A 494,682-nucleotide genomic window follows, 5' to 3' on the forward strand; every position below is an offset into this window, starting at 1 on the left:
ATTTTTCAAGATGTTAGATATATAAAACTACCACAGATCACCACCAGTACCAGGATACTGGTATACTGGAAAAAAAGATGTTCAACCAGAACACTGGTAAAACGTTGCACCTTTATTACAAAGACATATAAGATAATGCATTTATTCATGATTGTATATACCCTAACCCTGACATTAATTCCCATTTTTAACTGGAAAAATTATGAAAAATTTGTTACAGGTAACTTTGAATAATTAAATACATTCGAAAAGTTAATTAATTTAATCCAGACCACTAAGTCAGAATTTGGATTCAAAACCCTAAATGCAAAATCTGTTTCCCAGACACAGATTTAATCTAATAGGTGACCTTTTCCCATTTTTAATTAGTGACGATAAGAAAGCATGGAGACCCCTGCTGGTTAAATAGAAGACTAAGTGGATGAACCATGCGTAGAGTTAAACCTTCAACCCTAAAGGGTTCTTCCATTAATTCCCCGAGTCAACTCTTAAAAGCTTTAAGTACAGTAGCACTCTAAAGACAACCCCTACCTACAAAGGAACCCACAAACAGCCATTTTATTTTTCCTAGTGTAGTGTAGTTGGCATGACTTTTTGCTTGTTATTACATGTGATAAAATGCATTCATTTAGTTTCTATCCTGCAAAAGTTAATTTGTAGCTGTGGCACTGTGGGCAGGTTCAAGTCCTACTGGAAACGTAAATTGGCATCTTTATAAACCATGTCCGCAGACAGAAGCATGACCAGAACGACAGCTGCAGTGGCTTTGGACTTGAAAAAAAACCCACAGTGGACCAACACAAGCAGATGACATGGCACTCCAAATTGTCATAGACTGTGGAAACTTTACACTAGACATTTACATTTAGGCATTTGGACATTAAGCTACTTGTATTCTGAGAACTTTAGACCACTGATCAACAGTCCAGTTACTTTTCTCCTTTTAGCCCAGGTAATATGCTTCTGATGTTGTCTCTGGTTCAGAAGTGGCTTGATTTCCTTCCACACCTTTCCCTTCCAATCAATTTTCCATGAATATGCTTTGATACAGCACTCTGGAAACAGCTAGTCCTTTCAGCGCTGACTGAGTAATGAAGAGGAAGTTGATGTTAAAGTGATACGAGATAATTGACACATAATTTGTAGTGTTAAAGTGGTGGTTTTAAACTTCCTGAACAAGATAGCACTTTAAACTCTTCAAGTGCAAATATAAAGCGCAAATCTAAATAAGCAACATTAAAAGACCAATCATAAATTATCTAATCCACTACATGTAAATGAGTATAAATTGTTGCTGGCCTTATTTGCAGTACTGTTTGCAATGGTTAAGTGCATTTTAAATTTTCTTATAGGATTAAGATGTTATACCAGGAGTCATATTAAACCACAGCTGTTTTACATAATCTTTTTAACCTATAAAATCAGCTTTAGCAGTATTTCCATCTTGTCTGTGGAACAGCACTGCATTTTTTTTACATCAGTTATTAAGCTTCTTTATAAGAACAAAAACTGACACATGTGCAAGGGACATGGGGCCATGTCAAATATCAACAATACAATTTTATCTTTTCCTTGAGGTTAGATCTGGAATCAAACAAAAACAAACTAAAAACATACATGGATTTTCTCCTTCTTACACACAACATACATAGTTCAAGCATATTACACAGGATGGAATAGATGGAAAATGAACTGCAACCTGTAGAAATACCAGCCTCTTAAATGTTGACATAATACTGTACATTAGCAGAAATGAATGAGAATGAAATAGTGAGTTCAGTTGAACAGCTGTGGTTCATAGAGAATTTGTCTACCATCACTTTTTTCCCACCTTTCTTAACTATGTTGCATAATTCCACAAAACCATCATGTTCACTGCATTCATCACAAAAGGTAGGCAATCCACTTATAGCAGTTTCTCTGATAACCACTTTGCTACGTGGAAGAAGCTTAATGAAGAATGGTTTAATTATTAATATGTATTCAGCACCAAAACTGAACATGTGACCTGTCTTAGCTGAGAAACAAAGGAATGTCCACTGCAGTCCAGGCCCCTGCTTTATTCCCCCACTGACAATAGGAGACATGACAGGAGTTTCGTTTCAAGTCTACAACTCATCCTTAAGTTGAGAGTCTGTTCCTTCCTCCTCCTCATCTTCTTCATCCTCCCCCTCCTCCTCCTCCTCTTCCTCCTCCTCATCTTCTTCTTCATCTTTTTCTTCTTCATCTGCTTCATCCTTGGCTTCTTCACTTATTTTTTTGTCGTCTTCCTCACGTTTCTTTCTCTCTTCTTCCTCTTGTCTATCCTTCATCTTTTTTTCAGCATCCTGTCACAAAAAAGATAAGCATTAACTCAAACAATAATAATAATAATAAAAAAAAAAAACACTAAGACACCTTAATATTCAGTTAACTATGTTAAGCAATGATGCCGAAATATATAACACATTTAAAAATAATGAGAATATTAGAGGAATAAATATTAGTTATTCAGAGGATGTCCATGTTTGGCCTTCAGTGCAATGTCTGTTGCTTTAGCTTGCACTTAAAACAGTACATTGGCCACAGCAAATTTCTCATGGCCACAGCAAATTTAAAATTTATCACTCCTATAAAAATTGTAACATTAATGAATTAATTAAACATTAACAACATTAAATACACTACATAGATGTAATTTACTATAATCATGTACGTAAAGAATGTGATCATCAATTCTTTAAATACAACTAAAAGATCATTGGCTGACTTTTACTGTGTTAACATATTGCCAGCTAAATCTGAAATCTAAATAACAGCTACAGTAGGTGAACACAACAAAAAAAAACTATAATCAACTAATAGAACACACATAAAATTGCTTCAATAAATATAGTAAAAGTAAAATAAGTGTTGCTAGCAAAAAGACTTTTTGCAAACACTTATCAAGTATCAGAAGTACAGACATTAGGCAGATTACCTACTGGGATATCTGATGCTTTGTCACACAGATAAAAGACAACCATAGCAATTGATAGCTTCTGTTCTGCTGATTATTTTCATGGTTAAATCTCAAATAGCATAAAAATGGAAAGTTAGTGCACTATGAAGGGTGTTGAATCCCTTATGACACCACCAGTAAGTTCAATTAAATTAAATTTGTATAGCGCTTTTAAGAATTGTTATTGTCGCAAAGCAGCTTTACACAATCAAAATAATTATTTAAGTTTGTATGGAATGTGAATGTGTATGAATCAAAATGGTCAGATAGTCCCTGGTGTGCAAGCCGAGGGCGACAGTGGCAAGGAAAAACTCCCTGAGATGGTAATAGGAAGAAACCTTGAGGGAAACCAGACTCAACAGGGAATCCATCCTCATTTGGGTGAAACAGTTAGTCCCCTTGTTCAGGGGTTAGACAGGGATTTGGGATGCAGCCTTATGTCAGAAGCTAGTGTTTTTCTTCTTTAAGATGAAATAATGTTATCAAATGTGTTTTTCTTATTGAAACCATGATTGGTTTTAAATGTGGGTTTTGGCACTAGTATTCAGCAAATAAGGTCCCTTTTGCCGTGCATAAGTGGACAGGACCATGATGAACAGCCGCTCTGATGGTATATGCATAAATTCTATAGTAGCTTTTTAAATTTTGTTTCAAGTTTAAATTGTTGGACCCTTTAATGAATTTACCTTTGTTGCACCCCAAGTTTCATTGCCAACCTCCTCAGCCAGTTTTGGGTCATTTGTAATGAAAAAGTTGTCGAAAATTGTTCCAGACTTTACCTGTTCCAAAAGTGTAAAGAATTGTAGGTTAGTAAATGTAAAAAAAAAAAAAAAGCTCCTCTTATACAAAAGTAGACTAACAAACCCTTATCCATCTTAATTAAGCTTTAAATAAACTGTCATAAAAAAATAACACAACTCATACCTGCCACAAGTCCAATCCAATCACTCCAATGCTGCTGTATTTGTAGATCTCAGAATCAGCAGTGTATTCAGGGTTGTCAATTTCAGGGTGCACCCATTTACCTTTGTAGGCAGGATTGTCGATTTGCTTTGGCTTCCACTCACCCTAAGAAAAGTGGAAACCTGTTTTATGAAACATGTGCAAATAATCGCTATTCTATGCTAAGTTTTTAAGTACATATGCTAACTATGTAACGTTACAATTAGTGAGACAAAGCTAAAGGCAGCAATTACAAATAATGGAAAATTTATGCACCAAGAACTTTTATACTAGGGCATCCACCAGAGTTGGACAGAGGATGCTACATGTCCCCTCTTATGTTTTATATTTAAATATCTGTGCAATGTATTTTAAATAATAATGGGAAGATTTATGTACCTTGTACTCAGGGTTGGTAACCATGGGAGGCTCCCATTCTCCATCCATCTCTTCATCCCAGTCATCAGGCTTTTTAGCATCAGGATCAGGGATGGTCTCAGGTTTGTCCCAGTTCTGCCAAACAAAAATACCCGCAAGGATCAGTAACCGGTATATGTGTAATGCCTTATGTCATATAAAATCCCAGATGATGTTTCCAAACCTTTGACTGGTAATGTATATATTAAACCAAGATGAACCAATCAGCACTGCTTCACAACTTGTAAAAAAGTGGTAGTATTTCAACCTCACTAATGTTAATCTACTAAACATCACAAATACAGGAAATCCTAATCTTGATGGAATTCGGGGAAAATTCTGATTCAGACTATTTTGTACATATTAATACTGCTTAACATTTAAACCCTTTGCAAATATTCATTAAACCATCAGCTAATACTGATAAAATGTCCAGTCGCTTAGTCATTACTGATTCACTAATGGTTATGTCGGAAATGTGACAAAGGTGTGTAGTTAAAGTTGCTGTTAAAATGGAAAATGTGGCTTTTGAAGCATGTTAACAAATTTGCTTCTATAGTACATTAAAGGGATCAGCCTTCGATCCGCTTCCATCAGCCTTCGATAGGGTAAATAATACACAATAATAATAGGTATCATATTTTGACTGTTTCTTTAAGGGGAATTTAAATAAATGAATAGAAACATTAAGGGTTTTTATGTGTCTAAATTCTAACTTTACACTTTATTTTTAACCAGCTCATACCTCTGGCTTTTTATCGTCAGGGTCATCGATCTTCTCTCGCTCATCCCAGTCCTCAGGCTTCTTTGCATCTGGATCCTTGATCTTCTTTGGTGGCAAAAAGTCCCAGTCATCCTCAAGAGATCCAGACTCCACCTTCTTATTGTCGATCTTCACCTCATACGTGTTGTCTGGATTAACGATGAGCGTGTACAGGTGGGAGAATTCATCATCCTAGGTATCAAGATCATATCATTAGAACGGACATTTTTATTAGAGATAATAAATGATAAAAAAAATTAATAAATCTAAGAATAAGCATTTTGGGAATTACATGTAGAACTGACTGTACCTTGCACCTGATGTCTTTGTTGATTAAGTGATTCTTGCCCTTATAATTGAAGATGACATGAACCTTTTTAGTGCCAGGGCCACAGATATCAGGACCTTAAACAGAACATATCTTCAATAAATATCCTCAATAATTTGATATTATAAGGAATCAAATACAAAGTTATGAAAAAAGTTAGCTCTCTCACCAAACATTATATTGTATGTGGAATCTCCATGCATTTCCTCTTGCTTTAGGCTTGATGGGAAAAGTTTAATGTAGCCTCCTCCACAATCTATTCCTTGCTCATGTTTCACTGTGAACTGCAAGACCAGTGGCTGGTCCTTATTGCTGAAGTCCTCAAACCGAGATGAGATGGCATAGAAGTGAGCATCCTGGCTGGTTTGAAGGCCTGTGTGCAACAAGACAATAAAATCTAGCTCAGCACTAGAATAGACTTGCACTACCATCCAAGTCTCAAATTCTATTCTTACATACAGAATACAACCCGATTCCTTGCTTTAGACTTTCCACACTTGGAAAAACACAATGTACATAATATGGGGGAATACAACTTAAGGCTAAATAGTTTATATAGTTGTGAACCATTAACATTTTAGTCCTACAACCTATGTCCTATAATGTCATTCTGCTTTAAAGTTTCGGTTTGTTGTTTTAAATTGTTTAACTAGGCAACATATGTACTTGTAATAAACCAAAAAAAAAAAAGCCTTACAACCTTTGAGCAGAAGGAGAAGAGTGGGGGTTGTGTATACACTGTCCTTTAACTCTTGAAATGCTTAAACAAAAACCTCAAATCAATACTGAATATAAGAGAGCTTACATCTCACAATGGAAAAAAATGCTAGCACATTTCTGGCAACAATCTGATTTTTCACAAGATTTCTCTGATGACAATATCTGCATTTTTCTTTTCTAAGTAATAAATGTTTGTATGAAGTAATTGGGTTAATTTTCTTAAATTATTAATTTATTATCAAATAATAATTTGCCTAACCAATTTGTAATTTTTAACTGCCATGTCAATATTGACTGCATCTTTCAATATTCAAATACAATTAAAATGAAGGAGCAAAGGAAGAAAACGACTTTCTTCTTACCATGATTTTTATAAAATTAGGACTTATGCAACTTCCTGTTTAACATGAAATGTGTTCCCAAACACATTTACCTGTACAGAATTAAAAAAATGTAGAATGTTCAGAAGTATTTTAGAGATTCTTTTTAAGAAAAATACAACTATAATGGTCTGTTTTATGCCAAACAAATACTGTTTTGGTAAATAAGTGCTTTACATTTTGTTAGCAGTTTTAGTTATTTATCTGGAATATGCAAACAGACTGTCATTAAACAATTTACTCCTTGTGTACTTTTGGGTACTTTGCAACAGATCAGACTCATGAGACGAGATGTGAAATAAGATCTGAACATGCAAGTATGTTTTATATCATTTCTGTGGATATTCCTACCAGGTGTTGCGTGTAAAAAAAAAAAAAATTTCAACCATTTTATTTAAGCTTCTAAGCAGGAGATGTAGGTCAATAGATCACCATTCTCATAATCTGATTTATTGGTAGGTCAAAAAAAAAAAGGTAAAATAAGTATTCTGAGGTATTGAGATAAAACAGTTAATTTCTGTCTTAAACTGAACACAACTGTATTTTACTTTGACATGAATATTTACACCCTAATCATGGAATCAATCAGTTTTTAAGAATTTGTGCATTTTTAATTGATTCAAGATGAAGAATTTAGATATTTGATAAAAATCTGCATTTAGGCATGGATGCATGCATGAGGATTTCAGCACTTAAGAGGAAACAACTCACCCTTGTCTTTCTCTGCATCTCCATAAAATTTGCCGGCTGACAGCACAAACTTGCCATAGTCGGATTTGTGGGTGGATTCCAGCCATCGGCTTTTCCAAGCATCTACACAGGCAGAAAGTAAAAGCAAAAGGTTTACTCAGTGAAAAGCATCATCAGCGTGGTTACCTAATGCAAGCAAGTGTGACGCCCTGAGGGATGCGCTTTCCAACACAATATGCAACTTTAATGCAGATCTTACGTTTATTGTTTCAGACTGCATGTTTACACAGGAGTGAGACAACACACCGAACACCCCGGTGGAAGACATTACTGTTATTAACGGCTAAGAGAATTGTCGGTAGCATAGCAACGGGAGTGCAGTGACTTATATTATTACTACAGACACGACGTTTAACTTAAGATACATTCTTTAAAAGACATAAACACGTACATCAGCTTATGTAAGGTATATGGACAGTTTATAGTGGTGTAAATATAAAAAACGAGCACATTACCCCCGTCTTCAAACTGCTCTCTGAAATAAACGGACGGTTCTGCAGTTACTAAGGCGATTGATACGCTTAAGAGAAGCAACCAGAACGTTGTCATTTTGCGTTGTTAAAACCTCTCAACAGACTACTACGCGAAAAGAGAACGAGCCCAGACCCCGTTATAACGCCACCCAAGTAGGTATTAATACCGGCGATATCACAACAGCGTGCTTTTCTAAATCAATCAGCACTTCTTTGCGTTGCCAGGCTCTCCTCTTGGCTCAGAACAGATGGCCTGTCCTCATTGGACCAAAGCACTAAGAGGCGGGCTTTAAGATTTCGACCAATACAATTATTAGGGAAAATGATAAACGGCTAGCGTCGGCCAATTCCGTGTAACTACGCAGTTAACAAGCAGTCCAAAGACCTGAGATGAAGATTTTGAGACGGAGAAAGGAAATCACAAAAGCTTGCGGTTTTCTGTAACTTTGGTAAAGATTCTTTCCTATCGGCATTGTTTGTTTAGTCCTGTAGTTCTTGTATGAGTTGTTTCATGCTGATCTTTTCCTTTGTAACATATTCTTTTAAATATTTACTATCATTATTGTGGTTAATAGACAATCAAAAAACTTACTACTAAATATTTTCAAATAAAAAAATCAAACGCTTGCAGTCCTAACTACTGTAAAGATGACCAGAATAAGAACTTTGTCTTCTTCATAGTATTTCATACACTAATGGTATAAAGCGTTACCCAAAACCCTGTTTTTCATCCTAATGAAAAAAAAATTCAACATTATATAGTCTGTATAGTCTGGTCAGCACTGTGGGGTCAATTCCCAGCTCGGGTCTGTGTCCGTGGACTTTGCCTATTTCATCAGTGCTTGGTGGGTTTCCTCCCGCAGTCCAAAGATATGTGTGTGTGTGTTTGTGGGCACCCTGCAATCGATTGGCATCGCACTTCGTCCAGTGGGGGAGGCTCCAGGTCCCCGTGACCCAGAATAAGCGATACAGAAGCTGGATGAATGAATATATAGTCTGTGTTCTATCACTATTAATATGTTAGAACCAGTCAAAAGTTTGGACACACCTTCTAATTTAATGTTTTTCTTTTTGTGAAGTAATTTATTTTCTACATTCTGAAGGAACACTGGAGATTTCAAAACTATGAAATAACACATATGGCATTACATAATTAAATAACAACAACAAGAAGAGTCAGTTGTTATTTTAAGACACAAAGTTCAACTGTTCTGGAAAAGTTCTAGCAAGAACAGTATTGTCGAGTGCATTTGCAAAACCCATCAAGCACCATGATCAAACTGGCTCTCAAGAAGACCTTCCCAAAAAAGTCCAAGACCAAAGTTTACCTCCGCTGCAAATGAGAAGTTAATTTAATGTTACCAGCCTTAAATGCAGCTCAGATTAGAGCCTTTATGAAGGCTTTACAGAGCATAAGTAGAAGACATACAGTATGTGTGGACAGACATAGCAGACATATCAACAAGATTATTGCATTAGGAAAAAACATGGAATTAGAAGGTGTGTGCAAACCTTTCACTGGTACTGTATGTGAAAATGCAACTGTTTTTCTTAAGTCAGTTAAAATAAAAAGGAATTGGTTCCAGTCAAAGAACATTTTATTGTAACAGCTAAAATTTAAATTTAATTAAATCACAAAAAGCCTAAATCTTTTAGCTGGTTACTTGGTAATGAAAATGTTACAGATGCAAAAGTCTAGGGTTAATCACACATACATACAATGCTATAAAGTGTTCAAAATAGACATGATGAGAGTTTAGAATTCCTTCAATATAAAGCATTAATTGCCTATTGTTATAGCTAAATAACATGAAAATGTAGTTTTTATACAATGTAGCTTCCTGCCAATCAAAATGACTATACATGATGATGTACTTTTTTTATGTATCTAGAACTTTTAAATTAAATAATTTCACTTCAGCATATTTCTGTTAACCCCAGTAAAGATACTGTAAACACTAACGTGCAATTCCATACGGTATAGAAAAGCAATTTTGAGGTTAGAGGACTACGAGGTACACACCAACCCCACACTATGCATTGTTCTTATTGCTGTCACAGTTTCGGATTTTCTCTAGAAAAATAGACTTTTGTTGTAATAGAAACAACAGTTATTAGTTAACAGTTATTTTAGAGAAATTAAGGTCTTTCATACCATTTCAGCTGCTTCCCTTTGCATTCATGACTCCTGATCCTTAAAATCCTATATCCATATAAAGCAACAAAAACCTTAAATGATATGATAAACAGCACATGTACATTTAATAATTATAAAACAAATACAAAAAAAAAAGAAATGGCACACTTGATGTATACATTTATGCTCCTTTTCCATTGGAAAGCTTGACATGAAAAGGATTATGCAATCAGAATTTTTTTTCCCCATTTCCCAGCAAGTGTACAATACATAAGTGCCTTATTGAATTTGTTTGTTATGATACAAAGTGTGCCACATAGGTGACTTGTCACTCATTTAAAAACACATGCTAGGAAAAAAAAAAATCACTTGAATCCCAGAAATCAATATTTGTAAAATTCACATCAGTTGGAATGTTTGTTTAGAGTCATTCAAAAGTAAATTTCATGGAATCAAGCAAACATGAACCCATTTCTCTGCACTGCCGATTACATAACCTCATGATCCCCCACTGTCCCCACATAAGGACATGACCTTTTATCCCAACTACATTGTGTTTAAATCATTGCAAGATCCTCATATGAGAATCAGTGGGTATTACTCTTTTGGCAGACTTCTTATTGTTTAAAGTAATTAAACAAGTTTAGTAGGTATCAGGTGCCAAACAGAAATAAAAAATAGAAATTATATTTAAAAAAATCATTTGGGTTTAGTTCTGAGGACCTATTTTCCTATCACCATTTCTGGTAACAGGGGCTTACAGTCATAAATCTGGCTCAAAAGGCAACAACGAAGAACATTTTCAGTGATTTTTTAACAGAAGTGCAGTTAACATAAGACAAATGTTTTAAAAGCCTTTGCAGTAGTGTTTCATGGAAGCTGGGGTTAAAGAATGGACTTTACCGGAAGTGAAAAAAGGTGTACATGAAATTAAATTTTAAGGAAAAAAAACAGATGAATAAATAACCACCCTACAATCTACAAGTTTATGCCTGATCCATTGTCTAGTGTCCATAATCAGACACAATGGCATTAGTGGTATAAGTCCCAGTAATGCCCAACATTAATGCCTGAATAATGCTGACATTTAAACTTGCATAACTAACATTTTCAGACCCCACTGTCCTCATATGAGGACATCACGTTTTCTCCCAACTACATTGTGTGTATAACCCTGTAAGATCCTCATATGAGAACTGTTGGATATTACTCTTTTGATAAAATTCTTTGTTTGAAGACATTGATTGAGTACATAGTTATCAGGAGTTAATGAACAGACAGTGAGGAGAAATTAAAAGGTACATTAACAGGGTCTCAGAAGGTTAAATCAACTTCTTATTATTCTTTGTTGTTTAACAGCGGTTGGAATCTAGTAAGTTACAGTACATTACCACCAGGTTAAATCAACTGGTATTTAATTTATTATACTTTTTGCATAATTTTTATATTGTTGTTATGGCAATTTGAATATTACACCTACTAATACTACAAGAAAAAAAACCCTGATAGAGTTAGCAGTTTTACCAAATCACTTACCCTAATTATTGCCAATTGACCATGTTCTGATTACATTCATATGAATATGTTGTAAATGTCCCTGGAATCTAGTGTACCAAAATGTTTACTATAGTTTTAGGGTTTACTGTATGCACTTCCAGTATTCTCCAATTGATATTATTAATTCTACAATCTTCAAATAACTTGTCCTACTCCCATGGTTACTACTACTCAAGGGGAATAAGCACCGTGTACAAAAAGTTAAGATTATTAACTATACTGCACTGTCCAGTGGATTGCTCTATTAGACTAATGTATATGAAAAAAAAAAAAAACTGGTGTGGCTGGTGTGTCAAGTAACAGATATCCTTTGTCTAACTCTCTCTGAAATAATCTCTGGTTTTGAAATAACCTCATGTCGCATGTTCATTAAAAAATTCATCTTTAGTAAATGCTTTATCCTCACAGTGCATCTGAAACCTATCCTAGAAACACTGGGCGGGGGGGGCAGATATGGTATGCATGAGACACCAGTAGTACTTATCTATAAGCAATTTAGCATAGCCAATCCACCTGCCTGCATGTCTTCTGAATGTAGGAAGGAAAGGATGTCTTCGGTATAGGACACCTATACAGACTATGAAGTGGCATGTAAAAAACTGGTAACAGTCTCATTTTAGCTTTGCTGTTATGTATGCCATAACATGTTGTGAGCTTAGGGAAATTGTATTATTCTATTAATGTAAAAAGAAGTTGATTCGTTGTGGGATGGATTTGCAACCCTGTGCAGAAAAGAGTTTCTCTTCTTTGGGTACATACAGCATGGCTTTAGCCACCTCATCTAAAGTTGCCTCGTTAGGCTCCACGCCACGGATAACAAAGGCATCCCGAGCACACAGTTTAACATGACGATATTCAAGAGGCAAGAATGGCACAAAGAAGTCAATCAGGTGCCCTGACATGAGCTCACTCTGGGCAAAACCTCCTAGAGAGAGAGAGAGAGAAAAATCAGCAATCAGGTAATTAATAATTTATCTGTTCAGTTGAGGCTGACAGACAACTATTTTTGATATTTTTATATGGACCATTATTAAATATATCGATGCATCAAGTAATCAATAATATAAATCAGATGTATAGTTCTCCATTTGTTGTGAAAACTTGCCTTCAGCTTCCATAGATTCTGCTCGCAGTCGATGTTCCAGATCTTCCATTCCAATATCCTCCCGGTTCTGCCCCGAATGCCAAAAATCCAGCGCTACGTCATTAATAACTGCACCACCAATATTACTACAGAAAGACATTAAAGAGGTTTACATAGTGTTGGAGGGAGTAATGGTATCCTTAAACATTATATAATATTATAATATTATATAATTATCATATTACTATCATATGATATCAAACCCTTCTAAGAGATTAAAACTATTTCGGTGAAATAAATGAAAGTAGTAATTAGACTCCTTAATGATGTCAGTGTCTTTATCATATGCTGTAAACCAATATATACGTTTTTAAATTATTGTTGCATTGTTAATTATTGAGAATTAACAGGACCATACTTGCTTATGAAATCACTCAAAATTAACCTTAGCAGTTAAAAGTATGCTTTCCATTTTATTTACCCAAAAATCCTGTGGGATGCAAACTTTAATTAGTTGTTCATAGTAGTTTGCAACTAGGGGTTTGATTAGCTGCGGTAGCAGCACTTCTGAAGTCTTGCTATAATGTTCCCTACTGGAGACTCTAATATAAACATATTGCATGAGGACAAACCAACCTGAGGAACAGGAATATGGCCCTTCTGTAGCTAACTCCATCCACATTGTCATAGTGGTCCATATAGGGCTTAATGGCATCAATAAGACCAGGGTGCAATTTCTCAGCCTCATCAAAAATGAAGAGGGTCTGGGGGCAACGGAGGACCATGTCTCTAATAGCCTCCCTCAGCTGGCCCTAAAAAAAACATGCACAAAATTGAATATTAGTTTTTATAATGTAATAACTCAGTTGTTAAAATAGATCAAGTTACTGGTTCAAAAAAATAAAAATAAAAATCATGTGAAGCATAATAAAATGGCACAATGTATATAGTCCTCATAAAAAAATAGTGTCCCCTTAAACTGCAGTAACCATTTGTCTTGGTCAGTGTTTCAAGTGATCCAGAGCACATCGTTTTTTCTGTGATTTTCTTCTGTCTTCTGTCAAAATCAGCTGCATGACAATACTAACTCTGACCTGCAGCTACTGATCAAGGGTATATAATGCCACCCTGGTTATTCTTTCTTAAAAGGAGGCACAATCAAAAGAGAAGGCCTACAGTAAAGAACAAGACAGTCTACATACCTTCTGCAAACAAATTACAGCCCTCTATCTCATGTTGAACAGAACTTGCTAATATACAAGCAGTTTACACAATCTGTGTGAAGCTAGATTAATTTACAGTAAATGGTAAAGTTTTCATAAAGGCATTGTGAGAATGGCTCACCTTGTACACATCCACCAGTCTTGCATGAGGGAAGTGGAATGGGGCAATGAACAAACGCACACACTCACTCTTCACTCCATCACGATACAGGTTGTCTGCCACCAACCGGGCCACAAAGTTTTTGCCTGTGCCTGACCAACCATGGAAGGACAGAGTCAGGGGCTTGTTGGACTCGGGGTTATTAATGAAGCCTTGAATGGCCCTCAGGACCACCGACTGAGCCAGGTGCTGCCCATGAAGTTTTAGCTGTAGATCTTGTGCTAGACCTAATTAAAGAAGTAAGGAAAATTGCCGATTGTTTTATTATATCTCCATTCATCAATTCAATCCATCCATCCGTATACATTCTTATATCTGTCCACCTATCTATCTATGTATACGTGTGGATATTTATCTATCCATCTCTAATCAAGTCCAAAATTATTCATATCCCAGGCAAATTCTGCCTTAAAGTTATTCAACCAGCAAGTTTTTTTTTTTTATTAGAAATGACACAGACATCTTCCAGAAGATATTATGACGATGTACAAAAAGCATCATTGTGGAAAAAAATATTACTCATCTTTTATTTACATTTGAACAAAAAGTGGAATGTCCAAAATTATTCATACCCTTTTCAAACTGTCACATTATATGGGAAAATCCAAAGTTCTATACAATTCTAAATAGTCCAAGCTGTTCTAAAGCATTCTAATTACCCTGATTCATTGGAAACAGCAGTTTTAATCAACTCAACAGGTGGAAAACAGAAGCTCTCTGCTGTTGGTTTGTGGACAGTCGTGGCTAAGACAAAGGAGCTTTAAGACCATATCTAAATGTTTTGAAGTTAAATAAAAGTAACTTTAAGTCAGAATTTGCCAGGGCTATGAATAATTTCGGGGTTGCATTAATAGTATTTTCTCCCACAGGTTGGCTTTTGGTTGATGAATGGTGAGTTCTACAACTGATTTTTGTCTTTTAGCATGGGTGACCAGTGGGATGATTTTTAATGTCCATTGACTATATATGTATATATACAGTATATATATTGAGAGGGGGGGGGGGTGAGACATAGACAGACAGACAGATAGATAGATAGATAGATAGATAGATAGATATACACAGTCAGCTAAAGAATTTATACACACTTCAACAGTTGTTATCAATGCCCTTTTTTAAACTTTAAATTGAATTATAGCAGCAATAAATAGTAGTATGTTTCCTCTTAAGATATCAGTAGTCAGAAGAGAGGTGTGTATTATTTTTTATGTTGAAGAATTGTGTATAAATTTTTCGCTGATATATATTTTTTTCCCCACAAAATTGAAGTCTTGGTATGATCTTGACTGAATATATAAGTGACGGTGATGGTTTATAAGCTCTGGTGTTAATTAATGATGTGCTGATGGAGAACATTATACCTGTGATGTTGTTAGTAATTCTGCAGTCTCCTGAATCACAGCATTGTCCAATTCTGCAGTACCAGTTGGTCACCATTCCCTTATAATCCTGAGAAAGCCACGACCACACGCTCCCTGTAGGCACTGGATTAGCACGAAATGACAACATATGAATGATTTGGTTTGATAGGAAATTCTGAAAATGACAGGATAGCGCTAAAGCTACCGACAGCACAGGAAGGAAAGGTGTTTTTTTTTACGCAGTCAGACAGAAAAGCCCCCAGTCTAACACACGGCCTTACAGACCCTCGCTCCCTACCTTGTTGGGTCGCATCGTCCTGGTTCGGCTGACACTCCCCTTCCCAAACATGGCAGTAGAGGTAGTTGAAGTAATAGGTTGACACATTAGAGATGCTGTCAAAATGAAACAGTTCCGCGTTAACAGATACGGCCAGAAACGCGGATAAAATAGCTAAAACAATCATCAGGTCCGATAGGAATGCGGTCTACACAACGAATTACTAATAATCCTCTTTCCTGTGCCCATTCAGACCTCCTGTCACAGCCTACCATGGACGTAAAACCGTACCATCAATATTTACCTAGAACGGGCTGTCACCGAACTGACGTAATTTCCGGTATTTCCAGAGAATTACAACAAGCGCCACGATTCCCATTAGCGGCTTCCTTATAAACGTACAGCACGTCACGACGTTTTATAAACCAAAAAGCGGTAAAACCCCACCTTAAATATAAAACACCTTTTAAATGATCTTTAATACTTGTACATTTTCCCCTCCTTTAGTTGGTTTTATTTTCCCACTTTATCTGAACCAATGTCAATGGAAAAGTGAAACCTTGTGTTTACCAGATGGGTCACCTACAGGGATAGTGGGTCTGTAAATTAGAAAGAATTCAGCTCTATGAGCTCAAACAATAAAAGCTATTATGTTAAGGTGTGCGGAAGAACAGGTGTCAGTGACTACTTGCTTTCCCCAATTCTCTCACCACCTTATTTAAGTCAGACTCCGTATTCTGGTCACTACAGTAGAACAGAAAAGGTATGCATCGTTTTAAACTGTTTCACCACCAAAACTGTTCAATTTAAACAAATTGCTCCAACCTTAGCAGCTCAAAGTTCAATTTTGTGTCCACAAGTTAAAAAGTTGGGAGTAATTTGAAAAAAAAAAAAAAAAAAAAGATTGCCACAAAGCATTTAGGTCACTTCTCATACCTGAAGAGTATTGCAAAAACAAACAAAATGTTTCAAATAGCCATTTACCCAGGACTCCACACCACTGCTTAGTCAGTCCAGAATGATTGAGCAAGACATTTCAGTTCTAAGTTTTACATGCATTTTCATAGGTGCAGTTTAAAATCCTTGTTTAGTTTTCTTTAAGCACTGTATTCTTAATTCATATTCTGGTTGGCAGTTTCTTGGAACCTTTTAAAATGTTTCGTGTAGAATAACAGGGGAGCAGTGTTGTGGCACCACACAATTGGAGTGCAATAAACAACTTCAAATTAAAGATTCTCAAATTAAAAACCATTTCAGGCATGTATTCGCATAATAAAATGTATCCCAATTTTAATCAGACTACATACATAGTTTTAAGTGACATTTGTGAAGGACTAAATTGCACCTTTGTCAAAAACCATTCACCAATCAACTTGTCAGTTCAAAAATCATAAGAATTATTTATATTTAAATAAATGTAATATAAAGCCAAGACAAAAAACAAGTCAATTTAAAATGTTTATTTCCAGACATTATATAAATGACAATTAAGGGCCACTTCAATAGGTACTGGTCATCTTCAGGTCCTGATCATACTCTGATGCCACCATTTAGGGTGGGGGGGGGGGGGAGAAAGAAGAAAACCATTAGGACAGTTAAAAAAAACAAAAAACAAAAGGTAGTTAGTCATGGCAACCTCAGAAATAAATGGAACGGAAAGGGGTATAATCAGTAGAATCATTTGGCAGAATCTCTTCATCACTGGTTGCACGCTAACAATTTACAAGCACCATGCCTACTTACCAGGATAATCAGGATTCCATCACCTTAATCGAAGAAACTGCAACTCATCCTGCAAGTAAAATATTTATGATTAAGTCAAGGCAAGTCAGAACAGATTTCTGCACATTTAAAAATAAATAAAGGGTTCATCAGCAAGAGACTGTCCACATTTTTGTTCAGGTCAGACATTTGTAGAACATCACTGAACCCTAATTGTGGGCTAATTTATTCCTTTAATTTGGTGGACAAATTACATTTTGCTAAGAAATTAGGGGGGGAAAAAAGCCATTAAACAAACCTGGCAAGGTCATGGCCTTCCTTAACAGGGCACAGCATTTTGACTCCTTCACCTGTCAATGAGCAGACTCCTGTTAGAACAGAAAACATTACCAATGAGGTATAAAGGCCATCTAAATGACCATGTCAGACAGAGCTAATATCCAATCTCCATGGGAAAGTCAATGGACATTAAAAATCATCCCACTGGTCACCCATGCTAAAAGACAAAAATCAGTTGTAGAACTCACCATTCATCAACCAAAAGCCAACCTGTGGAAGAAAATACTATTAATGCAAGACTACTGCAGCTATGGGATACCAAGTTATTTGAATCCAGATCAGTCATCAAGCTCTAGTGTCCTCAACAAGATCAGAGACCTGATTCAATTTCATCCTCTCTAGATGACAGGAAAGAAATTACACTACCAAATGACTACATACCCTGAATAAGGCCATCCAAAGACATTATAGCCAACTGCACAGATTTGTTCTGATGCTGCAAAAAAGGAAAAAAAAAAAAAAGGCCTTAAACAACCTGTAATAGCAAAGCTCATATACAGCCGTCTTAAACTGATACATCAGCTAGGAGCGAAAGACATTGCTCATGGTTCTACATGGTAGTTCTGCTGAACTATGCAATCATCACTTGTATCAAAAACAATTCTTATATTAAAAAAAAAAAAAAAAAAAAAAAAAACTCAACTCACCTAAGCAAAAGATCGGCTCCATCACTGGAGGGAAAGCAGAGAGAGAAAAATAAATACAGTACAATTCCATTAAATTAACTTGCATGCAAAGAACACGTGCATCAGCTAGGAGCGAAAGACATTGCGCATGGTTCTACATGGGAGTTCTGCTGAACTATGCAATCATCACTTGCATCAACATTGCATTTTAAAGATTAACCATTTTTAAAAACCATTACCATTCAGCCAACTTCAACCGGCCAGATGCTTCATAGGAGCCCTAGGGCAAGAGATTTGTGTTACCCATAACATCTATTTAAAATGTACATGCAAATTGAAAGTTACTGTTTCAGTAAAAATACATCTTTCACTCTTAATCAGAGAGATTCCCATTGTTTTAATAACAATCATCATAAACAGTAATTGACAGTTAAATGAAGTTAAATGAAAGGGGAGGCACTTACCTCACTCATTGCGAATCCAACATCCAATGGGTAAACCTTGTTCTAAAAGCCAAAAATATATATACACTCTTACTTTACAAAATACAAACACCAGCAGGATAAACACATACACAGTGCCTCAGATTCAACAAGGTGGTTGCAATTTCATCAGTCTTGGATCAAGAGTAGCAAATAAGGTCATCATAGAGCACATAATTGGTAGAGAGTTTTTAAGGACAGAAAACCTACCTGTATACAGGCACAGCACATGGATCACCTCCAAGTACTATAAGAGAAAAGGACCAGTTTAAGCTCTCATTTTTATGTAAATACCAGAAAAGATCAGAAAATGATCAAAATGCCTCAGATTTAAGTTAAGTTTTCAGAAATCACTTCTGTCCACTACTCTTATTCATTTTACTCATCACAGGCAATGAGAGAAGAGAAATCCCAGCACATACCTTAATTTAATAGCAGTCCATTTTACCTCCCTAGAGGCTGTAATAAGCAAATACAGCGAGAGTTATCCTTTGCAAAATGCTAGGTAACAATGTTCAAAGGACAAATTTAAGCCTCAGAAAAGGTATTTCTCAGAAACCACTTCTGTCCACTACTCTTACACATTGTTCATCAGAGGCTTGTTAGTACCCATGTACGAAAAGTGTCAAGGGTTGCCCTAAAAAATTCGATATGCTGATTCATAGCTGCAGTGGACATAAACTTACCAATAGACAGACCTGCCAAGACAGACCCGTGTATCCTGCAACTCCTACAGAAGAAAGGGAATCGAGTTAACATGTGCAGCATGGCTGCCACGTGGGACACAGGAAGCGAGTTACATGCAAAGACCAATAAAGACCACCACGCGCAGTATCAGAAATGTTGGCATTCATCAGATTTTATCAGATGTCCCTACCAACATAATTTTCATCATATGCACATGAATTGAAATCCAACACTAGCTATAAAAACTTAAAAGGGTGGAACCCCCACCCCGCCAAGCTAGGCTAGCGAGTTAGCTTGTTAAAATAGGCGCGGAGAGTAATCATTGTGCCAGGGCAAACTTTTATATTTTAAATGTCTGCACTTACAAGACGAAAGTCCTACATGAAATTAATGCAAAGAAATATTCAGAAACTAAATCAAACGAGTAACTAAAGGGATAACTAACAGCTAGCAAAATCAGGAAAAACTTATTAAAACACGCTAACACAAGACATAAAAAAGACTAAAATAATATATCCACTAAAACAACCAAGCAGAAAGCAATAAATACTGCTGCAGCAAAAAAGAAACGCACACTCACCAAACGTTAAGCACCATGGTGGAATGAGGCCGAGGAGAAGGGCACGCGAGAATTTATAGTGTGCCGCAATGACTTGTGGGAAGTTTCAACATGGCGCCTCAACTAGTGCAAACAACAAACGCTAGATGGCACTGTGTAGGTAGTTTGTTTTTAATGAGTCAGATCAATTGACTCGGTTTACCAATAAGAGTCGACTCCTGTGGCGGCCACGGTGTGCTCACAAGGTTTTATGAAAATCAGCCAGCGAGACTGGTCTTTGTCCGTCTGTCGGCAAATTCATTATAACATATAGACTAGCAGTGTAAACAGTATGAATTAATATGTAAAGTCAAGAAGATGCGTCATATGTTCCTTTCCATACACATTATTTATATTTATATATATATATATATATATATATAATGTGTATGGAAAGACTACTATTATGACGACTGCGCTATATATACATACTCAGCAAAAAAAGAAACGTCCCCTTTTCAGGACTGTGTATTTCAACAATAATGTTGTAGAAATCCAAATAACTTTACAGATCGTCATTGTAAACAATGTTTTCCATGCATGTTCAATTAACCATAATCAATAAATTAACATGCACCTGTGGAATGGTCTTTAAGACCTTAACAGCTTACAGAAAGTATGCATTTAAGGTCACAGTTCTAAAAACGCAGGACACTAAAGAGACTTGTCTACTGACTGTGAAAAACACCCAAAGAAAGATGCCCAGGCGGTCCATGAGGAGGAGATGCACTGCAGTACTTCAAGCAGCTGGTGGCCACACCAGATACTGACTGGTACTTTTGATTTTGAGCCTCCCTTCATTCAGGGACACATTGTGAAACATTTTTTGTTTATGTCTTATGGTGTAGACTCTTTGTGTTCATACAAATATTTACACATTAAGTTTACTGAAAGTAAAAAACAGTTGAAAGTCAGAGGACGTTTCTTTCGAACATCACATCAAAGTTTGCCAAGAAGTGCGTCAGGGTGCCATGGATGACCCGTCCTTCATGTCGAGGATCATTACCGCTGACACTTCACTGTGGAAGAGTCCATCATCCCCACGACAGTCGAGGTCCACAGCTCGACTGTGTATGCTCATTGTCCTTGTGGAGATTCGTCGCATTGTGCAGAAGGAGGACTTAGGGCTAAAGCAACTGAATACGTGGCGTACGAATGTCGAAATTTTTTAATACGCCTTTGTATATCAAGCTGCTGCTCTTCAAAATTTATTACCAACATATACAATTAGTATTTTGAGAAGGGGGGGAAATAATCCAAACCCAAAGTGGTCTCATTGAGATTTAATATTTTGCATCAAGAAACATGAAAATCTGGTACAATCAGTGGTTATGTCAAATAAAAGGAAAACAGTTTAGATTGCTTTTGCAAAGCAACACTGCATGACAGTGAAATGTATGTATATGGCAAGGCCTCGATTGCAAATTTACAAACATAAGAAAATGTATGTTTTTTAAATAACCCATTGCCTGTCCACCTTGATTCACTATGCTTGTTGAAAATGATGAATATTTCTCAACACCGTTCTCCCCATGAAATCACCAACAGTGCAAATTTCAGCACAACCTCAGTCAGCATGCGCATCCTAATGGTTTGACTACAGCATAGCTTTACTTTTAGACCAACGTTAGACCTGTGGAATTCTGATGCCAATAAACTAAACTTCAAAATTTTCATAGTAGACATCTTTTAGGCTTTTTGGGTATTAGATTATTTTATGTATTTGGTAACATCTTTTTAATTTAAATGTAGAGGGAAAATGCAGGATGGAGATAAAGAGAGAGAAATGGAAGATGTTTATTGGTGGCGATTAAGGATTACCGTTGGCTTAATGCATGGCATACCCTGCATATGTGGCATAATTATGCATTTATACTCCCACTGAACAGTGCTAATTTGTTCATTTAAAACAGAGTATATGACTAGGAAATTTTTTTAAGCATGATTGTGTATCAAACCAAGTTCCTTCAGATCTAACATGTTCCTCATTTTAAATCTTTGTTTTCTTTACTGGTCCTCATTTGCAGCTAATAATTATGTGATATAAAACATTTTTAAAGGAGAACAACATGGGCTATTCTCTTTATCGAATGATCAAGAGGAAGTAAATGAAATGCCTGTTGTTATGCTGACATTTTCATGTTCATACTTTCAAACCATTACTATTGCAGATGAACAAAAAGGCAAAAAAGGACATTATATAATATATAATTGTAAGTTCTATATACGTATATATAAATATTTGTAGCTAGCTGTAGGCGAGCCAAGTTCTTCCATGTTGTAATTCCACCTAAGGCTTTTAAAACATCAGGAGATACAGCCTTAATTCCTCAGTCACCTGATTCCCTGAGATACAGAACGCTTCTTTTAGTTTGTTCGATTAAAACCCCTTTTACCCCACAACGGGAAACAACATGCCTGTGGGAATGACCCACCTGTCAAAATGAAAGCGTTCATTTGGCTTGTTAAGGAGCCATTAACTACCTCAGTGTATTTGTGTGGTGTGGGATTTTTCCATCCTAAAGGAGCAGTGGAGCGTGGAAGTGGTGCAGTTGGCGAGAAAGGAGTATTTCTTTTATTTGATATTTACTTGTATAGAGTCTAGTTCTTATCATTCATTTCCAAAATGCAAAGCTGTTTAAATGTTCATTCATCAGTCATTCCAAGGCTTCACATGAAAGGTGAACTGTAATAGAGTTCTTTTCGTAGACTCGTGGTTTCAGAGTGGCTGTACTAGTGTCGTAGTGAGGCCGTTCTCTTCAGAAGAGGTTCATCGTAAACCCAGCACTCGCCATCCTCATGGAACAGCTACATGAAAACAAAAGTAAAAAAAAAAAAAAAAGTTAATCAAACAATAGACTAATGCATAGTCACATACAGTACAAACAATTCGATCAAAAAAAATAAACTAAAAACAACAACATGCGAGGGTAGAAGCTAACTCACTCTTGTCTCCCACTGAACCTCCTTCTCCTTCCTTTCCCTGGCCTCAGCCCGCTGTTTCTCCTCAAGATGGTGCTTGGCCTCTGTGGCTGCATCAATGTCTTTCATCTTTAGGTTCAATGTTACGTCCTTCCAGAGCCTGATAAGCCAAAAAAAAAGTAAATGTATATAAATGTAGGTGCAGCATACAAGTTAGTGGGTGGGAATCCGCAAATGACCAGATTGGGATGCAAACATCAGTATAAAATAGAACAGTGGAGAAATTGTTACAACAGAAATAATAATGCTGTGCACTGTGAATGAGCCAGAATACTCACCGCCTTGATTCATATTCTAACTGATCCTCCAACTTCCGTACCTTCTTTTTAATAATGCAGATTTTCCTTGTGTCAATAAACAAAGAGTTTTCCTGCACCGAAAAAAAGAAACATATAGAGACTGACAACTTTAAGAGGACCGTCTTTACATCTTGCTCATTTATGCAGGCATTCAGTAATTTCACCATGTACCAGCAGAATTATGCAAAAAAGTCCTAGTTAAAATTGTGCCAAGAGCTTGAGCTGATGTTCACACTGATCATGAGAATGGGGAAAAATGTGATCCCTGTGGTATGTTGCCATACTGTTATAACAAAGTAAAAGTGTTTGGGAATGACAGCAACTCAGCCACGAAATGGTAGGCCATGTAAAATCACAGAGAGGGATCAGTGGATGCTGAGACACATAGTGCCCAGAGGCTGCCAACTTTCTGCAGAATCAATAGCTTCAGACCTCCAAACTTCATGTGGCCTTAGATTAGCTCAATAACAGTGCGTAGAGAGCTTCAGGGAGTGGGTTTCCATGGTTGAGCAGCTGCATTCAAGCCTTACATCACCAATCGCAATGCAAAGCATCGGATGAAGTGGTGTCAAGCATGCCTCCATTGAACTCTAGAGCAGTGGAGACATTCTCTGAAGTGGCGAATCATGCTTCTCTGCCTTATAATCCGACGGACGAGTCTGGGTTTGGCGATTGCCAGGAGAACTGTACTTGTCTGACTTTATTGTGACATGAAGTTTGGTAGAGGACCAAACACTGTACTCCAGCCACATCACTGTCTAACTGGATAACTGCATAAATATACAAGTGTAAAGGTGTTACTAACAAATTGGATTGAGAGTGTACCTTAATGTACACTTATAGTAGGCATTTTGTGTAAATAAACTCTTCCATTATTACGATAAGAAATTTTATCTAACCATGTTTTTAAGACTTACCCCAGAGGCCCATTTTGCATACATCACTCCATTCCATTCCCCCTCAACAGAGCAGAATGATTTCTTATCATTTGGGCCACTGCAAAGCAATTAATATGTCAAGTATAATAAAAAGTGTCAAAATAATATAACATGGTGGTTATTTCTTTCTTCACCAGAATCTCCAAGTTTAATATTAATATTTACATTAAACCTATTCTTGAAGTGAATTGCACTCACAAAATCTCTGCGGTAACCCTGTGCTTCTTTCCTCCATAAAAGGGTTTGGTGTGGAACACTATGTTGGCACTGTAGCCAGATTTGGAGCAGGAAATATTGCACTCTCCACCTAATTCCACCCATGGAACGGTCAGAATTGACCTGCAGATGCACACATACACACAAAGGACAATGAAAGCCACTATCCCGCTGAGACACAACACAGAGGATATCGCTTCATGAGAGGAGAATACAGAGAGATCAAAGGCTAAATCTCACCTGCCATAGCCATTGGGGAAAGTCAGAATGTAGTGTTCATCGTGCTCTAGACAAGATACACAGCCTGAAGCAGAAAAAAAAAAGAAAAGTACAAGATTCATCATCATTATTATTACTGACCACTTACAACCACTGGTGTGCTTGTGTCTTTGTGTGTGTGTGTGTGTGTGTGTGCGTGCGTGTGCGTGTGTGTCTCTATGTGTCAAGGTGTGCCTACCTTGACCAATATTATGTACACCGATGGACATTCCAAGAAACTTGGACTTGGTCCAAATGTGTGCATTGAACTGGATTTTCTTGCTTATGCACTCAGCATAGAAGGCAGATACTGCAAAAGTGAAGTCAGAAAGTAGCACCACTTCAGAGATATACAGAGCTAGCAATAATGCAATGTATAATCTTGTTTGTTTGTATCAAATTGGTTTGTGGGTGTATATATGGAGCACTTACTCGGTGGATGGTGAGAAACCTGCTCTGCCACAAATGACACACTTCCCGGACTACAGAATGGCACTGGCCCTTCTGACACAGGCTCCTGCACGAAAACCACATTTGTCGGTATTAGAAAAGCCACTATTATTCTAATATAAGTGTTATGCTGTGTTCACATGTCTGAAGGTAGAGCAAGAGGAATATGACCGATGAGCTGAACTAGTAAATGTTGCTATGGTGATTTGCATTGCAAATGTTGAATGAATTAAAATAGTTGATATTGTCAAGTAATGATCACCATGGCAACATATTCACCTGCTGGTGTGGTATTTACCCTAAAACAGTAACCCAATATGGAAATTGGTTTCTGCTTTTAGTCTCACAATCATATACCAAGGTTGTGTGTTCTGCTGTATAGAACAAATCAGGCTCTATGCTTTGGATTACAAGCACGCTTCTGGAACAAATTATGCTTGCAAGGTTTAACTGTATATATTCAAGTTTTAACTGTATATATAGAGGGACAAATTTATTATGCATTTTTAAATACATATTTCACATCATCTGAAACATACCCCAGAAGCAGGCTCTTCTGTTTCTGAAGGAATGTCCCAGTGGCAATAGAATACCTCTCCCAGGATGGGGTTGTATGGCTTCTTAGCCACAGATCCTTTCCGGCCAGCGTGAAAGGCTGAGAGATACCACCTCACTACTTGCACCATACGCTCACGGGGATCAGACTGCTCTGCAATGCTGAGTGTTGATAGAAGAAAACATGAGATTATACCAACATGAGATTTAACCAGTCATACACAAGGGCACACATGAAACTGAAATGAAAGCAAATAAACCCAATCGGTTGAAATAACATAACATTTTTGGGAAAGTAAGAAGCAGCAAAACACTTTACCTGACAAACAAATCAGGATGTGCAAAGAAGTCTGCATACATTTCCAGCAAAGACCTTCTCTCCAAAATGAACGTAGGTAAAACCACCTAAGGGAAAATATAATATGTTTATAGAGACAGGACATAGAAAGAGAGTGCAGTAGAAACAAACAAGCGTCAAGTCTTACCTTGGTTAGATCCATTCCCAATCGGACTTGTGAAAGCAGATGCATAATGATGCTCTTATGTTCCTCGACCGACTCTCCCTCACCGTCGTCGTCCCTCTCATCATGACTGTCATACTGTTCTGAATAAGACAAAGCACAAAAGCTGAGCAAAACCATTTAGTGTATATAACAATGTGGTCTAGATATTCCAGGTTCAGACAACTTGTGTGTGCGTCTGTGTGAAATATGCACAAATATTTAAGCAGTAAGTATCCTTGTATGTGGAGAAGTAATTGATGGCGAGTTATAATTATAGGTGTGCGTTTGTGTGCGTGCGCACATGTACATTTTTCAGGGTATCACATGACGTACACCACATGGTATGTTAGATGGAACTATACTAACCCTCTTATGTGGTTCCGAATACACAAAAATAAGTGAATGGTCAATGGTTACTTTATACACAGATCAGCCATATCAGCTCATCCGATTCTATTCCACAAAAAAAGCCAATACGGGGCCCAGTAAGAAAAAACTTTTGGTTCAGCATTCAAGCTCCCCAAATTTCACTCTAAATGTGTATCCATGGAATGCTCAGGTAAGTAAAACCAATCCGTGGAGGGACCAGCACATAAACCACAGCGCCCAAAGGATCCACTGCCAACGTCCTTGTGCCAGACACCACAACACACATCCTGAGGTCGTCTTGAGTTATGCCCCAAGAGACCAGGGCTTACCAGGTTGCCCAAGAGGAACCTAGACAATATATTGCATGATGTGCTGTTTTTTTTTTTAATGTTATGGTTTATCGGTGTATTTTTATCAATACTTCCAGCTGGCTGTCAATTTAAAAATTTTTTTTAGGATATCTTTTAAATGAATGTATTTTACAGACATATTTGTATGATATTTATGAGAGATTTAATGATAGTTATCAAAAAAATAGTTATTGATTTAAACCAATATCTTTAATATTCTAGATATTACTCTGCATTTACACGTTAAATGCCTTTAACAGATCTGTAACTTGTTAAAACCATGCATTTCCTGTTATCATATAAACCACATGGTGGGTACACTTGCAGTCCGTAAATGTTTTGTGGTGAAACATGCTGAATTACACATCATCAGATGAGTGGATTTGATGTGCAAATTTAGAATGCTTGAGAGTACATTACTATTATTGCTTTTGGCATTATTTTATTACATTGTAAAATGTAATGAGGATGAAGTGAGCTTGTTATGAAAAACACCTGATGATTTTTAATCTAGTGCTAATCTAGACTTTTGGGTTTGCAGCAAAGATCAATCTTACAGGTTTTAAAGTCCAGCATTAGTAGTGGTACAGAAAAATGGAATACATTTTTAGCCATGTGTGTATCTGTTTAAATACCTGCATCAGTTGTGCCATTGGACATGGAGGAATTGAGGGATTCATTGGTGTCAGGTCGTTTGAGAGCTGCATTTCCTTCACTGTTAATACCAGGGGTTCTGGAGGGACTGTAGCCAAAAACAATAAGTGTAAAAATAATACACCCTACTGCTTATGCATTATGTGTCTGCAAACCATATGCTGTGAAACAAGGACATCATGATGTAATAACATATTATGACGTAATAATTACAAAGATCTGTGTTTAACTATAGCTAGTAATTGAGTAACTCTACTGTACATGATCACATTGTGTGTAAAATCTTGTGTGGGCTTAATGTGTAATCATATTCATGTACTATTTTGGTAACAGCTTAGTGTGTGTGTTTAGAATCCTAACTGACTTAATGCAGTGCATCATCAGCAGTGTATGTTTGTGCATACATGTGTGTGTTTTGATCCTAACTCACTCAATGCAGTGCTTCGGTGAGGCACTGCTCTGGTAAAATTCATCAGCGTCGTAAAACTCATCTTCACTGCTAGAGTAGGAGAAATCTGGGACAGTGTGGGCCGGCACATTGATGTGACTGGGGGAAGTGACACTGCTACTGGGTGCAGAAGGACCACTCCCTATGCACCAAAAAAAATAAATAAGGAGCGGAACATTGTAAATACAATGAATCATTTTACATCACAATGTTTACATGAAGTTTTTTCCAAGTGAGCACAGCCCTGAGCAGCTAAGGGCATTACTGAAGGGTGTGTATAGCTTGATTTATCAATTGGTACCAGCAACATTCTTTTAATAAAAATAAGTGTCCTGGCAAAAGAAAAAAAAAGAAAAAAAAACAGCCATCATAATACAGTACGTGATTTTAATTATACATGGATCGCATCTACTTCTACCCATCTCCGTAATGCACACCCAAGGACCATTCACCTCCTCCCCTACTGTTTAGTTTGCACTTTCACAGGCTGCATTGAGAGTTGCTGAGCTGCACTTTCTACTGAGCTCATCGTTTCTTGCACCATCTCAGCAGAAGCGTATAGAATGTGCCTCAGCTAGCACTAATTACTGTTAGAAAAGCACTGAGACTCAGTGCAGAGAGATGCCACACACTCATTACACATGATTCAAAAATGAATGATCTCATGGAATGGGAAAGTGCAAAGGAACTGATCAAGCACAGTAATATCAATGCAGTACTTTAATCAAAATTAGGACTAGTCCTAGAATTAACATTAAAATTCTGAAACTTTTGTTTATCCAGTTGAACTTATGCTTATCCATCTAGTCATATAATAATAGCCCTGTGGACTCTGTGAAAGACACCTGGTTATTATACTTTATGGTCCAAATTACTTACATTTACTTAAATCAATTCTAAAATATTTTTGTCACATTAAATATTATGCACTTGGCAAGTGAACAAAAGGTTTTGTTACCTTCTTCACATTTACAAACCGTAAAGCTTGTTGTAGGATAATCTCAGACAACAGCACAAAAAATTAACAGGTATAATAGAAAAACCCTTAACATTGTGTAATTCTCTATATACAGCATAATTCCAAATATATTACGCACCATTTGCATTGCCATCATATATACAGTTGTGCTCAAATGTTTGCATACACTGAAAAATATTGTTAAACATTGCCACTTACTTGGAAAATATCGGATGATGCAAAATAATTTTTTCTTATTTAAGGATAGTGCTCACATGAAGTCATTAATTATCACATATTTGTTTGACTTCTGTTTTAAAACCTACTGATAACCGAAATCACCCACACAACCCTGATAAAAAGCTTTCAAGCTACATAACCTTGAATGTTTGGCCACATTACAAACACACACAGGTTGAAATGGATATTAAAGGGAAGTTTCCACACCTGTCACTCATGGTAATTATGTCTATGTATAAATAGTCAGTGAGTTTCCCAGCTCAGGAGATGCACTGTACTGATGTACTGACTTGGCTGGATACTACACCATGGGGAAGACAAAAGAACTGCCAGTGGCCCTGCATAATAAGGTAGTTTATAAAGCAGGAAAAGGATATAAAAAGATCTCTCAACACTTGAAAATGGCTGGTACTGTTCAAACTCTGATAAAGAGGTGGAATATAAGAGGTTCTGTCGGTGCTAAGCCACGGTCAGGTAGACCAAGAAAGATTTTTCTCACTATTGCCAGAAGGACTGATTAGGACGCAAAGAAAAATCCACAACCAACTTTAAGAGAAATACAGGTGACTCTGGAAAAAAAGAGGAGGTGCTATGTCAAGGAGAACAATAAGAAGGTACTGCCATGAGTAATTCGTTACTGAGCCCAAGGTCCAATTGCAGTACACCAGACAGCACCTAAACAAGCCTCACAGCTTATCATTTAGAGTGATGAGACTAAAATTAAACGCTATGTTTGGAGAGTAGTCAGCAAGCCCTACAGTGAAAAGTACAACATCCCCACTGTAAAGAATAGTGGTGGATCTATTAGTTTTTGGGGCTGTGTGCGCTCCAGTGGCACAGGGGAGTTAGTCAATTGATCGCAAGATGAATGCAGCAAGTTATCAGGAAATACTGGGACGCTCCTGGATGTTTCAATATGACAATGATCCAAAGCCCAAGGCCATGTTGACCATCCAATCACTACAGCAGAAAAAGGTTCTGGAGAGGCAATCACAGTCTCCTGACCTCAACATTATTAAGCCACTTTGGAGAGACCTCAAAAGTGCAGCTCATGCAAAACAAACAAAAACTTTAAAGGAACTGGAAGCATTTTGCTCAACAAGACAGGGCAGAGATATCACGTGAGAGAATTAAGGACCTCATGGACAATAATTACAAAAGACTGCATCCAATCATTGATGCTAAAGGGGGCAATACACGATTATGAACAGGTATTTCCTCATTTTCTTTTTTGTCATGTTGCGTTTGATGATTGTGCCATTCTGTTTTGCCTTACATATGAACCCCTAAAAAAAAAAATACATTTGTTTTTGCCTTCTCATTCTTGTTTACTTCTAAAAAAAAAAGTAAACATCCTTTATATTTGAGCATAGCTGTATATAGTAGACCGTCCTGAACTAAAACATGTTTCAGTATCTCAGGCACAAATAGGCATTTTAAAGGTTTATCAAGCCCATAATTTAAAGGGTAAAAATTTGCATTTAGATATTTTGTTCTGATTGCAGCACAGGAACAGACATGTTGACAAGTTATTATCAGATTACAGACTGAACGGATTAAAGTTATGATTATTGACACAGTAGCTAACTAACTTGATAAAAGCCTGACATCCACCTTGTCAAGAAATCACAAATTGTTACCAATGTTTTGTCAAGTTTTTCTGTGTAATATTATTATGCGGAAAAGTTACAAGGCTTATTACATTTTGATTAGATTCGATTATTTTGATCTAAAGGTAACAACAAATACAACTCTCCTCCTATATAAATCCAAATTATGTGTCATCTATTGCGAAATTATGGGTCATCCATTGCAAAACAGGGACTTAATGTTTATTTTTCTAACAGTTTTTTATTCTTCAAGGAACTAATCAAGAAAAGGGTTTGCACAATCCTTTCACAGTAGCTTGCCAATATAGCCACTTAAATCATCTCTCATGTCTGCACTTATCCCTTACATAACATCTTGGAATTGCCATCTGTACCTGTGCTGTTGGGAGTGGGCGTCTGAAGGCTGCCCATCACCGTGACGACGGGACCCATGGGAAGAGAAGAAGGCCTCTGTTCTGCTTTACACACCTGAGCCCCATCTACACACACACACAAACACACACACAAAAAGGGCTTTTCCATGCCACTGTCGCCTTCAGCTTTCTAGCCTTATATATTATATTATAAACGCATACATTTTAATTTTATTTCAGTTAAACCAAGATTTTCTTTTCCTGTACAGCTGCTTTTTGACAATCTCTATTTTTAAAAGTGCTATACAAATAAAACTAATGTCAACTGAATTAATAAAACATTCATCCCTGTAACCTGTCACTCTTGTTACTCTCTTAACACAGCTGCATATACATGGCTAAAAAAACAACAGATTTGTTTACTATAACTTTATGAGAAACAATTATGTATCAATATATATCTTAGTGTATAAACTACTTGTGTACAGGAAATGTAAAGACAGATAGGAAGTTAAAATGTAGATAAAAAAAAGTAAGAAAGAACAAGCCAATATTGCATACCTGCGGGGAGGGTGGTCTGCGTTGGCATGACAACAGCACTGACTACAGAGGCATCCAGGGGGCTGGGCTGGTGTACTCCATCCACTGGGTTTATAGTGCTCTGCAGGGTAGCACAAGTAACACACACACAAACATGCTCAGAGGACATCTCTGCTACTCTGTTACTCCTCATTTGGGAGGACTTTACTTCCTCTGAGGCTGACAGATTTTTAAGCTGACAAGGTGCCTTGCATATTAAAAGCAGTAGATTATATTTAGAAGGGTAAATGTTATTCTATTCTACATAGCCGCATTGAACGGTTTTAGTAAATTTGAGATAAAGCTAAATTTAATGTCACAGATGTACTTTTCATATGCAGTTTGAACATACGCAATATATGAACAAAAGTATTTGGCCAAACCTTTTCATTATTGGATGCAAAATGGTGCTACTTTGATCATTTTGTGTTTTAACGTGTTTCTTTTTTGTGAATTTATGTTGTATGTAGCACCTTGGTCCTGGAGAGACATTGTTTGATTTTACTGTGTCCTGAACTGTATATGGTTGAAATGACAATAAAAAGCCTATTTGACTCGACCCAATCAAGAATGGTAGTTGTTTTAGCTGCAAAATGGGGACCAACTCCATATTGAAGGATATATGTATTTGAATACAGTGCAATGTCATTGCAGGCTCGGCCAAATACTTTTGCCCATACACACATACATGACTTATGTAAACAGATCACAAACAGCTTAATTCTGTCACTCTAATAAATAAAAGATGCATCTGCAATAAATCTCTCTGCATTCTGCTGAGGGTCTCATCCGTCGACAATTATAAAGCTGCAGTTTGGTCTTGGTCGGGTCATGGCACCAGACACACTGAACCTAATTACACAACAGTCACTGCAGCACCACTTTACATTTATAACGCTCCAATACACACACACACAAACATTAAAAACACATTAGCAGAGGAGACTCATCTAAAGGCTGTGAAAGCTCAGCTTCCATGGTGACAAACACGGACGATAATAGTGTGACTGCACGCATCATGCAGGTAAGTAATTTCCTGCCGTACACATTGTGCAAACATGCACAATGCCATACAGACAAGAAATGAAGGGAAAACATGCAACAGCAGGAAAATGGAACAGGATATAGGGTTCAGTGAAACCTGACTGTTTACTAATGCAGGGTTATGATGGCAGCCATCAACATGAAGATTTGGAGAGGTTTTTCTCTTCTGGGACATTCAAAGGATTCAATCACAATCATTTGTCTGCAATTGTTTATCGTTTTATTTGTGTTTCCTGGTTTCCTCCAACCTCCCAAAACCATGCTGGCAGGTGGACTGGCTATGTTAAATTAAATATAAAATCTAAGAAATCAATAAATACAATTCTGAGAGGCAGATTCTTGGGTAAATTAAAGCGACAATTGATTGCAATACCCAAGACCAGGGTTAAATCAAATGTGAATGTTAGATCTCTCCAGAACTAATATGAACAGTTATTGACATTATATATAGAGTGGAGTGGACAACCATTAAATAGTCTATAATCTATCAGTCCTGATGGTTGAGTACGCAAGTATGGTAAAGAAATGATCAATAGCCTTTTTATGTTCTGTTAAAGTGCATGTCAAGGTCATGTAATCAGTGGAGACAGCCTGATGATTGGCTCAGTCATCTATCATTACGGAGGCTTGCAACATCTCTGTTCACAGAATATTTAAAAAAAAAGCTATCACCTTTGACAAAGAGCGATGAAAGTGAGAGCGATAGAAAGATGTGGCAGAGCCAATTTCCAAAAGTGAAAAGCATGCACTTGTTGCCAAGTAAAATTTTTTCCAGTGAGGAAAAAAAAAAAAAAGTTTCCAGAGCAAAGAGATAGAAGATTGGTTGAATTAGATTGATCCATGGTTGAGAAAAGTCACAACTTACTATTACTCCGTTTGCATGTTGCTGTTCATTACTTTGATCCTTAAAATTTTAAAAAGAAAACATGAATTGAGGAATGTGCAGTGAGTGAGGTGAACCAACTCAAACAATATGCAAACAACTTACTCTATAATTCTACCTCCTCATTTGTTCATAATAAAAATAAAACAAAACAAATGAATAAAAAAGATTTTGTTCCTAATACACCAGCAAGCTACAATACAAAAATATGAATAGATTTTATAAGTGTTTTAGTCTCTTGGCTTTTTATGTGAGAAGCACCTCTCCAAACCATTACCATGGAACCTGTAGGAATACAGTAAATTAATCTAAGCACAGGCAAGTGAAAAACTATTGCCATTAGAGATAGCAACAATAAAACATCCAGTGTCAGAATTGGGTTGATATTAGGACAACATATTGGATTAGATTTATTTACAATATAATATGCCTTTATAACATACAGTTTATTTTCATGTTAAATTGACACAATGACTAGATTTTTCCATGCTTGATCACAAGCATGAAGACACCTGACTAACACACCCATACAGTCTGTTTAAAAGTTAGCATCCCCTCTATTAAATTTAATTTTTTTTAATGTAAAAAAAAATATATATATATTTTAAATAATATGATCGTAGCAGGTCTCAAATACATCGTAGCAAATACAACCTCAGACAAACAATAACAACAAACAAAAAAGTTTTTTTCTTAGTTTTTACCAAACATGTTAACACACAACTGAATGCTCCAGACCAGCAAAACTGCTTTTTTAAACATGTTTTTTATCAATAAATAAACAAACAAACCATACTGCACAATAAATAGAAAACTTTAGATGGCAGATCCCACTAACCCACAAACACCCGACATACTAATTTCTCATCGATAATCGGCCCCAAAAATCCTGGTCAAAGCATCATCTAAACAGCACAGTGAAAAAAGTTGTGTGTTGTTCATCTGAGGTTGTATTTGCCTAATACTGAGACCCACTACAATCAGACGATTATTATATATATATATATATAATGTTTATATATATATATATATATATATATATATATATAAAATTTAGTCGTGTCTAATTCCTCCCCATCACTAGGGGGCTCCCCTGTTGAGCTTCTACTACCACTCAGTCAGGGGGCCGCAGACAATTCCATGTTTCCTTCGACCCACATGACGTCACCGACCGCATTTTTTCAAAGTGCTTGCTCATGCACCATTGGGGACAGCGTAACACACTCTAAGGACAGCGCTATGCGCTCTTTCTGCTTGCATGAGCTCACAGACGCCCCGATTGGCTTGTAGAGCCGTCATGATGAAGGAGCTCAAAGTACCTCTCATCCCTCCCCGTGAGAGAGCTCGGCCAATCAGCTCTCTTTAGGCCTCCGACTGTGAGAGGTTACAGCATCACCCGGGGATCGAACTCGCGATCTCCGGATGACAGGGTGAGCACTTTACACTGCGCCACTCTGAGGCCTGATTTTTTTTTTATTATTATTAAAAGGGAGTATTAACTTTTGAACATGACTGTATGTGGATGTTCATTAGAACTAAGGAGCCCAAACTTGTTCCAGCACGACATGCCACTGTGCACAAAGTGTGGAGCGGAAGAACTTCAGTGGCCTGCACAGAGCAATGACCCTAAACTCACTGAACACCATGTGAACTGCAAACTAAACGTGACTAAATCTGGAATGCGATGTCCATCAAGCATATATGGTTGTGATGGTCAGGTGTTCACAAACTCCTGGGAATACAAGTATCACTTCTATTTTCTACTGAAATTATTTGGTAACTAAAGTTATGTAAAGTAACTACTTCAACTACCGTTTTTATTATAATTGACATACGGTTTTACTGGGCTGATTTTGCACACATTTACTCATTTTTGTTCGTCTTTACTTAAAATAAAAAAAAAAATCTTACTTTGTGTGATTTTGTTAATAGCAAGTTGTTTCTTCTAATAGGGTAGTCTAATCATTAATCTTAAGTGCATCAGCAGATACACCTCTCATAATTGGAATCAGAAAAAAAAAGTTGTATTGCGCCATCTCTAACTGCCATGGTTACTAATGATTAAACACATTTTTGCTACCATGCAACACTAAAGATTTATAACAAAACAGAAAAAAAAAAAAGAAAGTCTTTACCTTGGCAATTTGAAGCAGTACTATACAGTGCTTGATAGATTCTACCATACTCTACAAATAAACATAAAAGCAATATGTGAGAATTCACAAAATAGAACAAATGTTCTATTCAGAAACTGAAGGGGAAAACACTGGAACATACTTACACAAGTTGTTTCTTTTAGGTTTTCAATTTTCTTTAACAGAAAAAGGGGCATAATTAGGGTGAATAGTCTGAAGCTGTTTCAATACCAAAACATTTACTTATTAAGGAACCATAAACAATGAACTATATGAAAAAAGGGAACTGAAAAGGTGAAGGTACAGAGTGGAAAGTCGTGTGATTCCCAAATTACTGAAAGACTAAAGCTTTACTTTAAATGTAAGAGCTGTTTTGTAATATAAAATGCAGCATGCTGTAACAACGCTACCCTTTAACTGTCAGTATGAGTACTTAAATAAACACTGGCTACATACACACACACACACACTTTGCAGAAAAAAAGCACATAAATACTAAAGTCACACGGCGAGATGACAATGACTTACTCTGCGCGACTCGTCATCTTTGCAGTCTTTTATCTTTTCATCAAAGAGCTAAAGGATGAAAGGGGGAACAAAATAGACAAGCTGGATGATAAAAACAAAACCCAGTAACACTATGGCAATAATGTAATTCTCTCACAAATGCAGGTAATAATCTTTATAAACCACATCCCAATGCCTGTATACAAAGGCAAGGCTTACCTTTAACTGGTCAATCAGAATCTGTAAATATGCGTCTGCTTCAGCAAGCTTTTTGTCAAAGTCTTGAACGGTCGGAACAAATGCAGTCTCCGCTTCCTGGAATTGAGAACAGGAGAAGCGGTTTTGAGTCACCTCACTAACCTGAAACACCTCCATGATGTGCTTCCCCTTGTCGTGTTCTGCTTTCCACTTTCAGGAAAAAGCCAGTGAAGCAAGCAGTACTGACCCCAGACTGCTGCCGTCTACACCCTAATGAGATTATGTACTATTGGCTTCATTACAGTTAGAATAACATCCAGACAGGACTCAAACTGAGGACAGGGCATCACTGCTACACAGAACACAACAAAATCTAATAGGTGAAGGCAGTAATTCATCACAAGGTGCGTTCTATCATGACATTTCAAGTCAAAGGTAGACTGCAGCTATAAGAACAGCAGTAGACCACTGAGGTCATTTGGGAACTGAGGATGTCAAAAGTGAAAACAAAGCTTTTACATAGATGATGATTTCATCATCGCTACACATCATGCTGCCACAGTATCCAGAGAGGATTACTTTAATTATATAATATTTTCCAGATCATTACACATATTGTGTAGAAATTCCTGAAATTAACAGCGGACTTTACAACTTGTCACCTTCCTTCCTTCACCCGTAAAAGGGTGTACAAGCGAATGCACATACAAATCTGGAGTGACGTAATAGGTGTTTTGTATACTGTTAAAACACTAGTTACTGGCACTACACGAAAAGCCTCGCCCACTTCTCCTATGCACACCTCTGGATTGTGCATGCACAGAGCCCTCAGTTTCATCCAGAAGCCCATAAGCATGTCACTGCAGATCATACTGTCTCCCAACCCAGGCACCCAAAAAAAAAAAAAAAAACCTCTTTCCAGTTGTGTTTGACTAATGGCACTTAGTTATTAGCCTCGTTAACCTAGTGTAAGTATGTATCCAATGATGTAAACTTTAAAGCACTTTTTGTAAGTCGCTCTGGATAAGAGCGTCTGCCAAATGCCTAAATGTAAATGTATAATCCTGTGACAAATAAAATTTTAATTTAAAGTTTTCAGAGTGTTCTTAAACCATAGCATATTAATCTTAAGAAAAAAATCTATCAGTGTATGCTTTACTTGGCTAACAATATACATCGACATAATTAACATAGATTAATTATATTTATTAGAGATGTAGTAATTATAAAGTGTCCAAATCAAACACTTCACAATTTTAATAAATAAAATTAGACTTTAATAGAAAAAAAATAGAAAAAGAAATTAATTACTTAGCTTTGTTATAGTATGCAAAGTAATGCATTATGCTTGTTTATCATTTAATGTGGCATCACCTCATAATCTACAGGATGTGTTTTTGTGACCTTATTTATGACAAGATCTTAAAAGGCCAATAATAAAATAAATGCTAGAACCCGATCGAACGGGTCAAACGGTGTGTATCTTTTTATTTATTTATTTAATATATTATATATATATATATATATATATATATATATGCTTCTTGTTTTCCATGATCTTTCTATACAATATCAGGTCAAACACAATATTTACTGTATAAGCTGAACTCTCCATATGATCCAACACTAACAATAGATGGATTAGAAAAAAAAGTTGTTGTTTAATAAAGTAATTCCTATAATCATCAATGCCATCAAGTTCATTGTTAAGAGACATTTGTTTAACAATTATGGAAGGAGACTTGGTTAAAGAGCTATCAGTCTCGGTGCTTCTTCCCTTTTTCACTGTCTTTTTTGTAAAATGACAGGCTGTGCGCGTGTGTGTGTGTGTGTGTGTGTGTGTGTGTGTGTGAGAGAGAGAGAGATGGGTAAGAGAAAAGTTTCGGGTAGCCTTAACGTGGGAAAACTTACATGTTCCAAAATACTAAATGTAACTTTAACCCATATATATCATTGGTACTTTGCTGTGCCCTTTCGACGGGTTACAGCACTCAGCTTCACAACACCACCCAAGGTCTGCGTTATTACTGGAAAGTTATAGAAATTTTCTAACAAAAAAAATGTTTTAAATGCCTATTAATAAGTAACTGTCTGCTCTAATCGTGCACACAAAGTTTCAGCAACGTGGCTAAATTAAGCAGCAGTGGTAAAAGAAATTACTGCAACAGCTTGGTTAAATATTAATAGTAAAATAAAAGGTACTCCCCAATTTGCACTCTGTTCTGCGTTGGGGGACTTGAGCAACTTTACGTTGACCTCCAGGGCAGGACCGTGCTGTATGGAACCTCGTCACAGGCACATGAAGGAAAGCCATTGATACCTTTCTGCCATTTTACGGCACTTCCAATAAAAGCTGTTTATAAAAAATAAAAAAAAGTTTAAAAAAGGGGTCAAAGTCTTCTCTGCAGCACGAGTCTTCACTGGCAGACTCAAGTGAGCTGAGCTAAGGATTGGAAGGATTGGGTAGGGTTGGAATCAGGAAAGATTTCTTGAGTTTTTCTCAAGGACAGCTTAGTCTCACAAGTCAGACCTCTAGTATTTTTATAATTAAATATCAATAAGAAGCCATTTGTTTGAGATGGTTGATGACCAACTGAATATTTTTTTGTCAACACAAGCTTATCTCGTTTGCTCACTACCAAGCTGATGTGCATGTGCGGAGCAGTTTAGTTTCGACATAACAATAATAACGAGAGGACTAAGTCCAGCTTTTTAACCACCCTGCTTGTGCTCTTAACAACTTTTAAATTAATGGCATCTTTAAAAAATGGACAGTGAATAGAGTATGACTATAAATATGAGAGTGTATGACTATAGTAAAGTTGCTCAGCTTTTCATATTTGCCTGTACAATATTCACTATCAAAAATAATCCAAAATGCACAAATAATTTATCTGTATAGTACCTATATTTAGCTTCTACTGCTACCAACAATGATACAAAAAAAACCACCTTTTTATTTTTACTTTACGCAAAATTTTAACCTAATTTTTTCCATCTAAAACGTTCTGCACCTTTACTGAATTTCTGGCAAATATTGTACACTGAACATCACTGAGACCCCACTGTCTAAAAACCTACAGGTAGGGAGACATCTATGCTAAATTGCCCTTAGATGGATGACCATCTGCCTAATGAGTAGTAGGACACCTTTTTGTCACAAAAAAAAAAAAAAAAAAAAAAAAGCAATGCACTGTCTTCTGACAATTTTCTGTTGGAACCAGCATTAACCTTTCCATTAATTTGAGCTCCTCTTTTATTGGATCGGACTACACAGGCCAGCCTTCACTCCCCACATAAATCAATGAGCCCTGGCCATCCATGACCCTTTCGCTGGATCACCTGTTTTCTTTTGGTAAGTCCTGATCAATGCAGACCAGGTATATCTCACAAAAGCTGCAGTTCAGGAGTTGCTCTAATCCAGTCACATACCAATCAGAAATTGGCCCTTCTCAAAGTAACTCAAATATTTACGCTTGCCCATTTTTTTCTGCTCTCAACACATTAACTTCAGTGACAAAATATTCACTTGCTGTCTAATATAACCCATCCAATTCCAGGAACCAATGTAAATGGATAAGGTAACAGCTACTGTGACCAGGGTCAAATTGTGATGGGTGACGTGATAAAAAACAACAACCCCAAAACTGAAGCTCTTTTGGGATGTTCCGAATCTGCACTGGTCAGGACCATCCAAAAGTGGCCCAAGTGCCGAAAAAAACTGCCAAAAGTGGCAGTGATAGAGTCAGGAGCAACTAAGGCGCACGGATGCGCATGGGGAGTAATGGCTGGCCTGTTTTGTTAAAAAGGTTAATGCTGGTTCCCATAGAAAGTTGTCAGAACACACAGCGCAACATTGTTTTGGTGGTAACTGGGGGGGACATACTCAAAATTGGCCGGGTGGTCTTGATGTCATGGCTGATCAGTGTATCTGCATAGTTCTCTGTGATGGACTGTGAACTGAAATTGGGTGAATTCTCCCACCTTGGGCCTAGGACAGGTTGTAAGTCTACCGCACACCTAGCATACACTGGCTACTGAAAATGAAGTAATGAATGAACAAATTAAATGTTGTGGCCTTTTTTTTTTTTTTTTTACATGACTGACTTATTGGACAGTGTTTTTCTCTGTTCCCATTAGGGTTTCTATATAAATGTTTTTATTCTGATTTAAATAATCAGTTTTGTTTGAAATTTTTATTGGATTATAAGACTGCACATAAATTTAGCCATTGTGTCAGATTGTTTAAAAGTGTATTTTCCCGACTCAACACTAATGCAGGGAGCTTTACATTGCAACCTTAAAGAAACAAAACAAAAGACACTAATTATCTTGTGGACAAAACATCTAAGGCTAATGTTTTTTTTAATGTCACCAATTAGCCACTAAGCTACTGTATCACCCAAAAAAAACACCTATGATGTTCTTAATTTCCTTTTATGTGTATAGGTTTGATAGGCAGCTACCTGTATTGTATCAACAACCAACCAAACAGTGTACACCATGTTTCAATCAGTGAGAGCATGGGATTGTTTATAGAGTGTGTATACATGTGTGTACAATATGTATGATTGTAAAGTATGTATACGGTAAATACAGTATTGCTTAAAAGTCTTGAGCCCCTTTTCACATTTCTTCATATCAAATTTTGATTTTGTAGACTTGTAAATTTATATAGATTCAATTAAAGGAACAGGAACAAATGTTTTACTGCGACAGGCCCAAAACGATAAAGATCCAATTTACAATTGACTGTTTTTGTAATAACCTCAGCAACAACCCCATTTCCACTCTCATCTGTTCCAACCACTCTGCATTCAGCATCACCAGTGTACTTATCAAAGACCTGATCATCTGTTTCTCACTGGTTTATGTCTTAAGTTAGATGGGTTATGTTTGAATAATTCATAGGTCACTGTGTGTCTAAACAAAAAACAAAGACAATAAATGCCTCAAAAATTGTTATATACACAGTATGTAAACAGTTGTAAGAACACACTACTCAACTAATAACAGTTGAGGTTATGGACCACACCTCTTTTCACAGTCTCTCAAAAACACACAAAAAACTTTTCCGATTCTAAAATGCTAAATATATGAGAGTTACAATAGACCAAAAAAGAAAAAAAGGAAACAAAAGAAAACCAATGAAGTATGATATAATTCACAATGCTTTATCATATATAAATCCAATGTCACACAAAGCATGTTTAGGCTTCATGTGCTGACAACATTAGTGACTAACCATTTTAAACCACCTTAAATTATAGGATTTAAGACAAAACAGGAAATGACCTTTAATTGTAAAAAACCTGAGTCACAAATCTGCCTGAGTCAACAAAGCATATGAAACTAACATGGACGTGTGCTAACACCACCGGTTGTTTAATTTAGCTTCTACTTAAACAAGAACTTATTTAAAGAGCTTTATGATGTTTCCTGAGCGAACACCATCCTTAACTTGAATCTAATAAATATGTAGTGTTTAGGCAGGGGGCACTTGACTCTCACACAAACTAGAACATGCAAACACATACACATGGCTAAAGAGATGCACGGATTCAAATGTTTTAAAAGGCGTGTTACAGTATACACAATACCTTAACCTTCACAATTCAAGATATAGAGACCCACTGTATAACGCATTTACACTACTTTCCAACAATACAGGTACTCACATGCCTCTTCCCTCTTCTCAACTGGGACATTAGAGAAATTCAAAGTCTTCCTGTCTCCTTCGTCCTGGTAAAAATTACCACCTAGCTGTCAAGAGTTTTCTCCATTGGCGACCTCTGAATTAAGTCAACAGATGTTAAAACATGCAGTAACAAAAAGTTTACTCACTTACTATGTGAAAAAAAACTATGTGTTTCAAGGAACTCATGACAGGAAGCAGAGACTTCCTCAAAACAAAAAAAGAAAGAGAGACACTCCCTAAAGGGGTCAAACAAGTATGAACAGCTGCTCTGATTGGATATCCATCTGCTGCAAATGAGAGACGGGCCTGGTGTGCCGATCTGGGATTGGCTCATTAGAGGCTTTAGGATCATGTGACTGGGAGGCTTCATTTTGCCAGGCAAGTAAATTCATGCATCAGTCAGTCAGTCAGCAGAATTATTCACATTGATGGCGACACTCAAAAATTAGAGGAAAGTAAAGGAGAGGCAGACAAATCAAACAATTTCAAAGAAGAGGGGAAAACTGATGTAAAAGAGAAGTTTTGTTGGGGTAATTAATTCTTATGTGGTATGATTTCCTGGATTCCATGCCACACATGCTACACACTCAATTATTTAATCTCACTCTTTAGGGTGGTTTTACACTTCTCTAAGCATGGTTCTGCGTGTTACATTGTGTGAAATCTTCACACTTGCATGCAATGTCAGCATGGCCACTAGAGGGTGTTATCACAAACTACACCAAATTTACAGAATTAGAAGAAAAAGAATTCTAAAAATACTAGCAACTGCTAATCACAGGATGACAACGTTTTAGTTTTTATACACACTGTGTGTGTACTGATAGCCCACTGAAAAATAAAGAAAGTAAAGTGTGATTGGTATAATTGGAATAAATGGTCTGTTACAAAGAACCAAGGCCAAGAATAAAGCCTTACACTTTATATTCATATGCATTTAGCACAATATCATGACTGCAATTTTCTTGCAGTCAAATAAATATGGTGGAAAATACTGCGATTGCTGCATCTGAAAACAACATCTTAAACAAATTCACACTGATTCATTCATTTACACTAGGTGTTCAGTGCGAGTTTTATCATTGAGTGATAAAATGACAAAAAAAATGTACCATCCCGAGAACTAATATATTAGTTTGACATATTAGGTTCTCAGTAATGTTTATTTAAATTGTGACTTTAATCATTTATGTTGCAGGCGTTTTAGTGGTAGTTTTTTTTTATTATGCTTGTCTGGCGATTTAGTTGTCAACCAAACAGTATTATTCTGAAACTAATTCCGGATGTGTAAACAAACCCAATCTCCATCAACCAATCAGCTCATGAGCGGTAGACGTAGAGTAGGGCAGATATGTGCAAGGTGTAGCTAGCTGTTGAGCAGGAAGCGAGCTAGCATATTTCTGCTATACAAAGGCAAAGCTGCAGTCTAATAATACATATCTCGGGTGTTTATGAAGCAAAAGCTTAAAGAATATAAGTAAATCAAAATACAGTAAGATTAATTTAAAGATCCTTCTAACTATCTTAACAGGAACATTCCTGGTTGACTAATCACAAATATTACTTTTCTAAATGTGCCCGCAACTTTATTTTGCATGGAATTTAACCCCACACTCATAAGTGCATAATAGAAAAAATGTACAGCGGCATCTGTTGGATTTTGAGATGAACTAAGGTATTTTTTCAATGTGATTTTTATGTGATATGAGTGCGTTTTCCATTTAAATTTCAAAGTAGCAGATCGTCTCTTCCTGGGGCCAGTGAAACAAAGCATGCATGTTACCTCAAGCTTAGCCAAATACAACTGTGAAAACCTCGTTAGAATTTGTTTAGTAATTTTTATGCAACGTGTGCACAAACAAACAGAGACAAAATAATCGAAAAACTAAGTTGATGTGTCCTATTACTCATCTAACGTCCCCCTAAATTTTTATTTTCACAAATATCTTCACAAAAAAAGTCTTTACAAAAGGTTTAACATGAACAGAATACAGGCTGAACTCTTACCCGCAGCTGGAGAGCATGACGCAGAATTGTCCCCTCTAACGCGTGGATCCACTTCTCCCGCTCATCTGCGTCTCGGGCTGCCGATGCAGAACATCCAAAACACAATGCGTTAGAGACAGAGCGCACACACACACACAAAGTGAAGGAGAAGAAGGGGTAGCAAGTGGCACAAGGGACAGCAGTGAATGAGGCCAACAGTGGCACAGCTTAACATAGATGTAGAGGTGATAGATGAGCAAGGTTTGGCTATGCTGTTTGCTTACATGAAGCCAGAGAGGGAGAACTGAAAACTAAACTGGATTCTAATGTCACACCCACATCCACCCTCTTCTTTGCCAAAAAAAAAAAAAAAAAAAGGACATACTTAAAAACACAGGAACACGTATGTTACTGAAAGACAAAGCAGAAACTGAAACATCGATAAAGCTTTTTACAAGAACTAGCACCTTGTGAGCCCTTTTATGGTTTCATCATTACATAAAGGGAGAAAAGTAAATGCTTGGATTATGATCTGAGTCATCTTGTGCTATATACAGTTTGTGTCTATTTAAGGAGTTAATTTTCAATCTTCTGTCTCTCTTAATCTTTTTGCTCTTTATTACATTGACTGTGCTTAATTTAGTTATTTAACTTCAGTTATTGTTCAATTAATTATTTATATATTTGTGTGAGCTTATCCTCTTTTACATATTGTGGGTAAAGGTAACAATGCATTAAAATTTACTTAAAAAAAAAAAAAAAAAAAAAAGTCCATATTTCTAAAACAAATTGTACATGCACTTTATTATATAGGAAAACGAATGCAAATATTTCAATTTCAATGTGGGCACCGGTGGCGTCTAACAGTTTCCTCATATGGCTGGGGATGAAATGCACATTTCTCTGAAGGAATTCATTTGTGATATTGCTGTAAACCTTCTGATTCTAAGTCGTCGAGTGTGCGAGCCTTTGTCCTTTACACCTCCTCCTTTATGTAGTCCCACAGGGAAAGAAGAATAAAAAATAAATTAATAAATATCAATCACATGGAGTGAGGTCTGGATTTCTTGGAGGCCAATCATGCAGTCTTCATAGTCTCACCCAACATCCAGGAAAATGATAGACATGGGTTAAGAACTGTCCAACACATTTATAAATTCTGAAAGGATAGTGCTTAACCATCAAAAATAAATAAATGCATTTTAAAAAAATCATGAATGAAGATCACTTAAACAATCAGTGAAGTAACATTGTTAAAGAAATAGACAATAAAAATCACAGCTTGTTTAATAGTAAAAGATTCCACACACAAGTTGGTGAGAACTCACAGGATTGGGTTTAAACAGCTGTGTGTCCATAAGAATACTACATCATAGGTAAATTTGAAAGGGAGCATAAAGGTTAGACTTTGGAGAAAAAAAGTCATGTGATCTGATAAGTCCTTATTCCTCTATTCCAGAGTGATTGGTTTATCAGGGTAAGAAGAGAAGCGCATGAAGTGATCTAGCCATTATGCATAGTGCTCACTGAACCAACCTCTGGAGGCAATGTTATAATCTGCAGTTGCTTCAGTTGATAAGGTATAGGCTCAGCTTTGTTATAAGCCCACAAAATGAAGTCAGGTGATGACCTGAATGTACTGAATGACCACATCTATGGAGTTTTTCTTCTCTGATGAAACAGGCATATTTTCCGAACTCATGAGGAATCATTTTCATATATACACTGCTTTCTTAATTGTACACTGTAGTCAAAGGTAAGAGTGACAGAAAAAAATCTGTGTGTGTGTTTTTTTTAAGGAATTAGAACAATGAGTCACTTGGAGTAAACGCAGATGGACGTGGTTTGAGCAGTATAATAAAGCAGGGTAAAGTTTAAACCCATCAGCTACACAAACATAATGACAAATCCAGACATTAAGTATCCACAAAAACTTAAACTAAAAGTACTTTTTTTCACCTTTTTATTCAATTACCAAAAAGTATTTTTTCAAAAAAAGAAAATGGTAAACACAAGAAATATACCCGACAGTTAGCTCAGCAAAAACAGCTCTAAGCTTTTAGAGGTATCGACCAGATCCATGTTGCATGCCAAATACAATCCCCAAGCACACACACTCTCAGATATACACATTCAGCTCCACCGGGGAAAATGCGCAGATCAGTTTCTACATTACAAGGAAAAGACCTCTCAGCTTTATCCTGTACATGTTCTAAGACTCTACATCCGGACATGATCGGTATATAAAACAATGATTCAATTGAATTAAAGAAATGCATTAAATAGGGAAGAAATTTACTGTAACAGAAAGAAAAATCAGTTATAAATTTTGCAAGTTACTGAGTGCTTAAACCACACTGCGTTTAGCACATATTTTTATTTTTTTTAAGCTTTTCTATAGAAATCATCAAAACCCAAATGGATCTGCTGGGTCCATGTGGTATTTACAGTTCTAAACAAAACACAACCCTTCCTTGTATTAACTAGAACCAAAACCTTATGGCTCGTATCATAGAAAATCGTTTTTTCTACTATAGTGTTTATGAACTGAATTTGCATTACTGTATAATTATCACTGGCAGCAGAAAAATATCATATTCCCAAAAGCATATTCTCTATATTGGTGTTTAATCAATTACAGCATGGCGTCACTGAATGAATACAAATGAAACCTGAGCAGGAGCATTGACCTGAGATCATGGTAGCTCAATACAGATTTCTGGAGGAAAATTCTAGGCAAAGACTCCTCAGACTTCAGCAGTATAAAGATGACACAATACTCTGAGAAAACAGCAGGACAGGCAGGTTTCATAAACCATCCTCCAAGTAAAATTGCACATTTCCTTTTTCGTACATGCACAACAGAGAGAGAGAGAGAAAGAGAGAGAGAGAGAGAGAGAGAGAGAGAGAGAGAAGGAGAGAGAAAAAGTGCAATGGCAGAGGTGGGTGATGCATGAGGGCATGGAGCACAATGTACCCGACTAATGATAAGTGAAAAGAAAAAGTGATACAACCAGATTGATTCAGGATTACATCTGGCTCGCTTTTTCTCTATGTCGCTCTCATAAACACACATACTTATAAATAAGATATATATCCAAGTATATGGAATATAGATAATAATGTATTTAAATGATAACTTAATTCTAAGAACACACTTTATTATTAGTTACTAGCAGCAACGCAGGCGGTTATCTGGAATCTGATGCATTATTAGAAAGCTGGTTTAATTTAAAGAAAAGACTCCCTCCTACTTAGAATTTCATATTATGCCATTTCAACATGGCTGCTCACATACTCCGTGGTAAACATAATACCACTTCAAGACTTTAAATGAGATGTATCTACTTTTAAACAGTCTGCATACACAAAACTAAATCTACAACACTGGCTGCTTTAAAGGTAATACCTCATTCACTCATGATCACGGTTTTCTTTTTTAGCTCAAATGCACTGAGCTCGGAAATTATGTAACACTCAGTTCAGACTTTCCTTGCTGGACAGTTGAATGCAGGATGTGTCGTTCAACCGAATATTTTTAACCGAAGATTCTAGGAAATTGAGTACTTTTTTTTCCTAAGGTGTTTTAATTTATGCCAAGAGAGGCGAATGTGAGTGAGTAAACATAATATACCTATAAATTCTGTAACAGTATTATCGATGATAAAGGACTGAAATGGTTTCCGGGATTGCATATGCTACAACGCCATCTCTTTCCTCTAACAGCTATGGTCTTGTGCATCAAAGAGCACTGATAAATAAAAGAACACCTATGCTCCATCCTCTGTGCCATAACCATGCGTCTTTGTCCATCCATCCATTCATCCCTCTCATTCTGTTCCACAACCTCTTGATGAGAGTGAGAGGCTCTCTCGTTAACTATGCCCTCAATAACAAGGATCTTTCCATGTAACAAGCGTACTGTGCTCACTCGCAGATTTCCATGAAGTAGCTTCTTGATTGCGTAGGGTAGGAATTACTGCTCAGCACGGGTTGCTGAAATAAAGGAACTTTCGGGCAGGCAAATATCAGGCCCGGTAAGAGCCTAATGAATTATAGATGGTCCTGTAAATAGCGAATACGAGTCTTTGGAGATGCCTCTGCTGCAACTGCTGTAAAAAAAAATAAATAAATAAATAAAATAAAAAAGAATCTAAAGATGAAATCAGATAGCAAGTTGGTACTTTCAACTATGATAATACAAGGGGCTCCTAACATATTTTGGTCTCTACCAAAACAAGCGCTGTATACTGCATCTACATTCTTCCTCGGCTCATCATATTAGTGCAGCATGGCTGCTTTACCTAATTACAGGTAGCTTTGCAACTTGCCATCGTCCCTTTACACACCTGCTCAATGCTGTTCAGCACTTATAAATCTCTATTCAAGACCTGCTGAGTTCGAATTTCCACATTTAGTCTCACACACACACACAAACACACACACTTGCCATTTCTGAACTCTTAGACATTGATGAGACAGCAGTTCTGAGGATGAGAAAGATGCAGCAAATAGTGCCTTTTTAAGAGGTGATGGAGGAGATAAGAGTGCCTGAGGGGGCATGCTTACAACCAGAGGGATTAAGTAACGGAGAGAACAAGTTCCTTCGACTGCTCTCTGAAAACCAAACCTCAGCTGCAGACTCAGGGGAATTCAAAGATGCAGAGACAGGGGCTCGGGTGATGCTTTAGTCTTTGGGAGGATTACTATTGTATGTGCATCGTCACTGGTCCAATCCATGGGGAGGACATTAAGATTGGTGTAAGATAAAGGATGCATACACAAATAGGAAACTTCAATTAAATGACTTGCATAAACGGTGGATACGACAAAATTCACAGCGACGTATGAGGTTGTAAAATGCCTTTCTAAACATTGGTCATGTCAAACAGGCAGGTAACTTGCATTCTGGTGCTGGGATGATCCATAAGGCAAGTTAGCATGATAAAAACAACCACCAAAAGTCTACTTGCTGCTTTTATAACAACAGATACAAGCAGTTGCATTCTAAGAAATAAAACATTACATCAGCCAGATTTCTAAACTCAGGCATAGGCAACAGAAACATACAGAGGTTTGGTTTCACTAATAATGATAAATGAATGACTCAGCTATTGCTCAATAGTGCAAACAGTGAGCGCAAAACTACGACTGCATAAGCATTACCCCTACAAGCTCCAGCCAAGCATGCGGACGTGCATCACCTTACCCTTCTTACTGTACAGCCACAGCAGACAGTGCCGAAACATGGCAATGGGTGAGGGCATGGGGAGGGCGAGAGGGCCCCCGGGGAAAGGGTGTGGAGTGAAAATGGGCGAAAAAAAAACCAAACAAAAAAAAACATAGGGGGTGGAGGCTAAAAGCTAAAGACCTGGATTTCAGCGCCCTTTCCTTGCCAGCTTGTCCGGCCCTGTGCCACTGGATGAAGGGAGGGGTGAAGGAAAAGAGGAGGAGGTCTGAGGAAGATGAGAGAGGTAGAGCATGTGAGCGCCTAGTGGCGATCTGCTAGATCAAAGCCTAAGGACTACTCAGCTGTGCCTCAGGATTTGCAGTAGGTGGTGTGATGGCGCTTCTATTATAAACGTGTAAGCCACGCTGCAGTACAGAATTGGAAAGTAATGCCTGTGCCATTTATCCTCCAGTTCTGCGGGAGAGCCGTGCTTCCAAAATACCGGAACACGCTGACTAATCGCACCAGCCGCAATGTGTCGGATGTGTGTGAGGGCAATGCAAATGTGCGCTTGTGTGTGTCTGCATGCATGTGTGTGTGTGTGTGTGAGAGGGACAGAGAAAAGAGAGAAAGCGAGGAAGAAACCGTGATTGAGTTAAAGTAAAAGCCACAGATGTTTTGTTGGTATAATCTGCTCTACACACAAAATGAATAAAAAAAAGAAAGCGAAAGCAATGGAGACAATGTTCGAGAGCATGTGTGTTTGCTTCTATAAATAAATAAATAAATAAATAGCCTGGAAAATGCTTTGATGGAAGGAATAGAACAGAATAAGGATATAAGGGGAAAAAAAGCTGTAGGAGGAAGGCTTACCTTGAAAATGAAAAGTCTTCTGGTCTACAGTGATGGTGAAAGTGCTATCATCTTCGTCATCGATTCCAATCACCGCTCCCTGAGCAAGCAAAAAGGAGCGAGAGACTGTCAGACAGTGGGCCACGTCATTCTCTCTCTCTTTTCCTGCTCTGCTCCCTCACAGACCCACACACACACAGACACCGAGAGGAGGGGGGAATGGGTGGAGCATGGGATGTAGGGACAAGGAACAGGGAGGGGGAAGAAAATGAGGGACATAAAGGAAAAATTGAAAAGTGGCTGGGAACTGAAGAGCCGTGCACACTTAGAACGCTTTCATCAACTCAGCAAAGATAATATCAAACTGAATTCACTTTATTATAAAAGCATCTACTTGACACATTGATTTGTTAATACAAACACTTTTTAATGAGGCACTGAATACAAAAGAACAAGTCAGCAAAAACTTACACTGGCAAAGATATGCTTAAAAACAACAGGAAAAATTGTGACATTCTTATCTCTTCTAAGAGGAAGTTTGGTTAAAGGAGGCCATTTAGACAACAGACAGCCAAACACACACAGACCGTCAGAGGCAGACAGGCAGTCAGAGACCGTCAGAGGCAGACAGGCAGTCAGAGACCGTCAGAGGCAGACAGGCAGTCAGAGACCGTCAGAGGCAGACAGGCAGTCAGAGACCGTCAGAGGCAGACAGGCAGTCAGAGACCGTCAGAGGCAGACAGGCAGTCAGAGACCGTCAGAGGCAGACAGGCAGTCAGAGACCGTCAGAGGCAGACAGGCAGTCAGAGACCGTCAGAGGCAGACAGGCAGTCAGAGACCGTCAGAGGCAGACAGGCAGTCAGAGACCGTCAGAGGCAGACAGGCAGTCAGAGACCGTCAGAGGCAGACAGGCAGTCAGAGACCGTCAGAGGCAGACAGGCAGTCAGAGACCGTCAGAGGCAGACAGGCAGTCAGAGACCGTCAGAGGCAGACAGGCAGTCAGAGACCGTCAGAGGCAGACAGGCAGTCAGAGACACCCAGAGGCAGACAGACTCAGACAGGCAGTCAGAGACACCCAGAGACCGACAGACTCAGACAGGCAGTCAGAGACTCCCAAAGACCGACAGACTCCCAGAGGCCGACAGACTCAGACAGACTCCCAGAGACCGACAGACTCAGACAGGCAGTCAGAGACTCCCAGAGACCGACAGACACCCAGAGACCGACAGACTCAGACAGACACCCAAAGACCGACACAGATACCCAGAGACCGACACAGACACCGATAGAGTGTCTGTGGTTGAGGGTATCAGAGTGTCAGACACAGACACCCACACGCGCACCGGCACAGACACCCACACACGCACCGGCAACGACACGCGCACAGACGCGCACACCGAGACACACAGACACCGACGCGCACACCGAGACACACCGACGCGCACACCGAGACACACCGACGCGCACACTGAGACACACCGACGCGCACACCGAGACACACCGACACCGACGCGCACACCGAGACACACCGACGCGCACACCGAGACAAACAGACACCGACGCGCACACCGAGACAGTCAGACTCAGACAGACAGTCAGAGACAGTCAGACTCAGACAGACACCCAGAAACCGATAGAGTGTCTGTGGTTTAGAGTATCAGAGTGTCAAACACAGACACCGACAGACAGACAGGCACAGACACCCACACAGACGCGCATCGACGCGCACACCGAGACACTCGGACACCGACGCGCACACCGAGACACTCGGACACCGACGCGCACACCGAGACACTCGGACACCGACGCGCACACCGAGACACTCGGACACCGACGCGCACACCGAGACACTCGGACACCGACGCGCACACCGAGACACTCGGACACCGACGCGCACACCGAGACACTCGGACACCGACGCGCACACCGAGACACTCGGACACCGACGCGCACACCGAGACACTCGGACACCGACGCGCACACCGAGACACACGGACACCGACGCGCACACCGAGACACACGGACACCGACGCGCACACCGAGACACACGGACACCGACGCGCACACCGAGACACACGGACACCGACGCGCACACCGAGACACACGGACACCGACGCGCACACCGAGACACACGGACACCGACGCGCACACCGAGACACACGGACACCGACGCGCACACCGAGACACACGGACACCGACGCGCACACCGAGACACACGGACACCGACGCGCACACCGAGACACACGGACACCGACGCGCACACCAAGACACCGACACGCACATCGAGACAAACGGACACCGACACGCACACCGAGACACACGGACACCGACGCGCACACCAAGACACCGACACGCACATCGAGACAAACAGACACCGACACGCACACCGAGACACACAGACACTGACGCGCACACCGAGGCACACAGACACTGACGCGCACACCGAGGCACACAGACACTGACGCGCACACCGAGGCACACAGACACTGACGCGCACACCGAGACACCGACACGCACACCGAGACAAACAGACAGCGACACGCACACCGAGACACACACAGAGACAGAGACAAACAGACACCGACATGCACACAGAGACAGAGACAAACAGACACGCACACCGAGACACCGACACGCACACCGAGACAAACAGACACCGACATGCACACCGAGACACAAACAGAGACCGAGACACACCGACACGCACACCGACACGCACACCGACACGCACACCGACACGCACACCGACACGCACACCGACACGCACACCGACACGCACACCGACACGCACACCGACACGCACACCGACACGCACACCGACACGCACACCGACACGCACACCGACACGCACACCGACACAGCTTGCATTTGGAGTCATAAAGCAATATTTCATCACTTTTAAAAAGGAAGAGTAATAACAATGATATATTGTAAAAGAAAGAACCACAGACTTAAGCCGAATACTTTTCAAAAATATACCTAGTAAATACATAACATATTCCAAAGCTACTTGATATTATCTCTCATCTCATTGATCTAAGCCTCTCCTCCCTGCGGTCGTAATTTGAAAATCCACTTAATTTGAAAATGCACTCGTCTGTGTAGTTTTGCATCAGGAGAGGCCACAGGGCCAGACCTGAGCGCTCAAACCTGAACCTTCTGCACTTAATCCTTATGGACAACCAGTTAAGGAGGATATTTTGAATTCATTCAATACTCAAAACATTTTTACACATCAGTCTTTTTACACATCAGGAAAATAAACCTGAACATGTAATCCATTTTCCATCTACAAAACAGTCAGCTAACATGATGCCGGAGTGCTGTGAAGGCAGATATCATCTGAAAATAAGAGAATATCTCTTATGGTGGCTGACATTGTGTATTACTGTATACGTTGTTTAGCCAAAAATAAATAAATAAATAAATAATTAAACGTCATAACCTGGATTTAACTAAGAGAATAGTTAAGAGCCTTCCATTGGATAATTACTGCAGTGATAAATATATTTCAGCTGGCACAAAAATATTTAATGCAAACTGATGCAGTGAGTGGCGTCTCCATTTTTAAGCAACCATAACAAGCAAAAAACAAGAAGATTGCTGAAACTACTCAAATTGGCTTAAAAACTGTAAAACACATTATTAAAACTTGGAAGGAAAGGGGTGAACCCTCGACTTTGAGAAAGAAATGGAAGGAAAAAAACAGCAAAGAGTTTACTGTTGTATTAGTGACATCAGGAACCATGTACAAGAACGCTGAAAACAAAAATCACTCTTTTCCACCATACTGTAATTAGTTCAAAAGTATGAGTAAAAGTTGATTGCTTACCCTGAGCCTGACACACCCTCTCCTAGAGCCACGCATCATCTTGTCCTTTGACTGTGTAATAAAAAAAGGGACAAAATAACATTAAGAAACGTATTTGTTCATTTCAGTTAAATGAAAATCTTACAATATGGCTTATGAACACTGAAAATTTGCTTTTTTTTAACTGCAATTAACCTGTATTTGATGAATCCATCTATTACATTCTTATCAAACAGGACAGGACACAAACAAACATGGATTTCACCTTCAGCATGATACATTTTAATAATTTATGAAGTTCTTTTATTCCAAACAATCAAATGCCTACCTGTAAGCTGAAAAGGAATAAATACTGAGAATTTAACACTGACCTATAAGCTTATATTGTATTTACTGAAGAAGACCTTCAGAATAGGATTAGCCTCAAATTTTAGCTCACCGTTACTCATTAGGACCTCTGGAAGTGACACAGTTTTATTTTTGCAGTTTAATGGAGCAAGTGGAAGTTGCTTGAAGAGACATTTGAATTTGCAACATGTTCCTACTTCCCTACAATAACTGTTTTAACAACAGTTGTAAAATGTATGACAAATTTTTAGTATACTCAGCTGCAAGATTATCATCATGTGGATGACAAAACAAGCGGCTCTGTTATGCAGAGGAGAATTTTCCTGGCACAATATGGTCCAGTTATAGCGTTGGTTCACTGCAAATCAATATATTTAGCCTGACCCCTTTTAGCCCATAATGAAACATATCTATTCTGAAGGTTTGATGATGGGAAAAAATGATGTAAGGCACATTCACAGCCAGCAGACCTAACCCCATTTGAACATTTGTGGGAGATTTCTGAGCTAAGTGTTAGACTGTGTTTTCCGCCATCAGTATCAAAACACCAACCGAAGCTGAATGGTGTTAAACCCCAGGACTGTGTAGGAGACTGATAAAGGGCAATGTGGTGACCCAACACCTTATTCACACTTAATGCTGGTTTTCTGTTTATTTTGACATTCTTGACTTTTAATGACCTCTTAATACATGTGATTTTTGAGATGTATTCTTCTGTTTCTTTAACCTACCCTGCCCTGTTTTTTACCAGACAGGTTCAATTTTTCTGACCTGAAAAAGCAACCCTTAACTTGTCACATTACAGTACAATGATTTTTGCTTCTTTACACATCCTAAGTTGAGCCTGATCATTTTAGCATACACAGCACCCACTACTAAAAGAAATACTGAATGCACTATTTACTTGGTGGACCATTCTCAGCTCAGCAAGGTCACAGATACAATAGAGGCATATGACTTGGTGTCATCCTGGTACAGATGTATGAGGAGCTGAAAAAACAATAAGGGTCAAACACCAATATAATCCCAGGACAGCCAAGATCCTAGGACAGAATCTTTCTAGTAAACTGATGGCTGAATAATCAGCATAGCAACATATAGATTTTAAATGTATACAAAAAAAGAGTGCCCAATCAACCGAAATATGGGTGTATTAACCCTTAGATTGTGATTACTTGTACTTCATGAACTATTATACCTTTCATTTAGCTAACCCGGAATGACTTCACAATTAAAAGTGAATTAGATATCCAGCACTGCTTGATTAGACATTAACCATGGTGTTCAGTCTCCTAGTAAATTATTCACAACTTGAAAAAAAATGAAAAAACAAAACATTTCAAGTACGTGCTCTAAAAACAAGTAGCAGTGGACTCTACACGCCTTTGCAAGAGTTTCAGCTATGTCTATTCCTATCTCAAACAGCACTGACAATTAATGATATATTAGCCACGTAGCTGCACTTAACCTGTAGACAGCTAGCGAGAACAGTTCATTATTTCTATAGCTAGCTTTATTAGCCAGCAACTTAACGTTAAGATGTTATCTTAACAGTACATACTGCAATGTACTAAACACGTAGATATAATTGGAATTGTGACGCATCTAAAGCTTAGATATGTAGTTTATTTTGTCATTTTTACGGCGTTCAGACCAGACAAAAAGTGTCACATGATGTTTGGACCACCACCCTAACATTCCCCTAACTAACAGTATCCAGCAATATCATGTTAAATGCGTCGTAGCCTGGCTGAAATGCTCGAGCCCAACGTCGCTCGTTCTGAATGCTGATTGGCTAATGTGCCTCGTAGTAAAGTCCAGGATTGGTTCATTGTCTTTGTCACTCAAAAACCCCGCCCCAACCAGCTGAGATTCTCAACTCAAGTGCTCTTTCCGTTCTCGAATTCTACCCCTCCCTTAAGAAAAATTACCGCCCTTATTAATGTAAGACGCATGTTGGGAGCATACTTACAGTATAGTATGACAGCAGTCCTGCGTTATAGTCCAAAACAAACCAACGATACTGCCAGCCCTTCATAAGATTAGTCCATTTGCTCAGCGGCCCCTCCATGATGGACGCCATCTTTGCACTTAAGCCAACCAGAGGTTGAGGAGGAGGAGCAAAATCGAGAGGTATTACGTCACGGACTAAAAGGTGTGCCTTGCGTTAATACCACAACTGCACACAAATGAACAGTACAATGCAGTGTAACTCAGCAAATAAGACTGTTTCAAGTTATGAAACGTTATAACGTTTTATGTGCTGAGTAACAGTGGACTGTAGCTCAGCATAGAAAACATCTTCAAGTTGTGACTCTTAAGAGGAACAATCTCTGGACCATAACCCACAATAAATAAATAAAAAAAAAATTCCCTGAAATGGGAACAGTTTTGAGAACTTCTAGGAAATTAAAAACAAACATTCTGTGAACTCACTCATTCTCTCACTCACTCGTCTAATGTTAATATTAACATTCTGTTTGTGTTCAAACTTAATTTTATAAGATTTAGTAGTTTCTTATACATTCCATAGCTAGTAATGGTAACAGACCATAATAGTTTCTTATTCACCAGTCAGCCACAATGAAAAAAATCCACCCGCCTCAAACTGTATATGTTCTTATTATGCTGTTAAAACAACTCTGACTTGTCAAGACATGCACCAAACAAAACTTGTGAGGTGTGCTATTGTCTCTGGCACCAAAACATTACCAGTGGATTCTTTATGTTCTGTAAGGTGTCGCCTCTATCGGTTAGCCTTGTTTTTCTAGCAAAGGTTTTGTGGCAAAAGTTTAGGGAACAACCTTATATTAGTCAACAAACTAATAGACTTTGGCCATATAGTATGTATCATTTGTCTTATTTTATACTGAAATTATGTTTTTGTTGCTAGGTGTTGGGCCAATGTTTAAGAATCATCAAACAACAGGAGTACCAACTATCTCGAAGAAAGCCAAAAATCCATCCCTCTTTGAATGTACTGTAACATCACTGAAAAAAGCATCAGTAAAAAAAGCAGGACAAGACAGGAGCCATCTTTTGATTTTTATTGCAGCTAGAAAAAATATATGTGTAGGTATATACAAATGCATTTTACTAATCTAAAATTGAGTGCGATCAGCAAGAAAAACAAAGGTTACAGGCATTATTATGGTTCATATCTGTTAATACAAATTTTAATTGACTTTTATTTAAACTTGTAATTTTTAGTGACATTTTACGTAATTATGAAGTCGTCTGTGCAATGGAATGTACAATCTTTGTTTCTTTGTATATACTGTAGATGCAGCTTTTTTTTTTTTTTTTTTTTTTTAAATATGTTCATTGTTGATATTTATACCAATCTGGTCAGTAACAAATCACCTGCAGCCAAACTTAGTCTCCTCTTCTGATTAAGTGTGTGTGTGTGTGTGTGTGTGTGTGTGGTGGCCATGCTGCCCTGTTATTGTTATTGTTTCTGAAAAGATCCCTACTAAGGCCAGGGTCCTTAACTCCTGTCCTAAGGTTTCAATATTTTGCAAATGTTCCCTGTATTCAAAGTTAGTAAGGAAAACTTTAATTTGTGCAGGGCACAGAGGATTGAATATTTTAGATAAACTTTTCTTGAGCTACAATTTCAGGTAAAATTATTTTTTAGTTAGTTTTTAGATGCTAGTACTTTTGCCTTCATTCTTGCCTTAATTCTTTACTGCATAGATTTAACATTCCTTAGAGAATTCCTTAGAGAATTTGCTCAATACTGACATAATAGCATCATGCAGTTGCTGCAAATTTGTTTACTGAGTTACTGTTTCTGCCTTTCTATTCTCTTATGACCTCTGGCATCAATAAGGCATTTTCACCCAGAGAACTGCTTCTCATTAAATATTTTCTCTTTTTAGACCATTCTCTGTAAACTAATATGAATATTACATAAAAATAAAGATAAGCAGAAAGAACTGCAACCAAGCTTTCGTGATATCTGACAATGAGTCTTTCACATTTCCGTGGAGGAATTTTGGCCCACTCTTCTGTTCAGAATTGTTTATTTCAGGGGATTTCGAACATAAACGACCTGTCCTAAAGTCATCCAGGTCCTAAAACTGCAAAGCAGCCCCAGACCACCACCGTGTTTGGTCTTGGTGTGATGTTCTTTTTATAAAATGCTGTGTCAGTGTTATGCCAGAAGTAATGGGACACACCTTACAAAAAATAAAACTTTTGTCTTATCAGTCCACAGAATATTTGTCCAAAAATCCTGGGGATAATCATGATATTTTAGGGCAAATGTGAGACAAGCCTTTGTGTTCTTTTTGGTCAGCAGTGGTTTTCACCCTGGAACTCTCCCATGGATGCCATTTTTGCCCAGGCTCTTTCTCATTGTTAAATCATGAACACTGATCTTAACTGAGCCAAGTGATGTCTGCATTTCTTTGGATATTGTTCTGGGTTCCTTTATGAGCTCCTAGATAAGTTGTTGTTGTGCTCTTAGAGTAATTTTGGTGGGCCAGCATTCCTGGGAAGGTTAACCACTGTTTAATGTTTTCACCATTTGTGGATAATAGCTCTCACTGTGGTTCATGTCACTAGCCAACTCTGCATTTTTCTCCCTGCACGCTCACCTATCATTCACACACGCCTAAACCTGCTTATGCAATTATTTCTCGGCTTTATAAGCACGCTAAAAGAACCACTCAGTGGTGCAGCATCTCTGGTCGGCCTTCTGTAAGTTAATCAGTGCTACACCCAGCCTGTCTTCGGGGTATCATCCACAGACTAATGACCAGATGGAGCAGACCAACCAGGACCTGGATACAGCTATTTAGTGCATGACCTCAATGCAGGGAGCCCCATTCCTGAATGCCGGATGCTTCCTAGGATCGAATGCACCCACAACTGCATGCCCAAGTTGACCACTAGCTTCTCACCTTTTCAATGCTGTCTCGGATACCAGCCTTCACTTGTTTCCTTCTCAGTTCCGAGGTCTCAGTTCCTTCTACCCAAGTCTTTATTCGTCGATGCCGGGGACTGTGGCTGAACACAAGATCGATGATCTGCCAGTCTGTTTCAGCCTTTAAACGCCCTCCTCAGACTTTTAAAGATCTGCTGGCGATGCAGAGGCATTCGGTACCTAGTGGATTTTGGGGTTACGTCCTGGAGGAGTGAAGCTGGATTCCATCCAGATTTATCCGGATTCATCTGTCCCTCATTGATGACTCCAGGCCCTAACTAACAGATTTTTTCCGTTTAATTTCACGCGTTCACAGACATCGGGGGAAAGCCTTCACGCTGCGTGCTAACCTCGCTTTTCTCTGAGGAGATTAAATTGTTGCATTTCATTATCATCCTCTGTTTTCGAAGTAGGTGAACAACGGACAATCATTTGCACTTATTTTTTCCATGCACAAAACACGGTCACGTAATTTAATTTTTTCTTGGGGATTCCATCAGGGGTTGTGGAGATAAAAAAAACAGATTTTTTTTTTTTGCTGAATGTCGGGTAACACTAAAGCAAATTCCCAAAGGTCAAATGCTATTAACATTTTTATTTCATTTTATAGCCAGGTATAAATTCCATAGAAACCGTGAAGCACAAAAGCCTGCCATGGTTAATATATCAGTGGTAACAGAATTATGCAAATGCAATGCAAATCGAATTGGTACCTACATAGATAGGTGCTAATACACAGAAACAGTGAGGAGAAATTACAAGGTACATAATACTGTAGTTGATTCTGGACCTCAGAAGGTTGAAATACTCACAGTGTATTAGACAGTGCTTCTTCTTTTCCTTGACTGACATGCCTTTGTCCTTGATAATGCTTTCCAGCAGCTCTTCAACAGCTGCTTAAGACAAAGACATCTTCTGCTCCTCAAACTCCTCAGTGCTGATCTGCTTGCAGAACGATTTGGTTGGAAGTGAATGTGTCTCCTACGAGAAACAAAAAAAAACATATCATGGTGTCTTTTAAGTATGACAGAATTATATTAGTCCTCAATCATCAACTACTAAGGATGCACATACAGTATGCAGTATAACATTCTTTAAGACTATTTCTTGTGTGTGTGGGGGGGGGAGGACCTACTAAGTAATTAATGAGTGGTGTCACAAATAATTTTAGGTAGTAAACCCAGGTGCCAATTTGATTTGCATTGCAATATTAGATTTTTTGCAGATTTTGTTCTAAACAAGCTTGGCCATATACTGTAATTTTCTCATAACACACAAGATGCTGTGCTGCTGGCTAATGTGTTCATTGTTATTATATTATCATATCATTATTATCTTAATACATGCTGCATATAATAATACAAGGCAAAACTCTCTGAGATGGTAATAGAAAGAAACCTTGAGAGGAACCAGACTCAACAGGGCCCCCATCCTTATTTGGGTGAAAAAAATAGCAAGTCTATTGATCTGCATCATACTGTGCGAGACTGGAAGTTCAATATAACAGGAGATGTGTTTAAGTTAAAATGTCCAGTTCGTTATTAGAGGCTCGGGTAGACTGTAGGAAACTCCAGTCCTGAACTATCGAGTGACGTCTTTGTGGAAAAGTGGACCCGTCCCCAATCATCATACACATCCCAGGCAGACCACACGGGGCATTCACGTGACGAGATCGCCAACCAGAAGCAGGACACCAGGTCGAGTCAGACAGCTCCAGAGGGCAGAGGGGATCTGGATCACTGCCAGCTCAGGAGCGACATGTAGAACTCGACAGAGAGGCAAGGAGAGGAAAAGAGAGAGAGGAGAACACAGAGAAGAGGAGAGAGCAGAAGAGAAGGAGAGATGGCAGTTAGGTATGGTCACAGTCAAACAATGTATAATGTGAATATACAGTATATTTAGTGCAGAGTGGAAGAAAGGACTCTGGCAGGACTAACTATGACAGCATAACTAAAAGGAAGAGCCAGAAGGAAACACGGACATAATGGGCTCTGGATTTTCACCGATTAACTCTGCCTCTTCTGAGACTATGACCTATACTACAAGAAAGAGAGCAGCACCTTCTCAAGTGGGATGGACACCGTCCCGCCCTAATAGGCCAGCTTTGCCCTCAAACCTCTTCGAATTGTCTATGAAGCCCACCTTATTTTTGGAGCTCCACCTGAACCTCCAGCGGTTCAGCGACTATAACCTGCTGTACGCTATATCGCCATGTGGCATTGGATGGGACCAGAGCATATAAATTCATCGGACATCACCTATGCTAATTTAAACACCTATGTAAAGTTACACCTACTAACTTCTGACTGACAAAGGCACATATTGTTTGTTCCTGCATGTACCACTATCTTAGAGAACCTATGCTGTTCCTAGAGCCTTAAGATTACCTGCTATGTCTGGTGCTCTGGCTCCCGGCATACACCAAACCACTGCCGCTGGCGCCCCTAAAGGCCTAGCTAATTTCACGTGCCTCGGTATAGAGTCTCCTATAACCAGAGCTCTTTCAGGTTTCTCAGAGGGTGCATTGGAGAGCAAACCTGTTGGACATGTGAAGAGCAGAGGAGGTGTGCTCCAATGAGCTAGCCTTAGCGTGAGCTTTGGTTGAAGGAGTATGCCACCAAGTTGTTATGCACTTGCCCTGATGTGAGGGCTCTAATGCCGGAGTCGGAGGCTGGCTATAACCGCCTGCGGCACCCACACTTTCTCTAATCCTCTCTAAACGCTAATAATGTATTTGAATGATAATCATTAAATGGTAATAATAATTTTTAGTTTAGCTAGCATAATGCAGGTTGGTAGCGGGTAGATGTTATTAAAAAGCTGGTTTAATTCAAAGAAAACACTTTACTTTGATGTCACACCAACATGGCTTATCACAAACAAAAATTTTAGATTTGTAGTATTATTAAACTGTTTCTAGTTATAGTATTATAGTAGTATTTACTTTTGATCACGCAGCATAGACACAGTTTAAATCTACAGCACTGGCTGTTTTAAAGATAGTTAATACCTTATTCACTGATCGATGATTTACCACTAAGTTCAGACTTTCCAGTTGCTGGTCATTACAACAGAATATTTCTTCTTCAGATAAGGCTTCAGGCAAAATCAGTACCTTTAAAAAACTCTTTTTGTCCCCTGTGTTTTAATTTATGCCAAGAAGGTAAAATGTGAGTGAGTAAACACGATGAACAGTAGGGTGACACTAAAATGTGCCCTTAATGCAGCGGTCCTTTTTGAATGTAGTAAATTCGGTAACAGTTTTATCAATGATAATGGACTGAAATGGTTTTCAAGATTGCATATGCTACAACGCCATCATTTTCCTCTTACAGGCAGTGTCTTGTGCATTAAAGATCACTGATAAATAACAGACCCACCTATGCTCTGTCCTCTGTGCCATAACCATGTGTCTTTGTCCATCCATCTGTCCATCCCTCTCATTCTTGGTTCCACAACCTCTCGATGAGAGTGAGAGTCTCTCTTGTTAATTACGCTCTCAATAACAAGGATCTTTGCAGCAAGCGTATTGCGTATTGTGCTCACTCGCAGATTTCCATGAATCAAGTAGCTTCTCGATAGCATAGGGTAGGAATTACCACTCGGCACAGGCTGCTGAAATAAAGGAGCTTTCGGGCAGGCAAATATCAGGCTTTGGAGCCTAAAGAATTATAAATGGTCCTGTAAGTAGCAAATACAACTCTTTGGAGATACCTTTGCTGCAACTGCTGGAAAAAAGAAAATCACAGTTACAAGATATAATAAAGTATAATATATAGTATATAGTAATCAGATACCCCTTTCTTACTGCTCATCTTAGGCCTATGATAAAACAATGGGCTCCCACTTGCACGTACATATATGTGCTTCCTACTGTACATATGCGCTCCTCATGCTCATTCTATTAGTGCTGGATGGCTGCTTTAATCTAATTACAGGTAGTTTTGCACCCTGCTTTTTACACACCTGCTTAATGCAGTTCAGTACTTATAAATCTCTATTTAAGAACTGCTAAGTTTGAATATCCCACATTTAGTTTTTTACACACACACACGCGCACGCGCACACACACACACACACACACACACACACACACACACACACACACACACACACTTTTGCCATTTCAAAGTTTTAAGAACATTAGAAAGAATTGGTCTAATTCACAGGGAGGATGTTAAGATTTGTGTAAGAAGCATGCACAGAAAGAAAACTTAAATAAGTTAAATAACTTATATAAACAGTAGATACAACAAAATTCACAGCCATTTATGAGGTTGGAAACTGCCTTTCTAAACATTTGTCATGTCAAACAAGGAAGGTCACTTGTATTCTGTTGCTGGGATGATCTACATGGCAAGTTAGGCATCCTAAGAAATAAAACATTACATCAGCCACAATTCTAAACTCAGGCATAAGCAACAGACACATACAGAGGTGTGGTCCCATTAATAATGATAAATGAAAGACTCAGCTATTGCTCAATAGTGCAAACAGTGAGCGCAAAACTACCAAGCGCAGCATGCAGACATGCATCACCTTACCCTTCTTACTCTACAGCCACAGCAGACAGCAGAAACATGGCAATGGGTGAGGTCATGGGGAGGGCGAGAGGATGCCCGGGGAAAGGGTGTGGAATGAAAATGGATGGAAAAAAACAAAAAACACAGGGGTGGAGACTAAAAGCTAAAGACTTGGATCTAAACGCCTTTTCCTTGCCAGCTTGTCCAGCCCTGTGCCACTGGATGAAGTGAGGGGTGAAGGAAAAGAGGAGGAAGTCTGAGAGAAAGAGAAACAACTTGACCGCATGAGAGTAAAAGTTGCAGATGCGTTTCTGGTATAATCTGCTCTGTTTAATATGCATTACTAAAACCTGGAAGGATAACGCTGACCCCTTACCTTTGAAGAAGAAATGTGATCGGAAAAAACATGAATGAGCATGATGGGAGATCACTTAAAGCCTTAGTGAAATTAATTTGTAATTCATTAATAAATAATATAATCATAAATAATATTAATTTATTTGTAAAAAATAAAAAAAACAACAATAACAACAACAACAGTAAAACTCATAGCTATATTTAATAGTAAAAGTAAGAGCATTTCCACATGCACAATGAAAAGAAAACTCAAGGAATTAGGACTAAACAGCTGCGTAGCCTTACCAAAACCACTTATCAGTGAGGACTGATGAGCATTGGAAAAGCAGTGGTCTGATGAATCCAGGTTTAATAAAAGTTGTGACATTGTATAAGCTTATTGAAACGATGCCATGGCCATAATCCAAGCGAAAGGCTGCCAAGAAAATAATATTGTCGCTTTATTTTTGGCTTGGAAGTGTATTTCTGAGCCCCCAATATGCTCCCTAGTTGTGTCAAAATCCATTACACTAATACAGGTCATTTGTCGGTACACTTGCATTTTTTTTTTCCTTTTCAGACTTAAGTTTCAGACAAAGTTCATATCTGTATAAGCGGATATGGAAGAAAAAAAAAATTTTTTTTTTAGCCTTACAGTCAATTTAGGGAGCATGAGCACGAACACGGATGCTGAAAAAAAATTCTGTTAAGCCATAATTAGCACCAAAGTATAAGTGAAGGTTGATTTGAAGGTTGACCCAACCACTTTCTAGAGCCAAGCACTCATAATCTTTTTAACTTCACTGTTGAAGCCATATAGATCTCTGAAATCAAATGTTGAGAATCCAAAATTGTTTACGTTCTTAACAAATGGTGGGAGGACGCATTTCTAGTTTCATCTGTATGTTTTTATTTGCAAGCATCAGGGTTTTGAATTTGATGCGGTTCCTGTCTTGTTCCTGTCTGTCCAGGTCTGCCACTGTTCACCATTCGTCCTCTGCAGCTGATCCGGAACATAGCTTGCTCAAACATTAAAAATTTAGAGAAGCCAACTTTTTAGGAAAGCTTGGAGTGAGATTTTGAGAATAAGGGCATAAATGCCTTGCATGTCAGTTTATTTTATTAGATTGTTGATCTATTGAACACTATAATGATTGGTTTATCTCTGAATAATTGATGCCTTCACACAGCTATAAATGTGTGTTAATTTCTACCAGATTATGCGTATAAATTTGGATTAATGAAAGCTCAAGAGCAGCATGTGTAGCTCCAAATCATCACTAAGCCGTATCCAGCTGGAGCTGATCCTTCTCTGGATGTATCAGGATCAGGATTATACAATGGGTTGGCCTTCGTCTAATGGAGCAGGCACAATTTTCAGATGCCTCTGGGTGGTAGAAAGAAGAACAGGTGGAAAGGAATTAGCGTAGCTGCCGTTCATGATGTTAGCAGCACTGAGAGTGAGAGTGTGCATTCAGATGTCCTGGAGTACGAGGTTATGGGATGAATTATGTGTATGCCAGGGTAAAAAGATATGTCTGATGTAGACTTCAAAACTATAAAAGCTGTTTATAGCCGACTTGTCACAAAGAGGCTGGGGCTTAATGATCTTCCACAAACAATTATTCTGAATATGAAAATGTGAGAAATTGAAAGTGTGGCATTAGAGCGTGTGAAGATAAGTGATTCAGTGAGTTTCATTCACAATGCGGGAAAAATTAATTGGCCACCTGAAAATTTACTTAAAACGGGAACAGAAACATTTGAGAACATTTCTAAGATCAAAACAAACATTCTGGGAACCGAAAGGCCACTCTTACAGTAGGCGAATTGTCATTTACTTCATAAGGATATACTGCCCTCTATTGGTTATGCTCTAAAAGTTCCGTTTATTGTAAAGTGGTTCGGAACGTTATTCGGTGTGGTTTGTTTCCCTCCAGACACATTTAAATGTATCACGGCGAATAAATAAAATAACTAGATTCTAGTCATGTATCGTTGCATGTACCGTTCAAGGTAAGAAAGTTATTCAAAACGAAACAATTATCTGTTGTGTGTTCACACTGTTTAATTAAATATAAAGTTTGTTTGTGTTTTGCAAAATCCAAATGACCTTTGACACACTTGCATAAACATACCATTTCAGTTTAAATGTTGAATCCAGATGACAATTCAGAAAAAAAGTGAGTAAATCTAGCAAACGTTTCTTTGCTGTAAATAACTTTGGCTACGTTTACACTGTCAGGTAAATGTGACCCAATTCTGATTTTTTGCTCATATGTGACACATATAGGATATGTTCTATGTCTGTGTAAACTGGAAAAAAACGCATGCATTCCGATATTTCGAGATCGGTTTCAGGCCTCCTTCATATGTGGAAATAAATCAGATATAAATCAGATATGTGCTAATGTGATTGTCGTGTAAACGGACAGATCGGATTTTCTGAGGCATTGCGTTCTGTACGTAATTAAAACTGACGAGGCTGAAGTTAGCTCCTTATTTGCAGCTTCCGATTCGTTTGGCTTCTTATTGCGCAGCGTCTCACTCTGCGGCTGAAGTTAGCTCCTTATTCGCCTCTTTACTAACGGGAGTGTTCACGTTGGCGAAAGCTGCGCAGTTTATCAATAAAACGTTATTTTGGTGGCTTAAACCATTCTGGCCAGGCGAATATGTACTATACCATACCTAGCAGGTACCCAACTATATAGTAAAGGTGAAATTGTCCTGGCCCAGATTGATTTTACACCTTAAAAATTAAATGGAAATATGTCATTCTATTATGCACAATGGTGTGAATAAGAAGCCAGATTTTCAAAACCATTTTAGTAGCTTAAATCTCTCTGGGGCAGGCAAATATGAACTATACAACATCCAGCAGGTACCCAACTATATAGTAAAGGTGAAATTGTCCTGGCCCAGATTGATTTTACACTTTAAAAAGGATGGAAATATTTGACTATTTAATTGTATTATTAAATCAGCTTTTGAATTGAAAATTCGTTTTATTTAATTTTTTTCATTGTTTTTTTTTTTAAATAGTAGTGATTTTGATGTCAATTAAACTTTAGAACTGAATTTTCCAGTGTATCGAGTGCTCTGACTGATTAATGGATATGTATTAATTATTCAGCAATCACTATATTTTTACTATTTGCCTATCCCTTACTTGCTATATACACTCGCTAAATTATAAGTATGTTAGGAGAGTATGCTACTATTCAAACTGATAAATTTAAATTATTTTATAGAGCACATTAATGATAGTAAAAAATGTTGCACATAGCAATGATAACTAATAATAACATTTATTAAAAAATTACCCAAACAGGTATTAACAATACAGAGATGCACATCCAAAATGCAATGACAACCTACATAGGATTATCCAAAAAATTTTAACAGTAAACTAAATTAATTTTCATTGTATCTCTTACATTTTCCAAAAACACTAGCATGTCCTTCATTTTGGAGAAGACAAATGAAAAATTCACTAGAATATCTTCTTTTTCATCTTCTCCAACATTTTCTAGTGTGTCAAATTTACACAGGGCTTCTCTGCTTTATCCTTGTTCATGTACAAGAGGTGAAGCAACATTTCCACTGGAAAAGCTGTTTATTTTCATTGCGCCACCTCTCAGCTTCCAAAATGCACTGATATACTTGGTGACTCTAAAATCAGAAAATATATTAATCTCAACACATATACAGTGATTAACACAGTGATTAGTTTACTGCTGATGTTGATGGCAAAAAAGAGAATAAAATAGGCAAAATTTCAATTTGTAACAAAAACCTTAAACACTGTTCAGTCTCTGGCAGTAAAACATTTGATCCCATTTCTTTTGTTTAATCACCGAATATGCTAAAGACAGGATAGACAACCACACAGGACAAACAAACACACAAACTAATTTAAATTGGCATATATACTACATTTTACATATATTACACATATTAATATACATTATACGCATTACCATAAATGGAGGCTGATCTGAATGGTAACCCACTTCTGAATTGTCCTGCTAAGATACCAGAAATTAATTATTAATTGTACACACACACATTTTTGTAACAAACTGAAATTTAGCCTATTTTATTCTCTTTTTTGCCATCAACATCAGCAGTAAACTAATCACTGTGTTAATTACTGTATATGTGTTGAGATTAATATATTTTCTGATTTACACATACTAACATACTTATATAAAAATATAGTGATTGCTGAATAATTAATACATATCCATTAATCAGTCAGAGCACTAGATACACTGGAAAATTCAGTTCTAAAGTTTAATTGACATCAAAATAACTACCATTTAAAAAAAAACAATGAAAAAATTAAATAAAACGAATTTTTAATTTAAAAGTCGATTTAATAATACAATTAAAAAGTCAAATATTTCCATTTAATTTTTAAAGTGTAAAATCAATTTGGGTCAGTGCAATTTCACCTTTACTATATAGTTGGGTACCTGCTAGGTATGGTATAGTACATATTCGCTTGGCCAGAATGGTTTAAGCCACCAAAATAAGGTTTTATTAATAAACTGCGCAGCTTTCGCCAACGTGAACACTCCCGTTAGTAAAGAGGCGAATAAGGAGCTAACTTTAGCCGCAGAGTGAGACGCTGCGCAATAAGAAGCCAAACGAATCGGAAGCTGCGAATAAGGAGCTAACTTAAGCCTCGTTTAAAACTGCGACTTCTTCGCGGTTTAATGACGTAATGTTAATCTCCAGTGGAAGCGCCCGTGGATTTATAACATCGCAGGTGACATGGAAAAGGAAAAGCCCCGCCCCCTGCATTTTTTAATGCTTATTAGGGCTAAATATATTTAAGAAATCAGTATTTGGTGAATGAAGCATATGCGCAGGCTGCAATTTTGCCGTTTTTTCTCTTCCTTCGTTTTAAAACCATGGTGACGTTTCGCGAACTTTGCATATATCGCAGAGCGTCAAGCATACTTCACCTTCGTCTATCTTGGCTAGTGTGTAGCGCAAGAACCTCCCTTTAAGTATGCGCGATGTTTCAGATGGCATGGCAAGTGTAAACACGTGAATCGGATATGAGTCATAGTTGAAAGAACGTGTAAACAGACGGTCAAAAAAAAAATCAGATATAGGCAACAAATCAGAATCAGGCATCGAGACCTGCAGTGTAAACGTAGCCTTAGTGAATGTACATTTTTGACAGCTTGTTTCTAAAAAATGGACGAATGTGCTACACAAACCCATTATGCACCAAATCACTGTCAAGGACCAGAGAAGAAAAGAACTGCTCTCTACGTCAGTGCACTTATTACAGCTCAGCCAGACTACTAAAATGCCTGAGACACAATCTGCAGCCCATCTGCACACATCAGGCACTGTTACACCGCTGCATAAGCTCAACTGTGCAGGGAAGAAGGGGGCCAAGTGCGTTCCCAGTAGTGGATGGATCATATCAGCTTATTCACAGACATGTATTCGAAGTAAATTTACAGAACAGCCAGGCATGTCAACAAAGGTATGATGAAGTTATTTACATTAAACAGCTGCTTTATTTACATTTGTTTACATTTCTATCACCTGTTCCTGCTACAATCTACAGTGTGTTTAGTTTTTCTAGTATTTTTCCAAGTTATATGCATAGGGTATAGAAAAGAACCATCCCGCTTTAAAAATAATCACATTTTGTTGCTTTTTAGCCTGAAATGAAGACTGTTTTTGTTTTATCCATCTGTAACATCATGCAACTTTTAACATCCAAGCGAAAGATATAACAACAACATGTCAGAAAAAAATAAAAACAGAATCAGTTAATTGCAAAAGGATCACCTAAAAATTACTTGTAAACTTATTCGGGTGAAGCTACTCACACAAACTCATCTGACTTTCGACTGTGATCAGCTTGTGATTCGCTCAGTGTGAAAAACTAGAATGGGATGTACCAGCACAAATCAGGTAATGGATACAAAAAAATTTCAAAAAAAAATAATGATGACTAAACTTTGCAAAACACAGGTGGTCAGATGAGATTAAAATTGAAATATTTGGCAGGACACTAAGCGATATGTCTGGCAGAAATCCAATATTTGTCACCATCTAAATAACTATTCCTACAGTAAAGCATGAAGGTGATAATATTCTGTCATGGGGGTGTTTCTTTGCAGCAGGGACTGGAACACTTGTCAGTATAAAGGGAAAACAGATGGGGCAAATTAGCATCAAATTCTTTAGGAAAATCTGCTGCCCTCTGCCAGAAAGTTGTCAGTGTAAAGAAGGTTTACCTTTCAACATGACAATAACCCAAAGCACACAGCAAAACTGACTACACTGTGGTGTGGGGTTGAATAATGGTGAATGTCCTTGCATGGCCTAGTCAGAGACCAGACTTAAACCTATTGAAAATCTGTGTAATGACTTGAAGACTGCAGACCACAAACAGTAACCATCAAATTTAGCTTTTTGGGCAAAGAAGAGTGGGCAAATATTGCAAAGTCTAGAAGTTAGACTAAAGGCTGTAATTAAAGCTAAATGTGGTTTAACGACTTATTGACACAAGTGTAATCCTTTTCCAACTCAGTGATTGTTTTTTTTTTTTATTATTATTTTTTATATATGTTGGTATTATACCTTTGTCTTGGATGTTAAAAGTTGCATTGAATAAGTACAGCTGAATGTAATTTTTTTTTAAATGTTTTCCTTTCAGGCTGTAAAGCAACAAAATGATTATTTTAAAGGTGGGTGTTCTTTTCTAACCTCACTGTATAGAATTAAGGCCTTAAAATGCATGATAAAGCTAAAGAGTTTCAGGCATTATTAAAAGAATAATTTCATATTGAACTCTTGATGTAAGTGAGATTTTTGGTTTAGGTATCTAGAACTTAAGGAAACAGCATTAAAGGGTGGTGGTGAAAATGCCATTGCCCGACATACACAGAGAAACAAGAAGATGCTAGTCAGAGAGAGGCTCCACATGCTGTTGGATGATGACGATTATCTAGAACTGTCGCTGTTTGCTGGACTGGGATTACCGTATGGGGACATTATATCAGCCAGCTGTCTTACAGGTAATGAACCAACCAGGTCTGAGTTTTTTTTTTTTTTTTTTTTTTTTTTTTTTTGCCTCAACCCTTACTTTCCAGACTTTGTTTAAACATGTTCTCTAATGCTAGCTGCCGATAATTCATGTTTTAAAAATAAATCCAGTTGGAAAAGCACTGCAATTTTCACATTTCATGAAACTGATGAACACTAGCAGCTACAGTGCCCTCCTCATGTAGTGTCACCCTTTACTCTTCTTCACTTTCTTCTTAGTATCCAGTGATGTTTTTGATTATTTTAGGTATTGGTAAAATAAATGGGCTGTGGTGTGTATTCACCGCTATTGATGCCACTGTGAAAGGAGGCACAGCATACCCTATTACAGTGAAGAAACAGCTTCGTGCTCAGGAAGTGGCCATACAGAATCGACTCCCCTGTGTTTACTTGGTTGACAGTGGGGGTGCATTTTTACCTCTTCAGGTAAGATAGCTCTATAAATCTAATGGTCTTATATAAATATAAAGCCACTGTGGTTTTGGTACAGTTCCAAAAATTCTGTTCACCACAGGCAGATATATTTCCTGATAAGAACCATGGTGGCCGTATTTTTTACAATGAAGCTATAATGTCAGCAATGAAGATTCCACAGGTAGGATTTTGCAGGTATATAAGAATCACAATACATTTTATTTGTTGGCGCTTTTAAATAAAGGCAAACTGAAGTTAGAGACTGCTCTCAACATATAATGTTGTGCCTGTAGGTGGCAGTGGTCTGTGGGTCATGTACTGCTGGTGGAGCCTACGTCCCCGTTATGGCAGAGGAGGCAATTATTGTGCACAGGATAGGGACCCTATTTTTAGGTGGCCCTGCACTGGTTAAAGCTGCTACTGGTGAAGAAGTGACTGCTGAGGATCTTGGAGGGGCCAGGTTGCACTCAGAGTGAGTGAATTACCCAATTAAGCTGTTCATGAAGAAATTACAAAAGTATAGTGCATCTCAAAAATAAAATATTATGGAATATATTCCATACAGTATATGTAATAATGTTTGTTTTGTAATTTAATTTAAAAAGTGAAACTCTCACATGTTCTAGATTCATTATATGTAAAATCAATTATTTCAATCCTTTTTAAATCTAGTAATCTACTTAAAAATCTAGTATCACAGAATATTGGAATATTTCCTAAGATCATACAAAAACGATTTACAATACAGAAATGCCCAACTTCTGCAAAGTATGTTCATTTATGCACTTAATATTTTAAGATACTGGAGTTTCACTTTTTGAATTAAAAATTACGATAACAAAATAATGTAACAATGAAAGTTTTACCATGACTTGTACTAACAACTCTAGTCATCTTTGATTAAAATCATAGCTATTTTCAAGTTACTAATACTTTTACTACACTTATTTATTTGTATTGATTTTATTTATTATTTGTTCTTATCTTCATCTGCTTTAAATAAATTAAAGATCAAGTATATAACAACCATGTTAATGTTATCTATAACCCATCTCTATCTGACACTTTGGAAACAATTATTTCCCTAGACGCGGAAAAGGCATTTGATCGAGTGAATTGGGATTTTCTTTTTTACACTCTTGGTAAATTTGGTTTCGGCCCTAAATTTATATCATGAATAAAAGTACTATACTCATCCCTACTGGCTGCCGTTCGGACAAATAACAACTTATCCCCTTTCTTTGAGCTTCAGCGTGGTACTAGACAGGGGTGTCCTTTGTCACCTCTTCTCTTTGCTGTGGCTATTGAACCATTGGCTATCGCATTAAGGGAAAATGCCAATATTAAAGGTATCTCTCGTGGGGGGGTGGAACACAAAGTTTCCCTGTATGCTGACGACATGCTGCTTTTCATATCCGATCCTCCTCATAGCCTACCAAAACTTGTGGATTTACTGAAAGACTTTGGTGAAATATCTGGCTACAAGGTTAATCTACAAAAAAGTGAAATGATGCCAATTAAAAACAAAAAAAACAATATAGCACAGTTTCCTGATTCAACCCCCTTTAAGATTAGTCCCAGAAAAATCAAATATCTAGGAGTTTGGGTAACACACAACCATGCAGATCTATACAAGGCGAATTATCAGGTGTCATTATACAATCTTTACATTGACAATATCTTTGGCTCATTTGAACAACTTGTACAAAAGTTTAACATTTCCAGGACACATTTTTATAGATATCTACAGCTGAGGAATTTCATTTCCTGTAACCCTGACTCCTTCCCTTTGTCTCCTTCTCCATCCCTTTTAGATTCTGTTTATAGCTGTAAACCAGATGCCAAACAGATGATTAGTGCTGTATACAAGTTATTAAACATAAGTAACTCAGCCACATTAGATACACTTAAAGGCAAATGGGAAAATGACATAAAAGAACAAATTTCAGATAAACTGTGGCAAAAGATAATACATAGAATTTACTCATCATCAGTTTGCCTCAAACATACAGTCATTCAGTTTAAAATTGTTCACCGGCTTCACTGGTCCAAGGTAAAACTGGCAAGGATTAGAGAGGGCTTTGATCCCACATGTGACCGATGTAAGCAGGAACCAGCTACGCTACTACATATGTTCTGGACATGCCCAAAGCTATAAAATTTTTGGAGTTTTATTTTTGATACCTTGTCAAAAATATGCCAAATACCATTAAAACCATCCCCATTTATTGCACTTTTTGGTGTTGACTCAATTGGTGTCCGCTTGAATGACGCCAAGGCCAATATGATTGCCTTTAGCTCCTTTCTCGCTAGGAGACTGATCCTGTTTAGATGGAAGGAGTCGTTGCCACCAGTGGGTACTCATTGGATTAAAGAGGTCTTGTATTTTCTTCATCTAGAAAAGATTCGCTATTCTATAAAGGGATCAACTCAGAAATTTTATGATACCTGGCAACCATTTATAAGCCATTTTGAAAATATAGATGCAAATCAATTAGATCTGTAATAAAATATTGCTTTTTCAGTCTTTGTCTCTAATACTTTCCTTCTCTTCCATTTCTGTTTGATGTGCAATTTATTTATTTATTTTTTTCCCTTTTTTCTGCTGACTGTTTTTTTTTTTTTTTTTCTTTATTTTTTTTTTGGGGTGGGGGGTGGGGTACAGTTAGAAAAAAAATAGTGTACTATGTATGTATATGTAACTTGTTAATATTTTCAATAAAAAAGACTTTGATCAACAACCTAAATAGTTGGTAATATCGTTTGAATGACAAATATGTGGTATATGGACCACACAGGGTGATTTTTGTTTTATTTTGCTATCCAGTTTTAAAAATTCAGCTAGTTTTTAACTATCTATTGACAATTATTGCCCTAAAACATTGAAACATGAGCTATTTATAAGCATCATTGTTTGCCTAAGTTAATTATAGAAATGATTTCATTGGCAATGCACAACAAAAATAAATGCATATGACGGCCATACGTTATATGTATTTGCTAACATCAAGATTTTAAATTTTGATAATAATCTTAATATATTGAGATGCTGTAGTTTCTCATCTGTTAGTTTACTCTTGTGCCAGGGTGAGTGGCTGTGTTGATCATTTTGCTGCTGTGGAGAGTGAGGCATACGAGTGTACAAGGAACATCATCTCCACTCTAAACTTTAAACTCCCAGAGGAGGACAGCACTGAGATTGAGGAGCCTCTGTATAATCCTGAGGATCTTATGGGCCTCGCACCAAGGAGCTACAACTTCAGCATGGATGTCAAACTGGTGAGAATTATTTATTATAAATACAGAGACATAGTTGCTTTAAAATCACATGGAAAAAAGTGGCACAAAAACACTTGTCTTTCTATTTTCACATGTTTAGATTGTGAGTCGACTGACTGATGGCAGTCGTTTCCAGGAGTTCAAGTCTTTTTACGGAAGGACACTTCTAACTGGATTTGCCAAAATTAAAGGGTAAGAATTATTAGATTTTTAAATTAGCTTACACACGAGAATTATGATATAAATAATAATAAAATATTTTAATGATAATAACCAAAGTAATTTGTTACTGAATTATTTTTTTTCCCTTGTTTTTCAGACATTTGGTTGGTGTTGTCGCTAACAATGGCAGGCTAACATATGAAGCCTGTCTGAAAGGAACCCATTTTGTTCAGCTGTGTGACCAGAGAGACATCCCTCTAATCTTCCTGCAGAACACGGCCCCAGAACCTTTGCACACTCTCTCCCGAGACAAGGTACTGTACTGTCGTCAGGCTAATACTGTATATGAAATCAACTTTCAGGATCAAGCTCTTGTGGTAAAACAGTTGTGACATGGTAAACTGCCTCAGTATAGCAGTTTTTTCATGAAGCTACTAATGTCCACCCTGAAGAGACCGTGAAAAGCTATAAAAATGAAACTAGAGGTGTGTTTATAAAGCACAGCTGTTTTTTTATGAAATACAAATAATAAGACAGTTATATTTTAAGATTTACACATACAAATTTAACAAATTCAGCTTTAGCCATCTGTTTGTAGCATTGTGTAAAACAGGGTGATAGGACATGTACGTACACTACATTGCCACCAGTTTTGGATGCCTCACCATCAGATCTGTACATGCTTGTGAAAAATTCTGTTTCACTTTTAGTCCATCTTTTATGCACTCACATGTTTTCCAGTCAGTCTTCCAGTTCATCACAAAGATGATCTGTGAGTTCAGGGCTTTTTGCGGGCCACTTCTTTCATTTCAAACTTCTCTCTTCCTTCCAGTAATTTAATGCATACAATGGACATTCCAGATAATTCTGTGCTTTAAACTTTGTGGCAACCATTTAGCAAAGGACCACATTTGGATATGATAGTCTGCTGTCCACATTTGGATATGATAGTGTGTTGTTTAGCCATATAGTACATAATTTCTTTTTATTTACCAAGTCTGTTATGTTTCTGTCTCCCAGGCAGAGTCCAACACTATGGTACTTAAAGCTCTGGGTTCCATGATGTCTGCTGTGGCCTGTGCATCTACCCCTAAGATCACTGTCGTCATTGGAGGCTGCCATGGTGGTGACAGCTATGCCATGGTCAGTAACTCCAATTAATGATTTAGTGTACTGTGTGTTTAACAGCACAGACATAACAATGCAAACGACCCTTTAACTAACTCATCCTGGTGCTTCGCTTCTGGTTGGAGATCTCGTCACATGGATGCCCTGTGTGTCTCTTTGGGATGCGTCTCTTTGGGAATTGACAATGACAATTGTTAAAAGCGCTATACAAATAAAATTGAATGTAATTATATTGACCTTTTAAATAAACCAAAAAAAAACTTTATTCCTTTTTCTTTCCTTTTTAGTGTGGAAGGGCTTTTGACCCCAACTTTCTGTTTCTGTGGCCTAATGCCAAAGTGTCGATTTTAGCCCCAGGCCATGCTGATGTTTTGGTGCAGGATAAAGAGGAGGCTACACGCATTAATAAGCAGTAAGAGACATCTGTACATTTAACTTCCATCCACCAGTGTTATTTTAAAAAACTTTCTGGAATAAACCAGATAAATTTAAATGTTAGTAATTTTAATAATTTAGTTTAATTTAATTTAATAAAAAGAATTAATGGTTGCAAAAATAGTTGTAGAATTTTCACAGAATTGGTATATTAAAAAAAGAAATGTCACACACTAATATTTAATTGGACTGGCTTTTGCTTTGATTAATGCAGTGCTGCATATTGCTTTCCAAGATCTTTTATTGATATTAGGACAGTCAGACCACTGTGAAAAGTCTTTATTATTTTTTTATGAAATATGGCCCTTCTGAAGCAGAGAAACAGCTTTGCCACGACCACAGAATATGTTTTCTGACATGGTTGTTTAAGCAATGAAATGCTACTCACTGCATTAGTTAGGGTTAAATAACTTGTCAGCTGAAACATAATAATTACTGTAGCAATTATCCGTTGGAAGGCTTTTAATCATTTGCTTGGTTAATTTTTTTTAATTCAGATAGTTTATGTTGCATAGTCATATTATAAATATGTAGTGAACAAAAAAATGTCAGTGATTACTGTTTTTCATATTTATGTTAAGGCTTAAAGAAGAGAGCTCAGCAATCTTTTCATCAGGCAGACTATGGGACGATGGTGTCATTCTTCCCCAAGACACAAGAAAGGTAAAACACACTAAGTTTAACAGTATGTCGCTCATGATTGGACAATGAACATTCTGTTCATGTTTCATAGTTTTAGTTAGTTTTAGAAGGTTGTATAGCTTCATAGGTATGTCCTAGGTAGTAATTAATACCTGATGGTAACCGACCAGGATAGTTTCCTATCCGGCTTGTACATCAATCAGCCATAATAATAAAATCACAGGCCTCATATCGTGTATGTTCTCATTGTTCTGTTAACCCAATTCTAAAATGACAAAGCATGCACTTAACAAGACATTTGGAGGTATGCTGTAGTATCTGGCACCAATACATTAGTAGTGGATTCTCTACGTACTATAAGTTGCGAGATATGGCCTCCATTGGACATGTTTATCCAGTGCATCCCACAGATGCTTAATCGAATTGACGTGTCAACAACTTGAACACTTTATCGCCATGAAAATGTGGGAATTTGATTGGTAGAAATGTTTAGATTTTTAGAGTAGGTTTTATGTATCAGAGGAACATGCACAGAAATGCCAGAACCCAAAGTTTCCCTGCAGAACATGGGCAGATCATCACACCATCTCCCCACTCAGCTTGCCTTCTTTCCACAGTGCATCCTGGTGCCATTTTTGTGTCATAGCCAGCACGTTATGCCATCTGTAATATTAAACTTACCGATAGGTGAAGTGAATAACATTGACTATGCTGGCTATGACAGAACAGTGTCAGAAGACTGCTGTGTATGGCTGCATAATTGCAGCCAGTGATAGTGCTCATGCTGACCTCTGCTGGACAGCTGATATCATATATCACTCACATGTTGTTGAAGACCAATTACAGTGGAACCTTGGATTATGAGCATAATTTGTTTCAGAAAATTTCAAAACACTCCTACACCAAAGCGGATTTTCCCATGAGAAATAATGGAAACTTAAATTATTCATTCCACAGCCCAAAGAAATACATAAAAATATTTAATACAAAATATAAAGTAAAAATAAAACAAATTAACCTGCACTTTACCTTTAAAACTAAGTAAAATTAAATCCCGACAGATAAGTGTTTCTGTTTATGCGTGTGTGTAAGGAATTAGACCCGCCCATCTTCTCGTCTTACACAGTGACCCTTCTTCCTTTCTTATTTGAGTTTTTTACCTTTGAAAAGAATCGCGGCAGAGCAGTGTTTCCATTAGAGAGTGTGTGTGTGTGTGTGTGTGTGTGTGTGTGTGTGAGAGAAAGTGAGGAGAGGAGGGGTGTGTGCGTGCGTGTGTGTGTGTGAAGGGGCACGGTGTTCAATGACAAAGTCTAACGAGACTTTCTCTTGCTTTACACGTGTGCACACACTTGTGTTATAATAAACGGTACACGCGCGCTGAACACACGCATACAAACACAAAATAAAATATGTTTTACGCACAGACACGTGGTCACAGTGTTATAGTAAACAGTACTTGCCGCACGGATGTTGGTTATACCAGTGAGAGACGCGCACTAAGACCCAGCAGGGGAGACAAGTCCGCAGCGCAAGAGAAAGAAAAACCGTTGGCACAGTTGTGATCACATGATTCTCTGCGTCAAAACACGAGTACTCGGTACTCGTAAACCAAGACTTCGTTCTTTTTTCAAGTCAAAATTGATTAAAAATCTTAGCTCGTCTTGCGAAACACTGACAAACTGTGTTACTCGCAATCCGATGTTCCACTGTAGACCATTTATGGCCGATGTATGTTCCCAAATGGCCATGGCATCTTTTAGCAAGATGATGCACCCTAAAACACTGCGAAATTGATCAGGAATGGTCTGAGGAACATGACATAGTGTTGACAATGGGTTGATTTGGCCTCCACATTTTCCGGAACTTTGTGTGATCAAGAATCTATGGCATGTGCTGGACAAACAAGGCCCCACCTCACAACTTACAGGACTGCTAATACAGTATAAGTATGGACCTTGCTTTGTGCACAGGGAATTGTCATGCTAAGGTTTGGGACTCTTCCCTCTGGTAAAAGGCAGTAGTAATGCCACATCACACACAGACATTGTATACAATATTGTGTTTCAATATAATTTTGTGGCCACAGTTTGAAGAAGGACCACATATGGGTCAACAAATATAGTAGGTATAATTTGTTTCTTATTTTAGGGCTGAGGTTTTTTTTTTTTTTTTTTTAGGTTTTGGGCCAGTGTTTAAAAATCATCAAGCAACAGGAGTATCAGCTATCTCAAAGAAGGCCCAAATTCATCCCTCTTCGAATGTAACATCACTGAAAAAAGGCATCTCACTAAAATACATGGAAGGTGTTTTCTATAAATGGACAAGACAGGAGCCATCTTTTGATGTTGTTGATATATATATATTTTTTTAGCCAGAAAAAAATATATATATTTGTATAAACAAATGCATTTTAAAATGTAAAAGAGTGATTTCAGCAAATGTAAGACTTGGTTTCAGGCATTATCATGGTTCATACATTATCTTTTGAAGATGCCTTTACAAGCTTAATTAATTTTAATTGACTTTCATTTGAGCTTAACATTTTTTGTGACATTCAAAAAAGTAATCCAATTTTAAGGAAATGTACAATATTTATTTTTGTACATATATTCTAGATGCAGTTCAATTAACAAAAAAAATATTTATTATTGTCATTCAAGCTGGTCAGTAACAAATGACTTGCGGACAAACTTTCTGATTAAGTGTGTGTAGAGGCCATGCTGGCCTGTTATTGCCTCTGAAATGACCAGGGCCAGGGTCCTTAACTCCTGCCCTAAAGACTCAATAATCAGCAGAAGTTCCCTTTATAGTAACTTGGTAATGAAAATGAAATTGTGCATCCCAATGGTGCTCTATTGGATTGACATCTGGTGACTGTGGTGGCCATTTGAGTACAGTGAACTCATTGTCATGTTCAAGAACTCAGCTTCCGATGATTTTAGCTTTGTTACATGCAAGACAGTCTTGGGCAAATAGGGCTACGTTAACTGTAGTAGGCTACATTTTATTTCTTGATTTTTCTGTGATGCCATCAGGATGAACTCAGCACCACAAACAAATTGGGGCACAGAAGAAAAAAGCTTTAAGGAACATTATTTAAGCAAATTGTAGTCTCAGTTTCTCAGGATTCTTGATGTCCTAAAGGTTTACACCCCCCCCCCTCCCCCCCTGAGTGATAAATACTCAGTAGTATCGTTCATTACAAGGTGCTAAACTTTTTTTTCCCCTCTACATGCAATACAAAACTTTCTCCTTTGCATAAAATGCATTAGGGGGCTGTTGAATTTACCCCTAGTTTCAATAAAACTCATAATTTTGTTTTTCTTGAATACGCATGCTATTGTTTTGAATCAGGTTTGTCTCTAGGAAATAAAACTATTAAATTGTTGGTTTGTATTTAAGTTGTTCACTTCTCGTTGTTCCGAGGATTAGATTGGCTTCCTGTTGGTTTTTATTAATTGCCCGTGTATTCAGTTGGGCAATATGTGTTTACGAATGTATGAAATTATAGAAACATTTGTGTTCCTTATTAAGTATTATTAATATTGAGTATTTTTCTGATCAGAGACTTTATTTCTTTTTTTTAATTCAAAGTATAGAGTGGTAACATCAGAGACAGGGTAGATGTAAAGGCACATAGGATTTTCTATTTCCTATGTGAAATCTTCATCAACTAAAGACAGTAGTATAAAAAAATTTAACATTTTTGTAGCAAAATGAAGTAACAATGAAGTATTGCAAATAATGAGCCTTAAGATGAAGCATTGTACCTGGATCAAAGTGATGGTGAAGAAATGTTTTTTTGTTAATTGAATGAGTATAAAGTTATAATCTGATCTAGTCCATGTTGAATTTAAATAAAATTGACATACTCTCAAGATGTTTTCATTTCGTGATGGAGGGATTGGTGTGCCCTTGCAAATAATAAAAAATTTGGACGTCTGGAGGAGTTCAGATTGTATTAGAAAGAATAAACAGTATACGGTGAGGAGGGGAGACTAGACAGTATACTCATACATTTAAACATTAAATATCTTCCACTCTTCTCATTTTCTCCTATGGAATATCTTTTTAACAGAGAATCTGCAGCCTGCCAAAATTTAGAAGCCAGCTTTTAAAGAAACCAAACCTACTCTGTGAAGTTAGTAAGGACTAATCCACTCTGATTGATGTCTGTCCTTTTCAACTTGTCACATTGTCATCAGGGATAGGTTGACATGAGGAAATATATTTAACCAGGGGAATAAACATTCACTCGTCTATACTGCTTTATCCTGTATACAGAATCGCAGGGGGTCTGGAGCCTATCATAGAAGACGTAGGGCATAAAATGGGGTGCCAATCAATCACCACTTAGCCTAATCTGCATGTCTTGGGACCGTGGGGAAAACCCACCAAGCTAAATGCACACAGACTAGAGGTGTGAATCGAACCCAGAACTTGAAGGTGCAAGGCAACAATGCTGACCACTAAGCCACAGTACCATCGGAATAAACATTTAATTAGCAGCAAAAATATTTAAATACTTATTTAATCTACTTTTAAATAAGTCCTATATATTTAGACTAAAACACTAGACTAGGCTTCTCCCCGCATGCTATCTAGCAGGTCCTACTGTTCTTTTGCATTTATAAGGCATTGCTGGGACACAGGTACTTCAGATCACAATTTTTTTTCTTGAATTGCTGTTGCTGCTGAAATTGCTGTATAATCTGCATTCCATAAAAATAAAAATCCATCACAAAATTTAAAAACAGACTATAATTTTATAAATTGAGACAGCAGTTATATAGCAAGTATACACTTACTCATTAAAACGTTTGTGAATGAAATCCCCAGATCATCAGCAGTTTTTAAAATAATTAAACTAGTCCATCTGATCACAACAACCATGCCATGGTTAGAGTCATAAAGATTACACTTTGTCCCTATCCTGAAGCTTTTGATGCAGTTGAGTAAAATATTAACTTTGGTTAGCACAGTAACATATATGCTAATAAAACATATTGCCATGTTTTGTATGTCATGTGATCGCTTGCTTGAAAAAAATTAAGAAAAAAATGTTACGATTTTCCCTAACATGAATAGAAATGTTTTCCAAGCAACCCACTTACGTTGCATAACACTGAAAACAAATGCAATAAAGGTCAAATGCTATTAAATTAATAATTAAAAGTTACTTTTATTTTATTGGCCCAGAGCTGACCTCAGAAGCAGCTTAAAGGTATTTGGGTTTATGTACATTTTAAAATCAGAACAATGTACTCAAGTAAATACTACAAAAAACAATTGCTAAAGCATTAGGCTCAACTATCTAAATGGTTACATAGACCGTTATGACATTTAAAGGACAACAGATCATATTAAAAAAATCATATCTATTGCATAGTGGGTTTAAACTAAAGACGAAAAAATAAAGGGAAAAATTTATTAACTTGAGTATCACGATTATTGGGTGGTTGTGTGGTAATTCATGTTCTGATTAAAAAAAAATAGCTGTAAACTATTTACACATTGACAGCAGCACAGTGTCTTGTGTGGTAGGAGCAAATTATTTAAGTTTGTTTACAACAAAATCTAAAAAAAAAAAAAAAGGAATAAATTCAATTTTATATATTTTGAATATTTTATGTAAATCTTGAATTGCTGACAGAATAGCAATGCAAGTTAAACTGGCACCTAGGTATCATGCTTACATCATACTGCCTAGTCCTTGGTGATTCCCATCCCTTCCATAACTTTAAAAAACCTCCAGAGCATGAGTGTGAATTTAGTTTTGTTTAATTTAAAAGTTACTTTGCTAGAAGTACAGGTATTCAGCATGTATTCATAAGGAATGATAAAACAAATATGAGCTCAAAAACTAATAAAACAAACTAGTAAGAACCCAAAAATTAAAATATCAGGAAACAAAAACAGTTACATGAGGAGAGGAGTACACATAAAATAAATAAAATAGACCAATAATGTTATAAAACAAGACACACCTTCATTTGGTTTATAAAAAACCTTGCTTAAATGAAAAGCTGATAATTCTTTTGTAAACATTTCATATAAAATTCTACTCACCAGTTAGAGAGGCTTAGTTTTCCCAAAGGCACCAGAGTTAAAATTCCCCAAATATCAAGAGAATGCTTATACGGACACTAAAACTAACCCTGATACATCTTTTGTTTTATGCATTTGGAAGTGAATCTGTTTCCAAGTTCCCATGATTGTAAGGCAACTGTGTGCATACAATAAATAAAGGTGAGAAAAATCATTGAAAAAATAATTAAGTGTCGTACCTTAAATGGCATAACAAAAACACTTCCATCATATTAAACAGAATAACAATCCCAGTTATGGGGACCACTAGCCTTCCTGCTCTTCCTAGGCGAGTTAACACAAACACAAAAGTAGCTGCAATTTGTCTGATGCCCAACAGTGAGAACTCAATGGAATTCCAATAACAATTAGCAGTGACTCTAAAGGATAACACACAAGTCACATAATCTTAATGCATCCATGACATAACCATGACATTGACGTAACACTCAATTAGACACCAATACAACACGTTTTCAGAGTTATTCAGTTCCGAATACTAAAAGCTTTAGACTTCCTAATGCCGATTAACATTGGTGGTTTGATCTTTGGTTTGTCTGCAAAAAGCTGCGCCTCACTCTCTGTGGTAGGAAAGCGGCGAGAGTAAATGTCAGGATATTCCTTCTGAAACTGAGAAGACGAAAGGTTTATAAATAAAACAAACATTACTCTCTTGAGACCTAAACATCTTCATACTTTACATGAGAACATGACATTTTCACTACACCGTCTCTCACACACACCAGCCATAACATCATGACTACCAGCCTAATATTAAGTAGCTCTCCCTTTTTGCCACCAAAACAGTAATGCGCTGTATGTTCTGACACCTTTCTATTTAAACTGACCTTTCTCTTAATTTAAGCTACAATAGCTCTATTAGATCGACCGGCACGGGCCAGCTTTCGCTTGCCATGTGCATCAATGAACCATGGCTACCCATGTCTCTATCAGGAGTTCACCGGTTCTCCTTTCTTGGATCACTTTTAGTAAGTCCTGACTACAGCAGCCTGGAAACATCCCACAAGAGTTGCAGTTCTGGAGTTGCTCTGACTTTGGTTGTCTATACATTACAATTTGACCCTTCTCATAACAGCTACATTTTCAATCTCTCACTACAATGGCAGCTGGAAGTGAGTGGGATATATTAGGCAGCAAGTGAAACTTGAAAGTCAATGTATTGGAAGCAGAAAAAAATGGGCTGTGGCTAGAGGACAGGGCCAGAAGATCTTGTGGGATGTTCCTGGTCTGCTATGGTTATGACCTACTAAAAGAAATGATTGTTTGTTTGTATTTGGATTTATTGCCATATCAGCTTCTCAGGCTATTTCATGGCAAGATTCACATCACATATTAAGCTAATTTATTATGTTATGAAGATGTAAGTGATTAAGAGAGTAGTGAGAAAGTTAAAAGGATATAATAATAATAATAATAATAATAATAGATTACATAATAGCATGGTCTTGGTCAGAAGAACAAGGTTTTACATTTGGTTACTAAAAGAAAAGAAAACCAGTGAACTGGCAACAGGGTCATGGATGGCCAAGGCTCACTAATGCACATGGTCTGAGGAACTATGGAAAAGCCTAATGGTGGTTGAGATAGAACAGTGTAAGAACATACTAGGCATTACTGTTATGGTGACAAAAGGGGGACCCCACTTAATATTAGGAAGGGGGCTACTGTACATTTATTTATTTATTTATTGCAAAACCCATCAAGCACCATGTTGAAGACCTTTCCAAAAGCAAGAGCAAAACAGCATCTGGTGTTCATTTAAAGTTTCCAGCCTCAAAAGTCACCAATTAACAGCCCCTCGTATTAGAGCCGTCTTGAAGGCTTTACAGAACATGAGTAACATATACATATCAACATTAACTGTTAAAGGACACCTTTAGCATTGCTTTACAGTGTAGAAAGATAAAAATCAAGAACAACCCTGGAGTTAGGGATCTCAAGATGCCATTACTACAGGTAACGAGTGGAGGACAGAGGAGCCTCCTAAAGAAGAAGTTACATGTCTCTGAGAGCCAGAAATCTTGCAGGTCGGTAGGTGACCAAATGCTTATTTTCCACCATAATTTGCAATGAAATTCTTTAAAAATCCTACAATGTGATTTTCTGAATTTATTTTTGTTTTCATTTTGTCACTCATAGTTGGGGTATACCTATGATGAAAATTACAGGCCTCTCATCTTTTTAAGTGGGAGAACTTGCACAATTGGTGGCTGACTAAATACTTTTTTCCCTTATCCCTTTGATGTGTACGGTCCTATGATGATTGAAGGGTATTCTGCTTTTCCAAACATTCTTCTTTGTAAAGACATTGATTTAGTTATCAGGTGCTAATACACAGAAGCAGTGAGAAAAAAAATTACAAGGTACATAACAGTACATAGTCAGGTCTCAAGAGTTTCAAATATTTACAATGTATTGGATAGGACACCAACATAAATCTATAGAAAATGGAACCGAAGGATTGTTACCAGTCTAAGTTTCTTCTTTTTCTCCTTGACTGACATGCCTTTGTCCTTAATAATACTCTCCAGCAGCTCTGCAACAGCTGCTTGAGACAAAGACAGCTTCTGCTCCTCAAACTCCTCACTGCTGATCTGCTTGCAGAATGAGTAGGTTGAAAGAGGGTGTCTTTTCTACGAGGAACCAAAAAATAAAAAAAATCAGATCACGTTATGTCTTAAGTATGACAGAATTATGTTCAAAATAAAAACATCATATATACCATTCTTTCAGACATGTTTTTTTTGTATTAGCCAATACGGAATACTGTAACAGAAACGAATGACCTGAGTTTTAATCAGTGGTGTCACAAAACATTTTATTTAATATTGTTTGTGTTTAGCGGTCATGTTAAGCTACTAGTCCGATTCTTTATGACATTATTCAGTTTGAATAAAGTGAGTTACATTAGCTAGCCACACTAGCTGCCTCGGACTAAGTTACACTAAAACTAAGTTTCAGTACATTAAAAGCTCTGAGTAAAGTAAGATTTTGCTTTCATTGCAATTCTTCTCAATGAGATCCTTTACCTGGGATCTGAGGAAGGCAATGTGTTGTTCAACAGCATTACGCAGGTACATGGGCACCTGGAGTATCTCTTGATGATGGTCCATTAAAAAGGACAGCAGCCTGGTGGCTAAAAGCTCATCCAGATCTACTTCCTCCTCACAGCTCAATACACATCGAGAGAATGTTTGTACCATCTGCAATCACAAACACAAACGAGGGCCACACTGCATTAGAACATCCAATGATAATACAATGTAAAAACAAACAAAAAACCCTATTGATAATGTATGGTAATTACAGGCAGACAAAGTAACTGCTACATCAAAAATTATAGAACAACTGTTAGTTAGGTTACTGAATGATCTCTGTGACAGGAGATGGTTGTTCCTTACTAGCGTGCGTGTGCCGATGGTATCATGCAACCGAGGCATGTCCACGCTCTGGCTCATGCGTGAGATCATGCGAAGGAGCAGCTGCAGTTTTCGTCGAGAAACCGGAGGAAGGAGAAGTGTGCAGAGTTGCAGTGTCTCGATGGCAAGACGCTCCAATGATGGCTGAAGCAAGCCTATGAACCCCCAAAGTCAAAAGATTTGCAGTAAAGTATAATATATTAACGTGCAACAAAAGCAACATGGCCATTTAAATATACACGGTGACCAATTCCCTTCATGCATACACCTCAATCAATCAATAAATAAATGAAATGTTATATTTCTGCTTTAGATTCACACAGGTTCAGTTTTTAATTTTCTTGTTCCGGTCCTTAATGATATTCCCCTATTTACATATATATATATATATATATATATATATATATATATATATATATATATGTATATATACATATACATATATATATATATATATATATATATATATATATATATATATATACACACACACACACACACACACATACACACACACACACACACACACACAACACAAACAGTATTTATACACATACACACATACTAAAAAAAAAAAAAAAAAAACGTGTAATCTGAATACATTAGAAATCTAGCATTTCATTAATTTGTTACTACATGCATGATTATAAACCTTAATAAATCCCATAGGCTGATGAAAACAAGCACAAAAATACAAAATCTCTCATAAGCACACATTCACACGCACAAGTTACATATAACGAAATATATGAGGTAACAATTAGAATCAGATAACTTACAAAAACATCTCCCTAATAAGCAAATGTGTGATTAAAAAAAAGCATGCAAAAGAGAGGAAAATATAGTTTGCATCCATGTTAAAGTCAATGTTATACATATGACAATTACAAGCCACACCAACACAAGCAGAACACTCACGATGCTATGGAAAGACACATGCAGGCCTTACTTTGCTCAGGACTCAGGCGACGTGCAACAGAAGACACTGAGGGGCGACAAGGCACAACAGGCTTGCACAAATCCAGAGTGCTGCTGTAATGTCTACTCGTGCTTGGCCCTGTGCTGACATCCAAGCAACTTCCATGCAAACGAACCAAGCTGGGACCTCTAAGACTAACAGTAGAGGAGGACAAATCTGGTCTCATAGTAATTTCTGCTACCGGGGCATTGATGCTAAAGCAACTTGCGGATATTTCTCTGTGCTCTAATATATCCAGACAGTTCCCGATGCTTCTGGGCCGAGGCCTGGCAGTTTTCTGACTGGCGAGTTGACATTCTGAGGAAAGGTAGGAGCTTGAGCTGCTGTTGCTTTGAGAAATCGTTATACCTGGAAAAGTTTCATCTGGGGAGGTGTCAGAGGACATAGAGGAAGAGCCATCAGGTTTAGGTTCCATGTCTACTGGAGCACTTTCTTGCGGAGAGGAACTATCAGTGCTGTTAGTCCTGATGGACGATAGACTTTCAGCAGACCTGAAGAGCTCCCATTTTGGACATGAATCTGTAGATTCATCAAGGATTCTTTCCAAAGAGCAGCTCCTTTTTGGAAACCTGTTAAGTTGGCGTCCATAGGACCGTGACCGGGTGTAAATTTTTCTGGTAAACACCTCTTTCATGGGGGACTCAGCCTCCTCGAAGGACTCCTTTCTTATTAAACTTAACAAGAGACACTCAGTGGATCTAAAGGCATTGGCAGAGTTCAGATGAGGGACTTTGGCCGGCTGTGGACAGCTTAGGTCATCCAGGTTTTTACGCTTTCCATGCTGAGCACTGGGAGCAGGGGCATAACCGCACAAAACTAGCAAAGGACCAGACAAGACAACATGAACAACAAACAAGCAGGGAAGGATTGCGGGAGGAAAAAGAGTAAGTTATTATATATATATATATATTTTTTTTTTATGAGTCAAGGTACACACAGTAGGAGGGTTAGTTAAAAAAAAATATATAGACACATTAACAAAAAGCACCATCGTAGGAGTAAACTGTTAATGTAGTGTAAATTGAACTTTCTCCCTTTGAATAAAAAGAAAAGTTAAATATGAGCCATTATTTCATCCCTCTCATTTTAAATACCAGGTTTTGACTTTTGCTGTTATAGCATGTCTGAAAGGACGTTTGGACAACCTACTGCTACTACTACTACTACGCATATTATTATTATTATTATTATAACATATTTTTATCGTCATGATTGAGATCCAGTAGTTCACAAGCCGCACATGGTTTTCTCAGGACTCTTCATGCCTCGCAATGTTGGTATTATATTGTTTACTTATACAGAATTGTTGCTGTTCGTATAAGATGGTAATGTTCACATCCTTTGACAATACAGCTAACACAATTATACTGCAATTGGAAGAAACATTTTTGAATCTCCTAAAAACAAGTAAGGTTTCCTGCAATGTTTGATATTAAATTAATTAAAAATTAAGTCAAGAGAAACAGCAAACATTTGACTCAACTGTTCAAAATGCAATGGAGTGATACTGAGCAACTCGGTTCAGCTAGTAGCAATCTCAGTGATATCAAGATCAGTGGCTTAGATCAAGAATAGTGTTATTCGCATTAAAGCTGAAACTTTGGACATCTAATGTAAAAGTTAAATATTTCTGATTTAGAGGGATGAAATTCTGAAACAATATTTTTCTCAGTATAAAAGCACCCTTTAGGTAGTTTCCCCTAATTTTGCAAAGAACATATTAACAAAACCCAACAGAACCCATAACAATTAAATTATACTTTGCAACCTATTCACAACTGACATTTTGGACAGTACAAAAAAAAATTACCAGATATAGGGCGATACTAAATTTCATACATACCCAGAACATTAACAAACAATTCATAGTACTGAAAGGTCAGCATCGGCTGAGGAAGACTGTGAAAATAGTCAGACACTGATTTGAAGACATCCCTTTCAAAGCCTGGGTAAGACGGCTGGTCAAACTTGGGCCCTTTTAAAATGCAAGAAAGATACAAACATCACATGTTTAATCTGAAAACATCCAGCATGATATAAATTAGTCCTACTATTACCAATACTGGATCATTACTTCAAAGGAAGGTGTATGTTTCATAACTTTAAAAATAATTTTTTTTAATTAAATCAGTGTTTTTTTTTTTTTTTGATCACTAACTAAAATACAGAACAATTTATCCAATTATGAAGTGGTATTTTCGACGCCATAAAGACAAATCGTGTTTTCAACAATTATTTTACCAAATAGTGTGAGGCAACATACTAAAGGGCACCACCAATTGAATAGAAGTAAATGTATTTTACGGATTATTCTTAAATATATAGTAATACAACATACAATCTACTCATTAGAGATTTCTATTACATTCATACTTACAGTTTGCGAGACATTTCATAGCTGACAAAACCCAGTGTGGCAAATCCTCTGTGAATTAAACCATTGTGCCATTAAATTAACAATAAAAACATGATAAAACAAACAAACAAACAAACAAACAAACAAAAAAAAAACCCGCTTAAGCAATAGTATTTAATGTTTGCACAGATTTTCTTACCCGTTTTATCTTCCAAGGTAACGACGCCATGCTTGTTCACTTTGGTCATGTTATACACAATAAAATGAGAATTGACTTCTGTTGGATTTAAAACATCTTCCAAAGAATGCAAACCCAGCAACTTCTGTAAACTGATAAAATAAAATAAAAAATCCATTCAAATGATTTTTTTCCCACATTCTTACACATTATTTCATAGAGCACTGCAAATCTTCAATACATGCTAAAAATGCTGATGCTTACTGTGTTAATGTTACGCTCTTCCAAATATCCTGAATTTCTTCCTCTGTGATTTCTCTGCAGTCCACAGCCTCTTCTGAGGATAACTTGTTGGAAGACTCTTCCACAGCTGGAGCTATATTTTCCTTTAGGAAGCAATAAGAGTTGTGATTTGTAAAACTAGTCATATAAGAAGTCAACAAACCCCCAGTGTCCTTAAACACTCACTTGGATTTCCTTGTCAAACTTCTTGGAACCTCTCAATTTGAAAAAGCTCTCTCTGTCTTTTAAAGACAAACTTTTCTTCCTTGTGCCTTGAGAACCAGCAGGGATTGGTTTTAACGGTGAAGTGGGTGGAAACCTGCGAAATGTTCCAATAACATGCCAATTGTTCATTCATGTTCAGTAATACAGTATAACAGTAATGTTATTCATTCCAGATTTGCAGTGGATCCAAAGCTTTTTCCATCCAAAAGAGGGCACTACACACACACATACACACATACATACACACATACATACATACATACATACATACATACACTCCTGCAAGTTAAGGGGAAACCGGACAATCTACAATCTACAGCAGTGGGAACAAACTGGATCCAGAAAGTGTTGTGTGGGTGCAGGGTTTCATTCCAACCAAGTCAAAGCTACACCTGATAATCTATTGAAAGCCAAGAATGACTAAATCATACAGACTTCTTCTTGGTTGGAATGAAAGCCTGTTCCCACACATCCATTGCTGGTTCAGAAAAATCACACCAAAATCAGAGAAATAAGCACAGAAACTCCAACTTCATAGTGTGGAGCCTGAAATGGGGCACCGATTCTAACCAGTACAACACCACGGCAAGTCAGAGGACATCATGGTAGCACATGGACCCTGGTTCAACCATATGCTTAAGTTTTTTTCCATGTGGTTTTTGAAATGTTCTCTGTTTTAATGTTTTTCATCCAGGGTTCCTGCCGAAAAGCTTGCCAGTGGGCAAACTAAGTGGGCATATGAGTATGTGATGATCTCTGTTGTTAATCAGGAATACCTGTATAGCTGATTGTTGTCCTCCAAGTCCTCGATACCCCATCGTCCCTTTACATCCTCAATGACATGATTTTTTAAAAACTTCTTTAAAAGCTGGACAGTCTGCTGCCTGGTGACCTCGGGTCCGAAGTTACAGTTGTTCCTGAGGAGTTGGTGTAACCAGTCCACAGCTGTGCTGGCGGTGAAGCAGTTGGCATAAGCCTTCAGGTGCTGCCGGTGCTTCTTTACAGGCATTCCAGCCCGAAACAGCTTAGTCACTTCATTCCACTGTATAAAAAAAAAATTTATACAATTTTACACACACACATACATATATATATATGTTTGTATGTATATACACGTATACATACATATATATGCTTCATACATACATACACACACAATGTTACATTTAAAGATGTTAGCTAAGTTTGATAGTGTGTGAATGACTGTGTGTATGTGTGTGTGCCCTGCGATGGATTGGCACCCTGTCCAGGGTGTACCCTGCCTCGTGCCCTAAGAGAGACAGACTCCAGGTCCTCGCGACCCTGAATACAGGATAAAGCGGTATGATTGAGTGAGTGAGTGAGTGAGAGCTAAGTTTGATGAGGAGGACCTGGCGTGATGTTTTCCAGCACAGCACAACAAAACTCTTATTAACTGCAGACCCGAAGCTTTAAAGAATTTAATAAATTATTCAAAGGTTTATCGAAAACATGCAATATTAATCTATACGCTTCAAAAAGAAAAAAAAATCACGTATATAAAACTTTTTTTTTTTACCAGTTTAGTGGCTCGGTAAGGACCTGGCGTGATAATATGCGTGTCCATTGAGTCGGTGCCCCTGACATCCGAGACAAAAAGATCTTTAGCAAGACATTCAGTAAGCTGCTAAGTTTAATTTATACACAATAAATGCATAAAATCCACAAACTAAAACGCAAAACCAACGCTTGCTATTTAAGCTACAGAGACCTGCCGTACTCTCACAACATGGCTGTTACTATTCACACCTAAGCAAGCAACTGTTTGAAATGATTCCGCTGCGCTCGGGTGAACTGTGATTGGAGCGTTTGTTTGGACACGTGACCGACTAACGTTCTGAATAAACTCAACTCTGCCATCTGTTGGACAGACAGTGAATTACACCAGAGCTGATCATTTCATTAAACAATCTTTTCATACCTAATTAATATTTTTTTTAAATAATTTTAGACATTTTCGAAGTCACATTTGCCTGTTTAAAACAACGGTTTACAATTTAAAATCTTAGTCATGTTTTTAACTAGGAACTTTAAATTAATTAACTTCCTTAACCTTCTGTGACTGGATGCAGTGAGAGAGGACATGAAGTCAGTTGGTGTGAGAGAAGAGGATGCAGAGGATAGGGTTAGATGGAGGCAGATGATTCGCTGTGGCGACCCCTGAAAGGAAACAGCCGAAAGACAAAGAAGAAGTACCTTCTGTGACAAAGACTGTGAAACGGTCCAGGAACTTTGGGAATGGGGCCTGCATTTGGGTGCGGTGTGTTGCAGTCAGTTATATAATAGAAAATGATTAATAGATCATACATAATCCCTGCTTCTTGTTTTCCTTCATTCGTAACACGAGCAGGCTTATCAGAATCATGGCCTATATTGCCTACCCTCCATGAAACTGGTTAAAAAAAGGGTTAATTTGTTACGTAAAGTCTAAACTTTACCACATACCCCTATGGGACAAGCCACGTTTTTAAACTCTCAGTCAGGTTATGATAAATGTAGAGTAACAGAGGTAACTGAGGACTGAAGTGTGAAGAATAAACAATTGTTGATAACAAGGTAAGCCCTATGTTCACAGAGTCCTATGGTACTGAAGTCCCGGGTTGCCAGGTTCCCATGTTTCCCTGTATTATCAAAAATGGAATAGAAAATTTGAAAATATATCCCCCAGCTTCCTATGCAATTAATGGAATTCTTTCATTCATAGTGGTTAGCACTATGTCCTTGCACATCCAGGGAAGAATGTTAGATTCCCATGGGTGCATGGAGTTTGCATATTCTCCCTGTGTTTTGGGAGTTTCCTCTGGGTACTCTGGTTTCCCTCAACAGTCCTAAAACATGCAGATTAGGTTAACTGGTGTTCTCAAATTGCTTGTTGCGTGTAAAGGATATAGAAGTTGAAAAAAGTAATTATTTCTAGAGACCTCTAAAACCACATAAAATGATAAACATTCGCTTCATTGTGTTTAAATAGTTTTGAAGCCTTGATACAGTAAAATAAACTTCATATTCAGTAAATATTTAATTATGAAATGGATCACACTTGTTTTAAACAGAATAGGAGGGTTAATGTGTTGACATGAAAACATCTATGGGAACATAAATACACTCCGTTTAAACTGCCCAACAATGTACTGTACAATAAAAATTTAAATCATTATACAACAGATCAGGGGCAAATATGATAACATTTAGATATTTCTCTAAGGCTATAATCATGATTCTAAGAATTGAGGGTTTCACAAGCAGGATAATCACTTTGTTAAGTAATAGAAACATTTTCATCAATTTAAAATCATATACATCAGAAAATGTACACAAGCATGAAAAAAAAACACTTTTGCAGATCAGTTTTTCTAACATATCACTGTTTTTATTAATACAATTATGTTCATATAATTTTTGAATGATTATTTAACATTATAACACTAATATTGTGATTTTGCTGAATGAAAGTAATTGCACTGTCCCCCTTACTACCTACTGTATTTATTGACACCATACAGATTTTCTGACCCTAGGAGTAAATTGGTATAATTCATATCGGCCGTCTTGTTTCTGTGGCTGAATAAAATAACTCATACTGTACCTAGCTAATATTAGACCATAAGAATGCAGACCCATTTCTCTTTTAAATGACATTATGGGGATATAACACAGACCAAATAGACAACATGAAACGGTAATGAAATGGTATTTCCATGAAAAATTTTGGGTTAAAATATATATAACTATATAACAATATTTTTTACATTTGTTTTATATGAATTTGTTAAAGAATTGCAATCAGAAGAGGTTAAATATAAAATATAAAATGTTGTTAAATAATTGTTAAACAGGATGAAACAAACAATAACTAAAAAGTAGCTAGTCAGTGTGGGTTGTTAATGTCTTTTTATTATTGCAGGAAATTATTCTCAAACTTTTGTGTAGTCAAGGGTACCTTTGTAAGCAAAATAAATTCCACATCTCTCTTCATGGACATTTAAAAAGACCATTATTTTGAACAAACTATTCTTGTTTTTCACAGTGTAACAATGTACTGTTTTACAGATATTCTTTAACATTTAGTCATTCTCTATTACCCCAAGTGTAGTGGTTTTATTATTTAATGTTTCATTAACCTCAGCTGTGCCAATACCACTAAGGAGAAGTTCAACTTCTGTAGAAGTGAAAACCCTAATGCTGATGACAATGCATGTTCATTAATGTTGCTATACGAAGTGCTCAGAGAAACCTTCATCTACATTTTGTCAGATTAGGTAGTTGCTGATTACTCATCGTGTTCTGACAATGCAGCAGTTCTTGTGCATGTAGACTGTAGGGTGGGATAAAGTACACAGAGTCACCCTGGTTAAAAAATAATTAAAGGCCAGGTCGATCAGGCTATTTTGCAGATTCACTTCCTGAAAGAAGACAGACGACTTCTACTATCCTGAAAGAGACTTTAAGGTAAGCTAGACTTTTAACTGTTTAAAGTTTTAAAATTTGTATTTGTGTAAATTCCAATCACTTGTTAAATAATGTTAAAAACTAATTTGTGTTAATTCATGAGGAGAATGTAGAATTGATCTACAAGTATTATAATCAGTTGATGGTTTAATAATATTATTATATAATCTATAGCTATTATATTTCCAAGAATAACATAGCCAAGGGCTAGTTATACTAAGTGTATAGATTTAGTGTATAAAGTTTAAATTAGTTTAAATTAGTTATTGAAAGAATGGCAGTTTAAATGGCTTTAGTGTCATTCTCATTTTAAATAAATGCAACATTCATCTAAACAATATGTTATTTTGTCTTATTTGCTTTATAGATGAAACACCAAGTTATAATCTTAGTTTACTTGGGGGAATCAATATTACACATGGTGAAATGTTTCAGTGGTGGCAATTTTGATGCCTTTCCAGAGATATGTGAGACAATGGAAGTCATACACTCCAACTTTCAGCCTCAGTCCAGCAAGCCACCTTTTAAAGTTTACCCAGAATATAAGGATGTTTTGTCTTCAGAAGTGGGAGTATCTTTTGAGGGTGGGTGTTTTTCCTGTTTTTACTGTCAAGAATTGGTTCTTAGCTTTAAAAAAAAAAAGATTATATGTACGGACAATGAAACTAAAACGACTGACCACAATAATTCATTAATATGATGTAGGACCCCCTTCTGCAGCCAATGCAGCATCAATCCATCTTGGGAATGACAGATACAAGTCCTGCACAGTGGCCAGAGGGATTTTGAGCCATTCTTCTTGCAGAATATTGGCCAGGTTACTATGTGATGCTGGTGGAGGAAAATGTTTCCTGACTCGCTCCTCCAAAACACCCCAAAGTGACTCAATAATATTTAGATCTGGTGACTTTGCAGAACATGGGATATGTTAAAATTCACTTTCATGTTTATTAAATCACTCTGTCACCAGTCTTGCTGTGTGTATTGGTGCATTATCATCCTGATACCTGGCACTGCCTTCAGGATACAATGTTTGAACCACTGAGTGCACATGGTCCTCCAGGATGGTTCAGTAGTCCTTGGATTTAATCTGGGTTAGCACCCGGACATTCCTTTCAGACAGCTTCCTCTTGCATCTACAGTTACTCCTGTTTGATGTGGTTGGTCCTTTTTGGTGGTATGCTGACATTACCCTGAATACCGAGGCTCTTGATACATTTCAGAGACTTGCTGTCTTGGTCACAGATGCGCCAGCGAGACGCGCACCAACAATTTGTCCTCTTTTGAACTCTGATATGTCACTCATAATGTTGTGTGCATTGCAATATTTTTAGCAAAACTGTGCTATTACCCTGCTAATTAAATCTTCACACTCTGCTCTTACTGGTGGAGTGTGCAATCAATGAAGATTGGCCACCAGACTGGTCAAAATTAGCCATTAAACCTCCAACATTTAATTGGCCAGTGTTTCAGTTTCATTGTCCAACTCCTGTGTGTGTGTGGTAATAAATTTTAAAGGGTTACCTTATATGGTAAAGAAAATGTTTGCGTGTTTGTGATTTGTCCAAGCTTAAGGTGCTACTTTGCAGTTATAGTGATGATAGAAGGGCTTGCAAGATACCTTCTAGAGCAACATGTTCCCCTTGGAGGGGAAGTTAACAAGGTTTGGGACCCATAATTTCAACACCCCAGCTTTAGAAAGAAGGACAAGAAAGCAACATATTAATGTTGTAATGAATCTTCAGTGTGTATAAGCAGAGTGAGATAACAGGAAGTACCCCTCTCTTACAGATGCATTATTTGTGTGTGTATATGTGTGTGTGACCAAGATGTCCTGTGCAGTCTCTAATAAACTCTTCTGCTTTTATTGTGTTGTGTGTGTGTGTGTGTGTATATATATATATATATATATATATATATATATATATATAATTATTTTATTTATTTGGCATATTTCTAACACTTAAATTACTCAGGTCATCAAACAAATTTTTATATCAAAAAGATTTATTAAGGGAAAAAAATTGTCCAAACCTTCCCAAGCCTAAGTGAAAATTGCCCCCTAAACCCAATAACCAGTTGTGCCACCCTAAGCAGAAACAACTGCAATCAAGCTGTTCAGACTATCAATCAGGGTTTCACATCACTGTGGAGGGATTTTCACCTCTTCTTTGTAGAATTGTTTTAATTTAGCCACATAGGAGGGTTTTCAAGCATGAATGACCTATTTAAGGTTCTTAATCAGATTTAAGTCTAGACTTTGACTAGGCCATTCCAAAACCTTAATTTTGTTTTTGAGCCATTCAGAGATGGACTTGCTCTTGTGATTCACATCATTGTCCTGCTGCATAATCCAAGTGCACTTGAGGCTAAGGTCAGATCCCTGGAACTCTCCCATGGATGCCATTTTTGCCCATTCTCTTTCTTTATGTTGAATCTTGAACACTGACCTTAATTGAGGTAAGTAAGGCTTGCAGTTATTTAGATGTTGTTCTGGGTTATTTTACGAGCTCTTGACTAAGTCAGAGTTGTGCTCTTGGAGTAATTTTGGGAGGCCGGCCACTCTTAGGAAGGGTCATCACTGTTTCAAATTTCTCCATTTGTGGACAATGCCTCTCAATGTGGTTCCTTGGAGTCCCAAAACATTGGAAATGGCTTTGAAACCCTTTCCAGGCACATACATATGGTATCAATTACTTTGTTACTTATTTGTTCTTGAAGATTGTGTTGCCTTTTTTTTATTTTATTTAGTTTTTGAGTTTTTTTAGCCTGCTTCATCAGACGGGTTCTATTTAAGTGATTTCTTGATTCAACAGGTCTGGCAATAATCAGTCCTGGATGTATCAAGTGAAATGTATGGATGTATCATCCAATTTTTTTTCCAAATATGCAAAAAAATAATGAAAATTAGGAAGTTGCCAAATATTTTTTTGTTTGCACTGTTTATACACACAAATACACACATTTTATTTTATGTGTTTACACTTGAAGTATTCTTGAAGGCTGACGGCTCTGAAACATTCAGTGGTTTTATGTTGGAAGCACGAAAATCAGGCAACAAAGTACCTCAGGGGATTTTCTCTTTGAAGAACACAGCCCTCAGCAGACTTCAGAAATGTGATGGTATAAATGTAAGTGTGTTCTTTCTACACATTTCCATTACTAAAACAACAGCCAGACGTAATAATGTGATCAACAGCTCTTTACATTCTTATCCCAGCACTTCATTTGTCTAAACCCTTCATTGGGTTTGAAAATAAAAGTAAGCTTTTTAAATAATAAAACTAGGAACAATAAATCATGGTTGTTTTTTTTGGTAACAATAATAATTTATGCCAGTTCAAGGCTGTCCACCACTATTGGCGTGACCTAGTGTAAACATAAAAGTTAAAACACCTAAAAATATGCAACTGTAATTATTATACACTGAGAAATATATAATAGTTAGTAGAAGAGGTTTAGTTGGAGATTAATACAGCTAGTTAAAATACTTTTTATGGCTTTCTTTATCAGGGTAAAGCTGTAACACAAAAAGACAACTCCCCAAAGTCCATAATAACAGTCAGTTGGACGGCTTCTGAAGCAGGACAATATTATTTCAGGTTTACTATTATTCTAATTTGGTTGTAAACATATTGCATTGGATAGACAAGCAAATTATGAAATAGTTATTTATTTATTTATAGTCATTGCTATAATTTATTTTCTCTTTCAGGGCTTCATTCATTCAGAGTTTTGATATATTCTGGGTCGATTCCTCGACTCCAGCACCAACCTCTACACATGCCCCTTCCTCGACTCCAGCACCAACCTCTACACATGCCCCTTCCTCGACTCCAGCACCAACCTCTACACATGACCCTTCCTCGACTCCAGCACCGACCTCTACACATGACCCTTCCTCGACTCCAGCACCGACCTCTACACATGACCCTTCCTCCACTCCAGCACCAACCTCTACACATGACCCTTCCTCGACTCCAGCACCAACCTCTACACATAACCTTTCCTCCACTCCAGCACCAACCTCTACAGGTGTGTACAAGACACACCTACTACTAGTCTCTCTACCACTGCATTTATTTAGTCCAATACAAAGAAAAACCTGCTCAATCAGGTCACAACTTACAGTAGCTCAGAACTTTTTATATAAATATTTCATTATATTATTTTAAATTCTATACATTACCTTTAATGAGAAATCACCGATTGCTTGAAACACAATACTGAATTTAAAATTTTTAAGCCTTATGCAAAACTGTGGCTTTTAGAAATATTTAGAAATATTTAGAATTCATTTTTTTTATGTTTGGAGTGAAAAGAAGTAAAGACAACTTTTGCAGTAAACTATTAAAATAGAAAAATAACCTGTGGCAGATATCACAGCATGCATTTTGTTTGTAACCAGATTTTTTCTATCCTTGAGGGCATATTCTCTCTCTTTTACTTGCACAAATTCTCTAGATATTAGATCATTTTGGCCTTATTGGAAAATATGATTTAAAATAAGGGAACTGTCCTTTCCCAATAGCTTTTAAGGCTAGTCGTGGGAAATTTTGAGGCATGTTTTCGATCATGGTCCTGTTGTAGACGTCATACTGTTTTCAGCTTCAGTTTCAATCTACCTTTGCAGTTTTTTCGTATCCTACTCAAATCAATTCCCATGCCTAGCAGCAGGCTACTTGTCATTTTTATGAAAAGTCTACAAACATATCTTTGGTGAATTTGTACACTCTTTTACATTTATTATGAAGTGCAAGGCGAAGGTTCCTTCTGATTCCATACCAATCCTGTTTCTGCAACTAACACAACATGGTAGAATGGTGCAACATTTATTTAGGTGCCAGGTCCTTAGTGTCTTATAAGAGTATTGTTTAACTTTTTGCAGATATTGTTTGCGTTCCAGATCTTAACTTGACTTCTACAGTTCACCTTTACTTTCCATTTTTTTAATAACAGTAAAAAATGTGAGCTGTAAGTGTTTTAGCTTTCCTTATTTTGCAAGCAATATTAAGCTTCATTTTCACATCATTAGCCATCTCCTTAAAGTCCATGGTTAATCAATATTAGCTCAAGGTTTAATGCATAACAAAGAATGTTTGAATTATCATTAATGATCAAGAATTGTTTTTCTTGATGACAATTCCTAATTGGACGAATGAGTCTTAATGAATTAATTACACCCTAATAAGGTAATTAAGTTCTGGACTGTAGGGTGTCCAAACTTTTGCATATGCAACAATTACTATTTAGTTTTTTCTATTTTATATACTCATTAAATATAAATTAATTGTATAGTAATAAGTGCAGAAAACCTATTTTTATTACTTTGCTGCATGGGTTGTGTTTACTTATTTTTCACCTGCAAAAACAATAAAAAATGTCATTTGGGTGCCAGGAATGAGACTGAAGTTCCTATAGTTCTGTTATGCATCACTTTCTAAAACACTGGATTAACTATCATGTCTAATTTCTTGTTTATTTAGAAATAAAAACTTATCCACAGGCAAGACATTTGGTATGTAGCTCATATTTCATTTATTTGAATTAAGTAGACAGATTCCTATCCTTTATGTGCTTGTTGAATTATACATGTGATTATTACTTTGCATCTTAGGAATTATATAATAATTATATATAAATATAAATTTAAACCACCCCTGATTCTTTAATGCAAATCTTGATAATAATAATAATAATAATAACACTAATAATCATAATCATAATAATAATAGTACTGTAATAAAAAAAAAAAACTTCTACAGTACAAACATAGACTACCAATTAAAGCACTAACTGAAATGCATCAACCATTCATCTTTATTTTCTTTTTTAACCAAACTTTGCCAATACTATATGAGCCAGAAGGGGCATTGCCTTATTAAGGAACAGAAGCAACTGTGCCCTTCCATTTCTTTTTTTTTTTTACTCTTTGTTCAAACATCAGAATAGAAAAAAAGTGATCTCAGTGACAGTGACCGTGGTATGATGGTGTGGTTGATTGAGTATTTCCAAACCTGCTGATTACCTCAGATTTTTACAAAGAGCTGAGTCTAGAGTTTCCACAGAATTGCATGCAAAACCAAGAGACTAGAAATACTTAGTGATGGAAGAGGTTTGATGTAACTGCCCATTAGGTTAAGGTGACAAGGAGGTTATGGTGATTAAAATAACAAATTTTTTACTTCTACTTTTTGCAAATATTATGAGCAGAAAAACTCATGTTATGTACTGGTATAATATTTCTATTATGTAAGATATTAAAAATCATCTCTCTCTCTCTCTCTCTCTCACTCTCTGTGTATCTTAGTTTAAATCATCGCTAGCTATGCATTTGTTTAGTTACCTCTTTCTTGCCGAGTGCGGTCCCATGCTATTGAAAGGCGATATACGTGCATGCCTGAAGGTAAATTCTAAAAATAATTCTACATTTAAATATTTTACGTTAAACATAAAAACATAAGCATTTTATATTTAAATCCTACACATTGTTTAGCCCAAGCACATACTTTAAAAATAAATTACAATAACTTTACTTACAAAATGTTTCTCTTCCATACAAAATTAGAAACTTGTTTTATTTTTACAGGGGACATCATTTCTGTCTTTGGTGTTTTCATTGGCTGCTTTTTTTCTCTTACTGACAGACACTAAAGAAGTAAGAATATTGCTTTCCTAAATTTACTACAGTCACATCAACTTTAAATAAAATGTAATATTATTTCTCACTTACTCACTTGTCGTCTATACCGCTTTATCCTGTATGCAAGGTCGAGGGGGGACCTGGAGCACATACATATACTCACACACTCATTCACACATAATGGGACAACTTGGGAACAGCAATTAACCTAATTTGCATGTCTTTGAACTGTGGGAGGAAACTAGAGAACTTGGAGGAAACCCACCAAGCAAAGAACATAAAAACTTCATGCACACAGTACCGATGCGGGAATCCTGAGTCGGGCCCCTCGAGGTACAAGGCGACAGTGCTAACCACTAAGCCACCATACTGATTAATAATATTTCAAATTTTGGGAAATACAAAAAACATAACCTACTATTAAAACTAGATACACTGAATACAAACACAAAAAAATACCTATAATAAGATCATTAGATCTCACGATTATGTTTTATGTATAACCATAATACTAAATAGTTTTTTTCATCTGTGTGTACTTGTTTTTTGTGTGTACGTGAATCTCCACATTTATAGATTGAGCACGTAATTTTGTCAGCAGTGGCAGCAAGCCTGAACTTATGCCAAACCATGCTAATATTCTTTCTCTGTGGACCAAGTCATGAACTGTAAGTGCCTGTTGGTGACATTGCTAGATTATGCACACTGTCAAAAACTTTTTTTTGTGCTGTCTTTTTTTCTGCATATTTGTGTTTATCTTTTATCTAAAAAATAAAATCAGCTTTATTTTGTTACTAATTTCAGAAGGAAGATTTTCATCTGGGTGCTCAGAGTGGTTGCATTCCTAAACTTTTGTTTTACAAGTAAGAAAGCCTTTTTTTTAAATGTTTTTTTGTTTCGTGTCATTCATAGACAGCATAATTATATATATATATATATATATATATATATATACACACACACACACATTTTGTATAAATATGTACTTAGGTCTTCAACATTTTATTTCAAACACAATCCAGAAAAGAATTTTGAGATTATTTTTTACTGCTTTTTTACATGTTTTTCATGATCTGTCTCATTTTTCTTTTTGCATTTATCTCTGCTTTTCTTACTTTTTACAGTTGCCGCAATATATGTTGGTCTTGTAAAGCAGTGGTTCACAAACGCCTTTCTCTGGCCCTCCATATTGATGGGAATTTATTTAGCATGCCAGTTGCTCTCATATCCATTTTTTATTTATGGGGAACTAAAACAAAGGAACCGACAACAAACTGCTTCAAACAATCAAATTTGCAAGGTGAGATTAACTTTTTACTTTCCATTCCATACATCTAATCATACTTACATGATTCTTGAAAGGCTGTGAGGAAATAAAACATGCTTATGGTGTTCTTTTGGCTTTTGTATTTTATACAGGTTTCTTGCTGGTGTACATGCTTGTACATTTTTAGTGGGATGAATTTTGCATTTACTATAGCACTTATATTACTAATATTTTTGCAGGATTTTGTTACTGATAGCTGAAGAGATTGTGTTTTTTTTTTATAACATTTTATGATTGCTTTTATTGTCCACATTATTAATGTCAAGCAATTTCCATTCAGTATGTACTGTATATGAAGTTTGGTTTAATATGTCTGTTTTTACTGTATGTATCTTATTAGTTTATTATTTTTGTTATTAAAGCTTTTGATAAATGTAGACTTTGTATTTGTAGATAAATATATATTATGATTTTGAAAAGAGTCTCTACAGTGCTGTTAGTATTGGAATGCCATTGCAATATGACCATTTTTGTCGTTAAGACATCTACTTTTGAGTTAAAATGTGAACACACGATGATAGACCAGAAATTCTACTTTTATTTTCTTATATTCACATCTATATGTGTTCAACAGTTTAATTTTACCATTTTAACTTCTTTTCAAATTCACCCATATTTTAGGGAATAAAAATACTGGAATGTGTGACTTACACAAGACTGGGGGGGGGGGGGGGGTCATTCGGAGCTATTGCACGAGTATTGGGGATAGCGAGTACAACTTTTTGGAATTTCCCTTAATAGAAAGTAACTACTGGTATACTAAAAAAACTGACATCAAACCAGTCAGTTAGGTTGCAAACCACTTAGAAGATGTAAGATCCCTAATGTCAGATTGGAGTAAGCAACAAAACACAGAAATGAGCCACAAATGTTTTGGAGCCAAGAGTAACTTTTTCCAAATGGATTAAAAGGACAAAGTGGGGAGAAAGATCTGCAAATTATCCAAAACAGACAAGTTCATTGGTCAAAAATAATTAAGGTTATAAATAAAAGTGTCAGATAAATGTCGTGCCTTGGGCTTGAATAGCTGTTTAAGGAACAGGCTAATCTTTTAGAAAACAAGCTTGGTGGCAGCAGCAATCTACAAAAAAAAAAAAAAAAGATCTGGATGTGTATAACTGCATTGTTAAGAAAATAAAGGATTTATTTTTCACTACTCACGTCTCCTCTATAATTCTTAATTCTACACTGCGTTCCAAATTATTACGCAAATAATATATTTCTCCGATTTTTAAGCTTAATTAGTCATTGCAAATGACAGTCAGTATAATTTTTTGTCATCAAGTCATATTAGAGTATAATTTGAATTTTATTGAACAAACCTCCTAATGATAATATTTATTTTAAAAATAAAAAACTGAAAACGCATTGTTCCAAATTATTATGCACTACAGAGTTAAAACATTTCATAGGTTGTAAAATAGGTTGAATTTGCAGCATTAGGAGGTCATATTTACTGAAATCAAAAGCTATTTCAATCAAAAACATCCTAACAGGGCTTTTTACATCTTAACATAGGACCCCTTCTTTGATATCACCTTCACAATTCTTGCATCCATTGAACTTGTGAGTTTTTGGACAGTTTCTGCTTGAATTTATTTGCAGGATGTCAGAATAGCCTTCCAGAGCTGCTGTTTTGAATCAAACTGCCTCCCACCCTCATAGATCTTTTGACGATTCTCCAAAGGGTTTTCAATGGGGATGAAGTTAGGGGAGGATGGTGGCCACACCAATGGGTTTCTCGTCTTTTATGCCCATAGCAGCCAATGACACAGAGGTATTCTTTGCAGCATGAGATGGTGCATTGTCGTGCATGTCACGACCCGCTCGTTTAAGGTTGCAACATAAAAAAAAGGGATCACACCAAAATATATAACTACATATATCACTATATATAAAGACTATTTATTTACTGATGTGAATCCAACAGTAAAAATAAACATAATAAAGTCTAGGGATAAATAAGCAAACAATCATAACCAAAACGTAATCTACATGTTACAAAAATGCACAAGAGAAAACACAAAATTAAAGAGTCAGCAAAATGGGTGACTACACAACAGACCCACTCCTAAAACTCCCTCCCCACAGAGCCTAACCCCAATTAACCCCCACAGAGTCTTATATAGGATACCAATTAGCAACTAATTATGGGATAGGCCAATCAAGATCAGCTACTCTCTTCCCAGTAGGATCTGAAGAAATCTCAGGGTCGTCACACCTCCCAATCCAAAAGGAGGTTATCTAAAGAACCGATAAAAATAATAAAAATATACACCAACCAAAACACTAATTTAATAGATAACATTTTATAATTTAGAAAACTAATACTCATCTCCATAAATTCCACTCCATTTCACTCTCAGACCCCTGGACCCTAGGATATCAGAGAGGAAACTAGAGAGAAAAAGAGGAAGATTGAAAAACAAAAACTAAAACAAAAAAACTAAAGAAGAGAAAGATATACCCAACACTACTGGGATACCTTTACCGCCGGGAGAGAGCATCAGCAACCATGTTGTCTTTACCACGAATTTGTTTAAGGTGCAAGTTAAATGGCTGTAAAATAAGACTCCATCTCATGAGTCGTTGATTCTTACCACGCATTCGATTTAGAAAAGTCAAGGGATTATGGTCGGTATAAACAATGATAGGACCACAGATTGAAGTTAAGTAAACCTCAAAATGTTGAATGGCTAAAACCAGGGCTAAAGCCTCTTTTTCAATCGTAGAATACACTTACATTTAGGCATTTGGCAGACGCTCTTATCCAGAGCCACTTACATTTTTATCTTATTACACATCTGAGCAGTTGAGGGTTAAGGGCCTTGCTCAAGGGCTCAACAGTGGCAACTTGGTGGTTTGAACCTGGGATCTTCCAAACCATAGTCCAATGCCTTAACCACTGAGCTACCCCTGGCAACACTTGTTGGTAACAATAAAAATTTTTGGAAAAATAGCTCACCGGATGTTCAATTCCCTTAGCATCTTCTTGCAAAAGAACTGCACCAGCACCATAGGCACTAGCATCAATGGCAAGCAAAAATGGTTTTTCAAAATTTGGTGCCATCAACACAGGAGCATTCGCTAAAAGAGCTTTAGCATTATCACAGGCACACCGACACTGCTGTGACCATTCAAATGGCTTCTTCGGACTTAATAAATCTGTTAAAGGGGCAACTACACCTGCAAAGTTTTTACAAAACACCCTATAGTATCCTACCATCCCAAGAAAACGTTGTAACTCACGTCGAGTAGTGGGAGCAGGAAAATTACAAACGGCTTCCACTTTTGCGTTGTTCGGTTTTACACATCCTCCACCAACCACCTTCCCTAAATACTTTAAGATCGTAGAGAGAGAGATCGTTTTTTCCCCCCATATTGCTTGAAACCTGTGGCCTGCTTAATAATGTGGAACAACGTTTTTCAGTACTTTTTCTTTAATTGGGCTCATCTGGCAAACTAATTATCACAGGTGTCTGAGATTCATTTCAGTAAGGCCTTGTTCACACGGGCGTTAAGTTTTTGAATAAACGAACGCGCTTTGAACGTCCTAGACGTTTATGTTGCGTTTTGTTGTGGCGCTTGATTGACTTCTACACCGGCGTTCGTTTGTCTCTGTCTAACGTCAGCCTGCAGCCCAAATTGTAGTTTGTGTGTTAACCTGTGGGGGGCAGTGTGTCGGGAACTGGATATGAAAGCCCGCTGCTACCGTGTTCACTCTCAGACTGCAAAACGTCGGATTAAAGGAAGTTTTTTTGTGGTATATGAAGAAAAGCAAAAATTTTCGCGTAAGGTTTTCAACAATTAATTATTTTTATTTCGCCTTTTTCCGCATTTCTCTATGTATAACATGTAGGATCATGGGATATATCCGGTTCTCCGAAGCGTAAAATGAACACGCAGAAAACGAACTAGAAGCGGTTTCCTTGCGTTCGTTGGGTTTTGAACGGCAAGAAAAAGAAACGTTTTTTTAATGCCGTATAAATGCGCAGCCGGACAAACGCACGTCACCAAAGTCCGAGTGAACGATCGATTTTAACGCCCGTGTGAACAAAGCCTAATCCAAAGACCCCGGAGACCCAATACGATCCATGAGTTTAATGTAAAAACTAAACATTTAATGTTTGACACTTACATCCAATTTGCATAATAATTTGGAACACAGTGTATACATACTGTAGAATCTGAAGGGAAGTACTGTATATAACACAGGGCACGAGGCAGGGTGTGCACCCTGGATGGGGGACCAATCCACTGCAGAGGACACAAGCGCACACACACTACGGGCAATTTGGAAATGCCAATCAGCTTACCCTGCATATATTTAGACTGTGGAAGGAAACTAACATACATGTACCTAGAGGAAACAAACAGAAATTTAAGAACTGTTCTTGCAAAACTCTAGTTTCCTGAGAATATATTAAAGGCACAGATTTGGATGGTTCCTGAAGATTTATAGAAACAAAATCTGATTCATATTCTTAGAGAAGAGTATAAAAATTGGTACATTCTATTCAACAAGGCAGCGATTTAGAGTTTTTAACCGCAGTAAAAACACAAAACAGCCATATAGAAAAAGATAATCTAGTTTTAATCATTGATCATTTTGTGAACTGCACAGAATTCAGGCAGAATAAAGCTTAAAATCAGTCTCAGTCCTCAACAAAGCTTGTCAGTAATATGAACTATTAAAAATAACTTCACAAAAATTCAGTCAATTAATTCTCTGGTCCAAGGAGCTGACTATTACACTTGCACTTAAGTTGACATTGAGCCTTGTAGATCCCTGATGAATCTAGCTAGAGTAAAGAGCCTGTATTAGAGATATAACATAAATGAGAGGCAAAACTAAATGAAAAAGGAATGTTGGACTTACACTTTAAAGTTATTTTTTTTTTAAACATGGCTTTTGTCAACACCGGTGCCATGATATTAAGTGCATCACCTTCTAGTGACCCCACTGCATATGTTCAAAAAGTTTGAAGACAAAAATAATGTAAAACTATTTTACATATGATTCCTGAACAACTTTTTAAATATAGAAAAACAGGTTTTTTACCAACCACTTAGCTGCACAAGTAAAATTATCATCATCCAGTAGCACAATGCTGATATAAAAACCCTCCGTTATTAGGACCTTCATTCCCTACAGCCTTGCTCTTCAATCCTCAGCTCCGCAATTACCGGGACGATGAGATGAGAGATTCTACTCCACAGTCCACTTAGCTTGTCTACATCCATCTTGTTAAACTCAGTCTTGCCAGGTGAGATAAATTTCTCTTTTAAGTACTCTTGCACCTGCTCTTCAACTGCATTTAGAGTAAGTTTGAGGTCTAGCTCAGGAACAGGGAGCATCACAGTGAATGCCAGAAATACGTCCTTAAATGCAGCATTCTCATGATCACAGTATCGGTAAAATATGAGTGTAGATCCAGGAGGAAGTTCTTCAAATCGATGAATAACTGCTGCCTGTTTGCCACCTTCAAATGCCTCTTTCAGTGCTTTATCAATGTCCAGCTTAACCTGGTCACTGTCTTGTGCAGTTTTGCTGGTTCCATCAATATCCAAAACTGAGGAGTTGAGAGTGCTGGAAAAGGCTGTAGCTAACTTTTGAGCCAAACAGCCCAGAGTCTTCTTAGCCCCACTACCAGAGGTTAGAATGAGACTCACTGGTTCAGTCGGATCAGTCAGATTGAGATGGCGCTTGAGATGGACCTCAGTCCTTTTCCAGAGTTCTGGTCGCTGGCTAGGAAAAATTGTCTTTAGTTCAGCTAAACGGTCATCAAAATTTCTTCTGTACAACAATCTTTTTTGAAGCTCAGTTGCTATAGATAAAGATCGATACTGTTGATAACCCATTAAGCCCAATGCAAGTGAGGCCAGAAGGAGAAGGAACACAGAACAATGAAGCAATGTGCATACACCACGTCTATCAGCTGAAGAAAGAAATAAAACAAGTCACTACACCATCATGATCATCATCATTAACATCATACACAAAACATCGAAATAATACCTTTTGAGGGGGGAAATGAACCTGCTTGTGTGTTCACTTGTCTCCTTAATTCTATAAGTAAGAGATAAAAGTGTTAAATAGTCATTTCTACATGCACTCGAACAAAGCTTAAACTAAGTTGGCTACCAGTTTTTGAGTGGTGTAGAGATTGTTTTTTTTTTTTTTTTTTTTACCAGAAAAGTTGTTTGGCTTGTGGGTGCGTGTCATCTGCCTCTTTATGGGGCCATACCTAGTCCTGTCCTGTAGATCAATACCAGAGTCGCCTACAGTAAAACAGGATGAAAAAAGTATGATGATAAAAGAAGAAAATATTTACAGATATACATGTGAAATGAAAATGTATTTACACGTGCAAGCAAGAAAGCAAAATATGACTAATTATTTCACTGACAAGTAAATTGAACTTTTCCTCTGAAGTGATTATGGTGATTTAGCGCAACAAATCCACATGTCTTTGCTAATACTTTATATTGTGCAAGAAGTCCAGCACTCATTTGAAAAGTAACTACCTGGACTCCATATTAACATCAATTAACATCAGCTATTATAGCTGAACTGCCTCCCACCCTACACACTGTATAAATGCAGATCATTTACTGCTTTCTGTTTCACCCAAATGAGGATGGGTTCCCTGTTGAGTCTGGTTCCTCTAAAGGTTTCTTCCTATTACCATCTCAGGGAGTTTTTCCTTGCCACTGTCGCCCTCGGCTTGCTCACCAGGGACAAACTGACCATTTTGATTCATACAAATTCACATTTCATACAAACTTAAATAATTCTTTTGACTATGTAAAGCTGCTTTGCAGCAATGAAAATTGCTAAAAGCGCTATACAAATAAAATTGAATTGAATTGAATTGAAAAGTATAAACAGTTAGCAGTAATAGTATGTCTGTTATCTAATCTCCCATCTTCAGCATATACCTAACTCCCATGCATCTGTGTTTGATATGGAAAAGGGAAAATAAATTACACCATTCAAGCTTATTGTTTATCTTTGTTAACACTTTAGACTTATGTAAAAAAAAAAAAACAATACAATGAGGGGAATACAAAAATTAGAGTGCATTATATTTATACATGTACATTTATGAGAGCATTTCTGGGCTATATAAGCATTTAACATTACATGTCTATAGGCTAGAACATTTGTGGACTCTACAGTCTAAGATAATGCTGCTTGGTACACCGAATGTATTGTTTCTGACCTCTGGCTTTTTCTTCCATTTTGTTCTGATACTGTCTTATGCTTCTCCTCACTGTCACAGTCTCCGGTGGGTTGAAACCGGAAGAAGTAAAACCTATTCTGGAGGATTCTGTAGAGAGAAACAATCAGCCATGAGAAAATTAAATGGAATATTCAAAGGAAATATGTTTAGGGAGCAATCATATTGTGGCCATATAAAAGCAACATATATAAAGTTATATATTAAAAAACTAATTTTGACAAACCTTTTGATGAAATCTGAGAATCACATTTTGTAACTTCACACTTGTTCAGTTTGGAAAGCTCTGACACCGGTGACCTTTGTTGTGCATTTATTTCCTGCCGTGGAAATGTCTTCTTCTCAGTTTTTAGATTTCCCACATGAGGTGTTCTGGAGATTTTGTCCTCCTGGATTAGAGGTTTTGCTGACACAGACAGACAGACAGACAGACAGTCAGTATGAAATCTCTTGACATCAATTAATCGTGTTCCTGTCTGACTCAATTTAAAAAAAAGGTGGTATTAAAAATCTTACTCTTCATGTCTGCCTCACAATTTTCACTTTCATCCTCAGAACCCATGTCTTGGTTCTGATCTTCATCGTCCTCCATATCCATTTCCACAGTATTACTTTGGTCCCCATTCTCAAGTCCATCTCCTGCATCATTTTCCGACTGTATTTTTGCACTTTTATCAGGGGGACCTGTTTAAAATATTAATTTATAATCGATTTACTATATTTCAAGTAATGCACACAGTCACTAAAAAAAAATCAAGCTTGGTATATAAAATAAACTTCATAAGTTAGGGGTTAATTAGCTTACTACAATGGTGAAAAAATAGATTCCATTGAAGTCAATTAATTTTATGATAAAAAAACCCTTGTAAAATGGTCTTTTTAGTGGCAGCTCTAGGCTTTCTCCAGTCTTAGAGGTCATCCATGACTTCCTGTTTTACCAGGGTATAATGCACAAGGGTCAAATTCCCTTAGTAATCCATCAACATGAGAAAGTTTGGAAAGTACACAAATGAAAGGGGAAGTGTATAACCCTTCATAAATCAGTCAAAATCTATAAAATGCTTGATAATTTCAATGCCCACTTATAGGGTAATAATTAAGAAGTTTAAAACAAACATGGCTGCAAGGAATCTGTCTGGAAGATGACTCAAGTGTATTTTGCCCCATGCAGTAGGGATGATGGTTAGAGAGGTAAAGATTTCTCTGTGGATGGTTATCAGAAGATATGCAAAAATGGTAATAGTTTGGAGGTATGACCCCACATCCAAGTCTACAACCAGATACCACCCTCCATGTCAACATACTATTCCTCTCAAATTTGAACCAGAAGAAAAAAAACTTCCTCCCTTATTTTACCACAAATATAAGCACCTGGCTAGGAAGATACTCTTGGTGAATATATCTGGTTTATCATTGTAGACAGTTTACTCTATTGCCATTCTGTGTTGTTGATAGTATTCTGGCTGCTCCTATCCAGGGGTCGCCACAGCGGACCACCCGATTCGCACACCATTTGGCACAGGTCTTACGCCGAATGCCCTTTTAGACGCGACCCTACCATTTTTATTTGGGTTTGGGACCGGCACTGCATCCATTGGCTGGGGTTTAGGCATTGGTTGGTAATTGGACCTGCGCCTTTCGCATGGCGGGTGAAAAACCTACCACTGAGCAGTATTCCCATTCTATACTTGATGTTCTTTAGCTACAATCGGGTTAAGTCTTATGTGACTGTTTAATGACCTGGAAGACTGTGTTAAGATATGTGGTATCATGGGATTTGGGACAGAGACTAAAACGTATAAAAATAACACATGGGATGTGGTTGGAGCCTTCAGAAACAAATATCCAAATGCACAGAAAAATGATGCAATGACCACAGGATCAAGCTTGTGACACATGCATCCCATTTATAAAGAGAAAAATCCGTAAAAGATGACTAATACTTGTGACAAATATCGTCCTAGAATTTAAATATATGTTAGCAGTGACATGGTAATGGTTGTGTTACATTACAGGATGGATGACATTACAGTCATAAAACTTGTTTGTACACCAACAAATAAAGTAATAAAATGTTCATCGGCTAAAAGCTAAGCCAGTGTGCTTTATATCTCATGAATGCACAATGCATAAACACACAGAATAAGGAAACCGAAACCTCCCACCTTCATCAGTGTTATTCATTTCAGGGCCAGTAACAACTGTGATGTCTCTCTTCCTCTTTAGAGCTTCTCTCGGCTGCAGATCAATCTCAAAGGCTCATAACACAAAACAGAAATGAAGTTACTCTTTGTGTTCTAGATATTTAGGCTAATCAGTAAATCCTGCTTTTCTTCGTCATAAACCCTGCACACTTGCTTGCAAAGTTATTGCAAGCAAGCGCAAAACGAAACTAACCTTAACTGCCCAGCCCATTTATACAGCTTTCTGATGGCAAAAGTATCGGAAAATCTACGAAGACCAACAATTCAATCCATATATTTACCAAACCTATCCCTTTAATAAGTAGCGCTGTCATCTGCCATCGTACATAATCATAAGTCCATGGAAAAAGTTCATATCCGTGCACAAACTACAAGCGAGCTAAAAAGCTAACACTGCAACATGATCATTTGGTTTATTCTCTACACAGACAAACCTTTATTCCGTCTGGTGATTCTTCTTCCGACAACAGGTTCCGCATCGATACGATCCATTTGACCCACATTAAGGCAGACCACTTCTAATTAAAGTTAAAGTTCATTCGACACAACTAACTACTGGCAAAAGGAAAGTGGGAAATGTTTTCTATGGGGACACATTTGCGTGAACACCAGTCACTTCCGGAAACATCATGCGTCACGCATCAGACCGCCAAGATGTGTATACATAGCGATATACTGTATGTATACTGCCTGGTCAAAAACAGTCGCACATGATATTTCGTTTAGTCGCCTCTAGATTTGATTACACCACACAATGTGGTGGCCATTTTATGTGTAAAAAGGATCCCTTATGCTCCCAGAACATGTTTTTTTCCCCCGCAAATTGAATCCTAGAATATGCCTTTTCCATCAGGGGTGAAAAACTCCACAGATGTAATAATATGATATTTCCATACATTCAGGCCATCCGCTGCATAACGTTGCTGGGCCTAATTCTGACCAACTGAAGCAAACCCAGATCATAACATTTCATTCAGAGGCTTGTACAGTGGACACTGTGCATGATGGGTGCATCGCTTCACACTCTTTCCTTTTTACCCTGATACAGCCATTATTCTGGAACAGGGTAAATCTCATCAGAACACATGGTTGTTTTTCTGTTGCTCCATAAATCGATAAATGATCCATAAATGATCTCCATTAATAATTTTTCCCCAACCACATTCCTTTCACAATTTCTTCCCCACTAGGTGTTGATAATGTGGTGAAGAGTTCTTCATTCGCTTCCAGTAATTTAAAATCCCCTTAGCTGTTTTCTTTGCTTGATGCAGCCCAATAATTTGACCCTTCTGAACTGCTGACTTTTCTGTTGGCCAGGCAGCAGATGCTATACACTACATAATAGACTTAAGTCCACTGTATATGCCATGTTGAACTGGGATATACTGTCCTATACTAGAAGTACCGGTCATTGAGATTGTAGAAATATTTAAAAGGTTAAAGCTAAAAATAAGCTAATCAGCTTTAATGTACAGTAATCAGTGACGTTATTATTTCAGGTTGAAGCTGACGTATATGTCTTTCTGTACGGCAGAACTTTGCCTAATTTATTAATATAAAAATTATTTTTCGAGTATCTTACGCCTTGATTGTTGTACTTCTTACATTTAGGCATTTGGCAGACACGGTTACTGTAAGGTAATCAGAGAGTGAATCACAGATGAGAAATCAAATAAGTAAATCAGGTAAAGACTAAGTTATCTCAGTAAAAATATTAATTAGATATTATTATATCTATTATAATAATATCTAATTATTATTTTAGATATTATTAAATCCACTTATAACTGTTCATAACATCACTTTTATTCAACATTTTGATTTCACTTATGGTGCAGGTTAAACTTTAAGCTGATATGCAAGTACTGAAAAAGTTGAATAAAATTTTTTCCAGCAATCGATTATTAAAGATTTAAGCCTACAGTTTGATGCATGCATAGTACACTGTCAAATCTTGCGGTTTACAGTCTAGCAGTCAATTTAAGAAGCATGTGATAAAATGATGCTAAAATAGATATATTTATAGCGATTATGTAGGGAGCAATCCGTGTGGGGGTATTTTGCGAAATTATTCTAGTGCAAATAATTTCAGTGCAAAGCACATCTTTGAAAGATCATCTACTTTCCTTTTTTTTTGGGAGTAAACCATGCTGTGTCTTGTCATGTGTCTCTTGATTGGCTCTGTTGAGTAACGTGTATCCCACTTCGAAGGAAAAATCGCAAAATTAGGGAAAAAAACCCTTTAGATACTGTGACATAACCTGGCACATAACTGCTCATAACTTCACTTCCACTTAACATTTTGATTTAATTTATGGAGCATATACCAGGGGACTTGGCGCATGATACACGCTGGACAAAATGCCAATTAATTGCAGGAGACACATATATACTTTCAGAACACCAATCAGCCTAAGTCGCATGCCTTTGGACTGTGGGAGGAACCCGGAGCACATGGAAGAATAGTGAAAACCACTAAGCATGGAAAGAACTCCAAAACCATGCAAACTCCACGCACACAGACCCAAGGCGGGAGTCAAACCCAGACTCTGGAGTTGCAAGGCAACAGTGCTAACCACTATGTTACCATGCCATCCATATGTCTTCATTGTATAGTAAAAACTAAAGAATTTGCCTTGCTGCTCTAATATCTGGGGAGGGGAATGTATGTCTTATTTAAAGTAGTATTATTTATAGATCCAACACATAAATTTGTTTATTTTTTAATTATTGAGGTTTTTAGACTTTTTTTTAGTGGCCAATCAAACAGAGTGACTAAGATCTCATAGGTGTGATTTCGATCACCAAAAAACACAATGACATACACATCCAGTTCAATTACATTTATCTTGCTTATATTTCCTTAGAGTTATATAATTACATGCCAAATTCTCTTCTGGACACAGATACCTCAGATTGTTCAATTGCTATACAAAAGTGTATCATAAGAACAGTAACTAAATATTCATAGGAAGCAAAGCAGGCCCCCCCGTGACCCTGTATACAGGATAAAGTGGTATAGATAATGAGTGCATGAGTGAGCATTGACCAGTTACCACATAATAAGCTTTCACCGTGGTAAAAACTAGTAATATTAAACAGAATATTTCTAAATTAATTCAGAAATGTTGTTATACATTTATCTAAGTAAGGATAAAATAAGATTTGTTAAAATCTGTTTATACTGTTGGAATGAAATCAGAGATGAATACTACATTTGCCTTAAAAAGGTTTTAGAAATTATGTGAACTTGTTGCAGTATGTCCATTTTGATACAAAATTTATACTTGAAACATGATCAACAAAATATGCAATCATTTATTAAAAATATAATACATATACTGTTTTTTTTTAAAGTTGGATTTATTAATATACCCTGCAGAAACAAATGTTATTATTTAATTTAAAATCTATGTTATCATGTAATTTTACTTTGCATTTCATACCCCACAGGAGAGGTCTACAAGTTGTTGAGTTCACTGCAGCCTGCAAAGTGAAGCGCAGTTACAAAGAAAACAGAATAACCGTCCATGTACTCCTAATACCAACCAATGTTTTTTAAACGTCAAATGACATCTGAGCAGTCAGAAGCTTGAAATGATTAAATATCAAAATGTTTTGCAAGATTTCAAATTACATTTCATAATGCATGATTAAAAAATCTTTAACCTTATATAATTTTAAGCTGTACAAACTTTAATTTGGTCACCTTAAGGCATTTTTTCAAACTTAATTCAAGTATCATGAGTCTTTCTCTCACACACAGGCACACATACACACACAGACACACAGTGTAAAATCTGTTAAAACTACGATTCAGTGGATCCATGTAGATTTTCCTCCATGTTAACTAAAAAATCCACTAGTTCAGTTCACAGAATTTCACTTTTACGTTTGACAACCATGCTGTTCAATCTTCTGCTCTGCAGTTACTGGTAGGATGACATGAGAGATTCTGCTCCACAGACCCCCTAGCTTGTCTAAATCCATCTGGTTAAACTTAGCTATCCTGTCAGATAAGACAAACTTCTCTTTTAAATAGTCTTGCACATCCTCTTCCACCATTCCAAGACTAACATTAGGTTGGAAATCCATCTTTTCCTGGAGCATCACAGTAAAAGCCAAGAAAACTTTCTTAAATGCAGCATTCTCATGATCACAATATCGATAGAATATGAGTGTAGATCCAGGAGGAAGCTCTTCAAACCGATGAATAACTGCTGCCTGTTTTCCACCTTCAAATGCCTCTTTTAGTGCTTTATCAATGTCCAGCTTAACCTGGTCGCTGTCTTGTGCAGTTTTGCTGGTTCCATCAATATCCAGAAATGTGGAGTTGAGAGCCTTAGAAAATGCTGCAGCTAACTGTTGAGCCAGACAGCCCAGAGTCTTTTTAGCCCCACTACCAGAGGTTAGAATGAGACTCACTGGTTCTGTCGGATCAGTCAGATTGAGATGTTTCTGGAGGTGGATTCTGCTTCTCCTCCAAAGTTCATGGCGCTGGCTCGGAAAACTGGCTTGAACCTTGTCCATTTCTTGATAGAACACATCCAGCAAGTTTAAATCTTTTTGCGAAGGTGAAGGTGAGCGCCACCAAGCCACAACCGCAAAAGCAATCAGAAAAAGTAATATCGTACATAACACAAACCACCCTGTGTGACAGAAAATAATCATGTCTTTAACAACAACAAAGTAAAAAATAATAATAATTACAATGATATTTATGCATAATTTGCATAACAACTCTTGTTTGTACTAATGACTATATAAAACCATGTCAAAAACAATACTTACTGAAAGTATTAGCAGTAGGTGGGATACCTATTTTTTCAATGTGGTCATCTTCTCCCTTTTGTTCTGTGTGAAAATGGCAATAAATAAATAAATAAATAAATAAATAAGTCTCCATTAACCATTTGCCATAATAAATAAAAAATGAATAAACAAACAATAATTCACAGTGTTAATATATACTTTTATTCTTAATTCAAGTGGTTGAAAAATTGTTCATCAAATTGCATAACAGTCAATTGTCTAATCACTATGTGAAAAAGTTGTTTAAATAGGTTATGCAAAAACAGAGAAATTGAAAGTCAGACAAAAAGAGAGAGAGAAAAAAAGACAAAGAGTGAGATAAAGTTAGGCGACGGGCATATTCAGTACATTATACCTAATTTTTGGTTCTTATTAGAACTCCTCTTTCTTAGGCCCTCTTCAGACTGTAGCACTTCATTATTTTCATTCCTGGGTTTGATGCACTTCCCATCTGTCCTGTCAAGGTTCTCTTGATCATTAGACTGGCCGCTGACTCCAATTGTGTCTATCAATTAAAATGTATTCAAAACCTATTTTGCTTTTTGAAATATCACTTATTTTGATAGTGTGATATGTGTAGAATGCTAAATGCAGTATTAACTTATGCACAAGTTACACACCTACATTAAAAACACAACATGAGGCTAATATTTCAAGAATGGTTTTAGAGTCAGATCAGTACAAATCTACAGCTCCAGTATTGTAAAAAAATTTTTAACCATCTGCTGTGCAGCTGTCTGAAAGTAAATCACCATGTTGAACCTTCAGTAGTTAAACTGGTCATCAGGCATAAATGCTACCACTGAATAGGGATGACAGCTTAATTTATGTTATATTAATTATAATCTGTTTCAGCAAGCAAGTTATCATAAGCAATATAACTTATCAAGAAAGATACAAACATTGACACTTATTCAATAACACATTAGATTTAACAGTGCATATGTTTAACATGTTTCTTTTCTGAGCTCTTACCTTTTTCTGAAGAAGGAACATCACTGTCCTCTTCCTGATGTCTTTCACCTTTAGATTAAGTAAACAACAGACTGGTTAAATAAGGATGAACAATGCAAAATGACAATAATATAAAAATAGGTCAAATATAGTATTTTTTGTGGCTGTGAGGTTACTAAAGATGCAGTGGATTAAATAAATGACTATATTAAACCATGTCAAAAACAATACTTACTGGAAGTATCGGCAGTAGGTGGGATACCTATTTTTTCAGTGTGGTCATCTTCTCCCTTTTGTTCTGTGTGACAATAGCAATAAATAAATAAATAAGTCTTTATTAATCATTTTTTAAAAATAATAAATAAATGAATAATTTACAGTGTTCATATACACTTTCATTCTCAATTCAAGTGTTTTAAAAAGTGTCCATCAAATTGCCCATTAGTCAATTGTCTAATTACTATGTGAATTTTTTTTTTTAAATAGGATATGCAAAAACAGAGAAATTGAAAGTCAGACAGAAAGAGAGAGAGACAAAGAGAGAGTTAAAGATAGGGGAAGGGCATATTCAGCACATTATACCTATTGTTTGGTTCTTATTAGAACTCCTCTTTCTTAGGCCCTCTTCAGACTGTAGAACTTCATTATTTTCATTCCTGGGTTTGATGCACTCCCCATCTGTCATGTCAAGGTTCTCTTGATCATTAGACTGACTGCTGACCCAAATTGTGTCTATCAATTAAAATGTATTTAAAATCTATTTTGTTGTTTGAAATATCACTTATTTTGATAGTGTAATTTGTGTAGAATCACTAAATTCAGTATTTACTTATGCACAAGTTACACACCTTTTTCACTCTCCTTCTGCTGGTTATGCACTTCTGTATCAGTGTCCTCAGGTTGTTCAGTATCCTGTCCTACATTAAAATCACAACATAAGGTTATTATTTCAAGAATGGTTTCAAATACAGATCAGTACAAATCTCCAGCTCCTCTATTGTAAAAAAGAAAAGATTTAACCATCTGCTGTGCAGCTGTCGGACAGTGAATCACCATGTTGAATCTTCAGTAGTTAAACTGGTCATCAGGCATACATGCTACCATTGAATAGGGATGACAGCTTAATTTATGTTATATTAATTATAATCTGTTTCAGCGAGCAAGTTATCATAAGCAATATAACTTATCAAGAAACATTTAAACATTGACACTTATTCAAAAACACATTAGATTTACATATGTTTAACATGTTTCTTTTCTGAGCTCTTACCTTCCAGTTTTTTTTCTGAAGCAGGAACTTCACTGTCCTCTTCCTGATGTCTTTCACCTTTTGATTAAGTAAACAATAGACTAAGTTAAATAAGGTTGAACAATGCAAAATGACAATAACATACAAATAGGTCAAATATATTATTTTTTTCTGGCTGTGAGGTTACTGAAGATCCAGTGGATTAAATAAATGCAAATGGAATAGAAAAACCTGTCTATTTTAATTACCATCATTTGAAGAACACTTTTCTTCTTCTTTTTTATCTTCTTCTTCTTCTTCAGAATTACCACTATCTGCAGCTTCACATAGTAAATTGACAAATGTAATTAAATGGTTAATATCACCACTGGATATTAAAGAAGTTCTGTGCCAGGCATAAGTTAAGTGAAAGAATGTAAAAACAAATGCAATGATTCACAATTTAATTCTATAAAAGCTGTTATGAACAAAAGAACTGAATCCTATTAAAGAACATATTAAAGAATGCAAATCATTATTTCGCTAAACACATTTCTGCCTAAAATATTTCACAAGATATAAATGTAAGATACCTTTTTTACTTTTCTTTGTTTGATCAGGCTGTTTTATCTGCTTTATGTTCTGGGCATCATCCTCAGGCTGCTTCATATCCCCTATTATACATGTACAAAAGGTTTAATTTTTGTTTTAAAGCCAAAAATGTCAATCAATAAATCAATCAATACAATCTTTTAATTTTATACAACTGGAAACATTTTAAAAAATGCAGCCTGTATAGTATACATATGTTTATGACTTCATTCAACATAAATCCAAAGGCAGCTCTTAATCTCATTGGGAGGAAGTGGGAAAAGATCTTTCTTGTTCTCAATGGTACGAAAAGAGTTTGCATGTTAAGACAAACAAGACTGGTTTTATTTGTGCAAACATTTGCTCTTAAAATACCTCTCTTGATTAAAAGTATAAATCAGTACAAGACATAATAAATATAATCCATGATTTGGATTTATCCTTATTAACACACTGTAAATACACAGATATGTGGAACAAATAGTTGATTCATTCTTCATGCCTAATCATGTATTTAATTCATATATTTTCTTTAGAACCTAGTTCATTGCTTTGGTGCAATTTAGTAGACTAAGAGCAACCTCTTGGCAAAAAGGGTGAATAAATTTCAATCTAGATCTAGACTTATCATGTGGCTTAAACATTAAACATTATGTCTACAGTCTGCAAAACATAGGACATGCTAAATGAATAAATTATGCACAAAATAATAGATGGTGCAGTGAGTATGATTATAAAGAGAAAGTGTTACACACCTTTTTCACTCTCCTTCTTTTGGTTATGCACTTCTGTATTAGTGTCCTCAGGTTGTTCAGTATCCTGTCCTACATTAAAAACACAACATAAGGTTATTATTTCAAGAATGGTTTCAAATACAGATCAGTACAAATCTCCAGCTCCTGTATTGTAAAAAAAAGATTTAACCATCTGCTGTGCAGCTGTCGGACAGTGAATCACCATGTTGAATCTTCAGTAGTTAAACTGGTCATCAGACATACATGCTACCATTGAATAGGGATGACACCTTAACTTATGTTATATTAATTATAATCTGTTTCAGCTAGCAAGTTATCATAAGCAATATAACTTATCAAGAAACATTTAAACATTGACACTTATTCAAAAACACATTAGATTTAACAGTACATATGTTTAACATGTTTCTTTTCTGAGCTCTTACCTTCCTGTTTTTTTTCTGAAGTAGGAACTTCACTGTCCTCTTCCTGATGTCTTTCACCTTTAGATTAAGTAAACAATAGACTGGTTAAATAAGGTTGAACAATGCAAAATGACAATAACATACAAATAGGTCAAATATATTATTTTTTTCTGGCTGTGAGGTTACTGAAGATCCAGTGGATTAAATAAATGCAAATGAAATAGAAAAACCTGTCTATTTTAATTACCATCATTTGAAGAACACTTTTCTTCTCCTTTTTTAGCTTCTTCTTCTTCAGAATTACCACTATCTGCAGCTTCACATAGTAAATTGACAAATGTAATTAAATGGTTAATATCACCACTGGATATTAAAGAAGTTCTGTGCCAGGCATAAGTTAAGTGAAAGAATGTAAAAACAAATGCAATGATTCACGATTAAATTTTATAAGAACTGAGATGAACAAAAGAACTGAATCCTATTAAAGAACATATTAAAGAATGCAAATCATTATTTCGCTAAACACATTTCTGCCTAAAATATTTCACAAGATATAAATGTAAGATACCTTTTTTACTTTTCTTTGTTTGATCAGGCTGTTTTATCTGCTTTATGTTCTGGGCATCATCCTCAGGCTGCTTCATATCCCCTATTATACATGTACAAAAGGTTTAATTTTTGTTTTAAAGCCAAAAATGTCAATCAATAAATCAATCAATACAATCTTTTAATTTTATACAACTGGAAACATTTTAAAAAATGCAGCCTGTATAGTATACATATGTTTATGACTTCATTCAACATAAATCCAAAGGCAGCTCTTAATCTCATTGGGAGGAAGTGGGAAAAGATCTTTCTTGTTCTCAATGGTACGAAAAGAGTTTGCATGTTAAGACAAACAAGACTGGTTTTATTTGTGCAAACATTTGCTCTTAAAATACCTCTCTTGATTAAAAGTATAAATCAGTACAAGACATAATAAATATAATCCATGATTTGGATTTATCCTTATTAACACACTGTAAATACACAGATATGTGGAACAAATAGTTGATTCATTCTTCATGCCTAATCATGTATTTAATTCATATATTTTCTTTAGAACCTAGTTCATTGCTTTGGTGCAATTTAGTAGACTAAGAGCAACCTCTTGGCAAAAAGGGTGAATAAATTTCAATCTAGATCTAGACTTATCATGTGGCTTAAACATTAAACATTATGTCTACAGTCTGCAAAACATAGGACATGCTAAATGAATAAATTATGCACAAAATAATAGATGGTGCAGTGAGTATGATTATAAAGAGAAAGTGTTACACACCTTTTTCACTCTCCTTCTTTTGGTTATGCACTTCTGTATTAGTGTCCTCAGGTTGTTCAGTATCCTGTCCTACATTAAAAACACAACATAAGGTTATTATTTCAAGAATGGTTTCAAATACAGATCAGTACAAATCTCCAGCTCCTGTATTGTAAAAAAAAGATTTAACCATCTGCTGTGCAGCTGTCGGACAGTGAATCACCATGTTGAATCTTCAGTAGTTAAACTGGTCATCAGACATACATGCTACCATTGAATAGGGATGACAGCTTAACTTATGTTATATTAATTATAATCTGTTTCAGCTAGCAAGTTATCATAAGCAATATAACTTATCAAGAAACATTTAAACATTGACACTTATTCAAAAACACATTAGATTTAACAGTACATATGTTTAACATGTTTCTTTTCTGAGCTCTTACCTTCCTGTTTTTTTTCTGAAGTAGGAACTTCACTGTCCTCTTCCTGATGTCTTTCACCTTTAGATTAAGTAAACAATAGACTGGTTAAATAAGGTTGAACAATGCAAAATGACAATAACATACAAATAGGTCAAATATATTATTTTTTTCTGGCTGTGAGGTTACTGAAGATCCAGTGGATTAAATAAATGCAAATGAAATAGAAAAACCTGTCTATTTTAATTACCATCATTTGAAGAACACTTTTCTTCTCCTTTTTTAGCTTCTTCTTCTTCAGAATTACCACTATCTGCAGCTTCACATAGTAAATTGACAAATGTAATTAAATGGTTAATATCACCACTGGATATTAAAGAAGTTCTGTGCCAGGCATAAGTTAAGTGAAAGAATGTAAAAACAAATGCAATGATTCACGATTAAATTTTATAAGAACTGAGATGAACAAAAGAACTAAATCCTATTAAAGAACATATTAAAGAATGCAAATCATTATTTCGCGAAACACATTTCTGCCTAGAAAATTTACAAGATATAAATGTAAGATACCTTTTTTACTTTTCTTTGTTTGATCAGGCTGTTTTATCTGCTTTATGTTCTGGGCATCATCCTCAGGCTGCTTCATATCCCCTATTATACATGTACAAAAAGTTAAATTTTTGTTTTAAAGCCAAAGATGTCATAATCAATAAATTAATCAATACATTTTTTTGTTTATTTTATACAACTGGAAACATTTTAAAAATGCAGCCTGTATAGTATACATATGTTTATGACTTCATTTAACATAAATCCAGAGAGGCAGCTCTTAATCTCATTTGGAGGAAGTGGGAAAAGATCTTTCTTGTTCTCAATGGTACGAAAAGAGTTTGCATGTTAAGGCAAACAAGTTTTGTCAACTGGTTTTATTTGTGCAAAAATTTGCTCTTAAAATACTCTCTCTCTTTAATTAAAAGTATAAATCAGTAATAAGACATAATAAATATAATCCATGATTTGGATTTATCCTTATTAACACACTGTATATGTGGAATAAATAGTTGATTCATTCTTCATGCCTAATCATGTATTTAATTCATATATTTTCTTTAGAACCTAGTTCATTGCTTTGGTGCAATTTAGTAGACTAAGAGCAACCTCTTAGCAAAAAGGGTGAATAAATTTCAATCTGGATCTATACTTATGTGGCTTAAACATTAAACTATCCGTCTACTGTCTGCAAAACATAGGACATGCTGAATGAAAAATGCACAAAATAATAGATAGTGCGGTGAGTATGATGATGAAGAGAAGGAGAAAATGTACAGGTGATTACCATCCATTTTTTTTTTCAGGACAATCCAGCTGTCTAAGAAAGGAGTCAGTCAATTCAGTGTAGATCTGCAGATTTGCTGTTACAAGAAACAAAGTTGAATAACAAAGTGTTAAAATGAACAGGGTAGTGGCGGAAATATCAACTAGCCATGTGATTGTAACGAAGACAGTGCATGAATAAAGCTCACTAAACAAAGTAGATTTTTAAACAGAACTACAAAAATGCCATGACAAGCATGTGTCAATTTAGGTCAATTCTTGTCATTAAGAATACATTACAGTATGACATACTGTATAAATATGGTTCACTAATTCAATGGCATTATCCTCGATAATGTAATGTTTAGCAAACTTTGCTAACACTTTGTACTTTCCAGGTCTAGCTAGCTAGGATACTTGTTTCTACTCAGGCCCGTTTATTTACTGTCAAATATTAGATATTAACTAAAGAACAAAACTAAATAATCTGGAAATATTATTATAGATACTCACCAAGTCCATTTGCTTCCACGTCAATAGTTGATAGTTGAAGTAGCAGAGCTTGCTTTCGGTTTTGCCCTAACAAAATCCACAGCGCTGGACCGAGCTGATGACGTCACCGCGAGGGCGAATTCCGTTTCGGAGTGACAGCACACCGGAAGTTCCAAAGGTTTCCCGTCTTTTTGACCAAGCCAGCGTTTCGCTTTTAATTGCCTTACATATGAATTAGGTTATTAGAAGCAATTACTAGTCATACGCACACACACACACACAGACACACAGATACGTCGAATATAATAAACTCTTCGATGTAGTGAACCTCATAAGCAGGGCGGAACGTGTAATCAGGACTTGTGTTTCCTCGGGGCTTTCACTGTTCTCTCCTCAAATATTTTTGGATGCGTGCTCTTCTTAAAAATTAAGAAAACATTAAAACATTTAAACAAAATACTATAAATCATTTTTTTTATTCTAACACAACAAATAGTTTCTTCAAATATATATTTATAAAAAGTGGTTTTGTATTTTCTGTGTTTTGAATATTCTCTAAAGGATGCACAACAGCTTGACACTATTTTTATTTATTTCAGTTGTTGACCTACACACATTAGATAATAAATATTAGAATAAATAAGTACTGTAAATATAATTACCACTAACGACTATAAGAAAAGCATAAAACAATTGGAATTTGCCAGAAAAAAAATGAGAAAACCATATTGTTTGTTTAGTCATTCAGTCGTGTCCTACTTTTCGTGACCTCATGGACATAGCACACCAGGCCTTCCAGGGATACTGGAGTGGGTGCCATTTCCTTATTCAGAGAACTATTATGGACAATTTGGAAACACCAATTAGCCTGATCTGCATGTCTTTGGACATGAGGAAACCCACCAAGCACTGGGAGAACATGGTACAGTTTACTCGCAACAGACCCAACGTGGGGATTTGAACCCAGGACCCATTGGTGCAAGACGACAGTTCTAACCACTAAGCAACTGTTTTGCCACATGATAAATTTTATCTAATGGGTTAATAGAATGGTACTGCTCCACAAATACTTATTTCTAAAGGGTAAAAAAAAGCGTAGTAATAATACAGTTGTGTGGGTAAATCCTGTATTTTAACTCATTTTGTGTAGTAAAACAAAAAATAAATAATGATTTAACAACATTTAACAATACCATAAAATTGGCCTCTTTTATTTAAGCACTTTATCACTTATTGATTTTTGTTCGTTTTTATGGAACTTACATTAAAGCCAAGGTAGTTTAATCAGAACATTTCCGACACATGTTTTTAAAAATCATGTTTATACTAACTATTTTTGTTAAGTGTTTATTGTGGTTATGAAGGCTTGGTAAATATCACTGTGATGTGTTGCAAATACATTCCAACATACAGCTATTGTATAAAAACCTGTTAACCCTATGAAGCATCTCATGACCAATATCTGGACGACTGGACACTGAAAATTTTTTTTTTCTTCCTAAATGTATATAAAATATTTAGATGTCTCTGTTTGTTTTATTCTGCCTAATGGACAGATAGAAATTGCCATCTTCTAAATGTTTTACATGTTTTCTAAGTGTTGTCTTCTTCAGATTCAAGAACCTTATGACTGAAGTTCGGCAGTCATAAGGTTGATGTGAGAGTGATGCAAACACACAAAAAAGTGTAACGTTGGCAAGATTTATTTCCAAATGAGACAACTGTGTTTTTTTAAGATACAAAAAGAAAAGAAAAAAAGATGGCATTTCACGAGAAATAGCCTTCACTGGTGGACCTACCATTACAACAGCCTGCTCTCTCATCCATTACTGTCTAGATGTTTCCTATAACGGCTATGCAAAATGTAAAAATAGTGCTTAAACTAACTAGTGTAGTGTAGAAATGCATTAAAAAAAATTATGAAAGTAATTAAGGATTAATAAAATGAAAAGTTAAATGAAAGAACAAGGAAGGGTAGTTAATTATTTAGCAGGCACTTTGGTTGTAATATGATTTTTGTTGAAAACCATTGTGAGGTATTTGAATCTGGTTGATCAGATAGAAGAATACTAATCTGTCAGCTATGAGTTCACATTTTGTACACAACAGAACAGTTACTGTTGAAAGGCAAAATTTTCACATTGCAATAAGACAGGTTGGTCTTTAATTAAAAGTGGTCATCAACATCTCCCATTTCCACCACAACTGTTTTCAGCTGGGAGTAATACTCAATGGTCACTGTTCCATTCTCTCTGCCAAAACCTGAGAAGCCAAAAAACAAGAGTTATTTGCTGAGTCTAATGGCTGTAATTCACATACATGAAAGCACACAGATTAAGTAGCATCTGTGTAAACATTGTACTGAATAATTAATTCCCAGCAGCTATACCTGACATCTTGTAGCCTCCAAATGGGACCTCAACTGGACTGATGTTATAGTTATTAATGAAGCACGTTCCTGCCTGAAGGTTTTCAGCCACTCTGTGGGCCCGAGAAATATCCCTACATACACGTGAAACAAAATGATGAAATGTATAAGTTTTCTTACAAAGATCATGCTGATAACCGAATGAGACGTTGATGCAGGACCATACCTGGTGAAGACTCCAGATGCCAGACCAAAGGTTGTGTTGTTGGCTCTTTGCAAAACCTCTTCCTCTGTGTCAAACACCAGAACGGACATCACAGGTCCAAAGATTTCCTCTTTCACACAGGTCATGTCGTCCCTGCAGTTATCTATGAATGCAGAAAAATGTAAAAGAAATGAATAACTTGTGTATCACATATGAGAGTTTTTTTAATTACTTTAGATTTATTTTTTTTTTAAACAGAAAAATTCAATGAAATGATAAACAGCAAGAGTGGGAATTTGTAATTGGGGATTTAAATATCGTAGGAGTTGTTTATTCATCTTAATTTAATTAAAAATGTGAAACTCATTCTAGATTCATTACATGTACAATAAAATATATTCAAGCCCTTTTGGTTTTAATTCCAATGATTACATCTTACTTCTTGACTGGAAGGGACAAGTATGGCAGGAAAAGGTGCACAAAGATCATGGATGACTGCAGCCTTAAAGGGAGAGCTTTACAAGAAGTGGACTGAGACGGGAGTCAGTGCATCAAAATGCACCACGCACAGGTGACATCAGGAAAAGGGCTAAAGCGAATTGCATTTCTATTTTCAAGACACTCCTGAACCAGAGATATCAGAACCATTTTACTGAACAGGACTGTTGCTCAGTGATCAAAAGACCTAATTTCTGATGAAAGTAAATTTAGCCTTTTATTTGTAAAATAAGGTCCCAGAGTCTCAAGGCACAGTGGAGAAGCACAGAATCCAATTTCACTGTGAAGCTTCCACAGTCTGTGATTATTTGGCGTGCCATGTCATCTGGCCTTCCCACATCCCTGCCCTAGCATGTAAAATACCAGTACATTTAAAATATTTTAAGAACAGAATAAGAATATGAAGAGTGAGAATAAAAATGTTTTGTGTAGAATCATTGGCTTCCTGAATTATGCACATTTACCCATAGGGGCATAAATAAAGGCTAATTGGCTAATGCCGCTGATGTGAGTTGACATAAGAGTCTGTTGTGCCATTCAGAAGCTTGTGCACCATCTGTAAATCTGTAATATCTGAGGCTGATGGATCGGTGCATCTCCAAACAAATATAAATAAAAACAGTACTTACCCAGTACACAAGGGGACAAGAAGTACCCTCCTTTGAGTTTGGGGTCAGTAGAAACAAATGGCTCTCCACCACAAAGGACTGTGGCTCCCTAAAATAAAACATGAGGCATTAAATATACATTTCTATTATAAATTACATTACAGTAAAAAGCATGTACTGTCACATGTTCTTATTAGATTAATTTTATTACTGATCAGACCTATTAGTGCAGCATTTATTCAATTTGATCGACATAAGTCAGTTGTGTATGAACTGTGATCTGCCATGAAAAGTTTTAAATTAATTTCAAACCAACTTGCTGTGTGAATCACAAACAAAATTATGAAAATGATAGTGTTGTTATATGGGGGTATATTTTTATCTAACCTGGTAGGTACCTTTAGGTCAGCTCTCTAAATATTTGCATTTTGTAGTTTTTGTAAAAAATGATACATGTTCCAAGTTGTAACAGCTTATGAAGAAATACATCTTCCTACAAGCAGTTATTCAAAATCCCACCCTGAGTGATTCTAGAATGTTCTAGTCCTTTTTCACAGAAATTCATAATCTTTACTAAATACGATTAAGATGATGTTCAGTAGTACCTGTTCTTTAGCTAGTTTAATAAAGCCCAGGACTTTCTCCATATGGGGTTTGCTGATCAGCGCACCCATCCGTGTCCCATCTAGTAAAGGATCTCCAACAGCGATGGCCTTGGTTCTCTTTACAACCTCCTCTAGAAAAGGCTTGATAATCTCCCTCTGCACAAAAACTCGTGTCCCATTGCAACACACCTGTGGCAAGCAGAACACTGCTATGATACAAGGAGTACATCTGTACTTATTTAAGGTCCTACATAAAAACATCATGCTAATGAACAGGAACAACTTAAAATAAAAAAACATTTGGAATAAATGATGACAATAATGCTCCCTTATATGAATTCGCCATTACCTCTCCCTGGGTAAGGAAGTTTGCCATTAGAGCCCCTTTGACAGCATTCTCTAGCTCACAGTCTTTAAAGATGATGAGTGGTGACTTTCCACCCAACTCCAGTGTCACCTGCTTCACACCTTTTGCTGACATCTCCATGACCTTACAAACAAAGGAATACAGCATGCAATGTAATATTCCATAGTGCTTTATGCCGTTTCCTTATAAACATCATTTATATATTTTAGCCCTTGTTTAATCAGGGAATATTTCAATTAGTTGTTCCAATGAATTTTTATTATACCTTCAACTCTTTAAATCTTTTATTTGATAATGTTTTTCTAAAGATGTTTCCAAAATTATTCAACTTATAAGCAAGGAAGTTAATACTACATGTATTTGTATATGCCTTATCATTAATCTCAAATTATTATTAAATTTTTTTTTATAATTAAGGGTTGTGCTTTTAAGAAATTACTGCACATTTTACTAACACAAAAAAGGCAAAGAGATGCATTTCCACAATAAGATGCGAGTTATGATTGCACCAATCATGCATTTAATTACAAAAATTAAACAAAATTTCTCCAATTCCTTTAGAGAAATGTGATATATAGAGACTACATCAATTGCATCAATATAGCAAGCAGGAGTTTTTGAGTGTTTCCATTTAAACATTTTAGCATAACTGCTATGCTGCAATAAAAAGACACCTCTTCTTTCATGGTATTGCAATAGTTCACACTTTAGTTCAAATAAACTAAGCAGGAAAATACCTTACAACATTAAGGACTGTCTTTATCCAAGGAAGAATGAAGCAAGTCATTCTGTTTTGTTAACGGTGCACTTCAGCAGTGTTTAAACTGATTATTGGTTGTGGTATGTAGTGCAACAGAACAGAACATTCTAAAATATATGCAAGTAAATCTCTTAAATCAGAGAGTTAATCTCTTATTTACTCTCTTAAATAATGAACTCATTTAATCTAAAAAAATTTAGTTTACTAAATTATACAGCCTGATGACTAATGATCAACAAGTACTTTAACATATGATTAACCCACAAACTACTGCAAAGGTAGACCAAAACTGAACATCAAAATCCGTTCCATAAACAAACCCTTCTAGTTACCTTTTTGCCAGTAGGCACACTACCAGTAAAGGACACTTTGGCTACCATGGGGTGGTGGCACAGCAGAGATCCAGTTTCAGCTGCTCCCTGTACCACATTAAACAGTCCATCTGGAACACCAGCTTCTTTATAGATCTCTGCCAAAATCACTGCTGTGACTGGAGTCATGGGAGACGGCTTAAACACCATGGCATTACCTATGCAAGTAAAAACGTGAAAGAGAGAAAGTTGGTGCCAGTTAAACAGTGCTCAGCAAAAGCAAGCACAGAGGAGTCTTACACAGCCTTTCACAATTATGTAATGAATATACACTGCAGGAATCATAAGTAACTAACACTTAACATTGTTTACATACCACATGCTAGTGCTGGGGCTGACTTCCATGCCGCGATCTGGAAAGGATAGTTCCAGGCTCCAATTCCCACACAAACACCCAGTGGCTCTCTACGTGTGTAGGCAAAAGAGCCTCCTGGAAGCTGAATGTGCTGGCCTGGCATGCGCCCACACACACACACACAAATATACACACACACACACTTTAAAAAACTTATAATGCAATTACGACCTCCATTTTATTCATGCATGCATCACTGGTTTAAAATTTTACAACTGTAAAAATACCTGCTAGTGTCGGAGCAATTCCAGCATAGTACTCAATACACTGCCAGGCAATGTCAATGTCCACCTTAGCTTCAGTAATGCTTTTCCCATTATTCATCACTTCCAGTATGGCAATTTGATCTCTACGCTCCTGTTAAAACCAACATGGAATAAGCGCACAATACAGAATGCTAAATCTATCATTAAAGCAGATTATATATGTAATTTGTATAGTATATCGACATTGCACTGTAACATTGTAAAACTGCAACTGTCAGCCATATGCTGTTGTTGAATGAGTTGGTACAAGCTTAAGTTCAACTAAAAGTAATGCGAATATTAAATTGACCATTATTAAACATGCAGCAGTAATCATAAACCGTCCCTAGTTTTGGCTGGAGAATACCAATAATTTATTGTTTTATCTATAGCAGTGTTTGAACATTGTTTCTTTGACTCTAAAGAACAAGTTTAATTTGCATGTGTGCAAGTAAGTTATTGAAGACAGTGTTTAAATCATCTTTGCAGATTTTGTTTTGATTGCATGTAGTCTGTTTTTTTAAACTATTGAAATGGCAAGGCCAATTAGCTTCTTTTTGTTTTACACTGAAGACATTTGGGTTAGAGAAAAAAAAAGGGCAACAGACCAGAATTCATTTTCTGAAATTTTCACCTAGAGGTGTTTAAAACACACCGGTTTTATTGGATAACCACCCAAAATTTTGGTCAGTAAAACTATTATTTGTGGTTCATCTCTGTATTTGCAAGTATTTCCAAATTTAAATCTCACCTTCTAAGTCTGACTGCTTATATGTGGTTTATATCTTATGGTTTTATTTTATTTATGGGACTTATTGTCCTTGAAGTCCCTTTTGAATGGTGGATTGAGATACCTTTCTCACCTTGACATGTGCAGGTTGTCAGTAATGTCATTCCCCAGGTAACCCCAGACTCAGATCAAATAGAGACGTTTAAACCTCAATCAAGACAAGGTTTATCAATGCACACCTGACCTACCCGAAAAACCTGTCAGTTGAGCATTTCAATATTTTTGATCACTTGACAAATGAACCCAAATGTCTTCAGTGTAAAAATTTTTTAAAAGAATTGGCCTTGCATTTCCAATATATTTTTTAATTTCTTATGAATATACATACATATGTAACTAGATTAAACATTATCCAGTAATTTAAATATACATCCACGTGGGATTTTGATGACCGTTGGGATTTAATATTTTTTTTGTTATGAATCACTTTACAATAAGTTTATTTACCCTTATAATACGTGCAGCCTCAAGCATGATGCGAGCTCTCTCCATACCGGCAAGTTTACTCCATTTTAGGTAGGCAGAGTGTGCACTTTTTATGGCCTGATCTACCTCTTCCTCCCCGCAAGGAATCATGTCGCACAGCACACGGCCTGGAGACGGAAAAAGGCATGTTAAACTCACAAATTCGCCAAAGTGTTCTATTATTTATGGATATTGCTTTGCTGCCATGACATTTACAGTACATATGGCCCATAACCTGCTGAGCAACTTTAGGTAATGAGTGTTAAGTAAGTTGCACAAAACAGAGTTGCATTATGCAAAACTGCCATAAATTAATGATCCCTTGATAGATATGGAATGAAGCCAAACACTTACCAGTTGCTGGTTCGTACACAGGCTCAGAGTTCTTTTTGTCCTTGCCGTGAACTCGAGCTCCACCCCAGAAGTTTAGAGCCTCTTTCACAACCAGAGTCCCAGTAGAGACATTGTGAAACTCGGGCAGTGAAAGAAGTGGTGTTTGAGCCATTGCAAAACTGCTGAAAAAAATATTGATTATTAAAATGTCGATTATTTGTGCGGTCTAAGAAAATTTAACAATAAATGCAGCAAATTGTTGTGCTGCCTCGTACGCTCTCGTCCATGACGATGTCTATGTATAAATGGGTTCCCTATATTCCCTTTGGCTTAATTTCCATATTGTTTTACTCTTTACACAGTGTGCGGTCCTGCATGTAGGCCTACAGTATAACTACAGTGTAATGTTTTACCCCACTTCACAGAAACTGCAGTATATAAGTAATTATCTGTACCTTATCCTTTTTTGACAGACAACATGGGTGTTAATAAACAGGGTAAATAACTTGAAGATTAAAAGTCCTGCTATGGTGCAAACTGCCTGTCTATTGAATGGAAAAGCTAAGCAGAAACGATTTCCTACACTTGGTATGAACAACACTTCCAGTCGTTTCCCTTATTAAAATGTCATGCAAACATGAAAAAAAGCAAAGATTTTCCTTTTTTATTATTATTATTATCATTATACCAGGCTAACCAGTATGCTAACTAGTTGCAGAGTACACAAACGACCCCTAACACGCACTCTTCATCTACGCTGCAGTTTTTTTTTTTTTGCAAAGTCACAAAGAATGAGTGTGCTGTCAGTCCCCAAAGCACATTCACAAACAATTCAAATAGTAAAAAATCCATCTGTGACGTTAAATAATGTACAGTCTCACAGTAAAGTGTTAAGCTAGTTCGCTTGCATCGAGCGTCCTTTTCCTTACGCATTAAATGTTGTGTAATTTTCATATTTTTCATCATATTAGTAAATGTAAAGTTACCTTAAAGTGTATGACCTCGTTTCTTAGCGAATCTGCGGAACAGCAGGAATGGCTCTGACACACGAAATGGCCGTCAGACTTCTTAATAAAGGAGATAGACTATCTGCAAAGTCTAGTGTATGGGGCCAGGCTTACATAACGGGCTGGGCTGTGAGCAAAACAGGCACTTTCACTAGCTTATTTTCTTGTACGTCAGCACTTGTGGATTTGGCACATGACCATACGAGCGAGTTTCTGTAAGTGCAGTTTTATAATCTGTTTTATGATCTTCCCCTGCCTTCAAACAATCCACACGTCGTAAGTGGGTTAAATGCATACGCCTGACTGTTTTATTTTTTTCCGTACAAGTTTGTCCAAACTGCGTAACAATTTCTAGCACAGATTCCTGCACATTACCTGTTTCCAACACACCTGCCCTTCCTGAACTGTAGTGGGCGTGTTAGAGCAAAAAAAAAAGTGAAGAATAGGGTTCTCCGCCACCAGGGATGAAACGCCTAATCAGATGTCTGCAGACATCATTTTTGCATCATACACCTTACTCATATTGACTTGGGTATGAGACATTATGTGACTATGTTCAAACATCAATAGGTATAGCAATAAAAAAAAAAATTGTTATTAGATCTTGAACCAAAAGCATTGACCTAAATACAGTTGATTAATAAAATTGTAATGACAAAAATGTAATCCATGTGAGATTTTCCTATATCACTTTATTCACCAAGTGTACACAGCATAAAACAACTCGAAAAGCAAACTTACAGCAATAGAATATATAATTTAATCTCTGGTCTTTTAGTCAACTCCGTTCACATGATGCATAAATAAATTCCTACATGGTGATTAGTCTTTTATTTAAAAAAAAAAAAAGATAGAAAATGAACCTAAAGCAGTTTGTGAGGGGACTAATGTAGAAACTAATATAAAAGAGCATACTTGCGTTCTGATCATTATGTAGTGCAGTAATATGTACACAACCAAAGAATTAAAATTTAAATGAAACCTAATGAACACCACCGAATTAGTGTCCAAACCTTTTGACTGGTATTTTGTGTAGCATGCTGGTAGATGTAATAACACAACCCTACAGCATCAACTAGCACAGTGTTTCCAAAACGAAAAGGATTCTAGTCTATAATAAGCCAGGAAGAACTGTTAGGAGGCAAGTAAAGTTAAAGTTAATAAGTTGTGGGGTCCAACACTGAGCTAGTGGCTTCCTTTCAAAGAGAAAAGACTGCTTTTTACATTTGAGAAGTTATATTTGTAGTATTTTAGAAAACTGTACATTACATTAAAATAGCAACTTTTAGAAAAAAGAAAATGATTTCAAATACTGTTCAATTTGGAAACAGCACCATTATCGTTCCTATTTGAAATATACGTATATCTGGTGAATATGTCTCAAATTTCATTTAAAGGAGACCTTTATAAGATAAATAATAAATACATCTTAAAAGCATGGTCAAATGGTCTAGTTCCCTGCTTTTGAGAAATGTTGTTCCTTTACAGGACCATTTACCAGTCTATGTTTAGCTGCACTGATTTATGCATGAGGAAACTAGGATTAATAATCCAACATAATTTAGGGTAAAGAAAAAGTTATTTGCCAGGGTTGAGCCTTTTTCATTGTTTACGGTATAAATCTAATAATTCGGCCAAATCTAAACATGGAAAAAGCTTATACACTGAGGTCTCGCAGTAGTAACTGCAGCCTTAAAATATTCTTTCTTTTTTTTTTTTTTTAAGAGGGAGTTTGGTTACATCAGTTCCGCCCAAAGCATTTTTGCAACAAAGAAGGGATCTCGTATATTGTCTACTGATTTTATGAAAACTTGGCAGCTTGTGGAGGGGGTCCCAAAAACCCTCCAGCTTGTTTGGTGGCAGCACGTGATGGAGCCAAACCCAGCATCTTCTGGATGTTCTAAATGAGAGACAGAAAAAGTATTTTAGTACAGCTGAGACAAAAAAAAAACTACTATAAAAATACAGTAATATTAACTGTTAAAATAAATATGTGGTTACAAAACAAAATACTGTTGAAAGTATTTTATAAATTGTAATCAACATATTTTTCATTGTTTGACTTCACTGTGAACCAGTGTTCAAGGTTTGATCATTACCTGTCTAATAGACATGGTGCATAGGATATAGAGGAAAATGAAAGAGCAGTCGGTGTAATCTTCACCCAGGAGATTGCGGTGAGAAAGGCCTTGGATGTAGGACAAGGGAACAAAGGGCAGCTTTGCTACAACTCTCCCATCAAAGCTAAGATGAAAAACGAAGCAGGCAAATTTGATAAACAATTCAACATATTTTTATGTAACTCAATATTATATAAAAAGTATACAATTTTTAGGTAACAGTTTAACTCACTTACATGGAATTAAACATGCCCATTAATGCTGTAAAGCAGAAACCAATGGCAAACATCGATTTCATTCGAACCTGTGATTGAAATTGATTGCAGTTTAAGGCAGAGGGTTACAATAAAAAAGTACTTTTCTGACCACATGACAAAATAAAAGCTCTATCTAATAAGAATAATTTACCATTGAGAGGTCACGATTGTTGTTTTTCAGTTTTTCCTCCTGCCTCTCTGTTTGACAAAATATAAAAAAGCAACTTATTTTCATATTCTGCACAGTTGACAGTTTATGCAATTTGACATATGGTATGTCATAAAAATGCGATATAAACTACATAGTGAAAGCTCAGCATTTAGTGTTGTTCTGGATTACTGATCAAAATGTTGTCAGTTCAGATCCCAATACCAACATCATTGGATTTTTGAGCAAGACATTTAGCCCTCATCTGCTCAGCACATCTTATGTGTTTTCTGATAAATGCTGTATGTCATACAAATAAATAAATGATTAAAAAATATCAAACTTTTCACTCACCTATCTTTTTCTTCTGCTGACGCCCAGCAGACTCTGTAATTGTCTCTTTTTTCTTTTCCACTTAATCAGATAAAAAAAAGAATAAACCCAAACGATCGGTTAAGGAAAGAATCACTGCACGTTAACTGTAGTTAGACAACCATCTCAGTTCATACTTACGCTTTTTGCTCTGCTTTTCTACTTCAGCCTTGAGCCTCTTGTATTTGTCGGTGCGGTATACTAATACCCATGTTATACCTAGTCAAAAAAAAGAAGGAAAAGCAAGGAAGTCGTTAATACACCAACGATAACTAGCTGGACATGGCGAAACCGGTCGATTAATCAAGTCTGCTGCTAGGAGCTGCTAGCCACGTTTTATTTTATAACTCCTGACAACCTTAAATCATAGTAACGCATACTTGCCTTCAGCCAACAACGCAGTGCAAACAGATATAAAGACGATAAGTATCGTGTCTGCAAACATGGTACTCATTTTGATTAAACGTTGGAATATATGACTATATGACCTCACTGTAGCTAACGATAGATACTTAAGTGGAAGAACAGCGTCAGCATTAAGTGACATCATCAAAACGCGACCGCTGTTTTACAGCAGCGCTATTGCCCCCTTGTGTACATGACCTGTACCAGTAGTAGCAGTAGTTGTTATCAGGTCCCAAGTGACTGAGGGCCAACTATGCCCTGGGCCCTCTTGTTCTTCTAAGGATTATTTTTTAATTATAAATTTTAAGTATAATTTTTTTTTCAAACATCCAGTCCCTTTCAGGGGTCTTAACATACACATGAAAATCAGCACACAGGTTGCAGTCTGTGGCAATTAGGAGGTGAGTGTGGCTCGGCCCTGGAAGTGGCACACGTCCGTCACAGCTCCCTCTGGAATTTTTTTATGCGTATCTCATACACACTTGCACGTATTTTCATAAAGATATCCATTTAGATCTCATTGAGCTGAACAACCTTCGCACTGCATGTCATTGGGTCTAATCCACAGGATGTTAGTTATTTTGAGGTGTTTGCAAAACGCACCCAGTGTGAATTGAAATACTCCTCCAAGGGAATTAATAATCGCCACCAACCATTGACGATGCAAAATTGCGAAGGGATTTTTGATATCTCAAACAGTTCAGTCGTGGCAATAACAAACTTCTGGTGAATAAAAAGAAGCATGAAGTGGCTAATAACTACTGTGTAAATTGAGTAATGTAGCTAAAACCTTGGGATTTTTTCAGAGAAAAAAGCTGATCACATAGAAATCTCTAATATTTTGTCCTTTACTTTCACCTGATTTGGTTCAAAATCAGTCAGCATAATGTCAGCAAAATGGCTGATTTGAAACTGTAAAGGAATTTGTAATAACTTGAATGGTTTTGCTATGCTTTGGATTTAAATAAGAACACAATAAAAGAAAATAAATGTTCTCATATCTTACAAGTGAAATGGACTAGTTTTACAAACTATTTCACATAGAGAGAGCAAGCAGGCCAGAGTGGCTGGGCCCTGGGTGTGGCACAGAGCCTTCACAGCATCTCCTGGAACGTTGTTAGAAATTTATCTGCATAGCTCTTATCCACTTGCACATACAGTATATGCATGAGACCCGGTAAACATTTAGACCTCATTGATCTGAACAAAGTTTCTACCCGTTGTTGTGGGATTTGCTAAACAGGAAGTGAGTTATTTTGCATTGTTTGAAAAACCCACCCGTTGAAATTTGATATACTCCTCTTAGATGATTTATATTATGTTTAACCAAACATGGGCATATAAAATTTCTTAGACATTGAGGATTTTAAAGTATGAATGGATTTTTAATATCTTAAAAGGTTCAGCCTTGGTAAGCCCTTAACCTATGGTGAATAAAAGGGAATAGGAAGTGGCTAATAACGTCTGTGTAAATTGACTGATGTGAAACTGTGTTGAATGGTTTCACAATGGCGAGGATTTAAGTTAAGGACATAATAGAAGAAAAAAATTTGTTCTTGTATCTTTAGAATGCAAAGTCCTGGAATGCTTCAAAAAAATGTAACTTAAAAGAACAATTGGTTGCTCACAAGAAATTTTTACATTTATCCATGGTTTTAACCTGACTCCTGCAGTACAAAACTCCGTCCACTAGATAAGGGTATTTCCCCATTTTCTTTTAATATGGCTTCATGTTCACAATTGTAAATATACTCTCTCTCTCTCTCTCTATATATATATATATATATACACACACACATATATGCCCACTGTCACCAATCTGTCTGGTGTGCCCGGGTGGCGATGGTGCAGGGGCTTGGGCCCGACCATTGTTGCTTGCAACTATTTTGCTTCTTCTTATTATTATTTTTATTATTGTTGTTGTTATTTGCAATAGAGCATATAGTGATCAGAATATGCCCTGGGGAGACCAATTACTTTTGCTAAGTTTTATGATTGTAAAATGAATTAAACATATTTAAAACAAGGTAAAATTAATCTATTAAATAATATAACAAAAAGGTGGAACAGAAGCAAGAAGAACATCTTTATTACAAATGCAATAAAGTACAGTCAAACTATTTTTTCTGCATATCTCAGCTTTAGCAGGAGTGATTATGGTGGTGATATGTCAGTGCTGTTCTTAACCTTACACTCTTCTGATTGGAAGTGAGATTGTAGGAAGTGATTTATCAGAAACTGTAAAGTTAAGGTCATAGTAATGCACATTGTGCAAGCATAAACAGAAGAATGAACACAGTATATAGTATACAGTATACAGTACAAAAGAAGTTGGGTCAGTAGGGTATAGGGGAGAAACAGAAAATATGGCTTACAGTTCAATCACTCGCTACATTTTAAATGGAACATGTTTCAGGGCTCTACCCCCACTTTAAACACAGGGTAGTCAGTGGGACCAAACTACTACACCGTGAAGCATATAATACATACTAAAGAACAATTAAATTAGGTTTTACAGTTGGGGGCCTGCTGGCGTACTGGCGTAGTGCAGTTTAGAAAAAAAAAAAATCACTCTTTCATATATATGATTTATTGTAAACCATATTTAGAGAATGAATGCATAATTTCTTTACATAATCTTCTTGTTTTTTTTTTGATACATATTGTCTCTCAACAAGCTTTTTATTTATTTCCTGATAATATTCCAATACCTTGAGAAACCCAAAAAAGTGTGAGCATTAATTTTCCAGCTGATGATTGACTTTTAAACTATTTCTTTGTCAGCAATTGACGATGTTTCCATTCCATACTCTGGCGTTTACTCTTAGGCTTGTAGTGATGAGTCCATGTCTCGTCACCAGTAATGATTCTCTTTAAGAAACTTTCACCCCCCTTAGAGTATCAGTCCAAATTTTGTTATTTGGATATTTGTTAGATATCCAAACGCTTCTGTTTTTGCTCTTTCATGAGTCGCTTCGGCACCATCCTATCTGCGGTTTCTTCTGGTTCTGCATTTTAGTTATGCTGTCATACCTAGGTTGTTGGAAATCCTGCTTGCGTTCTGCAAAAAAAATATACATTAATCTTATTCTTGAGTGGAAACATAGCTAATTACGGTACGTATTTCTCCTGCTCTCTCTCTTTTGCTTTCTCTTTCTCTAAACATGGCACTCCTGAGTAACTAGTGACCCTAACCACCCAAAATCCTGTGACTTTGTCTTGTTAGTTCTAAATATATTTTTAAACTTTACATCATAAATAAGCCATTTCATAACAAATTTGAATTTAATAGAAAAAATTAAAACTTCATATAAACCTGCGGTACATAACACCCACTATGGCCCACTGCTGTAAATGTACAGTAATATGGTACAGTACAGTGGTACAGAAGCAGTGGAAGCTTGGTGGTGCTATTGTTTGAACTTAAAGAAAGTAAAGGAATTAATGCAAAAAATAAGCTATTGAATTTTATTTGAAATGTCATGTATATGCCGTGTTTTAAGCACAACTATTCTCACCACCATTTTTTTTACTGCACTGGAGTAGCAGTGACAATAACAAACACAATAATGTCTTAATAACCTGCTTACTCTGTTCACATACGCGTGTCCTTGTGTATAATTGACTGCTTATACACAGAAAGAGGGTTTTGCTAACAAAATTGTCAGCCAGCATTTGTGCAATAAATTTTAGGAATTACTCTACAGAGTATCTAGCTGTACCTATAAATATCTCACTGATTCTAAATGTGTGTGCCAACCCTAACAACTGCACCAAGTTCCATTAATGTACACAGCAGTAACTGGGGCTTAACACAATAACAAGCATAGCTGCCAAAGTAATACAAGCTAGATAAGATCCTGGATTCATTGCCTCATATTTGGTTCCACAGGGAATGCGATAGACATTTTACAAACAGGCCAAACACTTCCCAACATATAAGGGAGAAAAGAAAAGGCATTCAGAGGAAACAGGTTTCTATTTTGCATAAAAAAAATAGTGCATACACTCTATTGTAGTAGTAGAAATTATTTTGACATGAAATGAACAATGAGTGTGAAAGCTGAAAAAGAAGTGAAAGTTATTTTGACTTAGTTATATACAGTATGCAATAAAAAAGTAATGATGTATAATATTAATATTAGTTAGAAAGCGCTTAATTTTCTATTCCCTAAAGCATATGTTTACTACATACATCCATGTGCGGACAGGCCAGCTTGTCCTCTGTTTATATGCTAGCATTACTTTCAATTATTAATTCCACTTCCCTAAATTTACAGGTTTTTGTAAATAAATGTCACTAATATGAAATGTCTAATTTTCCCAAAAATGTCTTTGATGGTATTCCTAATCCCCGATCTAACAAACTAGCTTGAGTATGTAATTTGATAAAGGCTCCAAAGTACTTTGTTAAATCATTCTGGCTGAGAGTGTCTGCTAAATGCTGCAAAGTTCACAAAATAAAAGAGATAGGATTTAAACTCAATCCAGCAATCTAAAAAAAAATGAAATGATTACAAAATTAGTTATTAACTAGAATTAGGTTTTAACAGATAAGGCATTGGCATAACCTGTTTGTGTTAAGGCTGTTTAATATTTTTTCATTTGTTATTTTTATGTCATTTCCCATATATCACTGTCATTTGATTTGCTGATTTCCTGATACTTTTGGGCTACACATGGTAGGCTTATTCCAGTTTTTGTCAACATGTACATTTTCAGTAAGTGTATAGCTTTATTTGATGCATGTACAGAGAGGCTAAAATTAACAGACAATAGACATTAGTTATAACAACTTTGATATATATTTACGAGATAAAAAACTGCAATTGCAAAAAACATTTGTATTTAAATTTACATTATATTTAGAATGATGATTAGTGTTACATTTCCAATAGATATGGGTGACCTGCTATTGTTGGCGGCAATAAACCTGAAGTAATCATTTCCTTTATGTCTCTCACATTGTTGTGGAGGAATTATTATCCCATTTTTCTTTGCAATATTGCTTCAGTTTATTAAGGTTTTTGGGCATTCACTAATGCCAAGCTTTCTTAAGGTCCCACCACAGCATTTCAGTTGGGTTGAGGTCTAGATCTTAACTAGGTTATCCAAAAACCTTGATTCAGCCATTCTGATGTATATTTACTGGTGTGCTTGGTGTGGATCAGTGTCCTGTTCCGTGATCCAATTTCGGTCATGCTTTAGCTGTCGGACAGATGGCCTCACATTTGCCTCTAGAATACTCTAGTTTACAAAAGAGTTCATGGTCAACTAAATGACTACATCCAATCATGATAATGTATTATCAAATCACTGCATAAAATGAAACCATGCATGCTCAACTGAGCCCAGGCTCGACCCAGGTCCCTGATCTTCTTAAACAGTAGCAGAAAGTAAAATCCTTAGAGTTTATTTGAGTTCAACTGGAACTATATAAACACTGAACAGTGCTAATTCAACATACTGGGTGCTAATTCAACACTGGGGATCATGTTGTGCCTGCATAAATAGTTGATCATACTTCATTGATCATTGTCCAAAATTCATCCTAGTAATTGGAAATTTGTTTAAATGAAATTTTGTATATGAATTTTAATCATGTTTTGTATTATATTTTGAATGTAAATTATGTAGGCTAATATATAATCTTAAATATAACCTGAGCAATTATCGTCAGTGTGGACCATGACTCTCTCTCTCTCTCTCTCTCTCTCTCCACTGTCTTACTACTACAGTGAAGACCTCCTACTGACAGCTGACAGAATTATCAAGGCATTTAATTACTGCAAGACCCAAACCCAAATTCCTATTTTTGGGGGGATTCTTGGTAAACACAAACACACACACACATACACAAATATTAAGCCAGTCTCTTTTGTTTATCTCTCTAGTGATGTCACATAAGTATTACAGGACCAGAGTTATCGTGTTGCTACTGTTGCTTTATGGCGCTGTGTGTGTCACTTGTAATGTTAAACAACTGCTGTACTCCAGGCCCTGTCTCAGAGTCATTCATGCATCTGCCTGCAGACACACACACACACACACACAAAGGGAAGAGGAAGGAGGCGGAGTTGGGCTGATCGTGTTCCTTTGCTCGGAGCAGCGCTGATCGTGTTCACACTGACCGGCAGCATGGCAGGAGACAGCGAGGCCGATCTGGAGCACCGTGAACCCGAGCACACACACACCATCCGACAGCCTTTCCTCATCGGGGTGGCGGGGGGGACTGCCAGCGGAAAGGTCGGCAATCTCATTTTCTCCCCGACAAAAATAAATAAATAAATAATAAAATCCTATTTGACAGGATGCATATAGTATTGTGCTCTTGGCGTCTGTAGATGAGAGCTCACGACCGCGTGGTTCACGCCAGACCTTAACGTGTCCTTAGCGTCTGTTCCGTTTTTTTTTTTTCTTCCACGGCATCATATTTTCCCCTTTAATGACGGATTCTAGATATCTAACATGAAAGCAAATCTGGTAACGTGATGCATTTAAAAGCTACATCGCACGCGATACATTTTTATACTTCTACACTTCGAACTGGACGATGTTATAGTGTAACTATTTTAAAGAATATTGTTAAAATAGTTACAAACTATCGATGAGGATGATGCTTTGATGTAGACGACGTATTAAATTTCATCCTTTGTAACAGGGTGTATTGTTTGAGACAGTCGTGTTTGACTGACCCACCCCGTTCACAAACACTGACCACGATGGTAGACAGAATTATCATCCACTCGGATATCAAACCGGAGTTTCAAGGTTATCGGTTTATTATCGTGTGTTAAACACCAGAGTTAACCGGTTAGCCATTGTTCACGTGTCCTCGCGCGCTCCCGGTTAGCTCGCCTACGGATTCCTTCAGATTGACTCAGGTTATCCGCTTGTGTGTCATCTGAACATTTCGGTCTAACGTGGTAACGACTTTCTCTTAAAAGGCAAGTCTTAGGTTGGCAGATGCTCATAACACACAGCTCTGTTTGATCTATTTTGTCTACCAGTTCCGCACCTTCACAAAGAGCAGCGATCCTTTGTTTGATCGGTAACACTGCTGTTACACTCGCCTGTCCGTTAGGGAGTGTGTACAGTGTTTAAATGGCTTATTTAACGCGAATAACCGATGAACGAAGCTGGTAGGGCTACACATTTGAGTGGCTACGATCAGCAATGGGTAAACAGTAATGGGGTCAGTGGCACACGTGTGTGTGTGTGTGTGGGTGTGCGTGCGTGCGTCTCCAGTAAGACGCACTCTGCGCACCACCTAGTTTTTTTTTCCACACACAAATTAATTTTATTCAAATATCTAATTAGTCATATAAATAGGGTTTTATGTACACACTGGTGAATTACAGGTGAACAGTGAATGCTTGTAGAAAGCATGTCTTGGCATATTTTGGGTCAAATTGTCCCCTGAGGGAATGATCACTGCAATGCAAAGTTATTCTGACTCATCAGCTTTATCCTATGATGAAAGTCTTTCCTAATGGGAGTGCCCACTTGAGAGTGAAGTGAGGGTGACAGTGTTTAATCATCTACAGGACACAAGGGCTAACTGATAAATATAAAATGATGCAAATCAACCCAGGTGAACATTCATGTGAGATTTCACACAACACACTAAAATCGACATCATTATATTTTTTGGATTTTGTTATTAGCCAATGCTCTTTTAAGGTATGTAAATAGAAAGGGAGATTTCAAAATGAATATGAGAATATATATACACATACTTCAGGAAAAGAAAAAATATTTTAATATTAAATGTAGTGCTATATATTTTATATACTGTATATATACTGTATATGATAACATTATGAGGAAGGTTCGATTCCAATGCCCAAACCCCAGCCACTGGATGCAGGGCCGGTCCCAAGCCCGAATAAAAATGGGAGGGTTGCTTCAGGAAGGGCATTCAGCGTAAAAAAAAACATTCGACTGTGTCAAGTTGTGTGGATCAGATGGTCCGCTGTGGACCGAAAGGCTAACAACATTTATATTATATTAATATAATAAACATCATATCATTATACATCCTGTGTGTGTATACATTTATGATATGTATTTAGTGATATGTATTCAATTCAATTTAATTTATGTAGCGCTTTTAACAACGGTCATTGTCGCAAAGCAGCATTACATAATCAAAAGAACCATAGAGAAATGAAACATGTGAGAAAAAATTTATGAATCAAAATGAGTAGCTTGACCGTGATGAGTAAGCAAAGAGGGACGGTGGGAAGACGGTGGGAAGGAAAAACTCCTTGAGATAACAATAGGAAGAAACATTGAGAGAAACCAGACTCAACATGGAACCCATCCTCATATGTGTGCTATCAGATAGCAGGGATTGAGCTCAAGTCGTACTGTGTGTTAGATGGCTTGATGTTTACACTTAGACAACTTAGAACATGACACCTTTTGTTTGAACCCACATTTTTCACCCACAAATGATCAATATTAAAACATATGACTGAGAATATAAAACTTTTTGCTGCCGTTAGATTGATTGTTCAAAAGATTGATACTGTCTTATTTTTAATTTTTCTACTCTTTAGTTTAAACCATGGATTTTGCCTTGTTGTTAAAAAATTATAAACCAGAGCACGAAGACCAGAGAATTGTCTGTGGGAGAAATGCAAGTCATTTTAAGGCTAAGAAAGAAGAAAATAATCAGTTAAAGTCATTGGACAAACTCTGGGCACAGCAAGTGCAACAATTAAACTGTTAGAAAAAAGAAATACACCACTTGTTTATCATCAGTCAGATCATTTTTAGGTCAGCCAAAGGAAACACCAACAGTCGATGACGGAAACATTGCGATAACTGTGAAGAAAACACAAAGACAGGCAGTGACATCATTAGTGACATCCACAGGGCAGGGGTAAAATTATCACAATTGCCTAATCAAATACTTTGAGAGCAGAAACATGGGGGCCATACTACAAGATGCAAACCACTTATTAGCATTAATCATTTGCTGGCTAGACTGGATAAGCTGCAAGGGTTCTGGGTCCAAGATTCTTTGTACTTACCAATTTACAGAGTAATGCATCCACTCTAATTGGAAGGAACATCATAATACAACAAGACAATAACCGATATTCTAACTTAAAAAAGGACTTAATGGGGTAAAAGTAAAAGTAAAAAAAAAAGTGAAACTGACCAAGACATTCACCACATATTAAGATATTAAGATTAAGATATTTCACCATCTGGAGCGGAGCCAAAAACAAAACACTGGAAGTATCTATACAGTATATCCATATATTTATCTGTATACATATATGAATACCCAGAGCTTCCAGTAAACCCAGGCAATGTAGCATTAAAAGCAATTGATATTGCCAACTGCTGTTAACGTTTTTTTTTCACCAGTAACAGAATTCTTCTGTTATCCACCCAAATTCATGGGATTTAGCCACACCTACTGTTTTGCTATAAGGGTGTGTTTTGATATTTCAGCTTAATAACGGCTTGTTCATTATGTCTGCGACTTTGTGTGTCTTGTGCTTCTGTGTCATCATATCCCTAGCTGGCAGATGGCCTTGCTCCATCTCTCCGACTTAGTTGAAGAAGTGTTTTTATTGTGGCCATGTTTTTGTGCTTTGACTACTCTTCCTTAGATATAGGTTGTTATTGACCTTGTCTGGTTCGATTAGATCTTTTTTTTTTTTTTTTATTGTTTTTATAGATGCTAAAAGTTATGCTGTGTCTGCAGTAAGAACACTCCTATAAGAACATTGTGTTGATGCTATTAAAGTTACTTTTACTTAGAATTAAGTATGGCAAAATATTGATTACCTTTTTATGTTTGATGCAGGAAATTCTGGTCCATTTGACGTTATTTTATTCATAAACTGAGACCATGTTGAATGTTTTGAGTATATCCTCAGTAATATTGCCATTCGCAGCATAGTGTGCTGGTTGCACTGGCCTCAGGCTGAGATAGAAGAATGTTTAGTCAGCATTGACCAAGTCTGGTCAGCTGGCTTTTTTTCTGTGCCCTGATGCAGCATATAATAGTTTCAGAGATGTGGGGTCAGAGGGTGCAGTAAAGCCTGACAGTCTGGTGATGTTAAGAGACAGATGCGTAGATGTCGAACACTGGGGCGATGGATTGGTGAATGATTTTAGGATCACATGGCCTTATTTTAAAATTTAATATAATGTTGATTTGGAAACAACTTTAGTAGCTAGCAGTAAGCGGTTATATTGAGTGCTTGCTAGTGTATAGGATGACACTAGGTATAGTGTTTTGATATTGAGTTTATGAGATCTTGGTTTTCTTTTGATTGTGTAAAGCTGTTTCGTGACAATGACCACTGTTAAAAGTGCTATAAAAATAAAATTGAATTGAATCTTCAAAAAGTTGTTTGCTGTGACACATATCCTATGCCATTCTCATGACATGCTTGTACACTGACTTTTATTAAGCTATTAATGAGTATTAATGAATATTATTAATATAAGTCTTATGTTTTATACTGCATTGTAGCCACTGCTGAACATGCGTTCTGTGTAATAAATGTACAATAAACTCTTAGTATTAGTACTCTTGGGATTAACTCCTACACACTGCTGTCATATAACTAAACTTGGTGGTTGAAACTGGAGCTACACATTTGACTTATTATGATGATGGTCAGTTACTTCTTTATATAGTTAAGGGCATCTGCTGCGGGTAAGTTCTGAAATAGAAAATTCAGCAAGGCAAGCTATGAAACTTACTTTTAAACTGTTTTAACATATTGTAATATACTGTCATATACCAGTGCTCATGAATCCTAAACAGTTGTCCTACATGAAATAACAAGATAAACATGCATAATTGCTGTACTCTGATATTTTACATGACAAGACATGCAGACTGTTGCCCAACTGCATGAAGTAAGACAATTTTCAAAACAATATGGCTTAACATTTCACACCAAGAATGCTGGAATTAGATTAGATGCAGTCAGTACAGCACAACAGTAAAACCGCCCCGTTACCTTGAAGCTGGCTTTGATAAATAAATGTAACCGTTATATTAAATACACAGTAGTTTTTCCAGTCTTCTTTTTATGTAATTAAATTGGAATGTTAAGGACGTAGAGAGAAAAAAACTGATTAGTAACATGTTCGTACAATACGTTTTGACCTTATTATTAAACCTATTCTAACAAAGGATATGAAACCTAAAACAGAATGTGATGAATATCTGTGTCATTGCAGATGTTGGCATATATTTGTAATATTTACATACATGGACCTGCTGCCATAAAGTTAAATGCACAAAATTCTCCTTCAGTAAAACTAAGTGGCCCAAACTTGTTCCAGCATGACAACGTCCCTGATCAGAAAGCAAGATTCATGAAGGCAAAGGTCCCTACACACCCACCCAGTCTTGGTGACACTAACCAGTGATGGGTGTCAAACAAATGGAAGGGCTGGATAGTGACTTCCTCCAAATCTGTTACGACGCTAACATTGTTCAAAAAGATGTGGGTGGCGACTCCATGTGCTTCAGAGGAAGCATGTTCTAGCCTTTGCGCTCCCTGGTTGGTAGCTCTCGCTGATGTGGGTGCCCTAACAATAGGGGTGGGAATTAGACATGACCAAATTAGGGAGAACATCCACCAAAAAAAAGTTTGCCAAGATTGCCATGGAAGAACCTGAGTGGCTGGCACAAACCCGGATTGCAAACTCATTGAACGTTTTTGGAATAAAAATAAAAATGGTATCATCAGTGACATCATCAAACATCAGTGGTTAATCTACTAATGCTCTTGTAGCTAAATGGTTAAATCTTCCAAAGGCAAATATACATACTGTAGGTGTGATGGTCAGTTGGCAGCAAACATTTGGTTTTTTAGTGTATCCTTCAGTCTTTTAATTTGTTTCACTTGACAAATTAATAAAATTAGGGCAATGTTTAATTTGATGTGCCCTTTAAACATGCCCATGTTTTGAAGGATAACCCGACCAAGTACCTTTGTGTTATTGTTCACTTTCAGGTCACTTCAAGTATATATAAATTTCTGATTTTTAGCCAGGGTGGCCTAGAGAATTTCAATAGTTTAGTTGAGGATCCTTAAACCAACAGTATACTGTTAGCACAGATTGATAAATCAGACAGATATTTTCATTTTTATATATATTTTTTCTTACAGTCATCCGTGTGTGCTAAGATTATGGAGCTTCTTGGCCAGAATAAAATTGAAAATCACCAAAGGCAGGTGGCCATCCTGAGTCAGGACAGTTTCTACAAGGTACTTACCCCAGAACAGAAGGCCAAGGCACTTAAAGGACAATACAACTTTGATCACCCAGGTAACTGGTGTATTTGTAAGTTGGTAGCTGGAATTTTTTTATATTTAGTTGCTGTGTTATTTTGAAGTTCACATTAGTTGTGGCCTTGGCAAGCTCTGTTCACTTTTTTTTCTCATCCACTTTATTGCTTCTTCTCCTTAGATGCATTTGATAATGAGTTAGTGGTAAAGACATTATGTGACATCATGGAGGGAAAAACAGTTCAGATCCCAGTCTATGACTTTGTAACCCATTCCAGGTAAGCCCCTGTAGCTTCTCAAAAAAAAGTAATATGGACTGTGTTTATTTTATTTATTCTTTGCTTTGTGTTTCTCTACAGGAAAAAGGAAACAGTGACAGTGTACCCGGCTGACGTGGTGCTGTTCGAAGGTATTCTCATGTTCTACTCACAGGAAATTAGGGATCTCTTTCAGATGAAACTATTTGTCGACACAGATGCTGATACACGACTTTCACGCAGAGGTGAGTAGGTTAGCACTGGAGCATGTAGTTTCAGTACTTGTATGCCATTATTTCAGAGCAGATTGCTTTTCTGTGCTATTTCCTAATTCTTAACATCAGTTTAATTTGGACTACACCATGTGTCCAAAAAAGGGGCAGTTTGAGAAGAGTCTAAATATTGCCCTACATAAAAAAAGCTGAACTGTCTGTCCTAGGAACCACCTAGGAACATCTGTAGTCCAACTAAAAGGTCTACAGAAAAAAAGGTCACATGGTCTGATGAGTCCAGACAAACCCTGTTCCAGAGTGATGGGTGCATCAGAGTAATAAGAAAACCACATAAACTCATCGATCCATCATGCATAATGCCTACTGTACAAGCCTCTGGAGGCAGTGTTATGATCTGGAGTTGGTTCAGTTGGTCAGACCTAGGCTCAGCAACAATATCTGGCAATAGAATGATGTCACCTGACTACCAGAATGTATTGAATGGTCAGACTATCTCATCAATGGATTTTATCTTCCCTAATGGCATGGGAATTTTTTAAGTTTTAAATTGTGTCAAAGTGGTTCTGGAAGAGAACACATTGCTACTTGTAATTAAAGCTAATGGTTTTAGATATATCTTTTTTTGTCTTTTTCATCAGTGTTGCGAGACATCAGTGAACGTGGACGAGACCTGGAGCAGGTCTTAAGTCAATATATCACATTTGTGAAGCCTGCGTTTGAAGAGTTCTGCTTGCCAGTAAGTTTTAAAATATTTCTCACATTTTGTCTGTGTACAGAACCTTCTATTAGCTCGTCACCTTCCTGTGAAGCAAAAGTGAGGACCTGTTTTTTTTAATTATGACTTTTTAAAAGTCATTGTTTGGATGTATAGGCTAAAGTATATATTTTTTTTCAATTGAAACAAAAATACATATTAAGAACGTTTAATAGTTTTAAAGAAGGGTATATGTTGATATTTCGAAAATTTTAAAAGGGAAATCTATAGACCCTCAGGAAGCCGGATACTTTTATGTAGGTTTTCATAGTCAAGTGAAGAACTATAATGAAATAATTTTGTGGTTAATGGTATAAGATCATGCAGTGAGATGCAGATAAGGATTACTAAACATTTGTTAACAGTTTATTGTCTGACTGATTGTGTACAATTAAAAAAAAAAAAAAGCATTTCATATAAAGATGGATCTGACCTAGTCTGCATGGAAATTACAGGATTTATAATTAAAATGAAGGGGTTCTTCCACTAGCTTATGTTAGCATAGTGGCAGGATCATATAATTAGACTAAATGAGACCCATAACTTGCTCCAAGCAAGTCAATAAACTAAAAAATACAATATTTTAAGTTTGACTTGGACGACTGATTTAAGAATACTACTTGATTACCAAATATGTAAAGTTTTTTTTTTTTCATTTTTATGAAATTATGTGCTCTACATAGTGAATTGCGTAATTCACAACAAGGCAATACTTTCATTGCCCCTTAAATCTTGTGCGGCACAGATCCATGCCAGAAACGCAACATAAACAAATGATAAATTAGTGATTTTATAAAATATGGAATATATAGAAGTCCTGGCAGTGTGTGTCAACACAAAGGGCTTCATACAACAAACCCAAAAGCATTACCTTTAATATGGGTAAATTAACCATTACTGGAATATGAAAATGATGGTATAAAAATGTCGAACTAACAAAATGGTCATATTATTGTTTTGTCATAGCAAACCAACAACCAGAAACAGACATAAAAACATGTGATTATATGTTTTTATGATATTTCTTTGCTTATGTGACCAATTCCACTTCAACTAAGTTAAATATATAATGTTGGTGAGAATGAAGTAAGATTTATTTAATCGCTTTGCCCAGATTGCGCTGAAAAAAGGATATGACACTTTATGTTGCACATTCCGGAAGTCTATATAAATATAGTTCGCCCCTAAAAGATTACAACAGCATGTCCTTGAATTCTTACATTTTAGCTAAATGATGAAGATCTTTGTGCTTGAAGTAAAAATAACTGTAAGACAATAGATTAGTTTTTAGGTTTTAACTTCTTGATATTTTCTTCTAGTTGTGTTAAATTAAACTTAGAGCATGGCACATTTTGCTGGTTCCTTTTTACAAGTGATCAAAAATATTGGAACTGTAACTGACCAGTAAACTCTTGTTGCTCAAGCATGCCTTTAGATTAATTGCTTAAATAAGTCATTAAATTGCTTAAATATGTTACTTTGTGTAAGTGAATTTGTTGTTAAGAAATGTTTTGAAGCTAAGAAAATAGGGAAAATCTATCAGTCATTGCATAAGCATTAGGCAAAGCCAATACAACAGTGTGGTACAGTATGTAAATAAACCTCTGCTGTACTAACAGTCAGACATCAAATGGGTCAGTGAAGGAAAACTATAGCACAAGATGACGGAAACATTGCAAGCTATTAAAAAAAACAACAGTCATTGAGATCACCAACAATCTCAGTGAGACCACCATTTAAAGAGACATTGCGAGTATGAACTTAGAGGCCAAACCACAGGATGCAAACCACTCATTAGGAGTAAGAATCAAATGGCTTGATTGGAATTCACGAACAAAATGCAGATATAATCCTTCAAAGTTCTGGAACCAAGATCAACCCCTGATAAAGTGAAAAGGAAAAGCCTGTGCTTATGATCCTCATGTAATGACTTGGCTGGCTGCTTTTGGTTTGCTGCTTTCTTATTAATGATGCTGCTTATGGCAGTAGCATCAGGATGAATTCAGAAAAAATATTCTAAATGCCTGTTTACAGAGAAATACATCCACTCTAAGACAATAACCCTAACACACCGCCAACACAGCAAAGGAGTTCATCAAGTCACCAGACCATAACCTCAGTTTCATATGCATTTCACTTCCTGAAGAGGAGACTAAAGGTTAACAAGCAATAACTAAAATAAGCTATAGTGCAAGCCAGGAAAAGAAAAATGCAGCAGTTTGGTGATATCAGTGGGTTGCTGTTTTAATGCGATAAATTGCAACCAAGGGATATGCATCCAAATGTTATTGTTTACTATAATTTACTTTTACCCTCCTAAAGGTTGGGTCTGCTACCAAAAGTGCCATGTTGTTGTTTACCATCTAGATGTAAATGTCAGGAAATGAAAGCTAAAATACACATACAGTATATCTGTATTATATAAGTGGCTAGTAAGTGGTATCTTTAATACAAAGGGCTGTTTGGCATGAGAAAGTTTCAGTTTAAGATCAGTTTGGTTTAACTGTCTTCCTGTACACTGGTGAGTTCAGGTTTTAACTGTCATTTCTTCTTACTGAAGCAGGTGTTTCATGCTTCTTTTTTCTTGTGTTATCCTGACATCTGTAGCTTTTTTTTTTTCATTTTTTCACAAATTTAAACATCTCTGTATACATACATAGCAAAACCGCCAGTGCAGGCAGTTCGATAGTTCAGATCTGGATGACTGAAAGCAATGACCATTTTCTGGTGATCCCATATACTGTATACTTTAACCTTATCCCTGCATTACGTCTTTTTAACTCAGCAGTGTACAACATTTTATATACATAGCAAAAGTAACTGAGAGCTGCAAAACTGGTTACTCCTGATCTTTGCAGGGTTTTATGAAGGAAGCACGTTCGGGAAAAAAAAATCTGGAATAAAAAAAGAAAATCACTTAGAGTAGGCAACATTAGCGTAACATCTGCATGACAGGAAGTAAACCAGGTCCACATTACTCTTGTACCGTATCTCTTTCAATAAGTACCTATTGCTACTTCTTATCCTCATTCTGTCTGTGCAAGTTTATCTTTTGTTTAAATCTTTTGGCTTGCTGCCATCTGTACCCAGCTGAAAAAAAGCGAAATGTGCTCTTTGAAACTGATATCATCACTGTTAAGGCCCACCTTGTAGATTCACAGTGTCTCTCTATCGCACGACAGCAGGCAGCATGAGGAATAAAATATGCTAGCAAATTAAGTTGTATGTTTACATGATATATTAGTTAACCTTTTGGTAGCTAGCTTTTTAATGAATAACTACTTTAAATAAACCTACAATATAAAAGATAACCTAAATAAAACCAAATCTAACTTTGCTAATTGTATTATTTGTTAATTGGCCTATTCATTAGCCTAGCTAATGGCTAACTTGCTATTAAAATTGGCTATTGTTTTACACAGTGTAATAGTGTAATATTAGTATATTATTTTATCATAAGACCATATTGTGTTTAGGTAGCTGGCAAGCTTAATTCATGTTAATGACAAAGCAATCATATTTGCATAAATATCACTTTGGTGTTAGATGGCACTCATAGAGATCAATTTGCTTTGGGTTCAGCACTGACATCAATGATAGCAAGCAGGTCCTATAATGCATATGATTTTGGTATATATATTTCAGATTTCAAATCTGTGGTAACTAGTGATATAAATCCAAAAATTAGTTGACTTGTCTTGATTAATGCAGTGATGGATTTCGAACAGGGGTCAACTATTACATTGAGTACTTGCTGCTGTAGAGAGACTATTAGTTTGGGGTGGTGTCAGTAACAGTGAATCAGATGGTAAAGAAATGTAACGAGTGATAAAGATAGTGGGCTAAATGTACTCTGTATTTTGTTACAAAATGTTGCCAATTCTGCACTTAAGTCAATAAGACTACTGTACATTGGGGAAAGTCTTTTTAAAATTTTCTTTGACTAATGAACTTTTATCTCTTGGATATCCTTCTCCATAAAGTAAAGTGTTTTTAATAAAGTGAGACTGTTTCAGTCCCACTTCCACTTTATTATTGTAGTTATGCAATTGTCAGGCATAAGAACAACATTGCAGATCGCTATCCAGTTCCACTCAGCTAGTTTAGACAACCATCGCATGCCAACTCAAGGATGCCCATCCAGACATGTTTTCTACTGATGCTTCTGAGATATAGATGGCTAACAAAACCGCTAGACACTGCTATAGATATGTATCAATCATTAAGCTATAAGAAGCTATAGATATAGATATGCATCAATCATTAAGCTATAAGAAGCATCTGTGCTGGCTGCTCTCAGTTTCAGAATCAATGTCTTTTGGCAAATTATCAACAACAAAAAAATTAAACAGTTGATCATTCAGTATTTTATTATGATGCAAAGATTAATTATTTTGCAAAATGATTTGACTTTTTTTTTTTACTTTATTTTTTAACAGTCCATACTGGAAATAGAAGCTGGAAATACTTTATAATGTAATGGTTGTTAATTCAAGTGCTAACTTATGATCCTTTAATGCACACATGGAATTTTTTCTTTAATTAGAATGTTTGCGTTAATTGCTTTAAAAAATTTCTTGTGTAAACACTAGTGTAGATAGCTAGCTATTTGTATTCATTTTGTCAATAATTATAAAATAAATAGCTGTTAAAAATTAGGAGGTTTCACAAGAATTTAATTTCCTTGAGAAACTTCTAGTTTAAACATCTCTGGCTTCGTGCCAGCCAGAAAGCAGTTATGAAATACAGTTTAAAAGCCACCTGGGCACTCTGATGTTTTGTTTTGTTTTTCCTGGGAACCTTACTAAAATACTTCTTGTTTTTATGTTTCCAGACAAAAAAGTATGCTGATGTGATCATCCCAAGGGGAGCTGATAATCTAGGTGAGATTAGTGTGTGACCGTGGAGCTAGAAAAAAAAATGTTTTGGGACTAGTTATCATCTTTTTCTGTTTAGGAATTTCTTAGCAAGGCCGTTCTCAAATTCTGCACATTCCTTTTTAGCTGCCTTGACCTTTCCACTTACCCTCAGAAGTTTCGTGGTCTGAAAGATATACTATTAGTAACACAGACCCAGCCAGACTCACAGCTAAAACTTTCAAGTGTATTTAATGGTGGTGATTCTAATTTAAACATCTTACTTGGTATGATCTCCCTCCAGAACTAAATAAAAATGTATTATAGCTAATTATTTAATAATTTATTACAGATAATGAATTATTCATTCACAATGTTACCAGTTTAAATAAAGGTAATATTATGCTTAGACGTCAACCATTTTACTGTAATATTTCATAAACTCATATTTTTTCTAAGGGATGTCTGACCTTTTTTTTCTCCTCTTTCTCTAGTTGCCATTAATCTGATAGTGCAGCACATCCAGGACATTCTGAACGGTGGCTTGACCAAACGATTGAACGGATGTCTTAATGGCCACGCTACTCCTCGCAAAAGGCAGCCATCTGAGTCAAGCAGCAGGCCACACTGATATGTCCTACAAGGGAACCAGAGAAGAGTGACAATGGACTTAAAGAAGGGTTATGTGTATATACTGACAATTTGCAAACTGTATTTAAAACTAACAAAAAAAATCAAGAAATGCCTTCTTTGACTTGCTACAGTGTTATCGATTTGTGTTTTGATTTTTAAATGACTGCTGCACTTATTTGTGAAGGGGAAAGTGTTCCTTGCTGAAAACAACTAGTTAAAGCTATTTTTCTTGTCATAATAATTTGTGCATATTTTATACGTCTGGCCCCAGATTAGGAGTGTTTCTAAAAATAATAATAATCAAGTACGGGTCATTTCAGAATTTGCCAAAGGGACAGAGCTGGGATAAGCCTTCACTAAGATTTATGACTTGAATAGAACAACAATGAAAACAACAACAACAACAAAAAGTATGATCAAGGTTAAAGTACATCCTTTTTCCTGTTTGTTGTAATATTATTGCCCTGTAAGGATTTTCGGCTTCTTTACTGTCTCCTAATGTTTATTGCAAGAGAAAATTTACTTTATTTTAAATGATGAATGAATTCTTTTGTTAACATCCACATATACATAGTTCAGGGCTTGTATTGTATCTTGGACTGTAAAATAACACTCAGTGGCTTATTACGAACAGTATGTTAACATGACAGAGATACTTGCAAACAGACAAAGAAGAGATTGGATGTTTCTCCAGCTCCTATGCAGCATGTCGAAAGACAGTTTCTTTTAACACAGATCAAAGTATATGCAGATTGAGTAAAGAAACCAAGAACTCATATGATTGTCCTTGCTCTACTGTATTCAATGTCATGTTTTCACTCCTTTTAAACAACACTCAGAGGCTGAAAAATACTGCAAAAATACTGATTTAATTTAACAGAATTGATTTCTTTCAGATAATTATTGATTTATGCAAACATAATGCACTTCACTCAGTATGTATTTTTTTTTCAACTGAACACGTTTAGACACATTTATTATTATTATTATTATTATTATTATTATTTTGCAGAAGGTAATAGCATCTTCTGTTTTTTTTTCCTAACTCAGGATCCCATGTTTATGCATGAGATTTACGCAGGGACTTAGGCATTGGACCAGTGACTTTTCTTCTTCATTTTCCTTTTATAAGGGCTCATCAATACTAAACCTCTTCTGACAGAATAGTCCTGTCCTGACTATAAAAATTGTATCTCTAATATTTGTTTATTATTTATTATGTTCCAAATCTCATTACTCGCAGAAATGACTCAGTACTGTAGATGTTCCTGCATTGTCCTTTCTGTGTTGGCATACACTTTTGCTGTGGTACAGGGTAACTGGTAAAATGGCTGAACAGTGTAATGCGAATGTTCTACCAATTTGAGGTGGTTGTGTAAACCAGTAAATTTATATTCAATTGTTATTTGAAGGCTGTAGTTCAATTTAAAAACAAAAGTGCCTGCTCTCAAGGCCAAATGGAAAATCATTTATTTGTGGTGTTAAAAGGACTGTTTAATTTGTTCCCATTAAATACAATTTGTGTAACTAACGCTGTTTTTTTACACGGTTTATGTTTTATGTATTAAATGTCACAACAAAAATAAGGATGTTCTGATAGTAACTATAAATGAACCCACTGCCGCCTTCTGGATTGTGCTGCTTCTAATCGCAAATACTAATGCAAACGGGAGTAAAGGACAACCTTAATAATGTATACTTGTGGTTGTGTCAACGAAGTCTTTCTGACACCAGCTGAAGTAAATTGCAATTGCAATATGCCTTATAACAGATGCATTTTCAGCAAGTTGCATTTTTATTTTATTTCAGTTTAAGTTCACTATAAGAGTCATTAATTTCTCTTGTATAAGTTAAATTTTGTTTTATATATATATATATATATATATATATATATATATATACACACACACACAGGGGCCCAAAACATTTATACACACTTCAACATGAAAAATATATGCCTCTTCTGACATGACAGCTTCCACAATGGTGCGACTACTGACATCTAAATGGAATACTACACATACAGTATATAATACTATATATACTCACTCTTCGTCTATATATATTGCTATAATTCAATTCAAGTTTTAAAAAAGGGCATACAGAACTGTTAAAGTGTGTATCCATTTTTCGGGCCCCTATATGTATGTGTATATATATATATATATATATATATATATATACACACACATACAAACACGCAATTAGTCAAATGTTTGGACACAGCTCTAACACCATGGTCCTTTTTGTTTTTTTTCTTCATTGCACAACAATGCTAAAGGCATCCAAAATATGCAATAATCCCCTTCTAACATTTTCCTCATGGTGCTTGATGGATTTTGCACTTGGCAATACTGTTCTTTCATGAACTATTTCAGAACAGCCCTTTGTTTCTTAAAATAACAACTGACTACATGTTTTTTTCCACAGTTCTGTGCTAGGATGTAAAAATTAAGTCCAAACTTTTGATTGTACTATGGTACTATACTACGTACAACAGTGTGTGTCTGTGTGAATACATGTTGATATCTTCCAAATAGAAGGAAAATAGAGCAGGTATTATGACAGTAAATGTGTTTTGATGCAGAATTGTGAATGTCCTGTGGTCATTACACAGGAGATTGATATTGATTGATATATAAATGAACACTATTATGTGGATAATGGGTGATGTGTTTGCATTCCTTTGTAAAATGTCTCAGTGTTTCACAATAAACTGCAATTAAAAAACTAAATAAACAGAGGTAAGGTCGACGATTAAAAAATATTTTGTACCATACCACGTGTGTGTGTGTTTTACCCGTTGCTATCACCGTGTGGCGGATATTGACGCTGCAGATGCGGTTCTTGGATCGGATCATCAAAATGCGCCGAACCACGACGTCATTCTTATGCGACGACATTCTGCCTGCTAGCGCGTTTGCTTGTTGCTAATCGGCGGCGAAACGGTTTGAGCCGTTTGCTCACGGCCGAGTGGTGAAATTATATAGCTGTACATATACTCTTCATTTTGTTGCTTTTTATTTGCGTAAATATGTCCACGAACGACTTTTATTTAAGATATTACGTTGGACACAAAGGGAAATTCGGACACGAGTTTCTGGAGTTTGAGTTCAGGCCGGACGGTAAGTGAGGCGTCATGTAAAATAGCTAGCTTCACAACTAGCTAGCTAACACTATGCATTTATTTCTCGCTTAAATGCTGTTTGTTTGAACTATTTAATCCATTGTGTTATCTTCTGTAATTTTGGTTATGTTTGAGAGCTTTTGACTTTTTGTATTTTTGAGGATATTTCAGAAAATGTTCCATAGTCGCTAAAATGACTAGCCAGTTAGTGCTAACCCCAGCTGTATCATGTGCCGTTTTTAAACTGGTCTAGCGGCGCAGTGTTATCGTAGCTTACATATTTTTAGATGTTTGCATTTGTCTCAGATCTACTAAAGTGTATCAATAATACACTTTAAGAGTAATAATGCGTATAATTAATTACACGGCTCTTTCTGTTCTCTTTTCAATGTAGGGAAGCTGAGATACGCGAACAACAGTAACTACAAAAATGACGTCATGATCAGGAAAGAGGTACCGCATTTCTACATGTTTTTTGTCTGTTTAGAAGCAATGATTCTGTCTGTTTAAAGGCAATGTTTTTTTTTTTCCCTAGGCGTACGTTCACAAGAGCGTCATGGAGGAACTAAAGAGGATCATCGACGACAGTGAAATCACAAAGGAAGACGATGCACTGTGGCCTCCTCCTGACAGAGTGGGCAGACAGGTTTGTAAAGTCTACTGACTTGCTTTATTTCCCCCTCATTTTCATCATTTACTGTGTAAGCAGAATTAGGGATGGGAATCGCCAGTCACCAAACAAATTATATGATCATGATACCTAGGTGTTCATTTGATTATCATTGCGATTCTGTAAGTATTACACTTTTAATAAATATCCCAATGTGCCCAATTAATTTTTGTTACAATTTTCAACTAAAATTTTTTACAAAAGTAACCCAAGTATTGCGTTTAAACAATACAAGCTACCTTCAAATACAAGAGTTTAACATTAAACTTTAAAATAAACAAAAAACCTAATTTTACTAAGCACCACGTATCAGTCATCCATCCACTTTTGATATTTTTTCTGAACAAATTTCTTAAATAATTTACTTTTAAACTGTTCATGGTGTACCACCCGTAGGATTTTTAAGAAACTTAGACATGTTTTCCTCCTTAGATACCATAAAATTCTCAAAAATCAACTTGACCGTTGAGAACGTGGGACTGTTTTGCGCTCACTGTTTTGAGACTTGTATAAGTGTGTTTAATGAGTGGGTTTGAGACTAATTCTGAGTTTCGGGGGGGAAAAAAAAGGCTGATCAATATGGAATAAGATCACAGCCAAAAATATTTGTGCGTAAAAAAAAAGATTTGTGTGTAATTCTGTCTTTTGTCTGAGTTGGATTCCAAAATCTATGGCCACGACAGCTTACAGATGTTTGTTACAATACAACTCTGAAATATACGACTCTGACACAAAACTCATTTTTACAACTCCTCTGTTACACAGATGAATTGCGAAATTACGCATACGAATGCTGTTTTACATCACTGTCAAAAATACGTCATCAAGGCCACCTGCACATGCATTACTAACCGAGAAAAGAGGAATCAATTCAGCGTATGCGCCCCGCCATCGTTTTAAACTCTTTCGTTTTAAAATCTTACCTACTATTGTTAAAACATCTTTCTTTTTATTTTTTTAATTTTACTTCTCTTAAACATGTCCGGATCTGTGGGAAAAAAAAAAAAAAAAACCAAACATTTACCTGAGATGATGATAGAGCGCTCGGCTGCTGATCTGGCATTGTGACGCCAGTGGTTTAAGACAGTGGCGGGGAGCATGCGCCGAATCGATTGCTCTTCCCTTTGGATAGTAATGCCTTTGCATGTGGCCTTGATGACGTATTGTTGACAGTGGTTTAACACACAGCATTCGTAGGCGTAATTTCGCAATTCGTCCGTGTAACAGAGGAGTTGTAAAAACGAGTTTTGTCTGTAAACGGTCAGTCGTATATTTCAGAGTTGTATTCTAACAAACACACAATCTCGTATCTGTAAGCTGTCGTGATTGTAAATTTTGGAATCCAACTCGGACAAAAGACAGATATACACACCTTTTTTTTTAAGCACGATTATTTTTGACAGTGATCTTATTTCATAGATCGGAGGCCTTTAACGTGCACTGTTGTTGATAATGTAACACCATTAAAATGCGTTCTGTTGTGCTGCTTGGAAGCTTCTGCGCTTGGTACAGAATCGTTTACATCTTGGGCAGATAGGCTGATCACTGGTCATGGCCAATTAATTTGAAAAAACAAGCCAATTCTGGTTAATCTCTAAATATAAATGTTTAAAATAGTAAAAAAAATATATAGAATATTTTGGAGTCGCTATGGCGATATGTGAATAGATACAAGAGTTTATAATTAAATTTATTTAAATTTAATGTTTTACAACATTCATTTGTTTTAGGACAGAGACTGTTTTGTAAAACCATTAATTTAAGCTTTTTTCCCATTAACCTATTTATTTCCCCATCTAGGAACTGGAGATCGTCATTGGTGATGAACATATCTCATTTACAACCTCCAAAATTGGGTCTCTAATTGATGTCAACCAGTCTAAGTGAGTATATATTGTACATCTTTTTTTTAGTTAATTATGTATGGCCTGGAGTTTTTGACTGTCGGAATTTCTCAGAGACCTGCAGTAAGATAAGGACTTGCTTTACCACTGATACCACAACAAGAGTAATAAAGAAGAGTAAATTAACTTTAATTAGTACCTTTTAAATGGCTGCTTTTTAACTTTCTCATGAAAAAAAAAAAATGTTGATTTGGGTTGTTATTTGCTATTTTCGCTAACAAAGCTTCACAAGTATAGTACTAGTTATATATTATATAGTATTTTAATAAGCTGTACAAATATTTGCATAAAATAAGTTGATTACACCAGTAAAAATCTTTCATGCAAAGCAGGTTGCAAAGTGGGAGTTGCTAAACTAAATTTGCATTTTTCTTTAGATATGCATTTTTTTTATCATCTGCTTCAGTATGATGCTTCAATACTGAGATTTCCAGTGCACACCTCTGTGGTGGGGCACAATTTAGTGTTGCTCTCTGCACAAATGGACATTGGGTATAAAAAAAAAAACATACAAACTGTATTTTTTGGTATTCAATTACTGGTGTCTTAGTTAATTAGGTATTGAACAACCTATGCACAATCATATTGATTAGTAATTCAATTAAGAGTAAAATCTGGTGGGTCTTACACATGGAAATGGATGGCAGAATATTTCAAGTCCCTATTTCCTGGATTTTATTAAATGAGTACAGTGTTACATTAAAAGCACCTACTTGGAATCTCCTAGCCACATGCAAGCTCCCTAGGTTCTATTTCTATTAAATACATTTGCTTTCTTCTTTGCCTCTTAGGGATCCAGAAGGCCTCCGGGTGTTCTACTATCTGGTACAGGATCTCAAGTGTCTTGTTTTCAGTCTCATCGGGCTCCATTTCAAGATCAAGCCAATCTAAACTCATCAGCTTTTACAGACATTTAATTTAGTTTGTTTAACCCTTTCTGCATTTTGTACAGTAATTTCTGGCTTGTCTGCTGTTTTCCTTTTTTAAATAAAACATTGTCAATTTCAGAAATATGAATCAGTTTGCTGTAAGTTACATTGTTACACCAAGACATGATGAAGGGATTTTAAACAAAGTACAGACCAGTGGGCACAGGTGCAGTCAGTATCAGGTTTTGAGCAAGGACCTGATCATTTTTCAGATCAGCAAAAAAAAAAAAAAGTCATATTTTGCTTTTTATTTATTACTTATAGCACACTTAAACCAAGGAACTTTTGCCCAAACTCTTAAATGAAAACATTCCAGAAGTGCAATGTTTTTCTCAATTATTTAATAATCAATTGCTAGAAACAGTAAGTGCTATATGAGGCATGATTATTATTTTTAATACTTCATTTGAACAAATCATGAATTATCACCTTTCTTTGAACCAAAGTGAATGGGGAGGCGGGATTATTTATTTTCATCTTGGGCAAAAAAAAAAGTGGTCAGTTAAGGTCAGGTAAAGATCAATTGTAGATGCACATACTTTGAGTTCTACTACTGATATTTTGGCTGTGTGTCAAATAATGCAAGTTTAAGCCGCTGCCTAGGTGGAATTTTGCCTGCATGATCGGGCAGGTGAGCGTTCAAGCGAGTGAAAATAAGAGTCTGCACGCATAAGGATTTGAGCACCAGATAATTTCTTCATATTCAGGAATGAGGCCCAGATCTGTTTTAAACACTGAATCTAATGGTTTTGTCCACAGTTCACACAAGTGTGTGGTTTGGAAAGGGAACTGTACGTATCAACCATGGCCCATTCCACCACTAACAATGCAAATAACTTTTAACTGGTTAAAAAGTGAGCTATTCTTATGACTTAAAGCTAAAGATTTTAACAGGATGTACACATCACAAAATGAACAGTAAATATTCATTTGTCTAGCGAAAATAAAAGTCCAGAGGAGCTGATCTACTCAAACAACTGCAAACAAAATTACGTTGATGAGTACATTTATCTTTGTGCACTCAAAAATGAGTCCTTTTAATGATTTCTCAAACCCATATCTCTCTAATGAGGTACATTAGAAACCCTAGCTGGATTTTATTGGCTTTCCTTCAAGAACAGTAAAAATGTCCTCCAAGGACTTGTGAACACATCTGAGAAATTCATGGACATCCCTGGAAGGGTAGCTGGAAACGTTGCAACCGATCCAATCATCATGGACACCATAGCCTACTCCAAAGCCATCTGGGACGACGGGAGCAAAGCCACCCAAGCTGACAGCAGGACTAGTGAGTGTACTGGTGGAAAGGATGTTGTGGTTTATAGCTGCATAAGCCGGGTCCTGGTACAGACTTGGTATAGGCATTCCTTTGGAATTTGCAAGGTAGCGTAAGGCAAAAAGATGCCGATCAAATCCTTGTCCTAGTTGAAAATAAAAAGGTTACAGGAAAGTTAAGATTGGTGAGGGATGTACACCAATCTTAACTTGTAAACACTGATGACAATTTTTTAAACAAATGCAAATTTGATGTAACAGAAGAAATTGTTTACATGACCTCACTGGGTATTTGATGAAATATAGGAATGAAGTACCATGGAACAGATTTTTAAATCATCTAACAAACCTCCACTGAGTTAATACAGTATTAAAGTGGCCATTAAAATATCTTCTAAGAGCAAGCCAACAAAAAAAAACACGACTTATGGTACTCACCCATGGCTGCCTCTTTCGTGAGCTGACCGTGGTATTTGGAGCAGTCATTTAGCAAACCTGTGAGCTGCTCCACGCTGTGCTGACCAGGCTGCTGAACAAAGGCTTGGGCACAGCACTTTGTGTATATACTGGCAGGCCGGATGGTCTCTGTGCGGCCATGTCTGAAAGCTGCAGTACTGCAGGACTCGTACGTAGCTACGGTCTGCCCGTACTGACGCAGGAATCCCATCTGGAAAGCCAGCTGTGCAATAGCATCAGGGCTAAGCTTTTTCTTTTTCAGCTGCTCTTTCCCCCCTTTCTTAAACTCCATGGCATCAATAGTAAGCTTCGACACAGCAGCTTGGAAGTTCTCTTTGGCTTTTCTTATTCCTTGCTCCAATTCCGGGGTTAGCTTAAATTCCAGTTTCCGGACAGCAGAAGCTGAATCTACAGCAGCAGGTTGAGTACCAAGACTGATCTGTGGTGTCTCTGTGGTGTCTTTGAAGACTTCATTTTGGAAACGGAGGACAGCCACACCATCACCCCAAGAGTGCTCAAAATTAATGGCTGCTTGTCCATCTTTGGCCATGATGATACTGAACGATTTGTCATACCAGCGGTTGCAGCCGTCCCCATGAAGCATATTGTGGGAGATATGTATATGATCACGCATTTGTTCCTCATCAAGACACAGGCAAAACAGGGCATTGTCCACTAAACCAAGAGCCTCACCATTACCTGCTTGAAGAAGCTTTTCTCTTAGTCCCGTCCAAACATCCCTGTTCTCGCTCGTCAGAAGACCCAGAGGAAAAGCAGGAGCTGGTGTTGCGTCTGCAAGAATGTACTTGAGGTGTGACAAGATTTCTGTAGGTTTCACCAGATTACCATCCCTATCCAGTGCATCAAATATATACAAATTCCCCCTTCTCATGATAAGCACATGGCGACCTTTCTCGTCAGTGAAAAGCTCATCCCGATTGGGTTTGGGGATCCGTGTAGAGTTGAAGAGACGGAAGTACTGAGACATGTCCAGTGGATAGGCATTCACCATGTAAGCTCCAAACCATGAGATGGAGGAGGGCACCCATCGGATGAACTTCTTAAATGAATCAGTGTTGCTTTTAGCGGGGTTCAGGTGAAAGACCTCTGGTTCAAGGATTCCAGCACGTAGGGTCTTCATAAAACGAACCGCAGAACACACCATGTTAGCAGACCGAATAAGCTGGTTATTGTACTCAGGTTTGGGGTCAGGGTTGAATGACATGAAAGGATTAAAATTTAAAACCACTGATTCACGGGCACACAGGTACATGTCAAACCATGGACCTGGAAAAACAAAAAGTACACAAGTAGGCCTTAAGGTTAACAATATGTATTTCACCCAAAGTTAACTTTATACTGTACAATTGTCATGTGATGTGAAGTGCTCATGGCTGATTAGTGCTGCATTTGGCTTAACTCAGAAGTAAAAAAACAACAACTATGCGACCTTTGAAGCATGCGTTTTGTTAGCAACAAGAGTATAGCTTTATATATCAAAACAAATAATGTGTTTATTTTGATTTATTTAAAAGAGTGTATTTAGTGTTTACTGTTGAAATTTTAAAAAATATATATTTTTTGTTATTTAAGATTGGAAGTTTGACAAGTTAGGAGCTTTAGTCGAACACAGCATTGGTACCGTGGTATGGAAAATTCAGAGTGACCAGAAGGCTGTTTTGATATTGAACACCAAACATTTAAGCATGTTTTTTAAAAAACTCAGAGGACAGCTACAAATATAGTTGTGGTAGTGGTGAAACAAACTAAACAGTCTAATGGATGTAAAAAAAATATCTGTATTGACTCGAGATCATTTTGAGGAATGTATCTTTTGCATGCCCTTTTTAAAGAGGGAACCCAGATCACACTGACTAATGTAAGCAGAACAATATTGATTTTCCTTTAAGTCTGTTAGAGGGTTTTTTATCAAACAAGGGGTGTTCACATCAAGGACTTGAAAGGAATGACACTTGGTTGTACAGAATATACTAACCCCATCATGAGAGAAAAAAATACCTTTATTTCTCTATATAATGCCCTGCTACACTAAGGCACTTATACATTAGTGTTTCACTAATGCTTGTATACCATCAAGGTGAAAACCTTCTAAGTATGACGGAGCCCTAATCACATTTGCCTGCTTCACATCTGAAATGCTGGCCTCCCAGGAACTTCTTTAATGACTCAAAAATGTAGATTTTTTGAGCTTTTTAAGCTTTGTAATGGAGTATTCCAATAACACCTCTGTAATGTGCAAGTGGTGTTCACGAATAATTGTATTTACAGCTCCCACAGAAAGATGCATCTTTTCCACATGTTAGCTACATGTTATCTCTTGACGTTCAAGGATCAGGCGTCCGCTCGCTGAATGCCCACAGGAACGTCTGCTGTGGTCTCCATGCCACCTTGGTAGGGATCGTCGGTTATGGACCTAAGGCCTACTTTAAAACGTTTGCACCATTAGATTTTTCTCTGCGCCTAAGCATCTTAAGCCCATACTGTGCTTGAATATTCTGTAAATATCAATAGGTTTTACGCCTTAATTCTTGAGAAATTTTATTAAAAGTCCTATAATATACAACATAATGGTTGTATTATCACATTCTGTTATAGAAATCAAGATTTTTTTAAATTGTTATCACATTCGATGGAGAGGTAATAATCATAAAAGACTGTATGTGTCGAAGTGAAATTTGTTTTATACATCTTACTTAGATCATGCTTTCCCTACACAAAACCAGGCCCAGTTTCTCAAAACTATGGTAGACGGCCTTAAATAGAAAATAAATGTTTAACATGGTACTCACCTAAACATAAAAAAAAACGATCCTTGTAAACTGAGTGGGATTTATAAATAAATTTAGCCTGCACCGTCTCACCTGAAATATAGCTGGTGTGCTTGTTCGCTTTGTCCTGAGCCACAAGCTCCTCGTGTAACTGCTTGCCAACACCATTCTGGAATTCGTGAGCAAGTTTCTCTGTTTTGCTGCATACACAAATAATTCACATACTGTATACAGAGCCATGAAAAAGTAATTGCCCCTTCCTGATTTAACTATTTTGCATATCTGTCACTCTTCAATGATTAAGGTCATCAAACAGATTTTAATATTACAATTTAAAAAAGGCAGTTTTTGGTTTCATATATTAAGGGTAAAAAGCCGTCCGAACATTCCTGGCCCCATGTGAAAAGGTAATTGGCTCCCATAAATAAATCATAAATAAACTGTGATTTTTAAAATTATATTTTGCTTGCCCCACCCAGGACTGATTACTGCCAGACCTTTTGAATAAAGAAATCACTTAAAGATTGACACAGACCATACATGGCTTTTAAAATTTATATTACATGTGTATGAATGTATCTTAAAAAGAAGAGAAGAAATAAAATAAGTCATTATAGCAAATATAATATATATATATATATATATATATATATATATATATATAATATGTGTTGTATAAACATAAAAAAATTGAACACAGACAAGGCTGACGCTATGTACATGCCCATCTTTGACAGACTCTAATGAATATTAATGAGCACGCAAATGCTACGGTCTGTGTCCGCCATGATGGTTATTATGAAAAAAAAAATTATAATTAGATCTCCACTGCGGTCACATGGGAAAGAAAAGTTGGGCCTAATTAGCATACTAAAAGTACAGACTGCACAAAAAAAAAAAAAAAAAAAATATATATATATATATATATATATATAGATAGATGTGCAGGGCCAAGACAATAATGGTACCACTCGTCATTTATGAATATTCTTCTTATTTATTGTGTACTTGTAAAGTCTAAATCAATGTTTAATTAAACAGAACCTTTCTGACAAAGTGAAGCATACCAAAAGATTTTTTAAAAAAGCAATACGATCTAAAGAAATTCAAGAACAGATGAGAAACAAAGTATTCAATATCCATCAATCTGGAAAGAGTTAACAAGCCATTTCTAAAACTTTGGGATGCCAGTGATAAATAAAAAATCAGAAGGGGCAAACACCTTTTCATGGCACCGGAGACACACACAAGCCCTTTCATACCTAAGAATATCAGTACAATTAGTTGGCTTTATTACGTACCTGTACTGTTCCTCATTTAACAGGGGTTTCTGAGCTGCCAAATATCTCTGTATTGTGACCTCCAGCTTTGGAATTGGCAATCTATCAAAAATATTATTGGAAAAATAACATCAGACATGTGTTTCAAAAGAGGTGTGTATATTTTATTTTAAGAAAAACTCCGTCCCTGGATGAGTGCTGCTGTGACTACAGCATGAGAACAGTACATTGTGCACTTTCACCTAGATTTGGAATCAGGAATCCTCATACTGTACTGAACGCAATATTGAACATTGTAGTCAATAAAATGGCTTTGTCTGATGCTTTGTCTGATTCGCCATTGCTTACCTTGGTAAACTTTTCTGGTAATGCATAGTAGGAACAATACTTCTATGCAAGTATTCGGACCCTTCATATTTACTGCTGTATGGTCGATGATTTGCAGACAGCGCGGACCAGGCAGAGGTAGTCCTCAGTGTCAGAGGCTTCAGTCTTGTATTCAGTTGAGAAGACAGAAAATATGCCATGTTTCTTTTTTTAAAGCTGACTCCCGAGCAGAGACGGACAATGTTACCAGAGAAAGCAACCTGCTGGTGATTAGCCGTTGCTAATTTAAAGCATGTAAGATTACAGTTGCTCAAGAAATGGAATTTGACGCTTTGTGCTCTTAGATACAGAATATCCAAAGCTTTGCATAGGCGACGTGCTATCTGTAGAAGTAAGGTCAATCATATATGAATTAACTTGACCACTTCGTCACGTTGTAGGAAAAGCGTCCTAAATACACCATAAGATCTTAAATTCACTTCTGATTCAGTTCCAATCTTTCTGGATATGATACAAATCCCCAACCCGTTTGGTTATTATTATATGTATTATCCCTTATCCAGCTACCACTTCCGGGAGCCAAAGTCACTCCGCGCTGCTGCATCCGATTGGTTCCTTGTTCGCTCAAATAAAAGTCCCAAAGAAATTCCTAACCAAAACGCCCCAAAATTATGAAAAAGTTTCCTATTAGGTTTATTCCCGTTTATTCCTACTATTTTCTTCATTTATGTTCTTGTTTATATTTATTCTTTAAATTCTGTTTGTAGTTATTATACATTTAATATATGTTATTTATTGTATTCAGTAATGTAATACTAGTTGTTTCATTTTAATCTATTTAATGTAATTGCTGCTTGTTTCATTTCATAACTAGAGGTTACCCGCGGCTCCGCCCCCATACAGTACATATATGTACCACCTAATGATGCTCTGGTAATCTATTGAAGGTATATTATTACTTCAGAGCGTGACATAAAAGTTGTTGATGATAAGGAACTCCTGTAACACGTGAAAGACACACACACACACACACACACACACATCACAAAACGACTCAAATAAAAGTATTAGTAAACAAATAAACAAAAAAAAATACATCATTATGCTGAAAATTAACATGTGTTAGTTGTAACAGATACAGCTGACATCCATTTGCATTACACTCAATATTTTATACCTTTTTTTCTATAGCATGTTCTTTATGCATTGTATTTATATAACCTATTGTTATATGAGGTAGTATTGAAATGTTTTAAGACTGTTAAGAATGTTTTGTAACACGCCATAAAGATGGCAGCACAAGGCTGCACGTACAGTCCGAGGGAGCACCTATATTCATAAGTCAGTGTGCCAAAAGACCTTGTCCTGTGTACATGAAAAGCTGTAACTGGTGCTAATCAGACCTCGCGCATTACCACGTCTGCTATTTCATCATGGCCAGCAAGTTAGAACAAAGAGCGGACATGACGTTAAAATCTGACGTTAGACATCATTCGACAAATTCACAGTGATGCTGCAATAAGTCATTCAAGGTGTTTGAAGTGGCATGCACACTGCAAAAGCAGAAGAACATTACTGGAACATGATGAGAGATCAGGAAGACCTTCAATAAACTCAACCCCCGAAAATGTCAAAACCATTTGGCAACTTGTACATGATGATCGTCTGAGAACAATCCACAACATTGCTGCCATTGTCGGTGTGTTATACGGAATAGTCCAGGCAATCCTTATGTGTGATTTGTGACCCAGGAGCAGCTCCAATAGCGTGCTGTAGATGACCTGTCCTTCATGTCGAGGATCATTACTGGTGATGAAACTTGGGTGTATGGCTACGACACTGAGACGAAGCAGCAGTCTTCATAGTGTGAGACCCCATCATCTCCATGACCGAAAAAGGCAAGGGAGGTCTGCAGCTCAACTGTGTATGCTCATCATTTTTTTTGACATTCACAAAATTGTGCATCGAGAATTTGTCCCCAGGGACCAGACAGTCAATGGTGAACGCAAGTTTTAAGGCTTCTGAGGGAGGATGTATGGTGAAAGCGAACAGATATGTGGACGCGAATCTTGAAACTTTTTGATACCCCTTTGTATACTATAGGAGTGGGAGACGATTTATTGTAAATACATTTAAATGGCTAAATAAATCAAATACACATTTTAACCATATTGGCTTTACTGTTTCATACATTATAATATTTTAGATATTTTATTAGCATGTAAGAAGTTCCTTCATTAGAACTGGGTTGCAAATATGTGGCAGTAATCATATAGACAAATACAACTTATTAGTAATAATAATAATAATAATAATAGACAATTAATGTTTAATTAAAAGCAACTATATTAAAACCCAGTGGTTTTTATTAGATCCGTGTCTCAGAAATGCGTTTAGCTTTTTTCACACGCGCCCACACACACACACACACGCGGTGATGGGCAGAAGCAGTTGAAGGTTTACTTCTGTTCTGATTGGTTGAGAGATGAGCCATGCTGAAGCTGATTGGATGTTGGGGGTCTGAGCTCATGTGAGGGTCTCCAGCTCAACCTCAATGGGAATCGGGCACATCAGGAGGATAAGGACATCATCAGTACCAGACGTGTAGGCTGTGTAGAATTCACTGAAGTAACCGAAACACGACTGGAATTTCCCCCTCACTTCGACCAAACCGAACTGAGCGACATATCTGGGTAAGCAGAAACATGATTTCTACGTGTTGTAGCCTGAGAGCGGTCTGTTCACCATCACAGAGCTGCTGGGTATGAGGATGCTAATCCTCCGGGTTTCACCTTCCTTTAAACCAGACGGAACGTCACGCTTACTAACCGGGGAGTTATACTTAACTGAATATGTGGAGGAATGTGTGGTTATTGTATGGAGGCTACGCTATTTGCATTGCGGAATAGTAGCATTCATTAAATGGAACTGTAAGTGTATAAGCGTGTTACACTGGTTATGAAGCGATGGGTTATACAGCCTACTGTATATAGTAGGGACTGGGAATCACCAGGGATCACCCAATACAATATTATCAAGATACCCATGTGCCGATTCGATTTGTACTGCGATTATACAAATATCACGATTTAAAAAATCTCCCAATGCACTATTATTTTTTTGTTTGTTTTTTAGATTTTGTCACAATTTTATACAAATATAAGAAATAACTAGATGTGCCCGCCAAGCACGGGGAAAACCTGCAAACTTCATGCAGACAGAATTGAGGCGAGACACTTAGCTCACAAAGAGGACACTTGGTGCACATGTCTAAAGGCAATGTCATTTTATTGATTTTTAGTGCTACCAAAGTGACTGGATGTTTCTTTCAGCAGCTGAAGGACAGCCATGGGGGCTCTCAGCCGGCAGCAATTCTTTCAGGAGCTTCCTTTGGGCTGCTTGCTTCCGACTGCCCAACAGGGACTGCTGCAGGTGTGGCAGCTGCTGATCATGTGTTTAGCATGCAGATTGCTGTGGAGAATTGGTAAGCTCAGAATTGATATGACAATTTTCACAGGTAACAGCCTACGTATATCAAGAGGTTGATTCACGATTTGGGATATGTCCTAGTCCTACATCTTTACTAACACAATGTCTAGTTTGCTTACTTTGGCTTTTTTTGTGTCTGAATGCTACATGTCCCCCCCATGTCCTCTCTCTATCCATTGACAGGTCGCCTGCCTGCATACATAAAGCACCTCAGCACGATTGCATGTGGATTTTACACCCTCTACCTGTTCTTTGGGTTGCACATGGTTTGGGTGGTGCTGCTCAGTCTTCTCTGCTACCTCATCCTTTTTCTGTGCCGCCACTCCAGCACTCGAGGCCCTTTCCTCTCTATCACAGTACTCATCTACCTCCTGCTGGGGTACGTGACATAATTATACACAATAGTTAAATTTATCTCCGGTGTAGGTAATGTGCATTTATGCTAAATGATATTTAAATGCTCTGTTTTGTATTTTTAACAGTCTCTACTTTTTAGAGACAACACCATATTTGCGTAGGGTATTTATATATACAGTAATATACAGTCAAGCCCATAAATTCTGAAACAAAGATACATTTTTTGGCATTTGACCTTTGTACACCACCACATTGAATAAACAATGGAACACTGAAGATGTGAGCAAAGGGCAGCACTTTAATCCAAAGTGATTGATAAAAGTTTAGCATTAACCATTCAGAAATAACAGCAAATTGTATACACACACACACACACACACACACACATTTTTGTGGGCCCCTTATAAATAATTGAGCAAATTAATGAAACTACAAACATAAGGATTGCCTTACATGAATGATAATATTTTGCAATCAGTGACTGCCTGAAATCTAAAAGCCATGGACATGACCAAATGCTGAGTTTTGTCCTGCTTTCACTGTTTGTTTTGGGTCATTATTTATCTGCAATATGAAGCAGCACCAATCAGTTTTGCAGCACTTGGCTGAATTTGAGCAGAGAGTAAATCCCCCTACATTTAGAATCCTACTACTTTTATCAGCAGTCAGGTCATCAGTAAACACCAGTGACCCAGTTTCATTGGCACCTGTACACGGTTAGGCCATGACCGTGCCTCCACCTTGTTTGACAGATGATTTGGCATGCTTTGGGTCACGAGCTGTTCCTTTTTTTCTCTATGCTTTTTTCCTCATTTTTTCTCCTACTTCTACCAAAGAATCTAAAAGACTTTTTTGACAAAGTTTAATCTGGCTTTTCTGTTCTTGAGTGTACCAGTGGAATGCACCTTGTTGGGAAACATCTGTTTTTACTTCATATACTGTATATCATAATGACCCAAAAGTATTCCAAGGCAAAGAAATATTCTCCACTGGTGAAGTCAGTTTCCCGCTCACAACTGTATAGTGCATGCTGTTCACTTACTAAAGTCAAGCCCGAAGGCAAAAAGACCCACAAACATGCAGCAGCTGAAGGTAGCTGCAGTAGTGTCTAGTAGTAGTAGAGTCATATTCATGGATTCTAGACCTCAGGCAGTCAATGACTGCAAAGGATTTTCATCCAAGTATTAAAGACAATCCATATGCTTGCGATTATGTTTTTTCTTTGATTATTTATGAGCCCCGAAATTGGGTGTGTGTCCAAAAATTTCTGTAATTCCTGAATGGTTAATGTCACACTTTTGTCAAACCCCTTGAACTAAAGCTGCAAGTCTTGCCTTTGCTCCTATATTGAGTGTTTGATTTTAAATTCCATGTGGTAGTGTACAGAAGCCAAATGCCAAAATATTATCTTTGTTCCAAAGTCTATAAGCCTGGCTGTATGTTGGTCTAAATTTTTTGCATTGACTAGTAAACAGCAGATACATCGCACCCTATATCCACACATTCCGTAGTAAAAATCTACAATGTTTTTCAGAGAGCTTCATATGATGGACACAAACAGCTGGCACAAAATGAGAGGTCAGTTTATAATAGTAATTATTTCATTCAAAATATTTAATAGTATTTTGTGTGATATACACAATTACAAAATTATATCACATAAACAGCTTGAAAGACAGCCTTGAAGCAAACAATAAAAAACTAAAATGTGATGTTGTAATTAAGACTGCCAGCTTTCCAGAACTAAAAATCATGTTATGTCTACTTAGGTTCTCAGATGGTTGTTGCCATGAAAGCAATCTCCCTTGCATTTGACTTGGACAAAGGCACAGTGGAAAAAGTTCCTTCTCCAGTAGAGTTCATGGGCTATATTTACTTTGTGGGCACTGTCATATTTGGGCCCTGGATCAGCTTCAGCAGCTACAGGGAGGCAGTGAATGGCAAAGAGCTTGTAAGTCACTGAATCTCTATAAAAGTCTTTTCTAACAGCTTTAAATCTCTGTATGAATGCTGTTCGTGAAGCTCAAGCCTATCTTCAACAGAGTGTCTCTTGGTTGGTGAAGGTGACCAGTAGCTGGATAAAGAGCCAGTTATGCCTGCTGATCTCTAATTGTGTTGCTCCTTATCTCTTTCCCTACTTCATCCCTGTCTTTGGAGACAAAGTGCTAAAAAAGTGAGTAAACAATCCATCTGCTCCTGGCATTTGAAAACAGAAATAATAAAATAGAATAATAAAAAAAAAAGTGGTTTAATGTCATATATGTCATCATATCCATAATATTTTATATGATTAATTTTTTTTCCATAAAATGTTATGGGGCAGTAAAACATGCGGAGAGTGTGCTTAGCCATTAAATCAAATTTTGTTGCATACTGGTCTAGTGTTTATTTATTTTTTCATCTTATCTAATTATTATTTATGCCCTTCCCTCAGTAAGAAGAGGCGAAAGAACAGGTAATATTTTCTTCCACTACTATATATATATATATATATATATATATATATATATATATATATATATATGCATATTTAATTGTGGACACTACATGATCTGGAACTACGGGTGTTAATTGCACTAATAGATGGAGTATGTGAAGGTGAATTGTAAGAGACAATTTATTACATTGCATAAGGGGGTATTAAATTTATAGCAAACCTGTATCAAATTTAGATGTTTTATTAAGATGTTAAATTCTACAGTGTCTGGCCAAAAACTTGCATACCCTAAAGGTAGTACCTTTAGCCTTGGTTATGGTGCAATTGATTTGGTGGCTAATTCATCTGTGAAAATGATTCTTCATGCTCCCAGAACAACTTTTTTACAGTTTGAATCCTCCTAAAATAAGCCTGAGCCATAAGTAAAAAAAAACCCATTGGTGTGAAAAGCTCATTATTCAGTACATTCAGGTAGTCAGCTGACATCATTTTATTTTATTATTACTCAACAATAAAATTTTATTGCCACATAATGTTGAAGAGCCCAGACCTGACCGACCAAAGCATCCCCAGAACATAACACTGCCTCCAGGGGCTTGTTCGGTGAGCACTGTGCATAATGGAATGCTTCGCCTCAAACACTTTCCTTTTCACTTTGACATGTCCATCACTTCGTAATAGGATCAGTCTGAACTCATTACACCACCTCTTCCAAAATCTAATTTTTGTGCTCTCTAACAAACTGAAGCATTTTGTTTTCTTAAAACACTAAAGCAGGTGGTTTTCTTATGGACACAGTTTTGTAGTCCCAATCCTCAGTTTTGGAAATAATCCTGCATTATTAAATAAAGCTATTTCTGTTTCTCCTGTTGCTTTTTCACAATGCGACTTCAATAAGTGTTTAAGTGATCTCCATTCATGATTTTTGCTGACCACGTTTCTTCCACAAAGTTGACAGTTCAGGGCTATCCTTCCAGATAATGTGTTGAAGGGTTCTCAACCCAGTTCTAGTAATTTCAGCAGTTTCCTTAATTTTTTTGCTTGATGTAGAGCATTAATTTGACTTTTTTGAAGCGGTGAATTTTTTTGCTAGGATCATTTTCAACTGTAAATGTAAAAATGTTTAGCAATGTTCCAAAAGAGACTATTTAATTAATCTTTTCAGACACATTCAGTATTTAGATACAGAAATGGTTGTGAAATTAATTAATCAATTCAATGAACTAAAATTGAATGAATTAATATGCTATTAATTATTCAATTATTTTAATGTTTTAATAATTGTTTCTAATAATTGTTTCTAATAAATTATCTGATTTCCTTTCACTCTGCTACTTTCCAGAGGTTTTATTCCCAGGTAACATTTTTTAAAGTATGATTCAAATTTGTTATCTGTCTCTATTATGACTTAAACATCTCAGTTCTTCATATGGTCCCTTTTTCTTTGCCAGGTTGTTGATGGGCTATGAACACAGCATGGGCTTCCGTTTTAGTAATTATTTCGTAAGCTATTTAAGTGAAACGACAACCACACTGTCAGGTGCAGGCTTCACAGAAGAGAAAGACCATCTCAAGTGGTTTGTACCAATACAGCTTATGCCCATACAAAATACCCCTGCTCCCTGGTTTACCTTAATGCTTTCTAGTTATTATAATTAACCAATATTTCTCTGTGTTACTGATTCAGGGATCTTGCAATGGCTAACCCGATGAATGTTGAGTTTCCCAGGTCAATGTCAGAGGCTGTTATTTCCTGGAACCTGCCCATGTCTCAGTGGCTCAATATTTGTAAGTTTGAGTTAATAGTTTGTGGTGGATTATTTAGGTCATGCCATGTTAAAATGTTGGATATTGTGTGGTAACTTTAGTATGATTTCGTCTGGATATTCAGATGTGTTTAAAAAAGCTCTCAAATTTGGGAAATTTCAAGCCATCCTCATCACTTATACAACCAGCACTTTGCTACATGTAAGTCTCTTTACCATCTTTTGATTATGAAACTACAATAAATCCTTAATACGCTCCCATTATTAAATATCACAAAGTTTGCTAGTAACCTGTTGTTATTTTTAATGTAATACCTGCAGGGCTTAAGCTTTCACATCGCAGCTGTATTATTCACACTTGCCTTTATGACGTATATTGAGTATGGTGAGTATCTACAGTATATTTAACTGTAGTTAAGATGTTTATTTAGAAACTGTAAATTGTTTTGGAATTAGATCGGAAAAACACACTTTATTTTAACTAAGCCTGTATTGTGTGTGTTTGTGTATGATAATAGCATGGAAGTTGTTCACTATTTGACTACCATCATATTTTTTGCAGTGCTGAGGAAAAGACTTTCCATCATCCTTAATGCATGTGTCCTTTCCAAGAGATGTCCATCTGACTGTAAACACCAAAACAAGAAGGTGGGTGAAAGATTTGACATCAAATTACTATTTTACATCAAATTATCAAATTTTGCTCAAAGGAGCAAAATTTAACTTGTAATGTAACTCTAACATTTAAAATGCTTCTGCTGCAGCTTTTTTTTTTGCTATGGCAAACCTGCAGCTACTTCTAAGTGATGGGTTTCGCTGCAAAATCAGATAAATCATTCTGATAGTTTTGAGATTATTTTTTTTTCAACACTTTTGATTACAGGGTAAGGATTAGGGTTAGGGTCTTAAAAGGCAGAAACGGCAAATATAATGTCAGAATTATTTTGTTAACATCAGTGTGATATATTGTATTATTTAGCAAATTACTATAAATCCACCTCTCACACATTTGGATAAATCAGCCCAACGTAAATATACAATAATATGTGGGTTGAGTCCATCCATCCATCCATCTATCCATCTGTCTGCATGGGAGAACATGCAAACTTTACAAACAGATGCAAGATTTGAAGCTAGTAACTAGATTTTAATTGCCCTTTTCTCTTTTTATCTTGAATCTTCTTAAAAAGCCCATTAAACACATTTATTTGTATTTTACACATTTAGTTCACTCACAGTGACTGTCTTTTTACTCACTTCACTAATCATGTGATGGAAGGGAGACAATTGGTTTTTAAAAAAAATTTTTTTTAATGTGTCATGTTTGAAGTCATTCGCTGTCACTTTTTGCTTAAACATGTAAATGTAGGTTCAAATCTTCCAAAGAAGAATATAACATTATAAAAATTATTTTTTGTGTTTAAAGAATATGATTTGCCATTTTGTGGACAGTGTATCCCATCATGTATTTTACACATGAAGTATTTTAGTAATAATATTTTAACCAGTATTTTAGAAAATATTTATGAAACCTGAGTTAGAGGTTGCCTAGACTAGTTGAATAATACACTCCCTAGTCACCATTGAGGGGAGCTGTTGCCCATGATATGTATCCTCATGGTTAGGTAAGTAAAAGTAAATATAATCTTTTGGTCTGAAAATATTACTGGCTAAATGGAGCCAGTTTTACAATTATCTGCATAGTGTGTAAGACTAAACTGGGAAAAGTCATCGTGGAACATTCATATAATTTTTATAGTTAAATAAAGTTGTATGTAGGACTATTTTTAGTCCACAAAAATTTATTCTAAAATATAAATTAATAAATGATTTAAGCCATAGCAATGATGACGGTACAGGATAAAGTAGTTATTAAAAACTATTCAATGGATGAATTAAATGAGTAAATCCAAATTTACACTGCCATTTTAATCACTGTGGCCTTTCTTTAAATCTGATCAGGTCATGAAAGTGTTTTTTTTTCTTGTTTCCACATCCCAATGCTTATCTGTAGTTCGGAATTAATATACTAAAGGTTTTAAATTGTGTAAATCATACCTAAAATTTACAGTACAAACTAAAGTAGTGTTGACTTAGTTGAGTATTTTGTACCTTTTTTATGCCTCTCCATTGAAGCATCATTTACTGTTGTTTCTTAGTATTTAACTGGACTAATTAAATATCCCTAAATACCAACACCCTGATTAGCTTCTGTTATAAAATTATGGAAAGGATTATTAGTCATTCCGATTAATTGCAGCAAAGAAATATTGTCCCAATAATCATAATTATCTCATTGTCCTCAAAACATTCTGGCACAGTGTAGCTTCAATTGCTTGCACTAATAAGCATCTCTTATAATTTCTCTCTTGTTCTCACTAGGCATTTTGGGTTTATTTTATTAATGGAGTATTTAGTGTACTAACAGTGCTGCACCTCACCTACCTGGCCTCAATCTTTGGGTCCAGCACTGATGATATGGACTCAGATGAGGTAACTTTCTTTATTAGCAGAATTTGTAAATGTGCTTTAAATGTTTTAATCATGGGCATAAATTATGGAAATACATACAATACAAACTTTGATCACCTTCATAATTTGATCCACAGGATGGTATGACCAGTCACACTATTCGCAAATGGAGTGAACTCAGCTGGACGAGTCACTGGATGACCTTTGGCCTTTGGGTTGTATACCGCATTATTATGTAAACTCAGACTAAATGATTAGATGGACAGGTAGCAAATAACAAATCTACAGATGATTTATTATTTGCTTCTGCAGTGGTGGAAGACAAGCTCCTTATGACTTCACTGTGAATGCCTCATGCACTGGAGTAATAGAGAACAAAAACTCTATCAAATCTCAACTAAATCTGATTCTTGGGTCTGAATGCTGTGGCACATGAGCAACATGGCACATCATTTCTTTTTTTTTTTTTCCTTTCACATGTAGACAACACAAGGGTGAGCTCCAAGATCTAGAACCTGGCATTATTCATTTTATGTATATGTAATATGATATATTTATCTTTTTATAGTTGTATATAATGCCACACAATTGGATCATGACAACATGATTTTAATCAAAAAACTATTTACTGTGCATTCACTATTTATAAGTGTTCTAATTTAAACTTGCATTGACTTTACACAGTTAAAGCAATTTAAGCATTATGAGCAGTGCTTATTTTTTGGATAAACACTAAAAACACATCCCCAGATGAACATGGAATTGACCTAGCTAGCTTAATATTGCGTAGGGTCAAAGGCAAGGTCTGCTAAAAATCAGTTAACTATTTGTATGTTTAGCTTAGTTTAAAATATCGGTGCAATAATCTGATTCAAGTACCTCACACATTAAAAGTGCAATAATTTACAAATCCAGTCCCAAGCTCAGCAAAAATAATATTCTCTAGATGTATGTGCAAAATGTGTGTATGTACAGGTATTAGGTTTAGTATTTTATGGAAAAAGGCACATATCATACTGTGCTTCACACACAAGTTCAGCAGCCTGTATTTGCCCATTTAAAGAGTATTAGAGGTATTTTTAGTGTGACCATGAGCCAGTGGAGATTCTAGTTGGTATCTCTTTATAATGTGAATTTACTCTGATATTGGACTGTTTACATGATTTAATTAGATATTTAAATATTTAGTCACTGATAAGTAAGTGATGGATTGGCACCCTGTCCACGGTGTACCCTGCCTCGTGCCCTAAGCCTCCTGGGATAGGCTCCAGGTCCCCGCGACCCTGAATACAGGATAAAGAGGTATAGAAGATGAGTGAGTGGTAAGTTATTGTAGATCTTATTATTTGATTTCTTTTCTTCTTCTTGTACTAATATTTTAGTCTTGTGAATTTTAGCACAATCATGCTTTAGTATATTTTACAATAACTTACATTGTTTGTTTGTCTATTCACTTATTTGTATAGCTGCAGTTTGACCTATTATTCTCGTGGTAGGCTAGACGGATCATCTAATTTGTACTGAGATGTGCTAAATGGAGCAATCAGCTCAAATATTTAATCATTTTCCCATTTATATGTGTTTTTATAATCTTTGCTACATTTGGATGTTTTATAATGATGATTTTATCCATCCAGTGTTTATTGGCATTCTTATTTCAAACTTCCTTTTGGTAATAACCAATAAATAAAGAATTTATATTACATAAAAATACTTTGTGTGTGTTTGATTGGAGGAAGAAAAAAAAACGCCTTACCGAATGTCTCCATCATGATATCAGATCACAGCACTACCATGACTGGATCCTTTTTACATCTTTTGTTTTTTTCCCAGGTACTCTGGTTTCCTATTACTGTCTAAAGACATGCAGGTTAGGCTAATTGGCTTTTCCAAGTTGCTTGTAATCTGTGAACGAGGTTACGAATGTTGACCAGAGGTCCTACCACGGTCATACAAATGGGAATAAATACAATGGTAATCACCATTGACCTCCAGAGTCCCTAATTGGACTACAGAGGTTCCAAGATGGCTGGATGGCTGTCATTAACTGAAAAAGGAAGCAGTAAATACTGTAAAATGTCTAATAGAAAAACACAAATCTTCTCTGTTATTTTCTTGACAATTAGATTAAATCATTGAACTGCTGTGATTTTTTTCCCCATTTAGGTAGTTCATTTTCTCTATTTTTTTCCTTTATTATATATTTATTTATTTGTTCGATAGTTTATTCTGTCTATTGTTTTTATTTAATCACATATTCTTTGTTTTATTTTATTTATTTACATGTTATAAGTTTGCTTATACTATATATCTTCTATTTATTTTTTGCTCTGTTAACTGTGGATAGTTAATTGTTTACATTTAGGCATTTTGGCAGATGCTCTTATCCAGAGCGACTTACAGTTTTTTTTTTTTTATCTCATTATACCTCTGAGCAGTTGAGGGTTAAGGGCCTTGCTCAAGGGCCCACAACTTGGTGGTTGTGGGGTTTGAACCTGGGATCTTCCGAACCGTAGTCCAATGCCTTAACCACTGAGCTATTCCTGACCTGTTTAATTCAAGTTTTTACTCCTAAATCTTGTATGTTATACTTTTATTTTTTCAATATTGTGATTGTAATTGTTATTATTATAATAATCATTTTTACACTTAAAATAAATGAGGATAATATACAATTATCAGGAAATTAGGAAAAGTGACTGAAGGTTTTTTATCGCTTTTTTTCCACCTTTTTTGATACACTTTTTTACATGTAGTACTTTGAATGTACGATAGGTGGCAGCAGCGCGTATGAAAGTTCTAGTAACCCTGTTGGGGAACTGTGAAGGAGAAGCTCATTGGGCCATGTGGAACAAGATGGCGTTGTCGTCGCGGTTGTTTTTGTGCAGTCGCTTTGGGCGAACCGCAGGCGCTTTGCTTCTTATTAATAAACAACCGACAGTCCCACTCAACTGCAGGTGTTATGTCGACGTTAGCAAACGGAATCGTGAGTACAGTAAATACGGTTTATCCTGATTTTCCAAAGAATAAATACACAGAGGTCACTAGTGAGCATTCCAGGCATAACAACACTCTGTAACTGATCCCTTTTAAATAAATTCTCTTCTTATTCTTTGCATAACCGACGCCTTTACCTAATGATGTCATTGTCTTGGTTTGGCTTCTGGTAAGCAGTGTTGAAGTTGACGTCTTTGTTAAATAAACAGAACAGAGATTAAATGTGTACCTGTGATAAACAGCACGTCAGACTGACCTAAAAAGGAGACCTGTCATCTCAACACACATGACCGTGCAATCAGGTCATACTGAAGGTCAAGCAAAGCGAGGCAGAACTCATGTATTAGGTGATTCTTATGTATTAGGTGGTCCACACCACCCCTGGAAATCTCTACTACAGTGCTGTGACCTTATTACAAAACTCAAAATGCTTAACATTTTATATCTAGATGATAGATCTCGTTTATACGTTTGGTGTAAACCTCAAATTGTCTGCCCGTCTCTGTTTATCTGTGTCAGATTTGCAGTTCAAACTGGACGAGCGTACAGCCCACAGCAGTCTCGACCTCTTCAAGAAAGACACGGGTGTGATTTACAGAATGCTAGGCTTAGACCCGAGCCATGTCCAGGATTCGCCTCTCCGATTTTGCGACTGGGCTGTCGTGTTTGCTGATAACCACGTTGACTCTGGACGTCACTACTGGGAAGTCACGGTCAAAAAGTCACAAGAGTTTCGCATTGGCGTTGCAGAAGTGGCTATGTCTCGTGATGAGTGCATTGGCACAAACTCGTCCTCATGGGTCTTCTCCTACGTTCACAATAAGTGGTACGCCATGACCACCAACAAGCAGGTGCCTGTGTCGCTGGTGGGGAAGCCGGATCGTGTGGGGCTGCTCTTAGACTATGAAGCTGGCAAGCTCGGTTTAGTAGATCCGCAGGTTGCAAAAGTGGTGCACACGATAAAGACTCATTTCCCATCACCGATCTGTCCAGCCTTTGGACTGTGGGATGGAGAAATTTTAACACACTCTGGGTTGGAGGTGCCATCAGGGCTTAATTAGTGTTTACACATGCCTCCTTCCACCTTTTTTTTTTTTTTTTGGATCAGCCTAGCAATAAGGAAATGTCAGTGTTCCAAGTGAGAAGCCATACCTCATGTTCCTCGAATATTAAGAGTTAACTAACAGTTTAGGTAGTGTAATCTTCAAAAAGAAAAAAAAAACTTGTTAAAAGGAAAATGCTGATGAGCCACAGGACTGAATGGGCATACAAATGATCCATATTTGGCACATCAATAAAAGTAATATGTATCAACATTTATATGCTGTTATATGATGGGTTAAGCAAAGATTTTGCATCTTCCACTGGTTCCAGAAGATATTACAATGTACATAGCATCTCTTTATTCATGCTATGTGTTCAATAAAAGAGACATACATTAATCGCTCCAGTTTCAGTTACTGTACTGAGTAGAAACTTGTGTCCAGGCCTGGTTTGTTTAATCAGAATTAGCTTTTATTTATTTGAGCATTCAGATAGTATAACATCAGTTGGTTTCATGACACTGACTGTATATATCTGGGTACAAACAATGCATAACAACATTACAATACCTTCAAGAATTCACTAAAGGAAGTCAAATGACCGCTTGACTGAGATTCTTAATACCCTACAGTGCATTATATAATAAAAAAAGTGTCTAAGTGTATTCTTGCATATAAGTACAACATTGCTGTATTATTAAATATATACATGAAATATAAACATGTATTTACAAAAAAAGTACAACAACAGTGCTTTAAAAAAACAGTAGTCCTATCTGTAAAGAGTCCATCTCCTTTAAATATGATAGTAATACAGTCCTATTACAGTTTTACGGTAGGAGTTTGAACTATAAAAGGTTTTAGGAGTAACCCTTGGTCAGGCGAGTGGTATAATGCTAGCATTTAAATAAAACTGTAGAGAATATTTACAGGAGCATGCAATTTTACTGACATTTACTGTAAAATGTGCCCACGTTTCAGTAAATAATTATAGTTCCAAAGACGCCAGGGCCACTGTAGTATTTACACTCATTGCATGTAAGTCATGTTAGAACATTTCCTGGTGTCTTATTACATTACTTAGGTTTGTTGACTGACAGAATAGGGAAAAGTGTAAGGATTTCACATAAGCCTTACGAATGTAGCCTAATGCGTTGATTAAGAGTTGTGTTCATCTGAATTGTGTCATCTAATTCGGGAACTTGGCCTGACACTAAACATCACATCAGTATCAACAGCACACCTGTTTAGTGCCCTTTCATCTGGCAGACTCCTACTGGATCATCTTACTGTATTCCTCGAAGGAATGCATTTTCATTAAACAGCGGTGTCATCTATCACACAAACCTGTCCACAGCCTCCATGTTCTCCAGGTCGTCTGCATCCAGTGCTACCTCACCGTGGCCTTGTGTGCTGATCTCCTCCGGCATCAGGGTGTGGGAATAAATGTGCTGATATTCCTTCAACACCTCAGCCACGCTGTCTTTTCCGAACTCTATAGCATCATCCAGGGGTGTGTTTCCCCACCTGAGCAAAAGACACATATAGAAGAAGTGTTTAAGACGTGCATAATAAGATCAGAAAAAAAGTAAGGTATGAATTTTTTACCTGTCCTTGACATGGGGGTTCACTTTGCATGTCCCTGTTAAGAACTTAACAGCTTCCAGATGACCTAAAACACAAAACACAACCAGTCACTGAATGCAGCATTATCCTTGAAAAAAATTTAGATGAGTATATGAAATTTGTTTACCTTCTGCAGCAGCCAAGTGCAGAGCTGACCGAGAATCATAATCCCTCAACTCCATATCCACCGCTGATAAAGCAAACCTGCAAACATTAAATGATAATCATCAAGAGTCGGCAAACAGATTTATTTAACAATGAGATTAAATATATAAAAATGTTTTCAACCTAACCTTTAGCCACCATATTTGTAGTGAAGGGTGAAAGTTTTCAGACCCTTTTAATGCTTTCCACATTTTATGTTTTATGTTGAAATGGATTCAAATTCTTTTTCACTCATTCTACACATAATACTCCACAATGACAAAATAAAAACAGATGTTTGAAGTGTTTTGTTAATATTTAATAAAAAATAAATAAAGACTGAAATATCCCATTTACATACAGTAAGTATTCAGACCCATCACTTACAGTAGTACTTGGCTAAAAGACCTTTGGCAGCAATGACAGCCTTCAAAAGTCACCAATGAAAGTCTTAACTCCTTTCTTTTGGAAGTTTTTTTCTTCATTCTTCTTGATTGAGTTGTTCACAATCAACCAGGTTGGATGGGCACAGCCATTTTCATAGAAATGCTCTATTGGGTTCAGGTCCAGACTGGCTGGGCCGCTCCAGGATTTCCACAGAGTTGCCACTATCGTGTTTTCTTGGTGGTACGCTTCTTGTCGTTGTCTTATTGATTTATGATTCATCGCCCCGGCTTGAGGTCTAAATCATCAAATGCTGCAGTGATGGCTGTCCTTCTGCAAGGCTCTTGTCATCTCCACAAGGAAACTCAGCATCCCCTTCATAATGACTCTTGTGTTCTTGCTCACTTCTCTGACCAAGGCCCTTTATCCTCGATTACTCAGGTTGGCCAGGTGGCCAGATCTGAAAATACTGTTGGTTATTGCAAATCTTTACCATTTGAGAATGATGGAGGCTCTTCTGAACTTTCAATGCTGCAGAAACTTTCTTTTGTCCTTCCCCAGGTCTCTGTCTTGACACAATCCTGTCTCACAGGTCTACAAATAATTCTCTCAACCTCCTAGCCTTGTTTTCACTCTGACATTCACCATGCGACACAGTATATGGGCAGATGTTTGCCTTCCCTCATTATGTCTAATACATTTAATTAAGCACAAGTAAGCACAAGCACTCCAGTCAAGTTGTAGAAGCATCTCAAGGACCACTGATAGGAGTAGGATGCACCAGAGCGTAATTGCGAGTGTCATACAGTGACAATGGGTCTAAATACTTATGTAAATGGGATACTTCAGCCTTTTTTTAAATTAATTAACAAAACACTCCAAACACATGTTTTTACATGGTAATTGGAGAGTTATATGTAGAATGATGAGGGGGCAAAGGATTCGAATCAATTTTAAGGTGAGTGTAAAAGAGTCTGAAAACCTTCTGTTGGCACTGTACCTAAAGGCAGTAGTTCTCAGAGCAGTCAATTAACATTTACTTTTGTAAACCATGTATTGTATGGGATGCGTTTATGGACTCTTTGGTCAATTCTTTGTAAATTAAACATGCAATCTGTATATTTCATACGTTTGGCAATAGGATTGTTCATCCAGATGCCTACAACTTAAGAATAACTTGTGTAAGTATTGCATCATTATTAAAAAAAATAATAAAAAAAAAACTTTTAAAACTATTGTTATAAACTGCCTGGCCAAAAAAGGTTGCCATTTGAGAAGGGTCAAATTATTGGGTTGCACTAAGCAAAAAAAAAAACATACTAAGGAGATATACAATTACTGAAACTAGGTTAAGAACCCTTTAACACATTATTAAAACCTGGAAAGATGGTGCTAAAACGTCAGCTCTGTGGAAGAAATGTGGTTGGAAAAAAAAAAAATCATGAGTAGTGGCCACAGTACAAGGATCTGGATCCATTGTTATGATGAAACTGCTTCAGTAATAAAATAAAGTCAGCTGACTACCTGAATGTACCCAATGACCAGGTTAGCACATCTATGAAGTTTTTCTTCCCTGAAGGAACAGCCATATTCCAATAAAATCGTACAGTGTGTGACGTGGGGCAAGCAGTGTACATACATTTTAAGTAAATTTGTTTTTTTCTCAGGATTGAAAAGACAGTGTTAATTTCATTCTTTCTCTCTTATGCCTACTGTAAGTGTTTTTGGTGGCAGATTGCTAGCAGAGGCTGCAATTCAGAAAATCAATGTAAAGAAACCAGTTTACTTTTCCACCACAGATATTTTTCTTTACCTCCTGAGTGCTGAGACATCTCCACTGTATGCTGCAAACATCAGCTCAATTACAGCCTTGTTCTGTAAAAACACATACAGTACATAAACAAACTATTTAATTCTAACGTTGATCTAGACTGACCACTTCTAGGGCCCATCCCAGGAAGAGTGGGCATGTAGCCTGGATGGGATGTGCCATATTTAAACTATTCTATCAAAATCAAGTATAGCTTATTAGAGTCTTCGAAAGATCATATTTGAGATTGTGAAGGTTGCTTACAGTAGTTTTAATGTGAATGCTGTCAGTGTGTAAAACATAGTAAAAGTAATGAGTATTTAAGACATACAGCTCGGCGAGTCTCACCCGCTCGTGGCCAGACTGTCTGCGAGGATCCAGTTTCTTGGCACAGTGTCTCAGGTTGTCATAATTATGGAAGTTAAAAAGAGAAACCAGCTCCTGATATTAGTAAGACAAACACAGAATACAGTTAAACTGTGTAAAACCTTGTTAGTCAGTAGTGTCACTGGTGTGTGTGTGTGTGTACCTGACAGAAGTGCACGCCTCGTACACTGTTACCCACACGATCAATAGGGGGGGACCAGCACATCACGCCCATGATATTAGGAACTACCAAGAGCACAGCACCAGACACTCCTGACTTAGCTGGCAAGCCCACCTCGTGGAGAGAAATATCAAACCATTAACAAAAAGGTCTTTCAGATGAAAGCCGCAAGGTAAACATTTCACATTTAGAGCATGTTTGTACTCATGTGGGAGACTCACATGGAAAGCAAACTGGCCAGAGAAGTCGTTCATGCCACAGGAGTGCATAAGACAGAGAGTGTTTCTCACAGCCTCTGCACTCAGCACGTGCTCGCCTGTGATTGGACAGATTCCTCCGTTAGCCAGAGTGGCCGCTATGACACTGCCTGACTCGCAGGTAACCTCCATAGAACACAGCTATTAGAAGAGAGGACAAAAAGGCAGACATAATTATATTGCAAAATATTTGTAAAACATAACATTATTACCACTGACATGTAAACTGAGCAACATTTATCACAAATTATACACCAGCAACTTTGTTACAAGATCATGGGCACCCATGGTTTACTCATGCTCGTTGGATCTGAAAGCCAGCCCTTCTAAAAAGTTAATGCTGGCAGCCATAGAAAGATACTACAGCACTCAGGTCATGGGGCCTGTCTGCAAAGAGCCCAATGCTGCCAATCTAAATTTCCAAAATACCAATCTGACCTAGCACTTGACCCATGAAGACCACCGAAAATCGTCTTCCAATATTCTGCTGTTAGACCCCAGGTCCTGTGGAGCCTTACCCAAGGGGCCATAGGCCTCCCCGGGGCACAAGGGGAACCCAAAACCTAGTTGGTTTTAATGTTAATGTTTTTGGTTTATAGGTATATGTCAGTATATTTGTTCATTGTTTTTATATAAGAGTTTGCATCTTCTCCCCGTTCTTGGTGGGTTTCCTTCGGTTACTCCAGTTTCCTCCCACGGTCCAAAGCTATGCAGGTTAGGCTAATTGGCGTTCCTAAATTGCCAGTAGTGTGAGAATGGGTGTGTGAGTGTGTGTGCCCATAGTGTGAGAATGTGTGTCCAGGGTGTACCCTGCCTTGTACCCTGAATACAGGATAAAGTAGTATAGAAGATGAGTGAGTGAGTGAGTGTGTTCTTATATATCCTTCATATAAAAATGTTTCTTTACCTGAAAGTAGAAATCCAGAGCTGATACCATGTCTGAACTATTAGGGAAACACTATAGAGCACAAACAAACAAAAAAGGAAAAGAAAGTCAGTAGGAAGAAAATCTAAGCTTTTATGTACACACTTACATATTTGATCGAATCTTTAACTACCACATCAGTACGGTATGTCAATTACCATAAACAAGAATTATAACACATTTTTTCTTATCCTAAAAACAAACAGAAAACCTGTGTTGTGACAACACTGCAGAGCTCTATTATGCTCTCCCTAGGTCTAAATGGGTTTACTCCGGGTTCTCCACTTACCTTCCATCTCTTAAAAACAAGTATAATAAATTGACCATGCTAAAATTGCCTGTAGGTGTGAGAACGTGTGAATGTTGTGTGTTCAGTGTGCTCTGAAATGCACTGCTCTCCCTCTGAAGTGTATTTCTGCCTCATACCAGATTTCCTGATGCAGTGCTACCTTGACTAGGATAAAGTGGTTCCTTGTGACGACTAAATGAAAGTATTGCCTAAATGTCGGAATGCTGGATAAAAATACATACACACAGCTTTGCCAAGACATACTCACATGTCTGTCTTATAGTACAACCTTTATTATTAGAGGTTCAACTAGCTGACTAATGGTCAATTTAAGTTAGCAAATTGAAATTCAGGTTTCTGAAATGTGTCCTTCATCATTCATGGTAATTGTACATAAGGTACAGATTGTGGTGAATAAAGATTAGGTTACAAAAATAAACTTATATGTATATATTAAAAAAACTAACTTTTTTCTCCTTCAAATAATAACCGATTGCAAAGTTTCTATCACCCGTCTCTTTTTCTGACTGAAACCTATGGGTAAAAATCATTATAATTAATTGACTGTTTATGAAATCACACTTGTGTGCAGTGCTAAAAATTCAATGCATGTTTATGACTAAGCATAAACAGATAATTCTTTAAAAGTTAATAAGGTGACTTACGTAGAATTACTGAAACCCACATATTCACCACCAGCCATTCTCTTCATATAATCCATCATCTGTGGGATAAATGATGATAAATAATCAATGATAAATTGCTATTCTATATGAAGTGCTAAAAAAGTTTAAAATATTTGACTTACATAATCGAATTTCTCAGCCTTCTTGTACCCAGGCTAAAGAGAAAGACAGAAAAAAAACTATATTGTAATGTTTAATAAAATAAAATAAAAACTTCATTGTAATATGAACAGAAAATATGTATGTAATAGGAATAATATGCTTTCAGCCAAGCAAAAAATCACACACTAATATTTCATTGGACCTTTAGCTTTGATTACGAAGCGCAGTGTGGTGGCTAAATCATGTGCGAAAATGTGCAGAACCACTCTCTCATAAACATGGATGAAAAAAATCCATTAATGCTCTAATCTAGTCATTTATTAAATTCAGATTCCAATCACTTTAATGTTTTCTTTGTTTTCTTTTTAATGCAAGTCAATAACCTGAGCCTTCTGAAATGGCATTTTTTGGGGAGAGCTTTGTAAAATAATAATAGAAAAAATGCAAATGATATTGCAAATAAAGCAGCAGTGACTCGATAGTTAATGGTATGATTGCGCATAAAGTAAAAAAGCAGAACTTTCAGGTAACACTTACCACATTTTGCATAAAAATTGGTCCATGTATTTGAGATGGATTCATTTTTATGCAAAAAGTGTTTAACTTGTGGAATCTACAGTAGCACTGGGATCTTATCCCAAGTTTTTTTTTATTCTGCCACATGCTTAATGTGCAAGATAACAGTTGGACACAGGGTGGCAGTGTGCACATGTATTCCTAGATTACTAGGCTGAAGGAGGTCTTTAAAGAAACATTATCACCTTTGCCACCACAACTCATCATAAATCAGCCAAGCCGTCAGAGGCCATCAGTGCTTTCTGGTAATTGGCTGGAGACACTACAGGACACTCTTTCTGTGTGTCAGCTGTTGCAACACAGCACTTTGCTGATCTGTTTTTGCTCTTTATAGTTAGGCTATAAAACCGAGGTTAAGATTCAGTCTTCCATGAAGTGGAGTGGGGGATGACATGTACTGTACTCTAGTGAAAGGTTAGAGCGGTGCAGGTTAATGTCTCTGCCTTAAAAATACACTCACATTTCTGCTGCAGTTCTCTCTTCTAAACCTTTTTAGGCAGTTCAATTTGGATATCGTCAGATAGTTCACTTTGGATACCAACATTCATCAAAGTAGGTCAACATCACGTGTGAAACAGCCACTCTCTTCTCTCGCTCTAAACCTTAGCAGCTGTTCTACAACACATCCCCTCTGACACACCTCTTACAACCCCCAGTAACTAACGCTTATTATAGCATGGGGTGAGTCAACCTTATGGTAAACCCACACCTCATCAGCTGTTCTGAGTATGTAAACAAAAAGTTCCACAACACTTAACTGTGTCACTGGATTGTCCTAGTGAAAATCCGCATTAGTGCTGCAGCTGGAGTTAAATGTATACATGAGGTATTGTAAAGTGGAATGTTCATACCTTTAGAAGAGACATGGTCACTATGGCCCCTGCATTAACCATTGGGTTATGAGGCTTTTCTAAAAAAAAAAAAAATTGCTTTTCATCACTGGATTTTTTTTTTTTTTTGCATAGGTAAAACCGGTATAAAAATATATTTTTTTTCATGTCATATCATTCATTCTCACCGTCTTCATTTAGATTTAATGTGTTAAATTTAACACCACTGGGCTCTTTTCCCACATATTTATGCACATGCTCTGTCCCGAATTCATGGACAGCCAGAGCATACTCGAGGGGCTTTATACATGACTGCAAACAGAATGCTTCTCTTGTATCTCCTACAGAATGCCTACAGAGAGAGAGAGAGAGAGAGAGAGAGAAAGAGCGAATGAAGGTCTAAACCAGACACGGAAGCAATTCTGTTGAGTGCATTTTAGACATTTTCTCACCTCTGACCATCGACAGTGCACAAAGACACACCCCAAAGATCATGTCTAAATTTAGCAAGCTGAGGAATGTAGTTGGCTACCTGCACATACAAAGACATGACAAGGTTACTAAAGTACAGTAGGTAGGTACTGTAGTAGTTACTTTGTGTGAGTGTGTGTAGAGCTCACTTGGCCTCCTTGCTCGGTTTGTACATTATAGTACAGCTGGTTAATATTCGACGCAAATGTCAGGAAATCTGGGATGATAAATTTTCTCTGGAAGGCTTGAGTGAGCAAAACAATATTACTGCCAGCACATCTACAACAAGATACATAAATGTTACATATTTAAATTGCTGACAGACAGAAGATGTTATTGTGGTTAAAACTTTTTTCACATTATCAAAAATATTCACTGACAGCTTAAAATGTTAATTAATTATTCATTTATTCATTTTAAAGCATATTAAAAGTAACTACTCTTTAGTAATTAGTTATTTAGTTTCTAATTTAAAGGCATAAAGAAAAATATGTACAGATTTAAAATGAATGACCGGGTCTTGTAAACTTAAGAGGAAAGGGGGAAAACTTATTGAAAAGTCCATGTGCTAGACAGTGCTGGGGACAATGATAAAGGCACAGAACAAGCATCTTGTTAGGTTAACATAGTGACACACAACAGGTGACACAAAGTTTGCTGCGACATATGTTTACTTATAACAAACATGATGTACTCATTACTCTTTACACAGGTCACATGATGCATTAAATTGATCTGTTACATGCATCTGCCTGTATGTTTTCTGTATGCTTATATGATATATACATAATACTCTAATACTAAACATTACGCTATTAAATTACAGATCTTTCAAGCTGTGTATTGTGCACATCCAAAACACACAATTAATTAAACACTTATTATTCCATTTTTGTCTAGATGTAATATTATGAAATAAAAACTCAATTTTTAATCTATTAACCCTTTTCTTTGGAGGTCTAAGTGAAATATATTGTGTTTATAAAAACAAAAATAACAGAATTAGCCTACTTTTAGAGGTGGATATTTATGCAGTATCCCTAATGATTTAGCCAGTATTAACACTATTAAATAGGATAACACTAAATTAACACATTAATATAAATCTAAAATTAATTCTATAGTAATTCTATTTTACAATGTTCTGTAAAAACAAATTGTTCAAATTTTTTACATTATTTTGTGGTAGAATGCTTCACATGATATAAAAAATACAAAATACCCCTGATCTGTGGGAATAGAAAAAAAGTTTTTTTTAAATTAATAGTATATGTTCTAAACACAGTACAAATAATATAAGTTCCTGTTGATGTGTTTTATATACTTGTAAAAAGTAAAAAAAATTGTCAGGATTATTTTTGTGCTATGCTGGTTAATTGATTTCTTTGGAAAATAAAAATCCTTCCAAATTCCATATGAGCTAGGTACAGTCGTATACTGTATGTACACACGCTTACTTCTTGAAGAGCGCTTGGTCCATCATTGCTTTCCCAGTAGACTCATGCACTGCATGATGGAGCTGCTGCATGCAGCCCCTCAGCCGAGGGTCAGAAGTCAATAATCCTGTGCTCTCCAATTCCTGAGGGACAGAACCACACAAAGCCCACTCGTGATAAACAACAAATGTAATATATTAAACTATTTTGTAACATGCAAAATAGAGAATCCAGTTATCATTAAGATGGCTGTTACTGAGGGTTAAATAGTAGCTTGGATTTCTAAATGATTAAAATGTGCCACAAACCTTTTGTGAATTAAAGCACTACTGTTCAAGTGTAACAGCATTTGCATTCTTAGTAGTCAGTTCATTATTGTTAGTGATTAGTAATTGTGTACATTTAATAAATGCAGGGTTATGATGTCAGTAAATGTATCGGATTTATTAATTTTAGAGTAAAAAGCTTTTGAAAATGAACAGGGAAAAGATGAAAAGAAGGATAGCCTATTTAAAGGACTACATCACTTCAATTATGAAGGCATCTACAGTATTTGTTACAGTATATTCACACACACTGGGTCCTATATAGACCTAATTATTGCCTTATATAAAAAAATATTACAACATCCAAAAACTTGGTTGGTAATGATTGTGAAATTGGTAGAAGGGTTTGTGATACAGCCTCCTAAATTTATACTGTAAATGGCGTTGGGTAAAAGTGTCTGCCAAGTGAACATGTTTTTCTGTCATTGACTAATAATCTACCAAAAAAATATTAAATATATATAGTATTACCTTGAAAGTATTTTAATACATACAATAAGTAGTCTTTATAATAATTTCTAAGAATGTTCTAATAAAAACTTTAGATTTTAGACATGAAATGACACAAACACAGGGTTACACATACAAACACAGGGTTTGTCTATAATAATTTATTTGTTTGTATAATTATCTTAAAAATAGTTTTCAGTTTCTCTATGAATCATAATGTATACCATGTTAACATTTTGTCTCAATAGTAATAGCCAGTATTTACAAATGTGTATAGATAGACAGATAGATAGATAGATAGATAGATAGATAGATAGATAGATAGATAGAAAAACAATATCCTCATTTCTCATCATCAGTCCCACTACAAATACTAGAGTGACTTACACTGATGAAACGTTCCACTGAGATTCTCTCCTCTCCCTGACTAATTGTGTAAAAAAGAAGATCCTCCAGGCCAGACCCTGCACACGCACTAAACAAATCAAATGACAACAGTTGTGAAAACCAATCACCATTATATGACATGATAGTTGTTTATAACAGATTTCTTTACATTTTTAAGGAGGACAGGAGGAATTGAAAAACAGGAGAAAAGCTTTTTCCCCATAAAAATTAACTAACAGTGTTGTTGGCCAGAGAAATGCCAAGCAATATTGCACAAACGCAACAGACAAATAAGTTGTGGAATGCCACACATGGATAAAGAGTACAACTTCAAAAGTATGTACTCTGAGGATGTACAGTACAAGCTGTACAAGATGTATTAGACAATATTTATGTCTTAATCAAAAATGTTTTATTTAGAAGTGTATCTTAACATGGCGACACGATGACTTCAGTGGTTAGCACTAACGCCCTGCACCTTTAGGGACAAGGGTTCAATTCCCCCCTTGGATTTGCATTCATGTAGTTTGGATGTTGTGCCTGTTCTTGCCAGAACATCCAGTCCAAAGACTTGTAGATTAGGTTAATTGGTGTTCCCAAAAAAACTGATGTAGTGTGTGAATGATTGTGTGTGTACCCTGCGATGGATTGACACCCCATTCAGGGTGTACCCTGCCTAAGTCTCCTGGAATAGGGTCCAGGCACCCCACGACTCTGTATACAGGATAAAACGGTATAGACGATGAGTCAGTAAGTAATATCTTAACACACATTATTTTCTGTTTTTATTATTATTATTATTATTATTATTATTATTATTATTAATAATAATAATAATAATAATAATAATAATAAGTGTGATCATGAATGACTTGGAAATCTGACGAAGGTCTTGCTGCTATAAATAAGATTTTTGCACTTAAAAGTAGATTATGATTAACTGTCTATTAATACAACTAATTGCATGAGCCATGATCAGCCCATACAACAACTTCTGAAACAGTATACTGTTCCCTGTATACTACAGCACTATATAACATGTATGTCTACACCACGCTGGATCTGTGATGGCCTCTTGTTTGATAATACCATAAAGCTTACTCCATATGACATACCTGTCCATCTCAGTCTCCGTGTCCAGGATCACGTGCTGATGACGTGGATGGTGTGAAACTGCTGCACTCGTGTGCATCAGCTGATTTAGATTTCTTCGAAACAAATGTCCATTTCCGCTGGCCAAATTTCCGGCTTGTCTAATGAGCGAAACGCCAGCGCTAATTGCTCCTAATTGCTTTAGACAGAGCATTATCAGTCTCAGGAAGTTGACAAACACCAAGAAGAACCTAGTATAATAAATATATTATTTTACAGTAATATATAATTTTTTCCCCCTTCTCTGTAAGTATCCACAGGTTGCTTTTGTTTTCTAGCACTTTCCAGGCCCCGAGCAGTCATGCAATGTTGTCAACTGTAAGCTGCAGCTCAGAAGTAGATCTAGGCACATGTGACTTTATACTATTAGTGGAGCTGGAAGTCCTCAGGGAGGAGGTGGCAGTGCCACTGTTGTTGGGCCAATGACCAAGAGCGTGGAGACCTGATCTAATCCCAAACTAGGCAATGGTGATGATTCACTCTCTCTTGGAAAGTTATCAGTGAAGTGTTGCATTGAGGTTGCGTGACGAATGGTGTAAGAGAAACCAGGGAAAGAGAGACTGAGCAAGCCTAATTACATAGCATTTAAAGAATAATGATAATAATAATAATTTACAATGATCTCTCAAATATTAATTCATAAAAATATAAAAATAATAATGCACTGTAATTATCTAGAAAGTTGTATTAGTCTTAAATACTACTTTACTGACTTTAATGGAAAGTTCTAGAACTTTGGAAATGTTATGCAAATTTAGAATTTACCCATTTTGTTGACCGTTCCAGATAAATTTTTCGGAAAATGTACAAAATTCTTTCCATTACCGATAGTAGTATAAATACACAGGCCTTGAGACCATCAGTTAGTTTAGTTCTAGCTACATAAATGGAAACATTTCTGCATTTTCATAAAATGGCATCAAGTAGCTGCGAGTGTCCGGCAGATGCAGCTTAGAAAAAGGTTGCACTAATCTTTTACACCTGAGTCATGAGAGAAAGCATTTTAAAAAAATAAAACTGTACTTTATTTTCTTTTGCAGAGGGAAAAAGAGAGCCATCAAAGTCACTATCCCAAAAATTTGGCGGGAACCCACTGACTACTCAAGCAAGTGCTATTTCTGCATGGTAGACCCTTCCAAGAATGCAACTGCTATCATGTATCCAGACCTCAAGCAGTGGAATGTGCATACATACATATAATAAAGTATACTGTATACACATTCCCAGGTGAAAGTCGCAGCATATGGCTAATACTATACGAACTACAGACTATTATACCCAAATGTGGGCTTTCCCCAAACTGATGCCACAACATGAGAAGCATGGACCTGTGCAGGATGTCATTTTATGGCAGGATTACGGGCACAAACCTAAACCTGTTCCAGCATGACAGTGAACCGATGGGATAAAGAGGAACACAAACTACATGTCAAGCCACCTTACCCGACATCACTGCTTGACCTGATTGATCTGAACAGAGCCCTGACCTTAAAACCACTGAACACTTTTGGGATAAATTGCTATGTTGACCGCACACCAGACATCATTTCCTGACATCAATGAATGATCTGTCTAATGCTCTTGTATCTAAAGGGGGAATGCCCCCACCCCACCGTCACATGCCAAAATCTATGGGAAAGCTTTAACAGCAAAATGGATTTTTTTTTTTAAATATTGCAAACATGAGACAAAATATGGAGTCCACAAACTTTTGCCTGTATTGAATACCACTGCACTCTGAAAATGCAATTCACTCATTATGATTTATTTGAAGTGGAGTTTTCTGGGGAATGATGGCACGACATCTTAAATGAAAGAAAACCTCAAATATTAGAAATTATTTTCGTAATACTTTTCCTGATTAACACAGGGTGGAAATTATACATACAAAGTCAAGAAAATACATACAGAACATTTAATATTTGATTGAATGTGCCCATGGGAAATTTGGTTAATTGACATTAGCGGATGTTTTTGGTAGCAATCAACATTAAATATGTATGTTGTACCTAGCAACAACCAAAGCATAGTGTGATACGTTTTATTTCTGAAAGCGTACAAGTAGAGAGAACCTGGTTTACACTTGATTACATCACAAACATCGATCACACTGTTGTGTTGTTGACCCACTAGTGGCGTAGCTGAGACTATTTGCAATGATGCAATATTCATTGATAGGCATCTGTGTGAATGTTGAGTGTTAGGACAAAGAGAACTTTAGGGGCACAGGGAACATTTGACCATTTTCAGTTCTGTGTGTTCCTTGGGTTGGAGCTTCAGGTTAAGCCTAGAGTGCTAGTCCGGTTTGACATTACCCGTTAAACCGTGCTACATTATAAATATTCCCTGTAGAGAGTCGGAGCTCAATGTTTTCAGAAATGCACACCAGGTTACCCTTGGAGCTCAAATCCCTAGGAGCTCAGCCATGGAGGGGGCACTGGAGACGTCCTTATTGAGAGAGTTGTCTGTTCAAACACTGTGTGTGACATAAAACAGCAGCCTTATCCATTCATTAATCATCCATTTATTTTAATATTAAATTATCAGTCTTTTTTATTGTAAGTCTACAAATTGTGCTTCTACCTATGCAACAACAAGCCCGATTCTGTTTAAGTGCATATATATTAAGTGTGGTATATATCAGCGTGTACATATTTTGTGTATATTTTTATGCTGTGAGGGCCCTCTGGTGGACATGAATGTAACTACATAAGTGTATCTTCTTGATGTATTAATTATTAATCTGTCAAGCTTTTCTTAAGTCTTTATTGAACATTTGAATAAGACATGGCTTGTTTATTATTTTTAATAAGCAGAGCAAATTAGAAGATTAATTAAAATGCTATAGATTTGGAACGATTCCCTACATTATAAATAATTGATTTTATATAGCAAGTTATCTGAATCCCTTTCTGTCTGCGGTCCAAGCCTAGGCCAGATAAGATCTTAGACTCTATGAAAACCTTTAGGGGGCGCACTGCACCCACTGACATCCATGGTCAGAGCAGTAGATTCACAGTACCACACTGTAGGTACAGCAAGTAATGCGGATAAACCTCACCTCGGTAAAGTCAGACACCAGTGCAGACCCTGCGTGCCATTCAGTATAATCAGGGGCCTCATATAAAGCCACAGTTGGTCTGGTTACTTAAGCAGGAGAAAAGGATCTTGCCTGCTGAAGTTAGAAATATAATGAGTTTAAGTTTTCTTTAAGGCCTGTCTTAAGTCACCTAGACTGGTCTAAAAACCCTATGCAGAATTAGTTAAAAACATGTTGGCCCCTCACACCCTTAAGTTACTCGTCTCCTCACTCCAGGTAGTAGTTATTGGGTGGTATTGGGTGGAGAGTGTCTTTACACCAAATCCCTGGGTCACATTACACCTTATTATCAGATCAAACACACGCTTCCTCCATGTCATATCCAAACTGGTGGCACACACAGACTCTCTCTCTCACACACACAAACACACATACATCCTAACCCATACCCTACCAATACATCTTGAGAAGCAAAATGTTTTTCATTCCTTCTCTGTGCCCATGAATGATGGCTTTGTCTTGCTGCGCCATCTTAAACCCCCTTCTCTCCCTCCATCTTCCTTACCACTGCCTCACCCTTCGTGCTGTGATCTCTCCCAGAACTCAGGTTGCTGGGGGGGTTTAGAGTTGTGTAAAGACTACTCTTAAGAAGGGCTAAATTGTTGAAAAGTGTAATTTTAACATTTTATAGTTAAACCTGTAATGTAGAGAGCTGATATACAGGTGACACTAATTATGTTGCATGTGTTTTAGAACTAAATGACTGATGAATGAATGAATGTACATGACTAAATGAATGTACGTGCATAAAGCACATATAAATTGACTGCATTTGGACAAAGCTTCAGCTTTGTGAATTCTTACATTATATTCAGCACTCACTGTGGCCAGTTTCTCATGACAGGTCACAGGGGTTGCCCTCACTCTCAAATGTGTGCCAAAGAGCTGTTAAGAATGCAGGGTCCTAGCAAACTGTTTGCTTTGTTTTGTCTAAGTAATCATTATGTGTTTGTGTGTGAGTGAGAGCGTGTATATGTGAATTTGTGTGTGCCTTACATTCCAAAGTATATATGTTTCTAAAGCTATACATTAGTTTTTTTAATATATTTTTTTTAATGTATTTTAGACATTAGCTAAGAAATCTAATATTTTACACAATCCACATTTTGTCAAAGAACTATTTGAAATGTTGCGCACAAAAAGTCTCTCCGCCTTACATGAGTGCAGTGGATTTTTTAAGTCAGATGAGCAAGATCAGAACTGAGCACTTTTGTTTTAACAATGACAAATAAATAGCAAAATCTAGGTTTTGTTACAGTCTAAACAACTTTAAAAGAAGATTCTTGATTATGTCTTCCTTTTTCTTATTCATACTGTGTCTATCACAGGTGTGTCAACACATATTTAATCTCAGATTTTTACATGACATAAAATGTGGCGTTGCACTGCATACATTTTTATACGTAGAATTAAATTATTAATTAAGGTATGCAGTAGAATAGCCCAGATAGACTTTTTGCTGTAATTAAAAATTTGGTTAATTGACATTGAGTGGGAATGGGAATGGGAAACATCACTAGGAAAATCTGTTCGTTTGTGTCAATATCTTAAATATAGCTCTAAATTATAATGTTTCTGAAAAGCAGAATGTCAGTACACTTTTTAAACCTAAATATTATATATACAATTGTGTATAAAACGTTTATGACTAGCCATATTACACAAACCATATTTCACATCTTAGTATAGACAAAACATTCTTGATCTTGATATTGTTAATTGACTTTTATGATCTAGTGCCTATTTCTCATTTCACAAACCATCACTGAAGTACCTTTGAAAAAAAAGGTAATTAACCTCTGAGTGAGGGTACTAGGTATGGGAAGGTCTTTTCTTAGCACCTCTCCGGTCAGTGGGGTGGTGTTGAGCCGAGCACTTGTGCCAACTTTGTCCAGTCCTGAAACCCAGTCACCCTACACACCCCTGGAGCCTCGCCTTGGTCTCGCAACTCTGATCTCCTCCCTCCATCCTTCTACCTTTCCTCACCCACCCTCCACCAACACCCGTGGCTCCGTGCTCCCCCACTGCCCAGCTCACTCTCACATTCCTCAGGCCTTCACACAGAGCCGCATTGTGTGTGTGTAGGACAGAGTACACAGTCTGTACTCACTTCACACACATACACACACATACACACACACACACTTTGATACATCAGTGCAGACACACACACACTTGCAGACACACACACGAACACACACACACGCACACACACACGCACACACTCACATTATTGTAGGGCTGTATATAATGACACATTAATGAGTTTAACAAAATACAGACACACCAGCAAACAAAAACACGCACTTCACATGCTCATCTACATAGACAGGATGTCGCATACGGAGGCCGGAATTCCAATAGCCTTGTTCCTGCTTTTTCATCCTCAGCCCTCTTTTGGTGTCTTTATTTTGATCCCCTGATCCCTTGAGCACCAAAGTTCTCTAAGTCTTTCCCACAGAATGACAGATGATATGGCTGTGTTGTATTGTTATTGGACCAAGAAAAGGAACTCTCAAAAGAACAGAGCAAATTTGCATGCATTTATGAAATATTCATTGATTAGAAATACCCTACAAATATCAGCTGGAAAAACCTCGACATAAGTAGTTCATTCATGAAGTGGTGGGTCCAGACCTACATTCCCACTGACATTTACTGCAGCTCCTGAATAATACGCCTTTAGATGAATACCTGTGTTCAATACACCAAGAGTTCAAATGTTTCCGATTTTAAGGAGCTATATGGAATTATATGCTATGCTGAATCAAATCTGTGTTCAGTGCTGAAACGTTTGTTAAACAAAACATCAAAGAACTAAACTTTCAAAAAGTTCTGTGGAATCTGTTAAGTTCTATAATTACACTAGTGGTCAGGCTGTAAACAGGCTGACCTAGCTGAGGGTCAGTTGGCTTTTGACCTTCCTATATTTAAATGCACTGTATCCTTTAAATGTCTTAAAAAAATAAGCTTCTTGTAATATAAAGTTAATATGTTAATCTCATGTGCCTACATGGCCTTAAGGATAATGTTCCCTGCAAACTGGGACTATAGGTCTGAATCTTTGTTTAACCTTCTTCAGCAGAAGCAGAGGCTATAAAAGTATTTAAATGAGCTGGCAGCATAGCTAATGTTTTGTCTGCATAAACAAGATTAGGAATTTACACTCTATTTAGCTGTCACGGGACAAAATCCAACTGTCTGCAAGGATTCTCGAAAAATACTGCTGTTAACAATGTTACTGAAGAGTTCTCCAATAGCCAAAGGGCAAATCTTTGTGATTTATTATTTTAGAATCTCACTTTGAATGCAGGACGGCGCGTCTAATCAAAGTTCAAAAAGATTACAGTAAAAGGCTGCAAGACTCATTACATGCTACAACTTTTGAAATTCTTTAAATGTAATTCACCTTTTCATTTCCATGATACTTCAGGCTGTGAGGAACTTAAAGAAACCACTGAGAATGAAATGAAGCCTTTCACTGATACCTCTGTAATACTTTATGGTAAGAACTGGGACTGAGATTAAAATTCATCCTATTCATGAAACATGAGCAAACCGGTCAATGCAGAAACATCTGCACAAACATCTGTTCAGTAATTTCTAAATCCAACTAATGAATTCATTCAGATTTTTCATGGATGTAAATCTTTTTGCACTAAAATGTAATAGCCTTTCCCTAAAGAGATGCATGCTACACAAACAAATTAAAAAAAAAAAAATTTGAGCTGTCAGTTTAGAATGTCCCATGTTTTGCTAATCATAATTACTGTAGTGATTTGGGACATCTATCTGTAACTTATTTAGAAGTCCAACAGTAGAAGTGGCCATATAGTCATGCAGTGATAAACTCCATTGAAATTCTGCTCTGTAAGTGTTTATTAAAGAGAAAAGGTACAGACAGAGGTATAGTAAAAGTTTTTATATCAGTTTGTTCAAATTAGATAATGGTTTCGGTACGTGGCGCAAAGTGCTCTGAAGGCCGAAGAGTAAAGTCAGTGTGCTCCTAGGACCGGGAACGGATGGAGGGATGGATGGAAAGAGGGAGGGAGGATGGTGCATGGTGAAAATGTGCTGGGACAGAGGTGGCCGGATATTTTTTTGGGATGGGGTGTGTTTTGGGGCGGTCGATCGGGCTCGTGTTTCAGCGGCCATGGGGGGTCGGGGCTGGCCCGAATTTCTGGAGTATACTAAGATTCATAACTGCACCGGTGGACATAAAACCGCGGAGTTCGCGCTGACGCGGTGGGTGCTGTCTGCGCACAGGGGCCTGGCGTCGGATCCCCCAAAAACACACAACACTCATCTAAGACAACACACTCCCTGCGACACACTGCAGCTGCATCTTCGCCGATCTCGGCGAAATCTTTCACCCTGAGGAACTGCATGTCTAACTTTTAGACATGTACAGATTTGTGGACTCACGGACTGTCCTGCTACTTGTAGCGACACAATGTATTTTGCTATCCGTTGTCAGATGTCAACGAGAGGATGACCGTAAGTTGGAAAATTTTATCTGTTTTTATTTTCTTTTTCTTCTTCTTTTCATTGAAATCCTGTTCTTCCCATGGTAGTAAATGCCTTCGGTGTTACCGTGGCGATAGAGGGGCAAGTTTGTGCAGGTTCAAAGATATTTGACTCGCTCTTCTTCCTCACACGAATTGTGAACTTTTATGTCTAATTACAGCACACTTTACAGCTCTGAAATGTTATAGCAGTTGTTCATCTGAGAAAACGAAATGTTAAAATACGAATTCCATGAGATGCGGCGGTTAGCGTGACCGCCGTGCGCTTTGTAATTGAAAACCTTGAGTAGGATTCGGGCTCGCGCGTATCGCGAGATCTACAGGAAGTCTTCAGCAGTCTTCACCTAAATTCCTAAATACCAAACGGCCCTCTAATGGATGTATAGTGCACTATATAGGGGATCCAAGCTGGTATTGCATACCCTATGTGGTGCACTAATACACAAAGTATGGGGTTCGAGTTTGAGACACACACACACACACACACACACAGACAGACACAGCTGTATTGCTACCTTAAAGAAATTCTCACCTTGCCTGAAGCTGTACAGCCTAGTATGCACAAGTCAATGAAAGTTTTTTTTCTACCTCCAGACGAATACCACAGACTGCAGCCATAGCCAACGAGTTATATAATAGTGTGACTTTAAAAATTAAAAGGTTTGTTTATATCATGCATGATAAGGTGAACTGCTTTTACTATACTACATGGAGAGAGTATTGTGCCATTTGTCAACATTATGTTAGTGTTATTGTTCAATGCAGTTGTGCAGTTTGTAGAATAGTGCTAGAGAAGTAAAAAAAAAAAAAATAGGATCTAGTACCCTGCATTTTGGTTTAGGGGATCCATTGGCCTAAAGGTTACGCTAAATGTTTCACAAAGGTTCTTATATATGAAGGAGCTATTATCTGTTTAAAAAGAAAACCCCCTTTAGGAGCGTGTAGGCTAAACCGTCATTTGTTGAATTTGGTTATAACTGTGTAAGCAAATAACTGGGTAAAACAGAGAGTGTATTCATGTCATGCCATAATAATTAAGCAATCCTATACTCTGATAATCATTACCACACGTCATAATTGAGATACAGTACTGTGTAGCTCCACTTGTCATTCCTGTCTAAAATGTTTTCTCAGTTGGTGCTAACTCAGCATGCAAGGATGCACACCTGTGTGTAAAAGACAGAATAAGACCAGCAGTGCATCCCAGGAAGGCTCAAATGGTGCTCCATCAGCAAATGTTCAAAGGGGTTTTGTTTATTTGTTCAGTGTTAGGGCATAGTTCACAGGGTCTGAGATTGATGGCTTCGGCAGAAGGTGGCCAGAGGAATGTTGTCCAAAGGGACCAAAGCCACCAAGGACTGAATAAGATTGCCACCAAGGTAGGATTTAGACTAGGACCAGGAACAGATTTAGATTGGGACCGGGAAAGGATTCAGACTGGCAGGTTCAAAGGGTCAGGAAGTGAGTTTGAAAGGTGGACAAAGTTGAAGGTATATAATGTAAACTATTTTGTGTACATCATCTGCCCTTTTTCTATCAGGGATAAGGTTTGATGGACTGAACTGGTGAGGGTTTTTCTCTACCATACCTTGTGTTCAGTGACTTAGTGTCCACTTTGACTAATCAGACAAGAATATTAATTACACAGCCAGGCTGAGGTGGACCCATTTAAGCTAACCAGAAAAATGTAAGAGCACCTAAGGAATGGTATAGAGTGAATGGTGACTGTAGTTTAGGCAACTACACTTGGGCCATTCACTTATACATTTCCCTGGGAGTTTCACGTATTTACACCACAATTACACAAATAGGTCAAGCACAAATGCCTATGTGTACGTATGTGTGTGTGCATTTGTTTGAGGCCTGCCCTGTCTGACCCACTAAGGCGTGTTTGCACTACGGTGGTGAGACCATTAGATCCAGATGGAGGTTGGGAGTATGATGTGTTTGCTTAAGGCACCAGTCTGTCAATGCTGCCCTGTGTGTGTGTGTGTGTGTGTGTGTGTGTGTGTGTATGTGTGTGTGAGAAAGACCCATTCATGCCAGGTCTGGTGGATACAGGATTTGGTTTCACTCTAAATCAGTTCACAAAGGCCATATTTACAGTAGTACTGTATATTTACAGACATACATGCAGTGGGATACATCTTCAAAATGTTCAGTGTTCTCAGTCATGGACTGTAAGTTTTAATGAGTTGAAGTACATCGACTGTTAAATAGATGTGGAATGACTGACACATAAAAAAAAGATTCATAAGCCATAAGCAATTGTTATTTATTTCCACTGGACACAGAACAAAAAGTATTGGTACTACAGTTTGTACTTTGTATGAGGGCATGTGTATGTGTTCACCTGTGTCTTACCATCACACATCTCCTCTGTGTTGGCCCCCTGGTGGTTGGCTACAGAGGAGGACTTAGGCGGCTGCATCCAAGATGGCCAGCATTTCGAGGATCGTGCAGTGTGGAAGCCTGAAGCGTGTCGGGTCTGTGTGTGTGACTCGGGGTCAGTGCTGTGTGATGAGGTCATCTGCGAGGAGCTGAAGGATTGCAACAATCCCATCATTCCATCCGGAGAGTGCTGCCCCATCTGCCCTGCTGACCAAGACCAGACTAGCGGTCTGCTTTCTCACACACCTTTTTCTGCTCTCTTCATCTGTTTCACACACCCTCTGATGTTTGTTTTGTATTCTGATATTGTCACATGTAACCAGGCTCCACCCAAACTCTAACTGGGAGGGGTTTAGGTTAGATGGCAATGGACGTTTGAATTCAAAACTAACAGTCCGAGGGAAAAAGAAATAAAACAAAAACACTTCTGAGTTTTATGTGTTACTTAAAATAACATAAAACATATGCTTTTAAATACTATAAACATAAAGTGCTGAGAGAAAATGAAAGTTTTGTTTCCTCTGTTAAGGACACTTTTTAGTGGTACTTCTTAGTGAATTATACTGCTGTCCTGATAATGTCAAAGTGAAGGCTGGTTTGGGTTTATTTTGCCAAATTCTCTCAAAACTGCCCATTAGGTTTTTTGGCCTGCTAATGCAGTGCATATATAAATGTCCGATTATAGTTTCAGCCACTGGCAGCAGCCAGACCACATGTTTTAGTTACAGACAATATTTTTATATTTCTCAGTATGCTACTTTCTTTAAAGTATTTTTTTTTATTTGATTTTGCCTTCAGAACCCAATTAGACACAAATGTCATTTTGTACTCTCTAGATATTAACAAATCATTCAAAAATCAGATCCACCGGATTGTGCTAAGAAAACAGCAGGAAAACTTTCATTTGATCAGTAAATATTTGGTTAGGCCCTTTCCTGATATTTACCTTGGTCACTTGCTGTTCAGGCTGTTTAAAGAAAAGGGTCTGGAAAAACCCCTCATCAAACAGCTGAACTCACAAGCCAGTGTTCTTGTATCTGATCTTTTAGATCAGCTAAACAAGAAATCACTTTAGTTGACTCCACTAATTCAGTACTAAATGATTCATGCAAGCAGATTACATTTGTTATTTGTTAACAACTGCACATCCAATTCTAATGAGGATTGATTAAATGATCTCTATTTAACATTTAAATAAGTGCAAAAAAAAAAAAAAACAACTGTAATTTCTAAAGCCTGAAAACACTGACATGAAACTGAGAAGTGTTATCATAGGAGAAATCCTTTCATGAACAACTTTACTTGTTGAGGCAAAGCTGACTATTAAATCTGCTTTTGAATTCAACATTGCCTAAAGTGGTGCATGAAAAGGTTTTAGAGTTTCCATATGATTTTATGATGAAACATCTGTTTACACTAAGATCAACACATTTTGTGTGAAACAAAATGCATTTTTATTAACTATTTCTGCAAAGACTTGTTCTTTATTGATCTGCTAATTTTGCCATGAGTGGTTCAAGACATGTTTAATTGCTACACATGTATGTTAAATGAACCACTCCTGCTTCCTCCTTTCCTTTAAACGCTAACTCAGCAGAATGGGTTTCGGAGCATGATGTGGTGGTAATGCACTAATTAGTGCAGTGGTGTTGTCCAGTTTTAAGCCCCTGTTTAATACCATCCAGGAACCACTGTTTTTTCAGTAGAAGGACGTTAATAAAAGCTGGGGTGTGGTTGCAAATAAAAGGTGTTATTTTTTTGAACTGCTGTGTTGATGTAAAAGTGATTGTCAATGACCATAAAAGTTGTGATAATTTTTTAATGCGTTTCCTATTTTTTTCCCTCCAATTCTTTCATTATGTCACCCTGCTACAGAAACCTTTGGTGCAAGGGTGAGTGAGATTGTTGTTATTCTTTTTCTAATCTAGATCTAGATATAGTATAGTATAAATTGTTAGAAATAAAACCAACAAAATAGCAGTAATTTAATATACACAATAATGAATATATTCCTACACACTTTAATATAAACTTCCCACTGGACTAACGTTAATTACATATTTTTAACATCTCTCTGTTATTCTTTGTAGGGACAAAAAGGAGAACCCGGCGAGATTGCAAATGTAAGTTCATTTATTAATTCTTTTCCATTCTTTATTAATAGTTTGATATTCTTTTAAAATGTTGGTAATACCTTTTTTTAAAGATTACATTTCATTATGAATAATGATGAATATCTGTGATTTTCCATGCAGAAACATAGTATATTGTCTTAAAATACAACTTCATATATTAAATATTTGGTGAAATATGTTATTATTGAATTTCTGAAAATCTTCTGAATATTACATTTTACATTGAGCCTCAAGCCAGCCTTATGCCAGAAAGAATAATACCGTAATTAGCATTTAATTGCATAAAGATAGGCTTTAATTAATTTTACTTGTTGTGTTTATGTAGGTTCAAGGACCAAGAGGACCAGCTGGCCCCATGGTGAGGCATTATAAAAGATTTTTTTTATTAATCAAATTGTTAATTTTATGAATGGCATTTAAGTGTTAATGTGATGACAGAATGTGTCCACTAGAGGGCTCTGTAAACTACAGTGGGTTTGGCTGGAACAACTTTGTTGTGTGTGTGTGTGTGTGTGTGTGTGTGTGTTTAATGTAGCTCTTAGTATAGATATATTTATTTTCTTTCACATATTTGACTTTTAAAATTTAGTTGTAAGTGAAGTTGTTCAATGTCTAACCTTATCCTCTCTTCTTTTTTAGGGACCACCTGGAGAGCAGGGACCACGTGGAGAGAGAGGCCCTAAGGGTGAGAAGGTAAGTCAATTTACATTTTTTACATTTTTTTTCTCCCAGACCTGAGAGGCAAAGCAATGTAAGACATAACACTCAGCAGGGTCTTGTCATGTGGAAGGGATTGTGCTAATCTCTTCTTTTTACTTTCTTTCTCTACTCATCAGGGAAGTGCAGGACCCAGAGGAAGAGATGGCGAGCCCGGCACGCCAGGCAACCCTGGACCTCCCGGACCCCCCGGACCACCCGGACCAAACCCACCTGGACTTGGAGGAGTGAGTTTTTTCTGTCCTCCCCATCTGCTCATAACTCCTGCCGTTTGTTAATCTAATAAAATAGACAAGCGTTCTTAATTGTAGTCTTAAATTTGTGTTCTTTATTCAATTTTTGTTTGTGTGTACATGCAGAACTTTGCAGCTCAGATGGCTGGAGGTTTTGATGAGAAAGCTGGAGGAGCTAACTTGGGAGTGATGCAAGGTCCAATGGTGAGAGACCAGACTTAATGTACACGTAAACACATCTATTATGAGCAGTTACCATACATAACTGTATTATGAGATCTAAGCAATAAAAATGTAGCAGATTAAAGATGGTATACATACATACATACATATCAAACTGTACAATACAAAAATCTATTCTTAATAAATATTTGAAACAGAATTGGTGTGATAAAATCATATGCAATACACAAAGACCAGGTCAGTCTAGTTCAGCTGCACCCTCTACTGATGGGCAAAGAGCTTTCACAATAGACCTGTCACAAGTGAAGGGTTGGAAATAATAACATAAGCTCTTAGTCATGAACCTAAACTCATAAAAAAATATTATAACTGTAATGGCTGCAAATTCCAAATGATCAGACAACAACAACAATACTTGTTTAGCTAATATATCCTTTCTACATCACTTCCCATTATATTTATTGTGTTTATGAATTTATGCACTGACCATAACCATTAACTTTTTAAATATTTTTCTAGGGCCCCATGGGTCCCCGTGGTCCCCCTGGCCCCACTGGAGCACCTGTAAGCATCTCTACACACAACACCAACACACTATAATTTACACATTAATTTATGGATGGAAATAATGTTAATTTTTATTATCATATGTCTAATCAAAGCATCTCTAGATTGTAGTGTTCTAATAATGGCACAGATCTTAACCAGTTTAAGCTAACAAAAAAATATCGAGATATTAAACATTAAACAGTAAAGGGTTGAATTAAATTTCACTTGGAAAGAAAATAAATAGGTTGGTAGGCCTGACTGGTCTGGGGAAACTGTTCTTTAGGTAACAGATACATCTGAGTCATTAATGAAAGACCTACTTGAGATACTTATGACTCAATGTGCATCTCCTACATACACCAACACAAAATGACACACACTCATCTGTTAAAATGTAGGGCCCACAAGGATTCCAAGGCAGCCCAGGAGAAGCTGGCGAACCCGGACCTTCTGTGAGTATCACAAATGGCTTTCCATCTGACAAAGACAGATTGTGCAAATTAAATGGAGAGATATAACATACATAGCATTTTATTTCCTTTTTGTCCTCCTTTAATGCAATTTCCTATGATTGTTTATTCCATCAGGGCCCTATGGGACCTCGTGGCCCACCTGGACCACCTGGAAAATCTGGAAGTGATGTAAGTAAACTGTCTGTAATCTCACAGATGTCATTTAAACTGCTGATGTTTATTTCTGGTGCAACGGTGTGTGTCTGACTGTACTGCTTGCACCTGTTGTTCACTAGGGTAAGAATGGCAAACCTGGTAAGCCTGGTGACCGTGGACCCACTGGACCTCAGGTGAAAATGATTTTACTGCAACTGTCTAATGTTTTATAATATTTACATGTATTTTTAAAGTCTATATTATGTGAAGTAGGATTTTAGAGGGACTAGTTTTTATTAATTTGTGTATGTGTTTGTTTGTTAAACAGGGAGCTCGTGGATTCCCTGGAACCCCTGGACTTCCTGGCATCAAAGGGCACAGAGTATGTTGCGAAAAGATATTGTCTGAGTTGTAGCTCAGATTTTGTGAAATGAAAGAGTGTGTTAAACTAATATCTGTTTGTATTTCTAGGGTCACCCAGGTCTTGATGGTTCTAAGGGAGAGACTGGAGCTGCTGGAGCTAAGGTACAAAATTACATTGGCGTTACATTTTTCCAAGCACCCTGTACATTAGATGTGTGTATTACAGAATGATCTGTAGGTCAGAGTTTGTCATATCATTTGTAGCAAGGGTCCCATTGATTCTGAAATAAATTCCACAGAAACCCCATCAGTATAGATTTATTTTAAAATCAGTATTTAAATGTGTACAGTATTGTTTGTTTGTTTATTTGTCAAAACCATGGAGTTAGGCACATGTTGGCATCATGTATGTTTGAGTTACTGAGGATAGGGCTTAATCTGAAGGGATCAAACAGGCTAATAGCTATAAGAATTCAATTATAATAATAAACATAATTACATTGATTAAGGCATTGAGGGGTTAAGATGTTGGCTAGTCAGAGGGTCATGGGTTTAAATCCTGGTCCTGCCAAGCTGCTGCTGGGCTGTAAGCAAGGCCCTTAACCCATTAACTTATTATGAATATAATTCATTTTAATTAGGTGTGTGTACCAAAACAACAAGTGTTGCTAAAACCTTTTCATCACCTTAAATTAAACCTATCCAGGACTATATGTTTATATGACTCTGAGTACTTACATACATTTACACTCTATCTCTTTGATTAATGCAGCATTTTCTACATAATACTACACGAGTTTAAAGAAATACATTTTCAGTCTATTTTGCTAGATATGTAAGACAACCTAGTCTTGCAACCAGCTTTAAAAATATCTCTCTACTCTGTTCTGACAGGGTGAGTCAGGTGCACCTGGTGAGAACGGCGCCCCTGGACCGATGGTGAGTTGCTTATGTTGCATTATGCAAACCTGTCCTAGTGACCTACTATCTAATATCTGACACAATGTAGTCTATACAGCTAATGTTTTCATCTTTCCCTTGCTTTTCTCTCTTAGGGCCCTCGTGGTCTTCCTGGTGAGAGAGGACGCCCTGGACCCTCTGGAGCTGCTGTGAGTGATTGGATGCAGTAGTTTGCATGTTGTTTCATACTAGATAAATAAAATAAATGATTGCTAAAACTTTAAAAACTAAAACATTTTTAACAGTGTGAAATGTCACAACTGTTGGATTGGTTAAATGACCAAATGACTTTGGACTTAAGATGTTCATTAAATGGGATTTTGGTCTCAACATTGTTTGTCATGCTTGATTTACTCTCATCTTGTGTCCCTACAGGGTGCCCGTGGTAATGATGGTCTTCCTGGCCCTGCTGGTCCTCCTGTAAGCACTGCATCTCCCACTGATAAGCTTTCCAATCATTTCCTATTATTATAAACAATAAGCTTTGCTTATTCACATTATATTAAATCAGACTACTTTGATGTTTTTGCTATGCAGGGTCCTGTCGGTCCTTCTGGTGCCCCAGGTTTCCCAGGATCCCCTGGTTCCAAGGTAGGTTACACCTGAATGAAATTAGCTCAGTTTTTAAAACATTTTTCTTCCTAATAGGTTGGCATTTCTTGCAGAATGAGATAGAGAGATAGATAGCCTAACAGTAGTTTCTGTCTGCTAATCTTCACTTACAGGGTGAGGCTGGACCTACTGGTGCTCGTGGAGCTGAGGGAGCCCAAGGACCCCGTGGAGAGTCTGGCACTCCAGGTTCTCCTGGACCTGCTGGAGCCTCTGTACGTCAAATATATAATTCAAAAACAAAATAAAAAAAAACATTTAAAACATGTTTTTTTCTACATCTCCCAAATTCAGGGGGGCACCTGTTCTACAGTTAAAAATTTGTGTATATATATTGCACCCTGACACATAGTCCGTTTGATTTAGAAAATGTTTTGGATCTCAGATGCCCTTCAAGCGTTGGCAAAATTTGGCAAAGTCATAGCTACAAAGCTACATTTAAATTTGATCTTACCAGTATACTTTAACACCACTAACATCACAGTGATTAGATCCACTGTATAAGTGTTACATTTTATTTTTTCAAAAATACTAAGCATCATTTTTATGCTTTTTAGGGAAACCCTGGAACTGATGGCATTCCCGGAGCCAAAGGATCTGCTGTAAGTTTTTTCTATTTTATCACTATTTTGTATTAAATAGCATCAGTAAAATGAATCCAATAGCGGTAAATCCTTTTACTGTGCACTTAAATGTATTAGACACCATGATGATACTCTATAATAAATTGGACTCTATAAGCACTTTAAGAAACCATAATCTAAGTTTCATAAACATTTAACATAAGCTAGACTGATTATAACTGATTATATTGTCATGATTTTAGATTAGACATTATATATGCTGTTGTCTGTTATAGACTCTTAATTGTTGTGTTACTTTGCAGGGTGCCCCTGGTATTGCTGGTGCCCCAGGTTTCCCAGGACCTCGTGGCCCACCTGGACCTCAGGGAGCTACTGGACCCCTTGGGCCCAAGGGCCAGAGTGTAAGTATTTATCATGTTAATCTGGATGTCTTTTGGTCCTTTTATCTGAATCAGTTTTGTATTAACAAATGAATACATATTGTGTATTTGAACAGGGAGACCCTGGTATCCCAGGATTTAAGGGAGAGGCTGGACCAAAAGGAGAGAGGGTAGGTTATATGCCATGAGTATCAGAATGATCATACTTGCCATCCGTACTGCATTTGTCATCATTATCACCATAGTCCTAATACAGTAATTAAATATTACTATAGTTAGCATAATATATTTGTTTCTCCGTAGGGTGTTGCAGGACCTCAGGGGGCCCCAGGCCCAATCGGTGAGGAGGGTAAGAGAGGACCTAGAGGAGAGCCCGGATCTGCTGGCCCTCTTGGACCTCCAGGAGAGAGAGTAAGTCTGAAAATCTTTCTTAATATTACATTGTTGCTAGTGCACATGGCAGTTTAATTCTATACAAATTCATATAATAATTAATTAATAATGTAAAATGTCTAAAATGCCTCTACTTCTCCTTACTAGGGAGCTCCAGGTAACCGCGGATTCCCTGGTCAGGATGGACTTCCTGGTGCTAAGGTGGGTGAAAATAACACAAACATTTTTCTCCACTAGCAATCACAAGTATCACTCCTGGTGACTTTATAAAAGAGTCTTTATTAGACTCTTGGATGCTAATTAGTTTTCTGTTGTTTTAATAGGGTGCACCTGGTGATCGTGGTGTTGCTGGATCATCTGGACCAAAAGGAGCTGGTGGAGATCCTGGTCGTCCTGGCGAGCCTGGTCTTCCTGGAGCAAGAGTATGAAGCTCAATTCAAGTTTATTTTAGTGATTGTTTCTTAAAAGCCTGTTCTGTTGATCATATATTGACTTTAGGTTTGCTTAATCATTTGTCTTTGGAATGTACACTAAATGATTGCATTCTTGGTCTCCCCCGCCTTTCATGTCATAGGGTCTCACTGGCCGTCCTGGTGATGCTGGACCCCAAGGAAAAGTTGGCCCAAGTGTGAGTATCCCACTGTCTCAGTGCACCAGCACTTGTTCAGCCATTATACTGTACTGATTGGTACAAACATTACCCTTATAGAAATCATATTATTTTAGGCAGGGACAAATTTCAAGGCTAACCAATAGCATGATCCTCCTAGAATCTTTATTTCTTTAAAACTTCTATTTGCCAACATTGTTAAAACCACACAAATAAACTGACTTGAATTTAATCATATGGATTTAGGCTTAGGCGGCACAGTGGTGTAGTGGTTATCACTGTAGTAGCCTTACACTTCTTAGTCAAGGGTTTGAATCTCACCTCTCAGGTCTGTGTGCATGGAATATCTATGTTCTCCATGTGTTAGATCAGTTTCCTTTGGGTACTCCAGTTTCCTCCTTCCTAGTTGCTTTCAAATTGCCTGTAGTGTGTGTGCCCCGCAATGGACTGGCACCCTGAAAACGATAAGTGATATAGAAAAGGTGGAAGGTAAAGAGAAGATTGAGGCTTGCACAAATATTACTTATGGTAAGCTCATATTGTTTGGATGCTGAAGGTAACCAGTGGTATCTTTTTTTTTTTAACCTCATATAGGGTGCTCCTGGTGAGGACGGTCGTCCTGGTCCCCCTGGGCCTCAGGGAACTCGTGGCCAGCCTGGTGTGATGGGTTTCCCAGGACCCAAGGGAGCCAATGTAAGATAACCAGAAAATCTCAAACAGCTATTTCTGTGATTTAATGCTCTTCTTGGAGATCAATCTAATCTGTGTTATGTCTCATGAGATGTACTGTATACTGCATGTGTCCTCCTCATTTAGGGAGAGCCTGGCAAACCTGGAGAGAAAGGACTTATTGGTGCCCCTGGTCTCAGAGTAAGTCATCCTTTTTGTTAACATGTTGACTTAGAGTGTTCAGGGTATAGCATATTTATTAATAAATGTACCCTGTCTCTGTCTGTCTTCAGGGTTTATCTGGTAAAGATGGTGAGACTGGAGCTGCTGGTCCTCCTGGCCCTGCTGTGAGTTCTGTTTTACATAAAGAATTAGTTGATTTCTTTTTATTATATCTGTGTATATAAAGAAAAATATTTATGTTTATATCATGTTCTCTATTTGCTTTATTTAAATGCATTTTTATATATGTTAGCTAAATCCTGATGCTGCAGATAAAGTGAGCAGATAGCGACTAAAGCAGTTTCCTTGAGAAATTATGACACTTAAAATGAGTAAAGTGTTCAATATGACATGCATAATCTGGGGACAGGGACAAATAATATTGCAATAGTGTGTTTTATAAATACGAAATTACAGGACATTAGCACAAACGATAAATGTGTACCATATTATACAGTAACCATGGAATCTTGTAATTTCAGGGTCCTGCTGGAGAGAGAGGTGAACAAGGACAGCCTGGTCCTCCTGGCTTCCAGGTAAAATAGGCAACATTTATTTACATCTTATTTGGCAAAAACCTCATTATAACGTATTGATCATAACACATCTATAAAAAACGAAAGGTATAAAACATCTGTTGTGATGCCATGTGTTTAACTATAAGTAAAAAGCTAACTGCCTCTGGATACCTTTTTGCAATTGTCCAAACTTAACCTTCTTTTTGTTTTATATAGGGTCTGCCTGGATCTGCTGGACCACCAGGAGAGGGTGGCAAACCAGGTGACCAGGTAAGGATGACTCCAGACCCTATTATCTATTGCTCCACCTTGATAATAGCAATACTGTGAATGCAAATTCTTTATTATTATTGTATTTTTCTAGGGTGTTCCTGGAGAGGGTGGTGCCCCTGGTGCAGTTGGACCACGAGTGAGTTCCTCTCTTTTACCACCAATATTATACGTTCTATATTATATAGACTTCCAATACATAAACTCAAATCAGATACAGGAAGTATAGTTAATTTTATATTTCCCCCAGCTCTAAATATGGGATGATAATGCTATTCTGTCTGTATATTTTCACAGGGTGAGCGTGGTTTCCCTGGTGAGAGAGGAAGTGCTGGACCCCAGGGTCTTCAGGGACCCAGAGGACTTCCTGGAACTCCTGGAACTGATGGACCTAAGGTGAGATCTTTAAGGGTCACAGTGTACTGTATTTTAGCTGAAAATCATTTAACATGTTGTCCCTGATAAATATACTGTCCCCTACAATAAAATGCCTAAGAACTGCTGCACTTAGTCATAGTATTTATCCTTATAATATGGGAATTTGCTTCTGGGTTTGCTTCTGTTTAACGATGGATAGTTCAATCTTCTGTAAAATTAGTTAATTCCACACAGTTAATAGCACACACACGTACATATGTATGCCTACTTTGATTTTCTAAAATTATTGATAGGAAGCCATATGAAATGTTATTTATATTTGGTTATTCCAGTAGTCTATTACTTCCTAGCCAGTAGATTTTCTCATGTTTTATTACTGTGTTATAGGGTGCGATAGGCCCAGCTGGTAGCCCTGGTGCCCAGGGTCCTCCTGGTCTGCAGGGTATGCCTGGTGAAAGAGGTTCTGCTGGTATTTCTGGACCTAAGGGTGACAGAGTAAGTGTATTTAAACCTAATTTTAAATGTAATGTAAAATTTAAATAGAACTCCTTGGATGTCATCTACTTCACTGTAAGACATAGTACAAAGTAAGCATTTCTAGAGTCAAACTTAAACAATTTTGTCTTCTTCAGGGTGACTCTGGAGAGAAAGGCCCTGAGGGAGCTCCTGGCAAAGATGGTTCAAGAGTAAGTGCTACATGTCACATGTTGATGTTTTTTTTTTCTTTTTAAACCTCAAGTTCATTTTTAAATTATATTTTTAAATATGTTATTCTTGTATCTTGTCTGTAGGGTTTGACTGGCCCTATTGGTCCACCTGGTCCTTCTGGTCCCAATGGAGCTAAGGTGAGAATCTGAGAGCCATTCTTAACTCATGCGGCTTGTTTTATCTTTTCTTTAAATAGTTTCTAAAAGTTTGATATATGTTTATCTAATATCTACAATCTGTCTTTCTTTCAAAGGGTGAAACTGGTGCTATTGGCCCAACTGGACCTGCCGGGGCTCGTGGTGCTCCTGTAAGTTGATTCTGTGTCATTTTGTCAGAGATCTGTATGAGTCTAAGCATGGGCTTCACTAGTCTCTGTACACTCAAATCTATTTGTTCTCTTTGTAAACTTTTTTCTTTTCTTTCAAGGGTGACCGTGGTGAGGTTGGAGCTCCTGGACCTGCTGGTTTCGCTGGACCCCCTGTGAGTAGAGCTACAAGTATCATTAAGTTTCTATGACATAATGCTGCATACAGTAATCAAACAAATTGTCAACTGTATGAATACAATAAATACAGGCGATGAATCATTTTAGCTTCCTTAGAATATGGATTTTCAACAAGCAGTGATAATTTATTCACTACTTATTATAACTCAGTAGATACAGTACATAATGGAACACAGCTCACCTAAAGGGAAATGGTGAGTAGTTAATTGACTGCAAATAATTGCAAAGCACATTTTCTACTTCTAAGCAATAAAAACTAATTGATAATCATTCACAGTTCAAATATCGTTAGCAAACCAGGAATACACAGAAGTAAAATATACAGTTGTGAGAGTAGAACCTTATAGAATGGACCCAACCCCTACAGCCTCATGTTGAATCTTAAGTAAAATTTTAATTAGAGGTAAAAATCTTAATGTCTAAAATTTACTTTGATTTTACACAGTTAACACAACCAGCAAATTTACATATTCTGTACTGTATCTTAATAGGGTGCTGATGGCCAACCTGGAATTAAAGGAGAGCAGGGAGAGTCAGGCCAAAAAGGAGATGCTGGATCCCCTGGACCGCAAGGACCCTCTGGAGCCCCTGGTCCAGTTGTAAGTAATGTTTTACAAGACATCCGCCTAGATAGATCCATGCTTTTTAAGTAATACTATATTAGCTCTATTCATGTTTTCAGGGTAGTAATACTGCAGTATGCTAATGCACCACTACTTGATTTCAGGGCCCCACTGGTGTCACTGGACCTAAAGGAGCTCGTGGAGCACAGGGAGCCCCAGTGAGTTACTTATTTAATTATTTATTACAATTAATTAATTAAACCCAATTCGTGACTGTGTTTACATAGATGTTTTCCATTTGTGAGTCTGTAAAGTGGTAGTTTTAGACATGGAAATAACTTAATGATGTTTCTGATTTCAGGGTGCCACTGGTTTCCCAGGTGCTGCTGGAAGAGTTGGACCACCTGGTCCTAATGTAAGCCATTGTTTAATACATACAAATCTTATCAATAATTACATAATTGGTTCAAATACTGTAAATAAATTGCATCTTGCTGCAAAGATCCATTATTTGAAAGCGAAAAAGAAATTGTAGGTGTAAAACATTTTTGTTGGGGGAGAAGGAATTATAAACTAGCATTCTTTAAAGGTTTTTGTATTTTTATTCATTTTCTCTTTCATTTTCAAGTTAGTTGTATTATAAACATAATTTCCTTAGCTTTTCACTAGTTAGTGCGTTTCATTCAGCACTGGGTTGTATGTGAGATGTAGCACATATTGATGGGTTTCCATACAAGTAATGAGTCAAAAGTCCTTGTCAGGCTATGTTTTAAGGATCATTAAACCATTTTGATGCTAAAAATGTATATAAAACACTACATATTAATTTGAAATGAATAAATTTTAATTAACTGTGAAACTTGGGAATCGAGATCAACTAAAATATAGAAAACCTATGATGGTTAATTAAAATCATAGAAAGGCATGGTCTTTAATACACCATAAATCTTGTGTAGTAGGCTAATAGTAATAGTTGATGGCATACTGATGTCTTCTTACTATAAAACTGCTTCTTTTAAAAGATTCTTGTCTTGGATTATTTCTCTTATAGGGTAACCCTGGCCCTGTTGGCCCTGCTGGTGCTTCTGGTAAAGATGGTCCCAAAGGAGTGCGTGGTGATGCTGGTCCCCCAGGAAGACCAGGAGATGCTGGACTGCGTGGACCTCCTGGGCTCCCTGGAGAGAAGGGAGAGGCCGGAGAGGATGGCCCCCCTGTAAGCTTTCAACTTCCATCATTCCACAGTTCCAAAAATAGTTCATTCATCACAAAATATTACACATCAAGATACTTTATTAATAACTCCCTCGTGATGTTTTTATCTCTCGATCCATTTTTAGGGTCCCGATGGTCCTAGTGGTCCTGCAGGTTTAGCTGGTCAGCGTGGTATTGTTGGTCTGCCTGGTCAGCGTGGTGAGAGAGGTTTCCCTGGCCTTCCTGGACCTTCTGTGAGTCTAAAAATCACTTTATCATCTTATCAGAATACAGAGAGAATGTGAAATACAATAGACTAAAGCTTTAGGGATATGTTAAAAAAAAACTGCCATTTTATTCAGTTTATTGATGACCAGATTTTATATAGGTCATTAATGTAAATAATTATTGTCATTATAAATAATAATGATAGTGATCAACATTGTACAACATTTTACATAATTTACATACCATTGTTAAATAACTACGTAAATAAATGCATTGGTGTATTATTGTTAAAAGGCTACATTCTTCATTTGTTACCACATTTAGGGTGAGCCTGGCAAACAGGGTGCTACTGGATCTAGTGGTGAACGTGGCCCCCCTGGCCCTGTTGGACCCCCAGGGCTGACTGGACCTGCTGGAGAAACTGGTCGTGAGGTAAAGAAATGACTAAAGAAAGAAAATAAACCTTCTTCAGAATAATTTTTATCAAATCTCTAGAACCAAATGATCATCACTAGTGTAAAATTATGGTCTAAAACACAATCCTATAGCAATCATTTGGTCTAAAAATTATGTTTAAAAAGATTTTACCTAAAACCTTAAATGTAGAATATATAGGATACCATTTATAAACTACTCTTTAACAAGTCTTCATTAAAATTAGGAACCTAGATTTAGCAAGCATAGTGAAAATAGTGACCAAGGTTATACATAAATATATATTTCAGAATGATAAGTGCAAAAACAACTTTCCCCCCACCCCACAGGATTGTTGAATAAGCATTTCACTACATTTCGTATTGTGTATGACTGTGTATGTGACAAATAAAATTTGAATTTGAAATTTGAATTTGAATTTGATTATATAATAACCATTTGTTCAAAACACATTATGTCAGCCAATTTAGATCACCTGTGTGATCTCAGTGGCAGAATATTGGAACTATGATATTACATGACTAATTGAATTGATTAAGCTAAGCTAAGCTGGTTTGTCCCAAATCATCGGTTGACAAATTAAATGTAAGTATACATTTACCGTTGGCGAAGGAACCTTAAAGGATTAAAATAAGTTAGTCTAGTTAAAAGTTACCAAACATTCCTGATTTGAGGCAAAGGTTATGACATACAGTTTAAAATTTTAGCATAGTAGCCAATCGATGTTTGGTGGCTCATGACAAATTTGTTTAAACTAAACTCAGCTCATCCAGACCTGAAATTGCGAACAGCGTTTTTTAACTAAACTTAATGGCAGGGAAAATGGAACTTTATTTTTCCCATCCGTGAATGAGACAATACTGAATATATTTTTGTATCACTTTGTCTTTAGGGTAATCCTGGATCTGATGGTCCTCCTGGCAGAGATGGTGCTCCTGGTGTGAAGGTAAGGACACATATATCGACCTAACTGTTTTACATATCGCAAGCTTTGTTAGGTCAATAGTCATTTTTTAGCAAGCTAAAAGACAGTTTGTTTCCCCTGCAGGGTGAACGTGGTAACACTGGTCCTGTGGGTGCCCCTGGTGCTCCTGGTGCCCCTGGCTCTCCTGGTCCTGTTGGTCCTGTAGGCAAACAGGGAGACAGAGGAGAGAATGTGAGTATTGCAGCCAAAGGAATAATAGATCCATTGTTTATCAGATAGCCATCATAACAGGACTTAACATGAACTTTGAACTCACCAGCCAGTTAATATTTTTAATAGCTAAAAACATTTACACAGTGCAAAGTGCATAGCTAAAAAAATTTATTAATAAAAATGTGCAATACAAATTAATGGTCAAAATGAAACTATGAATCATATAATAATAAATAACTCAACTATGCTAACTTTATAATGTAGGTGACAGTGGCATTGCACAAATGTTACTGTTTATCTCATGTTTTTTTTATAATATTTTAAGGGGTTTGGCCATCATTGATAAGTTGCTATGGCTCCTCCAAAAATTCCTTTGTTAAAGAGTTTTACTAAATGCTTGTCAAACAATTTATGCCATGATTTCCACTCATTGATAGTGCTAATCCATTTCCTTTTCATTTCTATAGGGACCACAAGGACCTGCTGGACCTCCTGGACCTGCTGGAGCAAGAGGCATGGCTGTACGTATTTAATTTAAGAATTTAAATAGATTATTCTATAGATTATTTCTAAACATTATCAGAATGTTATCTGTTAGATCTAAGGTGTCAGTTCTGCCATGGCTATTGTCTGTCAACTTATATTGAGCATCTTGATATTTTTTTCTGCTTCAGGGACCACAAGGTCCTCGTGGAGACAAGGGAGAAGCTGGTGAGGCTGGAGAAAGAGGACAGAAGGGACACAGAGGATTCACTGGTCTGCAGGGTCTTCCTGGACCTCCTGTGAGTTCATCCATTAATTTCTTTTGCAAATAGTGATTCCCTATCAACACTGATAAAACAAACTTTTGACATTTTGTCTTAACTAATGTTTGCATTTGCATTTGTCATGTAGGGTTCTCCAGGTGACCAGGGTGCTGCTGGACCTTCCGGACCTAGTGGACCTAAGGTGAGAATCTCAGATTTATATGATCTAATGTCAAGGCTCTTCGGGATATATAACTGGGGAATTATTATTATTAAGAAACCTGGAACGATTAATGTTGATCCTTTGAATTTCTTCTATGTAGGGACCCCCTGGACCTGTTGGCCCAGCTGGAAAGGATGGTGCAAATGGTATCCCTGGACCCATTGGAGCCCCTGGACCTCGTGGACGCTCTGGAGAAGGTGGCCCAGCTGTGAGTATAAACTCAGTAGAACTAAGCATTTTGTCTTAGAATGTGGTGTCCAGAGAAAAAATATCTTCTTGATTTGCTTTATCTCAAGACCAGGGCTCTAAGTTATCAAAGAATGTGTAGAACAAGTTTGAAATCTGTGTGTAAGACCTTTTAGTATGCTCTAGAAAACTGCTATTTATTACATGTGCAGATGTTGATAAATCCTACACATTTATAACATATTTGGTCATGCACAGCTACACAATCATCATATACAGTATGATATGGTAAGCAAAATCTTTTGCTCAAATAAAATTTTAGGGAAATATCTTAGATGAGATTGGGCACTGAGTAAAACAAATATGCCGTTCATTATTTGAAAGAGAGTCTTCCTGAACAAAGCCAAATCAAGCAAGGTGGTCTCTGACATTATCTGCATCATCACAGTCATTCTTTTACATGCTTTTCATTTCCATTTTATTTGTGTCACGTATCTTCTCCCAATAAGGTGAAAATAAATTATATGCATCTTTGAAAGCAAATTGTGCTGACCACCGTTTTCACTGATCTTTGTGTGATCTGACTTTAGGGTCCTCCTGGTAACCCTGGTCCCCCTGGTCCTCCTGGTCCTCCAGGCCCTGGCATTGATATGTCTGCCTTTGCTGGACTGGGTCAAACTGAAAAGGGCCCAGATCCCATGCGTTACATGCGTGCTGATGAGGCCTCTAACAATCTGAGACAGCATGATGTGGAGGTTGATGCCACCCTGAAATCCATCAACAGCCAGATTGAGGATATCCGCAGCCCTGATGGATCTCGCAAGAACCCTGCTCGCTCCTGCCACGACCTTAAACTCTGCCACCCTGACTGGAAGAGCGGTAAGAATAAAATATGACTTAAAAAAAAGGATAGTGAGATGATAGGTGAGATGGTACTGGACACTGACTGATCATATACAGATTACAGCTCAAATATAGAGTGGGGTTTATATACAGTAGAGATGATAATAATAACTATTCACTTTAAAATATATTAAATTGCCGAAGCAGGGACCACAGTTCAACAGACCTTTTTAGGCTTACAGTATACTGTACTTATATTGAATATAACCAATTGCTGCACTAGCAAATTTTTGATGATTATTTTGACTTTTGTCCACAGGTGATTACTGGGTGGATCCTAACCTTGGCTGCACTGCTGATGCCATCAAGGTCTACTGCAACATGGAGACTGGAGAAACATGTGTGAAGCCCACTACAAGCAGTATTCCACGCAAGAACTGGTGGAGCAACAAGGGCAAGGGACAGAAGCATATATGGTTCGGCGAAAACATGAGCGGTGGCTTCCATGTGAGTAACAAATTTGGGTCTATTCAAATACTATTACAGCTTTTTATAAAAACAAAATTGCTTGCTATCAATTACGGTGGCACAGCCTTTTCATATGTAAAATATTGTGGAAGTTGACCATATTTATAGGGTTTATCTTCTTCATATGTGGGCATGAATGACAAATATGTATTCTGTACTATAAATAGTTCTGAGCTTTTGTGTAAATGCCAAACTGGAACACAGTGTTTCCGCCTGTGACTTTTCTTTGTCTCATATTTCTGAAACATTTTCCATATTTAGTAAGCATTGACAGGCAGGGAATCTGAGGAAGAAAAAAAAATGCAGTGACATTAGTGAAATACTTCTGTTACATTTTAATCATCTAATTGTTATTCTTTCTAGAAGTCTAGATAATAACACCACACTTACATTCTCTCTGTCTCTGATACAGTTCAGCTATGGTGAGAAGGTCCCGACTCCAAATGTGGCCAGCATCCAGATGAACTTCCTGAGATTGCTTTCTAGCGAGGCCTCTCAGAGCATCACCTACCACTGCAAGAACAGCGTGGCGTACATGGATGAAGCCACTGGCAACCTGAAGAAGGCTCTTCTGCTGCAGGGCTCCAACGATGTGGAAATCAGAGCAGAGGGTAACAGCCGATTTACATACAGCGTGGTGGAGGATGGCTGCAAGGTGAGATTCACACAAGCAACGTCTCACAAACTGATTTAAGTGCCATATAATACTAATTATGATTCACAATCATTTGGGAGTAGTGAATGAAATGATTCGACCTGTCTACTCTGTTTTACAGAAACACTCAGGCCAGTGGGCTAAGACTGTGATTGAGTACAAAACTCAGAAGACATCTAGACTGCCCATTGTGGACATTGCTCCTTTGGACGTCGGTGGAGCTAATCAGGAGTTTGGAGTGGACATTGGACCAGTCTGTTTCTTGTAAAAAAACAAAAAAACAAAACAACAAACTTGGGACACAATATAAGACATGGAAAGATAGAAATGATAAGCAGTAGCTCCATGAAGAAGCAATACACTCTCCAAATAAAGAAATACGGAAGTAAAGGAAAAGGAAACCAAATTGAAAATTGATGAATGCTTTTGTCTCTAACACACACAAAAGTTGTGCATTTAGTGCCTTGGACACCAGCACTAAGCAGCACTGCCCCATGAGTCTCTCCCTCTGAAATCCAGCCATGTTTCCCCTCAAAGCGTCCTTCTTTCTGATGGGAGCTGAACTGACAACGTAGCAAGTGAGCGAGACTAAAAGAGCAAGAGATGGAAAGTACTGAAACATGGCTAGATGTCATCACAATCAGCAGGTGGGAGTGGTGCTTTAGAGCTGGGTGCATTTTGGCTGTATACAACAGAGGCCCCTCCCACTAAGACCATCTTGAAGCACACCCAGTCCCACTCTGTCCCTCCTTCTGCTTCCTGACTGTGACTCAGTAAACATCACATTCTGCTAGGTATTGTGAAATGTTAAAACTGGGGAGGGTGGGAGTTCATATTTACTGTGTATAATAAAGTAAAGTCCTGGTTCAGTTGTTGTAAAAGTCTGTTCTGCAACAGCTTGATCTATATATTTTCACAATTATATGTGTTTGAGTGAGAGAGAGTGTGTACCTGTGCACACCAAAACATTTTGGGAGGAAGTGCAGTTTTCCTTTCTTTTTTTTTTTATAGTGTACTTCAGTATTTTCCCCATGACTGCCCATTTAGGAAGTGTTGTCCCTTGCCCAAAAAAAAGCAAAAGTAAAATAAATATTTGGACGATATTTGGACGATATTTCTGGTTTTGCTCATTTGTATTATCTTTTTTTTTTTAAAAGCTACCTCACAATAAAAAAACCTAAGTAATAATCTTGATGTGAAGTCATCAGAAGTAACTCTGGGGGATCCAAGACAAGGGTTCATGCTTGATCTAATCCATCTTCAGAAGGTGCTATTAGTTTAAATCTGTCAGTAATTATTGCCTAAATTGCCACATCCTCTCTCTTCTAGCCTCACCCAACACATACAGCCTGCTCTGACACTGCAGAATAACCAAAATATTGAACAGGAAGGAGGGGCTCATCTAAGAGTAACAGAGTGTCCCGAGCAGGATGTGTGTATTTGTATGAGGGTGTGTATATTTTTGTTATAATTAATATTATTATGATCACTTTTGTTTGTTTTCTTTTTTTCATCCTGGTTTTGTTACGATTTTAATTAATGTAAATTGGAAATAAAGGAAAAAACAAGGAATGGTGAAATCAGATTTAACTGAGTTTTTATTCAATTGAGACAATGTTGATAAATAGTCAAAAGGGTATGGTTTCTTAAATTTAAAAAATGTGTGTGTGTGTGTGTGTGTGTGTTTGTCCTAGTGGGGACACAGATGGGAATATCTGAAAGTTTTGACCTTTGATTGGTCCTCATAAGGGATCTTCTCTTTTTTAAAAGATAACTTTTATATCCCAAGGTTTGGTTATTGAGGTTAAAGTTATCTAGTAGTTTGGTTCATTCATCTCTGTCCATCATGCTTCATCAATCATGTATTGCTTGTTTCATTCTACGATCTCACAAATCATAAATACTAATGATTAGCTCATAGATGTCCTACATTCATAGCAGACTGAACACCCAGATGGTATGACTGACTTGCGTCAGTCTGAATGTGTAGGCAAAATTCCAACATCCTCCCCAGATATGCTGTCTGTTTCTACTAACCTAGTTCACTTGTCCTGTAATGTTTCTGCATTTGGTTTGTTACTGTCTTTTCAAAAGACACCTACACTGCTTTAAACTGAAATCCGTTCAGCATTTCCTGCTTCCTGGCATCTAAAATGTCATAAAGCCTCCTCCACATCAACTATTGTGCCTGTCTGTGGTACAAGATTATAATATGTTCTGGATGGATTATGAAGGTTTTTGTTTAAACAAAGGCAGATATACAGTACATTGAACATGAAGAAGACATCTAGACAGCCCATAGTAGACAATTGGACATTGCTGGAGATAATCAGGAGTTTGGACATGGTTGTTCATTGTACAAAAAAACAAACAAACAAACAACTATGTAAAAAAATGCATGACACGATCTAAGACATGGAAAGATATAAGCTCCATAAGCTCTCAGAAGAATCAATGCATTCTCTAAATAAAGGAATATGCGCTAAACAACACAAAACGGCACTGCTGTCTCTGAAATCCTTGTTTCCCCTCAAAGTACAGCTTCTCATCATAGTTTAATATTTTAAGCACTGAGCTGCCACTAAATTAAAAAGATATGGAATGTAAAGAAACCTGGCTGTATGTCATGACATTTGACAGGTGGGAGTGATGCATTAGGTCTGTATGTTATTTTCTAAATAAGTCATTCATTTATACAGAGAGAAATAAACAGATATTTATAAAGCCATTTATGCACAAATTTTAATACAAGCGAATAAACACAGCTAAACATAAATTGAGGAACACTGTTTATGTCAATAAATGTGTAGTCATATGTTGGCAGGCACAAACACGGGCAAGTAATGCATTTCAAATACATCAGTTTTACTAATAAAACTAATAAAATTACACATCATATTGACAATTGTAAAACAGAAGAAGACATCTTTCATTCAAGAAAATCAATTGATATCAATGAAGATGTCAGTGTCTTCAAAGATATAAATGCAACCCAAATGCAGAAGCACAGAGCTGTCCACACAGCAGAAATGCAACTGACATACAGTATCAAAAATTTGGACACATTTCCTAATTCAATGTTTTTGTTTTGTGATTTATTGTATACATTCTAGCACAATAGCGGAAATTTCGTGTATGGAATTTGGTAGTTTATTAACAACAACAACAACAACAACAACAACAACAGTCAGTTGTTTTTATTTAAGGCATAAATTTCAGCTGGAAACAGGAAACCCCATGATGAAACTGGCTCTCATGAAGACAATCCCAGGTTGCTGCAGAGGAGAAGTTAATTTAGAGGTACTGTCTTTAAAAATCATTAACACATTTCTTTACTCAAATGTGGAAATTGCCTTTGCAAAAGCTTGGTGCCAGGCACAGTACAGTAGTTTGTGGCTAGAGTTTGCCAACTGGTGATGGAGATGTTGCAGGCTTTAAAGCAGTCTTTCTAATATTTTAAGGGTATCCCTGTGTGCCACATGCCAAAGGATAGCTCAGAGACCATCTTTAGTAGTCGTCCATTCTCACAGCATGTTTTGTGACAAGAGTTGTTCATTCTCACAACATGTTCATTTTCACAAAGGGACCCCAACTCATCCATGTTTGCCTTGCTTAGCACTGCACAGTTGTCCGTAAAGATAAAGTCTCTTTCAAGGGCGTCCTAGACTTTTTTCTTTGTCAGACTGTATTAAACATATTGGTCAGTTCTCTAGGCAGCAATGATGTTATCAGTTTTTCGGTCGTGATCTCCTTCTGGTCCAAGTGCTGTCTCTCCCTGTAGCTGGTTTATGGCCTTGCTAGTCTCTTTAAGAGATTGGGGAATTAATTGAGAGGGGACAGCATTTGATGTTAACTTGTGCTTAGGATCAGGCTGGGGAATCTGAATCTACTATATGTAGCACTGATACTTGCTGCACCAATCGTTTGGCCAAAACAAACCACTAGATGGGCAGCAATTTTAATCATTTGACTTCCCCAGCCTTCAAAATCAGATTAAAATTATCCAAACCACATATAAATGTTTCAATATAAAAAAATAAGTTAACACACACTAATTTAAATTCAATTAAGTTCAATTTTATTTGTATAAGGCTTTTAACAATGGTCATTGCCCTAAAGCATACAGGGAAAAAAAGGATAGATTATAACTATCAGATTGTCCTTGATGAGCAAGCTAAAGAAAAATGTCCTAATATGACAATAGGAAGAAACCTTGAGAAGAACCACACACAACAAGGATCCCTCATTTGGGGGATATCAGATACAGATATTAAACACACACACACACACACACACACTAGGTGGATAGATGTACTGTAGGTATGAATGAACGAATAAATGAATGAATAAACGAATGAATTAATTATGGTTATTATTTTTAGATTTTACTGACAATGTAACACTGATAGCATATTCCCAGAAGCCTTAACAAAATACTTGATTTTATAGTAACGCTTTATTCCAGAATACACCTAGGGTGCATTCTTTACCCTATATGGAATAACTAGCTAGGCAACGCAGACCGAAAAGCCTAACAAAAGAGCTGAAAAAAACTGAAGTATATACAGTATATTGAACACCGGTCGTGAAACGTATCCAACATGTCGCAGATATTTTTTTTTGCTTAAGCTGCCATTCATTTCTATCGACCTAAACACTCCACGCTTCCTAAACGTGAGACTGACCCTGTCACGTGACGTTGTTTCGTCCAATCACACAAGACGCTGCCTTCACTGAGAGATGAACACGGAGAATCTACGCTGCACACGACGCAGCAAAACGGACGTTGGCACTGGCTATTGAGCGGCGACGAGGACACAACCTGCGACATTTAGAGACCAGCTTTATAAAATATAGTGGGAAGAGATGGTCTTTTCTGCAGGACTGACATAACATCTAAAGGTAATATGTGCGCTGCCGTCGTTTTTTAAACATTACATAGAGAAGAACAGGCATAAGTAAAAAGCACCTTGTCGGAGTTACATAATTTGCGCCGCGGTGACCCAGTTTCATTCCTGTTTCTGTATTAAAGTTTTCCAATAATGGCTAAGTAATATTTCTGAGCGTTTTATTTCTGAACAGTTGGTTGACATTGTTGCACAATTTTATCAGATTTAGACGACTTTCTCGGTTTGTGGATCAGTTTATGATACAGTCTGGTCGGATTCACCCAGTGTGCATTGACCTAGTTTCCTCTCCACAAGATGTTCAGCGCGTTTATGAACCTGTGTATGAGTCATCATGCCTTAAATCGTTTTCATTTCTTTATCTTATCACAAGGACTGTGATTAACACTAGCTAAACGTTTCACAATACAGTACTTTCTTTTGCCATTCTTCTTACTTACACCAATATGTTGTATAATATGTTGGATAAGCTGCATCGACATAGCAGAAGAACTGAAAATGTGGGATTGAAACTCAAAGTTACAACGTGATGTCTTATTCTGAGGACAAATTATTTAATCAATATTCGGTTTTATTTCTTCTTATTCTACTTGTGTAAATGAGTCTTGTGGTTATGTTCTTAATTTTTGGAGAACAGTCTAAAGGAGAGAGTAGTTATTTTCTGGATGCAATCAGGAATCAGGGAGAAAAATTCATTACAGATGCTGACCAGTAGAGCCTATGGATTAACAAGCATAATGTTCTTGTAATTTGTTTTCAGCAACTGCATCCATATAGAATAATTCCGTTCAATTCATTTTTTATTTATGTAGACCTTTGAACTATGATAATGGTCTCGAAGCAGCTAGAGTTAAATAAATGGAAATGAGTTTGAAAAGTGTCAGAAAATATGTATAAATTCTAATTAATTACACATTTATTAAGAATTAAACAGCACCTGCAATTACTTCTTTTAACTTGCTTTTAACTAAAACACATGCTCCAGTGTAACATAGTGTTCAAGAACACGCTCCCAACCTTGGTCCTGAAGTACTCCCTGTCCTTTGTAGATTTTCCTATTCTTACACTCTCAGTTCAATTCAAGAAAGCCTATTTTAGCGCCTTCAAATTCAAATTTTATTTGTCACATACACAACATGATATTCAGTAAAATGCTTATACAACTGTCATGTAACCTAAAAACAAGTGTTTCCCTGCAAGAAATAAATTGCTTTGGAGAGTACAATTTAATAAAAAATAAAATATTCCAATAAAGCAATGAGAATATAAATGTAAAAAGACAAAATTATATACATATACTGTACAGTATATAAGAATACAAATTGTGATATTTTGTATAATATAATTGATTTATATATATATATATATATATATATATATATATATAAATCAATTATTTTGTATAATATAATTGATTTATATATATATATATATATATAAATCAATTATATTATACAAAATATGACAATTTGTATTTTATATATATATATATATATATATATATATATATATATATATATACAATTATAAACAAAATATTAAAAAATATATTTTTTTAAAATATGAGGCGTATGGATGAGGTGTATTAAAGCAGGAAAATGAGTTCCAGACAGGAAGTAGACCTCTGACTCTGAGACCAGAGCTATGAACCTGGGTGTTCAAGTTTAAAAATAGACTATCAGCTGTATTGCCTTAAATGGAGATGATCACTAAATAGTGCCAAAGTAGCTTTTGAAATCCCTGCTTTACGTGCCTGCAAAAACAAAAACATCAATATTGTGTCAGCACTTTGAATTAGATTTAGACACAGCCAGGAAAACCGAATGTTACAGATTTGGATTCCAGCTGAGAGCACAGATGGACAGGATGCATGCCAGAATGTGCAGTCCCCATTCATGAAGAGACAGAGTATTTAAGCAGAGAACTTCTATAGGCCACATATACAGGTGGTTACGGAAGCAAAACCATGGTAAAGGTTCATTTTACTACTTTGCACATTGTTTTTTTTTTTGGTCATTATTATTTAAACTTCCGATCTAATAAGTTGTATGTATTGAAACTGATGCTTGCTGATATACATTTTGTACTCAATAATGTAAATCATAAGATATTTTCATATTAGGATGTGTTTTAGATTGTTTTTATTGTACATTACATTTTATTCGGTTCCAGTATGTACTGTATATGAATTATGTACAGTGGTGGCCAAAAGTATGCCATGTATTGTAGTACTCCTTGTGCACTAATAAGCTTTCTCCATCTGGCTGAAAAGTTAAGAGGGAATTCTTAAGTGGATTGCGAACTTCTGTGGCACATTTCTATATATTATCTTCACGATGCAGACAATAGGTTAGCTAATAGGCTGTTTTTTCTATTCTTCATCATGTAAAGGCTGACACTTTGAATATGGCTCCAAATTCCATCCACTGGTTTCGGAAGGGCCTGCGTCTGCATGACAACCCTGCACTTCAGGAGGCTGTGCGGGGTGCAGGTACCATTCGTTGTGTTTACTTCTTGGACCCCTGGTTTGCTGGGTCATCCAACCTTGGAGTCAACAGGTGGAGGTGAGTGGGTTTCTGTCTTTTGTTAAAAATGAATTCAAAGTGTTATGAATGCATGCTGCTGTGCAAACCTATGTTTATAAATCTTGCAAAATAAACAAAATAGTTGTAATTTTCTTGGTCTGTGAGGTATTTTTCTCTGAGTCTAGTTACAATGCCTGGCAAAAAAGTTGCAGTTTGGGTTTAAAGAAGCAAATAGATAAAAGCCTAACTAAGGCACTGTGATAATGACATGTCATGCATACTGTAGGTCTCTCTGGAGTCACCGTTATGATCGGGACAGATCCAGGCACTGCAGCATTATGTGGCGATAAAATTAGGTTAGCTGGCTCATCAATGCCAATATTCATCTGGCTAAATTGTAAAAATATAGTTCTGGGGGCATGAGCAATCATTTTTACTCATGAATTGGTGACAACAGAGCCCCCTAATCCAATTGAAAATATTTTAAATGTACAGGAATAGACTCTTCTGTCATTAACACAAGATAAATGTATGGATGGAAATAAATGTTGTGATGTTGCATAGGGATATTAAAATGATAACATGGTGAATGAACACTAAAGATAAAAGAGGAGCAATAAAATATTGATACAGATGACTTTATATATACAGTGTATAATCTACAACCTCTCTGTTATTACACACTTATTGCGTGTAAAACTGATTAAAGGATTCTGTTTACACTATATAAACTGGTTTTAAGGGAAGAAACAGAGGTGAGAAATTAAACATATTTTAAACATTGAATGACAAAATATTCTGATTCTCTTATTAATACTTCAATCTGAGATTTTGGTTAGACATTAAGGACATCAATTACACTACCTAGACCTTTTAAGTGCCTTTTCTGTCAAACTATGGCATTCCAATTACACAGATTGGATGTACTGCCATCTGAGGCATGCTACCTGACAGACCAGTTTTCAATTCCCTATTAGATTGTACAAGGTGTGCACCATGCAAAATGTACAGATGACAGTAGTATATCACTTTCTATTATTTTATATTGCTTTCTGATTTATCATATAGAAAATCCAAACAAACAGCTAAAACAAGATTTCTTTTCCAGACCTTATGCTGTCACACTAATTATTTACATATGGTGCTATTTTAAACATGTCCGCCCACATAGCAATTTGCCCATACTGGGGATCAGTGCTGATTCTTGTGAGAATGTAGGCCAAGAGATAAGCAGATGCTGTAAGTGGAATAGCTGTGAATCAGTGAGTCAGCCAAAACTGTGACAGGTCTGTCACAGATCATGTCATTAATATTTCCTTATTTTTATGAATGGAATATTTAACTTTTTAAATATTTAACAGTCTAAATGCACAGAAGCATTCTGTATACATTTATAATTAAGGTCTATAGCATAATTTCTAATAAGTGAGAATAAGTGAGAAAATTAAGAACGTATTATTATTATTATTATTATTATTATTGTTATTATTATTATTTTCCCAAAGATGTAAAGGAGCAGCAGAATGTGTAATTGTGAATGTGGAACAGTACTACATTTTACTCTTGTACTACAAGTTTAATATGCTGTTTCCCTAATTTATGGTGTACCTTTTACGGTTTTCACTTTTAAGGACACTGTAGTCTATTGTGCATAATATCATGTTTATGAATAAAGCAACTAGAATATGTCGTGTCTCATTGTCTATGTAATGCCTTTTCTTGTGTTTCTACCATATCAGTAGGCCTTAGTGGAGTATTAAATACATTATGACTTATTTCTACACTATATAAAATGTCTAATCAGCTGGCATTCTATAACACCACGCCTGAAAACAGTGAAAGAATAATAATGCCTCTGTGATTTGCAGAAACACAAGAAAGCATAGACAAGAATGGCTTTTATTGTCATACCATTACAAGTTATTACAAGCAAGTATGTATCTAACAGAACCTAATGTTATTCTATGTTATTTTTACATATATAAAAATAATATATATTATATATTATATATATTAATGTATATATATATTTTACATTAGTGCATATATATATATTTTACATCAGCGCCAATGAATTTGCCTCAGTTTAACTTAAAACTTTTGCCGCACCCTATGTGGAGCAAATTGTCACATGACTCAGAGAAATAAACGCCAAAATTACGTTCTTTCTTTTGAAATGTAAAAGAAGTGCTGTTGTAGTTGAAAGCAGGTCACTAGGCTAATTTTATGCCCTTTGGTGGCTCCATACTTGTGCGATCATATGTAGGCCAGGACAGTTATATAAGTTATGTACGTATGACTGAGCAAAGCATTGAAAAAGTTTTTCAATAAGCCATTTAGAGCATATACCCTGTAGGTCACAAGAATAAACAAGTTTATATAATAATTTGTTTATTATTATTTTAATTTTTATTATTATGATTATTATTATTATTAAAACAATTGCGGGATCCATACTGCTTTCTAATATTCACTCATTTTCCAAATAGTAATGCACGTTTTTATGAATGAAGCTCAGAAAGTAGATGTGTTTAGTAGTCCATACTGTAAGTTGGTTGTATAATGGAAATATGTCAGGGTGGGGACAGTTTTCTATGTGGAGCAAAGGGAGCTTTGCTGTCTGGCCTCTAATCACGGCTTTGCCAGCAGACTGTCTGTCCTTGGGCTCAGTCTGTACACCACAGCCAGAACACAGACACAGGTGGGAGGTTAACCAGGCCAGGGGCATGCTTTGACACCAGACATATAAATTAGAGCTTTCTGTCTATGTTGTAAACATGCAGTCCTTATATTGTAGTGTAGTCTAGGACAACCGGAATGTATGCTTTTTTTTCTAACTAATGTAAGAATGTACAAAAAATACCCTTATCATTTTGTTACCTAAACTAACTACTTGTGGACTGAGTGTCTGAGATCTGAGATATTATATATGGTTGTGTAATTTTACAATATCCAACATTTTGCCCAATTTTAATTTTAATTAAATGTATGCAAATTTGTGATTTTGACAATTTTACCTGCTTTTTACAGAAGGTTATATTCCATTATGCTTTCTGTTTTCAGTTGAATGGGATGTTCAGTTCAAGTACACACTGTGATTAAAACAAAAAAAGAGACAAGTCAACTACAAAGAAACTGTAAAATGTCAATATTTACAGAAATATTCAAAAGATTGTGTGTGTCCATATCTGTCCCCCCCTCATATACTGTATGTGTACTGTATATTCTCTTGTATATTGCCTTCAAAAACTAAACAAAGGGTGCACCCAAATCATTGGATCACACACTTGACAGGTGGAAGCTCAGACTACCTAATGATGTTCTGATCCTCTGCATGAGCTTCAGAGTCAAAGTGTACATTAACAGTTGTTCAAACCAAAAATATCTTTAAACCACTTCATGTCCAGATGGGCAGTGTGTAAGGAAAACTGTGAATGGAAACTTATGGCAGCTCTAAGATAACACTACAGCTTACCTGGAATGTGCGCTGTTTATGGAAAAGCTTTAGTGTTTAAATCCTGCAACAGACCAGTGTTGCACGTGCAGGCAGGTTTAGAATTGCCCTGAATAGTCTTCATGTTAATCTTTCACAGTTTGTCTGACTTTCACAGGCAGTTCTTCTTTTTTACACTAGAGGGTAGTACAGTTACATGATTAATGATGATAAATGTAGTTACTTTCTTAACGAGGATTGCTAAAGTTTGACTTCATCGTTGGAAGGCATAGGCGAGCAGGATGGGCATAAGGGTGCATTCAGAATGCCAAAATGCCTAATTGGTTGTCTTCTACAATTATGATTGGAGCTAATATATTTTTAAAATCATATTTAAGAACTGTAGCTTCCTGTTATTTGTTTATGTTTTTGCACAAGTATGGTGGGATAATATTCAGGTAGCTTTTTATTACCTAGTAGATATGTGAATGTTTATATATATTTTATTTTATTTTAATATATTAATTACATTTATTTATATAGTTAAATAGGTCAGTAGAAAAAAAAGTAAAATAAAGCTTGTTCAAAATAAATATGCTACTATAATATTTTTAGTGGAGCTCTTAAAAGTGCTAAGTATCTTAAATAGCAAAAAATAAATTGTTCGAAAATATATTCCTCCTTACTGTGTACTGAATAACTGAAATGCATAAAAATATACTCTGCTTTTTTATTTATAAAACTGACTGTATATGCTTGTTTTTATTTTATTCCTTAGATTCCTCCTTCAGTGCCTAGATGATCTTGACTCCAGTCTCCGAAAGCTCAATTCACGCCTTTTTGTTATCAGAGGTCAACCAGCCAACGTTTTTCCACGATTATTTAAGGTGAAATTTGTTAAATTTATCAGCCGTTTATGTTTTTTAACCAAACTGTTCCTGAATTGGTCAGTTTTCCTAAAGTTAAAAAGGAGATGGTAGCTTTTTTTTTTTTTTTTAGCTTTCCCCTCTTTCCTTTTTACCCTTTTAGGAGTGGGAAATATCCAGGTTGACGTTTGAATATGACTCAGAACCTTTTGGGAAAGAGCGGGATGCTGCCATTAAGAAGCTTGCAATGGAGGCTGGGGTGGAAGTCATTGTCAAGATCTCACACACGCTTTACAATCTGGATAAGTACGAACTGCTTTAATTCCTTAGTGTCCTATAATGTAAAAATAACAGGCTCTAAATTAAATATATACAATAGCAATATTGTTTATAATAATAATAATAATTATTATTATTATTATTATTATTATTAGCTTTTGCAAAGTCTGCATTCATGCTGAGTCTCAGCTCAGTGTGACACAAGAGGCTGCATTGGTTTTAAATTTTTTTGCCTCAAATGTGGATAAGCACAGCTTCAGGTCATTCTCGGTCTAAACACATTTGAGGTTTGGATATGTCTGCCAAACAAAAATATGGTTAAGCAAAATAATTGAGTTTTACAATTGTATATAGAAAAGCTGGGAGTATTCCCACATCATACAAAAGGTCTCAAGAGAACATGTGGCTAAAGAGGTGGTTCAGCCTGCTTTCACTTATAAGCTTAATAAATTGTTTATGCATTTTTAAAGACAGATTGTTTATAGTAACTTCAAATGGGTTCTGAACCCATGTAAATGAGGTGTAGTGTTCTAGTGAAGCATGAAGTGAAGTGCTCCTTAAATGAATTAAGTGATCAGCAGCTGGGATAAGGAGCGGAGAGAGATCACTTAGACTTAGTCATACTGTACAGTATCAAAATTTGCAAGTTTGGGAATCTTTCCAAAGCATTACAATAACAATATTGCCTAGCAATTATGCGAACCTGACACAGGTCAAGAGAGTAGAGACAAAGAAGTCAGATTTACAGAAGCCCCACCTTACAAACGACAGTACCCAAGGGATATTCTGCTAACATCCTGATGCCAGAACACAAATGTCTTATGTCTTATATCCTTAGGCACCAGAGCTGCCCAGGCATCAGTACACTATGTTGGTATTAAATATTTGAGTGGTAATGTTATGGCTGATCAGTCTATGTGTTAAGCACATCAAAAATGGTGTCAAATCCCAGATATGTTGGTTTGAAAAGAATGACGAAACAGCATGTGCTCTTTAATTTAATTAGTAGGCAACTGGACTTGCCCAGCAACATTAATAGGCTAACTTAATTGTAGTGCATTCATGCTGATTTATTTAGACAATTACAGTATTTGATCAATCATAGAAAATTTGGAACATTCCCATTGGATAAAATGACATTGGGTGCTTTCTTAATGTGTTTTTTTATTTACTTGTCCTTTCCTAATAGAATCACTGAGCTAAATGGCGGTCAGCCACCCCTCACTTACAAACGTTTCCAGACTCTGATCAGCCGTATGGATCCACCAGAGATGCCAGTGGAGACCATGTCTAGCACCCTTATGGGCTGCTGTGTCACACCTGTATCTGAAGACCATGGGGACAAATATGGCGTGCCTTCTCTTGAAGAACTGGGTAAGATATACAGTATGTGGTTTATTAGTTTATTTTATGCTTTCAATTTTTTGGTCTTCATTTTTTTATATTTGTTATTGAAAACATCAGCAGCTCTGAAATTCCAACTTCCAAGAGTAATACAAACTTTTCCTTTGTATTCTGGAACATAATGGGTGTTATAAATGGGTCTGAAATAAGATTGGCTAATCCTAGAAGCTTATCATTGACTGGCTGCAAAAAAGCATACTGTAAAAACCTCAGAAAATATAAATGTATTGAATACATGGACGTATAAAATTATTCAAAATTAGTATTTTACATTTTTTTTTTTTTTTTACAACAAAAACCAGGACCTAACCTAGAACTGCAGTAAGATGACTCCCAGTGATTATAGTGTGGGAAATATTAGCCTTGGAATATCTGGAAAAGGTGTAAGGTGACTCCCAGGTAGCAGCAGCACAGACTTTCTAAAGTGGCACATCACAAACATGGACCATGATATATGACAATCTTTACAGGGTGACATATTACAGTAGTGCTTGAGGTCCAGTTCTGGCTATCATTTAGCCACTGTTATATCTTAGATATAAGAAAAATCTAAGAACTTTTCATCAGAGTACCATTTAAACTTGCAATTATTTGATATAATGTGATAATACTAGAAATACTAAAAGTGAGATATCATGCTTATAAACTATCACATATAAACTACCACATATTTTTCTTCAACAATATTTTTATTGATTTTAAACAGGGATATAACAAAATTAACATGTAGTGATTATTTCACACTTTATAAACCCCTCTATGGTTAAGAACTGTTAAAAACATTATTTAAATCTAGAAGAATAAAATGCTCAAACACCAACTTCATAGAAGAAAAAAAATATTTGAACTCTTGGTGAAATTGCATTATAAAAAATAGCAAACAGCTGTATGGCCCTAGGAAAACAAATTGTTGGAGAGTGTAATTGTAAAAAAGTTACACTTACTTTAGTATTTTTGTTTAGAAACAAAAATAGTTTGGTGCTTGAAATCCAGGTAGGAGAGGTGTCAGTTGGTAAATATCATCTCTGTACATTTGAGTAGGTGTCTCATTTGATTGACATAAGTACTTCTTATACATGCAAGCAGATGTTCTCATACAGATAACAATGGACTACAATTGTTTAAAAGTTTCAACAAGTTTATTTTGTTGAAATCTGTCAATTCCCATAGATTTCCATGCATTCAATTTAAAAAAATAAATTTTAAACAACTGTTTTTTAAGATATGGGTTTTTCCACTTTTTGGGCTTTTCACCAATAGTCATCATTTAACCATTTACATCAACTTTTTGATGTTATTTATTACAATTAATATAAAAGTTTGTAAGAAACAGAAAGCGGCTTTTCATGGTTTCTTTTGTCTTCTGTTGATGGAGCATCTCTCGTTGCTGTGTATCAGCAATATGCAGAGATTGATTGCCTCCATTTATCTTTATATCTTATCTCGCAAAAAGCAATGCTCTGGTCAAATTTTGTGCCAGCATCATCACTCATTGCTCCACAGTTTTGTGAAAAAAAATCAAGTTGAGAGAGCAAAAAGAATTGTCTTAAATGACATACTAAAGCCAGGAATTCTGTATTCTTTGAGGAGTTTTTCTGGCAACTTCCTGTAAATGACTGCCTTGTTTTTTTCCACGAAATCTTCTTACAACTAACTGGAAGGCTTTCCATGCCATCCTTGCTTTTGAAGTAGGGCTAAATGAGTACTGTAACTATTTTGACACATTCAGTAATTGCAATTTAAACTGCAATATTTATCCATTTTGTCTTCAAACTTATTAAATCTAGGCTAACAGCAAATAATGGCATAAATAAGCCCATTAGGAGAATGTTTGCCATTTATTTAATCACCTTGAGGAAGTTCACTATTCTGTGGACCAAAAAGATAGACTACCTTATTTTACCTTCACTTAGTCTTAGAAATTTTTCGACAAGATATTAAAATGCTGGGTTTGTTTTGCATTAGGTCTAAATTTTTCATTAGACCAAGTTTATTGTGTAAAAGTGGCAACAAAATATTCTATGATTTAATAAGTAGTGGATGTTATATGCTTTTCTTTCCAGACTCCATTGATTGTCAAAGTGGACAATCACTTTTGGTATAGTTTGTATTACTAGCCTATTTAAAAACATACAGTAGCAGCAGTACTTTGTGTACCCACTTGGGAGGACCAACAAGCAAAGCAGTAACTTTTAAGTCACCACAAAGCCAGGGGCGATTCTAGGATTTTGTAAGACGGGGGCACAGGGGGGACCAAGAACCAGTCGGAGGTGCCCATGGCAAATGAGATTCAATTATGGTTCTAGTTAATGCATATCAGGGGTTTCAATTTGTCATAGGTTTCCTTCATACAGACAGCATAACACAATGGAATTGATGGAAAAACATTGACCAAGCCTGATCCATGGAGGCTCCACCCTGTAACCCACAGCACTCAATAAATCTGCTGCTAATGTTCCATTGCCAGACACCACAAAGTACTCTATGTATATTTGAAAATAGGTGCTAAGTATTTTATGTTTGGGCATAGGATTTGACACAGAAGGCCTACCCTCTGCTGTGTGGCCAGGTGGGGAGACAGAAGCACTAACAAGGATTGAGAGGCACCTTGAGAGAAAGGTAAAGGAATTAATTTAGCCTTGACTTAAATAAAGTACCTTTATCTCACTGTTTATGATTTTTTTTTTGTCCCTATTCCAGGCTTGGGTGGCCAACTTTGAAAGGCCAAGGATGAATGCCAATTCCCTGCTAGCCAGCCCCACAGGCCTGAGCCCTTACCTTCGTTTCGGCTGTCTCTCCTGTCGCCTCTTCTATTTCAAACTCACAGATCTCTACAGAAAGGTTGCCCCACATTTCATCAGAGTTTAGAAACAAACAGAATAAAAGTATTTTATTTTAAACACTAAGTATAATTTATTTTGTTTGGGATAGAATCATAAGTTTAGTTTGCAGCTTTTTTATTTATTTTTTTAACTTAAGTTCAACTTAAGCCTGTGTATTAATAGAAACATGGAATGTAGTTGTCTAGAATTTAAGAATATCAATCACCCCTTTTTCCTTTAGGTAAAGAAGACCAGTACCCCCCCTCTCTCTCTTTATGGCCAACTGCTGTGGCGGGAATTTTTTTACACCGCTGCCACCACTAACCCGCGATTTGACAAGATGGAGGGAAACCCCATCTGTGTGCGCATTCCCTGGGATAAGAACCCAGAGGCACTGGCCAAATGGGCAGAGGCTAAGACTGGTTTTCCATGGATTGATGCCATCATGACCCAACTGAGGCAGGAGGGCTGGATCCATCACCTAGCTCGTCATGCTGTGGCTTGCTTCCTCACTCGAGGAGACTTGTGGATCAGTTGGGAGGAGGGCATGAAGGTGCTTTGCACGTTTAGAGAGCAGTAAATATACACTGATTAGCCATAACATTAAAACCACCTGCCTAATATTTTTTTACATCCCTTTTGTGCCATCATAACAGCTCTAATGTGTTGAGGTATGGAATCCACAGCAATCTTATCTCAATCTCTGTGCTTTAGCACCAAAACATTAGCAGAAGACCCCTTAACTACTCTAAATTGTAAAGTGGGGCATCCATGGATTGAATCTGAAGACCAAGTCAACTCTTTGAACTATTTGTCATGTTTTTCAAACTATTTCTCAACCTTTTTTGCAGTGAGGCACTCTACATTGTCCTGTTGAAAGATGCCACTGCCTGTAGGGAATACCATTGCCATAAAAGGGTTTACGTAGGTGATCCAGGACCCAAGGTTGTCCAGCCTAACATTGCCCAGAGCATCCTACTGCCTCTCTTGGCTTGTGTTTCCCCATAGTGCAAACTGGTGCCGTCTTTTCCCCAGGTAACACATAATATAAAAAGGTAATTAATTCTTCCATTGCTTCATGGTCCAGTTCTGATGCTTACATGTCCATTGTAGCACTTTTGGCTGTGAACATGGGTCATCACAGGTACTTTGACTTTGTGTAGCAAGCTGCTATACATTCCACATGTATCACTGAGCCTTGTGCGTCTATGACCAGTGCATGCCAGACACACCACACAAGACCTGAGTTTTAGAGATGCTCTGACCCAGTCTTCTATCAATTTGGCCCTTATCAGAGCTACTCATATCCTTACTTTCTCCCATATTTCCAACTTTAACTCAGAGGAATAACTGTTAACTTGCTGCAAAATACTGTATATTTACACCCCTTTGATAAGTGTTACTATAATGAGATAGTCACTGTTATTTACTTCACCTGCCAGTAGTTTTAACTGTTATTGCTGATCAGTGTAAACACTATCTAATTTAATAGGGATTCCTGTGCAATTGCATATTTTCACTTACATTATGCAGTAACCCAATCATGTGTCAGCAGTACAATATTTAAAATCATGCAGATACAAAACAAGAGCTTCAGTTAATGTTCACATCAAATCTGAATGTGAAAAATCTGATCTCGCCTAAAGTAATGAGTTGAAGAGTGCAGGAAAAAGGTGATTATTTTTTAAAACATAATTTTTAACTGTCTGGTTCCAGTGAATCTGTGTGATTGGTGAGCAAAGATTCTTGCCTTTGTCTGACAGGAATGGACCCCTATATGTTCATCTGATGCGATAATCCACTTCGCAGTTTAATGTTTTGTTCATCTTTTCTGCTTACCATGGCTAAAAAGCATGATTAATTGGTTTACTATATTCTTCCTGAGACTTCTGCCAATCTGCCAATTTTTCTCTGATGCCTTTTATCAAAGGGATTTCCAGCCTCAGAACTGTCACTTACTTTTTTTGTTTATTATTTAATATAGAGAATTGGGTGTTTCCAATAACCTTAGAAGTCTGCTTCATTTACAATTAAATAGAAAAGTACTGTACCCTGGTAACTGTCTTAATGAAGAGAAATCTTTTAATTAGGTAGAGTGGGGATTTTTATTATGTATTATTGCAGTCTATTGGATTTGGAAATGGCTTCCTAATTTGAATTACATGGAGTTATCAGTGGTTCTTCCAAAGAGTTGCTTTCACCTTTCTTTAAGCTTTCAAGGTGCAAAAATGGAGATATACTGTCCCCACTGTATATCTTGAATCATTAACAGTGGCTATTAGGGCCAAACCAAGGATTCATGAAATTAAAGGTGAAGGCCAGAACATACATTTTTCCTTTATGACATTTTCTGGCTAGTTAACGACCCATCGTCTTTCGCCCTTATGTAATTAGAGCTGTTTAAAACATATTTAAAGATATCAGGCTACAAAATTAATTGCCGCAAGTCTGAGGTAATGCCATCAGGAAGTAATAAGATCATTGCTGTTTAAATGGATTAATAGAGAAATACCATGGATAAAACTTAAGAGGGTCTCAAGAAGATTAAAACAATTGAAGCTGATAAATTTGAGATTGTGGGTAAAGTGAAGCATTATTAAAATGGAAGTATCTCAATTGAATTATATCTGCATGATTAGACTTTTTGTGTAATGTAAAGATACCTGGCTTGGTTTCAGATACAAGTTGAGCTGACTGCCTTCTTGGATAAAAGACTACATTAGGTATAAAGGTCAATCCTGTTTTGTGCATTCTAGCAAAATGTGGGCTAATGCCATTAAGCCTTGTACATTTATTATTATTGGAAGCAAGTAATAGAGTATTGAAGAGTCTCCCTAACTATAGATAGGCCGAGACGCATTTTTCTTTTTAAAAGGCATGACCAAACAAAAATTTACTTGCACTGGCAGGCTTTATGGTAGCGGATTGTTCTTTGACTTTGGATAAGTCAGACAAAGGCGGGTTTGGCTGAGAGTATAAAATTAATGACAGATCACCTCTTTTGAATGTCTAGTTCAAAGGGCTAATAATAACCAAGGGAAGTTTAATGACGTTTGGTCTCAGCTTTTGATATATACATAATAAACATAATGGGAAAAATTATTCCAAATAGTATACAGGTACAAGGTACTCGTGCAGGTATGTTTATATTCATATTGTCTCCCCTTGCCCCTTTTGTTCTCTTTCTCTCCTGTCTCACTTTCTTTCTCTGGATCTGTTTCTCTCTGTCTCTCTTTAATTATTTTTCGGTGACTTGTTTGCCCATATTGTCTGTCATACTATGTGTGTCTAATATTTTGATGTTTATTGTTTGTAAATTGGACTAGGTTTAAATAAAAAAAAAAACTTGTATTGCAAAAAAGTCTTGTTTACTGAAAATCCTAAAAGTATTTCTGAAATACTCAAATCAGCTCATCTGGAACCAGCATACAATCTGGCTCCCAGAGATCACACTTTTTCTTCATTATGATGTGAACATTACTTGATGCACTTCCCCATATTTGCATGATTTATTTGCATTTTGCTGCTGCAACATGATTGGCCAGTTAGAAAACTGCAAGAAGGTATACCGGTGTTTCTAATAAAGTAGATTTTGAGTTCTGTGTATCATTATGTGGGATAAGGTGGAAGTTGTTGAATATATGTGAATTAATTTCTGTTCTCTGAATATCTGGTGTTCAAAAAAATCAACAAACCAAAAAATATAATTGTCCAAAAGTGTGGGTTTTCTACCAAGATAGTAACAATACAATTATCAATTTTATCTGATATAAGAAAAATAAGTTAGTAATTCAAATTTTGGATTTTTTTTTTTTTTACAACCAAATTTATAACCATTTATGAAAGTCACCATATGAGCTATAGCATTATAGCAGTGGATAGCCTGTAACAAAATTCCTTCTTGAGTCAACCCTGTTTCATGTTTGTCCTCTTTCCCATTCTTATTTGTTAAGAAGTCAAGGAAGTGGATTCATATACTGTATGAACACTTTTCATTTGTCAGTGGCCACATGTTGTATGGATTGGAGGTGTTAAAAAACCTAATTGCTACATTGCCATTTGGTCTTTACAAGTTCCAAAGAAAATCATCAGGGCTTCAGAAGTGTGAGGATGTTACTTATGTAACAATAGCACAAAAACATGAGGGTCTGTTAGGCCACCTTGGCCACTTGGGTTGATGGGAATGGTCAGAGTATGAACATGATGTAGAGGGGTCCATTTTATCAATTGCCTAAATGAGATGAATTTTGTACTTTTTGAAGAAGCTAGCACAGAAGAAGTCACCAGTTCCACCTGTCCACTGGCGAATACAATACTATAATTTTTTTTCCAAATGATTAATATATTTTTTATATTTTAGTCTTGAATTTAAAACACTACCTGTTGACAGACACAGACTTGAACCCAAATGTGACTGTAACATACTGCAGTACTGTTATGGTCTTTATTCTCTGAAGTGTTTAATTGTTTAATGGAATATGATCATACATTTCTTGCTTCATTTGGCTAGTCTATAATAATAGTTGTTATTGACAGGTGTTTGAAGAGCTCCTGTTGGATGCAGACTGGAGTGTGAACGCAGGCAGCTGGATGTGGCTCTCCTGTAGCTCATTCTTTCAGCAGTTCTTCCACTGCTACTGTCCAGTAGGGTTTGGTCGGCGCACTGACCCTAATGGGGACTTTATTAGGTTGGTAATGTTACCCATAAATGGTTAGGTAGTAAGTATGGTACAGTAATAAGACAGCTTGTGCAATGAAGAGTTTTTACACCAGTCCTTTTTACTATATAATGTAGCATTATATGTGATTTACTGCTGTTGGAAAATCCTATTTTTTAAAGAGATAATGTTTAGAAATGAGGACAACTGTTTTCAAAAGCAATGGTAAGTGAGTTTTTTTAAGCAAATGGATAAGGAAGTTTTTAACTATTTTTAGGTAAAATAGTTTAAAGTATGGATACACTTATCCTCTATTATCTTTTTATTTTTGCTTTTTTTAGCACATGCATAATGCGTCATAAGCTTAAAGTTTATTTGTGATATGTGTATTTGTTGTCTTCTCGGGGATTGGGTGAAAAGTTCAGTTGTTCCTTTCCCCTTTGTAAATTGTGGTTGATTGCTTTTAAGACAAAAGCCATTCTTAGCCAAGGCATCTGGAAGCCTGTTAACTGTGATTCTGTTTGTAGCTTCATGCTTTTTCTCTGTGCAATACCGTAGCCTGTTCTGTAGCTCGGTAGCATCTTGTTTCATCAAAAGGGATTTTAACCGCTTGGTAAAGAATTACTAAGCCTGGCCTGCATTTAATACATAAAGAGCTCCAATGCATTTCCCAGAGGGCATGATAGGAGGTGGGGTCCAAAGTCACAGATAAAAACACTCCTATCTAGCTTTGGGCAACTCCTCTTTAACAGACTCTTTACGAAATGTTTAGTGGTGCTCTTGGTTTTAAATGCAGCCCTGTCTGTGCAAGAGAATGTACAGTAATGAAATTTCTTGGCCTTATTACCAAGTGGATTTGCTGAGAGCATAGCTTATGCTCACATTTTGAGAGTCTTTTATCTGTTTGAACAGCAAGCTTTTACTTATAAAATCTATATAACTTATTAATGTACAGTTAAACCTTGGATTGTGACCATAATTTGTTCCGGCAGCATGCTTGTATATCAAATGTTACATTGCATTGTCATTGCTCCGGCACCGCTACATCCTTTTAAACTTTTTTTCTTCACGAGGGCCTTTATTGCAAGTCATTGTTACTAAAGAACAGTCACTACACTTGGACACAAAATGAATAAAATTAATGGTTTGGATGCGCACACATGTGGTCACAATATTATAGTAAATAGTACACACGCACACAATATTATAGTAAATAGTACACACGCACACAGTGCGCTTGCATCACTTGTATAGACGTTGACTATACGAGTGATGCAAGTGCACTGAGACTGAGCATTGGCAAGGACAATCCCACAGCACGAGGGAGAGAAGAACCACTGGCTTAGTTGTGATCACGTGACGCTCAGCAGACAAAGTGCATGCATACTACTTATATACTACTACTTATATACTACGTATATCAAGACCTCGCCCATTTATTAAGTTAAAATTTATTTTAAACTTTTGCTCAAACATTCTTGCAAAGCACTCGTAGACCAACTTACTTGGAATCCAAGGTTCTACTGTATTCAGTTGCATGTAGTGGCCTTTCCCACCCAATGCCCAATGTAAATATTTTTGGTTCTATAAATTTCTGAAATTCTGTTGCTTGTCCAGGCAGGATATAAATGTTCCTGGCGAAAGGGTTGTGGTCCCTTTTGGCAAAACGAGGGGGCCACCCAGCAGCTGAGGACAGTATACTGTGTTGCTCGTTTGACAGCTAGCAAGTTTCTCTGCCTTGGCTTGGGATCACTGTCGTCTCAAAAGCGATCAGTAGCAGTGTGAGGGGCAGGGAGTGAACCTGAACCTCTTACTTAACCCTGAGTTTCAGTTGAGCAGAGTGGGTGGGTTAGGAGCGGGGAGTTGCTTGATTGGATGGATCTGGCGAGGACTAAAAGGGTGGGAAGGGTTGGTCACTGCCTCTGCTTTCTAACGCGTGTTATAGTAGGAATCTCCGTAGTGTCTCAGCACAAACAGAAACTGTTGGTTTATACTTCATCTGCCAGTCTGCAAGCATTGTGGTGACATCGTCCACCTTCTGTCCAGGCTCTGGTAAGGTGGAACTTGTAGGTAGGTGGCCTTTCTCTGTCCTGGGACCAGAAGGAATTGTACTAGGGCTTTATTGAAGTGATTTGTACCCTTGGCTGGGTCCTTACAGTGGTGTGGTGAAATGTTCATAAATATTAAATATATATCTGTAACTCAGCTACACTGTGTATACAAAATGTATATAAAGCAACAGTGTTTCCTTATGGGTCTAAAACCAGCACGTTGATTATTTTTTTTATTTTACATACATTCATTTATTTGTAGTTTTAAAAGACAGTTTTGAATTGAATTTAGTCTTATGCAGGTTCTGTATAGCAATGAATGCTCATTCATATATATATATATATATATATATATATATATATACACACACACAGTGTATATAGCACATGATTACAAAAACACTTGCAATATTGCATATTTGTGTAATTGAAACTTGACAACCACCACACACACAGCCTCTCCTGTATCTATGATGAGACTCTGCGGTTTAATCTCTCCTTGTACTTCCAGACGTTATTTACCTATTCTTCGAGGTTTTCCGGCCAAATATATCTACGATCCATGGAACGCCCCAGATTCAGTGCAGACTGCTGCAAAGTGCATCATTGGAGTTCATTACCCGAAGCCCATGGTGAACCATGCAGAGACTAGTCGCCTTAACATCGAGAGGATGAAGCAGATCTACCAGCAACTTTCCCGCTATAGAGGACTAGGTAATATTTTAAGGGCTGTCTTGGGTGTAGGTTTCAGTAATGTTATGTTCAATGACAGATGAAGCATTTTGCAAATAAAATTAAATATGGGCCTCCTGCATTCTTAGTGCATAAACATACTCGCTATGATATTAACAAACCGAATTCAGTTAATCACCAGCCACCCAAGTACACAGGTTTGGGTTGTATGCACAAAAGACCCTAGACACTGAATGTGCATCAGTGCAAATAACTGCTACCACAGCTGCAGTTTGTATTGCTGTTTAAGATTTGCACAAAAGTGTACAAGTTCTGCAGTTCGATTTCATTGCACAACGTTGCTTACTGATTTGTTCCACAAAGTCCACATTGTGATTTAACAAACTTGATTTTCATGTGTATGCAATAGCCTACCTTTGGTTTGTGTTGTTCAGCAAAAACTGTAAATTAACATTTATAATTAATTATTGTTACCATTTTTAGTAATTTTTCAGGCTTCTTGATGTCTGTTATTCATTTACACAGGACTTCTGGCCTCAGTGCCATCTACGCACAATGGGAATGGGAATGGGATGGCCTACTCTCCAGGAGAACAGCATTCTGGAACCAACACACCAGGTAATGATCTAATATCTTTTTTTACTTTACTAGATTACTTACATATGTGCTGACTGATTGCTTGGTGATTTCTATCACTTCTCAAATACTTCTACTACCAACGAGATACGCTGTATATGCCTGGCCCAATTACTGATTTTGTTTTGATCAGTTTTAAAATGACATGACAAAACATCTCTGTGACAGACTATACAAATCTTTTCTTTTTAATAGAGCTTAATAAACAGACAAAATTCGAAGTAATCATTAATAAGTTGGACACACTTCCAAGGCAAAACTTATAACTCCCCCTTTGACAAAGATCACAGCTTGCACATGCATTATGTAGCTGGCTTGGAGCATTTCTACTTTTGTACTTTTGCAAATGTTTACTCACACTAACATGAAAGTTTCTAGTTGATGATTAGGTCCTTTCCACAAAGCTTCTTTGGATTTTGATGGATGTTTTTGATATTTTCTCTTTTTTAGAATCTATGTTTTTAAGATTATGAAATCTAAAGTAACTATACATTAACATTTGTATCAGTGTAGTTATATCTTTTCACTTTGGTGTGACCACAATGATTTGGAAATGGTCTTATTGTATATCATGATAAAATAAATGCATTGTGGGATACTGTATGCATAATGAATCTTGTATTAAAAAAACAGAAAAACATTGGCAACAAAAACAATGGCAACTATCTACTATTTTTTTTAGGTTTAATAACTATTACATAACCTTATCAATTCCTAATGAAGCTATAAAATATTTGAATATTGGTAGTACCACTCTCAATTAAATATTTTAGATTTTATTTCAAAATGATTTATAAGAATTTGATATAGTTTTTGGCTTCTGTGTCTGGTAATCACTACCTGATACCCTCTAGAAAGGTTTCTCTCACTTTTTCAGGTTTAGTTATTTAATGGTGAAAGCTACATATACATTTGGTCATGATGTAGAAGCTGTAATACTTGTTTTGTGTCAATGCTGGCCATGCTCTTTGGTAGAAAAGTATGGTTAGATAGTCTCATTCCTGCCTTTAAGTCTTATGGGGAACACACTTTTGATGTTTACCACCTTTTGCAGGGCCAATATAACTTTCAAAATTATCTTTTACATGTGGGTTCTATACAATAGAAGGGCCCCCAAGTACTCCTCTTTTCTGGTTTAAAAAATGAAGAAGGATGAACATTAACCTATCCAGAACTAAAATAGTTCTCATAATTTACAGTTTTACAGTTACCTTGTACACTGTTTGAAAAAAGGAAACATAATTAAAATTTGAATGATTTGCTATTTTCCTCTTTTTCCTAGTTTCCAAAAAATATTTGCAGATTTTCTTTACATTTCCCCATTGATCAGTTAAATGTGTGATCAATTCTTGCACAACATACTGTATATGAATATGTTAAAAAGAAGTAAGAGTATACAAAAGTAGCAGTACTTACAGTAGTTCCATCTTTTTAATTCTAATGTATTTACCTTTATGTAACTTGCACTGTGATAGCACCGGCCATGCCAGGCAGCTCGGTTGCCAGCGGTAACCGGAGTGGAAGTATTCTGCTGAACTTTGATAGTGAGGAGCACCAGGGACCAAGCAGAATGCAGCAACAACAAAAGCTAGGTAAGACTGAAACCATCAATTGTGTTTTAGTTTGAGATTGCTTGTTATGGTAATCATATGATCCAAATTAAATTGTTAGCTGATCTCTTTACGTTCTCAAAAGCTCTACTGCTCCTCCACAACCTAACAGTGTTCTTTTGTATTCGGTTCTGAGTGACTAAGAAAGCCACTGAAGAACAGTCCTCATTGCAAAAAAACCTCCTCATTACAATCTGTTTAGAATGACATTTTTCGTGACATGATGCATTATCATGTGAGAAAATTGTGGCCATGAAGGGATGCATATGATCAGCAATAATACTTAAATAGGCTGTGGCATTCAAGCAGTGATTGATTATTGCCCAAAGCGTGGCGAGAAAAAATTCCCCACACACTGACACCACCACTGAACAAGGGGGGATCGGACCATCGATTCATGTTGTTCGCTCATTTACCAACTGCTTTTGGTGACAAAATTTGTATTATATCATCAAATACTTAACTCTGGCTATGCCATTGGCAATAGCAGTCATGTCTAACAGTCAACAATCTTATATGAACTCTATCTAGGTCATAGCATCGAGTTTAGAAAAGTTTGATTATCATCTAAAGTAAGCAAAAAAATCTTAATGCTATTCTACCCATATACTTATTTACAGTAGAATAAAATGTTTTTCTACAGAATCATAGGGCATGACTAAAAGTATGCTAAGAAGGATTACATAATGCAAATACAGTACAATAAAGTATGTACCCAGGAAAATACAATACAATCAATAGACTGCACAGTGCACTACAGTACACAATACACACTACACAGTACACTACAATGAGAGTGTACTGAGTGGCATTGATTACAAGAACTCAATTAACTGTCAGAAACAATACATAGCAAGAAAATGTGGAAAAACAGTAAGGTTAAAGTGTTACAGTCAGAAGTTTAGTCCCTACAGCGGATAGTGAGGACAGCAGAGAAGACCATCGGGGTCTCTCTTTCCTCTGTTGAAGACATGTACACCACACGCTGCATCCGCAAAGCCACCAGCGTTGTGGCTGATTGGACACACCCCTCTTACACACATTTCACACGGCTGCCATCTGGAAAAAGGTACCGAAGCATTCGGGCACAAACATCCAGACTGTGCAACAGCTTTTTTTTACAAGCCATCCATCTCCTCAACAAAAAGGGACTGAACTGATGAACACACACACACACACACACACACACTCATACACAAGCATTATCACTCAGCTTAAGTCAACTACCTTAAAACATTGAGACTGGACTGACTAGTCAACACAAGCACAGACACACTGACCTACACCACCAAACTATCGTACACAGAAATCTGTAAAGGCTTCACTGTTTATCCCTTTTGCACAATATTCATTACTTTTTGCACTAATTCCTCAATTCTTGCTGCTGTGTTAAGGAATGTTTACTGTTTCTCCACTACCTCAACACCATATTTTATGTTCTGTTATGTCGTGGTTGTCGCACTGTCACTTTGTTGTTGCTCGTTTGCACATTTGCACGTGCACTTTATGTTGTCTGAAAACCTGTAGATAGTCTTCCTTAGTTAGTTAGTTTTTGTTAATTTATGTTGTAATTTATGTTAGGACTGTCTGTCTTGTTTCTGCTAGCCAGCTAACTAGGCCTCTTAGTTAGCTAGTTTAGTTTCTCTGTTAATTTATGTTGTAAATTTATGTTGCATGTAGCACCTTGGTCCTGGAGGAACGTTGTTTCGTTTCACTATGTACTGCCAATAAAGGATACTCGAACTTGAACTTAAACTTGAGGGTAGAGATATTGTTTAAAATTTTAATTTTAAAAGAGACAGTGCAAAATAATGAAATACATTTATTAGTAATTATATTAATATTTGTAACAAACATGTTCAGTGAGGATTTCACAGTTTTAAACACAGTTTAGCCAACCAGATTTTGAAATCAAAACATTTATAAAACTCAAGTAACTCATTATTTTCTATAAGACCTATGTGTTTACTGTATATTTATCAGTGGCCTTTCTGTTTCAGGATGTGTGCTTCATACAACAGGACGTGTTGCATGCAAGAGGGAACGAGAATCGGAGCGAGACACCGAAGGAGACGACACACTCGCCACCTCTCACAAGCTACAGAGAAGAATAGCAGAGATCACTACAGTGCGTAGCACCAATAGCCACCATCCTGGTATTGTAATTAAGCATAACATTAGCTAATAAGAATTTAAAATCAGATAATCTCGTAATCATAATGAGCATCGTCTGTACATATTTCACACAGTCTGTACCAACTGTACCCCTTGCATTTGTTTTTCAGAAGAGCTAGATGGATGTATCAGACTGAAGTGAACATCGAAGCAGCAACTGGCCTTCAATATGATTTTTTTTTCCTTTCTTTGTTTTCGAGGGAATATTGGTTAAAATGAATAGCCCGAAGAAAAAAAAAACAGATCAATCAATCAAGACTGGTCCTTTTCAAAATAATTATATTTTTTATGTATTTATTTTTGTTATTTAATGCAGGTTAATCCTTTTTTTTTTTTTTTTTTTACCAGAAAACAAACTGCCATTTTAGTTTTTTTTTTTTTATATTTGGAAACCTTTTATATCAAGAAGAATATAAGAACATCATATCTTTGCAGCAGCCAGTGTATTTAAGTAATTGTATGCATTAATACACAAGAATCCTACTGACACAAACGCTACCTATTCACTTGATTGCAAAAGTTTGCATACTCTTACTTTTAAATAAGTAAATAAATGGGTCAAAACGTTTATATTGCTGCTAATAGTGAAGAATTTTGAAATGATTCTTTATAATGTAATGTAAATGTGGACTGTTATTCTACTTCCCTGACTTTTTCAGGACTCAAATTTGTGTGTGATGCAAAAATATGGATTTTTTTTAAGATTATTTGTTCACTCTTCAAACAAATTGTCCATTTTACCATTATAGTAATATTGTCATTAAACCCCCCTTTTTTTTCTTTTTACAATATTCACCATTCTTTGATGCTCGGTGCTTTCAGTTTAAGGTCTTTTTTTCTGCTAAATCTTGGCTTCTTATAACAATGGAGCCTGTTTAAATATTTATGGCAAAAATCAAACATAACAAAGTGAACATGTTGATTGCCTGTTGTGGCACTTTAATATAAGTCAAAGCGTGTCAGTAGAGGCACAAACTTTTTAACCTGCTAATAAAGATAACTGCAAATTAATTGTTATGATGCCCTGTTATAAAAGGCACTCAACTGGAATAGCATGGAAAAGTCATGTCCTATAAAAAGAAGTAGATTTTTATTTATTATTTTTTTTTTACACATACAGTAAAACAAGAGAAATGCAAACTTTTGGACTCAAATATCTGTGTCAAAATTCTCTCATCTTTAAAGCCACATCATGTATGTCTATACTTGTAAAGTACTTACAGTATAGTAATGCTGTTTTGTTGATTTATGTCATGTCTTGTTTAAGGCAGTGTTTAGAACTCATTATATAAAAAAAAAAAAAAAGTCCTGGACACTATTATGGTAAATAATGTAAAGTTATTTTTAGAGTCTTATGGTGATATTGTAATTAAATTAGAAAACCAATATGTTAGGAATGTTCTGGTTTGTGGAAGTGGCCATTTATTTTTATTTAGGATTAAGCAAACATCCAAACATTATAATGCTTTATAGTACAGTATTTTATAGAGAAACTTTGGAAATCAGAATCATGAAAATCATCTGTGCGCATGGAGTTTGCATGTTCTCTCTGTGCTTGTTTCTTCTGGGTGCTCTGGTTTTTTCCGACATTTTAAAGACATGCAGATTAGCTTAATTGACGTTCCCAAAAAAATTGCCCATAGTGTGAATGTGTGTATGTGTGTCTGCCCTCGTGTCCCAAGTCTCTTGGGGCAGCCTCCAGGCCTTCAGGACCCTGCTCCAGGCATGCCACTTTATCCACAATGTAAAACAACATGAGTGATTGAGCGAGTGAATGAGATTTCATTCAAAATTATAATAAAAAAAGGGTGGTTAATTTTTTTTCCATTTTTATATATATGTTTATATTTTAATATTAGACCTCTTGGTCAAACCTCACAGCCAGCAAATGCCTACTGCACAACATACTCTTCTTAAAGAATAGGAGTAACTGATGTAAAGATGTTCATACCAGCTATTTGTCATAATACATATACATAAAATTTATGTGATTTTCAAGGCTGTACATACATCTAGTTTTATAGTTGTGCATGAACAACCTCCCATCCTCAATTTTTTTTTCACTTTTCACTACTGAAAATGAGCTCTACTGTACTTGCACAGGTGAGCACAAGTGAGGTTATTTTTGTCCTGCTGAAAGTTTGTTTGGTTCTAAAAAAGCACTAAAGTTATGAGCCAGATTTTTATTTTATTTTATTCTTTTACAGTTTTACAGTACAGTACATTGATCAGTTGACTGGATGTCAAAGGCCATGCTTTTTCATTTATTCTGTAAGCTGTGATGCCTTATAAATTTAAGGCACCAAATTCAGCAGCAGTATTTTTGTAAGAAAAGTGATGAGTATTTTCTTCCTCTAATTTTGATTTTTACTATAAAAGATGTAAAACCCAACAATATATATTTCAGCTATTTCCAAAGGTTTTTTTCTGCACATGCCAAAATAAGTAAAAATAGAAATCACAAAAACACTGAATTATACTTTTATGTGAGAGGTAATGATTTATATAACTGAAGTATAATTTTTAAAAGCACTCAAAGTGCTTTACTGGGCATTGTGCTTCTCTTAACTGATCTATGTATATAATTGCTACTGATTTTTTTTTTGCAGGTCAAATGACCAACATCAGTCTTAAAGCTGTTACATCTGCATCAACGTTTACAGTGTCACCAGTCCAGGTGTACACTAAAGGAGTTCTTTATAACATGTAAATATTCTGTAGGACATAAATCTTATTCCTATATGTGCAGTGATTAATTAGTGGTATTTAATGCATATTTTGCTGAGATTGTGTTTATGTTGTTCTGACCGCTGTTGGCGTAGTTGGATATACACAAGACTGGTGTGAAAAAAGGACTGTTACTAATAATAGTAAGGATCAGCTTTGCTTTTGAGTGTTGAGAGTTGTTTTTTTATGTGTGCTGTTGTAGTTATCCATTTTTGTCACCACAAAAATAAGGCAAGTCTTTTTTTCTCTACTTGGTTTTGTTTTGTTCATTTCATTTCCTTTCTGTGAAATGTGTTTGATTTGACAATTTCTAACTATCTTCCAGTCTTTACAATGTCATTGTGCAAAATGAGGTCTAAGACAGAAGTAAAGTGTTGAACCATAATTTTTTTGTCTGTCATGTTTTGTTCTAAACTTTCTGAATTATCTTCATTAACCACTTCACTCTGGTTAGGGTCAAAGTGGATCCTTTTCTGGCATCCCCATCCAGGTTGGGATTTCAGTAAGTCACCGAGCACCATAAATACACACAATACCACATCTTTTCATATTTGATGCAGTTTACTATACACTTATCCACTTGATCCAACTTTGGCCTTGAAACTGAGGTATCAGTGTGTGTAAAAATCATATCTTAAAATATGATAAAGGGTAAGTGCAGCAGCTATTTAGAATGTAATTAGTGTACAGTCGTGGCCAAAAGAGAATTACATAAATATTGGAAATTGGAAAAGTTGCTGCTTAAGTTTTTATAATAGCAATTTGCATATACTCCAGAATGTTATGAAGAGTGATCAGATGAATTGCATACTGTAGTCCTTCTTTGCCATGAAAATTAACTTAATCCCAAAAAAACCTTTCCACTGCATTTTATTGCTGTCATTAAAGGACCTGCTGAGATCATTTTAGTAATCGCCTTGTTAACTCAGGTGAGAATGTTTACGAGCACAAGGCTGGAGATCATCATGTCAGGCTGATTGGGTTAGAATGGCAGACTTGACATGTTAAAAGGAGGGTGATGCTTGAAATCATTGTTCTTCCATTGTTAACCATGGTGACCTGCAAAAAAAAAAACGCGTGCAGCCATCTTTGCGTTGCATAAAAACGGCTTCACAGGCAAGGATATTGTGGCTACTAAGATTGCACCTAAATCAACAATTCATAGGATCATCAAGAACTTCAGGGAAAGAGGTTAAATTTTTGTTAAAAAGGCTTCAGGGCGTCCAAGAAAGTCCAGCAAGCGCCAGGATCGTCCCCTAAAGAGGATTTAGCTGCGGGATCGGAGTGCCACCAGTGCAGAGCTTGCTCAGGAATGGCAGCAGGCAGGTGTGAGCGCATCTGCACGCACAGTGAGGTGAAGACTTTTGGAAGATGGCCTGGTGTCACTTCTCTCCAAAAAAAACATCAGCAGAACATATGGTAAATGGTATGGTAAAAGGACTGCTGAGGACTGGGGCAAAGTCATATTCTCCGATGAAGCCTCTTTAAGATTGTTTGGGGCATCTGGAAAAAGGCTTGTCCGGAGAAGAAAAGGTGAGCGCTACCATCAGTCCTGTGCCATGCCAACAGTAAAGCATCCTGAGACCATTCATGTGTGGGGTTGCTTCTCAACCAAGGGAGTGAGCTCATTCACAATTTTGCCCAAAAACACAGCCATGAATAAAGAATGGTACCAAAACACCCTCCAACAGCAACTTCTTCCAACAATCCAACAACAGTTTGGTGAAGAACGATGCATTTTCCAGCACGATGGAGCACCGTGCCATAAGGCAAAAGTGATAACTAAGTGGCTCGGGGACCAAAACGTTGAAATTTTGGGTCCATGGCCTGGAAACTCCCCAGATCTTAATCCTATTGAGAACTTGTGGTCAATCCTCAAGAGGCGGGTGGACAAACAAAAACCCACTAATTCTGACAAACTCCGAGATGCGATTATGAAAGAATGGGTTGCTATCAGTCAGGATTTGGCCCAGAAGTTGATTGAGAGCATGCCCAGTCGAATTGCAGAGGTCCTAAAAAAGAAGGGCAAACAATGCAAATACTGACTCTTTGCATAAATGTCATGTAATTGTCGATAAAAGCCTTTGGAACTTATGAAGTGCTTGTAATTATATTTCAGTACATCACAGAAACAACTGAAAGAAAAATCTAAAAGCAATTTAGCAGCAAACTTTGTGAAAACTAATATTTGTGTCATTCTCAAAACTTTTGGCCACGACTGTATAAGGGTGTTTAGTTTAATTTCACTATAAAATTAAATGTTGCATTATGTAACTGTTGACGCTTGGGGGCGCTGTTGGTGTTTATAAAATAGCCATCAATTTTTACAAAGACAGAACCCAATCAGTTTTTCTACAGAGAAAATTTACATATCATAAATAAGTATAATCTACTTAAATTAGGTAATGTACAAATATTAGTTGTGTAAAGTAACTATAAAATATTTTAATTCAATGGTGCAATATAAACTGCTAAAGAGTTAATAAAAAAAGCAAGCTTTGGAAGTTGCAACATGGCAACGCATACATTTTCAGATCTGTACATAAATCTTTAATAATAAGATTTAATGAACATTTTTTTGAGTTCTTCTATGTACCATTATTTATCATACTGTGGCAACCTAATTAAAAGTGAATAAGAGTGAAAAGTCCACATCCACAGATCGTCTCTGTTCTCTCTCACTAGCTTGGCACATATACTGTGAGTGGGTTGAGTTCTTAAAGCCCTAAAAAGGATCGAAATGGGGCCTCCTGTACCTTTTCCCTGACCTTGCCTCACCGACCTTTGTTTCTGGTACTGCAGGCCTTGAATACAAAAGTCTCACAACAATTGCAGTGGAAGAAAAACACCTTTTTCCTCCTTTTCCTGGCATCAGCAATCTGTGAATTAGAACGAAACTCACTTGAGTTTCCTCTTCTCTGAATACAAGCTGGTCTAGGACTTCAGTTACGTGTGTGCCCCGGAGCCTGATTTGTATGTTAACGTACTTGTGAGGAACCAAAACCGGTTGCCATGGCATCGCACTCATCCATCTCCCCCTCTCCCAACTTCTACTCTCCAAACTTAGCAAAACAAAACAAACATTGTCCTGTTAACAAGGCAAGGGGGGACAGTGCTCTATGTGGAATTAAAGGACATTCAGGTCATATTAGCGCTTGCTCATTGAGCCAAGGCTGAAGATGAGATTGAGCACATAGACAAGCATGCACAACTCTTCCCATCTGATTTGGAAGACTTTAACACTTCACATTTCCTCATTTCCCATCTACTGATTTTACCTCAAGACACTTTATTGAACATTTTCACTTTTCATATCATTTAAATGTAAAATATTTGTGTGCAATAGAGAGAAGTTCTATTTAACGGTACAATTTAATTCTACTTCACTTTTAAAATTTGTAATATTTGGCTAATAACTTTATTGACCTTCTATTCATCATTTAACAGAGTAGAATTTGTAATTTTAAAAAGAAAAACAAAATGATAAAAAAAAATGCAGGATTTTCCAGTTTTCTGAAACTAACATATTCTTATTTGGAACAATACTTTAAAGTAGTAAAAGGTACCACTTTACAAATAATAAAGCCATAATAAGTATTGTATTACTGATAAGGCGACTTATGAACATATGCACATTGTTGATTGTCTAAACATTTCTGCCTTACACACGTACTGTGTTTATAAAGCAGAGCCTCTTTTATCAGTTTTGTTATTTTAATTATATTATTATAAAAAATCCCAATATATATACCTGTATGCATGCAATATGCAATATTGGTTGTTTTTTGATGCTTAATGGCATAATGTTTCTAAATAAATTCTGCTTGGAACTAATTTTGAAAGATAAAGACATTAAGCATCAAAAGACTTGAAACCCTTTGTCAAAAAGGAACGCTTCTTTTCTAACACTGTAAGTAAATCCATATGTCACGGGTTCCCAGATAAAAAAAAAATATAATAATTTTAATAGTATTTGGGGAACATTATTGGCATTTCTTCTCAACCTTGAAAAAGAACACTGGAAAAAATAAAAACAAAATCTTTTTTATGCTCACTCATACCTAGGAACAATTTATTGTAGCCAATTCATGCCCCAGCTTGGTTACGTGATTTGGAAAGAAACAAACTGGAGAACCTCAAGAAAACCTGCAGTATACAGTAACCGGAGCACACATTTTACCAATGTAAAACAATTCAAAACAAAAAATTGATTTCATAAGTGCAATAGTTTCAGGCGACCATTGGATAGTTAACAGTTCTAGGTTTCTAAACATATATATTTTTTTAATGAAAGTGTTTTCTTGTAATGTTTTTACACAGTACAATTCAATGTTGTGTGATTTCAAGTTTTGCCTTTATCTTTATTACTATTCAAACATTTTTCTAAAATGGTTCTAGCTGGAACTGTTTAAAAATGAAACATCCTGAAAGATTTAGTGTGATAGACTTTTTCTAAAAAAATTTAGTTTTGCTTTTATTTAGTTATTTATTTATGCTATGGTCCTTTTTAAAAATCTGTAAAAATTAATAAAGAAATCCCTAATATGACTACACTCCATGGAAAATAGGTTTCTCAGGAGTTGTTTTGATGGTTAAAGGTCCAAGTTTCCATGTGAAATTGCTTTAATGAACTAACTCTTTTGTTGTATTGTTTTCCCATAAGCTCATACAATTGCTTTGTGAAGTTCTGACATTGTCTCTATAATTTTTTTTAAAAATGTAACCTTTTGACAGAATGTTGACTAATACTGTAATTACTCACATATTGTTATTGCTATTATCATTATTATTCATTTGTTTGGGACATCAGGAATGGTTTTCCGATTTGGGATTTAGTTTCATTATACTGTAGGGAACAGAGATTAGTCTGTTCCTTCTCAGTCATTAGTGCCAAAAGAGCTGCATCCGTAAAGATCCAACTCTCTAATGAGGCTGCTCGTTCTCTTTTTCTTCTTCCAGATCCCTGACAGCTATTGAACCCCCGCCAAAACTAGTAGTCTAAAGAGGTCAACCTCTACAAAACTTCTTAACAGGAACAGGCATGTCTCTCTTTATAACAGATAGTTCTCTTTAGGACGCTCAGTTTATTTGTTTTTATATTACACATGTCATGGAATATTTAAATCTACATTGCTGTCTTGTTGCAACAAATTTTTTGGTCTGCGAGATCGGTCTGTAAAACTAATTGTAAAGTAATTTGCTGACATCATTTAACTGTCTCACATGAAGGCATACACATCATGTTATTAAAACGATGAGCTCTGGATCCTGTGACAACCAATTAAGGTGGGAAAACCCAAGGGTTTTGTGTTCACTACTGGCCAGTCTGAAGTGCATGGGAATTTTTGGTGGTCTCTTGGCAACTCAGCTGTAGTCTGGACATTGATATTCAGTGGAAGTCTCCATCTTTTTTTCAGAACAATGGGAACCTTATGGGAAAGAAGAAACCAACCAGACAAAACTTAGCACTTAGGCCTCAACAGACATACTAGGATTTAGAACAAACTTCTGCTAGTTACACATTCTCTTTAGGCTCTGATTACATTTCATATACTGAAATAAAAAAAATGGTGGTTGGGTCTGTGTATGTAAAGCACTTGTTACTTCAACAACTTTTTAAAAAATAAATTTAACTAAAGAACTCTATATTTTTCTATTAAAAGCTTCACTTGACAAATAATTAAAAATGGTGCCATCAGCACTTTCAGTTTTTGTGTTTCTTAACTTTTTTTATTTACAGTTTAATAAAACAATCCAGTGCATGTACAATATTATAATTGGCAAAATAGCCAAGCTGTTACATAAAAAACAAAACTATGGCATCAATTATTATATAGCACTATTTGTTACATATGTCCCCATGTCTCAAAAAATGAGTATCTTCAAAAGAAAAAAAAAGATACACCTATCTGAACAAATTATTTTTATATGAATTATTGACTGCTCTTCAGGCATCTAGAAAACCTCGACTCATCACTAAATAAAGACCTACTGTAAAGTCACGGATTCTTACACAAGGCTCACAAACAGTGTGACAGGGCCGTAGGAGCTAACATTTTATAGAGACTTCACATGACATCCTGTTGACAGAAGGTGTTAATGATTTAAAGTAAACATTACAGTATCTTTACATTTAAGACAAAATGGTGCAGTATGTTTGGATTAGTCAAGCTAAGAAAGTACATAAGTGTTTAAAGTGGGTTCTGCCTGTAATTGACCAAATCATTTAAACATGCTCCTTTTAGAAACAAGTTCGTTCAGAACTGCAAAAGGACAACTTCTAGCACCACCTAAGGGCTCAGTGATTTTTATCCCATCAGACAGTGCGTCTGCGGAAAAAAATAAATCATGCTCACTAATGAGAGATATGCAAAAAGGGGATGTGAAAAATGATCATTTTTGCTGACTCAGCTACCAATGGACAAAATGGTTGTACTGTCCTTGGCTTTGTCAAAGAAAATAGATGAGGACATCTCATGCTTGCTTTCAGCAATGTTTTGGGAGGAAGAGGAGGTGCTGGGTTGGCATTCCTCACAGCAGCAGCAGCAGCAGTCCATAAACGCCTGGCCCAGAGTCTTACACAGACACAGCAGGAGCACCGGCGTCACAGATGACTTAAAGAACAGGAAAAACTGATTTATCAGAGTAAGGAGAGCCAAAACATCATTAGATGGCTGTAAAGAAGTGTATGTCAGTGTAAGGTTGCATACGTTCTCAGGCAGAGCACACACCCCATAAACCACAGCCAGTGTCATAACGGTGCAGTTCAGTTGGCGTTCAACCTGATGTACATGTTCAAGTTTCTGCTTTGTGGATGGAGATTGCTCTTCGGTCCTCTTGACAGAGCTTCCACTATCGCTGGAGACATGGCATGTGGCCAGCTGACAGAGCAAGGTGAAGACCACTGGTAGGCAAAAGTAACAGCCAAAGTACCACCAGATGCGAGTGTCATGGTAGTTGATGATCAGGGAGTAAATGGACTCTGGGAGATTTGGGTATGGGCTCATGACGCAGACATCCATCTGAACACCCATAGAAGAGGATTTGACTTGTTGCAGCTGCCATATGAGCAGCTCTGGGGCTGCCAGGACCATGGAACCTACCCACACCACAGCCAGTTTGGCCAGGACTGAATGACAATGCTCCACTCGCCGGGCCTTTGGAAGGGAACTGGTGGCTGTATGAAAACGGTCAATACCAAGTGCACACAGGCTAAAGGATGTCACGCCTAGTGATGTCACCTGCATAAAGAGATATTAACAGATATTAATATCCTACCTTCAGTAATGCAGTCTTTCAGGTATTGTTGTTGAAAACAATGATAAAAAAGTAAATCAATTTGCGCAAGATTTAAACATAACTCATGATTGACCAATAATTTGTGTCATCTTTTCTTTATTCCTTCATAAATTTAATTAAAAAATATTTTAACCTCATTTTTTTTTTTTTTTTTTTTTTTAACAATTGAAACATCTTTTAAGAATTTTTTTTATTTTTATAATCTGAGACTCAGACCTACCTCCATGTAGGGTACAACCCTACAAGAAAAATCCCCCAGCAGCCTTTTGTGGGTGAGTTCATTAAACACCACCACAGGCAGGCAGAAACACAGGACCAGGAAGTCCCAGAAAGCCAGGCTGGCCAGGATGTAGTTCCATGCACTCCTCATGAAATAGTTATGCCAAACAATGCACATGACTGCCAGATTTCCCACAATCCCTACAGCAAACACTACAAGCGACAGAAACAGAATCCCATAGGCGCTGTACGAGCTGTTTGTCACTGGGAACAGAGGGTTGTTGATCCTTGTCATGTCTTGTTCTGTGGCATTGTTTTTAGTTAGGAATCCACCAGCAATGTCATCTTTGTCTATAATAGACGTCAGATTCATATTGGGAAGGTCTGACTGAGGTGTTGGAGTCGGCTGAGTTCCAGAAAACTCCTCAAATGGTGTATGTACATTCTCCAAATCTTGATCTTCTTGCTGGTTCCATAAAGATAGTCCCTTGGTTTTCGATCCGTAAGCACAGACACCAAAAACCATGACTAGCATCAGTACATAAATCACTCTCACACTGCCCATCTTCATCATTTAAAAAAAAGGATTCAGCAACTACTTTCCCAACTGGTTTACTGTAGTTCACACCGAAGCTGTAGAGTTAGAAATAAAGGGCAAAATGTAGACCCAATGTAACCAAAGCCTAGAATCCCTCATACCAGAGACTATGTAGGTTCTGTAGTCTTGTCTGCCAGATTTCAACTGTCTTTGCACATCCATGGAAGGCTGGTCTTTAAACATTTTTTTTGGTTTGGTAGAGGAACGCCTCCCCTCCTCCTCACTGTTGCAAAGGATTAGTGGAATAAGGCCCTCTGCTGGTAAAAGTAATGCATATGAACTTCTTCAACAAAATGTAAGTATTAAAATTGTTAGTTTAAAATGTAAAAGTGATGGGGTGGGGGTGGAGGTGTTCCTCATATTCTAAAGAAACACTCACTGTTGCTAAGGATAGCTCTACACTGCCAGTGCTCATAAGCTCTACTTATGCAGTTGTACTTTTTGACCATATATGGGTATAAAATAGTTATAGGATGTGCTAATGAATTATCATGGGAATATGCTATTATATTTATCATATTTAAGTAGGCCATTTGCTGTGGATTATTTAGTATTATGTGAATTTTCACACTGCAATATTAATGATAGGCTTGAATAGATAGGCTCCAGCATTGTAGTCACTCCAATCTGTCAGAAGAGGGCAGTGTATGCAGACAAACAACTTACATACTTTACATTTCCATCCATCCATCTAGGAACCTTTGTAGTCCAACTAGGGACTGCGGAGGCCACTGATGATTACCATTGTATTTATTCCCATTTTACGACTGTGTTAGGTCAACATTCACACTATGGGAAATTTGCGAACACCAATTAGCCTAGTCTGCATGTCTTTGGACAGTGGGAGGAAACTGGAGTCCTCAGGAAACCCACCAAGCATGGGGAGAACATGCAAAGAACATGGGAGAACAAGCAACCACTGGTGTTATATTCATATTATCACATATAAGGGACGTTCAAGTCAAACCGGGACTTTTATTTCTTGTGAATAAATACTTAAAACTGATTGATATTTATAGAAGACTTCAAATACAGTACAATTATGAGACACTAAATTTCTGGTGCAAACATTTTAAAGAAGTCTGTATGTCCGTGAATGATGATCCTGGCGGAGGTGGCCATAAGCCCAATGCGGTCGTTCTTGTGAACATTTAGCGAGTGGAATGCCTGATCGTTGAAAACCCTGACACATCTGTTTGTGTAAAATCCCCAGTGTTGATTTAACACTTTTAGAAGTCCAACCATATAAACACTGATGGGAATTAATTCGACATTCACAATTTAAAATTGCTGTGTGTGTACACACAAATCATTCGCAAACTCCACTTGCACATTACGTGAACAGCTGGGAGTTATCTCCCATACAGTCCTGACATTGTTCCAATTAATTTCCACATGTTCGCACCATTAAAGGAGGTCCTGGGAGGCCAGAGTTACAGACATGAAGCAGGCATCCAACTGGGATGAGTGCATTAGTGTAGAGAATAAAGCATATTTTTTTCCTCTCATGATTTGTGTTCTGTTATTCTGCACAGTCAGAGGTCCCCGTTTGAATTGAACATCTATACTAACCACACACACACACACACACACACACACACACACACGCACACACACACACACACACACACACACACACACACACACACGCAGGGAGATTCAGTGACATAGTCACAGTACATTACACTGTGTTGTTTTTAAAACCACACCATTATTAAGATATTTTTGATGCCATCTTAGGGTTACACCATAACATAAAATTTTACAAACATTAAAAACTACAGCTACAGTTTCTGGAGAAAAAAAAACACTTTTAATAAGAAACTCAGTCAATTATTTGGTAAAAGGGCTATAATACTAATTATGGTTATTTCCAATCAACAAATTTAGCAGAGTTAAGTTATAGTTTAATCCACCTACTAAATGACTAACAAATTATTGCTTAAAACCTAGGCAGTGTGCCAAGACTACTGTTTAGTAAGAGGGCTGGGCGCTCTGGGACATCTGGCTGTGTCAATACCGATACTTTACTGTATGTGTAAAGGTAAAACTTGTAGGATTTTTAGATCCTGCACACACAAACACACAAACACACACACACACCACACATACACACACACACACACACACACACACACACACACACACGCTTTTTGCCATTGAGTTCCGAGATAACATCTAATTACAGTACCTGTGATAAGTAGCCTTCTTTCAACTTAATGCTTTTTTCATCACTTCAGACAGTCTTTCTTTCTTTCTTTCTGTTTGTCAGTCTGTCTGTCTGTTACAGATACTTTCACCTTACATCCACCAACATATGGAATTTGGAGCAATGTCCAATCAGGTTTTTCCTGAGCATCGATAGTTGCAGAACACCTATGAAAAAGCTTTGGTAATAAAAATGGTAAGCTTTTACATTAAATGAACAACTGCAGACTACTGTTAATTATAAGATGACATGTACAGCATGTCGTTAATACAGGCTGGGAGTGGATCTTGGAATAAAACCAAAGAAATCAAAGACATTGGAATGGTTAAATAAGCGCATGTCACAGGTACAGCGTACAGTAGGTTAAAGACTAATTGCAGATAAATGCTCCAGTTGTCCCTAATGGGCAGGAAATGGGCTGCATGTGTACTCAGTGCCTACAATGGAGTAATAGTTCATAGATAAGAAATGCCATTTATTACAAAAGCCCACTACTAGGAGTCATTAATTATCTGACTGAACTGATTGTTGAAACTCACCGTTATCTATATGGAGCAGGTGTGATCAGAGTGTTATTAATGGAATTCATAGGGAGGGGGGCAAAACATTCTCAGAATGGCTCTAATAGTGCTAATCCAGACTGTAATCTTTTCAGTCCTCTGGACACACAGGTTTGGTTGGGTGTGGGGGAGTGACGGGGGGTGGGGGACTGGTGACTAACCAGATCTGTCACCAGTAATTGCAGATGGTGCACCAGCAGTTGATATGGACACATGTATTGGTGTCCTTCTGATGCACACCAATTATAGTGAGGCAGTTTAATTGTGAGGAATCATCTTAACTGCAGACAGCTTATGGGATAAAATGAGGTGTAGCTGGGCCAGGACTCCTAAACTTTGTGAGAGTCTAGTCTTTACTCTGTCTCTCTCAACGATGTATAAGAGAAAGCAGTGATGAATTTGACTACCAGAGAACCTTTGCTATAGAAGTTGCCTCAGTCACTGAGTACCTCAATAATAAATAACTGGAAAATAGTGGGGGCACTGGCAGAGGATGTGGCATCAAAATATATTTGTAGTTTGTCATGGCTGAACACAATCCCCTGCGGTGTACCACCCAGCACATGAATGTGGCATGGTGAAGAGTATGGTCTTAAACCCAGATAGCAAAATTTATGATGGCCTAGATCTGGCCCGTCCTGGTTGCCAAAAGCCAAGCCACATCTGAACAATTATTGCATGTATATAGATGTGGGATTGATGTGTACATTTTTTAAAAGCAAAACCTTATTGCACACATTTGTTAAATACACTATTACCAGGGCAACTGAAGTTTTGTGTGGGAAAAAAAAAATCTAAAAATCAAAGCAACCAGACATTTAAACCTGTTTTGAATTAATTTATATTTATAAATTATTTTATTTTGAATTTATTTATTAATTATTATTATTATTATTATTATTATTTACCAGTGCCACATCTTTGAATCTACAAATTTAAGATTTTTTTTCTGAGTACCTTCTGTGAGTTCTTGTCACATGAGTAGAAATGCTCTCACTTCAACTATTAAACATACTTAACAGTAGGTGTAATTTTTCCAATGCAGTTTCATCAAGTGATCTCACATCATGGATTGTTCCCCAACCAAATTTCTCCTACAAAGTTAACAGTTCAACATGATCCTTCCAGGTTTTAATAATGTGGTAAACAATTTAGGCCAATTGATTAATTTCAGCAATCTTAGTTGGTTTTTTTGCATGATGCAGACCATTTTTTGACCCCTTTTCTTTTTAAGACTTTTCGCTTGAAAAAGTTGTTAAGGCATGTTTACAATTACTTTCAAATTCGATTGTATTACTAGATCAATTAAGCTCTTTTTTAAAAAAACCAATTGCACATTTCCATTTTAACATCTTGTTTCAAACAGTACTACATTTACCCTTTTTAAATGCCTCTGACTTATACACAATCAGCCACGACATTATCACCAGGTGAATTGAAGAACATTGGTTATAAAAATAAACAAAGTAAACTGGTGATAGGATCATGGGCACACATGGCCTACTGTATCTATGCCAGTGGGGACCAAAATCCAGTCTGTCCGCCCCAATCCCACACAAACGTCAATGTGCTGAAAAAGACAAAAATTGCACAAAAAAGCCAATACTGGCCATGACTGAATGGTATCTGAACACCCAGCGCATCACAGCCTGCCGGACACAGGGCTTAGCAGGCAAGAAGTTCAAGGTTGTTGATGTGGCCAATTTCCCCAGTTCTCAGTCCAATTGAGGACCTGCCGCAATGGCACTAGGGAAATCTCAAACATAGGTGGTTTTAAAGTTATGAATATTTGGTGTAAAGTGAAGCAGAAAGGATGGCTAAAGGTAAAAGGACTGAGATAATATATTGTAACTACAGTATATGTGAAAGTAACTCTGGTAACAATGATAAAGCTTTTGATTCTTCCTATTGTAATGCGCACAGCATCGCCCTTACATAAACCTTGCTTTTAAATCACTACACTCTGGGCTTGCCAACTTCTTTTGCCTATAAATTTGCTTGACAAATAGTTTGAATATATTAAAACTCACGTGGGTTTAGGGTAGGCCTTTCACACAGGTGGCATTTTGCATTTCACCCTCAATATTCATAACTATGTAGCACACATATAAATAGAAAATATAATATTTTTTTTCAATATTTTAACATGCTGTTAGTCCATGCACAGTGATATCCTTTATAAATACTAAAAAAAATTAATTACTATAAATACTAAAATCTATAATTTTTTTAAATTTGCTGGTAGCCCATATTCAGATGCAACAGTAAATATAATGTCTGACATAAAATAGGTGTTTGAAGTTACCATGTTTTCACAGTGATATACTGTAAAAACACTTTATTCCATGTGGCCACCCACTTAGCTGCAAACCAAATGAGTTTTTTTTTTTGTGAACAACCACAACAAAAGGTGTACCAGTCTGCACAGGAACCTTCACTTTTTTCATGTACTGTTTAGAATGTGTAATGTTGTATTGTGTAGCTATAAAAGATATTTTAAGGTCAGGGAAAATGTTCCACACTGACATAATCCAGTGTGAGTACTTCTATAGTTGGACTTTCCATTGTATTGTACTTTATAGTCCTATGAGTTTAACAGGAAGTCTAAAATAATAGAGTACTTAAGGCATGTTTTTGTTTCTTAGAGACTGTGACTTTATGTTAAGTATATATTTTCATATTCCTTATGTGTTTATGCAGAATCACATTAAATGCATAAAAAATGTATAGCAGTGCTCACTACAAAGTTGAAAGGCTCGCCATCTTTCTTTGCAGCTGTCTGTGTTTGGAACTGGCACAAGTGTATCATTCCTTATAACTTCATTAGACTGAACTAACTTGCTGGTCCACTCTGCAGGTAGAAACACACGCACATAGTAATTTGTCTGATTTTACGATTTGCTGTCATATTTGACCTCTGAGATCATTTTTGATAAGCCAGCTGCTGTTGCCTGCTTATTTCAGAGTGCTGGATTAATCTGGGGCCATAATCTGAGGGGACATCTGAGGACATCTAAAGTTGGAATAGCTATGAGAGCAAGGTGTTGTATCACTGATAATGCCTAGCTGTGTGTGTTTTTTCCTCCACACATCTACTTTTGCGAGGTCTCTGCGGATGAGGATGATCACATCAGCTTTCTTCCCCCCCCCCGTCCCCCCCCCCCCCCCCCCCCCTGTCACCCCCGCCCCACATCTGCGCATTTAGCGTGTTTTGACTTGCACTTGCTTCCTGGTTGAGCTCCAGAAGGCGGAGTACTTTAGCGGCGACTTTCTCTCAAACCTTTCTGCCTCGCTTGGCTGAACTTTTGTCCTGACTCTAAGCCTACCTACAGGTTTTCCCAACATTTGCATGTGCATTTACTGCAGTTTACAATGTTTGCTGGATAAACGTTGAAGGATGGATTTGTGCGCGTGTCCGGGACGTATCGTGCGCGAGGACCTGCTGTATCAGGAAGAGCTTTAAGACCCAAGGAGTCTCTCAAGCGATTCACGAGCACAGTTTATTCGTCCTCATTTAATTTATTTTAATGACTGAATTACTCTAACACTAACACAATGTCGGATTCTATGTCAAGTTTCTTGCACATAGGGGACATTCTGTCCCTCTATGCAGAAGGTACCGTCAATGGTTTTATAAGTACCTTAGGGTAAGTGACTGCTACTTTTTCTTTTTCATTCAGTATGTTTAATAAAGATGCATACTTCATAGTCTTCATAAACTGAGGAAATTTACGCTTTAACCAAAATGTAACTTTTTGTTCAAAACATCCTTAACATTGTTGCCAATTCTTTGTAAACACAAGCACACAGAGTCGCCTCTCTGACTCATCATTAACAGATCTGATCTGGTGTTATTCATGTTACTGCCATGATATGTCAATGTTCCCCATGTAAAGAGACTTTTGGGACACCCTGTAGTATTGCTGTTCAGATTTACCAGCTACCTCTTGGGGAAAGTGTCAAACTCTAGTGGAAAGTTTGTTAAACTTAAGTATCAGTCCGAGTCCTTCTTGTTTTAGGAAACAAAAGAAATTCTCCATGACTCATTGGTTGGATAAGAGTTCTAATATGTTCTACCATTACTAAAATAACTAAATAAAAAACTAAATTGATTAGGATTAGGGCTCCCCCTTGGAACCCTTTAGGATGCTGCTTGGGATAAAGTTGTGGACCAGTTGGGTCGTTAGTGAGGTAAATTGTTCTAGACTGCTGATTTCCTGGAAAGCAAACCTTCTGTCGAAAGCTTATGAATTGAATAAGCAAAAATACACTTTAGGGTGTTAGTTGAATTATTTTTGGACAGTGCAGCCTGGTGTTTATGATTGGTTTTAGATTAGAGCTGAATCTGTGGTCTAATGTACCTATCATTGCTGCCATAAAAATATATGGAAGGGAAAGATAAGTAAGTTTGCATGAAAACTTTACTTCGATAAAATGATAACACATGGATTAAAAGTCGATGATCGACAAATATTTAAAAAGTCCAAATATATAAAAAATCCAAAAATTGCATATGGCTTACACATTCTTACTTTAATCCTCTATTTTACTTCTTTTTTTAAATGGTTAGTACACAACCATTGTCCAGTAGTCAGCAAATTGGTTTATTGATTGATATTACAAATTAATTATTAGTGCATTTGTTAATGGTGAATTTAGTTGATACTAACACCAGTTTACTGTGAATAACAGATTATTCATAACAGGATTTAATAAATTTTGCTATCTACACTAAATGCTTTCATTGTCCAAAAAGTGACTTGAGGGCTGAATAGTACATATGGTAGCTGGCTACAATCCAGTACTTTCTATTTAGACCGATCTGTTATTCTGTGCTCAAAGGGAAATGCTTTTGTTGATTTTGGACACAGCCTTGTTACCTGAGCAACTAAAAACTAGCTGAAAGAGAAAACAACTGATAATCAGTCACAAATGCAATAAAAGTGAGTGTCTTCAATGCAGAGACTGGGCTTTAACCAGCCACTCAACATGCATGTTATTACTTTTTGCCAATGATAAACACAAAGCACATTGATTAGTGTAACAACAGGTTTAAAAAGTACTTTTCGGACTTTTATACACATACGTATGCAGCATATATTAAAACAACAATAGGCCAAAAAAATTGATATAAGTACTGTAATCTCTATGGTTTCCTGGTAATTTAAATGGGTACTCTACAGAAAAAAGTCAGTTGACTCATGTATTTTGCATGCATAGGTTGGTAGATGACCGCTGTGTTGTGGAGCCAGCAGGTGGAGACCTGGATAACCCTCCAAAGAAGTTTAGAGGTATTTTTGGATCTTTTATTCACTTATTTTCTTTTATCCGTACAATGACAACAACAGTGTAAATCCAAATACACTAAAAGCTCTCACTAAATTATAACAGCCTGCATTTACTTTTATTACTAGTTGTTTGGTGCTAAGTGGGTAATACACCGATGCAGCGGTCTAAACCCAACACATGAACCTGTAACCACTGCTTTGCCAGTCCCTCTGTACAGTATGTAAAAAAAAAAACACTGCATAGTATTTGTTTTGGTCATTCAGACAGCAACAAGACCGATACAGAAGTAAAAGGTCTAAGCATAATAATTGTTTTATTTATTGCAGGTTAACATACACCCTTATTAATTTCTTGTGCTTATCATATTTTTTTATAAATAGTCGACCATTGCCTGTTCTTATACATGCACTTACCAAGACAACTTCTTCGCATGTGTAATACATTAATAATACAGAGGTAATATACTGTAGTAAGGTAATATAGAGAGGTACACTGCCTTGCGAAAAGAAATTGCACAATTTAGTACTTCAGTATATGTATATATATTAACCTGATTATTCAGTACAATCAGGTAGTCAGCTGACTTTAGTTTATTGTCACAAAATGTTGCTAAGCCCTAGCTTATAACACTGCCTCCAGAGGCTTATACAGTGGGCACTACGCATTATGGCTGCATCACTTCATCCACTTCATCCACTTCCCTTTTTACCCTGACACGCCCTCACTCTGAAATAGGGTCAGTCTAGGCTCATGAGACCATATGAATTTTCAGATTGTTCCAAAGTCCAATCTTTACACTTCTTAGCAAACTGAAGCCTTTTATCAGATTAACCTCAATGACAAGTGGTTTCCTTATTATTTTAAAGTTGTTTAATCCTGGTCCCTTGTTTCTTGTAATCTGTGTTTTACTCATATTGTGTATGTGGAAATGCTCTTTTATGCCGCATACCAGGTGTCAGAGGTGTCAAATCTTTTCCAGAAAGGTGTGTGCAGCTTTCCATTCCAACCAAGAAGAAGCCACACCTTATAGGTTATTGAAACGCAAGAACAACTATTTAAAATGGTGGAATCAGGTCTGGCTTCTTACTGGTTGGAAAGAAAGTCTGCACACACTGGCCCTTTCTGGAGAGGATTTGGCACCTGTGGTTTAAGTCAGGTCTCCATTCATGATTTTTTTCCCATCTTTTACAGAGTTGACAGTTCAGTTATTGGACAGTTAATTCAACCTCATTTACTTTCAATTTCATTGTGCAATGATTGTGGCCAATTAATATTGTCTTGTTTCTTTTGGCTGCTCTGTCAAAGGATCCCATCTGCATACTGTACAACTTGGCAGAGGTTTTATGCCTAATACCCTTTCTGATGCAGTATTCCTACTTTGGGCTTTGGCTGCAAGTTGAACCCGGAGAAACCTATCACTGAGCCACCAATGCCATTTTTTCAACCTAATTCCTGTAGTTTGACCCTTGTCATCTTTTTTTGGCCAGGCAGTGTTGTTTATTTGTCTTTCTTCATAATACATACATACAGTTCACTATTTTGACTCAGGGCAAGTTAAATTCACCAGCTTTTTTTTTAGGTAGTACATAGAATTATGTTGGTTTCTTGCCTGGCATGCGGAAGGCCCAGGTTCAATTCCTACTTAGTTCCCAAAGCAGTGGACGCAGTGCTGGTCCCAAGCCCGGGCAAAATAGCTGGGTGGCGTCAGGGAGGTTATCTCCTGTAAAAACTGTGCTAAGATGTGTGCGGATTGGATGGTCCTCTGTGGCTACCCCTTGAAGGGAGCAGTCGAAAGACTAACAATAACATAGCGTGACAATGTGATTGTTTTAATACAATTTGTCACTTGTGAAAGTTCAGCTGATTTCAGTAGTGCCGCTAGATGTTCCTTGGCTCCTGTCAAGTGTAGTTTCTGTAGGTTTTGTTATTTTTATTTGTTCTTTCCTAATGTCTTCTTTTAATATAATTTATCTATATTTAATATGGAAATATTTATTTCATTCCTGTCTTTTTTTCCATGTTGTCTTTTGTAATACATATGTAGGTTTTTAAATTGCATTGCAGGATTATTTTAGATTTATATTAATAATGCTGAACTAGGCCACCAATGTACTTTCTGTCCATAACTTGTTCTTGTTTTTCCAATATATATATATATAGGTTTTTAAAATTGTTTTAAGATTCAAAGATTGATTTAAGATTTCTAGCAGTAAAACTGTTGTTCACATTTGCATATAATGTTATTATTATCTTAGCACCTGAAAAAATAAGTAATTTTAAATAAAGACTGATGCTCAGGCAACATGATTAAGTGAAAAATAAGTTCTGTTACAATTTCATTTTGACAGACTGCTTGTTTAAGGTTTACCCAATGAACCGCTATTCTGCTCAGAAGCAATACTGGACAGCAAAGCAGGCCAAACATGAGAAAGACAAAATCGGTGACCTTGTACTTCTTCAAAAACTACAAGTAAGACTTAGATATACTGTAATACTAAATTAAATCTACATGCTATTGTTTAATTGTCTCATGCACAGTGTCCCAACTCAAATAGAAGAAGATTACAGTAAAGAATAATTGTTAAATACACTGTTTAATATTTATTATTTAAATTCAAATAACATATATATATATTTTTTTCTAGCATGCATCTAATCTGGAACATAAGCAGAATGAAGCAGAGAATAAAAAGGTCCATGGTGATGTAGTTAAATATGGCAGTGTTATTCAGGTAGGAGCAACTGTGTGAGTTTTTGAAACTGCAAGCTTTAAAAAAGGTTTTTATTTGAGTATACAATAATGTTAATATTATAATACAAATATAACATTAATTAGCTTTTTTCGTGGCTACTGATATATGGTCCAACACCGGGTGTTTATAGAGTCAGATAGCACGTTTTCACCAATGTTTGCTGAATTGTAATACCTGAAAAGAAAAACTGTTTGAGAAAACCACACCCCTTTTTAAAACTTTGTTAACATAACATTTGTTGGCATGACATACTTACAATTCAGAACTTTGAAATATTTATTTTAAAGAATTGTCAGGTTTAAAAGCCAACTGCTTAAAAGACTTCGATGGGAAGCACATTATGCAATTTTCCAGGAAAGTGAAGAGTAAATGAGATAACATTTTTGCCACATTGTGAAACAAAGTCTTTAAACTTAAGAGAGCAATAAAATGATGGGGCATTTCCTTAGTGTCACGACAGTTACTGATATGAGCAGCTATGATTACACTCTAGGAAGTAGGACTTTTTCCTGATATAGCAGTGTCTTAAAATAATAAATAAAACGGTTCCTAGAGATTTTAAAGAAAAATTTTACTCTAGGATTATTTATTTAAAGAACATAATATATATAACTTAACGATGATTGCATTTCATGTTTATGCAACAGATGGAAGTATAGAATTAAATAATACTACAGTAGATGAGTAAGTACTGTATGGATATTTATTTATTATGGTAACATGCAAGACACTCATGTTCTGTGTGAGAACAAAATACATATCAATTTCAAGTTTCAGTTAATAACCTTTAAATAACCTCATTACATCACCGGTTTATGACTCAAAAAGATAGTAATAGTTAAGGTTGGTGCTACAAAGGGGTTAGTATCTCTTATTATGAACTCCCACCACACCATAAACGTTTTACCATAAAAAAGTCGTCTCTTTTAGATTATGTGTGCCTGATATCAGTAATTTGTGAACCAAATATAATTTTACGAATATCTAAACTTTCTACTCACTCCTGCTCCACACACTGCTTTTGTACTAATGTTTTTTTGTGTGTGTTTTTTCTTAGCTACTACACATGAAGAGCAATAAGTTTTTAACAGTTAACAAGCGCCTGCCAGCTCTGCTGGAGAAAAATGCCATGCGAGTCACTCTGGATTCTACAGGTAGTGAAGGATCTTGGCTCTTCATCCAACCTTTCTGGAAACTCAGGGCCAATGGAGATAATGTAATTTACTTTAACACACACACACACACACACACACACACACACACACACACACACACACGCGCATATACATACTGTACATACACACGCATACATACATACACACACACACACACACACACACACACACACACACACACACATGCACACACACACATACATACATACACACACACGCATACATACATACATATCTTGATTTATGATTCCTTTTGTATTTGGCTAGTTGTGTGGCTAGCGATAAAGGAATCCAGTTTTTAAATGTTTCGTATGAATATGAAATCCTCAGGTGGTGGTTGGCGACAAAGTAATTCTAAACTCAGTTAACGCTGGACAGCCTCTTCATGCCAGCAACTATGAGCTATCTGACCACGCTGGATGCAAAGAGGTATGCCTGCTTTGTTTTATATTAAACCCAATAGAAGTGATGTTCATTTTAAACATACTTGTAGTATTAGATTTATCTGTTTGTCTGTCTGCTTGACTGTCTGTTGACTGCACAGACAAAAAAGTGATTATTTAATAAGGGTCACAATATTGTCCTTCTAAAAGCAATTAAATAAGTCCAGACTGTGCTTATTCCAGAGTGGTGGGTGTGTCAGGGTAAGATGGAAAACGCACTAAGCGATGTAGCCATCATGCATAGTGTCCACTGTACAAACTTTTTTTTTTTATTGTGACTGGGGGTTCTTCAGTTTGGCTCAGCAATATTATGTGGCAATAAAAAAGTCAGCTGACGTCCCCAAATATACTGAATGATCAAGTTATGACACCAACTAATTTTTTTCTTCCCTGATGGCATGGGCTTATTCTAGGACTCAGATTGGTTCTCGAGGCACAAGAAATAATTTTTGTACGTGAATTGGCCACCACATTGTGCGCTTTAATCAAGGCTAAAAGAAAGAAGAATGGAATTTAGCAGTGCAGGATTTTTTTTTTTGCCCAGGCAGTATATGTGTCTGTGTGTTGTGTGTGTCTTGCATATTGTATATATAAAACATAAGAATAAGGAATGTGCATTTTTCAATGTGTCCTGGGAGTTGCGTAAACTTCTCAAAATTTAAGTTTTATCTATTTTATGAGTTTAAACACTGGAGACTATGCTTTAAGAATTAAGCAGAAATGTTAAGTCACCCAAATACATATAGTGTAAGTGTGAGTCTGCCCCCTACAGATCAACGCTGTAAATGGAAACACTAGCTGGAAGATCAACCTGTTCATGATGTTCAATGACCACCGAGATGAAGTTCTTAAAGGAGTAAGTTCACTTTGGCTTTCCCCCCACATCTGTACAGATGTTTTGTACTTATTGATCACATGCTTCATTTTAATGTTTGTAGACAGATTTACTGTAAGATCTAAGCCTTTGTTTTAATCTTTGGTACACATAAATATTAACTTTTTCCAGGAGTTTAACTGTGGTAGAGTACAGTATAGTCAGAGTTTTCCTTCTTTTCTGGCCTAGGGTGATGTTGTCCGTCTTTTCCATGCCGAGCAAGAGAAGTTTTTGACCTGTGATAGCTACAAGGGCAAGCTGCACGTCTTCCTTCGAACAACGCTGCGCCAGTCTGCTACATCAGCCACAAGTTCTAATGCATTATGGGAAGTAGAGGTACAGTAAGAGATTATACAAAAATTATGAACTAAATTAGTGTGAAAGGTGCTAATAATGATTGTTAACAAAATAAGTACAGGTTAAATGGTTATATTTCAATTCCTGCACATATGTACTTAGTTTGTAAAATAATTAAACAACCTAATGAAGAGGTGCTGTTTTAAGTTTTTTTTTTTTTCACAAATTAATTTTGAGCTTATTTGCTGATTATGTTTACTTAAAGTTTAAAATCTGTTAATCCTGGTCCTGTTTGGTAGGTGGTACATCATGACCCATGTCGAGGAGGAGCAGGGCACTGGAACAGTCTATACCGTTTTAAACATCTGGCCACAGGCCAGTATCTTGCAGCTGAGGTAGTGTAACTCATTTAAAATGTAAAATCATACATTCATTCTTTAGGGATGAATCGTTTTATTAATTGCTTTTTTAATTGTTTTCTCTTTTTTCTAACAGGAAAACCCAAGCTACAAGGGGGACGTGCCTGAAGTACAACCAGCGGTAGGCTGCAGTTATAATGCACTGACTATGCTTAATGTTGGGCTTCAAGTTTTGGTCCTTTTTTGTGTCCTCTAGGTTCATATACAAATTTCTTTTACTGTAGTATTATAACACTGACAAGTTCCAAACTGAGTAAGCAATTTTTCTGTCTGCAGTCGTTTGCTTTTTTACATTGCCTGAAACCAAGGCACCTGTTCAGACATGGACGGAGTCTTGCAACAGGGGGTGTAACATTGCAAATCAGTTGATAGGTTGGCAGATGTATATTTTGAACAATTGTCTTACCTTCATGTGCTGTTCGCCGCAAAAGTATTGGGACAGGAAGGGTAATTCTTTTGTTTTTGTTATACACTAAAGTCATTTTTATTTGAGATTAAAAGATGAATATGAGATGGTAGATAATAATTTAATTCCATATTTAACTTTAAGTTGGTGGAATGCATGCTTGGTTGGATTTGGCTTAAGTGATTAATTTGGCCAGTCTAAAACCTTGCACTTTTTCTAACGATTAAGTAAGCTGTTGTGCTAACAGTGTGTTTGGGTCATTGTCATGTTGCATGATGAAGTTCCTTTTAATTTAATCGGAGGCATCTGACTGAAAATTGACAGACAGAATGTCTCTGTACAATTCATTTTCATTCTACTAGTTGTTGTTTGTGACTGTTGCCAATACTTGTGCAATAGCTTTAATAGATTTTCCCCTTTTTGGCAGCTTTAAAATAGACTCATGATGTTGCCAACTGTTTTCAGTTAAAAGTAGCCTGCAGGAAAAGTCGCTAGATGTCCCAAAATGATGGCACATGCTAATTTGCATATTGATTGCTTCATCACACATACATGTACTTACTTGGAACTAGTAGCAGACAGAGATGCCGGTGTGCATGCGTTCCTTTTCTGACTGCGAGAGGAGCCTGGCGTCATATTTGTACACTCAAAACAGTTGTTCAGTAGCTTTTATTGTAGCTGTTCCTCAATCTTCAGTGTTTCAGTTGTTCAATCCAAAGTTTATTAAGTTTTTATTTGAATATATATACTGTATATATATATATATATATATATATAGTATACACACTGTATTAACAGAACTAACATTTTATATTGTACTATTTAATGTTTGATTCACACGAAAAAAATAGAAGCTTCGACACAAACAGGGATTTGTGATTAGTCATGGGGAGATGGTGTGTGTGCATGCACATCTCATTTATTTCTCTGCTGGACATGCTGCTTCCCTCTTTTACTCACTGACTACAGTAGAAACTGAGAGTGGCAGTCTTGCAGTCCTGTAAGTAGCACAATATGTTCACTTGCAAGCATGGAGATTCTCCTCTAGTAAATGTAGCTAAATCCTGTCCAAAAATTTGTTGCCGGTTGCTTTTTTGAACAAAAGTTCCTAAAGGGGTATAAAAAGTCTAGCGACACAAGTTGGTGACATTGAATTTCCTGCTTTTCTTCTATAAATATAATTTTAAATAATTAAGGTATTTAGAGTTAAATCAACATAATTAAGGTATTTAGGTTAAATCAAGGGCTCAAACCAAGATTAGACATTGAGGCCTATTGTACCAAACTGTACGAGCACGTCTGGGCAGCAAGACACACCTGTCTGTCACATGTTGCAATGTAAAAAAATATTCTTATAGGTTTGGACACAACTGTTAATTATTAATTTACTCACATACAGAAGTAAAAAATTTTTTTTTATCTGTAACAAATAAATACAATCGTCTAGATAACTGATATTTATTTCCTTTCATATAAGGTCATGTATTACAGTAAATTGCATTTTGCATGATTTGAGTTATGCATATTTTCAGGTTCCTGGTTCAGGAGGTTTCATTTTGATACCAAGTTTATAAAACTGTATCATGTCCGGTTGATGAGATACGGACAGTGTAAATTTGATTATCAGGAAGGTTTTGGAAAACTCAGTTGAAATCCCATCTTTAGAATACTTAAATAGGGATTCTTTGACTTAGTAAGAAAAAAGGGACCCTCTGTCTCATTTTGACACCAGGAATTCACTGCCATCCTTAAAAATAACTTTGACAGCATTACAGGTTTGAAGTGAAATAATGCATACTTTTCTATGACAGCTGGAGTAGTCAGTTTGGATAGTGTTCACTAAAGTGTTTTAAAATAATATTTAAGATTAAAATTCAATTGTTTTGAAGGAGCAGGACATTTATCACCCGTTTCTTGCCGAAATTGAAGGTTTGATATATTTTTTTCGTACTGCACGCTATTAGCAGTAGCGCAAAGCTAACCTGTGTGACGTAATATCTGACCTGATGTGATGGGTCACGGTTATCAGAACCAATTTCAAACTTCCAAGCATTATGTCTGTTCCATCTTGAGTTTCTGTGCATGTCTGCCTGGGGTTTTCTTCAGATTTTCTGTTATGTACTGTAAGTCACTAGAGGTGAATGGGCATGTGAATGCGTACAGTAAGGTACCAGAGGTGTTCAGTGGGATTAAAATCAGAATTGCTCGTTGTACGTACAAATTCAGGGCCAATGCAAGAAGGCCCGCTGATTGGATAAAAGAGCAATATCCCCAATCCTTATTAAATAATATTTTTAATACATTAATTTTATATACTTTACGACTATCTTATAAATAAACTCAACCACTTTAACCTTTGCTCAACCTTTCGCCAGGCTACTTTCTGCACCAATTATAATAAACATAACAGGGACAAATCGTGTTTGCACTTATGGCATGATCATAAAATATTTATGATTCTTTTTAAAATTATTATTTGCAAATCCTCAGGACAACAGTCGCAACAGCAAGAGGAGCCAGGGGGAACGGATAAAATATCAACTAGTTGCAGTGCCTCATGGAAATGACATTGCATCTTTATTTGAACTGGACCCAACCACATTGCAGAAGACTGACTCATTTGTGCCCAGGTGCTGTTCTGTCGCTGTCTATCTAAATAACAATTATGCATATCGACTAAATTCAAAGTCTCTTCATTTTTAAACAGCAGCTTTGTGAGCAAATGTTTTGTTTTCCTCCTAACAGAAACTCTTATGTACGTTTCCGACATCTGTGTACGAACACATGGATCCAAAGCACTAATGTGCCTATAGACATTGATGAAGAGCGGCCCATTCGTCTGATGGTAAGAATATTTCATCCCACTGATCTTTTTCATGACAATAATTTAATTCTTATCAGTTATTTAAATTGAAGTTATACCATTGCAACATTTTTCAAGTACTTTTGAAAGTTAAACTGTAGGAAATAGTATTCCGTCAATTGTTTATAGTTCTTTTTTTCTTCCCTTATAGCTGGGAACATGTGCCACTAAAGAGGACAAAGAGGCATTTGCCATTGTCTCTGTGCCCACCATGGAGATTCGAGATCTGGACTTTGCCAATGATGCCAGTGCCATGTTGTGCACAGTTGTGGAGAAATTTACTGCTGGATATCTCAGTCCAAACGATAGGAGGTCAAGTAAAAACATTAAAGCTAAAATACTAAATAAAAAATGATGAACATTTTAAAACCATAGAAAAACCAATCTTGCTTTTGGAGTATAGGCATTCAGCATACTGTCTCCATGTAGACTCTTCAATGACTCTCAGGGGGTGTATACTTAATGGAAAATGTGTACACTGCTAAAAAAACACAGGAACACCAGAGGTTTTTTTTATCTGTTCCTTTTTTAATGATTGATATTTCATTGTGTAGGTATGCCATTAAGTTGCTGGAAGATCTTGTGTTTTTTGTGGTGGACCAGACGAACACCGGGCAGCCTGTGCTGGATGTGGTGATGATCAAAGCCAACCGTGAGAGGCAGAAGCTAATGCGGGAGCAGCATATTATCAAACAGGTGTTATGTTCTAGAAGTGTGCAGCATTTCACTGTACCGCAATATTGCAGAGTAACAAATTACAAATAAGACAAAAATGCAAATATAGACATTAATTTGGTTTAGTCATATGCCTGCTGTTCATCATTAGATCAGATGTTGTAACCTTTTTGTCCCTTTTAAAATTAGATTTTTGGGATCATTAAGACTCCGTTTAAAGAAAGAGGAGAAGAACCACCTCTGTTGAAGCTGGAGGAACTGGCAGATCAGAAGAATACGCCATATCAGTACATGCTGCGGCTGTGCTACAGAATCCTCCGCCACTCCCAGGAGGATTACCGCAAAAACCAGGTATAAACACATAAAACAGTACTATGCAATCTTTGTAGTGATTATCAAATCAACGCTATACACAAGAATACTATATGGCATATACTATTTGAACAAAGGAGTTAAAGTGTAAAGGATTTACTTTTGGTGACCATCAGTCATAGCGGTGAGTATCACGTGACATGAAATAGCGTCAGGTTGGAACCTGTTTCTTTTTTCTTCCTGTCTTTAGGAGGACATAGCCAAGCAGTTTGGGTTAATGCAGTCTCAGATCGGCTATGACATTCTGGCTGAGGACACGATCACAGCCCTGTTGCATAACAACCGCAAGCTTTTAGAGAAACACATCACTAAAACTGAGGTTGAGACCTTCGTTAACTTGGTGCGCAGGAACAGAGAGCCCAGGTTAGTGCTGTTACGGTCTCAGTTTTCTGTGTGGTTTCCAAGATGATAATACTATAGTACACCATGATAATATCATACAGTTTGCATTTTTCTTTGTTTTGGGGCAGAATAGAGGAAAATGTCCTTCTGTTTTGCAATTTCTCTGTATGAAAAAAAAAAAAAAAAAACTACTGTGGGTGTATTGTAATGGATTTACTGTACAATTAATTTCAGTTTATTAATTTAATAGGAGAAATGGTGTTCCAGTAGTGCATTTTAGTGATATTTAGAAAAAGCTGTTGTTTTCTTGCTTATAAATCTTTTGAGTAATGCAATACAACTTGAGCAATTGTGCTGATGTACAGAATATTAGTAGGGTCGTGATTACTTGCTGAAGAGCAGGTTGTCTGTGATCACAGCTGTGCTGATATCCAGTACTTTTGTTTGCGTGCAATTGATCCATATCTACTGTTAATCCTTTCCATTTAATAATAAAATAGCCCAGTTGTGCAGAAACAAATTGTGCACCCCCCAACAATCAAGGCATGTGTATGTTCCTCATGTTACCTGACATCAAATAATAGGAGGATGAATTTTTTTGTTACTCTGCCCTGCACATTTTGTTTGATAAAGGGTTTAATTAATAATGTTCACATACTCGCATCTATACTTACTGTGTATTTTATTAGGAACCTCTGTCCACCCGCTAATTTATACAGGTTTTCTGCACAACTGTCTATCTCTAAATGTCCAGTTTACATGAGTCTGTACTGATAATAGCTTCAACTTCCTGTTCTTGATTGTCAAAGGAGGAACCTGATATGGTCAGCTTAAATGTGAACTCTAGGGCCCAGTGGTTCAAAAGTAATCTGTTTGGATTTTACCTTTCGGATTGGATCAGTTCTTGAAAATGAGATGTTGTAATCCAATCCTGCTTAATGTAAATGCGTGACTGTATTCTGAAGGTCTTTCTAACAATGTGGTTTTCTCTAGGTTTCTGGATTACTTGTCAGACCTGTGTGTATCAAATTATGTTGCCATCCCAGTGACACAAGAGCTGATCTGCAAATGTGTGCTAGATCCCAAAAACCAGGATATTCTGATTAAAACAGAGTAAGTCCTTTAAAACCTGTAAGTACTCTTTGAAAAGCTGAAAAAATAAGAACAAGCATTGAAGAAAAAGTGGTACTATTTTGGCAGCTCATTGAAATATAACTGTACTCTATCAGTCAGTAGATGTTTGTTTGATTTAAACAAAACACAAGTTTATGTGTACATGTATATATGCACAGGCGACGTCCTGCAAAGGTGAACCATCACACGCCTGGCTATATAGAAGACTATGTCGAAGAGATTGAGGTATGGTTGGTTTGGACTGATAAATCTAATGAGACTCATCAGAAAAGCATTCGGCAACTTGCACATGAGGCGCGACAAGGAAATACCCATGATCAGAGTGTGCTGACATACTACAGGTATTCCTTTCTGAAGGAGAAATGGAGAAAAACTGCTGTAGAAATTATTTTCAATCTAAGTAGTCTTTTAAAACATGTTTATGCCTTTTATTTTATGGCTCAGAATAATGTATGACCTGATCTTTTCTCCTCTAGATATCAGCTGAAGCTATATGCTCAGATGTGTTCAGACCGTCAGTATCTGGCAATCGATGAGATCTCAAAGTATCTAGATGTGGAGCTGATTCTGCTCTGCATGATGGATGAGTCTCTTCCTTATGACCTGCGGGCATCTTTCTGTAGACTTATGCTGCACGGCCATGTAGACCGCGACCCTCAGGAGCTTGTGACGCCTGTTAAATTTGCACGCCTCTGGAGTGAGATCCCCACCTCCATAAGCATCAAGGAGTATGATCATTGCACATAATTGCTACATCTAGCTGTATAGATAAGATATTTTTGGGTATCATATGCATATTGCAATGTAATGTGCACCCCACTTGGTCTTGCACATTCTGTTTACATTTAACATTTACGTTTAGTCACTGAGCAAGAGTGAGCAAAACACTAGACCCACACACTCATGAAAATGTTTAAGGCCATGAAGATTGTTGGATCTAAATCTAAATTTTTTGCATTTTTTTCTAGTTATGATTCCCATATGGACTACTCAAGAGATAACAAGAAGAACAAGTTTGCCAACACCATGGCTTTTATGGAGGAGTATCTCAACAATGTCCTTATTGATGTCTTGCCTTTTGCTGATGGAGAGAAAAATAAATTAACCTATGAGGTACAACTCCGGGTTGATTATTACTGTAATACCTTTAACATTGTGCTTGTACCCTGTTTTTATGTGTATAAAGTTACACTAGTCTAGGTTTTTATCATTGGTTTCCACATTGTATCCTTTCTTAGGTGGTGAGTCTTGCCCGACATCTTATCTACTTTGGCTTCTACAGCTTCTTTGAGCTTTTACGACTGACGCGCACACTTCTGGGTATCATCGACTGCATTCCCAACAATGCTGTGGTGCCTCCTACTTTCACTGAAGATGGCAACAGTAAGTACTCAAACCAATGGCAGGTTTAAATGCAAGTAAGTTCAGAAGGGTTTAGGATTGACGTTCTCAAATCCCAGGAATGGGTTTTCTTACATTGTTACAAAACATTCCTTATGTCATTTTTAAAAAACAGCAGCTATTGTTACTCTGACACTCTGTTTTACTGCAGTCATGTGTCAGTAGCTTAGTAATGATATGTAGTGATTAAGTGCTTTATTTTTAACGTGATGAATTTAAACTTATTAGCCAACTTTTTTTGTTTAATTTCTGATTATTTTTAATGAGCTCCATTTCTGCAAAAATAAAATAAAAGTAAATTAAATGTAATTATGTTCATTAAATAAAATAAATGGGAACAAATGTTTTACTTCGACAGACTGCAAAGATAAACATAAAGATGCTATTTAAAATTGGTTGTCCATGTACCAACTTTAGGAACAACCTCCTTTTCCTTCTTACTGTATCTGTTCCAACCACTCAGTATTCAGCATCACCAGTATACTAATCACCGACCTCATCATCTGTCATCATCGGCACCTGTTTCTCACTGTTCTATGTCTTAAGTTAGAGGATTTTTATGCTTAAATGATTCACAGATTACTTTAAGGGTTAACAAATAAAACATTATTTTGAAAGTGGTCAGCAACAGGGACTGGACTGAAAATCAGAGCCAAAAATCAGAGCCAAAAAGTACTTAAGGAAGACTGAAGAACTAGCCCTCAAGACTACATAAAAAAAAGTAAAGTAAGCTCTTTGCAAGCAAAATTAGGGGACAATTAGGAGCTTTGCACAGTACTATATATCATGAACCTTTTAAAAAAAGTTTAAATGAGCTTAAACTTGTTTCTGTGTAAAGCATTTTGTATAGGAAATTAAGGAAATTGGGATGAATAAGGATATGTAAGCTTTCGTACGGTGGCCCTGAAGTGCAAAACAAATTAACAAAACTGAAAACAAAATAACAAAACCCGAAACAAAATAACAAATTCAAAACCAAATTAACAAAACAGAAAACAAAATAACTAATATCTGACTGGCCGATAAGTGCAATACAAATTAACAAAACGGAAAACAAATTAAAAACCAAATAACAAAACCCCAAACTATTTTTTTTTGAGAGGGGGAGTTTTGTTGTTTTGTTTTTTGTTTTTGTTATTTTGTTTTTCGGATTTGTTAATTTGTTTTTGAATTTGTTAATTTGTTTTCCGTTTTGTTAATTTGTATTGCACTTCTCGGCCAGTCCGATACAAACCGGAAAAGGTAGGTATAGTTAGCGAATGAAATGCTTACTATAGTACTATAGGAAGTACTGTAGTAGCGGTAGATTTGTGTGTGTATGAATGTGCAAACATTATTGTGGTTTCAAATATGGCATACTTACGGTGGCCCTGAAGTCAGTTTTGTTAGTTCTTTTGCACTTCACGGCCATCATAGTTTAAAGTGAAGCAGAACACACAAGAAACAAAGATAAAGAAACAAGTTCCTACTTCCTGTATATTTTGACGACAATAATGTTTGCACATTCACACACGAATCTACCGCTACTACAGTACTTCCTGTATATCTTGAGTGACAGATGTCTCGTCCAATTAGCGGTAAGCTAACTATACCTACCTTTTCCGGTTTGTATCGGACTGGCCGAGAAGTGCAATACAAATTAACAAAACGGAAAACAAATTAACAAATTCAAAACCAAATTAACAAATCCGAAAACAAAATAACAAAACCAAAAACAAAACCCCAAACTCCCCCCCGCCAAAAAAAATAGTTTTGGGTTTTGTTATTTGGTTTTTAGTTTGTTTTCCGTTTTGTTAATTTGGTTTGGAATTTGTTATTTTGTTTTGGGTTTTGTTATTTTGTTAATTTGTTCTGCACTTCAGGGCCACCGTACTTTCCTGTTGATTAATTGACGGTACTGAAGTAAGGGTCACAGTGCAATAGTTCTGTGCATAAGGTGGAAAATGTGTGCAGTTAAACAGCTGTCAGTAGGCAGATGTAGTCAAATGTAGGCAGTTTCTGTCTCTATCATTTTTCGAGGGTTGGACAAAAACTTAATTTATCAGGTTAATAGCCTGGACTTGTAATAAAAATTAATTAATAAAAGTATTTTTATTTGTTGAGATAAGAGCGAAAATGTATTAATCTAGATACTGTAAATACATTATTTCCTGTAACTTTATATAGTGTTGTTAACACCCCTGATATCAGGCTACTCACATAGGATATGATATGTTTTTTTTTTTTTTTTTTTTTTCTACCTCAGCTAAGAATATTCGGCGCTCTATCCATGGAATGGGCCAAATGGTGTCCACCATGGTGCTTAGCAAAAAGCAGTCCATGATGCTTACCGGTGGCAGTATGATGGGTATGGATGGCCAGACGCGCACTAAGGACAGCATTGACAACCAGGACATCACAGTCATGGACACCAAACTAAAGATACTGGAAATCTTACAGGTTTGAATTTACATTCACACTTGTTTATGGCCAGTCTAATCAGAACCTCTAATCTCCTATTGATTCTTCTGTGTAGTTTATCCTGAATGTGCGCCTGGACTACAGACTGTCGTTCCTGCTCTCTGTCTTTAAAAAGGAGTTTGTGGAGGTATATCCCATGGCAGATGCAGATGCAACATCAGCAGTCGAGAATGCAGGTAAGTAATATTTTTCAAAACAATGTTAAAACAAATAACACTTTATTGTAAAATAATAATAATAATAATAATAATTTTGCATGGTTTGATTCTTATCAGCAACAATGAACCTGCAGCTCATAGGGGAACAGGCCGAGGCCATGTTTGGAGTTGGGTATGTGGTGAATAGTCTTCATTTTTCCTCATTATTGCTGAGCAGTATTCATTATGCTAGAAGAATAAGTTGGTTCTCATTAGCATGTTTGGACTTGTTCCACTTTAGCAAAGCAAACAGCATACTAGAAGTGGATGATGAGGGGGGACGGATGTTTCTGCGTGTCCTCACCCATCTCATGATGCATGATTACCCTCCACTGGTTTCTGGGGCACTGCAACTGCTCTTCAAACATTTCAGCCAGAGACAGGAAGTCCTTCAGACATTTAAACAGGCAAGTCACAATGACACACCAAACTCTCTGACCAAAATAAAATAAAGGCATCATTTGGCTAACAGTCCATCTAACAGTCCATTTATTACTTAAATCGATTCTGAACTACTAATAACTGTTTTATGTTTGTGCGTTAGGTCCAGCTTCTAATCTCTGAGCAGGATGTGGACAACTACAAGGCCATTAAACTCGATTTGGAACGTCTACGCACCATAGTGGAGAAGTCTGAGCTTTGGGTTGTCAAAAAAAGCGGCTCAGACAAGAAGAAAGATAAGAAGAAAGATAAAAAGGATGATAAAAAAGATAAGGAAGAGAAAAAAGACGGTGAAGAGAAAAAGGCCAAGGATGATAAAAAAGACAAAGAAGAGAAAAAAGACAAGGAGGGAAAGGTGGACAAGGAAGAAAAAAAAGACAAGGATGGAAAAAAGGACAAAGAGGAAAAAAAAGATAAAAAAGATGATAAGGTGACTTTTTGCCTGCCAACTGGTTTGCCAGGTTTAACCACATTTCTACAAAACTCCTTATTGAAGTACATTGTTTTTGTAAATGAAAGAATTTGTTTTCCCTAGGCCTCCACCGAAAATGCTGAGCCTGGTCCATCCAAAGAAAAACTTGAAAAGAGCAATGAAAGCTATCAAAATGTCAAGGAGGTTTGTTGAACTACTAATTAAAGTTAAATTTGTTCTGTATTTTGCTATTTGTTTTTCAAAATGTGGTTGTTAAGGCTCCAGCTGCAATACCCCCAGATCATGCTTTATCATACCTGATGATGAGCTACTGCCAAGCCATGCCAGAGAATACAATGTAAAAAGGGACGAAAAGCAGGAATTGTTTTGTTTTTTTACTCCAGTGTTTTGTTTGCACACACCCTGGACAGTAATGTATGTCTAAAAATAAGTAAATAGTGAATTTTGCTGGAGGTAAAGTTGAGGAAATTCTACGTATTAAATGAAATCACCTATTTTTTCCAATTTAGATCCTGGAGCGCTTAAATAAAATGTGTAACTCTGGGGTGTTCAAGAAGCAGCAAAGACTTCTGAAAAACATGGGGGCCCATAAGGTCATGTTGGACCTGCTGCAGGTCCCTTATGATCGGGTAAGTAGTCGTACTGTGTACAGTACTGGTTATCACAGTCTTACTGTATATTATTTTATAGAATTGCAACCTTGCTTTAAATCATTTCTTAAAGATAAGTTATTGAGCTAATGTTTAGTGTTCACCTGTTATGTTTAATAGCAATTTTTTTTTTACAAAACACACCAGTCCTTTCAATGGTTCTCTCTATTGACAGACTGACAAAAAAATGCAGGAGATCATTAAGTTCACTCACGTTTTCCTGCAAAGGTTCTGCATTGGAAACCAAGAAAATCAAACTCTCCTTCATGAACACCTTAGCCTCTTTCTTACCCCTGGAGTAAGCTGAACTTATACGTTATATATAAAATAGAGAATTAAAACTAATAGAGTACTAATGCAAAAATTCTGATTTTTTTTTTCCGTCTTTAAAAGGTTCTGGAAGCAGAAACAGTGCAACATATCTTCTGTAATAACTACCAGCTTTGCTCAGAAGTCAGTGAGACCGTCCTACATCACTTCATGAAATGCTTGGCCACTCATGGGCGCCATGTGCAATACCTCAACTTCCTGCACACCATTATCAAGGCTGAGGGGAAGTACGTGAAGAAATGCCAAGATATGATTATGACAGAGGTATGGGTGAACAAGTGACGTACAATGTCATGTTACATATTTTTCATCTTAGAAAGCTTGTATACTGTAATTAACACAAACTGTCTAGCTTCTTAAGGGTTTTAAAGTGTAAAGACGTTTGTATTTTATGTCTAATTATGTGTCAGTTTATTAGGTATATGTTCCTTGTAATTACATGTACAGTATTACCCATCATATGAGCTATGAAATTACTCAATGTAGCCTGTTGCTATGCAGAATTTGCCATTGTGCAAGGGATGAGGCCACCATACAATCACTATTGACTTCTAACATCACTTTAGAAGGCAGTCTATGAGCATGAGCTGAATGCTATGAATCTACACAGTCATATGTAAATGTTAGTACCCCTCTTTTAATTTTACTTGTTTATGTGAAAAAGGACGCAGAAACACATCCGAAGATTTTTACTTTGATTTTACGCAAAACACATGGAATTAAAAAGAGGGGCTACTAACTTACATATGACTGGATTTATGTCTATTTTATTTTAAGCATTTTCTGCATTCTGACAGCAATGTCTGAATATTACTGACTGGTGGATTAATTTTATCCAGGCCATGACATTCAGGTCAAGTAATATTGTTCTATTTGATACTCACCACACACACCATGTCCTTACTTGATGTGTGCTGAGAATAGTCCACTATCCAATTATTATTCTGCAGAAGTGGTCAGAATGTTGCACAACGAAGTAAGAGGAAACATAAATTGCATAGCTTGAAGATGACATATGATGGTTTATTCTAATTAAAAGGGCACTATTTGTTGGTGTAAGGAAGGTGCACCTAATAAACCAGCCAATAAACTCTATATATATCATACAATTATCTACATTTCTGCTTTAAATTTTTTTTTTCAGAACAGTGGCAGTGTATATCATAGAATATCAAATTAAATGAATCGTACATTCAAATGTCAAGATGCCTTTATATTTACATCTTGATAATATAAGTGCAACTTTAAACACTGACAATAACTCAGAACATTCTTAAGAAATGTCACTAACCCCTCTCCTTCAGTGAGAAATCCATTTAATATAATAAAACGCATCTAATGATGTTAATCTCTTACTCAATATTGCAGCTATCAAATTCAGGTGATGATGTAGTAGTCTTCTACAATGATACTAAGTCTTTTGACAAAATGCTGGAGTTCATGATTGAGGCCAGAGAGGGGGTGCAGGAGGAAAGCCCACTGCGTTACCATATTTCATTGGTGGAGCTGCTGGCTGCGTGTGCTGAGGGCAAAAACGTCTACACTGAGATCAAATGCACCTCACTGCTGCCCCTGGAGGACATTATTAGGGTCGTAACACACGAGGACTGCATCACTGAGGTAACATGGCTTTACTGTATGTATAACGTCTTACATGTATAACAATGTTACTATTTCAAGCTACATTAAAAATATTTGATTGAATTAGGCTTTCTGTGGGAAACTTATGAAGTCTGTGGCTAATTGGTTTGCTGGTTCTCTCTTAAAATGTATGATAGTTGCACAGCTGGCCAAGATGTTACAGTTTTTCCTTTCACCTGATCGAGGCAGGAAACCGTTAACGCAGTAAACTTAAATGCAAGAATTATACTGCTGATCTTTTTTTTTTTCTTTCACACACACAGCAGTTTTTACAGTTTACACGCAATAGTGTGAAAAAGGCCACATTGGTTTTGGCTGCCAGGAACTATATACTGTAGTTGAGTATATACATTAGTTGAGTATAGGACTCAACTAATCCCTCTTTACAAACATAGTGAGCAACCTCAGAATGCCCAGTTTAATTTATTTCAATTTAAAGAAAAACAATTGAAGAGACCTGAAACTTAAAGTGGATGGGCTACAGCAGCAGAAGACCAGGTGGTCATTCAATCCTGTCAGCCAAAAACGAAAATCTGAGGCTATCATGAGCACAGACTCACCCAAAACTGGAAAGTTAAAGATTTTCTTTAGGTGCTTTCTTAGCTTGATGCAGGATAATAATTTGCCCCTTCTGAAACGGCCATGTTTATTTGCCATGACCACGGGACATGACTTCTGACATGGGTATTTAGGAAATGAGAAGCTACTCACTGCATTAGTTAGGGTTAAATGACTTCAGCAGTTCAGCAGTAATTATACAATGAAATGAGGTGGTGACTTTTTTTTGGCTGAGCAGTATATCCCTAATTAATATGATTTTGCTGGCAACATGTTACTTAACCCTAATCGATGTATATGCACAGTATATGTATGTATGGAGAGTTAGTTGAGGATAGACAATGCAATTGCTTACTCTTTACTGTTGCTTTTTATGTCTCAGGTGAAAATCGCGTATGTAAATTTTGTGAACCACTGCTATGTGGATACAGAAGTGGAAATGAAGGAGATCTATACCAGCAACCACATATGGAACTTGTTTGACAATTTTCTGATAGACATGGCTAGGGTAAGACACGCTTCAAATCAAACCTTGAATAACCCACATTAGCTGTTGTCATTTTTAAAAATAAATTTTGGTTTTGAACTGCTGTTAAAGGATTTTCTTTAGACCTTAGATAATATCTTTTGTCTTTTAGATGTGTATTAACCGTGAGAAGCGGCTACAAGACCCAGTGCTGGAGAAGTATGTTATTATGGTTGTGCTGGATACTATAAACGCCTTCTTCAGCTCACCTTTCTCTGAAAACAGCGCCTCTCTGCAGGTAAACCTTCTGATTTATATTTAATTTGTGGGGTTGCCATGGGTCAGTGTGAATATTGTTCTCCCCATGCTCGGTGGGTTTCTCTCTAAGAGTACTCTTATTTCCTCCTAAAGTCCAAAATATGCAGATTAGGTTGATTGGCCTTCCCTTATTGCCCAGTGTGAGCGTGTCTACCCTGCGATGTATCATGCACAAACTCTTCTAAAATAGTCAAATTTACGGCAGTTTTTAAATGTGTTAATTAATTTTGATCAGCATTTTGCTGAATTTGAAAATGAGGCAGATTCCAAATATATCTGTCATCAGCAATCAGGAAGGATAAAAGTTAAAATAAAAGTGAAAAAAATTGCAATTGTAGCAGCCAAAGACGCCCCTAATAACTAGAAAAATTCATTATTAATATTGTTTGTGTTTACATCTGTGTTTTTTCAGGCTCATTATGATATGGTGACAAAGTTGCTGCAGTCTACCATGCGCCTAATGGACTGTTCCTGGCTTCAGGCCCAGCAAAAGGGACTAGTAGAAAGCTGCATTAGAACTCTGGCTGTGACTGGTATAGAAGTGCTATTTGTTCTGACACACAAAAAATATTTTGCTGCAATTAAAACTTCTCTGGTTACATTTTTTACCTTTACCACTTTAAACAGTGGATAATAAATGATGTTTTTTAAATAAAAAATACACTGCCTGCCCAAAAAAAGGCACCACTTGGATTTAACTAAGTAAATAACTAAGATAATAATTAGATAATTACTGCATTGATTAATATGGGTCAGCTGGCACCTTGTTATTTAACCCGCACTGATGCAGTGAGTGTTAAATTATGTTATGCTAGCTAAACCATATTAAACAGCTGTGTAGCCATAAACCCACTTATTGGTGAGGCTAATTGAAAAAAAAGGCTTAAATTTGCTAGGGAACATATATAAAGGACTGCAGAGCATTAAAAAAGGTCTTGTGGTCTGATGAGTCGAAATTTACTCTGTTTCAGAGTGATGGGCACATCAGGGTACTGTAGGAAGGGAGGCGGATGAGGGGATGCCAAGTGTGTGCAGTCAAACCTTGGATTGTGAGCATAAATCGTTCTGGAAGCATGCTTGTATATCAAACAGAATTTCCCCATAAGAGATGATTTGTTCCATAACCCAAAAATATTAATATAAAAATAATTAAAACAAAAGAAAGTGAAAATAAAACTAACCAACCTGCACTTTACATATTAAAATCCTGATTGCTTCCATTAGTGTTTGTGCAAGTGTGTGAAGTAAGACAACAGGAAAGAGGGGGCTACTGTGTAGAACAACTCCCTCCCTCCTCTTGTCTTACACTGTAGCCCCCTCTCTCCTCTCTTATATCTGAGGGGAGAGGGAGCTACAGTACTGTGTGGGATGACTTTCTGTCACACACACATGCACACATACAGTACACACAAACAGAAACACTGCTCTGTCAGGCAACTTCTTTTAAACAAATTAACCTGTACTTTACCTTTGAAAAGAATCATGACAGAGCAGTGTTTTTGTTAGTGTTTGTTTGTGTTTGTGAAGGCAGGAGGAGAGAGGAGGCTTCTATATAGGATGACTTTTACACACACTCACACTTTAACGGAAACACTGCTCTGATTTCGTAAGTGTGCATGGAACCTCTCTAATGACACTCACGCACACACACTAATATTATAACAAACAGTACACATGCGCATGGAAGTTGACTGTATGAGTGATGCCCGCGCACTAAGACTGAGCATGGGAAATGATTACCTATAATCCTGTAGCGCGAGAGAGGAACCACTGGCTTAGTTCTACTCTTATATCAATTTATTGCTCGTTTATTAAGTTAAAATTCATTTTAAAAAATTCCTTGTCTTGCAAAGGCTTGCAGAGTGAGTTACTCACAATCCAAGGTTTTACTGTATATATATATATATATATATATAAATGTTCTGTCTCTGTATAGCAAAGATCAGATCCATCTGCCTGCCGGTGGATTTAGAGGCCCTTGTTAATGTGATGCTGAACAACAGTTCAATGAATGCTCTGGCTCGTGCCACCCTCAACTATAAGAGTAACATGCGATCCACACGACCCACCGGCCCCAACAACCCATGGGACTATAAGAACATCATCGAGAAGCTGCAGGTTTGTATATAACTGTATGAAAGCAAAAAGATAAAATTCTAATAAGAGCAAGAAACTATTTTAAAGAAGTACTGTTTTTTAAAGACTGACTGTTTTGCTCTCATACTGTAGGATGTCATTAACACACTGGAGGATCGGTTAATGCCACTGGTTAATGCAGAACTGTCTGTACTAGTGGACGTCCTCCACCAGCCTGAGCTGCTCTTTTTAGAGGGTTCCGATGCTCGCAACCGCTGTGAATCTGGAGGCTTTATTTCCAAGTGAGACATCTTCATCAAAATGATGATTAATGATGTAAAAATGTACAACTCATGTGTTAATACCTGGCATAGGATTTGTACAATCTATGTGACCCAGTCTGTGAAAACTCAGCTAAATTGTTAAATGATTCAAATACATTCATTTTCCCATAGAAAATAATCTAAATACAGATATTGTCTTTACTAAATAAATATATAATGTAAATGCAGATAATGGTTTTAGTGAATTTTGCACAAAAAATATGTAAACTTGCTTTGCTTGGCTTTCCTCTGATGCAAACAAGTTCTAATTACTAATGTCCGGCTACCGGACATATAGTACCTTTAAAATGAGGGACAGACATAATGTTTTTCCTGTCCTGTACTCTCTCTATCCACCAGACTAATTCAGCACACCAAAGTCCTGATGAGCAATGATGAGAACCTCTGCATCAAGGTCCTCAAGACTCTACAGGAGATGCTAATCCGCAACATAGATTTTGATGAGAAGGTTGGATGATAAAGCACGATTTACATTTCCAAAAGCTTTTAAACATGGCTGTTTTTGTTATGTGTAATTAAAGTTAAGCATTTTTAAGCACTAATCATTGGCAAGTATCTAACAGTCATTTAAATAAATGCCTAAATCATTGCTTCTAAGGACTTTATCTACTCTCAGATTTTAATTGGACTCTAAATGAATAAGGCTGAGAAGTGTACTTGTTTGATGAACCATTTACTGGTTCTTTTATTTGTCCTGCCATTGATTTGTACGCAGTGTTATTAACTCTAACCTTTCAATTTTAAGGTAGTGTATTACTATGTATGTTTTGGTTTAGGACTTTTTATGTGTTTCAGAATTTATTTTCCACTGTTTATCCACTAATTAGTGTTAATGTTAATTTTTAAAGGGCATTGCCTTGAGAAAGGTGCTGTTGCAAAATTACCTGTTTAACAAAAAGAGCATGAAAACTGATCTTGCTGAACTTGGAGCTGGAGGTTTGTTACAGTTTTGTATTAAATATTGTAGTTATGATTAATGTATACTAAGTAGAGTAATATCTTGAATTGGAGACATGCTGTATTTATACCTACGCCATGACTCTTGTGACTCCTGAACTGCTGATTAAAGTCAGAAAACGTACCACATTTGGAATGTGAGGTGTGTTTGTGTGTGTGTTTTAGGTGGAGAAGCTGAGAAAGACTGGGCTGCTGTGGCTGCAATACAGTGTCGTCTGGATAGAGAAGGTGGAACAAAACTATTTACAGACATCATTACAAGCACCAAAAATGAAAGAATCTTTCAAGAGAGCATCGAGCTAGCCATCTGTCTTTTAGAGGGAGGCAACACAGAAATACAGGTGTTTATATACACATGATCGCTGGCCCTGTAATTCTAGCTTTCAGTTTATTTAACATTAATAATGACTAAACCACTTTAAAGTTAATTTTTTTTTTTTTTATACTCTAGAATTCCTTCTACAAACTGATGATGGGGGATAACAAGTCTGAGAAGTTTTTTAAGGTCCTTAATGATCATATGAGAACTGCGCAGTTGGATGTCAAAGCCTCTACATCAGTCAATGTGGGTGAAATGAGCAACAAAGCCAAAGATGAAAAAGATATGGAAGCAGGTAAAAATGCACAGAAACAAGGTGCTATTATGAAGAGATTGTGTTAATCACATACTTACATACTGTGCTGTTTGAGGGCTTATACTGTGAATATTGGATTGATGTGGTTTGTTTAGTACAGTGGTAAAAAAGGATCATTTTAAGTTAACATGATGTTTATGTTAAATTTTATCTGTATGGCAGGAAATATTCATTTGCAGTCATAGTCTGATGACTGCAAATTAATAGTCATCAGATAGTCATAGTCTGATGACCAAGGGTATGCTTTAAAACAAACTGCTGAAGATATACTCAGATATACTCACGTTTGTGTCACGCTGGCAAATTTTTTTCACATTAATGTCAGTGAGTGAAATTCTAAGGCTTTGTTGAACTCTATCTCTTGTTCTAGGGACTGGCGCAATGTATTCATCCGGAGAAATGGACCAGTATGGCAGGAGTACCATTGACCTGGCTCCTGCTAACCACGTTGAGCAGCAGGAGGTGGACACTGAGATGGGCCCCTCAGTCATAATCATGAAGCCTATTCTACGCTTTCTTCAGCTTCTTTGTGAAAACCACAACCATGATCTACAGGTTAGCCACTTCTTAATTTTTTTTATGGTGGCTTGTTGTTTAACATTTTGCATACAGGTTTGTTTGTAAGTTTGGTCAACATTTTTGGTTAAATAGAATTCCATACTAATTCCAATAATACTGTATTGCCTCAGAGTTTCCTTCGCAATCAGAACAACAAGACAAATTATAACCTGGTCTGTGAGACACTCCAGTTCTTGGACATCATGTGTGGGAGCACTACAGGGGGCTTGGGTCTGTTAGGTCTCTACATCAATGAAAACAATGTGGAGTTGATCACTCAGACGCTGGAGACGCTTACAGAGTATTGTCAGGGACCATGCCATGAGAACCAGGTCAGACAATTAACCATAGAATGCCTGACTATCTAAACACACCTACTTTAATTAAGAATTTTTGTATGAATAAGCACAAATGTCTATCTGCATTGATTTTACTTCTTTATTCATTCTGCTTGAAGACTTGCATTGTAACCCACGAGTGCAATGGCATTGACATCATCACTGCCTTGATTTTGAATGACATCAGCCCTCTGTGTCGCTACCGGATGGAGTTGGTGCTCCAGCTTAAGGTATTAAGTGTTATAAATTAACATTTGAAATGGTACAGTATAAATTCACATACATAACCTAAAAAAAAATAGAAAAATTAGACTAGAAATACATTTGATATATGTATATCGACAAAGATGATACACGGTCTCTTCAATTTTAATGCACTTTATAATAATGTGTTTGTCTGCAGGACAATGCCTCTAAGCTTTTACTGGCTCTAATGGAGAGTCGCCATGACAGTGAGAATGCAGAGAGGATTCTGATTAACCTTCGACCTCGTGAACTGGTCAGTCCACTACCTGGTTGTGCGCCAGAGATCTGCAATCTGAAATACAGTAAACTCATCTTGTGTCTTTACTTGCCAACAGGTTGAAGTGATAAAGAAGGCTTATCTGCAGGAGACTGAATGTGAAGATTCTGAGGTGTCACCTAGAGAAGTTGGCCACAACATTTACATCCTGGCACTACAGGTAAACTGTTGACCAATTACAGGGGTACCTTGGTATACGAGCATCCTGCCTCAAGAATTTTTGATTTAACAATTAAAACTTTCCAAGAAAGAAAGCCAAACGAAGTGAGATTACAAATCGTGTAGGTTTTTTGGCATTATGTGCAAGATTTAGTAAAGACATACTGTACTACCACGGGTCCCAAGAATGTTTGCAAGAAAGGTTAGCAGTAGCAGGAAGAAATGGATGGCACTGGCATGTGCCAAGGGGAATCGTAAATTAAGGTTTTATGTCTTATCTATTTCGTATTTTACTTCATTTACATGTGTTTTCTACAAACCCGATTCCAAAAAAGTTGGGACACTGTACAAATTGTGAATAAAAACAGAATGCAATGAAGTGGAAGTTTTAAATTTTAGTATTTTACTCAAAATACAACATAGATGACATATCAAATGTTTAAACTGAGAAAATGTATCATTTTAAGGAAAAAAAACAAGTTGATTTTAAATTTTATGACATCAACACATTTCAAAAAAGTTAGGACAAGGCAATGTTTACCTCTGTGTGGAATCCCTTCTTCTTTTTATAACAGTCTGCAAATGTCTGGTGACTGAGGAAACAAGTTGCTCAAGTTTAGGAATACGAATGTTGTTCTATTCTTGTCTAATACAGGCATTTAGTTGTTCAACTGTCTTGGGTCTTCTTTGTCGCATGTCGCCAAATGTTTTTTATGGGTGAAAGATCTGGACTGCAGGCTGGCCATTTCAGTACCCAGATCCTTTCCTACGCAGCCATGATGTAATTGAGGCAATATGTGGTCTGGCAATGTCATGTTGCAAAATGCACGGTCTTTCCTGAGAGATTTCTGAGAGACACAGCCACTTTGAGAGGCTCTTTTTGTACCCAATCATGTTGCCAATTGACCTCATAAGTTGCATATTGGTCCTCCAGCTGAGTCTTATATGTACAATTAACTTTTCCGGCCTCTTATTGCTACCTGTCCCAACTTTGCCATGTAATTTTAAAATGTCTCACTTTCAACATTTGATATGTTATCTATATTCTATTCTGAATAAAATATTGAAATTTGAAACTTCCACTTCATTACATTCTGTTTTTATTCACAATTTGTACAGTGTCCCAACTTTTTTGGAATCGGGTTTGTCATTGTTTTGATTGTTTTTATAGACAAAAAAAATATGATTCTTCTGTTGGAAATTGGTAATATTTGTAATATTTTTGTGTGTAAAATTTGTTTCACAATACGAATCTTTCACCTTAAGAACTCTCCTCCAGGGACGGATTAAATTTGTATGCCGAGTTACTACTGTATGTTCCCCGGCATACAAATTGTACTTCAACAATTTGTACAAATTGTAATTATACTGTATGTACAAGATTCTTAAATGTTCCTCAGACTGTTAACATTGAGATTTTTAATTCCATATAGTTGGGACGACACAATAAGACACTTCTTACCCTGTTGAAACCACCAAAAAAGTCAAAAGACGAGCTTGAAGAGGGCATCTCTTCTATGGTAAGCAGTTTACATTTTAATTTTACAAATTAACATTTGAAATGGTACAGTATAAATTCTTAGCTTTTTATTATCAAGATAAGTAAAACACATTATGTTTTACTGTACACAATTTCTCACCTAAATGGTGCTAATGACTACATTCTTGCATTTTCTGTAGCTCAGTCTAAACAACACCGGGTTCTCCAATATGCTAAAATCATCAGCTCCAGCAGCAGTTAAAGAGGAGGATCCATTGGAGTACTACGCCAGACGCACTGCTCAGATTGAGGTTCTTCTTTTCCTTTTGCTTTTTCTGAACTCCATCAAGCATTTTTCTCTTGCTTACTGTGTAACACATTTACAGTTGGGTTGATTAATCATTATATGACTACTGCATATTACATTAGATTGTTCGTGAGGATCGCAGCATGGAGCAAATTGTTTACCCTATCCACCCCATCTGTAAATACCTGACAGAAGAGTCCAAGTTTCGCGTTTTCAACACCACAGAGCTTGATGAGCAGGGCAGCAAGGTCACAAACTTTTTTGAGCAGACCTCCTTCCTGCATAATGAGATGGAATGGCAGAAGAAGCTACGCAGTATGTACTAGTTCTGTATTGTTTTATCTGTGCACTTAAATATTTACAGTAACGTCCTTGGCTAGAGTCTGGGAAAACCTGAGACTGAATTATGGCAATTAACCAATAAGAAAGAATATATTGCCTAACATATTGTTCAACAACTATAGGAACCTTATAACTTCAAAACTGCAAAATTATATGGAAGTGTTTTACTTACTTTCTAATCTTGTCTAGAGAATATGTTGAGTAAAAAGTGAGTTTAACAATTTGCTTAAAGATTTAGGAGATTTAAGTAGGTAAGTGTGATATCCTGACACTGTGACCTTTTTTGATCAAGTTGTCTCCTGCACATTTATTTTAATCATACTGATCTCAGCAGGGGTGCCAGAGATGCAGATTAAGAATACTGTAAAGGTGCAATATAGCATATTCACACAATAAAATATAATGTAATGGAGTGGAAGTTTCAAGTTTCAATATTTTATTCAGAATAGAACATAGATTAAATGTTGAAAGTGAGACATTTTGAAATGTCATGCCAAATATTGGCTAATTTTGGAAAGACTAATGCAGCTGTTTCATAGCAAGTGTTTTTGTACAATTTTGACTAAATTATTCTATTTGTAAAGCTGTTATATTTGGATTCTCATTTGTAATGTCTGTACTCACTGGTCTCTTTCTTCCCAAGGTATGCCAGTGCTGTACTGGTTCTCTGGTCGAATGTCAGTATGGGGCTCCATCTCATTCAACCTGGCTGTCTTCATCAACCTCATCATTGCCTTCTTCTACCCATTCAACACTGGCCAAAGTACATTATCACCATCTTAACTGCATATTATATGTTTATATATAAATTACACATTTATTAGGTGCACATACCGTGTACATACTGTAAATTTGGATATTTTTTTATTAGTACATCTACCAGATGTATGCACATGGTAATTTTTTTGTATATATATATAATTTTTTTATTTACCACTTGCTTTAATACAAAAAGCAATTTGGATAAGGGTTAAGGGCCACAAATGGAATGGAAATTTACTCAAATGGAACCTTTGCAGTGCTGGGACTCAAATTCACAACCTTCTTATTAATAGCCTAATGTTCAACCCCTAAGGCAATGCCCTCTTGTAGGTATACACTTAAAACCTGCGATCTATATGTGACTATACATAATGTGTCCACCAGGCACAGATTAATGCACAGGCTGGTCAAGACTGCAGCCTATGTGCAGGGCCACCAGATTGGGCAGAATATTTTTAACTGTTTAAATTTACTTTAAAAAAAAAGCAGCTTTATGACCACTATTTGACCATAAGAAACATTTTTAAAAAATTAACAAGCTGATTGAATGATTGTGACCAGATTCATAGTCTTTTTGATTTTGATACAATAAGTAATTTCTGACGTCAGGCTGTCATTCTGAATGCCTGGACAGTATGGTGGCAAAATGCCAGAAAGTAACCATGATAGCGCATACAAATACCCAAAAAGGACAACATGACTAATGTTCAATAAAGAATCATTCAGTCAGCTCCAAAATGCTGATCTACAGCAGGAAGAGTGCCAGCTGAGGTCTAGCTCTGGCATAGATGAACTGCAACTGGACCTTTAGCTGTAGCAGTCCCTCTGTCTGTAGAAGACAGAGGGACTTACTCTTCTACCACCTAAAACATAGCTTTACCTGTTTCTGCAAAGAGGGCACACTGTTGGTTAAATTGCTTATTTTGCTAAAACATTATGAATAAAGGGACAAAACAGTAGCCTAGATGCCCTGCACAAACAGTAGCCTAGATGCCCATAACCACCATAATATGCAACTGCAACCTAATAAAGTTATGCATTATCATTTATGCTTTGTAAATGTAAGAGAGCTTATATAGGTTGCATATAGGTTTATCTGAAATATTTGATAAACGATGTACAGTACTGTGCAAAAGTCTTAGGGACCATATTATGTGCTGTACCAATTTTGTTACACAGTGAAACCTCTGATTGCGGGTAACGCGGTTTGCGAGTGTTCCACAAGACGAGCAAAGTTTTTTAATAAATTTTGACTTGGAAGACGAACAAGTCTTGGTTTACAAGTACTGAGTATCATGTATCACGCATGCACTTCTTGTTTTGTAGGTTCACGTGATCACAACTGAGGCAATGTTTTTTTTCTCTCCTGCGCTGCGGAATTGTGGGTAATCATCATCCGTGCGTGCGTGTACTGTTTACTATAGCAGTTTGACCACGTGTGTGCCGTAAAACATCTTTTATTTTGTGTTTCTATTCATGTGTGTACAGCGCGCGTGCACTGTTTTGCAAATTATTTTCCTGTTATGTTATTTATTCATAATTTTTTAAGTTATATATGGAAATACTGAATGATTTTGTACATAATGATGCAGACATGATAAACATTTATAACCAAATTGGTACAGCATATAATATGGTGCCTAAGACTTTTGCACAGTACTGTAGTTGCAAGGTATGTGTACCTAATGATGTTATGCATTTTTAGTGTCAATATCCTAAAGTTTCTTTCTAATTCATTTTAGGTTCTATTGATTCATCTCTGTTGTACATGCTTTTCTGGGCCTTTTCTGGCCTGTCAGTTTTGGGTCTGTTGTCTCAACGCTATGGCATCCAGCTTGTGACTGTAGCTGTCATCCTGCGCTTTATCTACCACTTTAGCATTGGCCCCACTCTCTTCATGCTCGGAACTATCAATGTAAGTCTGAAACATCAGTAAAGTGTGTGACCAAATGGATACTTACACTTTGCTTCAAAAAGAAACCAGATTTAAGTGAACAGTTGACAATGTTCAATGACAGCTAGAAGAATAAAGATGCTTTGATGGAAAATGTTGACACACTGTACGGCCAAAAATATTTGGACACCCAACCATCACAACCATATGTGCTTGTTAAATGCCCCATTTCAGAACCAAAGCATTAATAGGAATTACATTTCCCAGCCCACCCATACCTTTAGCCTCCTCATGTCATTGCTTTGTGCACGGGGCATTGTCTTGCTTAAAGAGGTTTGAGTTAGGTTCTTCTGTTTAAAATTCTCTTAAAAGTTTGGGGAAAAAACCTACACATGGGTGTGATGGTCAGGTATCCACATGTTAATGGCTCTAGATGGGTTGATTTCTGTTAACCTTGTACTGGTTTTCTGTCTGTCTCCACTCCTACACAGCTCCTCAATAAGATTGTGTATGTTGTGAGCTTTGTGGGTAATAATGGCACATTCATCAATGGTTACAAAGCCATGGTGATGGATGTAGAATTTCTGTACCATCTTGGCTATGTCTTCACCTGCACACTAGGGCTTTTTGTCCATGAGCTCTTCTACAGCCTAATGGTAAATATCATTTCATTTGTATTTGGTGATTTGTTAAATATTCTGGCTTCCATGCTGACATTGTGTACTTACCGTTAAATAATTTGAAAGTCTACAATAGGTCCTTGACACACTTTAAATCTTTCCAGTTGTTTGATCTGATCTACCGTGAGGAAACACTTTTTAATGTCATCAAAAGTGTGACACGCAATGGACGCTCCATACTCCTGACTGCAGTTTTGGCCATCATCCTGGTCTACCTTTTCTCCATTGTGGGCTTCCTTTGCCTTAGAGATGACTTCATCATGGAAGTGGATCATTTACCCTCTATTGGTACAGGTATGTTTGGATGTGGAATAAGCATTTAGAGCTGCCAAAAGTTATAAATAAGCAACATTTATTTTTTAACACTTCGAGTTGCTTTGACCTTGTGTTTGGTACCACTGTCCTGCCCAAAGCTGTATTTTTTTCCAACCACTCTTTAACTCTTGTATTATCGCTGTTTTTTGCTTCAACAATATACTTTCCACTTTGACAAGAAGCCCAGTTTTTGAAGATGAGTGTTCCCAGAGCATAATGCCACCACCATACAGTGTTTCAGTGTAGGGTTGGTGTAATGGATGGTGGTAAATGGTCTCCGTCATGTTTGCACTGCATAAAGTTCAAATTTGCTCAAATACAGTATCTTGATTTTGCTGCCATGATGCAGCTTCCAATTTCTAAGTGCTTATTGGGATCTAACCAGTAGACAAAATTAGATATTTTACATTAGTGTCTTATTTAGCCATTATTGTCACTTATTTCCTTCTGACTGACAGTAACTTACATGGCAGTTTAACCAAGGGGTTTTAATTTTGTTTGAAAACGGGAAGCTGTTTAATGTTTCACAGGTTAAGACCGATAAGTCACTTGGGTCCTTGTTATGGCAACATCTCTAATGTCTGGATTCTACAGGTTGAATAATAATGGAAGCAGCATTTTTTTTTTATAATGCCTGCAAACTAATAATAAACTTAGACTTTAAAAATGTACTTTTAAAGAACATGAGTTTCCAGTAAAAATGCTGAAGTATAGGTGTATATTGTTTGCAATAGACAAATCCGAGAGAACTGAATACTATACTGTCTCAGAGAGCATAAGTGACTTTGTGTTACTGTATATGCATGACTCCAGACTATTCATTTATCTGACCTGTTCCAATGTGTGCATGAGTGCCCTTTCATTCTCTTGGAAGCGGTTTTGACTAATTTCAAGGCTATATTGTGATAGTAAGTTTGTTGTCAAGTACTGAACATTACTGAAGAATTGTGCTTTATTTAGATTCTGAGGAGAGCTGCAGTGCAGATGGAGTGGACTGCACTGAAGAGACGGGACTTGTAGCAGTACCAGAGGGTTGTTTTTTTTTATTTCCCACACTCAGTCGAACATTCATAATAATGCACTGAAATGCAATCTGAACAGAATCAGATCCCAAAGTTACAGTCAATTTTACTCTCTGTCTTTAAATTATCTTGCAGAAGAAGATAACACAGAGCGAGCATGTGACACATTATTAATGTGTATAGTCACTGTGCTGAATCACGGCCTACGAAATGGGGGAGGTGTAGGAGATGTCCTACGGAAGCCCTCAAAAAATGTAAGAAGACAAATGCGTGCCCTTGCATGCAGAAATGTATCACAAGAAGCAATATATTACATATATAAAAAAAACAATTCATCATTAGCTTGTGTAAAAAGCACGATTTTTTACATGCGCTGTATAGGAGACGCTGTTTCCTGCACGTGTGGTATACGATCTTCTCTTCTACTTTATTGTCATCATCATTGTACTGAACTTGATCTTCGGTGTGATTATTGATACCTTCGCTGACCTGCGTAGTGAAAAGCAGAAAAAGGAGGAGATTCTGAAGACCACCTGTTTCATCTGTGGTAAGAGCTTAATAATGAGAGACCAGTATTGCCTTCATCCAGTTGCTAATCTGGTATGGCTGGAAAGTGACATTTATCCTGTGAAAAGTCTAATTGACTAATGACGAAGTGCCATAAGTGTACTGATAAATGAAGATATTGAAAATATTCTGAAAAACAGAACGATAACATTTGTTTAGCTTTAAGACTTTTTGTTGTGGTGTTTTTTTTCTGCCAAAAGGTCTTGAGAGGGACAAGTTCGACAATAAAACAGTTTCTTTTGAGGAGCACATTAAATTAGAGCACAACATCTGGAACTACCTTTACTTCATTGTACTTCTGCGAGAGAAGAACAAAACTGACTATACTGGCCCAGAGAGCTATGTGGCCCTTTTGATAAAGGTAAATTATTCATTGTTGTTTGAATGGTATCAGATTTAGCTATGATACCATTATAATAAGTTAACTTCTTTATATAAAAAGCTATAAAGTTTTTGATAAACATGAAAAAAACACTACTGTAGTTTGTTTTTGAATACAAGATTAGGCAATAATTGGCATGTTCCTTTGTTTGCAGACCAAGAATCTTGATTGGTTCCCACGCATGCAGGCTATGTCTCTGGTTGTGACTGAAGGGGAAGGGGAACAAAACGAGATGCGGGTCCTACAGGACAAACTCTCGAATACCATGAAAGTGGTTACACATCTTTCTGGCCAGTTAACAGAGCTAAAAGAACAGGTGAGTGTTCAAATGGGTGTCATTTGTCATGCAACACTAAAAATATATTGTTTTAAATATATTTTATTATTTATTAAATTTTCTTTTGAGTGTTCCACAAAGTTGTACATGAAGTAGTTTGACAATACCTGGTCGCTAGCTTCATGGGTTCTTGAATGGTCCGTCTTTGGAAACTCTTATGTATTACAGTATATGCTTGAAAAATAGTTTTTTTATTTTGCCCTATCATTATAATAGCTGCTGTCTGTATTGAGATCAGTGATGTAGAGTACAGTACAGTACAATTTTGTTGTTTCAGTGTTTGTTATTAGTGCTTATGTGTTTATGTGCAGATGACGGAGCAGAGGAAAAGGAGGCAGCGGATGGGCTTTGTGGACGTCCAAGCTGGCTCTAATCCCTCAATGCCCCCTAGTGCTGCTGGAGGAAACTACAAGGCATAAGGTTGTGCATTGTTACCACTACCAGCTCATCGAAGTTGAGCTCTGAGCTGGGGATTTTACTGACTTGATAATGCTTTTGAATGTATGCCTTAATGCAGACAAGTTTCATTAAATACTAGCCCTAAATGTGACAGAATCTTAAAGTTGACTGTTTTTATGCTTTTCTGGTAAAGGAATATATCAATCTTTATGTTTGTGACATATTTTAAAGGGAAAATGTATTATTTGTAATATATTTTGGTGTAATTTTATTAAGTAACTTATACAAATCTGCTAATTCTTCTAGTTGTAAAAAGTACCTAATGCTGTAACAGCTGTGAAATTTCCCTTCTGTAATGCATCTATTTAACAACATGAACAGAAGTCATAAGAGAAAGGAGTGGTAAAGATTACATCATGTATATAGCTATTTACCAGTGTATTTGAGATTAGGGTGTGTTTCCTTTTTTCTACTTTCATTTCTAAAGAAATATTGAAGCTATTGTTAAAAGCTTTAACAAAACCAACAAAATTATTTACATGAATTTTATTTTTACATGGCTTGTGGTAAAAGTAGTTTGTAAACAAGATGAATTTAATAAAACCATGTGCCAACTGTGTGTCATGTCTAAATCTTGTTTAGTTGTACTTTATAAATGTAAGAATTGTATAGGCCATATTACATTTCAGTGTAAGCCCAACAGTGCCTACAGTGCATTTCTTTAAATACTATAAGAAGGGGCTGATTAGTAAATCTTGGGCAGGAACCTACTGTAAATAGGGCCCTTTTGTAGACACTATAACTCTTTCAACATTTAGGTTGGCATAGAGAGTGAGGTGAAGATAATGGTGAGAGATAAAGTACATGGTAATTGTATGGGTTAGTGGTTAAGTGAGGTAAATGTAAGAGTTACAGTAGTGGTAATGTTTAAGTCTAAATCTAAGTGATAGAGCAGAAGAGTGAGATAAAAGTAGAGCAGAGGAAAGGTAGGAAGCAAAAGTGAGGAGTAATGTGGAAGTGTAAGGTAAGGGTAATGGATAGAAGTAAAGTTTGGGGTAAGGATAAAGAGAAACTGTGATGTAAAGGGAGAAGTTAAGGTAAGGTATAGGAGCACTGGTGAGGCATAGCTAAAATTTATTTCAGGTATGAGGATCTAAACCACTGTCTGTGGAATTTGGCATGTTCTGCCTGTATTCACACAGGGTTTTCTATGGTTTGTACAGTTTCTTTCCACTGTTCTAAAACTTTCAGGTAGGCTAAACTGACCTTGAATGTGTGTTCTTTGTGTGCAAGTGCCTTGCATTGTCCCAACAGGGTGAATTTGCCCTGTGCCCAGTGTTCTGCACAGGGCAAATTCATATTGAATTATTTGTCAATCTTATCATATTCATAGCACTATTTATCTAGTGGTAGGAAATAAAATACCTTTGTGACAGTTTCACTGAATTGTGTTCAAATAACATAATAAAAATCATAATGACATAATAAGAATTCTTAATGACATTTTATAAAATAAAATGTACCATTCTGTCTTTTCCTGCACTTTTAGCATTTCCCACCTTTATATGACTACAGTATGTTCAAAATGGATAGGCAGCCAATAGTTTTAACAGAAACAGGAAAACAAAAAACAAAACAAAAAAAAAAACACATTATAAAACAACCATAGACATCAGTGTAGTACAAGAACTGCACAACCACTTGCTGTTCAACACATGTATGATGTCATGACAGACTGTTACCTGTGCTGTATGCATGCTTTGTTACCCATCTGACTTAAAACTTCTAACTTTCCTAAAACTGCCTTTATGTCTTTCTTGTTTACTGGCCCCCAAACATCTCCCCGCCCCTGGCTACTTCTCTGTGAGGTAAAGCGTATCAGTGGTTTGATGAGAGGGCGGACCCAGAAACTGTGCTTATTGACCTCAAGTCCCTAAACTCTGTCTAGTGAGCTGTCGCATTTGCTCATGTTCAGACGTTCGTCCTCAGTGCAGGTCAACAGGTAGGACACTACTCACTGTTTTTATGTAGGGGACATGCAAATTTCCCATAATTCTTTATGGGAATTGTGTGTGTGTGTGTGTGTGTGTGTGTGTGTGTGTGAAACTGGTCTGACCTTTTATTGTTTTACAGCCTATGTAAACCACTTTGGAAATGAATGTAATGTGTACAAACAATCTATTGTTGGTGGTATTGTTGTTGTTGTTGTTGCTGCTGATGATGATGATGTTACTATAGGCACGAAAATAATCGACATAGTGCCCGTATAATGTTAATGTTTCTTATCTGATGAGGTCACTTGATATGTGATAACCACAACAGTCAAGCACAGTAACAGAAGAATTATCTTTTTACCATCAAGACTGTAAAGAGCAGCTGCCAAGTATGAAATGTTTCAGTACTTAAATAAATACTTAAAAAGACAAAGTAGCATATCTAAAACATATATAGTTTTCTATATATATTTTTCCCAAACTTTTAGTGGAAATGATGAGGAAAAAGCCTAACAGTGTAAGTTAGTCGATGTAAACGATTAGCCATACTTCATGCTATTGAATAGTCATAGTGTTATTGAGACAGGCTAATTGATCCTTCTTTATTCAGGGTTGATAATAAAGAGAATGACGTGTAAGTTATCGGCGCGCGCTGTCTATCTAACGCTGTCCAGCTCAGGGAGTGAAGCAGAGCGCGCGCGTGTGCGAGGCTGATAAATGGGCGCTTACACACCACACCCTCAGCGGCTCGCGCAGCGCTACACCGAGTAACAGCATTACGTGAAACCCGTGCTACCTTCTGTAAGGCCCTTGCAGGGTGGTGGACACTAACATTGATGATTAACACAAACATTCACTTTCAGTGTCGCATATACTATTGTTTGTTTATTTGATTGTTTATATATTAGATTATTTTATATATGGATTTATATATAAAACATATAATTATAATAAGCTATAAAGATAATCCCTGCACAAAATAAAGCTTTTAGGCTTTTTTCATATTTTTTTTTCTTTTAATGCAAAGCCTACTATGTAAAGTGTATTATAAATGTTATATCTATTAACGTCAAGGCAAATAATTAAGGCTAAACAAATTAAACCGCAATAAATATAAATGTTAACAATTGGAATTATATATATATATATATATTCCTAATACATGCTTATAGATGAATTTGCCAAAGATGAGCCTTTAATGATCCCATAGTTTTATGCTACAGAGAATTTTATGCAATACAGTCTATTTTGTTTGTCAGGTGTTTTGTTGTGTCTCCCTCACTGGCTAAATATAAACCACTCTTCTCTTTCTTTTTCCGTCAGCTGGTGAAGTCATGTCTGCCTTTCTGCATCGCTGTCCGTATCTGAAGTCGGCTCCGGGCCCGGCGCTGAGACATGTGGGGGGATTTTTGGGTCTGGCTGATCGATGCCCCATCATTGCCCGCCGCATCACCGCGCAGTCCGCTCAGACTCAGGGAGAAGAAGAAGGTACTGTAGGCTGCTGCTGTCGTGCAGAGAGCGCGACACGGGCACATGTCCTACACTGCTGCACTCATACTATAGAATTATTGTTAAAAAAAAAAAAAAATCATGGTTCTTAAAGAGTCCAAAAGGATATTTACTTTGCGTATTCTATATAGAAAAGGTGATTATAGGGTCTACAAAATAATTCATTAAGACACACTGTTGCGCTGTTTACTTGGCAACAGCAGCAACAACACTGATATACTGCTTTCTTTATTTGATAACATTTAAAAACCTAAAAACAAGAAATCAATTAATTAATCAATTAATCAATCATTCAATCAATTAATTAATCATTCAGTCAATCAATCAATCAATCAATAAATCAATCAATCAATCAATCAATCAATCAATCAATCAATCAATCAATCAATCAATTAATCAATTAATAAATCAATCAATCAATTATAATAATACTAATAATAATAATAATAATAATATTCATTTACTGTGTATTACAAAAGAAATGAATGAATGGTTTAAGGTTAAAGAATTACTTTGGATTTTCTCTTTTACTCTGAAATGAAATATTTCATTGCTTTTGAAATAACTCGTGGTTCAGTACCTATCTGCATACAATAAATTCTGTTTATTTTGTCGTATATAGGCCTGCTGCCGCATAAGGGAGTCAAACGCTCCTTGACTTTATCTGCTGCTCAGGTTGCTGAGTCCATGACCAAGGCCTGTCCCTTTGTCTCCTCTGAGATTGGACTAGTTAAAGCCAGCCCTCAAATTCAGGAGGATGTTCACTCAGTGCTGCCTCCTATTCCAGAGGAGGAAGTCACTTCTGGTAAAACTGCTGCTTTTACATTACATTGATTTCACTCTGCACTTTACTGAATATATATAATCATATATCATATTGTTATTTCTTTAGGAACAACCAGTTCTGTGTTTAGTGGCTTGCAAGGACTTCGGTCATCTTTCGCTTCCCACTTTCTCAAGGACAACATTGGTTTGTGCATGCACCATTTGCTTTAACATGCTTTAAACAGTTAGAATTTTTAGAATTTTCTCAAAGAGCTCCTATCTTAGTTTTAAAAGTCCTAAAGTAGCTGGGAGTCCTACACTAAAAGTGATTTAGGGAACTTTTCAGAACAACTCTGAGTAAGGAAAGTATGAAAATCTTTATCTCAGTGATGAGGTGTGGTTAACCTCATAGTCCTTAAATTGCAGCAATTTAAGGACTATGATTGTTAATAAAAAAAAAATAACCACTGACCTCTGTGAAGGTCTTAAAAAGCACTCTTTGTGAAAATACAATATATCATAATAGAACAGACAGTGAAATCATAATGTTTGTACTGTATATGAAGAAATTGTATAATATTGACCACAGGCTACTTTATGCAAAGTTTCTGTTATAGGCTTAAAATCTTTAAGATAGTTAAAACAGACAGATGTCAAAATGTGTCTACTTTTTAGACAGCCAATTTCCACACAGCAGTTACTTTATCTAAGTTTACCATACTAATTTTATTACTTGTAATCCATTACAGTTTGATAGGAGCAACCTTTTACCAATTTACATGATTGCAGGATAGTCTATTTACTGTAAGTTTCACTTTTGGATGGTATGTAGCCAACAATCCAAGAGAGATGGAAGGACGTAAAAGAACAAGGAAACCTCTCTACTCCAGGAGCTGTTTCTAGGGCTAAGTTGTTTTGTGAATTATTTTTAAATTTACTAAGATTTATTCCTAAATTTAAGGGGAAATTCTATGAAAATGTCATACAGTAATTCTAAGAATTTTCTTAGAATTTCATCACTAGAAGCAACTTTTAGGCTTAAGAAGCTTTGTGAATACAGGCCAAAATCACTTACTCCACTTAAGCAAAGCCTCAATATCCGTAACAGGAAAACGAGTTAAGTCCAAAAATCCAGCAGGTGTCCAAGCTAACAGAGCCGTACACACCCATAACAGTTTCATAAAGCTGGTTTCCAAGCTGTTAAATCCATGCACACTCAACAAAATCCATAAGTTCAAGAGCAGCAGTGACTAAATCCCACAGGATCCAAGCAATCCAAGAGATCCAAGGCTAATCCTTTGGACAAAATCCAGAAATCCGCTTACAAATGTAAAGATCCACAAGCTTCGGAAGTATTTTGCTCATTTTGTTGATTATGTATTAGGAGCATTGTCTGATGGTAATATTTGTCTATCAAAATATGCTTCCCTAATTTCTCTAATACATATATTCTAATAAAGTATTCAATAGTGTAAGGAGTGTCAAATCGTGTTCTTGTTATAAAGATATAAATTCTTTTTTTCTTCTCACTCAGTTGGATCCAGTTTTGACTATGATGACTTCTTCACCCAGAAGATTATTGAGAAGAGGAATGATCACACCTACCGTATTTTTAAGACAGTCAATCGGTTTGCAGATGTTTTCCCCTTTGCTGAGGATTACTCTGTTCCAGGACGTCTTGGCTCTCAGGTGTCTGTTTGGTGCAGCAACGACTACTTGGGCATGAGTCGCCATCCTCGTGTCGTTAAAGCAATATGGTCAGCTCCTAACAGAAGTTCCTGATAAGAATCTTAAAGCATAGTAATTCATAGTAGTGAACTCCAAGAGAGTGTATTTACTTGGTAGCTCAGTTTAGCACAAATACAGATGTACAGCTAGTTTGTTATCCAATTATACATGTGAACAATGTGCATGTATGATCTGTATCTCAGGGATGTTTTGGAAAAGCATGGAGCAGGAGCAGGTGGCACCAGGAATATTTCTGGGACAAGTTACTATCATGTGGCTCTTGAGAAAGAACTGGCTCTTCTTCACCAAAAAGATGCAGCTCTTGTCTTCTCCTCATGCTTTGTGGCAAATGATTCCACCCTTTTTACTTTGGCAAAAATGCTTCCAGGTAATCATCGAGACACCAGATAGAATTTAATTCTCCCGCACTTCGATTAATTAGTTTGCTTTTTTAAAATAATGTTCTTTTTTTTACCATTCCATGGTTATGATTCTTTTAAAAAAAATTCCAATTTAGAAAAAATAGAATTTATATTTAAGAATTGTCTTTTTTCCAATGCTGATTTTAAATTAAAGATATCTGTTGGGTTTTCTTTTGTCCTTTCATAACTAGCATATAATTTTTATCTAACATATATTTCTGTTTAGGTTGTGAGATTTATTCAGACATGGGGAACCATGCCTCCATGATTCAAGGCATCAGGAACAGTGGCGCCAAGCGCTTTATCTTCCGACACAACGATGCAAAACATCTAGAAGAGCTGCTCAGTCGCTCTGATCCAAAGACACCTAAGATTGTGGCATTTGAGACAGTGCATTCCATGGATGGTAAGTTAATATTTTATACTGTCAAAAAAAAAAAATACAAACTGTTGTAGTGAGAATTTTTTCTGGTAGAATGTAGTCTAGGCCACCACTATTAAATCCCAAGACAAGTCCAATACCAGGACTTACTGAAATCAGGTCTTTTAGACTTAAAGGAATGAAGACATGTCATGTTTAAATTAGAATGAAAAGTAAACATGAACAAATTAAAAGTAAGATAAAGTTAAAATTTATACCAAAAATAATAAATTCCTTATTAAGGGCAACCCTTTTTTAAACCAATGCCCAAGACCAGGAGAAGTCCAAGTACAAATTGTTGATATGTCAACACAGAACATGTGTCAAGACCAGACCTGAAAATTAACAACTACTTCATCTATTCAGTTAAATGCACTATTTTTAAATTATAGGAGCTATCTGCCCCCTGGAGGAGCTCTGTGATGTTGCACACAAATATGGTGCTCTCACCTTTGTGGATGAGGTTCATGCAGTTGGCCTGTATGGACCACATGGAGCAGGAGTTGGTGAAAGAGATGGCATTATGCACAAAATCGATATTGTTTCTGGTACACTGGGTAAGAAAAACATAATTACATTGCGATTTATATATATTTTTTTTATTTTGAAAACTAAATTCCTTTATACTTTCCTTTTGATTTTTTGTATGTTTGCAGGCAAGGCATTTGGCTGTGTTGGGGGTTACATAGCCAGCACTGCTGCACTGGTGGACACGGTGAGATCCTATGCAGCAGGCTTCATCTTCACCACCTCACTGCCTCCCTTGGTTCTGGCTGGAGCTCTGGAGTCTGTGCGGGTCCTGATGAGCTCAGAGGGTCAGGCTCTGCGTCGATCCCACCAGAGAAATGTCAAACACATGAGGCAGCTTTTGTTGGATGCAGGTCTGCCTGTCATCAATTGTCCAAGCCACATTATCCCCATAAGGGTTAGTGCCACTGCATCTGAACTACAAAGATGACACTCAATACCACCACATTTAAATTGGGATCAAAACATTGTTTGTTTGTTTTTTGTGTATGGAGAGTCTCAGATGCACAGCCTTGCCGATTTTTGTCCTTTTTACTGCATTTTCTACTCCACCTTATGCAAGAAAGAAAGGCCCCAGTAATGACTCTAAGAACCTTTGATGCAACTGTAGTCTCAGGAACAGTTCTGCGTACTGGGGTTGCTCTAAAGTAATAATAATAATAATAATAATAATAATATATATGTCATTATTCACTCATTCATTCATCTTCAGGACCTGCTTTTCCTTGATCAAAGGTATGCTGGATTCATTGCCCGTCCCATGAACACTGGGCATGAGGCAGGAAACCCTGGGCAAACAGGCGCATATTAGTGCAGTCAGTCCACCTACTATTTTTTTGTGGCTGTGAGCATGGGCTCCTGCAATGTTATGTAATACCGATTCTCTCTACTGTTTCCTGGAACTGAATGGGTTCCCTTTCAGCCAGTTTTTCCCACCGCTGTTTTTCACTGTTACATCATTAGAGTACCTCAGCTTTTCTGTAAAGCTGCTTTGTGATAGTATCAATTGTTAAAAGTGCCATAAAATTATGCTTCAAATAAATGTTTAAAATAATACTACAGGTTGGAAATGCAGAGAAAAACTCCAAGGTTTGTGACCTTCTGCTGGAGAGACACAATATTTATGTCCAGGCGATAAACTACCCAACTGTGCCACGTGGAGAAGAGCTGTTGCGTTTGGCACCATCTCCGTTCCACAATCCGGTCATGATGGATTACTTTGTTGGTGAGTGGCATTCAATTTGTGCTTAATGATTTGTTTAGCAGTTTATTGGCACTAATATCTGCATTTTTGCATTGTTTTTTTTTTTTTTTACAGAGAAATTGGTGGATGTATGGCAGGAAGTTGGATTGCCACTCAATGGTCCTGCACCAGCCTCCTGCACTTTCTGTGAACGTCCCCTCTACTTTGACCTCATGAGCGAGTGGGAGAAAAGTTACTTTGGCAACATGGAACCAAAATATATTACAGTTGCAGCACAATAAGAAAAATGAAAGGAAAGAGAGATTGAAAGCAATTCAGTGTAACCAGCTTACATAATTATTAAAGAAAAAAATATAACTACTGGGATATCTCTTCTTTATACTTTCATGCATATTGCTGCCTGCTGCCTGCAATATGTACCTCATTATTACTTTGGTGCTTTTAGATTTTAAAACAATATTTATTCTGTGTCCCCTTTGCATATTAAAAAACCTGCACATGGACACTTTTAATGGAAACTATTTTTAAAAAAGTTCATGGATCATGCATAGCCCTGTACTAAATCTCTCTGTATAAAGACACATCTTTGTCTTTAATGCATTTGATTTGCCTCTGCATGTAATAACTGTCTTGAAGTTGCTAATGTCCTATAAATAAACTCATACATAAATAAATAGGAGGTAGGGTTGGTATTTGTACCTTTTACAAATTTGAAAGTTTCTCATAAGACTAAGTGTTTTTTTTTTAAACTAAAATTTAAATTTAACTGCACATCAACTTTAATTAGTTTCCTAACCAATAATTATTTTTTTTTATTTTAAATATTGGTAAATATACCTACGCACTCTTGAAATGTAGTGACCTCAGCCTGTTATCAAATGTAGGTCTTGAATCTATTTTGTGTTTTTTTTTTTTAATTCCTAATTTAAATTTACATGAGGCCAATGTTTTATGAGAAATAAAATAAAAAATGTCTATAAATCATGTTTGTTTCTTCTTCAAAACAGTACGTTCTTCAGAACTAATTGTGACATTACTAAGATAACTTATTTCTATTTGTTATTCAACTAAGTAGTATTCTATTTTAAAAAATTTCAACAAAATCCAAGATCCAATAGATATCATCCTCCCAAACTTTTAGGTTAACGGTAAATAATATAGTTATTTGCAATTTAGTTTAGTGTTCTCCTCTAGAAGTTTGGAATTAGCTGATTTTCGAATGGATTACTGAATTTTGTGTGTTACTACTTTTAAAAAATGCTGATCATCTTATTTTTTGAGTGGCAAGATTTGTGTTTTAACAACGTATTATTATGCATATTGGATAACTGGCTATACTATAAAAGTAGATTGATATTTCTACACCACCTGAAGGTTGTACTGTACATTGATATGCTTTTGTCAGATTACAAAATTATAGGTTATAAGACTTTAATTTTAATGTAAAATTGCCTATGATGTACTACATTGGTCTTTTTCCAGGTTGTCAAATCTGACAAAAATAAAACTCAATCGCCAAAGAATTAGGTCATCGCCAAATCTGCCTAAGACTATACCTACTCTCACTACTTGGAATTTTGTATTTGCATTAAAGGTGCAGTTATTGATCCTGGAAAAACATTGATGAAATTTGGACTCAACAGCCAAATACAGTAAAACTTGCCACCCCCACCTCCTTTACCACTCCTGCAGAAGCTCCAGCCCCAACCTCATGGATCGGCATTGCCAAAAACACTGCTCCCTCGCATAGCATTTACAATTATGGATAAATCCAAATAATCCCATTGTGCTAGCAATCTTGAGGTAATTGTGATGTGTAGATATTACACAGACAAATTACATGATCTAATCTTAGAAGGAACGAGGACATGGCATGCAATGTTAATTAATGCTGGCTATGTTGTGGGCTGCTGGACCTCTTGGTTATGTAAAAAACTAACAAAAAATGTTTATACTAACGATCAGGCAGAAACATTAAAATGCCTCCATATTGACGTGGCTCTTTGCCCTTGTCTTATCTGAAAGGACATGCTTCCCTTAAACCAAAATTGAGGTGCATATAAGTACCTTACAAGTTTTCATGTTCTACACATGGATTGTGAAGTCTGTCAGTCAGAACTTAAGCAATGTAAGTAACCCAGGGCAATTTACACAACCCTCGTTCCATGGGTAAATGCACTCCAAAGTTCATCTGAGACTCATATGACGTTATGAGAGGCCCACTGAGCTAATTCAAATTAACTTTAATCTAACTTACAGTACAGTGTTTTTAGTACAAATTTCATTAGAACTAGCTGTTAAACTAACTGGAACCAGCCACACAGCTACTTCCAGAGAAAGAAGAGTTAAATTTGTACTAAATACATCATAACTTGAAAGTCTAATTTTAATTTTAGTTTTATATGTTTTATTAACCTTAAAGAGTAACAATGTGTTTTTATTAATTATTAAACATAATTAAAAAAATATTTTAGTTATTATACTAACAAATAACTATAATATATACTTACACTTTATTTTTTACTACACAATTAATTTGCTTTAAAAAGGTGCTTACTGTAAGTACCCTTTTGGAGATGATCTCATTTACTGTAGTTCAAACACACTCCCAGACAATAAATAATCATACAACCAGAGACTCTCTCTCAAGCAGATGTTTTATTGTTTGCAATGTAGAGAAAGCTTTTATCATCATTGTCATCCACACTGTCCTTAATTGCTGGCCATGGTCTGTAAATAGAAACAAGAGTCTGTTTAGACATATTCAACTACCATTAAAAGATTTCAATTGTTTATCTGCAGGACTTTACTAAACTTACAGTGCTGATCCAGCTGCTGTAGGAGCTGACTTGGGTGAAGACTGTGGGCTTCTTGACGTAGTTGCAGCTCAGACCAGAGCCAAAGCTCACAATACCATGGACTTCCCAGGCACCAACAGCATTTTGGCAGTTCAGGGGGCCACCAGAATCACCCTAAATCACACAACACAGACAGATTAAGACAACTAGTCTAAGACATGTAGTTCCTTTACAACAAGTTCCAGTAAATAAATGAATGTGCTAAATGTCCTGTAGATCCATCTTTCCTTTAGTACATACATTGCAGCCAGACACAATGCCATCTCCTCCAGCACAGACCATGGTGTCCTTAACTTGAGATCCCCACCAGTCAGATTTAGTGCAGGTAGCATAGTCAACCACAGGGAGCAGAGCCTGCTGCAGGATATCTGCAATGGGACCTCCAGCTAGAAAAAGGCAAAAAGACAAGGACTGTAACCAAATCTCTAAATGTCTGGAAAGATAAAGAAACATAGCTAGGACAGGAAGAAATTCAACCATTGAGTGTAAAGAGAACTTTAAATTATTTTTTTTGTGTCGCAGTTACAATTACACATAGGTTATTTTTAATGCAACAGTGTTTAGCCTAATGGGGGTACTACTGTGCAGGAAACTCACTCTTCATGCGTCCCCAGCCAGTGACGTAGCAAGGAGCATTATGGGGCAAGATGAAACCGTCCTCGGGAAGGCATGCAGGTGTGATGGTTTCACTGAAAGCCACAGGAGTCTGGAGCTTCACCAGGGCAATGTCGTTACTATTGCACACATAAAATAAGATAGGTGTCAATTTAGAACAGGTGGCAATGTTAATATGAACTTGTTAAGTTTTTGTCGAAAAGTCTTCATATGTCAGAACTGCTGATAATCGTAACATTTTCTGCTATGGATATACATTTTATTACCGGATAAACAAAGAATTCCACTTCTCATGGACAATGATTTTTTCAACTGGGACAGCCAAAGAACCATTCTCTTCCACCTTCAGGTTGTGTTTGCCAAGGTAGACTCTGTAAGTTCTGCTTCTGTTGTAGGATTATAAAAAAAATACAGCTTAGTCATTAAATTCAAAACTGTTTCTCAATTTTAATTCTATGTAAATTTATCCCCTTCCCCTCAGTTTAGCTTACCCGATACAGTGAGCAGCAGTCAGAACCCACTGGTCAGAGATCAAAGTTCCTCCACAGGTGTGGTACCAGTTACCACTACTGGTATACTGGAGGGAGATCTGTGGAAACAAACAAGGGAATATTGAACGTACAACAGAATGAAAAATATCACCTTAGTATCTAAGCAAATTTTAAACTCCAAAGTTGCCTAGCCTGTATTATTCAAACTGTAGGCAATACAGTATACTGTAAATATGCATTTTACCTGCCAGGGCCAGCTGTGGGCACGGACATCCTCACCACCCACAACCCTCTGTACAATGGGAGGAAAGGTGGGTAATCCACACCCATAAGCTGAGGAAGACAAAACCGCTTTCAAAATCACATTTTATATAACAGCTCAATATACAGTATAGGAGAAAATATTATAAGAGAAAGTATAAGAGAAAGACAAGTTTGTGTGTAGAGCTCAAAAGCAACAGAAGGATTCCTACCTCCAACAACCAGAAAAGCTAGGACAACAAATTTCATCATGTTTGCGCCTTCCACTCTTTTCAGGTTCTACCTAGGGTTTATATACCTTGGGACAGCAATGGAAACTGAACTGCTGGGAAAATTGTCTGGAAAATCAAATAAAAACAACTTGGCAGAATTCACCTTGATCTGGCATATCTTTAATCAGAAAATAGCTCTTGAGTTCACATCTGTTAGGGGTGCGGACTATTCACATGGTTGGGTGTCTATAGGGAATTCATCACATTGACACATTTAAACCATGCTCGTGGACCTATGTTAAGTAAAACAATGTATATGGATATACTGTAAATACACATTCTCAGGCATATCTTGTTTTGATTGTAGAATGCTTTTTATTAAAAGGTTTTGAGCTTAGCTTAAAAGTCATGGAAGTTGCCTGGATGTCAGCTGTAAAATTCCCAAACCAGGTTTACAGGTAAAGATAATGCAAGTATTTTAAGACGGTTATCTTTATGAAATTAAACAGTATCCATGGGCAGACCCATCAAGGTAGGTGGAATTCAAATTCCTAGGACTGGTTAATGAAGTATATAAGTGCAAAATTTTTGTAGGTACTGTACATTCACAATGAAGCTCTTGATCTTGGCTTTGTTCGTTGTTGGGGGTAAGAGGAATGTTTCTTTTGCGCTGATAACATTCATAATCTTTCATATTTAAAAAGCATTTAGATTTAAGCTTTTGGACAATATGTTTAAATATTATAAATAATGTTTCAGTGTAAGCCTGAGCACAAAAGAAAATTAGTATATGTACATACTGTATGTGTCTCTATTGAAGGATACAGCATGCAAGTTAGTTCCGATTATCAATTACATTGTAGCATCTATGAACAGCACCCTTTTTTGTCTCACTTGAAGCAATAAGACAAAATTGCCACAATGCATTAGATAGGATAGGATCCTAGGATGCTGTTATAGAAAAATAATCAACACTTTCTTAGAACTTTTTTAGAATTTAACAGCACTGTGTTCAAAAGTATATAACAGTTATTAATATATTAATGCACTTCAGACTACCAAGATATTTCTGAAAAACACTTCTAAGAAGAAAAAAGAAAAACATTTCACACTCTTTATGAGTGTATACAGCACATTAGTATGGGTTTATGACATATAAATCATATGTGTGTGTTTTACACAGCCTATGGATGTGGGCGACCCACCTATACACCCATAGTGAACAGGGTGGTTGGTGGTGTTGATGTTAGACCATACAGCTGGCCCTGGCAGGTACAGTAATGTGCATATTTGCTTCAATGTTACATACTGTAACATTTCAGTGTGTATTGAAAGTTTTGAAATTGTAAATGTAAATGAATGGCCCCAGCTTCTACCAAACTTATGGAGTAACCCTTATTGCATGTTATTGGACATTTAATAATATCTTCGTTTCTTTCATAGATCTCCCTCCAGTATTCCAGCGGTGGTAACTGGTATCACACCTGTGGAGGAACTTTGATTGCTGACCAGTGGGTTCTTACTGCAGCTCACTGCATCAGGTAAGAGATTGTCTTTCCTTATTTTTTTAATGGCAAAATAATAGAGTTGATATACTGTATTGACTCAAAATGCACGACACCCATTAATAAATATATTGATGGATCTTAATTAATTTAACATGAAAGCAGATGTACCAACCCCTACTAAACTTGATGCATGTGATCCAGTTTCAGTCGAACCTACAGAGTGTATGTGGGCAAGCACAGCTTGAACACTGCCAATGAAGCAGGCTCCATTGCAATTTCTGCTGCAAAGATTTTTGTCCATGAGCAGTGGGACTCTCAGAGAATTAGGTTAGTGTGTCTTTAATATAGTATTTCAAATCCTTTAAGCACTCAGTAACACTGTTTTAATAGCAAAAGCTCCTTCAGTAGTCATATGTTTTGATTGACATTTTTGTTTGACATTTTTTCAGTTTTGTTGGACATTTTATTATATCATGTTAAGGCTTCTTTATCTTCACTTCTTTTTGGGGGGTTTATGTCTTCTTAATTTTCAGGAATGACATTGCCTTGATCAAGCTGCAGAGCCGCGTGCAGTTTTCTGACAAAATGATGCCTGCCTGTTTGCCTGATAATGGTCTGGTGCTGCCTGGGGACTACGCCTGCTATGTCACTGGCTGGGGCCGACTTTGGAGTAAGCAGAACTATGAATAAACTACTCAAACCTCAATTTTTTGTCTTGGATAATCCTACATTATTTTAGGAGTCAGCAGTTAACCTAAATTATGACAAACTCTTACTGTACTTAAAACTTTTTTCAGTATGTGATTGTAATCCAATATGCTTTTTGTTAAATATAGAGAATAACACCTTTCAGTCTGCTAACTGTAAAATATCGGAACAAATTCTCATACGCACCATTCATCCATCCAGGAACCTCTGTAGTCCAACCAGGGACCGTTGACCAATGGTGACCATTGTATTGTGTTGACTTACTTTTGATCAGCAAATGCTATCCCAGTTGTCACTGCACATACATGAATGTTGGACAATATTGTTTGGCTATTGAGATCAAATTTCAACAATATTTCTCCATTATCAATGACACCTCCTTTAAATGATATGTTTGTCTTTTTTTCTCTCTTGTTTTCCAGCTGGGGGCCCCCTTGCAGACAACCTGCAACAGGCTCTGCTCCCTGTAGTCAGCCATGCTGTCTGCAGTAGGTCTGACTGGTGGAGCACTCTAGTCACTGAGCAAATGGTGTGTGCTGGAGGAGATGGTCAGCTGTCCAGCTGCAATGTAAGTGCATTGTTTTATTGTCTCTCTGTGCAATGCTGCATTATACCTCTTACATTCCTATACACAAACAGGGACACACCCTGTTCTACACCATCTTGCATTCAAGCCTCAAGCGTGGCTCGATTTGACCCATCATGCATTAAGATATAAAGAAGACATGCCACAAGATGACAAATATTGCAAACAGAATGTAAAATTAAAATCCCTTTAAAAATAGGGATATTATATATTAATATCAATATATAGGGCAGATGCATTAATGTTGTGAATGCTGAAACATACAGCACTATTTGCAGGTTCAACTGCTACAGTAAATGGTGTAGAACTGATTTGGATATAGCAGTTGAACCAGCTTATAGGTTTCTTGCCTGCCATGCAAAAAGCCGGGGTTCAATTCCAATTTAATTGCCCAAACCCATTCCATGCAGGCCCGGCATAAAAGTTGGGTGCAGATTGGATGGTCTGCTGTGGTGACCCCTTAATGGGATCAGCCGAAAGACCAACAAAATCAACATTAAACCCAGAAGCACCAAAAAGAATTGAAAGTGAAAGCTGTGGCTTGAGCAAGTTGCTACATAGGGATAAGTGTAAGATGAGGGTTTTGGAATAACAGAAAAAATGTTAAAAGAAAATCACTTGAACCATACATTAAAATGAGTCTGTAAGTATTCTTTAGTGTCTCTGAGTTATTTACCTTAAATGTTATATACTCAGCAAAAAAAAGAAACGTCCGTTTTTCAGGACTGTGTATTTCAACAATAATGTTGTAAAAATCCAAATAACTTTACAGATCTTTATTGTAAAGGGTTTAAACAATGTTTTCCATGCATGTTCAATTAACCATAATCAATTAATTAACATGCACCTGTGGAATGGTCGTCAAGACCTTAACAGCTTACAGAAAGTAGGCATTTAAGGTCACAGTTCTAAAAACGCAGGACACTAAAGAGACTTGTCTACCGACTGTGAAAAACACCCAAAGAAAGATGCCCAGGGTCCCTGCTCATCTGCGTGAACGTGCGAGTCACACCAGGAACACACAATCCCTCCATCAGTGCTCAGACTGTCCGCAATAGGCAGTCCATGAGGAGGAGATGCACTGCAGTACTTCAAGCAGCTGGTGGCCACACCAGATACTGACTGGTACTTTTGAGTTTGAGCCTCCCTTCATTCAGGGACACATTGTGAAACATTTTTAGTTTATGTCCTATGGTGTTGACTCTTTTAGTGTTCATACAAATATTTACACATTAAGTTTACTGAAAGTAAAAACAGTTGAAAGTCAGAGGACGTTTCTTTTTTTGCTGAGTATATGTAGAACCCTTTATACTGTATACTTGAGAAAGTATGTTACCTCTTGAGAAAGTTATACTGTTAATTCTACAAAATACTTTTTTCTAAAAGGGCAATACCAAGGTATAAATGGTACATCTCAGCAGGTCACAGTACAGCATACAGGAACACACCTACTGTACACATGCACACTCACAAATATTAAATACTGTATCTGCTTGTACAGACATGTTTGTAATTATCTTGTACAGGGTGACTCTGGTGGCCCTCTGGCATGTCAGAGATCTGATGGTGCCTGGATCGTTCATGGAATTGTAAGCTTCGGCTCCAGTATGGGCTGCAACTACTACAAGAAGCCCTCCGTTTTCACCCGTGTGTCCGCCTACATCCCCTGGATCAACAATGTGGGTGTACCAGCATCTTACACATTTAAATCTTATACATAATTTTCATACTTACAAACACAAGTAGATGTGTTCATGCATTCACTTACTGTACAGTAGCAGTCCTGTGTAGTTTAATCTAATGCTTACAGTATCTCAATCCTTAAGACTAAACAGTACTTTATTCTTATTTTCTTTTTAGGTAATGACCAACAATTAAACTGCTGTTCCTCATGAGAAAATAAAAGATATACAATCAATAAAATAGATTATTCGCAATGCTTGTGTTTTTTCTTTCATTCCCCCAAACCAGGGGAACTGCTAATGACAATTTGTATGCGATAGAAATCAGTCAACACAGTGTAGCAGTTTTTGCCTGATTCCCAGGTTGTCCCATAAATCTGAGTCTTTGTCTTACAATGTAAATGCTTTCATTTTTCAGATTTTCTGCTCAAAGACAGCAACAATATGTCTAATACTTTTTTATCTAGCATATACAAATATATTTCAGTAGAGTATAAGAGTCTGATTTACAGACACCAACTAAATATTTCTAAAAGAATGAATTATCAAAAAGTGATTTAAAATCCAATATTCTACAGTTTTCTAAAAAATATATAATATTATTATCAAATATAATAGCTTTTTAATCATCTAAATATGCTAAAGTATACTAAATGATAATAAAGATATCACCCTGCTATTATTTATTAAAATAAGTAACTTAATAACTAACTCACTCAGCGTCTACACTGCTTTATCCTGTATATATGGTGGTGGGACGTCTATACCTGGGAGGCTTAGGGCACGAGGCGGGGAGAGTTGCTAATTAATCACAGGGCACACACACACACACACACACACTATGGGCAATTTGGACTGTGGGAGGAAACCGGAGAACCCAGAGGAAACCCACCAAGCACGGGGAGAACATGCAAACTCCATGCACACAGATAGGAGACGGAATTCAAACCAGAACCTGCAGGTGGGAGGTGACAGTGTTAACCACTGAGCCTAAACGACTAACTACAAAAATAATTAATTAAATAAATAAATAAACTGACGACGTCGACAGCAGCAACAAGATAAAAAATATTTAAACGTAAAAATATTTATACTGGAATTTATACAATAAACATGACGTGTGTGTGTGTGTGTGAGAGAGAGAGAGAGAGAGAGAGAGACGAAGTCAAAGTGCATGCTAAAATGTATGTAAAATTATTTCTCACGATGGATTCGAATTTCGAAAAGCCCTTAAACTTCCGCTCTCGATACTTAGGCTGTTAAAACGCGCATCACTGTGTTGTATTGAGCCACGTCTAAAACAGCACTGTGGCACACTAAGTAGTATTCCTAAGTAGTGAACTAAGCCCCCCGTGGCACTCTGTTATAAGCACGCTCTCTGCTTCGAGACCGCGTGATTTAGACGTCGTTGTGGGCGCGGTTTCCGTAACAGCGTTGCCATGACGCCGGTAAACATGGTCTCGTGACTTCACTTTGGTTCTCCGAGGATTTAGTCTGTCGAGAAATGTAAACAATGTTACTTTTCATTAAGGGAATTTCGTTTAAATAAATGACACGAAAGAGAAATAAAAATGTGAGTAAATTTATTATGCGTGTAAAATCAAAATAGATTATATACATGCGATATGTAAATTACCTAAAACCACCAGAGATGTAATTTGGTTGTGTGTTTTCTGGTTATTCTAAAATAATTATTCTGGGCAGCTTAAAATGAGGGGTTATCTTAAAACTTTAAACTGGATATTTAAACTCCGACCAAAGTGCACTACGGTGGGAAACCACAGGGATTCAGATCTGTGTCTCCAGGTAACATTAATACACTTTTTATTTTAATAATGGTATGATGATGATGATGATGATGATGATGTTTCATATCTTTAAACAGACACTTAGTGGCCAGCATGTCACCGCTATCATTATCATCCAGAGAGTTTTACTTTTAAGAACTTATATAGGGGTAACACAGTGACTGCACCTCTAGGATTGGGTGTGCATATATTACCACTAATCTGTGTGTGTGTGTGTGTGTGTGTGTGTGTGTGTGCATGTGCGCGCGGAGGTGCATGTCCTCACTGTGCTTGGTGGGTTTTCTCCAGGTAGTTTGATTTTCTCTAAAGACATAAGTCTAAAGTCATGCAGATTAGGCTAATTGCCATTCCCACATTACCCGTAGTGTGTGAATGAGTGTGTGTGTGTGTGTGTGTGTGTGAGTGAGTGTGTGCCCTGCAATGGATTGGCACCCTGTCCAGGGGATAGGCTTCAGGGCTTCTGTGAAAGTGTATAGGATAAGTGGTATAGAAAATAAATGAATGGATAAATGAAAGACTGAGTGTTCTAAAAATCTTGTAGTTGGAATTCCAGTGGTAGTAGACCAAATGGCATAGACATGTGTTGTTATGAATTAAACTGTATAATAACAAAAAGACTTTACTCTAATTAAGGGGGGAGCTGAATTGGTCCACAATGTGATGGGTAGGATATCTGAATTTGTCCTATTTATTTTGCTCCTAAAGAACGGTGGTGTGGAGGAACACCATGCTACTATTGAGTGGAATGAGATTGAGCATTTCTATGTTCTTACCGACCTAAACTCCATCCATGGCACTTATGTTAATGACTGTTGCATACACAACGCAGCAGTGCGTCTTACACCTGGCGATGAAATTCACTTTGGCTATGGAGGTTCCGCCTACAAGCTTTTAGTGGATCCTGCAGACCCAGTAAGACATGTTTAAAGGATGTTATGTTAATAAAATTCCTAATTTAATGTCCTAATTAAATATTTCTTGATTATTTTTGGTAATGATAATCATGAAATACTACTGAGCTCCTCTGGTGAGATTTGGGGGTGTGGGGGCAGGGGGGGTATGGGGGGAGGGGTATTACATGGCCATGACTTGTGGGAACAAGATAGCCTGTTGTGACTACTACATATTAAGGTGTGGGAACAAAATAGTATAATGCGTGGCCACAAGATATTATGCTGTGATCATAACTTAACCTCATAGCAGTTAGCCTCATGTAATCCACGAACAAATTAAAATGGATTTTGTTTAATAACTGTTAGTACTGTATAGACGAATGATTACCCTTACACACAGCATAACTTCAAAACAACAACAATCTCAAGTTCTTAAGTTGTGGCCATAACATAGTACAGACATCTCGTTCCCACATCTTAGTAAGGCATGGCTACAGAATCCCCCCCCCCACCACCACCACCCCCATGTCACCAGAGGTGCTTCATAAAATACTGTACCAGATATCACTTAATATTTTAGCTATGTGATTATGTCAGCAACATATCTTGAGTAAGTTGAAGTTGAACATTACTTATTTTTTTGCCATCTGATTACTTTCATTATAATGATTTTTTTTTCCATATACACTCAGCTCCCTGTTCTGCCTATTCAATGTGCCACTTCTCCAGCTGGAGCAAGGAACCGCCCTTTGTCATCTTCCATTAGTCCTCATCCACCTTGCAGAACTCGACCTGCAAGTGCAGGGGCTAAACGCAACAAAAACGTTCCTGAGTGCGGTAGCTCCTCTTATAGACAAGGTAGAAGTTCTATTCTATTTTTTTATTTTTATTATTTAATTAGTCACAAAAAGACTTGTGTAAAATCCATCACTTACAGTATTTTGGATGATACAGTAAATAAATACATGTATAGTCATGGCCAAAAGTTTTGAGAATTACATAAATATTGGAAATTGGTAAAGTTCCTGCTTAAGTTTTTATAATTGCAATTTGCATATACTCCAGAATGTTATGAAGAGTAATCAGATTAATTGCATAGTCCTTCTTTGCCATGAAAATTAACTTAATCCCAAAAAACCTTTCCACTGCATTTCATTGCTGTCATTAAAGGACCTGCTGAGATCACTTCAGTAATCGTCTTGTAAACTCAGGTGAGAATGTTTATGAGCACAAGGCTGGAGATCATTATGTCAGGCTGATTGGGTTAGAATGGCAGACTTGACATGTTAAAAGGAGGGTGATGCTTGAAATCATTGTTCTTCCATTGTTAACCATGGTGACCTGCAAAGAAACGCGTGAAGCCATCTTTGCGTTGCATAAAAATGGCTTCACAGGCAAGGATATTGTGGCTACTAAGATTGCACCTAAATCAACAATTCAAAGGATCATCAAGAACTTCAGGAAAAGAGGTTAAATTCTTGTTAGGAAGGCTTCAGTGCATCCAAGAAAGTCCAGCAAGCGCCAGGATTGTCTCCTAAAGAGGATTCAGCTGCGGGATCGGAGTGCCACCAGTGCAGAGCTTGATCGGGAATGGCAGTGGGCAGGTGTGAGCGCATCTGCACACACAGTGAGGCAAAGACTTTTGGAAGATGGCCTGGTGTCAAGAAGGCCAGCAAAGAAGCCACTTCTACAAAAAAAAAAAAACATCAGGGACAGATTGATCTTCTGCAGAAAGTATGGTGAATGGACTGCTGAGGACTGGGGCAAAGTCATATTCTCCGATGAAACCTCTTTCTGATTGTTTGGGGCATCTGGAAAAAGGCTTGTCCGGAGAAGAAAAGGTGAGCGCTACCATCAGTCCTGTGTCATGCCAACAGTAAAGCATTCTGAGACCATTCATGTGTGGTGTTGCTTCTCATCCAAGGGAGTGGGCTCACTCACAATTTTGCCCAAAAACACAGCCATAAATAAAGAATGGTACCAAAACACCCTCCAACAGCAACTTCTTCCAACAATCCAACAACAGTTTGGTGAAGAACAATGCATTTTCCAGCACGATGGAGCACCGTGCCATAAGGCAAAAGTGATAACTAAGTGACTCGGGGACCAAAACGTTGAAATTTTGGGTTCATGGCCTGGAAACTCCCCAGATCTTAATCCCATTGAGAACTTGTGGTCAATCCTCAAGAGGCGGGTGGACAAACAAAAACCCACTAATTCTGACAAACTCCAAAAAGTGATTATGAAAGAATGGGTTGCTATCAGTCAGGATTTGGCCCAGAAGTTGATTGAGATCATGACCAGTCGAATTGCAGAGGTCCTGAAAAAGAAGGGCCAACACTGCAAATACTGACTCTTTGCATAAATGTCATGTAATTGTCGATAAAAGCCTTTGAAACGTCTGAAGTGCTTGTAATTATATTTCAGTACATCACAGAAACAACTGAAACAAAGATCTAAAAGCAGTTTAGCAGCAAACTTTAAAAACTAATATTTTGTCATTCTCAAAACGTTTGGCCACGACTGTACTAAATGTTATTACTTCTTGATTTATGAAGGTTGGCATCCAGTAAGTTGTATTACCGCCATCCCTTTACCTTTTTCTCATGATTTTTAGGCTGTGAAATGTCAGTACGGTTAATGCTCTTTATTGTCCTAGGTAGTTGGGCCAGCGGCACAGGAAGAGGACTCATTTTTAGAAATGCAAGAATGTCTCAGAGCTGTCAAAACATGCATAACTTATTACAGGATAAGGTGAGTATGACTTCATTTTTCTGCCTAATCTCTATCTTCCACATCTACCATAGAGCCTAAGTAAGTTTACTAATGTATGTGTGATTGTTAATTTAACTAGAAAAAGAAGAAAAAAATATTTTTCTTAAAATGTTCACTATTTGGTCAAATGTTTGTGGACACCTGAGCATTATACCCCTGTGTCCTTTTTGATCAGCCAATCCAGATTTAGTCTCCCCTTTTGCTGTTAGGGCAAGGCCAGATTCCAATTTTTAACCATGTAAATGGGCATTTTCTCATTCAGCCAAAATAGCATGTGCGGTCAGGCAATGATGTCAGGTGAGTGCAGTCAGCATTCCAGTTCATCCTTATGGTGTTTATGGTTTTGGGGATGTGGTCAAATCTCTTGGGAAGGCTATGCAAAGTATCCTTGGCAAACCATACCTTTGTGGAGCTTGTGTTATATACACTCTTCAAGTGAAGATAGATTGTAATGCTAAAGCATACAAGGATATTTTGTACAATTTGTGTGCTTCTAGCTGTGCTCTGCATAAGAAAAATGTATAAGTGTAATGGTCACAAACATTAATTGACATGTTCAGTATAATAGTCTAAGGGCTGTTGTTCAACTGTAAAACCAGATAATGTCTGGCTTTGGATTAACCCAGGTTTGCAGTGGACTGGTTATTGCTGAAGGCTGATAGTCACAGTGGTGTTCACAGTGGTGCAGAACATAAGAGGTTCAGAGGAACCTTACAACAAGCTTTCACTTAGTTCACCAAAGGAGGTGAATTAAACAATCAAAGGTTAAATTGCAACAATTTTTAAGAAACAGGCGGAGTGAGATAACTAGATAGCCAGATAAAGAAGTCTCAGGTTTCATCATTTGTGAGTCTGGTTTCTCCTCAGGGTTTCCTCATGATTTCTAAGGGAGTTTTTCTTTGCTGTTGTTTTTGTTGATTTGCTTTGGAATCTACACCTACTGTACTGTACATCTAAATTTCTATAATTTCTCTTGGTTTCCATAGGAAGAAACCTGGGCAAGATCTAGGGAGGAACAGCGTTGTGTGCTGGCATCTCAGGGAGAAGCTCAAGGGAAGGATTGTATGATCTCAGCTCTAAGGGAGGAGGTGTCAACACTCCAGTTGCAGCTCTCTCAGAGCAATAAGAATGACACAGACGTTAGACAAAAGCTGCGTAACCTGACCAGAGACATCCAAGAAAAAAAAAAAGAGATCCAACAACTAAAGGAACAGGTGGAGCTTTGAGTGTTAATGTTTTTTGGCTTTTTCTTTTTTCATGAACTACTCTTTATTTCTCTCTTTTGCCGTTAACATGTAGTGTAACACCTACTGGTGTATGTGTGTGTGTGTGTGTGTATATATATATATATATATATATATATATATATATTTATATTTATATTTATTTATTTTTTATTATTATTATTTCTTTGCTTGAGTTAAAATCATGATTATAACATCTATGTAGATGCTGGCGATGCAAGCAACAGTAGGTGTCCACAGTAGCCAGGCTGTAGCAGAGAGGGATCAGACGATCAGCAAACTCAAAAAACAGCTGGAAAAGCTAAAGAGTGAAAACAGCAAATCTACAGGTAGACGTAATGGGCACACACTGTACCTTTCCTTCACTGTTACTTTGACCAAACTTATGACACATAATCTAATGTCTGATCAGATTTTTAGACATATTTTATTATACTTTGTTTTGTAGTGGTGCTACTTTGCTGTGTTTGGTATATGAGGGTTGTTCAAATCAATTCAGGACTTTTGATAAAATTTCTTAAAATTTCGCGAAAGTAAAACAGTTGATCGGTACAAATTCTTTAAGGCAGCCGAACATTTGTAAATGCTTAGAGCCCATTTCTGTATGTAAATGCCTGATTCTTGAAAACCGATGGACCTGCGGAAGAGACACATTCACAAACACCACTTGCACATTAAAAAACTAGCTGGGAGTTATTGCCATATTCCCTTTGCAGTCCTGACCTCTCTCCAAGTTATTTCCACCTGTTCCACATTTCCACACTAAAGGAGTTCTTAGGAGGCTAGCGTTTAATCATAGCTCTGGTATACTAAGAAAACTTTCCTCATTTATGGTATAAAAGTGCTAGTGAAACACTGGGAAGTGCATTAGTGTAGCAGAGGATTATATAAAGAAACAAAAATAGTTTTTACACTCATAACTAGGTTCTGTTATTCTGCTCAATCAAAAGTCTCAATCGAAAGTCAGGTTCTGGTCCACCCTGTCCCAGATGTACCATGCTTCGTGCCCTAAGCCTCCTGGCATAGGCTCCAGGTCGATGTGACCCTGAATACTGGAAGCGTATGGAAGATAAGTGAGAGTGAGGTTCTGGTCCAAATCACTTTCAAATCTAATTCCAAAGATTTACTAAAATTAGGTCAAATTAATGTTGGGTGACCACAGTTTTATATCAAAACAAACAAACAAAAAAAAGATTTAGCCTTAAAAAAATTATAATAATTATTATTATTATTATCCCAAATCATTTTAAACTAGCACAAATAAATTCACAAGTAAGTAGAATTGATGCATGTAATGAAAAATATAAGCTTATAAGCTTCTCTACAGTCCTTAAGTTTACCCCTTAACCAATGCTATTTGGAGATTGTAGAAAGAAATTAAGGAAGGTCAACAAAATTGGGTATCCTAGGTGTCAAAAAACTCTCCCTTATACATGGGGGTGTGAGCAAATCCACTACAATAGCTAAATCCAACGATGTTCACTAAAATACCAAGTAGGATATTCTAATAAATATTACACTGCTTATGGGAATGCTTTTTACAGAGATCCATATCAGGTTCATAGCTTCTATCACATTTATCACAGTATACAGTAATAGTATAGAATAGTAGTTCTTGATAAGTCTTGACAATTCACAGCACATTTTGAGGCAGCACTGTAGGAAAATACTGTTTGTGACAGGTCAGCATGAGTTTGACATGGTTTGTAGGATTCATAGGTGATTACATTGTATTTATAAACACATTGTGCCATTTTATAGGTAATGTATATCCAATTCATAGGTAAATTAAGGCATGTGACGTCATGAAATTGACCAACCAAGAACCATCAAGAATTTGATTTTGGGACTGAGCTCTAGAAATAAGGTCGGAAATGTGGGAAAGTCAGTCTTAACTCTAAGTCAAGGAATCAAATTGTACGTTATTTTCCAGCGCTGGTCATCAATGCACAGAAAGATCTGTTGGTTCAGGAGAAACAGGCAATAAACCTGGCTGCTGAAGTCGACAGTCTCAGAAAGGACGCAAGACACAAGGATGCTCAGCTTAGTAACATGGCTAACAAGGTTCAACTTAGTTCTCTTCTTGCTTTTAGTATTTGGTTCTAGTGTTTTAAAAAAAATATATCAAGTTTTTAATGTGACTCCTTATCTCATAGCTGTCCAAGTTTAAAGACATTGAGAAGCATCAGGAGGAGTTTCTTGCCAAGGAAAAAGAGGTGGATTCCCTCAAAAAGGTGCACATTCTTGATCTCATGTGCCATTCAAACCATAAATGTTCCCTTTTTTTTTTTTGTTAAAGTATTGATTTGTATTTGTTCTGCAGACTGTGGAGAAAATGGATTTGACTCTAAAAGAGAACCAGAAAGAGATAAAGGAGCAGATCGCAGAAAAAGAATTAGTTAAACACAGACTCGTCGAAAAGACACAGGTCAGAGAGTTCAATATTGATTCTTATATTTCTAATAGGGCAACACTGTGGTGCAGAAGGAAGCTCATACTGTAGCTCCAGGGTCTATGGTTTGATTTAGAGATTGTTTTTTTTTTTTTTTCGCATGTAATTCTTGTATCTGCATGGGTTTCCCCCTTTGCCTTCCACCTCCCATGACATTCCACAATGTCTGTGTTTCTGTGTGTGATGCCCTGCGATGGATTGATGTCGTGCCTCATGCTTAGTGATTCCAATGCAACCTACTGCAGTATCTTGAACAGCAAAAAACTGTTACTGAAATTGAGCAAATGGATAATTTTTGGTCATATTTGTACATTATGTGTTAAAATAGGATGGCACGGTGGTGTAGTGCTTAGCACTGTCGCCTTGCACCTCCAGGGTCTGGTTTTGATCCCTGTCTGTGTGCATGGAGTTTGCATGTTCTCCCCAGGCTTGATGGGTTTTCTTCGGGTACTCCGGTTTCCTCCCACAGTCCAAATAATGTAGGTTAAGTTAATTGGCATTCCTGAATTGCCCGTAGTCTGTGAATAAATGTGTGCATGTGTGTGTGCCCTGCGATTGATTGGCACCCTGTGCAGGGTGGACCCCGCCTCGTGCCCTGGGATAGGCTCCATGCCTCCCGCGACCCCTAAATACAGGATTAAGGGGTATAGACAATGAGGGGTATTGACGATAGAGTTCTGCACATTCTAAATTTATTTAAAGAACATAATATACATCAGTAGTCCAGACAGAAATGGGTTGGACTATCATTATACACTATTTTGGTATAAATATATACAAAACATGTATATTTAATGAACACTTATTGCATGTCTTTAGTACTGTAGGTACACATTTTATCCTCTGCATATGATCTTACTCTTTTGATTTTGTTTGTATGCCATGGTGTAGGAGCAATGCTCTCTGCAGTCTGAGATGAGCAAACTGAAGCAGCAGCAGCAGCAAGCACTCCAAAGAGAACAGAAAGCTCAAATAGAACTAAGACACACACAGACGAGGGTGAGATTTGAAATCTATAAATATAACAGGCATTTACTAATGGCGAATCATAACCTCATAACTTTTCTTTCAGCTTGAAAATATTTGCAGTCAAATCATGAAACGGGTACTCGTCACTTCAGAAACAATATCAGAACAGGAGGTAATGTAAAAGTATTTCCAGTGTTTGACAGTCAGATTTATCAGTCTGTTAATAAACCCATCAGTGCTTCCACCTTTGCATATGTTTATGTGTTGCTCAGTAGCACATTTGTCTCGGATTATAGTGAAGAAATCTGTTTTTGTGTGCGTAGATACTAAATCGTCTGTCAAAATTAAATAAAGAGAAGGAAGTAATTACCTCCAGAGTTCAGGAATTAGAGGAACAACTGCAAGAACATAATGAAAACCAAGCACTGGTGGAAGAAGACACTGGGAAACTCAAGGCCAGACTTGCTGAAGTTCAGGTATTGTGAATACTACTGAAATACTACTTATACTACTGAGAGGCACAATAAATAACATTAACAATTTTACACTAATTATGACAGACTGCCTTTTATTATTAAACTATGAATTATATCACGAGGATACACGACACAGTGGTGCCTTCTTTTTTAAGTGAAAAAAATAAAACAGATTAACCTGCACTTTACCTTTAAAAAAGTAAAAATAAATCCTGACAGATAAGTGTTCCCGTTTATACGCGCAGGCACCGTATGTGTGTGTTTGTGTATGTGTGTGAATCTAAAGTAAGAGGAGAGGAAGAATCAGCCCCTTCTGTCCCCCCCTTCTCATCTTACACAGTAAACCTTTCCCCTCTCTTATTTGAATTTTACACACACACACACACTTTTGCATTTTTAACCTCTCTATTGAGACTTTCTTTTACTTTAGAGCGCGTGTACTGTTTCTTATGACACACGTGTGTACAGCACGTGTGTAAAGCAAAAGAAAGTACACACGCTCTGTACACACACGCTTACAAACACAAAATAACCGATGCTTTACCGCACACAAGTTGTCACAGTGTTGTAGTAAACAGTACACGCGTGCACAGATGTTGATTATAACAGTGAGAGACACGCACTAAGGCCGTGCAGGGTGGACGTTTACCCACAATTCCACAGCACAAGAGAAAGAAAAAACATTAGCTCAGTTGTGATCACGTGACGCTTGGCATCAAAACAAGAAGTGCATACGTGAAACATGATACTCAGCACTCGTAAACCAAAACTTATTCGTTTTTCAAGTCAAAATGTATTCAAAATCTTTGCTCGTCTTGCGAAACACTCGCAAACTGTGTCACTTGCAATTCGACGTTCCATTGTATATTGAATGAATGAATGTATAGTACAAGGGGTGTTCAAGTCAAACTAGGACCTTTGATTGTGCAGAATAACAAAACGGTTATAAGCATAAAACTACAATAATGCCCTTAGTTTTCAGTGTTTCAACCACCGAGGTAAAATGTTGCACAGACTGCCTGCTTCACTTTATTGTCACTGCTGAAATACTGGCCTCCTAGGAACTCCTATAATGGTCCTTTACTTTAATGGAAAACAATGGACTGGTTTGATCATCAAAGGCGTTCTGTTTTTGCAGGTCAATGCATGACCTCTTGCTGCACCATTTTCACATTACAGGAACTCGGCTGGGAGTTATTGCCACAACCCCAGTACAGACCTGACTTTGCTCCCAGTAATTTCCACATGTTTGGGCGATTAAAGACATTCCTGGGAGGCCAACGTTTCAGACATGAAGCAAGCTGTCTGATTATGCATCTGATCTATTTAGAAAACTTTCTACCTTGATGGTATCCAAGCACTAGTGAAACGCTGGGATAAGTGCAGTGGTGTAGCAGAAGATTATATAGAGACATAATGGTAGAGTTATGATAATCCCGATAAATCAAAAGTCCTGGTTTGACTTGAATGTCTGTTATATAATGATTGTTGTCACTCTATGCATTCAATTTTTTTCATTTTTACTTGAATGGATAATTAAATTTTAATGTTTTACTTTTTCCACTTTCCATAGAGTACTGTACAAAAGCTACATTTAGCAGATGCCATACAGACCCAAATATCCGCTCTTCAAGATGAAAATGTGTGTGAAGCGGTCAGCTGGGTTCAAACTCACACAATCTCCATCCTAAGCAGTCTACACACAATACTAAAGGACACAGCAGACATATTGCAGACAACCGGGGTTGAGGTGACAGAGAAGACTGGAGGTAAGAGATCATGAAAATGCAATCCACAAACGAATAAAACAGTTACGGATCAGAACATAGACTTTAAAAGAGCGTGTGTATTTACTTGCTGCTGAAGGAGTCCCAGGTGCGGTAAAATCGTTGTGCAAGCAGCACCAGGAGGTCCAGTCACAACTCGGGAGACTTCAGGTCGGAATGTTTCATTTTAAGGTGTAAATTATTAAAGATGGTTGTATATCAACATACAACCTATGAACATAAACAATGTAACATGCATTACAGGAAGAGAAGGAGAAGCTTGAAGAAAGGGAGAATGAAGCTGATGACATGCATTTGGAACAGGAGACTATGGAACAGGTCCATCAGGAAACTCAGGTAAGGCTAATTACAAGGAGACATCATACAGTATCATGGGTAATTGGGAATGAGTGATCTGGAACATGGTTAAGTTTCCGGTTCAGCCAACTTGGAACATGAGTTTAAATGATTTTAATGATGACACCTTAAAAAAAAACTAAAAGATGGGAATAACCATGGACCATCAGATAAGATATTATTACAATACAGTAGCCATTCAATTTACATCATGATTGTGTTTTGGTAGCACGATTTTATAAACATCCCGATTTGATATTACATTTTATTTTGAATTCTAAATAACCTTAGCAAATAATTTGGTTTTACTACACAGAATGCTCTGATGCTTGTGAATATTTTGGAGCGCACCACCTCAAATTCAAATAATGAAAAATAAATAATCAATTAAGAAATAATGAATAAAAAAATGAATTGCCACACAAATGAATCATGATACATCTCAGAGTGGGATTGGTTGGTAGGAAGAGGAATGCTTTGTTTTGATGCAATCCACCAACACAATTGTTCCTACTGTAGCCCTTGTTCCGGAGAACCACCTGCCCTGCATAGTGTCCTGAGTGTTTTTTCTGCTATGTCACCCACTTCAATTCAGAATAGCCTGATAATGAGCTGATTAGTTAAATTGGTTGTGTTGGTGGTCCTCCAGGACCAGTGTTGAGAACCATCGATAACTAATTGCAATTTGCTTCATAAACTGAATTTCAAACTGTTTCATCCTTCTTCATAATTCCCTGGTTGTGTTAACTGGTGCAGACAGAGGTGGAGGATGCTCTAAAACTGCAGCTAGAGAGAATAAGTGCTGATCTGGAGGCAGCCAGAAAAGTAGAAGTAAGTCAAAACTAACAGTACACCTTGTGATAAGTGAGCAAACACAATGTTTAAGTAAATTAACTGTTTTCATCATACAGGAGTATTTCTATTGTAGAGGAGTGTCTATTGTAAATAATGCTAGTGAAGTGAACTTCAATGTAATTAATTTTGTAAGATTTTATGTTATCCTGAAATCCCTCTAGCTCTGTCATCTAACATCTGTATAAAAAAAAAAATAAATTTTTTTTTTAAATGTAACCTTCAGGCTGTTTTACGTTCGGAGATGGAGATGCAGGAGTTGAAGTGGCGCACCAAACTGGAGGAAGGAAAAAAAAGAGAAATTGAACTGATGAACAAGGTCAAAGAAGTAGAGCTGCAAGAGGAACAGTGGAGAAAGGCAATAGAGGAGGAAAAGGTAAGAGAGGATGAGTGGTGGACAAGAGTAGACGAGGCCTTGCAGAGAGGAGCAGAGCAAGAGAAAGAGAGATCCAGGGTGGAAATTGAGGAGTACCAGGAACAGGTACAGTGTTTCACTTTTGAAACAGATTTAGATTTTTAGTAATGATTCTTTTGTGTACTATATTTATGAGAAGTAGGTAAAATTGATTTAATGAATTAACATAAAGGTGCGGCAACATGCTCACACCATTGTTGCCTTGGAGGAGCAAAAGAGCTCAGCAGTGCAAAAAGCCAGAGAGATGCAGGAGGAGAGAGACTCACTATCACAGCAGCTTACAGGTGAGAAGTAATGAACTGTAGACAGAGATTGAGCTCTGCATGCAACATTTTTTTACACAATTATCCCATTTTTTCAAATTAAATCTGTTATGAACAGTATTCATTATGTATGCGCTTTACATATCAGCAAGTCTGCAAGTCAGACCTTTAGGATTTGTGACTTTTTTCGTTTATTCATCTTCCATACCGCTTATTTCATACAGAGTTGTGGGGGGTGTGGAGCCTATCCCAAGAGACTTTGGGCATATGGATGGGGTGCTCATTCACAGACTATGGAATTTGGGAATGTCAATTTTACAGGACTGGAGCTAAAAACTCAATTATATTAGGCTTTATAATGCATTACCTGTGTACATCCTCAAAAAGTATAGCGACGTGCGTGTAAGATGCATGTAAACAGTAGAGGCAGGAACGTTTTAAGAAGAAATTGTGGTCCACAGTTACCACGTCTGCAGTTACACCCTAATTATAGCAAGTGCAGGCTTTATGCTTAAGCATGCTCCTGCATAAATTGTCATTAATATCATTTTCATGGTTTTATGTCTATAATAGAATTTGCCTTTATTAAATGTCCCATAGAGGCACTTAACAAGAAAGAGGATGTCAAACCAACTGTTACATTAGAGCCATCAGAAGAGCAACAGCAGTTGAAACAGACCGTGACATCCCTCAGGTAAAACAATTAAAAATACAATACAATATTTCAACCAGAACTCTACATGATATTCATAGTGCCAAATGAATTTACTTCATGAAGAAAAAAAACATTAATTACTTTAATTGAGATTATTGTAGCTGTTTCTTTTTTTGTTTTTTTTTATCTTGGTATCATTTAACTCAAGAAAACTAAAGGTACAGTCTGGTCCAGAAATATTTGTACTATGGAACATTGTTTTTGCCTCTGTATATCTGACCTCAACGCAATGAGGCATGCTAAAGAAAAAAAATTGAAAGTATAGTGAAACCTCGGATTGCGAGTAATGAGGTTTGCAAGTGTTCCGCAAGACAAGCAGAGATTTATAATAAATTTTGACTTGAAAAACAAGCAAGTCTTGGTTAACAAGCACCGAGTATTATGTATTACGCATGTGCTTCTTGTTTCAACGCAGAGCATCACGTGATCACAACTGAGCCAACGTTTTTTCTCCCTCTTATGCTGTGAAATTGCTGGTAATCGTCTCCTCTGCCCGGTCTTAGTGCGCGTCTTTTACTGGTATAATCAACATCATGCATCGTGCACGCGTGTACTGTTTACCACGACACTGTGACTACGTAAAAAGCATATTTTATTTTGTGTTTACAGCGCGTATGTACTGTTTCTCATAACACATGTGTGTGCGCGCGTGTAAAGCAAAAGAAAGTGTCATTAGTGGATTAAAAATCCATTTTTTGCTCGTAATCCGAGGTTCCACTGTAGAAAGATAAGTGCGTTCAGTAAACCAGTGGTAAAGCATCTCAAGCAATTAAACTCAGAATTTGGTGACATCAATGGGTACCGGGCTTCAAATAGTCATTGACTGCAAAGTTTTTGTATCCAACTATTAAATGAATCTTAGTTGTAATTATTTTATTAGTTTGTCCAACTACTTTTGAGTCTATGAAAAGGTAAGGACTTTTAGAAATGCCTGGTATTCTGATGCTGGTAGTGAAATATGTATTTAAATAAAAGATCACACTTGAAAAGTCTACACTTGATGAGTCATTACATCTTAAGTGTTTCATTTTAATGCTGTGGTGTACAGAAAATTGCATTGGTGTCCAAATACTTCTGAGCTCGACGGGTATGTTTCAGAGCTTTCTTAAATAAAAACTCCCTAAAGTTTACCTGCCATAATCACAGCACTGTTTGATTATTGTAAACGCTAAAATGCTGTAATACACTTTTTTTTTTAAGTCATTTAATAGAAGGTGGAAACATGAAAGGATAAAAACAGTTCATAAAATAAGGGCATGGGGGAAAAACATGCACACAGTAACCAGGAGCTGTGAGGTGGGAGTGGTTTATGCTGAAATTAGAAATTATTTAGATTGTTTTTCTGCATGACACTTTCTTTCAGGGCATCACTTGGAGTGTCTCAACAGGAAGTGGTCAATCAGGGTGAGGTCATTGCATCTCTTAGTCGTGACCTAGCTCATGCTCACGCTCGCCTCTCTGACCTCACAGGTACCTTATACTACAGCATAACTTTTTATCTTTCAGATAAATGAATACAGTGAATCACAAATCATAAAATATTAAAAGCAAGTGGCTGTTGGAATAGAGCTTTTTTTTATGTTTTTTAAATATTTAATATAATTTTATGTTATGTGTAGGAGAACTGAGTGAAAAGCAGAAAATAGAGCTGGAGACACACAAAGCTTTAGTAGTGGACCAGAAAATGCAACTGAGCATGCTCACACAGAAGTTAACAGTAAATGCTGAGCTTCTTCAACAGAAAGAAGAGGAATTGAGGACAATAAGAGAAAAACTGGTGTATGATATAGACAAAATCTCCAAGTCTCTTAATTTATACATAACATTTTAGATTCATTTTTCAGTTTCATGCTTATTGTTTAAATGTACGTATATTGCATATGGTTTACTAATTATTTGTTTTATTTCTGCTATCAGACAAACAGAGGCAGATTTAAAGAGAGAGCGGATAGAGAACATGGGTCTCCTTCCTACCCCACACACTAAGGTGAGACATTCAATATACATACAGAGCAATTTTGTCGCTGTGGGTATAATCAAGGCTGATTATATGCCTTTTTTTTTTTTCAAATATATGAATATACCAGGCAACACAGTTATGTAAACCAATACCAAGTGGAACAGAGAGAAAAGCACAATTAAACGTACAGTAAGTGTTCTGACAAAATAGTAATTATAATGAATACAGTTTATGTGGTGCGGATTGGAGAGCCGTTTCAGAGGGGGTCAATAAAAACAGGAAGTTGAGAGAGTGCTTATGATGCGCACGTGAAGACCTTTTTCGATTGGAGGTACAGTAGCGTGGGGTTATTAATTAATTACCTCAAAGGGAAACAAAAGAAAACACAAAACAGAGTTTCACTGTCTACGCGAGAACGGACAGGACTCAAACTAAAAACGTATATCCTCTCGGGGCGTTCGCCCTTACCGAGGATTTATAGCAGAGAGAGAACTTGTCTTTTTGTGCTTTGCACTACTGAGTTGATATTAAGAGCGCATGCGCGTTGCTCTCCCGCTCTTTTTTGCCGGCGGATTAGGAAGACAGAGGCTGGGTCTTTGCCTCCGTCTGTCGACTATTTGCGCGCTTGTCTTGTCTTGTTCTTTTTCTTGGCCCTGATACCTTACCGGTGCTACCTAATGATCGCACGAAGTGCGGCGGTATCAGGACCCTTAAATAGGCGTGACATCAGGTGCGACGTATTCAGCCTGATTGTCTTGTGGCGGCGTTGCCTGGCAACCATGTGTATAAATTACCGCGCCTCTGCCTGTTCAGAACAGTACATATAACAGTATTTATGCGTGGCTCTGCCCCTCGTGAGACCCGCGTTGTTACACAGTTAGTAAATACACCATAGTGGTGTGTGCGCGCGCACATAAACAGACCGAGACAGAGAGTGAAGAGGGGGTTTCCCTGCACATCAATTTAGTTAGGTAACATGATTCTTTTGTGTAGCAATTCATGTATCGCTACATTTACTTCAAAATGCTTATTTAATTTTTTTTTTATTATTTATATGCTTGCATTTTACTTGCAACTGAAATGGTTCAGTTCCTCTGTAACCCTAACCTATTTACACATCAGCAGGAGAAATTATTTGCAAAGGTTGTTTAGAATTGTAACAAATTCTAAAACAATAAATGTAATAAATACATCTGGATATACTGGGTATCATGATAATATTGTATTGACTGGTTCCTGGTGATTATCATTCCTACCATTCAGTCAGTTTTGGAGGCAAAGGCTTGCCCATCTGGTCCAATTGTACAGAAAAGCCAATGCAATACAACTTGGAGAAAAAAGGCAACACTGACAATAATAGAAAGACGTAAGAACACTCACTGCACCACATCTCGCGCACAGAGCCCACCATGCAAGAGTAAACGTCTGTAAACGCCCCAAATCCTAATCCAATCAATCACCCATAGGATGCGCTGGAAAAACAATAATTTATTATTATACGGAATAAACCATGACTTTAATCATGCAGTGACCTTGTTAACATTAAAGTATTAACCTTAACATTAAAGAAGTCCTTAAGTGTTTTTCGTTCATATCTATAGCTTCCTCTTCTGTAGTATGTGTTTGATTACCATGGACAAGCGTTGCTTTCTCAGACCACATGATGGATAAATTGTGGGAACATATTCTTGGTGATATTTTTGTAGATTTGGTTTTAGTTTGTGTACGTGAGATTGTCAATTAAAGCAATATCAAGTATTGTCAAGTAAGCATTTAGAGTAAACATCTATTACAAATCTAGAATATTGTTAGTATATTGCTTTATGAATAGTCCTGGTATTTAGTCCTAGTATTTTAACCCCAAAGCTTCTTCCTTGTAGGTATTCCAAAATCATCTTCCTGGAAAAGTTGGAGGGATCTGTCCTTTTTTATTCATATGTTTTAGTATCACAAAGTAATGTAGTTACTTTGGCTTCTTTCTCTCCTTATAGTTGAACGGATTTGTTCTGGAATGCTATTCTTGGCATTGGTAGTCAAACTTGAGTCAATGATTCACCAAAACGTATTACAAGAAGACAATAGAAAAAACAGTTTCTATTTTTTTTTCTTTCTTTTTATTAAAGGACGTGGCCAGTATGGTTAGTCCCAGCCACCTGCATGCCTCCAAGTGCAAAGGTTGCCGTCAAGAAGAAATTATACGACAGGGCAAAGAAACCCTCAATGCAATGAAAGAGAGGATCAGGGCCGTAGAGTCAAAGTGGCCCTGCAGTGAGTTGCACTAGATCTTTTTGTTGACCCTGTATATAGCTACAGGTATTTAAGAGGAACGACGGCATGAAGTCATTGTGCTATAGTCATCTGGACTGTTGTGTGTTTGTAGCGGTACTGGTCCAGCAGGGGGAGCTAATAAGAAAGGAGAAAAAGGAGCAGGATCAAACAAAAGCTCACAGGCTTAAGAGATCTTTAGCACAAAGAGACAGTAGGACTGAGGTAGGACTGGTAATTTACAGTTATTTTAATTACATATACCTATATATAAATACGTATTTATATTAATAATATATACCTGTTTATAAATGCACATTTACATTTATATTAATAAGCCTCTTTGGTGAGAGTTATCGTTTGAGTCTTTTAAGATGTGCACATAAAAATTGTACAGTCATGTTAAACAGTATTCTCTTTTTATTCTATTTGCTTTTGTTTAAAAACATAATAAAAATCATCCTCAAAGACCTCAATAAAATTGAAGAGCATTCAGGAGTGTGTTATTCAAGGACATACTGTAAGCAATAGTATTTGCAGTACATCAATCTGGAAAGAGTTATGAAATAATTTACAAACAATTTGGAACAACATTCTACAGTGAGAAAGATTATTCACAAGTGGAAAGCATTCAAGACAGTTGCCACCTTCCCAGGAGTGGATGTCCTAGCAAATTCACCCACGGTCAGATGATGCAATGCTTGGTTTAATGTTAAAGTTTCTTCTGTTAAAAAGCCCCTTACAGTATGTATGAAAAGAACATGGAAGCACTACTAAGGTTTGTAAAACTGCATCTCAACAAAGCACAAGGCTTCTGAAACAATGTCCTATGAACAGATGGGACGAGTTGTTTGGTCTCAATGTCCAGTGGGACATGTTTGGGGAAAACCAAACAGCATTTCAGCAGAAACACCTTCTACCCACTCTCAAGCATGGTGTATTCTAGGGGCAAATGGGAATCCAATCAGGTTTGGTGAAATTGGGTCATGCAATGGGACAATGTTCCAAAGCACACCAGTAAATCTACATCAAAATGACTGAAAAATTAAATAAAAGAATCATGGATTTGAAATGACAAATGACCTCAACCTAACTGAAATGCTGTGGTGGGACCTTAAGAAAGCTGTGCATAAGTGAATGCCCAAAAACCTCAATGATCTGAACTACAAGTTATTGAATCATGGGAGTACTTAGTATTGCCCATATTCTTTGTGGCTTCAGTTTTGTTAAATAAATAATGACACAGTGAAAAAGTTATATGTTGGTGTTCATCTGAGGCTGTGTTTGTCTAACACTAAGACCAGGTATGATCAAATGACTTTTATTATGTTTTTACACATAGGAATAAAAGAGGGGGCACTAACTTTTAAACATGATTGTATGTTCTGTGTGTGTATGTGAGGGAGTTGTCTGGGTTACATGCTGTAGGAGATTTATAAGTGCTGGTTTGCCTCATGCAGAGTGGCTTTGCCTTCCCTGAGGCTCTGAGTGAAGCAGCACTGGAACGCACTGCAAGGCTGGACTTGTCTGATGCTTTGGAGCTAAGTGAGAGGACGGTGAGTACAGAGAGAGAGAGAGAGAGAACCAGAGAGCATGCACGTCTCACTGTATGCCTTTTTCATAATGTTCTCTCTGTTTATGACCTATTTGCATTTCAACGTGTCCATTTGTGCTTCTCTTCTCATCAGTGGTACCGGAAATCATTTTCGAAGTAGCACTTAACTTATCATAGCATTTTTTTTCACCCCACACCCTGGTTTCAGTGCTTGGGGTTAGACTAACCAATGAACAACTGTGATGATTTCCTCTATATGGTTGGTACAAAAATAAGTCACATACAGCCACTGTGCATACTGTATTTCTAGAGATGTCAAAGTTTAATAGTACAGCCACATCTTACTGAAAATCTATATCATAATTTTGACTGAGCTTTCTTTATAAAAAGCAATGCTCATTTTTAACAAGCTTACTGGATTTTCAGCTAAGACATGTTTGGGGTCTAATGTGTAAAAAAAATGTTGGACAAGATTTATTCTCTGCAGACGTCCAGTTTTGATTAGATTGATCTTAATACCAAAGCTAAACAAGTTGTTCCATTGTAATATTGGGAAAAGGCCAATATTCATTATCCGAATGCAGCCTGTTCCAAAATTTAATAAATATGCATCTACCTTACCCTATCTAACACACCTTTGACACTAATTACTCTGGTTTGTTGTTGCATGCCTCTATTTAGTATGTAGATCTGGCACGTGCATTGTGTGAAGCTCTGGAGCTGAGTGAGGGACAGCTTTCAGGATGTGTCCCACTAAAGCACTTGCCACCAGGGGAGAGAGAGCACATGGCCTCTCTCAGACAGGAAGACCTGGAGCTGTTAAGAAGCCAACTCGCCCTGCGCAACAGCCAAACCCAAAACAAAGACATGCTACTGCAAGAGAGCCAGAAGGAAATACAATCACTCAGGTGTTCATAAAGATTAGATTCGTAATTCAGGCAAACTGAACAATTCAGTAAGGGCGTACTCATAAACACATGCTTATTCAGCCTCTTTACTGTACCTCTCTTTCCTCTAGGGAAAGCCAGGCCTTGGGGCAGCAGCTGCAGATTGAGCTGGATAGTGTGTGTTCAGAGCTGGATACACTGAAACAGGAGAGCAGTATACTACGCCAGACCCTGGAGGACACACAGACCCAGCTACAGCACTACACTAACCACAGGAAGGGCATGGTATAGCTTATGCATATGTACACACACAAAGCAGGATCATAAATAAACCTCACACAGTATCTACAAGCTTGACAGTAAGAAAAGCAGCAAAGACAAACAGAATTGTAAAAATAGAGAGACAGACAGACAGCCCAACAGAGAATCCAAACAGACAGTACACAGAGATAGTAGACAGAGAGACATGCAGTAAAGACAGAGAGACAGGGAATAAAGATAGACAGTGAACAGAGCGATTGGCACTAAATCCAGACAGACATACGGATGAACAGGCAGCCCAACAATAAAGAAAGATAGACAGACAAACAGAAAATATAGGCAGATACTGTAGTACATAGAGGGATTGACGGTAAAGACAGACAGAAAAGACAAGGAGACACTAAATATGGACAGATGCTTCAATCATTAAATAGAAGCTGGCATAACAGTAGAGGCAGAGAGACTCTAAAACAGATAGACAATGAAGAGAGGCAAGAACACAGTCTTGGAAGGTATGTGCCCAGCGCCACGAGCATGGTTCCTGCTCTCCAGATATACTGCATTATTCAGTCGACCAGATCAAAACTCCCAGGTTCCACTGAGGATCTCTATTTCACAAGCCCTGCTGAGATGAAGGAGGCCTTGAGGAACAGGAAGCATGCTCTGGCTCTGAGCCTGATAGATTTTAACAATGCTTTTCTCTTTTTAGGCTCACAAGAAAAAAAACATGGGGGAAAATGACATTGAATGTTTCATGAATGGTCCTTAAATTTTTTTTTCATCTTCATAAAAGACATAAATATTCAGGAATCAGTGTATATTTATTAAAAATGAGTGTTTGATGTATATCATGTAATGACAATATAGTGCAAAATCCCAGTGTATTATAAGAGCAAGGTAGTTCATTATAGGCTTTTGTGGGCAGAGAAAAATATGGAGATAAAATGACACTGGTGTTTTCCTAGGTGAATTTCCTTCTAGCAAGAAATAAAAAAGTCATACATTAATCTGACATTAAAACTATCCAAACAGTAACATTCATTGCTACATTGAAATGATAACGACATTGGCTTCATTTTAAATTCATGAAATTACAACATGCTTTTGTGATATACACATTATAAAAGGCGAGCAGTTAAACTCCTTACACACAAACCTAAGGAGAGAATCAAACCCGGAACCTAGAGGTGGAAGGCAACAATGCTAACCACTAACCCACCATGCTAACTTAATGCCTATTACAATCTTGTGCATGTCTTTAAGCTGAATAATTGTTTAAGCATGCGGTTTTAATGGTGCTAAACTGGAGGTAATAGCTTGGAGTTAATAGAGGTACTGTAAAAAGCTAAAAAAAAAACATAATCTTAAGACATCAAACATGTCAGGGTTGGTTGACGAAATTACTGTATGTCACTTTTTGGCAAACTGTACTTTTAAAAACTATTACTAAAAAATTCAGTAATTTCCCCTCCAACATTTTGTTCTTTTTCAGGCTCTGAATATGGACAAAACGGAAGGGAGGAGAATAAGAATTGGTCATCATAACTGTGTACCAGACACAAACTTTGGCAAGGTAAGGTCACTTTTCATGTTCTCTGGATCATTCCTTACATACTTATACTGAATGTAGCATAAATAACCTCATGCTTTTATTAGTGTTCTTTTTCCCATTTCCTTTTACATTAATCATTTTTATTCTCTGCATTAGCAGATGTTGTTGATCCACCCAACATCTGTGCTCAAAAATACACTGTTTCATTTATATTATAAATTCTAACTATGTATTTGGGACTAACAAAAAATAGTTTCAGTTTCTCCTTACTATGCTGTGCGTGTCTATTGATGCCATCGCCCACAACATATTTTTTCACACTATGAAACATGCCAATATAAAAAAAAATACCACATTAGGGTAAATTTAACATAGGGCCTGAGCATATGTTTACGTGATCATGGTGTCACCTCACCAGCAAAAACTACGCTTATAAATGTGTCTCCTTTCCATTAATAATTGGCCTGCTATATATTCAGAGCTGTCTGATACTAGCTGGGAATAAAAAGTGTGTTTTGTTTGTGTTTGTGCTTGTAAGAGAAATCCATGCAGTGCACTTCAGGCTGTGTTGAGTTTTGTATTGTATACCTCTGCTGTTTAATTAATTAATGTTTTTTTTAACTGCACCCACCAATTTGTGCCTTCCCTGATGTGATTTTTATGCCTCCATTTTCTCAGGCTTATAAACTCACTGACATTTACTTTAATGTTTTTATATACTTGGCCATGTGTGCGTGAGTGAAACGTACCATATACTGTATGTGTTTGTGCATGGATGGGGATGTGTGTACAGGTAGCTGTCATGAAGGGGTCGAGGAAGCAAGAGAGGAGGAAAAGGGCTGAGGGTGAGAAGGATCTCCTGATGAATGAACGCTAAGAACAAAGGAGCTGCTAAATGACTGCTCATATAGCTAGTGTGGCACAACAGCAGCGGCGCGCTAATCTCACTGAGGCTCACTGAGTTCAGGTTCCGGCCTTAAAATGAATGACTGTCATATTACAAATGCACTTGATTCTTTATAAAGTTAATTATGTTTGCCAAAGGAAATGGTCATACATCTCACAGAAACCAAAGATGTCATAAATACATGATTATTCGCGTATACGAAATGTGTTAATGAACGACATGCACTTTTTATCTGTTAATGGTATTGTTGTGAAGCTTCTGCAAAGCAAGTTAACACAAGTCAATAATGTATAACAGCTTGTTTTTTTCCCCCTTTTGTTAACACGTATCATGTTCTTAAAAGCTGCTGTGTCTAAAAACTTAAAAGGCCAGCTTTAGAGCTTACTACACTTGACAAAGCACTGAACAACTTTAATGTTTATCTGCACCATATATCTTTTACATTTAGTATGTATGTTTAATATTAGCTCAGTACTATAAATCTGACAGAGGTATGCTGTTTAAGGTAATTAATACATTTTTTCTGAATACTCACACTCCTGTGAACACGCTCTATGGTAAACATTATAATGCCTTTTAACGTGAAGTTGCTATGCTAATCTCTACAGAGTTAACACTTATTAATAGAGAAATTAGAGGCCGTCTGTGAAAACATAACTGCATTGTTTTTTTCAAACTGACAGCATCGATGCACTTGCAGAGTCCTGAGTAAAAATTTACACATCATTTGTCAACACCAGGCTGTGAGTGTTCTTCACTGTTTCATACAGACCATGAAAAATCAAAATCTTGTTATCTTCTAGTCATTTGACTAAAATTATAATTAAAAAAAAGTTTAAAAAATAGGGATTTTAATACAAGTAGTTGTGTGGTGTATTAAAATCTATATTGTTTAAACTTTCCAGACTTTTAATGTCTAAAGAAAAGGAAGTCTGTTCAAACTTTTACTGGTAGTGAATTTTACAGTTTATATCAGGAGTGACAAACTTGATCTAGAAAGGGCCATGTGGGTGCAAGCCTTCATTCCAACCCGAGCATAAGCCACGCCTGTTTAATGTGACATTCTTGGATTACAATAGACTATCAGGTGTAGCTTCTTCTTAGTTGGAATGAAAGCCTGCACTCACATGGCCTTTTCTGGATCCAGCTTGACACTCTTGTTTAATATGCATAAAACATTCATTTATTTATTTATTTTCCAAGTTGCCTTCTATGCGTGCTCATTGCGAGGTGCTTACACACCCACTTATACGCTACAGGCAACACAAATTAGCCTACAAACCTGGACATGGGATTCTACACTCAGCTTTGGAGGTGTGAGACAACAACGCTAAACAATGAGCTGTTGATCCACAATATCTCCTGAAAAATACATAGACAATAGAATGCACTGTATACCTTAAGTCATTGTATATTTTATTAAAACAATAATGCATTTCATAATTTTAATGATGTGAAACAGAACAGGAGATACATGACATAGTATTTACAAAACAGGAACATATTGGGGAACTTCAAAAGAATTTTAGTATGTACGTTATTAGACATACAGTGCCATGAAAAAGTATTTGCAGTATTAAAGTTTTCTTTCGCATACTTGTCTCACTTAAATGATTCAGATCATTAAACAAATTCTAATATAACACAAAGATAATCTGAGTAAATGTAAAATGCAGTTTTTAAATGATGATTTCATTTATTAAGGCAAAAAAGCTGTCCAACCCTACAGTATGTGAAAAAGTAATAGCCCCCTAAAACCAAACAACCGGTTGTGCCACACTTGGCAGCAACAACTGCAATCAAGCTATTAAGTAATCTTAACTCTGTAAGTGTGACAAAAATGCAAAAAGAAAAAAAAAAACAGCAACAACAAAAAAACAGACAGGAGCAAATACTTTTTGATCAAGAAACCTCAAATTTTACACCTTTGCAATATACTAAGGACAGGACTTGATGATGAATCTTAACCCTATTTAAAATATAAAAACAAATAATTGCATGTTTGTGACTTCTGTGCAATAATGTATGCTAAACAGTAAAAAAAAAAAAAAAAGGAACATTTTTTATGTATATTAGGGTATATTTCTGTTTGTGCACAGACTATATTTTCCTGCAGTCAGAAAGCTCCAGGTTGTACAAATGACCCTGACAGAAATCTTGGTATTTCTGACACATCGTCACACTATCATAGTGACTCATTGCTCTGGAATCCTGAAGGGCTGTTTCCAAGGGTGCCGGATTTTAAAAAGAAATGTCTTCTGGTTAAATCTTCATTTATTAAATAATACAGTGCGTTTAAAAATGCTTTCATACCTTAAAAATGTTTGAAGGAGACATTTGTTTTCACAAAGTAAACTACAGTATATACACCATTCAGATGTTTTTTTTATGTCTGTTCTTAATGTATATCATACTTGTGATGAATAAATATATACATTGCTTCTGTTGATAACAAGGCATGGTATAGGATACTGAAAATAAGAAAACTTACACCTGCACCATAAATGTGTTTGTAACTGACCCCCACAGTGGCTGTAGTTTTGTATACAAAGAAATGTAAAGCAAATGGTGGCTCTTTCCCATGATGGATGTTATAGTGTCAGCATATTTCCACTCTTCATTGACCCTGCCTTTTTTTTTGTCCTTTAGAGGAAGAAAACCAGCTGTGATATTACATTTGTGTTTACTCCAAGTCAGTGGCCTGGTCAGTGTATTATAGTAGCACGGTCTTTTTTGTCTTTCTTTTAGCACTTCCTAGACTAAACAAGTCATTCAAGCTGAACATTAACAGCTATTTCTTGATGATCTCCACCATCCAGCTTAACCAAATACTACTTCCACTTATATCGGTAAATGATGCATGCTCTGGTACTTTAAATGATTCTTATTATATATTGTGATTATTGATGCTTTTAGATGTACATTTTGGACACATTTCTGAGGAGAATGGATTTATTCAGTAGCAGTCATTATTTATAGTTACATGCTACTCTTTTCATTGGAGGGAGAAGTGAAATGATGAGTGACACACACACACACCCTCCACAATGTGAAGGAATCCTACGCTTGATTCTGCCTTTCTCCTTTTATGGAGAGAATGAAGGTAGTTGGCGATTTCAGTGTCTGTATAACTCCTCCTCTTGTGTGGAGGGGTGTGTGTGTGTGTATCAGACTGCGCAAGAGCACTACTCAGCTTCCCATGAATCACAAGTCAGCCCACTGCCTCAGCTGACTCATTCAGTCTTTTTATCCTCCATTTGTTCATGCACACATACAGTCACATACTAGTAGTACAGACCCACACACTCATGCACCTGTTTAAAGAGCACCATCTTTAAAATTATGAATTGCTGCATCTTATGGTCAGTGAGAATAAAAGTAATTGTTCTAAACGCTAAGATTAAAGTCCTCGAGTGTGTATGTGTGTGTGTTGACACTGATTTATCGCATTGTGATCAAGTGCACAAAGCACTTTGCACTTTTGAATAATTTTGCATGGCAACACAACAGTTAGTGTAAGCAAATGTATTGCGTGATAGCTTAAGGTCTGCAATAATCAGCTGTGTAAAAGTTATACATATATAGCATACACAGATAGGACAATGCATAAAAAACAATAAATCCTCGGGCCACAGGAAAATAAATACTTTAGGCAATAAATATACAAGACATTAAATACTCAGGATCATGAATATACAAGAAAATTAAGGACAATAAATACACAGATCAAACACTCACAGTCATCATCTACACAGATTTATCCTGTGTACAGTGCCTGGAAACTGTCTCAGGAGACTTAGGGTACACCCTGGATGGGATGCCAATCCATGGTAGGGCACACACACATACACACACTCCTGGCAATTTGGGAACCCCAATTGGCCTAACTTGGATGTGTTAGGACTGTGGGAGGAAACCCACTAATCATGGGAAGAACATACTTAGGACAATAAATAAACAGATAAATAAATGCAGATTACAGTACATATAAGTAAATAGCAACATCTAGAAAAGTACCATCAAATCATTATTTCTGCACACAGCCATTGTTAATTTTGGTTTTCTGTGACATCACCAGGTTTGGACCCAATTTAAGATATTTTAACTGTTTTTTAAACTTTAAACAGATCATCCTCTTTCTAACCTTCTAGCCTCTTTCCAACATTCTGGACCCGACCTTATATTTTTTCTAAATTCATAAAAAAATTACCAATATTTTTTTCATTTTGTATAAATGGCATAAACCACACTTGGTGGTGGATGAATACATGTAAAGATACTCTGCATTCAGATATGGATATTTTCTCCTGTAATGGGAACACTTCAAGTACCACAACCATTTTTAAATAAATAAATAAATAAATAAATAAATATTTTTGCTCTATGACGTTTTATTATTAAACAAGTTGTTATACTTAATTATTACGATTTCATACGTAAGCATTATTCTTTATTCATTATCTGATGTCTATATTTCTATTTTTGTATGTAATACAAAAATCAATACATTAAGCAGCCCTGAGCGTTCAAAAACAAATCCTTTATTAAAAAACAAAACAAAAAAAAACGTATTATTTGTATTCTAGTGTGGCTTTAAGGGGCGTGGCTTTACGTCATCAGGAGCGGCGTAAGTTATTCTACTGCTGTTCGCGCGAGCTCACCACACAGGCGCGCGCAAGTCTGTTTGAATTGTGCTGGACATCGAGTGAACCGTTGAGCGGCGTCATTAAGCTCGTGCGTTAGATTTTCAGATAACCGACGCACCAGCACGTAACGTTTCTCAGGGTTTGACTGACTGAAGACAAGTCACGGCTGTACGGACATTGTAGAGTCAAGCGCTTTCCAACCCATGTGGTTTATCTAGTGTGCAGGGAGCGTGTGATTAATTATAAACCGTTAAACAGTAACATGGCCTCGGACGAGCTGTCAGCTAAGCTGAACCGGAGGATGAAGATAGAGGAGGGCGAGGAGGAGCCGCAAGCCGTGGACGAGGCTCATGCGAACGGCGCGCACGAGAAAGCGGCTACGGCCAACGCCGACTCCGAGCTGGGAGCCAAACTGCAGCGGCGAGGCGAGCTGAACGAGGGAGTCGGCGAGCCCCAGCAGCACAGCATGAAGGTGTTCAACCCGTACACCGAGTTCAAGGAGTTCTCCAGGAAGCAGATTAAGGACATGGAGAAAATGTTTAAAGAGTAAGTAACGTTACGCGCTCGCGCACAAATGTGTCATAAACACTGATGGAAAAGGGACTGAGTGTGACATGTGCTCTGACATTACTGTACGAGCGCTCTCTGTGTGGAGGTATGGAATGCATTATTTCGTAGGTTCTTGCATGTGTAGGTGTTTCTATCCACGCCATAGCAATACACTTCTTCAAGCACTGCATTCTACATTAATCTCAGCATGCTGCATGCCTGTGTGCTATTTAAAAAGCACACAAGCGTGTCTCACACTATAGGTGTGTCTCACAAGTGTCTCAAAATTCCAAGATCTTGGATAGCCCCACCCAAACTGCTTTCTCTTATGCTTCTTGAGACAAACATACACACACACAGATACACAATATAATACACTACTTAATGCTTTGTTCTAAGACATGTGTTATTTTCTTTAAGTGTTTTGGAAAAATGCATAACATGGTGTACATTTACATTTTTCTACAGTTACAAAATGTGGTCTAGAAGATTTGTGGGCTTAAACAAGTGGTTCCCTAAGGAAGTGTGGCAAAAAAAAAAAAAATACAACAAAATATAAATAGTTCACTTCTTTCTGCCAAGGATTCCTGTTCCACTGTGCCTCCTGCTCGGTGCTTTATTACCAAAACCAATTACAAACATTTCTTCAGGGTTCCTGCTGAGCTGTGAAGGCCTAAGTCCTACACAACTATGGGAATGATCTGGAGACGTTCTCCTGGCGTTGCAGAGGCAAGCAGCTGTGGTTCATAATCCTAGTTACTGAGTGACTTTTTACACTTAGTATCCGAGGTGTTACATTAAGTCAGACCATAGAGTCGCACACTTCCTTTGCACACTTCTGCTTCTTCATTCTGTGCTCTACAGACAGAGCTGTCTTTGTACCACCAAAGACAATTATCCACTTTACAGTCGGCCAGAGCTTGGAACAAAAGCGTTTTTTATAACTGGTACTTGGGAGGATGTTGTTTTGCAAGTAGAGGGATTTGAGATTTTGGTAACATGCAGTTATTGTAACATACATTCACAAGATACTTCCCTATTGGGTTCTGTGACTCTTTACGAACAGCTGTTGGACTGCATTAACCTGTCAAGAGCAGCTCATATTCTGGCGGATTTCACACCACATAACAGATGCAGAGATCTTTCTGTGTTTTTATGCTCACATGAAGGACTACCAAAGCTGCAGTTACTGCTGCCCCAGGTGCAGAAATAACAGGCTGATGGTAATAATAGCTCCCTAAGGGAGCTGTCTAAAAATGAGCACACACAATACTTCATTGCTGCTCAAGTTTATGACCAGCGTATTCTACCTGGATAAGGGATATTATGCAAGGTGCTTATCTGTCAGTGAGCCAGTTGATAAAATGTTTGCTTTTTATGTTATGTTTTGTTTGCTATTATAAAAGTTTGAGTTTGTTACATAGGTGGTGTGACTTTATTCATTTTGTTTAGTTGTCCATGCAGGAAGCAGCAAATCTGATCAGAGGAGGGGGAAGTAGCTCATGTAGACTGTGCTGTATTGCCCTTTGCCATGGTTTATTTAATAATTTTTAAAAATTAACCAGTCGTTTCTTGTGACCTTGTTCTTAAATACATTTCTTGGGATCTTTTGTCCTGCCAACAGTTGACAAATCTGGCATTTGCACTGTTGTGGCAAAAAGGATGTGGCTGACTGGCCACTATAGTTAAACTTTAACTAAATTTACTACACTTTTTTTTTTTCTTTTTTTTTTACATGGTGCTGTGTGTGTTCTTGTGATAAGTTCACTATTGTGTAGCTGCAGAGCAGGGAATACTCCCCTGGAGTCTTGTACTTGTACTATGCCTTGATGTTTATAACTTTATAACCCTGATACTGTGTTTTAGCATACCCCAATCAGCCGTAACATTAATACCATATGACCGTAATAATGACTAACCATTATACAAGTAAACTAGTGATGGGATCTTGGGCATCCATGGCTCACCCATGGCTGTTGTGACCAAAGGCCAGTATTTTCCGTCTATTCCCACCGCAAAGCCAGTGCAGTACTAATCGCAGGAAAAAAAGTCAATGCTGGCCGCAGTAGAAAGGCACCAGAACACTTAGTGCATCACAGCCTGCCCGGTGGGGAAAAGAGCCCAAGACCTTCAACCCAGCCCTCAAACTCCTCAAGACAATTCCGATCCACATGTGCCACACTTCACAAACCACAGCACCCAAAGGAGTTGTTTCTAATGCCATGCTGCCAGACACTGCAGCACTTCCTCAGAGGTCCTGTGAAGTCATGCCCTTATGGGCAGTTTGTAGGGATTAAGGTTAAATTCGAAGAGAACAATGCGTATGACAGTCAAGCTCCCAAGGATCACGCACAGTTTGGTGTGTTCTTGCACATGCGTCAGTAATTTGGGCAAGAGGTCTTACTCCAGCAACATTTTTATTTTAGATGTAGTTTTAGGTAAAGTAGCATACAATAATCGGCCATAGTATTTAGATGCCTTTAATTTAATTATTTATTAATTATATAACAGTATACTGATGATAAGGTTATGGATACCTGCACAGACTAAAGGCCATTCTGTGTGCTCCAATCCCACAGAAAAGGCAACACAGCACAAATCAACACCAAAAAAGTCTGGCCATGAAGGAAAGGAACAGTGGTTCCTCAGCATATATATTTAATCTGTTCCAGAGGCGAGTTCCTAAGTTAAAATTTCTTTTGTAATACATACTTTCCCATATGAAATAATGTAAATGCAAATAATCTGTTCTGGCAATCCAAAAATATTACCAATTTCCAACACATAATCATATATTTTGCATATAAGAACAAAACATGAAGGAAAGACATGTAAATTAAGTAAAATAGAGCTCACTTAACCTTAGTTTATGATTTCCCCTTGGTACCGGCTGCTTTTAAGCTGAAACTCAATGTGGCACCCTTTTCTTCTTGCTACCATTCTTGCCAACAGTCTTGGGACCCATGGTGCTATGTTTTCATTAAATCTTGCACAAAATGCAAAAAAAAAAAAAAAAACACACAAAAAAGGCTAATTCCTTGCTTTAGTTCTTAAAGTAAAAATTTGTGAGGCGGGGTATTTGTATACAAAGGTACCGCTGTATCAGAAAACCCAGAGTCTTACAGCATCACATTGCAATACAGATTTAGGCTGCACTAGATGAACTTTTATTTATATCTTGATTAAATTTAGTTGTATGGACAGTTTTTATTGTAAATTGTACAGACAAATTTAAGTGTAAATGACTTTGAGGCATTTGTCAGACACTCTTATCCGGAGAGACTTACAAAAAGTGGTTTGAAGTTTCTGTCATCAGGAGATACTTGCACTGGGTTACTAGGGTTTTTTTTTTGGTGGGAGGGTGATGGGAGATTAGTTTAAGGACTAAAGAAACAGATGCTTCTTGAGTCTAGATGATGCAAAGATTGCCAAAGACTCAGCTGTACGAACATCTAGAGGAAGTTCATTCTATCACCTAGATGCCAGAACAGAAAAAGAGGATTGGATAACAAATGGATTTAAAATGTTTATTGGTTGATATGGTAAGGTTTTCAGTGAGATGTTTATAATTTTAAAGAGACTCAAATGTCAGCAGTTTTAAACAGTCAGTGATAAAGCTGTAAAATGTCAGTTTATCCAGCTTGAGGAAAGTCTCCAGGACTAGAAAAAAAAAATGGCAGTTTTAAAATGACTAGGTTCTGTAATAAAGTAATAACAGGAACTCTTTTTGCAAATATTTCTCAAAAATTGGATGTACTATAAATTAATTTAAAAACATATAATTCTTTAAGAAATAGAAAAATGGTTATCATTGTCAAGCACAATTAAAACTTAAAATATGTGCTCTGATTGATGTAGATCAGGTGTGCATTGTGTATGCTAAGGTATGAGATTCCCGAGGCTGTAATTGAACACGCTGGTTCCATATAGCATTACCAAGCTGCCACATTATATAGGCTCTGCTTAAAGAAAGCGAATTGTCATACTTCTTAGGTTGTCTTCACAATATAATCATGCAGCATGTGTCTACTAGAAAGCGATTTTATTATAAGAGATTAGTTAAGTTAAGTCTTTATTCGTCACACATACATTACTGCACAGTGAAATTCTTTATTCTTCGCATATCCCAGCTTTTTATTAGTAGGCAGGGGTCAGAGCGCAGGGTCAGCCATTTTTTTACGGCGCCCCTGGAGCAGACAGGGTTAAGGGCCTTGCTCAAGGGCCCAACAGTGGCAACCCGGCGAAGCTGGGGCTCGAACCGCTAATCTTTTGATCTGTAACTTAGAGCCTTAATACACTGAGCCACCACTGCCCCAAATATTAGGGAATGTTTATGTTCTGAGTCAGATTTTCACCCACAGTTAAATTGTCTATATAACACCAGCAATACGCTAATCTCATTAATGATATCAAAACCGTTTTTTATTTGTATGGATTTTCCTAGCATAGTTGGTGGTTGGTGGATATAGCCAAACCATACATTTAGAACATACAGTATGAGGAAGCAATCTTTTGGTCTTGGGTATTTTAATACAAGTTTTCTCAACTTTTGAATTCAGAATTTGCATATGCAAATGCAAGCCTTGTATAAAATATTGTAAGACCTGAAGTTTCAAAGTAGAGCTAGCTTAGTCTTACCCCAGTACAGGTTGCTATAGTAAAGTAAACTGTTAATAGGATCTTGTGCTTGTGTACAGTTTTTTTTTTTTTTATCATTTTGCTAAGTGTGCAAGGAAAAGCAAGATTTTACGCATTTGCTGAAATTGCTGACACACCCGTGTGAAGTGTTGCTGTCAGGAAATCAGCCTGCAGAAACCTGTTGCTCTGACCTGCTGATTTGCATCATCTCTTGCAGACTATTTATTTATTTAATCTGTGAAAGGTAAATACACCTGAAAGGATGCATGTGGTGCCTTCTGAGAATTATGGCATTTCATTAGAATATTTAAAGGCTTTTCTAAAGTCTTGGTAATGTTATGCATAATGTGGTTAGCTACATAATGTTCAGGAGCCATTTGGCAACACAGCTGGGTTCTGTTCTTCTCTATTTGTGGGTTAATGGAGAAGGCAATCTGCCTAATTCACTCTGTGTATATGCTTATTGACCCTGTGCTGTGTGTACATTTGAGGGTGTTTGGGTTCTACTGTATAAGCACCATTTCTGCTGAATTGTAGGACTTGCGCTCCTGTTTTTCATTACTCATTATTATATGTGCATCACAGTTTCTAGTTTCTTCCTGTTTTTTTTTTTTTTTCACCATAAAGATAACATCGGGAAGAGCTAGGAATGCTGTGGCTTAGGCAGGTCATTTCTTGTTATACCTCTGTGGCTGTTAGAGCTTTAAAAATATCCCTTTTTATGACATGAAAAGAAGACATACCATGTCAGTACAGACCATGCGATTGTAAGTAAGCACAGACAACCTAAATCATTAGCAGTCATGTCCTTGTGTGTTTTCTCCCAGTTCTCTGGTTTTACTCCCACCTCCCAAAAACATGCCAGTCAGTGGTTTTGTCACCACTAAATTACCCCTAGGTCAAAATCTGCGCACACATGGTGCCCGGTGATGGACTGGCAGCTTATTCAGGATGAATTCCTGCCCCATGTCCTGAAATTCAACCCAATAATAAGTCTGTGAACTTCCTGTAGAGCATTTCATGAGTAAGCAGGGGTAGTTTTGTGCAAATGCTACACTTGAGCTGTATGAAGAGTTCTGGCCTGTGCCAGCTTCTGGTCAGGTAATGAGTGTTTCTGAGCTGAGTTTCTCTGTAGGTCTTTTGCAATATATTATTTTCTTAGCATTTATTGATTTATTGTAACAATAATGGCAGTCTCTTTAAATCACTAACTCTCTACTATCATTCATTCCTACATTGCTATATAGTAGCAGCTGATTTTGCAGTCATTTAGTTTATTGATTTCCTGGAAAAAAATTACAACCCATGAGTTACTGCCTAACTTAATGCAATAAGTGAGAATCATGTTAAAAGAAATGCTTTCCCTGTAGAACGTTTTTACTTTATCACTAAATCAGTTGGGAACGAAACAATGTGATTATTTCCAAATTGCCCATTTCCTCATTCCTCCATAGCCCCAGTGGTAAAGAAGCTGATATGCTCTGTTAGATTAAGTCCTCTGTGAACAAAGGAATGATTTGGTAGTATTTGCCCAACGATAGCCTTGAACTTGAATCGGTGCTCGTCACCTTATAAATACTTTAGAATACAGGTTATTGGTTCTTTCTCAATTGAGCGAGGTGATTACCATTGTGATGAAGCCAGAAAAGGTGTCTCGTTTTTAAATGTCTGAAGTTTGGGGAAAAAAACATGTGCAACACGTTTGCTTTAAGTTCTTTGACTAGGTCTTTATAAAGGAAGCATAATAGCAGACCTCACACCTACACACCCCTATGTCTGACTCACTGTCCACACGTCCACTCTACTGAATGACTCATAAAAGCAGCAGGCAGTATAGAAACTTGGCCACTTATTAAGAACAGCCATATGCACATTTTCAGTACAGTTTACTCAGTAACATGCCTGTAACTGCAGCTCTCCCCAACCTGTCCTCCTCAGTGCATACTGTGTACAGGATGTTTATTATCAGTTTTTTCCCTTGCTGCCTTGCACTCTGACACAGCAAAAAAAAGAAAAAAAGAAAAAACAACCTCTTCAGGTATTGAACTGTCTGCAGTCATTGGCTAATGCAAATGGATTAATGAACTGGTTTGTAATCTCAGCACAGGGAGTGTCCTCGGCAGCAGATTCACACACTCACTTCCATTTGTTCCATTAAATGCTCAAAACCTTGTACCTTTGACCTTAAAAGAAATCTAGTTAATTAATTTTAACTTGACAGGAAAAAAAAAAGTAGTTAAAATTAATGAATGATTGTTTGTGCATTTATGTTAATCTATGAGAAAGTCTGTAACTTGACCTGAACTATGTAAAGGTTTTGTATTTTCCTGTGGTTAAATGATCTGACTAGTTCAAACAAGTAATGGAATGTCTTCTGCACTTGGTCCTGATTCATAGCATGATAAAGTAGTTATTTGTAGCTGGCTTATTCATACATGTACATAACAGGATCTCAGTGCAGTTATGGGTAGTTGGCGTTTGCAAAGGAGCTGACAAATGCTGATTGGTTAAACAGAGTAGTTTATCCAGTAGCACTGAGAGCACTGACTTGTTTTTACCCCTGCGTCTTACAGCTTTCTACCTTACTATATTTTACACCCCTTAATCTAATACCCCAAATGTAAACAGGTTTTAGAACTGCTGGAAGTGGTTTAAAAGGTCACAATAAACAGGCCTATGATTTAACTTGGAACAGCTTATTTAGGATCAAGGAACACTCAGACTGAAGATGAATAGTGTTTGGCTTATGGAAAAGAAACTTGAACATAGAATAATATTTGCTCAGCTTAGAAACATGAGCTGATGGGCAATACAATGATCTGAGGACTCTGTCATTCGTTTTTTAATTAAGTAGCACTAATCTAGTGCTAAACTACTAGGTAATAGACCCTATTCTTGCTCATGTTAAATCACATGAAAGGAAGTGCTTAGTTCCTACAACTGCTTTACAGATAACAGCATGACCTAGAGTGTAATATTTGTTTGATACAACAGTTCCACAAACACCATTTATCACCAATAGATTATGATTTCCGCCTTTAGTATACCTGTTTCTTGGGTGGTTAAATCCCACATACTTTTAAATAAAAAAAGCTGTAGTCGCTATGGTCTTCAACACCTGAAGTAGTGCCCTTGATTAGGAGTTACTGAGGGATTTGGGCTTCAGCTTTGTGTTAGAGGCTAGCTTTGTAAGTCGCCTTAGGCATAAATAAAACAACACAGGCAATTCAGAATGACTTGGAAGCTATTATTATTAAAAGTATAATTAACTTATTATTATTGTTATTTATTTATTTTTTACTCTACTTATTTAAAAGACTTTCTCTGCTGTAGGAAAACATCCGACCGTTATCTTTTTAATATACTTGCACTTAATGTTCTTTACATTAAGTGCAAGTACATTGGTAAATACCAATGAATTCTGGTGTGGACAAATTTTAAATCCATTAACTAGTTCAGCTAGCAAGTTAACATTCCAGGATGTTTGCGCAATCCCATGTTGGCTGCTTTGAAATCTAACTCACTACGCTATCCAGTTAGTAAATGAGCGTATGAAGTATATTGTGTTTGTGCCTTTAAGAAAGTGAGCAAGTTAAGTTTTTTGTGCTAGCTTCTGTCTTTGAATTCCACGTAAAGGGAACTATTAGAGGTTTGCAGCATTTAAATTTTATACACCATGTGTTCAGTGCAGCAGATAGTGGGATTCACAACAAGTAGTACCTCGTGCTGTAATCACACATTGTACAACAACCCTGCATGTAAAAAAATAATTGTTGGTGTTAAGTTACTTCTTTTGGTTGTTGAATCACCTTGCGCAACAACCAGCTACAAATAAAATTAAACTAAAAGCCCCATCTGACTCCTATTATTTGCCCACACTACTGGCTACTTTTTTGCTTAGTGTTTCCTGTATGTATTTTTTAACGACACCCACAGATGTTTTGTGAAGTATAAATCTGACCTCCATCTATGTGGGTTTAGTTTTTTTTGCTGCTTGTAGCCTGCATCTTGTTTCTGCCATTATGATTGCTTCATACTCCCCCACTTTATATGTATATGTGGAAATAGAGATGGGTTTTGAAATGGTTTCCTCTGCAGCTCTGTGCCGGGTGATTATTTTCCACTTCCTAAAGATCAACAATTATCCACAGTCGCACTTCTTTTTAATGTCTTTTTAATGTAAACTGGATAAAATATAACCTTCCAGATTTAATGGCATGTAACATTCCCATACTCATATTTAGTTACTAACAGTCATAAAGTATGTCCTAAGTTTTCAAGCTTTTATCTGCCATGTTTTACATTTTAATTATTATTTATGGTTGGCTTGCAGATGGATTGGTAGGCAACACAAGTGTGTACGACTGCTCTAAATCTTAGCCTTGCTTTCAGTGACATCTGACATGTATTAAGCTGTTTTCAACTGTGCGTACACATTATAATACATTTAAAAATAATCTCAAGTATTTTGTCTTTCTTTTATAACTTATTTGTTTTAAACGTCCAATGTTTGCTAAAATAGGCCAAACCCAAAACAGCTGGTGCTGATAAGAACATCATTTTAAAAATTAATAATAAAGATATTCTTGCATCTTATTTCTTAAACAGGGAATTGACAAGATGGCAATTTCTATCTGTAAATACTGACCAAATATCTTTATAGTTCTGTAATGAGGCAGCACGCAGTCACTCGATGAGTCCTTCCACAAAATAAATGTACTTTAATTTGTAATATTTTAAAGTTTGTTTAAAATAACATCAATCTATTTCATGGTTGTAGCCATTTTACAAAATTGTCAGAACACTACTGCAAATAACAGCATATGAATTAACCTCTCTTTTTTAAAGAAGATTATATATATATATATATATATATATATATATATATATATATATATATATATATATATTTATTTATATATATATAAAAAATAAAGTAAAGCAACAAATGAGCTCTTTAGTTTCCCGTGACCCTTTTTGGACTGGGACTCACAGCTGGCCGGAAACTGGGGACACCACTTGGCTTTGCTTCAGAAGCAGCTTTAAACCGGCTGTGTGAACTGACACCAGGTTTGACATGTCCCACGTTATCCCATGTAAGCCAAGCCAGGTGGTCTAAGTAGACTATGACCACTCCTAGGAGCGAAACTGCTGTTTTAGGTAAACGCTTTCCAAAAAAACATACCCTTCCCTTACATAGTGGCCTATTTCTGACACCAGTTACATCCCACTGATGATATTGGTTAGAACAAGAGAGATAAAGCTTTTAAGCCAGTTGTTGTTGTACTTTATCTGTCTGCACAAGTACTACAGAGAGATAAGAGTCATTGGAGAGACATGGCTTTGCTCTAGATTTACATTTAAGCATATATTTAGTTTGAAATACGCAAATATATTATTGCCATTTTTAAGGATTGTGTGTTAGATGTAAGCATGTTGGAAGAAACCATTGCTAAAAAGTTAGTAGTTGTTCACAATTGAATACTTATTTTGTATTGTGAGGGAGCACTGCACATACTGTAGCTCCAATAACATTTGTGTGCTTCTAATTGAACACATCTGTAACAGAAGTGGGCTGTCATAGAAATTGTGTGGGTGTGTCAGTGAGCGAGGGTTTTCCCATGCCTGTACTGGTTTGCTGTTGCTCAGCAACAAAGTATTAAGTCACAGATTGGCAGAGGGGGAAGGTGAGAGTGATAAGTAGAGTGAAGACCTGGAATGAAACTGGATTATCAGTTTGGCTGCTTTCCCACAGGACTAAACATTTCAGTCCATCAGGCTGTTGCATTATTGTTTATAAAGTGAGTATGCGAAAAAATAAATCAATACCTGGACAGATTAATTTTAAGCCTGATTGCTTAAACAAAATCAAAGTCTTGACATTTGAAGCATCAAATTTAAAAAAAGGTTGAAAAATAATATCTAAATTTTAACTAATATCTAATCTACTAATTATATATTTAATTTTCATTAGCGTTCATTAAATGACCTAATATTCTGTAATGTGATTAAAACCAGACCTGATTCTGAACAAAACATTATAATTTAATGGACACTGCATTTATTATAAAACTTATGAATGTAAGGTTGGAGATTGTGTTTGTCCAGGTTTATGCATACAGTTAGGTTAGATTGGTTCAACTTTTTAGTTAGGAGTTTGTCTCTGCTCTTTTATTAACTAGTTTCTGGGACTGTGGCCTGAGTCATTAAATTATTTAAGGGCATTTTCACATTAGGGCTCCGGGAACTTTTCAGGGAACACTTGACCCCAAAGAATCAAAAGTTAATTTTGACAATTGTTCTGCACTCAGGAACCATGCCAAAGTCTGCGCAAAAAAGATGGTCTTGAGGGGAAGATACAGCGTACTTTCACATGGATCAATTTGGATATGGGCACAGTCCAAGTACAGCATGCCTAATGTCAAACACTCTAAATGTTCTGCTGTTTGGTTGATGTTTGATGTGATAATCACTAATCAATAAGGATGTGATAAGACAGGGATTATAAAAGACTGGGTTATAAAAGGACTTGGTTCTTGTTTTAATAGATGAGACTAGATAGATGTAACTTTTTGTTTGATTTTTGTAAAAACTGTTAATATTTGTAGTGACTCATGAGGCTGCATCCTGGATATTGTTGTAGTTGGATATGCCAACATAAGCACAACATAATTTTTTATAGACCTTTAACACTAGAAACGATTCCTTCATATTATGTGATGTCTATAACGGCAAGCAACAATCTTTATCTAAAATAAATATGCTGAAATGTCAAATACAAAATAGCTTAAATGTTCAGAACTGTATTGTGCTTAAATATTTAAAAAGGAGACCTACTGTAATGTACTTTGGCTAGAATAATGAGGGAAATATGTTGAAATATATTCTTGGTAAGTAATAGTCAAGTAATTCTTAAAGTAATCCTGAACTACTGGCCTTTATTATTTTGTTGTTTCCTGTTTTAACTAAAAATGAACAAGATATATTCAGATTTTAAAGCAAGAAAAAGTAAAATTTAAAGGGCTGAGAGACTGGCCGAGGATCAGGAGGGAGGACCCACTTCAATAGAACAAAACAGTTTGTATCATCAAGTCTTTTTCTTTGTCTTTCGGCTGTTTCCTTTCAGGGGTCGCCACAGCGAATCATCTGCCTCCATCTAACCCTATCCTCTGCATCCTCTTCTCTTACACCAACTAACTTCATGTCCTCTCTCACTGCCTCCACGAATCTCCTCTTTGGTCTTTCTCTAGATCTCCAGCCTGGCAGTTTCAACCTCAGCATCCTTCTACCGATATATTCACAATCTCTCCTCTGAACATGTCCAAACCACCATAGTCTGGCGCCTCTGACTTTATCGCCAAACCATCTAACATGGGTTGTCCCTCTGATGAACTCATTCTTGATCCTATCCATCCTTGCCACTCCCAAAGAGAATCTCAACATCTTCAGCTCTGCTACCTCTAGCTCTGCCTCCTGTCTTGTCTTCATTGCCACTGTCTCTAAGTCGTAGAGCATTGCTGGTCTCACCATTGTCCTGTACACCTTTCCTTTCAGTTTGTATCATTAAGTAAGGATGTGCTAAATCAATCCAGTTGCATGTGGAACGCTACACGTAAATTAAGTTATAATTTTTGATATAAGTGAGTACATACACTATTATTTATTTATTATCATTCTGCAATAAATAAAGAATTGAGTTTAGGCAAATGTTTGTGGTATAAATGGAAATTATGGCACATTGGAGTTTTGTCCTTTTTTTGGAAAATAATCATTCCTAATTTTTCCCATTTATACCAAAGCAAATTACTATTTTGGGACTATTTTGGATTTGCTGCTAGCTTGACTAAGGCCTGCCATCTACATTATCTCTTTTCTTCTAAGTGACGTTTCTCCATGTTTGTCCTTAAATTCCCTTTCTTGAGTTCCGCCTTTCTCTATTGGCCAGGCTTTCCATCTCGGCGTTCTAACTCATCATCTGGCAGGATGCTTTCTCCACATTCAGTTATTCCCCTTAGAGAAGAGAGGCTTCACACACTCATTAAATTGTTTACCGGTGGAGACTGCACTCCTCACTTCTATCTACTATGCAGATCTACTAAGAAGATACTGAGAACATTTAGATTTTTTTAAAGTTCATTTGTATTCAGTTTTAATTGAGAATTGTTTGGTACTTTGTGACTTGTGTATCACTCAGCTGAAAGAGTCTGTATAACAAACCCATTTCCACCTTGTCACACAGTGAAATGCATTGCAAAAAATAGAAATTACAGTCTTTAAACTATGGATTGTATATCTTTTTATGTAAGAAATGTAATTCAGCTTCAGCTCCTCCAATTATCTCACAGAAAAGCACCAAGAAGCACAAGAAACTTAATTTAATTTACGAGGATTCGTAAGGTTCTGAATAATGTTACATTGTTTGCATGTTCAAAAACGGTCCACATTTCGTGTGTTCTGCATAGCTTCCTAATTAGACAGTCAGAAACAGGAAGTCCTCTCTGAGTCAACTCTGAGTTTTAATCTACAGTAAAGATGATTGCACTCAGTTTACCTCAGTGCTCTACACAAGGAAATGTGTGTGGCTTTGGCCAGTTCCTCAATCACTCAGCACAGCTAGACTTATTTGGTCAAAATGGAGCTCTGCTTTCAAGTTCCTCACAGTTGCATGTGACATTTATGCTGCCTTCTTCTATGGGATTTTCACTATTTCAATATTAAGTGCAGAGTGCAAGAGGTCCAGTATTATGTACCACAGCATAGGGATCTAGTTGTTGCTTTGTGGTTACAGTTATAACACAGATTTATTAAACAGAATAAAACGTAGGCAAGAATATAAAAATCAGGTGACTTTTGTTTGCCATTTGGTTGCAGTATAACTGCAGAAAAGCAACGTCTCAATGCTGTTGTTTTGGTCCACACTAAAGTACAGTTTCTGTATTTATACCAGAAGTGAGCCGAACCAAGAGGAAAAACAATCCAGAGTTCATTTTAAACAGACTAAAGGCTCTAGGTGTGAAAGCATGGTAAGCTTTTCTATTTTTTAGGGACCTGTGTTAAAAGCTTCTCACAATAGTCTAAACCTCATAATAAGCAGATTTAAGAACTGTTGTGAATTATTGTTATGGTGAAGGTTTCAGTTTGTAACACTTACTGTAGTGTTTTGTTTTTTTGTTTTACACCACATAAAAGAACTATCTTTTCTTATTGACATGACATGCATATTTCTTTGTCATTAACTTGATCCTTGCACTACCTAATCATCATTACATATTGTTTTATTCTTGTGTTTTTGTGTAGAACAAAGATTATAAAAGATACAGGATCGAGTTCACTTGATATTCATTCTTGTTCCTTTTTTGTGTGTGTTCTCCAAACTGTAGCAAAGGCTGAATTCTCCTTACATTTAGCACACATTTTATCGTTTGGTAGTTGCATTGGTACTCAGGAAGCATGATGGCTGTTTGTGTAGAGCTTGTGCTGCACAGTACAAGAGCTTCTGTTCTTTTATCTGCTTCTGTTATCTCTTTCAGAAAGCATGGTAAGTGTCATATGGTAAGTAGGTTTTAGTTTAGTTGGGAGAACAATAAGAGCAAAGGGTAAGTGTGACATGATGTAGCAGATAGTGTGACAATGATTTGACATTCCAGGAACTGGATTTGAGGCTTAGTTGAGAGCATGCAGGCACAAACACACACACACACGCACAAACGCCCACACACACACATACAAACGCCCACACAGGCTTATTAGCTTCTGAATAATTAATAAGTGGTTGTCAGCCCCTGTGCAGAACACAGTTAATATGGGGGTAAAAGGTGTACATGGGGGTGTGAGACAGACAGCAGCAGGGCTCCTTTGTCTCCAGACAGTAGTACTCTTGCCAGCTGTGAAGACAGATGGATAGAACCAGATTCCATATTCATGAAGAGCATGAGCGTGCTGAGCTAATGAGGCAGAAACGCCCATGACTGAGTACATGCTGGTGCACCAACCAACTGCTGTGATCCCACAGAGAATCAGGCATTCACAGTATAATATGCTAATAACAATATCATCCTGGGGTGCCAACATTTACAGTACATTTTCGAGTACAGTACATTTTTTGCTATGGCATTTATGATTTTGGCCCCATGCTACAATGACATGGGAGACTCAAACTAACTGGATAAAACTGGGTAAACCACACGGGACCCACTGTTTCCTTACCTTGCTTGGTGCACATCTGGGGAAAAAATAGCAGTCTTGTCCAGCAACATACACTGGTGTTTTTGTGGTTTTTCTCTCTGCCTGCTAGGACTTCCTTAGAAATATTGCCACCTCTGAAATAGTGACTTGACATATCTTCTGTCATAAAGGAGCTTTATGTACATCAAGCAGTCTTTATATATATATATATATATATATATATATATATATATTCTTTTTAGAAAATTTTTAGACTGGAATCCTGTAAACCAATCCCTGGTTCTCTTGAAATACATCATGGGTTTGCTTTAACGAAACTGTGGTGTGGTTTACATCAGGTGTGCAAGCTTTCCTTACTCTGGTCCACATGCTGGCCAACACGATTGGTTAAACTTCAAGTTTTGTGAAGCCAAGTAAAGGATATTTAAGGCAGCAGAGGAGATGGAATGTTTAATTGAAATATAAAAGCAAATTTGTAGCACTGTAATTAGCTCACCTTTGTGCAGTGATAAAAATGCTGCTTGTACAATCAGTTGACATTTGCAAAAGAATTTAAGCACTTTTAAATGTTTGGGCCGTTAAAGGAGTTCCTGACAGGCTGTGGTTTCAGACATGAAGCAGGCAGTCCGATCATGGCTTTGGTGTACTGAAAGAACTTTCTACTTTAATGGTGTCCAAGCACTAGTGAAACATGGGGAGAAGTGCATTAGTGTAGCAGAAGATTATATAGAGACATAAGGGAAGTTTTTACTCTGTGTAATAACTTTGTTTCTATAACTGTTGCTCTGCCCAAATCCTGGTGTGACCATCTTTGGTATGGCAAACTTTACAAATATTTACTTCACTGTTGCACAAATCAATATTCTGTTAAACAAATATAGAGGTTTAGACCTGCAGTAGGTTTTTTTTTGTCATATATTAAGGTAACACATGGCATGGAATATTTAAATAACATTATAAATGCAGGATGTGGTCCATACATCTAATGCTGTAATATATTTTGTAATTTTGTTATTCTGCACAATCAGAAGTCCTGGATTGACTTGAACACCCCTTAAATTAAAGTCATTGAAAAATGTCATTAAAGTAAATGGAAATCAGTAAAAAGGAAATAATGTATATTTGTTGGTCGAACATTTTTTTTTAATTGTTTTTAATTTTTTGATAAATAATTTGGCGGAGGCCAGAACATGTACAAGTGTGAAATGGTAAAAATTTCTCCCTGAGATCTTCACTCCTCTTCCACAGCTTTAACTAGCTGGCTCAGCAACCTTATCTAGTTTTAAAAAGCGCGTACAGAAGAGTGCTGATGCACATAACCCTGGTCATCATTAGGAAGTAGCTTGTTTAATGTACTTCCTGTTTTGTTTTTTGTGTGCATGTGTGTGTTCCTATACTGGTTCCAATAAAAAAGATGTCAGAACATACAATTTTGGTGGCAAAAGGGGAGACTTGCTTAATATTACACTAGAAGGGTGATCAAAAAGCTTTCCAAAGCTTTTAAAAAATGCATTTAGCAAAGTATTACTTAAATACTTAGTTTTTTTTTATTTTGTTTGTTGCATCTATTCTCCATGTTTCTTTACTGGTGTGATCATTTGATCTTTTTCTCCCCCTGTAGGTCACAGTAAATATTCTGCAATCCACTGCTGCTTTAACAAGGTTTACTGATTAATTATTTCGCATTAAGATTTACCATTGTTGTATGTTTGCAGATATGACTCTGGGAAGGATAACTTCATTGACCTGATGGAACTAAAGCTGATGATGGAGAAGCTCGGTGCTCCACAGACTCATATGGGTCTGAAGAACATGATCAAAGAAGTGGACGAAGACTTGGACAACAAGCTAAACTTTAGAGAGGTAAATGAGCATACGACCTATAATGGGCTATGTAGAATGACTTGACTTGTAATAATTCTTCTGTTCTTCAGTTTCTTCTGATCTTCAGGAAGGCAGCAGCAGGGGAGCTGCCCGAGGACAGCGGGTTGGGAGTCTTGGCTCGTCTCTCTGAAATTGACGTTTCCACTGAGGGTGTGAAAGGAGCAAAGTCTTTCTTTGAAGCCAAAGTAATACATTATTTCATTATCCTCCGTTTGTCAATGCATAAAAACTATTTTTTTTTTCTCATTGTGACGGTGGGTTTTTAAGATTTAAATTTGTTTAGCTTTCCTTTAGCTTTTTTCCGTATCATTTTTTTAAATTATAGTACAGTGGTGTTTATATAGTCCTACATTTGGGGATTTTGAGACAGTTATTTCTTTGTTTTTTTTTCTCTTCTTTAAACGGATGGCTTTTGAAAATCTCCACTCATATACACACATACAGTTGTGGCCAAAAGTTCTGAGAATGACAAATTTTTTAAAAATCTGTATTATTGACTATATTAATGTCTGCTGCTTCAGTGTTTTTAGATCTATTTGTCAGATGATACTATGATATACTGAAGTATAATTACAAGCATTTCTTAAGTGTCAAAGGCTTTTATTCACAACTATATTAAATTAAGTTTGCAGTGTTGTCCCTTCTCTTTCGAGACCTCTGCAGTTTGCCCTGACATGCTGTCAATCAACTTCTGGGCCACATCCTGACTGATTGCAGCCCATTCTTGCATAAGCAATTTTTGTAGTTTGTCAGAACTTGTGGGTTTTTGTTTGTCCACAAAAACCCACTCTTGAGGATTGACCACAAGTTCTCAATTTGTGACAAATAAGTTGCACTAACCAATATGATGTTAAACAAATAGAAATATTCAGAACTGAAGCAGTTTTCTATCATTTGTTTAGGACATAGGTGGTATGGAATATATAAATAACACCGTTACTGCTGGATGTGGTGCATACATCTGATGCCCATCCAGCTACAGATAAAACGGATTTACAGGTACAGGGTTGTTTCCTGTGAGAGTTGGCGGTCATTATCTTCAACTAAACTGCTCAGTGTACATTTCTTTGACTTTTGTACCTGAAGTGTAAGGAAAAGACCAGGACATGCACATGTAAAAATTACATGGGCTTATTTGTAAGCTGATCTAACAGAGTGTGGAAAATGTAGCTTTTTGTGACTGCACATGCTCTGACAGATCAGACAAAAGACATGCTTTTGGTGAGGTGGGCGGTGTTGATGTGCATCCCCTACCCACTTCACACATCAAAGGTACCACGCTGGGACATTATTACAGCATTTAAAAAAAATTCAGTGTCCACATCTTAGCTCTTTAAAAAATATATATAATAATAATTTGTGTGATCTTTGCAAAAGATATTTCTTTTTTTATCCTTGCTGTAAAATCAATTCAAATAGACAGTTTTCTAATATACCAGTTTTTTTTTTTCATGTTTTAGTTGTGTAGCAGTAGTGCAAGTTAGGGCTTAAAGTACACACAGTATAAAATGGCACTAAAATCCATCAAAAAGTTGTGTATGCCTTTTGTGTCTGATTTAATTATCTTTTGATCAGATCATATGTTTTCGTCACTATCAACTTGACTGAGTTTTTTGTGTGGCTTAAAAAGATAACATTTCTTCAGACTTAAGACTCTTTCACAGGACAACAGTGGCTAGTTTTAACATACAGGTAGGTTAGCATAAAAATGATGACCTATCACTAATAGGATAATTTCTCTTGTATCAGGTACATGCCATTAACGAGTCAAACCGGTTTGAGGCAGAAATCCGTAACGAGCAGGAGGAGAAGAAACGACAGGCAGAGGAGAAGAAACAGAGACAAGCAGCGTTCAAAAATCTACAGTCGGCCTTCAAATGACCACCTTCCTGTCCTGTTAGAGACCTGCTTTAACTGTCCTCGACTTCCTCATCGTTTGTGTCTGTCTCCTGTTTGTCAGCACGCCATAGCAGAGATACTATGCAACGCTTTAAGAGGTTTTCATTTCAGGTTCACTTCCTTAATGAGGGCTTTTTGTGTCAGTTTCAAGCATAAAACTTTAAGTTGGATGTTGAAGTGACTACTTAGATCATCTTTATATGTTTCTCTCTTGTTACACTGGACTGGATGTATCTTTAGCTAAATTCGTTCTTCACCGATATAATTTAACACACGTATGTGCATGCATGCAAGAGCTTTCTATTTCACGTCACTGTCAAATTTTTCTTCAGTCAAATAAGCGGCATAGGGGTGATTTATCTCTTTTAAACAGGATTTTTTTTATTGTTTAAAACTGTTGGATTAGATCGGCACATCCAGTCCATTATGTTCCTGTTGTAAAGTAAAGACTAGGTTTCATGGTATCCTTGCTAACTGGGTGAGTAAGGCGATTATTGTTATTTACGTAAGCCTTACTTAAAAAATGTCAGGATTTTTTACACTGTGGCTTGCAAAGGTGTGTAAGAGCATGCATGTGATGGTGTGTTTTGGTAGGACGGGTTTTAATTTTATTTCTTTTTCCTTTAGAATGATAACTGTGATGCCTGACAATCTTCCCCTTAAATGGATCTCTAACATCAGCTTCTGTTGCTTTTTCAGAGTCTCTCTTACTTACACACTTTGCCCACAAGCATTTCCATTTTTGTGGAGCACTAAATGCCTTTTACTAGTCATTAAGTCTCATTTATTTTTGTATAATTGTTGCCAGTCCTTTTGAAAAATGTGATATTTTCCCCACACACAATCGTCAGTACTAACCTGATTTGTACCAGACATTTGTATTCATAGCTTGTTTACATGTTTTAACTGATGCTCATAATGGAGGAGGGATATAAGAGATTATAAGTAGTGCAGGCTTAAATGATCATCTCCTCCTTTTAACTGCATGCACTAACACTTTAGTGTCAGGTTCCAGTGTATGTGCATGCTGTGCTATAGCCAGTACACAGCTTGAAGAATCTGAAAAGGTGTCGATCCTTTCTTTAAAATAAAATCTGCTGCTGGCATGAAAAATTGCTTACCCCTCTCAGTAAAGCTCAGTAGATGGTGTTTTTAATGTTTGTATTTACATTAACATTGTGGCAAGTCAATATTTTTCTACATGTGTGTAACATCAGCCTGGAAAATTTATTTTAAATAACATTCATTCTACAAATGTTTTACCATGGAGGAAAAGGGCACTTCGATGTAGACAAAATTGTCTGTTTCCATTTAAATGATTTTAAATCATAGTTAAATTTCAGTTCTATGACATTTAAACTTTTGTGAATTACAGCACACTTCTGAACAGGTGATCTGAGAGAGGTGTAAAATAAATGTAATATTTTTTTGCCAAAAATAAAGTTAAAATACATTTAGTTTTGTATGGTGAGGGGCCTTTTAAAAGCATTTTTCAAAATACTTTCTTATTGTTCAGAAACTTGACTCCCTTAACAATGTCAGCTGTTGAAGTGTTGTTCTGTGATTAAATGTGAGATTTTTCTGTATTTTAATTTTTTTCTGCTATGTATCCTGTTATATTCATGTTAAGTACAGTATATTTGGAGACACTGGCAGGATGTGATTTGTTTTATGAACAATCCAACAAATAAACACATGAATATGTTTCATAGCTTTATGTCTTCAAATGTCGAGTGTTCTGTAGATTAAATGTGGAGTTTAAGTAAGTAATCTTGTCTGTGTCCATATGTGGCGATTCTTGAAAGAAACACTGGAGTACCTGAGGAACATAAAAACTGTAAGAAGAAAGTTTTTCAAAGACTTCTCCATCACCGTTTATACGTTGTGCAGTTTTCATAATATACTTTCTTTATTCATTTGTGCATCTTATACCGTAGAGCATTTATCCTGAATACAAGTCATGGGGGCCTGGAGCCTACCCCTGTACACACATGCATAACAGGCAGTTTGGGAATGCTGTTTAACTTAATCTTTGTCTTTGGACTGTCGGAGGAAATGCATCACACAGTCTGGAGGTGGGAATCGAACCCTTGACCACAGTCCTAACCACTATACCACCATGAAGCCCTATCCATTTTATACATTGTAAATCTACAATGTGGAAGGTTTAATTAAGAATGTAGAATTGGATTTCATAAGGCCTTCTTCTATAAAACGCTTGTGCTTAAGTAAGCGTTCTATAGGTCTTTGTATAAATCTTATACATAGTCAGGCATAACATTATGATCCAGACTGAATTACATCATGCTGACCACTTAAGCTTTAATCTCACCATTACCCAGCGACACCTTGTTTAATTAGCCAACTCTCAAAGCACACTTTTATTTGACCCCTGTTTACTTGAGTGTTTCCACTGCACTTCTATTGTACTGTAACTTAGTAACTGGTGTTTAATGGGCCAGTGCTTTCTAACTCCACCTTCTCTGCAGGCTGATGAAATATTGGACTCTTCATTGATATCTTGATTTTGACAATTTTGTCACTTCATTGTAAAGCTACATGTTGCTTTAGCACGTTATATTTGCTTTGCTTATTTTTTCCACATTTCATTAGCTTTTCAGTAAATTTAATTTTAAGTGTTTGTGTCCGTAACCTAAGAGATGTGTCATGGATAGTAAATGTGTTGCAGTGATTTTTAAACACAGGACTATTCATGCTCTCTGCATGTGCTAGGGAAAACAGACCCAGTACAGTGCCTGTGTTGCCAGTGCAATCTTTGGACTCCATTTTTTTTTTTTTTTTTTGAGTTTTTTTTTCCAAGACCAGCAAAATTTATGTTCCAAATATTTGAAATGGGTTCCTGCGGCTGTGGAGCATCATAGCTGTATCTGTCATATGGTGGTTTGATCTTATCATTGTGAAGGCTTGTTTTTATTAATATATGGCTGATGGATATAGTTATATTTTATTATATTTAGTTATTTAATAGTTTTGCTGATTTTTATTTTTTTTACTTTAAATCTTTCAGGTGTGCATCAGTCATTTACTTGAAACAAATTAAGATATTAATATATATGATGTGATGATGGTCAATAATGGTTTAAGTTATTTATGTGAAGGCAGAGTATTAGTCCTTTGAAAAGAAATGAATGAGCAAATATTTTACTCATCCAAATAATTTTATAGAAAAAGGTAAGGGGCTGTTAATACTAGACTTACAGATGATACATTTTACCAGCGTAACTTGATTAAAGAACCTAACATACTTCATTAAAGAAAGTTCCTCATGTGTTCTCCAGCCCATGGAAGATTTCCTTTATTAAATCAGTAAAAATAATGACTAACCAATCATAATTAAAATTATTTATTATAGTAACAAGGTTAATTTTATCATGGCTGAGTATTGGGTATGACTCAAACATAGATTCATTTATTTTGGGGCTCTCATAGTACATGTATTTTATTTTCAAATTTAACTGTAGATATGGTTGTGTGTTAGATGTTAGTGAGTCTACCAGCAACGCCCTGTGAGGTGTTAACATCTGTGTGTGCTCCATTATTTTTCCACTTCACAGTCTCCACTCTATTGGGCCAGAATTAAAATTTAATTTGGCACGAAGTGTCTTACCTGATGACTTTTCAATGGATTAGTATCTGGATCGAAACCATGTCTCCTAACAGCCGTTCTTTATTTCTGGATGACATAAAGAACCCAAGTCATTTACATTTTTGGCAACATGCCTCACGAGTTGCAAACACTATTCCAGCTGGAAGAGCACCACTATACAGTACTTTTCTATCATGACTAGTGTTTCTTACTGTATGTCTCCATCTGTTGGTGAAGTTGGAAGCACTTCTCCTGATATCACAGTACTGTACCAAAGTTAACCAGGGATCAGGATATCTGTTGAAACCCCATACTGGGTGCAGAAGGTTGTGTTTTTACTTTTTTTTACTAGTACATATAGTATTGTATAGTTTTAAGTAGTACCATAGTACTTCAGACATTTCCATGGTAGGATCTATAAAACCATAGTGTAGGTGCTATGCCATTTCATTTGATACCATGGTAGTACTATGGTATGTGCCACTGTACTGTGGTGAATACCATGCTACATTTTGGGTAACACAAGTACCTACCAGCGAATATATAACATGTTAAAATTCCAATCATATCATAGTGCTGCTAGTATTTTATTGATGGTTGTATAGAAACACATTCTCATTTCACTATTCTCCACATTACACAACTAAAGGTTGCTGTTTAGAACGGAATAAGCAGATATAAAAAGCTTTTCAAACTAGTACTTATGCCAATTACAGAAGGACATTAAGAACATCCTATAATTTTAGTTTATTAATAAATTATAATTTATAATTTCATTTTAATGTAAAATTTGGATAACAGAGTTGTATTTTAATGTGGCTCCACCAGGCAATATCACAATATTATTCTTGCTATGAACTTTCAATTTCAATTGAAATATGATCTTTGGGAAGTTTGGATCATTGCATTTTATTATAAACATAATATGTAAATATTTTACTTGTGGAATAATTTTAATATTTTTTATGATATACAGAACATGTAATATAATGGATATACTGTATATTGTTTCATGGTATGTTAAATAAAACCAAACATTAATGCAAAACAAAACTGTATATTAAAGTATTTTAATTATTCTTTTTTACAGTAAAAAGCAGAAGGTTGGGACAGGCATAAAATGCTCTGAAGGGTTGTCAGGCACAGAGTTTGTCATGAAAGATGCTCTATTTAGGAAATTTCACATGAGAGGGAGTGCTGTTGTACTTAAATATCAGCACAGTTGTGATACGATTGGATTGTAGACACTAGGATGCAGCCAGTGTACTATTGATATTACAGGCATGCTAATATTCAGTACAACAACACAACCTCGAGTATGATATTGCTTTTATACAACAGTTCCACAAAGACCATTTATTCTGAACATATTATGATTAGTTTGTTTAGTTTGTGGGTTTTCGTAGCCTACAAAACGGTACATTTTCTTATAACCGGAATGGTACTTTTTGTCCTCTTTAATATGTATCTTTAAAAACGTTTAAAGTAAATAAATAAACCTGAATTCCATTAAGTGCACATTAAACACTATAGGCAACTTTTAATACTAACTACCTTCACAGTGAAAAGGAAGATACACTTTATTATACACTAATTATTTTTGTAAGAATGTAGATTAGGGGTTCGTTTTTTAGGGTTTGTATTTTTAGACGGTGATTAAGTGAGTATCACCACCACAGTGAAACGTACAGTTTAGTGTACCTTTTTTGTGTAAAAATGCTTTTATTTCTTATTTTCGAGCTTTTATTTTGAAAGCCGTTTGAACTTCCGTCTCACTTTCGTCGCGGAAACGTTAACGCTGCTTCTCCATAAAGACGCAAACACAAACACGGTGAAGAAGGCAGGATTCAGCGCTGAATATAGTGACTTATGTTTTACAGAAAACGACAGATTTTTTTTTTTATTGCATACAAATCCTGCGTGCAGTTTAAATATCGAGTAATTGAAGCGAGATTCGTTTTTTGGCGTTTGTAAGCTCGCCGTTTCTGAGAGCGGTGCGGTTGGGGCGCTAACATGAACGTGGAGGCGGCACAGACAGCGCCGAGCGGAGCAGCGAGCACCAACTCCTCCTCCACCCCGAGCAGCAGCAGCAACTGTGTCCCAAACAGCAACTCTACCGCTAATGTTAGCAGTTTACCCTCCACCGGCAGCATTAACGGTGTGTGTTTGTGTCTGTGTGTGTGCGCGCGCGTTTGTGTTTCAGTAAAAGTAAGTCATGGTAAATAATTAGCTGGAAGGTTACTACAACAGTCACTGTGATCACTCTGGAGTCAATAGGATGTGTCTACTGCACTTTGTGGATGTTATCTTGCTGTGTCACTCTAACACAACCTCGGCTAAACTTTTGTGGTATTTTTTTTTAAACATCCATAAGCAATGCTGTGAAAAAGTATTCGTTTTTTTCGCCTGTTTGTAACACTTGAATGATTCAGCTCATCAAACAAGTTTTTAAATTACACACAATAAATGCTAATTTAGAAAAAGTTGTACAAACCTACCTGGCCCATGTGGAAAAATGTACATAATAACTGTAATTATATAAAACTTAGTTAATTTTCACTTGTCACACCCAGGCCTGATTACTGCTAGACCTGTTGAATTAAAGTTAAGCATGCTAAAAGGTCTTTAAAAATATATATAATAATAATCTAGAAGAGATGAGAAACAAGGTAATTGACATGTATCAGTCTGGAAAGTGTTACCAAGCCACTTCTAATCAATTTTTAATTTCTAATGTGATAGTATCAGTCTCAGTGCCTAACCGCATCTCACCTCGAGTCAAAACACATAGGTGAGATAGGGGTGTTAGGCTTTGGTCACTGCTGACCAAAAGGCTCGTCTCTGATTTGCCAAAAATATCTTAATTGTGCCCAAGACATCAGGGATAATATTTTGTGTACTGATGAGGCAAAAGTTGAGCCTTTTATAAACAGAGCGTTGGAACAGTCAAACATGGTGTTGGTAGTGTGTTGGTCTGTGGCAGCTTTGCAGCTTCAGGACCTGGATGAAATGGCATAATTGATGGAACCATGAGTTCTGTGCTCTGCCAGAAAATTCTAAAGGAGAATGTCCGGCCATCAGTTTGTGACTCCAAGCCAGACCCCAAGAACACCCCCAGAGTTCTTCTGAAGATATGCCCCAAAGGGACGGAGCTGCCCCAGTGGCAAAAGGGAACCTATTGGGCATAATGCTTTTGCAGTGTAATGGTATGGCTGATTGGTGTAAACCTCACCCCTTGGCAGGAGACACTGTGACAAGATAATCAGTGGCATTCACTTCTTGTAAATTGTATGTCACTCGTCATACAAGTCTCAGTGAATAAGGTTTTTCTATAGAAACTCCTGTGATTCGCCGTGCAAACTGTCAGAGCCGTACTGTTAAATATTCATCAGCACTGCCTAAGAAAGTTTTGTTGTATACTATTAAATAACAGATGCTCATATTTTGTCTTCCAATAGTTCCAACCTCTGCTGCCATGGCAACACCATCTTCAGACACCTCTGTGTCCAACGGCCTCTACGTGCCCACGGGATTAGCCAACGGAGACGTGAAGCCTGTCATCTCAAGCACGCCATTGGCTGATTTCCTAATGCAGCTGGAAGACTATACACCTACAGTGAGTTCACTTATGATGAACACCAATGATTGTCTTTTATTTTGGACATGGCTTTATTTATTTGGACATTTTTACTTTTTTTTGTTTGTTTTTCTGTCCTTTAGATCCCAGATGCAGTTACAGGATATTATCTCAATCGGGCAGGATTTGAAGCGTCAGATCCAAGGATGTAAGTTTAGCTTGTTTATGGTTTTATAATATTTAGTATTATAATACAGTTCATACTGTGGATAAAGCACAGGAAGAAATTTATTTGCATTTCTATGCTGAGTTTTTTTACTAGTTTTTCAGGTAATTAGCATAACTCTTTAGCCTGAACTAATTAGTAATCATCTTTTTGTGTACAACTTTAGATCTGTTTACACTCCATCCATAATAATGTCCCTGTTTTTATGTTTAAACTTTCTTGCCGCAAATTTCGGAATCTTAAATATTGCAATCTAATTGGCCTCGCCACACTTTTTGAGTATAGCTTATTTTGCTTCTGAATGGTCAACACATTTTTAAACACTAGAAAATAGTTTTTCAGTTTATTATATATTTACAGAATTAAATAAAAGTTACTAGAATTATATTTGGAAGTTATTGAGGGTTTTTGTGTTAGGAAGGTAGGTGTGATAAGTTAACATTAAAAGGTTTTCAGAGCGACAAGAACTATTTCAGTTACTCTCCAATATGTTGTTGCGTGACTTTACATTTCGAAAATAAGCAAATTAAACTGAAACTTTTTTTTGTCCTTATATTAAACATGAGTAAATCACTGATCTAGAATTACTGAATCGTAACCTTCTTTTTTTTGTATATGCAGAATCCGTCTGATCTCATTGGCAGCTCAGAAGTTTGTCTCAGACATCGCTAATGATGCACTGCAGCACTGTAAAATGAAGGGTACCGCGTCTGGAAGCTCCCGTAGCAAGACAAAGGTTAGCTGAATCTGCATCTCTCAAATCAGGAGATGTTTTCTGGATGTAATTATAGTATACATTGTGTAACATTTTATGGACCACCATTAACCAGCACATACTGCTTAGTCCTATATGTTTACGTTTCTTGATTTTTATGGTTCAACAATTATTACAAACCTGGTTTTCTTGTCTTGTTTAACCTGAAAAACAGGATAAGAAGTACACACTGACGATGGAGGACCTGGCCCCAGCTTTAACCGAGTATGGCATCAATGTTAAAAAACCGTACTACTTCACGTAAAACCAAACATGCTGAGACGGACTGCTAACAGTTACATGGCTCCCTTTACAGATGTCCACACTGTAGAGAGATGAGTTTTATCAGTGAAAACCTTTGGTGTGACAAAGACAAGGCTGTGTGCTTGGTTTTCATTCACTTAGCAACTTATTTTAATTTTTTTTTTTTTTTTTTTTTTTTTTTTTGCATAACCATAGTCTGTAATTCATTACATATTTGTAATACTGGATTAATGAAAATAAACATAAATTTGTGACTTAAAAAATCTCATTTGCAGTCAAAGTATATAGAAAGTACTTCTTGTATATCTTGCAATCAGTGACAAGATTCAGAATTTATAAAATAAAAAATAAGTATAACCTTCCTACTTCCCACAATTATTAATGGAGTAGCTGTAAAAACAAAAAACAAATCTACACTTGTAACTTAACAAATGTTGATTAATATTTTATTGTTGGCCCAATTTCATACAGTGGAATTTGTTGAGACAACAGGTAACATTGTGTTCTTAAAAACTTTAAAGACAGACTAAAATTAACTAAAAAAAAAAATCAAGTTGAGCCAGTAATTTACCTTTCCAGAGATGTAATCACATGATTTATAGACAGCCATCCCCCTTCCCGCTGCCTGACTGACGCTATCAAACAGCATTAAAGATGTGAAGATACATGTTTTATGCCAAGTATTTTATTATTTTTTCTTTTATAAAATGTGTTTCTACCTTGAAGCAATCATACAGTATCTCACTTGTACAGGCTGTAAATATTCTTAACAAATTTGCGTTTAACAACCCTTATGAAATACAGTGTAATATACTCAGTTTTCAGTTTTGATATAGAAGAAATTTTACCCAGAGAATTTCCAAATAAACTATATTTTATATTTACAGTGGAACCTCGAATTACGAGCATAATTCATTCCAGAAATGGGTTCGTATTCCAAAACACTCGTAAAACCAAATTGAATTTTCCAATAAAAAATAATGGAAACTTAAATTATTCGTTCCACAGCCAAAAAAAAAAAAAAATATATATATATATATATATATATATATATATATATATATAAAAAAAATTTGTGTGACTAAGGAACTCTCATTAGAGAGGTTAACGATCCATTTTCTCTTTCTCTCTGTTTTAGCCTGTTGTGTGTGCGCGTCTGCGTAATTTAACACAGTGCCCCTTCACACACATACTCTCACCTTTACACCCCCACCCACACCTCCTTTCAGCTTCACACACACACTCTGCTCCACACAAAAAAACTGCTGTCGCGATTCTTTTCAAAGGTAAAGTGCAGGTTCATTTGTTTGTTTGTTTTACTTTACTAACAGAATACTTTTATGATCCTGTTAGTATGCGCTCACACGAGTGTCATTAGCGATTTTCTTTGCTAATTTTTTCGACAAAACAGTCTTTCCGTTAATGTGTGTGTCTGTTTGTGTGAAATTCAAATAAGCGAGGAGAAAGGTTTACTGTGTAAGATGAGAAGGGGGGCTATGCGAGGGGCTGATTCCTCCTCTTACCATAGATTCACACACACAGCGCCTGCATGCATAAACGAAAACACTTATCTGTTGGGATTTATTTATACTTTTTTTAAAGGTAAAGGTGTTATTTCTTATGGGATAATTTGCTTTGATTTATAAATGTTTTGGAATACGAGCCCACTTCAGGAACGAATTATACTCGTAATCCAAGGTTCTACTGTATATTGATTTAAACATGTTTTAATATTTAAACGAGAAACAAAATTTAGAAAAGTTAGGCTTAAAAAACAACAACAAGGGGCATAGACCCTACAGTGGAATTAGCACTTTTGTTAACCCTCACCTTATGACTTCTGGGGCCTTTGTTCTAACCTGACAAGCTTACACAGTGATGTAAATTGTTTTGATCGAGACACCCTTGGGTATATGATTTTTCTTGAATTCCCAAACATCAAAGTCAAAATTGTCCTCTTTTAGTATATTTTCTTGCTTTAGTATCTCTACACAACCAGTCTGATACCAGTCCAATTGTTTTGTTATTTTATCAGTATGTACCCATCCAATTTCTTTGGATACTTCTTTTTTGCTTTCTTTGTGCTTGTAAAAATTAAACAGCATAATTCTGTCTTGATATGACCAATACAAGTTAAGTATTTTCCTTTAACAGGATAACCGCTGTGTTGATCAGTGATGAAAGAATAGACATACCTTACCTTTAAGTATAAGATTATAGATAATAGAATATGATATTATACACATTGTTAAACACTGACTAAGATCATTATACAAAATTTATTAGTTCAAACTTAGTAGGCCAGTTTTAGTGCTGAAGAAGAAACAAAAACTGTTCCTTTTGTGTGTGTGTGTGTGTGTGTGTGTGTGTGTAAATAAGCTGTCCTAACTTGCCTGGCCCTGTGTGAAAAAAGTAACTGCCTCCTAAATCTAATAACTGGTTGTGCCGACCATGCCATCACCAACATTAATCAAGTCTTGTAATAACTGGCAATGAAGCTTTCACATTGCTGTAGAGGAAATTTGGCCCACTCTACTGTCTAGAATCGCTTTATTTTAGCGACATTGGATGGTTTAACCTGTTTAAGGTGATGACACGGCATCTTAATCGGACATTGACTAGACCACTCCAAAGCCATAGATATTTTATAAGCCATATATGTTTTTTTTGGTCAGCGGTGGCATTCACTTGTAACTCTCCCATAAATTCACTTATAACTCTCCCATAGAGTCCCATGTAACTCTCTTATAGATGGACCATGCCCAGTCGCTTCATGAACGCACCATGAACACTGATCTTAACTAAGGCAAGTGTAGCCTGAAGTTCTTTGATGCTGCTCTGGGTTCTTTTTTGAGCTCCTGGATGAGCCGTCGTTGTGCTTTTTGAAAGTAAGTTTGGTAAGCTGGCTACTCCTGAGAAGACTAGCCACTGTTTCAAATTTTCTCTATTTGTGGATAATCACTCTCACTATGGTTTCTTGGACTCCCAAAGCCTTGGAAATGTTGCAATATGCAACCCATATGGCATACAGATACAGTATATGATCATAGTTACAGATGTGACTAATGTGATATAAAAGAACAAAAGTAAATTTCCCTGAGTAACACTTTTCTTGGCCAAAGTTAGAGATATGTCAACCTCTCAGAACATCTAATAGCTTCTTTGCCATCAGCAACATGCAGAGTAAAAAGAGAAAAAACTACAGTAGTACTTCTGTGGAAGTAATCTGTTTAAACATGGAAATGATTATTCTGCAGTAGAAGTGGTATTTAAAAATTTTTTTCCTCATAGTTATTTGAAAACACAAATTTTGGAAAACAACAGGAAAAAAAATGTTGCTTTTATTAGGGCAAGTAGTAGCCCCCTACTGTAGCTGTAGATTATTCAATAAATTTAAATATGGAAAAAATTACTTAATGTGAAAAACTGTTTGCCAGTGTGTTTTTTTTTTTTTTCATCTTAGGCATACTCCCTGGTCAAACAATAATAATAATAATTTCATTAAAATAAATAAATAAATGAATTAATAAATGTTGCACAATATTTTTTCATTGGATGATTTGATTATGATGTGAATTCATCACAATGTTGTTTTGACATTCTTTCTTTCTGGAATTTCTGTCTGGAATTCAGACATCTGACAGAGAATCTGGGAGACTGGGAGTCAAACCTCTCTAGCACATCCTAAAGACCCTCTGTGGTGTCTAATTCATATATGGTAATGATCCCCTATTCTCCATGTTTTCCACTCAAAATATCAATTCCTAAACATCCATGATTTGGGCCTGGTTTGCTGTATCAGGGCCTGGCCAACTTGTAGTCATAGAGGGGAAGATGAATTCCCAATGGTATCAAAACATTCTTTAGGATAATGTGGGAATGTCTGTATGGCAGATGAAACTCAGTAAAAGTTTGGTTGTTGCAAAAAAGTTTGGTTGTTGCAAAGATTAGATCTTATGACAAATGAATGCAGAAAACCATGATTTTTCAAAAGGTTTACATAATTTTCCTTGCCACTGTATTTACAGTATATGATGTCCAATCAGCGTCAGTTATGACATTTTTTTCTGACCACATTTCTTAGCTGATGGCATTTGGTTTTGATAAGATTAAAAGAATTGTTGTGAGCTAAATCATATTAATCACTGCAGAAATTATCCATTCAGTACAAGCTTGTATTATTCTTGTAAACATGATTAAAGACCCACATAGTATTAAAGCTTGAGTCCCACATTACAGACAAGGAGAGCATTTGCTGAATCAGGGATGTTTGTTTCATCTTAAAACAGCTTATCTGCCATTTTTCTCCATATATCCCCCCCCCCCCCTCATAGTTATTCGGACTTTCAAATAACCCTGTCCTGGCCAGTCCGTCTCCAGATCTGGTCCCATTCGAAAACCTCTGTAATTTTGATCAAGACTAAGATGAATGTTAACAAGCCATCAATTAAATCTGAGCTTAAATTCTGAGTTTGCACTAAGAATGGTATAATGTTACCAAACAGCAGTGTGAAGGACTGATGGAGAGCATGTGAAGACACATGAAGAAAAAAAGTCATTAGCATTATTTAAACTTGGCAAGTACTTTGAACATTTATCTTTCTGTTTGTTATCCAGATTATTGCTTTTGTTTCTGTCTGTGTGGTTTGTGTGCAAAACCCCTCTTGGGCTAAGAATGGTAAGGAAGCCCGATTACACCACCTGGCATCTTTTACCCCAGGACAACAGAATAAAAAGAATTATAAATAAAATCATGATTAAGCACAATACCATGAAGGATCCAAATTATTCAATTAGATTAAAGACGGAGACATGCTTTCGTAAAATGATACAAATTTATTTTGTAACAATATTATTTACTGTACAATAAATAAATAAATAAATAAAAAAGCTCATCAACAGCTAACCGATAAAATACCCCCAATTAATAGAACAACCTCAATAACTCCAACTTAACTTAAATAACGGAAAAAACTCACAGCCAAATTAGTGAATAAAACTTATTAAAGCAAGTGATAGATTAGTATAAATACATAGTATAAATAAAGGCATAAACTATTTGGAAGATACACAGAATCACCAGTGTACTTTGCTTAATGTAGTAGGTATGGTTGCACAGTCATGCTGTTACTGTACAAACCTCCTCTTTTCAAAGAAACATAACATGTTTCCAAATAGAAATAATGATTCTTAATAAAAAGACAAGGATATGGTAATATTTGCCATGACTAATGGTTTGTTATGTTGGAAATGTTTGGACTCATGACTAATTTACATGTGTAATGTTAATGCTGTAAATGTAGACTGCATGAATAAGTCAAGACTTTGATATGTTTTTGATATGTCAAATATACTTACTTATATACCACATTAAACAATGCTCAAGGCTTAGAAGCAGAATTATAATGTAAAACATATCAAAGTTTGCACAAAGGGTTTAAGGTACCTGAATAAAGACTTTGTGGCTGTCTATACTAAATATAATCTCAATAATAACGCAAACTAGAGCAGTTTCTGTGCTGTGGTTAACTCTAAAATCAGATTCATAAACATTGAACAAACTGTTACATATGCAACAAGACATATACATACGTATACAATTTGTTGAGTATTTTTCTAAGAAATGGCAGGTTTTTATTTGGTCTGTAATTCGAGAGAGTAGCAGTAAAAAAAGATGAAAAGCATACTGACCCAAAACCTCAGCTGTCCAATGGCTCCACAGTATCCCACAGATGCTCTATATGGATTAGATCAGGGTTCTGGGATTTATTCTTCAAAAGAAAACTGGTACTTTACAGTGGTAAAAGGTAACTTAGTACATCTACTTCATTACTGTACTTACAGTATAGATTTCATGTATCTGTACTTTACAGGATTTATTGCATAATTTAATACTGTTTACTTTTATTTCACAACATTGTACAACAAATATCTGTACTTTCTACATCACTACATTTGTGCATGGCATTGAGTTACATGACAGTGGTGTGTGGCATTTAAAGAACTAATATCGCCATCTGCTGATTATGTGATTTGACAGTGACAAAACAGCATGTTCAAAGTCAGAGAGAGAGAGAGAGAAAGTATTTAACTGTGATTTAAAGTCTACAGCGAGCTAATATGAGCTGAGAACTTTGGATCCTTACACATTTGAAAGTAAATACTTTTGGACTTTTACTCAAGTAAAAATGAAAAGGGGGACTTGTACTCTTATTTCAGTTATATTTCGTCTATGGTATCTATACTTTTACTCTAATACAGTCAAAGTAGATTGCATCATGCTTCTACCAAGTGCTTATCACATGCTCACTATATTGTCATTGAAGTCATTTAGGGTTAGAATAAATACCTCGGTTTAGTATACACGTGTGGTCCTTTTTATCACTAAGTGATGGTGTGATGAATAGTATCCAGTATTTATAATAAATTCTCTGAATGTGACACACACATGCAGATGACCTGCTGCAAACAGTATATGCCATAAGCATAGAAAAGAAAGTAATATTATCTTAAGGTGGCATTCTACAACATGACATGAAGAAGCATCCCAGTTACATCCCAATGACAACATAGTCAGAGCCCTAGCCTATCTTTCCAATCTGTGCCATGCTTGTAGAAGTTCCTAAAAGGCATCAATTACACCAGTCATCACAACATCCTTATTAAATTCTTTCTGTGTCATGCTTCTACCATGTCCCCACCAGACTTTTTATTGAACATGTCTCAAAAAGTGACAGATTGAAGTTAAAGTTTCTACTGCGGGTCTGCCAGGTTGTAGAAGATCTTGCAGCATTCACCCATTTTTGTGGACATTGTGGGAATGTGACTCAGTGTCATGGGGCTAAAGTAAATCTGTGTGCCATGAGCTGTGCCCTGCCATGAGCTGGTCTCCAACTCAGAGAGCATTCCTGTCTCACACCTAGTGTTATGCTCTAGACCTGCCATGCTTTAGATCAGGATAAAGCAGTATTTAAGAATATATTTAATATTGCTTCACATGATCAATCATATATGTTGTTATATTTTTAGCTACTCTTGTTAAGGTTTAGGTTTAGGTTTAGTTTATTTATATAGCACATTTAAAACAGCCGCGAGACTGACCAAAGTGCTGTACATCCACATCATAAAAAGGCTAAAAGTACACGATAAACACAAAACTAATAAAACTAGTAGGCACAGTAGCGCCTAGTAGGCCAGGGAAAACAAATAGGTTTTTAAAAGGGATTTAAAAATAGGTAAACTAGGAGCCATTCGGATATCAATTGGCAAGTCATTCCAAAGACGAGGCCCAATAACCGAAAAAGCACGGTCACTGGAATGTGGGATTAAGAGGAGGTTCTGGTCACAGGATCTCAAACTTCTCAGGGTGTATGGTGGTGCAGCAATTCAGATAAGTAAATGGGTGCTTGCTGGTGTAACGATTTAAAAACAAATAGTAAAATTTTAAAATGAATTCGGAATTGAACAGGCAGCCAATAAAGGGCTTTCAAAAGCGGAGTCACATGATCCCTTTTTTTCTTTTTCAAGAGAAATTTAGCGGCGGCGTTCTGGACCAGTTGAAGACAGGCGTTAAGGTGTGGTTTCTGATCCACAAGAGCATGGGTGATCCTTGGCCCATGATCTTGTCACCAGTGTACTGGTATACAATTGAAAACCAATATTAATTTGGTAATGGTTATGTGGTGCTAATGTTATGGCTGATCTGTGTAAAAGGACTCGCAATTCACTTGCAAACCCAAATGCATATTAACATCAAAGTAATTTATCTTCCTGTTTTTTGTTCTGATTATTGATATTGTGACTGCCTCCGTTTTTTTTTTTTTTTTTTTGGTGTAGTTTGCTGATCCGCAAAACTGTTTTTGGTTTTGTTTGCATGAAAAATGACCATAATAGATTTTTTTAAAAAAGGTTGTGGAAAATGACTACAATTTGTGCACAATTGCAAAAAAAAAGGAAATAATTTGAGAAATAGTCATCATGTCGGCATGAGTCTATGCTGTTTGTATAAAAAGTGTCTACAGATGTGCCTAATCAAGGGAAAAGTGGATTTAGTGTTTCAGCTTAGCAAATAAATTTTCCAGAGAAATGGAACTTGTCAGATGAACATTTTTTATCAGCTGTTCAAGCAAAGCAGTAAACATTCCCAGACAAATATCCTCAATCATCTGTGCAATCAAAGAAGGACATTCTTTAAAAACATCCTGTTTCTCTGGAACTTTCTAAAAATTTGTTTTTGTTGTTAATTACATTTATATATCTTTTTTATTTGGATTTCTAGTTTAAATTTAGTTGTAGAAACATGCACAAGTTTCATTTACAGAAAACATGTACAGTATGGTGATGAAACTCATTACCACAGTAGAACATTTGAATGGTACAAACTTTTTAACAAAAATAAAGATCCAGCTAAGGTGGCTCAAAGCCCTCTGCAGTCATATGTAACTGTTTATATGTACATTTTTATATGAACATTTAAGGAGTGGAGCTCCCTATGCCTGAAAGTTGACTGATAACTTGTTGCCACAGTCCTCATACAGTTCTGACCTTGCTCCAAGCCAAGTCCATATTTTTGAGCTATAGGAAAAGTCGTCTGATTATGGCTCTAACATACTGAAGAAACTTACAGTATTAAGAGAGGAAAGTTAATTCCTAAGTAAAACCGCATGTTTTTCCACACAATGCACCTGCATGCCAGTTATACTGGATTTAGTTTTCTATTGTAATTGAAGATTGGCCATATGACAATATAAACAGAAGTTCATTTGATTAAGATCAACTGACAGAGTTGTAAAGCAGAGGATAACTATATAAGTAACACCACTGACCTCAGTGTTTTACATCAAACCAGAAAAGACTCTTACTTAAATGTATGTTAATGTTTTTGAATCGTGTAACATATTCACTTCATACTGTATGTAAGTAACTCTTCTTTCTTGCAGTGCATTAAAATCCAGAACTATGGCTGGTCACACTAAAGTGGTATTTGTTCTTCCCCTCGCTGTGGCAGCAACATGTTTTGGTCTTATATCTGTAAATCAGGACATTTTTAATTGAGCAGTTATTAGTTAAACTAAGATTTGTTTCCTGTCTTTTAGTTGTAGTCGAATATCAATGCTTTATAATTTTTTTAATAATCTGCCATAAATATTTTTAAGAAATCTACATTTACATATCAGGATCACATATCTCGTGTTCAAAAGTTATGTAGAGGGCACAAACTGTGTAACAGCCAAAACACAGTATTTGTGCTGATTATATATGGTAGATATATATATATGGTAGATATATACTGGGTAGGTACCCAGGACCCACACCTTAATAATATACATGGATACACCTTAATAAAATGGGAATGGTTGGTGATATTAACTTCCTGTTTGTGGCACATTAGTATATGTGAGGGGGAAAACTTTTCAAGATGGGTGGTGGTCATTTTGAAGTCGGCCATTTTGGGTCCAACTTTTGTTTTTTTTAATAGGAAGAGGGTCATGTGACACATCAAACTTATTGGGAATTTCACAAGAACGTTATCAAGTAACATTATTCTTTCATGAGTTATTTATTTATGTGTTCAATGTGCTGCCCATTGTGTCGGGTTGTCAATGCTACCTTCTTCTCCCACTCTTCACACACTGATAGCAACACCGCAGGAGAAATGCTAGCAAAGGCTTCCAGTATCCATAGTTTCAGGGGCTGCACATCTCATATCTTCACAGCATAGATACATGCCTTCAGATGACCCCAAAAATAAAAGTCTAAGGGGGTCAGATCGGGAGACCTTGGGGGCCATTCAACTGGCCCACGACGACCAATCCACTTTCCAGAAAACTGTTCATCTAGGAATGCTCGGACCTGACACCCATAATGAGGTGGTGCACCATCCTGCTGGAATGTGTGCCAGCTTCAGTGCATAAAGAGGGAAACACATCATCATGTAGCAATTTTGCATATCCAGTGGCCTTGAGGTTTCCATTGATGAAGAATGGCCCCACTATCTTTGTACCCCATATACCACACTATACAATCAATTTTTTTGTTCCAACAGTCTCTGAGGGATTTATCCAATGTGGGTTAGTGTCAGACCAATAGCGGTTGTTTTGTTTGTTAACTTCACCATTCACATAAAAGTTTGCCTCATCACTGAAGAAAATCTTCTGCGTATACTGAGGGTCCTGTTCCAATTTTTGTTTTGCCCATTCTGCAAATTTAGTGCGCCGATCTGGGTCATCCTCGTTGAGATGCTGCAGTAGCTGGAGTGTGTATGGGTGCCATTTGTGAGTAGCTAATATCCGCCGAAGGGATGTTCGACTAATGCTACTCTCCAATGTAGGCTTTAAACAAAGCTAGTAGCCAATGCTACTCTCCAATGTAGGCTTTACAAAACTTGTAAATAACTTGTAAAAAAATAAAGTTATGTTAAAACCAATGTTTTTCTTGTGAAATTCCCAATAAGTTTGATGTGTCACATTACCCTCTTTCTATTGAAAAAACAAAAGTTGGATCCAAAATGGCCGACTTCAAAATGGCCACCATGGTCACCACCCATCTTGAAAAGTTTTCCCCCTCACATATACTAATGTGCCACTAACAGGAAGTTAATATCACCAACCATTCCCATTTTATTAAGGTGTATCCATATAAATGGCCAACCCTGTATGTATATATATATCTTTCTGCAAAACATTACTAAAATTAACATTTGCTTTGATTTTACATGCTTTTTATTTAATTCAATTTTTTCTTCCAATGTACAAAAATTGTTCTAGATGTCCAGGTGGCTGGTCTTACTTTAAAGGAGTCATCCAGTCCCATTTTTCATAAGTTATTATGATTCTTTGGGGGCCTAATGAAAAGTTTGAAATATACTTTAATTTAAAATTCTCAATGGTTATGTAAAAAAACACTACTTTTACCTGGTAAAAACTAGCTCTGTACTCAGCAACCTATTTCAGTACAAGCTCCTTTAAATGCTAATGACAGTTCTGTGGGGCGTGTCTTCACAAAACACTGCCATGGGAGTGTAGTCCAGTGCGGGCAATGCTTTGTGGGTAATGCAGTCCAAAGTGCGAAAACGCGAAAATGTGAGATAAGCTGGAATATAGAGCCTGAGCCTGTTTTCTTGAGTAGTTTTTGGTTTGATTTAAGTACGGAACCCACCCGGAAGTTTGTAATATCGCCTGACAACGCAGAAATTAAAAGACTAGACATGCATCGACTCGTTTGTATTTCTCATCACTGCATGGGCATAAATTAACGGGCTGTTACGCTGCCGCGAGCAACAACAAGAAAAAGTGAAGAAGCTAACACAGGGTAAGTAGCGTACTGAGAGAGATACGAACGCGATGTGTTTACTGATGTGTTTACATGATTTCTTAATCATTGACAGACATGTTTTAAACCGTCTAGCGTTAAAAAGGTAAGCATAATATAGTTTTCCGACTACGTACACAGTTTGCAACTAGACAATCACCTTAATGCATTGTTTATTGTAAACGTGCGATTAGGAATTATATAGAGACAGGTGTACATAAGGAAGACGACATAACCATGTTATTCATTGTGATTATTAGAAAAGGCGATCTGCAAAGATTCATAGAAAAAAAAATTACACTCACCGAGCCTGGTGAAGATGAAGAAGAAACACGAAGCGTTAGTACAGATCCATTTTTCAGGAGCAGCTTCCTAGCAAAACCTGCTTTATATTGACCCGCGTTTATAAAGCAGTCTGGTAAAAAATGATTAGCGCAAACATGAACGCATTTAGGTAGATCGGCGGGGACGTTAGCTTTAAAAACAAAATTCAGCCACTGCGTCCTCAGCGGCTCAGATGTCGGTAGTGAATGACGAGTGCTGTGTTCGTTATTACACCCAACAACTGTACACCACACTCGCTTAGGCGACATTTTACTCCAGCGTCGAAAAACAATGGCCGACAGCTTCTTCTCACTCGGGGCGGGCCTTTGCTAAAACACCAGTGTCAATCAACTATAGTAGGAGCGGCCTCTGTAGGTGTGGCGTCACATTGACAGGCATTTGAGATTGGCCTGATTTCAGAAGGGGGATGTTATTGTAATAAATGAAAAGAAAACCACTGGGCGGCTCTTTATCATCGTAGAGTGGTTGTGTACACACTCTCCTAACACACAGTTCAGTCCAAACAGCTTAAAAAAGTGCATGTAGAACCTTATGATCCTTTTAATGGACAAACAGTGTGCACAACAGCATGACCTTAAGGTTTATTAAAAACAGATTGGTTTCTTTATTTAATCATTTGTTTTAAATATACAGTACACAGGAGGTGGGGGGTGTAGGTTGTGCGGTTATGTCCATTTTATATTCTATATATATTCATATAGCTCAAATTTCTCACCTTCAGTAAGATCTTTATCCTGATCAGGGTCATGGTGGACCCAAAGTTAATTCGCAATCTAGACTTACCTTTTACAGTTTGACTGAATTGTTATTGTGTTTTCTCATTTGGTATTTTGTTTCTGGATATGTAGTCGTGCTTTCTGATTTATTTATTTATTTTAATTTTTATTTATTACTTTTTATTTTATTTTATTTTGTTTTGCACTTCTCGACCACCATCGGATAGGCTCTAGGCTCCCTGCAACACTGTACAACAAGATATAAAGCAGTATGGACAATGGGTGAGTGAGTGAGTGAGTGAGTGAGAGAAGGTGTCTAATGACCTAAACCTAATCCATGCTTAAGTATTATAACACCAGTCTGTTGTGAGCTAAATACGTTGGTCTAGCATTACTAATAAATAGACTATAAAATAAGCAACAATAAAATATTTATAACAGATATGAAAAGAAAGAGATAAAAAAATAATAATAAAACAAAAGAAATAACCATACTCTTAAATTAATATATTAAAAATTGCTCCTTTACTTATTTAATCTTTTTTCTTTACAGAATCCATGGTGAGATTAACCTGATAATACTTTGGTGTACCTGAACATTTTAATATTGTGTGTAATAAATAGCGTATATAAATGAAATTAATATACACCGAGAGATACAGTTAAGAAATTATTTGAGGAAAAATGTTTTAAAGGCCAAATCAGAATGAGGAGAACCGAGGCTCTATTTCAGTAGTCATGATTCTCCTTTTGTAAGTTTATGATGTACTGTAGGTACAGACAATACAGTCTTCTCTGAGTCCAGTCTGTGGTCAATACAGGAGCAGCAAACATATACTGTAACAGGAAAATAATCTCTAGCGTACAGATTTAGAAGGTTCTAAACTAACAAGCTTAATAAAATCACTTTTGCAGCATCAGAATTTTTGTTCTATGTCTATAGAAATCATAAACCATCTATGCAATACAATAGCTGAAATCTTTCATACCTCTTTGTGGATATACATCTGTTTTTTTGTTTTTTCCTTTCAAAAAAACCCCAAAACAAGAACAAAAAAATCTTTAAACAAAAAAAGGAAAAGAACCTTTTCCTACTGCCATGCCAGACAGCACTTTAAAATAAAATACATTTCCTCTAGTACTCACAGTTGCTGCAGTAACTTAATTAAATCATAAGTAAATCCAGTGTCTCAGTGATCACTGCATTCGAAATCACTACCGCAGCTACCATTCACACATCATCTAACATCAGTAAACCTTCATCGGAAGTATTCTCATGTACGTGCATGTGGTCGAGTCAACATTTCATTTTGTTTTTCATGTTAATGCTGGATGAGTGTATTTAACATCCAGTACTGTACAAAAGTCTTAGCCTCCTATTAAAAAAAAAGAATTGACAAGTGTTTATGTGTAAAACATCAAACTGAAATAAAGTGCCAAAATTATAATTATAATTTTTTTTTTACAAAATATACGTTACAGAAACATTTAGTCTGTGTATATATTTAAATAAAGTAACACAAGAAATCAGTCTGGATAGAAAGATGTGAGCGAGATAAGCCCTGTAAAAAAAATAATCATGAAAGCCAATTTCTAATTAAAACTGTGCAACAATTTAAATATGAAAACTGATGCAAAGGCAGGACATTTAAATTTTAAGATGATTGAATTGATTTCTATCTATATATATGTCTTCACATTAGCGAATCTCTCATAGACAATTTTTTGCAAAGTACTACTTTTTTTGTCATAAATCCCTACTTAAATCATTTAATTATAGTATTAACATTCATAAATGTTAATACTTCTGATTCCTTAACCTGGAAAATTTCCTTATCACAGATAATTCTCTGAAATGACATGACTGAATTCAAAAGTTTAAAACATTACCGGCCAGACGAAGACCTGTTTCTCGTCTGAACTCGTCTGTCTCACAGCAATGAAATAAACAAGTATGTCTTTTGTCCCACTTACTCTTTACTGTGTCCTATGAAAATAAAATCCACTCTATGAAAAAGGAGCAAATGGACACAATGCCACACCTCACTTAGGCAAAACTACACTCACATGGTTTCTTGCTTTGCCTGTTAGAGCTATTTAATTCATTTTGTTTCAAGAACATGTGAAATAGGCATATGAGGATGTGAAACAAGTGTATTTAAATCGTCCTCGTCAGGACAATTATGAAACACATGGACAGATCATAACGTCCTACACTGCAGTGGTGTCTTCGTTTGATTTGGCGGGTTTGGCGCTGGGTGGAACTGGAATGGGACGTCTTTTACGTCTCACTATTTTTTCTTTTCCCTTTTCATTCAGAAGGTCCTGAGCAGCTCCCTCCATGTCGCCCACACTGATGTCCATGGCCTCTGCCATCTCCTTCTTAGTCACAGCAACAAACTTGGGGTCGTCAGCCAGAGTCTCCAGGCCACCATTTCTCAGTGCCTAAAATGCAGAATGCCATGATTTTGGTTCTTTCTCACAAACTAAAACAGATAAATTTGGTATTTGTTTACAATTTACCTGTTGGATGAGTTTGTCACTTGCTGATGAAGATTCTTTTTCACCGTATGTAGGATCATAAGGAAACTGCAAAAGTAAAGGGTAAAACACTTACTCCAAACTAACGCTCATGTCATGGAAATAAAGGTTTCTTAACAGCCCCTGTCATCTACCACAACAAACACAATATTGAAATTAGACTGGATTTCTTCAGATTTTAAAAGTCTGCTGAGCAGGTTACCTGAGTGATGTCAGTCCTTACAGTAAAATCTGTCCGCCGTCTGTCTTCAGCATCTCCTGTAGGGGACAGTTTATTTCAAGCAAAGAGTTTTCAAAAAAGAGCTCTTTACCAGCAAATCTGTCCAACCTACAGTTGGAATTTTATAAATTATCCATGGTTTCTTTAGACTTACTGATATCTTCAATGGATTGGCTTCTAGCACCAACACCGAATGGTGACTCTCTTTCAAATATAAAACTGGAATTGATGAGACAAGAAAAGCATTTAACCAAACGCTAGATAGAAAGATGAAATGTGTAGGGTAAACTGAGTTTGTTCCCATTCCCTGCTGCTGTAACACATCTATTAACCTCAACTGTCTGAAACAATCATTGGGTTCAAACCAAACTCGATCCTTATTCTTGTAACTACATTTAGTTTCAATGTAATTACTGAACCAGTAATACGAGGTGGTGTCAAAAGGTTTTGAGATTAGCTCTGTTTACAAGAAAGTACTTTATCACTTATGAATACTTTATTATTATCTGGTGGGTAGGGTGAGTGTAGAAGTTCTCCGATGATCATCATTCAAAAGTTGCATTTTCGGAGGCTAAGCTCGTTGAAGGTCTTTCTGATTTCTTGTTGTATTCCAATGATGTTCTTCTGCTCTTGAAGCATGTGCCACTCAAAACACATCGCAGTAAACTTGCCAAATCATGGCGAATGTCTCTGTAGCAGATTTGCCCAGTTTCACGCAGAATTTCACAATGTCTTTTGGCACACTGACTTATGAAAGTTGGTGCGACCCCTGTGATTGTGCATGCAACCTTTTGCTGCCATCTGTAGGCGGGTTGCAAAACTAGTCTCAAAACTTTTTGATACCACCTTGTATACTGCAAAATTATTAATACAATTGAAATAAAAAATAATCTGGGGCTATAAATCATTAAACCAGATGGGATTATGTTGCCTTAAGCAGAAAATATCACCAAGTGGAGCTAGAATATATACTCACTCATCTGTAAAGTTGGCATTGTTGTTGGTCATGTTTGCTCTGGTCGGTGTTTCAGGGAAGAACTCGGGGTTGGGGAGAAACACAGAGTCAGGGGGAGACTCCACATCTTCCGGGCGACTCTCAGAGAACTGCAGGGGGCGTTGGCTGGTCTGTGCAGTTGTAGGGCTACTGGGTTCTGATGAAAAAGGGTCTGGGTTGGTCCCAAACAAACCCCCAGTTCTCTGAAGAAGGGAAAAGACAATTATATGATTCTGAAGCAAGATCTGGCTTACAATAATCGGTTGTACATTTGTGCCCTGTGTTCTTGTGAGAGGCTTCAGATCCACTGCAATCCTAACCAGGATAAAGCAGTTAATAAGAATGAATATATTCATGAATAAAGTATTATTAATTCTATTATGTAGTATGGACTCACTAACTCACTTTTCTAATTGCAGTTAGTGTGTGGATCTGTGAGTGTACAATATGTGTGCTTGTGCCCTGTGATGGATTGGCACCCTTTCAGGGTGTTCCTCTGGGATAGACTCCAGGCTTCCTGTGAACCTGTACAGGATAAACCTTATAGTGAATGTGAGAGAGAGTGTTAAGAGTGTGCTTGTGCTACCCTGTAGATGCCCTCCTCTCCTCCTGCCATGGCTCTTTCCATCTCATCCTCAGCTATAAGGTCTCCTGAGATGGCTCTGTGGAGCTCAGGGGCAGCCTCCTCCTCAATGCTGCGCAGACCCGCCTGAACAAGAAAACATTATATTGTGTGTTATAATATAAGTCATAATAAAAGAGCTGGATGAGCTGAAAAAGTGATTTCTTTCATTAAAGCATGTTGTACCTGTATCTCAGCTGCGCTTTTTTTTTTGGTAGGCCGGTAACCGTAGTACTCCTCCTGGCGCTGCATGAATTTACGGAAGTACTCCTGAATCAGGAAGGTGGCGTAGAACTTCCCGACGGTGACCTCATCATCTGTTATTAATCACATGACATCACAAACTGTGCAATCACACAAAGTTTAAATTCAAATGAAATAAAAATACTAGTAAATTATAATAATAATTAAAGTACAAGTTACTGTAAGTACGGAACGTAACACTTCAGGATATGCTCTTATAGGAAAAAAACAGTAACACAATGATGGCCATTAGCATCTCAATGTTTATTTTTATTTTTTTATTTTTTACCTCCAATAGGTGGAAGGACCTGGTCCAAGAGTTTCATGCTAATCCGTTTCCAGATGCTCTTAATAATGGCTCTTAGCTCTTCATTAGCCTGTTCGAAGTTGCCTGATATAGCCACCAGACACAGGAGAGTTTATTATTTTATCAATAATGTATTGGTACATTATATATTACAGTATTACTGTTTCACCAGCATTTCATACCTTCAGTTTTAATCTTCAAAGCTGTTCGGACTAAGGCAAACAATGTGGCATTAAAGGTGACTGTTCCATCGCTGTTCAAAGGCATGTTCATGGAAATTAATCGCTGGGGACAGAAACGTAACATGAAATGAAAAAGTTGAAAGATTAGCTGCTCATATATGGAGTTATATATATAACTCCAAACTCATAGATATTGCTTCTTCTAACACCAGTAGTATAGTTATCATTATAGATATAATGTAGATACAGCTGATGTTTTTAGATTACCCTGCAGGCTGATCGGTGAGGGCAGAATTTCCCAAATCCCAGTGGTGGCTGGATCCTTCGTAAAAGAGTTACTACATCCAGATGTTTAATTCGCCCCCTTCAAATCGAGAGTGTGTAATCAAAAGACATTTCCAAATAAAAAATGCACATAGAAGCTTAACTAAATTTGCTCTGAACTCACGTTGCTTCAGGGTCATATTCGGCCCAGATCTTCTTGAACTCATCCAGATGGTGTGGACCAAGGATTGACCAATCACGTGTCAGGTAGTCAAAGTTGTCCATAATGATAGCCACAAACAAATTAATAATCTGCAAAAGAGTGACAATTTACTTTAAAACAATCAATTGTAGGGTTTTGTTAATAATATATAACTTGCTACTCAGAGCTGAACTAAAATGCTTACCAAAAAGGCACACAACATGTTGAAACTCAGAAAATAAAAGACGGCAAAGTTAGTTCCACAGCTGTACTGCGCTTCTGGACCTGAGCCATGCTCTGAATTTGGATCACACATTTTCCCAGACATACAGGCCAGCATGACTTTCGGCCAGCCTTCTCCCGTAACACACCTGGAACAGAGCCAAACAATTTGACTTGCAATTTAAATTATTTTGCTTATCACTTTTTGATGACAGTGACATCAAGTAGACATTTAACCCACCGAAACAGTAGCAGAATGGCTTGTGGGAATGTCTGGAAATGGTTGTTTCGGTTGATCTCAGTGCCGTCTACTAGGGCAATTTTACCGAACACCTGTTCAAGAGGACAGAGTTTTAGCTCAGATCAAACAGATGAAAAGATGTAGAGCGTCATTAATAAAGCATGTGTGGAAAATTCTGAAAAGCCTACCTGCATCCCTATGACAGCATAGATAAAGAAAAGCATTACTATGATCAGAGCTATATGAGGGAATGCCTGCAGAAGAGAAAAAAGAAACACATCCTAATTTTAACTATAGCCCTTATTGATGCTGGTATTCATTTATAATAACATATAATAACATCTTAAAGTTATTAAATAGTAGACATCTAGCTTTCTAGTAGGCATTTACAAGCTTGGTAAATAGTAAAACACTATGACATGAATGACTTACGGTACTGTATACAGTATATGTATTAGTAAGAGCAGTTTAGGCAAAAACCAAAAAAGCAACACTCACAAATCTTTATAAAATATGCAAAAAAAAAAAAAAAATTAGTGAACTGGCAACCGAATATCACAATAGTATTGAATAAAGTAGCGTGTTGATTTACATTCTTGTTAGGTACAGTAGTATAAAATCAGATAAAATCTATTTGCTAATAGATTATATACCTTACAATATGATTAAAACATATCAATGGATGCAGAAACATTCTATTTAATAATAATCATCACTGATCACGTCTACAATAAATCTGAAACCCTCGCTTTTTCTGACCTGGAAGGACTTTATGAAGGTCCACAACAGGTTGCGAATGCCCTCCGAGCGGTTAAGCAGCTTTATCAGACGCAAGACACGGAAGAGTCGGAAGAAGGTGATTGAGACTCGGGCATTTTCTTCATACTGTGAAGGAGTGAAAATGTAAATGTAGGGTTTATTAAATAAATAAGTTATCGTGAAATCATAAAACTAAAATTGAGAAAAGATGTCTCAAAGGACTCACAGCAATGGCCTGCAATGGGTTTGTTTCCTGAAAAAAAAAAAGAATAAAAAAGTAGTGCAATGCTGAACAAGCAAATTAAATAGTTTGGATAACTAACTATTTTAAACAGCACTCTTATATCACTGACACATCGCATGCGATTCAGAGGTCAAATTGCAGAAGTATTTCTCAGTTTGCATAACTTTAAAGTTACTAACCAGCATAAAACAGTTTATTAAATGATTAGATTATTGCAATGAGTTTTAACTTTTTTCTTTTTATATTTTCTAGAAAGAGTTAAAATTATGAGCAAAATCTTTAGAATAAGCTTAGATCTTTGCTTAAACACATTACCATAACCACTGCAAACTTGTGTACTTTTTTGTTGTTTTTTTAGTTGTTAAAGGTTAAATGGTCAGAGTCTACCAGGGTCAGTAAAGCAGCTCACACAAGGCCCATGCAGCGCTGACTGATATTTACAGCACAGCCGTGGAGGCAGTACAGTCCACCGCTCGACTCCAAAGCAGCCTGCAAGGGGAGGAAAAGATAGATGAAGATAGGTTTAAGGATCAGAAACAATATAACATCTGGCGGTTGTCTCATTGATGGTGAACAGATGTGAATAATGCTGAATTAAACTGCATGAGCAGGGACAGAAAGACAAAAAAAATACAGATGCTGGTACTAATAAACCGACTGAAAGGACAAGGTCTGAGCCCTAAGAGATGTGTGTGTCCTTGATAAAGATGGTTATGACTTGCATTTTAGACTGTTTTGGCATGTATAAGTGTAATGTGTAAATATTAATGATACATATAATCATTGCTGATGTTTGTCTACTAGCAATTATGCCATATTTAACAGAATCCATAGTCCACACACGTACTGTAATATGGTAGATGTTTGTGTTCTTGTACTTACATCAACCTGACTGAGGACGACATCTACGATGCTCCCGACCACGATGAGGAAATCAAACACGTTCCAAGGGTCTCCAAAATAACCCTGTAGAAAGTGACGGAGAATATGAGCAGACTCTCTCAGGGAGAAATTCAGTCAAGAATATATATATATATATATATATATATATATATATTTTTTTTTTAATTTATTTTTTTTTTTTTTTTTGCGCAGGACAATTGTTGCATTACCTTTGCTTTGAATGCAATAAGTTTGACGATCATCTCAATCGTAAAAAGGACCGTGAAGATGACATTTAGAGTGTCTGACAGTTTGGTTACGTGGTCGGACTGATTACAGTGCTATAATACAGGAGACGAAGAAAGCACTTAGATGATTAAGGTCAATATTTTGAAAAGTGAAAAAAATAGTAGTTATTAAATAGTCAAATTAATTTTATAAGAAAAATATTTTACTTATAAGCATAGTAGAAAAAACACATACCTGCATTCCTAGACACAATGTGTTGAGTATGATGAGGAAGAACATGAGGTACTCAAAGTAGCACGAGGTCACCAGGTACCAGAACTGGTACTGGACAGGGTTCTTAGGGATGTAGCAGCGGAGAGGCCGAGCTTTTAACGCATATTGTACACATTGTCGCTGTGGTAGAAAGATCATACAGGAACTAAGGTTAAAATAATCAGTTTTTTTTAACCTGTAGGAAAAAAGGATATTAGGAAAATAACCAACAAGGGAGTAATCTGATGCAATGTGGAGTGGAGTTATTGTGAATATAAAATATGTGACTGTCTTTACATAAAGGAAAAGTAGCCTCTTTGCATCTATTCTTATCTTGCAAGTTGATATACCTGAGTGTTCAAGTCAAACAGGGACTTGGGAATGAAGGTGTAAAATCAATTGACCTCTAACCTCGCTGTATTGTAGCTCTGATTATTATAGACTTTTTAATATAGTATCCACTGGTTATCTTACCAATAACTAAGCATCAATTTATTTTAAGTAGTTTTTTTGGTCCCTGGTTTTAAGTAATCCCATGTTTTAGCATTTCATAAAACATAACAATAAATGCCTTACCTGGTTCTTGTCCAGCTCACAATCCTTGTACTCCTGCTCTCCTTGCTCTCGGAAAGTGACGATAACAAAGCCGACAAAGATGTTCATCATAAAGAAAGCGATGATGATGATGTAAATGATGAAGAAGACGGAAATGTCCACACGGTTGTTATAAATCGGGCCCCTGTCCTCCGAGTCTGAGTCTATAGCTCTATAGAGCAACCTGTGAAATGGAAACAGGCAGGATAAACATAAAATCAGGTGTCTTTACAACATTAATACAAAACCAGTAAATGATGCAAATGAATGAGTTCAACATGTTTATGAGTTCCCAGTCAATACTCACTCTGGCCAGCCTTCAAACGTGGAGACAGTGTAGAGTGTGAGCATGCCATTGAGTACATTGTCAAAGTTAAAGTCACTGTTGACCCACTCTCGCCGACGGACCTCGGTGTCATGGAGACTGTTCTGCACATGATGCAAATAATTCCCCCTGATGACAACAAAGAAGAGCCTTGTTAACAGATGAACATTTGAAAATTTAAAGAGCCGTAATACATTGTGGAATAACAAAATAGATCAAATAAATACAATACAGTGAGGAACAGTACTCACTGACATTCCTCCTCAGTCAACTTCAGTGGATCTGTACAAGAGTATAACTTGCCCTGAGAAGACATAAACATCCTAATTACCAACAAATAATTTCCATACAAGCCACGAGAATATCTTCCAAGGCAGGTTGGATTTTCAGCTCACCTTGAAGAGTTGGACTCCGATGCAAGAGAACATGAAGTTTAAAAGCATGGTGACCAAAATAATATTGCCGATGGTTTTGATGGCCACAAACACACACTGGACCACATGCTACAACACAAAAACCCAATTTTTAATCACATATCCAAAGCAAAAATTGACTTGATGCAACAACAAAAAAAATCATTAAATTGTTAATTTTATACCTTTAATCCTTTGGCTCTATTGATGGCCCGTAGTGGCCTTAGAACTCTCAACACCCTGAGAATCTTCACCACAGAGATAGCACTGGACCTGTACATATGTAGAAAACCCCACATACTCAGCACAGGACATCAGGCACTGGATAACCGAAGGGGGCTTGCTCAGATATTAAATACAGGCATGAAGCCAGACTTATGACTTCACTAATTTTAATGCATTTGAATAAATGCTAAACTTTATACTGTACAATACAATCTTTAAATTGTGATCAGAGGCACATTCACATATTTTGAAACCTAATCTTATAATAAAGCATCTGAAATGTATGTGACTTTTCCAAAAAGGAGTAGATAGTTAGTAGGGAGTGGCCACTAAGATTAAAGCAAATTCCTCTTAATTTAAGTCAATATCAAATGTTTACGTCATTTTTTTTTTGGTTGCTGGAGCATGCACTTTTGTCAAATGTTTCAAATTATGTTATTACTTGTTTTGTTTTGTACAGAATATAATACCAGTCAGATCTACTGCATTCACATTAACTCAGAAGCTGCATAGATTACTTTCAAACTCATGGTGTTAATGACAACTGTGGCTGCAGTTTATAACAGCGACTATGTTCTACTCTGACCAAAAGCCACACACAGTTAGAATTTCTTTCTCTTCACTCTGAATGGTTATTTTAATCAACCTGTGACTGAGACATGGTGCTAGGGTGACACTTGAAAAACTATTTTTGAGTGACCAACTATACAGTCTCCTATTGGAAGACTATTATTGTCTGTCCATCAATAATATGTTAACTAGTTTAGCGCTTAAAACATGGTGGAGCCTGTAATACACTGTACTACACAGCTCATGTTAGGTGGGGTGGGGTTTCCCCAATTTTTCGCCCCCTAATTTAGTCGTATTTAATTCCCACCCGTCATTGGTGCGGTCCCTCATCAAGGCTCAAACTACCAGTCAGGGAGGGCCAAAGACTCCAACATGTTTCCACTGAACCATGTGACGCCTGCCAGCCGCATCTTTTCGTACTGCTTGCTCACGCACCGTTGGGAGCGGCGTAACACACTCAGTGGACAGCGATATCCACTCCTTGCATGATTGTTGTTATTATTACAGGTATAATATATAAGAACTTACTCCATTCCCATAGACATGAGGGAAACCACAACAACAATGAGATCCAGAATGTTGAAGGAGTTTCGGCAGAAGGAGCCCTTATGCAGGAAAGCACCATATACAGTCATCTAAATCAATGCAAACGATGACACAAAGAAAACTTCATTTCAGCATAATGCGTCAGGATATAATTATGGCAGTCATGGTTCTTAAATTTGAACATTTTATCAAAAGACTTCACTTACCTTAAGGACAATCTCAATGGTGAAGACTGTTGTGAAGACAATATCAGCATACGCCAAGATCTATAAAATAGTCAGGTGCATTTAATGGATATGTCATAAATTTGGCATCCTTGTTAAAAGCAAAAAATAATGCAGTCCACGTAAGTGTTTGTTTTTTGTTTGTTGGTACCTTGTTTCTAAAGGATTTGGGGTCGATGGGATCTTCAGCAGCCAGAGAAATGCTGCTGAGAAGAATGAGAAGAAGGATGAAGTTGGTGAAGGGGGTCGCGTTGATAGCCCTGTGGCACAGCTTACGGAACCTGTCAGTGAAAAACATAGCATACGTATAGATAATGAAATATTTGTGCATTTGCCACACTTAACAACTGACAACCTCATTTTAAATTCCATCGAGGAGAACAACCAACTGCTATTATACAGTATGACATTGTTGATGCTGGCCTCAATTTTTTTTTCTGGGGGAACACAATTTGTTGTTTTTGGCACCTGTGATTACACTTCATACCACTGACTATAAATGTAAGACCTAATTAAAATCACATTACAAAATCACAACCTGATCATTATAGTATAACTGTGAAGACCTGTATGAAATAAAATTCTAGGTTAGAGTCAATAAACTGTTCAGCCTGTAAAAAAAACTTTGGAAATACGTTTGCTGCAAACAACTTACTTGTTCTCTGGGCCAAAGATGAAGAAGGAGCTGGCATTAGGCATAGGAACCACTGTCTCTTTAAGCTGAAGATCAGCCATAGGTCGGGGCCTTGGACTGATAGGAATCTCAGGCTCTTCCTCCTCATCGTCACCTAAGAATTTGAGACAATTTTTAGGAAAAAATAAAAATAAATAATCCCAACATTGTTCTGATTAATAAGACTGACATCACATCTAGAACATTGACAAGAATGTCACTCAACTGGTATTAAAGTAAAGTGAACAATGCTTATTAAAAATGACAAACGCTGATCATTAGAAAGTACAGCACCATGCTGTTTATGAATAGATCATTATTTTTAACACCATCCCATAAATGACCATAGGAGCATGTGGTTAGTATTTAGCATCACCTTTAATAGTGCTGCTATCCTTGCAAATATGCAGATGCCCAATTTAGAGTCTCAGCTTAAGCCAGGAAGAGATTTTAGTGTTTGTGATAGTTACCTGGAAAATCAGCAGGAGGAAACGGGTCCTTCACTTCCTTCACATTTGATTCAAATTCATCCACTTTAAGCTGCAAGAAAACATGTATGGTCAGATATATACATATGATTATGGCAATGGAAACAGTTGCAAAGGAAAAAACTCCCTGAGAGAACATTAGGAAGAAAGAGGAACCAAAAGGGAACCCAATACTAATTTAACCTTCATCCTCTGACAAAGCATTTCTACTCTGATGGAAGGACAGAAAGACCTGTTCCTGGACTTGATCAATAAGTTGTAGAAACTCAAGTGTGGTATTTAGCTCTAAAGATAGTAAGCTCTAAGGTTTCCTTACTTTTGCTGTCGTAGGCATTCCTTCAGCCTTATGTTTGCTCTTGATCACCAAAGCCTTTTCTTCATCACTCTTCTGTGACATCGCTCCTCTGTTGGAAGAAAAGAGAAGATTCTACCGTACCTGAATAAAATATGCTAACATAGTAAAACACAGTCTCCTATGTTTCAGGGGTGATTAATTGAACATGAATACCTCATGAGCTTCTTTCTAGCTTTCTCCTCCTCCCTTTCTTTTTGAGCTGACGAAAGACTTTCAGCTTCACCCAGGTTATCCACAGCAATGGCCAAGAACACATTCAAGAGGATGACTGATCAAAGCTTAGGAAACTTTAGGCTTTTCATTTTTGCCATCTCTACTGGTGTTTTATATGTATTGTACATGCTGGTTCTAACATAAGCGCTTAGAAGGATACAGTTTCCACAGACGTACAGGATGATGAAATAGATGCAGACGAGAATTCCTGGGAAAGTTGGTCCACCATGAGCCATAATACCATTGTACATGATGGAATCCCACTCCTCCCCAGTCAGGACCTGGAAATGTTTAATCAAGATATGATTTACTACAAGAATATAAAAAGTTCTGACAAATTGAAGAGAATTAGGTTTCAAAACCGATGAAATCAGCACTATTTTGTATTAATCAGTCAAGCTTTATACCATTTTTTACTTTAATTCACATTTAACTAAAAACACTAAGGGTTTGGAACTTAGTATGTTTAAAAATTTCATTTTTCTTTTGTTGAAGCATTTTATAGTCCATGTTTTATCTTATGTCGTTTTTAGCACTGTGGGCTTGCACCTCCGGGGTCAGGGTTCAGTTCTCGCCTCAGGTCTGTGTGTGTGTTTGTGGAGTTTGCATGTTCTCCTCGTGCTTGGTGGGTTTCCATCCAGGTACTCTGGTTTTCTCCCACAGTCCAAAGATATGCAGATTAAGCTAAATGGCATTTGCAAAATTACCCGTAATGTGTAAGTAAGTGTGAGTGTGTGAGCGCCTGTGATGACTAGGCACCCTGTTCAAGGTGCTCCCTGACTCATGTCCTAAATTCCCAGGGATAGGCTCCAGGCCTACCACAACCCTGTACAGGATAAGAAGTATTGAGGGTGAGTGAGTTTTTTCTTTTTTTCTTTTATTATATTTAATAATTCACTGTATTTTATATACACTTCATTTTATTCTATACGTGTGTGCTTTCCATTTTCTTACTTTAATATTTGTAGATATTTGTACATGTACAGTGTTACTCTACTTCATACTGTATCTAGTGCATACATTTTATAATACATGACTGTCCAGAATCAAAATGTATAAATTAAGTTTATTTTTATTTATGATTGTTAATGAAATGAAATGAAATGAAATGAATGAAATGAAATGAAAACCATTCTCAGAGGTAATGTGCGCACCTGAAACACACTAATGAGAGCCTGGGGAAAGTTGTCGAAGTTGCTGCGCTGCAAGGGCCTGTCGGGGAAGTTGAATTTCCCTCCAAACACTTGCATTCCCAGGAGAGAGAAGATAACAATGAAGAGGAAGAGCAGGAGGAGTAGGCAGGCGATGGAACGGATTGAGTTTATCAGAGAGGCTACAAGGCTGCTTAGAGATGTCCAGTACCTGAGAGACAGTAGTAATCTTAGATTTGCTCTATAAACTGTCAAAGTTTACCAAAAAAAAAAAAATTATATATATATAATTTTAATTATAAATATAAAGTGATAACTCACTTTGTAACCTTCATCAGACGTAGGAGCCGAATACATCTCATCACAGAGATACCCAGTGATGTCATCACATTTGCTGAGACCAGGATGATCTCCAGTATACCCACAGTAACAACGAAACAGTCGAAACGGTTAAAGATCGACATGAAATACATTCGCAGGCCAAAAGCGTACATTTTCATGATCATCTCGATTGCGAAGCAGGAGAGTAGTATCTTGTTGACGGTATCTGTGGGATCAAAAATACGGAAAAGCAAACATAATGGGCTTGAAAGTCCTAGATACCTTCAGTCATTTGATTTCCCACAAAACAATTAGCTTCCCAGGACAGACCTTCAAACTGGGTCATCCATTCAGACTGGGGGTGATGTTCGCAGGCAATGGCAAGAGTGTTGAGTAACACAACCAGGATCACTAGCCAGTAGAACACCTTGGACTTCACCCAAGCAGTACACTTCCTCCGTAAGACGCGATTATAGCGACGAGCAAGGCGACTAGGAGTCAGATTGTGAAAATAAAAATAAGTCAAAACATTTCATTAATTAAAATAAAATTTAAAAAACTTTTTTAAACACACTTACAAGTAATACACTACACGGCTTAAACCCTCTTTTCCATAAAGACTGTCTGTCTCTGAACCACTGTCCTTTAGAGGAAGGAGACCTGTTGACAAAAGAAACATGGTCAAAAACAGGCAGAAGAAAAATGCAAGCACATGCAGCAAAATCAAGAAACCTAACACAATGTAAACTCAGATTTGAAGAACATCAATTATAGGTTTAGAAGCAGATTACCTAATCCTTCCTGATCAGCATCCAGAATTTCAGCATGTGTAATCCATTCCATGTAACCTTTCAGATCTTCATCCATTTGCTCTCGCTCTCGTAACTTCTGGTATTCCCCTCTGGACCTACATTTCTCTCTTTCTTTACTAAACTCCCTACAGAGAGGACAAGAGCACATGAATGAAACAAACCACATAGTTTATAAGACTAAGCTAGTAATATTGGTTCTTAATGATAAAGTTAGATTTATTGATCGTGTACTTTATATGGACCTCACTTAGAGCCTTAGAGCTATGGGGGGGAAGGGGTGGTAGGACTATGTAAGAATTTATACCAAATAACATGGATTAATTACCCACTGAGGACGCCAAGAACCAGATTGAGGACAAAAAAAGAACCAAGCAGAATCATGGACACGAAGTAGACCCACGGCCATTCGTTGCCAATAGCATCATTGACCTGACAGACAACACAAGCTGTGCTTCACTTTTAAACCTTTACATCAGCAGAATGAATATTTCTTTTGTAAAAAATAAATACTGAGGAAGTGTCTATACTCACCCAGTAGAGCACATTAGTCCAACTCTCCATTGTGATACACTGAAACACTGTGAGCATGGCAAAGCCAAAATTATCAAAATGGGTGATCCCCCAGTTGGGTCCTGGCCATCCAGACCTACACTGTGTGCCATTAATGGTGCAGCGGCGTCCATTTCCAGCCTGGGCACAAGGTGATGGTGCTTCATTACCCCTTAAGGCAATAATGTCTGTGATACAAGGCAAGAGCAATGGTCATACAAAAAATATAAAATCTATAAAATGATATTAACTCATTGCATACAAAAATATCCATATTATTATAAAAATACAATTATTATTATTATTATTATTATTATTATTATTATTAATTATTCCTTTTAATATACATTAATTTAATAGTTATTTACCAGTATAGTGCCACTTTCTATGAATGTTGCATTTATAATAGTCTTTACATGCATTCATTTCATTTAATAATGAATTAATATCTAAACACATTACACTTTATATGTAGCTGTATTTGCATTATAGTATTTTCATTTAAACTTATAGCATTTGGCAGGTTCTCTTATCTAGAGTGATTTACAGAAGTGCTCTATAATCTATTAAAATCTCTATTAATCTATTAAAAACTAAATACATTACTGGATACTGGATCACTAGTCAGCTATGGGTATAAGTAATGGTCATAATGCATTATAATGCATATATGCATTATTTTTTTCAATACCAAAAGAAATGAGCCCACATTTGTACTGTATTAAGGGATACATTATATTTAGTTTTTCTCCCTCTTAATTTCCTTGTCATTGTCATATCATATACCTTACTACAAAACTTTGAGAGTTGTGATAAATCTCATTAACACTTATGGAATAAGTAAGCTAAATAACTATTATAATGGCTTCATTTGTAAATGTATAATAAACATTAGTATAAACCGTAATGCTCAACTGGAACGATGCATTTAATATCTCATCAATGCTTTGAAATAATATGTACTGTACATAAAAGCCTTCATATAATGTACTGCTACCTGGGGTATTAATCTACTCCAAGAAAAAGAGGACGAGAGTAGATAAAAGTTGACTTTACCTGTGCCTTCGTAGTAGCACGTCTTGTGCATCTTGCATTTAAACAGCTCCAAACCCATTATAGCATAAAGGGTGACCATGAAGAAGACAAGCAGAGCGATATGGAACAGGGGCAGCATTGCTTTCAAAACAGAGTTCATAACCACTTGCAAGCCTAGAAAGGAACAACAAGTTAAAATGGAAAACAAACGAATCCATGATGGGTTTTAATTGGAACAGAAGGGTAATGTGGGAAGCTCTTACTGGGAACTCCAGAGACAAGACGAAGTGGTCGCAGGACTCGAAACGCTCGAAGAGCCTTCATATCGAAGCCACCTCCTTTCTCTGTGGGAACACCAGCTATTGCATTGATGGTGTCAACCGCAAGGGTAAAAAGCCTGGAAACAATTCAAAGATAGTATGGTTGTCAGAAAAATGGAGAAAAACAGGAGATGACATGATCTGGGAAATAGTTGAGAAGGTTTTACTTTCTATAAAAAAGTGCAAAAGTCAGACACATAAAAACAAATGCTGTAGAGCCTTCAGAAAATAAATAAATAAATAAATAAATAAATACATACATAAATAATGAAGTCAACATTTGGTGTGCAACACTTTGGGGACCCCTTAGTGTCAGGTAAAATTTGTGCAGTTTTAAAAGGAAATTAAAACTATTATTTATTGAGCATCCTGCTCTTCTTCTGAGGGCTTTGACAGTTGCAGCTGCTTCTTTTTTGCATGAAAAACCCAGCAGCTTCCATTTATTTGTGTATACTGTACGTCATATCTCAAAGAATTTATTACTTCACATACATTTACACGCAACCTCTGCTCTGTCTCAGTTCATCTTCTGAAAATTCAAAAGACCAAGCTTTATACTATAGAAGATCGGGCTTTTGGATCAGCTGCACCTAGACTATGGAATGCTCTTCCAAAGTATCTGAAGATGCCACAGACTGTTGATGATTTTAAATCTGCTTTTAAAACTTATCTTTTTATTAGAGCTTTTGGGTTGAAATAATTTGTAGCACTTTGAGATTTGCTTCAAGTATAAAGTGCATTATAAATAAAATGTCTTATTATTATCATTATTATTATTATTATTTAAAATTGAATTATTTAAATGTAAAACGTGATCCCTTATGTAATATACTCCTTTCTTGTCTGGCATACAAATATGTTTGTGTAACTTTTAATCAGAAACTTTTTAAATTAGGGTCTTACCTTTTTAAGTCAGAAATATGTTTGCACTGACTCGGTAATAAAGTCATAAAACTAAAAACGGCAAAAAAATTGTTACTGGAAACAATGTGCCTAAGACTTTTGAACAGTACTGTATATAAAACACCATTTAGTATTTTTAGCAGTTTATTATTTGACAGCACAAATTGCAGGTCATTTTTGTGATATAAATATATATAAATTTGTGATATATACAGCGTTTGTGTATATAGTATATTAAAATGAAGCAATGGACAGAAACATCTTACCCCATGAACACGATGACAAAGTCCAATATGTTCCAACAGTTCCGTAAATATGCGCCTTCATGAAATAGAAACCCATACGCTATTATCTTCATGAAGCACTCCAGAGTGAAAATGATCAAAAATATATATTCCAGGCTTTCCTGCAAGACAATACATAGGCTTGTGAGAAGATTATTTAAATTTAAATTCCACATCTTATGTAAATCACAGTACTGAAAGAAAACGAGTCACTGAATGTGTGCAATGTGCTTAATTTTTATTAGCTAATTCTTAGTCATATTGCAAATAGCAGTCATAGTTTGTAAACAATGGTTTTAGCAAAATATTATTGTATATAGTATATACTATAAATAATAAACGTATGATATATATTCAGGTAATTCTTGGACTGCGAGCATAATCCGTTAGAGCCACATGCTTGTATATCAAAACACTCATATATCAAATATCGAATTTCCTGACAAGAAATAATGTAAACTCTGATGATTCGTTCCACAACCCAAAAATATTTGTACAAAATTTTTTTATACATAATATAAAAATAAAACTAATTAACCTGAACTGGCCGGGTTCGATTGCCGCCTCTGTGTGCATGGCACACAGAACCCTGCGCTTGGTGGGTTGCCTCTGGGTACTCTGGTTTCTTTCCGCAGTCCAAAGACATGCAGATTAGGCTAATTTGGCATTCTCAAATTGCTCGTAGTGGGTAAATTAGTGTGTGACTATTTGACTGTGCCCTGCCCAGGGTGTACCCTACCTCATGTCCTTGTGTACAGAGGGTAAAAAGTGGTATAGAAAGTGGTAATAGAACAATTTTGAGGAAAAAGGGCTTCATATTTATTTTAAGTGAATTGGCCCAATTATCCAAGTTTGATTGAGTCACCTTCATTTGAATCTTAACAACAGCAGTGATCAGACGCTTTTGAAGGAGCAGATGAACAGTGTAAAATGTTGAGGTACGTTAAGCCCCTTACTAATTTTTATATTTTATTTTGATTTCTTAAATAAGCTCCTTTCTTGCACTACTGTCAGCAATATAAATGAAATAAATTAAACATTGTGAACATTTCTGAAAACATCCTGTCTGCCATTAGCATGCTTGAGTTTTTATGTTGTAGTGTCAGTCTTCACAGTTCACTAAAACAAGTTTTGGGGAGTTAGTGTTTTACAATGTTACAAAGATATGAACCTAGAAATGGTTTACTGTACAAGTTCTCTTAGGTTTTAGTACAGAATGTGACTATTCCCACAAAAAAAAAGATGTTAGCATATAATGCTAAACAGTTGATTTCAATGGCATAGAAATTGTCAGTTACAAACTGCTTTACAAATTGTTTTACAGATCTTAAAACTGCTGTAAATGTTATATACACTATTTTACACAGTGTTTAATATTTTGATACCAGTGAAACATGAAATAAAAGCATATTTAACACCAAAATGCATTATGCATTCATTTCGTTATTAAATGTTTTCCCTAATACATATGAGTACCTTTTGTTTTATCTGCTTAAACTAAAAAGATTATTCCACTATTAATGTTAAAATCATCATGTGTCAGGCTAAATAATTTTGTGTTTTCATGATTTATTCAAGTAGATTCTGCTGGGGGGGATCAAGCTGTAAATACGTAAAAATAATATGCGTCTGGCTAAGTAATTTATTTATTTTTTACTATATTTATTCAAGTAAATCCTACTAAAAAAATCAAGCTTTAAAAACTGCTTAAAAATAATATGTGCAAAAATGTTACAATATTTTTTTTAAGTAGATAGCACATAAGATTTTTTACAGTGTACACTAGCGTTCAAAAGTTTGTGGTCACTTGCACATTTCTTACATTCAACAACAATACTGGGGATTTCAAAACTATAAAATAACACATGGAATTAGGTAATTATGTAACAACAACAAAAACAACAGTTAGTTGTTATTTTAAGACACAGAGGTCAGCCTTTCTGTAATAGATCTTGCAAGAACAGTATTGTCAAGTGCATTTGCAAAATCCGTCAAGCACCATAATGAAACTGGCTCTCATGAAGGCCATCCCAGGAGGGCGAGACCAAAACCTACCTCTGCCGCAGACGAGAAGTTCATTTAGAGTTATCAGCCTGAAAAATGACCAATTAACAGCACCTCAGATTAGAGGCGTTATGAAGTCTTTACAGAGCAGAAGTAGCAGACACATCTCACCATTAACTGTTCAAAGGAGATTAATGCATTTTTTGGACGCCTTCAGCATTCCTTTACAAATGTAGAAAGAAATAAAAATCAGGAACCATCATGGAGTTAGAATGTGACCCCAAACTTTTGAACAGTAGTGTAACGTGCACTGTTCTTTTATTGTGCTTTGTTTTTAGAAAGCTTATTAGAAATATTCACATTTTAAGTGATATGAAGCTTGCAGGATTGCAATTACATTTGGTGCAAAACAACAAGCCATAAGCAACTTAAACCAATATAACGTCTAAATTATGAATGGAATTAACATGATTAACCAGTTATAAAATGATGAGTGATAAAATGTGTTTTTCTCTATTGTTGTAATAAAGCTCAGGCAAACGCTCAAAGAACAGGACCTAGTAAAGTGGCCATGCAGTAACTGTTTACACTCTTACACTAGTAACACTAATCATATCATGACTGTTGCTTAAACACTTGCCAATTTCTAACATTTAATAATAATAATAATAATAATAAGTCCAACATTTCACTGTTTCACTGATGTTGCACTCTACTACACTGTTGCAATCTGCAAATATTTGTACAAGGGGAATGCGTTTCCAGTTAGTTACTCCATTATTTGTTTTTACATAGAAATTATACAACGCTTATGCACATTCAAACAACATGGTAGCCCTGCTTGTCTCAAAAAATAAGGGTCCATTTGACTACAGCTATGTCATAACACTAAACATAAAAATACTAAACTACTAAAATGTAAAATTGTAATCAAAAATCATTTCATTTGAAATATTCTCAGATCAAATGAATTGTTGAAAACTAACCATCCTTTAAAAAAATATATACGGTATATTTTATACAATTATACCAAACAGCTCTTCTCTTCTGCTTTCCCCTCTCCTGCTCTTTCTCCCCCTCTCTCTCTTTCCCTTTCTCTGTCGAGCTACACATGTCGTTCCTAAACTGCCAGTGATCCAGACTTCCTCTGGCCTCTGGACTCTGGACCCGCTTCTGGTTAGAGATCTCATCACGTGGATCTCTTTGGTCTCTTTGGGATGCGTCTGGAGACGGTTTTACTCTACCATGAAGACAGTTCTGGCCTCGACTGGTATTGACAACTGTTTCTCTGAACACTTGACTTGGCTGCAGTTACTCGATAGTTCAGAACTGGAAGTCTGTCTACCTGAGCCTCCAATAACTACCTGGACTTCATATTAACATCAATTAACATCAACTGTTATGCTGAACTGCCTGCCAACTAACACACAGTATGATTGCAGAACTATTCCTGCTTTCTGTTTCACCCAAATGAGGATGGGTTCCCTGTTGAGTCTGGTTCCTCTCAAGGTTTCTTCCTATTACCATCTCAGGAAGTTTTTCCTTGCCACTGTCGCCCTCGGCTTGCTCACCAGGGACTATCTGACCATTTTGATTCATACACATTCACATTCCATACAAACTTAAATAATTCTTTTGATTGTGTAAAGCTGCTTTGCGACAATGACAATTGTTAAAAGCGGTATACAAATAAAATTGAATTGAATTGAATAGAATATAAGTAATCTCTACTCCAGACTGCTCGGCTGCATGGCTCTCATCTTAAGTTTCATGATTTATCCGTGAAATTTCCAGGCCATAAGTTAATATGACAGCCGGGGTGAATAGATAGTAACTGTAGAAATCATAACACATATTAGAGTCATTTGAAATACAACACTTTATTAAGTAACATACTATTAGAGATCTGAGAATATGACTGAGCGTACTGAGTGCAGCAGGAAATCTGACCTAGATATTTAAGTCTTTAAAAATTTCCTTTTTAGAATTCTGATTAGGATTGATTTCTATTAGCATTAACAGATTTTTGCATTATGTATTTATTTGTTTAGTTATTATAAATTAACTTAACATTGACTTTTTCCAAACATAAAAAATTTAAGAAAACACTTCAAACATAATACTTAAAAACTAAAACAAAATAAAATGTGGTTATAAAGAAAACCTGTTAACATTTAATCAAAATAATTGTCACTGTAGCCCCAGAGAGCTGCTGGACTACAACATCCATGAGCCACAGCAAGTCATGTTTATTCTCAAATGTTAAAACTTAGTTCGTAATCTATTTCCAGTTCATGGTTATTATTATATATATATTTTTTTTACAATATTGTTCATTTAAAAAGTCGTCACCTGCATCCCCTGTACGTTTTATTGCTGACAAAGATAGAACTTTTTTTTAAACAAAACATTGTAATATGATTGATGTATATATTTTACATAGAATTTATATAATAAAGTCACATGATATCAAGGGTAAAATGTATCTTCAATTTATTTAAAAAAATTAAATAATTGAAGTTATAAAAAATAATAAAAATTCTAAAGATATTTGCTGTATTGAGAATGAGAAACTAAATGTTTGTTTCTTTTTATGTTAAATTGCTTTCATATGATTTAGGGTAGATTTAAGTCTTATATTTTCCTGTAGTGTGAAGGCTATGCCTGAAAGAGTAAACTTCATCTGACACAAGTAAAACATTAAAAATCTATACAGTACATAACAGCATAAGGTTCGAATTTAAGGCTATGCAAAGAGGAAAAGCATTTTATTAGTATAAACAAGTCCTTTCAAATTGGCAGTATGAGCAATAAACCCCACATTACATCCCTTAGATGTCTGATTGAATCTTTGAAGCTCACACTCATTCCTGTGGATTGTAAAGCCTCAGCTTCATGCTCATTGCTAGCACTGACCCAGGGTCTAAATATAAAATCAAGGATGAAAACAGTACCATTGCCAGTCACTGAGCTTTAGTTTCAGAGTCAAACCTTCTTTTGGACTCACTTACAATGTAAGGGGGCCAAGAAGCGACTGTGTCAAACCAATGGCAGAATCATTATTGATTGCCGCAGATGATTAATAGATGTAATGATCAAAAGTAAGTACTGTCACAGCTGCCCTACTACTTCCAGGTTTCTTTAAATGATTAATAGATTTGAATGTCTACCTTGTAGAGCCTTAACCAGGACCTTAAGAAGTTTACCACTAGTGCAGGGGCAGTCTGTTGGTAGCCCCAGCAACATATTTTAGTAAACCGAACCAAGCACTCAAAATAAAACTGCACCAAAATAAAGCATGGGTAAAAAGAAATATAAAAGCTACGAAAGAAAAAAAAAACCATGAACTATCCCAGCTTCTGTTCAACATGTTCTCATTTGTTCACAATTCACATCACTAGCCAAAAGTAGTGACGTGTGGTGACCCTATTAAAACATTCTATTTATAGCAATGAGCTGTGCACTAATGGCTAAGCATTAAAATGTAGCTGCTGTCACTGTTCAGCCATGTTAGTAACTTAACTTAGCTGGATGTAAAGTAGTTGGAACTTCACACATTTTTATTGTCCGCCCCTACCCTGGACAACATTTGTCAACATGTACCATTTGGATTTGCATGAACACACATAAGTAATAATGACAATAATATAAGTAATAATATAACTTACAGTAGGTAAATACTGCCAAACTTCTTCTAATTTAACCATAATGTAGAACTGTTACTCACCAAGGTAGAGTTGGTAGAGTTAGTGTCATCCTCTGGCATTGGGAGAAACACGGCCAGAGCCACACAGTTAGCAAAGATAGTGAGGAGAATGATGATCTCAAAGGGTCTGGTGGAGATTGTTTAGGAAAACACTGGGCAAGCATGATAATACAACCACAGTGTGACAGGGCAAATGAATAAGGTAATAAAAAGAAACCTGGAGAAAGTGCACATACTGTAGAATGTGTTTTTTTTATATACAGGATTTGTAACGATTCTCCATTTAGGTTACACTAGGATTTCTACAATTCATTCTCTTTTAGTCAACAATTTTTTACCTTCCCCAAATGTAGACAAACTATCAAGGATCAAATGTTTGCTTCTCAAATTTTTTACTGGATTTAAAAGTTTTGTTTGGAAAAAAAAAACATAAAAATTTTGTTTAAATCACATTAAACAAGTCATTTTAAAAAAAACATATCTATAAAAACATCAATATATAAAAAGCTACAGTAGTTAAAGACTTGGAATTTATGTTAAATTTTCATTTTATTTTTTGCAATTAATCCTTTATATTATTAATGCTTCTTCCTTTCAATTTGCTTTGTGTGCAAACATAGTGTTATGTGATGCCTTGGATAAGCTTTAGATATTTGATACCTATTTACAGTCCACATTTGCATAAAAAAAAAAAAAAAAACTTTGACTCCCAAAAAAAAAAAAAAAAAAGCAGCAACATCTGAGCACCAAACATGCCGATCACTTTTAGGTGAATTTTTATATCTTTAAAATGTGTGTAATGGCATTTTCTTCCTAAGATAATTCTCTTAACCGCTTCTGAACGAATTCTGAAATTCTGTGGTCACCGGAGCTTATTTGCCTACATAAATAATGGAAGGAAGAAAGTCCAGCTCTTTTTAAACAAAACCTGAGGTTATTATTAAAGAAGGCCCCAGACCAAAGACATCTAAAAAAGGTTTTATATTTCTTTAAAATCTATGTCATGGCAGCCACTATAGGATTGTTACAGTACAGTAGCTGCACTGTTTTAAATGGATTTGATTGAACCCTTGAAACCCTTTCCACAAAATCCATCATACGGGAGTGTACAAATCAGTATGACATGGTCAGTGTGATTCTGCTTTTGAGACAGAGAGAGAGGGAACATTCCTGCCAGCAGACTGCAGCACCTCAGAATGTCCCTGCCAGCTCAGCATCATGTCCAGTGCAAATGATCTCACACAACAGCTGCATGCACCCAGAATACTGTCAAACTGTTTAAATACACTTATTAAACTTGTCCTAATAGCATAGCACCCACTGTACTGTGTGCAACAAAGCAAATGCAAGTTACTTCACATTTTTTACTATCATCATTTAAAACAAACAGCAGACATCAATTATTTGATTACACTGCATTTATGAATGCTGATGAACAAATGATATATACAATCGTTATTAGCTGTCTTCTTGTCTTAAGCCACATTTTGGTCAGCTAGTAATTTAGCACAAAAATAAAGGGCGCAACTGACCAAATTCAGCAGACTCTCACTAATGTAGCACTCAAACAGTGTAAAGCTGAGCTAATATTTCTATTTAACCCTGAAAGAGACTTCTCGAATAACAAAAGCTTAACACGGTCACTCAGGCTATTAACAGAGTTCAATACGTAAGAGAAGAAAAAAAAAAAACACCTGTGAACATCTGAGTCTGTCACAGATCCACAAAACATAACAACCTTTCCTGGCTATGTTTTTTTACTCCTGGTAGCAGTGTTAAGCTTACAATCTGGATCCTACTACAGGATATTCTTCTCTATGTGTTTCATCTATCATAAATTGCCACCTACATTAAGATCTATCTCAACATTTCATGAAAACTTAAAGCATGAATGTGCAGGTGTGTTTGAAGGATACTTCCACTCCACAATGTTAATGCAGTTCTTGCGAAAGGGGTTTTTGAGAGTGAAGAAGAAGAGGGAGCGAGCGGGCCGAGGGTTTCCTCCAGTGGCCTGCAGTTTCTTTAGCTTCTCCCGCTGCTTCCTCTTCAGCTCCTCTTCGTTCATGATGAACGAGGCCAGGGCAGGCCCTTTGCCTGTATCCATTTTGGAATCCAAAAAATAAAATTCCTAATAGTCAAACAGCCAGTTACAAAAAAAACCCAAATTCACAATCCTTCGGTCTCTTAGATGTCCATGTGAGACCTTCTCTATTCCTCCACCTCCTCTACCCTCTCTCCTGTTCAAGCTCTCCCTCTTGCTCTGGAAAGTCCACTCCTCACTTCTTGGCCCTGGCCCCTGCTTGGAAAAGTAAACCAAGCAAGGAGAAATTAGAGAAGCACGGAGCATTTGGGTGCAGTTGGCCTGTGTCAGGTTTATATATAGAAAAGCATTGAGTGTCCATGCTTGGGGTTGAGGAAGAGGGTGGTGGGAGCATGCTTTATGGGTGGGGACATGGGAACAGGAGAAAACAGGGAGGTTCAGCTGCTCACACAGCACTACTGGAGATGAAAGATGAGAGAGAGAGAGAGAGAGAGAGAGAGAGAGAGAAAAAGAGAGAGAGAATACTGTGACAACTAGCAGACATAGACTTTAAATGCTTACAGGACAAAATTGTATAAGTGGGAACTATTACTGCACCAATAACTAAGTATCGAACCACTAGGATTTTATGATACAGTATAAATGTCAATATTAGACAATTTACGTTATAATCATAGGGAAAAAATAAAATTTTATGGATTCTTAAATCAAATCAGCCATAACATAACCTAAACAGATTAAAACTGGTTATCAATTATATTACAGGATAATGCACACCCAAGGCTCATCTATGCTTATGGGGAGCAAGGGCCAGCCTGCCCAGTCCGATACCACCAAAAAGTCAATGCAGCACAAATTGCCAACGTCAATGGTGACAATAGAAAGGCATCAAAACACCGAGCAAACTGCAGCCCACCGCACACGAAACCCAGCAGATAAAGATCCCGATGCTGCTGACCCCCAGCCACCAAACTCTCCAGATCCCAATTCAGTTATACATCGATTTTCTGTGCCCACCGCATCCAAAGTATTCGCTGCCAACTTCCTGGTGCCAGACACCACATTACACCCCTAGAGGTCTTGTGGAGTCATGCCCCAATGGGCCAGTTCTGGGCAGCACAAGGGAAACCTCAACAATTCTGGGTTTCATATTTTGTGTTGTACTGTAATGGCTGATCTGTGTATGCTGCACATTGTTTTTGTTTTTTATAATACCTTGTATGTGAGATTATATACCTGGTTTATTTTAGTACTGAATTTATAATGGATTATGCAATAAAAGCCAAAAATACTACACGAGGATGCAACTTAGATTGTGTTTATTGAATTTAAAGGGAAAGTAACAAGTGGATATTTCCTGAAACAGGTGAATGACATATTTGTTGCATGTTTATTGGGTACATCTGGGCCCATTACTGGGTGCCTACCAAGGAGCACATACTTACAGTCATCCATCCTCATCAAGCCAAGGCACTGGGACTAATACTGTATATCAAGGACAGCAAAAAGAACCACAGGTTGATGGGGCTACACTCTTAGAAAAAAGGAATTTTCACAGATCGTGCAATTGTTTCTAAAAGGTAAACAATGTTTTACAAATAATTTAAGGACTGCCCTAGAGGGACAAACTGAAGTGTATGGCCGATATTTCAAGTGCAAAGTAATGTAGAGGAGACTGAGAAATTGTACATACCAACAGAAATAAAACTATACTGTATACCCACAAATTCCTCAGACATATAATAATTATTAACAATGTAGGTGTAACAAATAAACTTGTAACTTACATGTCCAAACTACCAAATAATGACAATCATTCCAAAAGAGCAAGGTAAGATAAGGTCTTAGGAAAATAATATACAGTATGTTAAAGCATAGCCAGCAAAATCGATCAGATAAATTATCTAAACAAAAAAATTATTTAAAATACAAAGTTAGCATATCATGTATATTACTCAACAAAGAATTACAGAAGTGCAAATCAGTCTGGAATATTGACAACATTTAGTGCAATCAGTAAATATTTGGTGCGAAATCAATCACCACTTACAGTACATAGTATTAGAAACGATAATCGTTGCAAATTCTAGAACCCATCTTACTTACAAAGCTCATGAACTAAAAAAAGAAAACAAATGTCTTCCTGAAAACATAACAATATACAAATGGCATATGCATGTAACATGCACTTAAATCCTATGTTGCTTAATTATTACATTTGCTTGCTTAAACTATTTTGCTTGGAACCAAAAAAGCTGAGAAAGCCAGTGTTCTCTATATGTCCATTACTTTACAAGACAATATGAACAAACTTTTTTCACTGTTTTTATGATATAAGTTATACTTCCAAGCTAAGCAGCCCACCTTAGTAATTATCCATGTTAGATTACAAGTATAATTTATTTATAATTTTAGTTTAATAGAATTTTAAGCATTTTTATTAAAATGGAGCTTTAAACAGCCAACAGAATGCTATGCAAAAAAAGCTTTGTTAATAACAAAAGCCATATTTGGTCTCCTAAATAACAGAATGAATAAATAAATACATCATAAAACTCAGGAGATTCAGCTTGCCTTTGCTCTAAATGTCACTGTAGCTCTGAGTTTAGCTGAGCAATTTGTGGCGATCAAACACAGTCTTGCGCTGCTCTTGAACCTGTTTCTTCCAGCGCTGCTGAGCCCCTTCCACCCGTTCCAGCACAGTATTCCCTCGGCCTGGGGCTCTCAAATCCTGTACAACAATGAAGAGCAAATCTCAAGTGAAGCCTTTCCTTCTTGTTTCTTCAATGTCAGCATATGGGACTAACACGTCATATACTGTAATCTTCTTCTTTGTTTTTCGGCTGTTCCCTTTTAGGGGTCACCACAGCAAATCATATACTGTAATGTATATGGTAAAACATAAAATCTATCTTCAATGTACAACTAGGAGAGCATTTTAAAATTGAATGTGCCCACCTTTTTTTTTAAACGATCTTTAGATGTTAAATCCCATTATGGTTGATATAATTCCAGTCTAGCTGTGAAGATGAAGTTTTCAATAGCTTGTTTATTTGGTAATTTTGTATTGAGCTCCATATAGCGAGCAAATTTTCTTTTGGCTTACATAACACAAAACCCCATTACTGAATCCTGTTAAGCAAATGTTACATGTAACTAAGTTTAACTTGTGTAGTCCTTCAAACCTTTAATAAGAGAAGCTCATGAGGTACTGCAGCGGCTCGTAGTGTGTGTTGACAGCACGTCAATAGCAGCAGTAGTGCTGTGTGTGTGAGGCATTAAGGTGCAGTACAGAATGCAGCTCACTCTCGTTCTGAAAGTGTTCTTGTTTGTTTTAATCTTTATGCACATAGCTGTCGTTTTATTTTTACATTTACCTAAAATATCTCAGTACTGAGATACAATCAGTTATTACTCAGGCTGTAAAAGTCATTAGAACTGCTTTAAATGTACTAAAGACATTGTTGAGACCAGCAGGGTGAGATAAAGACAGCCTGCTAAAGTCTGTACCTCCGAGTCATCTTCGTTCTGCAGTGGTTGTCTGTACGCATCGCATCTGCGAATCAGAGGCTCCACCAAAAGCAAAAACAGCATGTACAGTAGAAGAGCACCAACCACAGACAGGTAAATGATTATGGTTACCTGGAAAATAGATATAGGACTAAGAAAGACTGCAACATTAAGAATGAACAAAGTTTTTTCTAATCAGACATAAATACTTATATCAATAAGAGGCACACTCTAGTGTTTAAAAAAGTGCACATTGACATTCAGCAGCACTTCATCCCCCTGCCATCTGGTAGTAATAATAATAATAATACATTTTATTTATAAAGCACTTTATAATTGAAGCAAATTTTAAAGTGCTACAAATTAATTCGACCCGAAAGCTCTGAGAAAAAGATAAGTTTTAAGACCAGATTTTAAAGCGTTAAAACAGTTAAACAGTCTGTGGCGTCCTCAGATACTCAGGGAGAGCATTTTACAGTCTAGGTGCAGCTGAGCAAAAGGCTTTATCTCCCATAGTATGTCTTAAGTCTTAGGAGGTTTCAAAAGATGTACTGATGCATGAAGAGATTTAAGAATGGGTGCAATATGATCATATTTCATCAGGATCCTAGCAGCACTGTTATGAATATACTGCAGCTTTTGAAGTGGTCTTCCAGTAGTCCCAGTGAGAAGTGCATTGCAGAAGTCCAGCCTGGAGGAGACAAATGCATGGACCAACTTCTCTGCATCAGCAAAAGTGAGTGCTGGACGCAGTTTTGCAATATTCCTGAAGTGGAAATAAGACATTTTACACAGATGTTTGACATGAGCCTCATACGTCAAATGAGAGTCCATTTTAACCCCAAGGTTTATAACGGTTGTTGACAATGGGATTATAACGGATGCTGACAATGGGTAATACTGGTGATGTTAGATGTCCTAACCTGGTGTGGGGTGCCTACTAAAATAGCTTCAGTCTTAGAGCTGTTCAGCTGCAGGAAATTTTGCTTCATCCATGACTTTATCTCCTCCAAACAGATGGTCAACGTGGATGATGGCAGAGTAGAGGAGGAGGTTAAATTTATTCTGAGGTAGAGCTGAGTATCATCAGCATAGCAATGAAATAAAATACCATGCTGGCTGATGATACAGCCCAGGGGAAGCATATATATAAACAAAATAGGACCGAGCACAGAGCCCTGAGGAACACCACAGGTGACATTGTGTGTAGCGGATTTAGCCTCTCCCAGGTCAACATGCTCCGTTCTTTCAGTAAGATAGGATGAGAACCAGTAAACAGAGAGTTTTTTTGGAGTCAGAGAGTCCAACAGTGTGACGTAATCTGTGAAGAAGAATGTTGTGATCAACAGTATCAAAGGCCGAAGACAAGTCCAACAGGATGAGAAGCGATGGAAAATGAGCATCAGCCAACATCAGCAGGTCATTTGTGACTATAACCAGAGCTGTTTCCACACTGTGGCAGGGGCGGAAACCAGCCTCTAATTTCTCAAATTATTTTGTTTTAGATGAGACTGAAGCTGTGCAGCAATTACTTTTTCCAGCACTTTTGAAAGGAACGGGAGGTTAGAAATGGGCCTGCAGTTTGCAAGTACTTCTGGATCTAAGGTGGATTTTTTTTTTAAGTGGTGTGATGATAGCAGATTTCAATGTAGCGGGAACATATCCAGTCTGGAGAGAGTGATTTATTATCCTGGTTGGATTTAACCAAAAGTGTAGGAAAAGGGAGTAGAGGTGTGATGAATTTCTGTGATACATATGGACCCCTCCCCACCGTTTGGCATACGAAACAGTTTTACTGCCTTTGCACTTATTTATGTTTGGTATGATGCTTGAGACCTGAGTGTTCCTAAAGGAAAAAAAATATATTTTTGCTTGCTCAAACTCCTTCTCTGTCACACACGCTCGCTTAAAAAAAAAAAACATAAATAATAATAATAATAAACTGAACTCTAGTCTAATATTTATCACCAAGGATGATAAAAAAGCAGCCAAATTAGAGGGAAACCCACCGAATCTGGCAACACTGGTTACTCAAGTTTGCACAGCCTTACAAGGTTAACACCTTCATCATTTCAAGAATAGTGAATAAGAAAAACTTTATGTTTCCACATCAAAAATAAAATCTAAACATATAAATTTTTTGTTTAATGTATTTATTTCTTTATTGCTTTGAATGTAAGGTTTTATAAGAAACAAATGGAAAGCAAAAAATGTGTGTCCTTGTCTTTTTGCTAATCTGACAAAAAATTTTCTGATCTGAACCAAGAGTTTTGTGTTCCATTGAACCCCTAATGTCCAGTGCATTTTTCCATAATGTAAGATTTTCAAATAGTAAGTATGACAAGGATACAGGTAGGATTATATTATTATATGTAGGATTCAATCTTTTACTAATAGTTTCCATATTTAGAAAAAACACTGTTGTTTTAGTGGATCGTTCCTTTAGCATAGTCACATTACAAAAAAACCTTTAACAGAAAAGACCAAAAGACATCTGGATAACCCTAATTATGAAACTGAGGGAATCAGGCAAGGTTGAGAAACTGCAAAATTTCAACAGTGGTATGTTACACAAATTACTACTTCTTGTTATACTTTGTGAATAAAAAAACAACAACTTTTTTCCCTAGTAGCCTTGGATTTCCTAGTGTTTCTGGAGATAGTGTTAGCATTACAAATCCTGATCATAATGGATCGTAATTTGATCAATTCTTTTTCACATGTATTAAGACAAATGACATAAGTAGGGGCTCATATGTGGCGGTAGAGTATACCTTGATGGTATTGCTGCTTCGCTCCTCATACTTGCACTCACAGAGTAGACAATAAGCCTCCACATCATGACCAGGCACTGGCATGGGGTCAACTATATGCAGACAGTTACTGCAAACACACAAATCATGCTCAGAACTACATCTCACCTTTATCCACAATCACACATGACTTTCAATCCCAGTAAGACATCACTTACAAATCTAACTAGCTCAAACAAGTGTTCAATCATGATATTAACGTATAATTGCTCTTATTTGTCAAATAAGTGCAGATTTCAGCAGCCCGAACATAAAATGTCACTGAAACTAATCCATGAAGCAGTAACAGGACATGTAATATTAGTGCAAAGGCTAAATTGGCTTCACATGTGTGGATAGTACATCATACTTTACGCATACAACATGCAGCAATTTAACCTTGTATCCATTTAATCTACATGCTGTTGTCGTGTGTAAATTTAAAGAAAGTACTGGAGGTAAGTACTCTAAGGAAAGTACTTTTTTTTTTATCTAAAAAAAGTACTGGTAAAAAAGTACTAAAGGAAGTGTGTAAAGAATTAAATAGAAAAAGAGGAAGGCAACATTTATTTGCAAATGTGCTGCATATAGACACAAGTAATGAGTATGTGCTGTTTATGTAAAGAACAGGTAGAAAACTGAGCGTTTAAGAAAACAGACTTTATTTATGGCTATATATTTTTCTACAGTCAGTTTCAAAAAGCGCTTCACTCATTACAGTGGGGGAAATAATTTGTATTTGATCCCCTACAGATTTTCTAAGTTTGCCCACTTACAAAAAAATGAAGGGTCTATAATTTTTATCATAGATTTACAGTGAAGGATTGAGACAGAATATTAACCAAAAATCCAGAAAAATCACATGATACAAATGTTATGAATTAAGTTGCATTTCAATGAGGGAAATAAGTATTTGATCCCCAAGCAAAACATGACTTAGTACTTGGTAGAGAAACCCTTGCTGGAAAGCACAGTGGGTAGACGTTTCTTGTAGTTGTTTACCATATTTGCACACATGCACTATTATTTACAGATTTTCTCTAAATGTTTTTAGGATTTTTGCCTGTTGCTTGGCAACTTGAAATTACAGCTCTGTCCGTGAATTTTTTATTGGATTAAGGTCTGAAGACTGGCTAGACCACTACATGACCTTAATGTGCTTGTTCTTGAGCCACTCCTAAGTTGCCTTGGCAGTATGTTTGGGGTCATTTTCATGCTTGAAGACCCATGCAAAACCCATCTTCAGGAGGTTCACATCCAAAATTGGCCATCCACATGGCCTCATCCAATGGCCCTCAGTGCAACAAAGTCAATCTGTACCTTTAGCAGAAAAAACAGCCCCAAACCATAATGTTTCCACCTCCGTGCTTGACTGTAGGGACTGTGGTGTTTTTAGTGTCATAGTCAGCATTTTTCTTTCTCCAAAAACAGCAAGTCAAATGTATGACAATGAGCTCAATTTTGGTGTTATCTGACCACAGCAGTTTATCCCAATCTTTCTCTGTTTATTGGCAAACCTCAGACTTGTTCGTACATGTGCCTTGCTGCGCTAAAGGATTTCAATCCATGCAGGTGCATTGTGTTACCTATGGTTTGTTTGGTGACTGTGCTTCCAACTGCCTTGAAATCATCCACAAGCTCCTCCCGTGTTGTCCTAGGCTGGTCTCTCATTTTTCTCATGATTATTCTTAGACCATTAGGTGAAATCTTGCATATAGGGCCATTAATGGTTACTTTGTATTTCTTCCAATTGTAAATAATCGATCCAGCAGTTGTCTCCTTCTCACCAAGCTTCTAGCTGATGGTCTTGTAGCCCATTCCAGCCTTGTGCAGGTCTAAAATCTTGTTCCTGACTTGCTTCGAAAGCTCTTAGGTCTTGCCGATGGTGGTAAGGTTTAAATGAAGGATAGAGATTTTCTGGACAGGTGGCTTTTATACACATACCACATTGTTGTTGGGAGCACCTTCTTAAATTAATATGTGTACCACAAGAGCACATAACCAGTCTGTGAGAGGCAGAATTATTGTTGGTTGGTAGGGGATCAAATACTTATTTCCCTCATTGAAATGCAACTCAATTCATAAAATTTGTATCATGTGCTTTTTCTGGATTTTTGGTTGATATTCTGTCTCAATCCTTTACCATAAATCCATGATAAAAATTATAGACCCTTCATTTCTTTTTAAGTGGGCAAACTTAGAAAATCTGTAGGGGATTAAATACCTATTTCCCCCACTGTATATTGCCTCATATTAACTTGATTAATAATATAGTTACTGTATGTTTAATAGAAAGATGTCCATATAAATGAAACATGAAAAGAAAGTAAGCTTACACTCATGCAAACAAAAGTGTGATGAGCACATTTGACTTGCATGTATCTTTGATAAATACAAACCAGTCCTTTTGGGTGACGTTCCTGTTATAGATGTGGCCACTGATGTTTCTGTATGGAGGGCAAATGCATTTGCAGCGCACATCTTCAATACTCTGTAAAAACAACAGAATAAATAGAGAAATGCTGTAGACTAGAGCTTAAAATTTAATTGCAGAAAACAGAAAACCGTACTAATCTGAGTAAGTATAAATCTGTGACAGAAATATGTGAATGTGGACCCATCTTTACTGCGGTACATATAACGATTCCCGTAAATACCATAAATGGTAAATAGTAAGCAAACCTTGTAGTGGGAACACAGTTTTACAGATTCTTCTGGTGCAGGGTGTCCCCTGCCTAGTGCCCTAAGTCCCTTGGGATAGTCTCCAGGCCCCCCTGTGACCCTGAATACAGTATAAAGCGGTATAGACGATGAGTGAATGAATGAGTATGAGAGAACACACAATTCTGATGTTTTTTTAGATCAGATATAAGTTAACTTTTATATTTTTTTGATTAAATACATATCACATATGTCCGACTTAAGGTTGGATTTATGTGACTTTTTGTCCCTGTGTATGTGTATGGCGTTGATGTCATCAGTCAGCACTGGCTTTCTTCTTTCTTCTGGACCTTGACAAATACACCTGACTGACTAACTGCATGCTGTCCAGAACAAAATCCCAAGCATATTTTTGTTAAAATCGCATCTGTGGTTTAAAATGAATGAGTGGCCGCACAAATTTAACATATTTTAACCCAGATGGCACGGGAAAAGATGAATCAATGTGCGCATGTGTCCTATTTAGTGAGCATCCAATTAGTCACCTGTAATTTGAATGTTGAAATCAAACAAACTGGCTTGTGTCCTATAATGTGAATGTAGCCTAAACAGCCAAACAGCTACAGTATGTGCTTTTTGAAAACATCTCCTTCCAGAGATACTGTAGGAGCATGGCTGTGGGGATGTGTGCTTATTTCAGCCATAAGAGCATTAATGAAAGGCTCAGAGGTCAGTCATGTGAGGAGGCCTGGAGCTCAGTCAGCACTTTGATCCAGCAAAAAAGCTGTTCGAAAGAATTGAGACCCGGGCTCTGTGCGGGCAAAGTGAGTTGACATGAACTGTGTCATGATGCTCACTTTGTGCTTAGGTGCATCGTCATGCCGGAACAGATTTTGATGCTACAACATACTAGACATTCATGTGTGACTTATGTGTGGGAAAAACCGACATATGTGTCTGATGGGTATGTAAAGTATGTATAATAAGTAAATAATGTATCATTTATATTTCTAAAAACTAGCCCTGGTGGTGTAAGGGCATTGTTGGCTTAGTGGTAGGGGTCTCGCCTGCAATGCGGAAGGCCCGGGTTCAATTTCCAGCCAAGACCCCAACCCAGCCACTGGATGCAGTGTCGGTCCCAAGCCTAAAATGGGAGGTTTGCTTAAGGAAGGGCATCAGTATAAAACCTGTGCCAAGCTTGTGTGTGGATTGAAGGGCCTGGTGTGGTGAAAGCCGAAACAAGCCGAAAGACCACCAACACCACCACCACCACCACCAACACCACCTGGTGGTGAAGCGATTAGCATTGTGCCTCACACTTTCAGGGGAAGCCTCACATTTCCAGGGTTGACGGGTTGAGTCCCGCCACAGGTCTGTGTGTGTGTGTGTGTGTGTGTGTGTGTGTGTGTGTGTGTGTGTGTGTGTGTGTGTGGAGTTTGCATGTTCTCCCCGTGCTTGGCTTGCTTTCCTCCCACAGTCCAAAGACATGCAGATTAGGGTAGTTCACAATTTGCCCATAGTGTGTGCCCTGTGATGGATTGCCACCCTGTCCAGTGTGTGCCCTGCATTTGTGCCCAAATCTCGTATTCCAAAGGCTTCAGGCCCCTGCAACCTTGTACAGGATAAGCAGTATAGAAGATGACGATGAACTGTAGTGCATTCTTCCACAACAGTCTGAAATTTTACGCCTCAGAGGCGAAAAATAAACTCTGTGAATTTTAGAGCCTCAGAGTATAGTCTAAAATAGTACGAGCTAAATATAAAGGAGAGAGGCGTGTGAGTGTTAGCTTGAGGTGAGTTACCTTATCAGCGTGTGTAAAGCACTTCTCCTCACACATCAGCAGCAGCAGCAGCAGGACCGACACCGACACCGACACTACCGCCCCGAGCTGCGGCATCCTGACCAACACTACTGGTCCTCCTTATTACTTCAATAATAAACACATGTGAGGTTTAATTCATGAATATGAAAATTTAGTCAAAATGTGTGAAAATGATTTAATGGTATCGCAAAATAGCAAAGTGGACGAGCAGGAATGTTATAAAGTGTTAATAAACACATCGAGACCTACATTTCGCCAGTGAGATGACACTGAATTAATAAACCAATCTACAACCTCTCCACAGACAGTTAACTATTAACTAACAAAACATTATTTTAATATTAAAAGAAAAGTAATTATATATAGTACACATGTCATATAATATAATAAAGGTAAATAAAGTCACCTGTGCCGGTCAGTCAGTTTACAGCACTGTACAACACTGAACAGCTCGCGCTGTGTCAAATCACAGGAACGTTTAAGGTTTTAAAGTTTCTTCTTCAAAATAAAAGAAACCCAAAGTGTGTTATATGAATTAATTCGACGTTATTACTTTGTCAACAGCCACAATAATTTCTCTGTAATACTTTAATGCATTGTATAAGAAGTAATTAAAAACACTTTGTTTTATAAAAGGCTTCATTTATGTTAAGTTTTTATTTTGTCAAGCAGTACACACATACTGAAGGACATCTAACTACGTTATTACGTCACGTGTGGCGTATGTGTAAAGTCGAATTCTATTGGTTGATGAAACTGTCTGTCACAGATAGCCGGTGTGAGGTTTTAACTCGCTCACACACTTATTGTCTATAATGTTTTATCCTCTGGAGAGGGTGGCAGGGTTCAAGGGTGCCAATCCATCGCGGGGCACACAAATACACATTATGGGCAAATCGGGGACGCCGGTTAGCATAATCTGCATGTTTTTGAGCACGGGGAGATCACGCAAACTTCATGCACACAGACCCCGAGGCGGAATTCGAACCCTATTGGTGCAAGGTGATAGTGCTACCCACTAGTCCACCGCGCCGCGCGTTGTACAACACAAAATCATGATAAAATAATGACATGGATATCTTTCTCAGTTGTCTCCTATAAATAAATGTCCCCATGCCACGCCACTGGTGATTATTGGCTAGTGTTTCTAAAAACCCGAACCCCACTGATACGCAGTAGATTACAATCTGTAATTCAACATTTGACCACCAGATGTTAGAGTGCGTTGTGGTAAAAACCATAGCTTATAGGTATTCAATTCGGGTACACTGTTTATATAAATTACAGTTTCAGGCATATTTACATATTGTGTGCATATCCGTAATGGACAAAATTTGCTATATGTTAAGCTACAAAATAAAATACAGTACTTTATTTATGGTTCAGAATGAAAGAAAATAGCGAAAACTAAAAGCAGGCCAGCATATTATTATTATTATTATATTTCAATTTAATTCAATTAAATTTTATGTGTAGCGCTTTTTAGCAGCTTTACATAATATTTTCAGAATTTTATGGAAATGTATATGAAATGTAAGCAAACGTGTATGAATCAAAATGATCAGATTTGTGTAGTGTTGAACAAAAGCAAGGGTTACGGTTTTTCTGTACTATACTTTAATAAAGAATATATAGTAATCATTAAAATCGCCATGCTTCATCCAATGCTACATTTGTGTGTGTATGCGTGTGTGTTATAGTTAATTTACAGCATTAATAAATTAGGTTATTAAATTATTTACCGGACTAATAATAGACTCAACGACAAGTCTTCTCCACGTTACGTGATACGTGTCGTTTATCTATACTCAAATTCTATTGGTTGATATGGCTGTCGGTCAATGGCACATTGATCCAATCACCGCGTGAGTTTTTAACTTTACAGTTTTGGCGGTAGTTGGAAGATGGCGGAAAATTTGAAAGGTACGAATTTGTTTTCTTAAATGAATCTAAAACTCTAGCTTCGTATACATTTTTAAACAAATTAGAAATACTTGCGATAAGCGCGGTTCAGGTTGAGGTGTAGAATAAAGTAATGGCGACATTCTGATAAGAGTGTGAGGTAAAGCGGAGTGCGTTGCTTGTTAGTGTTCCAGTCACACTGTGGTGTAACGTTATACGGTTTCAGTGGTTCAGTGTATCGGTAACTGTGCTGGAGTTTTAGAATCACACACTTCCTGTTCAAGATTAAAGTTTAAACCGACTCAGTCTTATTTTTTTGGAGCAGGTTATGTTTAGATAGACTGGATATGCGATGTAATACGAGATCAGTGAGCCAGAGAGATCTCGGTAACATTTTCCCAAAGTCCTTGTTCTTGTTTGTTAGCCTGTTAGCTGGATCATGCTTGAGCTTTCGGCAGTTGTGTGGATTTCGTGTAGATTAACTTTCCCTTCTGTGTTTAAACTAACCGACGGTCTGACTAACTTCATGCGACATGTGTGTGAGTTTTTACATTAAGCTTTTTGCCTTAAAACAAACACGTGATACATTTCCATAATCCTCAATGTGTAGATATGAAAACTAAATGTGTATATTGTACTCAAAAGCAGGAAAACACTGGTATTAATCTTTGGTCAAAGGAGACTGTTTTTATATATGGTATGAAAACAGACTAAGGGAAAATGCCTACATGTGTACAAGCTGACCTGAGTCACATTCTGGTGTAAGACATGTTTCACAGATTTAGGCTGCAGGAAAATACAATAATAGTATTTTCCCCAATTATTCCCAACTTTTTTTTTTTTTTTAATTAATGAATTATAAATCACACTGTAAAATTACTTATTTCTTGCAGTTGCAGCAAAATGAGAAAAGAATCAGTAAACATTTATGATTTGTACAAATGTCCTCACACCTTTCAAATTCTTTCCCTAATATTTTCTTAATCTGAAAAACTGCTTTGCGAAGAGCACATGACCATTAAAAGCGCTTTATCAATAAAACAAGAAACGAATTGAATTAAACATTAATTGTAGGCAATTATCTGAATATTGTAGACTAAGGAAATATCTGAATGCATATTGCGAACACTTTCTATCTCTCTCACTTCCTCCACGCAGCTTTATCACTGTCCTTTGGTGCCATTCTACTTTGCAATAAAATTGTTATTGTTGAGTTATAAAAGAGGAAAATTAGAGAAAAGTAATGAATGCGATATACATGCAACCGTTTTGAAAATCAATAAACACAAAACCCAGGCTGTTATAATTTTTTTGTACCTTGTTTTTTTTAGGTCAGCTTCCTGTTTAATGTGGACCGCACCCCTTTATAACAAGTTACATCCATTAAATCAAACTATTTGCTGTATATCATGCAGTTGCACTTTGAGGCTTTAGTCAAACACAGTTTTACTTATTCATAAGGCTAGAAAGGAATTAGTCCCAGTTTACCCAATGTCCCAGTATACCTGAATTCGCCTTATTACACTATACAGAGGATGAAGCAGTGTTAGCTGTATTCTACAAAACAAAATTAAGACATTAATTAAACATTGCACATTGTTTCATGTATTGTAGCGTGTAGTATATGGAGGTAAAACAGTGCCAAAATTCCCCTATGCGAACCTTGTGGAAATAAAAATGACAGAATTTTTCTGCATTGCAAAATTTTGTAACTGCAATTTATTGTGGTTGTAAATTTGAAATGAAAACGCAATTCAAGTATTTAAAAAAGCATTTAAGTAAATGCAAAAATATTGACCGTACAAAATTGCTGTTCAAAAATATTTTCAATTCTTAAAAATAGCATCTTTATTATTTCCTAAATTTAGGTATTAAAATTCAGCTGTAAGGTTAAGGTTGAAAAAAATTCAGTTTAGAAAAGAGATAAAAGCAGTAGAATGTGTCATAATGCTTAGTAACTTGGCACCGTCGTATGATACCACTTTTACCACAAGTCAGTTTGTGAAATTTCTCCCCTCCTTGATCTGCTCCAGTCAACTGTAAGTGATATTATTGTGTAACCAAAGCATCCAGGAACCACAACAGCTCAGCTGGGCAAACACACAGTGCAGGGCTGAGAGTTGACTGCGTAGCATAGAAAAGAATAATCTGTTCTCTCTCTGTTGCATAATGGGGTGTAGCGAATAACTGACACAGTCAAATAAAACTAAATGTTGGGAAAGTTATTACCAGTGAATTTAACTGCCTATTTGTTGGTGGTGTCATTGCAAGGGAACAGTAGTGTAATGATAATACCTTAAAGAAAAAAACACTCCACATTGTGGGAGTTTTCTTTCACTCTTTACTCTTTGCCAAAAACAGCCTCCAGCAATGGGGTAAAACACTTTGTAATAATTGCACAATTCATAATGTTTATTTTTTATTTTTGTTTGTAATTGGGTTTCCATGGTCGAGCAGCCATCCTGTGACATGATTACTAAGATCACTATATGCAATCCCAAAGTGTGTCTGAAGTGGGCATTGTGGCATTAGTTTGGGAAACGCCCTTTCCTGTTTTAGCATGATTGTACCTTTGAGGAAAAAAGTGAATTCAATAAAGACGTGGCATGAGGAGTTTAGTGTGAAGGAGCTCTAGTGGTCTGCACAGAACCTGTCCTTAATTCCACTCACCATCTTTGGGATGAAGTGAAATGTGAACTTGTCCAACATCACAAATGCTCTTTTGACTGAATGGGCACAAATTACTACGGAGATACTAAAATATGGCAGTTAAAGGGATGGAGTTTTATTATTCTGGACTGGGATGTCCAACAAGCTCTTATATAGCTGTGACCAAAATTTCCAAAATGACATAAATATTAATCTTCACAAACTCTGCTGCATTAGTGTTTTTAGATGTTTTTTTTTTTTTTTTTTTCTTTTTTTTTTTAAATGTTACTATGGTATACTGAAGTATAATTACAAGCATTTTATAAGTGTCAAAGTTTTTTCATGCAAGGAGTCAATGTGTGCAGTGTTGACCCTTCTTTTTCAGGAATTCTTCCTGCCCCCTTTTTTCTTACGCTCTCTTTTTATACTCAGTTCTTTTCCCATTTCGCTCTGCAGAGCAAAGATACCAGCAACACACACACAGAGATAAGATGTTGCTCGAATACACATTCCTTTTACCAAGTTTTTGCACTCCTCTCTGGGTACACTGTTTTTCTTTTGTACGTACACACATTGAGCCGACCTTGAGTAGGTACATGTTGATAAAAAATTTTCTACCACACATGAATGGTCTCAGAATGCCTTACTGTTGGTGTTGTAATTATACCTATTATACAGTATTCCATGTACCAGTATACAGACTTTGTAAAAATTAATATTTGTGTCATTCTCAAAACGTTTGGCCACCTTTGTACCTAAGGTGTAATGGTTGGGTATTTGTATGGTTTTGGCCATATAGTGTAGTTATTTTATGTCATGTCTATATTTCATTTGTTTATTTGTATTTTAAAAATATACATTTGTGAATTCTTTTCCTCACCACTACTGTATTTTATATAACTCAGTAAGATTATAATATTCCTGCAATGTTTAATGTCAGAGAAATCCAACGTTGAAGAAGTGTAGGAAAAATTCTGGACCGTTGCTGATGATATCGGGATGATAGTTAAATCTTTGCAACCTACTTCCAAAACTAGTTGGTTGTTATTGAGTTACAATTGCCATCCTATCAACTAGAACCAGTTTAGCTGTTGTCCTTTACTACTGCGATTAGTGCATTTTTTTTTTTTTTTTCCTTTTTCTTTATCGTTGACTTTAGGACTAATTTTGTGAGTATCACAAGGAATGAGAAGTGAAAAAAAAAAAAACACCCTGGCACCATCCACCATTCCACAGTTAAAGTCACTGATCTGGTGTCCCCCATTCTTGTTAACAGTGAACATGTGCAAACATCAGCTAAAGCTCTTGACCCGTATCTGTTTAATTAGATGCTTGGATTAGTGTTTGAATAAGTAGGTGTACAGGTGCTTGTATTAAAGTTGGCAGTGATTTTAAATTAAATTCTCTCTTATTTTAAAGAGTGTGCAGTAGCATGTCTGGCTACTTTCAGTCAACTGGAAGTTGTTTGTCGAGAAGAAGGAGTCAAATGCAGAGAACTGGGTGTGAACAAGAACAACCTCTGTGAATATGAAGTGGAATACCTTTGCAGCTACCAAAGAAAAATGTTCACTGATGGGAAAACACAGGTAAGAGTTACAGACATTGAGTTGTTATTATGTAGAAATGACTACTCGATGTCTAGAATCAGTAGACCAAGACTGCTTACTTTTTTTTTTAAACAGCAATTAATAATAAATTGTAAACTTTAAGTTACCCAACTCAAGAATAGAAACTAGTCCTTTTGACTAATGGAAATTCTCCTATTTTAACAGTATTCTTTTACTGTCTTAGTATTTTATAATCAAAACTAAGGACATTACCAGCTTTACCAGTGTTGTTCTGACTTTGCAGCACCCAAACGCTTAATATGAGATGAAATGTCGTGCATACTGTAAGTGCCAAGTTGAATGAAACAGAAAAAACACAAACAGTGTTTAAGGTGATGTTCCACAACAAGTCACCAGAGCAGCTTAACTAGACCTTTCTGCAGATGTGTTATTGTTGGTGCCAATGCTACTTTCTCCAGAACAGGCTAGAGCATGTAATGTCATATTCTTGCAACCATTCAGTGAGTCCTTGTGCCCTGCAGTTTGGACATGGAGGCCATCACTCCCACCAGGATAGAAACGCTTCATGTTAGGATAAAGGTGATGAGTCAGAAAAACTTGGTACAGATTTGCAGTGACTCAGAGTAGATAAGCGAACACAGCATAACCGAGACAGGAGCTTTTCCTAAAATCTGTCACTGTAACGTCAAGTCGACTGTGTGTAAGTCGACACACTTTGAGTATGATTCATCCCCTTCCTATTTAATGACTTATAAATTTCTATTAAAAGCGTATGACTAACATGGGACTTTCTCACACTCAGGAGCTGTACTTGGTCAAATGGAAGGGCTATCCAGAGTCAATGAACTCGTGGGAGCCACGGAAGAACCTAAAATGCACTGATCTACTTCACCAGTTTTGGGAAGATTTGATGCGCGAGATGGTCCGGTTAAAAAAGCGCAACGTCCCCAAGAAACTGGATGCTTCCATTGTCTCAAATCTTGTGCAGCGAGCAAAGCTGAGGCAGACCCTTAAACTCTGGCAGAATCACCTGAACAGCCTGGGATCAGACAAGGGTCGAATCTTTGTGGAAAATGTGGTGGACATGGAGGGTCCTCCAAAGAACTTCACTTATATTAGTGATTATAAGGTGGGTGATGGTATCTCTCTTAACGAGGTGGCTGTTGGCTGTGAGTGTACAGACTGCCTAAACAGTCCTGTGGAGGGCTGCTGTGCCGGAGCCTCACAGCACAAGTTTGCCTACAACGACTCAGGACAAGTGCGCATTCGGCCTGGACTACCCATCTACGAATGCAACAAGCGCTGTCGCTGCGGGCCCGAGTGCGCCAACAGAGTGGTACAGAGGGGCATTCAGTATTCACTGTGCATCTTTAGGACAGACAACGGAAGGGGCTGGGGGGTACGGACCATGGAGCGGATCCGAAAGAACACCTTTGTCATGGAGTACGTAGGAGAGGTAACGGTCTGTTTGTTTCCCCATTAATTCACTTCGGCTGTGCTTAAATATAAAAAGTTGTCTTTCTTTAAACCTTAACTTTGAGATGGAAATATTTGTTATTTGCGGTGAAATATTTATTTTGTGTCTGTATGCGTGTGTGTACAGCGTGCGTGTAAAGTAAAAGCAAGTCTCATTAGAAAGGTTAAAAATCCATTTTCTTTCTCTGCTCGAGGCTCCCCCTCAACACCCCCCCCCCCACGCGCACACATATATATATATATATATATATATATATATATATATATATATATATACACACACACAAACACACTCATTTTCTCTGCTTTATACAGAAACACTGCTCTGTCGCTATATAAAGTGCAGGTTAATTTGTTTTATTTTTACTTTACAGCAGTGATTGCGTTAGTGTGTCGCTCTAATGAGTGTCATTAGAGAGATTTCTTGTTAATTTTTCCAATAAACCAGTGTTTCCGTTGTGTGCGCGCATGTGTGTGAAAAGAGTGGAGGAAGGCTAACTGTAAGACGAGAAGGGGGAGGGGTGAGCGCCCACACATACACAGCGCCTGCGTGCGCAAACGGAAACACTTATCTGTCGGGATTTATTTTTACTTTTTTTTAAAGGTAAAGTGCAGGTTAATTAGTTTTATTTTTACTTAGGATTTTGTGTTAATTATTTTTATGTATTAATTTTTTGAATCAAAATCTTAATAAATTCATAATGCTTATATAATCACAACACTGATTTTATTAAATAAACAGTCTGCCCCTATTTATCATGATATCGTATCAGGTTGTCCCTCATGAGTCCCATCCTTAGTTGCAAGTGACAAAATGCAAGCGAAAGTTTTGAATTATTCTTATTATGCCTTAATGACTTCTGCTATGGCATGTGTGGTTCAGTGTTTCAGCAATTTCTTATTCACAGCAGAACTATTGTTCCGACCTGCAATAACTACACTTTTGGTAGCATTTAAAAGTGGAAGAAAACCCACAGTCTCATGATTTCATGAGTTCAGTCGCAAAAATTTTTAAGTAGATTGTATTCTTTTTTTTGACAATCACCATCTTTTATTAGAATGAGAAATTGATTAAAATGTATAAGAAACGAATTGAATCGGCACATTATTATCGTGATAAAATCGTATCGGGGGGCGCTGATTTCCATCCCTATCAAATAGACGCCCACTTGTGTGAACGCCTTACAATTCGCCAGCTCCTGCCAGATTGTTTGAGTAACTGAGGTTCTAAAAGCATGTATGTGTAATTTCGCAATTCAGATCATCACTACAGAAGAAGCTGAGAGACGAGGTCACGTCTATGACAGAGAAGGAACCACCTACCTGTTTGACCTGGATTATGTGGATGATGAATATACGGTCGATGCAGCTCATTATGGCAACATTTCTCACTTCGTCAATCACAGTGTAAGTGTGAAATTTTTTCCCCACATTTTGAAACAACTGAGGTATTTGTTCCACATTCACAACAACAAAATTTACTATATATTGGTTATGGTTCCAGGTTAACTAAAGAGATTTTGAATCTGCAACAAGCGTGTTATAGATCAAATGGCAAGATGTTGCAAATGTTAGGGTTAAAGATTACTTTAGTTAACTAAAGATTACTTCAGTTTTCCTATTACTATTAGCAGTTAACTTGCTAATTAGTAATAACCATAATTAGCTAATTTTATGGGTTTAAAACTGCTTATAAATGTATGGTTTTAGTCAGTATTTAGGAACTTATACTTATCTAGTTAATTTAAAGGTTCAATTTCAGTGTTTAAATATAAACTGTATATGGTATATCATAGTAGGCAACAGTTGATGCTGCTACACGTTTACTGTTTTTTTGTTGTTGTTGTATCACTTAGTTTTTTACTAAGTCACAGTGTATTATTCCTGCAGTGTGACCCGAATCTTCAGGTATATAACGTCTTTATAGAAAACTTGGATGAAAGACTGCCACGGATAGCTTTCTTTGCCACTCGTGCCATTAAACCAGGGGAGGAGCTCACCTTTGACTACAAAATGCAGAGTAAGTGTTTCATTTACCTTTTTTTTTTTTTTTTTTTTTAAACCGACCTAAACCCTCTCCATGGTTAAAGCTATAGAATGAAAGACTTTGGAAAACTTGGTACAAAATATACTATTGAGATTCTTTTGGAAGAATATTTGCTAACATTAACTAGAATTAAATTAAAGTATGTACTAAAAGCTTACTTCTTTCCTATCACAAAGAGGGGAAAAAATGCCTGAAAATTTGACTTTCCAATTTTTTTTAATTTTTTTTTTAGGTTTGTTTATATATTTTCACTCTTCTTACTCAGGAGACTTTAATCTTATCTGCAAAGGGTTGGATTGACTCCTGGCTTTCATGCCAACCAAGCACTTTTGTAATCAGTTAATTTTAATCTTCAGTCAGCTATTAAGCATGCCTCCGTTCTGGCTGTAATAAACCTGATAAGCAGATAAGCCTGAAGACCCTGGCTTTTTACAATGCCTCTCACAGTTTAATCAGATATTTGTTCTCCTGATTTATTTATTATTTATTTAATTTATCTGAACATCCCAGACACTATTACTAATACAAGGTAAATCAAATATTTTTGATTTATACTTTAAATTGAGTAAAATGTTGTTTTAAAGGGATCAGTGAGAAGAAAAAGGTATGATAAAGATGGACTGATTAAGATGGTTATATGAAAACTTTGCACAATTACAAGCTAATTACCTGATTTGTAATTATAAAAACATTTATTAAGTTTGAATTATTGGTGTAGTGGTACCCAGAAGTTGGTAGGCAAAGTACACAAGGTTTGATACCTCGTTTAGAGACAGTTTAGTATATTTTCAGTATACTGAAAACAAAAAAAAATCTTTTTATTTATTTTTATTTTGATTCATTTAACTTTTTAGCATACAAACTTAACCGGTGGCAAACTGGCTATAATTTTCTAAACACACAAGGAATGCCTAATTTTTACAGATTTGTTGTCTCTCAGGTGGCCAATCACATGAACCAATATTATTGTGATGATGCAAAATACATAATTCGACAGCCACATCAACATGCCATTCCCAGCTGGGAAAAGTTTCTTTTAAAGACATAAAATTTGTAATAGGCAAAGGAAAAACTTCAAAAACACATTGGGAATGTCTGCAACACAACAAATATTATTCTCCCCTTAAGAACAACACACTGTGAATAATCTGAGTATGAAAAGTTATCCGCAAAGGCAGCAGCTAAATCTTGTAAATCAAGGCTGCACACATTATGTATGATAAGAGAAATAGACTGCTTTATCTTAGTATTGGTTTAAACACTTGAATAGCTTTAATGATTTAAAAAAAAAAAAAAAAAAAGATTTAAATCTGCATGCATTTATATATGATCTAGGGTGAGTGATATGGAGCACTTTTACAGACTTTGATAAAAATAAAATGTAAAGACATGTCTACAATCTCTGTGTAAAAAAATGCTGCAATGGAAATAAAGAGCCTGTGTTAAATAATATACCTCTTTCAGTTTTGCTCAACAACAATAGGAATTGAATAAAATAGAGTTCCATACAGCAATAAAAATTTAACCAGTACAAAGTTTTCTCCTGAGGTAGACAGCAGAGATAGTGGTCATAGAAAGAAAGAAAGTAATGCACATAGACGGCATATTGTTAATACTCTTTTTTGGGGCAACGCTAATAAGAACATGTACAGTCTCAATTAGGAAATTAAAAAAAAATAGTCTTAAAACAATATTTAAAATGGACGGAGAAAATTACTCGGCAGTTAAAATAGATTATATTTACTCAGATCACATCAGATGCGCACCGACTAGAACCTTCAACACAGTACTGCTTGAATATGACAATTACACCACTAATATAAATAAATGCTTTATTTTGTTTGCATGTGGGAGAGAATGTATTGTCAGTAATAATTTTTAAACCTCTACTTTTATTCTACTTCTTTTCTTTCCAGTTGATCCAGTAGATGCAGAAAGCACAAAGATGGACTCTAATTTCAGTTTTACGGGACTCCCAGGTTCTCCTAAGAAACGCATGCGTATAGAGTGTAAATGTGGTGTGCCAACATGTCGAAAGTATCTGTTTTAGATAACCCAGGGACTGGAGGGGTGTGTCATGCCATGTTATCACAAAAAATAATAGTGACTCTAAAGAAAAATATCAGAATCTCATTACATTCCAACCAAATTGTAAAAATTATTATCCATGATTACACTCAAACTGTGTCCTGCTGTGTCATAGCAGTATTTTTATTTTTTAAATTTTATATGTAAAAGGTCATGTTAGACCAGAGAATGTTTGTTTTTGTGTTGTTGTTTTTTTTTTTTTTGTTTTTTTTTTAAGTCCTCTAATTCTTCTTTTCAGCTAATTCCCAGCACTTGCATGGGCTTTAGCAGTAGAACTGGAGTGTGACACTCTTGATTTTACTTTTAATACTATTTCAGAATTCTGTTTCTCAGAATATTTTTTCTTCTTGTTTGTTTGTATGTTTGTTTTTTAATCACATTTTAGCATTGTCCCTGACATTCGTCATGGTTCCAAGAGGTCACATTTTACTACATACATATGTGAAAATGTACAGTTCTTTGTAAAGGCTTTTTTTCCATCAATAGTCAAAGATATCCATCGTTGTAAGGTTGGCAGGGGTTTTTTTTTAACTGAAATTTTTTATAGTTTAGTTATTTTTATGAGAAGGCATTTTTAAAAAAGTAAAAAACAGTAAGGTTACAGGCAAGTGCATTAGTATTATAAATTACAGTAAAAAAGTACAGTTTTACATGATTGCTGGTTAAACCTAATAATGATTATATACAATCTATTTTTGTTTGATGCATCTGAAAAACTACTTGTAGGCAGCTTTGATTTCATTAACCTGTCAACAGGGGGCAAAACTGTACTGCTAATACCCAAGATGATGAAGAAAGACCTTTTGTGAAAAAAAAAAATCACACCTGAGTTTTACATTATAATCTTCACTTGAATTTTGTAGCAGAGTGCAGGCAGTTGACTGCTTATCGACATTCTGACTGTACTGTTTAAATGAACCTCTATTTTCTAAATAACTCAGTGTTAATTATTTCCTATGTTGTAGCAAAAAACTTGTAATAATCTGTACAGACAAGTGACGTATTAAAGAAAAAAACTTTTAAAGATAGAAAGTTGTTAAGCCATCAGGGGCTTTTTTATTCTTCTTTTAACCAAAAATATCCCCTCCCTTGGTGTTTTGATGTTGGTGCTGTCGATCATATCAAATGAGATCTGGCAAGTGTGAAGGTCAGGGCATGTGATTGACATAATTTTTGATACTCATCAAACCCAGAACTTAATGATCTTTACAGCATGATAGCTACCGTTTTTCCCCCTCTTTGTCACTTGTCTGTGTCTGGCAGACTTTCCTCTCCTTGTACTGTTGTGACGAACAGTTGACATTAGCTTTTGCACATACTGTATTTGTGTAAGAAATGCTGATCAAATGATCATTTTACAAATTTATTAAAACTGTACTATTTATACCGATTCTGGATTATGCTTTTAACCTTGGTTTTGGCATGTATTTCACAGACTGACTGTAATCCTAACCAGAGGCCGAGTATGTATTCAATATCAAATTATTATTTTTACAATGATCCCCCTAACCATACATTCAGTTCAATTAAACTTTTTTTTTTTATTATGTATTATCACAACGAATGTCTTCTGTTATTTAGAAGGTTGTACAACAGGAAAAATAATGTGAAATAAAAAAAATCTTAAAATGTACTTTGACTTATCAGAACAATACTATAACATTCGTAGAATCTTTTTTGTCAAACTTCCAGAATTTTGTCTTGTTTATAAAGTAGTAAAACCTGATGGAAAAAAAAATAAAAATTGATGACCTTTGACAATGACAGATAAGAAAAAGGTGTCTCTTACATTAGAGGTCAAATAGAGGTGGTCTGAACGGTGGAATTCGCCTTACATGAAATATAGCCTGACACACTCAAATGTCGGTTTACAAGAGCGGCGTGTCGCTCTGTAACTTGATATGATGACTTCAGAGCAATGTGTGACCTTTTGCAGTGGTATCAGCAGCTCAGCCCATGCTCGCAACATGAAGTGCTTGCTTCTCTTATTAATCTATGATCACTGATGTGTTGTTTAAGTGCATGGTGAAATGTAACTTGTAAAATGCATACATTTTACATCAATTTTATATTCAACATTCCCATTCATTCCAAATTACAGCTGCTCTAACTCACTTTAGTATGAGGCTATCATTAACATAAGAACACAGGTTGGGAATTACTCTGCATGGAATGTCATCTACCTGTGTCTAGAAGTAATTTCACTTGACCCTTTGGTGGTGGTCATTTTATCAGTTCTTTTTTCAAAACATTCATTCAGATCTTCCTGTGAATAAACGTAGCGCAGCCGAAAAGCATTGGAACTCTCCGCCACTTTTTTTCTTATGTAAGAAGAAAATTTATAGAAAATTCTGTTAAAATTTACCAGATAAACAAGTCAGAGCCACCCCACAGCACCCAAAGGAGATCTGCCTCTTGTGTCCTGGTGTCAGACACCGCAGCACACCCCCAAAGGTCACAGGGAGCTTAGGAGGTCCAGAGGAAATCCTAAAACCAAGGTGGATCAATCTAGGTGCATTTCACATGAGATCCCTACTGCTGTGCAACTACAGTTCCAAATTTCTCATAAAGATGTTAAAAATAATTAATTACCACATAGGCAGATGCAAAAGTATCTTTTTCTGACAAAGTGAACACAGGATGGACTGTCCCCAGTGGCCCAACATTTGGGAGGAAATCTTTAAACAAAACACTCCTAAACCACAAAAACAGGAAGTGCACAGGTGCACTTTATTTTTTACATTATTTTTATTGAAACTCTCTCTCTCATTTTCTATGCCGCTTATCCTGTACAGGGTTCCCGGGGAACTCGGGGCAGAAGTCAGGGTACACCGTGGACTGGTTGCCCAACCATTGCAGGGCACACAACCACACACAATCACACAGTATGGGCAATTTCAACAGGGTCTACTCTCGAACATGGAAATAGTTTACTCTGCATGTCTTTGGCTGTGGGAGAAATCCAGGGTCCCTAGAGGTCCCCATTTCGTCTAGACAGACTTGCAGAGTGCAGTATCTGGTCAGTTCTTAGCCCAATCCATAACAGTAAATCCACTGACAGGTGAGGCGACCACCACTGTGTTTCTCACCACAGTGGTACTTGTCAAAAGGTAGTATATATTAGGCAGCAAGTGACCTGGCAACAGAGTCATCGGTACTCTGGAGTGCATCAAGAGTGCCCATGCAGACCCCTGGCAATCCAGGCAACTTTTCAGTTCTAATGATGCAGCAATAGAAAATGTTGCCTGGTTTGATAAATAACGTTTTCTTTTAAATCTTAAGGATGGCCGGATGAGTGCATGTCGGTTACCTGCTGAAGACATGATGAACTATGGAAAGAAAACAAGCTCTGGGCAATACTCTGCTCTGCTCCTGGTAGTTACTTTGACACATACCATTTACCTAAAAATTGCTGCAAACCAAGTATATTGCAACAATACTCCCAGTAGCCTCTTTTATCGGGATAACACGCCCAGTCATGTGGCACAATTGGTCAGCAATAGTTTAAGGAGTAATGTTGACAAGACCTCAAGATTTCCTAATTGAACAATCTGTGGGATGTGCTGGACAAACATGTCCCATCTATGAAGGCCGCAACTTGGAGAATCTGCTGCCAACATCTAAGTGCTAGATATCGCAGCACACTTTCCGAGGTCCTTCAGAGTCCATACCTAGACCGGTAAGAGTAGTTTTAGTGGGATACTATGGGGCTCTACATACTAGGCAGGTGCTTTTAATGTTATGGCAAATCAGTATTTTCCCCATCTTATATATCGTAAATAAATAATAAAGTTAAACAGGAGGCAATATCAATGCCCAGGATTTAATTTAGAAGTCTTTAAACAAGAAATGTCCTCTCAAATCTCTTGATACAGGAAGTTTGACTAACTGGCTTGTGTTGTAACCAACCAGATGTACTGCTGACACATCGTTGCGCTTCCTCTTTTTTAAAAAACAAAACCCACTACAATAAAACCATCTTCCTGACAGTTTATAATAGCTGAAACTGCGACTGTACTGTTTTTCAAAGCTTTCATAGACTCCCATGATTTCATCTCTTCTGCCTTGGGCATATATTGGTGTAATTATTTTTTCGTAAAACACAATGAAGCATTGTAGTGCAGAGCCTTGACGCAACAACCTGTAGCACTTGTGCACTGTTTCCTTAAAGCTTTTTTAAGAAAAGGTCTCCAGTTGGGGTTGATTCCACATCACACACTGATAATTACTGCAGCTAGCTTATTGGCTGGGGGGAACCTGGTGCCACGAGTGCACAGTGGGATTCATGTCTCTGGGATCAACTGAGGAAAGTCAATCTGTCCCAAATTCTTTCTAATAGTTCTAAAAAATTGTAGTGTTAGCTTGTTCAGAAAATATTGTAACATCAACCATCAGGGCAGCATCAGGCTGGTCAGCTATTACCATACACAAAATCTGCAGAATGTGGCCTATCCACAGTTAACCTTACTATGAGCAACCTATCTGCGAGGGCTGACGAACAGTGGCCTGCTGGAAACATGGTGGACTGCCTGCCAAATGGCCTCGTGATACATGGTGTTTTTCCTCTACCACTGATTTTAGCTAGAAAATATTAAGTCCTTGACTATTCACTCTTTTTCCTGTCTTTCATTTTAACCAAGAGTGACAGAGCCCCATCTGACAGTAACCTTGCCTTGCATGCGTTGGTAGCTAGATGACTTCTGGGATGGTTTTGTGGTCGAATTCTAGTAATAACCTAAGCCCAAGAACACATCTTAAAGCATTTCCTATAAAAGCCAACCTCCAAAGTATACTTTTACTGGTCCCAGCACAAGTCCTACGGTACTCAGACCAGAAAGCCAGCATCCAACCTTAATTTAAACTTTTTTTTTTATGTTACAGATAAAAGATACAAATAATTTTTTTTTTAAATTAGACAAAGCACATGGGATTTATCTTCTGACTGACAAGGAATTATTTTGCTTGTTAGTTTCTAGTGTTATTTTTGACAATAGAAACAAAGAAACCAAACTTAATAATTATTTGCAAGTGTTTATTTGTAAGCACTGTTTGATTGGTTGTAGCTTACATAAGGTCGCAAAGAATCTGCAATTTAATAATACAGTCAAGTTCATGCATGTGATACATTAAATGTCAACAAGCTTAAACAAAATCTAATAAGTAATACAGTACTCTTGGTGATCAAAATGCACACATTTTTGCTACTTGGCCACATGAAAACCGCAATTGCACTATAGAAGTGTAAATACCATCCAACTTATGGTTTACAATCAATTAATCAATGCCCTCTTCATATTGCTATTAGCAAATTCTCTAACAGTGAGTTTCTGATGTAGAGGTCTTCATGATAAATGATTTATTTATTGCATGATATTTTACAAAAACTACCATTTTCATCATTACACAGGGTTAGCACAAATCATATATTAAACACTATGCCGAATAGGAACATTAAATGTCACATTAGTTAGACCAGTTAAGTGATTTTTTTACAGTAATAATCCGTATGTTTCTACGTAGCATAGATTTTGTGTAATACTTATATATTGTAGCGTTTTTACGCCGGAAAGAATGCTGGAGAGACGAGTGAGCTTATTTGCTGCCCAATGCAATGGCTGGGAGTACTTTAATAGGCACACAGCCGGTATGGCATGAGCAGCACCTTCACTCAGGAGCCCACATCCAATTCAGCGTCAGACATTTCACACGTCACACCCCCACACACACAAACAGGGCCGAAGCCACTAACCCAAACACCTTTCCCCATCATGGTGAATACACCGACATCCCCGCAAGGCCGCAAGGTCGTCAGCCGCCGCCCCGCCCACGCCACAATATAATTAAGAAAATATTTAATGCTCACCCTGCCGTATAGTTACATATGAAAGCACATAATGGGTGTGTGAATTAATCTATTGCACTCTAAATATAAATGTTGGTACATTAAAATAAATATCCTTTTATTTATGATCGTTCAGATAATTCCATTTTATATAAGAGGTCAGCAACATTTTAATGTTCATTTTACTTTTTACAACATTGTGCATTAAGGGTTTTTTTTTAACTCCTACTAATCTCTTATGATATTAATTTATTACTGAAACACAGTACCATCCAGCCACAATACTATAAATAAAGCCTGAACCTATACCAGCACTTTCAGGATCATTTAATCTAATAGTACTTACCACATTTTAACCACTGCCAGTCAGTTTTCATAAACCTTTACCTTTGTACAATATAACTTTCTTTACCGTTGTGTAACATTCTTATGTTGATTATTTCTGAAGCCTTTCTAACATGGCCAGGAAAAAGGGGAAAGAGATACGATGATCAGGTCAAAAAACTATTACCACACTTGGTGGGTTCTTTGTATATTCCATCTCAATTAAATCTCAAATGTCACAAGGAAGAAAAGTAAGTGCTGATGGAGTGGAAGGATCACAGACAAGGTTTCCTACTTTCAGGACAGATTACCATCCAAGAACTAGTCACAAACAATGTAGTTACTATACCCAGCTATTACACTACGAGAATAATAGTTATACCTCCAGGAGTTTTATAATTTAAACAGACTGAGTTAACCCATAAGGGTAACATCCAGCTATTTGCATTTTTTTCTATTTACCCAAATAACTATTTTTTATTCAGTGCAATATAGGCACATTTCTTGAACAGCTGCTGATGAACTTTTGTCCAAAACATCCTGTTTCTCTGGAAACACTTTGCGCTAAGCTGAACTTAGACTCATGTAACAGCTACGCAGGTTTTTTTTTTTTTTTTACAGTGTTTAGTAGTATTCAGGAAACGAGTCAGAAATAACCCAGAAATTTTATATTAGTAGTAATCACAGTGATATTACGATAGGCAGTGCATATAAAAATAACTCTCTGAATAAATAACAAAAGCCTAATATTTATATAGATATCTATGCCACATAAACACAACAAGCACTAATACGTGACGAGGGTTCTTGGAGTCCTTTTTCTGTGAGTTCAGAAAAGGCACTTGGGACTGTGAGTTGTAAAAAAGAGAATGCAATTAAAAACAGAGGGAAACTAGGAAGAGTGCCATAATGAGGAAGATGCTGGGCTCATGAAACCCAACTATCAAACAGACAGTTGCACTTAGAAAGGCAAAGGATGGAATCAGAGTCTTGCCTAAAATCACACCAGCCTCTACATTAGAAGCCTCGAAGTTTCTACAGGGCAGTGCAGGCTGGGTTTCTAATTCTTCTTTTTTGTGAAATGAAGCAGGGTCATGGTAGTACAATTCAAACTCTTCATTAAATAAAGGTTCATCCTGTCTCATGAAAGGTTCACCATCTCCATTTTCAGAGGCCATTGTTTGCATAGTGGTGGTAGGACTTTGGGATAGGTATATTGCACTTGAAAGAGGTGTGAGCATTTGGGTTGCCTTATTAGGAATTGTGCTCTCAGACCCAGATTGGCCATCCCCATCCCCAGGTGCCACTGTTTGCACAGTGATGGTTGAACTTTGGGATGAAGAGGTTGCACTGGCAAGAGATATCAGAATTGGGCTCAACTCTTGAGGCGATATGCTCTCAGAGATAAATGGAGTGTCTACACTGACAGAAAGGACATCAGGTACCCTTTTCAGTTCAGGCTCTGCCCCCTGGCCTTGCTGTTGGTTTTTGGTTAACTCTGGGACAGGTGTTCTTGGAGTGTTGGAAACATTTTGGATCACACAGTCCTCTCTGGTTCGCCCCAGGTTGGTGGGTTCAGATGGTTGGTGCACACAAGATGCAATCATGTCTGGTACTTCCCCTGCCTTTAGATTTACTTGTTCCTTTCCATTTGTTTCCCTTCTGACCATAGTGTCAAGGTTTATCATCTGGAATTCAGGATTCTCTAAAAAAGGTTCATGTGGTTCTTCGAACAAGATGTCACGACCTGTGCTTAAACTAAAATCCTCTTTCTCTTTATTTGCACTGGCAGCCATCATTTCGTTTAAGGAATGATGCTGAGTTGATTCTGGCAGCTCTTGCAATGAGGATTCAGTACTGTCAACATCCATTGTAACACCGGTCTGGTCTTGCAGTTCTGTCAGTCTTCCCTCTCCAGATTGTATTCCATCATTCTCTCCGTGGTCTTTTAATTCTTCTGGGTCATCTTCCTTCATTTCTTGAATGCTTGAAAATGTAGCTGGTATAGTGATGCCTAAGTCAACAGGTGCTTGGACTGCAGTGTCTGACTGGTGGCTATCTTTACTTGGGCAAATGGCTTGGCTGCCTTCGACAGAATGCATGGAATATCTGTCAGAGTTAGATGTTGGGTCATTATCTGGTGCTTCATTCTGAATGGAACCTGTTTTGTTCTCAGCTGGTATTAGTGATTCTGTGCCTTGGTCTTTTTCTAGATGGTCTGATTGTGGATTTTCAGATAAATCCTGTTGAGTATGTTCCTCTTGACTGTCAGTACTTAGAGGAGGACATTCTGCTTGTGTAGGGTCTTCTGTAGCTTTAGAGGGAGAAATCAAAGCTTCAGGAATCTGCAACCAAAAACACAAATATTAAATGACTGGAAACACTGCAAAGAACAAAACACTAATGTACAAACACATTGAATGAAAGAATGGAATGGGACTTGGAGAAATGAAAATCTTCCATAACCTATATACATACCAGTAATACTTTAGCCTTGGGTCTTTCACAAGCATGAATGAACCAAAGATATTAGTATTACCATCATTATATTGTCCATGCTGGTCTCTAGGTCTAGGTATACATTTAAATATTACACGTGTATTCATAACATATGAGTACATATTAGCACATTAGCCTGTTAACAGCTATAGTTAGAAATATTAGTGACAAATACAAATGACACTAAGCTTATATTATTATTATTACTATTATTATTATCCAATGTGGTGATCTTTTTGATTACTACAAGAAAATTCATATAGCACTCAATTGTAATCCATTATATGTAATGTAAAATAATAGAAGTAAATTAGTTTTGGCTGTGATTTGTTTTTTCTTTTTCTTTTCTTTTTTGTGGTTCAAGTATTACAGATCTAATCTTTTTTGGAATCTATAAGCATGGTTAATTAAAACAGATATATAATGTCCATTGAACTTATATAGCACAATAAAGCATGCAATGTGTCGACAGGAAATAGGAATGCAATGAGGTAATAAAACAAATGTTATAAACAAACAATTCTCTTGAGAGTTAACACTTTTCACAAAGACTGTACCAAAGACAAGATAACTATCAGTGCTCTGAACAAAATGTTCTTGTTTTCCACGTGCCATGGAGGAAATGATAACAGTAGCAAGATGAGGAGTTAGCGTGCAGCGTGCCCATTACCTAAGTTCTTGCTGAAGCTTCAATGAGCTGTCCAGGTGGAAAAGCAAAACATAATTACTATCGATAACATTACTGAATAAAATAAAACATGACTGGGTCGAATTAAGCCAAGAGAACTACAATATGGGAAGATACTTAGCTTCATGGTAAAATGGTGGACATGAAAATCTAAATACATTTACTGTTTACAGTTTGGCAATTGGCATAAAAAATGAAATTCAAGAAAACCCCCAATCCCATCTCCAACACCGATCCTAAGAAAGCTACTGAAATTCAGGGATAGTAGGATGGAGGATTTCTGTGCAGTAATAAAAACTGCCAGATGATTTACAAAACTCATTATGATCCTTATTAGAGATGGGCTTTTCATTTCAGTCTAACTTTTCAGCGCATTTAAATATTAATCAGTATTTACATGCAATTAAAAAAAATATATGTATGGTGCGAAAATATAAGCCTTTACCCACATGCAGAGTGTGCATGGATGAGCAGTTAACATACAGCATATTATCTAGCCATGTGTACTGTTGCCTTACGACACCACACAGTTAGTTGGCTGCATGCTGATGATAAGCATTAAAACAGGGGTTCATGTCCTAAAACAGTATTTTCCTATGAAGAGTGCAAGAGACCATGCTCTGGCTACTATGTCTGACATCTATAATTAAAATTTATTTAAGGCCAAATTTTACCCCATTTGCTGCAAGACAAAACAGCTAATTGTTTTTGTAAGATATGGCAAGAAGCATCTCATTTTGTAGGAGCATCAACAAAAAAACTTTGCCGTATAGCACTGAATTGTTTACATATTTAAATATGACATTAGACAAAAAAAAAAAAACCTGCACATGGACAGTTTTTGTAGTGAAAGACAGATGGTGAAACTGTCAAGACACTGACAAGACTTGATGTATGCCTTTTTCATCTTAAATTTAGATTTTTTTTTTTACAAAACCAGAAAAATTAAACTGTCTGTTGAATACTGTTTTGTTCAAACTTACAGAGTTAACCCCTAGTATTAGTCATCTATAACTATAATTAAATAACAAATAGTCACAACCAAGTCCCTTGGTCGAGAGGCATTCCACAAGTGGTGATAACAGCTCCGGGACTTTTAAAAATATGTATTACTTTACAACCCAGGTATTTAAACAGTTGTTAATTACACTAACTGTTGGTCATTAGTATGGGTAAAAAATGGGTCGGTATGGCCTGAAATAATAGAACGAGAGAAGAGCAGTTGCCTGCCAAATACCCACATTTAAAACTTCCAGAAAGAAAACCTTATGTCATCTTAAGCAACACTCAGTCTCCTTAGTAATTGCTTCCAAAAGGACTTTGAATTCTCTGTGTTGTCCTGTTCATGGCTAATGTGAGCTACAAAGCTAACATGGTGTATGAAACAAGGAATTGTATACGCTAGCACATAACCTTTCCATTTACAGCATTTTGTGAAACTATAATAGCTTTTTATAACTTTCTCAGGACTGTCCACCACCTCTATGATTTATTCTCCTCACCTTTTGGCCACATAGTAGCATTACTTCACAGAGGTTCTTTAGCAGCCATGTTTGTTTGTTTACTGAGTCAAACTAATTACATCACTTCCTTTTTTGAACAGGAGTGCATACTTGTCCCGCGTTCCGTGCATGGGAACGCATAAAGATCACCTTAGTAAGAGATTGGTTACCAATCTTGGAACAATTGCATACTCACAGACAAAAATCAACTGGTCCCGGGGCCAAGTGTGCTGGGAAACGGTTTTGCGACCCCAGTGAGAAAACGCCCTAAACCTACCCACCTTTCATCCATGTTAATTACACTAACTGTATCTATATCACACTCGAGGTCGTGCTGTTGTACTGAATATCAGCACATCTGTGATATCTTCGGGACTCGAGCTGTAAGAAAAATTGTTAAAAGAACGAGAACTAAAAACAGGATTAAAAATTAGGCAGATAGATAATGTGGTACTTAAAATAATCAATGTAGCTACCAAAGTTCAGCAAGTAGTTAATATATTACTGCCTGCACGATGTCAGTTGCTAACAGTCGGTTTGCCAGCTCATCAAGTTTGTTATACAATTCTGCTAGTCTCAGGAAGGATGTGTGTTGGCAGATCAAAATAATTGGGTAAATAATCAAACAAATCATTATCTATTGATAACAACTGTTGCTTGTGGAACTGTTGTAAAAAGCAATATCACTTTCTGGATTGTGCTGTTGTATTGAATATCAGCATAGCTGTGATTTTTTTTCTAGAACTGTATTGACTGCACTTCTGCCAAGTTGACCAAGGTTTACCAAGTGTGGTGGATCCCTGTGTTTGCCATTGGTCAGTGGTGAACCAGTAAACCGTTTGGTAGCGTGCTCGACAGCCACTGATCTGATGGTATCAAGCATTAATACTTCAGTCAGAGAGGGGGAAATCCAGTGAACCTTATCAGTATATTTTCAGAAATTACTCTTCTGTTTCCTGTAAAAATCTGAGTTTGCTCACACCCTGATATGGCAACCAATTTTTCTATTATATAAATCATATAATCCTCCAAACTCACCCCTCCCCAATTATTATTGTGGGTTTTGAAATCCAACTTTACAGGAAAAAGTTGAGTGCAGCTTGCTCTCTTATGTTTTTACTTGCCGATTCCGACAGAATGAAGCCATCATATAGAACCTCTATTGCCTGTGCCCCACTTGTTTATGTACTACTGGCAGGTGGCATAGGCTGCTTTCATCAGGCTTTGACACTGGCATATTTGTGCCAGTCAAAATCGCTTCCTCATTTGCTTTAACTCCAGTAATTGCACCCTATGGCTCCCATAGCTTAGAATGTTGCTTGGAGATCATGTCTCCCATGTGGACCAAGAGGAATCGTGCCGCCATCAACAACTCACAAGAGTAATACATTTTAGAAAAAATCATATTGTTGAATTTCAGCCTAGAGGCAACACAATTATGAGCAGGGTTTCTCTTTGCACATATCTCCCATTCCAAGAGGCTAAGCAGCCTCGAGTTCTGCCCATTTCCGTTTCTGCCACAGCACTTACCACTTACTTTTTTTCATATATGGCTAAGCAGCTGTCTACTGTTTCCTTTCCTCTCTTCTACAACCACCAGAAGAAGACAGTCAGCAGTGGTTGCTTAGCTTACAGGGCATGAGTTACCTGGTGCTATTTATTAGCACTATATAATTGCTTTTCGAAGATGAGCACATGTCTCTGTAAATGCGTGTTAAAGATGTTCTGACCGTTGATCATGTCTATTATCCAACTCCATTAGGGAAGAACAAACGGCAGAATTGCACCGGTACAACAGAACAAGCACCATGCCAGGGATGGGGATGTCACTAAACTGATGAATAACAGGCCAGACATCTGTTCTAATGACACAGTCTACTGTGGAAAGAATAGTAATAAGTCAAACACTATGATTTTTATCATCCAAGGTGTATATGAACCAGGTGACAACTTTCCTATTTGTATTTAATGTGAACACAAGAATGTATGAATCTCTAATAGCTCTGAAAGAAAACCCTGGCAAACTGGATGTATAAATAATTCAATTTATACAATATATTTATCCTGAGATCGACCACAATCCCATCCAGGCTGTCTGAGAATATGACAAATTTTGGAAAATATGGCAAATTCTTATACTGGAAAAGTCCTAAGTAAGTACTGTATAATAAGAATAGGTGGTTGTGGTTGAAAAGATTTATATTAGTGAATTATTTTAGAGTGGACAAACAAAATCAAATCAATATTCAACCTTTCATGGTTCTGTCTGACTAAAATAATCACATCTACTTTAGCTATATACTCCTGCCCACTTGAAAGCATGTTATAATAAATTATTCAACTAAACTTATAGTCCCACTTTTTTTGCCCATGTCATGTGGGATTTAAGGCTTTTTGCTATGCTTATTGCCAAACGTATGCCAGTAAATAAGATGAACAACGAGTTATTAAAAAAAACATATTTATCATGTAAAACAGTTAGATGTTTCAGTTAGTAACTACATTTTAAATAAACAATGTTAAAAAAATTAGTTACTTATTTAATACTACACTCTCAGAAAAAAAAAATGGTTAAAACCCCTAGCTTTCACAATGAGTTGTACCTTGTAGGTTTCTACATACAACCTTTAAGGTTTCACCTTAGAAAGACAACACGAAAAACCTCAAGGATTCCAGATGAGGCTTTTTCTAAGAGTGTATCCATATAATCAGTTTAGTGAAGATAAATCAGAATGTTGCCCTTATTGATCTACACCTACTAGTTTTAAAAATACTCACCCCATTTTTCATTTGCTATTTTCACAGATATAAACTTCAGAAACCTGAGCACAATGAGACCACAGCATGGTACACTGCACTTTCCTTTTTAACGCATGGCAGTGAGTGTGACAGAGATTTTAAAAGACCAATGAATTACACCACACTGCAAATAGGACACTAAAATTTCTAGCACATCTATTAAGACTAGAAAAAGCAAAAGTAATAAAGCTTCATCAGATCCAATGCTTAAACACTATGCGTTAAGAGTTGTAGATTTGTTCATATTTCCTATGTGTCTTTTGCTGCAAATACTTTTGGAAAACAATAGTTGATTGTGAAGTTCATGTTTTTAATGGTTTACTTCTTTAGATTATTACTCAAAAAATTATTTCTGATATAGAAGTGATTTGGTAATCACAAGTCATTTGATCATTTGGATATATTACATTTTGGACAACAACAAAAAATAGAAGCAGATAATTTAAACTGTGACATTAAAATTCAAATAATTTGTGAACCCATAACAATTTACTGTATTTCTGAATACAACTGACCTGAAATGCAATCTTCATTTACACATTAGTACTAACCTAATCCTTAGAGTAGCTAAAGAAAATCCTGAAAGAACATTATAGTTACATTTATTTACAGAACAATAATCTACAAGATTAAGTACCCTGGCGTTTCCTTGTAGAATTTGCTGGTACAATCCAGAATTCAGGGATCCATCAATAATGGCAGGGCATACAGAGCAGCCCCAAATCATTATGCGGCCACACCATGATTCACAGTTGGGATAAGGTTTTTATGTTGGAATGTAGTAAAACAACATAACGCAGTGCAGTAACACAACATAACGCTATATATGGTATTGAGCAAACTTCAGATGTGCAGCAGCGTGCATTTTAGGACTGTTCTTCAGTTTTTCCCTGATAGTGGCTGATGAACAATAATATTACTCCATACAAGAGACGCCTGTTGGTCTTTAGATGTTATCGTGTTTTTTTTGTTAGTTTTTTTGGACTTTTGGTACAATTCTTCAAATGTGCCCTTCAATTGATTTTTGTAACAGAGTAACGGTGGTGCTGAGTTTCTTCTATTTGCATACCATGTGCCGCTCAGGTATGGGCAAACTCAAATAAAATCACTTTGCGACCGCTTCTAGCCTGGTGATCTTAATGCACATATTTAGTGTTGAGTAATTTTGCTTAGTAAATTAATTGTAAAAACTATAACATTTTGCATTATTTGTTTAGTTGAGTTATGCAAAATTCTACAAAGAAAATTCCTGGAGAAACTGTAAAGTAGGGATTCATTGCCGCACCGCTTTTCCTGAGCAAAAGGATGAAACTGGCTTGTTTCTTGCCCATATGGTTACAAAGATACTAGGTCTGCATACTGCCTGTGATATCAGAGTGTGTGTGTGTGTGTGTATATGTTTGTATATGTGTGTGCGTCGAGGGGGTGTGGCTTGGGCCTCCCTTATTGCAGTCACCCCTCCCACCGCACATAGAACTCACAGGCACAGTGAATGTATCCAGCATAAATGTCAGTAAAAGCACTCATGCGATTCTTTTCCTTACACTGCATGAAAAGAGCTGTATCCGGACAAATAGGGTATGGGAAATCCCCGCTAAACTTTAAGTTTGCCAGATGTATGAAGCAGAGTGCTTGGAAATGTAGAATGCGAAGGAAATTTTGTGAAATGACCAGATATCTCATGTATGTGGATGTATACGGAAATCTGTGAAACCTTTTACGAATCCTCACAGCTAGCAGTGAGAGGGTTGATGGCTGTGAGGTGTAAAGGCCTTTTGCATGTTAATGACTAGCAGGAAGAGGTGCTGTCCTCCTTATCATAGCCGGGTGGGGGGGGGGGATTAGCCATGGGGTGCCTTTGTCTCTTCAGCCTGAGGATTTGAAGGAGAAGCACTGCTCTTCTCAAAGAGGTTATTCAGCGTCTTGATGCATTTAAGCACAAGTTTGATAAGAGAAGACCGCAGGAAGTGTCCAGCCATGTGCATGAAAGAGCTAAGAGGGCGCATAACGTGGGCATTGCGGTAAGTTGACCTTTTTGTTACCTGACAATACAATAGTAAATTATACCTTGCCAAGTTAGCCTAAGCATTTGGCTACACATCTACTTTTTGTTACTTGCATTGTTGTAGGTGTCCAGCATATTTAAAAGTTTATAACGTCCGAATTAGACAATGCTGTTTACAAATGTATGTATTAAAGCGGTTTTTATTCAACGTTACAGGAAGCTGTAAGGAGCCTTCATAAATCAGAAAACAACCCACAGAAATACAATTCACAAACTGGGTAAGAATGTTGTTTCTTTACATGCTATGTATGGGGTTTTACATAATCATTTTAAATGTAATTAATGATACTACTCTCTTTTCACACAGAATAAGTCATGATCAGGCAGTGATGATCCGCTGGAGAAATTAAAGATGACTTTTGCAGATGCAGACCCTGAGTGTATAAAGGGTAATCAGAAAGTATTATTGTAATAGTTTATGTCGCTTTATTTTTGTCCCTCTAATAATTTAAATAGTTTCTGTCACCTATCTGATTTTTTTTTTTTACCAACGGGTTAAACATTGCAGAGAAAATACTTTTTGTCTCTGCCAGGAAAGTCTCAGCTTAGAGACTCCATTAAGACAGAAGCTAAAAACTGACAAAGATAAGTAAGTGTACAAATTCATCTATGTATTAAGTTCAGTACATCTCAGAGTGTTTTTAGGGGTTAAATGTATGGTGTGTTTTGCAGTTGCTGGAGTCCAGGTGTAGAGTCTTTCACACAGATGCAGAGAAAGAACTGTGGCAGACTGCAATGCTGGAACTGATGTCCGATGAGGAGGATGCCATTGCGTGCCATGCCGTCAGCGTGTAATAACTAATGAAACCGAGCTAGAAGGACATTTATTTTGGACATCTAAGAAGCACTGGTGCATGTTTGTTTTAGTATTGCTTTTAATTTAATTGCACCTTCATAAATGCACATTTGTTATTTTTTTTCCATATTTTATGTTTTTTTTTACCCTTAATCTTACTTTGCTTTGTATATTTATTAATGTTTGGTTTGATTTTAATAAAAAAAAAATCTGAATCAATTCTATTGTCATTTTTTAAAGAATGTGGGGGATGTATAGTATTGTGTGTGTGTGTGGGGGGGGGGGGGGTATAGGGTCTATCTACATACCTGCCCAATAACCAATCAAGTCACTAAGTTATGAGGGCTTGGGTTGGGCTAAATAAAAGTGTTTTTTTTAAAACAACCAATCAAGGTTGAGATAAAAAACAAATAGGGAAGAGCAGAGTTGGGCCAAGGTGTAAAATGCAAATAAAGCTTGCGGTGTGAATGTCTCCTGACAAAATCCTTGAGTGGATTATTTGCCATGGCAACAAATGGCTGTACCATGGAAGGATTCCTCAGCAAGATACATCCAAATTGGTATCAATCCGGAAGTATTCTAGCTTGGTGGAATTTGATGTATACGCTCAGTGGTACTTGTAAATACTTCCGAAAATCAGTGGTGTATACAGGAGTTTCCTAGTACAGATACACCTCTTTTTATGCAGTGATACCAAAGGAACTGCTGGTGCTAGAGCTTTGGTTCTTAGACTGTTTGCTTTAAAGTTGTACCAATTTTCATTCCATTGCGCTCAGGAAACCCGGCAGAACAAATCTGGAGTAACTTTCATGGATGATACGACTGGCCAGTCCTAGATCGGAAAAAAACAGGAATTTGGGGAGTTTGGGGAAATTTTAGCCAAAGTTTTATGAACTTTGAAACGAATTATTATTATTATTATTATTATTATTATAACAACAACAACAATAGTAGTAAAGGCACCCTGAGGGAGCACCATTACCTATAGAAAATTGTAAAGGGTTCACAAATGTTCTAGCAGGACTTTACATAATCACTGATTATATATTTAAATATATTTACAATCTATTTAAAGTTTCAATTTGCAACATATGAACAGGTCGAATGCAAATTGAGAACTTGATTTACGCAGTCTCATGTGTCTCCTAAGTGTTGTATCATATCTTGCTGATTAGTTTTCTTTTGTTAACAATAAAATGCATTATGACTTCCAAATGCAAAAAAACAGCAACAGTAATAGTTTAAACCACTTTTTAAAAAATGTATAGCGATCATCAACAACAAGAAAGACATTACTGACCTCAATGTCGATCTCTGGCTTAATAATAAGTGGACTCATGGTAGAGGGAATTTCAGCAACTGTCTCTCTTTCTGCATCATCATCATCATTCCCTAAAAGAAATAATGTATGGCCAAACCTGATGATTCAAAGAAACATTGCAACATGGTACAAAACATTCTACATGTTTTAATATCAATTGTTTTCTAGTGAATAGTTTGCATTTTGTTTTTATAGAAACTGAGATTTTTTATACGTATAGCCATTTTTACAATTTCATACCATCATCTGTGTCTTGATAGAAGTCAGAGTCATCCTCACCACTGAAATGGAATCAAGAGAGAAATATGCTGAAAAGTTTATTTGTAAATTTGGCTAATAATATATATAATATAAATATAATATTTTAACACACAAAAAACGCTTTTGTGCCTAAATATAAAATTCATTGTGCGAATTTATTTTGCAAACTGTTAACAGCAAAAAAGCATAGTATTGTCATTCTTAGCATGCAGTATGGCACACCTCAGTTCAAATTGGTAATTTACAGAAAAAGCAATAAATTAACTAAACTTTAGGATGACATTACTATTAGTGGTTTACACAGGTAATTGAATACCCTGTATACCTTATTGGGTCACCGGTATTTAAATACTAAAATTACTATTTATTTTGTTTTGTGACCATGAAATTAAAGCATCAAAAAAACATCTGGAAAAATTTGGCAGGAAGCAGAAACATGTGTGTGCAAGTTAGGAGTGTCTATTAGAGCTGAAAAAAAAAAGTATGTTCTTGGTGGCGAGTAAATTTAACTTGCATGCTAGCATTTTCATGTGAGGTTGGTATTTTTGTGTCATTTAGTAAATTTCATGAGGAAAGTACACCCTTTGCAACTGTAATCCTTTAGTTCAATGTCAAAACCTGTTACACAAACATACACAAATCAGCCATAAATTATAACCGAAGGTGAAGTGAACAACGCTGATCAACTACACACCAGAAAACTGGTGACAGGATCATAAAGACCCAAGGCTCATCCATGCCTGCGGGGACCTGATCGCACAGAAAAGCCAAAGCAGAAAAAAAAAAAATCTCTGAAGAAAAAATAACATGGACTTGATAAAAAGGTTCCAGAACATCCAGTCCAACACAGCCTGCTACACTCGGGGCTCAGTAGGCAAACACCCCAAGAACAATCCCAAGTCTAATCAGGCACCCATGGGATGCACAAGATAACCTCCGATCCATGTCCCCACCCCGCAACTCAAAAGGATCCGTTGCTTACATCGTGGTGTCATACACCACAGCACACTGCCAGAGGCCCTGGTAAGCCACGTCCTGAGTGGCCAGAGCCACAAGGAGAACCCAAAACCTAGATGGTTTAAATTTTAATGTTATGGCTGATTGGTGTATGTGCAGGTTTCTTTTTTTGCCACAAAAATGACATCCCCACATCATTGACCTTGTCCGTGTAACCAAATGCATATTCTGTGAGTAACACTTAAGGATAATCGAAAATTAAAACATGACATAATGTGCATCCTTAACCTGCATCTATTCTTCAGCTGTCAAACCTGTCACATTGCTCCAAAAATATAAAAAATATATTTTAATAAATCCACACCCAGGACTATTCTGCGGGTCCAGTGTTGTTTGTCAAGTGTCCTAACGTACTGTTTAATGTTCAGTTGGATGCAATAATAACCCAGCTGAAACAGTACACTTCTTTTGCACTGTTCTGGAATGATAGTTGCTCCTCTGCGAAAACAGAAGACGACCTTTAGTTTTTTGGGCAGCAGTGTCATTTGACACTTGAGGAAAGGTCACATAGCTGGAGTATGGATCTCTGAGCTTCTTAATACTGCTCAACGTTGTCATTTTAGAAGAAAGCATTGTTTCTAACATCAAAGGAGATTTGGGAAGATACACATGTAAAACATTTTTTGTGTACTCTCTGTTCAATTATAGTCCTCAGGCTTTCCACTCACCAGCCTCTAGGAAAAAGTCAAATAGAAGGTTTGCAAGAACCAGCGCTGAAAGTGAAACCTTCCTTGTCCTATTTTCATATCCCTCCTGCCATCTGGGATAGCTGCTATAAAGTTATAAGATTATATATACACACACACACACATATACACACACACACACTGTGTGTTCAATCCTGAACACTGCTGTTCAGGATTAGTGTGCGTGCTGTGTTTGTATAAGTTGTCACTGTTAAAAAGCAATCCATAATTCTTATACAGCGCAAACAAGGGAGGCAGTTATAATCCACAGCTCTAGTATGATGGCGCTAACATTAGTAACTAAAGACGGACTATATTCAGCGCTAAAGCACAGGTCACAAACTGCATGCGCAATGCTTTCTAGGATGTGCAGCCAATAAATTAAAACCCTGAATACCAAACAGATGAAAGCAAATAGTTCATTCGGCAACAACAGCTGGGTTGCTGCTCCAACACAAGTAGTCTTGCATGAAGTACTTGACTTTCAAGTCTTAAAACAGGTTCAGCACAATGTAATTATGCCCAGGGATGCAGGAAGGCATGGGGTGCTGGAATTTTAAGCAGCATACTGTACATGTGACATGCGCTATCCATATATTATTATATTGTTTTTTTTTTTGTTTGTTTTTTAGCAATTGCAGAGGCGTAAATGTCTGTTGTGCTACATCACCCTCACTTCCCATATCCTTTGTTATACCATGAGACAAGATACATTCACTATGCCAAGAAGTTTATTTGCACAACCAAAGGCTGCCATTATGAACTGGCTATTTAAAAATGCTGGTGAATTACCTAGGTAATTATTACAGGCACTTTTTAAATTGCCTATGTTTTAAAATAGAAATTAGGTGTTAAAGATTAAAAATTTACCCAAGCACTTTATTGCTAAAACATTATTTCAGTGCCTTTATGGGAAATATCTAAAACATACACTCACCAGCCACTTTAATAGGAACGGCTCACTTATCCAGGTAGTCGATCATGTGGCAGCTGTACCGTGCATAAATTCATGCACACAGTTCTGCCTTTAAAAAGTCACAGGAGAGCGGGCAACGTGACAGGAAGGCTCTGTTAACAATAAGCACTCTTTACAACCATGGTGAGCAGAAAAGCATCACATAATCCTTGAGGCAGACGGATTATAACAGCAGAGGACCATTGCACACCTGTCAATAATGACCAGCAGTCTTGGGCCTACAGTGGACACATGCTCTCTGAAACTGGACACTTTCGGATCAGAACAGGAGTGCAGGCCTGAATGAGGTGAACGTGTTCCTGTTAGGATGAGCAGCGAGTGTGTGTGAACTTAAACACCTGAACATCAACAATAAACAAAGCAGCAACACAAAATGACCTTGGGTAAACAAAAGACAAGGTTACAGCCCCCCCCCCAAAAAAAAAACATAAGCGCAGCTAAGCGTAATGTCTTATATGCCTATTTATGACGCAGGCATCGCAGGGCAGTTACCTGAATCTTGAAGGTTTCAGTATGCCTTTAATTTCTCGATCATCTACCTTATTATCCTGGCGTGTGTCCTCCTCATAGGACACGACAAGGGTAACTGAGTAATTCCTGCCTGAATTGTTTGCCCAAAACTCTCCTTCGGACGTTTCATAACGCACCACGAAGTCGATCCGCGCTCCGTTGAAGAGATACGGTTCGGAGAAGGAGAGCCGGACCGAAAACCTGTCGGTGTCGCCGTCGTGGGAGTCTTGCACGTACTCTGCCACCGAATCTGTGCAAGTGATCCAGCCGTCCATGGTGGACCGGACATAGACGCGTTTGTGATAAGAAACATTCAGGACACAGATCAGCGCGTCGAAGGAGAGAGGCTGGTTCTGCACGGGTGTCACCTTCTCCACTTCCACTTTACCCGCGCGCACGGCGGGCATCAGCTCGCTCACGTCACGCGCCTGGAACTCGGGCCACACGCGGTACACGGGCTCGAGGTAAGCGCGGCGGCACTTCGCCTCTTCCTCCTCCCAGTCGGCGTTGGTCTCATCGTCGCCCGAGTCGAACGCAGCGAACTCTCGCACGTCGACCAGCTCTCCTCCAGTGGCGTCCGCGAAAGACACTCGCCGCTGCAGTGCCAGGCGAATCCGCATGTATTCCGCGGTCTCGTCTGTAATGGAAGGGCCGCGCTTTCTCGGTACCGGAGAGCACCGCGGGATGAAGCGCACTTCTTCCTCGGTTTCTTCGTCATCCTCGTCTTCAGCGGGGGAGTTATCGCCGTTGTCCTCACCGCGGCCGCTCTTAATTGTCGTGAAAAGACCTTCCTGCTTGGGGATTGTTAGGAAATGGTTCCCCTGCGCCATGGTTAGTTGTGCTTTTGCACGAATGACGATGGCGTTTTCTGTCGCTCGCGCGCGCCCTTAGAACGTGCCGAACCGCATCGCAGCAATGGAGAGCAGCGGAGCTTCAGCCAATCTCGTGGGACCAGCGGCTTATTCTGGTCACATCAACTACTGCATGAGCTCTGGTTGCTCAGTGAGCACCGACGAGAATGTGGCTAAATTTAGAAGGAAGTGGCGTGTCCATCGTTTTCCAGGGGTCAAAACACAGCTGAAGTATTCCTAGTGGCGTAGTCTTGCCCCTTGCTCGCACCAACACGCCCCTTGACCCAATTAACTGCAACGCCAAGTGTTCATCCGGGTGGTGCAAATAAAACAATACAGTGGTGCTCGATTATTACTATTATTATTATTATTATTATTATTATCCTCATGCAGTTGGACCATTTGAAAGATGCATACGGCTTTATTATTATTATTATTATTATTATTATTATTATTAATAATAAAAATAATAATAATAATATAGCATTAATCATTCCTGTTTGTATTCCTGCTCATTTTTAAAACTCTGTTAAACCAACCACATATATGCGTTGTGTACATTAGTTTTGTTTGTTCCTTACGACAGGGAAAAAAAAAACACCCTGTAGCACATGCAATTATTGTTACAGGAGTATTCCAAACACAAATAAATAATCAAACATCTAGCTCACAGAAACATGACTCTAAGCATATGTGTCTTTTACTCCTTGCAGCCTTTCTTTAATTTTATCTGATTAAAAAAAATCCTAAATATCCTCATAATTTCATAGGTGACTAATGTGATAATTCATATACAATTTCCTATGCAATCTGTATAACCTTGTTACTGTGAAAGTGCAAAATCTCAGTTACAATTGATCTTATTGGTTGTTTGGCTATATGATAATATTATGATAAATAATATGATACTACTATTAATATTATATTAATGTAATATAAATTATACTATACATACATATATACGTATACATTTTTTGGCTGGCTCTTTAAGCTTATTCAATGTTTACTCTTATGGTAAAGTTTGAGTGAGTAGCCAGCCAAAGTGCTTAATTTTATGTAGCTGATTTAATAATAAACAAAGTACTAAGAGTTTTCCAAGAGTTTGCCAAGAGTTTTCTTAGCCTGCCCAGTATGATTTAAATAAGGATATTTTTGTATTTACAAAGAGATATAAACAGAACAATTTTCACATTATTGCCAAATGGATATTGTAATGTTAGTGATTAATTTTCTTTCAGACATTTTCCCCATTGCAGAATACATTTGGGAACCTTGTCCCTTACAGACAACAATTACTACCAACTGAACTGTTGAAATGCAGCTCCAGATAAGGTAAGCTTAAAGAATCATCTTAAAAAATACTTGGCCTGTATTTCGATTTTACATGTAAGCTGGTGAGGGTTAGTTAAAACGATGGAAGTTGACCAAAAGCAAGCACTGCATAAATTTCTATTTCCAGAAAATGCATTTCTTATGTAGGGCAATGGATGCGTATAATGCACCTTCGAGACCAGTCCTTTTGAATTAGAACATTTGTAGGAATTCAGGGAACTAAAGATATACTTGGTATTAAGCTGGAGTTGTCAATTTTATAGCTGACGAGTAGAAAACGCCTAATTTAGCATTCACTCAATAATCAGTGAATGTAATGTCAGTAGTCATGTAATTGTAATAGGAAACCATTTTAAGTGTAAAATTAGATGCTGCTTATGGTCTGAGTAAAACAATGGAATGCAATATTTATTGTTAGAATAATAAGAATGCTTTCAGAAGTAAACATTCTTAAATTACTGGAAGATATACAAAAACATTTATTCATTTGTTTGTTTATTTACTTTTCCATAGTTACTCACATACTTACTGTCTCACTAACTTACACTTACCTACTGACTGACTGACCGACAGACCTACTTATTACATTTACTAGAATTTTTGTATACTATCTTAGATCATAAATACATCAACATTACTGATATAATCATTACATGTGACATATGATAACTCATCTAATCATATGTCACAAGTTATCGTGGTTAATATTAGGCAGACATTCTTCACTCCAACATTCCTCACTGGAAGACTTTTTCATTTGTAAGCGTTCTTCCAAAAATAAATGAATACCTAAACAACTTTAGTTTAAATTTGTGCTGATGAATTCTATTTTATAGAGAGAGTTACGGTGAAAGGATGATAAACAAATAAACATACAATAAGCTTATCTAATTACAGAGGTTGCACATTAATTTAAACATTCATTTTACAAAGTCTGATATGGAACAAAATTTAGAACTAGTACTGTATATTCAATAACATTTATTTAAATTAAATTTATATTCCTAATTTTAGGTAAGACATTTATATTTTCCTTGTCTTTTTGCAATTACTAAAATCAGGGTTTACTTTGCATGGTAGAGAAAATGTGAATGGTGAAATTAATAGGTAATTGTGTAACAAACACCAAGTTACAAACTGTAATCATACCATACATATACTGTAAAAATGAAACAAGAAAGACTATATAGTGTGAAAATAAGGTTTAACATTGTAAAAGTAGATGTAAAATCCTTTAGAAACCACTTGAGTAAGATTGTAAAACAAATATTGATTTACTATACAATCATCATGATTACTTATATATTAACATAAACTGTCTAAATTCGACAAAACAAACAGTTAAAATTGGAAAAACTGGTTAAGGAAACAAAATTCAATATGTTTTTTTTTTTACTGTTTGTTTTTGTTTAAGCTTATTACATAAAGTGCAGTACGTTAAACTTATTTTGATATATGTTCACACCATCATTAAAAATCTTTTTAATAGAATATTTGCTTTGGCAGGAAAAATGTCATGCGCATAGGAATGGTTGTATTAAGAATAAAAGAAGAAATGCATCATGTGTACCATTGACCATTATTATTATATCTGAAAACGATTTACAGTATGTAATGTTCAAAATTACTTAAGTTAATACTTATAATAATAATAATAATAATTATTATTATTATTATTATTATTATTAATGAAGATGGATGTTTGACATTTCTTAATATTGAATAAGAGAACATCATAGTGATTAGTGATTGAAAAAAAAATCAAAAATTAGCTTAATCATGAACTTTTTTCTCTATTCAAGGCTAACCTGGCATGGTGCATAGATATGAAGATACGGTAATAGCTCCCCCCACCCCATTAGTGTCACGTCATGTATGGCGTACCCAGTAAATGGACTTTCCGTACACGCAACAGGTTATTTTTCATTGCACATTTTTGCCTTCCGGAATGGTCTTCCCCATGTTCTTTTCCATTAAAGACGTATTTTTGGTTTTGGGTGTTATTAATTTGAAAACACATAACATGCCTAAAAAAATAGCATGTTAACAAAGACCTGTTAAAGATTTTTAATGCTATAGGACTTTTTATTATCTCAGGTTGAAATTCAGCAGCATCCAACATCATTTGCATTATAATATGTATTAAACCAGTGGATTAATAAGGTGTGTATAAAATAAACACAAATAAAGTGTGTCGCCTAGTCATACTTCTGAATTCATCAAAATGTCTCCCCTTAATGTACTAGAACTCATTTCACACATATGTTTTTTAGTTGTTTTTTTATGTTAAATTAGTTTTTTTTTAGATTTATATGAGTAGATTATATATTATAGATCTGTTGAATGTATATATAACCCCCCCATCACCACCACACACACACACACACACACACACACACGCACGCACGCACACACACACACACACACACACACACACACACACACACACACAAAGATGCATACAGAGCAATGTTAAGGGAAATTTTGCATGATGTGAAACCTATAAATAAGGAGGTGACCCAACCAATGATCATTTGACTAATACTTTTTCAGCTACCGGTTTATCTGCAGACAACGGTAAGTCATTAATCAATTGTTCAAAATAGCATCCATACTATTTGTTAATCGGCTTTAGATTTTTTTGGTTTCAATTTACAATTCATATTTCCTGACAGTAGGTCTGTAAGCATCAGGTAAAGGGATTGATAGGGCGTTCCTGAAACCTTAATCTGATCCAACCATAAAAGGTTTTTGTACAGTAATTGGTATTTCACAGGAAAATAACTTGTAAACTTGCCATTCAGCAGTATAATATTACAGCTACTCAATAAAAATGTTCTTAAAGACAAAGTTAAAGGAACTAAATTCAACATTTCATAAAGGCATTCATTTAATTTTTTTATTTATTGTAGAATTGTTGTGGACCTGAGATTAGATGTCATAAGGAACCTCTAAAATTAAGAGATTGAAAAATCGTTCACTTTCTCAATTACAATCACAAATGAGGGCACAGCGAAGAACCGTGAATCTTTTTTTTTTACACCAGAGAACTCAGTCTTTGTTTTTTTTTCTTCCTGTTGAAAGGAACCATCTTTTCCTGCACAGCAAGGAAACCATAACGAGACAAACTGAGTGGGAAAGACAGACAGACAGATAAAGGCAATGAGAGGTAACGCTGACACACTTCTTGCAGTCTTAACCAAACAGTAGTAGTAGAGTGTATATCTTTCCATCACTATGAATAGTAGATTTAAAATTAGTTTTCTTTAATGCTGGAAGATCACTCGACGTTACAAGGTAAGTTACAAATTTTTTAAATAGACAAGATGTCACCAAAAACTTTATATAGTATATGTATGTTGTATATATGTGTATGTTAAATCAGTTTTTTTTTTTAATGAATACTGAAAACAAAAACAATAGAGTAATATAAAAGAAGGTAGTAGACGTTAATATAGTTTGTCCACATTTTCTGATAGGGATACCATTTTAAATGAAAAACATTAGCTATTTTCTTACAGTTACGTAGAAACTGGTAAAACGACTTACATTGAGCCCACAGTGTGCATTAGTATCTAAAACAATACAATATCAAGGTGTGTACCTTTTTCACGGGAGGTGTTGTGGTATAAAAGACCGTCAGTCATGCCTTTGCACATAAACACACTTTGGCGTTGTGTCCATGGGTTATTTGAGATTAAAAATGAAACTGCTTAAGTTGCAAACATGTGCATGTCAAAATTACTAAAACATAAAATGAGCATCTCAGAATGTGCACTTTATTTTATAAATGGAGATTTATACAGTATACAGATCATGCACTTAAGAACATTTTGAAATGCCATGCTGCTTTGTACGAACGAAATTTGTCAGCTTTGCTAACCACACGTTTATTAAGAACGGAAATCGCTTCTATTATCTCCAAACACAAGTCTTGCAGAGTTATATTCTAAATGACTCACCGATATTAAATTCAGTTGGAAACTATTTTTTTTTTTTTTTACTACATCATCTAGTATTTAGGTGAAGAAGGATAAAATAGATTATAACAGAAAAGTAAATACTGTAAACAACTAAGACTGTTGAGTCAGAATGAATCTGAAGTGGGATGTAAAACATTGCACACTGCATGTAGTAGAGGTCATTAGTAGACCATTAGAACAATATCTGAAATATTAGGTGACTATTTTACGATACGATGAGAATGACTGCAAATTACATGATTCGCTAATGAAGCTTAATTTCCCATTTGGTTGCTTTATAATCACGGAATGCAGACAGAATCAGTCTATTTGTACACTGGATTATTCATAAAGAAACATTCATACACTAATCACTGACAAGAACATTGAAAAGAGTTGTCATATAGATATTCGAATTATCAACCAAATCACCAGAAGTGGCACCTAATGTCAGGATTTACATTAACTTGCTTTAATAAAAATAAAAATGCTTTAATCTATTCTTGCTTAACTTATTAGTTTAGATTTTTATCATTTAGAACATAAGTAGCAGTCAAACAGTATGTGCACTATTTGCCCTAGTTTTCATGTTTAGCTGTCGCACTCTTTGTTCTTCCTACAAATAGTACAGATAGTGGTCATTTGATGGAAACTTTCGGGGGTTTGTCAGCTTATGCCTCATGGCTGTGCTCAATACAACGTCATTCTTACATGTAATAAATAAATACATTACAAAGCTTTACTGGTGTAATACAGAGTATTTTACAGTACTTAAATACCGAGTATTGATGTATTTATAAATATTCTATACTGTACACTATTCAATTTGATTGTGTTCACATTTCCATGTGTTGTATACTTTCTTTAGTTTTGCTTAGTGAACCTTTTTTTTATTGTATTTTAAATATCACGAATATTTGACACACTGTGTCTTATGTTTCAGAATGCGCAACATAATGAATGGGCTGCCAGAGAAATTTATTTAGACTGAGAAATGCATATAACAATTCACTTACTCTAATAATGGGTAAGGAATAGTAAATTAACTTGACTTTAGCTTTATGAAGCGTGGCATGCCTGGCATTAGGCCATCTAAATAATTAGGTGCTAACTATTTAATTTAGATTATTAGTTATTAATTATCATAAATTATATATATATATCATATATAATATTTATAAGAAATGTTGAAATATGGAGAGAATATAAAAATGTGGACTACAGTACCAGTGAAAAATTTGAACATACCTTTCCATTCAAATTTTTTTCTTTTTTACATTCTTTTAAATTGTACCACAATAATGAAGACATCAAACCTATGAATCGACACATGGACATATGCAGTAAGAAAAAAACAGGGTAAACAAAGCAGGATGTTTTTTTTTTATGAGATTCTTTAAAATATCCAATTGCTTTGACGACATCTTTGCACACTCTTAACCAGCATTATAAGGCAGTCACTTATTTTCACTTAATTTTCTATACAGTGCTGTGCACAAATTTTGAATCACATCTTATTTCTTCATATTTTTTTCTAAAGAGACATTTTTTTATTCGTTTTTTTTATTTTTTTTTATGTAGTCTTGAATACTTATAAAGGCATCCTGAATGACTTTTTGGCTGTCCCTGTACCTGACCAGTTTCAGAGAAATGTGATTTGTTTATTAGGCTACACAGTAACCTACGAATTATTTAAGCATAAATATATCTAACTTAAAGCATGTACCAGTGAAAAACTGGTGTAGATTATGACAGATAACCAAGCCAGTGATTAGTATACTGATGATGATGAATCTTGAATACTTGGAACAGACAAGAGGGGAAATAAGGCTGCTTCCTAGGTTGGTACATAAACAAAATGCCATTAAAATGCCAAAATGCTATTAAATAGTATCTTTAGGCACTGTGTAGCTTGCCACAGTAAAACATTTGTCTAAACACACAACAGTCTTAAGTATTTACATAAAATAGTGCGAAAAATAATAAGTGGGTGACCGTGTGTTGGTTGGAAATGCCATGTTCATAAGTAAGCTCAGAGGGAAGTGTCCAAACTGAGTCAACCTACCAGGGAGGACAGTGAAGACAGTGATGACAGTAGTGGGCAGAAAATCTGAGCATGCAACAGCAGTATTCTCTATCTGAATTCACTCCTGTCAGCCAAGAACAGAGATTAATCACAGGCACAGACTTACCCAAACTGGACAGTAAAAAAGAAAAAGAAAAAAAAAAAAAAAAACTTTTTCTAGTTTTATGGTGAGTCTTTGCTGATGATGGCGTTAGATTCCTGTTAATGACTGACAGGAACCTGAAACAGTCTTCCACTATTGTAGCTCACCTAGCTAAAGGTTTTGATGTGTTGTGAATTCTTAGTGGCTTTTCTGATTTGTAAAGGTTGATTATTTGCGGTACAAAATACTGGTATTTACTGAAATTCACACACAGTACAGTATTTTTTTTTTCTGAGTAAAATTTATGGAGATCAGCAGTTTCTGAAATACCCAAAACAGTCCACCTGGCACCAACAAGAAATAGAGTAAATTAATTTGATTTTAACAACCATGTCATTGTTAAAGTCACAGAAATCACAGTTTTCCCTATTCTGATGTATGATGAGAAAATGAAGTGAAGCTCTGGATCATTATCTGCATGTGGATTGTGCTGCTTGCCACATTATTGCTTGATTAGATAACAGCATAAATATGCAATTGTTCAGGTATTCTTGTTCTGATTAAAATCTTATCGAAGCTTATTAAAGCTTTGACAACTGATCAGAAGATTTTAAATCCTTAAGCAAGTGGCTTTTTGAGCAAATCCGTAAACCCTCAACTGCTCAGTTGTATCTTGTCTCACATTTAAGTAACTTTGAATAGAAGCATCAAAAGCAAATGAGAAAATGCACATGACTGGCTTTTGAGCACAAACTGTTCTAGTAATCATGTCGGTGTTCATACATACATACATACATACATATATTATACATTTTTGAGAGGAAGTAGATAGATGGATAGATAGATATTTCTAACTATCTAACAAAGGGTAGTAACACAACAGGCTTGTAGTTGCAATTGCATCATCTAGAGCACACAAAAAAAAAAACACACACACAGTATACATGTGAAATGGAGATGACCAGTTGGATGACTCCACAAGTGGGGTGCATGCTTTGACAGCAATAACTAAGAAGTATAATATTCAATTGATAGAATAGTACAAATAGAAAGGTGCATCTTGAGAAATGGCAAGTAAAAAGTGAGAGCAGTGTAAAAAATGAGTGGTGCAAGAAGGTAGTAAAGGTGAATGCAGATTAGGATACATGACAAGAAGAATTGTAGTAAATGATTGAAAATTGTACTATGCACCATCCTATTTGACTGTATTGGAATACAAGTAAAAATAAGTGTAGCATACGCATAATTTTTTCTTCAACATATTTTATATGGATATAAAATTCTATATAAAATATTATATAAAATATATAAAATTCTATATATAATTATAATATAATTGGTCAAAAGGTACGTGCAGCTTTGACCGTAGTGTTGGCTATAATTCAGATTTCATGTTTACATTAACACATTAACAACAGTTTTTCTATAGAAACAATTAATTCACAGGTACTTTTAGGTCAGACACCACATAACAAAGGGCTTATAATAAACAGATTTAATAAAGAGTTTAATAAAGAAACAAGACTGTTTTTTGTAGCAGGACTTTATCATATATATCATTTATGTAAGGAGTCTCCAGTTTCATCACTTTGTAACAGTCAATACATTCCCTGGAAGAGAAGGTTTTTTTGCGCTTAAAAAAGTGTCTAGTGAGGGAATGACTGTTTATACTGAAAGTGGTAACAGGAACCAACTTGTCTGCACAACATGAAACAACTGCTTAATGTCAAATAGCGAGAACTGTATCCTGGGCAAATTGTTGTCTGGAGTTACAGTATATGATTACGTATAATTGGAAACCAATCGACAGTGCTCTGTTGTTGATTATTTTCCTCTAACTGCATATTCCAAATTACAAAAATAAAAAATATATATTATGTTATGCCTTGCATTTTTTTTAGATAATTACTTAAAAAAAAGAAGCATTTTTTATTACAAGTTGTTTATATTGTATGAACAGTCATATTTTCTCTATAATTAAAAAGTGCAGTATTTGTAACATGTATAAAAGATGTATAAAATTTTTTTTTTTTTTTTGTGCACCCATTCACCCCAAAACCCCCAGAAAACAAATTACTTCCTTTGATTATTTTCAGATTCTGGCAAAGTTTTTACTTTGTAGAAAAACCCCCAAGGTGTGGTTACATGCGTTTAAATGTCACTGTTACCTGTTAGAGAAAGCAGACACAAGCTCAGTTCATGCCTAAACATAAAAACTAAACCACATCATTAAAAACTCCAAAGGTGAAAGTACTTTTCATGCTCTTTTTTAAATGTGTAGAAAAATGTTTAAAAGGACAGGTATTTGAGTCTTATAGCAGTTGCATAAAGGAATTTACCTTTTGAAAAACTGAGAAATATAATCAAGCTGCAGTTTAAACTGCAAAGGTGTATGTTTCTCATTATATTGTTTCTTAATTACATAAGTATTTTAGTATTTAAATTTATATATTTATATCTTAAAGTAAATATATAAATTTGGAGTCCCAACATTTTTTTTTCTAGTGAATTTAAATGCAATACTTAAAAAATTATTTGAAATATTTTAGCACAGTAAAGATGTAGTTGTTGGAAAGAATATAGTCACTTTAGGGTTTTTTTCCTTAACATGGGGGGCCCTACACAGGCGGAAGTGTGTTTTTGAGTGAGTGTGTGTGTGTGTGTGTGTGTGCGTGTGTGTGTGTGTGTGTGTGTGTGTGTGTGTTGTTGTTTCCATTTGCAAGCTTTCCTGTGGTCCACAGGTTGCTTCCCTCATCTTCAGCTCAATGCACACCTGTGCAACACCACAACAGCAGAGAACATATGCATGTTTTTTCTTTTTTTTTTTCGCCTCACAATATGTCTGGAAACTGTTTACTAAGGGCAATGTTAGTTTCTAAATATCATAGAAATATGCAGTATTACCTTATGCTTTAAGGTAAATACTTTTATGCAGTCCTTAGAAATTTAAACTTTACCACTGATAAAATGAGGACAAATAATAACTAACCATTTATATAAACTCCAGCTATGCTTCATAATGATGCGGGGACAAGTGGAGGACAAGACAGAAGTACAAGGGAACACAAGCAAATTCTCCAACTGGTAGAAGAGCCTCTTGAGTTTTCCAGATCACAGATAAAGTCCACTGTGGCCAATTCATCTTTAAGAGCCACTCAGTGCATCATCATAAAGGTAATATGACTAAAGTGCTAATCATAGATTTGCATACGTTGCAGCTCAAAACAATTTACAGAAAGACAATGAGAATTACACATGGGTCTAATCTGAATTACTGTAAAGAGCAAATGAAAATGCAAATAAAGAGGGATGAAAAATAAGCAGTGTAAACATTGACAGTTTAACTATTTTTGTTAAATTTAAAAAATCTAAAGAATTTTAACATTTTGGTCTGAATCTTACAGAAGAGGATTGGTGACCACTATAAAAATATTGAGGGTTATGACTTTTAATCTAAGAATTCTGACATTTTGACTTGAGGCTCAAAATAAATAATAAAAAATATTTTTATGGTGGCTCCAATCCTCTTCCATAGAATCTGAATTGTTTAAAGTACTAACTTAAAGTCAGTAAAAGAGTCTCGAATATATATATATATATAAAAAAAAAAAAAAAAACAAAGGTTGTTCCCCACATTATTTTGTAGTTTAAGCTGAATAAGAAAACAATTAATAACCTTTAAGGTACAATTGGAACATATTGTATTAAGAATTCATAGCAATTAGCGATAAAGCTGTTTAAGCTTAACAGACAGATACTTGTTTTATGGATTCACAGCATTAAAAGTAACTATAAACAGCAGCACAAATTGCCAAAAAAGCAATGCTGGCCATGATACAAAGGTACCAGAACACCCAGCGCACAACCACCCACTGTGCGACCTAAGGTTATTGACCCAGCCTTCAACTACCCCAGATCCCAATCCGATTAAGCACTCGGTCAAACAAGTCCAATCCATGGAGACCCCACACTGAAACCCACACTGAAACCCAAAAGTATCCACTGCCAATGTCCTAGTGCCAAACACCATAGCACAACACAGAAGTCTTGTAAGGTCGTGCACCCAGGGGCCAGAGCTACCCACAGGGAACAAGTGTACCCTACACAATAATGTTTTGTAATACAATGTTTTGGATGATCGGTGTATTAACTGCAAAACCTTACACCACTTGTAATCTGTCTAGAGCATTAGTGAAAAAAACAACAAGCAGCATCAGCAATCCATCCTGCAGAGACCATCGGTTCTCCGCAAGGGCAACCACACTCTGCCACACGGTAGACTCATCAAAACAAATCAATCTCATATTTTACCTCCATAAATTACTGTTTCAATAAAATAAATATTTTAATGGAATGCCTGACAATTCCGCAGCCTTGTCCAGCCAGTCTTGTGTTGGTGACTATTCCACTGAAGTCGTATTTAAGGAAGAAATGGACAATAAACTTCCAGTCAACTTGCCATCTGATTGCACAGATGATCCAACTAGAGACAATTCCTCTGGACCAAGTCCTGCTTATAGAGCAAAGGAGCAACATACAGAGTAAGTACAAAATCTAACTTACTAAAGTATGGACTGCTGATTTACTTCTTGCTATAACATACTGAAGAAGGCTATATGAGTAAAAAAAAAAAAAGCTTTTACAAGCTTTGAAAGCATTTACATCAATATGTTTGCTCTTTGTACCACACCCTACAAAAAGTCAGAGTAAAAAAAATATAATCCTGATAACCAAGTCATTAAAATAAGGGGTTCTACCTTTGGTATCTAGTAGGATTAGAGCATTACCAGAAATGAAAGCAACATCAAAGTCAATATACATGGTCAGCAGTTTAGTTGACTGGTTACAGTCAAATGTTTGGTGACTTCTGACCATCTCAACCAGATACAGTAAGATAGATATGTATTTAGACAGTGACATTATATTAATAAGTTCTCCTTTGTACACCATCACAACAAATTGAAATTGAATCAATGGATTTTTTTTTTTTTTTTTTTTTAAAGCAAGCTTTTATTTAAAAGGTTACATTAAAAAAAATATTGCATTAACCTTTTAGGGCTTACAGCCACTGATACAAAGGACATCCATTTTCCCCTGCTAAAAAAGTAATTGAACAAACTATCATCATCATACATATTAGAATAATTTTATTTAATGCTTGAATGCAAAAACTTTGCAGGCAGTGACTAACTGACATCTAGAACCCACATCAGTAAAATGCTGACTTTCTCCCTTATTGTTGATGCTTTGCCATGTTTTTCTGCAGCTGCCTTCAGTTGCTTGTTTGTGAGTCTTTTTGCCTACACCTTAGTCCTCAGTAAGTGAAAGCATGCTAAAATGCGTTGAGATCAGGTGACAGACAGCTCTTGAAAAGCATTCCATTTATTTCCTTAGAGTCGTGTTTGTGGTAGGTTTGGGACCATTATTCATCTGTACCTTGAAGAGATACCCTATTAATTTGGTCGCATTGTACTGAATCTGAAAGGTGTCACTTGGTTGTAGATTTGACAATGATATGCTTAGCCCCTTCAAAGTGTCCTTCTTTTGGCTACAAGTTTTGTTTTTTTTATCAATCATCATCATCACTAAATTCAGCAGTTATCAATTTTTGTTGCCTTACATGGTTTTGACTAGACTTTTGGTGCGACTGAACGCCCCAGTGTATTCCTTGTCTTTAAGAAGGTATAAAATTGTGGATTTGGCCAATTACAAAGTTTCTGTTACCACTGTGAATGGTCTGTTTTGTTTTTGCTTGTTTTTTAGCTGCATTTTTGCAATTTCTTTGCCTTTCCCTTTAACCAATACCAAATGTAATAATGTTCAACATCAGACCTTAAGCTTAAACCTCCTTTGACATAAAGTAACTAAGAAACAGCATCAAACAGCTTATCACTCAATTTTCTGATTACTTTTGAGCATATAAAACAAAACAGATGAACTTAAAAAAAAACATTGCTGTAATTCCTAAACAGTGAATGCACAATTTTGTTAATTCACTTATTTGGTGTACAAAATAAGGCCCACAACATTATGGATCTGACTCTGTTGGCATTAATACAGAGTTGGTCTCATCCCTGTTGTCATAACAGCCTCCACCTTTCTGGGAATACTTTATTTCTACTATATTTTGAAATGTGTCCTGTACCTGTTCAGCCACAAAAGCATTAGTAGAGATTGTGCATGGATGTTCAACAAGTTAATATTTCAATTCCAAAAGGTGTTTAGTGGTGGTCAGTGTGTTCATGGCCAATAAATTCTTTCTCATCAGCTTTGGCAAACCAGTGCTTTATGGCATTGTCATGCTGGAACAGGTTTGGGCCTCTTAGTTTCACTGAAGAAAAAAATTATAATATAGCATACAATGACATACTCGGCATTTTTTTCCTGCTTCCTACTTTGTGGTAATGCCCGTATAAGGGTGTAACAATCAGGCGTCCACATAATTCTGGCCATAAAGTGTAGTGTGCTTTTTTGTTATTTCCTATTTTTCTTTACTCTTCAAAAAAGATTAACAGTGACAGACAAATACATTATTACAGTAATATAAGCAAATTGAGTGTGAGGGGTTGTTTTATAAGGCAAGCAAATGCTTTTCTTTTCCACCAATCAGGAACCTGTGCATGATTTGAGACTAAACAGCCAGTTTAAAGCAGAATAGAAATGAACCAAATCTTATGGGAAAAAAAACGTTTTTCATTACATTTATCTTTATATGTACTATTTAACATGACAACAGCCAATAATATGTTAATAACATTTATGGTAATCAAACAATGAACTTATGAAAGTATGCAATATTGCTGTCTTAAAGACATGCACAATTCTCAGATCATTAAAAACAAAACAGTATTTTTTTAAAACATACAAGAACATTTGCTGAACTGAAACATGTTATAAGTTTGCCTCCTAATTCAACTTCCTGTTGAACTTTCATGGCAATTTTTTTTTTTAAATTGGTGCTTACTGAGCATGCACAATTCTTAATTCTACCACCTTTCCAAAGCAAAAGGTCTTGTTTTACCAGCATTAAAATGCGAGTGGTTATAACTACATGAGTTATTTTGCTAAATTGATTAATTATTATACAAGTTAGGGTCTCCTAATACATAATTTAGTTGATGTTACTTTAAAACTCTCGTGAACCAAACACGATTTGTTTTGTTTTTTTTATGGTGTATTTGTTCCTCAGCGAGCCCCACTGGAACAAAATATCTTTAATCTGTACAGTAGATGTAGTTTATTGATGACTTTGTGACCAAAGCAGGATGAATTGTGCTAGCAGGGTTTAGTTCCACTTATACATAGTGACAAAATTCTGATGGGACCTGTCTTTTCTAGGTTGAGAGTGAGTACAAACTACTTTGTACTGCTAAAGTTTTTATCCACTTGCCATCATGCATTTGGCAATCATAATGTTCTGTTCTTGTAATTTCTTTTTTTATGCCAAGTCAAACATAAGTTTGTAGGGTTTTATTTAGGATTTCTTCTAAAATTTCCATCAAACAATAAAAAGCCTTAAAAACATTTAATACAATTAAATTAATTAATATAATTAGATCCCTATCAAAATATTTTACCTTTTTTCCGACTCTTACCTAATCTTCTTTTTAAAGTCCTCCACAGATCTCTGAAAACCTTTTGTTTAACAAAGGTGTGTGCACGTGGCCAGGCTGCAAGGAAGCATTCAAGGAATATCATCACTTCCTGAAGTAAGTCATGACATTGAGAAATTATTTTAATATATTTAATAATATTTTATTTATTTATTTATTTATTTTTACCATTTTTTAACTTACTTTCTTTTCAATTATTTGGACATTTTTCCTGCCATGACTAAAAATTTACTAATAACCCAAACTTATGTAGCATTTTCCTAGCAGGCTGTTCTCTTTAATAAATAGAAAACTCTTTTTCTTGGTTATATAATATAAAGACACCTCTATTCGGAGCATGGCCCTGGGGAGAAAACCATTGAACAGTGGACAATGCAGAAAAATATGGTTGAACGCATGGAAAGTCAGGTACACAGACAACACATTTATGAAGCAAATTGTTTTAAAGCTTTATCACTGATTATCCTGATAACTGGTGTACATTTTGCAGCTGATTGTGGAGAAGCAGAGGTTACAGTCCATGTACCTGCATCTGTCTGATGTAAGTGCTTTATGCTGAAAAGCTTGATAAGTAGGCTCATCTTTGGGCCACACAGTGATAGACCAAAATGCTCTTCTACTCCAGGTTAACCCAAGACTAAAGCAGTCCACTGTACCTTCAGGAAGCATGCAGTCCTGTCAGAATTTAAGCATTCTACATGCACAAAGCACAACCTCGTCTGAAATGCTCCCTTCAGGCTACTGGCAGATCCCAACAACACCATTTATACCTGGTAAGAGTGCACACACACAGTTATACAGAGGTCAAAATAAATAAATATCAAATACAGAACCTCTGAAGAGGCATAGTGTTTTGTTTTAATAAAACAACAATTAAAGTAATATTAAGTTCATGAATTTTGTAACTTGAGCCAATATGTTGCAGTATTATTGACACCAGGCTGCCTCTATTGGCTGCCCCTATTGGATCATTATACTGGAGTAGAGTGTTTGGCCAAAGTAGAATTACATTTCTGTGTACAACTTTACCGTATACTTACCATATATTAGGGCAATGAAGCTGTGGTTAAGACTAGACCAGATGGTCAAAGTTCCCTGAGCAATCCCCTTATCCTTATCAGCTCCACAAGTGCTGTATTATGCCTGACCCCCTGACCACACTTTCCTAGCAAGCCTGGATATGTAAAGAGGAAGAATTTTGTTCTAATGTACTCTAGTTTTTCATTTGAGTGGTTAAGTAAAACTAATACCACTACTGAATTTGAATAATATTAGTCAAAAGGCTTATATTTCACTAAAAGCAGTAGTAATGCGAGAGCACAAAGGATTACTAATTGTATCAATATTAGTATCAGTGATATTATGCCAGAGGTATTTTCAATAAGGATAAAATGACATTTTGTGTTATTTGGGCTTACATTTATGATCATGTCCAACACCTATTCATTGACTATCTATTGAGTTCATTAATATGCAGTACAATTGCCTTTAATTTGACTGCATGTTAAATATGTTGCAATTATTCTGCAGGGATTGTCCACAGTATTGAGTACTACAAATACACGAATCTGAGGCCACCATTTACCTATGCCTCCATGATAAGATGGGTGGGTGAGCAGTGTTAGTGTTTTTCATAATGATAAAAACTTTTATCTTACTTTCCTTAGTGTGAATTAATCATATTTTATTTTTATCTTGGTTTTTAGGCGATTCTTGAATCTCCTGAAAAACAGCTAACACTGAATGAAATCTATCACTGGTTCACACGCAAGTTCTTTTACTTCCGTCACAACACAGCCACATGGAAGGTACAAGGCACTTTTTTTCCCCTTAGTAACTGAGTGGTTATCATCTATCTAACCAAACATATTTAAACATGGAAACTGCTGACAGAAACACACAGATGTGAAAGCTTAATTTAACCAAGAAAAAAAAAAGTTTTTTGGTTTGGTCCACATAAAGAGTATTTTTTGTAGAAACCTGTTCAGGTATACAGATTAACATACATATTACTTATTATTATAATAAAACATTTAATTATTATTATTTCACAACAGAATGCAGTTCGGCACAATCTAAGCCTCCATAAGTGCTTTGTACGTGTTGATGGAGGAAAAGGCTCTGTTTGGACTGTGGATGAAGCAGAATTTTTGAGACGAAGAGGGCAGAAGTTACACAGGTACACTATCCCAAAACTAACCATTCAGGAAATAAAGAATATTTGCACAGTGCAGCTGTCCTTTATATAGAAATAATTACTATACTTCATGGCTGGACATGATGCACATGAATTGCTTTGTTTGTCAGATTTAGAGATCAGTTGTGTAAATGTACTAATATAAATGATTAGGGTCTATTAATCTAATAATAATCAATTTTCCCATTATTTTCTCTAGGGACCAGGACATGAGCTGGGTGGCACACTATTCAATGTTTTATTCTCGAAACGACATTCCTCATTGTTAAATCACATCGTAAGACATTCTGTGCAATGTCATAAATACCTCAAACTGTTTATTTCAATGGATCCATGATTAATTGCGAGTAGCAATTGATTTTCAATAGGCTTCATTCTTGTTGACTTGCCAATATGACTAAACTGCCTATAAGCTTTTAAGGATTGAGAACTATTTCATTTTCGATTTAAATGCCAAAAAAAAAAATTATTCAGAATTGGTTTTACCTGCAAATTATTTTAAAACTGATTCAAAAAAGTGAATTATTAAATATAATTTAAAATTAACATTTCAATCGGACAGTCTTTAAGCATATAATTAATTTCAGTTTAATTAATGACAATAAAATAAAATAAAAATATATATCTTATTGTTTTTATTAGTAGTAGTAGTATTTTGTATGTGATTCCTGTTGGAATTATTTTAGCTTTTATTTTTTTTTTTATACAGAAAGACAGATGTTCTACAGGGTAGATGCCTAAAATACTAAATTGCATAAATTCTTGTAATATTTCATTGTATTTAAATGTTCTTGACTGTCCTATTTTAAACAATAAAAAAATAATGAATTTGAGAGTAATACAGGTTTTTCTGTGTGTTATTTAAAACTAGCGTAGGTACCCAGTGTTGATAGAAAAAGGGTTTGTAGAGATGATTAATAGGTAAAAGGTAAAAATAAGCTGATCGGCTTTAATGTAATCAGTGATTATTATTTCCTGTTAAAACCCATGTACTCAAGCCTGTCTTTCTCTCTGCCTAACTTATTATTATAATGAAATAAAATTTTGCAAGGTTGAGTATCTTACGCCTTGTTTGCATCAGCCAAATACACTCCGTTTGCTAATCTGAAAGTGAATCACAGATGACAAATTGAAAGTGTAGATTGTATAAAGAATAAGTTTTGTCTTAAAATAACTCCAGCCGGTATAAAAAAAAATCACTTATACCACTTCAGCGCTGTCATTTCAATGGTGAAAGTATGAACTAATCTCAGTAAAAATATATTTGCTTTAGCTTTTCTAATTGATATATATTGGTGCAGGTGTTTGTTTACATTGATCAAATAGCTTATTAGTAGCTTATTTTGAAGTAAATTGTTAAATCTGCCACCCAACTGTTCATAATATGGCTTTTACTCATCATTGTATATTTGACTTATGTTGCAGGTTAAACTTCAAGCAGTTATCTAAGTACTGTAAAAGTTTCGTTTAATGATGTCGATTTAAGACGCGCCCACAGTTTGACGCATGCGCAGTACGCTATAAAAACTTTTCACTGTCGGTTTATAATCTGGCACAAAACTGCTCATACAGACAGTACTCGTTTCTGAGACTGGTTCTGGGTCCTCCAATGTTTGAAACGTAAAGATATAATTAAAAGACCGAGTTCTACCAAAAGTATAAACAAAACCTTTCTTTTTATATAAATGTAAAATTTACAGTCCCAAAACAATCGCAAAATAATTAAATGTGGCTTTAAAAGCGTAAAAGAGATGCAGTTGCGTTGTTCCGAAGGTTCAGCTGTTCTGCTTTATCATTGGCTAAGGTGATTTTGCGCGGTGCAGCCTCAGCCAATCAGAGCATTGTTTTTCTTGTTCGTAAGAATATTTGGCTTCAGCCAAATGGCGAACGGAAGGACAAATTATAAACAAGTACGCGGAACTGGAAAACACTGGGCCTTATCACATATTTAAGTAAGATAATTTTACATTTTTTTGCAGACAGAAACAGCAGTATCGCCAGTGCAGGGGAACAAGCATTTTATTTTCATAGTTAGCATACAACCGAGCTAGGCCTCTTAACTCTAGGTGTCTGGACGTAAGTGCTATGGCTAGCTAGCTAGCTAGTTGGCTAACTTAGCTAATCAGTCAGATTACTCATAACAGGGGGAAACAAAACAGTAAGTTACCAAGCAATAACTTTAAACGCAATAAAAAGTGTTTGCGGCTAAATATACCATGAGTACAGCGTCGGACAGCAGTGAAAAGCCGTCCGAATGTAGTAGAAAGAGAGGCGCGAGCCCGCGGCAGCAGGAGGACTCCCCGCTGTCCAAACAGCCCCGAGCCGACGAGGAGAGCGATGGAGAGACCGATGCCCGTGAACGCGCCGAAAAAGACGCCGGTCGATTAAAGCAACAAAATGGCGCATCAGAAAGTAACACTGCTCTTGAGTTTTCCGAAAGCAGAGAGCAAGATGCGAATGGGACAAAAAACGCCGGAGGGACTGAACGGAAGGAGAGCGCTGGAGATGGAGAGCCGTGTGAAGGCCAGTTGGCGCGCTCAGATTGCGCAACGATAGTTGCAGCTGAAGTACTCGCGAGCCTCACCGCCGGCCGGGACCAGGGCAATGAAACACCTTGTTCATCCAAACAAGCCAGTACACAGGGCCGGGCCGAGCTGGGGCCGAGCGGGCGCGCGGAGAACAGCAGCTCGGCTTCCCCGCTGAGAGGTGTCGGTGGAGAGGTGCGCGCGCGCCGCTCAGATGAGGTGGAGGATGAGGAGGACGATGATAATAATGATGATGATGACGACGACTCCCTCCCCGGGTCCTCCTTGACAGCCAGTTCGTCTGATGACGACGATGAGGATCAGGAGCGTGATGAGTGCGCCATCGTGTCGGTACAGATGGCCCCCGAGCTGCGGCGCTCCGTCGCGCTTCTGGCGCACGTGCAGATGCGGCTGGACGCGCTGGAGAAGAAGGGCGCGCGCATGCACCGGCGCCTCGAACTCAGACTGGGCCGTCAGCGGCGTCCTCACCTCGAGCAGCGCGCGACCATCGCGCAGAGCATCCCGGGCTTCTGGCTCACTGCCGTATCCTTTTCTCTAGTTCGCCCCAACGCTTTTCCACTTCCCCGCATTGTTCTGCTCGTTGCAGTGATGTAGATTCATTATGAGCAGCATGGCCCTTTTCTGTGTCCTTTGTAGTATTATTAGTTTCTCGTGGGTGTTCATGAGATATGTGCGTGGAATTCAATGAACTGGTTAGAAAAAAAAAGTAAATCAGCTGATCTTGTACTTCATATAACTATCGGGTGTCTGATTGGAATGAAAGCCTGCAGTCTTGGTGGCCCTTTGCTGATAAGATAGAATGCCTCTGCTTTAAGAATGCAGAGCATAGATTGTCTGGAAAGTAATAAATAAATAGAAAAAAGGCCTTTTCCCCCTTAAAGCTATATGAAGCTTTTTAGATTTGAAATTATGCACTAAATCCAACACACATCTCTGAATGAACATCATTCTCCCCTTTTATCCTGCCTTGGCTTACTAATGTTGTCTAATGTTCAGACAGGCTATAACACTAGCTCTCTAAATCTATACATTTTTTTTTAACTAAGCACAGCAGTCATACAATCCCTGACATGATAAAGGCAGAATGGGATTTGGCGAATAACTTCTCCACCATACTCAACTTACTTTTTAAAATTATATTGAAATATTTTGTTTGCTTAACCAAAAGTGTTGCAGCTTCTCAACCACCCACACTTGTCAGCACAAATTGATGAAAATGATGAAGATGCTCTTAGCTACATGATCAATTTGGAGGTGAAGTACCCAGTTCTGTTTATCTGTGTCTAATGACATTTCAACAAGCATGATTATATCTACCCTATTTACAAAATACAATTTTAAATAACACCCATTCTCCTACTGTACTCCGCACAGATCGAGACTTTCAGAAACAACAAACTCGGCTACCGAATATGCTTTCATTTTCGTCGGAACCCATTCTTTCAGAACAAAGTAATAGTTAAAGAGCTCCATGTTGGTTTGGGAGGTAAGCTCACTAAACAGTGGGTCATTAAAGGTGATGGTTTATATCTTGCATAATACTATGTAGCTATCACTCTTGTTACTTTTTCATCAGGATCCCCAGTTTCTTTCTCAAACCCAATAGTTTGGCATCATGGACAATCCTTGACAAGAAATGGAGAACCAAGGCGGAATTCACGAGGAGTTTATGAGAGTTTCTTCCACTGGTTTGATGACCATAGTAGTCCTGGGATGGATGAAATAGCACAGGTACAGTATAACTTGGTGTATTTAGGTGGAGAATTAAGGGTGCTGACAAGTGGCCTCATACAACACTAAAAAAAAACTTACTATGATTGGAACAGATACAGCAATATTTTTTAATTATTTCAGTGTGAAAGTGTATGACTCAGATGATGATGATGTATGAGGTTGATCTACAATATATGCACACGACAAAGTAAAGTAATTTGCATGCACACAACTTGTTGGTTTAGGTTGGTTGATCATGTAGATTAAGGTTTAATATTGGAGACCATACTGTTCAATTGTTCCTCATTGTGATGTAGATCCTGAAGGATGACCTGTACAAAGACCCTCTCAGGTACTACCTTACACCACTGTGGGAGCCACGGGAAAATGGCAGGTAATAAAATCCAAATGTATCAATTTTGGACAGCTGTTTAGGATTTTATTATGCAGGTTTTTTTTAAGTATATTTCTTGTATTGTCATTTAGTAAGCCACGGACAGAAAGATAGTTCATGCTTTACCTTTAAACCTGCTGTCTGAATTCTTTTGCTAGTATATCCAAACCACCCCAAAACAGTAATGGAGATGAGTGTGTGATCATCTCGGACTCGGATGATGACGACCAGGAGCTGGTCAGCCACGATAGACATCAAGAACACAATGATGAGGAAAACAAAGATAAAAATCATGTGACAGGTAATTAATTAACATGATATGCAGGAATATACAATATACATATGAGGGATGTTCGTCATACTAGGACTTATGATGAAACTTTTTGTGAATGAATGCTGAATGATATTTACCAAAGACTTCAAGCACAGTACAGTAATGAGTCGCAGTAAAGAAAATCGACAGATAACTTGAAAAGAGACATATCCGTCTTACAGTCTTGACCATGCTTCAAGCCATTTCCATATGTTAGGGCCATTAAAGGAGTTCCTGTGAGGCCAGCGTTTCAGACCTGATACTGGCAGTCTGATCATGTCACGGCATACTACGTAAACTTACTTTGATGGTATCCAAGCACTAGTGAACTGAATTAGTGTAGCAGGAACTCATCTAAAGAAATAAAGGTGACATTTACTCTTAACGGTGTGCTGTTATTCTTTATAATCAGAAGTCCTAGTTTGACTTGAATGACCGTTGTACTTTAATGTTGTTTGGAAAATTCTGGAATATATATATTTAATGGGAGACTATGCTGCAAAGTTAGAAATTTCTAATTTGTTTACATTTGTGATAACTAATCTTGTAATGTTTGTTCAAGGTGCTGGTGACAGTGACCAAGACGGTGTGGAATCCTCAACTGAGGAGAGGCAAGAAGAGGAAGTAGATATAGAGGAAATAGATGAGGTGTGTCACTCAGCCAGCAGTGAGGTCAGAGAGCTGGACCAGGATGAGGAAGAGGAAGAAGATATCGAAGTTAATGAAGATGAGGAGAGAGAAGAAAACTAGCAAAAGTGTGCATACAAGATTATTATTCTTTAAGCAAATTCTGGACTCATTAGGGCATTGTTATTGCAAGTAGCTGAATCCTGTCTGAAAAGTACAGTATCATGTCAGCTTTAAAAAAAACAACAAAAAAATGGCAAAAATTGCTGGTTGTAATATAAGCTAATGCAAGATGACGTCATTAATATTTTGCTACAAAATACAGGATGTAGATAAGAAAAACTGGAAGGTTTAATATGAGGTATGTTACATGTCAGTGTAATCATGTGTACAGTCTCTGTGTTGTATTCATTCCCAATCCACTTTAACTCATAAATGTTTAGTTTAAGCAACAGTAAAATGTTTAACAGTAAACACTGTTAAAATGCACTTTTTAATGCATGTTCTCTTTTCAGCTATATGGGCAACTATTATAACTCAGTTACATAGCCCAGTTAAAATGTTCCTGATGGCCCACAGCATTGTTCTTGTTTGTTTTTCATGATGTGCTTCTGCAGAAGAGCCAGAAGTCTGACTTGCATTTTTTATTTTATTTTTGTTTAATTTTTAACACAGAATTAAATTCTTGCTATGCATAAGGATTTATACGACCAATACCACAAAATCAAAACCCTTTAACCAGATTTGTTGGTTGTGAGTTTGCTATTCTTTAAGATTTTGTGGTAATCATTCTTAAAGGGTGTGTTCTAAATAAATTGAAACTAGATGCACTTAGTTTTGAACCAAAACTGGACCACTCAGGGATGTTTATTACAGTGAATTCTGTGTTTTTATTGGGTATCATAAGATGCGTTACTCTGGTCTGGATTTGTTAATAGTTATTCAAATTTTTAGGTAAATTTGTTAAAATGATTATAGATTGATATCTTTTTGTTTGTTTCTTTGTAAGAATAAGCAGATGGAAACACTTCTGCCACAAGGAACTACTTTTCTGTGCATGGTAGGAAACTTCAGCACTAGTTTGGACTATATGGCAGCTCTGTTTATAATAATGGCACTCAAAAATAGATGGCAGCACACTGTTGATACACATGCATGAACATGCTATAAGCAGTCCCAAGCTGTAATGTAGTTATTTCTTTTTTTTTTCTTTCATAATAATAATAATAATAAGGAGATCATTAACCCATGTGTGGTCTAGCATTATCACTAATCTTTTATTTTAATGATACATTTATAACATAAATTTACATTTGTACAAGTGTGTATATGTAGGACATTTGTAATTTGTTTCTATAATGTCATAGGCAGTGCTGACTTCCTGCTGTAACCCACACCATTTTTTATTTTATTATTTATTTGATTCATAAATAATTAACTGCCACTTATGATGATAATCATGCCTTGTCCACACATACAACTTAATTTTTGGTTGGCAAAATCTTCAAATACTACATTTATACATTGAAGATGTTTGTTGCAAGTGTAATTTCTAACCCTTCATCGAGGGTTTCTAATTTGTTAATTTTGTAATTTAAAGTGTATTTGACCTAAAGCACCAGAAGAGAATGCTATTTTTGTGTGGTAAAGTTTATAGCTTAAAGGTTTAACATATATGGTATGATTTGTCTTTAAGTAACTGTTCCTTTTTAAAAAACAAAAAATAAAATAAAGGTTTTTCATTTGTTTCTTTTGTGTATAATATACAAAAGCTTTTTGCTCCACATACAGTAGCAGCTGCTACTAGTATGTCTTAGATGACTAGATTTTTTTTTCTTGCAGAAACTAAAATGTTTTCCTAAGAATGGTTTCATAATGGTATTGTAATTTGGGGTTTCAACATTCCCTCAACAACGTAATTTCATAGTGCTTATCGCCTCTTTGCCATAAGCTGTAGCTTGATAAGGAGTTTCCAGACAATGTTGGCAGTACTCTATAACACGCACTAACTTTAAACAAATTAACTGGCATAACTGAATTGTTAACATATTTACTGTTTTACCATTTTAAAACAAACTTCTTTGCAGTCTAGCGAATCATCCTGAGGTCTCGACTTATCTAATGAACTTAACTCAAGAGTGCGAAACTGTATTTTAACTGGGCCACTGGAGGAAAAGGCGAGGGCACATAAACATGTTAGAAGCAGCAGTTAAAGGGAGTCCCACACTCTCAGAAAAAAAGTGTTAACCGTACTATTTCCTTGTAGTCTTTTTGCTAGAAAGGTACACATACTGTGTCTTTAATATGCTTTAAATTGTGCCTTTTTTTAAAAAAAAAAAAGCACAATCTAGACATTTCCATGTGAATAATACATATTAATGGTAAAAGAAAATAAAGGCACCTTTTATTAGACAAGATAATGTATTATTATTAACTTTGGTTTATTGTTTTTCTCCCTAGGGTTCCCCAAGCCTCTGTCTTTCACAGGACAATGAATTTGTTTCTTTTTCCGTTAGGGGGCAGTATAGCCATAATGATATTAGGTTATGAGGAAGGAATCACTTTCTGACTGGGAACTGCAGGTCAGAGTAAATAAAACAGTGGTACAGCCTGAATGCGGTGCCAATGCACTACAGGACAACGTTGGCCTATTTACTTTATCGTTGGCCTATTATATTTATCGTTGGCCTACAACACCCTTAATAGTTTATACAGTGCGTCCACATTACCCCACCTTTATTCTTCCACTACAACATGTTGGTCAAAAGTGGGTCCTGGGGAAACATAAAGCATAACATAATTGTTTGGTTAATCACAGTGAATGGTTTTAGTTCAAACCTTAATACCTCAAAAGGCTCGCCCGTCTGCAATAATACTAAGTGCCTCTGTTCTACGGCATGTGGATATATGAAAGTTTCTTTCATGTGACAAAATGCCTTTATTAAGTCACCAAATCAGCTTGTAATTACTCATTTTGATTGTACTGAAGTTTGATCTTCCTGTTCTTTATTACTTTGTAATGGAAACCAATGGTTGGGCATAATGACATAATGATCTCACACTAATGGTTATCGCTGTAAAGGGAAGGTATATTGCTAAGGACCCAAGTTCAAGCACGCACGCACGCACACACACACACACACACACACAACTTGCAATTTTCGAAACACTAATCAATCTACATGTACAGTATGTCTTCAGGCTACAGGAAAAGCAGAGCACTAAGGAGGAAACCCACAAAGCACTAAAAGTAAATGTAAATAAATGTTTATTGTTACACATTTCTTACAATATACAGTTATTAGGTAATGTTGCCTAACTATTAGTTATTAGTAATTGAGGTTAGTATGTAATGACTACTAAACACAGAATCTTGACACAATGACTTTTCACACAGCCTTGAGCCAGCCTTGATTTCAGGGCAGGCCTCAACAGAGCAGAGCCGGTGTTGCAATAGAACACTTAACCACGCTTTATTCTTTATTTAATGCAATACTATAAATATTCCACCAGCAAAGACCTGCCCAGATTAAAAAAATGTGGGGTTGAAAATTGGGTCTTCCTGTTTTTATAGGACATAGACAATTAGCACACAAGATTATGGGGCACGTTTGTCTCCTGCTGTCACCACTAACAAATGTGCGATCCTTTTGAGTAGCTACCTTGTGATGTCATTCTCCAAAATAGCGAACCCACATAAACCCCAGATTATATTTAATCTCGGGCAGGATTGTCATAACGATCTCCAAATAGACTACACAACTTTTTAGTTTTTTTTAATGTTAATTGATGTTTGATGTTTTTTTTCTTATTTATTGCTGAGTATAACACATTTTATTATATGGCTCATTGGTAGATTTCTTAGGCCCAAACCCCAGCGACTCTGTCCCAAGGATGCATCAGGAAGGGCATCCGGCAAGAAATATGCGCAAAGTTGTGTGTGCGGATCGGATGGACTACTGTGGCAACCCCTCAACTGGAACAGTCCAAAGACGAACAACATCTTTCCTATATATAGTTACATATCTATAGTAATATTTGTATCTATACAGTACCAAGTTTGGACACAAAGTTGGATTTGCTTCATTTTTTTTTTACATTCTAGAACAATATTGGAGATTCGCATACTATGACATAACATCTACAGTATGGAATTAGGCAATTAAGTAAAAACAGCAACAATAACAGTTAGTCAAACTTTTGACTGATAGTGTATAAAGTGCACATTAATCATAATAGTTATTACTACTATTAGTAATTGTAAAAAGAAATTATGGAGCCATTAAAACTTTATTTTATTAAGAAGTTTTTTTCCTTTAAAGCCATACTGACAATGCCATGCATTCTGAAATGTTGTTAAACAATGCTTAATCAATTGTGCTACATTCATTTTATAAACTATTGCCATACTTAAGTCTTCTTTTAGGGAATTGTAATTGAGGATCATTAGTAATTATGCTTGTTCTATCGTCCTGTGCATAGGGACCAGAAATGTTAATGATAAAGTTTTGTTTTTGCTCAGAAAGTTGAAAGTGAAAACACATGATAAAAGAGAAGAGAAACAAAGAATGAAATATGATGGCAAAAGTAGGGGTGAAAGAACAGTAGGAAAAGAGCGAGTGAGATAAATGGTGCAACTTTTTAGCCAGGCATTCCAAAATGTGAATGTGTTGTTGGTAACAAAAACCAGGTAAGCAATCTGGTTACTAATGTAAAGTATATGCAGCCCTTTCTGCGTTTCCTCTGTGCTACTTCCATGCGGCCTACTGCTGTATTTTTCTGTACTGTTCAGTGAGTGTACAAGAACAGGAAGGACTTTAACAAATGGAGAATATGCACATGCTCCATGCTTCGGTGTTAACTGTTAATGCATAATTGCATAATCATCAGAGCATATTGCATATGAAAAAAAAGCAACATCCTGTCCATAAACAGAGAGAGAGAGAGATACAGTGATACAGTCTCTGTATATATATATATATATATATATATATATACAGAGAGAGAGAGAGAGAGAGATTAACATGACTTAACATACACGTATTACATTTACTATAAACATTAATAAGGATGTCACTGGAAGGTCCTTATGACTGTACTAAAACAAGCATGTGTGTGTTTCATTTGCACTGGGCCTGCTGAAAAGAGGAACCTTCACAGAGCTGAATAGCCGAACTCTATCTCATGCTAAACAGAGCAGCACACACACACACGCACATATACCTCAGCGGAGCTTTTAGCAGCCCCAAATCTTCCAGTAGTGCATCCATCTTTCATAAGACATGGCATTATCACACTACTCCATTCTGGCCCCCTCTAGGCTAATGCTAAAATGCTGACAGATTTATTGCCATAGACAGATATGCATGTCACACATTTTCACATTCACATGGATCTTTCATGTTTGTTCTGACTTTTCTCAAGTTTGTTTCTAAGCTAAAAGGATTTCCTTACTGGTTATTGTTGGACGGAACTACCGGAGACTGAAGGACCAGGATAAAGGAATGTGGTTATGCTGTGTTTTTGAAGTTTCTGATTTAAGGTGAGCCAGGGCACACAAGCACACGCTCTTACATGCATGAAGGCACATACACATTCTTGTGCAGATCTATACAATGCCTTGGTTGCGCACCTAGAGGTCATGTGATAGACGCGTGTTTTCATACCTCTTATTCCTTTGATCTTTTATCAAGCTCCAGGTATCGTATTCATCGTAGAGTCTGTGGCTTCATTCCCACCAATGTGTGACATGTATATACATCTATTGACTAGATGTATACGCATATCTGATGGTTCACACCGCTGCATTTAACAAAGCCATATGAACAAATTGAAATATGTGCAAAGTTTGGAACATATGTGCGTATGAAATTTACAGTTAGGCAGATCTTTATAATCAATGGGACTTAAAAAGTGATAAATTATATGTCCTTTTTACAGTACCTGAGATCTTGGTTAACTGTGCTTTTCACAATCAAATCATAGTACTATATTTGAGACCACTTAAAGCCTTGCACTAATATATATTATTATAATATTTAAATTAAATATTCCATCACGTTACATAGATTTTTAATAATAAACCATAACTGCGTAAATAACGAGTAATGCTTTTTACCCCAGTAGAACCTTCCTGGCAAAATGTCTACACTTCAGGCACAGAATGTTTAAACAATGGCAGCAATACCTGAACCAGTGGAGACTCATGAACATCCCTGGGCTGAGTTTATCAGATTTATTCAGTTTCATAATCTGGAAATTGCACATGCCAAAACCTGGGAGATATTGGCATTTTACAGTTCAGCATCCAAATCTGCAAGAACATGTACAAGCATGCCATTAGCTAGCTTAGTAAGCTAGACTAGTTAGACCTTTTGATGTTTTATTGTATGAAAGCTCTGTGTTGATAATAATTTACTTTAGCGTTCAGTAGCAGGTGCTTGCTGTCCTAAATATATCTAGGTTTTGATACAGTTTATTGGTAACATGAACTATCGGCCAGTCAAAAGTTTGAACACACCTTCATAAAGCTCTAATCTGATCTGCTGTTAATTGGTGATTTTTGAGGCTGGTACCTCTAAATGAAGGTTTGGTTTTGCTTTCCTGGGATGATCTTCATGAGAGCCAGTTTCATCATGGTGCTTGATGGGTTTTGCGAATGCACTTGACAATACTGTCCTTGCTAGAACTATTCCAGAACAGCTGAACTTCATGTCTTAAAATAGGCATATGTGATATTTCATAATAAAAAAAAAGTATTGCTCTAGAATGTAGAAAATAAATCTCAAATTTTGACTGGTACTGTATCTATCTATTTAATGCACTAGCAAGCTACTGAAACCCCATCAGAATGTGTCTAATGTAGGTAATGTTGCCTAACACTGATAATAAATGGTGTTCACTTTTTCTGTTACTTGCTTCGTTGCCTTACTGTAATTGTTCAAAAATGCATCCCTCAGACATAAAAAATGTTTAGAGTAGTTCTGTCAAATGTACAAACATATATAAAATAATTACTCATGTCGGTTCTTTATCAGCGTAGTTATTTACTCCTTTTATTCAGGTTAGTTTTTTGTACCTTTTCAACCGTTGCTTGTGCTGTAAGTGAGAGGGTAAAAAAATCCAAATACCTGAGCAGTTAAAGGTTAAGAGTCTTGTATGAATGCCTTACAGTGGTTCTCTGTCAACCCTGAACGCAGTCTTACTAGCTTAAAACTTGATCCTTAGAGCTACCACCTGTAAGACACCTCACACAACGATAATCCAGGACTTTCTCCAACCGAGCAAGATCGAAACCAGATACAGTTATACTGTGTAAACCTGCTCCCTTGAGTGCACTGTGAACAATTTACCATTTAACCTAAGGAGTGTTCGTTGTACTCCACAGTCCATGCTGCTTTATTTCCCACAGATGATACCCAGCAGGGCAGCACAGAAAATGGTTTCACTGTCCCCAGTTTGCACATGCTACTGTCTGTATGTTCTCTTGTTGTCTGGTGGGTTACCTTCTGCTTTTCTGCTTTCCTCCAGTCTACCAAAAACATGCTAGTAGAAGAATGGCTAAATAAAATTGTCCCTAAGAGCGACAGAGTGTGTATGTGTGTGTTTAGGGTAGCTTTGATTGTACTAGCACCAAGGATGTATTCCCATTTAATTCCCAGGGTTCCAAAAATCTAATCAAGACCCAGAAAAAAAACTTCAAAAACATGAAAGCTTAAAAAGGGTTAATAGTTAATTGACAATTTTTTTTTTAATTTTTTTTTATGAATGTGATGTGCAAGAGGTGAAAAACCACCAAACTGTGTCACTCTAACTATCCAGGACATGTGTTTGACATTGTCTTAGTTTTTTATGTGTGTGCACATTTCCAGGAACCACCATTCACCCAGTGTGGTTGTGAACAAATGGTCTGCAATTGTGTCAGGCCACATCTCATCTCAGAGCCAACATATAGTACCTCATAATAAGGTCTGACTACATACTGTATGAATACATAAACCCTTCAATTTGTTTTGTTCACAGACCACATGAAGGATCGGTCATAGTGTTTGGCCTTAGACATAAACTGAATACTGCAGGGAGTGAATGGAAGAGGAGCTCGGTCCTGGAGCTCAGGGCCGCAGTGGGTGAATGAGGCACAGAAACCTGAACATAAAGCTCACATTTTAGTCACTTCCTTAGAGAGGGAACTAAAGGATGCCTCCCACAAGGAGAGAGAAAGACAAGAAACCACCTCCACATCCGCACTGTGCTACAAAAGGAAGAAAGAGAGTTATATGGCACACCTCAAAGCAGGCGGTGGAAAAGAAGACTTCACTGTTCAAACAGTTGCTGAAGGTCAGCTTTAAGGACGGAATGAAGAAAAAGAAAGCTAAAGAAAATGGTCTACAGAACAAATACTAAAGACGCCTATCGAATAAACAAGTACAATATACTGTGTGAAGGAT

General features: G+C 36.7%; 32 protein-coding genes, 1 long non-coding RNA gene and 8 other non-coding genes across 56 annotated transcripts; 17 read left to right on the top strand and 24 right to left on the bottom strand.

The window, feature by feature from the left end:
- Positions 1-1,530: 1,530 nt before the first annotated feature.
- On the bottom strand, positions 1,531-8,000 carry calr (calreticulin). The gene is made up of 9 exons (XM_053504693.1): positions 7,736-8,000; positions 7,242-7,343; positions 5,600-5,803; positions 5,413-5,507; positions 5,085-5,294; positions 4,322-4,435; positions 3,905-4,048; positions 3,667-3,759; positions 1,531-2,327 (listed from the first exon to the last, which is right to left on the bottom strand). The coding sequence occupies exons 1-9, from the start codon at positions 7,827-7,829 to the stop codon at positions 2,109-2,111; spliced, it is 1,275 nt and encodes a 424-aa protein (XP_053360668.1). The 5' UTR covers positions 7,830-8,000; the 3' UTR covers positions 1,531-2,108.
- Positions 8,001-11,888: 3,888 nt separating this feature from the next.
- tor3a (torsin family 3, member A) lies at positions 11,889-15,860 on the bottom strand. Its single transcript, XM_053504980.1, has 6 exons — positions 15,574-15,860; positions 15,276-15,398; positions 13,876-14,141; positions 13,168-13,343; positions 12,553-12,677; positions 11,889-12,372 (listed from the first exon to the last, which is right to left on the bottom strand). Exons 1-6 carry the CDS (start codon positions 15,737-15,739, stop codon positions 12,125-12,127), a joined length of 1,104 nt encoding a protein of 367 aa, XP_053360955.1. The 5' UTR covers positions 15,740-15,860; the 3' UTR covers positions 11,889-12,124.
- Positions 15,861-16,997: 1,137 nt separating this feature from the next.
- On the bottom strand, positions 16,998-20,029 carry LOC128529862 (uncharacterized). 2 transcript variants are annotated; one of them, XR_008361087.1, is made up of 12 exons: positions 19,989-20,029; positions 19,408-19,451; positions 19,144-19,180; positions 18,932-18,968; positions 18,704-18,745; positions 18,479-18,519; positions 18,261-18,284; positions 17,995-18,049; positions 17,802-17,823; positions 17,573-17,642; positions 17,296-17,344; positions 16,998-17,089 (listed from the first exon to the last, which is right to left on the bottom strand). It is a non-coding gene; the product is annotated as an uncharacterized LOC128529862 (long non-coding RNA). The 2 variants fall into 2 exon arrangements; XR_008361088.1 differs by having other exon boundaries at positions 19,774-19,998.
- LOC128530854 (small nucleolar RNA SNORD47) lies at positions 17,186-17,259 on the bottom strand. The gene has a single exon (XR_008361172.1). It is a non-coding gene; the product is annotated as a small nucleolar RNA SNORD47 (small nucleolar RNA).
- LOC128530845 (small nucleolar RNA SNORD78) lies at positions 17,420-17,482 on the bottom strand. Its single transcript, XR_008361164.1, has one exon. It is a non-coding gene; the product is annotated as a small nucleolar RNA SNORD78 (small nucleolar RNA).
- Positions 18,124-18,208, bottom strand: LOC128530842 (small nucleolar RNA snR60/Z15/Z230/Z193/J17). Its single transcript, XR_008361161.1, has one exon. It is a non-coding gene; the product is annotated as a small nucleolar RNA snR60/Z15/Z230/Z193/J17 (small nucleolar RNA).
- Positions 18,354-18,438, bottom strand: LOC128530843 (small nucleolar RNA snR60/Z15/Z230/Z193/J17). The gene has a single exon (XR_008361162.1). It is a non-coding gene; the product is annotated as a small nucleolar RNA snR60/Z15/Z230/Z193/J17 (small nucleolar RNA).
- Positions 18,582-18,661, bottom strand: LOC128530853 (small nucleolar RNA SNORD79). Its single transcript, XR_008361171.1, has one exon. It is a non-coding gene; the product is annotated as a small nucleolar RNA SNORD79 (small nucleolar RNA).
- On the bottom strand, positions 19,042-19,115 carry LOC128530846 (small nucleolar RNA SNORD75). Its single transcript, XR_008361165.1, has one exon. It is a non-coding gene; the product is annotated as a small nucleolar RNA SNORD75 (small nucleolar RNA).
- LOC128530847 (small nucleolar RNA SNORD75) lies at positions 19,253-19,321 on the bottom strand. The gene has a single exon (XR_008361166.1). It is a non-coding gene; the product is annotated as a small nucleolar RNA SNORD75 (small nucleolar RNA).
- Positions 19,547-19,623, bottom strand: LOC128530841 (small nucleolar RNA SNORD74). The gene has a single exon (XR_008361160.1). It is a non-coding gene; the product is annotated as a small nucleolar RNA SNORD74 (small nucleolar RNA).
- A 1,245-nt stretch (positions 20,030-21,274) lies between the features above and the next one.
- On the bottom strand, positions 21,275-56,504 carry osbpl9 (oxysterol binding protein-like 9). Of its 3 annotated transcripts, XM_053503666.1 has the most exons (24): positions 56,373-56,504; positions 54,074-54,124; positions 50,263-50,341; positions 44,241-44,317; positions 36,557-36,652; positions 36,359-36,406; positions 35,977-36,006; positions 35,831-35,881; positions 33,678-33,716; positions 31,751-31,850; positions 31,211-31,315; positions 28,011-28,170; positions 27,562-27,668; positions 26,190-26,308; positions 26,024-26,109; positions 25,689-25,866; positions 25,132-25,216; positions 24,899-25,009; positions 24,682-24,745; positions 24,424-24,564; positions 24,205-24,283; positions 23,267-23,358; positions 22,953-23,088; positions 21,275-22,814 (listed from the first exon to the last, which is right to left on the bottom strand). In XM_053503666.1, the coding sequence occupies exons 1-24, from the start codon at positions 56,481-56,483 to the stop codon at positions 22,740-22,742; spliced, it is 2,220 nt and encodes a 739-aa protein (XP_053359641.1). In that variant the 5' UTR covers positions 56,484-56,504; the 3' UTR covers positions 21,275-22,739. The 3 variants fall into 3 exon arrangements, with proteins under 3 accessions (XP_053359641.1, XP_053359642.1, XP_053359643.1); XM_053503667.1 differs by lacking the exon at positions 33,678-33,716; XM_053503668.1 differs by lacking the exons at positions 44,241-44,317; positions 50,263-50,341; positions 54,074-54,124; positions 56,373-56,504 and adding an exon at positions 42,214-42,420.
- A 9,604-nt stretch (positions 56,505-66,108) lies between these two features.
- Positions 66,109-81,228, top strand: si:ch211-198n5.11 (methylcrotonoyl-coenzyme A carboxylase 2). 3 transcript variants are annotated; one of them, XM_053504915.1, is made up of 14 exons: positions 66,118-66,205; positions 66,336-66,372; positions 69,387-69,698; positions 71,048-71,244; positions 71,520-71,698; positions 71,787-71,867; positions 71,980-72,158; positions 74,773-74,965; positions 75,066-75,157; positions 75,285-75,441; positions 76,148-76,270; positions 76,543-76,667; positions 77,272-77,353; positions 79,510-81,228. In XM_053504915.1, exons 2-14 carry the CDS (start codon positions 66,341-66,343, stop codon positions 79,594-79,596), a joined length of 1,839 nt encoding a protein of 612 aa, XP_053360890.1. In that variant the 5' UTR covers positions 66,118-66,205; positions 66,336-66,340; the 3' UTR covers positions 79,597-81,228. The 3 variants fall into 3 exon arrangements, with proteins under 3 accessions (XP_053360891.1, XP_053360890.1, XP_053360892.1); XM_053504916.1 differs by lacking the exon at positions 66,336-66,372 and having other exon boundaries at positions 66,109-66,205; XM_053504917.1 differs by lacking the exons at positions 66,118-66,205; positions 66,336-66,372 and adding an exon at positions 66,414-66,434.
- A 1,280-nt stretch (positions 81,229-82,508) lies between these two features.
- depdc1a (DEP domain containing 1a) lies at positions 82,509-92,645 on the bottom strand. Of its 2 annotated transcripts, XM_053504961.1 has the most exons (12): positions 92,417-92,645; positions 91,656-91,921; positions 90,841-90,973; positions 90,637-90,758; positions 90,394-90,524; positions 90,216-90,263; positions 89,682-89,813; positions 87,809-88,654; positions 86,842-87,014; positions 86,470-86,643; positions 85,909-86,073; positions 82,509-84,049 (listed from the first exon to the last, which is right to left on the bottom strand). In XM_053504961.1, exons 1-12 carry the CDS (start codon positions 92,462-92,464, stop codon positions 83,906-83,908), a joined length of 2,382 nt encoding a protein of 793 aa, XP_053360936.1. In that variant the 5' UTR covers positions 92,465-92,645; the 3' UTR covers positions 82,509-83,905. The 2 variants fall into 2 exon arrangements, with proteins under 2 accessions (XP_053360936.1, XP_053360937.1); XM_053504962.1 differs by lacking the exon at positions 87,809-88,654.
- Positions 92,646-95,130: 2,485 nt separating this feature from the next.
- LOC128529917 (uncharacterized) lies at positions 95,131-103,613 on the top strand. Of its 2 annotated transcripts, XM_053503530.1 has the most exons (12): positions 95,131-95,346; positions 95,714-95,930; positions 98,338-98,477; positions 98,860-98,948; positions 99,062-99,381; positions 100,833-100,864; positions 101,657-101,752; positions 101,936-102,004; positions 102,566-102,657; positions 102,794-102,852; positions 103,114-103,289; positions 103,409-103,613. In XM_053503530.1, the coding sequence occupies exons 2-12, from the start codon at positions 95,714-95,716 to the stop codon at positions 103,514-103,516; spliced, it is 1,398 nt and encodes a 465-aa protein (XP_053359505.1). In that variant the 5' UTR covers positions 95,131-95,346; the 3' UTR covers positions 103,517-103,613. The 2 variants fall into 2 exon arrangements, with proteins under 2 accessions (XP_053359505.1, XP_053359506.1); XM_053503531.1 differs by lacking the exons at positions 101,657-101,752; positions 101,936-102,004.
- Positions 103,614-107,889: 4,276 nt separating this feature from the next.
- Positions 107,890-113,366, bottom strand: si:dkeyp-82a1.6 (torsin-1A-interacting protein 2). The gene is made up of 8 exons (XM_053504732.1): positions 113,199-113,366; positions 112,726-112,818; positions 111,077-111,244; positions 110,787-110,966; positions 110,543-110,650; positions 109,509-109,598; positions 109,336-109,386; positions 107,890-109,255 (listed from the first exon to the last, which is right to left on the bottom strand). The coding sequence occupies exons 1-8, from the start codon at positions 113,254-113,256 to the stop codon at positions 108,459-108,461; spliced, it is 1,545 nt and encodes a 514-aa protein (XP_053360707.1). The 5' UTR covers positions 113,257-113,366; the 3' UTR covers positions 107,890-108,458.
- Positions 113,367-116,026: 2,660 nt separating this feature from the next.
- zgc:112962 (uncharacterized protein LOC548348 homolog) lies at positions 116,027-125,307 on the bottom strand. 6 transcript variants are annotated; one of them, XM_053503726.1, is made up of 20 exons: positions 125,058-125,307; positions 124,567-124,642; positions 123,801-123,881; positions 123,481-123,549; positions 123,255-123,311; positions 122,830-122,898; positions 122,077-122,157; positions 121,756-121,824; positions 121,530-121,586; positions 121,105-121,173; positions 120,352-120,432; positions 120,028-120,099; positions 119,801-119,857; positions 119,379-119,447; positions 119,113-119,208; positions 118,766-118,828; positions 118,552-118,599; positions 117,932-118,081; positions 117,556-117,618; positions 116,028-117,413 (listed from the first exon to the last, which is right to left on the bottom strand). In XM_053503726.1, exons 2-20 carry the CDS (start codon positions 124,571-124,573, stop codon positions 116,653-116,655), a joined length of 2,019 nt encoding a protein of 672 aa, XP_053359701.1. In that variant the 5' UTR covers positions 124,574-124,642; positions 125,058-125,307; the 3' UTR covers positions 116,028-116,652. The 6 variants fall into 6 exon arrangements, with proteins under 6 accessions (XP_053359704.1, XP_053359701.1, XP_053359703.1 ...); XM_053503724.1 differs by having other exon boundaries at positions 116,029-117,413; positions 119,113-119,262; positions 125,058-125,306; XM_053503725.1 differs by having other exon boundaries at positions 116,029-117,413; positions 119,113-119,262; positions 123,801-123,862; positions 124,566-124,642; positions 125,058-125,306.
- A 1,416-nt stretch (positions 125,308-126,723) lies between these two features.
- Positions 126,724-134,144, bottom strand: aldh9a1a.1 (aldehyde dehydrogenase 9 family, member A1a, tandem duplicate 1). Of its 2 annotated transcripts, none has more exons than XM_053503730.1 (12): positions 133,993-134,144; positions 133,028-133,185; positions 132,656-132,801; positions 131,401-131,530; positions 131,135-131,269; positions 130,780-130,976; positions 129,670-129,810; positions 129,321-129,509; positions 128,737-128,824; positions 127,631-127,772; positions 127,426-127,538; positions 126,724-127,298 (listed from the first exon to the last, which is right to left on the bottom strand). In XM_053503730.1, exons 2-12 carry the CDS (start codon positions 133,176-133,178, stop codon positions 127,204-127,206), a joined length of 1,527 nt encoding a protein of 508 aa, XP_053359705.1. In that variant the 5' UTR covers positions 133,179-133,185; positions 133,993-134,144; the 3' UTR covers positions 126,724-127,203. The 2 variants fall into 2 exon arrangements, with proteins under 2 accessions (XP_053359705.1, XP_053359706.1); XM_053503731.1 differs by having other exon boundaries at positions 133,028-133,188; positions 133,993-134,142.
- Positions 134,145-134,685: 541 nt separating this feature from the next.
- On the bottom strand, positions 134,686-137,434 carry tmco1 (transmembrane and coiled-coil domains 1). The gene is made up of 7 exons (XM_053504163.1): positions 137,295-137,434; positions 137,052-137,129; positions 136,893-136,952; positions 136,542-136,588; positions 136,370-136,437; positions 136,113-136,257; positions 134,686-135,913 (listed from the first exon to the last, which is right to left on the bottom strand). The coding sequence occupies exons 1-7, from the start codon at positions 137,362-137,364 to the stop codon at positions 135,815-135,817; spliced, it is 567 nt and encodes a 188-aa protein (XP_053360138.1). The 5' UTR covers positions 137,365-137,434; the 3' UTR covers positions 134,686-135,814.
- Positions 137,435-143,384: 5,950 nt separating this feature from the next.
- uck2a (uridine-cytidine kinase 2a) lies at positions 143,385-157,860 on the top strand. The gene is made up of 7 exons (XM_053504742.1): positions 143,385-143,561; positions 149,477-149,636; positions 149,778-149,874; positions 149,956-150,098; positions 150,725-150,822; positions 155,675-155,723; positions 156,191-157,860. The coding sequence occupies exons 1-7, from the start codon at positions 143,454-143,456 to the stop codon at positions 156,325-156,327; spliced, it is 792 nt and encodes a 263-aa protein (XP_053360717.1). The 5' UTR covers positions 143,385-143,453; the 3' UTR covers positions 156,328-157,860.
- A 1,350-nt stretch (positions 157,861-159,210) lies between these two features.
- On the top strand, positions 159,211-163,047 carry magoh (mago homolog, exon junction complex subunit). Its single transcript, XM_053504362.1, has 5 exons — positions 159,211-159,454; positions 159,851-159,909; positions 159,992-160,102; positions 161,927-162,009; positions 162,822-163,047. Exons 1-5 carry the CDS (start codon positions 159,364-159,366, stop codon positions 162,919-162,921), a joined length of 444 nt encoding a protein of 147 aa, XP_053360337.1. The 5' UTR covers positions 159,211-159,363; the 3' UTR covers positions 162,922-163,047.
- Positions 163,048-163,283: 236 nt separating this feature from the next.
- Positions 163,284-169,640, bottom strand: cpt2 (carnitine palmitoyltransferase 2). The gene is made up of 5 exons (XM_053504361.1): positions 169,108-169,640; positions 168,781-168,861; positions 167,573-167,679; positions 164,673-165,977; positions 163,284-164,380 (listed from the first exon to the last, which is right to left on the bottom strand). Exons 1-5 carry the CDS (start codon positions 169,284-169,286, stop codon positions 164,046-164,048), a joined length of 2,007 nt encoding a protein of 668 aa, XP_053360336.1. The 5' UTR covers positions 169,287-169,640; the 3' UTR covers positions 163,284-164,045.
- A 2,038-nt stretch (positions 169,641-171,678) lies between these two features.
- Positions 171,679-181,243, top strand: porcn (porcupine O-acyltransferase). 2 transcript variants are annotated; one of them, XM_053504391.1, is made up of 15 exons: positions 171,679-171,779; positions 172,419-172,570; positions 172,759-172,954; positions 174,467-174,510; positions 174,702-174,883; positions 174,975-175,105; positions 175,367-175,387; positions 176,712-176,726; positions 176,821-176,946; positions 177,057-177,157; positions 177,261-177,337; positions 177,457-177,520; positions 177,698-177,783; positions 179,518-179,628; positions 179,745-181,243. In XM_053504391.1, the coding sequence occupies exons 2-15, from the start codon at positions 172,435-172,437 to the stop codon at positions 179,844-179,846; spliced, it is 1,392 nt and encodes a 463-aa protein (XP_053360366.1). In that variant the 5' UTR covers positions 171,679-171,779; positions 172,419-172,434; the 3' UTR covers positions 179,847-181,243. The 2 variants fall into 2 exon arrangements, with proteins under 2 accessions (XP_053360366.1, XP_053360367.1); XM_053504392.1 differs by having other exon boundaries at positions 172,422-172,570.
- Positions 181,244-182,420: 1,177 nt separating this feature from the next.
- spryd4 (SPRY domain containing 4) lies at positions 182,421-184,048 on the top strand. Its single transcript, XM_053504769.1, has 2 exons — positions 182,421-182,593; positions 183,124-184,048. The coding sequence occupies exons 1-2, from the start codon at positions 182,452-182,454 to the stop codon at positions 183,663-183,665; spliced, it is 684 nt and encodes a 227-aa protein (XP_053360744.1). The 5' UTR covers positions 182,421-182,451; the 3' UTR covers positions 183,666-184,048.
- Positions 184,049-184,097: 49 nt separating this feature from the next.
- On the bottom strand, positions 184,098-196,376 carry gls2a (glutaminase 2a (liver, mitochondrial)). Its single transcript, XM_053504768.1, has 18 exons — positions 196,009-196,376; positions 194,894-194,981; positions 193,752-193,873; positions 192,444-192,573; positions 192,276-192,355; positions 192,012-192,175; positions 191,845-191,903; positions 190,438-190,470; positions 190,295-190,353; positions 190,097-190,163; positions 189,323-189,373; positions 188,380-188,556; positions 188,141-188,272; positions 187,960-188,052; positions 187,615-187,676; positions 185,401-185,477; positions 185,256-185,319; positions 184,098-185,174 (listed from the first exon to the last, which is right to left on the bottom strand). Exons 1-18 carry the CDS (start codon positions 196,197-196,199, stop codon positions 184,985-184,987), a joined length of 1,839 nt encoding a protein of 612 aa, XP_053360743.1. The 5' UTR covers positions 196,200-196,376; the 3' UTR covers positions 184,098-184,984.
- A 6,982-nt stretch (positions 196,377-203,358) lies between these two features.
- On the top strand, positions 203,359-225,977 carry col2a1a (collagen, type II, alpha 1a). Its single transcript, XM_053503974.1, has 54 exons — positions 203,359-203,642; positions 206,081-206,290; positions 207,938-207,954; positions 208,153-208,185; positions 208,523-208,555; positions 208,837-208,890; positions 209,034-209,141; positions 209,274-209,351; positions 209,850-209,894; positions 210,278-210,331; positions 210,467-210,520; positions 210,628-210,681; positions 210,816-210,869; positions 210,959-211,012; positions 211,745-211,789; positions 211,906-211,959; positions 212,186-212,230; positions 212,348-212,401; positions 212,536-212,634; positions 212,977-213,021; positions 213,306-213,404; positions 213,500-213,553; positions 213,687-213,794; positions 213,924-213,977; positions 214,100-214,198; positions 214,351-214,404; positions 214,981-215,079; positions 215,203-215,256; positions 215,349-215,402; positions 215,760-215,813; positions 216,012-216,065; positions 216,160-216,204; positions 216,363-216,461; positions 216,831-216,938; positions 217,076-217,129; positions 217,235-217,288; positions 217,405-217,458; positions 217,578-217,631; positions 218,148-218,255; positions 218,384-218,437; positions 218,581-218,634; positions 219,271-219,432; positions 219,557-219,664; positions 219,963-220,070; positions 220,966-221,019; positions 221,122-221,229; positions 221,679-221,732; positions 221,886-221,993; positions 222,106-222,159; positions 222,281-222,388; positions 222,957-223,245; positions 223,529-223,716; positions 224,150-224,392; positions 224,514-225,977. The coding sequence occupies exons 1-54, from the start codon at positions 203,549-203,551 to the stop codon at positions 224,658-224,660; spliced, it is 4,482 nt and encodes a 1,493-aa protein (XP_053359949.1). The 5' UTR covers positions 203,359-203,548; the 3' UTR covers positions 224,661-225,977.
- Positions 225,978-229,158: 3,181 nt separating this feature from the next.
- On the top strand, positions 229,159-255,563 carry cry3a (cryptochrome circadian regulator 3a). The gene is made up of 14 exons (XM_053503632.1): positions 229,159-229,294; positions 231,691-231,863; positions 236,036-236,144; positions 236,287-236,429; positions 237,592-237,776; positions 240,337-240,425; positions 240,507-240,647; positions 240,870-241,181; positions 245,165-245,316; positions 247,849-248,051; positions 248,556-248,648; positions 250,142-250,258; positions 252,277-252,432; positions 252,562-255,563. Exons 2-14 carry the CDS (start codon positions 231,706-231,708, stop codon positions 252,591-252,593), a joined length of 1,890 nt encoding a protein of 629 aa, XP_053359607.1. The 5' UTR covers positions 229,159-229,294; positions 231,691-231,705; the 3' UTR covers positions 252,594-255,563.
- A 5,340-nt stretch (positions 255,564-260,903) lies between these two features.
- On the bottom strand, positions 260,904-263,425 carry gpr37l1b (G protein-coupled receptor 37 like 1b). Its single transcript, XM_053503460.1, has 2 exons — positions 262,698-263,425; positions 260,904-262,419 (listed from the first exon to the last, which is right to left on the bottom strand). The coding sequence occupies exons 1-2, from the start codon at positions 263,268-263,270 to the stop codon at positions 261,586-261,588; spliced, it is 1,407 nt and encodes a 468-aa protein (XP_053359435.1). The 5' UTR covers positions 263,271-263,425; the 3' UTR covers positions 260,904-261,585.
- Positions 263,426-269,317: 5,892 nt separating this feature from the next.
- Positions 269,318-306,696, top strand: itpr3 (inositol 1,4,5-trisphosphate receptor, type 3). 2 transcript variants are annotated; one of them, XM_053503638.1, is made up of 58 exons: positions 269,318-269,710; positions 271,284-271,354; positions 273,701-273,822; positions 273,998-274,084; positions 275,163-275,321; positions 275,611-275,709; positions 276,496-276,579; positions 276,787-276,933; positions 277,194-277,289; positions 277,390-277,434; positions 280,210-280,349; positions 280,465-280,564; positions 280,734-280,894; positions 281,137-281,278; positions 281,447-281,608; positions 281,820-281,992; positions 282,965-283,084; positions 283,264-283,446; positions 283,582-283,833; positions 284,074-284,218; positions 284,344-284,488; positions 286,752-286,945; positions 287,022-287,142; positions 287,242-287,296; positions 287,405-287,570; positions 287,708-288,034; positions 288,140-288,220; positions 288,547-288,666; positions 288,863-288,985; positions 289,081-289,281; positions 290,386-290,637; positions 291,599-291,724; positions 291,855-291,980; positions 292,413-292,533; positions 293,937-294,118; positions 294,230-294,378; positions 294,760-294,868; positions 295,269-295,356; positions 295,543-295,718; positions 295,829-295,991; positions 296,383-296,567; positions 296,702-296,902; positions 297,028-297,138; positions 297,312-297,407; positions 297,490-297,591; positions 299,024-299,110; positions 299,271-299,381; positions 299,500-299,692; positions 300,363-300,482; positions 302,224-302,396; positions 302,867-303,031; positions 303,160-303,349; positions 304,331-304,402; positions 304,528-304,646; positions 304,774-304,939; positions 305,160-305,320; positions 305,496-305,657; positions 305,990-306,696. In XM_053503638.1, exons 1-58 carry the CDS (start codon positions 269,619-269,621, stop codon positions 306,095-306,097), a joined length of 8,127 nt encoding a protein of 2,708 aa, XP_053359613.1. In that variant the 5' UTR covers positions 269,318-269,618; the 3' UTR covers positions 306,098-306,696. The 2 variants fall into 2 exon arrangements, with proteins under 2 accessions (XP_053359613.1, XP_053359614.1); XM_053503639.1 differs by having other exon boundaries at positions 303,160-303,343.
- Positions 306,697-307,942: 1,246 nt separating this feature from the next.
- On the top strand, positions 307,943-315,632 carry alas2 (aminolevulinate, delta-, synthase 2). Its single transcript, XM_053504536.1, has 11 exons — positions 307,943-308,079; positions 309,395-309,559; positions 310,203-310,385; positions 310,473-310,550; positions 311,880-312,102; positions 312,277-312,461; positions 312,722-312,901; positions 313,309-313,473; positions 313,573-313,841; positions 314,507-314,669; positions 314,763-315,632. Exons 2-11 carry the CDS (start codon positions 309,406-309,408, stop codon positions 314,927-314,929), a joined length of 1,767 nt encoding a protein of 588 aa, XP_053360511.1. The 5' UTR covers positions 307,943-308,079; positions 309,395-309,405; the 3' UTR covers positions 314,930-315,632.
- A 1,655-nt stretch (positions 315,633-317,287) lies between these two features.
- On the bottom strand, positions 317,288-319,176 carry ela2l (elastase 2 like). Its single transcript, XM_053503713.1, has 8 exons — positions 319,086-319,176; positions 318,857-318,945; positions 318,613-318,710; positions 318,388-318,507; positions 318,104-318,240; positions 317,747-317,892; positions 317,468-317,620; positions 317,288-317,378 (listed from the first exon to the last, which is right to left on the bottom strand). Exons 1-8 carry the CDS (start codon positions 319,123-319,125, stop codon positions 317,361-317,363), a joined length of 801 nt encoding a protein of 266 aa, XP_053359688.1. The 5' UTR covers positions 319,126-319,176; the 3' UTR covers positions 317,288-317,360.
- Positions 319,177-319,629: 453 nt separating this feature from the next.
- On the top strand, positions 319,630-323,824 carry LOC128530021 (chymotrypsin-like elastase family member 2A). The gene is made up of 8 exons (XM_053503711.1): positions 319,630-319,732; positions 320,269-320,357; positions 320,529-320,626; positions 320,795-320,920; positions 321,127-321,263; positions 321,724-321,869; positions 323,414-323,566; positions 323,748-323,824. Exons 1-8 carry the CDS (start codon positions 319,696-319,698, stop codon positions 323,763-323,765), a joined length of 804 nt encoding a protein of 267 aa, XP_053359686.1. The 5' UTR covers positions 319,630-319,695; the 3' UTR covers positions 323,766-323,824.
- A 1,217-nt stretch (positions 323,825-325,041) lies between these two features.
- On the top strand, positions 325,042-348,675 carry fhad1 (forkhead-associated (FHA) phosphopeptide binding domain 1). The gene is made up of 30 exons (XM_053503710.1): positions 325,042-325,142; positions 325,274-325,375; positions 326,083-326,289; positions 326,963-327,128; positions 328,930-329,024; positions 330,032-330,259; positions 330,495-330,618; positions 332,223-332,353; positions 332,446-332,523; positions 332,613-332,717; positions 333,633-333,740; positions 333,814-333,882; positions 334,034-334,186; positions 335,760-335,955; positions 336,053-336,123; positions 336,217-336,309; positions 337,066-337,140; positions 337,388-337,642; positions 337,749-337,860; positions 338,440-338,533; positions 339,918-340,024; positions 340,174-340,333; positions 340,472-340,541; positions 342,638-342,782; positions 342,895-343,004; positions 344,240-344,335; positions 345,016-345,242; positions 345,353-345,506; positions 346,975-347,055; positions 347,828-348,675. Exons 1-30 carry the CDS (start codon positions 325,119-325,121, stop codon positions 347,909-347,911), a joined length of 3,720 nt encoding a protein of 1,239 aa, XP_053359685.1. The 5' UTR covers positions 325,042-325,118; the 3' UTR covers positions 347,912-348,675.
- Positions 348,676-352,591: 3,916 nt separating this feature from the next.
- On the top strand, positions 352,592-373,508 carry efhd2 (EF-hand domain family, member D2). The gene is made up of 4 exons (XM_053504423.1): positions 352,592-353,133; positions 369,675-369,822; positions 369,894-370,028; positions 371,593-373,508. Exons 1-4 carry the CDS (start codon positions 352,850-352,852, stop codon positions 371,722-371,724), a joined length of 699 nt encoding a protein of 232 aa, XP_053360398.1. The 5' UTR covers positions 352,592-352,849; the 3' UTR covers positions 371,725-373,508.
- A 3,631-nt stretch (positions 373,509-377,139) lies between these two features.
- taf10 (TAF10 RNA polymerase II, TATA box binding protein (TBP)-associated factor) lies at positions 377,140-380,433 on the top strand. Its single transcript, XM_053504244.1, has 5 exons — positions 377,140-377,507; positions 378,808-378,965; positions 379,070-379,134; positions 379,774-379,888; positions 380,082-380,433. Exons 1-5 carry the CDS (start codon positions 377,363-377,365, stop codon positions 380,169-380,171), a joined length of 573 nt encoding a protein of 190 aa, XP_053360219.1. The 5' UTR covers positions 377,140-377,362; the 3' UTR covers positions 380,172-380,433.
- Positions 380,434-393,043: 12,610 nt separating this feature from the next.
- cacna1sb (calcium channel, voltage-dependent, L type, alpha 1S subunit, b) lies at positions 393,044-418,997 on the bottom strand. The gene is made up of 45 exons (XM_053503513.1): positions 418,593-418,997; positions 416,698-416,803; positions 410,949-411,088; positions 409,723-409,856; positions 409,481-409,633; positions 408,407-408,612; positions 408,201-408,304; positions 407,855-408,000; positions 407,642-407,723; positions 407,394-407,554; positions 407,064-407,289; positions 406,746-406,953; positions 405,752-405,872; positions 405,532-405,646; positions 405,340-405,427; positions 405,006-405,075; positions 404,518-404,650; positions 404,014-404,143; positions 403,845-403,904; positions 403,621-403,727; positions 402,483-402,570; positions 402,280-402,387; positions 402,136-402,188; positions 401,867-402,013; positions 401,542-401,743; positions 400,948-401,106; positions 400,695-400,805; positions 400,465-400,548; positions 400,024-400,071; positions 399,565-399,591; positions 399,339-399,464; positions 398,768-398,833; positions 398,580-398,671; positions 398,322-398,487; positions 398,099-398,226; positions 397,918-398,014; positions 397,651-397,753; positions 397,451-397,552; positions 397,105-397,235; positions 396,883-397,005; positions 396,279-396,499; positions 395,457-395,521; positions 395,285-395,340; positions 395,065-395,130; positions 393,044-394,986 (listed from the first exon to the last, which is right to left on the bottom strand). Exons 1-45 carry the CDS (start codon positions 418,778-418,780, stop codon positions 394,753-394,755), a joined length of 5,481 nt encoding a protein of 1,826 aa, XP_053359488.1. The 5' UTR covers positions 418,781-418,997; the 3' UTR covers positions 393,044-394,752.
- A 1,032-nt stretch (positions 418,998-420,029) lies between these two features.
- On the bottom strand, positions 420,030-429,970 carry tmem9 (transmembrane protein 9). Its single transcript, XM_053503340.1, has 6 exons — positions 429,910-429,970; positions 429,483-429,608; positions 427,419-427,510; positions 425,002-425,110; positions 422,228-422,359; positions 420,030-421,448 (listed from the first exon to the last, which is right to left on the bottom strand). Exons 2-6 carry the CDS (start codon positions 429,576-429,578, stop codon positions 421,323-421,325), a joined length of 555 nt encoding a protein of 184 aa, XP_053359315.1. The 5' UTR covers positions 429,579-429,608; positions 429,910-429,970; the 3' UTR covers positions 420,030-421,322.
- A 1,426-nt stretch (positions 429,971-431,396) lies between these two features.
- suv39h1b (SUV39H1 histone lysine methyltransferase b) lies at positions 431,397-442,774 on the top strand. Its single transcript, XM_053503239.1, has 6 exons — positions 431,397-431,426; positions 435,474-435,640; positions 436,425-437,078; positions 438,359-438,505; positions 438,989-439,118; positions 441,062-442,774. Exons 1-6 carry the CDS (start codon positions 431,408-431,410, stop codon positions 441,193-441,195), a joined length of 1,251 nt encoding a protein of 416 aa, XP_053359214.1. The 5' UTR covers positions 431,397-431,407; the 3' UTR covers positions 441,196-442,774.
- Positions 442,775-446,248: 3,474 nt separating this feature from the next.
- On the bottom strand, positions 446,249-463,758 carry si:ch211-167b20.8 (protein phosphatase 1 regulatory subunit 3A). Its single transcript, XM_053504239.1, has 4 exons — positions 462,502-463,758; positions 459,310-459,350; positions 459,049-459,140; positions 446,249-449,744 (listed from the first exon to the last, which is right to left on the bottom strand). Exons 1-4 carry the CDS (start codon positions 463,347-463,349, stop codon positions 448,275-448,277), a joined length of 2,451 nt encoding a protein of 816 aa, XP_053360214.1. The 5' UTR covers positions 463,350-463,758; the 3' UTR covers positions 446,249-448,274.
- A 4,107-nt stretch (positions 463,759-467,865) lies between these two features.
- On the top strand, positions 467,866-482,289 carry foxp3a (forkhead box P3a). The gene is made up of 12 exons (XM_053503817.1): positions 467,866-467,999; positions 473,840-474,006; positions 475,017-475,107; positions 475,205-475,373; positions 478,446-478,541; positions 478,766-478,853; positions 478,936-478,986; positions 479,071-479,218; positions 479,976-480,052; positions 480,152-480,253; positions 480,503-480,624; positions 480,842-482,289. Exons 1-12 carry the CDS (start codon positions 467,972-467,974, stop codon positions 480,909-480,911), a joined length of 1,209 nt encoding a protein of 402 aa, XP_053359792.1. The 5' UTR covers positions 467,866-467,971; the 3' UTR covers positions 480,912-482,289.
- A 225-nt stretch (positions 482,290-482,514) lies between these two features.
- tspy (testis specific protein Y-linked) lies at positions 482,515-487,977 on the top strand. The gene is made up of 7 exons (XM_053503816.1): positions 482,515-483,710; positions 484,365-484,442; positions 484,563-484,674; positions 484,765-484,919; positions 485,219-485,295; positions 485,454-485,596; positions 486,171-487,977. The coding sequence occupies exons 1-7, from the start codon at positions 482,859-482,861 to the stop codon at positions 486,356-486,358; spliced, it is 1,605 nt and encodes a 534-aa protein (XP_053359791.1). The 5' UTR covers positions 482,515-482,858; the 3' UTR covers positions 486,359-487,977.
- The last annotated feature ends 6,705 nt before the right edge of the window (positions 487,978-494,682 follow it).

Source organism: Clarias gariepinus, chromosome 9 (assembly GCF_024256425.1).
Source record: "Clarias gariepinus isolate MV-2021 ecotype Netherlands chromosome 9, CGAR_prim_01v2, whole genome shotgun sequence".
In the NCBI taxonomy this organism is placed as follows: domain Eukaryota; kingdom Metazoa; phylum Chordata; class Actinopteri; order Siluriformes; family Clariidae; genus Clarias; species Clarias gariepinus.

Coding starts and splice junctions, on each gene's coding strand:
- uck2a (XM_053504742.1), top strand. CDS start 143,454: ATGGCAGGAGACAGCGAGGCCGATCTGGAGCACCGTGAACCCGAGCAC. Junction 149,875..149,955: donor GACTTTGTAACCCATTCCAG/GTAAGCCCCTGT, acceptor GTTTCTCTACAG/GAAAAAGGAAACAGTGACAG. Junction 150,099..150,724: donor TACACGACTTTCACGCAGAG/GTGAGTAGGTTA, acceptor CTTTTTCATCAG/TGTTGCGAGACATCAGTGAA.
- gpr37l1b (XM_053503460.1), bottom strand. CDS start 263,270: ATGATGAAGATGGGCAGTGTGAGAGTGATTTATGTACTGATGCTAGTC. Junction 262,420..262,697: donor GGGTTGTACCCTACATGGAG/GTAGGTCTGAGT, acceptor CTCTTTATGCAG/GTGACATCACTAGGCGTGAC.
- suv39h1b (XM_053503239.1), top strand. Junction 435,641..436,424: donor TCACTGATGGGAAAACACAG/GTAAGAGTTACA, acceptor TCTCACACTCAG/GAGCTGTACTTGGTCAAATG. Junction 437,079..438,358: donor TCATGGAGTACGTAGGAGAG/GTAACGGTCTGT, acceptor TTCGCAATTCAG/ATCATCACTACAGAAGAAGC.
- fhad1 (XM_053503710.1), top strand. CDS start 325,119: ATGACACGAAAGAGAAATAAAAAT. Junction 335,956..336,052: donor GGTGACAGAGAAGACTGGAG/GTAAGAGATCAT, acceptor TTGCTGCTGAAG/GAGTCCCAGGTGCGGTAAAA. Junction 340,334..340,471: donor ACAATAAGAGAAAAACTGGT/GTATGATATAGA, acceptor TTCTGCTATCAG/ACAAACAGAGGCAGATTTAA.
- tspy (XM_053503816.1), top strand. CDS start 482,859: ATGAGTACAGCGTCGGACAGCAGTGAAAAGCCGTCCGAATGTAGTAGA. Junction 483,711..484,364: donor CGGGCTTCTGGCTCACTGCC/GTATCCTTTTCT, acceptor AAAGTGTTGCAG/CTTCTCAACCACCCACACTT. Junction 485,296..485,453: donor GAGCCACGGGAAAATGGCAG/GTAATAAAATCC, acceptor TTCTTTTGCTAG/TATATCCAAACCACCCCAAA.
- alas2 (XM_053504536.1), top strand. CDS start 309,406: ATGTCTGCCTTTCTGCATCGCTGTCCGTATCTGAAGTCGGCTCCGGGC. Junction 312,103..312,276: donor CGTGTCGTTAAAGCAATATG/GTCAGCTCCTAA, acceptor TCTGTATCTCAG/GGATGTTTTGGAAAAGCATG. Junction 313,842..314,506: donor GCCACATTATCCCCATAAGG/GTTAGTGCCACT, acceptor ATAATACTACAG/GTTGGAAATGCAGAGAAAAA.
- si:ch211-167b20.8 (XM_053504239.1), bottom strand. CDS start 463,349: ATGGCGCAGGGGAACCATTTCCTAACAATCCCCAAGCAGGAAGGTCTT. Junction 459,351..462,501: donor CTGAAACCTTCAAGATTCAG/GTAACTGCCCTG, acceptor ATTCCATTTCAG/TGGTGAGGATGACTCTGACT. Junction 449,745..459,048: donor AGCCAGAGATCGACATTGAG/GTCAGTAATGTC, acceptor TTTTGGTTGCAG/ATTCCTGAAGCTTTGATTTC.
- LOC128530021 (XM_053503711.1), top strand. CDS start 319,696: ATGAAGCTCTTGATCTTGGCTTTGTTCGTTGTTGGGG. Junction 320,358..320,528: donor CATACAGCTGGCCCTGGCAG/GTACAGTAATGT, acceptor TTTCTTTCATAG/ATCTCCCTCCAGTATTCCAG. Junction 320,627..320,794: donor ACTGCAGCTCACTGCATCAG/GTAAGAGATTGT, acceptor CATGTGATCCAG/TTTCAGTCGAACCTACAGAG.
- porcn (XM_053504391.1), top strand. CDS start 172,435: ATGGGGGCTCTCAGCCGGCAGCAATTCTTTCAGGAGCTTCCTTTGGGC. Junction 177,338..177,456: donor CAACCAGCACTTTGCTACAT/GTAAGTCTCTTT, acceptor TAATACCTGCAG/GGCTTAAGCTTTCACATCGC. Junction 177,521..177,697: donor TATGACGTATATTGAGTATG/GTGAGTATCTAC, acceptor TATTTTTTGCAG/TGCTGAGGAAAAGACTTTCC.
- LOC128529917 (XM_053503530.1), top strand. CDS start 95,714: ATGAAACACCAAGTTATAATCTTAGTTTACTTGGGGGAATCAATATTA. Junction 98,949..99,061: donor GCAGGACAATATTATTTCAG/GTTTACTATTAT, acceptor TTTCTCTTTCAG/GGCTTCATTCATTCAGAGTT. Junction 103,290..103,408: donor CAAACAATCAAATTTGCAAG/GTGAGATTAACT, acceptor TATTTTATACAG/GTTTCTTGCTGGTGTACATG.
- taf10 (XM_053504244.1), top strand. CDS start 377,363: ATGAACGTGGAGGCGGCACAGACAGCGCCGAGCGGAGCAGCGAGCACC. Junction 379,135..379,773: donor GAAGCGTCAGATCCAAGGAT/GTAAGTTTAGCT, acceptor TTGTATATGCAG/AATCCGTCTGATCTCATTGG. Junction 379,889..380,081: donor GCTCCCGTAGCAAGACAAAG/GTTAGCTGAATC, acceptor CCTGAAAAACAG/GATAAGAAGTACACACTGAC.
- zgc:112962 (XM_053503724.1), bottom strand. Junction 121,825..122,076: donor AACAAAGAAAAGTAAAAAAG/GTATCTTACATT, acceptor TACTATGTGAAG/CTGCAGATAGTGGTAATTCT. Junction 118,600..118,765: donor ACCTACTGCCGATACTTCCA/GTAAGTATTGTT, acceptor CTTAATCTAAAG/GTGAAAGACATCAGGAAGAG.
- itpr3 (XM_053503638.1), top strand. CDS start 269,619: ATGTCGGATTCTATGTCAAGTTTCTTGCACATAGGGGACATTCTGTCC. Junction 288,667..288,862: donor TGCAGGTCCCTTATGATCGG/GTAAGTAGTCGT, acceptor CTCTATTGACAG/ACTGACAAAAAAATGCAGGA. Junction 297,408..297,489: donor ACCTTCGACCTCGTGAACTG/GTCAGTCCACTA, acceptor ACTTGCCAACAG/GTTGAAGTGATAAAGAAGGC.
- tor3a (XM_053504980.1), bottom strand. CDS start 15,739: ATGATTGTTTTAGCTATTTTATCCGCGTTTCTGGCCGTATCTGTTAAC. Junction 15,399..15,573: donor GGACGATGCGACCCAACAAG/GTAGGGAGCGAG, acceptor GTGCTAATCCAG/TGCCTACAGGGAGCGTGTGG. Junction 14,142..15,275: donor AATTACTAACAACATCACAG/GTATAATGTTCT, acceptor TTCTTTAATTAG/GTCTAGCACAAGATCTACAG.
- cpt2 (XM_053504361.1), bottom strand. CDS start 169,286: ATGGCATATTTTCTGTCTTCTCAACTGAATACAAGACTGAAGCCTCTG. Junction 168,862..169,107: donor TACCAGAAAAGTTTACCAAG/GTAAGCAATGGC, acceptor TATTTTTGATAG/ATTGCCAATTCCAAAGCTGG. Junction 165,978..167,572: donor GCACACCAGCTATATTTCAG/GTGAGACGGTGC, acceptor TTGTTTTTCCAG/GTCCATGGTTTGACATGTAC.
- si:dkeyp-82a1.6 (XM_053504732.1), bottom strand. CDS start 113,256: ATGGATCGTATCGATGCGGAACCTGTTGTCGGAAGAAGAATCACCAGA. Junction 109,387..109,508: donor CAAGCCAAACAACTTTTCTG/GTAAAAAAAAAA, acceptor TCTTACTTATAG/AATTAAGGAGACAAGTGAAC. Junction 109,256..109,335: donor TTCATTTCCCCCCTCAAAAG/GTATTATTTCGA, acceptor TTCTTTCTTCAG/CTGATAGACGTGGTGTATGC.
- gls2a (XM_053504768.1), bottom strand. CDS start 196,199: ATGCTCTGTCTAAAGCAATTAGGAGCAATTAGCGCTGGCGTTTCGCTC. Junction 192,574..193,751: donor GACCAAGCGCTCTTCAAGAA/GTAAGCGTGTGT, acceptor ATCTTGTTGTAG/ATGTGCTGGCAGTAATATTG. Junction 188,273..188,379: donor CTGGCCAGTTTGCTTTCCAT/GTGAGTCTCCCA, acceptor TCTCTCCACGAG/GTGGGCTTGCCAGCTAAGTC.
- magoh (XM_053504362.1), top strand. CDS start 159,364: ATGTCCACGAACGACTTTTATTTAAGATATTACGTTGGACACAAAGGG. Junction 159,455..159,850: donor GTTTGAGTTCAGGCCGGACG/GTAAGTGAGGCG, acceptor TTTTCAATGTAG/GGAAGCTGAGATACGCGAAC. Junction 162,010..162,821: donor ATTGATGTCAACCAGTCTAA/GTGAGTATATAT, acceptor TTTGCCTCTTAG/GGATCCAGAAGGCCTCCGGG.
- cry3a (XM_053503632.1), top strand. CDS start 231,706: ATGGCTCCAAATTCCATCCACTGGTTTCGGAAGGGCCTGCGTCTGCAT. Junction 248,649..250,141: donor TTCTGGAACCAACACACCAG/GTAATGATCTAA, acceptor GCACTGTGATAG/CACCGGCCATGCCAGGCAGC. Junction 250,259..252,276: donor GCAGCAACAACAAAAGCTAG/GTAAGACTGAAA, acceptor TTTCTGTTTCAG/GATGTGTGCTTCATACAACA.
- cacna1sb (XM_053503513.1), bottom strand. CDS start 418,780: ATGGATACAGGCAAAGGGCCTGCCCTGGCCTCGTTCATCATGAACGAA. Junction 408,001..408,200: donor GTTCTTGGCGTCCTCAGTGG/GTAATTAATCCA, acceptor TCCTCTCTGTAG/GGAGTTTAGTAAAGAAAGAG. Junction 396,500..396,882: donor GAGAGGAGGGCATCTACAGG/GTAGCACAAGCA, acceptor TCCCTTCTTCAG/AGAACTGGGGGTTTGTTTGG.
- ela2l (XM_053503713.1), bottom strand. CDS start 319,125: ATGATGAAATTTGTTGTCCTAGCTTTTCTGGTTGTTGGAG. Junction 318,711..318,856: donor CCCACAGCTGGCCCTGGCAG/GTAAAATGCATA, acceptor TTGTTTCCACAG/ATCTCCCTCCAGTATACCAG. Junction 318,241..318,387: donor TGGAATTCTTTGTTTATCCG/GTAATAAAATGT, acceptor TGTGTGCAATAG/TAACGACATTGCCCTGGTGA.
- efhd2 (XM_053504423.1), top strand. CDS start 352,850: ATGGCCTCGGACGAGCTGTCAGCTAAGCTGAACCGGAGGATGAAGATA. Junction 353,134..369,674: donor ATGGAGAAAATGTTTAAAGA/GTAAGTAACGTT, acceptor GTATGTTTGCAG/ATATGACTCTGGGAAGGATA. Junction 369,823..369,893: donor ACAAGCTAAACTTTAGAGAG/GTAAATGAGCAT, acceptor TCTGTTCTTCAG/TTTCTTCTGATCTTCAGGAA.
- si:ch211-198n5.11 (XM_053504915.1), top strand. CDS start 66,341: ATGTTGAATCCAGATGACAATTCAGAAAAAAA. Junction 71,868..71,979: donor CAGCAATGAAGATTCCACAG/GTAGGATTTTGC, acceptor TTGTGCCTGTAG/GTGGCAGTGGTCTGTGGGTC. Junction 77,354..79,509: donor TTCCCCAAGACACAAGAAAG/GTAAAACACACT, acceptor TTTTTTTTTTAG/GTTTTGGGCCAGTGTTTAAA.
- aldh9a1a.1 (XM_053503730.1), bottom strand. CDS start 133,178: ATGGCTCAAACACCACTTCTTTCACTGCCCGAGTTTCACAATGTCTCT. Junction 131,531..132,655: donor AGGCTGCACGTATTATAAGG/GTAAATAAACTT, acceptor TGGTTTTAACAG/GAGCGTAGAGATCAAATTGC. Junction 130,977..131,134: donor AGCCCCAGCACTAGCATGTG/GTATGTAAACAA, acceptor TTACTTGCATAG/GTAATGCCATGGTGTTTAAG.
- tmem9 (XM_053503340.1), bottom strand. CDS start 429,578: ATGCCGCAGCTCGGGGCGGTAGTGTCGGTGTCGGTGTCGGTCCTGCTG. Junction 422,360..425,001: donor GAAGCAGCAATACCATCAAG/GTATACTCTACC, acceptor TCTATTTTCCAG/GTAACCATAATCATTTACCT. Junction 421,449..422,227: donor AGAACGAAGATGACTCGGAG/GTACAGACTTTA, acceptor ATTGTTGTACAG/GATTTGAGAGCCCCAGGCCG.
- depdc1a (XM_053504961.1), bottom strand. CDS start 92,464: ATGGACACGCATATTATCACGCCAGGTCCTTACCGAGCCACTAAACTG. Junction 91,922..92,416: donor CTTACCGAGCCACTAAACTG/GTAAAAAAAAAA, acceptor TTTTTTATACAG/TGGAATGAAGTGACTAAGCT. Junction 90,759..90,840: donor AGTTTGACAAGGAAATCCAA/GTGAGTGTTTAA, acceptor TGCTTCCTAAAG/GAAAATATAGCTCCAGCTGT.
- foxp3a (XM_053503817.1), top strand. CDS start 467,972: ATGCTGGAAGATCACTCGACGTTACAAG. Junction 475,374..478,445: donor GCAAAGGAGCAACATACAGA/GTAAGTACAAAA, acceptor TTCTTTTTAAAG/TCCTCCACAGATCTCTGAAA. Junction 478,987..479,070: donor TGTACCTGCATCTGTCTGAT/GTAAGTGCTTTA, acceptor CTTCTACTCCAG/GTTAACCCAAGACTAAAGCA.
- tmco1 (XM_053504163.1), bottom strand. CDS start 137,364: ATGAGTACCATGTTTGCAGACACGATACTTATCGTCTTTATATCTGTT. Junction 137,130..137,294: donor CACTGCGTTGTTGGCTGAAG/GCAAGTATGCGT, acceptor TTTTTTGACTAG/GTATAACATGGGTATTAGTA. Junction 136,438..136,541: donor ACAATCGTGACCTCTCAATG/GTAAATTATTCT, acceptor TTTCAATCACAG/GTTCGAATGAAATCGATGTT.
- calr (XM_053504693.1), bottom strand. CDS start 7,829: ATGACAACGTTCTGGTTGCTTCTCTTAAGCGTATCAATCGCCTTAGTA. Junction 5,804..7,241: donor AGATGCAGAGAAAGACAAGG/GTGAGTTGTTTC, acceptor TGTTGCACACAG/GCCTTCAAACCAGCCAGGAT. Junction 4,436..5,084: donor CTGACGATAAAAAGCCAGAG/GTATGAGCTGGT, acceptor TTTGTTTGGCAG/AACTGGGACAAACCTGAGAC.
- col2a1a (XM_053503974.1), top strand. CDS start 203,549: ATGTACAGATTTGTGGACTCACGGACTGTCCTGCTACTTGTAGCGACA. Junction 214,405..214,980: donor AAGGAAAAGTTGGCCCAAGT/GTGAGTATCCCA, acceptor AACCTCATATAG/GGTGCTCCTGGTGAGGACGG. Junction 215,814..216,011: donor CTGGTCCTCCTGGCTTCCAG/GTAAAATAGGCA, acceptor TGTTTTATATAG/GGTCTGCCTGGATCTGCTGG.
- spryd4 (XM_053504769.1), top strand. CDS start 182,452: ATGTGGAACAAGATGGCGTTGTCGTCGCGGTTGTTTTTGTGCAGTCGC. Junction 182,594..183,123: donor CGACGTTAGCAAACGGAATC/GTGAGTACAGTA, acceptor TATCTGTGTCAG/ATTTGCAGTTCAAACTGGAC.
- osbpl9 (XM_053503666.1), bottom strand. CDS start 56,483: ATGGCGTCCATCATGGAGGGGCCGCTGAGCAAATGGACTAATCTTATG. Junction 36,007..36,358: donor AAGATGACGAGTCGCGCAGA/GTAAGTCATTGT, acceptor TTTCTGTTAAAG/AAAATTGAAAACCTAAAAGA. Junction 25,867..26,023: donor CATCCTGATTTGTTTGTCAG/GTAAAGTGTTTT, acceptor ATCAACACTCAG/CATTGCAGAGCAGTCTGATC.